At 41.8% G+C, this 522,740-nt stretch overlaps 5 protein-coding genes and 1 long non-coding RNA gene across 28 annotated transcripts; 5 read left to right on the top strand and 1 right to left on the bottom strand.

The window, feature by feature from the left end:
• Positions 1 to 30,490: 30,490 nt before the first annotated feature.
• Positions 30,491 to 80,457, top strand: suox (sulfite oxidase). Of its 3 annotated transcripts, none has more exons than XM_072248924.1 (4): positions 30,491 to 30,597; positions 33,429 to 33,492; positions 68,819 to 68,999; positions 74,482 to 80,457. In XM_072248924.1, exons 2-4 carry the CDS (start codon positions 33,434 to 33,436, stop codon positions 75,925 to 75,927), a joined length of 1,686 nt encoding a protein of 561 aa, XP_072105025.1. In that variant the 5' UTR covers positions 30,491 to 30,597; positions 33,429 to 33,433; the 3' UTR covers positions 75,928 to 80,457. The 3 variants fall into 3 exon arrangements, with proteins under 3 accessions (XP_072105025.1, XP_072105026.1, XP_072105027.1); XM_072248926.1 differs by lacking the exon at positions 30,491 to 30,597 and adding an exon at positions 48,221 to 48,391; XM_072248925.1 differs by lacking the exon at positions 33,429 to 33,492 and having other exon boundaries at positions 30,494 to 30,597.
• Positions 80,458 to 110,489: 30,032 nt separating this feature from the next.
• Positions 110,490 to 281,590, top strand: ikzf4 (IKAROS family zinc finger 4). 18 transcript variants are annotated; one of them, XM_072249032.1, is made up of 11 exons: positions 110,490 to 110,656; positions 111,186 to 111,309; positions 154,779 to 154,835; positions 156,109 to 156,231; positions 184,447 to 184,498; positions 197,722 to 197,826; positions 244,653 to 244,913; positions 248,031 to 248,198; positions 260,723 to 260,872; positions 266,710 to 266,841; positions 268,335 to 281,589. In XM_072249032.1, the coding sequence occupies exons 2-11, from the start codon at positions 111,256 to 111,258 to the stop codon at positions 269,057 to 269,059; spliced, it is 1,827 nt and encodes a 608-aa protein (XP_072105133.1). In that variant the 5' UTR covers positions 110,490 to 110,656; positions 111,186 to 111,255; the 3' UTR covers positions 269,060 to 281,589. The 18 variants fall into 18 exon arrangements, with proteins under 18 accessions (XP_072105133.1, XP_072105132.1, XP_072105149.1 ...); XM_072249031.1 differs by having other exon boundaries at positions 184,444 to 184,498; XM_072249048.1 differs by lacking the exon at positions 244,653 to 244,913 and having other exon boundaries at positions 184,444 to 184,498; positions 268,335 to 281,590.
• rps26 (ribosomal protein S26) lies at positions 260,825 to 297,662 on the top strand. 3 transcript variants are annotated; one of them, XM_072249052.1, is made up of 4 exons: positions 260,825 to 260,872; positions 296,759 to 296,936; positions 297,049 to 297,179; positions 297,566 to 297,662. In XM_072249052.1, exons 1-4 carry the CDS (start codon positions 260,840 to 260,842, stop codon positions 297,602 to 297,604), a joined length of 381 nt encoding a protein of 126 aa, XP_072105153.1. In that variant the 5' UTR covers positions 260,825 to 260,839; the 3' UTR covers positions 297,605 to 297,662. The 3 variants fall into 3 exon arrangements, with proteins under 3 accessions (XP_072105153.1, XP_072105152.1, XP_072105154.1); XM_072249051.1 differs by lacking the exon at positions 260,825 to 260,872 and adding an exon at positions 295,646 to 295,714; XM_072249053.1 differs by lacking the exon at positions 260,825 to 260,872 and adding an exon at positions 295,737 to 295,839.
• Positions 265,427 to 295,475, bottom strand: LOC140191558 (uncharacterized). The gene is made up of 3 exons (XR_011883835.1): positions 295,018 to 295,475; positions 277,617 to 277,732; positions 265,427 to 265,677 (listed from the first exon to the last, which is right to left on the bottom strand). It is a non-coding gene; the product is annotated as an uncharacterized lncRNA (long non-coding RNA).
• A 10,864-nt stretch (positions 297,663 to 308,526) lies between the features above and the next one.
• Positions 308,527 to 446,263, top strand: erbb3a (erb-b2 receptor tyrosine kinase 3a). Of its 2 annotated transcripts, none has more exons than XM_072249569.1 (29): positions 308,527 to 308,864; positions 310,408 to 310,916; positions 362,331 to 362,482; positions 379,932 to 380,118; positions 385,829 to 385,963; positions 387,225 to 387,290; positions 391,006 to 391,127; positions 392,579 to 392,720; positions 393,771 to 393,884; positions 402,627 to 402,747; positions 404,104 to 404,177; positions 404,851 to 404,941; positions 405,741 to 405,949; positions 408,044 to 408,176; positions 409,430 to 409,520; positions 412,390 to 412,544; positions 414,134 to 414,205; positions 418,743 to 418,878; positions 419,109 to 419,231; positions 421,329 to 421,427; positions 422,443 to 422,628; positions 422,810 to 422,965; positions 424,664 to 424,739; positions 429,893 to 430,039; positions 434,100 to 434,197; positions 435,371 to 435,532; positions 436,387 to 436,449; positions 441,388 to 441,673; positions 442,657 to 446,263. In XM_072249569.1, the coding sequence occupies exons 2-29, from the start codon at positions 310,850 to 310,852 to the stop codon at positions 442,947 to 442,949; spliced, it is 3,756 nt and encodes a 1,251-aa protein (XP_072105670.1). In that variant the 5' UTR covers positions 308,527 to 308,864; positions 310,408 to 310,849; the 3' UTR covers positions 442,950 to 446,263. The 2 variants fall into 2 exon arrangements, with proteins under 2 accessions (XP_072105670.1, XP_072105671.1); XM_072249570.1 differs by lacking the exon at positions 414,134 to 414,205 and adding an exon at positions 414,019 to 414,063.
• Positions 446,264 to 457,619: 11,356 nt separating this feature from the next.
• On the top strand, positions 457,620 to 488,065 carry pa2g4a (proliferation-associated 2G4, a). Its single transcript, XM_072249868.1, has 13 exons — positions 457,620 to 457,794; positions 465,076 to 465,204; positions 466,796 to 466,901; positions 469,583 to 469,652; positions 475,083 to 475,175; positions 475,997 to 476,060; positions 480,179 to 480,257; positions 481,231 to 481,309; positions 482,937 to 483,070; positions 483,158 to 483,252; positions 483,979 to 484,106; positions 485,872 to 485,931; positions 486,753 to 488,065. The coding sequence occupies exons 1-13, from the start codon at positions 457,710 to 457,712 to the stop codon at positions 486,816 to 486,818; spliced, it is 1,188 nt and encodes a 395-aa protein (XP_072105969.1). The 5' UTR covers positions 457,620 to 457,709; the 3' UTR covers positions 486,819 to 488,065.
• Positions 488,066 to 522,740: the final 34,675 nt, after the last annotated feature.

Below are 522,740 nucleotides of genomic sequence, written 5' to 3'. Positions count from 1 at the left end.
TTTCTAACTTGTTGAAGTAGTGAAACAGTTTCATTTTCACTCCTAGCCACTTGTGGCATCTCCAAGCCTGAATGCTTGAAATCACGGTGAGCAAAATAGTTCTGAATTGTGTTACTACTTATTTCTTGCCAGCTATCAGTGACAAAGATCACTGCTATTGTACACAAACATACACAATTGACACTATTTACAAACTGTTTGTTCTAGCATGCTGGAACATTAAACAAGCACACAAGTGTGCATGACTGACTTGGTAGAACCTGTTTGGCAAAAGTCTCCTGTCCCAATTAAGCAGCATAGTGTTCCAAATACACAAAAGGAATCTAATCAACTTGTTCTATTTAGTTTTTGTTCTTTCAGTGTTGTCCCAATTAACTGATGGCCTAATTAATGAGAATCCATTTTGTAATGTCCAAGTACATATTTAGAGATGAAAAACAATCCCATTTGTGTCACTGGAGTTTCTAGAGTTAAGCATGCCTTACAGGAATCATTAGCTATTCCATTGCTCTATTTTACTTGCTTTTTGTTAGTACTGTGGTCAATGTATAGGGGAACAGTCAAATTTGCTACAACTTGGGAGACAAGTGAAATAAATTGTTAATTAAAGCATGATTGAAAGCTGACTGCCTTAAAAGATCTGTCTCCTTTGCACTTCTTACCAAATTAGCAGTATTATGACTTGATCACTAACTCTTCATTTGCCCTGATATTGGCTGTGGAGCACGTTTATAATTTTTTTTAAGTAACACTTTGGTTTAGATGCTTTGAGATAGAGGAATGATTGAGTGGTGAAGGTGCAGTTGATAACCTCAAGGAGTTCAGGCTGCACAGTGCTATTGCAATTTAAAAACGTACATTCAAACCCCACCTCAGCATCTGAGGACTTACAATTCCAGATGATCGTTGTTGTGTGAATGAAGTCACCTGAGAGATATATTGGTAGATACAAAGCAGTTTCTTTATTTGACAAAATGAGGTACAGCAGGTATCATACAGAGATGACTTCAGGGGAAAGGTCTGCTGGCCCAACGTGGGACTGGATATTTTATGTGCCAAACATCAAAGGATGACACCATATTTACAATGTTTGGACAATGCTTTCTTTGAAGTGACATAAAACCTTCACACCTCCTGATTCGCAGCTTTTAGGAACCCATTGTTCAGAGCTGCACTCCAAATTAAATGCACAATACATTTTCAGAGGTGAAGACTGGTAGTCAACTGCTAAATGTATATGTCCTAAACCCAAAAATCACTCTAACATTATCAAACTGAATCTAATAAGTAACAGTGACAATGAAACTGCTGAATTGTTGTAAAAACCTATCTACCAATGAGTTTTCAAGAATGGAAATTTCCTATTCCTGTTCTCTATGTGAACTTTATCCCCCAGCAATGTGAGGGGCTCTCTGAAATGGACCAACAAACCACTGAATTCTGGGGCAATTATAATTGGGTAATCAATGCTAACATTGCCAGTGCCACCCACATTCCTTGAATGAATTCAACAAAATGTGCACTTCATGTCAATTCAAGAGGGCATGGACTATTCTCTGCTGCTTAACAGAATAAAGAACCTTCTCAAAAGTCTGGGAACCTGACCAAAAGTTTTTTTCTTTGTACGCTTACCATTAGTATTCGATAATAGTTTTTGTTAAGAATATCTCATTATCAACAATGAACAGAAGAAATCGCTTCTTCTGTGTCGTTATCCCAAGGCCAAGATCTCATGATTCCTCAGTGCTCTATTGGCTGCAGGCGGTTATGTTCAAAAGGCTCCCTGTTGGAAATGAGGCTGGATTCGGGCTCAGAAAATGAATAAAAAATTATCAGATAAATAAATTCAACTTATTGAAACTTTAAATCCCTTTTTGTATTACAGTTTACAATCAGCCCACATATTATTAACAAACTGCAATTTTAAAAAAAATCTGCGTCTTTGTTACTTCTTTGACTTAATTATACCAACACGTTCCTGCCTGCCTCTTTATTTATTTGTTTGTTTGCTGAGATGCTGCACGGAATAGGACTTTCCAGCCCTTCAAGCTGCTAGCATCATGGCATTACTCGGGGATGAAAACGGGTCTCATTCTTCCCCATCTCTGTTATTTATTTATTGAGATACAGCGTAGAATAGGTATTTCTGGCCCTTTGAGCCACGCTGCCCAGCAACCCCTACAATGACTAACTAACCTACTGACCAGTACATCTTTGGACTGTGAGTTGGGAACCAAATCATCTGGAGGGGTACTGCATCAGTTCCGGCTTCTTGCATGTCATTTAATATTTCCTCTGTTGGAGACTGTAATTGTGGCTGCTAATATCATAAGCTCTGAATAACTCCCTCTAATTCTTCTTGCTTCATTTAAAATGCCCCTTAAAAGCTGATCAAATCTTTGATTCCCTACCCTAATATATCATGAAGCAGCAGGTATCACAACTATTCTTCATCATTCTCTCCTGTTTTCCACCCTATCGTGGACCTTCCATTTAATTTCCCCAGAAACCTATAGCTTCCTTCAGTTATAAATCTCTCTAGTTTGGATGAAAGGTAGTTTACCTGGAACATTAACTCTCTCTACATAGGCTGTTAGGCTTGTTGACTGTTTCCAGCATTTTCTGCCTTTTATTTCAAATGTAAGCTTGTGTTGATTGGCATTTTTGTTGATAATTGCTCCTTTAAATTGCTTTTCAATATTTCTGCTATGTTAAATACAAAGTTCTTCCTTTTGCATCATCTCTACTATTATTTGATATTGATATTAACCAAGTCATAGTTACAATCAAAAAGAGGAAGCCTGAAATACAAGCTTATACTGAAAAAGAGGAAGCCTGAAATACTGGGAGGAAATGAGCAATTCTTTGTTTGATGTGTCACTATTTATTTTAGAAAGTAGACTTTATCTAATCCTTCAAGAAACAGAAACTGCTGGAATCACTCACACCTTCAGACCCTGTGGGAGGCAAGTGCAGAAATTGCCAGAGCCCGAGCAGAGATATTTAAATCACCCTTAGTGACAGGTGAGGTACAGGAGGAATGGAGGATAACTAATGTTGTTCTGCTGTTTAAGAAAGGCTCTTAAAAATAAACCAGGAAATTATAAGCTGGTGGTTATGACATCAGCCATGGGAAAGTTATTGGAAGGTATTCTAAGGGACCGGATAAATGAACATTCGGATAGGCAGGGACTGATAAGAGATAGTCAGCATAGCTTTGTGCTTGGTGGGTTATGTCTAACCAACCTGATAGAGTTTTTTGAGTAAGTTACCAGAAAAGTGGATGAAGGCAAGGCAGTGGATATTGTCTACATGGATTTTAGCAAGGCATTTGACAAGGTCCCACATGGGAGGTTGGTCAGGAAGGCTCAGTTACTTGGCATTCAAAATTGAGGAGTAAATTGGATTAGACATTGGCTTTGCAGGAGAAGCCAGAGAGCGATAGTAGATGACTGCCTCTCTGACTGGAGGCATGTGACCAGTGGAGTGCCATAGGGTTCAGTGCTGGGGCTGTTGTGGTCTGTCATCTATATGTACGATCTGGATGATAATGTGGTTAACTGGATCAGCAAATTTGCAAATGACACCAAGATTGGGGGTGTAGTGGATAGTAAGGAAGACTATCAGAACTTACAACAGGATCTGGACCAGCTGGAAAAATGAGCTGAAAATTGGCAGATAGAATTTAATACAGACAAGTGCGAGGTGTTTCACTTCGGTAGGACCAACCAGCGTAGGTCTTACACAGTGAATGTTAGGGCACTGAGGTGTTTGGTAGAACAAAGCTATCTGGGAATACAAGTGGATAATTCATTGAAAGTGGTATCACAGGTTGTAAAGAAAGCTTTTGGCACATTGGGCTTCATAAATCAATGTACTGAGTACAGGAAATGGGATGTTATAGAAACATAGAAAATAGGTGCAGGAGTAGGCCATTTGGCCCTTCGAGCCTGCACCGCCATTTATTATGATCATGGCTGATCATCCAACTCAGAACACTGCCCCAGCCTTCCCTCCATACCCCCTGACCCCCGTAGCCACAAGGGCCATATCTAACTCCCTCTTAAATATAGCCAATGAACTGGCCTCAACTGTTTCCTGTGGCAGAGAATTCCACAGATTCACCACTCTCTGTGTGAAGAAGTTTTTCCTCATCTCGGTCCTAAAAGGCTTCCCCTCTATCCTCAAACTGTGACCCCTCGTTCTGGACTTCCCCAACATCGGGAACAATCTTCCTGCATCTAGCCTGTCCAATCCCTTTAGGATCTTACACGTTTCAATCAGATCCCCCTCAATCTTCTAAATTCCAACGAGTACAAGCCCAGTTCATCCAGTCTTTCTTCATATGAAAGTCCTGCCATCCCAGGAATCAATCTGGTGAACCTTCTTTGTACTCCCTCTATGGCAAGGATGTCTTTCCTCAGATTAGGGGACCAAAACTGCACACAATACTCCAGGTGTGGTCTCACCAAGGCCTTGTACAACTGCAGTAGTACCTCCCTGCTCCTGTACTCGAATCCTCTCGCTATAAATGCCAGCATACCATTCGCCTTTTTCACCGCCTGCTGTACCTGCATGCCCACTTTCAATGACTGGTGTATAATGACACCCAGGTCTCGTTGCACCTCCCCTTTTCCTAATCGGCCACCATTCAGATAATAATCTGTTTTCCTATTTTTGCCACCAAAGTGGATAACGTCACATTTATCCACATTAAATTGCATCTGCCATGAATTTGCCCACTCACCCAACCTATCCAAGTCACCCTGCATCCTCTAAGCATCCTCCTCACAGCTAACACTGCCACCCAGCTTCGTGTCATCCGCAAACTTGGAGATGCTGCATTTAATTCCCTCATCCAAGTCATTAATATATATTGTAAACAACTGGGGTCCCAGCACTGAGCCTTGCGGTACCCCACTAGTCACCGCCTGCCATTCTGAAAAGGTCCCGTTTATTCCCACTCTTTGCTTCCTGTCTGCTAACCAACTCTCCACCCACACCAATACCTTACCCCCAATACCGTGTGCTTTAAGTTTGCACACTAATCTCCTGTGTGGGACCTTGTCAAAAGCCTTCTGAAAATCCAAATATACCACATCCACTGGTTCTCCCCTATCCACTCTACTAGTTACATCCTCAAAAAATTCTATGAGATTCGTCAGACATGATTTTCCTTTCACAAATCCATGCTGACTTTGTCCGATCATTTCACCGCTTTCCAAATGTGAAGCTATCTTGAAGCTGTATAAGACCATTGGCGAGGCCTAATTTGGAGTATTGTGTGCACTTTTGGTCACCCACCTACAGGAAAAATGTGAGTAAGGTTGAAAGACTACAGAGAAAATTTACAAGGATGTTGCTGGGACTGGAGGACTTCATTTCTAACTTATTCTATCTCAAATTGAGAGGAGATTTGATAGAGGCATACAAAATTATGAGGGGTACAGATAGGGTAAATGCAAGCAGGTGTTTTCCACTGAGATTGGGTGGGACTACAACAAGACGTCATGGTTTAAGGGTGAAAGGTGAAAAGTTTAAGAGGAACATGAGGGAAAACTTATTCAGTCAGAGGGTCGTGAGAGTGTGGAACAAGCTTGATTTCAATGTTTTAGAGAGGCTTGGATAGGTACATGGATGATAGGGGTATGGAGGGCAATAGTAGGTTGATGGAAGTAGGCAGTTTAAATGGTTTGGCATGGACGAGATGGGCCAAAGGGCTTGTTTCTGTGCTGTATTTTTTATGATTCTATGACTCGGGCAGCATTTGCAAACAGACCAAAAAATGTTTGCATTTTGGGTGTGGTGCTTTAACTAAGAACTGCTTTGATAACAGGTCCACAGGATAACTTTCTCTGTAAAGATATTGTCTTATCTATTTTTGTTTTTTTTTGCATTTACAGCACCTGCAGATTCTGCCCAGTTCTTTAGTTTATGCAACTCTTGCCAATCAAATTGCATTGAACATTTGGGTTGACTGCAAACTTTCCCCTACACTTTTTGATATTAACAATATTGTGTGAGCTGTATGCAATTTGGAGCAGGGTTAACTGAAAAGACACACACAAAATGCTGGAAGAACTCAGCAGAACAGATAGCGTCTATGGAAAAGAGTAGTGTCAATGTTTTGGATCGAGACCCTTCAGCAAGTTGAAAATACTTTTCTTTCTTTTATAATTTGGCTATGTCCACCTTCATGACATCATATGTCCATGTCATCTCAGAATCAGATCAGAATCAAAATCAGGTTTATTATCACCGGCATGTGACGTGAAATTTGTTAACTTAGCAGCAGCAGTTCAATGCAATACATAATCTAGCAGAGAAAAAAAACAAAAATAATAAATAAACAAGTTAATCAATTGCGTATATTGAATAGATTTTAAAATGTGCAAAAACAGAAATACTGCTGTGACGAGAATACACATAAATTAAGATGTTTGCTGGCCTGGGCTAGCATCAGTGGCATCAGCCGTTGATCTGCCACCTGTCCTCAGGGGAAGGCGAGATAAGGAACAATGAAGCAGCATTTGGAGATGTTAATGAAGGAGCCATCAGTCTGGGTATTGTCAAGAGCGGCTCCCCCTTTGAACCCTGAACTGTTTGAAGTGATGGACAGGCGATACCCCAGCAGGGAGATAAAAAGGGACAGGTTTGCTAAGGCAGGACACACACGACACTCAAGGTAACGAGACCCTGGAAGCGGTGCGCCTCTCACGAGTCGGTGGGAAGTACCGGACCTTAAACGCACAGGGTGGAAAGGTACAATCAGCGGGAACCCAGTGTGTGCCCACCCTCGCTTGGGTGCCGGGTTCACTGCAGAGGATCGACCGCATCTGGAGGAGGGGTCACAGTCGGTGACCTCAGGTGACATCACAAAGGACCCGCCCGAAAGCTGCTTATGAGCAATATCGCCGGTCTGTGAGTGGAAGCCGTTTCTGAATGATCAGTCGTTCTCGTTCTCTCTCTCTCTGTCCCCCCACGTTGTCCATTGCCATGGCAACGGTTACTGCGAACTGAACTAAATTGAACTAAATTGGACTGAACTTTGTGTCACTTTGAAATTGGTCATTTACCCCTAGACAACGATAGAGCTTGATTGATGCTGTTATCTTAATTCTGTGCACATGTGTGTTTATCATTGCTGAACTGTTGCATTTATTATCCTTTCGATTACTGTGTTGTTTGTTTCTTTAATAAAACTTTCTTAGTTCTAGTAATCCAGACTCCAACTGAGTGATCCATTTCTGCTGGTTTGGCAACCCAGTTACGGGGTACGTAACACTGCCTATTAAAAAAAATGAGTTAGTGTCCAAGAGTTCAATGTCCATTTATATGTACGATCTGGATGATAATGTGGTTAACTGGATCAGCAAATTTGCAAATGACACCAAGATTGGGGGTGTAGTGGATAGTAAGGAAGACTATCAGAACTTACAGCAGGATCTGGACCAGCTGGAAAAATGAGCTGAAAATTAGCAGATAGAATTTAATACAGACAAGTGCGAGGTGTTTCACTTCGGTAGGACCAACCAGCGTAGGTCTTACACAGTGAATGTTAGGGCACTGAGGTGTTTGGTAGAACAAAACTATCTGGGAATACAAGTGGATAATTCATTGAAAGTGGTATCACAGGTCGTAAAGAAAGCTTTTGGCACATTGGGCTTCATAAATCAATGTACTGAGTACAGGAGATGGGATGTTATGTTGAAGCTGTATAAGACCATTGGCGAGGCCTAATTTGGAGTATTGTGTGCACTTTTGGTCATCTACCTACAGGAAAAATGTGAGTAAGGTTGAAAGACTACAGAGAAAATTTACAAGGATGTTGCTGGGACTGGAGGACTTCATTTCTAACTTATTCTATCTCAAATTGAGAGGAGATTTGATAGAGGCATACAAAATTATGAGGGGTACAGATAGGGTAAATGCAAGCAGGTGTTTTCCACTGAGATTGGGTGGGACTACAACAAGACGTCATGGATTAAGGGTGAAAGGTGAAAAGTTTAAGAGGAACATGAGGGAAAACTTATTCAGTCAGAGGGTTGTGAGAGTGTGGAACAAGCTTGATTTCAATGTTTTAGAGAGGCTTGGATAGGTACATGGATGATAGGGGTATGGAGGGCAATGGTAGGTTGATGAAAGTAGGCAGTTTAAATGGTTTGGCATGGACGAGATGGGCCAAAGGGCTTGTTTCTGTGCTGTATCTTTTATGATTCTATGACTCGGGCAGCAGATGCAAACAGACCAAAAAATGTTTGTATTTTGGGTGTGGTGCCTTAACTAAGAACTGCTTTGATAACAGGTCCACAGGATAACTTTCTCTGTAAAGATATTGTCTTATCTATTTTTGTTTTTTTTTGCATTTACAGCACCTGCAGATTCTGCCCAGTTCTTTAGTTTATGCAACTCTTGCCAATCAAATTGCATTGAACATTTGGGTTGACTGCAAACTTTCCCCTACACTTTTTGATATTAACAATATTGTGTGAGCTGTATGCAATTTGGAGCAGGGTTAACTGAAAAGACACACACAAAATGCTGGAAGAACTCAGCAGAACAGATAGCGTCTATGGAAAAGAGTAGTGTCAATGTTTTGGATCGAGACCCTTCAGCAAGTTGAAAATACTTTTCTTTCTTTTATAATTTGGCTATGTCCACCTTCATGACATCATATGTCCATGTCATCTCAGAATCAGATCAGAATCAAAATCAGGTTTATTATCACCGGCATGTGACGTGAAATTTGTTAACTTAGCAGCAGCAGTTCAATGCAATACATAATCTAGCAGAGAAAAAAAACAAAAATAATAAATAAACAAGTTAATCAATTGCGTATATTGAATAGATTTTAAAATGTGCAAAAACAGAAATACTGCTGTGACGAGAATACACATAAATTAAGATGTTTGCTGGCCTGGGCTAGCATCAGTGGCATCAGCCGTTGGTCTGCCACCTGTCCTCAGGGGAAGGCGAGATAAGGAACAATGAAGCAGCATTTGGAGATGTTAATGAAGGAGCCATCAGTTTGGGTATTGTCAAGAGCGGCTCCCCCTTTGAACCCTGAACTGTTTGAAGTGATGGACAGGCGATACCCCAGCAGGGGGATAAAAAGGGACAGGTTTGCTAAGGCAGGACACACACGACACTCAAGGTAACGAGACCCTGGAAGCGGTGCGCCTCTCACGAGTCGGTGGGAAGTACCGGACCTTAAACGCACAGGGTGGAAAGGTACAATCAGCGGGAACCCAGTGTGTGCCCACCCTCGCTTGGGTGCCGGGTTCACTGCAGAGGATCGACCGCATCTGGAGGAGGGGTCACAGTCGGTGACCTCAGGTGACATCACAAAGGACCCGCCCGAAAGCTGCTTATGAGCAATATCGCCAGTCTGTGAGTGGAAGCCGTTTCTGAATGATCAGTCGTTCTCGTTCTCTCTCTCTCTGTCCCCCCAACGTTGTCCATCGCCATGGCAACGGTTACTGCGAACTGAACTAAATTGAACTGAACTTTGTGTCACTTTGAAATTGGTCATTTACCCCTAGACAACAATAGAGCTTGATTGATGCTGTTATCTTAATTCTGTGCACATGTGTGTTTATCATTGCTGAACTGTTGCATTTATTATCCTTTTGATTACTGTGTTGTTTGTTTCTTTAATAAAACTTTCTTAGTTCTAGTAATCCAGACTCCAACTGAGTGATCCATTTCTGCTGGTTTGGCAACCCAGTTACGGGGTACGTAACACTGCATATTAAAAAAAATGAGTTAGTGTCCAAGAGTTCAATGTCCATTTAGGAATCGGATGGCAGAGGGGAAGAAGCTGTTCCTGAATCACTGAGTGTGTGCCTTCAGGCTTCTGTACCTCCTACCTGACGGTGACAGTGAGAAAAGGGCATGCCTTGGGTGCTGGAGGTCTTTAATAATGGATGCTGCCTTTCTGAGACACCGCTCCCTGAAGATATCCTGGGTACTTTTGTAGGCTAGTACCCAAGATGGAGGTGACTAGATTTACAACCCTCTGCAGCTTCTTTCAGTCCTGCGCAGTAGCCCCTCCATACCAGACAGTGATGCAGCCTGTCAGAATGCTCTCCACGGTACATCTATAGAAGTTTTTGAGTGTATTTGTTGACATGCCAAATCGCTTCAAACTCCTAATGAAGTATAGCTGCCCAATAATGAAATCCTCAATTACATCTTTTGTTACCACTTGTCCCAACTGCTCTTACACTTCTGGCCAGCCAGCTGTTTTCCACCCTCTATAAACCTAAGATAATCAAAAACGCTGCAACCTTACTTACAGTTAGACCCATTAACCCTGTGTTTACAGGCTCACATTGGCTCCTAGTTAAGCAAAACATTGATTTTAAAATTCTCATCCTGCTCTTTTCCAATCTCTGCTGTCTCCTGGAGTCAAAAACCCGCAGAGGGATTGATACTCCTTCAGTTCTATCTATTACTTAGTCCTGATTTTAATTGATGTCTATACTTTCACCTACCAAGTCTCCAAACTTCTGAGGCCTGCAGGCCTCTGGACCAAGACCCCAGCCTGCAGGCCTCAAGACCAAGACCTCAGCCTGCAAGTCTCAAGCCTCAAGACGCCCAGCCTGCAAGTCTCAAGCCTCAAGACCCCCAAGTCTGTCTCCAAGCCTCAAGACCCCAGCCTCCAGTCCTGCAGTCATGTCATGTCCTTGCCTGGTTCTAGGGCACGAGTCTGAGGCAAGACCCAGGTTCTGGGTCCTTGTCCAGTCTCTGGCTCGGGGTCCAAGCCAAGTCTGCATTCTTGTCCCTGCCCCTTGTCTGTATCCTGTCACATCCCTACTCAAGTCAAGTCCTGTTCCTTGTACTTCAGTGTCTGTGTCTTGCATTTGGGTCTGCTCCCAACACCACCCCCTTTGTGACAGGACAGTCCAGCCAGGAATACCTCGTTTGCAGAGGTATTTATGTCTCAGCCCCAAAACAAGAATCATGTGCCCACAACAAAAACTGGGGAAAACCAGAAACCCCGGAACAAGGAACCATGGACCAGACCATGAACCAGAATATGGATTTCACGGACCGGACCACGACAGATATGGAAATCCAAAATTGATGACTACTGTTTCCCACCCAGGTTAAGCTGCGTACAGGAACAGCATTTATTGAATGGAGAGCCAAGGCAATGAGTGATTGTGGAGTTACAAAAATTTCAACCAAACTCAACTAATTAAAAATGTATTTTAAAGTGCTGATATTGTCCTGATATTGGCTTTTTGCCCAAAATGTCGACTGTTTATTCCCTGCCATAGATGCTGCCTGACACGCTGAGCTCCTCCAGCATTTTGTGTGTTACTCAAGATTTCCAAAATCTGCAGAATCTTTGTTTATGTTTTAAGTGTATTCGTTTTCTATTTTATTTTTTTCTAGCTTTGAATGTTTTTAACTATCAGACAGAACTTGTAATGGTTTTGATAGCTACTGTTTTCTCATTGGGCATTTTGTTGGCAAAGTCAGTGGTATCATAGACAGTGAATAAGAATACAAGGGTATCTTCATCAGCTTGGTAAGTGGGTTGAAGATCAGCAAATAGCTTTCAAGCTGAAGAGTTGTACTTTGGCAAGTCAAACAAGGGTAAGACATACAATGAATAGTCAACCCTTGGGAAGTGGTGTAGATCAAAGGGAGCAAGAAATTAAAGAACATAGTTTGCTAAAGTGGACAGGGTGATGAAGAAGGCATTTGGCATGGTGGCCTTCATCAGTCTGGGCATTAAGAACGGGGGTTGGAACATCATGTTGCAGTTATACAAGATGATGAGACTGCACTTGGAATACTTTGTACAGTTTTAGTCACCCTGGAATAGGAAGTACATCATTAAACTGGAAAGACTGCAGAGAATATTTAAGAGGATACTGCTAGGATTTGGACTGAGTTATAGGAAGAGGTTGGGCAGGCTAGGACATTATTCCTTAGAATGTAGGAAATTGAGAGGGTGACTTTATAGAGGTGTATAAAATCATTAGGTATAAACAGGCTGAATGCACTCAGTTTTCTTCCCAGAGAAGGGGAATTAAAAACTAGGGGTGCTTATATTTAAGGTGAGAAGTGAAAGATTTAAAAGGGGCAACTTCTTCATGCAGAAGGTGGTGTGGATACGGAACAAGGTGTCAGAAAGTGGCTGAGGCAGGACAATAACAATATCTAAAAGACATTTGGATAATCACATTGGATAGGAGGGATTTATAAGGATATGGGCCAAACGTGGGCAAATGTAGACAAAACACCGTGGTCAGCATGGATGAGCTGGGCCAAAGGACCTCTTTCCAGGCTCCATTACTCTAACTTGTAGTGCCCCCCTCCACCTCCAAACATGGCAGGATGAACACGTACAGAGTCTTGCCACCATGCAGTCGTCTATCACTAAGGAACAGTCCAACTCGTTGAATCAAAATAACACCAGGGTGTCTGCAAAAGCTAAGTCCCCATACAACACATGGATCAGAAGTGAATAGGGGTAGGCTCACTGTTGTTAGAAAATTCTGGACCTATGCTTTCAGCTAAGTAATTTAACCTCACATTCCATGTATTGAGGTCCTCTTCCACACCTTACTGCCTCTGGACTTCACTGTTCTGGAAAACAGCTGGTTTGCCTGCCTCTGTACACTTGTTAACCTCTGGGATCTGATAGCATAGTACTTCCAGAGATGAGACTACAGATCTGGAAACAAGTTCATGTTCTTTCACAATAGCTAGGAATTTAAAATCAATTGGGCAAATAACTTGGAGGGGAAGAAACTTCAATCAGATATTGTCATCATGAAATGACTGGATTGTTGTAAAAACCTGGTGAGTTCACTCATATCCTACAAGAAAGGAAATCTGCCATCCTTGTCACTAATTGTTTCAAAGTACTGACCTGATCCGAAATGGTTAAGAGGCTGAATATTCACATGTTTGAAAGTAGGGTGGGGGAGGACAGCATAAGTTCTACCAACGAAATACTCAAGAAAGAAACTGATAACTGGCTAAGTTACCGCCCTCTAGCCTATCTGGCTGCTAAACTTATCAAACGTTGAATGTTTGTGAATGTCCTTGATGATAAAATATTAAAAAGCTGAGAAAACAAATTATTTAATTTTTCCAAGGAAAACAGCTGGAACACTTAAAAACAAACATATAACTAAACTCGTTTAGTTAAAAAAATGGAAGTTACATAAAAATCCCCCTCATGTCCTTCTGGGAAAGGGATCTACTACCTTTACCAGTCTTAAATGTGACTCCAGGCTCTCAGTCAACCAGTTGACTCTAAGATGACTTCTGAAATGGCCTAATGACTAATTCAGTTCAAGGCTAATTGTGGAATAAATGCTGAACCTGTCAGTAATGTACACTTACCGTGGTGGATTTTTTAATGGTGTTTTAAAGGAAACACCCACTGAAAAAGAATCAATATACTTTGAATTACTATTTGAAAGAGAGAAAACAATTGAAACTGAGATATTTTTATATTATTTGCTGATTTTTTTTTACAGTTTGGAATATTATTTCTGGTACTTGCTACCACAAGGCTGTGTGCTTAGCCTCCCGCTCTACTCGTTTTACACTTATGACTGTGTGGCTAAGCACAGTTTCAAAGCCATATTCAAGTTTGCTGACAACACCACTGTCGTTGGCCGAATCAAAGGTGGTGATTCATCAAAACATATAGGAGGGAGATTGAAAATCTGGCTGAGTGGTGCCACAACAACAACCTCTCACTCAAGCAACACACACAAAATGCTGGAGGAACTCAGCAGGCCAGGCAGCATCTATGGAAAAGAGTACAGTCAATATCTTGGGCTGAGTCCCTTCAGCAGGTCGGGAGAAAGAAAGATGAGGAGTCGGAGTTAAAAGGTGGGAGGGGGTGTTGCTTGGATTTCCAGCATCTGCAGATTGCTCTTGTTTGTGATTGGACCTCTCACTCAATGTCAGCAAGACCAAGGAGCTGATTATTGACTTCAAGAGGAGGAAAACAGGAGGAAGTCCATGAGTCAGTCCTTGGAGGATCAGAGCTGGAAAGGGTCAGCAACTTTAAATTCCTCAGTCTTATAATTTCAGAAGGCCTGTCCTGACCCAGCACATAAGGGCAATTATGAAGAAAGCACAGCAGCGTCTCTACTTCCTTAGGAGTTTGCGAAGATTCAGCAAGATATCTGTAACTTTGACAAACTTCTATAGATGTGTGGTGGAGAGTATATTCACTGACTACATCACAGGCTGGTACGGAAACACCAATGCCCTTGAATGGAAAATCCTACAAAAAGTAGTGGGTACGGCCCAGTCCATCACTAGTAAAGCCCTCCCGCCATTGAGCACATCTACACAAAATGTTGTCATGGGAAAGCAGCATCCATCATCGAGGACCCCCACCACCCAGATCATGCTCCCTTCTCACTGCTGCCATCAGGAGGTGGTACAGGAGCCTCAGGACTCTCACCACCAGGTTCTGAAACATTTATTACCCCTCAACCATCAGGGTTTTGAACCAAAGGGGATAACTTCACTTGCGCCAAAATTGAACTGTTTCCATGACCTATGGATTCACTTTCAAGGACTCTTCATCTCATGTTCTCAATATTTATTGCAATTATTTATTTATCTCGATATTTATTGCACCTGGATGACCTTCGACTCATAAGGGAGAATGAGGCAGTCATGGATGAGAGCTACAGGGAGGTAGTCACACCTAGGCTGTCGGAAGCAGGTCATTGGGTGACAGTTAGAGGGGGGAAAGCAAAGGTGAGCAGACAGGTAGTGCAGAGCACCCTTGTAGCCATTCCCCTGAATAATAAGTTTACCGTCCTGGATACTGTTGGCGGGGACGACCGACCGGGTGTGAGCCATGGTGGCAGGGCCTCCGGCACTGAGTCTGACCCTGTGGTGCAGAAGGGTGGGACGGAGAAGAGGAGAGCTGTCGTCATTGGAGACTCTATAGTCAGGGGAGCAGACAGGAGATTTTGTGGACGTGAGAAGGACACCCGCATGGTTTGTTGCCTCCCGGGTGCCAGGGTCCGGGATGTCTCTGACTGGGTGCACAACATCCTGGTCTGAGAGGGAAAGCAGCCAGAAGTCGTGATACATGTTGGTACCAACGACATAGGCAGGAAGAGGGATGAGGTCCTGAAGTGTGAGTTTCCGGAACTAGGCAGAAGGCTGAAGAACAGGACCTCAAGGGTGGCGTTCTCAGGATTGCTGCCAGTGCTACGTGACAGCAATGGTAAGAATTGGAGGAAATGGCAGTTGAGTGCGTGGCTGAGGAGTTGGTGCAGGGAGCAGGGTTTTAGATTTTTAGATCATTGGGATCTCTTCTGGGGAAGGTGGGAGCTGTACAGATTGGATGGGTTGCACCTGAACTCGAGGGGGAGCAATATCCTTGCAGGTAGGTTTGCTAGCATGGTTCGGGATGGTTTAAACTAATTTGCAAGGGGGATGGGACCCAGAGTGATAGAGCAGTGAAAGAAGTGCATGGAGTAAAGCCAGATCTAACATAGAGAGGCTTTGAGGAAAGAGAAGCAGAATAAACGGTGTAAAGACAGTAAGGCAGAAGGGCTGAAGTGTGTGTACCTCAATGCAAGAAGCATCAGGAACAAAGGTGATGAACTGAGAGCTTGGATACATACATGGAATTATGATGTAGTGGCCATTACAGAGACTTAGCTGGCACCAGGGCAGGAATGGATTCTCAATATTCCTGGATGTCAGTGCTTTAAAAGGGAAAGAGAGGGGGAAAAAGGGGAGGAGGAGTGGCATTACTGGTCAGGGATACTATTACAGCTACAGAAAGGGTGGGTAATGTAGCAGGATCCTCTTTTGAGTCAGTATAGGTGGAAGTCGGGAACAGGAAGGGAGCAGTTACTCTATTGGGGGTATTCTATAGGCCCCCTGGTAGCAGCAGAGATACAGAGGAGCAGATTGGGAGGCAGATTTTGGAAAGGTGCAAAAATAACGGGGTTGTTATCATGGGTGACTTTAACTTCTCTAAAATTGATTGGTACCTGATTAGTTCCAAGAGTTTAGCTGGGGCAGAGTTTGTTAAGTGTGTCTAGGACGGATTCCTGTCACAGTATGTGGACAGGCCGGCTAGGGGGAATGCCATACTAGATCTAGTACTTGGTAATGAGCTGGGTCAGGTCACAGATCTCTCAGTGGGTGAGCATCTGGGGGACAGTGACCACCGCTCCCTGGCCTTTAGCATTATCATGGAAAAGGATAGAATCAGAGAGGACAGGAAAATTTTTAATTGGGGAAGGGCAAATTATGAGGCTATAAGGCTAGAACTTGCGGGTGTGAATTGGGATGATGTTTTTGCAGGGAAATGTACTATGGACATGTGGTCGATGTTTAGAGATCTCTTGCAGGATGTTAGGGATAAATTTGTCCCGGTGAGGAAGATAAAGAATGGTCAGTGAAGGAACCATGGGTGACAAGTGAGGTGGAAAATCTAGTCAGGTGGAAGAAGGCAGCATTCATGAGGTTTAGGAAGCAAGGATCAGATGGGTCTATTGAGGAATATAGGGAAGCAAGAAAGGAGCTTAAGAAGGGGCTGAGGAGAGCAAGAAGGGGGCATGAGAAGGCCTTGGCGAGTAGGGTAAAGGAAAACCCCAAGGCATTCTTCAATTATGTGAAGAAAAAAAAGGATGACAGGAGTGAAGGTAGGACCGATTAGAGATAAAGGTGGGAAGATGTGCCTGGAGGCTGTGGAAGTGAGCGAGATCCTCCATGAATACTTCTCTTCGGTATTCACCAATGAGAGGGAACTTGATGATGGTGAGGACAATATGAGTGAGGTTGATGTTCTGGAGCACGTTGATATTAAGGGAGAGGAGGTGTTGGAGTTGTTAAAATACATTAGGACGGATAAGTCCCCGGGGCCTGACGGAATATTCCCCAGGCTGCTCCACGAGGCGAGGGAAGAGATTGCTGAGCCTCTGGCTAGGATCTTTATGTCCTCGTTGTCCACAGGAATGGTACCGGAGGATTGGAGGGAGGCAAATGTTGTCCCCTTGTTTGAAAAAGGTAGTAGAGATAGTCCGGGTAATTATAGACCAGTGAGCCTTACGTCTGTGGTGGGAAAGCTGTTGGAAAAAGTTCTTAGAGATAGGATCTATGGGCATTTAGAAAACCGTGGTCTGATCAGGGACAGTCAGCATAGCTTTGTGAAGGGCAGATCATGTGTAACAAGCCTGATAGAGTTCTTTGAGGAGGTGACCAGGCATATAGATGAGAGTAGTGCAGTGGATGTGAACTATATGGATTTTAGTAAGGCATTTGACAAGGTTCCACATGGTAGGCTTATTCAGAAAGTCAGAAGGCATGGGATCCAGGGAAGTTTGGCCAGGTGGATTCAGAATTGGCTTGCCTGCAGAAGGCAGGGGGTCGTGGTGGAGTGAGTACATTCAGATTGGAGGATTGTGACTAGTGGTGTCCCACAAGGATCTGTTCTGGGACCTCTACTTTTCGTGATTTTTATTAACGACCTGAATGTGGGGGTAGAAGGGTGGGTTGGCAAGTTTGCAGACGACACAAAGGTTGGTGGTGTTGTAGATAACGTAGAGGATTGTCGAAGATTGCGGAGAGACATTGATAGGATGCAGAAGTGGGCTGAGGAGTGGCAGATGGAGTTCAACCCAGAGAAGTGTGAGGTGGTACACTTTGGAAGGACAAACTCCAAGGCAGAGTACAAAGTAAATGGCAGGATACTTGGTAGTGTGGAGGAGCAGAGGGATCTGGGGGTACATGTCCACAGATCCCTGAAAGTTGCCTCACAGCTAGATAGGGTAGTTAAGAAAGCTTATGGGGTGTTAACTTTCATAAGTCAAGGGAGAGAGTTTAAGAGATGCGATGTAATGACGCAGATCTATAAAACTCTGGTTAGGCCACACTTGGAGTACTGTGTCCAGTTCTGGTCGCCTCACTATAGGAAGGATGTGGAAGCATTGGAAAGGGTACAGAGGAGATTTACCAGGATGCTGCCTGGTTTAGAGAGTATGGATTATGATCAGAGATTAAGGGAGCTAGGGCTTTATTCTTTGGAGAGAAGGAGGATGAGCGGAGACATGATAGAGGTGTACAAGATAATAAGAGGAATAGATAGAGTGGATAGCCAGCACCTCTTCCCCAGGGCACCACTGCTCAATACAAGAGGACATGGCTTTAAGGTAAGGGGGAGGGAAGTTTAAGGGGGATATTAGAGGAAGGTGTTTTACTCAGAGAGTGGTTGGTGCGTGGAATGCACTGCCTGAGTCAGTGGTGGAGGCAGACACACTAGTGAAATTTAAGAGACTATTAGACAGGTATATGGAGGAATTTAAGGTGGGGGGTTATATGGGAGGCAGGGTTTGAGGGTCGGCACAACATTGTGGGCTGAAGGGCCTGTAATGTGCTGTACTATTCTATGTTAATGATATTGAAACAACCTATGAACTTTATGATTAAACTTTATCTTTGTTCTTTTCAATAATATCCAAGTAAAATACTTGATGATTAATTAAAGACAAAGCCCCACAGGCCCCCTGTTAGGTTCCTCATATGGTGAAATATGGAAATGAAGAAGATAAAAATATCCCTGGCTTTTTAAAGCATCTTTTCCTTTGTTGGCAAAGCATGATATCTTCAGAAAGCATACATCACAGTGAACCATATCGACGATTTAGGAAAAGAGTCTGATTTCAGGGAGGCTTCCAGTTTTCAAAACCCAGTAAAAACCAAGATGGCCTTTGGACAGCAAAGAATATTGGGGCACCACAATAGCGCAATGCTATTACAGCTTGGGGTGTTGGAGTTCGGAGTTCAATTCTGTACGTCCTCCCCGTGGAATCCTTGGGTTTTCTCCTGGTACTCTGGTTGCCTCCCACAGTCCAAAGACATACTAGTTGGTAGGTTAATTGGTCATTGTAAATTGTCCCATGATTAGCCTGGGTTAAGTTGGGGGTTGCTGGATGGTGTGGTTCAAAGGGCCAGAAGGGCCTATTCTACACTGTATCCCTGAATAACTAAAATAAATAAATAAAACACCCATTCAATGAAATTGAAAGGTTGCGTGATCTCGAAGTGTCCCAAATAACTCTATAACCAAATGAAGTACTTTTGTCGGCAATATGCCAGCCAATCTGAGCATAACAAAGTCCTGAACAACTGAGAGGTAGTGACTAAGTAAGTTGTTCTTAAGGTGTTGGTTGAGAAGTAAATATTGCCTGATAAAATGGCAGAAGAACTCAGAGGGATGTTTTACATCCACTTTGAAGAACAGACAGGGCCACAGTTTAATGTCTCTTCTGAAAGCTGGCACCTTCAGTGTCACAGCAGTGCCTTGGTACTCTGTTTGTGCTCAGGTCTTTGGAGTGTCATGAACCCATAACCTTCAGACTCTAAGTCAAGAGTGCGACCCTCTGCATTATAGCTGAGCTGCTGAATAATGATGCTAAAGAACCTTAGACAAACTAGGGACCATATATTCCATAACATTGTGTACTTCCAGACAATAAAGGGAATTTATTTAAATTAATAGTTCTCATGAATGTGTCAGCTGCAGTGCCCAATTTGGAATCTGTGATGAAATATAGTGTTCATTTGAAGCTACAACTATGTACATTAAAGACAGATTTTTTTCATTTGTTATCATTAAGCAGTTATGAATTTAGTTTCATTTGAGTGATAAATATATTGCTGTAAACCTGTACAATATCTCTGTTACCATATTGCAGCTATGCGTGGAGATGGCATGTACATAGATTAGAGACTCCATCATGAGCATGATGATTTACTTTATATGTTAACCTTTTTTTAATGTGTCGATTTTTAAAAGTTTTCTCTTAAGTATACAGTATTGGCATACTTCTCTCCCATTTTCTTTATAGTTTAATGCAAAATATTTTTTCCTTTAACTAAAGTTTCTTAAAGAATCATAATCAGGTTTAATATCACTGACAAATGCCATGAAATTTGTTGTTCTGCAGCAGTATTACAGTGTAATACATTAAAAAACTACACATTACAATAAATATATATATTTCTTATTGTAATGTATAGTATTTTTATGTATATAGATATATATCGATACATCTTTAAATGTCTTAAAACAATGTTGCTGACTGAAATAACCATGACTATGATTGTGGACTTGGGCTGCAGTAGTCAAACTGGGGATATGTGATGATTCCCTTTGGAGTTGCATGCAAAGAGTTGCCACTTTGTGGCACCACCTTGTCACATACTGAATACATAGATACTAGTTCTTCCTCCTGACCTATGGTAGAATTGGATAATATGGATTTGTTAACCATGTAGCCTATGAGTATAGAAATGCTGAGCTGAATTATACCATATTAAATGTGATGACAACACTATCAATTAGTCCTGGTGGACAAACGATCTTGCAACATTCCACATATGTAAATTGTTGCTGCCTGTTTGTGTGCTCCTTGGCAAGTCGGCAGATGCACAATTATGGTGCTTACAGTACCATTATGTACTTACCCACTCACAAGTGAAAATCCATCCCTTTATTTCTGATCATGAGCTTGCCAGTTCAAATCTTCAAGGTTCTTACCTGCAGCTCAATGTTTTATTCTGGTCCTTTATTTTATTTACAGAACAATACCTTGCTGTGCAAAGATGGAGCTAGACTGACTTCTCATGCCTGTGTTCTCAATCTGCCCTTTAATGAGCACATTTACTTGAAAAATTATGAGACCATGATACCACACCAAACATACATCAGCATCATAAAAGGAAGAGAAGGCTATTTGAGAATATTTTCCAAACTGTTTTCCTGATTATTTAATGGCTTTTAAAATTACTTTTTGAAATATTAAAGAAATAAAACTTGTAGTGCAGGTCTGTTATCAGGTTATTTTCTGATATATTACCTTGTGTCTTGTCTTATCATCTGCTGCTGATTCTGCTGTTTCTATCATTTTGGTGTCTAAACCTGATTAAGTGTTGTCAGTGCCAGTCCCCTGCATTGCTATCTGTTTACCTTCTTTACTATTTCAAGAAAACTAGCACAATTATTATCGGACACAAACTAGGATACTTAGATCAACTGGTCGATATTTTTAATTGCATCAGAGTTCACTTGTTATTTTTCCATGACAACATGAGAACTGTTTCCCTTTTAAAACTATTTCTGTAGCAGAAATCTATTGATAATGATTGTCTTTGCATAGCCATTCCCTCCAGGTCCGAGATGAATAGCAGACATTTTCATTATGCATTTGGTTTTGACAAGGAAACAGTGTTACCTGCCTCCTGCCTGCCTAATAACCTGTCTTTTCCAAGCAATGCCTTGATCCTTTGTAAACTAGTCCTGATTCTATGTCTTGATCTATAATCCAACAACTTTGGGAGAGATTTCTATCAGGGCAGAACTATCCATGGTCACTTATTTATTATTAGTGCAATATCATTCCCGAAGCCCTAATAAACGTGAGTCATGGATAAGTGAATGTAACTCAGTTATTTATGAAAACAATTAAGGAGCAGATAGCTTGATAGGACAAATATCATTACAGTTTGATACTGCTAATTAATATACTAGCAAAATTGTTCTACTTCTGGAATGTCTTGGTTGGTGCGAATCCCTTTATTCATATCTCAACATAGTTGGGTTGGTAGAGATGAAGGTTGATAGGACATCTCTATCAAAAGACTTTCTTAAAATGTCACTTAATTCCTTGTAGTAAGGTTTTGCAATGGTACTGAATGGCACCTGGTTGTTTTCCCACTCTTCTCAGAATTCATATTTCCATGGGGCATGACTGAATCACTCATTTTGTGGAACAAAGATCAATTGTTCTCTCAGCCAAAAGGACAAAATGCAGTGCTGCCGGTGCAGTAGATAATGGATTTACTTTAGAATATAATAAGAATCTGAATAAAGAAACATTTAACTGATTTGCCTTTGTACAGCACAATAGCGTTTAGTGTCATTGAGAAGTAGAGCACAGAAACAGACCTGATGGCCTATCTAGTCCATGCCAAACCATTTAAACCACTTACTCCTATCGACCTGCACCGGGACCATCATACGCCTAACATCCATGTACCTTTCGAAACTTCTCTTAAACATTGAAATCGAGCTCACATGCACCACTTGCACTGGCCACTTGTTACATACTCTCATGATCCTCTGAAGAAATTCCCCTTAAACTTTTCACCTTTCACCCATGACCTCTAGTTGTAGTCCCAGCCAACCTCAGTGGAAAAAGCCTGCTTGCATTTACCCTATCTATACCTCTCATAATTTTGTATACCTCTATGAAATCTCCACTCAATCTTCTACATTCTAAGGAATAAAGTCCTAACCTATTCAATCTTTCCTCAAAACTCAGGTCCTCCAGTACCGGCAACATCTTTGCAAATTTTCTCTGTACTCCTTCAACCTTATTGACATCTTTTCTGTAGGTAGGTGACCAAAACTGCACACAATACTCCAAATTAGGCCTCACCAATGTCTTACACAACTTCAACATAACATCCCATCTCCTGTACTCAATACCTTGATTATGAAGACCAATATGCCAAAAGCTTTCTTTACAACCCTATCTAACTGTGACGCCACTTTCAATGAATTATGGGCCTGTATTCCCAGATCTCTATGTTCTACCACACTTCTCAGTGGCCTACCCTAGTTGGTCCTACCAAACTGCAGCACCTCACACTTGACTGCAATAAATCCCATCTGCCATTTTCCAGCCCATTTTTAGAGCTAGTCCAGATCCTGCTGCAAGCTCTGATAGTCTTCCTTACTGTCCACTACATCCCCAATCCTGACGTCATCTGCAAATTTGCTGATCCAGTTAACCAAATTATTATCATTATCATTGATATGCATAACAAACAACAAAGGACCCAGCATCGATCCCTACGGCACTCCACTAGTCAAAGGCCTCCAGTCAGGGAGGCAACCATCTACTACCACTCTCTGGCTTCTCCCACAAAGCCAATGTCTAATCCAGTTTATTACCTCATCTTGAATGCCAAGTGACTGAACCTTCTTGACCAACCTCCCATGTGAGACCTTGTCAAAGACCTTGCTAAAGTCCATGTAGACAACATCCACTGCCTTGCCTTCAACTTTCCTCAAAAATCTCTATAAGATTGGGTAGACACAACCTCCCATGCACAAAGCCATGCTATCCCGAATCAGTCCATGTCTATCCAAGTACTCATATACTGTATTTGGTCCCTTAGAATATCTTCCAATAACTTTCCCACTAATGATGTCAGGCTCACCCCCCCTCCCTATAATTTCCTATACTTTCTTTCTGGGTATTAAAAAGAGAGCTTTTATCAACAGAGCACCATATATATCAAAGCTAACTATGTTCCAAACTGGGTTGCAATCAATAAATTACTTTTGAATGCTCCAATTTGTAAAGACCAAGTTCAACAAACAATAAGTGAACCAATGTCTACTTGTGATGTCCTGGTTGAAGGGAAATATAGAGCAGGACACTCTGTTCTACTCCAAACAATACAATATGGGATCTTTCACTTCCAGCTGAATAGGTAAATGAAAATTTGGTTCATTTTGTCAAAAGTTAATACAACAACAGTGCAGGATTTTCTTGGAGGTGCAAGGAAGTACCATCTTGGGTTATGTGCCTAAGTTCTAGTGTCTGAATGCACAACCTTCTGATTCAAAACCAAAAGGATCAGAGAACATTTGGAGAATATAAAATGCATATTATAGAAGACTACTACTTAACCACTTGGCATAATGAAGAACATCCCCAAACTTACTACCATTTTAATCTTTTTTACTGTTTAAGTTTGCTGTCAGGAAATGGTGGAGAGAACAAAAGCAAACAATGAAGAAACTATTTGCTTTTGATTAAAATCGAATCAATAAGAATTGGATTTTGAATCAAGTATTGGAATAGGAGTAGCCCATTCAGGTTCTCAAGCCTATTGCACCATAATTTAAGATCATGATCAACCTGAATTTAAATTCTTCCACACCCCCTTGCCTTCTTATCCTATTATGCTCATATCTGAAAAAAAGATCTATCGACTTTAGATTTAAAACCACTTTAGTGGACAAAAAAAACCTTCAAAAGCTACTGGTTTATCATGGAGTAATGCCACAAAGCAACATTCCCATTAGGAATGTGGAGTACTGAATGAAATACGAAGCAGTTTTACCATGTGCATAAAGAACTTAAAAGCTTCCTGCAAAGACTCGGAATTAATAGTTGCCAACACATTTTATTTTTGTGTGGAGTGTTACTGGTGGAACTAGAAAACTCATAGTGTAAGTTATGAAGAACTTTTCAATATTTGTTGATACAAAAAATGATTTCCCCATTTGGTTAGTCTGTTTCTGGGGGGAGGGGTGGGCACAAAGACAATACACACAGAGTAATAGAAATTTAGAACTCCCACCACAATCCGCAAGTTATGCTAGGTTAATTGTTAATTTTAAATGTGAAGCTGAACTTTTCTTTTGTTAATCTAGGTACCAAAGTATAAGGGGAAAAGGCAGATGTGTAGAGTCGGGTTTCAATTCAACCATGATCACATTGTAAAGGCAGACAGAACTGAATAGCTTACCCCTGTTCCTGCATACTGATGGTCCAGTGATTAAAATAACCACATCCTGGTGTAATATTCTGATATAGATGTTCCGTTTGTGGTAAATCAACTGGTTTAAACTGGGGTAGAACCTGGACATAAACCTCAGTGCTTCTGAGCTGAGAGATGAAAAATAAATCAGTCGGTAATATTTGTGGAAAGTATATATGCTGCTTGAAGAGAGCAATGGGATCATTTGGACAGGTGAGGTACTGAAGCTGACGTGTGACCATATGATAATATTCCAGCATGAATCAAAGACCCCAGGCACAACTGGTAGAGAGGAGAAAATGAATGGAAAATTCTATTTTTACTTGTTAAGTGACAATCACTTAAAATCTGAATCATAATCTTGGGCATTTGCCTATTCATGGTTGACTGAAGTATTAAAGAAAAAGTTAATGATTGGCTGTATTAATTGGCACTTTTCAACACTGCTGTTGCAGGAAGTATATATTTTAATGAAGCTTATAGACACTTCACTTGACAAAAGGCTGAGGGTTCGGTGAGTTGGAAAAATGACTCATGAACAAACTGAGGTTCTGCACAAGCAGGGAATGTTCCAACCCAGCACCATGATTAAGATTTTTGTTTGCAAGGCTTATGATGTAAAGATTCCAGGTTTCTTTCCCTAAAAATAAACTATAATAATCATAATCAGCATAATTTGAATTGGTATCTTCTTATTAATCCAAATCTGAATAACAATTATTAAACTTTACTGTATATATAAAGGCTATACAACCTTGGTTTCCAGGGGTGGTCCCCAAATGAAACACTTAATTCCCTGCCAAAGACTATCATTAAATGTCACTGATTCAGCATACAGGAGGGAGATTGAAAACTTGGCTGAGTGATGTAATATCAACAATCTCTCACTCAGTGTCAATATGACAAAGGAACTGATTGTAGACTAGACTTCAGGAGAGGGAAACCAGGGGTCCATGAGCCAGTATTCATCAGAGAATCAGAGGTGGAGAGGGTCAGCAACTTTAAATTCCTGGGTGTCAATATCTCAGAGGACCTGTCCTGGACCCATCATATAAATATTATTGTGAGGAAAGCATGACAGCGCCTCGACTTCCTCAGGAGTCTGTGGAGATTTGACGTCATCAAAAATCTTGGCAAACTTCTATAGATGTGTGGTGGAAAGTGTGCTGGCCTGGTGCGGGAACACAAATGCCATTCAGCAGAAAATCCTACAAAAGATAGTGGATTTGGCCTAGTACATCACGGGTGAAGCCCTCCCAATGAGCACATCTACATGAAATGTTGCCGTAGAAAAGCAGCATCCATCATCAAAGATCTTCACAACCTAGGCCATGCTGTTTCCTTGCTGCGGCCATCAGGTAGAAGTTACAGAGGCCTCAGGACTCACACCACCAGGTTCGAGAACAGTTATTATCCCTCAGCCATCAGGCTCTTGAACAAAAGAGGATAACTACACTTATTCTATTATTGGTGTTCCCACAACTGATTGTCTCACTTTTAAGACTCTTTATCTTGTTATTTCATGCTCTCATTATTTATTGCTATTTATTTATATTTGTATTTGCATAGTTTGTTGTTCACTGACTCTGTTTACAGTTACTCTTCCATAGATTTGCTAAGTATACCCGCAGGAAAAAGAATCTCAGATAATAAATTTTACTTCAAACTTTTTTTTAAACTTTGATTCATGAACATCATTTTAAATAATGTTGACGACCCTTTATCAAAGCTGAAATATTCATTAGTATTGATTAGTTGACAACTGAAAACAACATAACAGCAGTCAAGGTGAATCTGACAAATGCAGGTGACTTTGAATGGCAGTTAGTTCGTGTGATCATTCTTGATGGTGCTGGATACAAGGCAGGATTTCTGCCAGCTCAGGTTTGGTGAAAGTTTCTTTGAAATGATAAGACTTTTTTTACTTACAAAACTGGAGCATTACAAAAAGTTTGCCTCTCCTATATTAGTCAGAGCTGAACAGTAAAATCATTCTCACTGTATTAAATTACAGTCCAGTAATCAAATCCAACTTGACAAAGCTGTTGTCTTTGGAAAACTATGTGCAAACCGAACCTCCTGCTTTGGGGTGACATCACAGTCACCTGGAATTTTGATCCAGAACCTGGCATCAGTGGTAAATGTATCGGTGAAGCAAATGTTACCAGTCAGACCTTGTGCTCAGGGATGTTCCAGGAGGCTTTGGGAACTTTGGCTGAAAGTGCAGCTTCTATGGTTGCTCTCTTTGCTGGAGTGGTCTGGCCTGGAGCCTGTTCACTGGCTGTCTTTGGTGCTTTGCATGCAGTAGCTTTTCTACTAGGCTGGAGTTGAGGTCACCATTCTGGGGCCTTGGCTGGTGGAAAGCCACTGTCACAGCAAGTCACACAGGCTAGGAAAATCCCGGGTTTGACTTGAGCTCTGTCTTTATGCCAATGCTAAAGGCTGTGCCAATTTTGGAGGGTCTGCTTGGTAGCAGTTCAGTGATATTTGGGTTAGGGAACATAATCTAGGTTCTGGGTGGCCAGTTAATCCTCACAGCTTCTGTTTACCTTAACAAATTATCTGCTGAGATCAGTACTCTCAAAATACATACCTTTTGCAAGGTAAGTCTACTTGAGGGAAAATGCAAATAGCAAAATAAAATGTTACCCAAATTTCAAGGCATTTAACCTATAATGACCCAGAAGGGGGACATTTGGCCCATCAGCTATGTGCTATCTCCCAGGGAGAAATCCTATGCATCCCATTCCTCCTCTTATTATTTCCCCATTCCCTTGCAACTCTTTCTCTCTTACACATGCTCATCAACTTTTTTTTTACCATTAACCTTCACTATGGTGTAATTTACAGTAACCAATTAACATCTTTGGATATAAGAAACCAGAGCACTCAGAAGTAAAGTACGTGGCCAAGAAGAGATCATGCAAACTCTGCCCAACTAGCACCTGAGGTCAGGACTGAACCATTGCCCCTGTGCAATATCATCCCACATTTCCCCTCTTTATTGCTTGTACATTGCGACAGAGATGCAACATAAAGATTTTTTACTCCCTTGGATGTAAGAAATAAAATAAATACAAATACGAATAGCTTTGTCAAATCGAGATCAATTCTGATTCCGGCAAATAAAATTGTCCATTGTTTAATTTAGTGTGCAATTAGTAGTTACAGATAGAAGATTCTCAGATCAGGACCTGAGTGGAATTGTTACTTGCCTACTTACTATGCAGTGTCATGAGATCCGAATTTGAGAACTGAACAGGAATATCACATTTTGTGAACCTATTAGTTATATTCGTAGGATATAGAATGAAGGCAGTTGTTTCTCCTCTGTCCTGCACTGGAGCTCCTGCAGAAAAAGTGCCTGAATCTGTCAACCCAAAGAAGATGCTTTGTTTGTTAAGAAACATTACATTGTGCAAATAGAAAGCTGTAAGTTCAACACTCACTGTGCATGACAGGTGGTTTGCTGTAAACCACCATTTCAGAAAATCTTTGGTACCATGTGTGAATTTAAAATAAAGCTAGATGAACTTGATCCTTAGCCCTTCTTTGCTGCAATACTCCAATGGAGAGATCCAGGCAGAGAAAAACTGTCAAAAACCTTCTTGCCGTCAGAATAAACTTTACTCAGGGTAAATTTCACTCTACCCTGCCACAAATTCTTAAACAAACCACCCAAGGATGTGAACATTCTAAAACAGGTACACTCTCTGGAAAAACAGATCTAATATATTTAATTAGCTTATTTAATCCTGCAGGCATTGAAAATTCTAGTGAGTAGATTTTTTAAAAATACATTGAATTTAGCTTAGAATATATCTTATGCTTTAATGCCCTCATTGAGTAGTGAATCTTTATTCTAGAGTCATTGAGGCTGATAGACTTTTGTACAATAAGAGGATCAAGGAATATGGGGATCTGGCAAGAAAAAGGCTTGATTTACAGGATCAACCTCAGGAGTCCAGAACGTGGGATCAGTCTCAAAATAGGAATTAGGTTACTTAGGACTAAAATAAGAAATTTCTTCACATATAGAGTGGCAAAATTTTTAAACACTTTTTCCTGGGGATTGGGACATGATGTATCAGTAAGAAAGCACCAGGTACAAACAATACAGATGGGTTAATCAGAATCAGAATCAGGTTTATTATCACCGGCATGTGTCATGAAATTTATTAACTTAGCAGCAGCAGTACAATGCAATACATGATAAATATAGAAAGAAAAAATAAATAAGTAAATCAATTACATTAAATATATTAAGTATATTAAATAGTTTCAAAATAGTGCTAAAACAGAAATAATATATATTTTTTAAAAAAAGTGAGCTAGTGTTCCTGAGTTCAATGTCCATTTAGGAATTGGACGGCAGAGGGGAAGAAGCTGTTCCTGAATCACTGAGTGTGTGCCTTCAGGCTTCTGTACCTCCTACCTGATGGTAACAATGAGAAAAAAGCATGCCCTGGGTGATGGGGGTCCTTAATAATGGATGTCACTTTTCTGAGGCACCACTCCTTGAAGATGTCTTGGATACTACAGGGGCTCGTACCCATGATGGAGCTACTTTTACAAATTCCTGCAGCTTCTTTTTTATCCTGTTCAGCAGCCCCCACCCCCTCATACCAGACAGTGGTGCAGCTGTCAGAATGCTCTCCACAGTACATCTTCAGAAGTTTGAGTGTTTTAGGTGACAAATCAAATCTCTTCAAACTCCTAATAAAATATAGCCGCTGTCTTGTATTTTTTATAGCTGCATCGATATATTTGGACCAGGTTAGATCCTCAGATATTGACACCCAGAATCTTAAAATTGCTCACTCTCTCCACTTCTGATCCCTCTATGAGGATTGGTATGTATCCTTCGTCTTACCCTTCCTGAAGTCCACAATCAGCTCTTTTGTCTTACTGACATTGAGTGCCAGGTTGTTGCTGTGGCACCACCACCAGTTGGTATATCTCAATCCTGTACGGTTAAATTGGCAATATTGAAGATACAACTGTACTGATAAGAAATTACTTTTAATCCTAGTGAGGACTGATCATTGACTGCATTCAGATCAGGTATGAGTAGTTTACAGGATATTACAGGGATATGGAGATAGGGGAGGAAAACTGATCATTGATTGCATTAAAATCAAAGATCAATAGATTTCTAGATATCAAAGGGATCATGGAATATGGAGATAGAGGAAGAAAATTGTGTTTACTAAATGTAAATTAAAAGAAATGTGCAGATGCCAGAAATCTGAAATAAAAACAAAAAACGCTAGAAACAATCAACATGTCTAGTTAAGGGTCATGTTCAGGATCTTTCCATGGCTTCTGTCCTCTCCGATCAGACTCCCCCTTCTCCATCCCTGTAGCTCTTTCACCAGTCAACTTCCCAGCTCTTTACTTCATCCCTCCCCTCCAGGTTTCACCTATTACCTTGTGTTTCTCTCTCCCCTCTCCCACCTTTTAAATTTTCTTTCTCCAGTCCTGCTGAAGGGTCTCAGCCCAAAACGTCAACTGTACATTTTTCCACAGATGCTGCCTGACCTGCTGAGTTCCTCCAGCATTTTCTGTCTGTTGCTTGGATTTCCAGCATCTGCAGATTTTCTCTTGTTTGTGTATAGTTCCAGTTTTTTGCTTGTTTTCAAAAATGGCTTCCTCGTCGTGGATCAGCTATTATTTTGTTAACTGGAGGAAGCAGTATCAAAGGGCCAAATGTACTCATGCTCTCTTTTCTTGTGTTACCACGGCCTCAAATACCTCGGTACCAACGACCTCATCCGCCATCTTGCCGCAGAGTCCAGTCAGGTTTGGTTGCCATTAGAGACCATGCAGGCTTCATTTCACTCCGTAACCCAGTGCGACGGCAGACTCCAAGAGACTCGTCAGCTTTGGGGAACTGTTCCATGACTACGCCTGCGCAGAGTGCTCGAGCGAGCTGTTGAGAATGTGAGCTGCGCAGTGAGGTGGAGAGGAAAGATTTTCTTGCTGTGAACGTTTTGACGAGCTTTTTGACTAAACGTGAGTGAATGTTTTCTAATGCTTTGTTGTTTGAATGGATGGGGAGCGAGGGCAGCCCCGTTTAAAACGGCAAAACGGTAAAACGGTAAATGTTTTATGGGCACCGAAGAAACTAAGCCCTTTTTAGAAATGCGAGAGCGGTGGGGCCAATTTTAAGATCAAGAGCTGCTGCCCAATTCGTCTTTCACGCGAGTGTCGGGGAAATTTTAATAATCACCGAATACAGCCTTCAAGCTATATAGCTAATCCTGTTGTCAAATGCCTTCCTAGGGATTGAGAAAATGTTTTTGGATTATTTCTGGGGGAAGAAAAACTTTTTAGTCTTAATTGAGATTGGAAAGAAAAGTAAGTGTGGCCCTTTGTTATGATCACACTTTCTCTCCCCTTTTCTTTCCCTTTCCAGCCCCATCAATCCCACCCAACATAGTACATGCTCACTTGACAGTTGGAGGAAACAGAATTGTGATTCTATTTCAGAGGTCCCAAAGCATTTCGAAGTGAAGTTCAGTCAGTGTTGGAAGCGCATTCAGAACGAGCTGTCACAAACTTGTTATAAATCATGGCCAGATGATCAGCTTTTATTGCTGTTACTTTAGGAATAAATATTAACCTAGACTACTTCACACAAAGGGTGGTTAATCTTTGCAATTCTTTACTCGAGGGGCTGTGGATGTCAGCTGCCTCTCTGCACTACAGTGTCCACCCACAAATTTAAAAGCAATCAATTAAATGTGAAAGGTTCTATGTAAATATCATTATATTTTGAGTAAACTCTCCTCGGGTTTCCAACCGGATACGGGTATCGATTTTAGCTGGCATTTCGATGTCAAACACCGCCATTTTAATCAGAGATGATGTCTGGCTGGGTATGTCTTGTCCGGTGGTATATATACCCCATTGTCCGTTACTCCTGATTGGTTAGTGCTTATTCAATCAGGTTTCCACTGTGCCACCTTGGTTGCAATCGAATTCCAGCTCTTAGAGCGAGACGTGCGTCTTTGTTAAAATTCTTTTCCTCTAGTTTTAGTTCAGTGGCTTCTTTCACCAGGTGGTCCCAAAAACCATTGGTGAGGCACAGTAGTTTGTGCCATTGAAGTCAATCCTATGGCCATTGCAAATGCAATGTTCTGCTACCGCCGATTTCTCTGAGTAGCCCAAACAGATACACCTCCTATGGTTTCTACCGTAAAACTGGGAAACCTAATAATGAGGAGGAACTCGTTGCTACCGCCTATTTTCCCTATATTTCCACGGTTTCTGGAAGGATGGCGAGGATTCTGAAGAAATACCGGATTAATACCATCCACAAACTGGTAGGCTTATGTGGGTCAAAGATGACCTGGGACTTGATGTTTACAGGATTCCCTGTGAATATATCGGCCAACATATACTCTGATACGGGGAGCTTTCAGGACAGTTGCTCTACAAGTGATGCTGAAACTGCTGAGTCTAGGATGCCTACAAGTCAACCTCCACTGACTGAAGGTTCTTGGAATTTAACTTTGATTTCCAATGTTGTCCCCCTCCCTGCCCTTTGTTAATGTCCCGGGCACATCGGACCTAATTTTGCTGTCTCTATATTCAAGGTATTGCATAAATAGAAGTTTTTATAGCGCTAAAATCTATCACCTGCAGCAATCTATCTACTTGTGATAAGTGTGCCTATTTTGCAAAGAGGAAGTATAACTGGAATATAAAAGCCAAAAGGCAAAATGCAACTGCACAAGTTGTCTAAGGCACCTAAGGATGCTGTTTCAAAAATTTAGGAATGGATACTGTGGGGGATGGCCTGATGGCCAAACTTGCTACAATGGCACTTCATAAACTGCTGGTATTCCAATATAACAATTAAAGCTGTCGTTTCTAAAGTTTGTTTTGGAAAAAGGAATCAGTGTATTCATAGGGGAGGAAAAGTAGAATTGGCAATAAAACTGCGAAATGATCTTCCATGTGTGAATAGGTCCTTCTTTGTGAATTTGAGTCTGTCAAGAACTCTGTTTTGATGAAGCTTTTGGTATTTGAGTATGAACTGCATCTGAGTGAGGATAACTGTATTTACCTGTTGAGATCTCCCCATAACCAATAATCTCACTTTAAGGACAGTTTATATTTTATTTCATGCTCTCATTATTTATTGCTATTCATTTATATTTGCATTTACACAGTTTGTTGTCTTCTGCACCCTAGCTCTTTCATTGATCTTGTTTATAGTTACTGTTCTATATATTTGCTGAGTATGCCTGGAGAAAAAGAATCTCGGGGTTGTATGTGGGGACATGAATTAATTCTGATAAATTTTACTTTGAACTTTGAAATGAGAATTGAGGATACAACAACTGACCAGTTTTTATTGCCAGCTCCATCAACTTTACAGTGTTTGGTGAGCTCACACAATATTAATTATTTTCCATTTGTTACTAATGTGCTATGTTTGAAGCACACACACCAACTGCATTTGAGTACAATGAATCCTGGCTTTCAGACTGAAATTGCTTCCTCTAATTATGCATTTTAAATTGCTTGAAATGACATACTGGGAAATGAAATTCTACTCCACTAGTTTTCTTGTTTGTGGCTCTCTGTTATTGAACTGGGTAGTTCACAGTTCAAAGTAAATTTATTATCAAAGTATTATGTGTCACAGTTTACTACCCTGAGATTCATTTTCTTGCAGATATTCACAGTAAATACAAAATAAAACAATAGAATCAATGAAAAACTCCACACGACAAAGATGGTACCTGAGGTACAGATAGATTAAAATACAAAGAAAACAAAAGACATGGTGGGGGGGGGAACTGATTGAAAATGTAATTATGTTCTCTTTGCAGATACTATGATGTCGTTACTGAGGTGTACGCGGTCTGCTGTGGGCATTTGGCAGATGCAAAGCAGGTAATAGTCACCTCATTGAGGAGAATAACTCTAATTCAGTTTGTGACTCTAAAACTGCCAGTTAATGAGGCCTTTTTTTGCCTGTTATTGAGATAATATCAGCTTTGGCTCAGTTGATACAAGCTCAGAGTTGGAAGGTTGTAGATTCAAGTTCCACCCCAGATATACTTTATACTTTTACTTTATACTTTATTGTCGCCAAACAATTGATACTGGGACGTACAATCATCATAGCGATATTTGATTCTGCACTTCCCGCTCCCTGGATTACAAATTGATAGTAAATATTAAAAATTTAAATTATAAATCATAAATAGAAAAATGGAAAGTAAGGTAGTGCAAAAAAATCGAGAGGCAGGTCCGGATATTTGGAGGGTACGGCCCAGATCCGGGTCAAGATCCGTTCAGCAGTCTTATCACAGTTGGAAAGAAGCTGATCGCAAATCTGGCCATATGAGTCTTCAAGTTCCTGAGCCTTCTCCCGGAGGGAAGAGGGACAAAAAGTGTGTTGGCTGGGTGGGTTGTGTCCTTGATTATCCTGACAGCACTGCTCCAACAGCGTGCGGTGTAAAGTGAGTCCAAGGTCGGAAGATTGGTTTGTGTAATGTGCTGCGCCGTGTTCATGATCTTCTGCAGCTTCTTCCAGTCTTGGACAGGACAACTTCCATACCAGGTTGTGATGCACCCTAGAAGAATGCTTTCTATGGTGCATCTATAAAAATTAGTGAGGGTTTTAGGGGTCAGGCCAAATTTCATTAGCTTTCTCAGGAAGTAAAGGCGCTGGTGGGCCTTCTTGGCAGTGGACTCTGCTTGGTTGGACCAAGTCAGGTCATTTGTAATATTGACCCTGAGGAATTTAAAGCTTTTGACCTGTTCTACTTGCGCACCACCGATGTAAATTGGGTCGTGCGGTCCGCTACTCCTTCTGAAGTCAACAACCAATTCCTTCGTCTTGCTGACGTTGAGGGATAGGTTATTGTCTTCGCACCATGCCACCAGGTTCTTAATTTCCTCTCTGTACTCAAACTCATCATTACCCGAGATACGGCCTACAATTGTTGTGTCATCAGCAAACTTGTATATTGAGTTCGATGGAAACTTGGCTACACAATCATGGGTGTACAGTGAGTACAGCAGGGGGCTGAGTACACAGCTTTGTGGGGCACCGGTACTCAGAGTGATTGTAGAGGAGAACGTGTCCCCTATTTTTACAGCCTGGGTCCTGTCTGTGAGGAAGTTGAAGATCCAGCTGCAGATCTGAGTGCTAAGGCCCAGGTTCCAGAGCTTAGGAATCAGTTTATTTGGAATGATGGTATTGAAGACAGAGCTGTAGTCAATGAAAAAGAGCCTTACGTATGCGTCTTTATTCTCCAGGTGTTCTAAGAAGGAATGTAGGGCCAGAGAGATGGCATCTGCCATTGACCTGTTGCTCCGGTAGGCGAATTGCAAAGCATTGAGGTTGACCAGTAGGCTGTGGTTGATGTGTGCCATAACCAATCGCTCGAAGCACTTCATAGCAATTGATGTCAGAGCCACAGGTCGATAGTCATTCAGGCATGCCACCTTGCTCTTCTTCGGCACTGGGATTATCGTTGCCTTCTTAAAACAGGAGGGGATCATAGACTGAAGCAAGGAGCAGTTGAAGATGTCAGCAAACACTCCAGCTAGCTCGCTTGCACAGGCCCGGAGAACCCATCCTGGGATGCCATCTGGGCCCGTCGCCTTCCTTGGATTTATCTTCAGGAAGGTCTTTCTAACGTCCTCCTCGGTGATGATGAATCTCAATGCCACCAGGTCCGGTTCATCCAGAGGGAGCGGAACGCTCCTCTTCTGTTCGAATCTTACGTAGAATACGTTAAGTTTGTCAGGAAGAGAAGTGCTACAGCTATTGATATTCCCAGCCTTTTCTTTGTGCACAGTGATCTCATTTAGACCCTGCCATCGTCTACTGGCATCCCTTTGGTTAGCCTGGGCTTCCAACTTGGCTCGATATTGCCTCTTGACGCCCTTAATGGCTTTCCGGAGTTCATGCCTGGATTCCGTGTAGTGACCTAAAAGCTGCAGCTCTAGCTTTCAAAAGGGACTTGACCTCATAATTCATCCAAGGTTTCCGGTTAGGGAATACCCGGATCATCTTGCGAGACACACAGTCCTCCGTGCATTTCCAAATGAAGTCCATGACAGCTGAGGCATACTCATCGAGGTTAGCTGCCGAGTCCTTGAATACTAACCAGTCCACCGATTCAAAGCAGTCACGGAGGACCTCATCCGTTTCCAACGTCCAACGCGACATTACTTTTGACACCGTGACCTCCCGCTTCAGTTTCTGTTTATAAGCTGGGAGGAGGAGTACGGCCTGATGGTCCGATTTTCCGAAGTGAGCTCGTGGGACGGAACGGTAGGCATCCTTGACTGCTGTGTAGCAGTGGTCAAGTATATTCAAACCTCTGGTAGGGCAGGAGACATGTTGGTATAACTTTGGCAGCTCCATTCTGAGGTTGGCCTGGTTAAAGTCCCTGGCTGTAATGAGCAAATCCTCCAGATACCTGGTCTCAAGTTCACTGATGTTGGCATACAGTATGTTCAAAGCACACTCCACGTCCGCCTGGGGGGGGAATGTAGACCGCTGTCAGTATGACCGAGGTAAATTCCCATGGCAGATAGTAGGGACAACACTTCACCAACAGGTGTTCCAGGTCTGGGCTGCAGGAGCTTGTCAGTGCCGCTGTGTCCGAGCACCACGCAGTGTTGATCAGTAGGCAGACACCATCACCCCTTGTCTTGCCCGAAGACACCGTGCGGTCCATCTGATGAATCGAAAATCCCTCTGGTCGGATGGCACAGTTGGGGGTGGCAGGGGAGAGCCAGGTCTCGGTAAAACAGAATACACAGCAGTTCTGCATCTCCCTGCAGTAGGTGAGTCTCCCTTTAAGATCATCCACCTGTTCTCTATGGCTTGCACATTAGCTAGTAGGATGGTGGGCATAGGGACCCCGAAGCCCCTCAGCTTCAATCTGACCAGCAGCCCAGCTCTTTTCCCACGCTTCCTCGGTAAATAGTGCATCTTTCCAGGTTTCCATCGATGCAGTGTGTTGTTGTCAGCTCTGAGGTTGGTGGACGCGTCCCGCAGGGATCGATCAGCGGGTTGCGTTGTCGGGAGCTCCGGGTCGGGCCGAGTGACGGGGGAGGCTCCGCTGCCACTTCCAGCTGCCGGGGGCCCGGGCTGTAGATTGGGTCGGGTCCCGAAGCTGACACTTAATCCCGGATGGCTGGGCTCCTGGCTGAAACAAATCCGTAAACTGAGTCACGGTTGCCGGGGCCTCCGCTCCAGCCGAGCCTCGGGCTCGATTTCTGAGGTTGGCGGCGGAGGCCTCACTTCCAGCAGCTGTGGATGGCCACCAACAGGGCTTTAGGGTGGTCGCTCCGGGGAAGCGTCTGGGGCACCTTGAGGTCTCTGCCGTCACTTTTGTGTGGTCGTCTGCTCCAGAGATGCTCTCAGAATGGGCCGCGTCTCCAAGCGCACCGGCACGGTAGCAGGCCGTGGGTCTCCGGGAACGTGGTGGGCCTCAGACCAGGCCTCGCTGGTTGGGTCCAGGTGCGGTCCGGAGTTTAAGAAGCAGTTCTGGCGCGGTGGTCTCCAGCTGCGTCAGTAGCTTCGCCAGGGTGTTGTTGATCTTGCTAGATGTAGCAGATTGAAGGTTTAGAGGGGTTTCTCTGGTATAGGATAGTGTAGAGGGCAGTTTGCTCGGGAGAGCACACGCAGAGTCGCCAGTTACCGGCGCCATCTTATTCAATCTTATATACGTGGGATTTGACAGAGTACTGTGAAATTGGATGTACCAGAGTTTCATTTGAGCACCTTCTTCTTGAGCAGTTCCTTGAACCCGAGTGGTCACAGGGAAACCATGCAGACAGCACCTGAGGTAAGGACTGAACCTGGGTCTCTGGCAAAGTGCAGCAATGGCTCTACTAGCTGCACCACTGCGCTACCCAGATGCTCAATACCCTTTTTTAGATTTTCCTTTTTTTTTTTTTTTTGAGTGTTCAGTTACGAGGGATTCCATGAGTGAGTGAGGTTGTTACTTTATTTTTCCAAGAAGACTTTGAGAGTATCCTTGAGGCTTTGTTTTTTACACAGTGAAAAAACTCGGAGTAGAATGTCGGTCATAGAAAGAATGTGGAGCAACAAACAAAAAGCTGGAGGGATTCAGCAGGTCAAGAAGCATCTGTGGAGGGAACTAGATGTTTTGGTTGAGACCCTTCATCTGGACTGATTGAGGGGGGAGATAGCTAGTAGAAAGAGGTAAGGGGAAAGAGTGGAACAAGAATTGGCAAGTGACAGGTGGATCCAAGTAGGGGATAATAAGCAGAGAGAAGAGTAGCATGAACCATCAACTTTTCCTTTTTGGCTTTTTCCTTTCCTAAATGTTGAATTTCCTTGAACATTCAGCTGCCAGCTTAGGCCACCTGCAGCCATGTTTCTGGAATTTTAAAAGGATATGATCTTATTACTTCTATTTGTGACATAAATTTAGCTACTGTATCTTATTGGAAATATGGCATACATTTAAATATTGTAGTCTTAATTTTACCCTTTTAACATTTTTTCTGTTCTTTAACCTCGCCTTGTTTATGCTGCCTATTTATTTTCCTAGCTACTTTCTTAACTTATGCTTCCCAGTTTTTGTTACCTTCCTGAATTCCTTTTGCACTTGCCAAGCTTGTTTAAATCATTCCCAACAGCCCAGCAAAACATACCTGTGAGGATGTTAGTTCCACTCCGACTGAACTTGTATGGTTCTCACCTGCCTCAGCAATGGACCCAATGGTAGAGGACTTCTGTCCTTCAAATGTTTAAAGTAAATCCTATTCCCCCCTTTTACTTTTCAGTGAAGCTGTGAATGATGTCTTGGAGGTTGAGCTCCAAGTGTGCAAATGTCATCTATGTACTGATGTCAGAATGATTTTTTATTCTGGAGTGGAGGTGCTGAAGGCTTCCTGTTTGTCCTGCAGATTAAGTCCACTCCAGCAGGAAGTTCATTGGAGGTGAGGTGCAGTATTGCAGTAAAAGAAGATTGAGGAATAAATGATAGAAGAACCTGGTAAACTCAAACCTGGAAAAGAATGAAAAACTATGGGCTTAATGCAGCCTCGTGGGATTGGCATAGATGGGCACCGCAGTAGGTGTAAACGAGTTGAGTTGAAGGGCCCTTTCTGTTCAGTGCAGCTCTATGACTCTAGGTTGGTGACCTGTTGTTGAGAATTAAACACATGAGGAATTAAGTTGTGGGACAGTTCACTCTTTCTGTCCTCTCAGCCAGAGCAAATATAGAGTTCCCATTTGTCCATAAGATTATAAGATATAGGAGCATTTGGCCCATTGAGTCTGCTCCACTGTTTCATCATGGCTGATCCATTTTTCCTTTCAACCCCAATCTCCTGCCATCCCCTCTGTATCCCTTCATGCCTTGATCAATCAAGAATCTATCAATCTCTGCCTTAAGTATTGCTCAAAATTGCTCACAGTGCTCCAAGTGAGGGCTCTCCACTGCTTTATAATGTTTTAATGTTACATCTTTGCTTTTATATTCTAGTCCCCTTGAAATTAATGCTAACATTGCATTTGCCTTCCTCACCACAGACACAACCTGCAAATTAACCTTTAGGATGTTCTGCACGAAGACTCCCAAGCCCCTTTGTACCTTGGATTTTCAAATTTTCTCCCCGTTTAGCAAATAGTCTGCTCTTTCATTTCTTCTACCAAAGTGCGTGACCATACACTTCCCAACATTGTATTCCATCTACCACTTCTTTGCCCATTCTCCTAATCTATCTAAGTTCTTCTGTACCCTCTCTACTTCCTCAAAACTACTTGCCCCTCCAGCTATCTTCGTATCATCTACAAACTTTGCAACAAAGCAATCCATTCCGTTTTCCAAATCATTGACATATAACGTAAAAAGAATCAGTCCCAACACAGACCCCTCTGGAACACCACTAGACACTGACAGCCAACTAGAAAAGGCTCCCTTTATGCTTGCTTCCTGCCAATCAGCCACTGCTTTATCCATGCTGGAATCTTTCTTGCAATACCATGGGCTTGTAACTTGTTAAGCAGCCTTCTGTGGCACCTTGTCAAAGGCCTTCTGAAAATCCAAGTACACAACATTAACCAATTCTCCTTTATCTATCCTGCTTGCTATTTCTTCAAAGCATTCCAACAGATTTTTCAGGCAAGATTTTCCCTTGAGGAAACCATGTTGACCAAGGCTTATTTTGTCATGTGCCTCCAAGTACCCAGAAACATTCTTAACAATTGACTCCAACATCTTCCCAACCACTGAGGTCAGACTAACTGGCTAATAATTTCCTTTCTTCTGCCTCTCTCCCTTCTTAAAGAGTGGAGTGACATGCAATTTTCCAGTCTTCTGGAACCATTCCAGAATCCAGTGATTCTTGAAAGATCATTACTAATGCCTCCACAATCTCTTCAGCCACCTCTTTCAGAACCCTGGGGTGTTCACCAACTGGTCCAGGTGACTTGTCTACCTTAAGACCTTTCAGTTTCCCAAGATCTTCTAGTAATGGTAACTTCATACACTTCATGACCCCTGACACCTGGAACTTCTACCATACTACTAGTGTCTTCCACAGTGAAGACTGATGCAAAATACTTATTCTGTTCATCAGCTATTTCCTTGTCCTCCATTACTCCTCTCCAGCATTGTTTTCCAGCGGTCCAATATCCAGTCTTACTTCTCTTTTACACTTTATGTACCTGAAGAAACTTTTGGTATCTTCTTTAATATTATTAGCTACCTTACTTTTGTATTCCATCTTTACCTTCTGAATGACTATTTTAGTTGCCTTCTGTTAGTTTTAAAAGCTTCCCAATCCTCTAGCTTCCCACTAATGTTTGCCCTCTCTCTGGCTTCTATGTTGGTTTTGACTTCTCTTGTTAGCCACGGTTGAGTCATCTTTACTTAAGAATACTTCTTCCTCTTTGGGATGTATATATCTTGTGCCTTGTGAATTGCTTCCAGAAATTCCAGTTGTTGCTGTTCTGCCGTCTTCCCTGCCAGTATTATTGTCCAATCCATTAGGTCAATTCCTCTCTCATGCCTCTGTAATTCCCTTTACTCCACTGTAATACGGATACAGCAGACTTTGGCTTCTCCCTCTCAAATTTCAGTGTGAATTTGATCATATTATGAACACTTGTCCTTCAGAGTGCTTTTACCTAAAGCTCTCTAATCAATTCCAGTTCATTGCACAACACCCAATTCAGAATTGCTGCTCCCCTAGTGGGCTCAATCATGAACAGCTCTAAAAAGCCATCTTGTTGGCATTCTAGAAATTCCCTCTCTTGGGATCCCACTCTACCTGCACATTGGAATCTCCCATGACTATTGTAAAATTGCCCTTTTGGCATGAATTTTCTATCTCCCATTGTAACTTGCAGACCACATCCTTACTACTGTTTGTGGGTCTCATAACTCCCATCAGGGTCTTTTTACCCTTACAGTTCCTTAGCTTATCCACAATGATTCAACACTTTCCGACCCTGTGTCACCTCTTTCTAATGATTTGATTTCATTTTTTACTGACAAAGCAACACCACCCGCCTGTACCTTCCTTCCAGTCTTTTCATACAATCTGTATCCTTGGACATTAAGCTCCCAGCTATAATCCTCTTTCAGCCATGATTCAGTGATGCCTACAACATCATACATGCCAGCCTGTAACTGTGCTACAAGTTCTTCAGTCCTGTATTCACTCTTTTTGAATTTATCCACCTTTTATATTACAACTCATCCTGTTGCCTGCAATTTTGTCCTGTCATCATCCTCTCCTTGCTTGGAGTCTCAGTACATATTGCATCTGTTTGTAAACCAACTACTTTATCCTCAGCACTATCACTCCGGTTCCCATCCCCCTGCCAAAATAATTTAAACCCTCCCGAACAATTCTAGCAAACCTGCCCACAAGGAGGTTAGACCCCCTTGGGTTCAGGTGTAACCTGTCCCCTTTTGTACAAGTCGTACCTTCCCCAGAAGAGATCCCAATGTTCTAGGAATCTTCATCACTGCCCCCTGCACTAGTTCCTGAGCCACACATTCACCTGCCAACTAATCCTATTCTTATGCTCACTGGCACGTGGCACAGGCAGCATTCCAGGGAGTACTATCCTGGAGGTCCTGTTCTTCAGCTTTTTACCTAGCTCCCTAAAATCTCTCTTCAGGACCTCCTCGCCTTGTCATTGGTGCCAGTATGTACCAAGACTTCTGGCTGTTCAGCCTCGGCCTTAAGAATGCCCAATCCAAGGCATCCCTGATCCTGGCACCTGGGAGGCAACATACCATCCAGGTGTCTCTATCATATCCACAGAATCTCATCTCTGTCCTCTTGTCTTCGCCTTCTGTCTTATCAGCCTCCACATTTAACAGGTCATCCTTCACAATTTGCTCTACCTTCAATGTGATGCCACCAGCAAATAAAACTCCCCCTCCCCTCCACTGCCTTCACAATTATAAAAGGCAGTTCCCTCTGCCTCCTTGATTCATTTTTCCTGTAGCCCCCGCTACCTTCCATGCAAGTGCAAGGAATTTAACATTTGCCCCTTTTATCAGTTCCATTTTCACCATCCAGAGTCCCAAACAGTCAAGCAGTGATTCACATGAACTACTTCCAATCTGGTGTATTGTATTCAGTGCTCACAAGTGTGCACTTCTCTATGTTGGAGAAATCAAGTGTAGATTGGATGAGACCTTTGTAGAACACTTCCTTTCAGTCCATATGGGTGATACTGAACTCCTGGTTGTCTGGTTGCCTGTTGATAAATTTGGTGCTGTATATCTACTTGTAAATCTATAAAATATTCTGTGAATCATACAGAATGTTGGAGGAATTCAGCAGGCCAGATAGCATCTATGGAAAAGAGTAAACAGTTGATGTTTCGAGCCGAAACACTTCATCAGGAATGTCGACTGTTTACTCATTCTCCATAGATGCTACCTGGCCTGCTGAGTTCCTCCAGCACGGGGGTGGGGGGGGGGTGTATATTTCTAGCATCGGCAGATTTTCTCTTGTAACTTTTCTGTGGTGTTGAGATTACTTGTGAGAAATCTGTTTTAATTCAGCCATCCATAATAGGATATTGTTAATTATAGGTCTAATCAAAGGCACTAGTTCTTGCTGCTCCAGTCATTGACACGTCTTTGATATTCCCATCCCTTCCACCATGCACAGCAGTACTTGTACCCATTTTATTGTGAGACACCCATGCCCACCAGTATTGTACACTTTGTTCCAGAGCTGAATTCTGGCCCAGAACATTGGACTATGCTTGAGATGGTTTCTAGGTCTCTTTTCCTGGCTTCCTCATCCCTGAGTCTTTGCTCTTCAGTACCATTGAATCCCAAATCCAGGATTTGAGCTGAAGGGAATCATCAAATATTTCCATTTAGGAATACTACAGCCAAAAACTGCAGTCAGAGCCGTGGGTACTTCAGTAAGCAACATTGTTTTAAGACGTATAGAAAATCTATCGATCCTCAAAACCTGCACACCCGGGACTGCAGATTCAGGTCTTGAGTGCAGTTTCCTTTAAGAAAAAGGAAACGTGGAAGGCGTGCTGGGCTGCAAATAAGATTGAAGTGCAGGGCCTTTAGGCCCCAAGCCCCTACTGTCCTGCTGGCGAATGTGAACACTTTTTTTGCTCTCTTTTCACACTACTTACTTAATAGACTGTTGCAAGGAAAGGTTTGCGAAGCCTTTGCAATTACCTGTTTTTCTGCATTAATTACTCATAAAATATGATCTGCTCTTCATCCAAGTTACAATAGACAAACACAATCTGCCTAAGTAATAACTCACAATTGTACTTTTCATGTCTTTATTGAACACATTGTTTAATCATTCACAGTCCAGGCTAGAAAAAAGTATGTGAACCCTTGTATTTAATAGCTGGTAGAATCTACTCCTTTAGCAGCAAAAACCTCCACCAAACGTTTCCTGTAGCTGCTTATCAGACCTGCACAAGGATGAGGAGGAATTTTAGACCATTTATCCACACAAAACTGTTTCAGTTCATCAATTTTTTTGTGAGAATGATGTAATGGTCTTTTGGAGGTCACCTGATGTGATTTTCCCACCGATGTGAGGTCACGTGATGACGTGCCCCGTGACTATATAAGGGTCAACTCAGGTGACGCAGTGAGATTTTTGAGTTTGTAGATTTCCAGGTAGAACGTATTGTGCCTCCATTTCTGTTGCGTGTTTGTTTTTGTGACGCAGTTTCATTTTTAAAACGGAGGGTGCGTTCTCTTATAAGATACAGTATATTTGGACTGGGAATTTGTGGCTGGAAGTGCCAATTTACTCAATTCCGACAGTTGAAGGGAGAGTGAAGAATTCATCGAAGGATCGAGAGAAGTCGGCATCGTTTGGCAGTTTAATAGAGAATCGACCTTATTGAGTCTTCGTTGGAGAGTACCTGCATCGAGATAACTCTTGCCAGAAAGAGCAATGAGTTCATGCAAAAAGGTGCTCTCTCTCTCTAAAGGAATTTAAGGTCAGTCGATTTTAAACTGTTTATTTTCGGCATCGTGAATCCTGTGGACAGAACCAGCAGTAAAAGTGCATCTGTGAAGAAATCTTTCTCCAGAGAAGTCTCTCCCAATTGAACGTGTAAATCTGTTGGACTTTCGAAGTTATCACTTTAAGAATTACATCTGACTGTATCGCTTTAAGAACTGTTTTCGCATTTAACGCTTTAAGAACCAGAGCTGAGTGGAGTTGGTGAACGGCTGCATATCTGTTAACTTTCGGTTAAAGTTTCCTTTTGTTTTTTTCCCTTATCATTTATACATGTTTAATAAATGTTTAGTTGTTTTTATATAACCTGTCTTGATTAATATTCATTGTTGCCGGTTACGTAACATAATTTGTGGGGGCTCGGCCAGGAGATGTTCTGATTTTGAGCTTAAGTGCTGGTAATTGCCATTTTGATTTGGAAAAGGGAATTATCCAATTTTTTTTTTTTTTTTTTGATTGGTGTGTGTTGTATTCGGCAACAATGGATACTGACGGGTTTTTGAAGGCGCGTGATTCGGGATTTTTAGAGACTGCAAGAAAACCTGTGGTATTGGAGATTGCTAAGAAGTTGGATATTAAAGGAATTACGGGAAATTCTACCAAGGCTTTCATACAAAGGAAGATTGCTGAACATTATATTAATTTGGAATATCTTGATGAGGAGGTGTTAGAGAAGTTTCCAATGAGTAATCTGGAAATACAGTTGCATCTTGAACAGTTAAATTTTGAAAGATTTAATGTGAAAATGAAAGAAAGAGAAGCTGAAAACCAGAGGAAATTTGAGCTAGAGATGCAGAAATTAAAGTTCGGGAGTCAGTCTTCTGGTTCTACTGAACAATTTATTGCTAGTCGTGAGGTTGTTTTGGCTCCTCCATTTAATGAAGCTGATGTGGACACATATTTCCAACATTTCAAAATAGTTGCTCTGAGTTTAAAGTGGCCGAAGGACCAATGGCCAGTGATGTTACAAAGTGTAATTAAAGGCAAGGCACAACAAGTTTATACAGCTTTAAATGCTGAGCAAGCACTGGATTATGATATTGTTAAACAGCAAATATTAAAAGCATATGAGATGGTTCAGGAAGCGTATAGAGAAAGATTTAGAAGTTTGAAGAAATCAGTGGAAAAAAACTTATGTGGAATTAGCCTATGAGAAATCTGTGTGTTTTGAGAGATGGGTTTCCTCTGAAAATGTGAATGGGGCGTATAATAAATTGAAAGAGCTGATTTTGCAGGAGGAATTTAAAAGAAGCATTCCTGTTGAAGTGAGAACTTACTTAAATGAACGGGACACTGCTACATTGCAGGAGATTGCTAAATTGGCTGATGAGTATGGTTTAATTCACAGGAATAAATTTTCTCCAGGTAAAATTTTTAAAAGGAAAACTAGCACAGAGAGTCAAGGTAAATCAGAAATTAAATCTGAAGTTAGTAAGGAAAGTAAGGATGAAGGGAGACGTGAAGGAAAGATATTTTGGTATTATTTGTAATTATTATAAGAAACCTGGACATGTAGTAGCTAATTGCTTCCGATTGAAACGGAAAGAGAAAGAAGTGGCCCCAGATGCTTGTGTGCAACATATTGGAAAACCTATAAAACCACAGGGTTTAGAAAATACTAATGAAGATGTGTCAGAGTCTGACCAAGTTAAGAAGGGATGTGAAGCTTTTATAACAGAAGGATTTGTATCCTTGAAAGAAGGATCCAATGCAGTACCAATAAGGATACTTAGAGATACTGGAGCTTTGCAATCACTAATATTAGACAGTGTGCTAAGGTTTAGTGATGAGTCTGACATTGATGAGGTAAATTATATAAGAGGAGTAGGGAGTGCCCTTATGCCAGTACATTTACATAGAGTAACTTTAAGGTCAGGATAAGTTACAGGGGTTGTTAAAGTAGGACTACAATCCAGTTTACCTGTGAATGATGTTTCTCTTTTGTTAGGGAATGATTTAGCAGGTGGACAAGTTTTTCCTGAAGTGCATTTGACAATAAATTTAAATTCTGAGGAACCACAGAGGGATTCTAACACAGATTCTTCCTGTGTTGTAACAAGAGCTATGGCTAAAAAGACTGATGTAAAGGATGTGGTTGTTACCCATGACAGTTCAAATCAAGATTCGAATTTTGAGGATGTATCAGAAACTTTCTTACCCACCTTATTTGATCAGGATTTTGATGGTAAGTCTGATCAGGAAGATTTGTCTTTATCTCGGAAGGAGATGATAGCAGAGCAGGGTAGGGATCCTGAGATAGTTAAGTTAAAAGAACAAGCTCTTCCAGATAATGAAATTGGAAAAGTACCAGTTGGATATTATTTTGAAAGGGGGGTATTAATGAGAAAGTAGAGATTGCCTACAATTCCTGCTAGTGAGGAATGGGAAGTTAATCATCAGGTTGTTGTTCCTAAAATTTACCGAAATGAGATTTTGACTATGGCTCATAGTATACCTTTGGGTGGTCATTTTGGGGTAAAGAAAACTATGAACAAAGTTTCTAAACATTTTTATTGGCCTAGTTTAAGACAAGATGTGGCGACATTTTGTAGAACGTGTCATACATGTCAAATTGTTGGTAAACCTAATCAGGTTACTCCAGTGGCTCCACTGCAACCAATTCCTGTATTTGGTGAGCCCGTTTCAAAAATCATTGTAGACTGTGTAGGTCCTTTGCCAAAAACTAAAACTGGACATCAATATTTATTAACTATTATGTGCACAGCATCTAGGTTTCCAGAGGCAGTACCTCTTAGGAATATAACAGCTAAAACTGTGACAAAAGCTCTTATAAAATTCTTCACTTATTTTGGGTTGCCTAAGGAAATACAATCAGATCAAGGTAGTAATTTTATGTCTGGGTTGTTCCAGCAGATAGCTTATAAACTGGGAGCGAAGCAGATTATTTTCTCAGCCTATCATCCAGAATCACAAGGAGCCTTGGAGAGATTTCATTCTACACTAAAAACTATGATTAGGACATATTGTGTAGAAAATGAAAAGGACTGGGATGAAGGTATACATTTACTACTTTTTGCAGTAAGGGAGGCAGTACATGATTCATTAGGTTTTCGTCCTTTTGAACTTGTGTTTGGACATAGAGTTTGAGGACTTTTGGCTTTGTTGAAGGAACAGTGGGTTAATAAAGAAGTACACACTAGTTTGCTAGATTATGTTTTGAAATTTAAAGACAGATTGTACAAAGCTTGTAATTTGGCCAAGGAAAATTTAAAATTAGCTCAAGAGAAGATGAAGACATGGTATGATAAGGAAGCCACGATGAGGTCATTTAAGCCTGGAGATAAGGTGTTGGTTCTTTTCCCAGTGCAAACAAACCCTTTACAAGCCAAATTCCATGGTCCTTATCAGATTAAATCTAAGGTAAATGAGGTGGATTATGTGGTTAAAAACCCCAGACTGGAGGAAGACAACACAGCTGTGTCATATAAATATGATAAAACCATATTATGAGAGGGATTGCTATTGTAACTGTTACGGAAAAGGGTTAAGGAAATTAAACTCCAATTTAATAATCCAGTTTAATGTTACAGGAGTACAATATTTTGATCACTCATATTAAGGGTAAAGACAATGTGATCGCTGTTGTCTAGATGTTAAATGTACAAGGAAAATTTGGTTTTTTTGGAGTGATAGTTTAACATTTGTAACACTCCTACTGTACAGTAGTTTGTAAAGGGTTGAAAGATAAGATTGTATATATTGTGTATTTTGTAAATTTTATACCTTTGTATTTTTTTTTGTATAAATCGTTAAAATTTGTTCTTCAAGAAACCAAATTTTTTTTTGGAGGGAGGTGTTACATGCTCAAGGAGATCAGTTTTTTTTGTGAGAATGATGTAATGGTCTTTTGAAGGTCACCTGATGTGATTTTCCCGTCGATGTGAGGTCACGTGATGACATGTGCCCCGTGACTATATAAGGGTCGACTCAGGTGACGCAGTGGGATTTTTGAGTTTGTAGATTTCCAAGTAGAATGTAGTGTGCCTCCATTTCTGTTGCGTGTTTGTTTTTGTGACGCAGTTTCATTTTTAAAACGGAGGGTGCGTTCTCTTATAAGATACAGTATATTTGTGGCTGGAAGTGCCAATTTACTCAATTCTGACGTTTGAAGGGAGAGTGAAGAATTCATCGAAGGATTGAGAGAAGTCGGCATCGTTTGGCAGATTAATAAAGAATCGATCTTATTGAGTCTTCGTTGGAGAGTACCTGCATCGAGATAACTCTTGCCAGAAAGAGCAATGTTCATGCAAAAAGGTGCTCTCTCTCTCTAAAGGAATTTAAGGTCAGTCGATTTAAACTGTTTATTTTCGGCATTGTGAATCCTGTGGACAGAACCAGCAGTAAAGGTGCATCTGTGAAGAAATCTTTCTCCAGAGAATTCTCTCCCAATTGAACGTGTAAATCTGTTGGACTTTCGAAGTTATCACTTTAAGAATTATATCTGACTGTATTGCTTTAAGAACTGTTTTCGCATTTAGTGCTTTAAGAACCAGAGCCGAGTGGAGTTGGTGAATGGCTGCATATCTGTTAACTTCCGGTTAAAGTTTCCTTTTGTTTTTTTCCCTTATCGTTTATACGTGTTTAATAAATGTTTGGTTGTTTTTATATAACCTGTCTCAATTAATATTCATTGTTGCCGGTTGCATAACAGGGTTAAGATCCGGACTCTGACTTGGCCACTTCAAAACACAAATTTTCTTCTTTTTAAATGATTCTGTTGTTGATTTACTCTTGTGTTTTGGATCATTGCCTCATTGCTTCATGTGACAGACTGCTACCCTGACGTTCTCCTGTAAAATGTCTTGATACAATTTTGGATTTGTTGTTCCGTCAATGATTGCAAGCTGTCCAGATCCTGAGACAGCAAAGCAGCCCCAAACCATGATGCTCCTTCCAGCACGCTTCACATTTGGGATGAGGGTTTGGTGTTAGTGTACAGTGCCCTTTTTCCTCCAAACATAGCAGTGTGCATTTCAACTTTTGTCTCATCTGACCATAGGACATCCAGGTGGTCTTTTGAAAACTTGAGATGTGCAGCAGTGGTTGGGTCTGCTTTTGAGAGCAGTGGTTTCCTTCCTTTGTGGTGCCCTTCCATGAACACAATTCTTGTTCATTGTTTTTCTTATGGTGGACACATGAACAGAGACTTTAGCAAGTTCTAGAGATTTCTGCAGGTCTTGATGTTACCCTTGGGTTCTTTTTTGCCTCCTTCAGCATTGCACGCTGTGCTCTTGGTGAGATCTTTGCAGGACAACCACTCTAGTGAGAGTAGCAACAGTATTGAGTTTCCTCCATTTGTAGACAATTTATTTTATTGTGGACTGATGAACACTGAGGTCTTTAAAAATGCTTTTGTAGCCTTTTTCAGCTTCTGCATCTCTACAATTCTTCTAAGGTCCTCTGAAAGTTGTTTTGATTGAAGCATGGTATATATAAACATAATTCTTGAAGAGTAGGCCCTGTCAGTAACCTGACTTTGTGTGTCTTTTTTTATAGAGCAGGGCACCTCTACAACCCACACCTCCAACCTCATCTCATTAATTGGAACACCTGACTCCAATAGCTTTTGTAGAAGGCATTACCCCAGAGGCTCACATACTTTTTTGAACTTAGACTGTGATTGTTTAAGTGGTGTACTCAGTATTGATAAGAAGTACAATTGTTTGAGTGTTATTTGTTTAGGCAGATTATGTTTGTCTATTATTGTGACTTGGTTGAAGATCAGACCACTTTTATAAGTAATTAATGCAGAAAATCAGGTAATTGCAAAGGTTCACAAATTTTTTCTTGCAACTGTATATAAATATAATTGTATTTATAGTTTTTAATGTATTGCACTGTATCGCTGCCACAAAACAACAAATTTCACAAATATGCCAGTGATATTAAACCTGCTCTGATGGCCCCATGACAAGGAGCATTCTGTCATTGGGGCAGGGTACACAAACCCATCCTGCCGGCCAGATGTTGTGCACTACAAGACTATATAAATGAGAGTGGCACTGTATTGGCAAAATAGTGAAAACTTGTATGAATGTAAGTTTAAACAATTGTATAAAAGTATTCTGACATGTCACACATTTTAATTCCACATCCCATTCCCATTCTGATATGTCTATCCACGGCCTCCTTTACTATAAAGATGAAGCCACACTCAGGTTGGAGGAACAACACCTTATATTCCATCTGGGTAGCCTCCAACCTGATGGCATGAACATCGACTTCTCTAACTTCCGCTAATGCCCCACCTCCCCCTCGTACCCCATCTGTTACTTATTTTTATACACACATTCTTTCTCTCACTCTCCTTTTTCTCCCACTGTCCCTCTTAATATACCCCTTGCCCATCCTCTGGGTTCCCCCCGCCCTCCTTGTCTTTCTTCCCGGACCTCCTGTCCCATGATCCTCTCGTATACCTTTTGCCTATCACCTGTCCAGCTCTTGGCTCCATCCTTCCCCCTCCTGTCTTCTCCTATCATTTTGGATCTCCCCCTCCCCCTCCAACTTTCAAATCCCTTACTCACTCTTCCTTCAGTTAGTCCTGACAAAGGGTCTCGGCCTGAAACATCGACTGCACCTCTTCCTACAGATGCTGCCTGGCCTGCTGCGTTCACCAGCAACTTTTATGTGTGTTGCTTGAATTTCCAGCATCTGCAGAATTCCTGTTGTTTGCGTTTATAAAGGTACATGATCAGTTTGAAGCTTTGGTCCTGAAGAATACAAATTGTGAGGAGTTGTAGATATGGGGAAGAAATTAGTGGTGACAACACAACTGGATATGGTAAACCAAGTATGGTTTTGCGCGCTGGGGTATCAGCTGATTATTGAGCATGATCAGTTGAAGAAGGTTATGTAAGAAATGGAAGGTGCATTGTTGATACTTTTCAATATTACAGTGGATGAGGGATAGGGCAATGAAGAGAGAAGTGTTAGAGTATTTTCATGAACTGGGAAATTTAAGTGGTATCCATTTCCAGCATCATAAAAAGTTGATTGCTCCCATGTATCAGAGTCACAATGATGTAAATTATGGTCATAACAAAAATTTTATGGAGACTTATGAAAGGTAACTGTCGATAGTTAGGATGTATGAATTTGTACCGCAAATTACTATGCCAAGTACCTTGAACTACTTCTAATTAAGAGGTGAGATTATTAAAGAGTATGGAGGGTAGAATTAAATTTGGTAGTTCAGAGGAAAAAATAATGATGTAGACTTGATGGACAGGTAACCTAATTCTATGCTGGGATGCTGTATAACTAGGAGTTCACTAAAAGCATTAAACTTTGTAACTGATGTCATGAAGCTCAAAAGGCTGCTCAAGACCTAAGTGAGATTTAGAAGGAAATCGATCATATTGTTATCTACACACTTCACTCTTCAACTGTATAGGGTACAAAAAAAATTGTGTACTGATTATCGTCCACATGATTCGCAGCATTTGTATGGATCTTCAGATAACGCTAAGTGTTAGTTGGGTGCTTTCTAAAGTAATTCGGGGAATTGCTGTTATTGCAGATTGTTCAGGTTTGAGGAGAAAAAGAAGCTAAAATGCGAAAATTAAAGCTGAGTGCAATTTCTGAGTTGTATTGACTCTCCTTATTGAATTGATTTGAATTGACTTTATCACTTGCATCCTTCACATACACAAGAGTAAAAAATCTTTACATTACGTCTCTGTCTAAGTGTGTAATTTATAGTACTGTAATTGTAATACAACAGTATTATAGTATGTACAACAGGACAGTCAATATAGCATAGAAATACAATTGTACCAGCATGAATTGATCAGACTGATGGCCTGGTAGAAGAAGCTGTCACAGAGCCCGTTGGCCCTGGCTTTTATGCTGCAGTACCGTTTCCCAGATGGTAGCAGCTGGAACAATTTGTACTTGGGGTGACTTAGGTCCCCAATGATCCTTCAGGCCCTTTTTTCACCCTCTAAAATGAAAAGACCCTGCAGCGGATAGTGAGGTCAGCTGAGAAGATCATCGGGGTCTCTCTTCCCGCCATCATAGACATTTACACCACACGCTGCATCCGCAAAGCAAACGGCATTATGAAGGACCCCACGCACCCCTCATATAAACTCTTCTCCCTCCTGCCATCTGGAAAAAGGCACCGAAGCGTTCGGGCTCTCACGACCAGACTATGTAACAGTTTTTTTCCCCCAAGCCATCAGACTCCTCAATACCCAGAGCCTGGCTTGACACCAACCTACTACCCTCTACTGTGCCTATTGTCTTGTTTATTATTTATTGTAATGCCTGCACTGTTTTGTGCACTTTATGCAGTCCTGGATAGGTCTGTAGTCTAGTGTAGTTTTTGTGTTGTTTTACGTAGTTCAGTGTAGTTTTTGTATTGTTTCATGTAGCACCACGGTCCTGGAAAATATTCTTGTTTTTACTATGTTCTGTACCAGCAGCTATGGTTGAAATGACAATAAAAAGTGACCTGACTTGACTTGAAATACCACATCTTTTCTAGATTAAATTTCATCTGCCACACATCTACCCATGCCACTATATTTCTATGAACCATTGTGTACTGTACACCCTAGTCTGATTCATTAATGTACATTAAGAAAAAACATAGTAGTTCTGGTACAGGCCCACGGGGAATGATAATGTACACTTCCTTCTACTCTAGCTATTTGCTGTTGATCTTCGTAGGCAATGCTGCTTCTACCGCTGAACTTCGCAATATTTTTGACAATATTTGTTGGTATAATGATAAGGAATCAGTTAACTAGAGCAAGCATATACAGTATACACCTAAGTAACAAGAATGAATAGATTACTTGAAAATAGTCTAGTTAATGGGGAGATGTCATTTTGAGTTGGTCTTCAAATAGCATTTAATGGCAAGTAACACACATCAAAGTTACTGGTGAACAAGCCAGGCAGCATCTCCAGGAAGAGGTACAGTCGGTGTTTTGGGCCGAGACCCTTTGTCAGGACTAACTGAAAGAAGAGCGAGAAAGAGATTTGAAAGTGGGAGGGGAAGGGATGGAGCTAAGAGCTGGACAGTTGAATGGCAAAAGGGATATGAGAGGATCATGGAACAGGAGGCCTAGGGAGAAAGAAAAGGGGGAGGGGGGAAACCCCAGAGGATGGGCAAGGGGTATAGTGAGAGGGACAGAGGGAGAAAATGGAGAGAGAGAAAAAGAATGTGCGTATATAAATAAATAACGGATGGGGTACGAGGGGGAGGTGGGGCATTAACAGAAGTTTGAGAAGTCTATGTTCATGCCATCAGGTTGGAGGCTACCCAGACGGAATATAAGGTGTTGTTCCTCCAACCTGAGTGTGGCTTCATCTTTACAGTAGAGGAGGCCGTGGATAGACATATCAGAATGGGAATGGGATGTGGAATTAAAATGTGTGGACACTGGGAGATCCTGCTTTCTCTGGCGGACAGAGCGTAGATGTTCAGCAAAGCGGTCTCCCAGTCTGCGTCGGGTCTCGCCAATATATAGAAGGCCACATTGGGAGCACCGAACGCAGCATATCATCCCAGCTGACTCACAGGTGAAGTGTTGCCTCACCTGGAAGGACTTTATGGGGCCCTGAATGGTGGTAAGGGAGGAAGTGTAAAGGCATATGTAGCACTTGTTCCGCTTACAAGGATAAGTGCCAGGAGGGAGATCAGTGGGGAGGGATGGGGGGGACGAATGGACAAGGGAGTCACGTAGGGAGCGATCCCTGTGGAAAGTGGGGGGGTGGGGGAGGGAAAGATGTGCTTAGTGGTGGGATCCCATTAGAGGTGGCGGAAGTTACAGAGAATAATATGTTGGACCCGGAGGCTGGTGGGGTGGTGGGTGAGGACAAGGGGAACCCTATTCCTAGTGGGGTGGAGGGAGGCTGGAGTGAGAGCAGATGTGTGTGAAATGGGGGAGATGCATTTGAGAGCAGAGTTGATGGTGGAGGAAGGGAAGCCCCTTTCTTTAAAAAAGGAGGACATCTCCCTCGTCCTGGAATGAAAAGCCTCATCCTGAGAGCAGATGCGGTAGAGATGGAGGAATCGCGAGAAGGGGATGGCATTTTTGCAAGAGACAGGCTGAGAAGAGGAATAGTCCAGATAGCTGTGAGGGTCAGTAGGCTTATAGTAGACATCAGTAGATAAGCTGTCTCCAGAGATAGAGACAGAAAGATCTAGAAAGGGGCGGGAGGTGTCGGAAATGGACCAGGTAAACTTGAGGGCAAGGTGAAAGTTGGAGGCAAAGTTAATGAGGTCAACGAGCTCAGCATGCGTGCAGGAAGCAGCGCCAATGCAGTCGTCGATGTAGCGAAGGAAAAGTGGGGGACAGACACCAGAATAGATTTGGAACATAGATTGTTCCACAAAGCCAACAAAAAGGCAGGCATAGCTGGGACCCATACGGGTGCCCATAGCTACACCTTTGGTTTGGAGGAAGTGGGAGGAGCCAAAGGAGAAATTATTAAGAGTAAGGACTAATTCCGCTAGACGGAGCAGAGTGATGGTAGAGGGGAACTGGTTAGGTCTGGAATCCAAAAAGAAGCGGAGAGCTTTGAGACCTTCCTGATGGGGGATGGAAGTATATAGGGACTGGACATCCATGGTGAAAATAAAGCGGTGGGGGCCAGGGAACTTAAAATCATCAAAAAGTTTAAGAGCGTGAGAAGTGTCACGAACATAGGAAGGGATTGAACAAGGGGTGATAAAACCGTGTCGAGGTATGCAGAAACGAGTTCAGTGGGGCAGGAGCAAACTGAGACAATAGGTCTGCCAGGACAGGCAGGTTTGTGGATCTTGGGTAGGAGGTAGAAACGAGAAGTGCGAGGTGTGGGAACTATAAGGTTGGTAGCAGTGGATGGGAGATCCCCTGAGTGGATAAAGTCGGTGATGGTGTGGGAGACAATGGCCTGGTGCTCCTTAGTGGGGTCACGATCGAGGGGTAAATCCTCTCACCCCACCTTCACTGAAAACTGCAACCCTCCTCTCTCCTCAGACATTAACAATCCTCTTGTCCCCCCTTCATCCATGCTGGGCGTTCACTATTCCCTCTGCCCTTCCCCTCTCTGAGGCAGAACGTTCTATCCTCAGTAAGGGACTCACCTTTGTACCCCTGCACCCACACCTCAATGAGTTCTGCGCCCACCATGACACTGGGCTCTTCTTCCACCACCTCTGTCTCCATGCCACCGTCTTTGGCAAGGACTCCCCATCCTGCCCCAATGACCCCTTCTCCCATCTTCAACCCTCCTCCTCTTCCTGGACACCCTGTTCTGGTCTTCTGCCTGCTCTAGATCTTTTTGTTGCTAACTGCTAATGAGACATCAACCATCTTGACTTTACCACTTCTCTCTCCAATTCTCACCTCACTCCTTCCGGACACACTGCTCTCCACTTTCTCTGCACTAATCCTAACCATCCAAACCCTCAGAAAAGGGAGGTGCTGTAGTAGTCAGGCGGACTGACCTCTACCTTACTGAGGCCAGGTGACAACTTTCAGACACTTCCTCTTTCTTACCCCTCAAACAGGACCCCACTAAGGAGCACCAGGCCATTGTCACCCACACCATCACTGATCTTATTAACTCTGGGGATATTTCATCCATTGCCACCAACCTCATAATTCCCTTATCCACACCTCCCATTTCTACCTCCTAGCCAAGATCCACAAACCTGCCTGTCCAGGTAGACCTATTGTTTCTTCTTGTTCCTGCCCCACTGAACTTGTATCTCCATGCCTCCACCCTGTTTTATCCACCCCCTCCCCCACCCCCAGTTCAGTACCTATCTACATCCATGACACTTCACGCTCTCTGGATCTTTTCAATGACCAAGTTCCCTGGCCCCCAATTGTCTCACTTTCACCATGGATGTCCAGTCCCTATACACCTCCATCTCCCATACACTTCCATCCCCCATCAGGAGGGCCTTGAAGCTCTCTGCTTCTTTCTAGATAACAGACCCAACCTGTTCTCTTCTACCCTCCTCTGTCTGTTGGAACTGGTCCTTGGTCTCAAAAATTTCTCCTTTGGCTCCTCCCAGTTCTTCCAAACTAAAGGTGTAGCCATGGGCACTTGTGTTAGTCCCAGCTATGCCTGCCTCTGGATACGTGGAACAGTCTACGTTCCAAGCCTACACCAGTATCACTTCCCAACTTTTCCTATGCTTCATTGATAACTGCATTGGGGCTGCTTCCTGCATCCACGCTGAGCTTGTCGACTTCATCAACTTTGCCTCCAACTCCACCCAGCTCTCCAATTTACCTGGTCCATTTCTGACATCTCCCTCCCCTTTCTTGATCTCTCTGTCTGTATTTCTGGAGATAATCTATTTACTGATATATTTTATAAACCCAATGATTCTCAGAGCTACCTGGGCTATACCTCTTCCCACCCTGTCACTTGCAAAACTGCCACCCCCTTCTCTCAGTTCCTCCATTTCTGCTGCACCTACTCTCAGGATGAAGCTTTTCATGTCAGAACTAATGAGATGTCCTCCTCCTCTAAAGAAAGGGGCTTCCCTTCTTCCACCATCAACACTGCCCTCACCTGCATTTCTTCTATTTTGCGCATGTCTACCCTTACCCCATCCTCCCGCCACCTCACCAGGGATAGGGTTCCTCTTATCCTCACCTACCACCCCAGTAGCCTCTGCATCCAGTACATGATCCTCAGTAATTTCCGCCATCTCCAACGGGATCCCACCACCAAACACATCTTCTTCCTCCCCCCCCCCACACACACACACACACTTTCTGCTTTCTGCAGGGATTGCTCCCTACATGACTCCCTTGTCCATTCATCCCTCCCCACTGATCTCCCTCCTGGCACTTATCCTTGCAGGCAAAACAAGTGCTACACCTGCCCCTACACCTCCTCCCTCACTACCATTCAGGGTCCCAAACAGTCCTTAAAGGTAAGGTGACACATTACCTGTGAGTCTGTTGAGACCATCTACTATATCCGGTGCTCCTGGTGTGGCCTCCTGTATATTGGTGAGACCTGGCATAGATTGGGAGACCGCTTCGCCAAGCACCTACGTTCCATCTACCAGAAAAAGTGGGATCTCCCGCTGACCACCCACTTCAATTCTACTTCCCATTCCTATTCTGATGTGTCTGTTCATAGCCTCCTCTACTGCTGCGATGAGGTCACACTCAGGTTGGAGGAGTAACACCTTGTATGCTATCTAGGTAGCCTCCAACGTGGTGGCATGAACATCGATTTCTCGAACTTCTGGTATTGCAAATGGCTTGTTTCAAATCTGTACCCTTTTCATCAGTTCTGGGCTCAGTTTTAGCTTCGCTTTCCACAGTAGCCACACTGGTGGCAAAGCTGCTTCCTTTAGCTTGAGAATGAATTGTGATCCAATTTTGTTCACACCTTTGTTACTGCCAGCGATGTAGTCTTGTATGTGTTCCCAAACATTAGGTGTGTAGCAATCTTTATGCGTCTCTTAATAAAATTAGCAACATCAGTGAAAGTAACTGTACAGTTTATTGGGCAATTTATTGATGACAATCCTCATTAGCAGGCATGTCCAACTCATGCATATCCTGCACATCTTCCATGGCATTGCAACAGGCTTTTTTTAAATAAAGACTAATCTTGAAGAGCTTTTATGTTTTCTAATTTGATATGTGGCTAAGAAAGCCCTTACCATGTAGGCCACAGCAAATTTGTGCTAATGACCAAAATGTTCTATAGTAAAGCTTGGGCCTTTATGTATCCTTACTCCAGGTCGGCCCGCTGGCAAATTTTGACAAGCTCTTGTAGGGTAACCTCCAGTGAACTGTTCAAGAAAATGGAGACCGTCTCCATAATTATTTGTCTTGCCTTCAATGCTAATCTTGAAAGCCCACATAAATGAATGAAGCTGCAATGGATTGCCATCGGAGATTAGAATTTCTTTTAGATAGAGATGCGATACATTGCTGTTGTGTCGCTATGCTTGTTATTTCCTTTTGCTTCCTTATGGCCTCCAGCGCAGCATTTAGACCTTTATTATCCAAAACACGGGTGTCACCCTATCGTAAATCAGTGTTCTCAGAAGCACCTTCTGCTATTGGATATGGCACAGGTTCAGAGTGCCCCCTGGGTGCAGGCTGAGAGTGAACAGCCTGAACTACCCCTTGGGGTTCAAACTCTTGCTCAGTGACATTTGCTCCTTAAATGTATCCATATAGGCATTGAGTATGCTCCAATTTCTTTGTTCTGTGTCAACAAAGGAACTCTCACCATAGATCTGTCCTGCTGAAGCACATTGAGCAGTCACAGCGCTTTAAACCCTTAGCACTTTAACTCTGGCCAGCTCGGCTGCAGTTTCTTCCTGCAACTTAACCTGTTCCATCTCTCTGAAGTTGCTCTTCCATTTGTTCATGGTTTCTCTGAAACTGTTCCATCTTTTCTTCCAATTTATGTTTATCCCTCAATATTAGTTGTCTTGCATATAACTCAGCTAAATCAGCCTCTGTTCTAATCTGTGCCAATGAGGTATCAGGTGCACGAGATGCTCTACTATCAATAGAGCATATGGGACGCATGTTAGACATGCTGTCTTCAGCTTTTTACGTAGTCATAGCCTGTTCTGTGGCTTTATAAGTATTTTCATTTCCTCCAGCAATTTGACTTTCAACATCGCATGTTTACTTTCTCTCAGTCTTGACTGCAAGGCCACTGCTTCCAGCTTGACTCGTGAGGTTTCCAAATGCCTGAACCAAACAAAACAACAGCAAATTCAATTCAACACTTGAACAGAACTGATTTGTTATACTTGCATGATGCAACCTTACTCCAATAATGATTGCTCCAAAGATCGGGATATATATTTGATTCTTTATTAGCAATTAGCAAACAAACATACAATCTTGACGCAATGAAACTTAAGCATACCCAAGCATAAGTTAAGTGTTATTGAGCAGTCAGAAAAAGGTATAACCTCTGATGGTCCCCACCTACGACAAACTGCAATGAACAAACCATGAAGATGTAACTTATTCCCTTCACTTTTACCACACCCCTACTTATGTGACTCATTACCATAATAAACATAAACGCACAACACAGAATACAATGCAGATAGAGAACAGATGCATGGCTCCTACAAGGTGTTTTTGCTCACAGAACTGCTACTCACTAAATGTGTTTTTGTTTGTTTTTCACTCCATTCTCTGTAAACTCTAGAGATTGTTGTGTGCAAAAATCCCAAGAGATCAGTTTCTGAGATACTCTAGTGCCCCCGCCCCCCAATCTGGCACAAGCAATCATTCTGATGTTTGGTCTGAATGACAACTGAACCTCTTGACCATGTCTGTATGTGTTTATGCATTGAGTTGCTGCAACATGATTGACTGATTAGCTATTTGCAATGCCTGCAGGTGTACTTAATAAAGCAGCCACTGAGTGTATCTGTAACCTAACATTTTCCTGAAGACCTTTCTTATTTGCTGCATGTCAGAATTAGGTGCAGAGGAAGGTACTTGTAAAGCAGCAATGGGTGGTGGGTGGAATGGTCTTTGAAAGAGTGGGGGTTGGCCAGGGTGGTTGAGGCAATTGAGCAGAAAAGGAAGAGTGAGGGGATGGGAAACCTGAGGAAGGTAGTGGGAGGGGGGCTGAAGAAAATGATATGGGCCATGTCATGTACAAATTTGAAAAATACGTGTGTAAGCGCATGCTTGATTTTTGCAGCAGAGCCTGGGTCTTCATTTGTCTTTGACTTCCTTGTCACTGGATCAACACTTACTCTGCCAAAACCTTGAACAGGCACCCCACGTTAAAAGAACATGCATGTACTTTGTCTCCCATTGCTCAGAACTACAGTGGAAGTGAGTCACCTGTAGTCCTGATGGTCTGCCAAAGAAGAAGGTAGCTTAGACTTGTGAGATGTGTGTTGTCATTTGTTACAGCCAAAACCACTGTTTGCAGTAAAGCTCTCCTATATTGAAAACCAATTGAACCCCTGACCCTCCACCCCAACTCCTATCTTGGGAACTAACGTGTTTTAAAAATAAACTGTTTACCACACAAAGATGGACCATCTTTTTTTTAAAGGAATCTGTTGATATCTAGTAACAGATTGTGTTACAAGGAAAAAACAGAACAGTGAAAGAATTTAGTGGGTCAAGCAACATCTGTGGTGACAAGAGATGTTTTGGATCAAGACCTGTAGCAGGTCACTGCTTGACATGCTGGAGCTCTTCCAGGCTTCTGTTTTGTGTTTTGCATTCCATCATCTGCAGTTCATTTTGTCCTTTTACAAATAATAGCATTGATTTATTAGCAAATTAAGTGTAGAATTCTGAATAGTTGAGACAGCGTGATCATACTGTGCCATTAGAATCAAGTTTAATATCACTGGCATATGTTGTGAAATTTGTTAACTTTGCGACAGCAGTACAATGTAATATATGATAATATAGAGAAAATACAGAATTACAGTAAATATACAGTTGCAAGAAAAAGTTTGTGAACTCTTTGCAATTACCTGGTTTTCTGTAGTAATTACTTATAAAATATGATCTGATCTTCATCTAAGTCACAATAATAGACAAACTCTTCTCTCTCTCTCACTCACACACACAAACACACACACACACACACACACATTGTCCATCGAAATCCGATTGTGATGTCCACTCCTTTAACGGTGAGATCTTTGATGTCTATACAGTCCTATCCTGGACCCACAAGCTCTATTGCAGGTGGAACATGTATATGTGGTAGTGGTGGCAACCATGCCTGCATTTCTCCTGGCTCTCTTCTGCTGTCTTCTGGTTGTTCTTTCCAGCTCCAGAATACAAACCCCGTCCCTACACAGCTGTCGCCAAGTGGTATGATCAGCAGCAACCTCCTCCAGGTCCTCGGGTCTGATCTTGCACTTCCTTAAAGCATTCTTCATCTGATCCTTATAGCGCTTCTTTGGCCTTCCAGCTGAGCATCGACCATGATGTAGCTGGCCATATAACACTCTGCGGGGTAGTCGACATGGGGGCATCCTTATCATGTGCCCCAGCCACTGCAGCTGACACTGGGTGATCATGGCATCAATACTTCTGCAGTTGGTCTTTACAAGTATTTCAGTGTGAGACACCTGCTCATGCCAGGTAATTCCCAGGATGCGTTGGAGGCAACTTATGTGGAAGCGCTCCAAGGACTTGATGTGATGGCTGTAGGTTACCCAAGCTTCACAGCTCTAAAAGAGGGTGATGACACAGACCGCTTGGTATACAGATGTCCTCCTTAGGTTTGGCTGTCCCAATAAGTTTAACATCCTCCACCAGTTCCATGATGGGTTGACTGCACGGGTGACCATAGGAGGACAAGAGTCCGACCCCTTCCTTGTACGCACAGGGGTGAGGCAGGGGTGTGTACTAGCGTCAGTGCTCTTTAACATCTTCCTCTTGTGTGCTACCAAGCTTCTCCACAACCAGATTGAAGACAGCAGCAGTATGGCAGTGGACGTCAGATTAGATGGCAACCTCTTTGACATCAGGAGGCTCCACACAACCACCAAACTCCGTAGAGAGCGGGTCCTGGAGCTGCAGTATGCAGACGACTGTGCTCTTGTGGCCCATACTCCGGAGGATCTTCAGACTGTCCTTGCTGTGGCGGTGAGAGCGTACAGCAGGATGGGGCTGACTGTCAATACCACCAAGACAGAAGTGGTTTGCCAATGGAGTACCAGTGTCCCACCCACTCTACCTGCCTTCACTGTTGTTGATGAAAAGTTGTCAGTAGTGCCATCTTTCAAATATCTGGGGAGCATTCTCTCTGAGGATAGCGGCATTGACAACGACATACAGAGCCGCATTAAACAGGCATCAGCTGCCTTTGGGAGACTTCGGCGTAGAGTCTTTCAGAACAGGAGCCTTCGTCCCTCCACAAAAATAGACAAACACAATCTGCCTAAACTAATAACACACAAGCAATTGTACTTTTTATGTCTTTATTGAACACATTGTTCAATCATTCACAGTCCAGGCTAGAAAAAAAGTATGTGAACCCTTGTGTTTAATAGCTGGTAGAATCTACTCCTTTTGCAGCAAAAACCTCCACCAAACGTTTCCTGTAGCTGCTCATCAGACCTGCACAAGGGTGAGGAGGAATTTTAGACCATTTATCCACACAAAACTATTTCAGTTCATCAATATTTCTGGGATAACCTTGCATGAACAGCCCGCTTCAGGTCATGCCACACCATCTCGATTGGGTTAAGATCTGGACCCTGACTTGGCCACTTCAAGACACAAATTTTCTTCTTTTTAAACGATTCTGTTGTTGATTTACTCTTGTGTTTCGGATCATTGCCTCATTGCTTCATGTGACGGACCGCTACCCTGACATTCTCCTGTAAAATGTCTTGATACAATTTTGGATTTGTTGTTCCGTCAATAATTGCAAGCTGTCCAGGCCCTGAGACAGCAAAGCAGCCCCAAACCATGATGCTCGTTCCAGCACGCTTCACATTTGGGATGAGGGTTTGGTGTTAGTGTACAGTGCCCTTTTTCCTCCAAACATAGCAGTGTGCATTTCAACTTTTGTCTCATCTGACCATAGGACATCCAGGTGGTCTTTTGCAAACTTGAGATGTGCAACAGTGGTTGGGTCTGCTTTTGAGAGCAGTGGTTTCCTTTCTTTGTGGTGCCCTTCCATGAACACAATTCTTGTTCATTGTTTTTCTTATGGTGGACACATGAACAGAGACTTTAGCAAGTTCTAGAGATTTCTGCAGGTCTTGATGTTACCCTTGGGTTCTTTTTTGCCTCCTTCAGCATTGCACGCTGTGCTCTTGGTGAGATCTTTGCAGGACAACCACTCTAGTGAGAGTAGCAACAGCAACTAGATATACATTTACTGTAATTCACAGTGGTTAAGTAGCGCAAAAGAATAGGAAATAAAAAAAGTGGTGAGGTAGTGTCCATGAGTTCAATGTCCATTCAGAAATTCAGTGGTAGAGGGGAAGAAGCTGTTCCCGAATAATTTAGTGTGTGACTTCAGGCTTTTGTACCTCCTTTCTGAAGGTAGTAATGAGAAGAGGGTATGTCCTGGGTGATGAGAGTCCTTTCTGAGGCCTGTTCTTTGAAGATGTCCTGGATACTACGGAGGCTAGTGCCTATAATGGAGCTGACTAACTGTACAACTCTCAGGCGCTTGCTTCAATCCTGTGCAGTAGCATGCCCCCCCCACTTACCAGACAGTAATACAGCCAGTTAGAATGCTCTTGACAGTACATCTATAGAAAATTGCGAGTGTTTTTGGTGACATGCCAAATCTCTTCAAACTCCTAATAAAATATAGCCACCGACTTGCCTTCTTCATAGCTACGTCGATATGTTGGGTCCAGGTTAGATCCTTAGAGATATTGACACCCAGGAACTTGAAATTGCTCACTCTCTCCACCTCTGATCCCTCTGAGGACTAGTGTGTGTTCCCTCATCTTACCCTTTCTGAAGTCCACAGTCAGTTCTTTGGTCTTTCTAACATTGAGTGCAAGGTTGTTCCTGCAAAACCACTCAACTAGCTGGTATATCTAGCTCCTGTATGCCCTCTCGTCACCATCTGAAATTCTGTCAACAATCGTCAGCAAATTTATAGATGGCATTTGAGCTGTGCCTACCACACAATCATGGGTGTAGAGGGAGTAGAGCAATGGGTTAAGCACACATCCCTGAGGTGCGCCAATGTTAATTGTCAGTGAGGTGGAGATGTTATTTCTGATCTGCAGATATTGCGGTCTTCCAGGTAGGAGGTTGAAGATCCGGTTGCAGAGGGTGATACAGAGGCCCAGGCTTTAGAGCTTTTCAATCAGAACTGTAGAAATGATGATGTTAAATGCTGAGCTGCAGTCAATAAACAGCATCCTGACATGGGCATTTGCATTGTCCAGGTGATCCAAGGCCATGTGGAGAGCCAATGAGATTGCATCCGCCGTAGACCTATTCTGGTGATAGGCAAATTGCAGTGGATCCAGCTCCTTGCTGAGGCAGGGGTTGATTCTAGGCATAACCAATCTCTCAAAGCACTTCACCACCATAGATGTGAATGCTACTGGGTGATAGACACAGACACCTGGAATATGCAACTGTAGTTATTATGTTATGAAACTGAGGCCATTTTAATTCAAAAAATGTCAATTTTAATCTTACCATTTCAGTTGATTGAATTTAATTGGGGGGAAAAAAGTATCCATAGATAAAAGTAGTATGGATTATAAAAAACCTCAAGCTTTATTCATGAAGACAATTCATTCTCTGCAACTTCTGCCATCTCTAAAGGGATCCTACCACCAGGCACATCTTCTGCTCACCACTCTGCTTTTTGCAAGAATCTCTCTCTCCGCAACTCCCTTGTCTGCTCGTCTGTCCCCACCCTAGTATTTATCCCTGCAACTGGATGAAGTGTTACACCTGCCCTTGTACTTCTTCCCTCACTACTATTCTGGGCCCTAAGTGTGCCTTTCAGGTGAGGCAGCACTTCTCATGTGAATCCATCGATGTCATTTATTGCATCTGGTGCTCTAGTGTGGCCTCTCTACATCGGTGTGAGACCTACCATAGATTGGGGGATCATTTCTTCAAGCACCTTCACTCCATCTGCCATAACAGTCGGGATCTCCTGGTGGCCACCCATTTTAATTCCATTTCCCATTCTTCCACTGATGTATCTGTCCACGCCTCTTCTACTGCCAAGTTGAAGCCAGATGCAGATTGGAGGAACAACACCTCATATTCTGTTTTAGTAGTCTTTAACCTCAGAATATCAACATCAATTTCTCTAACTTCTGGCAACCATTCCCTTCTGTCAATTCCCCCCCCCCCCCACACACACACTACCACCACCACCTGTGGCACCTTTACCGGTCCTCTTTCCACTCCCCTGCCCTCTTGACCTGTCCCACTCTCACACCACCTTCTCTTTATTCCATGGTCTACTGTCCTCTCCTATCAGAGTCCTTCTTCTGAAGCCTTTTGCCTCTCCCTCCTATCACTTCTCAGCTTCTCACATCATTCCCATTTTCCCCATTCTCCTGCCTTTTTCCTCTCACCTGGATTCATCTCTCACCTGCCAACTCATGCTCCTTCCCCCTCCCTCACCCTTTTATTCTGGATTCTACCCACTTTCTTTCTAGTCCTGGTGAAGGATCTCAGCCCAAAAAGTCAACTGTTCATTTCTCCCCATAGATGCTGCCTGACCTGCTGTTCCTCCATGTTACTTCAAAAATATCCTTTTGTTTTAAAAGGGAAAAACCAGGATGCGGCTTTTCTTTCCTCCTCTTTCAAAGAATGGAGTTTCTCTTCCTCTGCCATTGATGCTGCCCTCGTCTGCATCTCCTCCATTTCCTAAACATGTGTGCTCACCCCAACTTCCTGCTGCCTTAATGATAGAGTTCCTCTTGTCCTTACCCACCACCCCATGAGCCTCAGCATTCAACACATCATTCTCTGCAATTTTCACCATCTCCAAAGGCATTCTACCTCTAAGCATATCGTTACCTCCCTCCTCTCTCTCTGCTTTCCACAACAATTGTTCCCTCCATGATTCACTTGTCCATTTGTCCCTCCCAGCTAATCTCCCTCCCAGCACTTGTCTCTGCAAGCAGCCAAAGTGCTACACCTGCCCATTCAATTCCTCCCTCACCTCCATTCAGGGCCCCAAACAATCCTTTCAGGTGGGGCAACACTTCGCCTGCAAATCTGCTGGCGTTGCCTATTGTGTCTGGTGCTCCCGATGTGGTTTTGTCTAGCACCTCCGCTCTGACCACCAAAAGCGGAACTTCTTTGTTGCCAAACATTTTAACTCTGACTTCCATTCCTGTTCCGACATGTCGGTCCATGGCCGCCTCTTGTGCAATGATGAGGCCACCCTCAGGGTGGAGGGGCAACACCTTGTATTCTGTCTGTGTAGCCTCTAACCTGATGGCATGAATATTGATTTCTCCTTCTGGTAAAAAAAATATAAATTCCCTCCCCCCGCCCTCTTCTATTCCCCACTCCTCTTGCGTCCCCCACTTCTTCCCTTTCTCCTGTGGTCTACTCTTCTGTCCTATCATATTCTTTCCTCTCCAGCCTTTACCTTTCCTACCCACCTGGCCACCTATCATCTTCTAGCTATCCTCCTTCTCACCCCCCCACCCCACCTTTTTATTCTGGCGTCTTTCCCCTTTCTTTCCAGTCCTGAAAATGGGTCTTTGCCTGAATATTCATTTCCATAGATGCTGCCTGGCCTACTGAGTTCCTTCAGCATTTTGTGTGCTACTTTGACTTTCCAGCTTCTGCAGATTTTCTCCTGTTTATGATCTCCCTCACCATTCTGGTTTATGTATTACACCAGTCCCTCAACATAGTTGACTGAAATAGCTGCACTTGCTGCTCAGTGATATCAAACTGGTACAAATAAAGTGGTTTATTAAGAAGGTCTCTTAGCACTCTCTCAAGCACTCTCTGCCTGTGTCTTCCAAATATTGATAATGCATGTCCCTAGATAGGTAGAATCTGAATATGTGACCCTTTACAAAGATGAGATCATAGAAGAAATATTGTTGAAAGCTGAATTTTCTGTCTGCATGTCATATCACTCAAGGCAAAAATTGAAAAAAATGAGAATAGGACTAGAGGTAACGGAAAATGGTTGGTTGGAAAATCTTTATGCTTGATTTAAATTGGTACCAAGAGTGATCTCACTGAGCTGGTTGAGAGTAAAGAAGCATTGGAAGAGGAATAGAGTGGCTGCCTGTTGTCACCGATGAACTGGACTTTGAAAACTTGCACTTGTTCCTCAATAACAGTTATTTACATGTGCACAAGTAAAAAAATGCCATTTTTATACTGAATACTGTTAGTGACTAATTGGTAATTTGATAATTGATCATGCAAATAAGGAATTTGAACATCCACAAACCACATTACAATAACAACAGGAATTCTGCAGATGCTGGAAATTCAAGCAACACACATAAAAGTTGCTGGTGAACACAGCAGGCCGGGCAGCATCTCTAGGAAGAGGTGCAGTCGACGTTTCAGGCCGAGACCCTTCGTCAGGTACTGCTGCGTTCACCAGCAACTTTTATGTGTGTTGCCACATTACAATAATACCGGTGTTAATAGCCAATATAATCTACACGTTAAAGACCAATTCAAGATTAGTAAAGTAACTATCCAACAGTAAATGTCACCCTAGAATCCTTCGTTTCCATCTTGTCTTGGTATGCCAAATGGCTCCAGCACAATGCCCTTACAATGGGAAGCTAATATGCTCTTCAAAAACCACTCTTGCCTGGGGTGAGTGCACACTATATTTAAAATATTCTTGCCTGGACATTATCTTAACTCTTGGCTTGCCACAAATTCCACATGACCTGTTCAAAAACTGAAGAGAGCATGAGAATATTTGCCACTGTCATAAAATGCTTCTGAATGTGCTAGTTTCTAGTTATAAATCAGTTTGTCTTACAGGCTTGCACGGTTTTGCATGTTTTATTCCAAGCAGCAGTCTCAAGAACTACAGCGCCACCAACAGAGGTGATTGATACAGTTTTCTAAACCCAAATATAATTTGAAAAGTTCATCAGTGCATTTTTATCATCTCCTGTAACTACAACTTGACCTCCTCAAAACTTACTCATAGCATAGTCCTCTGAAATTTTCCCAACAGTATTTAATTTTTCAGTGTATTGTAAAAGAACCCTACAATTGTAACAAGAACTCCAACCTGAGTGTGAGTTATTGCAGTGTTATAAACAGATGAATAATGGAGAAAATTTGTACAACAGTTTACAGTTTATCAGCAGTACAAGACTTGACACACACATGCTTAAAATGTTAGGTAAAACAACAAGTTTGTAATCTTAGGTTTTTTTTTCATAATTGTCTGTTTGGTTTCTTCATGCTAATGAATGCCAGTCGTCACGGTAATTCGTGTGGAGGCAGGAACCTGCAGTTCATTTAAGAATGTCCCACAGACTGGATCCAGAAGAGTTTGGAAGCTATCTATTGTAAGGAAAATTTGTTTTGGAATGTGTGCTATGTAGGTGTGTACAGGTTGAGCATCAGTTATCTGAATTGTTTTGGATTTTGGAATATTTGCATCTATACAATGAGATGCTTTGAGGATTTGACCCAAGTCTTAAACACAAAATCCCACTTACATTACATATATAGTTTATGTATGGCTGGTGTGAAGCTCACAGAGTGAACTCAGAGTCTGCAGTCAGAGCACAGTCTGACGTAATGGAGCAGGGTCCTCCACAGACCATAGGAGGTGAATAGCTGTCCCCAACTGCGACTATTACCAGGTTCCAGCACTGTGATTGGCTTCATATCCGCTATCAATTTCAAACAGCTGCTCATTCCACAGCAACTACGATGTGAGGGAGTGAAATTTCATATATTTTAAATAATTTTGTGCATGAAACAATTACCTTCAATTTTCAGTTAATCGTGATGGATTTTGCTTGCTTCTAGATCAGCATACCGTTAAGCGGCCTATGTTCACTCCTACAATGACAAATCCACTCTTTCAGTACACAATCAAGATCTTTATTTTTCACTTTATACAGTGTTTTTCAACTTTTCATTGGTTTCTGTTCATTACGTATGTGAAGTCACTTCTCAAAACTGGCTGTGGTACACAGCGACTTGCGCATCAGCTAGGAACCTCTCCAGTGCTTTGCGAAATTTCCCATTTGGATTTTGGATAAGGGGTACTCAACCTGTATTACTTCATGCTTTGTTTTTAGAGTGTGGATAGACGCTGCTGGAATGCTCCCACAAGCATGCTCAGTACGATGGAAGAAAACTGCTACTAATCAGGACAAAAGTGCAAGTGACCAGTTCCATAATGCACGATGGAGGTACATGGTTCTGGGGGCCCTGGCTGGTATGGGTGCCATGCTAGCTTATGGATGGTATGGAAAACAGGTATGTAGAAAAATATATTATCACTTTACTAACATGTTTGGTTCACTCATATATTAGAAACAGAAATCTATAGCACGTTACGGGCCCTTTGGCCCACAATGTTGTGCCAACCATGTAACCTAGAGACTACCTAGAATTTCCAAACCACGTAGCCCTCTGTTTTTCTAAGCTCCATGTACCTATCTAAGAGTCTCTTAAAAGACCCTATTGGATCTGCCCCTACCACCGTTGCTGGCTGTGCATTCCACGCACCCACCACGCTCTGTTTTGGAAAACTTAGCTCTGACGTCCCCCTTGTACCTACTTCCAAGCACCTTAAAACTGTGCCCCCTCGTGTTAGCCATTTCAGCCTTTGGGATAAATCCTCTGACTATCCACACGATCAATGCCTTTCATCATCTTATACACCTCTATCAGGTCATCTCTCATCCTCCGACTATTGAAGCAATAGTTGACATTTTTGTTTGTGTTGTCTCCATTATCTTTTCGTTATTAATCAGTGCCACCCCTTAATTCTGCAACATGAATAACTGTGTTACCAGTTCACAGTATTCGTAGAACATAGAACATGGAACACTACAGCACAGTACAGGCACATCAGCCCATGATGCTGCGCCTGCCTTTTAAGCTACTCCAAGGTCAATCTAACCCTTCCTTCCTACATGGCCTCCCATTTATTTTCTATCGTTCATGTACCTATCTAAGAGTTTCTAAAATATCCCAAATTATCTGCCTCAACCACTACCCCAGCAGGACCTGTATAGATTGGATGGGTTGCACCTGAACTGGAGGAGGAGCAATATCCTTGCAGGTAGGTTTGCTAGCATGGTTTGGGAGGGTTTAAACTAATTTGCAAGGGGGATGGGACCCAGAGCGATAGAGCAATGAAAGAAGTGCCTGGAGTAAAGCCAGATCTAACATATAGAGAGGCTTTGAGGAAAGAGAAGCAGAATAAACGGTGTAAAGACAGTAAGGCAGAAGGGCTGAAGTGTGTGTACCTCAATGCAAGAAGCATCAGGAACAAAGGTGATGAACTGAGAGCTTGGATACATACATGGAATTATGATGTAGTGGCCATTACAGAGACTTGGCTGGCACCAGGGCAGGAATGGATTCTCAATATTCCTGGATTTCGGTGCTTTAAAAGGGATAGAGGGTGGGAGGGGAGGAGGGATGGCATTACTGGTCAGGGATACTATTACAGCTACAGAAAGGGTGGGTAATGTAGCAGGATCCTCTTTTGAGTCAGTATGGGTGGAAGTCAGGAACAGGAAGGGAGCAGTTACCCTATTGGGGGTATTCTATAGGCCCCCTGGTAGCAGCAGAGATACAGAGGCAGATTTTGGAAAGTTGCAAAAATAACAAGGTTGTTATCATGGGTGACTTTAACTTCCCTAATATTGATTGGCACCTGATTAGTTCCAAGGGTTTAGCTGGGGCAGGGTTTGTTAAGTGTGTCCAGGACGGATTCCTGTCACAGTATGTGGACAGGCCGGCTAGGGGGAATGCCATACTAGATCTAGTACTTGGTAATGAACCGGGTCAGGTCACAGATCTCTCAGTGGGTGAGCATCTGGGGGACAGTGACCACCGCTCCCTGGCCTTTAGCATTATCATAGAAAAGGATAGAATCAGAGAGGACAGGAAAATTTTTAATTGGGGAAGGGAAAATTATGAGGCTATAAGGCTAGAACTTGCGGGTGTGAATTGGGATGATGTTTTTGCAGGGAGATGTACTATGGACACGTGGTCGATGTTTAGAGATCTCTTGCAGGATGTTAGGGATAAATTTGTCCCGGTGAGGAAGATAAAGAATGGTAGGGTGAAGGAACCATGGGTGACAAGTGAGGTGGAAAATCTAAACACAAAATAATCTGCAGATGATGGGGCCAAAGCAACACTCACAACACGCTGGAGGAACTCAGCAGGTCGGGCAGCATCCGTGGAAAAGATCGGTCGACGTTTTGGGCCGGAACCCTTCGTCAGGACTGTAGGGAGAAGGGGCAGAGGCCCTATAAAGAAGGTGGGGGGAGGGTGGGAAGGATGGTAGGTTCCAGGTGAAAAACCAGTAAGGGGAAAGATAAAGGGGTGGGGGAAGGGAAGCAGGGAGGTGATAGGCAGGAAAGGTGAAGAAGGAATAGGGGGAAACACAATGGGTAGTAGAAGGAGGCGGAACCATGAGGGAGGTGGTAGGCAGCTGGGGGAGGGTGCAGAGTGAAATAGGGATAAGGGAAGGGAGGGGGAGAAAATTACCGGAAGTTGGAGAGTTCTATGTTCATAGCGGGTCTGAGTCAGGATGTGGTTGAAGAGTCGGAGAGAGGCGGAGATCACAGAGGGGGAGCAGTGAGAGGGGGCCTCACTGAACTCCCATCGAAGAGAAGATTTAAACTTCTTCAGGGTAGGCATACTTTGAGGAGACTTCGCAGCGGAGTCCCCCCTCCGTCCGCCAAGACAGTCAGAATCTCCCACTAGCCACCCACTTCAACTCTGCTTCCCACTCCCATTCAGATATGTCCATACATGGCCTCCTCTACTGCCATGATGAGGCTAAACTCAGGTTGGAGGAGCAACAACTCATATACAGTCTAGGTAGTCTCCAGCCCCTTGGTATGAACATAGAATTCTCTAACTTCCGGTAATTCCCTCCCCCTCCCTTCCCCTATCCCTATGTCACTCTGCCCCCTCCCCCAGCTGCCTACCACCTCCCTCTTGGTTCCGCCTCCTTCTACAACCCATTGTGTTTTCCCCTATTCTTTCTTCATCTTTCCTGCCTATCACCTCCCTGCTTCCCTTCCCCCACCCCCTTCATCTTTCCCCTTACTAGTTTTTCACCTGGAACCTACCATCCTTCCCACCCTCCCCCAACCTTCTTTATAGGGCCTCTGCCCCTTCCCCCTACAGTCCTGACGAAGGGTTCCGGCCCGAAACGTCGACCGATCTTTTCCACGGATGCTGCCCGACCTGCTGAGTTCCTCTAGCGTGTTGTGAGGTGGAAAATCTAGTCAGGTGGAAGAAGGCAGCATACATGAGGTTTAGGAAGCAAGGATCAGATGGGTCTATTGAGGAATATAGGGAAGCAAGAAAGGAGCTTAAGAAGGGGCTGAGGAGAGCAAGAAGGGGGCATGAGAAGGCCTTGGTGAGTAGGGTAAAGGAAAACCCCAAGGCATTCTTCAATAATGTGAAGAAAAAAGGATGACAGGAGTGAAGGTAGGACCGATTAGAGATAAAGATGGGAAGATGTGCCTGGAGGCTGTGGAAGTGAGCGAGGTCCTAAATGAATACTTCTCTTCGGTATTCTCCAATGAGAGGGAACTTGTTGATGGTGAGGACAATATGAGTGAGGTTGATGTTCTGGAGCATGTTGATATTAAGGGAGAGGAGGTGTTGGAGTTGTTAAAATACATTAGGACGGATAAGTCCCCAGGGCCTGACGGAATATTCCCCGGGCTGCTCCATGAGGCGAGAGAAGAGATTGCTGAGCCTCTGGCTAGGATCTTTATGTCCTCGTTGTCCACAGGAATGGTACCGGAGGATTGGAGGGAGGCAAATGTTGTCCCCTTGTTTGAAAAAGGTAGTAGAGATAGTCCGGGTAATTGTAGACCAGTGAGCCTTACGTCTGTGGTGGGAAAGCTGTTGGAAAAAGTTCTTAGAGATAGGATCTATGGGCATTTAGAGAACCGTGGTCTGATCAGGGACAGTCAGCATAGCTTTGTGAAGGGCAGATCATGTGTAACAAGCCTGATAGAGTTCTTTGAGGAGGTGACCAGGCATATAGATGAGGGTAGTGCAGTGGATGTGAACTATATGGATTTTAGTAAGGCATTTGACAAGGTTCCACATGGTAGGCTTATTCAGAAAGTCAGAAGGCATGGGATCCAGGGAAGTTTGGCCAGGTGGATTCAGAATTGGCTTGCCTGCAGAAGGCAGGGGGTCGTGGTGGAGTGAGTACATTCAGATTGGAGGATTGTGACTAGTGGTGTCCCACAAGGATCTGTTCTGGGACCTCTACTTTTCGTGGTTTTTATTAACGACCTGGATGTGGGGTTAGAAGGGTGGGTTGGCAAGTTTGCAGATGACACAAAGGTTGGTGGTGTTGTAGGTAGTGTAGAGGATTGTCAAAGATTGCAGAGAGACATTGATAGGATGCAGAAGTGGGCTGAGAAATGGCAGATGGAGTTCAACCTGGAGAAGTGTGAGGTGGTACACTTTGGAAGGACAAACTCCAAGGCCGAGTACAAAGTAAATGGCAGGATACTTGGTAGTGTGGAGGAGCAGAGGGATCTGGAGGTACATGTCCATAGATCCCTGAAATTGCCTCACAGGTGGATAGGGTAGTTAAGAAAGCTTATGGGGTGTTAGCTTTCATAAGTCGAGGGATAGAGTTTAAGAGTCGCGATGTAATGATGCAGCTCTATAAAACCCTGGTTAGGCCACACTTGGAGTACTGTGTCCAGTTCTGGTCGCCTCACTATAGGAAGGATGTGGAGGCATTGGAAAGGGTACAGAGGAGATTTACCAGGATGCTGCCTGGTTTAGAAAGTATGCATTATGATCAGAGATTAAGGGAGTTAGGGCTTTACTCTTTGGAGAGAAGGAGGATGAGAGGAGGCATGATAGAGGTGTACAAGATAATAAGAGGAATAGACAGAGTGGATAGCCAGTGCCTCTTCCCCAGGATACCACTGCTCAATACAAGAGGACGTGGCTTTAAGGTAAGGGGTGGGAAGTTCGAGGGGGATATTAGAGGAAGGTTTTTTACTCAGAGAGTGGTTGGTGCGTGGAATGCACTGCCTGAGTCAGTGGTGGAGGCAGATACACTAGTGAAGTTTAAGAGACTACTAGACAGGTATATGGAGGAATTGAAGGTGGGGGCTTATATGGGAGGCAGGGTTTGAGGGTTGGCACAACATTGTGGGCCGAAGGGCCTGTACTGTGCTGTACTATTCTATGTTTTGACATTCCACACACCCACCACTCTCTTACCTCTGAGATCCCCTATAATTTCTTCCAGTCACCTTAAATTATGCCCTCTGTCTTGGCAATATTTTTAAAGAGGATTATATACTGTATTCCATGTTAAAGAGATTGAATGTTCAATCTTGTCTCTGCTTCTGCCAACTCCCACCTGATTTTTCTTTTTTTGCTGAAAATGCACACTTATGAGGATACATTTTTCTGTGAAAATAGTAATCATCTCATTCCATGATTAATTGGCCATTATTTTTGGGTGGGCTTGGAAGATGAGTACATAGCAGTGATGATTGTGGTTGAGGACAAATCTGAACTTGCCCTAGATGGACTTTAGGAGTCGGTGTCTGGAACCATTCAAGCAGGGGAGCCTGCTGACTTTGCCCTTTTCCCACCCACATCTAAGTGGTGAGATCTATTACGTTGTTCCAATTGCCATACTGGGCTAAAAGTATGAGTTTTAGTATTTTACTCATGCAAGATAAATGACTTTTATTTTGTCTTTTCGTTACAGGAAGCAGAGCTGAAACCAGAATTATCGCTTAACAATAAGGCTCAAGCATCTTATCCAATTTATACCAGGCAAGATGTGGCCAAGCATAAAACTATGGAAAGTGGAATATGGGTAACCTACAAATCTGAAGTGTACGATATTACAAATTTTGTGGAAATGCATCCTGGGGGTGATAAGATTTTGCTTGCTGCTGGAGGTGCCGTTGAACCATTTTGGTCTATGTATGCTGTCCATAAACAAGAACATGTTTACCAGATTCTTGAAGAGTACAAAATTGGGGAATTGAGCCCTGAAGATGCACAGGTGACTGTTGATGCAGCTGATCCTTATGGGAATGAGCCATTGAGACACCCGGTTTTAAAGGTGAATAGTTTTAAGCCATTTAATGCAGAACCACCACTAGAGCTTCTATCTGAAAATTATCTTACTCCAACTGAAATCTTCTTTGTACGAAACCACCTGCCTGTCCCAGAGGTTGATCCAAAAAATTTCAGTTTAAAGATTGAGGGAGAGGGAATGAAATCCATTCAATTGACTCTCCAGGACATTCAAACCAAGTTCCCAAAGCACACAATTACTGCTGCATTGCAATGTGCTGGCAATCGGCGCTCTGAAATGAATGTGGTGCGTCAAGTGAAGGGACTAAATTGGGGGTCAGCAGCTATTGGTAATGCAAAATGGACTGGAGCTAAACTTTCTGATGTCCTTAAGTATGCAGGGCTCCCAGAGAACACAGATGCTAAACATGTCCAGTTTGAGGGACTTGATAAGGATATAACTGGGTCACCCTATGGGGCCTCTATTCCTATTCGTAAAGCACTCAACAAAGATGGTGATGTGCTTCTTGCCTACGAAATGAATGATGAAGCTTTATCCAGGGATCATGGCTTTCCACTACGTGTTATTGTTCCAGGAGTGGTAGGAGCACGTAATGTGAAGTGGTTGAGCAAGATTGTAGTAAGTAAAGAAGAAAGCAAGAGCCATTGGCAAGTGAATGACTATAAGGGATTTTCTCCTTCTGTGGACTGGGACAATGTTGATTTCAGTTCTGCTCCAGCAATTCAAGAATTACCCATCCAGTCTGTCATCACAGCACCTTCCAATGGTGAGCATCTCAGTTCAGACATGGATGAGATCACAGTGAAAGGCTACGCATGGAGTGGAGGTGGCCGAGAAGTGATCCGGGTGGACGTCTCACTGGATGGTGGGCAGACTTGGCATGTGGCTGACTTGAATGGGGTGAAGCCAAATGAAGGGCAAGCTTGGGCCTGGAAATTATGGCAACTCACTGTGCCTCTGCCAAAAGACCAGAAAAACCTTGAGATCATTTGCAAGGCTGTGGATAACCAGTACAACGTGCAGCCAGATACTGTTGCACCCATCTGGAATTTACGAGGTGTCCTCAATAATTCCTGGAGTCGAGTGAAAGTTACAATCAAAACATAATGATTAGAAACTGCTTCTGAATCCATAATGTGAGAATTGTGCACAGTTGCAGCAGACCATTAATTTAGTCTAGGTGTCAGCACATCTTGGTAATACTCTTGTCTCTATTGAAGATTGTGGGATTATGTCCCATTCTAGAAGCTGGTATTAAGTTTGCAAAGGCACTTTAGTTCAATGTTGACCTCATGCTATTTGAACATAAAGATAAACCAACCCAACTGCTCTCCTCGGGTGAATGTCAAAGTTCTGTCAAACTCATTAAGGAGAAATATATTAGCATTCATCCCTCCATCAGTATCATTTCTTTAAATTAACCGATAATTATCACATTGTTTTCAGGGAGGTTGATATGCACTGATTGTGTGCTGTATTTCTTGAGTTACAATAATGTCTTTAGAAAAAATTCATTTGTTGTGAAATGCTATGGGGCATTCTAACGTTGTGAGCCAAGCTATCCAAATTCAGTGCCTCCATGTGTCTGGTCCATTAAAGCATGATTCCTGCACCATCATACATCTCTTGTCATGATGGCATTAATTACAAATAGCCTACTTTTTAACTCAACACCACATTAGTTGTGTTTCAGAATTTAACGAGCATGATTTTTTTTTACTTTTATCTCTGCTTAATTTGTCTTTCTTCCGTTTGAAAAACCTTGCCCAAAAAAATCTGAATTGAGAGTAGAGCAATTAATGCTCATGAAAATAGTTAAAAAGTAACACAATGAAGTTCTGTTTCCTGCATTTATGTTGACTCTTCTTATTTTTAAAATTTGTACGTGGAAGAAGCACTGAAATGACCATGATGATAATTTTCAAAGTATCGGAGTAGATACTTTGAAAATAAAGTGAGTCAAATAAACATTGTTCTGTTTTTACAGTGGTGACTCCACTTAAAGTGATTCAGTGGGGATGAGCATTCTGGATATTCTTAAAGTGGTGAAAGATGCTATCATATTCTGTCTTCCAATTTGTCACTTGTTCATCTGTTGCTTTTTTTTTGAATCCTCAGGCTTAGCAACAAAAGCATTTTCATCTAATATCATAATTAGCCACCTTAGCCATGATTGAATCATCTTTCCCAATGGAATGTTAAATCATTGACAATTATAAAATGTTTCTTTAAATGTTCACTATTTTAAAACCAGCAGGCTAAACTCATCAAATTTCCCGGTCTATTTTTGCCAATTCATAAATGGCTTTAAGTTCAACTTTTAGTTTCCATTTGAATCATGTAATGAATGCACATTTTCTCAGGGCTCGTTTTGTTAGAAGCCTGAAGAGCTAATAGCTTGGTAGCTTACTTAATCAAAATAAAATTTCCAAAATGTCTATCCTTGCCTTGCTGTGAAGATTATTTTCCTGAAGGAAGAGACAATATGCAATGAATCTAACTGTATTTGAGTTGCAGTGAGTCAAATAAACATTTGGAGTTGGGGTGAGGGGGAAAGAAATAACACATTAAAAAAAATCACACCCAAATGAGGTTGCATTGGGTATAAATCTGTGCCCAAGACATGAACAAATTTGTTGCATGTATTTTTGTTTTAGGGAGATTCGATGCAAGTATTTTCTCTTTCTTGTTGTTTATTAACTTCCCTTTTATTACCTTGGTCATAGAGATTTAGGTGTGTGGTTAAGATGTCCCAGCAAAGCCCAGGTAGTACTCTAAAACCAGCCAATAAAATCAGCACCAGTACCCTTGGTATAATACTTTATACTTTATTGTCGCCAAACAATTGATACTAGAACGTACAATCATCACAGCGATATTTGATTCGGCGTTTCCCGCTCCCTGGATTACAAATATTAAATATTAAAAATATGTAAAATAGTAAAAATTCATAAATATTAAAAATTTAAATTATAAATCATAAATAGAAAATAGAAAAATGGAAAGTAAGGTAGTGCAAAAAAACTGAGAGGGAGGTCCGGATATTTGGAGGGTACGGCCCAGATCCGGGTCAGGATCCGTTCAGCAGTCTTATTACAGTTGGAAAGAAGCTGTTCCCAAATCTGGCCGTACTAGTCTTCAAGCTCCTGAGCCTTCTCCCGGAGGGAAGAGGGACAAAAAGTGTGTTGGCTGGGTGGGTCGTCTCCTTGATTATCCTGGCAGCACTGCTCCAACAGCGTGCGGTGTAAAGTGAGTCCACAGACGGAAGATTGGTTTGTGTGACGTGCTGCGCCGTGTTCACGATCTTCTGCAGCTTCTTTCAGTCTTGGATAGGACAACTTCCATACCAGTAATATTGCTCATCCATTGCTTAAGCCCGCCAATTTCCATTTGGCAACTTCTGCCTTGTTACTAGATTTAAATGAGCATTTGGAGTTTGCCTGCTTCCCACTGTTCTGTGGCATCCAGCACTTTGTTTCCTTCGTTTATACTTCATTTGGATGCCTTGTAATGGAAAGAATGAAAACCTCAAAATGGGGAGGGGGTGAAACACTGAAAATTTTAAAAATTTTAATGTTGAGAGTGGAAGTTGAGCGGAAATTGAATTTTAACTGTATAAAAATAAAGCTTGTGTTAAACTTTCCACAGCAGAAACTGCTTTGTCATTAATGTTAAATTTTAAGTGAATAATATGTTTATTCATTATTTCACTTTATAATGTAGGCATAGTACATCATTCTAATATCCTAGTTTCTTAATATAGCTATGTTCATCATTGATTATATGTAAGGAAATGATGAAAATGCTACCAATTCTGAACAGAGACTTAAATGAGCATTTCATGTGTGCTCCCTCAAAGTGGAAATGTCTACAGATTAATAAATTCCATTAAAGGTTTTGAATGACTGTTGGGCAATCAACGTTTGGTGCAAGATGCTGCTTCATTCCTGAATGGGGGTGAGAGAAATGTATCAAAAAACTTGTAATGAAGGCACAAGGTTTTAAGTACATTTGAAAGTTCTGTGGACTATCTCTATTAACATTCAGTGATTCTAATCACTCAAAGAAAGGTTACTTTATTTCCTCTTTCTTTAATCGAGTCTTGTGATTTTGAAACATTAAAGGAAATCTGCTGATGCTTAAAATTCCAAGAGCTCAAACTGCTTCTCAAGCAGTCCCACAGGGTCCAAGAGTTCTCGATGCAACATTGTATCTCTGCCAAAAGGACAATGTTCTGAAATTATTCACGTTTTTTTTGTATCTCTGTGTTGAAATAAGGAACTTCATTGCATGTAGCTTTATGTTTAAGTAAGGGAATTGTTTGTGTTTTGCTTGTTACCTCTGACACAGTGATGGAAAATATTTTGATTTTCTGCTCCTGTTCAATTGATGTATTTGGAGTCCAGAATCTGAGTGTGATAATGCATTTGAGACATCAGTCCCATTACAAGCTGTTCATTTTTTCTCCATTATGCTTCCAAGAAGGGTATTGCTGGTTTAGTGGCTAAGGAGAGGAACTAATGTGCATAAAAATTTATTGCATAGATGAAACATTGTGAATTTGATCTGTTGAGATTTTGAGCATTAAAATGTTGTGCATTAAATACTAACAAGTTTAAGTAGATAATAAAAGCTACATAACAAAATCAGGAAATCTGCAGATCTTTGAATCAAAAAATCTGCAGATCTTCAAATCAAAAGTTTGTTATGATAACAGAAAGCTGTCAATGACACGTGGAGCTCCCTGTTGATCGGGTAGATTTGAATCAGCATAATATTTGAGGGCAGCAAAGACCTACACTTTTGTTGAGCTTGGAACATGCTGCCTGATCTAACGTACAATCAGGTGCCTCTTGTATGTACTTCATAAATATATGCAATTTTTTAAAAGGCATCTACCTTGTCATCTAAAAAATTTGTATGTTTAGGAAATTAATTTCCATGTTATTTTTCTGGCCTCCTTTCTCAGGATATGAGGTTGTTTCAGTTTTTGTTTTTTTGCCAATCAATTGTGTGGAAAGATTTTTTAATCTAAATCAAGAAAATTACAAAATGGCAGGGATCCTTTAGCATGATGGTATTGTCTGATTGTAAGCACATTGTAGACCTACTTGATAAATTGCCAATATTGTTGGTCCTACAGTGGAATTAATTTGTTGCTATTGACAGGAGGGGCCGAGGGTTGGAGGGGCATCTGTAGGTTGAGGTGAGATGCCTTGTATTAAACAGCCATTTTGTGCAATTGCTCTATTTCTATCTCGGAGTTTGTGGTGTGAAGCTTTCAGTGCCTCCCTATGTTGGAGAAATATCATTGATCAAATAACCAGTGAGGTTGACGGATGCTAGAGGGGTTTCCTGGGGTTTAAGACCAGAATTTAAAATGTGGTTGAACTTAGAAGTTATAGAGAAAATAGCTTTTTGCTGGCATTTCTAATAATGAGATGATGTGGAAATTCTGTTTGAATACAAGACATATGTTGAGGCCAATGATGGTAATACGAGCTAAGGAAGGACTAGAACAAAGCTATCAAAGATTGAGGTTGGAGGTAGGTGTGTGTGCACGATGAACCTATAGGGTAATTTTCTCAAGGTACAAGAATCTTTATCAAATTGCTCAATGATTATATGCCTTTTGAATTATTAAAATCCTACGCTAATAGCCATTTTTTCAGGTATGTTTTTCAAGCTCTCAGTAAAATGTTATAGTAAATTCTTCTATTACTCCATTATTTTTGCATTCTCCTCTATACTCAAAGAATGCCATTAAATTTCAGTTGGTTATTTGACATCCCCAAAATTAAGTAGTCCATTCCAGCATGCAGTTAGACAATATTGAGTGCATGGGCTGAAAAGTGGCAAGTAATGTTTGTGGGACACAAGAACTAGATAAAGACCATCTCCAATAAGGAAACCTGACCATTGCCCTTGATGTTCAATGGAATTTACCATTACCAGGTCCCCCACCATCAACATCCTGGTTGGTCACTTTGACCAGACACTCAACTGGATCGGTCTTAAGTACTGTGGCTACATGAGCATGTCAGAGATTGATATCCTGTGAAAGGTGCCTGAACACCTGATATCCCAAAATATTCCCATCTATGAGTAACAAGTCAAGAGCCCTAATGCAATAGTCTTCACTTGTCTGGCTGAGCGCAATACCAACACAGAATTACCTCTTGTCAGGCTTTCAGCCGGGTGATTGATTTTAACCAACCTTTCGATGGCAAACTCTGCCATCTTCATCAGGGATGATGCCCAGGCTCGTCTAGTCTGGTGGTGCATATATATACCCCAGCCGTCCATCTCTCCTGATTGGTTGAAGACAAGCCAGTCAGGTTTCTGCTGTCCTATCTTGTTTACAGTCTTAATTCCAATTCTTATTTAGAGCAAGACCTTCATCTTTGTTAAAATTATTTTTCTCTCATTTTATTTCAATGGCTTCTTTCACCAGGTGGTCCCAAAGGCATTGGCATGTCACAGTAGTGAATGTATAATGTGATGAGTGCCAATCAAATCCTTGATTGGCACTCATCATATTATATGTTCAGTCCTGACATTTCTTGAAAAAGACCACAAGATTTAGGAAACAGAATTTGCCCATTCAGCCCATTAGGTCTGCTTCAATATTTAATAATGTCTGAATTTTTTCATCTATCAGCCCCATTCTTTTGCCTTCTTCCCATGACCTTTAATCCCCTTGTACCAGTCAAGAACCTATTAATCTCTGCTTTAAATATGCCTAATAACTTGGTCTCCACAGCCCTCCTTGGCAATTAATTCCACAGATTCACCACAGATGAGAAATTCTTCCTCATCTCAGTGCGAAAGGGACATCTCTTTATTCTTAGGTTGTGCCCTCAGATCCTGGACTCCCTTACTAATGAAAACATCCTCTCCACGTTCACTCAATCCAGGCCTTTCAGTATTTGGTAGGTTTCAATGAGATCAGACCTCATTTTTCTGAACTCCATAGACTATAGACTCAGAGACATCAAACACTCCCAATGTGTTACATAGAAAACCTACAGCACAGTACAGGCCCTTCGGCCCACAATGCTGTGCCGAACATGTACTTTAGAAATTACCTAGGGTTAGCCATAGCCCTCTTTTTCTAAGCTCCATGTACCCATCCAGGAGGGTATGAGGACACCCAGCAGAACTAAAAAAAACAAGACCCGACAAGGGCAGATGAGCTCCTTGTGAGCCAACGGCCATCTTCCGTGGAAGAGATTAAAGCCTCACCACGTATCTACGAATTGTAAGCTATGCACCTAGTTAGAAGAGACATGATGAACTTGGGCGCTGCACCGTGTGCCTGGACCTGCCCAAGGCCTCCGCCTAAGGAAGGGCCGAGCTCAAAGAAGCAGCTGCGGCTGGAGGCCAACACGGCCTCGGGCTTAAGTTCGGCAGGGCGGCAGTGGGCGGTGCCAAGGCGGCCAGTGAGAACAAACTGGAGGAGAGGCTGTACTCGGTGCTGTCGCAAGATCGAAGAAGATGGAGGTGCATAACCACCAACCCCGGATTCGGGACGGCACCCACTGACTGACTGACTGACCTATCCAGGAGTCTCTTAAAAGACCCTATCGTATCCGCCTCCACCGCCGTCGCTGGCAGCCCATTCCACACACTCACCACTCTGCGTAAATAAATAAATAAATACATCCATCCATACATACATACATACATAAATAAAATTAAAGAAAAACAACAACAACAACTTAGCCCTGGCATCTCCTCTGTACTTACTTCCAAGCACCTTAAAACTGTCCCCTCTCATGTTAGCCTTTTCAGCCCTGGGAAAAAGCCTCTGACTATCCACACAATCACTGACTCTGATCACCTTATAATTAATCATTGGTTGGATTTTCATTTCATCCTTTTCAGAGGCTGCAGGTAGTTGGAACTTGCATTTATGTTTCTTTAAAGTTAGGATGTTTTATATCTTATGGATGCATTTTAAATTGCAAGAAAAATGCTTCAAGATCTATCCCTGTGAACCTCCTCTAGACCAGCACATCGTTCCTTAAATACAGGACCCAGAATTGCTCGTTATTTTAAATGCAGTCTAGCCAACATCTTATAAAACCTTTGCTTTTATATTTTAGTCCATTCAAAATGAATGCTAACGTTACAGTTTTATTCCTCACACGCAGGTCAACCTGTGAGTTAACCTTAAAAGAATCCTGAACTAGCACTCAAAAGTCCCTTTGTATCTCCAAATTCTGAATTCTCTTCCCATTTAAAAAATGATCAAACTTCAAAGTAAATTTATTGTCTAAGTGTTACCATATACACATTGTGATTCATTTTTACAGTGAAAAAATACAGTTGAATTTATGAAAAACTACATAAGCAAAGACTAATAATCAACTAACGTGCAAAAGAAGACAAACTGCAAATAAAAAATACTAAGAACATGATTTGTAAAGAGCCCTTGAAAGTGAGTTAGGAGGACATACCTTTATTCTTCCCACCAAAGGTAGGAAGGTGATGGCACCCATTTCTGGAAGCTCTGTTCCTAAGTCACTCATAATTCTGACTTGGAAGTATATCACAGTTGCTCTTTTGTCTTGGGGTTAAAAGTTCTTGCATGGTTAAGTACCTTCACCAAAATAGCTCCAGCAGCTTGAGGCACTGAGTCACCACCATATTCTCAAAAACAATTGGAGATGATGTTGGCCTTGCCAGTGACCCCCACGTGCTTAAAAAAACAGCTAAATAAAAAAGCTGTTTCTTTCTCTACACTGAGAATATTAATTGTACCTTTTCATAATATGCCTCTGAGAAACCTTGCTCCCTGCCTCTTTCCCAGTGCACAATTCAGTATATTAAATTGGTATTTCTGTACTGCTATTTTTTTTTATTCCTGATGATGTTCACAAGTCCAATTCGTTCTTCAACAATTTCCCTCTGCCCAGAGCTCTTCCTGCTTAGATCTTGAAGCATTTTTCTTGCAATTTAAAATGCATCCATAAGATATGAAACATCCTAATTTTAAAGAAACACAAATGTAAGTTCCGACCACCTGCAGCCTCTGAAGAGGATGAAATGAAAATCCAACCAATGATTAATGAATTATTTCACTGAAACCTTTCAAGAGGATCAGGCACAGTGATATACACAAGAGAAAAGGTAAGTGGATAACATGTATTCACCACTCCACCTTTATATTGGCTCTACGATCTCGTTTTTAACCTGCCCACAGAAGTATGTATGTGCTGCTGTTCCACCCATTACCAGTATGGGGCAGACTTGAGGGCGAGTTGTTCTTAACCTGCCCATTTTTTCCAAGTTTTAGTGATAGGAGCCAGGATTTGCTGCTTTTGTGAAACATTCGTTCATCTTTTGTACTTCCACCTCTTTCTGCCTCTGGCCTCCACTTTGACCCAGAATTAAATCGAACTGCATATGATTCTGTGTGGTAGTTCAAGATAATGCAGAAGTCCTGTTGTCACAAAAAGCTCTTCCATTCAATCTATACAATAGGTGCATCCACAACTGTAGTGCTACAATCCAAGGATGTACCAAACATGGTGCCCAACTCTGAAAGGACACAAATGGTAAATGATACATGATTTATTTCTGCTATTTTCATGGCATTCAAATGTGCTTGCCCATAAACAGCCTGTGTATAGCCCCTGCCACTTCCTGTCAAAAACACTGGAGGTGTTAATGAGAAAAGGAAAGTGGTCCTTAAGGTATTTCTTCACAAAGCAAAAGTGGCATCCAATAGACAAGCTAAGAAATCTCGGAGGTAAAGGATCAGATCAAAGTTATGGGACCAGATAGCATTTCAGCTACAATACTGAAGACCTACATTTCAGAACCTTCCACTTAAGCTGTTCCAGTGCAGTTACAATACTACCATCTGCCCAGCAATATGATAAATTGTCTGGGGATGTTCTGTTTGCAGAGAGTGGGACAATCCAATCTGGCCAATTACCACCCCCAATCCATTCACTGTCAATCATTAACAAAGTAATGGAAGGTGTTGTCAACATTGCTACCAAGAAGTACTTGCTTGCCAATAAGCTACTCAGCAATTTTCAATCCGCTGGAGGAACTCAATGGGTCAAACAGCATTTGTGGAGGTAAAGGGATAGTCAACGTTTTGATCCAGCAGGTCTCAATGCAGGGTCTCAACCCGAAACATCTACTATCCTTTTTTTTTTCTCAACAGGTGTTGCTTGACCATTGAGTTCCTCCTACAGTTTTTTTTTTGAGGCATATTCTGGCATCTATAGTGTTCTGTCCCAACAATTCTCAGTTTCGTTTTTGCCAGAGGCATAGGGTGACAGTGACTGTGTTTAACGTCAAAGCAGCCTTTTACTGGGTGTGCCATCAAGGAACAATATTAAAACTAAAGTCAAAGAACACCAAAAAGAAAACAGTCCCCCAGCTGGAATTCCATCTCCCATAAAGGAAAATGGTTTAACAAAAAGCACCAAGTAGTAAGGGGTGTGTTAATGAACTAATATAAGCAAGTGAGAAATCAAGCCCCCTTTTGTGTTTAATGGCCTTACTTTAGTGTGGAGACAACATTGTGTATTTTCAGATATCTTGACTGATTGTCAGTGGTTTCCTTAAAATTATATGGCACAGGAAGAGGCCCTTGGGTCAAGGGCAACCATGTTCATGCTGGCCATCAAATCCCATGGCTTTCCATGTCTTGACAATTCAAGGGCTCATCAAGATACTTAAATGTTGTAAGAGCATTTGCTTCCATCACCCACTTTGGCAGTGTGTTTCAGATTCCAACCACCCTCAGATCCCAGCATTTGGTCTCAAGAACATAAGCAGGAGTAGGGCACTTTGCTCCCCAAGCCACCTGCCACGCAAAGGGACTGGCTAATATTCCACCTTAATAACATTTTCTTACCCTATCCCTGAGCCCTTTGAGTTGTTTAATATTCAAAAATCTATCAATCATTGCTTTTGGATGCAATGAATGGTTGAGGCTCCACAGCCCTCTTGGACAGAAGATTTCAAAGACCATTTGAGTGAAGAAATGTTTCCTTATCCAAGTTCTAAATGGCCTATGCCTTACATAGAGCTTCCCATTCCAAACTCCTTAAACTAGGGGAAGCGTCCTCCCTACATTTCTCCTCTCAAGCCCTCCAAGTATTTGGTACATTTCAATGACATATTTCAGAGAATAGAGGCCAATCCTGTTATCCCAGGAACCAGTTGAATGAACCTTTACTGCACCCCTTCATTGCAAGTATTCTTTTACTTTGAAGGTAAGGTGACCGAACTTTCTCACAATACTTTAGGTGTGAATTCACCAAGGCTCTTGATAGTTATAGTAAAATATCTTTCCTCATGTGCAAATCATCTTGCTACAAATGACAGAGATAAGATTATTCATGTTAATTCAGGAGCCCGGTGGTTGAACGGTAATGCCTGTTCCTGAACCTTGTGATGTGTAACCTAAGGCTCCTGTACCTCCTTCCCCATGGCAGCAGCAAGAAGAGAGTCTGGATGGAGGGGGTCCTTGATGATGCATGCTGCTTTCTTGTGGTAGTGCTCCTTGTAGGTGTGCTCAGCGGTGGGAGGACGGCTTTTCCTGTGATGGAGCGGGCTGTATCCACCACATTTTATAGGCTTTTCCATTCTTGGTAATTGGTGTTTCCATACAAGGCCCTTGTGCCAGACAGAGTGAAGATGCTTGACAAAGCGGTCCCCAGTCTACATTGGGTATCACCAATGTTGAGGAGACCACACTGGGAGCACCGGATACAGTAGGTGACCCCAAGAAATTTGCAAGTGAAATGTTGCCTCACCTGGAAAGACTATTTAGGGCCCTAAATGGTGGAGAGGGAAGAGGTGTAAGGACAGGTGTAGCACTTGTCCTGCTTGCAAGGATAAGTGCCATGTGGGAGATCAGTGGGGAGGAATGAATAGACAATGCAGAGACCAATCCCTGTGGAAAGCAGAGAGTGGGAGTGAGGGAGGAAAAACTGTGCTTGGTGGCAGAATCCTATTGTAGACTAGCTGTCCTTGAGTCACTGGGGATGGAAGAGCAAAAATGGGATTATTGTTCACGGGATCTTGATTGTCAATATGAACACAGTGGACCGAATAGCCTGTTTCCTTGTTCATATGACATGCTCTTAGTGATCCTGTTCCACACAAATATAAAGAGAATTCCTGATTGGATTCAAGTGGTGAGTACAATTGCTAAACTAATTGCTAAAGCATTTGGTTTAAATAAAAGTTTTTTTTTCTGAAATTCTGATTTTCTGTACAATTTCAATTGAAGAATTCCAGTCTCTATGGAAATGACACTATTAAAAGCATTACATTGAGATGACCCTTTCTTTGGAAACTCTAATAGCTTTTTTTGTATATGTATTTTACTAAAGCAATCTTGACAGTTGATGACTTGAGTCTATCCATGCAATTTAAGAGCTTTCCTTCCTTTCCAATCTTTTTCAATCCAGTAAGGTCAATCTATAATCTCTTCTGAAACTCACTTTTCATAGGCAATCATTCATTGTGGTATAATGTATGTTCTATGTAGCATTAGACAGGAATGCTATTTTCAGTACTTCTATTGTATGGGATGTCACTCAAGATAATGGGTAAATGAAATCCTATATCCATTGCATCTACAGGTGCTGTTTTCTCCAGCAGCAGTTTACTTCCTAAACTTCCCAAGCTAGAGAACAGCATTTTTCATTCTTGCCAATGAATACAACTAAACTGGCTGTACTTAAATACCCAAAAAAGAAGAACAGCATGTGAAACTGAAAAAATACTGACTTTGCTAGAGCCGTTAGGCATGGTTTAAACTAATTTGGCAGAGGGATGGGAGCCGGAGTGATAGGGCTGAGGATAAAGTAGTTGATATACAAGTTGATGCGGTGAGACTGTGAGGAAGGATAGGCAAATGATAGGGCAAAATTGCAATCAGTGGGATGAGGTGAAGTATGACATGGCAGAAAAATCAAAGAGGGTGAAGAACATAGGATTGAAGATGTTGTATTTGAATGCACGCATTATATGGAATAAGGTAGATTATCTTGTCAGGCATTTAGAGGTGACATGGGATCAGAAGATATAGAATCCCTGTGGGTAGAGTTAAGAAACTGCAAGGGTAAAAAGACCCTGATGGGAGTTATATACAGGCCTCCGAACAGTAGCCAGAATGTAGGATATAAATTTCAATGGTAAATAGAAAGAGCATGTATTAAGGGCAATGTTACAATTGTCATGGGACATTTCAATATGCAGGTAGATTGGGAAAATTGGGTTGGTGCTGGATCCCAAGAGAGGGAATTTGTAAAATGCCTATGGGATGGCTTTTTAGAGCAACTTGTGGTTGAATCTACTTGGAGAAAGGCAATTCCAGATTGGGTGTTGTGTAATGAACCGGATTTGATTAGGGAGCTTAAGGTAAAGTAACCCTTAGGAGTCTGATCATAATATGATTGAATTCACCCTGCAGTTTGAGAAGAAGTGGCTATACAGGTTGATAGGGTGGTTAAGAATGCTTTCCTTTATTAGTTGAGGCATTGAGTTAAAAAATCAAGAGGTTATGTTGCAACTTTACAGAACTCTGGTTAGGCCACTTCTGGAGTATTGCGTACCGATCTGGTCACCCCACTATAGGAAGGATGTTGAGGCATTTGAGAGGGTGCAGAAGAGGTTTACCAGGATGCTGCCTGGTTTAGAGTGTGTGTGCTATCATGAGAGACTGGTCAAACTTGGGTTTTCTTTGGAGTGGTGGAGGCTGAGGGGAGATCTGATAGAGGTTTATGAGATTATGAGAGGCACAGACAGAGTAGACAGAGAGTACCTGTTTCTCAGGGTAGAAATGTCTAATATCAGAGGGTATGCATTGAAGGTGAGAGGGAATGGGGATATGAGGGGGTAAGTTTTTTTTTACTCAGTGGTGGATGCCTGGAATGCACTGCCTGGTGTGGTGGTAGACGAAAGTACATTAGAGGCGTTTAAGAGACATTTAGATAGGCACATGAATATGATGAAGATGAGGGGGGAGGGATATGGACATTGCGTAGGTAGGAGGGATTAGTTTTTGGGTTTTTTGTTATACTTTTTAGTTGGTTCTGTTCCTGTGCTGTACTGTTCTATGATCTATGAGAAGCTAAAATTGGATGTGTCAGTATTTACAGTGGAATAAAGGGAATTACAGAAGCATGAGAGAAGAGCTGGCCAAAGTTGATTGGAGGGATGATGGTACAATAGCAATGGCTGAAATTTCTGGGAACAATTTGGAAAGTGCAAGAAAGATACATCCCACAGATGAAGATATTCTAAATGGAGGATGACACAACCATGCCTGACAAGGGAAGTCAAAGCCAATATAAAATCTAAAGAGAGGGCTTATCGTATAGCAAAAATTAGTGGGAGGTTAGAGGATTGGGAAGCTTTTAAAAACCAATAGAAGGCAACTTTAAAAAAAAACACGGAGAAAAAAGATGAAATATAAAGGTAAGATAGTCAATAATATAAAAAGATGCAATTTTTTTTCAGATACAAAAAGTAAAAGAAAGGCGAGAGTAGATATCGGACTGCTGGAAAATGATGCTTTAGAGCTAATAATGGGGGACAAGGAAATGGTGGACAAAATTAATAAGTATTTTGTGCTGGACTTCACTTTGGAAGATACTAGCCATAAATTCAAGAGTGTCATGGAGCAGAAGTGAGCGTAGTTGCTATTAGTAAGGAGAGGTGCTTGGGAAGCTGAAAGGTCTGAAGGTAGATAAGTCACTTTCTCCAGATGGACTACACACACAAGAAGTAGCTGAAGAGATTGTGCAAGTAATTGTAGTGGGAGCATTTCAAGAGTCACTAAATTCTGGAATGGTTCTGGAGAACAGGAAAATTGCAAATGTCACTCCACTTTCTCAGAAGGGAGAGAGGCAAAAGACAGGAAATTATAGGCCAGTTAGCCTGACTTCAGTGGTTGGGAAGATGTTGGCGTCCTTAGTTAAGGATGAGATTTCAAAGTTCAAAGTAAAATTTATTATCAATGTACATATTTGGAGGCGCATGATAAAGTAGGGCAAAGTCATCATGGTTAGCTTGAGGGGAACTCTTGCCTGACAAATCTGTTGTAATTCTTTGAGGAAATAGCAGGCAGGTTAGGCAAAGGGGAGTCGGTAGTTGTGGCTTACTTGGATTTTCAGAAGGCTTTTGACAAGATGTCAAATATGAGGCTGCTTAACAAGATAAGAGCTCATGGTATTGTAGGAAAGATACAGCTTGGATAGAAAATTGGCTGATTGGCAGCAACAAAGAGTCAGAATAAAGGGAGCCTATTCTGGTTAGCTGCCAGTGACAAGTGGTGTACCACAGGGGTCAGTATTGGGATCGCTTCTTTTCACGTTGTATGTCAATAATTTGGATGACAGAATTGATGGCTTTGTGGCCAAATTTGCAGACGGTACAAAGATTGTGGAGGGGCAGGTAGTGTTGCAGAACCATGGAGGCTGCAAAAGGACGTGGACAGATTGGGAGAATGAGCAAAGAAGTGGCAGATGGAATACAGTGTCAGGACGTGTATGGCCATGCACTTTGGTAGAAGGAATAAAGGTGTAGACTATTTTCTAAATGGGGAGAAAATTAAGAGATCAGAGATGCAGAGGGACTTGTGAGTCCTCATGCAGGATTCTCTAAAGTGAAAGGCCTAGATAGAGTAGATATGGAAAGAATGTTTCCTTTTGTGGGGGAGTCTAGGACCAGAGGGCACACCATAGAGGGATGTCCATTTAGAACAATGATGAGAAAGAATTTATTTAGCCAGAGGGTGTGAATTTATGTAATTTGTTGCTACAGCAGGCTGTGGAGGCCAAGTAATTGAGTGTATTTAAAGCAGAAGTTGATATGTTCTTGTCAGGGTGTTAAAAGTTATGGGGAGAAGGCAAGGGAATAGGTTGAGGGGATTAATAAATTAGCCATGATGAAATGGTGGAGCAGACTCAATGGGCTGAGTGGGCTAATTCTGCTCCTGTATCTTATGATCTTATGATCTTATCTTCATTGGGTTACTTAAGGATGAAAATATAAGAATGCAATTATGCACATTTCATTTTTATTTGCTCTTATCATTCTTCCCATAGTTATTTTGTTGGAGTCTTAACTATGCCAAATCCAGATGCTACTTTTCCATAAATTTAATCTAGGATAACCTCGTACTTTATATGAAATATTACTGAATCTTGTAGCCAGGATAATAAAAATTGAACTGGGAGAGAAAACAAGTTTTAAAGTTGCAGAGAAAGGTGGTTGGGGAAGGGGAGGAAGGAACTCAAGAAGAGGTTTGTGATAGGGTAGAAGGTAGGAGGAGTTAAAAGACTAAAGGGATGATGATGTAAGGAAGAGTAAAGTGACAACAGAATGAACAATAGACATGTTTCAGAGGCAAATTAAATTTTGAACATGAGTCCAGAATCAAAGAATAGCCTTTTCTGCACTGTATCTGTAAATAAATAACAATTTTGTTATTCTAACCACATTGAATTGGAATTATGGATTGTGGAGAGAAGATATGTTAAAAGTGTTAGTTAGAATGGTGGTTATAAATGGAAATACACTGGGGAAAATGGAATGAAATCTTTGTAGAAAGTGGTATGAGAGAAGACACAATAAAGCCACTTGTGGGAATTGGTTGGTTTCTGGTGGACATTTGTCACTACTGTTTCCCAGAACAGGAGATTGAGAAGAGACGGAATCTGCAGTGGACTATGTTGAAAGTGAGGGAAGGTTGGAACTTTAACCAAGATTAATGAAATATGTCCTAGTATAATTTTGAAGAGGACAGAAACTCCTCCATCTATAACCAGAATAAAGAACAAAAATAAGTAATTGCATTTCTGTACCACTTTTCATCACCCCAGAAGTCCCTAAAGGCCTTACAGCTTCTGGAATGTTGTGATCTTTGTGACTGGCAGACTTCCTATTTCAATGTATGTACAGTACAACTACAAGGGAAAAGTAATGTGTATCAGGAACCCTTTTCCTTTTTGAAAATAATACCATGGAATATTTTACATCCACTTGCTAGGGGTTCTGTTTAACACCACACCTGAAAATTGCCATCTCTGGCAGTACAGCCATCCCCACGTCAGCTGGGGCACTAGCTAGATTCTCAAATTTGTTTCTGGAGCAAGATTTGAACTCTCAACCTTCTGATCTCAAGGGAAGTGTACAGCTACTAAAGTATAACTGAAAGATTGAAGTATTCTTCAAAAAAATACTACTGGAGCATTAGGTGAGCTTGAAAGCTGATAAATTCTAAGGAACTAATTATTTATTCCCAGAGATTTGAATCCCGCAGGTTTGGATAATGAACACTCCAGTTTGATCTTCCAAAATTCAATAGTTTCTGAGGATTGGAGAGGAGCATGTGTAATCCCCCAGTAGTTAAGGAAGGAGAGTGAGAGAAAATGGGAAACCTGTTGGTGTAACCTCAGCGGTAAGGAAAGTGATGGAATCTACAAAGGAAAAATTAATAACACACCTTGAAAATAATAATAATAAGATTGAGCAAAGTTAACATGGACTTATTTATTTGTTTGTTTATTTTGAGATACAGCATGGAATAGGCCCTTCTGACCCTTTGAGCCACACCCCCCAGCAACCACGGACAACCCCCATCTAACCCTAATCACTCGACAATTTACAATGAACAATTAAGCTACTAACCAGTATGTCTTTGGACTGTGGGAGGAAACCAGAGCACTTACAGAAAAACCACACATTCCACAGGGAGGACACACGGACTCCTTACAGGCTGGGACTAGTGAGGTACCACAGGGGTCAATGGTCAGGCCTCAGCTATTCACAACCTATGTCAAAGGAGGCTTAAATGCCTTATTTCCAAGTTTCCCGATGATAGTAAAGATGGTGAGTAAACAAGGGAATATGGGCATGCTGAGTGAAGTGGGCAAGAATGTGTCATCACATTGGTCCCCATAAAGTAAAAGTCAGCTGTTTGTTAAATGGTGGGAGATTAAGTAGTGACTGGATTACTAGGCCAAAGTGTGCTCATATATTTATTATTTGTCACTGCAGATGCAACAAATAATTAAGAGGGTAAATGGCACGTTAGCCTTTACTACTAGATTTGATTACAGGAGTGGAGGAGTCTTATTGCAACTATATGAGGCCTTGGTGAGACCACACCTGGAGTGCTGTGGACAGTTTAGGTCTCCTTTGCAAAAGAAAAGATGTACTTGCCATAGAGAGAATGCAGAAAATATTCTGTTTCTGGAAATGGTAGGTTTGCTATATAAGGAGAAGTTGAGTAGACTGGGACTGTTTTCTCTGGAGTTTCAAGAACAAGGGAGATCTCACAGAAACTTACAAAATTCGTCAAGGGCTTATCAAGCTAGGTGTAGGGAGGAAGTTTCCTCTGGCTTTGGAACCTCGAACTAGGGGATCCATTTTGAGAATTGATGGGCTTTTTATGACTGAGATGAGGAGAAGATTTTTCACTCAAATCATGGTGAAACTGATTTTTTTTAAAATCCCAGATAGTTGTGGGGGCTCGGTCATTGAGTTCACACAAAACAGAGACCAATATATTTCTACATATAAGAGAAGATAAGAATAGCCCTTAACTCAGCAGTGGAGTTATCGGGGCACCGTTGTGACGGTGTTTCCGTAGCAAGCTATTCTTGTTTTTACAAGGCCGAGTTGCTAGCTCGACGTTCAACCCGACTTGGATTCGAACTCGGGAACCTTCACTCCGGAGTCCGGCGCTGATATTATTGCGCCACCAAGCGGGACATTTCTACATATAAAGGCCATTAAAGATTATGTGGATTGAGCAAGAAAATGGCAATGGAATAGTCAGCCATGATCTTGGTGAATGGTGGATCAAGACCAAGGGCTAGATGGCTGACTGCCGCTCCTAATTCTTCTGCTCTTAACTGATAAAATACTTCCCCTTCACCAAGAATTGATTTGCTGGTTATGAAGGTTGAGTATAAATGATAATCTATGCTTGTATATTAAGGGTCATGTGGCATAGTGATCCATTAGTAATCCCAAAGTTTGGATGAATCAGTTGGAGTCCTGAGTTTGAATCCCAACAGGGGAAATTAAACTTGATTAATTATTGTGGAATTCAAAGGCTAACATCAATAGGTGGTTTCCTGGTACTGCTATTTAAAAATATTAGAATATAAAACTACTGGATTGTGGGAGGAACCCCACTAAGTCATTAATAATCTTTCGGGAATGAAATTCGCTATCCCTTGCTGGTCAAGTATATGCAACTCCAGACCCACAGCAACATTTCAACCGCCTTCTGAAATGGTCCACAAAACTACTCAGTTGTATCTTTACCTTGAAGACTTTAGTAGCTAAGTTTGGTGGGGGGGGGGGGTGGGGGGAGAAAGTATTTGGTTCTTTGTCTAGTTTATCATTTCTCCTTTTCTTCCTTTACATGATTCACTTGTGCATTCCCTTGGGAGCAGGGTGCTTCATTTTGGTAACAAGAGTTCACCTCCTCCACATTAGTACCGCGGCTAATTTTCCATTAATCCAGTACTTTCCTGGAAGACAAGAACATTTTACAAAAACAGAAACTGATAGAACACTGCATTAATTACTGATGGTGTTTCTGCAATGGTGATTTTTGAAATATTAGAAATATTGCTATTCTTATTTCCATTTCTATATCAACTGTTGTGCTTCAATATTGAGAAGCTGGTCACAGTAGGCAAGCTAATTTCTGTTTTTTAGACTTATGAGAACACTGTGGTTGGATTTGCACAAGTTTGTATTCTAGTCTTGATCAGACTCCTCTGCAAACCCCTTGATTAATGATTTTACTGGGAATACTGTGAATTGCAAAAGGTCAGACATGGAGTATATGATGCTGACATTTGCTGCGTTAGAGTTCTGTCTTCCTGTTTGCATTTTGACTCTACTGTGCTTAATCCTCTGTTTACAATGAAGTCAAATGCTCAGTTTGCTCAAATATGAAGGGTTTACTCAGCCATTGGGGAAATCTATGCAAGCTCTATTAGGAAGCTTGAGCTGAAATTCGATTTGTTTTGTGGAAGTTATGGTACAAATTTGCAAATTGCTGGACAACGCATTACTTTCAGACAGTAATTTGAGCTTAATTTTAAATGGATGTCCATAATCAGAGCTCCTAGGAAAAGCTGCAGCCACTCTTTTAGTATAAGTTTGGATGGTGGCATGGCAGATTATTTGGTAGTGTAGCCTTGACCCCAAAACCATGGAGAGCAATCAGGAGTGAAAGGACTGGTTGTTGCTCCCCCTTCCCTAGCCCAGTGACACTAAGGTTGATTGGAACACTTAGTTGAGATGGCCACAGATATCTTCATCATACGACACACCTGGAGCACTATTTTAAGAGGAGGAGTTCTCTTGCCATAAACAAGCACAGACATGGAAGTAATGACATATTAGACATATAAAGTTAATTGTGGCTCTGACCTGAAAAGTAGGCATAATATATGAACAGACATGCAAATTAGGAATAGGAGTGGGCCTTGTGAGCCTGCTCTGCCATTTTATAAGATCATGGCTGATCTGATTGTAACCTTCACTCCACATTCCCTTCTGCCCATAACCACCTTTCATCCTGATGAAGGGTCTCGGCCTGAAACGTCGACTGTACCTCTTCCTAGAGATGCTGCCTGGCCTGCTGCGTTCACCAGCAACTTTGATGTGTGTTACCACCTTTCATCCCTTACTTGCTTCAAAGAAGTTCAAATACTCTGCTTCCACTGCTCTTTGAAGAGCAAAATGTTTACCCCATCTGTATCTGAAATGGGCAACCCATATACAGTATAATAGTTATTATTCTGAATGTTCTTTCTCTGCAATGAAAAGCAGAGACATGTACTGTATATTCTAAATCAGCTATTTGTTTTCTGAGCAGAATAAACTGGTCCTCTGATAACTAGTTTTTGTTCCTGCTTCTAATGAAGTTGTGTGGTGACAGATTTGTTGTTGCCCAATAGTTTTGTTGTTTTAATAATTAGCTTATTAGATTAAATAGATGTTATACAGATTTGTGGATTTGTCAATTTTGGTTTTGGTATCTGCCAACAGAATGCTAACAACTATTTAAACCGCCCTTTTCTTGGTACTGAAACACTGAGGTATGGACTCCAATAAAATGTAGTGGAGGAATGAAAGGTCAAATCCAGGAACCACTGATAGTGCAGGTCCCTCTTACTCATATTGCTGCCAAACTGAGAGCTACACTGGGAGAATTGTACTGCACTGTTTCCTACTAAACTGCAAAGAACAACAGGGATTTAACTTCTATCCCTGGTCTGAATTGAGTGGTAGCAGCGCTGGCTAAGATAACCTAGGTTGAGGAGCACACCATTATACAAGTTTTCTGTTCCCAATTGCTGCAAGAATGATTAGGTTAGGATCAGACACGGAGGTGAGAATCCTAAAAATAAACTATTTCTTTGTTTGTGCTTGAATCCTGGCTATTCGGGCAAGGGAGTTGTGGGACATTGGCTGTGAAACAACTTTGTTGAGAGGAGAGGTGGGAATATTTGAGAAAGTGTCTATGGAGCAAGTTCCTGTTTTTAAAATCCAGTAATCTACTTTTACAAAAGAGAAATGAACTGTGAATGCACTAGTTGCACAAAGGTATGAATCAGTGTGTGTGTGTTCTAAATTATAGATATGTGGGCTTTTACTAAGCACGAATGATTCTAGTATTTCTAAATATAAGAAAGAGCACATGCTACAATTATTATCTTGCTAAAGATTTTTAAGTACATCTTTCAATTTTCAGTTTTTTTGTTGGAAATGTTCAAACACAAAAACATCTAGAAATATCCTTGTTCAAAAATCTTGGGGCTGAACATTTCCATCATACTTGCATTGCTTCCTCTCATTTTTAACAATGTCTTCATTCTTTTTCACATTGCAAACAACTGGTGCAGGCACATGCATTTTGTTTTAAGGAAAGGATGATCATTTTTTTAAAAAAGGGCAGCGGAATAGAAAAGTGTATGTAATTTTGCACTTCTATTTTCTGCTTGTTTTAACTTACTAGTCCTGTTGCAGCTTTTGAGAAGAGGAAAATGGGTCTACCATAACCATTTAAAGTAATTGGATTGCACTTTGGAATTAAATTAGAAAGTCTGGGCCGTTACATCTTCCATGAGGATGTAATTTCCTTTATTTTCTTAGTTTGTTTTTATTTCATAATAAGTGTCTTCATTGGAAAATGTGTGTAAACAAATGCAAGCAACATTTTATGTAATTATAACTGCATTTGTAAAGTACAGTAAACTTAAGTAATTTAATTATTGATTATCCTGCATAGAATATGTTTATGTGTACTTCTTCCAACCCATTTAGCCACCACTGAACAAGACCCTCACCCCTTTCTCTTGTTTGCCTGGAAGGTGTGGAGAGAGATGCACTGGTATCTGTGCTGGTTCACCCTACAGATGGATAACACAGCACTCTGAGGCTCTTCCACTAAGGCATATCAACTAAAGCTGGGTAGCCACCAGTGGTGAAAGAAGTTCCTGTGGTCTGTCCAAAACTTGCTTGATGTGTTACCAACTACTGCAGGATCTCTGTTCTCCATGGCTAATGTGGTCTGCTCAGAGCCTGACTGTGATGTAAGAATGCATTGGCTAGACACACATAAAATGTATCGGCTAGATACATGTAAAATGTGCCTCTATCTGTGCAAAATTTATCTACATCTATTTTTCCACAACATTTTCTATGAAGCCTTTGTTTTTTCCTTAGTGCCTCTGCATTAGCTGTACAAAGAAGTATACAGCTGATCTGATTCTATACCTCCACCAATATAATACCTCCTTGAGAAGCCTGGGGAGAATAAACATTTTTTTTCTTGTGCTTACCTCTGAATGACGGTTTTGACAAATAGCTCAAGTCTCTTGGCAACCAAAACCAAATGTGCTTTCTCTATTAGGTATGGGGTCTTGTGGCCAAGGTCTAATTGTTCGCTTTAAATTATGGTAAACTCTCTGAAAATGTACAGAATGCTGAATGCATTCTTCAGTCACCCTATAAAAGTTAAAACTACTTGCTCAGACTTATTTTCAGAAAATGTTGTTATCCATGTAGTAACCAGGTTAACAGGATATAACTTGGGAGATTATGTGAAATAAATCTGTATGTCTTGCAGCTCCTTTCATAAAGTTTTCCCAAATACAGAATCATGCTATTTGCTTTGAGGACCCAGTACTCCTTCATAAAGGAAACTGAAGTAATTAATTACAAAGAAGCCTTTTCCTTTGGAGATCAAATGGTGTCTTTTAGGTGATTCAACATTACAGTCAACAAAGAAAGAATAGCCTACTACAGTTACATTTCTTCCAGTTTACTGCATCACTCCTGAAGAGGTCTGTGTTGGATCCCATTGGGCCTGTCCATCGCTGCAAGTTACAGAGTATATTTCTGGGCATCAGAACCTTTATTACAGTAAACCATTCAAATCTGTTTGTGAATTGGCATAACTCTGGAATGTTTGGCGCAAGACAAACAACCACTAAATTTATTCCAGTAATTTTTGAATTTGGATTGTTTGTTGACTGGATAAAAGGAAGCCTACTTTTCCTCCTAAAAATACTCTGACCCAGTGTTGAGATTTTCATTTGTTCATTCATTTATGGTATGAGAACATCACCAGTAAGGCCAGTATTTATTGCTCATCCCTAATTCCCTTTTAATTGAGTAACTTGCTGAGCCATTATAGATGCCAGTAAAGAGTCAACCACATTGCTGGATTTGAAGTTGCACATGGCTTAGAATGAGTAAGAACAGCATATTTACTTAAGTGAACAAGATGAAATTTTAATAACAATGCATTAGTCTTATGACTGAGATTAACTATTTAATTCCATATGTATTTAACTAGATAAACTTAAGTTCTCTAGTTGTCATGCTGGGATCTGAATTTATTAACACCATATAGTCCAACCTTTTGGATTGCTAGTTCAGTAACTTTGCTGACAGCTTCTTGGTTAGAGACTTTTTAACATTCTTAGTTGTATCAGAAAGCTCTTTGCAACTGTTTCATTACATTGGAGATGCTTTCACTGTTGTAATTGTAACAATTGCAACCATTGTGTCCCTGAGGCTTCCAGCATTCTGTTACTGAAGTTACAGTGGATGGTTGCGAGACCGTTGTCAGAAATTACAGATGGTCAAGAACATTTGCTGGTAAGAGATATCATTTGTGTCATCGTGTTGCTGATTTTTATGTCACTTTTCAGGCATGGAGCGCCATTGTAGCGTAGCAGTTAGCGCGACACTATTACAGCTCAGGGCATTCGGAGTTCAATTCCAGCCTCCTCTGTAAGAAGTCTGTACATTCTCCCTGTGACCCCATCAGTTTCCTCCCACAGTTCAAAGATATTCCAGTTAGTAGTCTAATTGTCATTGTAAACTGTCCTGTCATTAGGCTAGTGTTAAATTAGTCTAATCAGTGGGTTGCTGGGTGGTGCGGCTTGTTGGGCTGGAAAGGCTTGTTCCATGCTGTATCTCTAAATAAGTAAAAATATAATCTGCATGTAGGCAAATATATTGGCTTGAGCTTTAATAATTATTAAATAGAGCAAAAAATAGCAATTGAATAGGCAGCTGTAAGTTCAGAACAAGTTCCTTCATTGAAGCAAGACTCTGTAAATGCCAAACACTATTGTGGGTGCACCTTTAGCATGCAGACTTAAGCAATGCAATGAGAAGGCCTGCTAATTCTTGAGGAATAGGCGATAAATTTTGGTTTTATTCGTAATGCCTGTATCTAGCTAAATGGTGGTGAGGGAGGAAGTGTAAGGGCATGTGTAGCACTTGTGTCCCATTCTCATTCTGATATGTCTATTCACGGCCTCCTCTACTGTAAAGATGAAGCCACACTCAGGTTGGAGGAACAACACCTTGTATTCCGTCTGGGTAGCCTCCAACCTGATGGCATCAACATTGACTTCTCAAACTTCCGTTAATGCCCCTCCTCCCCTTCGTAACCCATCCGTTATTTATTTATTTTATATACTTTTTATGTCCCCCCCCCCTTTTTTTCTCTCTCTCTCTTTTTTCTCCCTCTGTCCCTCTCACTATAACTCCTTGCCTGCTCTCTACCCTCTGGGCTCCCCTCCCCACTTCTCTTTCTCCCCCCTTCTCTTTCTCCCCAGGCTTCCCATCCCATGATCCTCTCCCTGCTCCAGCTCTTGGCTCCATCCCTCCCCCTCCTGTCTTCTCCTATCATTTTGAGATCTTCCCCTCCCCCTCCCACTTTCAAATCTCTTACTATCTCTTCTTTCAGTTAGTCCTGACGGAGGGTCCCGGCCCAAAACGGCGACTGTACCTCTTCCTATAGATGCTGCCTGGCCTGCGTTCACCAGCATTTTTTGAAGGGATACTGCTACTTCATAAAATCAGTTCTGTATCATGCACATAAGAGATTCTGCAGATGCTGAAAATCCAGAGCAACACACACAAAATGCTGGAGAAATTCAGCAAGTCAGGTTGCATCTCTGGAAATTAATAAATAGTTGACATTTTGGGCGAGACCCTTCATTAGGACTGGAAAGGAAGGGGGAAGATACCAGAATAAGGTGGTGGGGGAGTGGGAGTGGAAGGAGTAGATGAGAGGAGAAGCTAGGTGGGGAGGAGATGAAGTAAGAAACAGGGAGGTGATAGGTGGAAAAGGTAAAGGAATCTGATAGGAGAGGAGTGTGAACCATGGGAGAAAGGGGAGGAGGAGGGGAGAAAGGGGGAGATGATAGGCTGGTGAGAAGTGGTGTGGGGGGGGAAATGAAGAAGGGGAGGTGGGAAAAATTACCAGAAGTTGGAGATACTGATCTTCATGCCATCAGGTTGGAGGCTACCTAGATGGAATACAAGGTGTTAGATAGATAGATAAGACATACTTTATTGATCCCGAGGGAAATTGGGTTTCGTTACAGTTGCACCAACCAAGAATAGAGTATAAATATAGCAATATAAAACCATAATAATTAAATAATAATATGTAAATTATGCCAGATGGAAATAAGTCCAGGACCAGCCTATTGGCTCAGGGTGTCTGACCCTCCAAGGGAGGAGTTGTAAAGTTTGATGGCCACAGGCAGGAATGACTTCCTATGAAGCTCAGTGTTGCATCTCGGTGGAATGAGTCTCTGGCTGAATGTACTCCTGTGCCCAACCAGTACATTATGTAGTGGATGGGAGACATTGTCCAAGATAGCATGCAGCTTGGACAGCATCCTCCTTTCAGGCACCACCGTCAGAGAGTCCAGTTCCATCCCCACAACATCACTGGCCTTACGAATGAGTCTGTTGATTCTGTTGGTGTCTGCTACCCTCAGCCTGCTGCCCCAGCACACAACAGCAAACATGATAGCACTGGCCGCCACAGACTCGTAGAACATCCTGAGCATCGTCCGGCAGATGTTAAAGGACCTCAGTCTCCTCAGGAAATAGAGATGGCTCTGACCCTTCTTGTAGACAGCCTCAGTGTTCTTTGACCAGTCCAGTTTACTGTCAATTTTGTATCCCCAGTTGCTGAGTTGTTGCTTCTCAACCAACTCAGGGACCCAAACAGTCCTTCCATGTGAGGCACACTTCACCTGCAAATCTGTTGGGGTTGTCCAATGTATCCAATAAGGAATCCGCTACATTTATTATTTTTATTTTATTGAGATGCAGTGCAGAACAGGCCCTTCCCGCCCTTTGATCTGTGCCACACAGCAACCCCTGATTTAAGACCAAAAGAGATAGGAGCAGAATGAGGGCAATTGGCCCATCGAGTCTGCTCCACCATTCAGTCATGGCTGATTCTTTTTTCCCCTCCTCAGCCCCACTCCCTGGCCTTCTCCCCATAACCTTTGTTGCTGCGTCCAATCAAGAATCTATCAATCTCTGCCTTAAATACACCCAATGACCTATGAGGAAACCATGGGAAATATTCTTTCCACATCTACTCTGTCTAGGCTTTTCAACATTTGAAAGGTTTCAATGAGATCCCCCCTTCATCCTCCTCATTTCCAGCAAGTACAGACCCAGAGCTATCAAACTTTCCTCATATGATGAACCTTTCATTCCCGGAATCAACCTTGTGAACCTCCTCTGAACCCTCTCCAATGCCAGCACATCTTTTCTTAGACGAGGAGCCCAAAACTGCTCACAATACTCAAGGTGAGGCCTCACCAGTGCCTTATAAAGCCTCAGCATTACATCCTTGATCTTGTATTCTGGACCTCTTGAAATAAATGCCGATTTGTCTTCCTCACCACTGACTCGACCTGCAAGTTAACCTTTAGGGTGTTCTGCAAAAGGACTCCCAAGTCCCTTTGCATCTCAGATTTTTGCATTTTCTCCTCGTTTAGAAAATAGTCTGCACATTTATTTCTACTACTAAAGTGAATGACCATGCATTTTCCAACATTATATTTCATTTGCCACTCTCTTGCCCATTCTCCTAATCTATCCAAGTCCTTCTGCAGCCTACCTGTTTCATCAACACTACCTGCCCCTCCACCAATCTTCATATCATTTGCAAACTTGGCAACAAAGTCATCTATTCCATCATCTAAATCATTGATATACAGCATAAAAACAAGCGGTCCCAACACTGCAAAACACCAATAGACACAGGCAGTCAACCAGAAAAGAATCCTTTTATTTCCACTCGCTGCTCCTACCAATCAGCCAATGCTCTAATCATGCCAGTAACTTTCCTGTAATAAACTGTAATTTAGCTCTAGCCTAATTACAGGTCAACTTACAATGACCAATAACCTACTAATGGACTGTGGAAGGAAATCAGAGCACATGGAGGAAACCCATGTGGTCATGGAGAGAACGTACAAACTCCTTAAAGGCAGTGGCGGGAATTGAACCTGCGTCACTGGTAACTGTAAAGCGCTGTGCTAATCACTACACTACCGTGCCTCCCTTTGGTGAGACCCAATGGAGATCGGTGGACTGCTTTGTTGAGTACATTTGCTCCATCCACAAGAAGTGGGATCTCAACTATTTCAATTCCAATCACTATTCCCATTCAGACATGTCAGTCCATGGCCTCCTCTTTTGCAACAATGAGGATACTCACAGTTTGGAGGAGTAGCACCTTACACTCTGTCTCGGTAGCCTCCAACCTGATGGCATGAATATCGATTCCTCCTTCCAGTAATTTTTCCCCTTCCCCTTTCCCTTTTCTTTATTTCCCAACTCTGGCCCCCTCTTACCTCTTCTCTCCACCTGCCTATCACCTCCCCCTGGTGTTCCTCCTCCTTCCCTTTCTCCCATGATTCACTCTCCTCTCCTATCAGATTCCTCCTCCTTCAGCCCTTTACCACCTATCACCAACCAGCTTCTTACTTCATCCTTCCTCCCCCACCCACCTGGCTTCACCAATCACTTGTCTTGTACACATTGTCCTCTCGACCTCGCCCCCCCCCCCACAACACCACCACCTCCACCTTATTCTGGCACCTACCCCCCATATTTTCTAGTCTTGAGGAAGGGTTTCAGCATGAAACATCAACTGTTTATTAATTTTCATAGATGCTGCCTGACCTGCTGAGTTCCTCCAGCATTTTGTGCATATTTCTCTGTGTCGTGCAATTTTCTTTAATTCACTCATAAGATTTGATCTTTGTTGACAAAGCTAGTATTTATTACTCATCTCATTGCCTTGAAATGAGTGTATTGTTGGGCTATTTCAGAGAGCAGTTAAGAGTCAAGCCCATTGCTGTGTGTCTGGAATCAACTATTGACCAGACTAGAAAGGAAGGGCAGACTCCTTCCCTCAGGAACTTTTGTGAATCAGGTGGGTTATTGAAAGTTTCTTGGTCACAGTACTGATGCAAACTTTTTATTCCAGATTTATTTCATTAAGTGGGTAGCCCTCATACCCGATACCAGTCTGGAAACTTAACAACAATGGCACCATAGCATAGAAAGAAATGACACACACAAACTGATGAATTATTATCTCCTCACAAGAACTGACCCAAATATCATTTAAAAATTCAAAACACACATTTTTGAACAATTGGTGGAAATTAAATCTGGGTTTGAAGAAATAAAAATGCTAGTTTCTAAGGAATTTTGTAATCAACTATTCTGTTTACAAAATGTTTGTGGCTGTAAGTGCCATGGATAGATTGTTTTAGGAGGAGACAACTAGGTATGGTTATCTCTACCTAAAGTGAGGAGATTCAAACAGAGAAAAAAGAGGGTCATAAAATGGTTACAACACTGAGGGAGATTATTTGGCCTATCATATCTTTGCCAGTTCTCTACCAGAGCCATTCTCCAGCCCTTTCTCCACGGTCTTGCAAATTATTCTCCATCATAGATTAAGCTAATTCCCGCTTTAAGGCCTCAGTGCCTCCACCATACCTGCAGGAAACACAATATCGTGGGCCGACGTGCCTGTACTGTGCTATACTGTTCTATGAAAGAGATCCAGATTCCAACCACATTGCATAAAAAGTAATTTTTCTTCATGTCACTCTTAATTTTATTTCTACCTGTGACCTCTTGTCCTCAACTTTTTCACCAATGAGAACAATCTCCCATTACTCATTGTATCTTAACCCTTCATTGTTTACACAATGCAACTTCAGTGTACTTTTGGTGTCAGGGACAACTTTAACATACAAGTTAAGAGTGGAATTAATCGTTTCTCAGTTTTCATCTTGGGTGATTTGATAAAACTTATCGTGAGAGGCACATTGTATTGAGGTTGCATTGTACTTCTATCAATCTTCCCTCAGCTTACTCTTTCCAAAGAAAGCTGCCCACTCTCTCTAATCTATTAATCTACCAAGAGGATACTAAAAGCTTTTTCAAGTATATAAAGAGTAAAAGACAGGTGAGAGTAGATATAGGACCGATAGAAAATGATGCTGGAGAAATTGTAATGGGAGATAAGGAGATGGCAGAGGAACTGAACAAGTATTTTGCATCAGTCTTCACTGAGGAAGACATCAGCAGTATACCGGACACTCAAGGGTGGCACGGAAGAAAAGTGTGCGCAGTCACAATTACAACAGAGAAAGTACTCAGGAAGCTGAATAGTCTAAAGGTAGATAAATCTCCCGGACCAGATGGAATGCACCCACGTGTTCTGAAGGAAGTAGCTGTGGAGATTGCGGAGGCATTAGCGATGATCTTTCAAAAGTCAATAGATTCTGGCATGGTTCCGGAGGACTGGAAGATTGCAAATGTCACTCCGCTATTTAAGAAGGGGGCAAGGAAGCAAAAAGGAAATGTTAGCTTGACATCGGTGGTTGGGAAGTTGTTGGAGTCAATTGTCAAGGATTTGGTTACAGAGTACCTGGAGGCATATGACAAGATAGGCAGAACTCAACATGAATTTCTTAAAGGAAAATCCTGCCTGACAAACCTATTACAATTTTTTGAGGAAATTACCAGTAGGCTAGATAAGGGAGATGCAGTGGATGTTGTATATTTGGATTTTCAGAAGGCCTTTGACAAGGTGCCACACATGAGGCTACTTAACAAGATAAGAGTCCATGGAATTACGGGAAAGTTACATACGTGGATAGAGCATTGGCTGATTGGCAGGAAATAGAGAGTGGGAATAAAGGGATCCTATTCTGGTTGGCTGCCGGTTACCAGTGGTGTTCCACAGGGGTCAGTGTTGGGGCCGCTTCTTTTTACATTGTGCATCAACGATTTGGATTATGGAATAGATGGCTTTGTGGCTAAGTTTGCTGACGATACGAAGATAGGTGGAGGGGCCGGTAGTGCTGAGGAAACGGAGAGTCTGCAGAGAGACTTGGATAGATTGGAAGAATGGGCAAAGAAGTGGCAAATGAAGTACAATGTTGGAAAGTGTATGGTTATGCACTTTGGCAGAAAAAATAAACGGGCAGACTATTATTTAAATGGAGAAAGAATTCAAAGTTCTGAGATGCAATGGGACTTGGGAGTCCTTGTACAGTATACCCTTAAGGTTAACCTTCAGGTTGAGTCGGTAGTGAAGAAGGCAAATACAATGTTGGCATTCATTTCTAGAGGAATAGAGTATAGGAGCAGGGATGTGATGTTGAGGCTCTATAAGGCGCTGGTGAGACATCACTTGGAGTACTGTGGGCAGTTTTGGTCTCCTTATTTAAGAAAGGATGTGCTGACATTGGAGAGGGTACAGAGAAGATTCACTAGAATGATTCCGGGAATGAGAGGGTTAACATATAAGGAATGTTTGTCCGCTCTTGGACTGTATTCCTTGAAGTTTAGAAGAATGAGGGGAGACCTCATAGAAACATTTTGAATGTTGAAAGGCACGGACAGAGTGGATGTGGCAAAATTGTTTCCCATGATGGGGGAGTCTAGTACGAGAGGGCATGACTTAAGGATTGAAGGGCGGCCATTCAGAACAGAAATGCGAAGAAATTTTTTTAGTCAGAGGGTGGTGAATCTATGGAATTTGTTGCCACAGGCAGCAGTGGAGGCCAAATCACTGGGTGTCTTTAAGGCAGAGATTGATAGGTATCTGAGTAGTCAGAGCATTAAAGGTTATGGTGAGAAGGTGGGGGAGTGGAACTAAATGGGAGAATGGATCAGCTCATGATAAAATGGTGGAGCAGACTCGATGGGCCAAATGGCCGACTTCTGCTCCTTTGTCTTATGGTCTTATGGTATTTGTTGTCTCTCATTCTTGAATATTTTCACTGGGACCTGTCTCATGCCTTCACATCCTTCCTATAATGTGTCCAGTACCCCAGTTGGTGCTAGATCATTGTTTATAAATGATCAGTGTAATTCCTCTTTTGAAACCTGTGCCTCCATTGATAAAGCAGAGAATTTCATATGCTTTAGTGACTGCTTTCCAATACAATCTGTTGCTTGTGCAACCATACCCCAGGTCCCTCGGAGCTTTTGCCTTTCTCCTTCACTTTGTGTTTCTCCACATTTCATCTGCATCCACATAGGATGCTGTCTAAGTTGCATGCCATCTTGGTCAATGTCTCCCATCCACTACATAATGTACTAGGTGGGCACAGGAGTACACTCAACCAGAGACCCATTCCACCGAGATGCAGCACAGAGCGTCATAGGAAGTCATTCCTGCCTGTGGCCATCAAACTTTACAACTCCTCCCTTGGAGGGTCAGATACCCTGAGCCAATAGGCTGGTCCTGGACTTATTTAATAATTTACTGGCATAATTTACATATTACTATTTAACTATTTATGGTTCTATTACTATTTATTATTTATGGTGCGACTGTAACGAAAACCGATTTCCCCCGGGATCAATAAAGTATGACTATGACTATGACTATACTATCTACAAGTGTCCACCAGCCTGATTCCATCTTGCTGAAATCTAACACAATCCTCTTCACAACACACACAAAATGCTGGTGGAACGCAGCAGGCCAGGCAGCATCTATAGGAAAAGGTACAGGCGATGTTTCGAGCTGAGACCCTTCATCAGGACTAACTGAAAGAAGAGCTAGTGAGAGATTTGAAAGTGGGAGGGGGAGGGGGAGATCCGAAATGATAGGAGAAGACAGGAGGGGGAGGGATGGAGCTAAGAGCTGGAAAGTTGATTGGCAAAAGGGATACAAGGCTGGAGAAGGGACGGGAGGCCCAGGGAGAAAGAAAGGGGGAGGGGAGCCCAGAGGAAGATGGAGAGCAGGCAAAGAGTTATAGTGAGAGGGACAGAGGGAGAAAAAAGAGGGAGAAGAAAAAAAAAGGAAAATAATAATAAGGGATGGGGTAAGAAGGGGAGGTGGGGCATTAACGGAAGTTAGAGAAGTCAATGTTCATGCCATCAGGTTGGAGGCTACACAGACGGAATATAAATTGTTGTTCCTCCAACCTGAGTGTGGCTTCATCTTTACAATAGAGGAGGCCGTGGATAGACATATCAGAATGGGAATAGGATGTGGAATTAAAATATGTGGCCACTGGGAGATCCTGCTTTCTCTGGCGGACAGAGTGTAGGTGTTCAGCAAAGCGGTCCCCCAGCCTGCATTGGGTCTCGCCAATATATAGAAGGCCACATCGGGAGCACCGGACACAGTATATCACACTATATATATATATATATATATATATATATCCTCTTCACAGTTGACAGTACTGCCAAGTTTCGTGGCGTCCACATATTTAGAGATTGTACTTTACACCCCAACTCTAGTTGTTAATGCAGACCAAAGGAACAATGATCCCTGGGGAACCCTACTATTCACCTTCTCCAGTCAGAGAAACAACCGTTCACCACCACTCTGTTGTTGGTTCCTTAACCAGCTTCATGTCCATGCCACTGTTGTTCCTTCTGTGCCACCTGCTTTAACTTTACTGATAAGCCTGTTGTGTGGCACCTTATCAAAAGCCTTCCTTCAGTCACAAACACAGTATGACTGCACTACCCTCCTTTTGTTACCACATCCAAAAGCCCTCAAACTGGTTAAACATGATGAACCCTAAATAAAGCAACACACATCAAAGCTGCTGGTGAACGCTGCAGGCCAGGCAGCATTTCTCGGAAGAGGTACAGTCGACGGTTCGGGCCAAGACCCTTCGTCAGGACTGGCGAAGGGTCTCGGCCTGAAATGTTGACTGTACCTCTTCCTAGAGATGCTGCCTGGCCTGCTGCGTTCACCAGCAACGTTGATGTGTGTTGCTTGAATTTCCAGCATCTGCAGAATTCCTTGTGTGAACCCTAAATAAATCCTTGTTTTAGTTAGTTAATTAATTGTTCCAGATTATCCTTGATTAACATCTCTCAAAACTCCGTTCACTGAGGTTACACTGACTGCCCCGTTGTTTCTGGGCTTATCGTTGCGATTTGGTACCTGAACCATCTCTTCCTTCAAGACATCTCATGTTCATCAGTGTGCTGTCCCAGAGTTGCATCTACAAATGCCTGTTTGTCTCTCTAGCAATTGAAACCCAATCACTATTTTTCCCTTGTGGTTCTTCCTCCCTTCCTGTGTAGGTAAGCTGTTAGTGGTGCCAAGTTCCTTCTGGTGCTTGTATCCAAAAGGATATAGCATATTTTTCATGTTCAAACTTCATGTATGTTCATGAACTGAAAGGTAATCAATAACTTTTAGCATTTCAGCAGCTTTTAAATTGCTGAAAATAATTATGGATGAACATCATTTGTGAATGGAACAGAGGAGCTTTCACAGTAATGATGCAGATATTATAAGTGGCTTCTGGGGTTATCCAAATTATTTGTCTCCATGTCTCATGTGTATTGCATCTAATGATAGTCACTCCAGCTGCTTGTATCCCTTCTGCTGTGTTGTCAAAGCCTAGGTGACCCTTGAGGCAGAGCATGTGTTATCTGCCTGTGAAGTTAAAATCTGGATGCCACATTAAATTGCTAAATTTCCTTTGTCTTTTTAATCATCTGGATTTTATTATTTATATTCCTCTGAATGACACTGGAGCAACCCAATGACTCTATCTTTTGGATGAAACATTGAATGGGGGCACTGTATGATTTCTCAAGGTAATGTAAAAGATCTCATGAATATTTTGAAGAAAAGCATAGATCTCCTCAAGATCCTGAGGTCAATATTTCATCTTAAATCACCACTAGTAAATAAAATATCTGATCATTATTGTTTTTGCTGTTGTAGCTATTGCATTTCCTGCATTATAATACTTCAAGATAATACTTCCTTGCTGTAAAGCATTTTAAATGTCTTGGGGAGGGGTCGTCAAAAATGCTATATAAATGAAAATCTTTCCTTAAAGGTTTTGTTAGGGTTACTTCTAAGAGTCAAAAATAAATTGTTGGAGGAACTCCGAATTGGGCAGCATCTGTGAAGTTTTGGGTTGAGATCCTGTATCAGAACCTTGTACCAGCCAATGATTCCTCTAATTTTTGTTTTTACAGCTGCGTGGATCAACCATTGCTCTGAGTAGGAACTTTTTATACGGCCTGAAAATTTGCAGTACTTCCAATGTTTTTGTTTTGTAATATGCATACAGTACTATGAATATTTGTAATGAATAGTTGCACGGCAACAAAAACTATATGAGCGGGAGCATTTCAGTTACTGTGTGGCCGCATACAGTACTTGCGCAGTTTAGAGGGAACAGTGGCGCCAGCCCTTAAGCGGGGTCTTGAACTCCCCTCTCCTTCACAGATGTTGGCTGAACTGCTGAGTTCTTCCAGGAGTTTTATTTTGCTCCAGCATCAGCAGTCTCTTGTGTCTCTTAGATAAGACGTTGAAATGATGATAATATCCTATTTCCATTCCAGTCTGACCGAAAGTGGCTTTAATTTGTTAATCCTGGATTCAAGGAATACTGTAGATGTTTATGCTTTATGGTAGTTGGTTCACATAAGAGGCCATTCTGGCCTCAGATTAATGTTGTCTATTGTTCACTTCCACAATTCCAGTTTTTAATTGGTTCTTCTGATATTGATGTAATTAATTCGGTCGTTGAAGCTCTGTTTGGGCAACTTGGCCCTTAAAACTTGTGGGATTGTGTTTTAAATCTACTCTTTTAATTATCCAGAATTAATGGATACAGAGAAGAGATTTTGGATTTTCGGTCTCGGTTCGCTGGAAACTGATGTCGAAACTAGATCCAGTGTGATGTCTTTCAGAATTCCAGTGATTGGCGTTGGTTCCCATAACTATCCTTGTTTCCGCAATCTGCTCCCTGCCCTTGTTCCCGGAATGAATGGATGTGGTGGAGTTCGACCGCTCGGCCTGATGGTGCTATGAATCGGTTTTTGGTCTCTCCGCTCGCTTCCCTGGCGCTCGGAAGTTATGGCGGAAGTTGTTCGCTGACTGGAATTCAATCGCTCGAAGCTGAGCGAGGGAATGTCGCTGTACTCGTAAACCTTAATTCTTGAGGTAAAAACCGGATCTTAATCCGTTAGAAAGAGGATGTTTTGTTCCTAACCCCGACGGTCCATAAAATGTCGGCGTGCGTCGCGCTGTCAAGAGAACGAACCCGGGGCCTAAGGTTTATTTCACTATTATTTATTTGAGGGAAGAAGCAATTGTTCCTTTTAGGAATATACCTGCTTTAATAACGAATTCTGTTACCTTGTTTGCAATGCTCTCTCAATTTTCTTAAACACTGAAGTGTGATTTGAAATTGAATTTGGAGGCATTTGTCGGCTTTTCTTAGTCAACCGCACCTGCTACCGGAGGTCCCGCCTTTCCTTTGTGGTCATTGGCGCCTCTGGGGAATATTCGTACAGTGATTGGACAAAGACACTGTCAGTTGTTGAACTAGGGGCGGGATGTCTGGCGCAATTAGTGTGAGTTTACAATGGGTTCATAATAAAAAGAATGTGCGTCTAATTGAATTGAAAGTGTGGTTCTGCTGTAGTGGAGTTATAGGTGTTATTGCAAGTTAATCTGTCCTTCTCCCCAGAGGAATCCGATGATAGCGATAATGGCTCTGAGACCTGTAGCTATTGAGTGCTGCAGGTGTGTTGTCAGTCATGAAGATCTCCCTCGGAGAAGTTAAAGCCAGCAGCAGTGCAGTTTTAACTACGGTAATTATTCAGAATGGACATAAGATCCATTTAGAAGGATTGTTTTATGTGACTTAAGTATGTATTCTCTCCCTCCTTCTCCCGGTTGTTCAGTTGCCCAGAATGAGGCCTTTTTGTATGACAGCAAACCCTCGCCTGTTGACAATACAGAAATGTAGAATGGAATCTGAGTTTTGCATGGTGAAGGTTCCGTACTTAAGATCTAAATACAGTATTGTCTAAATCCGCATATTTATGTAATTTTGATGTTTTGGTTATGCAAATGCCATAGGTGAATCCCCTTAGAAGGCATTTTTGAATAAATTATGTAAAGCTGAAACTCCCATATTGCAACTGGATTATATAATGAACTACTGCCCAGCATTTGTATGTAGTTTTAGTAACTGATAGTTACAAACAGTCCTTAAACAAAAACAATGGAATTGAGATGTGAAATGTAACATGCTGTCCCTGTGATCAGCCAGTTCATTTTAATTGTTAAGTTTCAACTTTCATTTTGTTGTTTGTTAAGGTTTTGATATCTAAATTATAGCAACTCTATTTCGGTATTATAGATTGATAAGTATTCACATCACAAGTGGCATATTTTTCGTGCTTAGAAATTATGTGTTGCTTTTATTACATGTTGGTTTCTGTGTACAGAATTTTATTTTTTTAAAAATATCCACGCATTTATATCACTCTGCATGTCTTTAAGGCAGTTGCCAAATTTGAATCACCCTCCATTAGCTGATTGGGTTTAAATGTGGCATTATGGATCCATGGTATAAGTGACAGAGACAGCAAGGTTTCAGAAACTGGAGGAAAAATGTGGCTGGTAGGGTTACTCGCAATACCAGAGACCCGGATTCAGTCCTGACCTTAGGTGCTGTCTCTTTGGAGTTCGTGTGTTCTTCTTGTGACTGCATGGATCTTCCCCAGGTTTCCTCCCACATCTCAAAGGTGTGCAGGTTGGTGGGTTAAATGACCACTGTAAATTATCCAAGTGTGTAGGGAGTTGATGGGAATGTGGGGAGAATTCTTAAAAATGTGTTTGGTGTTGCATTAATATAAATGGGTAGGCTTGAGAAGGCTGTTTTTGTGCAGTATGTCTCTATGACTAATATAGTCCTGTATTGAGTTCAAAAATGTATATCCTGTTGGCAAACATGATAAAACTATTAAATGGAACTAGGTACCTTGTTTTTTGTGTAACTACTATAAATTTGAATATTAATGAAAGTTTTACAAAAAGCTTTTATTATTCTATAGATGGAAGCAACAATTGGGAACAGTATTGTTTTATGATTTTAGAAATGTTCCCTGCAGTGTTACTAACTTGTTAGAATATCACAAGATGACAACTTGTGGATTGCTTGGTTAAGGTCTCTTTAGCAACATCTTCTGTTGGTATGTTGTATCACTCCAAAGTCTTTGGTGATTGTAGCGCTAGAGTAAATTTCACTGATATTTTGGAGTGATTGCTAGTGTGCTGTACAATATTCTCATCATGTTCCTGAAATATTTGCTGTTATTTCTGAACTCTGTTCCTAACAGTGGTTTGTCAAGTACTGCGGATGAAAGTAAATGGTGATTGAAGTTGGCAGCAGTGGGAAAGGTTTTCCACAGTGTGGTTATAGTTGATTTCTATTTGGTTAAGATCAAGGACTGATGATCAGGTTATATTAGCATTCAGTCAGTTAGTTCTGGGTAATGGTCTGCTATATTCAATGTTGGAGCAGCAATTTGATGTCTGTTTAACACATTGGTATTCCTGTTGCCAAGGAACACAGCAATACATTTCAGTGACCAGGTCTAGGCTCAGCCGAGGATTGCATATGTATGATTAAGATAAATGCTGATGTAAAACTGTAAGGAGTATATTCTGTGTTTTTGTACTTGCCTTAGGTAGGTGAATGAAGTGCTTGTGCTGCCTGGAACAAAAACTTGCTGCTGACGTATCGCACTTTTTTCCTTTTGACTTCCTACTTGTTCCTTTGTTCTGATAATTTTGATTTTACATTTTAAATCTGTAAGTCTCTCTAGTACGATGTGCACACATTTGAAACCAAGTACATTTTTTAGGTGGAGTGGGCAGTAATTTGACCAGGGTGTGCAGATGTAATTTCATATTCATTTTTAAATTCATTCATTCTTGTCGGCAGACCCTTGGCTGGATAGATGATCACATTGAAGGTGCACACTTTTAGTGGTAGCGCTCCGCAATGCCGCCATTGGTGATGAGGTGTAATTGCATTGTGATGTTTACATGGAGGTTTTTCCACTTTGTCAATGTAACCACAGAAATTTAAAATGGAAAAAGTTGATAGGGGTATGCAGTGGTATGAAATTATTGCCTGTGGTTTAAAATCTAATATTGTATATACTAAGCTTGTCAATGTTATAGTAAAATTAACCTTCATTTAGTCATAGTCATACTTTGATCCCGGGGGAAATTGGTTTTCGTTACAGTCGCACCATAAATAATAAATAGTAATAAAACCATAAATGGTTAAATAGTAATATGTAAATTATGCTAGTAAATTATGAAATAAGTCCAGGACCAGCCTATTGGCTCAGGGTGTCTGACCCTCCAAGGGAGGAGTTGTAAAGTTTGATGGCCACAGGCAAGAATGACAACACTTCTGTGTTGCACCTCGGTGGAATGAGTCTCTGGCTGAATGTACTCCTGTGCCCACCCAGTACATTATGTAGTGGATGGGAGACATTGTCCAAGATGGCATGCAACTTAGACAGCATCATGTTTTGAAGTCATCAGACTTAAATACTAATTGAGTATTGCCCCTTTTAGATTTCAGATATCTGTGGTGTTCAAAGCAAATCAAAGATACTCAAACAATAACTCCTTCTACCTACACCATGCCCATATCCCTCCATCCTCCTTATATCCATGCACCTATCCGAACATTTGTTCTTTGCTTCAATTTTTGTTTGATAATGCCTCTGTAATGCCTCAATCTTTTTTGATAAGTTTAGTTTTATTTTTGTTTAATTCATTGCCTCTTCCACTGAAGAACTGCCAATCTCGCAGTTCTGCTGTTCCGTGTTTTGTCCCTTTTGCCCTGCCCACTTTTATTGCTACCTGCCATCATTGTTCTTATTATGTAGTTTTTTTTAAATGTGGAGCCACACCACTCATAGTAGCTTCAGATCTAGTGTGTCCGTGTCTGACCGTGACCTCCGTTCTCTCATTCTAAACAAATCTATTTCTCCATTTGACTATAGTGCAGGTGATAATAACTTGGAGCACTACAGCATAGAAACAGGCCCTTCAGCCCAACCAGTCCATGCCAGTCTGGTTTTCTGCCTCGTCCCATCTGCCTGCACCCACACCATACCCTTCTCATCCATGTTCCTATCCAAACTTCTCTTCAATGTTACAGCGATGCTTCACTACCAGATGAACTCAACACCTTCTATGCACGCTTTGAAAGGGAGAACACAACTACAGCTGTGAAGATCTCTGCTGCACACAGTGACCCTGTGATCTCTGTCTCAGAGGCCGATGTTAGGCTGTCTTTAAAGAGGGTGAACCCTCGCAAGGTGGAAGGTCCTGATGGAGTACCTGATAAGGCTCTGAAAACTTGTGCCAACCAACTAGCGGGAGTATTCAAGGACATTTTCAACCTCTCACTGCTACAGGCAGAAGTTCCCACTTGCTTCAAAAAGGCAACAATTATACCAGTGCCTGTGAAGAATAATGTGGACTGCCTTAACGACTATCGCCCGGTAGCACTCACGTCGACAGTGATGAAATGCTTTGAGAGGTTGGTCATGACTAGACTGAACTCCTGCTTCAGCGAGGACCTGGACGCATTGCAATTTGCCTATTGTCACAATAGGTCAACTGAAGATGCAATCTCAATGGCTCTTCACACAGCTTTAGACCACCTAGACAACACAATCACCTATGTCAGAATGCTGTTCATTGACTATAGCTCAGCAGTTAACGCCATCATTCCCACAATCCTGATTGAGAAGTTACAGAATCTGGGCCTCTGTACCTCCCTCTGTAATTGGATCCTCGACTTCCTAACCGGAAGACCACAGTCTGTGCGGATTGGTGATAACATATCCTCTTTGCTGACGATCAACACTGGCGCACCTCAGGTGTGTGCTTACCCACTGCTCTACTCTCTGTATACACATGACTGTGTGGCTAGACATAGCTCAAATACCATCTATAAATTTGCTGATGATACAACCATTGTTGGTAGAATCTCAGGTGGTTACGAGAGGACGTACAGGAGTGAGATATGCCAAGTAGTGGAATGATGCCTCAGCAACAATCTGGCACTCAATGTCAGTAAGATGAAAGAGCTGATTGTGGACTTCAGGAAGGGTAAGACGAAGGAACACATACCAATCCTCATAGAGGGATCAGAAGCGGAGAGAGTGAGCAGCTTCAAGTTCTTGTGTGTCAAGATTGCTGAGGATCTAACTTGGTCCCAACGCATTGATGCAGTCATAAGGAAGGTAAGACAGCGGCTATACATTATTAGATTATGAGGACACGCAGTCCTCTTTTATTGTCATTTAGTAATCCATGCATTAAGAAATGATACAATGTTCCTCCGGTGTGATATCACAGAAATACAAGACAGACCAAGACTGAAAAACTGACAAAAACCACATAATTATAACATATAGTTACAACAGTGCAAGCAATACTGTAACTTGATGAAGAACAGACCATGGGCACGGTAAATAAAAGTCTCAAAGTCTCTCGAAAGTCCCAACATCTCACGCAGACAGGAGAAGGAAGAAAACTCTCTCTGCCATGAGCTTCCAGCGCCGCAAACTTGCCGATGCAGCATCCTGGAAGCACCCGACCACAGTCCGACTCTGAGTCGTCCGAAAACTTCGCGCCTCTGACACCGAGCACCATTTCTGCCGAGCGCTTCGACCCCAGCCCCGGCTGCCAGCAACAGGCAAAGCTGAGGATTTGGGGCCTTCCCTCCAGAGGTTTTTGATTGCACAGTTGCAGCGGCAGCGAACCGGGCATTTCAGAAGTTTCTCCAGATGTTCCTCCGTGCTTCTCACGGCTGTATCCATCAAGTACGAATTGTGCACGGCCCCCTATTTAACAAATACGATATCATTTCGCTGGAGAGGCTACGCGCGCTGCGTTGCGCTGCCATCTTTTCCTCCCGCCATTAGGAGTTTGAAGTGATTTGGCATGTCGACAAATACACTCAAAAACTTCTATAGTTGTACTGTGGAGAGCATTCTGACAGGCTGCATCACTGTCTGATATGGAGGGGCTACTGCACAGGACCGAAAGAAGCTGCAGAAGGTTGTAAATCTAGTCAGCTCCATCTTGGGCATTAGCCTACAAAGTACCCAGGACATCTTCAGGGAGCGGTGTCTCAGAAAGGCAGTGTCCATTATTAAAGACCTCTAGCACCCAGGACATGCCCTTTTCTCACTGTTACCATCAGGTAGGAGATACAGAAGCCTGAAGACACACACTCAGTGATTCAGGAACAGCTTCTTCCCCTCTGCCATCAGATTCCTGAATGGACTTTGAAGCTTTGGACACTACCTCACTTGTTTTAAATATACAGTATTTCTGTTTTTGTACATTTTTAATAATCTATTCAATATACATAATTGATTTACTTGTTTATTATGTTTTATTTTATTTATTTATTTTTTCTCTGTTGGATTATGTATTGCATTGAACTGCTGCTATTAAGTTAGCAAATTGCACATCACATGCCAGTGATAATAAACCCGATTCTGACATTTGCCACTTCTGCTGGCAGCTTGTATCACACTTGTACCATCCTCTGAGTAAAGAAATTCCCTTCAGATTCCCCTTAAATATTTCATATTTCACCCTAAACCTATGACTTTTAGTTCTAGTCTCACCCAGCCTGAGGGGGAAAAGCCTGTACGTATTCACCCTATCTATACCCTCATAGTTTTGTATACATCTATAAGATCTCCCCTCATTCTTTTTTGCTCCAGCTATTCAACCTTTCCCTATTTATCAGGTGTTCAAGTCTGGCAACATTTGTGTGAATTTTCTCTGCACTCTTTCAAGCTACTTGATATCTTTCCTGTTCGTAGGTGACTGGAACTGCACATAATACTTCACATTTGGAATGTTATGCTGAAGTTGTATAAGATGTTAGTGAGGTCAAATTTGATCAAAGCTAATGTATGAAAAGTTCTCTTTACAACTCTATCTGCCTGTGATGCCACGTTCAAGGAATTATGGACCTGTATTCCCAGATCCCATTATTCTACTGCACACCTCGGTGTTGTACAATTTTCCATGTAAGTCTTTAACTGGTTTGTCCAGGATGGTAGACTGTTGTGGTATTTGCTGTTGCCCAGAAAACTGCACCTTTTAATATACCATCTGGTTGACTCCAGTCTCCAGTGAGATATGATCAAAGTTTAAAATTCTAGTGGAACAAAGGACTTGCCCTGCACTCCCATTCCAAAGAAATTGAATGGATCAAAGCATTCCCCATTCATTGCCATTGTATAGAACTCCTTCCTGATCCATGCATAAAATATTTTTTCCCTACAATGCCACCATTTCGCACCTCCCCCCACCCCTCACCAAACTTTCGGAGCAAGAAGGCTGCGAGTGAACAGCTAAGGATTTCCGGAGCGAAGGCAGTTTTACAACTCGAGGTAAAAGAGAGGCAAGATTGCGCAGGCGCGTGGCGTCAGCCAGTAGAGCAGGAAAGGTTTAAAAAGAAGACCGCCATATCCAGCAGGCAGCGGAGTGAAAGGCAGCAGAGTGATAGGGCTTTGGCTCAACGGACTTAGGTGGTAACGAGGCGAGGTAGGTTTACCTGTGTTAATTGCGGAAAGGGAGTAGTATGAGTGTGAGGCCGGTTTTCTGTGCTCGGTGTCAGATGTAGGAGATCCTGGAGTCTCCCGGCCGCCCGGACGGCCATATCTGCACCCGGTGTGTAAAGCTGCAGCTCCTAAGGGACCGTGTTAGGGAACTGGAGATGCAGCTCTAACCTTTGTCTGGTCAGGGCGAGCGAGGAGGTGATCGAAAGGAGTTATAGGCAGGTGGTCACACTGGGGCCATGGGAGACAGACAAGTGCATCACAGTCAGGAGAGGGAAGGGGAAGAGTCAGGTACTAGAGAGTACCCCTGTGGCTGTACCCCTGAACAATAAGTACTCCTGCTTGAGTACTGTTGCGGGGGACAGCCTACCTAGGGGAAGCAACAGTGGCTGTGCCTCTGGCACAGAGTCTGGCCCTGTGGCTCAGAAGGGTAGGGAAAGGAAGAGGAAGGCAGTAGTGATAGGGGACTCTATAGTTAGGGGGTCAGACAGGCGATTCTGTGGACGCAGGAAAGAAACTTGGATGGTAGTTTGCCTCCCAGGGTGCCAGGGTCCGGGATGTTTTTGATCGCGTCCAAGATATCCTGCAGTGGGAGGGAGAACAACCAGAGGTTGTGGTACATATTGGTACCAATAACATAGGTAGGAAAAGGGAAGAGATCCTGGAAAAGAAGGAAGTTGAGAAGCAGGACAGCAAAGGTAGTAATTTCGGGATTACTGTCTGTGCCACGCGACAGTGAGTATAAGAATAGAATGAGGCAGAGGATAAATGCATGGCTGAGGGGTTGGAACGGGGGCAGGGATTCAGATTTCTGGATCATTGGAACCTCTTTTGGGGCAGGTGTGACCTGTACAAAAAGGACGAGTTGCACTTGAATCCCAGGGGGACCAATATCCTAGCAGGGAGGTTTGCTAAGGCTACTGGGGAGGGTTTAAACTAGAACTAGAGGCGGTTGGCTCACAAATAGAGAAAGCTTGGAGACAGTGTGTGAGATAGGATAGGCAGGTGATAGAGAAGGGACACGCTCAGACGGATGGTTTGAGATGTGTATTTTAATGCAAGGAGCATTGTGAACAAAGCGGATGAGCTTAGAGCGTGGATCAGGACTTGGAGCTGTGGTGTGGTGGCCATTACAGAGACATGGATGGCTCAGGGACAGGAATGGTTACTTCAAGTGCTGGGTTTTAGATATTTAAGAAATGACAGGGAAGGAGGGAAAAGAAGTGGGGTGTGGCACTGTTGATCAGAGGTAGTGTCATGGCTGCAGAAAAGGTGGACGTCATGGAGGGATTGTCTATGGAGTCTCTGTGGGTGGAGGATAGGAACAGGAAGGGGTCAATAACTCTACTGGGTGTTTTTTATAGGCCGCCCAATAGTAACAGGAATATCGAGGAGCAGATAGGTGGAAGGGTGTAATAATAACAGAGTTGTCGTGATGGGAGATTTTGATTTCCCAAATATTGATTGTCATCTCCCAAGAGTGAGGGGTTTAAATGGGGTGGAGTTTGTTAGGTGTGTTCAGGAAGGTTTCTTGACACAATATGTAGATAAGCATACAAGAGGAGAGACTGTACTTGATTTGGTATTGGGAAATGAACCTGGTCAGGTGTCAGATCTCTCAGTGGGAGAGCATTTTCGAGATAGTGATCATAATTCTATCTCCTCTACAATAGCATTGGAGAGAGATAGGAACAGACAAGTTAGAAAAGTGTTTAATTGGAGTAAGGGGAATTATGAGGCTATCAGGCAGGAAATTGGAAGCTTAAATTGGGAACAGATGTTCTCAGGGAAAAGTACGGAAGAAATGTGGCAAATGTTCAGGGGATATTTGTGTGGAGTTCTGCATAGGTACGTTCCAATGAAACGGAAGTTCTGGTAGGTTACAGGAACTGTGGTGTACAAAGGCTCTAGTCAAGAAGAAAAGAAAAGCTTAAAAAAGGTTCAGAGAGCCAGGTAATGTTAGAGATCTAGAAGATTATAAGGCTAACAAGAAGGAGCTTAAAAGGAAATTAGGAGAGCCAGAAGGGGCCATGAGAAGGCCTTGGCGGACAGGATTAAGGAAAACCCCAAGGCATTCTACAAGTATGTGAAGAGCAGAGAGGTAATGTTGCAGCTATATAGGATCCTGGTCAGACTCCACTTGGAGTACTGTGCTCAGTTCTGGTTGCCTCACTACAGGAAGGATGTGGAAGCCGGGATGTTGTCTGGATTGGGGAGCATGCCAAGTTGAGTGAACTTGGCCTTTTCTCCTTGGAGCAATGGAGGATGAGAGGTGACCTGATAGAGTTGTATAAGATGATAAGAGGCATTGATCATGTGGATAGTCAGAGGCTTTTTCCCAGGACTGAAATGGTTGCCACAAGAGGACACAGGTTTAAGGTGCTGGGGAGTAGGTACAGAGGAGATGTCAGGGGTAATTTTTTTTACTCAGTGGTGAGTGTGTGGAATGGGCTGCCGGCAACGGTGGTGAAGGCGGATGCGATAGAGTTTTAAGAGACTCTTAGATAGGTACATGGAGCTTAGAAAAATAGAGGGCTATGGGTAACCCTAGGTAATTTCTAAGGTAGGGACATGTTCGGCACAACTTTGAGGGCCGAAGGGCCTGTATTCTGCTGTAGGTTTTCTATGTTTCTATGTAACCTATTTGACTGGTTCTGAAAGCTCAGTATTGCAATACTTGGAAGCAACACTGTGTGGAAGCCTGGAGCAACACACACAAAATATTGGAAGAACTCAGCGGGTCAGGCAACATCAATGGAGAGGAAAAAACAGTCAATGTTTCGGGCTGAGACCCTTCATCAGGACTGATTGGAACAGGCAAGAGTGGAAACCAGTGAGCGAACTCCTAATGACCTGCATTGTGGAGGAGGGAGTTTGGATATGGATGGGATTGTCAACCTTGATAATAAACATACAGTCTCAGTGATACAGGATGCCGTTTGAAACTGATTCTGGCTATTCTACCTCTTTGGAATGTGTGGAAACCTTTATTGGTGAAACATAAATGTAGATTTAGGGGAAAGGCAGGCATGTATTTGGGAGGTGATGTGTTTGCTAGAAAAAGATTGATTTATCAAGTGTAAGAGAGGAAATTGAGGATGGGGCTTGGAATTACTTGTGTTGCAAATTAGAATGAGGCCAGAAAGGAAAGTTGAGTAGCTGGTAATTTAGTGTATTTAAATTTGATCAAAGGGAGATATGGTTCTTGTGAACCTTTGGGACTCTGTGGTTAATGTTCTATGTGCTATTTCGTTGTTTTGCACATTGGGTGTTTGGCGGTCTTTGTATAGGTTTTTTTATGGGTTCTATTGTGTTTCTTTGTTATGTGGCTGCAAGAAGATGACAAATCTCAAGGTTATATACAGTATAGGTAATGTACTTTGAACTTTGAATTTCAAGAGGTGGAAACTGGAAAGTAGATACAGGATGGGGATTAAGACTCGAAAAAGATCAGAGGGACATTTCACAGTGAGCAGTTGGTAAATAGCAAGAGGCAGTTGAGGTAGTACTCTCTGTTTTAGAGCTCCATTTTAAGTCACTATGAGCATGTTGAGGAGGATAGCAAGTCATTTAAGTAGATAATTTGTTATGCGAACAGGGTGTCAGGCCTTGCCTGGCCGCCAAGATATTGGGGTGTGTTGGATTATTTTGATCGAGGGTGCATGGTTGGAAAAGATATACAAATAGCGAGGGATTTTTTAAAAAAAAAGGAAATACTCAGAAGTGAATTTGTTATCGTGACTGTCAGGTCTTCAACCTGAAATGTCTTTTTTCTCTTCACAGATGCAGCTTGACCTGCTGAGTATTTCCAGCATTTCTGTTTTTATAATGCACTTCCAGATTTTATTTCTGGTTTTTAGGACAGAAACAGTAATATTGTCTTGTGGATGAACCTTGTCAATTGGACCTAATTGAAAGCAAGTTAGCAGCTTGGATGCAGCCTAATGCTGAATCTGATTAAATAATGACTGATCGCGCCCCCCCCCCCCCATGGGCAGTTTGTTTTTGAACACATTGGAAGAGCAAAATTAGGAAGACAGGGCCTTGCTGAAGCTGTGAGGCTGTTTTGCAAAGATCTGATGCTTGTCCTTGGCTAATTGAAATTATTTTCGCACAGTATAAGTGTGGAGTAGCGTGCTTGGCATTATTAGTCCTCTGAACCGAAGTTCAACAATAGTGTATAGTTTGTTGTTCATTTAATGTTTGAATTGAATTGACTTCATTACTTACATCCTTAAAATACACGAGTAAAAACCTTAACGTTGTCTACATTCAGATGTGCAATTATAGTAATTTATGATAAATATTATGTACAACAGGATAGTCAATATACAGTGGCATGCAAAAGTTTGGGCACCCCTGGTCAAAATTTCTGTTACTGTGAATAGCTAAACGAGTAGAAGATGAGCCGATTTCCAAAAGATATAAAGTTAAAGATGACACATTTCTTTAATATTTTAAGCAAGATTACGTTTTATATTTCCATCTTTTACAGTTTCAAAATAACAAAAAAGGAAAAGGGCCTGAAGCAAAAGTTTGGGCACCCTGCATGGCAGTACTTAGTAACACCCCCTTTGGCAAGTATCACAGCTTGTAAACACTTTTTGTAAACACAAAATAATCTGCAGATGCTGGGGTCAAAGCAACACTTAGAACACGCTGGAGGAACTCAGCAGGTCGGGCAGCATCCGTGGAAAAGATCGGTCGACGTTTCGGGCCGGAACCCTTCGTCAGGACCCTGACGTCAGAAACACCTTTTGTAGCCAGCTTAAGAGTCTTTCAATTCTCGTTTGGGGGATTTTCACCCATTCTTCCTTACAAAAGGCTTCTCGTTCTGTGAGATTCTTGGGCCGTCTTGCATGCACTGCTCTTTTGAGGTCTATCCACAGATTCTCAATGATGTTTAGGTCAGGGGACTGTGAGGGCCATGGCAAGACCTTCAGCTTGTGCCTCTTGAGGTAGTCCATTGTGGATTTTGAGGTGTGTTTAGGTTCATTATCCGGTTGTAGAAGCCATCTTCTTTCTATCTTCGGCTTTTTTTTTACAGATGGTGTGATGTTTGCTTCCAGAATTTGCTGGTATTTAATTGAATTCATTCTCCCCTCTACCAGTAAATGTTCCTCGTGCCACTGGCTGCAACACAAGCCCAAAGCATGATTGATCCACCCCCGTGCTTAATGGTTGGAGAGGTGTTCTTTTCATGAAATTCTGCACCCTTTTTTCTCCAAACATACCTTTGCTCATTGTGGCCAAAAAGTTCCATTCAAAAGGTTCAAAGGAACATCTAAACAAGCCCGATGCATTTTGGAAACAAGTCCTGTGGACCAATGAAGTTAAAATAGAACTTTTTGGCCGCAATGAGCAAAGGTATGTTTGGAGAAAAAAAGGGTGCAGAATTTCATGAAAAGAACCCCTCTCCAACTGTTGAGCACGGGGGTGGATCGATCATGCTTTCCACTGTGCATCTATAGAAGTTTGTCAATGTTTTAGATGAAATGCTGAATCTTCGCAAACTTCTAAAGAAGTAGGGGTGATGTTGTGCTTTCTTCGTAATTGCACTTGCAAGCTGGGCCCAGGATGGGTTCTCTGAAAAGATAACACCGAGGAATTTAAAGTTGCTGATCCTCTCCATCTCTGATCCCCCAATGAGGACTTGCTCATGGACCTCTGGTTTCCTCCTCCTCAAGTCAATAATCAACTCTGGTTTTGCTGACATGAGTGAGAGGTTGTTGCTGTGGCACCCACTCAGCCAGATTTTCAGTCTTCCTGCTGTATGCTGATTCATCACCCCTTTGATTGAATCAATGACATGGTGTCATCAATAAACTTAAATATGGCATTGAAGTTGTACTTAGTACTGGTGTTGAATGGAGAGCCGTAGTCAATGAAGAGTACCATAATGTATTTATTTTTACTGTGAGATGTTCCTGAGTTGAGTGAAGAGCCAATGAAATGGCATCTGCTGTTGACTTGTTGCGCCGGTAGGCAAATTGATGAAGATCCAAGTCACTCCTGAGGCAGGAGTTGACGAGCTTCATGCCCAACCTCTCGCAGCACTCCTTGACAGTGGATATAAGTGTTAATGGATGATTGCAGGTTACCATGTTCTTCTTTGGCACCGGTATGATTGAAGCCTGCTTGAAGAAGGTGTTTTCTGCAGACTGCTGAAGCAAGAGGTTAAAGATGTCAGTAAACACACCAGCCAGTTGATTAGCACAGGTCGTCAGTACTTGGCAGGTACATTGTCCGGGCCAGATGCTTTCCATGGGTTCACCTTCTTCAGAGACTGAAATCATAGAGTTGTTTGGGGCTGTGGGAGTTTGTGAGGTGCCTCCATGTTCTTTTGGTCAAAGCAAGCATAAAAGGCATTGAGCTCATCTGCGAGCTAAATCTTGTTGTACATACTGTATGTCGCTTGGTCTTACTTTGTAAGAGGTGATGGCATTCAAGTCCTGACACAGTAGTCGAACATCCTTCATTGATTTAAGTTTGGTCTAGAATTGTCTTTGCATGTGAGGTGGCTCTCTGATGGTCATATCTGGACCTCTTGTACTTTTCTTGGTCATCTGACGCGAATGCCACCGACCTAGCCCTCAGCAGATTGTGGATCTTTTGGTTCAACCAGGGCTGGAAAAAACTGAATGACTTTGTGGGGACATACTTGTCCATGAGTGTCTTTATAAAAAGTCCGTGATTACCATGGAGAATTTATTCAGATTCTCTGCAACTTTGAACGTGGCCCAGTCCACTGACTTGAAGCATTCCTGTAGCGGCTCCTCTGCCTCCCACAACCACCTTTGTTGTCCTCCCTGCTGGTGCCTTGCTCTTTGGCTCCTGCCTTTATGCAGTATTGAGACATAGTTGTCTAATAGCAGGATAAATGCACAGTCCAGTAGTGTTTCCTTTCAGAATTTGTACTTGGTTGAAATGTGTTATTCATAAAAATCCTTAAGATCAGATGGTTGTCATGTGATATTTGATTCTCTCCTTTTCCAAAATAAATATTACTTGTGAGACTTGAAATTTTTGCCTACATTCCTGAATAACCATTTGGTTTAGCAGAAAAAAATAAGGTGGGAAAATCGTGGCATCGTTGATGTAAACAAATATATTATGTTCATTTATAGCAATTTATCCTTCAACAAACTTGAAAGGCCATTAAAAAGATGATGTTTGTGTTTATACAGGTTCCCTCCGCCATCCGAAGGTAGAGCGTCCCTATGAAACGGTTCGTAAGCCAGAATGTTGTAAAGGAAAGAAGCAATTACCATTTATTTATATGGGAAAAATTTGTGAGGGTTCGATGACCCAAAAAATAACCTACCAAACCATGCCAAATAACACACAAAACCTAAAATAACAGTAACATATAGTAAAAGCAGGAATGATATGATGAATACACAGCCTATATAAAGTAGAAATACTTTTCCACAATCATTGCCGCACTGTTCTCCGTAGCGAAAATCTCACGCAAGCGCTCTCGGCAGAAACACGGCGCAAGCGCTCTGGGCAGAAACTCTCCGTCCAGTAACCTTTAAGCATGAAGCTGCCAAATCATACCAAATAATGCATAACAATACACAGCCTGTATAAAGTACAGTGTAGTATCACTTACTGGAATTGGGAAGACAGCACCGAGCACACTGATGATGGTGTGTTAGGCTGAATCATTGGAGGTTGGGGTGGCGCAGTGGTCCCAAACTGCTGGGCAGCGAACTGATACCGATCCGCGGAGAATGCAGCGATACAGACGCAATCAGCAATCGCCTCTGATCTGGGCTGACAATTATGTGCTGGGTGGCACCTAATTAATTAGCTTGTTTATTTCGGCTTTTTTCTTAAAGATGTGCTGGGTGCGTCCTGGCTACCACTGCATTCTCCGTGGCCCGGGAGTTGGGGTGATGGGACACTGAGGTGTCATCTCATAGTCGTCTGTTTCCATCAGGGCAGGCAGGTCATCTTCTTCTATGTCTGCCTACCTTGATGTCAAAGGTCGAGGTTCATTGTCTGCTGTGGCTGATGTGGAAGGCTTGAAAAACGATAGTATGCTTGACTGCTTAGCCTCGCGCATTTTTCTATCATCTCATGCAGTTGCTTCACGTTCAGTTCCTGGACGACTTCACTTTCGGTCTGTTCGCTACCGCATTCAGTTTTGATTGTTATCCTTTCCTCTTCCAATTGCATCAGCTCTTCATCTTTCAGTTCTTGGTCATGGGATGCCAAAACCTCTTCAACATCATCTTCGTCAGCTTCCACAAGCCAAACTCACTTTGTCCTTGCTTTGTTCACCACGCTTAATTATGTCTAGTTTTACGCTAAGTGTAACACCCTTACGAGCTCTTTCAGGCTTTTCAGATACCTTAGAACTCATCTTGCAAATGGATGCTCAAAATAAATCAACATAAAACACAGATGCTCACAAGGCACGTGTTTAAGTAATGCCAGCTTGAATGCAGTTCCAGGGGAGGAGCTTGGCTGCTCAGCGCACGCTACTTTTTCCGCGTGCTGCCTTTTTTCGTAACAGTGAAAACACCTTCTGTTAGCAAAAACAGGTAACTAACGTAGGTCTTTTGTAATAGTGAGGTTTCGTAAAGCGAACGTTTGAAAAGCAGGGGACACCTGTGTGTGTGTGTATAATATATATATGTATACATACATACACACACACACACACACACACATATATATGAATGATGCTGATAGATCTAATAACTAGAAGCAGATGTGACAATAACTTGCTGAATCATAGTATTGAATCATATTTAATTAGCAGATTGGTATAGTCACAGTTGATGCAAAATAAAAAGACAATTTTATATTACAATTCCACGTGAATTGCTCAACACTTTTATCTGAGCAATCACTCTTTAAGTGTATGGCAGTATGGTCTCTTGGGGTAGAAGCATATAATTTGCTATCAATGGTGTTGCTAAATGTGAAAGACTAATAACTATGTACTGCCAATTAGCAGCCTTAGTTTGTTGTTTAGTTTTGCCACAGTTGCTTGGCATTGAACCTTGTTCTTCCATTGTGCTGGTGATTTACACTGGTTTCCCAGCTCCCAATGGATTACATTTAAAATTCTAGTTTTTAAAATCTTCTGATATTGCCTGTATTCATTTTCTTTACTGTGCACCTGTTTCCATCAGTACAAAATTTTTGTTTGTTTGTTTATTTATTTAGTGATGCAGCATGGAGTATGTCATTCTGGCACTTTGAGCCATGCTGCCTAGCCAACCCCACAACCCCAATTGACTCTAACCTAATCACAGGACAATTTACAGTGACCAGTTAACCTACCCAGTAAGTCTTTGGACTGTGGGAGGAAACCATAGCAGCTGGAGAAAACCCACACATTCTATGGGGAGGACAAACAGAGACTCCTTATGGAACAGTGCAGGAATTGAACTCTGATCTCCCGAATGCCCCAAGCTGTAATAGTGTTGCACTAACCCCTACGCTACCGGACCACTCAAATTTCCTCTGACTTTGCCATTATATGATTTGATTTCCCATGATTAGTCCATTCCCACTGCACTCCTGTTGAACTCTTGTTAAAACTTCTCTCTAACCAAGTTTTCTTAACATTACATTTTACCGTTCTTAAGCTCTCTTTTCTTGATTTTTTGGATTTTTTTTTTTAGCTGAGCATCTGGGTCTTGGCCCAAAACATTGACTGTACTCTTTTCCATAGATGGTGCCTGACTTGCTGAATTCCTCCAGCATTTTATGTTTGTTGCTTGGATTTCCAGCGTCTACAGATTTTCTCTTATTTTTGATTGGCATCTGTTGATAATGTAACATAATGCTCTGTAATCCATGTGGCTCACTTGTGTACCACATGTACAAATTAGTCATTGGAGAAAGCTGTGGAATTATATATTGTATTGCACTGAGTGAAGGTGTATGTAACAAATTGAAAGTATAATCTTCTAGTTCCTGGCAAATTGCTTGGTGTAAGAAGAATGTCTTCTGTTGATATGGCTGGGCTCAATTTTCTACCAGTTTGGAGAGGGGGTAGTTAAGGATGCAAGTGATTTGGCTTGCATCTATAGTTTGTTGCTTCGTACTGGAAAGTGCACGTTGACTGGGAGCTGAAGGAAGTTTGGCTGAGGTGTCCTGAAATTGTCTTATTTTGCCATTTTCTAAACTAGAAGTTGAAGTTTTTGGAGTTCACGTATTTACAAATCCACTGACTTCTACAGCTCCTCCCACTGTGTCTTGTAAGAATGCCAAGCCCTTCTCACAGTTTCTTCATCTCTGCCACATTTGTTCTTGAGATGAGGCTTTCTATGCCATCATCTAAGATGTCCTTTTTCAGGAAACCTGGCTTCACTCCTGCCTTCACTGTGGTTGATGGACCCTCTCTTGCATCTCTTCCATTTCCTGCACTTCTGTTCACACACCACCTCATCCACACCCTCCCCCCGCCCACCGCCCCAAGGCAGAACAGGAAAAGCATTCCCTCAGTCTTTCTCTTTCACCCTACCACCCTCCACATCTAACACATCATTCTATGACATTTTCTCCAGCTACAATGTGCCAAATTTCAGTCCCCACCCCCTTCTCTTTTCTGCAGGAACCACGCTCTATGCCTCCTTAGTTTGCCTAGCTCTGCCCCCTCTCTGCCAGCATTTTACCCTGCAGTTTTAGGAGATATAACACCGGTCCTTACACCCTCTATTCAAAGATCTAAACAGCCCTTCCAGGTGAGACAGAAGCTTGCATGCACCTTCTCCAATCTCATCTATTGCATTTGGTGCTCTTGATGTGTCCTGTCTATATTGATGAGACCAAGCACACAATAGGCAACCACTTTGCCATGCATCTGTAATCCGTTCATAATAATTACCTGCTTGCAAGCCATTTTAATTCCCCTCCTTATTCCCACACCAACCTGTCTGTCCTTTGCCGTCTACACAGCCAAGGTGAGGCCAAAGAGCACCTTGTGTTTTGTCTGGATTGAACTCTCTAGTACCATGTTACCTGCTCCCTCTCTGCCGCTTTCCCCCCTCTTCCTCTCATTCCGATATACTCTGGTCCATCCACACCCCAAGTAGGTTCCTTATTTTCCCTTTTTCTGCATATTCCTCCTGCAAATTCTATTAAGCTGTAGACTTTTGGCTTCACTCATCTTCTCCCAGTCCCTGTCACTATCTCCACCTTTTCCTCCCCCACCAGACTCCATCTGCCAATCAAACCCCTTCTCACTTGCCAGCTCTTGCTCAATAAAGTATCACTTCCCCTTGCTTCTTATGGCTATCTCCACTCTCTCCTCTCTTTCAGTCTAGTTGAAGGATCTCAACCCAAAATGTTGACCGTCCATTTTCCTCCACAGATATTGCCCGACCTGCTAAGTTCAACCAGCAGCTTGGTTTTTTTAACCACCTAGTCCCTTATCTTCACTTGTATGCTACTGGTGGTGAAGGGCATGCAGTTAATTAGAACACCAGTCTGCCAGCCTATGATCTATTCCTGTAACGTCACCTCTCACATATAGTAATGGAATAGGAAGGCTAATTCCAGCAGGCTTTATAGATGTTGATGCAACTTACCTACATTCTGTTGTCAAGGCATGGGCATATATTTGTGATTGACAAGTAAGGATTGCTAAGTTCACTTCTATCAAGTTTGACAGTTACCTTGAGTTGGTCTCTTGCATTAGCACCTGGCAGATTTCTTTTTTTTTGATGATGGATTTCCCATGAAATATTGAAGTAGGTTGAAAATCAAAAAGCTGCATATTCTGGAAAGCTGAATGAAAAACAATATGCTGGAATTACTCAGCATATCAGACATCTGTGGATGTACAGTACAGAAAGGGGCCATTAAACTCAAAAGGTCTATGCTGGCTCCCCACAACAAACACATCAATTCTATTCCCTTATTATTTCTTGTACAAACAAGAGAAAATCTGCAGATGCTGGAAATCCAAGCAACACGTACAAAATGCTGGAGGAACTCAGCAGGTCAGGCAACATCTATGGAAAAGAGTAAACAGTTGATGCTTCAGGTCGAGACACTTCTTCAGGACTGAGAAGGAAGGGGGAAGACACCAGAATAGAAAGATTGAGACGGGAAAGAGGCGTGCTGGAAGGTGACAGGTGAGGCCAGGTGGGTGGGAAAGGTAAAGGGCTGGAGAGGAAGGAATCTGATGGGAGAGGAGAATGGACTATGAGAGAAAGGGAAGGAGGAGGGGACCCAGATGGAGGTGGTAGGCAGATAAGAGAAGGTAAGAAGCCAGAGTGGGGAATAGAAGATGCAGGGAGGAGGAGGGAAAATTCTTTTAACCAGAAGGAGAAATTGATTTATTACATTAGCTGTTATATTTATTACAATAGCTGTTTAACCTACTTGTGTGCCTTTGGGATGTGGGGGGAAATCCACATGGTCACAGAGAAAATGTATAAACTTCATGGAGACAACACCCAGTGTCAAGATTGCTATATCTGTAAGGCAGCAGCAATAACTGCTGCACTGCCATGGATCACTCCCAGGTTGTTGTGGCTATCACTCTTGCATTCAGTCCTTAGTTTGTTCTAAATTAATTGATTATGGCTGTGGTACTGCATTTGGCCATAGCATCTTCATACAAAATTAACTAACCACTGATGGGTGCATCCCAACATACCTTTTTCTCTCCACCAATCACCCTCTGCAACTGAATACACTTGTTTTCTTGCTTTTTTCCTGTTTTGACAAAGGGACCTTGAACCAAAACGTTGACTTTTTTCCTGCACTAATGCTGCTTTAAGCACTTTCAGTTTTTGCTTCAAATTTCCAGCAACAGCTGTTTTTTTTTTTTGCTCCAATTCCTGATTGTTGCTCTTGGTTCCTGATATAAAATCATGTATCTGCATTGGGCTATATTGGACTGGGTTGTGGTGTTGGCAGGAGTTGTATATCTTGTGTTTTGGTACATGTATGAAGGATAGTTATGTAGATACGACAGCCTTGGGATGTCAATTTTGTTGGCAAAAAGTTGACAAATAGTTTTACTTTTTGGCAATGGAAAGGTCAAGGTTGAAAAGTGTGTTTTTTCACATAATTCTTTATAGTCATCACTTTGTTGTGACAGATACAGTAAGATACCCTGGCCTGATAGTAACAGTAGAGCAAAGGTCACAAGTTCCTCATTCATACTTCCACAATTTTGTTATTTCCTGCAATAATACTTTTAAACCTTGAGTATGGAGTGGCTTAATTACCACTTTCTCCTTTCTAATTTCCCTTGTTATCTTTTATTCTTTACAATCTTGATATCTTGTTCTGTAGACATTGACTTTTCAATTTAATTTTTTTGTAGTTTATAATGTAAGCATATACAAAAAACCTAATTTCAATATACAAATGAATTGAATTCATTTTCCTGTTCACTTTAAAAGAATGTTGATATTTTGAGAAGTAACTGGTGTGCTGAATATTCAACGGTCTGCATTATAAACACATGGATACAGTAATTGGGAATACTTGATGCTTCGATTAGGAGTTCTAAATGATGGAGGTAATTTGAAAGATTTAATGCAGAGGCATTCAGTCGCAGGAGCAATGAATAGATCCATTTGATCCTTTGGAATCTAATGACAATGGGAAAGGCTTGGTCCATTGGAGTTTGTCATATAATGAAATTGCTTGGAAAAAGATACAACCCACTAAACTCCATTGCTTAAAAACTATTCTTCAGTCAGGGGATTGACATTTATTTGATGTTTCTTGTATTTGTTGTATTAGTAGCATGTCCTTTATGAACTGCAGCAACTCATTTTTTAATAGGTATTAACTATGTCACCTAAATCTTACTCTGTCATTCTGTCCCAAGATTGTCTGTGGGGAGAGATGCTGTAGAAAACATGTTTATCTGATGAAATTTTTATGCACTAATTTTCAGTTGCTGAATGTTTAGTATATACCCTGTGTTGGTCTTTAAAATACACTTCAAAAATAGAATTTTAACAGCTCTATGGTCGTATTTTGTAAACTACTGAAGAATCGTGTGTTTTTCTTCTGAATATGAGTTGTAACTTCTGTGTCCTTATCTCTGTTTAGTATTCTTTTCTTGAGGAAATAGAGATTTTATAAAATATTTATAACACAGGAGGAGGCCATATGGTCCACTTAATCTGTGCTGCTTGAAAAAGTGATGCCCAATCTAATCTCAGTTTCTAGTGCTAAGTCTATAGCTCTGCAGGTCTTGGCTCTAGAATAGGAGTTTCCAACCTTTTTTTTATGCCACGGACCCCTACTCTGGAAGTACTGCACTAATATCTTTGTAATGAGGAGAGGTTTTCTGCCTCTATCTTCCTGGGCTACGTCCATACTACGCTGGATAATTTTGAAAACGCCGGTTTCGAGTAAAAACGACAGGCGTCCACACTAAGCGTTTTTCAAAATATCTCCGTCCACATTAGAGGGATATTTGGGCGAATCTCCTCCTACTGGGCACGCGCAGGACACAAAACAAGCGAAGAGGAAACGGTATACTTAGTGTGCATTTGTCCAGTTACAGAGTAGAAAAACTTTAAAGGAATTGCTCTTGGCTCTCGCGCAGGAGGACTTAAAACTTAAAAAAAAACAAATACTGGAGCGTATGGAGGCAGCCGACAGGGAGTTCACGGACAGTATGACCCGGCTGATGACGAGCATTGAAAAACTGACTAACTCTGTTGCATTAATAAAGCACCTTGTTAAATGTATAAAACATGTCTGCATCAGTGTTATCTTGTATTTCCATACAATGTTACATTAGGCTGTTACACATCTGTTGTCAGAGAAGTACTTGTATAAGTAGGTGAACCACCTTCATACAAGCAAGGACAGAAAACAGGGCAAAGTGAGTATACTTATTTATTCAGTAAACTATGGGTCAAAGTATTTGGTGAGTACATTTCTAACTCTTCTGGTTTCAGTCTCGTTGCTGTCTGTTCTGAAATTGTTAGGTTACGTGGGGGGTTGCGTTCAAGAAAACAACGAAATGCTGCGCTGCGGCCATCTGTTCCGGCACGTCATGACAGCGTTTTTAAATAGTCAAAAAAGCTCACTTTACAATTTAACTCTCACGCCGTTCACACCGACTGCGCGTTATAACAGCCGTACAGCAGTGCTTGCGCAGTACCAAGCAGAAGCAGAAAAAGCATTGTTGTTGTGGTGTGGTCATGACAGCGTTTTTAAATCTCTCCGGTTGCCCCATACACACTACAACAGATATTAGGTGTTTTCAGATTTATTCACTCTGGAGATTGTTTCTGAAAATCTCCATTTTCGGGGGATGAAAACGCCATTTCAGTGTGGACAGAAGGTCAAAACGAAGAGAAAAAGCTTCGTTTTCAAAATTATCCGGTGTAGTGTGGACGTACCCTTAGTTAAGAAAGTGAATGAAAAATGTACTCATTTCTCCTCTAGTACTTTAAATCTTTACCGCCTAGTTTTTGACGCTAATGAATCCTTCCTCTCTTCTGTGTCCTTCATAATTGGTTCTTGGTTTGGTTTCTATTCAGCATCTTGTTTCAAGAAAATAATCTTGGATAATCTAGTCTTTCCTCACGGCTGAAATCCAACCTTGGCAACATCTTTACATATGTCCTCTTGGTGCAATCACATTTTTCTTGGTAATGAGGTGACCAGTACTCTGTAGCTGACCAAGCAATGTTACATATACTCAAGTTCCAGCATAAATTTCTTGCTCTAGTAATCTTTGCCTCTGTGTGTAGAGCATCCTGTATCCTTTTAGACCACCTTTGTTTTTAAGGAATCAGTTTTAATGTCACTGGCATATGTTGTGAAATTTGATGTTTTGTGGCAACGGTATATTGCAATACATAATAAAAACTATAAATTACAATAAGGATGGACTCAGGGTCGGCTGTGGTCGGCTGCTTCCAAGGTATCGGCAAGTTGATGGTGCCTGGAGGTTTATGGCAGGGGGTTTCTCCCTTTTGCCCCTGCTATCAGGGACTCGGGAGTCGATCGACTCGGGGACTTTGTGACTACTTTTTTTTTTACTGTGCCTATGGACTGTTTTTCATCAAATTATGGTATTGCTTTGCACTGCTGTAACTATATGTTATAATTATGTGGTTCTGTCAGTGTTAGTCTTTGGTTTGTCCTGCTTTCTGTGATACCACTCCGGAGAAACATTGTATCATTTCTTAATGCATGTATGCATTTCTAAATGACAATAAAATCTCATAATCTTAAAAAAAAAGTGTATACTATATATAAAAAATTAAGTAGTGGAAAATAGAGGAGAAAATAGTGAGGTAGTGGACATGGATTCATTGTCCATTCAGAAATCTGATCGCAGAGGGGAAGAAACTGTTCGTGAAACATCGAGCGTGTGTCTTCAGGCTCCTGTATCACCACGTTGATGGTAGCTATGAGAAGAGAGTATGTCCTGGGTGATAAAGGTCCTTATTGATGGAGGCTGTCTTTTTGAGGTATTGCATGTTGAAGATGTCCTCGATGCTGGGGAGGCTTGTAACCATGATGGAGCTGGCTGAGTTTGCAAACATCTGCAGCTTTTTCTGATCCAGTGCAATGGCCCATCCAGACTGTACGGTAATGGAACCAGTTAGAATGCTCTCCATGCTACATCTGTAGAAATTTGTGAGTGTCTGGTGACGTAACAGTCTCCTCAAACTCCTAATGAAGTATAGCCACTGTTGTACCTTCTTCGTAACTGCATCAATATATTGGACCCAGGATAGATCTTCAAAGATGTTGACACTCAGGAACTTGAAACTGTTCACTCTTTCCATTACTGATCCCTTGCTGAGGATTGGCGTGTGTTCCCTCAACTTCCCACAATCAATTCCTTGGTCTTGCTAACATTGATGTTGCAACAACCCTCAACCAGCTGATCTATCTCACTCTTGTTTGCCTTCTCATCACCATCTGAAATTCTGCCAGCAATAGTTGTCATTGACAAATTTATAGATGGCATTAAACTGTGCTGAGCCATACAGTCATGGGCATAGAGCAGTGGGCTAAGCATGCATCCTTGAAATGTGTCAGTGTTGAGTGTCAACGAGGAGGGGATGTTGTTTCCAATCCTTACAGACTATGGTCTCCCAGTGAGGAAGTCAAGGATCTGGTTGCAGAAGGAGGTATAGATGCCCAGGTTTTGGAGCTTGTTGATTGGTACTGAGGGTATGATGGTGTTGAGCTGAGCTGCAATCAATAAACAGCAGCCTGACATAGTTATTACTGTTATCCAAGTGATCCAAGGCTGAGTGGAGATCCAGTGAGGTTACATCCACTGTAGACCTATTGCAACGGGTCCAGGTCCTTGCTTAGGCAGGAGTTGATTCTAGCCATGACCAACCTCTTGAAGAACTTCGTTACAGTAGATGCGAGTGCCACTAGGCAATAGTTGTTGAAGCTGCTCACCCTGATCTTCTTGGGTACTGGTATGATTATCTGTCTTTTGAAACAGGTGGGAACTTCTGACTGTATCAGTGAGAGATTGAAGATGTCCTTGAACACTTCTGCCAGTTGGTTGGGGCAGGCTTTGAGAGCCCTTCTAGGTACACCACCATGGCCTGGTGGCATGTGAGGGTTCATCCTCTTGAAAGATGTTCTGATGTCAGCCTCTGAGACGGAGATCACAGGGTCACCAGATGCCGCAGGGATATGTACAGTTGTAGTTTTACTCTCCCTTTTAAAATGTGCATAAAAGGCAAGGAGCTCATCTGGGAGTGAAGCATCACAGTCATTCATGATGTTTGGTTTCATTTTGTAGTATTAGCCCGCAAACCATGCCAGAGCTTATGTGTATCCATTTCTGTCTCTAACCTCAAGGTTGTACCTGGACTACTTATATAGTTCTGAATCACCGGTCTTGAATGCCACAGATCTAGCCCTCAGCAGACTACGAATCTCCAATTTCATCCATGGCTTTTGGTTTGGGTATGTCTGGTATGTTCTTGAAAGCATGCACGCATTCAAAGGTTCAAAGGTCAAATTTAATGTCAGAGAAATGTATACGATATACATTCTGAAATGCTTTATCTTTGCAAACATCCACGAAAACAGCGAAGTGCCCCAAAGAATGAACGACAGTTAAATGTGAGAACCCCAAAGTCCCCCTCCCGCGCAGAAGCGGCAGCGAGCAACGATTCCCCCTCCTCCCACCAGCAAAAAAAAAGTGCATCGGTACAGTCACCGAGTCCAAGCGTGTGCTAAGCAATAGCAAAGACACAGACCAAAGTTACCCCAAAAACTTTGCATTTCATCCAAATTCGACAACTCACAGGTTCTCTCTCTCCCTGGCAAGGGAGAGGGGGATGTCCCCCACTTTCACAGCGAGCAGGAGACATAACAACAACCCGCTGGTTTACGATCTTAAAAGTGTGTTTCGTCGCATCGAGCTGCAGCGCTATGTCCAAAATGGTTGGGTACAACTATGTTTCCGTGAAGCAAAGTCCATAATGTCCCTCTGGTACGGCAATCTTGCTCTGAGGTTCTCAGTTTTAATTCCTGGAGACTGTACATTTGCTAGCAGGTTAGTCTGGAGTGGGGGTTGGAGGTCTGAGGCCTCGGTGTTTCAATTTTACCTGTAAACCAGCATGCTGTCTCCGCATTTTCTTAAAGGGTAACTGCACTCACAACCTGAGTCTGTAGTCCGGAGTCCATCAATTTTTGAGTACCGATAGATAGATATTAGATTAGATTAGATTATGAGGACACACAGTTCTCTTTTATTATCATTTAGTAATGCATGCATTAAGAAATGATACAATATTCCTCTGGTGTGATATCACAAACACAGGACAGACCAAGACTGAAAAACTAACAAAAACCATATAATTATAACATATAGTTACAACAATGCAACAATACCATAACTTGATGAAGGACAGGCCATCATCACAGTAAAAAAGTTCAAAGTCTCTGGAAAGTCCCATATCTCACGCAGATGGGAGAAGGAAGAAAACTCTCCCTGCCATGCCCGACCACAGTCCGATTCTGAGTCGTCCGAAAACTTCGAGCCTCCGATCAGCCCTCCGACACCGAGTACCGAACACCATCTCTGCCGAACGCTTCGACCCCAGCCTTGGTAGCCAGCAGCAGGCAAAGCCAGGGATTTTGGGGCCTTCCCTCCGGAGATTCTCAATCGCACAGTAGCAGCGGCAGCGAACCGGGCATTTCAGAAGTTTTCTCCAGATGTTCCTCTGCGCTTCACACGTCTGTCTCCATCAAATCTGAATTGTGCACGGCATCCTACTTACAAATACGATATCATTTCACCGGAGAGCTGCGTGCACTGCGTCGCACCCCCATCTTCTCCTCCCACCTATATATTCAAAATTATTTAAGGATCCATATACTTAAAGTTTTTTCACATGACTCATTAGCCTTCTATTTATTGTAGATTCAGTTGTCTTGTTGCTTGTTCATAAATCCGTCACCTCACTTCCATGATGAAATTTCAATTACCATTTGTTTAACCAAATTCTCAAAATTTGTTTACTTTTTTAAATCTTTCTTTGACGTGATCAATTGTACTGACCATTTTTATGCCATGTGTAAACCTCTTTATCCTCTTCTCTACATTTGGGTCTAAATCATATTAATATAGATTACAAAAATCAAGGCACTGTGTCCTGATTCTTGTAGAGCCCCTTCCAGTCACAAAACACCTGTCAATTATTGTTTGCTTCCTACCACTGAGGCAGTTTTGGATTCAATTTGTCATTCTATCGTGGTTCCCATGGGCTTTTACATTTCAAATTGCAGCAACTCCTTGATGCAGCAGAGAGATTTTAGACTAACTTACAAGAATTCTCATTTTTGTGAGTATATTTTCTAACCTAAGGTCTGAAAGGAATGTGATCAGGCTTGTAATTTGTATGACTATCTAGAAAATGAGTAGTTTGTTGCTATTTAAATCACAATGCTTGCTATAATACAGGTGTCCCTTGCTTTTTGAACGTTCGCTTTATGAAACCTCACTGTTATGAAAGACCTACATTAGTTACCGGTTTTCGCTAACAGAGGTGTTTTCACTGTTACGAAAAAAGTCCGTGCGCGATAAAAGGCAGCGCGCATCCCGAGCAGCCGCTCCTCCCCCGGAACTGCAAGCTCACCAGCATTACTGAAACACGTGCCTGTGAGCAGCCGTTAGCAAGATGAGTTCTACGGTATCGGAAAAGCCTAAAGGAGCTTGTAAGGGTGTTACACTTAACGTAAAACTAGACATAATTAAGCATTTCGATCGTGGTGAGCGAAGCAAGGACAAAGTGAGTTTGGCTTGTGTAAGTTGACGAAGATGATGTTGAAGAGGTTTTGGCATCCCATGACCAAGAACTGATAGATGAAGAGCTGATGCAATTGGAAGAGGAAAGGATAACAATCGAAACCGAATGTAGTAGCGAATGGACCGAAAGTGAAGTCGTCCAGGAACTGGACGTGAAGCAACTCCATGAGATGATAGAAAAATGTGCGAGGCTAGCAGTCAAGCATACTGTCGTTTTTCAAGCCTTCCACATCAGACACAGCAGACGACAAACCTCGACCTTCGACATCGAGGCAGGCAGACATGGCAGGAAGGTCATCTTCTTTTGTGATGGAAACGGATGATGATGAGATGACACCCCAGTGTCCCACCACCCCAACCCCCGGGCCGTGGACCAATACATTGCTGCGGAGAATGCAGCGGTAGCCGGGACGCACCCAGCACATCTTTAAGAAAAAAGTGGAAATAAACAAGCTAATTAATTACGTGTGGGGTGGCACCTAATTAATTAGTTTGTTTATTTTGGCTTTTTGCTTAAAGATGTGCTGGGTGCATCCCGGCTACCGCTGCACCACTGCATGCTTCGCGGCCCGGAGGGTGGAGGCCACTGCACCACCCCAGCCTCTGACGATTCAGCCTAACACACCATCATCAGTGTGCTCGGCGCTGTCTTCCTAATTCCGGAAAGTGATACTATACTGTACATACATTATTTCTACTTTATATAGGCTGTGTATTTTTATGCGTTATTTGGTATGATTTGGCAGCTTCATAGCTTAAAGGTTACTGGACAGAGTGTTTCTGCCGAGAGCACTTATGTGAGATTTTCTGCCGAGAGCGCTTGCGTGAGATTTTCGTTACGGAGAACAGTTCAGCAGTGATTGTAGAAAAGTATTTCTACTTTATATAGGCTGTGTATTTATCATATCATTCTTGCTTTTACTATATGTTACTGTTATTTTAGGTTTTATGTATTATTTGGCATGATTTGGTAGGTTATTTTTGGGTCTGCGAACGCTCACAAATTTTTCCCATATAAATAAATGGTAATTGCTTCTTCAACATTCTGGCATATGAGCCGTTTCATAGGAACACTGTACCTTCAGATGGCGGGGGAAACCTGTACTGTGAATATTGTTGAACAAGTCAAAGGACAGGGCATTGCTTTTTGAGCAGCACAGCAACCACTTTCCACCAATTAATGTCCAATAAATATGTATGAGGTGAATTATCATCTCACCTTTTGAGGAAGGAGAAAATACTCAGAACAGTTGCCAGATGTATATGTCCCTTGTAGTGCACTTTGGTTATATTTAAAGTCTACTGGCCTGTGTTTGTGTGAGCAGGAGAGAGAACCTCAGTGATGCAAATACAATGGATTCCAGTTAATTGGGAAACACTGGGACCGGTGCATTTTGGCCCAGTTAAGCGGTTGCCCCAGTTAGCCAAAGTTTCATGGAAATAGTTAAGTATTAAAAAAGATAAACTACCATTTAACTGAGTAACAATTTAAATGAAATACAAAGAAAATTAGAACACTACCAATACCTTTATAGTACTATAAAACTGTATATTTCCAATAATTACCCATGGAGGAATTCATCCAGTGCATGCTGCCATGTTCTTTTGATTGACTGTAAACGAACAAAATCAACACAGACACCTAGTGCAGATAATGGACTGCCTTCAAACAATGCTTTCAACAATTCCATCCTCCAAATCTTCTTTTTCATTATAACATTCAAGATGATTGTCAATACAGTACCTTTATAATTCCTAAATTGTTGAAGTAGTGAAGTTTCATTTTCCGTTAGAAACTGGCAACAGTCACCTGCCCAAAGTAAGCAGCATAATGTCCCAATAAACGAAGGGGATCCCAGCTATCTTCTCGATTGAGTTTTTGTTCTTTAAGAGTTGTCCCAGATAAAAGGCTGCCCTAATTAACCCTTGCCCCAATTAACCATAATCCACTGCACGGTAAACTATGTTTTACACTCAACACCTGCAAGGCAAAATCCTCTACCAACCTCCTCTGGCTTTGCAACACTGCTTTCTTATATAAAGATTCATGGCAAGATCCTGAAAATTATGAATTACATCTAATATCTCAGGTGCCAGCTTGGGGAAGGCAGATATTGATGCTGAAAATGTACCTGAACCATCTTTAGTCAATTGAGGAAAGGGGTCGAGACCTCAGATATGGCACAAAGTTCATGGTCTACTGAGCAGCATTGATCCGTGCCTTCCTAGATGCTTCTGAGCCCTGTACTTCCTGTAGCAGGTGCCGTATGGGGTGTTTTGAGTATCTCAGAAACTGCTTATCTCCTGGGATTTTTCCGCACAACAGTCTCTAGAGTTTACAGACAATGGTGCGAAAAACAAAAAAAAAATCATCCAGTGAGCGGCAGTTTTGTGGCCAAAAATGCCTTGTTAATGAGTGAGGTCAGAGGAGAATGGCCAAACTGGTTCAAGCTGACAGGAAGATGACAGTAGCTCAAATAACCACGTGTTGCAACGGTGGTGTGCAGAAGAGCATCTCTGAATGCACGACACGTTGAATCTTGAAGTGGATGGGGTACAGCAGCAGAAGACCACAAATGTATACTCATTGGTCTCTTTATTAGGTACAGGAAATACCTAATAAAGTGGCTACTGAGTGTAGTTTAGACAATTAAATGGTTTGAGGCAAGAGTGTTTAAAAAAAAAAGCATTCCCATTTTAGAGTCCAGCATGTGTGCCAAAGAGAACACTTCAAGCGTTCACAGAAATCTTAAGCCGGATCAACCAAGTGCCTGATTCGTTCCTACCTCTTGAGGTCCCCACTGTTGCAGAAGCTTGTCATGTGCCAATTCATTTTATTTCAACAGGATAGTCAATATAACATAGAGATACAGTTGCGCCAGCATGAATTAAGCAGTCTGACGGCCTGGTGGAAGAAGCTGTCCTGGAGCCTGTTGGTCCTGGCTTTTATGCTGTGGTACTGTTTCCCCAATGGTAGTAGCTGGAACAGTTTGTGGTTGGGGTGATTAAGGTCTCCAATGATCCTTTGGGCCCTTTTTACACACCTTTCTTTGTAAATATTCTGAATATTGGTAAGTTCACACCTACAGGTGCGCTGGGCTGTCTGCACCACTCTCTGCAGAGTCCTGCGATTGAGGAAAGTACAGTTCCCATACCAGGCAGTGATGCAGCCAGTCAGGATGCTCTCAATTGTGCCCCTATAGAAACTTCTTCGAATTTGGGGTGGGGGGGTCATACCAAACTTCTTCCACCGTCTAAGGTGAAAGAGGCACTGTTGTGCCTTTTTCACCACACAGCTGGTGTGTACAGACCACGTGAGATCCTTGGTGATGTTTATGCTGAGGAACTTAAAGCTGTTCACCCTCTCAACCCCAGATCTATTGATGTCAATAGGGGTTAGCCTGTCTCCATTCCTCCTGTAGCCCACAACCAGCTCCTTTGTTTTTGTGACGTTGAGGGAGAGGTTGTTTTCTTGACATCACTGTGTCAGGGTGATGACTTACTCCCTGTAGGCTGCCTAATTATTATTTCAGATTTAGGCCAATAAGTGTGGTGTCATCAGCAAATTTAATTAGCAGATTGGATCTGTGAGTGGCAACCAGAAAATGCTCAAAATGATCTCTTGATGCAGGTTAGTGGCAAAAAAAAATCTGGAGTTGATGGACATGTGTGAGATAATAAGTTGTAGGGGCATGGAGAAATAAAGAGAGAATGGTACTAATGGCATTTTTTTCCCTGGGAGTTAGAGTGGACTTGACGGCTCTAATGGTCACCCCTCTGTGTTGTTACAGGTGTATGTGCTAACTAATTGCCTGGCTTATTGTGGCTCCAGCAACAGTCAAAAAATGTGATGTTAGGAATGGTCACCCAATTGATCAGACACTTCTATCTCTCTATTACTGGGTCACCATGCTTGCAGTGCACATCATCTACAAAATGTACTGTGGCAACTTGGGCTGCTTTGACAACACCTCCCAAAACCATAATCCCTATGATCTTGAGGGGCAAGGAAATGATATTGTCTGGAGGTTCCTTCCTATTGTCATTCCATCACCTAAAATGCTTGAGCATTACCTAACTGTACAGAGGCAACACCTTTACCATGTGAATTGCAGTGGGTTGAAGGAAGTAACTGACTAGCAACTCTGGGAATTGGGGTTAATGATAAGTGCTATTACCAACTTATTGTAAAGTCTAAAATACCCAGTGTACAAGTCATTTGAGGTAGAAAAAATAACCAAAATGCATTGCCAAGTAAATTCAAAAATATGACTGAACAGATATGGACAACCACAAATATATTGAACTTCAAGTTTATGTAAAATAATGCAATGCTCATCAAGATTAAACATAGGGCTGTTTGTGCAAACCTACTAAACTACAATCAACATTGCTTCAGATGAGGAACTTTCAGTCTTAATTCTGGTTTATTTTTTGATGAAAGACAACTTCATGAAGAGCCATGTCAGATGACATTGTACAATGGGCCCTGTTTGTTCCTCAGGTAGATGTAAAAAGTACTACACCACTATCTGAATAATACTAAAGAGATTTTATGCCTGATATTGATGTATATGCTTGATTTCTATCCTGGGTTGCTCAGTAGTGATCAGATACTTTATGGAGTTGGAGCCAGGGGAGGGAATTTCAAGTTGACTTCTAACACTGCATGCACTTTGGTGTTGAGGTGGAACTGCTTGTTAGTTGTTTTTAAGATGCTGAATTTGAAACTTGTGTATTCTTTTATGCTTGGATTAGGATGTCTTTTGTTGAAATGAATGTGGGATGGTTTGGTTAAGTAGAACTCCGTAGGTATTAAATACATTGAGTGAACTGATTAAAACAATGCAAGTCTTTGTTAAAGTAAACACAAAATAATGCATTATGTAAGGACACTACATTTAAACCTCTTTGTAATATATTTAAGAGGACTTATTTTCAGTAATTTTGTAGGGAGAACCAGTTGCTGGAGCTACACGAGAAGGTGCCCGTGTATGTAGCTGAGTAAATTTTTTGCCATATTTGTCAGTCTAGCTTTCTAAGTGTAGTGCGATATATTTTATATTCTACGGTGACTTGTAAAAGTATTCAGCCCCCAACCCTTTGTTCGTATATGAGTATTCCAACCAGGGATTTTGAACAACTTAACTGAGAATTCTTGTTTGTGAATCACGTGCTCCTTCTTTCACAGTAGACCCTAAAATGCAGGGAAAATTGTAAAGTATCAAAAACTAAAAATTCAAAAACTGAAACATCAGCAGTTCAGAAATATTCATCCCCCTTTGCTCAGTACTTGGTTGAAACACCTCTCGCAGCTATTACAGCCAGTGGTCTTTTTGGATAAGTCTCTATAGGCTTTGCACAACATGATGGGGCAAGATTTGCCATTCCTCCTTGCAAAATTGCTCAATTTGTGTCAGGTTAGTTGGGGAACAATGGTGGACAGCAGTCTTGATGTCTTGATAGAGATGTTTGATCGGTTTGAGGTCAGGTCTGTGACTGGGCCACTCAAGGACATCAATCTTCTTCATTTGAACCCACTCTATTGGTGCTCTGGCAGTGTGCTTTGGGTTGTTGTCCTGCTGAAAGATGAACTTCCTCCCCAGTTTAAGATTTCAGGCAGAGGCGAGTAGGTTTTTATCCAGGATCTCTCTGTATTTAGAAGCATTCATCTTCCCATCAATCCTGACCAGATTTCCAGTCCCTGCCGCTGAAAAGCATCCCCATAGCATGATACCACCTCCACAATACTTTACAGTAGGGATGGTGTTACCTGGCTGATGCGTGCTATCATATTTACTCAACATGAACCACTTAATGTGTTTAAGCCAAAAAGTTCCACTTTAGTCTCATCAGACCACAAAACCTTCTTCCACATCTTTACATTATATTCTAACTAACACATTGCAAAGTCTTTACAGGCTTTTTCTTTAGCCAGGGCTTCTTCCTTGCCACTCTGCCATAAATACCCTTTTTGTGCAAGGCCTTGGAGATTATAGAGCCATGAACTTCATCTTCAGTTACAGCCATTGACTTCTGTAGCTCACTCAGAGTGACTGTTGGCATCCCAGTAACCTCTCTTAGAAGTGCCATTCGAAGTTTAGAAGTGCAGCCTGACCTAGGCAGTGTGGTACTTTTTTCCACTTTTTCACGATGGACTGCATTGAGTTAAGAGGTATGTTCAGTGGCTTTAAGATGGTCTTGTACCCTTCCCCAGATTTGTGCTTCGTCTTTGGTTTGGTCTGTTGAAAATCTACCATACTGAGAAAGCAGGGTATTTATTCTTATGAATTCATTGAAAGCAGGTGATCTTCCAATTTTCTGTATTAACAAATTGAGTGAGTTGGTTAGGTTGGTATAGTATTGCACCTGAGGAAATTTAGCATAGTACGTAATTACAAAGAGGGTGAATACTTTTTCAGCTTCACAATTTTGGTTTTTAATTTTTAGTAACTTGTTGACAGGTTTTAGAGTTTTTCTTTTGATTTGACATGATGCAGAATGTTTTATTGGCTAGCTTAAAAATCCTACTTAATATATATTAAATTTAGAAAATGAGACAGTAAAATATGAAAACAGCTGTAGGGGCAGAATACTTTTTCAAGGCACTGTACATTGAAGTATCTCAATATTTTGTCAAATCAATAATTGATTTCAGGAAGCAGCTTATTCTGGTTTAATTTTTTAAAAAATAAGAGGAATTTAAATTCTTATTCTTGAAAACTATTGTTGCTTTTTGAGGAGTGACAAAGTATACACATTTAAAGTGTTTTGCTCAAACATGTTTGAAGTAACTTCTTTGGCAGGTATTGGAGATTGACACTTTTTTGGTAGCTTTATTAGAGGAAATGATACTCAAAGACAGCACATGAGCTTAGTTACACTCTGGTCAATCTATTCCCACCCCACCCCCCAACTTAGCATTTTTTCGTTTAGCAACTTTGTACTTTTGTGACTTCTGGCCTTGTACTTTCATTAGCTTCATGTTTCAGAGACTTGCTGTGTAGGTATCCAAAGCCTTGACGTGTTAGCAGCCTACCCAACTGAATCTGGGGAAAAGGTAATGCTGTTCCTTTTATGGCTAAAAGACAGATTTATCTACCAGAAGGTCCAAACTGCACAAAGAACAAACAGATATTTTGCCAACTCCAGCTTGTATAAGCTACAAAAGGGCCTTGAGGGTCTGAGTTGATTCTGGATATGTTCCAGATAATGCCTGCTTCTGTGGACACTGCCTCCTATTTGCAAAACAGGATCATCAGCTTAAAATACAACCTAAACCCAGTCACCTCCACGTAGCTCCTCCTAAGTGTTCAAGGTGAAAATCTGATTAATTTGACAAAAATGTGTGTTCTTGAGGTAAGTATGGAAAAAAAAAATTGGCAGGTGCATTTTTCCCATCTTTCTCTGTCCTTCAATTTTTCTGTTCTGAAGTTGTCAAATTAGACAAAGAAGGGTTCTGCAGTACTAGTTCAAAGGTACTTTCCTCTGATACCCATGTAAATTTATTTGCAATGGGGTCATTAGATGGAGGTGTGAGTTGTTGTTGTTTACAAGGGTATCATTAAGCAAAACATACAAAATGGTGGAGAAACTCATTAGTAAACACGAGGAATTCTGCAGATGCTGGAAATTCAAGCAACACACATCAAAGTTGCTGGTGAACGCAGCAGGCCAAGCAGCAGCTGTAGGAAGAGGTGCAGTCGACGTTTCAGGCCGAGGCCCTTCGTCAGGACTAACTGAAGGAAGAGCTAGTAAGAGATTTGAAAGTGGGAGGGGGAGGGGGAGATCCAAAATGATAGGAGAAGACAGGAGGGGGAGAGATGGAGCCAAGAGCTGGACAGATGATTGGCAAAAGGGATATGAGAGGATCATGGGACAGGAGGCCCAGGGAGAAGGAAAAATGGGAGGGGGGAAAACCCAGAGGATGGGCAAGGGGTATAGTCAGAGGGATAGAGGGAGAAAAAGGAGAGAGAGAGAGAGAGAGAGAGAATGTATGTATATAAATAAATAACGGATGGGGTACGAAGGGGAGGTGGGGCATTAGCGGAAGTTAGAGAAGTCAGTGTTCATGCCATCAGGTTGGAGGCTACCCAGACGGAATATAAGGTGTTGTTCCTCCAACCTGAGTGTGGCTTCATCTTTACAGTAGAGGAGGCCGTGGATAGGCATATCAGAATGGGAATGGGATGTGGAATTAAAATGTGTGGCCACTGGGCGATCCTGCTTTCTCTGGTGGACAGAGTGTAGGTGTTTAGCAAAACGATCTCCCAGTCTGCGTCAGGTCTCGCCAATATATAGAAGGCCACATCGGGGGCACCGGATGCAGTATATCACCCCAGCCCACTCACAGGTGAAGTGTCGCCTCACCTGGAAGGACTATCTGGGGCCCTGAATGGTGGTAAGGGAGGAAGTGTAAGGGCATGTGTAGCACTTATTCCGCTTACAAGGATAAGTGCCAGGAGGGAGATTGGTGGGGAGGGATGGGGGGGACGAATGGACAAGGGAGTCGCGTAGGAAGCAATCCCTGCAGAAAGCAGAGAGAAGGGGGGAGGGAAAGATGTGCTTAGTGGTGGGATCCCATTGGAGGTGGCGGAAGTTACGGAGAATAATATGTTGGACCTGGAGGCTGGTGGGGTGGTAGGTGAGGACCAGGGGAACTCTATTCCTAGTGGGGTGACGGGAGGATGGAGTGAGAGCAGATATATGTGAAATAGGGGAGCTGCGTTTGAGAGCAGAGTTGATGGTGGAGGAAGGGAAGCACTGATCTCCCTCCTGGCACTTATCCTTGTAAGCGGAACAAGTGCTACACATGCCCTTACACTTCCTCCCTTACCACCATTCAGGGCCCCAGACAGTCCTTCCAGGTGAGGTGACACTTCACCTGTGAGTCGGCTGGGGTGATATACTGCGTCCGGTGCTCCCGATGTGGCCTTCTATATATTGGCAAGACCCGACGCAGACTGGGAGACCGCTTTGCTGAGCACCTACGCTCTGCCAGTGAAAGCAGGATCTCCTAGTGGCCACACATTTTAATTCCACGTCCCATTCCCATTCTGACATGTCTATCCACGGCCGCCTCTACTGTAAAGATGAAGCCACACTCAGGTTGGAGGAACAACACCTTATATTCCGTCTGGGTAGCCTCCAACCTGATGGCATGAACATTGACTTCTCTAATTTCTGCCAATGCCCCACCTCCCCCTCGTACCCCATCCGTTATTTATTTATATACACACGTTCTTTCTCTCTCTCTCTCCTTTTTCTCCCTCTGTCCCTCTGACTATACCCCTTGCCCATCCTCTGGGTCCCCCCTGCCCTCCCCCGTCTTTCTCCCTAGGCCTCCTGTCCCATGATCCTCTCATATCCCTTTTGCCAATCAACTGTCCAGCTCTTGGCTCCATCCCTCCCCCTCCTGTCTTCTCCTATCATTTTGGATCTCCCCCTCCCCCTCCCACTTTCAAATCTCTTACTATCTCTTCTTTCAGTTAGTCCTGACGAAGGGTCTCGGCCTGAAACGTTGACTGTACCTCTTCCTAGAGATGCTGCCTCGCCTGCTGCGTTCACCAGCAACTTTGATGTGTGTTGCTTGAATTTCCAGCATCTGCAGAATTCCTGTTGTTTATCTATGGAAAAGAGTATGGTTGACTTTTCAGGCCAAGACCCTTCTGCAGGACTCTTTTCCATAGGTGCTGCCTGGCCTACTGAGTTTCTCCCAGCATTTTGTGTGTGTGTGTGTTGTTTAGATTTACAGCATCTGCAGATTTTCTCTTGTTTGTGAAGGGTAATCCTAGTTGGGTTTAAGTCCAGTAAAAAAAAAATAGAAATTCTGACATGCCAATGGCTTATTGAGGATGAATTGTGTTTCTATCTCACTTTTGATGATGATTGGGCTTCTTGACATCTAGTAATTAAGTTCTTAAGGAGTTTATGACCTTAAAAACTTAAATTTTGAAATGGCTATAGGTGAGTGGCTATAGATGAGGATAAGTATGAACCTTGAGGGAAAGAACTAAATTCAAATTGCAGGAGTATTCAGCAGAAACTTGGGAGGGGTAATTACAAAAAGGTGACTGAGGGCAAGTCTACATCTGACATGAACAGTGTTTAAAGACTAACTGCACTGAGTACAGGTCAGGTATTTCCCAGTAAGAAAGAAGAATAAGTATGGCAATGTCAAGGAACCTTAGATGTCTAGAGAGGATGATCTTAGTCAAGAAGTAAAAGGAAGCTAAAATTAAATGGAGCTCTTGAGGATCATAAAGAAACTCAAGAAGGGAGTTGGGAGAGTCAGAAGAGGACATGGATAGTCCTTGGCAAGTAGAATTAAAGAGAACCCAAAGGCATTCTAGATTTCCCTCAAGACCAAAAGGATAACTGGGGAGAGGGTAGGGCCACTCAAAGATAAAGGAGGGAACGTGTGCTTAGATGTAGAGGACATGGGTGATGTTCAAATTGAGTATATTGCATTAGTATTTATCAAGGATATGGATGAAGAAGATTGTGAGAACAATACAGAGTGTGCCACCGTGTCAGCACATTTTGAGATAAAGTAAGAAGTAGTATCGAGACTCGTAAAGAATGATAGGCCGGGTAAGATCAGAATCAGGTTTAACTTCACTGGCATATGTCATGAAATTTATTTTGTGACAGCAGTACATTGCAATACATAATTCAAAATTACAATGTGAAATATATATAAAAAAAATTTTAGTGCAAAAAAAAAGGGAAAAAATAGGGAGGTAGTGTTGATGGGTTTATTGTCCATTCAGAAATCTGATGATGGAGGAGAAGAAGCTGTTCCTGAAACGTTGAGTGTGTGTCTTCAGGCCCTTGTACCACCTATTTAATGGCAGTAATGAGAAGAGGGCATGTTCTGGGTGGTGGTGGTCCTGAATAGTACCGCCTTTTGAGATATTGCCTTTTGAAGGTGTCCTGGATGCTGGGGAGGCTAGTGCCCATGATAGAGCTGGCTGAGTTTACAACTTTCTGGAGCTTTTTCCAATCCTGTGAAGTAGCCCTGCCATACCAAATAGTAATGCAACCAATGCACATCAAAGTTGCTGGTGAACGCAGCAGGCCAGGCAGCATCTCTAGGAAGAGGTACAGTCGACGTTTCGGGCCGAGACCCTTCGTCAGGATGAAGGGTCTCGGCCCAAAACGTCGACTGTACCTCTTCCTAGAGATGCTGCCTGGCCTGCTGCGTTCACCAGCAACTTTGATACGTATTGCTTGAATTTCCAGCATCTGCAGATTTCCTTGTGTTTGCAGTAATGCAGCCAGTTAGAATACTCTCCATGGTACATCTGTAGAAATTTGCGTGTCTTTTGTGACATGCCAATTCTTCTCAATCTCTTAATGAAATATAGCTGCTGTCATGCTGCCTTCATAATTGCATCAGTATGTTGAACCCAGGATGAATCCTCAGAGATGTTGACACCCAGGGGCTTGAAACTGCTCAGACTTTCTATTGCTGATCCTTGGGGCCTGATGGGATATGCTGCAGGTTATTGAGAGAGGCAAGCAATAAGATTGATTGATACAGCATGGAGTAGGCCCTTCCAACCTTTTAAGCTACACTGCCCCAGCAACCCCACTACCCTGATTAACCCTAATCTAATCATGGGACAATTTACAATGGCCAATTCATCTACCTGGTACATGGAAAGAAACCAGAGCACCTGAGGAAAACCCACACATTCAATGGGGATGCAGCCACTCAATATACTCTCCGTGACATATCTATAGAGGTTTGTCAAAGTTTTAGATGTTGTGCTGAATCTTTGCAACTTTTTAAGAAAGTAGAGTTGCTGCAGTTGCTCAAGGACTCATCTGTGGATCTGAATGAATACACCATGGTTGTCATAGACTTTATAAAAACAGTTGTAGACGAGTGTGTCCCCACAAAATCAATCAGAGTCTTCCCCAACCAGAAGCCCTGGATGAAACACGAGATCCACAATCTGCTGAGGGCCACGTCAGAAGTTTGGAGACAAGAAAGATACAAGAGGTCCAGGTACAATCTTCAGAAAATCAGCTCACGGGTGAAGTGGTAGGAGGCTATGTCGCTTGACTTCGCCCCCACTCAGTTTACACTTATGACTGCGTGGCTAAACACAATCCAATGGCATATTTAAGTTTGCTGACGACACCACTGTTGCAGGCTGAATCAAAGGTGGTGATGAATCAGCATGTCAGAAGGAGATTGGAAATCTGGCTGAGTGGTGCACGACAACAACCTCTTACACAAGAACAAGGAGCTGGTTATTGACTTCAGGAGGAGGAAACCGGAGATCCATGAACCAGTTCTCATTGGGGAAACCAGAGGTGAGAGGGTTAGCAACTTCAGATTCCTCAGTGTTATCATTTCAGAGGACCTGTCTTAGGTCCCACACGCAAGTGCTATTATGCAGAGTCCTGGAACATGGCTTAGTCCAAAGCAATCCCATAGTTGCTCCTCTCCCTCCTGTGACCACCTTTGTTGTCTTAATCTCTGGAGCCTTGCTCTTTTGCCTCTGCCTGTATGCAGGTAGGAGGACAACCGAGTTACTAGGTTTCCTAAAATGTGGTCTAGGCATGGGAGAGTAGGTATTCCTTATTGTAGTATAGCAGTGGTTGAGTGTGTTGGGACCTCTGGTGCTGCAGGTTATGTGCTGATGGTAATTGGGCTAGGATTTCTTCAAACAAATGTGATTGGAAAAACCCAGCTATGATTATGAAATGCGTTAGGGTGTACTGTTTCTTGTTTGGAGACAGCATCGTGCAGTATCTCAAGAGCCTGATCACAGTTGGCCGATGGTGGTATGTAAACTGCGGTCAGGATCACAGAGGAGAACTCTCTTGGTAAATTGAACAGCCTGCCTTTGATCGTTGGGTGTTCAAGGTCGAGGGAACACGAGAACAACAAAACCGTCACGTTGGAGCACCACAGAGAGTATCATGAAACACACCTTTTGCCTTTTCCGAATCAGTAGTTCAATCCATCTTGTCTCAATGGTGGTATAGATAGCATAGTAGAATACAGGGAGGTGCAGATCAGTTTCAAATATGTGTTGAGAAATGTCAGATAGAATTTATTTCAGCCACATGTGAGGTGTTGCAGTTGGGAGGTCAAATGTAATGGGACAATACTCTGTTAGTGGCAAGACTTTTAACAGTGTTGATTTGCAGAAAGACCTTGAGGTTCAAGTCACTGCAAAGGTTGATAGGGTGGTAAAGAAGGTGTGTGGCATGCTTGCCTTTATTAGACAGGGCATTGAGTTCAAGATTGGAAAATTACTGTATGTTGTAGTTTTATAACACTCTAGTCAGGCTGCACCTGAAGTATTGCAACACACATCAAAGTTGCTGGTGAACGCAGCAGGCCAGGCAGCATCTCTAGGAAGAGGTACAGTCAACGTTTCGGGCCGAGACCCTTCGTCAGGACTAACTGAAGGAAGTGATAGTAAGAGATTTGAAAGGGGGACGGGGAGATCCAAAATGATAGGAGAAGACAGGAAGGGGAGGGATGGAGCCAAGAGCTGGAAAGTTGATTGGCAAGTTGCATTCATTCAAGGTGAGAGGGGTAAATTCAAATGAAATGTGCTGAACAAGTCTTTTTTACACAGTGGCGGATATGACAGTGGAGCACATGTATGAGTTTTAAGAGGCTCTTCAAATGGCACATAAATGTACAAGAAATTAAAGGATACAGACATTGCATAAGGAGAAGGGATTCATTTGATTGGTGTTTAACTACAAACGTTTGTAGTTCTGCAAAATATTGCGTCAAAAGGGATTGTTGTGCTGTACTGTTCGCTAATCCAATTTATAAGAAATGGGCAGATACCTCCTGCAGAACGTAACAGCAAAGTGATAATGACCAGCTAATCTGTTTTACTGATGTCATTTAAAGATAGGACATAAGACATTTGGTAGGATATTGGGAGAATATGTTCTGTATTTAGTGCTACAGGGTCTTTTGCAACTGTCTAAAAGAGCAGACAGGACCTCTGATTTAACTCAGCAATTTTCTAGTTCCCAGACTTGGAGTAACTTAGACTTAGGTGCTGAGATCTATTGACTGATATGTGAGCCCAAAACCTTCAGACTCGAAGTAGAAATTTTACCCATTGACCCACAGCTAACATAGTGTCAGGTATTACTCAGTAAATTGTGGGGTAGGTATAGTGTTTTTCTTGTGGCTCATTGCACTCTGCTGTAAATAAAAACAATTTAAAGTAATCTAATTGAAGCATGGTGTGGTGAGCATTGCTTGGTGCTTCAGAGGCTGTATCATTCTACCAAGCTATTGTTTTGTATCTATCATCCTTATTACAAAGAATTTCCTATCACTGTAGTGCTGTCAAGTAAAAGCCAAATTAGAGAACAGGTAACTTCAAATAGCAAGTGAAAATTTGGAGGCTTGAGTTCTCTCTTTCTGCCCTGGTATTGAGATAAAGGAGCATATAATAGATTTGTTGAAAACTGGATAATAGGTCATGAAGGCAGGCTGGCAACATCTACAACTATTGACGTAGAAGCAATAAGACTTGCTATGTATTTGCTTTTGTCAGTAAATTGGTAACAATGTTCATTTCGAAGATAGATGAGCTGGAGTATAAAAAAGAATGTGCTTGGATCAGGATTTTACATTGAATTTTGTCTGGTTCAGGGAATATAAAGAATCAATGTAAACAAAGTGAATTGGTAAAATATAATTTGGTCGTTAATCTGGGTGTATATATACTGAAATTGACTGCTCATATTTTGACTTTGTGAACAGAGCCCACTGGAGATCTGAAGGTATGTTGGTTTCTCTGAGTCCCTGAGACTGAATTTCAATTTGGACAGTGTTATTCCAAAACATGTGATATCCCTGTTGACATAGATAGACTTGTACACTGACCAGGACTGTGTGGTAGGGGATAACTCTGAATTTGAACTAAACTGTTTACTCAAGTTCTGACATTTCTTTGCTTTTTTAAAAAAAATTCTGCCTAACTTTGTGTATAAAATTTGAGAAATGTATATTATCATAAGTGTTTTAGAAGCAGAGTTTGGTCGCACAACACTAATCGCTGATTAGTGTTCTTTTTTATCACTTGTGTGGGGTCAAAGTGAATAAATAACCTAATGTATGTAACACAATAGACCTTTCAAATAATCCAAGATACTTCAAGTGACCTACTCCTTGAAGGATAGTGAAGTATTGGCAAAGGTATGGATGGGCTGCTTGATTGCTTAAGTGATTTATTGGTGCTCGTTGAGGGAATGATTTCTATTCCTCATAGTATGGGATTTATACATTTAAAATATACTGTGTCAAGAATATAGCACTCCTGTAGTGAATTAAATAATTCCTGCTGCAGAATGAAGTTTGAACCCATAACATGATTGTAAGGGTGCTTTTATTTTTTAAAAAACTGTTCTTAATTGGAAACTCGCCTCCCAATCAGCTAGAAGTTTTAAGATTCCATCTTCCTTCCTCTGTCTCAACATCAAGCACCACAAAGGAAAATGTGCAAAGTGCTTTAACTTCTCTAATTTTCCTTGTGATAATTCATCTGTTGCTGGATGAGCAACACTGTCGTGAATCAATGTCAAAGTACACCTGCAATAAGTCACTAAATTGCATGTTAGCAGGGCTCAGTGTATTTTATAAACAAAGTCATCATTGATATTGTAGAGAGTGAGCCTAAGTAAAGGTAGGTTTAAGTAATATTAATTTATTGGGTTTTACAAGCATGTAAGCTGAGAGGGAGACAGGATTGGAGTGAATTCACTGGTCAAATTCATGTATAATAACTCAGAAGGAGTCCATTCTGCCCACCAGGTCCACACTAGCTCCTAGGAGCAATCCCAATAGTCCAATTTTCTTCCCCTTTTATATTTCCTTATTTCCCCTTTTATATTTCCTTATTTCCCTGCAGCCAATTTTCTCTCACACATGCCCACCAATCCCCCTTTGATTCTTTTTGCTGTTAATTTCTACTAAGGGGGGTAATTTGCAGTGGCCAATTAACCTATCAACCTGTCTTTGGAATATGGGAAGTAACTGGAGCATCTGGAGGAAGCCTACTCTGCCATGGGAAGAACATGAAAACTCAACCCTGACATCACTCAGCTAAGATCAAACCCAAGGTCCTTGAAGTTGTGAGGCAGCAGCACAAACTGTTGTGCTGCCCTTGTGTATTTTGTCTTTTGCATTCTGTCCAAGTAAACAGCCTGTGTGAGAAGAAATTAAATTTAAGAATGTTGAAAATACTTGGCAGGTCAGGTAGCATCTCTGGAAAGAGTAAAAAAAACTCAAACATTGAGTCAGATCAAATGAAGGGTCATCGATCTGCAATATTAATTCATTTTGTGTCTCCACAGATGTTGCCTGACCTGTAAAGTATTTCCGTTTTTTTTTCAGATAACTAACATCCAAAGTACTTTGCTTCTGTATTGGATGCTGGAAGAATCTTGCCAGGTACAGGAGCAGTATCCAAGTTTTTCATTGGGCTGGGACTTTTTCATTGGGGGGTGAGGGGTAGAGGAGTTGGGAACAAAGTGGTTGACATGAAAGGTGAAGTTGACTCTTCATTTAGCTCATCTTTGTATTGTACAAGAGCTTTGTCTGCCAATAATAATGCCAAAAACAGTGACTAATTAGAAGGGTGAGACGGAAAACAAACAAAACTACAGATGCTGGAATCTGAAACAAAAATAACTGCCAGAACTTAACCAGTCAAGCAGTATCTGTAGAAGGACAAAACTGTTAATGTTTTGGGTCAGAAACCTTTCCTCATAACTGTGAAGAATGGAGAGTTTATAAATTTTGAATCAGCTCGGTGGAGGAGTGAGGTGCAAGTCAAAAGACTTTATGGAGTTTGGTTAAAACAGTTCAGCTGATAGGTTGCATGAGTACTGACTGTCAGCAAGGCATTTTTTAAAAAAATGGGATGAGAAAGGGACATGTATGTGAAAATGGAAAACAACGAGAAAGCAATTTGAAGTTGAAAACTTCTTTGCTCATTCCAGAAGGTTGCAAAGTGACTAAACAGATGAAAGGCAAGTTCTATTTTACAGTGGTCCTCAGTATGGCAGCGGTGGAAATGTGAGTGGGATTGAGAATTGAAGTTCCATGCAACTGTGACTGCTCATCATCTTGATCAACTGTCCTGCCTTAATGTATCTCTATATTGTCTTTTGTCTTGTTCCTCACTTCTCTCCCTTGCTCTAGTTTGAAAACTACGCCATCCATTCTTTTCCCAGTTCTGAGGAAGGGTCCTTGATCTGAAACGTACACTGATTTCTCTTTCCAGAGGTGTTGCTTATTCCAGCATTTCTGTTTTTATTATACAGTAGATCACAGATCCTTGCTCCAGTTCTGTTAAAATTTCGAATTTGATTTATTTTGAATTCTTTCATCCATTTCTACTTTCTGTTAATTTCCTCTTTTCCTCCTCTTTTGTGTCAATGTGTGGTCAATTGATCAGATTTTACCCTTAGTGACCTCTGCTCTGTAACTGGTCAGTAAAATGCGCAGAGATAAGGTGGGTGTGACAGGGATTGCGTGCCTTTCTTGTGGAGTCTGTCAGCAAGGGAAAAGAATGCATTTCTTGATCATTAAGTGGTGTTTGATAACCAGCAGTTTTAGAGAGTTACAAGTACAAATCCACTCCTTTGTATTCTTTTATATTTATAAGCAAATTTTGTTCTCAATGATTTTAGAAAATTTCTTCCTTCATTTTTGGAAAAAGGCACTTAAGCCAGCAGAGATTTACGCAAACAAGAGAAAATCTGCAGATGCTGGAGATCCAAACGACATACGCAAAATGTTGGAGGAACTCAGCAGGCCTGGCAGTATCTATGGGGGAAAAAAGGTACAGTCGACATTACAGGCTGAGACTCTTTGGCGGGACTGGAGAAAAAATTTAAAAGGTGGGTGGAGGGGAGGGAGAAACAAGGTGATGGGTGAAACTGGGAGGGGGAGGGATGAAGTAAAGAGCTGGCAAGTTGATTGGTGAAAGAGATACAGGGCTAGAGAAGGGGGAGTCTGATAGGAGAAGACAGAAGATGATGAAAGAAAAAAAAGGGGGGAGGAGCACCAGAAGGAGGTGATGGGCAGCAAGGAGATAAGCTGAGAGAGGGAAAAGGGGATGGGGAAGGGAGAGGGGCATTACCGAAAGTTTGAGAAATCGATATTCATGCCATCAGATTGAAGTTTTCCCAGATAGAATATAAGGTGGTGTTCCTCCAACCTGAGTGTGGCCTCATTGCAACGGTAGAGGAGGCCATGGATTGACATATGGGAATGGGCAGTGGAACTAAAATGGGTCGCTACTGAGAGGTCCTGCCTTTTCTGGCGGACAGAGCGAAGGTGTTCGGCGAAGCGGTCTCCCAATCTACATCAGGTTTCTTCAATATACAGGAGGGTGCACTGGCAGCACCGGATATAGTATATGACCCCAACAGACTCACAGGTGAAGTGTCACTTCACCTGGAAGGATTGTTTGGGGCTCTGAATGGTTAGTGAGGGAGGAGGTATATGGGCAGGTGCAGCACTGGCTGGGATCAGTGCCAGGAGGGTTATCAGTGGGGAGGGACGAATGGACAAGGGAGTCACAAAAAGCAGAAAGTGAGGGCAGGGCGGGAAGATGTGCTTGGTGGTGGGATCCCGTTGGGGATAGTGGAAGTTGTGGAGAATTATGTGCTGGATGTGGGGACTGGTAGGGTGGTAGGTGAGGACAAAAGGAACCCTATCCCAGGTAGGGTGGCGGGAGGATGGGGTAAGAGCAGACGTGTGTGAAATGGAAGAGATGTGGAGTTGATCAACACAGCTAATGACTCTTTTGAACAGCATTAAGCTGGTGTTATGTTTACCAGATGCCAAAATCCAGATTATGGAAAATCAAGTAAGTGCTCTGATCTCCTGTGTTTCCAACCATGAAGTCCATGTGGGCTAAGCAGATCAGATCTGAATCCCAAGGGTTTTCAAGTGACAACCTGACTAGCAAGCATTGAGGAAATTATTGATAATGTCATGGTTTATAGATTCACCGTAGGGCAGTATTGAACACGTTCATTTTACCTGTGTGTTACAGCAGCATGTGCACCAGTTAGTCACAAGATGAGCTGGGTCATTTAAAGTCCATGAGAGCTAATAGACTAAAAAAAGTGTCATGATGTCAGCAGTCATACCAGCTGCAATGTGAAACAGGCACATTCTGAATCCAACTTGGTGCATAAATTGGAGCAGTACTTGGCTCTGAAAACCTGTGGTATTCTTGGCTGTTTGCTTTAAAGCAAATCTGAGTCTGTAACAAGCATACATTATCAAAGTGTCTTTCAGTAGTATACTTGATTGTTGGCTTCTTTGTGCTGCCTCTCTCAAACATCCAAGTAATCTTGCTGAACTTTCCTGTTTTAAATCAAAACATGAAAATCAACTTGGAAGCAAGAAGATTTGAACGGTTGGTGTGTGAATTATTGCACCATTTACCTTTGAGACCTACTTTTAAATTTAGCACAGGCCACCAGTTGCGAAAGTTCAAAAGACACAATTGGCATCCGAGGCAACATGGGTCATTGCTACCAAAATGCCTATACTGGACACTATAACTAGTAACAAGTCACTGAGGTATCTCAAAGGGAAAGTGTTGCTTCCCACCGAAAACATTTCCCACCTTGATTATAATGCTTGCACAGAACAAAAATTTAAAAACAACTTGGGTTCAAAGGCAAGAATATAGGTAATGGATAATTGAAGGAAGAGAAACGTGAATGTTCATTGATTCTAAAGGGTCGACAAAGTAATTTTATTTCTAATTTTGATGCAGAGAGCCTTCTGATGCTTGAAGGCTACAGTAATCATGGTCAATGATGTTTGGGCATCAAAGAACAAAGTGAACTCCCAACTCTCTTTAGGGTCACCTAATAATTGTGTAAAGCAGTTTATGGATGATCTGTAAATTGAGCTATGACTCAGCTCAATTGAAGTATTTTAATGTTTTTCAGGATTTGGCTGGAAGCTGCCATAATAGTTTTCAGATGAATGCTTTAACCTCCAGTGAAAATGTAGTGATCACAATTTTAAACTGGTTTTGAAATTTCATCATCCTCCTTTGCTTCTATTCCATAGAATCACACTTGTGGCCTGAGAATCTCATTGTATTTGCTCAGCTGAAGAATTCACTTGATTTTTAAATAGCAGTTGTAAAATTCTGATGGTTCATGTATATTTAATTTGTTATTGTATTTTCTTACACTGACTTGATTCACATTACCCTCTTAACCTATCGACCCATGTCTTTTGGATATGGGAGGAAACCGAGCGCTGAGGTGGACCCATAGACTCGTAGTGTGAGTGTGTAAATTCCTTGGAAAGTGTCCTCGATCTGGATCAAGCTGGGTTTGCTGGAGCTGCATGGAGCAGTACTAACTCCACCTCCCCCCCCCCCCCCCCCCCACCACCTTCCCTAATCTAGTGTGGTTAAGCAAGAACCAAACCTGTCCATTGTAAAAAAAAAAACTTTTTGAGACATTAAACATCCTTTTTATCCTCTGGCTAAATTGAACAAAAACCTCAAAGTTCAGGTGTGTTAGTTATCTTGAGATTTAATGCTGCTTTCTTTCCTGTACGTGCAGTATATGAAGTTCGGGATTGCTACTCTGGGGAATCTTTTTGCACGTCTGCATGGCACTCCCTTGGGCCTAAATAATGCATTTCCATACTCACAAAACCTTGCAGTGATTAGGCTTTTGTTCTGATCCTTGTGACTCCATCAAGGCTATTGTTGAATTTGCATTAATTGTGTGAATTGTGTGAACCATACAAGAAGGAAGTGAATTTTAGAACAGCACAGCACAGTACAGGCCCTTCAGCCTAAGATGTTGTGCCATTTTTTTTTTTACCTACTTCATAATCAGTCTAACCCTTCCCTTCCACAGAATCACTAACAAGAGAAAATCTGCAGATGCTGGAAATCCGAACAACACAAAATGCTGGAGGAACTCAGCAGGCCAGGCAGCATCTATGGAAAAAAAAATGCAGTCCACGTTTCAGTCCGAATACATTATACACATTTATAATATATTTCAAACCATGTCAATTCCATCAAACAATACAGTTGGATGTGCTGAAAAGCTGAAGCATTCAAGGGCACATTGGATTACAATCCACCACCCACTAGTAAACCGAAGGCATATTAAGCTTGGCATACACAAAATATTCTGCAGATGCTGGAGATCATGAGCAACACACAAAAAATGCTGGAGGAACTCAATGGGTCAGGCAGCATCTATGGAGGAATATAAACAGTTAATGTTTCAGGCTGAGACTTGGAAAGGAAGGGAGCAGAAGCCAGCATAAGAAAGTGGGTGGAGGTGGAGGAGAGCAAGCTGGTAATTGGGGGGGGGGGGGGAATAATATGAGAAGCTGGAAAGTGATAAAAGGTAAAGGAAAAGGGCTGAATCTGATCGGAGACTACTGTGGACCATGGATAAATGGAAGGAGGTGGGAACCAGAGAGTGGTCATGGGGGGGGGGGGGAGATGGGTTGAGAAGGCCAAATGAATGAGGGAGAAAATGAAAAAAAGAGGTGGAGGAGCAAGGCAGTAGATAGCAGAAGTTTGAGAAATTAATGTTCATGCCATCATGTTGGAGATTACCCAGATGGAATGTGAGATGCATTTTAAATGAGATGAGGTATCTGCCACAGCCATCCTTTCAGGTAGTGATATCAAGACAGACTTCCGCTGCTATTAAGGTAGAAAGAAGTAAGGTTTCCTTGATACTCTTCTGAACTTGCCAAGTAACTTGTAGAGTTATCCACCTCTCTGCCATGGAAATGGGTCCTTGTTCACCCATTCAGGCCTTTCATAATTCCATAGATCTAATATAAATCTCTCCTTGATGTTCCCTGAAATATAGTAACTTAGCTCGTGTTTTTTGAAAGTTCGAGTCTGACTATTCTGTCAACTTGCCCTTCAGAATTTCTTCCCAATAATTTACCTAATACTGATCATTTGGCTGACTGGTCTGTGAGTTGATCTATCCTTTTCTTAAGGTAACTGCCATGTAGGCAGATTTCCAGTGCTCTGGCATGATACCTGTAGCCAAAAAGGATTGGAAAGCAATAGACTGTAGTCAGTCAGAGCGTCTGCCACTGTCACCCATTTTAAGAGGTCAGGCTGCATTTTCTCCACCTGTGGAGATGTCTCCATTTTCTGAAAATGCTAGACTTCTTGAAATAGGATGATAGAGTTGTACTGAACAGCTCACCACATCCATGCCAACCTATTTGCCTATTGATAATTAATCCTACTTAACTACATTAGGATCTTAGCCTTCCATTACTTGTCTATATAAGTGTCTGTTCAAAGGTCTCCTCAATTTAATAATTGCGTCTGATTCTACTGCTTCCTCTGGTAGTGTATTCTAGAAGGTAACCAAATCAGGTTACCCTTCAGCCTCTTTCAGTTCAGAACAAATAAACCAAACCTATCTAATCTGTCTCCATGGCTAAAGACTTCCAATCTAGATAGGATCGTAGTGAATCTGTTCTGCGCTCTCTCCAGCACAATCATGTCCGCCTTATAATGTGATGACTAGAACAGCATGCAATACTGCAAGTGTGACCTAACCAGTATATTGTAAAGAACTCCTGTGTTCTATGCCCAAACTAGGAGGGTGAGTATGCCATATGCTGCCTTTACCACTTTTGTTACTTATTTACCACTTCTAGAGAACTATGGACTTGAATCCCAAGGTCTCTCTGTTCATCAACATTCTTTAGAATCCCGTCAGTTACAGTTTATGTTCAACTCCTATTTGACTTCCCAAAATGCATCTCCTTGAACTTGTCGGGGTTTAATACTACTTTTCAATACTCCGCCCAACCTACTATCAGATTGCTATCCCCCTCAAATTCCCTATAAAACTCCTTCCTCTCACGGAAACCTATCCCTCTTGTTTTGGGAGGTAACAACACACAAAGCATGTAGAAATAGTACAAGTGATTTCCTGCTATGCCTTCCCCCTTCCTCTTTTCTCCCTGTCTTTCAGATCTGAAGAAGTGGCTGAGATTAAGAAATGTAGGCACAAGTTTGTCATCAATGTTGTGATTACCGTGCACCAACCATGATTTATTGATCGTTTTTACTGGAGGAAAAAGTCCCAAATCACCAAGCCACATGAGGTGACAAAAAATGTGGTTAAAGAGGTAGGTTTCAAGTCGGGTCTAAAAAGCACTACAGTCGTGCTGCTTCCAACCCATATTATTTTGAAGGTGCATAACCCTATGGAACTAGTACACAATGTACTTGCAGTTGATATCTATTGATACAGAATTAATGCAAGAAAAATTCGGGAATTTCTTGGTTCCTTCCAGCCAGACCATCTTGAACCAAATGATTGCCTCCTGAGATGGTTTCTGATGATGCTGCAGCCCATAGATATTTCTCACCAGGTGATTTTAATAAAAAAAAACAGGGTAAAACAAAATATAAAATCCAAAGGACATGGAAATTGTAAATGATGAAAAACAACATATTTAAAGTGGGGGAGAAGCTAAGATGGAAAAGGCATGATGGCATAACATTAAAGCAGTCTTTTTTCTTTAGCCATACCCACATCAACAATGTCTTTATTAATAAGGTAATTTGAATTGGAGTAGCTCATATATTCTTTTGAGCCTGCTTTATGTGGTGAGCTCATGGTACTTTATCCACTTTCCTGTTTGAACACCCTATGTCCCTTGATTCCTTTGCATCAATGGATTTTTAAACACCCATGTCCACAGTTAGAACATTGAAAAGATTTACAGCCAACTGTAATTGCTAATTTCATTTCACTTCTGACTGTCTGATATCTTACCCTGAAACTGTCTCCAAGAGAAAGGAAACAACAATCCAGTATTGAGCCCTTTCAGAATCTTATATATATTGGTGAAATTGCCTCTTACTCTTCTAAACTTCAGATAACCTTTGACAAAGTCCTGCATCCAGTTAAGTGGCTTGGCATTTAGGTTGAAGTAGTCAATTGGATTCAGCACTGGCTTGGCAGGAGAAGCCAGAGAGTGCTAGTAGATGGTTGTCTCATTGATGGAGGCATGTAACTAGTGATGCGTTGCAGGGGTCAATGATTGGCCAATTGTTGTTTTTTGTCATTTGGAACGAGGCAGAAAACTGACTAAGTGGACAGAAGAGCCTGTTTCTGTGTTGTAACCCTCTTCATGACTAATATAAGTCCATTCTACTTGAAATCTAAAACTGACTTGCACAGTGGTTGGATTAATTGCAAGGTTAGTCACTTGAGTAACAAGAACAGGAAAACAGAGCATTTTCTTTTGAAACAACAACCACCATTAAAAGGTTGGCATTGGAAACATTTGTGTGACCTTAAAAATGAATCAAAGTTACTCTGCAGGTTCAACAAGCAATCACAAAGGCAAATATAACATAGACCTTCATTGCAAGGAATTTGGAGTACAACAGAAAAAATCTCTTGCTAGGATTATACAAGGTTTCAGTGAGACCACACCTGCAGTACTGTGTACAGTTTTGGTTTCATTTCCAGAAAGACGTTTGCCTTGAAGGCGGTGCATGACCCCGGAATTGTGAAGTGAACAGCTCCAATAACTATGTACAGTCATTAGGTTCTGTTTGTGGTCATTCACCACAAACAGAAGTGTGCCTGGAAAATCCTTACAATACATGCACAACAAAAATATTGATTATGAATTTTCTTAATGATGTACAATGGGGTGTAATTCAGTTGATTTCAAGTGAGCAAATAGGTTTGATCCCGAGTGAGCAAACAAGCTGAATTGTAAAGAATTTAAAAAATATAAATATTTTTAGAGATTCCAATCCAAGTATCTTGAGCTATGTGTTTGTTTTCTATTTTGCCAGAAATGGAGAAATGTTTATTGGCCCTTAAATCTCTCTGAGGGTTTAAATTGTCATTAGAAATTTGAAGAGAATAACGTTTTCCTCCAATTGGCCGTAACTGAAATGTCAAAGGGTTTGATTGCTACAGAGGGAATCTAGTGCTGCAGAAGTACAGATAATTGGCCAGTATTACACCAGAAACTGGCAAAATTATTCATTCTAATGTAAGTTGATGTAATTAATTTTCTATTAGAAAAGAAAGTCTCTTTTTCCTGAGGTGTGTAAGCGGAAATTTAAAATTTTGTGAAGGTTAATTAATAGAATGATGACTACATTATTTGGTTTTAAATGTGCATGTCTCCCTATGACAATAATCCAGCATACTCTTCTCATTTTCTGGGCAATGATTTTTACTTCCCAGTGAGCTCTGTTTTAACTCTTTAGCCCTTTAGTAATGAGATCCATTTGTAACTGGCACCCCTATTGTATACAAGCAATGTAATTAAAAAAAACATTGTATCGAAAGGATTATGTAAAGTCGTGCATGGAGAAGGGACAAAGATGCAATTTTGTTTGCAGTAGACATGCACAATACTTGTTTTAACTGGGATTGGGGAGGAGAGTTGATTTTTGTTTTTAAAAATGCTAACTACACTTTGAATAAACTAATTATACTTTTGTCTTTCTCAATTTGACAGTGGATGTAATGAACAATGTATTTAAAGTCCTGAACAATTTGCGCAAATTAACTAGAAAACTGTGTGTCTCAGGTTGGCTTATGAATAAAATTGCAAAAAGAACAAGGTAGAGTTGGACAATAAATTGAAGAACACTGCCCAATGCTAGAATTTGAGCAAGAAATTTTGAGAATAGTTTAAATAAATACCATTCTTGCAGTTTGTGTTCCTCTAGGTTGAGTCTAAAATATGGATTATGTTTATGAAAGATATTTTAAAATGTGTTTGGGGTGGTTGAGAGACTGGAGCCCAACAGAAGCCTCAATGATCTGGTAGAATGATTGAAGCAATGCAATTGTTTGCAGACACTGGAAGTATTGTCTTTCAGTACAGAATGTTCAGGGAAATTTAAAAGATGTTCAAAATTATGAAGGGTTTATTAGAGTAAACTACTTGGCAAGAAGGTTAATAATTAGTGTGTCAATTTGTTAAGGAACATGACTGGTATCATGAAGGATCTCTCATCTGCTCATAGACTGTCCCACTCCCATCTGTGTGAGGAGGCTATGTAGCATCCATGCCAGGACCACCAGATTCAATAACGGTTGCTATTCCCAAGCATTAAGGCTGATCAACACCTCCTCCCACTGATCTACTCCACCACGCCCCCAACCACTACTATTTTATCATTTCGTGTCAGTCACCTTGTGTACAGACACTCCTGTGCCTTGCGTCACTTTATGGACATACAATCAAAAAATATGTATATATTGTCTTACGTATGTATATGTATTGTGTTTCTTATATTGTGTTTGTTTTTTTTGTGCTAGGTCACATCTGAGGTAACAAATACTTTGATGCACTTTACACTTGTGTACTAGAAATGACATTAAACAGTCTTGAATCTTAAAATGTGAGAATGCACTGCCTTAAAGGATAGCAGAAGACAATTCAATGGGGAACTTCAAAAAGGTTATTGGGTAAATATTTTGAAAATATTTGTAGACTATGGAGAAAGAGCGAGACTATAGAACCAATTAATTCTATCAAAGAGCCAGTATGTGCTGGATTGGTCTCCATGTGTTCTATATGATTTCCAAAACAAACATCACTCCTTTTCACATTATCACCTTCATAGCTTGCTGTTCCAAAGCATCGACAATTCTTTTCTTCCCATAGATGCTGCTTGACCCGCTGAATTTCCTGTGTGTTGCTTCAGAGTCTCTTGTGCCTCCAAATTTAATTCCATATTAACTATAACCCCTAGGACAACAGAAAAAAATAAATGCAATTCAAGCCTGCAGGCTACGTTTAGTCAGCGTGCTTGTGGGAGTTGAAATTTGTCCATCCTTCTGGTATAACAACAAATTTCACTACATATGCCAGTGATATTAAGCCTGATTCTGATTGTTGATATTTTGTTGACTCTTTGAGGCTTGTTTATTCTTACAGTACTCTTAAGTACTGCAAAAAAAACTTTGCATCTATTCAGGAAGTGAGGAATTTGACAGCGTTAATGGAGATCCATGTGTTAAAACAGTAAAATATTGCTTTATGGCCTTCAGTTGCTGGCCTTTTAAGTCAATTCCAGAGGCCTAGCATCTATGAGCTGACTTTCTTTTTTTTACCCTGTTAAATCCAATTACTGTAGACTGGCAGAAGACTAGTAGACAGAGGTAAAATTGGGTTTATTCCTGCTGGCGATTGACAGAAATTGAATTTAACAGCTGAAATGCTAACGTCCTTTCACAGGTGGCAGGCTTCCAGACTTGTGGACCAGTATGAAAGTGACTTTGAACTCCCCTTTTTCCTCTCCTGATGTGTGAATATTTGAAATGTCCACAGAAGGTTGTTTCTCTATTTCTTCCGGAGATGATTTAAAGTTCAATAGAAACAGTAGTTGTAACCTAGTGTCTTTCTAAGTAGCCATTTAATTATGTAAGCCTGAACAATAAATGTCTTGAAGCCACTTCATTTAACGTCTATGTTCCATAGTGGTGAGAAGTTGAGATGATTTCTCTTGGCCCTGAAACCCCTTTCCAAAATAAATACATGATCATTCTTGCTATTTCTCTTTCTTAAACAACTTTAAAAGCCCTCTTCTTGACTATGCTTTCAACAACTGTCCTTTACCAATGTTCTGCTCTTCCTTTACATTTGAAGAATTTTGGAGATAATATCTAATCTTTGCAGAGTGCAGTGTAAATGGAGTTTGTTCCATGCCCTCTCAATGGAAGTCTCCATTACACTTGAAGCTGTATAGCCTAAGCTAAAGAAATGAAAACTGCTATGCACAGACACCAATGTAAGGCAGTAATTCAGTTAGATTCAACACAGTTGAAGCTTGAGGAATAATGACTATATTAAAATTTTACACTATTGTGGTAGCATAGTTACATCAATTTTGAAAGAAATATACATACCTGCCTGAGACTTGATTGAGGAGTGCAGGACTGTTTGCTCAGACAGTTCTGTATAGAATTTCCAGTGGGAAGAATAGTGCTGACCTAATGGTAAATGTACAGTATGTGCCATCATAACTGGAATAATGAGTTTTCTTTATCTTCAGTCTGTGGCCATTTCACTCTATTTAGTATGATTTGAAAGGGAGTTTGTGTACAAGTATTTCTACATATTAGAAACGTTGCACAATTTAAATTTCAGTTGCCTTTACACAATCAGTAGCATAATTTGTATTCTGGTTTGTAGTTTTCGTCTTTTTCTTTGGAAATAATCTTTTTGAAGTTTTGTTAATTTGAGATTAACTGAAGAGTGATTTAAATTTTAAATGATCAAAAATAAACTTCGACTGGAACTTCCCTAAGTCAGAACTCAGCATGCAATGAGATGAAGTGAACATAGTGTGGTGAAAGCTGACCTTTAAACTGTGTGAAACCAAAGAATTGCAGTTTTAAAGATATATCTTTTTAGTAGTTTCAAAACAAAGTTGTGCTTTACAGAATGAACAAGTGCTTTTCTTTAAAATGTTTTTTTTGGTGTCTAATTTTGTAGAAGACAACTGCAGGAGATCTCTTGATGGAAGTACATTTCACTCCTTGCCATAGAGGGAGTACAAAGAAGGTTCACCAGATTGATTCTTGGGATGGCAGGACTTTCATATGATGAAATACTGGATCGACTAGGCTTATACTCGTTGGAATTTAGAAGATTGAGGGGGGATCTTATTGAAACATATAAAATCCTAAAGGAATTGGACAGGCTAGATGCAGGAAGATTGTTCCCGATGTTGGGGAAGTCCAGAACGAGCTGTCACAGTTTGAGGATAAAGGGGAAGCCTTTTAGGACCGAGATGAGGAAAAACTTCTTCACACAGAGAGTGGTGAATCTGTGGAATTCTCTGCCACAGGAAACAGTTGAGGCCAGTTCATTGGCTATATTTAAGAGGGAGTTAGATATGGCCCTTGTGGCTAAAGGGATCAGAGGGTATGGGGGGAAGGCAGGTACAGGGTTCTGAGTTGGATGATCAGTCATGATCATAATAAATGGCGGTGCAGGCTTGAAGGGCCGAATGGCCTACTCCTGCACCTATTTTCTATGTTTGTATGTTTCTAAAAGATGTCAGTTGAATTAACCAAAATTCATAATTCTGCCTCCCAACCAACTTCTAGGTTGCCTAACCAAGTAATAATTTGTAGTCCTCTGAATTCCACTGCTCCATATTTATCCTTTTCAAATGTAAGCAGATTTAATGCACTCGCATCTGAAAGGCACGCTTTTAGACCAAATTAATATCAAAGTTTTCAGCTTTCAGCTGCCTGTTTGAATTCTGAAATCAGGATGGAGCTTCTTGCACTCAAATAATTAATATTTGAAAATTTCTAACATAAGCATTGTTATATTTTGTATTTAATAACTTAATTCCATACAGTCAGATAGATCAATGGATATCTTTAAACTAGTAAATCAGCTGTTGCATTTTTAAGGCTTAGAGGGAGGAAAATTAAAAATATATCTTAGTCTAAGGATCTGGCCATAAACTTGTCATCCCTAATCGGTTGTGGCACTGATATTGGCCCTTGGAATGCTAATACAGAAGATGTGCATTGGAAGGGGTTGTGGCAACAAAATTTTTTTTGAATGAGTGTAGGCATCAGGGTGGCAGTGGACATCAAAGGTTCATTTATTATCAAAGTATACAACTCTGAAATACTTCTCCAGGTAGCCATGAAACAAAGAAAAAAACAGCAGCATGATCACCAACCCCAAATCCCACCTTCCTGCACAAAAAAAAACAGAAAATGAAACGGGTACATTGACCCCCAAATCCCCCTCCCCCGCACACAAAAAAGAGAAAGATCAGGCAAAAAACACAGTATAGTTTAGTCCAAGTCCATATCCAAAACCCAGAAAACCTGGGTAACATTCTACGGGCACAATGGCAAGCCTTTCCCTCTCCGGCAGAGCGATTTCTCCCAGCAATCAAAAGGCAGGCAACCAGCGCTCACCTTTTGCATTTGCCTTGATGTTTCAGTCTTCCTGGTCGCTTTAATCGGCAAAATGGAGTCGAACATTGGCTTGTGCCCTGTCCTGCAGCCTGTTCACTGTGAGGTTCGCGCACAATAGCGAACCTCTTAGAGACTGCAGGGCACTGAAACACTCAAATGATCTCTAAACTGCAATTCACAGGCTCCAACCTTCCAGAATCACATTCAAGATGGAAAACAAACGTAACAGCTATAAAAGAAATGAAATTCATAGTTTCATGACCTATCAAAAGATGTCAACCAAGGAGCATTGTATGCAGACACCATCTTGACTGGAGGTAAATTTGTAAAAGAATCGGGTATAAGTGTGATTTAGTTTGGGGCAGGCAGCAGAGTTTTTTTGAGAAGAACTTTGTGTGCAGGGAGGAGAGTGAAAATCTGGTAAATATGGTATTAAAGAATTTAAGGCAAAGAAAATTTGGAAAGGTTGCCATCACTAAGTGTACAATGTGCTGGAGGTGGATGTATGCTGTAGCTGTGTATGGGAGATTACTTTTAAACCTCATACTCATTTGTCAAAAGCAAATGCAACATTTTCACTGGCATAAATGTCACTTGTAATTTTTCTCACCCATGGGTTAAGCTGTTAACCCAGTTGTGCCAAAAATATAATCATGTTCTCACTCATTCCATACCGCCTATAGATTGGAAAGCTTCCGATTAGTGCATGTAATTTCTCTTTAGCCAGGTACCAGGTCTCCTGTGCTGTGTTGAGATAAGATGCGAAATCATTGTTAAATTTTTTTAAAAAGGAAAAGTTCGATTTAGGATCCTGGAAACCTAGCTTTGAGTGATCGTCGCAAACAAGAGTAAATCTGCAGATGCTGGAAATCCTGCCGAAAGGTTTCGTCCCAAAACGTTGACTGTGCTTTTTTTTCTATAGATGCTGCCTGGCCTGCTGAGTTCCTACAGCATTTTGTGTATTGAGTGACTGTTTTCACTGTGACATTTCTCGTTTGCTCGCTTGTATGAGCTGCTTACTGTGGTGCCTAAAAGATTGTGTGATACTCATACATATTTTACCTATCTAGCACTTTTATTTCTGAATGTTTCTTGTCCTTTTAATGTTACTGTTACTGTGCCATTACTTACAAAGGGCAGCAAACACAATGTAGGGAACTACAGACTGGTGAGCCCACCATCAGCAGTGATCAAGTCAGTGGAGGCAATTCTGAGGGACAGGATTTACCTGCATTTAAATGGTGAAGAACCAGGTGAATTGATCAGTGCAGTGCAGTGGATATCATCTATATAGACCCTAGAAAGGCCGTTCACAAGGCCCTGCATGAAAGGTGAGTGTGGAAGGTTGGATAGCATGGGATCCAGGAGAGCTAGGTAAGTGCATACATAATTGGCATGATGGTAGGAAGCAGAGAATGATGGTAGAAGTTTGTTTTTCTGACTGGAGGTCTGTGATGAGTAATGTGCCACAGGGATCAATGCTGGGCCCGTTGTTGTTTGCCATCTATATAAACTATTTGGATAAGACTGTGCAAGGCACGGTTTGTAAATTTGCAAATGACATCAAAATAGCTGATAGTGAAGAAGGTTATTAAAAGTTATGGTCAAAAATTCTTGATCAGCTCGGTAAGTAGACTGAGGAGTGGCAAACAGTGTTCAATCCAGGTAAATATAAGGTTTTGCATTTTGGGAAGTCAAACCAGGGTAGGTCTTTCACAGTGAACAGTAAGGGCCCTATGGAGTGCTTTAGAACAGGGAGTCCTGGAGTACATAGTTCACTGAAAGTTGCGTCACAGGTGGACAGGATGGTGAAGAAAGCATTTGGACATGCTGGCCTTCACTCAGGGCACTGAGTGTAGGAGTTGGGATGTTATGTTGCAGTTGAAGCCACACCTGGGTACTGTGTGCAGTTTTGGTTACCCTATTACAGGAAAGATGTCATTAAGCTTGAAAGAGTATAAATGCATTTACAAGAATGTTGCCAGGACTCAAGGGCCTGGGAGAGGTTGGGTAGGCTAGGACTTTATTCATTGGAGCATAGGAGACTGAGGTATGATAGAAATAGAAGCATAGAAAATCTACAGCACATTACAGGCTCTTCGGCCCACAATGTTGTGCCAACCATGTAACCTACTCTAGAAGCTGCCTAGAATTTCCCAACCACATAGCGCTCTATTTTTCTAAGCTCCACGCGTACCTATCTAAGAGTCTCTTAAAAGACCCTATTGGATCCGCCTCTACCACAGTTGCTGGCAGTGCATTCCACGCACCCACCACTCTCTGTTTGGGAAAACTTAGCTCTGACGTCCCCCTTGTACCAACTTCCAAGCACCTTAAAACTGTGCCCCCTCGTATTGACCAATTCAGCCCTGGGAAAAAGCCTCTGACTATCCACACGATCAATGCCTCTCATCATCTTGTACACCTCTATCATGTCATCTCTCATCCTCCATTGCTCCAAGGAGAAAAGGCCAAGTTCACTCAACCTATTCACATAAGGCATGCTCTGCAATCCAGGCAACATCCTTGTAAATCTCTTCTGCACTGTCGCTACAGTATCTACATCCTTCCTGTAGTGAGGTGACCAAAACTGAACACAGTACTCTAAGTGGGGTCTAACCACAGTCTTGTATAGCTGTTACATCACCTTACGGCTCTTGAACTCAATCCCACGGTTGATGAATGCCAACACACCATATGTCTTCTTAACACTGTCAACCTGCACAGCAGCTTCGAATGGACATGGACCCCAAGATCTCGCTGATCCTCCGCACCTACCGAAATAAACCACTTCACACTTATCTGGATTGAACTCCATCTGCCACTTCTCAGACCAGTTCTGCATCCTATCAATGTCCCACTGTAACCTCCGACAACCCTCCACACTATCCACAACACCCCCAACCTTTGTGTCATCAGCAAATTTACTAACCCATCCTTCTACTTCCTCATCCAGGTCATTTATAAAAATCACAAAGAGGAGGAGTCCCAGAACAGATCCCTGCAGAACACCACTGGTCACTGTCCTCCATGCAGAATACGAACCATCCACAACCACTCTTTGCCTTCTGTAGTCTCATGGAAATTCATAAAATCCAGAAGGGCATAAGTAGGGAGAAGGCACACAGCCTTTTTCCCAGTGAAAAGGGATCAAAAACTGGAGGACATGGGTTTAAGGTGGAAGGGGGAAAATTTAAAAGGGGTAACTTATTCACACAGAGGGAAGTGCATATTTCAAGTAAGCTACCACAAGTAGTACTTGTGATTGGGACAGTAACAACTTTTAAACAGATAGTTGGACAGGCACATAGATAGGAAAAGTTTAGAGAAATAGGTGCCAAAAACTGACAAATGGGACTACTTAAATTGGTATCTAAGTCAGCATGGGAGAGTTGGGCTGAAGTGTCTGTCTCCGTGTTGTATTACTCTATGACTCTATTGCATTTTTGCTGAATTAAATTAAAGCAAAGTTTGTGCTGTATTTGCACCTAGTAATTTGCAACCTGAATAGCTAGAGAGGGGATGAGTCAGACAGAGCCTTCAAATTACGTAGAATTGTAACAGTTCAGCTCTCGTTTAAAGTCACTTGTTGCATTTGGAGCAGCTGCACATTGCACAGAGACTCAAAGTATCTGTTGTGCTGCAACAGCAAAGAAGTAAGTAATCATGTCAAATCCCAGCATTAACCCTGTAAGTACTAAATCTTTTATATTTATGTTTTAGATTCTAGCTGAATAAATGCTACTTTTTAAAGTCATGTATTCTCTATTTGATATTTAAGTTTACATCTGAACTTTCTGCTTTCCCCATAATTTGGTCAAAAGTTTTAAAATTATTCAGAAAGATTCATTTTAAAATTAGTTTTAGTTTTCCACGAACAAAATAATTTCTCCCTTCTCACCAGTGTTTGTTGTGCAATTGATATTTAAATTGTAATAGCTACTGCCCCCCAATACTGTCAGTGTTAAATAGCTGTCAAAATTTTTTTCTGTCTCGGTGATTTTAATTTAAAAATTGATTTGATTAATCTTGAAGTGATTAATCTTGTTTCTATTTTAATAAAAAACTTCACTGATATAAATTATTCATTTTTGATTTTACCGTTGACTGCTTAATTGAAAGCATGATGTAAAAGAAATCATTAGAGATTAAATGATAAGTGCAAGGGCATTTTTAAAGGTCTTTACTAAACTTGTTAATGGAGCAATTTTTAACCGATTCGTGCTGAATTTGAAATCTAGCAAATTGACAGTTGAATTTAAAATTAGTTGTATTGATGTAATTGGCTATAACTTTAGTTGAAAATTATACTTTTTAATAAATACCTTGCATTTACTAAGTAATTAATAATCTCTAAATGTATTGATTGTATACATGGAAAACTGTCTGTTGAGGGGAATGGGTAGTACAGTATAAAGTTACTTAAAAAGCATCCTCAATTACTCAATTATTTACATTGCTTCAGGATGAGTCAATATGCTCCAGAGTGTAAAAACCTGTTTGTGACTTGTCCGAGGTAACAACAGTGTTACAGTTAAAAGATAAAGCACCTACATTGATTGCTTATACATAGCTCTCCAGTGTCTCGTTGTTCATGCACAATTATATTGTCAAGTTATTCACTAGTGGAATATTCCAAAGTCATACTGTGTGTTGTACTTGTTTAAAATGCACCCTTAAACTTGCTGAACAGATTGGGTGTGAAAGTAGTCTGCAAGGTAATTATTTTAATAGAAAGAATTCAGTTTTTTCCTCCTTTAATCTTGATGAAGTTTGTCTTTGTACTACTTTTTCCTATCTTTCCCAACCAGCCGCAAAAGACAAAGTGTATCTGTAGTGAATCAGGAACCCACTTGCTCCCCCTTTTTATTATATTAGACGGGGCCTCAGGTTAACATTCCATTTGAAGGATGGTCTCTGTTGCCTAACTGCACCAGAGAAGAGCTCGAACCTACAGCTTTCTAGCATAATCAGAATAAAACTAAGTAGATATAGCATGGAGTCATAGAATACCACAGCACAGAAACATGCCTTTCAGCCTATCAAGACTGTGCCAAACTGATTCTGCCTTGTCCCAGTACCTGCACCTGGACCATAGCCCTACATACCCCTCCCATCTATATAACCATATAACAATTACAGCACGGAAACAGGCCATCTCAGCCCTTCCAGTCCGTGCCAAACTCTTACCCTATCCTAGTCCCACCGACCTGCACTCAGCCCATAACCCTCCATTCCTTTCCTGTCCATATATCTATCCAATTTAATTTAACATCTATGTACCTATCTAAATTTTTCTTAAATGTTGAAATCAAACCTGCATTTCCCACTTCTGCCAGCAACTCTCTTCGCACTCACCACCCTCTGAGTGAAGAAGTTTCCCCTCTGGATTCCCTTAAATATTTTACCTTCCACGCTTAACCTATGAGCTTTAGTTCACCCAATCTCAGTGGAAAAAGCATGCTTGCATTTACCCTTTCTCGACCCCTCATAATTTTGTATACCTCTGTCAAATCCCCCCTCAATCTCTTATGCTTCAGGAAATAAAGCCCTAACCTATTTAATCTCTCCATATAACTTGGGTCCTTAAGTCCCAGCAACATCTTTGTAAATGTCCTCTCATTTTGAATTGTTGAAATAACTTTTAAAGAGATTGCTTGAATAGCAGAAATAATTGTTCAGTTTGTTCAACTTGTTACCAAACAAGTTCAGGTTGCAGATAGAGACAATTGTCACTAACCATCAGTACAATAGGTGCTGTCTTTGTGGAGGGAATTCTACCCAATAATGAGAGCTGCTGTGTTGCATATATCAACTGTATGAATTTGTGGTTCCTCTGATATGGACAGCATAATGATCATCACTATCATAAATTAGTTGGACAGAACTAAACTTCTGATATAAATCCAGTGCTCCTTCCTTGTTATTAGATGGCATTTGCTCCCCCCCACCCCCCACCCTCTCTTGTTTGGGTTCTGGGCATCTGTCTTTATGTCAGCTTGCTGGCTTTCTTAAACTAATGATGGGTTCATAGACCTATGAATATTGATGTCAAGAATTCTGCTTGTGGGGAAGAAAGCTGATATTAGCAATGCAAATGAAGAAAGACTGATCACAATGTTGGACTCCTGTGACCTCGATCGTAAAAGCATGAAATATAAAAGTATCTTCAATTTTACTTCAGTTCAAGAGTTGACATCAAATAATTCTCAGGTGACTGAGGCTAGTTATCCCAGGTTTTTTATGTCTGTTACCTAAAATCCAAATCCCTTGCTTTCATATCTTGCTGATAGTACAGACCAAACATTCGGTTACCCATGATATTTCATGACTTATTTTTTCCTTGTTTTCCCTTGTAAAATTTAATCTGGTTGTGATACCATAATGCTATTCTGTGTTTTTTTTTCTCCTGCCCTCTTTCTCCCCCCTCCTCCTCCACCCCCCTTCTCTCCCCCTCAAAAAAAATTGCAGGCACATGTTAATATTTTTGGAGTAATAACTTAAAGTACTCATTTAAGTGCACTCATGGTTTATTTATTGGACCTTTTCTTCCTTCATCCTTCAGATGTAAACTTTATGCAGTGCAAAGCATTTATAATCTGGATAAACAAGATTGGAAAGTTGAAAAAGAAGGAGGGACAATAGAGAAGGAAGTAGTTTGAATCTGTTACAGAAAGAGAAATTAAGAGGAAAAGGAGGTTGTATTGTGAGAGAGAGAGAAGGGGGGAAGAATATTTAAAACTAACTCACAATCTTCAGGTTGCGACTATGCTCTTTCGTTTAGTCCTTGTTCAGTAGCAATATAGGAATACAGGTCCTTTTTTTTTAATGGCCATGTTTAAGCTGTTAAGTACTACCCTGAACTTTCTTCATAGAATTTAATTTGCAGTTAATGTGCAAATGCAACAATTTTTGAAACTCGGGGAGATTATGGTAAGCTGATTTTACAAAGCAAATGCTGGTGTGATGCAAGTCATCCAGCAATTTGTGGTAATTTACTGCAAATCTCTTCTCACAAATTGCTGAGTTATTTACATGATAATGGTGTATTAAATTTACACACTTGCATCATTTTTCCAGCAGGAAGGAACACATCCTCAGATAATTTCATATTTCTTTAGACATAGAATAGAACCATTTGATCCATCATGTTGATGCTGGCTCTTGGAGCAATCCTATTCATATGAGTAACTTGTAGTAGCCAATTAACTTATCAGCTGAAAATGTATTTAGAATATGGGGGGAATCTTTAGCTCTTCAGATAAATACAGGCTGTTACAGAGAGAATGCATGCTCTTCATAGGCAGCATGGAGATTGGGATCAAATCTGGTTGCTGGAGCTGAGGCAGCAGTATTACTTCTATGTCTTTAATTCCCAGCTCAAACTGCTGTGTCTTCACTATTCCCTTCAACCTTCTCCACTCTGAGGCAGACCGTTCTGTTCTCAGCAAAGGGCTCACCTTTGTCTTCCTTTGCCTGCACCTCAGTGAGTTCCACGCTCACTACAACGCCAAGTTCTTCTTCTGTCACCTCCATCTCTGAGCCCATTTCCCCACCCCATGCCAATGACCTTTTCTCCCGTCCCTAACCTGCCTTTTGTGGGAGATCCTCTCTGATTCTTTGCCTGCTCTGGATCTTTTAATCTCGAATTGCTGACAAGACATCGACCAGCTCGACTTCAGCACTCCTCTCTCCTCCTCGAATCTTTCCCCCTCTGAATGCACTGTTCTCCACTCTCTCCACACCAATCCCAACTTTACCATTGAACCCAACGAAAAGTGGGGGAAGGGAGTGTCTGTTATGGTGTGGTGGACTGACCCTATTGCTGAGGCCAGGTGGCATCTCAGACACCACCTCTTTCTTACCCCTTGAAAAACACTCCACTCTGGACCATCAGGCCACTGTCTCCCATTAATCCCATGAACTCTGGAGATCTCCCATCCACTGCCACCAAACTCAGATTCTTTACCAGCAGTGCTCGGTTCTACCTCCTACTCAGGATCCACAAGCCTGACACTCTGTATAGGCCTATTGTCTCAGCCTGCTCCTGCCCCACTGAACCTGTGTCCATTTACCTCAACTCCATTCTATCCCCCTTGGTTCAGTCCCTTCCCACCTACATTTGCGACACTTCACATGCTCTTGATCTCCTCAACAACTTTCAATTTCCTTGCCCTGACTGCTTCATTTTCACCATGGATGTCCAGTCCCTGTACACTTCTATCCCCCATCAAGAAAGCCTTAAAGCTCTCTGCTTCTTTCTCAGTTTTTAGATCCAACCAGTATCCCTCCACTACCACCCTCTTTTCAGCTCCTCCCACACTCCAAACTCGAGGGGTAGCCATAGACCCCAACTATACCTGAATTTTCATTGGCTACGTGGAACAGTCCATATTCCAAGCCTTCCCTGGAAAGGCTCCCCAGTTCTTTCTGCACTACGTTGATGACTGCATTGGTGCTGCTTCATGCACCCATGCTGAGCTCGTCAATTTTATTAACTTTGCCTCCAACCTCCACCCTGCCCTTAAATTCACTTGGTCCATTCCTGACATCTCTCTCCCCTTTTTTGATCTCTCTCTGTCTCCATCTCTGGAGATAAACTCTCTACTGACATCTTTTATAAACTACCAATTCTCATGACTATACCTCTTCCCACCTTGTCTTCTGTTTTAAAAAAAAAATAAATGCTATTCCTCTTTCTATTTTTTTCTCAGTTCCTTTGGCTTCACTGCATCTGTTCCCAGGATGAGGCTTTCCTTTCCAGGACATCAGCAATGCCCTCCTGCTCTAAAGAATAGGGATTCCCTTCCTTCTCTGTTGATGCTGCTCTCACCTGCATCTTCTCCATTTCCCAGACATCCACACTCACCCCATCTTCCTGCCGTTGTAACAGGGATAGAATTCCTCTCTTCCTCACCTGCCACCCCATGATCCTCCACATCTAACACATCATTCTCAGCAACTTCCATTTTCATTGGAACCTATCACCAAGCACAGAATTACTCACCTCACCCCCATTTTCTGCTTTCCGTAGGGATTGCTTCCTCCACCATCCCCTTGTCCATATGTCCCTCCAACTCGTGTCCCTCTTAGTGCACATCCCTGCAAGCAAGAGAAATGCTACACCTGCCCATGTACCTTCTCCCTCACCTCAATTCAGGGCCTCAAACAATCCTTCCAGGTGAGGCAGTATTTTACTTGAGAATCTGTTGGAGTCATCTATTGTATCTGTTGCTCCTGATGCAGCCTTCTCTACATTGATGAGACAAAGCAAGTAAGTTGGGGGATTGCTTTGTTGCCTACTTCAGCTCCATCCACCAGTGTAGAGTGCCCTCCTGCTTCAAATTATCCACCATTGTCCCTGTACTAGAAAAGATCAAGGCTACATGCCTGAATGACTGGTGTCCTGTTGCACTCAACTCAATAATAAGCAAATGCTTTGAGAGGCTCTTCAAGGATTACATCTACAGCTTGCTACCACCCAAACAATTCGCCTACCGACGCAACCGAACGACACACGATGCAATAGCCACTGCTCTACATACTGTCCTTACACGTCTGGAGAAGAAGGATGCTTATGTGAGAATGCTGGTCTTGGACTGCAGTTCAGCATTCAACACCATAATTCCATCCAGGCTTGACAGGAAGCTCAGAGACCTCGGCCTTGACCCTGCCTTGGGCAGCTGGATCCTGGACTTCCTGTCAGATCGCCAGCAGGTGGTAAGAGTGGGCTCCCTCACCTCCACCCCTCTGACTCTCAACTCAGGAGCCCCTCAGGGCTGTGTACTAAGTCCCCTCCTTTACTCCCTGTATACCCATGACTGTATTGCCACCCACTGCTCCAATCTGCTAATTAAATTTGTCGACGACACTACGTTGATTGCCCTAATTTCAAATAATAATGAGGTGGCCTACAGGGAGGAAGTCATCACCCTGACACAGTGGTGCCAAAAATACAACCTCTCCCTCAACATCGCAAAACCAAAGGAGCTGGTTGTGGACTACAGGAGGAATGGAGATGAGCTAACCCCTATTGACATCAATGGATCTGGGGTTGAGAGGGTGAACAGCTTTAAGTTCGTTGGTGTACACGTCACCGAGGACCTCACGTGGTCTGCACACACCAGCTGTGTGGTGAAAAAGGCACAACAGCGCCTCTTTCATCTCAGACGGTTGAGGAAGTTTGATATGGGCCCCCAAATCCTAAGAACTTTCTACAGGGGCACAATTGAGAGCATCCTGACTGGCTGCATCACTGCCTGGTAAGGGAACTGTACCTCCCTTAATCGCAGGGCTCTGCAGAGAGTGGTGTGGTCAGCCCAGTACATCTGTAGTTGTGAACTTCCCATGATTCAGGACATTTACAAAGACAGTTGTATAAAAAGGGCCCGAAGGACTATCGGGGACCCGAGTCGCCCCAACCACAAACTGTTCCAGCTGCTACCATTCAGGAAATGGTACCACAGCATAAAAGCCAGGACCAAAAGGCTCTGGGACAGCTTCTTCCACCAGGCCATCAGACTGATTAACTCGCGCTGATTTGAGTGTACTCTATCTTACATTGACTGTTCTATTTATTATAAATTATTATAAATTACTATGATTGCACACTTAGATGGAGACGTAACGTAAAGATTTTTACTCCTCATGTATGTGAAGGATGTAAGAAATAAAGTCAGTTCAAAAGTGGAATTTCTCAGTGACCCACCACTTTATTTTCTATCTCCTTTCCTGTAGCATCATGTTGGTCCATGGCAGCCTGTTCTGCCACAATGAGGCCACTTCCAGGTTGGAGGAGCAACACCTTATATTCTGTCTAGGTAGCCTTCAGCTTGATGGCGTGAACATCAATTTCTCCTTCTGGTAATTTTTTTTCTTTTTCCCCTGCTCCTTCCTCTTCCATTTCCCAGTCTAGCTACTTACCTCTTCTCTTCACCTGCCTATCACCTTCCCCTGGTGCCCCTCCTTCCCTTTCTCCCATGATCCAGTCTCCCTTCTATCAGATTCCTTCTCCAGCCCCTTACCTAGCTATCCTCCTTCCCTCCTCCCCCCCCACACCCCCACGTTTTATTCTGACATCTTCCACCTTCCTTTCCAGTCCTGATGAAGGGTCTCTGCCCAGAACATCGACTGTTTAACATTTCCATAGATATTTCCTGACCTACTGAGTTCCTCCAGTATTTTGTGTGTGTTGCTTTGGATTTCCAACATCTGCAGAATCCCTTGTGTTTATGAATTTAATAGTTTATCGTCTTAGCAAGAAAATGTAAAAGCAGTTCAGGTGCTCATTACACTAAGGACTAACAAATGTGCCTTCAATATCTGCCGTATACCTATCTGCAATCTAAAGCATAAATTGCTGGGCTTCACTTACAAGGATACTCATATTAACGGCAATTTATCATGCAAAGTTGGCTTGATAAGTGGTTGTGACCACTATTGTAGGTGACTGCAGAAGAGATGTGATTCTGGATTTAGCTTTTCTTGCATAGCCTTTGCAGAATAACCAGTGATTTTCATTGTGAGTTTGCTTGTTTTTGAATTGGGCATTGTGAGTCTTGTGGATGTTGTGCTTGAGATGAGGCCAGTCTAGATTTAAATCTCCACAAGATTTCCTCTTCGCATGAGAAAATTTAAAAGGTACATTGGCTGTTTTGTTTCATCCTGTTGCATATATGTTTCAGCACATATAAGGTGACTCAAGGCAAGGAGATAAGTGATTCCAATCTCCAATGAAAAGACATTTTAAGTTCTAGGGATTGTGGATTTCGGCTACACTGTGAGGCTGAAGAGATGAAAGTTGTTCTTGGCGCGAAGGACATTGAGATAACTTTTGATGGAAGTGGTCTTAGGTTTGCGAGAAGCAGTACTTGTTAACAGATGGTTCAAAGATGGAACACAGAATCAAAGTGGTGAGTGTGAGAAATATACACCTGCACTTAATTGAGTGCAGGACTGTTTGCTCAGACAGTTCTGTATAGAATTTCCAGTGAGAAGAATAGTGCTGACCTAATGGTAAATGTACAGTATGTGCCATCATAACTGGAATAATGAGTTTTCTTTATCTTCAGTCTGCAGCCATTTCACTCTATTTAGTATGATTTGAAAGGGAGTCTGTGTACAAATAATTCTACATACAAGTTTCCCCCGCCATCTGAAGTTAGAGCGTTCCTATGAAACTGTTTGTAAGCTGGAATGGCATAAAGCGAAGAAGCAATTACCATTTATTTATATGGGAAAATTTTGTGAGCGTTCGCAGACCCAAAAATAACCTACCCAATCATGCCAAAGAACACATAAACCTAAAATAACGGTAACATATAGTAAAAGCACGAATGATATGATAAATACACAGCCTACATAAAGTAGAAATACTTTTCCACAATCATTGGCTGAACTGTCCTCTGTAGTGAAAATCTCACGCAAGCGCTCTCGGCATAAACACTCTCTCCAGTAACCTTTAAGCTATGAAGCTGCCAAATCATTCCAAATAACACATAAAAATACACAGCCTATATAAAGTAGAAATAATGTATGTACAGTGTAGTATCACTTACGGGAATCGGGAAGACAGCGCAGAACACAGTGATGATGGTGTGCTAGACTGAGTCATCGGAGGTTAGAGTGGTGCAGTGGCCCCACCCTCCGGGCCGCCGACCGATACTGATTCACGGAGAATGCAGCGGTAGCCGGGAGGCACACAGTACATCTTTAAGAAAAAAGCTGAAATAAACATGCTAATTAATTACGTGCTGGGCGGCACCTAATTAATTAGCTTGTTTTTTCAGCTTTTTTCTTAAAGATGTGCTGTGTACCTCCCGGCTACCGCTGCATTCTCTGCAAATCGGTATCTGTCCGCGGCCTGGGGGTTGGGGTGGTGGGACACTGGGGTGTCATCTCATTGTCGTCTGTTTTCATTAGGGCAGGCAGCTCATCTTCTCCTATGACTGCCTACCTCGATGTCAAAGGTCGAGGTTTGTCGTCTGCTGTGGCTCATGTGGAAGGCTTGAAAAATGACAGTATGCTTGACTGCTGAGCCTCGCGCATTTTTCTATCATACAGTTCTTTGTAAGCACTCAAACCATCTTGCAAATATGCCCTAAACTGACGTACCCTTTCAAAATTAAAGTTGTACTTTATCATTGCAGCGAAAATCTCATGCAGTTGCTTCACATTCAGTTCCTGGACTATTTCACTTTCGGTCTGTTCGCTACTGCATTCGGTTTTGATTGTTATCCTTTCCTCTTCCAATTGCATCAGCTCTTCATCTATCAGTTCTTGGTCATAGGATGCCAAAACCTCTTCAACATCATCTTCACCAACTTCCACAAGCCAAACTCACTGTCCTTACTTCGTTCACCACGATCAAAATGCTTAATTATATCTAGTTTTACGCTAAGTGTAACACCCTTACGAGCTCTTTCAGGCTTTTCCGACACCATAGAACTCATCTTGTAAATGGCTGCTCACAGGCACGTGTTTAAGCAATGCCAGCAAGAATGCCGTTCCGAATCCGGGGGAGAGCGGCTGCTTGGGTCGCGCGCTGCTTTTTATCGTAACAGTGAAAACACCTTCTGAAAGCAAAAGCAGGGAACTAATGTAGCTCTTTCATAACAGTGAGGTTTCGTAAAGCGAACGTTCGAAAAGCGGGGGACACCTGTATTAGAAATGTTGCACAATTTAATTTTCAGTTGCCTTTACACAGGCAGTAGCATAATTTGTATTCTGGTTTGTAGTTTTCATCTTTTTCTTTGGAAATAATCTTTTTGAAGTTTTGTTAATTTGAGATTAACTGAAGAATGATTTAAAAAATGATCAAAAATAAACTTCAACTGGAACTTCCCTAAGTCAGAACTCAGCATGCAATGAGATGAAGTGAACATAGTGTGGTGAAGCTTTATGTAAATATTTATGATCTAAACTTCTACCTGTAAGGATAGTTCATTGATTCCATTTAATAGCAGAGAATGTACAGTATACAGCCAGAAATTCTTACTCTTCACAGACATCCATGAAACAGAAGATAGCCTCAAAGAATAAATGGCAGAAAACCTTTAGAACCCCAAAGGCCCCTCACGCTGCTTCCATGCACAAGCAGCAGCAAAGTATCAATCCTTCCCTCCCCCCCCCCCCCACTTGTTCCAGCAGGAAGCATCAGCTTCCACCGCCCCCCCACCATCCACCAAGCTATAGCAAAGCCCCTAAAGAGCTCATGATCTGCACTTCAACAAAAATTACAGTCCATAACCCAGCACTTTGACATGGCACAGCTCTCTCTCTCACTAAGAAGGGATGAAGAGGTGTCCATATCGAAAGGGAGATGGTGAAAACAACCAATCAAGACTTCCAAAAAAGAAATCAGTAGACACTTGAGAGAATAAGATTTGTGGGGAACTGAGTCTCCATAGACTGCTCTAATTCTGTGTTGTAAAAATGTTATTAATTTTAATACAACCAATTGACAATCCTGTCAACCCTTGTTCAATCACCAATTAAATGAAATCAATGTGACATCTTATAACTAACCTGCTCATAATAGCGCGTTTGGTTTCTTGAAGAAGAGTACTGTTTCAGGCCTCAAAGATGTGATTGAGCTGAATATTACAAAGTAGTTGAGAATGACATTGCTTAATGTCAAGGATTCATTCATTCAGTAAGAAGCCCCGTTAAAATGGAGCAAATGCAGGTTAATGGTAAAACCTTTAGTGGTTGAAATTATTTTGATTCAACTGGATGGTAGTGCTTGTTGGAGACCAATCCCAGGACACTTATAGGAGTTCCTCAAACAGGAGAGAGATTTGGGAATTACGGGTCCATAATTCCCTGAAAGTGGGGGCATAGGTACAGAGAGTGGCAAAAGCTTTTGGCACATTGCCCTTCATAAATCAGTGTATTGAATACAGGAGATGGGATGGTTCATTGACCATTCAGAAGTCTGATGGCAGAGGGGTAGGATCTCTTCCTGAAACACTGACTCTGTGCTTTTGTGTTCTGGTACCACCTCCTTAAGAAGAGAAAAGTCCTGTGTGGTGGAGCCTTGATGATATTTCATGGAGTGTAGGAGAATGAGGGAAGATTTGATAGAGGTATACAAAATTATGAGGGGTATAGATGGGGTAAATGCAAGCAGGCTTTTTTCCACTGAGGTTGGGGGAGATTAGAACTAGAGTTCATAAAGGGGAAAGGTAAGTATTTCAGGGGAACTACTTCATTCAGATGTTGGTGAGAATGTGGAACAACTTGGCTGTGGAAGTGGTGGATGCAGATATGATTTCTACATTTAAGAGAAATAGTTCAAGTATAAAATATTCTGCAATTTTTATTTGCTTAAAACACAGATTATCTGTTTGGTCATTATTTTTGTTTGCCTTTGATCTTTTAGATGTGTGATTTGAACTTAGTATAATCAATGTGGATTTAACTCCAGCTTGGATTATTAATAGGCATCATTATTTTAAAAAATAACGTTTCATTTAGCCTGGGATTCAGATGTGTAAGACAGCCCATCTGAGATCATAAACTCTGAGTATATGTTGATGTTCAACAATAGATGCTGTTGTAAATTTAGGAAAATTGAATGCTGTTTCCATTTGGTTTTATAAAACGTTGTAATGAGGTTTTCAATTGCATTATCAAGGAGAAAGCAAATAAATCTTGGGCTGCAAGTCGTATCCCAATGCATTACAATCACCATTTCCTAGACAGGCTGCACAGAAACTTCTGTTCACCTCTTTTCATAGAGTAACGTAGCCATCATTCAAATATATGCCACAGATCATGGTAAATCATCTAATTATATATCCCCAAGTAATTTACACTGTTCTTGTGTTGCGTGGGGAGATGGATAGGTCTGTAATTTATACTTATCCCCAAACAAAATCACAACAGCTCAGCCACATGGAGATTTGGTGCAGCAATCAGGAGTTCGACCAGGGCATTCTAGCTCTGCAACGTTTTAAGGGTGACTGACTTTTTGTAGTTAACCAAAGGTCACTTAAATGTTGCATTTAGAAAAATTCTTTTAACATGAATGAATTTAAAACTCTTTTTTTGCTTTCTAGCAGAGCACTTTGAAAATGGACATAGAAGATTGCAATGGTCGTGGTTACATTTCTGGTAAGGGAACATTGTGCTCATCTTTCCAAGTGTTAAAACATTTTGCCTCCAGCTAACTATCTCATGAAGCAATTAATTGTCTCTGAAACTTTTCACGCTAGATATTTTGATATGTTTTTACAATCTTTAATGTGATAATCCTATGATTAGATTAGATTATGAGGACACTCAGTCCTCGTTTATTGTCATTTAGAAATGCATGCATTAAAAAATGATATAATGTTCCTCCAGAAAGATATCACAGAGACACAGGACAGACCAAGACTAAAACTGACAAAAACCACATAATTATAACATACAGTTACAACGGTGCAAAGCAATACCGTAATTTGATAAAGAGCAGACCATGGGCATGGTAAAAAAAAGTCTCAAGTCCCGATAGCCCCATCATCTCACGCAGACAGTAGAAGGGAGAAACTCTCCCTGCCATGACCCTCCAAGCGCCGCAAGCCTTGCTGATGCATTGGAAGCACCCGACCGCAGCCGACTCTTGAGTCCGTTGGAAAACTTGGACCCTCCGACACCGAGCACCATCCTCTGCCGAGCGCTTCGACCCTGCCCCGTCCACTGAGCATCAAGCAAAGCCGAGGACTCGGGGCCTTCCCCTCCTGAGATTCTGGACCACACAGTAGCAGCGACAGTGAAGCAGACATTTCAGAAGTTTTGCCAGATGTTCCTCCGTGCTCTCACGTCTGTCTCCATCAAATCAGGATTGTGCACGGCATCCTACTTGACAGATGACAGACATCACCACCGGAGCAGCTGCTGTGAGCTGCATCGCGTCGCCATCTTCTCCTCCACTTCTATTTTTCCAATTTTCATTCAGTGCCATTTCCAGTACACAAGTGTAAAGGAGAAAGAAATAATATTTACTCTGGCTCTGATGCAGCACAATAAGAAAAAAAAAACACAATAAATATAAATACATAAGGCAGCTTTATTGTATGTCCATAAAGTGCACACTAAACACAATAGTGTCTGTACATAAGGTGACTGACAGGAAATGATAAAGTAGTGGTGGTTGGGGATATGGAGGCGTGGGTTAGTGGGTGGAGGTCTTGATCAACCTAACTGCTTGGGAAAGTATTTATTTTTGAATCTGCTGGTCCTAGCGTGGATGCTGCGTAGCCTCCTCTGTGCTGGGAGTGGGACAAACAGTTCATGAGCAGGGTGGGTGGGATCCTCCATGTTGTTACTAGCCCTTTTCCGGCACCTTTCTGTATATATGTCCTTGTTTTTCTAGAGCCTTCCTGCCTGCCAGTGCGGTTTCCATACCACTACATGCTTCTCAAGGTGTAATATGTTGTCACTGGTGAAGAGTATCAACATGGTTAGCACAGCATCTTACAAACATATCCTTGTAATCAGTGCAGTGTAGGTAAAATGGGTACTAACCTTCCCACAGATTTGAAGTATAATCTCCTAAAAACACCATGTGGTATGTTTCTGTATTAAGGATGTTGAATTTGCTCTTTACATGGGATTAATTATGTGGACTGATTAGATTGACTCAAACAGGAAGTTTGGGGATTGTGCAGTTGATAGAACTGTTGGGAATAGAATATTTTCTGGGTTACCTGTTCACGTAATATTTCATCTTGCTTGATGCACCAACACACCCCTCTGTTAGAGTTGGAGAGGGACAAGTTGTTCAAGAGTTTTGCTCCTCAGTCTTCATACAATGATCCATATTGCAACTTGATGTTCATGGATGGTGAAATAAGATTTGGGTGTGGTGGATAGTTGATTCTTCATGTAAGCATTGATATTGCCACTTTGAAGTCTGTGGAGCTGTATCCTTCTAATGGATGGCATCTTTGGGAAAGATGTAACATTTTTGACAAAGTGAATGAAGAACTTCGGAAGTCTCTGCAATTAAAAAATGCAGAAAACAGTAACATGTTAATTTTCTGGGTTGACATTTTCTTGCATAAATGCTCAAGAACATGAGTGAACTGTAAGACCAAGCACCATTACTTAAAAACTAGTAAATAGTAATTCATTAGTGTATGTGCTTTTGAATATTTTTCAAATGGAAAAGGTCATGACACTCTCTGCTGTCTGTACTACTGGAGGTGAATGTGTGCACAGTCTTTACTGTTAAAGTTCTTTCAGGAGTGAAACCACCATGCTACTTTCTATGGTATGTTTCTATTGTGGAAGTCTTGAGGAAATATACACTGTACTCTTGTAAGTCAGCCTTTCCCATTAAGAGAGCAACAGAAATTGTACCTCTGTTTGGCAGACTTGTATGTATTAATAACCCAAGCCGATTCCAGAAGCAATTTTAATCAATTTGTTTTTATTAGTCTATGTTACATTTTGTAATTTGAAGTATTGAAGATTGTTCAATGTCATTTCCAATACACAAGTGTAAAGTAGAGAAAATAATTGTTATGAACTAAGGACACAATCTGTAATCTTTCTGCAACTTGTGCAAAAATAGGTGATTGCACATCAGACCCAACCTTTCCCATCATCTCTTATTGATCTTCTAAAGCAAATAGATTATGGTAAGACCAATATGGTACCTTGTCTCATTCTGGCATTTTTCATTTTCAGTAGCAGAGTTGTATTTCTTCAAGAATTTAAATTGAGGGTCAATAGTTACGTATAGAAGTGATCAGGTAACAGTTTTGTCCTGGTTTGTTCCAGTGTTGGCCAACCAGTACCAGCCTAATCCTTTCCTTGGAGCAAATAATTTAAAAGTTTTTTTTCTTAAGTAATTAAGTGTTGAAACTATAAAGCTTGGTTTTATGTTTCAATTGTGATCATTTGTATAAACATTTTCTGATTTTTTTTCAAAGTGTGAGCAATGTGACATGGTTTGTCAAAAGTCCAAGTTATGAAAAACTACAACCTTTTTATCATTGTCAGGTATCACTCTAAATCCTGTCTGAATGCTTTACCAAAAGAAAGCACAAAGAAACATCACCAGCATTATGATTGTGTAGTAGTGAACAAAAGCAGTAGCTAGTAAAGCAGTGTAAGTTCTGAAGGCTTCAAGCTTTACCATTTGACTGTGCATTTTAACCCTATATTTTGTTGTAAACCTCATGATTCAGAAAGGAGGGTTCTAGCTGAGCTAAGACGATTGAGGTCTGATGCCAGCCAATACTGAACATAAGAACATCAGAATTAGGAGCAGGAGTAGGCCATCTGGCCCATCTGGTTTGTCACTCAATAAGATCTTGGCTGATCTGGCCATGGACTCATCTCCACATACCTGCCTTAATTCCCCTACTATGCAATATATCCCCTATACTGACTGGATACTTTGAAAAGGGACTTTGGTTATTTATTCATTTTTAGGGACGTGCATGTTGCTGACAAGGCCAGCAATTACTGCTCATCCTTAATTACCGTTGAATAGGTCATCCCAAAAAAAAAAAACTACAATTCTGAAGAGAAATTTAGATTTTGTATATCCAAGCCCTGATATGTGTGACTTGGAGGAGAACCTGCAAGAGGTAGTGTTCCTATGCTTTTCAGTTGCCTGGATGAGTGTAACACAAGAGATTCTGCAGATGCTGGAAATCTTGGGCAACACACACCAAATGCTGGAGGAACTCAGCAGGTCCAGCAGCATCTATGGAGGGGAATAAACAGTCAGTGTTTCCTGTTGAAGGGTCTTGGCCCAAAATGTTGACTGCTTATTCCCCTCTATAGATGCTTTGGGCAAGCTATATATTTTGAAGGGTAAAAGGTGGGAGACTAGCTACTAAGGAACTGGAACAGTCTGCTAATAAGAAATGAATAGATATTTGAAACAGACCTAGGTGAAAGTAGATTGCCTTGATATTGTTCCAGATTCCAGCATTTACATGCCTTCCACAAAAAAACCTGCCAGAGGACTCAATAAGTTGAACCACGTCTGTAGTACAAAAGGAATTGTTAATGTTTTGGCTCAAAACTGTGCATCAAGACTGGAGGTTGGGATTTTGATTTAAACAAATAAGGTGCAGAATTTACAAATAATCTTAATTCACCCCTTCATGGTAATCAGGAGTGGGATGAAATTAGAAAGGATATAGCGAGAGTCTTCCTAGTATTTATTTGATAGAAGCATCGCAGGTCAGTTAGAATGTGCTGAAAGCTCCAGACCTCAACAGGGATTTTTAAAAAGGCTGAATTCCAGAAGTTAAGTGAGAATGACTACCTTCAATTGCAAGCTAGCTTTTGACTGAATGCAGTGTCAAGGATCCCTGGTAAAACTAAATTTATCGGATGTCAAGGGGAAATGCTCCAAAGGCTTGAGTAATACTTCAGTCAAAGAAAGATGGTTGTGGTTGTTGAATGTCAGTCATTTTAATAGCTTTCAGCCTTGTGGCTGTAGAAGTTCTTTGGGGAAGTGGCTGTGATCCATCCATTTTCAGCTGCTTTATCACTGACTTTCCTTTCCTCCTGAGGTGAGAAGAGGGCGATTAGCTGACTTCTAAACAATGTTGAATCCCATTTGCTACTCCTTGGATAATGGAGCAATCTCCAACAGCATGTAGCAAATAACAGACAACGTTCAACACATGGATGGTGCAGTGGTGCACAGTTTGTGCTGCTATCTCAACTCCAATGACCCTGACCCCTGGTGCTGTCTGTGTAAAGTTTTCATGTTTTCTTCTGCAACTGCTTCCCACAGACATACTGTTAAGTTAATTACTTCTGATAAGTGTAGGTGGGTGGCAGGAGAATAAAGGTGAAGTCAGTTGGTATGTGAGTGAGAATAGGCTACAGGGCAATAATTGGGGAAATGTGTGTTATGGATTGACCTAACAGTGGCCATAAATTTGATGGGCTGAAAGTTCAAAATAAATTTATTATCAAAGTACATATGTCACCATATACAACGCTGAGATTTGGGGCATACTCAAAGCATGCATAATAGAATAATAATAATAAATCAACGAAAGACCGCACCAACTTGGGCATTCAACCAGTGTGCAAAAGACAACAGACTGTGCAAATACAAAAGAAAGAAATAATAAATAAAAATTTAAGAATATCTGTAATAATGACAAGTAATATTCATTCCACATATAGTCAAAAACTTTATCAAAATCCGGGCAGGGCGGTTCAAATCTGACAAAGCAAGCTTTTCAGTGATGTAAGGGGGAAAAGAATCAGCGAAATAATGGATATTCTGAATTGTTGAATGAGCTTCATTCTGCTTAAGAGAACTTGTCTAATAGATCTCTCAGTGACAAAATAAAAACTGAGGTTAGCAAGATAAGGAAAAGATTACACCATTGTTTTCAGCCTTTAGAATTATGTGTAATATAATTGAGCTACTTTTAGTTGATTTTAATTCTATGAAATGTTTCAATATTCAATATTTACATGAATTTTTTTTCTTTAGGTGTTCATAGGAGTTGTTTCCAGAATATTTCAGAAATGGCTTCTAAAATATGTGAAGGCGAGATCCAGTAAATGCAATACCATGTTCAGAATTTGCTCCTCAAGTTACACAGTTGGGCATTTTAAAGCTACAGATCATTTGGTATTGTTTGATGCTGTGGGTCATTTCCTTGCCATCAGTCTAGGCACAGACAGTGAGGAGGCTGGCTCAGTTTCATATCTTGGAAGAGACATTTCCAGGAAGATGGGTTGCTAAAAGTATGAAAATATCTGGCAGTAGTGTGGCCTGGTTTATTTTCTCCTTGAGGCTCAAGTTGCATTACAAAATGGAAGAGCACTATTCCTTTCAAGAATCAAACCTTCTGTTAACTTTGAGTTAATTTCACCCCTCCCTATTGTTGCTGACAAATAATAATGAACAGATTTTTGAGTGAATTTTGTGCATTTGTGTTATATTTTGTGCATTTTGCATATACAACTCTGTATATGCAGTAATTTACTTGAAATACAATGCCCTAAAACACTGCTGCAGGTCACTCTGACTTTTAACAATAGTTTTTTATTTGTATTTAGAAGCTGCATTCTGGGACTTTGACATTCAGTAGGTGTGTTTGTGCTGTTAAGCTGCTTTCTATAGCTCTGCATCAGGCTTTGACATCTTGTTAATAGAAGCTGCCACAGATGTATAGAAAGGGATTTTGCAGCATAGGTGTTAGGAGGCAGCTCCTGGATGTTGGATTCAGAATCCAAATTAAACAAGGCAGCTGTTCTATAATTTTTATATTATTTTTTTAAAGCAACATAACTTCAGTAATGTATTTTATGAACTCTTCTTAACTTGTCCACCCCTCTCTTTTTGTTTCAAAAATTGGCAGTTCATTTGAGCAAATATTTTGTGTAGATTGGCACTTCATTGTGGCCAACCATTTAAACCCTTGGCTTCAAACAGCTAGTGTTAATCCATAGTCAGTTAGAGTCCTTGCCTTTCACAGCGATGTAAAATTATAAAACAGAATGCACCTGGAGGTATGGAACAAATAAATTTAACTGAATGTCTATGAATCAGATATGGTGTCCAGTTCTTCTATGTGTGAAATATAGGAATTTCATTGTTCATTAATTAAAGGTTTAATTAGTATTTTAACAAATCTTTGTAAACTTATTAGGAGGTGGACATCTTGAATTCTAGACTTAAGCAATGATTGTTTATCCCTTTAAGTACCAGCAATGCAAATTGTGAAGAGATGTCTTAACCTAGTTTATGTTGACAAGTCACAAATTTAACAGAAATACAAAGGCTGAGATTAATTTCAACCAATCGCGTTAAATGTAAGAGTTGAAAATGTAATAACTACTGGCAAGCTAGAGTGTGTACTGTGGTGCTAAAATTTGGCAGCTGCCACTCTACTTGGCTTCTGCTATCATGCAGCTGTCTGGCTTCCCTTGCAATTGAAGGGAATCACTTGAGCTGCTGTTACTTTAACCAAATAAAGTTTAATGCATATAAATGACAAATGTAAAGTCATGTCAATAAATGTGTATGTTAACTGTGCTTCAGAATTATGCCCCTTTTTTGTCAAAAACACATGGAGCTCTTGTGATGAGAGGGTGCAGAATTGATTTTGCATTGACTGCAGTACTGAGTTTGAGTAATGCCATGCTTGGATATGTTGAGCAGAAATTGGGAGCTTTAGACTTGGGATTGGGAAAAGTTCCAAGTGTTGGGCTATTGCTAAACACTGCCTTGTGGCTACAGGAAGAACAGTTTCAGTAATAGACGAGAAATACCCACCAATGGCCCTGGTGGTCAAACCATATGGATTATAAGGGGAAAGAGACTGAGATTATTTGCAGAAGAGATATCATTAAATATAGAAAACAATTAGCGAAAACCTAGCCAGAGTAATTTCTTCAAGATCCATCTTTGGGAACGTTGCTGGTAGGAAATAACGTTAATCATTGCAATTTCTTATCAGGGTGACTCCATTGGTTCTGGGATAATATAGTTATGATCTGCTCTTAGACTACATAACCATTTGATATGCTTTGCCTTCTCCACTCCAAAAGTGGAGAGCTAATTTGGGACTTGGGTGAAAGTGCACTAGGTATTTTTCATTCTTCTGATTGCAATTTAAACTTGCAGCCAGTATATTTGTTATGTAATAGCTATCATTTTCAGAAATTAAGAAGTCTGATGCTATTATTTTTGCTTCCAAACCTATGATAATGAAAACTGAGTTGCCATTCCCACATTAAAACTTTGAGTTGTTCAGGTTGTCTCTTTAAAAAAGAATTTCAAAAGAAATTGTGAATTGGGGTGTTTCACTGACAAGTACATATTGATGAGCAAGACTTGTTTCTTGCAACCTCAGCCATGCCTTTGTAACCTCAATTTCCTATGTGTTAATTTGTGCCCACATTTTGTATTCCTTCCTGACATCAGTTGTGGAAAAGTTATTGGAAGGTATTCTAAGGGACCGGATATATAATCATTTGGATAGACATGGACTGATTAAGGATGATCAACATGGCTTTGTGTGTGGTAGGTAATGTATGACCAATCTTAAGAGTTTTTCAAGGAAGTTACTGGGAAAGTGGATGAAGGCAAGGCAGCGATATTGTCTACATGGATTTTAGTAAGGCATTTGACAAGATCCTGTGTGGGAGGCTGGTCAAGAAGGCTTAGTTGCTCAGCATTCAGGATGAGGTAGCAAACTGGATTAGACATTGGCTTTGTGGGAGAAGCCAGAGAGTGGTAGTAGAGGGTTGCCTCTCTGACTTGAGGCCTGTGACTAGTGGTGTGCCGCAGGGATCAGTGCTGGGTCCTTTGTTATTTGTCATCTATATCAATGATTTGGATGATAATGTGATTAACTGAATCATCAAATCTGCGGATGACACCAAGATTGGGGGTGCAGTGGACAGTAAGGAAGCCTATCATGACTTGCAGAGGGATCTGCATCAGCTGGAAAAATGGGGTGAAAAATGGAGATTGGAATTGGTAATGCAGCCAAGTGTGAGGTGTTGCACTTTGGTAGGACCAACCAGGGTAGGACTTACACAGTGAACGGTAGGGCACTGAGGAGTGTGGTAGAACAAAGGGATCTGAGAATACAGGTACATAATTCGTTGAAAGTGGCGTTGAAAGTTTTTGGCACATTGGCCTTCATAAATCTAATTATTGAGTACAGGAATTGGGATGTTATGTTGAAGTTGTAAAAGACGTTGGTGAGACCTAATTTAGAGTATTGTTTGCAGTTTGGTCACCTACCAACAGGAATGATGTAAACAAGGTTGAAAGAGTACAGAGAAAATTTACAAGGATGTTGCAGGGTCTGGAGGACCTGAGTTATAGGGAAAGATTGAATACATTAAATAGATTAGGACTATTATTTAGAACATAGAAGATTGAGAGGAGATTTGATAGAGGTATACAAAATTATGAGGGGTATAGATAGGGTAAATGCAAGCAAACTTTTTTCACTGAAATTGGGTGGGACTACAACCAGAGGTCATGGACTAAGGGTGAAAGGTGAGAAGTTTAGGGTGAACATGAGGGGAAACTTCTTCACTCAGAGGATTGTGAGAGTGTGGGATGAGCTGCCAGCACAAGTGGCGCATGCAAGCTCGATTTCAATGTTTAAGAGAAGTCTGGATAGATACGTGGATTGTAGGACTATGGAGGACTCTGGTCGATGGGATGTGGCAGTTTAAATCGTTTTGGCATGGACTAGATAGGCCAAAGGGCCTGTTTCTGTGCTGTATTTCTCTGACTTTGTGACATAAAACTTATCCTTTCTACTTCCCTTTTTGCTTTTGGATTATCTACAGGTGTTTTCTCCTCTTCTTTCTCATTCCCAGACATGCCAACTTTCCCTTGAAGACCTTCATGCACAGTCTGCTATAAGGGAGTTAATCTCACTTAATCTCATTCACCAGTTTCATGTCCCATTCATTGACCACACTCTCAAATCCAACACCTCTGTCAATCTGTTGACAAATTTCTCAGCGCTGTTAAAGGTTTGGCTGCAGGCCCTTGACATCCTGGCATGATGGCATTGATTGTCATAGGAACTTTGCAATTGGGTGGTGGAATTTAACCTACCTACCTTGTATGTATCATATTATCTGACCTGACCAAACTGCTGTGATATGTTATTTTTTCTCTTACCTATACACTTTCAAGTTTCTCTGGTGATTCTTATTTGAGTGCTTCATATTTTCTATGCTTTGCTTTACTTTAAAATTCTCCGTGAGATCCACCCTCAGCCTTCAGTTTGAGATCATCTTTGATAACTTTAGCCTTTATCTCCACTTGCTATCCCTTCTTTGAGTTCACTGAGGCTCTGTCCTTTCTAAACCTTTGCCTCCCCCCTTTTCCTTTCTCTGTCTCCTCCGCTTACCTCCCCAACTCCATTTATGCTTTTCAATCCATATTATTAATGGTATTCTCCGATCATTATTTTGATTGCAAAAGACTGGTTTTCAACCATCGCCTTGTATCTTTCCCCCCTTGCATCTTCCTACCTGATTTTCATTTTTGTTCATTCCTTCCTCCACATTATCCAGTTTTTTGCCTGGTTTCCTTCTTTGCCTCCAACAAGCTTCTATTTTCTGAACGTTGGAACTCCATGTCCATCCATATTCCCTTCTTGAAACACTATTGTAGTTCACAAAGTAAGTAGTCTCATTATAGAGACATCATTTTCCCTTTCAAGTTGGTTGCTATCATTCTATCCTCTTCAAAATAAGACACCTTGAAGTGTCTCTGATCAGTTTCTCCTGTTTTTAATCTGTTTCCTTCATAGCTTTTGGGTTGCTTGATTTTACTCTACTTTCCAATTACAGGTGCATTATTCTAATAAAACAGCTGCAGAACTGACTGAAATGGTCCTAATCAGAGTCACATATATAACTGAGCATACCACTTAACTATTCCAACTATCTTCCACATGCTGGACTATACCATCCTTCAGTGCCTCAAATGTTTTCTGCTCAATTGGATCATTCTTGCTTCTATTTATTTTTATTTTAGTGATACAGTGCCAAGTAGGCCCTTTTGGCACTTTGAGCCACGCCATCCCAGATAAACCTGATTAACTTTAACCTAATTATGGGACAATTTACAATAACCCACTAATCTACCGGGTACATCATTGGTCTCTGGGAGAAAACCAGTGCATTCCATAGGAACGACATACATAGACACTTTACAGAACGGCACTGGCATTAAATTCCTGAATTCTGGAATGCTCTGTGCTGTGATATCATTGAGCTAACTGCTACGCTACAGTGGCGCCGTATTCTATTCTAACTTATCCATTTATTTGCGCCATGTCTCCCATTAATTTCTTAGGGTCTATATTTGGTTGCTGCTTGCTCCGCATCCTTGTGATGCCCTATGATCCACATGAGGGTGGCTTCTTTGTTTGCCCTGTTAATACTCAACTCCACCTTTACACTTAACCAGTTCTATACTGTTGGGTTGCTTCATCTATTTTTTTTATAAACCTCCATGAAACCTATCACGTTATAGTTCTCCCGGTGTCTTTTTGACTACATCTGAAGTAATTTTGCACTTTTTATAATAGGCATTTAACATAGAAAAATGCAAGTTGATATTTCTTAGAACTTTCAATGTGAGGCAGTTTTTTTTTTCTCTCTCTATTGTTTTCCAGGGAGATGGGAGCAGAAAAGATTTAGAATTATTTAAGGGGCAGTGAGTATGGTGCTGATTTGAGTGATTTGCTCAGTAGTGGAAAGTGTAGAACTTGTAGAAGAATGAAGACAAATTATGTGTCTTGAACTGGTTGAACATTGTGCTGACGATGTGAATGACTTTTACTGGTAGGTTGACTGCGCCATGGGGGAAGATGGGCAATAATATTATGGCAGTAGAAGCAGATTGTGATGGTGAGGATATAGAGCTGGTTACTCGAGTCAAACGGGTAGACACTCCAATGAATGGATCAAGGTAGGGGAGATGTGACATTGGGTTTGTCTGCAGCACATGTTGAAGTTGGTTGACTCAATATCCATAAGTGATGTCAGCACATGATGCTGAATAGCCAAGGAAGTGTTCAAACTTGAGAGCTGGTGCTTCTGTAAAGATAGAAAGGGTAGCCAGTGATGGTGTTGTTCTAGCTATGATTAGAAATTAAGAGTGGTCATACAAATTCATTTCAACAGTACTGGACAATGAAGAAATGCTAGAAGAGAATGGCTTGGTCAACTGACGACATAATGATAAAGAATAATGTAGCAAAACAGAACAGTTTCTCTGTTCCCTCCTTAAAATTAATATTTTATTGACTGAAATTGAGAGCTGAAATTCTGGTAATTTTCACAATCTAAGTAATATAATGGCTAAATTTCTGTAACTCATTTTTACTCTGTTTTCAGTAAAACATTTTCATGCATTTTTGAGATTTTGGTTATAAACTGACACACAACCAACAAAGCAAAATTTGAACTGTATCAATTTATGAATGTGGAGTATTATGTTAGAGAATTTTGTTTTAGCAAATGTTGAATTTGTTACAGTATTTGTTTTATAAGTAACAGCTGTTGCTTTATAGATTATTAGCTTGACCAAGGGTTGAAGGACCTTTTTTTTGTCGTCGTCATCAAGCCTTACTTGTGTTTGTTCTTTGCTCATTCCAGATTCTCTGTGCCATTTTGTTGGTTTTAAAATTAATTTGACCTTTTTCAATTAGATTCAAAGTGGTCTGTATCAAGATAAAAGCTGCTGGATAACTGGATAAGGTTGGCAGATTGTGTGAACTGCTAGTCTCTCTCCAGCTGGTAGTTCATTTAATTAATAGAAAAAGATCTTCAGTGTGAGAATTAACTAAGCTGTTTCCTTTCTTTAAAAATGAACTTTTGTTATGCTGCTTATAAGAAAAAGGATTGATTTTTTTCAATGCAAATTGAACACCTCGATTTATTGCTGTTTTGGAAGTCGAAATGAAGAAAATGCTAAATTTTTTGGAGTTCAGAGTGCAAGCAGTTCATATACGATGTGCACTTTTCCCTTGTGTGATGTTAGAGGACACATACTTTTATAGATGAGCTTTATTTTTAAGATTGGAATTTTGATTTTCTAACTGTGCAAGTGCAAAAGATTGCCAAGTAAATGGATTCAAATCCTAATGAACATTGGGAAAAGCATGATTAATAATACAACGTTTAAGATCAATAATTCTATGTGGAACTATGCCGACTGACTAATGTGCAAGATTTCTGCCTCTATCCAGTAAATCTCTGACACTGCAGTGGAATCTAATTACAAAAAAAAAACCTTTCTTAGATGCATCTATTAATGAGTGAAAGATTAGCTATCTTGTGTGCTGCAGTGAAATTGGGCAATGCATTTAAAATATAGCAAGTGAACTGAGTATCAAGATCCTTAATTATGTGTTGAGCCTTGATCAGTGTTCTGTATCCAAGTCTTGGCCATGTATCAGACATAAATGCTGGTACCATATAAGAAGTTACTAAAGTGTTTGGTATGTGGATCAACTATTGTCTAGAATTATCGTACTCTTGCAGTGATGGTATTGACCCCAAAAATCTAGAATGGCTGTTTCAGTTTGAAACTGTGTCACAATGGTACTGTGTTTTTAGTGGTCTAGTTTTTGGGTATGCAGTTGAGTCCTCAGACCAAATCTTGATTTGAGCCTTTTTATATTTTTGGAAATGGAAATTCCCAGTGTAAATCAACAGTGTACTATTACTTGCATCCACGTTACATACTGAATTTCATTTTTCAGTTTTTTTCCGTGTGTAAGTGTGTTTTGAAAAATTTAATGGTAATCCTTGGAAATTACAGTTCTTGTGTTTATATAAAAAAATCTTTTATTATCATACAGGAAACGGTGACTCTTCAATGGACAAAGAATTCCCTGGGGCAATGGTGGGTCCAACAGTGAGCACACCCAACAGTCAGCACTCTTCACCCAGCCGTTCTTTGAGTGGTATGTCTACTTTTTTTTTAAACTATTCATTGGTTTCACACATTAAGCACTTTTGAGGCTGTTGTTATATAGTCAATCATGAATCTCTAGGAGCCAGAATTGATTTTCTGAGGATGAATAGAGAAGCATTTTTAGTTTATTTCTAACATTTAATATAGATGACACTTTTTTGGTGTATTGATTTCACAGTTAACACACAAGCTTCACAAATGTTTTTTTAAAAAAATTCTGTAGTGAAATGAGTAGGTCCATCAGAATCTAGGATCTTTGTTTCCATAAATGAAAGTTTAGCTCGTGTTTATCTGACATTAGATAAATGTGGGCAAGTCATTTGATTGTGAGACTGATTGTCCTAACTAAAAGAGCAGATTAGAATTTGCTGGAGCAGAGAACACTGAAGTCTGTCTTGTAAATTGGATATTCATCTCCCCTTCTGTCAACTGAAAAATTTTATGCAGCTGGGAAGTGCAGGTTGACATCTGAGAAGGTTAGGATCTTAGAATCTAAAGATCATAAGACCTAAGACATGGGAGCAGAATTAGGCCATTTGGCCTGTCGAGTCTGCTCCACCACTCAATCATGGCTGATCCTTTTTCTAAACCCCCCCCCCCCCCCAACCGACTCCTTGGCCTTCTCCCTATTGTGGCCGATCAAGAACCTATTAATCTCTGCCGTAAGTACACCCAGCTGCCTGTGGTAACAAATTCCACAAATTCACCACCCTCTGGCTAAAGAAATTTCTCCACATCTTTGTTTTAAATGGATACCCCTCTATCCAGAGGCTGTGCCCAGTTGTCTGAGGACCCTCCCCCCCACCCCCCACACCAAGGGAAACATACTTTCCACACCTACTCTGTCTAGGCCTTTCAACATTCAAAAGGTTTCAATGAGATTCTTCCCCCCCCCCCCCCCCATCCTTCTAAATTCCGATGAGTATAGATCCAGACCCTTCAAACATCCCTCATATGATAACCCTTTCATTCCCGGAATCATCCTTGGGAACCTCTTAACCCTCTCCAATGCCAACACATCTGTTCTTGGATCAGGAGTCCAAAACTGTTCACAATTCTCAAGGTGAGGCCTCACCAGCACCTTTCAAGCCTCAGCAGCATATCCCTGCTCTTGTATTCTACACCATTTGAAATTAATTGTAACATTGCATTTGCTTTCCTTACCATCTGCAATTAGCTGCAATTTTATCCTATCATATAATAAGTTATGAACAATTAAAGCAAATTATGAAATTTTCACATTTTATGCAAAAAAGAAATAATTTAGTTTCAGAAAAATTGAAAAAGCAAAAAAGTTGCATATTCAAAGCATCTGGGAACAATTTGCTACCTAGGAGTGAGATTTCAGAATTAATTTGTTCTTCTTAGCATCCTGATGGCTTTAAATGCAAATCCTAACTTTTTCTTGTGTGTTTTAGTCTTCATTCACTGTGATTTTTTTTAATCTGTGTGAGTTTCATTTTCATAAAGTAAAACAGTTGAGTGTCAGCAATCATTTAGTAATTTTATATGTCAAATTTGAGTTTATTGTCATATACACAAGTACATGAATGCCAGGCACAATGAAAAATTTACTTGCAGCAGCATCACAGGTACAAAGTATCATATAAATAGCATTCACAGGGAAACATATATTAAGCATATACACAATTTTTACAAGAAAGAGCCCAATTGGACCAGAAACAAAACAGTCCATTATAGTGCAAAGTGGTCACGGTGTTGCTATACAGGTTTCCCCCGCCATCCGAAGGTAGAGCATTCCTATGAAACAGTTTGTAAGCCAGAATGTCGTAAAGCGAAGAAGCAATTACCATTTATTTATATGGGAAAATTTTGTGAGCGTTCGCAGACCCAAAAATAACCTACCAAATCATGCCAAATAACACATAAAATCTAAAATAACAGTAACATATAGTAAAAGCAGGAATGATATGATAAATACACAGCCTATATAAAATAGAAATACTTTTACACAATCATTGCCTGAACTGTTCTCCGTAGCGAAAATCTCATGCAAGCGCCGTCGGCAAGAACACGGCGCAAGCCCCGTCGGCGGAAACACGGCGCAAGCACTCTCCAGTAACCTTTAAGCTATGAAGCTGCCAAGTCATACCAAATAACACTTAAAAATACACAGCTGATATAAAGTAGAAATAATGTATGTACAGTGTAGTATCACTTATGGGAATCGGGAAGACAGTGAGCACACTGATGATGGTATGTTAGACTGAGTCGTTGGAGTTTGGGTGGTGCAGTGGCCCCCACCCTCCGGGCAGCGAACCGATTCCGATCCACGAAGCATGCAGGGGTACAGCAGTAGCCAGAAGGCACCCAGCACATCTTTAAGAAAAAAGCCGAAATAAACATGCTAATTAATTAGGTGCCGCCTGGCACATAAATGTCGGCCCAGATCAGAGGTGATGCAATCGGCAATTGGCTCTGATCTGGGCCGACAATTACTTGCTGGGCGGCACCTAATTAATTAGCTTGTTTATTTCGGCTTTTTCTTAAAGATGTGCTGTGTGCCTCCCGGCTACCGCTGCATTCTCCGCGAATCAGTATCTGTCCGCGGCCTGGGGGCTGGGGTGGTGGGACATGGGGTGTCATCTCATCGTCAATCAGGGCAGGCAGGTCACCTTCTCCTATCTCTGCCTGCCTTGATGTTGAAGGTTGAGGTTCGTCGTCTGCTGTGGCTGATGTGGAAGGCTTGCTTGACTGCTTAGCCACACGCATTTTTAGATCATACAGTTCTTTGTAAGGACTCAAAGCATCTTGCAAATATGCTCTAAACTGACGTACCCTTTCAAAATTAAAGTCGTACTTTATCATTACTCATTCGGTTTCGACTGTAATCCTTTCCTCTTCCAATTGCATCAGCTCTTCATCTATCAGTTCTTGGTCATGGGTTGCCAACATCATCTTCATCAACTTCCACAAGCCAAACTCACTTTGTCCTTACTTCGTTCACCACGATCGAAACGCTTAATTATGTCTAGTTTTACGCTAAGTGTAACACCCTTATGAGCTCTTTTAGGCTTTTCCGATACCTTAACTCATCTTGCAAATGGCTGCTCACAGACATGTGTTTAAGCAATGCTGTTCCGAATCTGGGGGAGAGTGGCTGCTTGGGGCGCGCGCTGCCTTTTTTTTTATCGCGCACTGCTTTTCTTTGTAACAGTGAAAACACCTTCTGTTAGTGAAAACAGGTAACTAATTTAGGTCATTCGTAACAGTGAGTTTTCGTAAAGCGAATGTTCGAAAAGTGGGGTCACCTATACTGAGGTTGTGGTTAAGCTTGTGCTGTTGGTTCAAGAACCAAATAGTCGAATGTGTGGTGGCGAACTGGTGTGAGTTGCTGGAAGTGCCATTAACAAGCACTTTCTGAAGGTGCAGCTTAAGTGAAACATTACAATCTATTCCTTTTAAGGTATGGGATAACATACTTCTATGCCATTTATTCCAAGTCTTTTGAAATCAAGCAAGCAAGCTTGTCTTGTTTGCATTTTAGAACATGATCGCAAGCAAATCGTGTATGTAACATGGTGATTATTGTATGACTGATTAGTCAGTGAATAGGCACATATTGTAATAACTATTCAGATTTGTTTGTTACATGTACATTGAAGCGTACAATAAACTATGTCATTTGCGCTAACAACCAACACAGCCTAAGGATGTGCCTGGGGGCAGTCCTGCAAGTGTTGCCACCCATTCCAGCACCAACATAGCAAGTTCAAAATGTTCATATATTTAATTACTCACTTTTACTTTCATGTACCCCATTTCCCAGTCTTTCCAATAAATTCTGAGTATTAGAATTGCTCTTCTGGTGATGAAAACTTGCATGAGTACTTGTGGTACTTGAAGTTTGATCTGTAATCTTGGTTTTGACCTGTTTGGCCTTGCAACTCAATTAGAGAGTTATGCAGTGTGGAGATAAGCCCTTCTATACAATCCCTGCATACTAATCAAGTGGCTTCCTGAGCTAGTCCCATTTGCCTGCATTTGGCCCATATCCTCTGAACTTTTTCTATCCATGTACCTGTCAAATGTCTTTTAAGCATTGTACTTGTACTTGCCTCTGCCAGTTTCTCCAGCAACTCATTCCATAGGCCACTACCCTCTGAGTGAAAAAACTCTGTCCCTCAAGTCTCCTTTGAATTGTTCCCCTCTCACCTTAAACCGATGCCCACTAATTTTGGATTACCCTACCCAGGGGTGGGGGAGGTGGGGAACTAGCAATCCATTTTATCTATGCCCCTCATGATCTTAGAAGTCTTTGCAAGGTCACTGCTCAGACTCCTTCGCTCCAGGGAAAACAGTCTATCCAGTCCCTCCTTATAACCGGTGTCCCAGCAGCATCCTTGTGAATCCTTTTGCATTCTCTCTAGCTTCCTATAGTATAGCAATCAGGTCTCAATAACATCTTTTACAGTTGTAATATGATGTCCCAACTTTTATACTGCTCCCCATCTGATGAAGGCAAGCATGCTATTTGCTTTCTTCACCAGCTTGTCTATCTGTGTTGCCACTTTCAGGGAACTATTTTATTGTACCCCTAGGTCACCCTGTTACACAACAATCCCCAAGGCCTTTTTATTCACTGTGCATGTCCTACCCTGGTTTAACTTCTCTAAGTGCATCATTTTACCTTTGTCCAAGTTAAATTCAATCTGTCATTTCATGGCCCATTTTCCTTGTTGATCTAGATCTTGTAACCTTAGACAAATGTCATTGTCCACCGCCCCACCAATTTTTGTGTCATCTGCAAACTTGCATTCCACCTGCATTCTTGTCTAAATCATTAATATAAATGACAAACAAGGGGCCCAACACCAATCCCTGCAGCATGCCATCAGTCAGAGGCCTCCAATTTGAACAGCAGCCCTACACTACCTCCCTCGGCCTCCTTCCACTCAGCCAACGTTGAATCCAATCGGCTGTCTTGCTCTGGATCCCATGTGATCTAACCTTTCATGTCAGCCTACCATGTAAGGCCTTGTCTATGTGGACTTTAGCAAGGCTTTTGCCAACATCTGCTGCCTTCTTCAATCCCCTTAGTCACCTCTTCTTCAAAAAAAAAACTACTGAATCAAATTCAAGAGATGTGCTTTCTCACAACTTCAGTCCTTGCCTTTCCAAATTAAAGTAGATCCTGTCTTTCAGAATCCCCTCCAGGTAATTTTCCCACCACCTGTGTTAGGCTCACCAGCCTGTGGTTCCCAGACTTGACCTTGTAGCCCCTAAAGGCACAGCATTAGCAATTCTCTAGTCTTCTGGCATCTCACCCTCTGCCAGAGCTCCTGCAACTTTTCCCTTTCTTCCCGTAATGTTGTAGAACACATTTGATCAGGCCTCAGGGCTTTATCCACTTGTACGTGCCTCAATATTACCATCACTTTTTTCGTGATGTTGATATGTTTCAGGTCATCACTGTTCTCTTCCTTTAATTACCTAGCTTCCAGATCATCTTCATGATAAATACAAACAAGAGATATTAATTTTATACCTTGCCTGTCTCCCTTTACTTCATACATGGATGACCACACTGATTCTTAAGGGGACCTATTCTTTTCCTGGTTACCCTTTTGCTTTAAGCTCCCTATCATAGCTGCTCAAATTTGTGCCCATCTTTCCTGGAACTCAATTTGAATATGTCCATTCTGTCATAGTCTCTTTTACTTCCTTTCTTGTCCTGTATGTTGCCTTATGGCAAGGTTGACCACATTGTCAACTAAAATGGCTATTGACCATCTTCCAGCTATATGGATTGCCTCTGGCTGGCTTATTTCCTTTCTCTCCAGTTGAGAACAGAGAACTATTTGCAATGACGTCTCTAACTTTTCCTACACCACTAATTTTTGTCTTTCCACAATTGTTCTGTGACGAAGGGTCTCGGCCCGAAACGTCAACTGTACCTCTTTCTAGAGATGCTGCCTGGCCTGCTGCATTCACCAGCAACTTTTATGTGTGTTGCTTGAATTTCCAGCATCTGCAGATTTCCTCGTGTTTGCATCTTTACACTTCCATTTATTAGTTACCATAAAATCAAATGGGAATATATGGATTAGTCCAGGGGTCCCCAACCTTTTTTGCACTGCGGACCGGTTTAATATTGACAATATTCTTGCGGACCGGCCAACCCGGGGGGGAGGTGGGGGAGGGTAGGGTTGCCAACGGACAAGAGTAGCAGTCAAATACGTTGTGTTTACCCAGAGAAAGACTACAATGACCATGAAGCCCTGCGCGGGCACCAGTGCGCATGCGTGTACCTGCCGATTTTTTTTTTTCTCTCTGCAAATCGTTTTTGGCGATTCTGTTCGGGTGAGGGGGGTGGTGTTAATCACGACCAGAATATAGGTGATAAGTGGTTAATACACTCAATTTCCTTTCTAAAAGGGTTTATCTAACGAATTTAATATTAAGCACAGAACATATTTTCCTCGCATGAATATAGTGATAAGTCAATTATCAGGGGAGGACAGAGAGCTTGAAGTAAGTGTTGAACGAACTTTCAGCAGAAGTGGTAGAGGCAGGTTCGATATTATTATTTAAAGAAAAATTGGATAGGTATATGGACAGGAAAGGAATGGAGGGTTATGGGCTGAGTACAGGTCGGTGGGACTAGGTGAGAGTAGCGTTCGGCACAGACTAGAAAGGCGTATAAAATAATTGCAACACACCAATATTGCTGAATCAGTGGGAGCCCCTAGCTTGTTTTCCTGCAACAAGACGGTCCTATCGAGGGGTGATGGGAGACAGCAATACTGTACTCGAACGGGGTTCCTTATGTCCAGTCTATTCCGCAATTTAGTTTTCGTTGCATTCATTGCAGAAAACTCCGCTTCGCAGAAAAATGTTGGAAATGGAAGCAACGTTTTCAGTGCTTTCGTGGCTATCTCAGGATATTTAGCCTTGACTTTGATCCAAAATGCCGGCAGAGATGTTATGTCAAATATACTTTTCAGCCCGCCGTCATTTGCAAGCTTAAGGAGTTGATCTCCTTCCCGCGCTGACATGGATGACGCGCGGGTAATGACCTCGCATGCGTAATGGCTCATCAGTGGGCTTGACAGGGAATGAGGAAAGGTGCAGCTGACTCATATCGCCAAATCATATCGTTTCCGCACATGCTTTGTGGCCCGGTACCAGTCCGCGGCCCAGTGGTTGGGGACCGCTGGATTAGTCTGTTTAACTTGATAAGGTGATTGGGGCTTGAACGTTATGTGACTAAACTACCAAGAATCAATGGCAGTATTGAAAAGAACAAGGCAATTTTGACTATGGAGAATTTGGGTGACCTGCATGGCAAAATGCAAAAACCAAATACTGGAGAGAAGGTGAAGAAATACAAGAGCAGAGCAGGAAAGCTGAGAGGAAGGCTAATGTGAGGACAGAGAAACAATAAAGGAGAAACGTTGAGATAAATTCTCAGGTAATTAATGAAGGTAAGAGAAGGGCATGACATAATGTCAGATCATACTTGGTAATGTTGCAAGCCATTACTTGCTTCTGAGAGGTGTGCCCGTGCTACATGGATCAACCTTAATCCAACTGATGCTCATGCCTCCTGATCAAACTCATCATTCCAGCAAGACACACAGAACCAAACTTGAGGTCCACAATCCAAATGTCTTGAAAATTCATACTTAACAGCCATAATGCAAGCTTTGAATTGATTACAAATTTCACCTTCCTGCCTTCCTCTTTCTCCATTGTCAGGGTGAACTTTACAATGGACAAACATCCCAAAGATACGCTAGCTGTTAAGTGAGTGGTAGGAGAAGTGAGCTTGGGGAAGGGGGTGCATGACAAGCAGATGATAATACAGGGACAATAGTTTATAGAATTAATCCAAGAGCCAACAGATACAATGGACTGAACAGCCTCCCATCTTGTAAGGAAATATGAAATACTGTATTTGTAATGCACAGCATCCTGATAAGACTTCATACAAGCCTTTGTTTTCAACTGATTTATGAATACTAAAAAGCTTAATGTTGTACTCACAGGTGTTCCAGTATATCACTGCTAGAATGACAAGTCATGACATTTCTAACTTGAAAGCATATCCTGCTCAACAGTAAAGCTCAACAACAAAGCTCAACAACTTGGCAGTGATTGAAGAAAATCATAAAAAGGAACCTGGATGAAAATCCAAGGGCTCTCCTGAAACACAGAAAACATACTATATTAAACCAGCAAGAATCAATGGACTTGTAGATAATATTGTTACATGCCCAACTCATCTCCAATGCACTACCAAAGGGATAGAAAGACTCAGTGTGAAGATGGTGATTGCACCATATGCAAGCCTGGTCAAGATTTTTTTTAAATCGAGCTGGCCAATAACAGCTTACTACCATTTTGGCACAAAGTTGGTATATTGAGGTTGAAAATAGCAGATGCAAAGAGAAAAAAAATCCATCATCAAAGCACCCCCATTTTAAGAATTCCTTTAAAAATCTTAAAGTTAGATGAAGGCAACACATATTTTAAAAAGATGACCACCCAGAATCAGAATGAAGAGATCTTGGAGGTTTGTATAGCAATGGAGCAAGACCACTGAGCTACTTAAAAAAACTGAAAGTTCAAAAAGCAAGGTATTACTTAAGTATGAGTTACAAGTTCAGGGATAATATGTAAAGGGGCTTGGTGCAAGTTAAGTGACAGGAAGAAAAGCTCCTATGAACTGAAAAATAACAAGGGTAGGACAAGGGAAGACTGCCAGGAGTCCATAGGAAAAGACAGGCCTAGAGGTTAACACAGAGGGCACAGATAATATCAATGGAGTGGATTTGTGGTCCAAAGCTCACATGAGGGTCAAACAGCACAAAGACTGGTTCAGTTTTAAATGGATAGATATCAGTAGTAAGGGACAGATGAACAGGAACTCTGGTCCTACCAAGACTCAGCCGGAAAATATTTCTATTTATTCAGCATTGGATGTTGGAAAAGCAATTTGACCAGGTGAAGACAGTGGAGTAGTGGAAATATGGAGCTGGGTGTCACCATAGTGCACTTTAGGCCGATATTGCCAAGCCATAGAACGACTGTTCCTCCCTCACCACCATTCAGGGCCCCAGACAATCCTTCCAGGTGAGGCGACACTTCAGTTGGCTGTGGTGATATACTGCGTCTGGTGCTCCCGGTGCGGCCTTCTATATATTGGCGAGACCCGACGTAGGCTGGGAGACTGTTTCGCTGAACACCTACGCTCTGTCCGCCAGAGAAAGCAGGATCTCCCAGTGGCCACACATTTTACTTCCACATCCCATTCCCATTCTGATATGTCTATCCACTGCCTCCTCTACTGTCAAGATAAAGCCACACTCAGATTGGAGGAACAACACCTTATATTCTGTCTGGGTAGCCTCCAACCTGATGGCATGAACATTGACTTCTCTAACTTCTGTTGATGCCCCACCTCCCCTTCGTACCCCATCCGTTATTTATTTATTTATTATTATTATAATATATATATTTTTTCTTTCTCTCTCTCTTTTTCTCCCTCTGTCCCTCTCACTATACTCCTTGCCCATCCTCTGGGATTTCCCCCCTCCCCCTTTTCCTTCTCCCTGGGCCTCCTGTCCCATGATCCTTTCATAGCCCTTTTGCCAATCAACTTTCCAGCTCTTGGCTTCATCCCTCCCCCTCCTGTCTTCTCCTATCATTTTGGATCTCCCCCTCCCCCTCCCACTTTCAAATCTCTTACTATCTCTTCTTTCAGTCAGTCCTGACGAAGGGTCTCGGCCCGAAACGTCAACTGTACCGCTTCCTAGAGATGCTGCCTGGCCTGAAATGTAAAGATGTAACTTTTAACAATCTTTTGATTCTATTGCTGGTGGCTAGCATTCTTGTTTCTGAAACAAAAAAATGTATTAAAGCCATGTTAAATGGATTAATGGCAGGGTCTTGAGTACAAAATGCTTGGCTGGTACTGCAGCATAATATAACACTGTTGGAAATACCATCTTTCAGTTGAGCTATTAAACAGAGGCACCATCTGTTCTTATAGATGGTCATAAACAATACTCAGCACAATTTGAAAGAAAAGGAGAGCTCTTGCCAATGTATTGACCAATGGTTATCTCTCTGTCAATACCTTTTTTTGAAAAAAACAGATGGGTTATGGTAGAATTGGTGTAAAAATGAGTATTTGGTGGTTACTATGGACTAAGTGGGTTGTATGGTCTGATTTGGTGCAGTATCTATTTCTTAATTGCTAAAGTCAAGAGATGGATACTGCAGAGGGGCTGATAAAACCTGTTAATCAGGTGCTTCATCAACAATTTATCTCCATGGCAACCCTAGCTTCTCCCTATCAAATGATTCCTTTTGTAATATTCCTCCCTCTCTCAAACTTAAGTAATATTTTCTTATTCCCAGTTCTGATGCAGGCTCTTTGACCTCAGATGTTAACCTTTCTCTTTCCATTGTCACTGCCTGACTGGCTGAGTGTTTCCAGAATTTTCTGTTTTATTTCATTTTTCAGGTCACTGACCTTCTGCACATTATCTGGTTATTCTCACGTTGCTGTTTGTAGGAGTATGTTAGCTTGTGTGCTTCTTACTTTACACCAGTGGCTGTGCTTCAAAAGAACTTCACAAGCTGTCCAAAAAAAAATGTGCTTATGGGTAGCATGTGGTTGTGAAAAGCACTGTACGTCAAGTCTGTCTGTCTTTCCAGTTTTGCTCCCAACAGTGTCTGGCTCCAATTCTTAGTTCCCCTTCAGGGTTGGTGACATAAGTGCCATTTGTTTGATAGGGTCGGTAAGCTTACTGTTGCCATTTGCTTATAAATGAAGTTCTGCACGTACAGTGAGATGCACTTATTGAAGTATGTAACAAAGTGATCTTGGTTGTAGGAGGGGAAAGTTCATGCGGTTGCAGGGAGCAAGCAGCAAAATCAAAATGACTGAAAATTCGTACGTGCTGTAGGTAGAGGGTAGTTCTGTATATGTATCATCCTGAGAAGCTGAATTCCATGAAATACTGTTAAGAATTGTAACCGAACAATTTTCTGGAGGTTCTTCATTGCAGAAATTGACAGGTTTCCTACTTTAGTTTATGTGTGACACTTACTGCCATGGGCAGATTTCTTTGTCATGTGTGACACTTATCCTAATTTCTATTTTCATTAAATTATTGTAGCTTCTATATAGTTCACTGCATCCATATTCTCCGGCTCTGACAACTGGAGCATGAGAACATGGACAAGTTTTCTTGCACAAGTGATGGAGAAATTTGAAGTGCTTCTGCATCTCTTGCGAGTTGACCTTGGTGCTAAATTATTCTTGACCATCTCTTCCTTTTAAAGGTACTAAGGATTAATCCTGGTTATCAAGTTAAAAGCTTGAGCATACTGGATTAACAAAGTTATGTCAGTGAGCCTTTTGTGTTGTTACTTTAAGTTGCTTTTTTCCTATTTTTGAACAGCAATCATTGAAATCTTTGAGCAATTCATCTACTTTAGGCAAGTTCTTCACAAAATGTGGCATATCTTGTATGAGTGTATTATTATTGCTAATTTGATAAAAAAGAATGTTGGCAGGCATTTATAATGTATGTGTGTAAAGTCATACAGCATGGAAACAGGTCTTCAATCCTGCTGAGCCTGCATGGACCACTGAGTATGCTTTTACACTAATTCTACATTCATCCCACTTTTTTAAAATTCTCCCCACATTCCTATTTAAAAAAAAAACTATCTCCAACCAACACACCAGGGGCATTTTACAGTGGTCAAGTAATCTACCAGCCCACACTTCTTTGGAATGTGGGAGGAGACCGGAACACCCAGAGGATAAGTGCCATAGTTTATTTTTGAATTGCAAGACACATTCCTCTCAGGACTTGATAGTTGTGTCTAAACCCTGAAGCCAAAAACCTTAGAGAAGCAGTTTGTTAAAATGAATGATGGGTTTGCTTGATTTTGCATGTTCACAGTGTGTTGAAATCCAAGCTGCTGGAATATCAACGGCTGAGAAGTATTTGTTCCTTTTAGGTTGGATGCCAAACAGGACCCCAGTCTTCCTTAATTGACCATTAAAGAACCGATGGAATGAATTTAAGTGGACAAGGAGAATTCACTGTGGTGTCTTGATCAGAATCTGGCTCCCCAGTGAAAACCTGGTGATTTGTGCAAAAGGTTCTGGTCAGGTGTTTATTCTGATTTAAAATATTTGAGGTTCAATTTGAACCTGATAGCTCACCTCTGTACTTTATCTCACTCAGGATGATTTGCTTCCTCTTCCATTGTATGTCCTCTTGATGGTTCATCTTTAAACAGATCAAAGTACAATGATGATTGGATATTTAAAAAAAGAGCATTTGGGTTGCCTGTGCTTGGACTAGATTTTAATTTTGTAACTGAACAAACCTCTGGTCCTAACTAATATTTATCCCCATTTAAAAAGAGTATTATCTGGTCATTGCTGTATTGTTTGTGGGATCGTCCTTTGTGTGGAAGATAGGAACAGGCACAGCTCTTGTGGTTCTTTTGAAACTATTCTGTTATTCAGTAAGATCATAGCACATCTGATCTTTATCTTCAACTCTATTTTCCAACTTTTTAATGAGATTACTTCACATTCTTCAAAATACAGCTTATAGACCCAATTTACACATTATCCTTGGGACCACTGCTTTGTACAAGGAATCACTGCCTCCAAAGCAAATGTGTTATTAAATAAGATTAAAAACAATTCGGTGCTCAGGATGTGGTGTCACTGGTCCTGTAGAGTTGTGACAATGCAATCCTGCTTTTGTATCCCATCTCCCTTGAAATGAAGACCAATCATTTAATAATAACAGAGTTGTCGTGGTGGGAGATTTTAATTTCCCAAATATCTCTTGGCATTTCCCTAGAACAAGGGGTTTAGATGGGGTAGAGTTTGTTAGGTGTGTTCAGGAAGGTTTCTTGACACAATATGTAGATAAGCCTACAAGAGGAGAGACTGTACTTGATTTGGTATTGGGAAATGAACCTGATCAGGTGTCAGTTCTCTCAGTGGGAGAACATTTTGGAGATAGTGATCACAATTCTATCTCCTTTACAATAGCATTGGAGAGAGATAGGAACAGATAAGTTAGAAAAGCGTTTAATTGGAGTAAGGGGAATTATGAGGCTATCAGGCAGGAACTTGGAAGTTTAAATTGGGAACAGATGTTCTCAGGGAAAAATATGGAAGAAATGTGGCAAATGTTCAGGGGATATTTGTGTGGAGTTCTGCATAGGTACGTTCCAATGAGACAGGGAAGTTCTGGTAGGTTACAGGAACTGTGGTGTACAAAGGCTCTAGTCAAGAAGAAAAGAAAAGCTTAAAAAAGGTTCAGAGAGCCAGGTAATGTTAGAGATCTAGAAGATTATAAGGCTAACAAGAAGGAGCTTAAAAGGAAATTAGGAGAGCCAGAAGGGGCCATGAGAAGGCCTTGGTGGACAGGATTAAGGAAGACCCTAAGGCATTCTACAAGTATGTGAAGAGCAAGAGGATAAGACGTGAAAGAATAGGACCTATCAAGTGTGGCAGTGGGAAAGTGTGTGTGGAACCGGAGGAAATAGCAGAGGTACTTAATGAATACTTCAGTATTCACTATGGAAGGGGATCTTGGTGATTATAGTGATGACTTGCAGCAGGCTGGAAAGCTTGAGCATGTAGATATTAAGAAAGAGGATGTGCTGGAGCTTTTGGAAAGCATCAAGTTGGATAAGTCGCCGGGACCAGATGAGATGTAACCCAGGCTACTGTGGGAGGTGAGGGAGGAGATTGCTGAGCCTCTGGCGATGATCTTTGCATCATCAATAGGGATGGGAGAGGTTCCAGAGAATTGGAGGGTTGCGGATGTTGTTCCCTTATTCAAGAAAGGGAGTAGAGATAGCCCAGCAAATTACAGACCAGTGAGTCTTACTTCAGTGGTTGGTAAGTTGATGGAGAAGATCCTGAGAGGCAGGATTTATGAACATTTGTAGAGGCATAATATGATTAGGAATAGTCAGCGTAGCTTTGTCAAGGGCAGGTTGTGCCTCACGAGCCTGATTGAATTTTTTGAGGATGTGACTAAACATGTTGATGAAGGAAAAACAGTAGATGTAGTGTATATGGATTTCAGCAAGGCATTCGATAAGGTACCCCGTGCAAGGCTTATTGGGAAAGTAAGGAGGCATGGGATCCAAGGGGACATTGCTTTGTGGATCCAGAACTGGCTTGCCCACAGAAGGCAAAGAGTGGTTGTAGATGGGTCATATTCTGCATGGAGGTCGGTAACCAGTGGTGTGCCTCAGGGATCTGTTCTGGGACCCCTTCTCTTCGTGATTTTTATAAATAACCTGGATGAGGAAGTGGAGGGATGGGTTAGTAAGTTTGCTGATGATATAAAGGTTAGGGGTGTTGTGGATAGTGTGAAGGGCTGTCGGAGGTTGCAGCGGGACATTGATAGGATGCAAAACTGGGCTGAGAAGTGGCAGATGGAGTTCAACCCAGATAAGTGTGAAGTGGTTCATTTTGGTAGGTCAAATATGACAGCAGAATATAGTATAAATGGTAAGACTCTTGGCAGTGTGGAGGATCAGAGGGATCTTGGGGTCTGAGTCCATAGGACGCTCAAAGCAGCTGCGCAGTTGACTCTATGGTTAAGAAGCCATATGGTGCATTGGCCTTCATCAATCGTGGGATTGAGTTTAGGAGCTGAGAGGTAATGTTGCAGCTATATAGGACCCTGGTCAGACCCCACTTGAGTACTGTGCTCTGTTCTGGTCACCTCACTACAGGAATGATGTGGAAACCATAGAAAAGGTGTAGAAGAGATTTACAAGGATGTTGCCTGGATTGGGGAGCATGCCTTATGAAAACAGGTTGAGTGAACTCAGCCTTCTCTCCTTGGAGCGACGGAGGATGAGAGGTGACCTGATAGAGGTCTATAAGATGATGAGAGGCATCGATCGTGTGGACAGTCAGAGGCTTTTTCCCAGGGCTGAAATGGCTGCCACAAGAGGGCACAGGTTTAAGGTGCTTGGGAGTAGGTACAGAGGAGATGTCAGGGGTAAGTTTTTTTGACTCAGTGGTGAGTGTGTGGAATGGGCTGCCGGCAACGGTGGTGGAGGCGGATTCAACAGGGTATTTTAGGAGACTTTTGGATAGGTACGTAGAACATAGAATAGTACAGCGCATTACAGGCCCTTTGACTCACAATGTTGTGCCGACCCTCAAACCCTGCCTCCCATATAACCCCCCACCTTAAATTCCTCCATATACCTGTCTAGTAGTCTCTTAAACTTCACTAGTGTATCTGTCTCCACCACTGACGTGTAGGTACATGGAGCTTAGAAAAATAGAGGGCTATGGGTAATCCTAGGTACTTCTAAGGTAGGGACATGTTCGGCACAACTTTGTGGACCAAAGAGCCTGTATTGTGCTGTGATTTCCTATGTTTTCTAATCTGCCATTTACCTCCCCAACATGCTAACTTTGCATGAGGACACCCCGGTATCTCCGAACACCAATATCTAATGATCTCACATTATTTAAATAATACCCTGCCTACTCATTGTTGTACCAGTCAGTAATCTTAAGTTAAATCATTTATCATCTGTTACCTTTTTACCCACTGGCTTAATCAAACTATACCCTTTAGTAGATTATTTTTGTATGCTCTTTCCCACCTGAGCATTTTTGGCAAACTGGGATGCATTCCACTTTGTCCCTTTTGTCCAAGACATTGTTATAGATTAATACACTCAGGCTTGACTCCTGAGACACTGCACAATATTCAGCTTGCCACATCAAAATAGATTTTACTGTTTTCTTTTTGTTAAACAGGGTTCTATTCACACTAAGATTTTAACCTCAATCCATGAGCCTTCACCTTAGCCAGCGACTTCTTGGAAATCCAAAAGCACCACATCCACTAATTCACAACTGTTGGCCCAGCTGCCCGTGTCCTTGAAGAATTCAAATTCATTTCTTAATTTTTTTATAAACCTATTTGTATAATCATATTATGCTTTTCTGCATACTCAGTTTTCATTTCCTTAGTACTTCATTCTACCCTTGCCCATAATCCATCATTTTCCCCTGTAGTACAAATGTCTGTCTCTATCTTGAATGCATGTAAAATCCATGATGGCTTGGCTCACAGGCAAGTCACTTCCTGTTTTCTCCTTCCTTTCTTCTACAGTTTTGTTATGTTTGCTGATTTTTCAGATTGCTGGGACCCTTTCAGAATCCAGCATCTACCCAGCAATGTAGAAAATTGCTTGGGTATGTCCTTTCCACAAGAAGCAGGACAAATACAACCCGTCCAATTACCAACCCATTACTCCTCTCTTATTCGTTAGTAAAATTATGTAAGGGATCATCAGTTGTGCTCTTAAGTGGCATTTATTGAGTAATAACCTGCTCACAGAAGCATCGTTTGGGTTCCAGAAAATCACTCAGTTCCTAACCTTATTATAGCCTTACTCCAAGCATGGACAAAAGAGCTAAGCTCCAGAAGTGAAGTGAAAATAAGACCATAAGATTTAGGAGCAGAAGTAGGCCATTTGGCCTGTCTTGTCTGCTCCACCATTCAATCATGGGCTGATCCACTTCATCCAGTCATCTCCATCCCCCTGCTTTCACCCCATACCCTTTGATGCCCTGGCTAATCAAGAACCTATCTACCTCTGCCTTAAATACACCCAGTGACTTGCCCTCCACAGCCACTTGTGGCAACAAATTCCACAGATTTATCACCCTCTGACTAAAGTAATTTCTCCGCATTTCAGTTCTAAAAGGGCATCCTTTGATCCTGAGGTTGTGCCCTCTTGTCCTAGACTCCCCTACCATGGGAAATAACTTTGCCATATCTAATCTGATCAGGCCTTTTAACATTTGGAATATTTCTATGAGATTCCCCCCTCATTTTCCTGAACTCCAGGGAATACAGCCAAAAAGCTGCCAGACGTTCCTCATACGTCACCCTCTCGTTCCTGGAGCATTAGCTAGTCGACAGAAAGTTCCACGGGGGTCAGTGTTGGGACCGTTACGTTGTGAAAGGTAACGGTCCCAACACCGACCCCTGTGGAACTCCCTTGGTAACTGGCAGCCAGGCAGAATAGGATCCCTTTATTCCCACTCACTGTTTTCTGCCGACCAGCCAATGCTCCACCCACGCTAGTAACTTCCCTGTAATTCCATGGGCTCTTATCTTGCTAACCAGCCTCATGTGTGGCACCTTGTCAAAGGCCTTCTGAAAATCCAAGTACATCACGTCTACTGCATCTCCTTTGTCAACCCTGCTTGTAACTTCCTCAAAGAATTGCAGTAGGTTTGTCAGGCAGGAACTTCCTTTCAGGAAACCATGCTGGCTTTGGCCTGTCTTGTCATGTGTGTCCAGGTACGCCGTAATCTCATCCCTAACAATCGATTCTGACTACTTCCCAACCACTGATGTCAGGCTAACAGGTCTATAGTTTCCTTTCTGCTGCCTCCCACCCTTCTTAAATAGTGGAGTAACATTAGCAATTTTCCAGTCATCCGGTACAATGCCAGAATCTATCGATTCTTGAAAGATCATTATTAAAGCCTCCGCAATCTCTCGAGCTACTTCCTTCAGAACCTGAGGGTGCATTCCATCAGGTCCAGGAGATTTATCCAACCTCAGACCATTAAGCTTCCTGAGCACCTCAGTCGTAATTTTCACTGTCCTTGACATTAAAGCAGTGTTTGATCGAGTGTGGCATCAAGGAGCTCTGGCTAAACTGGAGAGGTTGGTGATTGGGAGGTTAATTTGTTTGATGATTGGAATCATCTCAAGAACAAAAGAAGATAGCTGTGGTGTTTGGAAGTCAATCATCTCAGGCACAGAACATTTCTGCAGGAGTTCTTCAGGATTGTATCATTAGCCCAACCATCTTCTGCTGCTTCATCAATGACCTTCCTTCAGTCATAAGATTAGAAGTAAGACCATGAGACATAGGAGCAAAGTTAGGCTACTTGGCTCATCCAGTCTGCTCTGCCATTCTATCATGGCTGATCCATGTCCCTGTCAACCCCATTTTCCTGCCTTCTCCCTGTAACCTTTAACACCCTTACTAATCAAGAATCTATCAACCTCCTCTTTAAATATACCCAATGACTTGGCCTCCACAGCTGTCTATGGCAATGAATTCCACAGTTTCACCACTCTTTGGCTAAAAAAATTCCACTTCATCGCTATTCTAAAGGGATGTCCCTCTACTCTGAGGCTGTATCCTCTGGTACTAGACTCTCCCACTATAAGAATCATCCTCTCCACATCCACTTCATATAGTCCTTTCAGTATTAATTAGATGTCAATGAGATTCCCCCCCCCCCCATTCTTCTAATCTCTGGCAAGTACTGGCCCAAAGTCATCAGACCCTCCTCATAGGTTGATCTTTTCATTCCCAGAATCATTCTCATAAACCTCTTCTGGACCCTCTCCAATGCCGGCAATCTTTTCTTAGATAAAGGGCCCAAAACTGCTCACTGTACTCCAAATGCAGTCTGAACAATGCCTTATAAAGCCTCAGCATTACTTCCTTGCTTTCATATTAAGGTCCTCTTGAAATGAATACTATTATTGCATTTGCCTTGACTCAACTTGCAGATTCACTTTTAAGGAATCCTTTATGAGGACTTCCAAGTTCCTTTGCATCATTCATTCCTACAGATCTGTTCGAATAGCTCCGGAGCCTGGACCTCTGTATCCCCCTCTGCAACTAGATCTTCAACTTCCTAACTGGTAGACCACAGTGCAGATTAGAAACAACATGGAGACCTTGCTGACAATCAACAATGGCGCACCTTAGGGATGGTGCCTCGTGCTCTACTCTCCTCTCTATATGCCCGTGACTGTGTGGCTAGGCACAGCTCAAATGGCATCTATAAATTTGCTGATGTTACAACCATTGTTGGCAGAATTGAGAGGGCGTACAGGAGCGAGATATATCAGCTAGTTGAGTGGTGGCGCAGCAGCAACCTTGCACTCAACACTGGTAAGACCAAAGAACTGATTGTGGAATTCAGAAAGAGTAAGACAAGGAAACACATACCAGTCCTTGTAGAGGGATCAGAAGTGGAAAGAGTGAGCATTTTCAAGTTCCTGGGTGTCAATATCTCTGAGGACCTAACCTGAACCCAAAATGTTGATGCAGTTACGAAGAGGGCACAACAGTGGCTATATTTCATTAGGAGTTTGAGAAGATTTGGTATGTCTCCAGAAACATTCAAATTTCTACTGATGTACTGTGGAGAGCATTCTAACTGGCTGCATCACTGTCTGGTGGTGGGGGGGGGGGCTACTGCATAGGATCAAAATAAGCTGTAGAGTGTTATAAACTTTGTGAGCTCCATCATGAGCATGAGTCTCCAAGACATCTTCAAGGGTGATGCCTCGAAAAGGTGCCATCCTTCATTAATGACCCCCATCACCCAAGTCATGCCTTGCTCTCATTACTAACATCAGGAAGGAGGTACAGAAGCCTGAAGGCACATACTCAACGATTCAGGAACAGCTTTTCCCCTCTACCACCTGATTTCTCAATGGACATTGAACCCATAAACACTATCTCCCTACTTTTTTTATTTATACTTTTGCACTACTTATTTAATTTAACTATTTAATATATACAGTGCAGATTAAAAAGTATTCACCCTCCTTGGAAGTTTTAATGTTTTACAACATTGAATTACAGTAAATTTAATTTGGCTTTTTTGACACTGATCAACAGAAAAAAAGACTTATGTCAAAGTGAAAACAGATTTCCACAAAGTGATCTAAATTAATTATGAATATAAAGCACAAAATAATTGATTGCCTCAGTATTCATGCCCCTTCAATATGACACACCAAGTCATCACTGGTGCAGCCATTTGAATGTAGAATTCACATAATTAGTTAAATGGAGATCACCGTGTGTAGTCAAGGTGTTTCAATTGATTGTAGTAAAAATACACCTGTATCTGGAAGGTCCAACTGCTGCTGAGTCAGTGTCCTGGCAAAAACTACACCATGAAGATTCAAAAATCATTAGACTCTAGCATAGTGCCAATGGAAAATTGCAAATGTCACTCTCCTCTTTAAGAAAGGAGGGAGGCAGCAGGAAAGAAATTATAGACCAGTTAACCTGACCTCAGTGGTTGGGAAGATGTTTGAGTCAATTGTTAAGGATGAGATTCTGGAGTACTTGGTGACACAGGACAAGATAGGACAAAGTCAACATGGCTTCCTTCAGGGAAAATTTTGTCTATTGGACTTCTTTGAGATTAAAAGTAGGATGGATAAAAGGGATGCAGTAGATGTTGCAGTTTTGGGCTTTCAGAAGGCCTTTGACAAGGTGTCACACGTGAGGCTGCTTACCTAGTTAAGAGCCCATGGTATGACAGGAAAGTTACTGACATGGTTAGGGCATTGGCTGATTGGAAGGAGGCAGCGAGTGGGAATAAAAGGATCATTTTCTGGTTGGCCACCAGTGACTAGTGGTGTTTTGCAGGGGTCGGTATTGGGACCGCTTCATTTTATGTTGTATATAAATGATTTAGATGATGGAATAGATGGTTTTATTGCCAGGTTTACAGATGATACGGAGATTGGTGGAGGGGCAGGAATGTTGAGGAAACAGGAAGGCTGCAGAAAGACTTGGACAGATTAGGAGAATGGGCAAGAGAGTGGCAAATCAAATGGTCATGCACTTCAGTAGAAGAAATAAATGTGCAGACTATTTTCTAAACTGGGAGAAAATCCCAAAAAAAAAAAAAATGAGATGCAAAGGGACCTGGGAGTTCTTGTGCAGAACACCCTAAAGGTTAAATTGCAGGTAGAGTTGGTGGTGAAGAAGGCAAATGCAATGTTAACGTTAATTTCAAGACATCTAGAAGACAAGAGCAGGGGTATGATATTGAGGATTTATAAGGTACTGGTGAGGCTTCACCTTGAGTATTGTGAACAGTTTTGGGCTCCCCATCTAAGAAAAGATGTGCTGGCGTTGGAAAGGATTCAGAGGAGGTTCACAAGCATGATTCTGGGAATGAAAGGGTAATATGAGGAACGTTTGATAGCTCTGGGTCGGTACTCACTGGAATTTAGGATGAGGAGGGGATCTCATTGAAACCTTATGAATATTGAAAGGCCTAGACAGAGTAGATGTGGAAAGAAAGTTTCCCATGGTGGGGGAGTCCAGGACAGGAGGGCACAGTCTCAGGATCGAGGGACGTCCGTTTAAAACATGCGGAGAAATTTCTTTAGGCAGAGAGTAGTGAATTTGTGGAATTTGTTACCACAGGTAGCTGTGGAGGTTAAGTCATTGGGTGTATTTAAGGCACAAATTGATAGGTTCTTGACTGGACACGGCAATGATGGTTACGGGAAGTAGGCCGGGGAATAGAGCTGAAGAGGGGAAAAAAGGATCACCCATGATTGAATGGTGGAGCAAACTCGATGGGCCAAATGCCCTCATTCTGCTCCTATGTCTTATGGTCTATGCCCTAATTTTGCTCCTATGTCTTATGCTCTTATGAAGACAAAAGAACACGTCAAGCAACTCTGTGAAAAGGTTATTGAAAAGCACAGGTCAGGAGATGGATACAAGAAAATTTCCAAATCACTGAATGTCCTTAGAGTACAGTTAAATCAATCATCAAGAAATGGACAGAATATGGCACAGCTGTAAATCTGCCTAGAGCAGGCCATCCTCAAAAACTGAGTGGCCATGCTAGAAGGAGACTGATGAGGGAGGCCACCAAGAGACCTATGACAACTCTGGAGGACTTGTAAGCGTTAGTGGCTGAGATGGGAGAGACTGCACATATAACTGTTGCCTGGGTGCTTCACCAGTCACTTTATGGGAGAGTGGCAAAGAGAAAAGCCACTGTTGGGGAAAAAAAAATCACATGATATCTCAGCTAGAGTTTGCCAGGAGGCATGTAGGAGACTTTGAAGTCAGCTGGAAGAAAGTTCTATAGTCTGATGAAACCAAAATTGAGCTTCTTGGCCATCAGAGTAAACACAGCACATTGCCAAAAAGACACCATCCTGACTATGGGGATGCTTCTGTGCAGCAGGCCCTGCAAGGCTGGCTAAGGTAGAGGGAAAAATGGTGGAGGAAAACCTAATGCAGTCTGGAAGAGAACTGCAACTTGGGAGAAGACTTGTTTTCCAGCAAAACAATGACCTCAAGCATAAGGCCAAAGCTACACAGAAATGCCTTAAAAACAACAAAGTTAATGTCCTGGAATGACCAAGTCAGAGTTCAGACTTCAATCCAATTGAGAAATTGTGGCTGGACTTGAAGAGGGCTGTTCACTCACGATCCCCATGCAATCTGATATAACTTGAGCAGTTTTGTAAAGAAGAATGGGGAAAAATTGCAGTGTTCAGATGTGCAAAGCTGATGGAGACCGATCCACATTGACTCAAGGTTGTAATTGCTGCCAAAGGAGCATCTACTGAATACTAACTTAAAGAGGTTGAATACTCAGGCAAACAATTAGTTTGTGTTTTATATTTGTAATTAATTTAGACCAATTTGTAGAGATCTGTTTTCACTTTGACAGGAAAGAGTCGCTTTCTGTTGATAGAATATAGAACATACAAAACCGACAGCACAATACAGGCCCTTTGGCCCACAATGCTGTGCCGAGCATGTACTTAATTTAGAAATTACTTAGGGTTACCCATAGCCCTCTATTTTTCTAAGCTCCATGTACCAATCCAAGAGTCTCTTAAAAGACACTATTGTATCTGCTTCCACCACTGTCGCTGGCAGCCCATTCCACGCACTCACCACTCTCTGTGTAAAAAAAACTTACCCCTGACATCTCCTCTGTACCTACTTCCAAGCACCTTAAAACTGTGCCCTGTCATGTTAGCTATTTCAGCCCTGGGAAAAAGCCTCTGACTATCCACACGGTCAATTCCTGTCATCACCTTATACACCTCTAGCGGGTCACCTCTCATCCTCCGCCGCTCCAAGGAGAAAAAGCCAAGTTCACTGAACCTATTCTCAAAAGGCATGCTCCCAAATCCAGGCAACATCCTTGTTAATCTCCTCTGCACCCTTTCTATGGTTTCCACATCCTTCCTGTAGTGAGGTGACAAGAACTGAGCACAGTACTGCAAGTGGAATCTAACCATTGTCCTATATAGCTGCAACATTACCTCTCAGCTCTTGAACTCAGTCCCACGATTGATGAAGGCCAATTTACCGTATGCCTTCTTAACCACAGAGTCAACCTGCACAGCATCTTTGAGTGTCCTATGGACTCTGATCCTCCACACTGCCAAGAGTCTTGCCATTAATACTATATTCTGCCATCATATTTGACCTACCAAAATGAACCACCTCACACTTATCTGGATTGAATTCCATCTGTCACTTCTCAGCCCAGTTTTGCATCCTATCAATGTCCTGCTGTAACCTCTGACAGCCCTCCATACTATCCACAACACCCCCAACCTTTGTGTCATCAGCAAATTTACTAACCCATCCCTCCATTTCCTCATCCAGGTCATTTATAAACATCACGAAGAAAAGGGGTCCCAGAACAGATCCCTGAGGCACACTACTGGTCACTGGCCTCCATGCAGAATATGACCCATCTACAACCACTCTTTGCCTTCTGTGGGCAAGCCAATTCTGGATCCACAAAGCAATGTCCCCTTGGATCCTATACCACTTTACTTTCTCAATAAGCCTTGCATGGGGTACCTTATCAAATGCCTTGCTGAAATCCATGTAGATTACGTCTACTGCTCTACCTTCGTCAATGTGTTTAGTCACATCCTCAGAAAATTCAATCAGGCTCGTAAGGCACAACCTGCCTTTGACAAAGCCATGCTGACTGTTCCTAATCATATTATGCCGCTCCAAATGTTCTTAAATTCTGCTTCTCCATCAACTTACCAACCACTGAAGTAAGACCACTGGTCTATAATTTCCTGGGCTATCTCTACTCCCTTTCTTGAATAAGGGAACAACATCTGCAACCCTCCAATCCTCTGGAACCTCTTCCGTCCCCATTGATGCTGCAAGGATCATCGCCAGAGGCTCAGTAATCTCCTCCTTCGCCTCCCACAGGAGCCTGGGGTACATCTCATCCGGTCCTGGCGACTTATCCAACTCGATGCTTTCCAAAAGCTCCAGAACATCCTTTTCCTTAATGTCTATATGCTCAAGCTTTTCAGTTTGCTGTAAGTCATCCCTACAATTGCTAAGGTCCTTTTCTGTAATGAATACTGAAGCAAAGTATTCATTAAGTACCTCCGCTACCTTCTCGGGTTCCATACACACTTTTCCACTGTCACACATGATTAGTCCTATTCTCTCACGTCTTATCCGCTTGCTCTTCACATACTTGTAGAATGCCTTGAGGTTTTCCTTAATTCATTCCGCCAAGGCCTTCTCATGGCCCCTTCTGGCTCTCCTAATTTCATTCTTAAGCTCCTTCCTGCTGGCCTTATAATCTTCTAAATGTCTATCATTACCTAGTTTTTTTTAACCTTTCGTAACCTTTTCCTTTCTTCTTGACTAGATTTCCAACAGCTTTTGTACACCATGGTTCCTGTACCCTACCATCCTTTCCCTGTTTCATTGGAATATACCTATGCAGAATGCCATGCAAATATCCCATGAACATTTGCCACATTTCTGCTGTACATTTCCCTGAAAACATATGCTCCCAATTTATGCTTCCAAGTTCCTGCCTGATAACTTCATATTCCCCTTTACTCCAATTGATCAGAGATTAAGGGAGCTAGGGCTTTACTCTTTGGAGAGAAGGAGGATGAGAGGAGACATGATAGAGGTGTACAAGATAATAAGAGGAATAGATAGAGTGGACAGCCAGCGCCTCTTCCCCAGGACACCACTGCTCAAATCAAGAGGACATGGCTTTAAGGTAAGGGGTGGGAAGTTCAAGGGGGATATTAGAGGAAGGTTTTTTACTCAGAGAGCGGTTGGTGCGTGGAATGCACTGCCTGAGTCAGTGGTGGAGGCAGATACACTCGTGAAATTTAAGAGACCACTAGACAGGTATATGGAGGAATTTAAGGTGGGAGATTATATGGGAGGCAGGGTTTGAGGGTCAGCACAACAATGTGGGCTGAAAGGCCTGTACTGTGCTGTACTACTCTATGTTCTTAAATGTTTTCCTGACTTGTCTGTTCCTATCCCTCTCCAATGCTGTGGCAAAGGAGATAGAATTGTGATCATTATCTCCAAAATGCTCTCCCACTGAGAGACTTGACACCTGACCAGGTTCATTACCCAATACCAGATCAAGTACAGCCTCTCCTCTTGTAGGCTTATCTATATATTGTGTCAGAAAGCCTTCCTGAACACACCTAACAAACTCCACCCTCTCTAAACCCCTTGCTCTAGGGAGATGCCAATCAATATTGGGGAAATTAAAATGTCTCATCACGACAGCCCTGTTATTATTGCACTATTCCAGAATCTGTCTCCCTATCTGCTCCTCGATATCCCTGTTACTATTGGGAGGTCTATAAAAAACACCCAGTAGAGTTATTGACCCCTTCCTATTCCTAACTTCCACCCACAGAGACTCCATAGACAACCCCTCCATGACATCCTCCTTTTCTGCAGCCGTGACATTAACTCTGATCAGCAGTGCCATGTCCCCACTTCCTTTGCCTCCCTTCCTGTCCTTTCTGAAACATCTATAGCCAGGGTCTCTCAGTAGCCATTCCTGCCCAAGCCATCCAAATCTCTGTAATGGCCACAACATCATGGCTCCAAGTACTGATCCACGCTCTAAGCTCGTTGTCAAAATAAGCCAAATTAAATCCACTGTAAAACGTGAAAAAGTCCAAGGAGGGTGCATACTTTATATAGTCACTGTATATACTTACTGTAATTCAGTTTTTTCTCTATTATTATGTATTGCACTGTACTGTTGCCGCAAAGTCAACAAATTTCATGACACATGCCAATGATATTAAACCTGATTCTCATTCCCAATTTCTGAATTTTCTCCCCGTTTAGAAAATACTCTGCCTTTATTCCTTCTACCAAAGTGGATGACTGTCTACTTCCCTACACTATATTCCATCTGTCACTTATTTGCCTGTTCTCCTGAGTCATTCTGAGGATTCCCTCCTACCTCAATGCTACCTGCACCTCCGTGTATCTTCATATTGTCCACAAACTTAGCCAAAAAGCTATCAATTCTGTCATCCAAATCATTAACATATAACATGAAAAGAAGTGGCCCCTTTATTCCCAGTCTTTGCCTCCTGCCAATCAGCCAGTCTTCTAACCTGCTGGTATCTTTCCTGTAATACCATGGGCTCTTATCTTGTTTAGCAATCTCATATGTGGCACCTTATCAAAGGCCTTCTGAAAATCCAGGTAAACCACATCCGCTATCCTCCTTTGTTTATCCTGCCTGTTATTTCCTCAAATAATTTCAACAGATTTGACAGGCAAAGTTTTCCCCTGAAGGAAACCATTTTATCGTATGCCTCCAAGTACCCCAGTGGGTATAATGGACTCCACAACATCTCAACCACTTAAGTTAAGCTAATTGGCCTATAATTTCCTTTCTTTGGCTCCTTCCCTTAAAGAGTGGAGTAGCATTTGTGATTTTCCAGTCCTCTAGAACCATTCCAGAATCTAGTGATTCTTGAAAGATTATTACTAATGCCTTCACAATCTCTTCAGCCACCTCTTTCAGAACCTGGGGTCCAGGTGACTTGTCTACCTTCTGACCTCTCAGTTTCACAAGCACCTTCTCCTTAGGAATAGCAACTGCACTCACTTCTGCCCCCGACACTTTTGAATTTCTGGCATACTCCTGGTGTTTTCCACAGTGAATACTGATGCAAATTACTCACATAGAAACATAGAAAATAGGTGCAGGAATAGGCCATTCGGCCCTTCGAGCCTGCACCGCCATTCAGTATGATCATGGCTGATCACCCAACTCAGAACCCTGCACCAGCCTTCCCTCCATACCCCCGATCCCTTTAGCCACAAGGGCCATATCTAACTCCCTCTTAAATATAGCCAATGAACTGGCCTCAACTGTTTCCTGTGGCAGAGAATTCCACAGATTCACCACTCTCTGTGTGAAGAAGTTTTTCCTAATCTCAGTCCTAAAAGGCTTTCCCTTTATCCTCAAACTGTGACCCCTCGTTCTGGACTTCCCCAACATCGGGAACAATCTTCCTGCATCTAGCCTGTCCAATCCCTTTAGGATTTTATATGTTTCAATCAGATCCCCCCTCAATCTTCTAAATTCCAACGAGTATAAGCCTAGTTCATCCAGTCTTTCATCATATGAAAGTCCTGCCATCCCAGGAATCAATCTGGTGAACCTTCTTTGTACTCCCTCTATGGCAAGGATGTCTTTCCTCAGATTAGGGGACCAAAACTGCACACAATGCTCCAGGTGCGGTCTCACCAAGACCTTGTACAACTGCAGTAGTACCTCCCTGCTCCTGTACTCGAATCCTCTTGCTATAAATGCCAGCATACCATTCGCCTTTTTCACCGCCTGCTGTACCTGCATGCCTACTTTCAATGACTGGTGTATAATGACACCCAGGTCTCGTTGCACCTCCCCTTTTCCTAATCGGCCACCATTCAGATAATAATTTGTTTTCTTGTTCTCGCCACCAAAGTGGATAACTTCACATTTATCCACATTAAATTGCATCTGCCATGAATTTGCCCACTCACCTAACCTATCCAAGTCACTCTGCATCCTCTTAGCATCCTCCTCACAGCTAACACTGCCACCCAGCTTCGTGTCATCCGCAAACTTGGAGATGCTGCATTTAATTCCCTCATCCAAGTCACTAATGTATATTGTAAACAACTGGGGTCCCAGCACTGAGCCTTGCAGTACCCCACTAGTCACTGCCTGCCATTCTGAAAAGGTCCCGTTTATTCCCACTCTTTGCTTCCTGTCTGCCAACCAATTCTCTATCCACATCAATACCTTACCCCCAATACCGTGTGCTTTAAGTTTGCACACTAATCTCCTGTGTGGGACCTTGTCAAAAGCCTTTTGAAAATCCAAATATACCACATCCACTGGTTCACCCCTATCCACTCTACTAGTTACATCCTCAAAAAATTCTATGAGGTTCGTCAGACATGATTTTCCTTTCACAAATCCACGCTGACTTTGTCCAATGATTTCACCGCTTTCCAAATGTGCTGTTATCACATCTTTGATAACTGACTCCAGCAGTTTCCCCACCACCGACGTTAGGCTAACCGGTCTATAATTCCCTGGTTTCTTTCTCCCTCCTTTTTTAAAAAGTGGGGTTACATTAGCCACCCTCCAATCCTCAGGAACTAGTCCAGAATCTAAAGAGTTTTGAAAAATTATCACTAATGCATCCACTATTTCTTGGTCTACTTCCTTAAGCACTCTGGGATGCAGACCATCTGGCCCTGGGGATTTATCTGCCTTTAATCCCTTCAATTTACCTAACACCACTTCCCTACTAACATGTATTTCCCTCAGTTCCTCCATCTCACTGGACCCTCTGTCCCCTGCTATTTCTGGAAGATTATTTATGTCCTCCTTAGTGAAGACAGAACCAAAGTAATTATTCAATTGGTCTGCCATGTCCTTGCTCCCCATAATCAATTCACCTCTTTCTGTCTGTAGGGGACCTACATTTGTCTTAACCAATCTTTTTCTTTTCACATATCTATAAAAGCTTTTACAGTCAGTTTTTATGTTCCCTGCCAGTTTTCTCTCATAATCTTTTTTCCCCTTCCTAATTAAGCCCTTTGTCCTCCTCTGCTGAACTCTGAATTTCTCCCAGTCCTCAGGTGAGCCACTTCTTCTGGCTAATTTGTATGCTTCTTCTTTGGAATTGATACTATCCCTAATTTCTCTTGTCAGCCACGGGTGCACTACCTTCCTTGATTTATTCTTTTGCCAAACTGGGATGAACAATTGTTGTAGTTCATCCATGCGATCTTTAAATGCTTGCCATTGCATATCCACCGTCAACCTTTTAAGTGTCATTTGCCAGTCTATCTTAGCTAATTCACGTCTCATACCTTCAAAGTTACCCTTCTTTAAGTTCAGGACCTTTGTTTCTGAATTAACTATGTCACTCTCCATCTTAATGAAGAATTCCACTATATTATGGTCACTCTTACCCAAGGGGCCTCTCACGACAAGATTGCTAATTAACCCTTCTTCATTGCTCAAAACCCAGTCCAGAATAGCCTGCTCTCTAGTTGGTTCCTCGACATGTTGGTTCAAAAAACCATCCCGCATACATTCCAAGAAATCCTTTTCCTCAGCACCCTTACCAATTTGGTTCACCCAATCTATATGTTAATTGAAGTCACCCATTATAACTGCTGTTCCTTTATTGCACGCATTTCTAATTTCCTGTTTAATACCATCCCCAACCTCACTACTACTGTTAGGTGGCCTGTACACAACTCCCACCAGCGTTTTCTGCCCCTTAGTGTTATGCAGCTCTACCCATATCGATTCCACATCTTCCCGGCTTATGTCCTTCCTTTCTATTGATAAGTTCGTTCATCATTTCTTTGTCCGCCGTTTACTACTTCTCCAGCATTATTTTCCAGTGCTGCGATATTTGCTCTTGCCTCTCTAACTCTTTTTTGTATTTGAAAAAACTATTGGTATATTTTATAATATTGACTAGCTTACCTTCATATTTCACCCATTCTTTTGTTATTGCTTTTTAGTTGTCTTCTGTTGGTTTTAAAAGCTTCCTAATCCTCAACCTTCTCACTATTTTTTGCTTATATTGAATGTTCTCTCTTTTTGCTTTTATGTGGTCTTTGACTTGTCAGCATGGTTGCCTCATCTTCCCCTTAGAATACTACTTCATCTTTCGGATGTATCTTTCTGAATTTGCTCCCAAAAGCTCCACCATTGCTGTTCTGTTGTTATCCCTACTAGTGTGCCTTCCAATCAACTTTAGCCAACTCCTCTCTCATCCTCTGTAATTCTCTTTACTTCACTGTAATGCTGATACATCTGAAGTAGGGGTGCTCACTGATGATTGCACAATGTTCAGCACCATTTGTGACTCATCAGATAATGAAGCAGTCCATATCCAAATGCAGCACATCCTGAACAATATCCAGGCTGGGGCTGATGGGTGGCAAGTAACATTTGCATCATAAGGTGCCAGGCAATGAAGATATCCAACAAGAGAAAATCCATCTATCATCCCCTGCCATTCAATGATATTACCGCCACTAAATCCAGCACTGTTAATATCTTGGGAGTAGTCATTGTGAAGAGCAGGTCAGAGGCTACACACCAGAGATCAACACACCGCAAAATGCTGCCTGAACTCAGCATCTCAGCATCTATAGAGGTGAATAATTGGTTCATTTTTCAGGCCAAGACCTTTCATCAGGGCTATTGATACTGCCTGACTTGTTGCATTCAGCCATCATTTTATGTGCATTGCTTAAGATTTCCAGTATCTGCAGAATCACTTGTGTTTACAGAGACTAGGATTCCTGTGGTGAGTGTCTTGCCTCCCAACAACCCCAAAGCTTGTCCAGTTTATATAAGGCTCAAATCAGAAGTGTGTTGAAAAAACTTTCTATTTGCTTGGATGAGTGTAGCTTCAACACCAATCAAGAAGTTTGACACCATACCGGACATGACAGACTGCTTGATGGGCACCTCATCCATAACCATTTACCAACACCATCTGTAGGTATTATCTACTGAATACACTACACCAACACTCTTTAGACAACAATCAGCTGGAAGGAAAAGGGCAGCAAAAGTAAGGAAACACCACCACTGTAGGTTTCCCTCCAAGCCTTACACCGCCTTAACTTGGGGCTATATCTCAATTCCTTCCCTGTTACTGGAACTCTCTTCTCTAACAGCATTGCATACACATATCTTAAGGATTGCAGCTGTTCAAAACAGCAGTTTACTGCCACCTTATCCAGAGCAACTAGGTGTTGGCAGTTCAATGCTGGTTCCATTAAGTGGTCAGCAGCCTAGCTTTCTGAGCTTTAGATTTCATTGCTGGAAGATGCACAAAGGTCCTAATGGTTTACATTCATGTGATATTTCAACAATGATGATGAGTTTGAAGGGCACTGCTGGCAGATTTTTTTGCTTCTGCTCCAATTTAATCTGCTTAATTTTGGCATTCAGATCACAAATAACATATTTTGCACGGGAATCCTTCATGAAAGATTTGAAAGAAGGGACTTTTCTGTGCTATTTTGTGTATGGCTTGGATTGCCAGCATGATTACCAGAAGTTGCAGATCTGAGGGATAGTGGAATATTTGTTGTTGGGACTCAGACTGTCATGCACCCTAGTTATTTCCCTACCTTTGCTCTGATATTAAAATCTTCTTGATTAAACATCCCTGTTCATGCAGTGTTTGGGGAAACATTTGCATTTAAGTGTAAGAAATAATGAGCAAATCACAAGCAGTTAATCAGTATTTAATCAGGTGGTTAAATAGTCTAATTTGTTTTAATATTTACTTGCACTGCTCTCTTTAGTATAATTTTGTTCACCAGTTTTGTGCAACACATTGTACCATCATAATTTGATATGACGTTCATGCTTCCATTCTTGCATGCTGCTTGGAGTCTTTAAAAAGTGTATATTTTAAGTTGCTTGTGTCTATCTAGTTTGTTACTGGGCTTGAAAAGAGGAAAAGTAAACTGAACACATGTCCCCTTGGAGTTAGGGTCCATGCAATCCCTCCTTTCTCCTCTTGCTGATTTATTTTCCTTTCACTTGCTGCAAAATGCTGGATTTGGCATGCTATTTGTTTGTCACTGATCACTCTGCTTGGTTAAAGTACACTTTGGAGATGATGACCTATGTTCTCAGGCAGTCCAACCATAGGGGAGGTCTCCTGCATGTTTTCCCTGATTGAGTTGTCCCCTGATGCTTGTGTGCACTTCCAGCAGGGATCACTGGATAGGGATTAGGAACAACAACCGCTTTCACTTTAACCCAGCCAATTAAAGTTGCCAGCTGCTGTTCAATAAAGCACAGATCAGAAACTGAACTTGTACCATCCTTTTTAGGTTTGGCTCAACTACTTACTGAATAATGTTTGATGTCAGCAGAGATGCTTATTTCACTGTGCCTTCCTCTGGGAGACAACCCGGAAAAATTGCAAACCTCTTCAATTTAGTGTGTTAACTCTGATGTTGAGGCTCTATAAGGCACTTGTGAGACCACACTTGGAGAATTGTGTGTAGTTTTAGTCTCCTTATTTTAGAAAGGATATACTGACATTGGAGAGGGTTCCGAGAAGATTCACGAGAATGATTCCAGGAATAAAAGGGTTACTGTATGAGGAACGTCTGGTAGCTCTTGGGCTGTATTCCCTGGAGTTCAGGAGATTGAGGGGGGAATATCATAGAAACATTCCGAATGTTAAAAGACCTGAACAGATTAGATATGGCAAAGTTATTTCCCATGGTAGGGGATTCTAGGACAAGAGGGCACAACTTCAGGATTGAAGGACGTCCATTTAGGACATTTAGATGCGGAGAAATTACTTTAGTCAAAGGGCGGTAAATCTGTAGAATTTGTTGCCAGGAGCAGCTGTGGAGGCCAAGTCATTGGGTGTATTTAAGGCAGAGATAGAAAGGTTCTTGGTTAGCTGGGGCATCAAAGGGTGTGGGGAGAAGGCAGGGGAGTGGGGATGACTGGAAGAATTGGATCAGCCCATGATTGAATGGCGGAACAGACTTGATGGGCCAAATGGCCTACTTCTGCTCCTATATCTTATGGTCTTATGGACTTCTGTTTGGGTAGAGTGGTGCAAACACAAAACTGTCTGGCCACCAAGGGCATTCAACGGTGTTCAAATTGCCACCATTGCTTGCAAACCCAAGATTTCACAATTGGGTGCTCAGTGTGTTGATATTCTTGAAGTAGTTATCAATTTTAATAGATGGTTATTAGAGCTCTTAAGAAGAACAAATGCATGTTAAGCTTTTTCCACAATAAAAGCCTTTCACTATGTGAATAGGTTGTCTCTGATTAGAGCATCCCTGACTGGTACTTGTATACTGTAAAAGGCATTTTACCTAAGTTTGTGAAAAGGTTTTCACTCCTGAGTAAACTGAAACAGTTTTGAACATTATTCTGTACAGTGAAATTAAATAAAGGTAGTCATTCTTTTTGCACCTGGGTGTAATGCAAGGGCAGCAGTCATTGAGGACTGAGTGTAATGTTCATAAATTAAACAGTCTGACTATATATAATAGAGGAGGTGGGAAGGGATCCATAACTCTGCATTTAAATAGTTGCATGGAATGTAATTCACCAGTCTTTACAACTGATCTGCAAATTTCTGATTGGTTGTGGAATGAATGGGTTGTACTTTTGACTTGAAAGTTATATGGGAAACTGCACTTCACATAAAATCCATAGAACTTGACCATTTAGTGGGGATTTCTGTAGACCATCACCTTTGAGTTGACCTTGTTATTATGCTAATCAATAGTGCTTTGAACGATACCGCTAAGCGGTAGAACTATGGAGATATCTGCAGGCTAGTTTTCTGTGTGGCAGAGTTTTGACAAACTTCTGTAGATGTACAGTGAAAAGTATCCTAACTGGTTGCGGAAAAACCAATGCTAAGGGACAGAAAAGTCTGTGAAAAATTTATCACAGGCAAAGCCCTCTCCACCATTACATGGAGTGCTGTTACAAGAAACCACCATTCATTATTAAATATTCCCACCATCCAAGCCATGCTCTCTTCTTGCTACTACTTTCAGGCAGGAGGTACAGAAGACTTGGGTCCCACAATCGTCAGGCTCCTGAATCGACATGGATAACTTTACTCACCACAACTCTGAACTGATTCTATGACCTACAGACTCAATTTCAAAGACTCTGCAACTCATGTTCTCAGTATCTTTTTATTTGTACAGTTTGTCATCTCTTGCACATTGTGGTTTGTCAGTCGTTTATATATTAGTTTTTCATAAATTCTATTGCATTTACTTTAAATGTCTGCAAGAAAATGAATCTCAAGCTAGTACAAACATACATGGTAACATATACCATATTTACTTTGATAGTAAATTTTACTTTGATTTTCACTTTGGTTTATAACATATGTTAAGTTTTTATTTTGAAACCTCAGTTTCACTCCCACTTTGGATGCTGGTGAGCTTGGGCCAGTTTTTAAATCCCATTTCACATATTCTCCAATTCCAAGTGAAATTACTCAAGTAGTGCCTATCACTTGCTGTTGATACACTCTGAACACTCTAAAACAGCACTATACAGTAAACCAAAAAGAGAAAAGAACAATTATGTGCCATGTTAACAGTTCTTAGAAATATCACTGTTCAGACACAGTTAATCTCTTCAAAGTTCAGAGTAAATTTATTACCAAAGTACATATATGTCACCATATATGATTCATCTTACAGGCATTTGCAATAAATCCATAATAGAATCAATAACCATAAAGAAATCAATGAAAGTCCACATCCAACAGGACAGATAAATAACCAATGTGCAAAAGACAGCAAACTGTGCAAATACAGAAGAAAAAAAACAATATATATGGAAAACACGAGATGAAGAGTCCTTGAGAAAGTCCATAGGTTGTGGGAGCAGTTCAGTGATGGGGGCAAGTGAAGTTATCCCCTCTGATTCAAGAGCTTGATGGTTGAGGGGTAATTACTGATCCTGAAACTGGTGGTGTGAGTCTTGAGGCTCCTGTACCTTCTTCCTGAGAAGAGAGTATGGCCTGGGTGGTGAGGATCTTTGATGATGGATGCTGCTTTCCTGCTACAATGCTCCTTGTAGATATACTGAATGGTGAGGACGGCTTTACCCGTGATGGTACTTTTTGTAGGATTTTCAATTCAAGGGTACTGGTGTTTTCATACCAGGCACTGATGCAACCAGTCAATGTACTCTCCATCACACATCTATAGAAATTTGTAAAGTTTTAGATGTCATGCCAAATCTTCACTAACTTCTAAGGAAGTAGAGGCGCTGCTGTGCTTTCTTCGTGTTTGCACTTATATGCTGGGCCCAGGACAGATCTTCTGAAATGATAACACCATGGAATTTAAAGTTGCTGACCCTCTCCACCTCTGATCCTCCGAAGAGGATCCATCAGTTTCCTCCTCCTGAAATTAATAATCAGATCTTTGGTCTTGTTGATATTGAGTAAGAGGTTGTTATTGTGGCACCACTCAGCCGGATCTCCTTCCTATACACTGATTCATCACCACGTTTGATTCAGCCTACAACAGTGGTGTCGTCAGCAAACTTAAATATGGCATTAGAGCTATACTTACTCTCACAGTCATAATTATCAAGTGAGTAGAGCAGGGGTCTAAGCACACAGCTTTGTGGTGCACCTGTGCTGATGGAGGAGACTTTTTTGCCAATCTGAACTGACTGGGGTCTACGGGTGAGGAAATCTCTTTCAAGTGCATTGACTGCTACACAGCCAACAGATGAAGTGAGGTACATAAAGTGAGGTGTGACAATCTGCGATGAAACAAATGATCATTTAAGTTGCTGTGGCTGAGAAAGCAAACTAAGGTATGTACAAGGTGAACCTCTTGCTTTTCAATGCATGCATTTAATCTCATTGTCCATCACAATTCAGCAGTTCATCTAGCGGCTTCCTCCTCTGACACTGCAGCATCTCCTTTGTACCGCACTGAAGTATACACTGAATTTGGGTGTCCAAGTTCCATAGAGGGCTTAAGTCAATAGACTTTGGAGCGAGATAAAGTATAACAAGGCAGTATATATTAGGGTTCATAGAAAACTGAGTATAAAAGTTCAAGGAAGTCAAATTTACTGTCATATGCGCAAGTACATGTATGCTTTGGTGTAAAGTGAAGCTTGCAGTAACATCACAGACACACAGCATCATATAAGCAACATAATAAATTATACAAACTTTTATAATAAAACACAATTAGAATCAAAATAAATGTCCATTTTAGTGCAAAGTGGTCATTGTGTTACTACACTGTTTCACCAATTAAATGGTTAAAGGGAAGTAGCTGTTCTTGAACGTGGTGGTGTGGGACTTCAGGCTTCTGTGCCTCCTGCCCAATGGTAGCTGCGAGAAGATGGGATGGCCCAGATGGTGGGGATCCTTGATGGATAATGCCGCTTTAATGCAGCACCTTCTTTCGATACTAATGATGGTGGGAAAGATGATCCTGTGATGCATTGGTGGTGTCCACTATTCTCTGCAGCTTATGACATTCCTGTGTGTATATATAAAATATAGAAATTTACAGCCCATTACAGGCCCTTCAGCCCACAATGTTGTGCTGACCATGTAACCTACTCCAGAAACTGTCTAGCGCATAGCCCTCTATTTTTCTAAGCTCTGTGTACCTATCTCTCTTAAAAGGCCTGATTGTATCCACCTCTACCACCTTCACTGGCAGTGCATTCCATGCGCCCCACTCTCTGTGTGAAAAGCTTACCTGTGACATCCCCCCTGTACTTACTTCCAAGCACCTTAAAACTATGAACCCTCGTGTTAGCCATTTCAGCCCTGGGAAAAATCCTCTGACTATCCACACGATCAATGCCCCTCATCATCTTATACACCTCTATTAGGTCACCTCTCATCCTCCGTCACTCCAAGGAGAAAAGGCCAAGTTCACTCAACCTATTCTCATAAGGCATGCTCTCCAATCCAGGCAACATCCTTGTAAATCTCCTCTGCACTCTCTCTATAGTATTCACATCCTTCCTGTAGTGAGGTGAAATTTGAAAAGCTCTACAGGACCATGAAACAGCAGTTAGGATACTTTCAACAGTACATCTGTAGAACTTGTTAGCATGTCAGTGACAAGCCAAACCTCCATAACCTCTGAAGAAAGTAAAACCACTGGTGTGTTTTCCTTATGAATGCATTTATGTGTTGGGTCCAGAACAGGTCATTTGATACGTTCAATAATGGGATATTAGTTGTCATTCTGAATACTAAGTTCAAGCATACTAAGCCAAGGTACTGCAAAGAATGTATCTTGACCCTTGCATGGTCCAATAATTAGATTTTTTTACCAAATAATGACAACAAGAATATCTCTGCCTTGTGTTGTAAGAGTGTTCCACTGCACAGCCCTTTGGGGAGGGGTATGTGGGGGGGGGGGAGGTGGGGTTGCTGTAAAATGAAACTGTCCTTTCAATGTTTTAGGCACAAGTATTATGTGTTGCAGTCTATATTTTTAACTTTTAATTACATCAAAAATGTGTGGTCTCAATATTGAGGCCAAGTAAATGATTTATTGATTAGATGCTTCTTTCTTTTCCATTAAAGATTAAGTGGCTGAATTCAGTTAGTAAATTAGCTTATGTGTAATATTGTTCTAAATAGAGGGGGAAATGTGGAACACTTAATTATTTGAGAGGCACAGGCAATTAAGTGACAAAATGCAATAGGTTAGAAATAAGTAAAACAAAATAAAGATTGGAAAGACTGCTTGCAGTGAAATTAATGGTACAATATTTCAAGTCAAAAGCTGCCGAGATTTGATGCAAGTAATGCCATATGAGCGAATTAAGGAATTCTTCAATTTAATTTAAAAAAACAGCCATTTAATTGGTTGCTTTGCAGTTGGGCATGTGGCCAAGTGGTTAAGGCATTCGTCTAGTGATCTGAAGGTCGCTAGTTTGAGCCTCAGCTGTGGCAGCATGTTTGTGTCCTTGAGCAAGGCACTTAACCACACATTGCTCTAGTGTCTGTGCAAGGAGTGGCACCCCACACAGACTTCCAATTTGCACCTTGTAAGGCATGAAAATGCCTGACGCAGGCCTTTCATGGTCTGAGTCGACGTTCCCTCCCCCCCCCCCCCCCCCCCCTTTGCAGTAGGTTTGGCAGCTTCAGTTTGGAAAGCAAAATATGGTTAACTTTTCAAGTCAAACTCTTCATTGAAATAGTAGCAATGAAAGTTCTTCAACTTGAAATGTTCACGGTAGTTTCCCCCACACAGGTGCTGTCTCACCTGCTAAATTATCTCAGCATTTTTTGTTTTTTTATTTAAGCATTTTTCAGCATTTTTTATTTTTTGATTTTCTGTAGCTTTTGTTTGCTCCACCATATTAGCTATTTTTTTGCAAGTTCTTCACTGCAGAATTCATAGCTGATCTTGCGTATGACTGTATGAAAAAGGTGGATCCATAAAATTGCATCTAATTAAATTAAAATGATGAAATAATGTGTGTTTGAGATGGTACAAAGCAAGTTTAAGACTGACAATGGGAAGGTGTTTTATCCATGTGTGGAATGAGTTCTCAGCGAGTTGAATGGAGGGAAGAATCATCAAATTATATGGGACCCATTTTGGAGGTCATTTGGACCATTCTAAAAGGTTAGGTTAACTGGGCTGAAAATTCTTCCTCACCTGTAATTACTTTGTTAAAACTAAGTTGGGATCGTTTACTGTTTACCTTGGAACTTGTAGTAGGAATGGTGTGTAGGCACTTCAGAGTTCATTTTAGTCTGGTACTAAATAACAGCAATGTTCTGTACTAATTTGTTGAATGTTGTTTTGCACTGAATATGTACTTTAATAAAGTGAAATGCACACTTCGTAAGCTTTTGAGTATAAAATTAAAATTGGTTCCTTGCTTGGTTCAATTATTCAGTATAGTTTGATATGTTAAATTTCCATTGGCGCAAGGTGCTCAATTTGAAATCAATGATTTGAAGATGCATTTTCCAATTTATTAACAGGTTGTAAAACTAAAAGCATCTGAAGTGCTATGGGAGAGGGTTTAACCCAGCTTGGCAGGGCAATGGGAACCTCAAAAAGAATTCAGGAAGGTGAAAGACAAAGCAGAAGGGCGAAGTCATAAGTGAAGATAAATGAAGTACGGTAGATAAAACAAAATTGGGCAAAAATTTTAAAATAAAAAAGCTAAAATGGCAAAATTAAGGGCTCTGTTATCTGAATAATTGCAACATTTGCAACAAAATGCATGAATTGATACGACTAGTGGGGGTATGGCCTCATTTCCATTAAAGAAATGCGACTCCAGAGTGACCAAAATTGGGACTAAATTATTTCAAGAAATTCAGCTTTCAGAAGGACAAGCAAAAGGGAGAAAGGAGTGGTGTAGAACTATTAATGAGGGAGACAGTGTAGTTGTGAAAAATTATCTCATCAAAGCATCATGATATAGGATTGATATCAATTTGGGTTGAATAAAGAAATACCAGAGGGAAGAAAACATTTAAACTAGGACACAAAAATAGTTGTCATTTTAGACACAACATAAATCACGAAATTGGATGCATGTGTAACAGAGATAATACTGTAATGGTGGAAGACTTCTATCAGCATATAATATGGATACACATGCTGTGTTAAGGTGGAAGACGAATTCTTGGGTTGTATTAATATATTGAGAACCAACTGGGGGGGGCGCTATCTTGGATGTCATTTATACAATAGGAAGGTTTGTTTAGATAACTTGTCAAGAGACTTTTTGTGGAAAAATGGGCATAATGTGATAAAATTTGACATTGGGATTGAAGGTGATGCAATTCAATGTGAAACTTGGGACTTGAAACAAAGGATACAATGAAGGCATGAGGGAACGTTGTCTGTGGTACATTGAAATGTGTGATGGAGGATAGGCAATGGTTAGTATTTAAAGAAGTAGTGCGCAAGTTGCAAAAAAAAATCCATTAATGCACAGAAACTAATCTATCTAATCTAAAAAAATCTAAACCCAATGGGACAAGTGTTTCATGCAGAACTGATGAGAAATTACCAATGGCATTACATTTTTTTTCAAAGTGGCATATATAATTGCCTGAGTTCATGGTAGGCCTGAGGATTGGGAGCATTTTAGAACTCACGAAAGCAGGGGTCCCCGACCTTTTTTTGCACCGTGGACCGGTTTAATATTGACAATATTCTTGCGGACCAGCTGACTGGGGGGGGAATGTGTTCAAGTAGGGTTAAACTCACCGCAACGTGTCTTTTACAGTTAGGGTTGCCAACTTTCTCACTCCCAAATAAGGGACAAAAGTAGCAGTCAAATCCCTGGACACTTTACCCCAGGAAAGACTACCATGACCATGAAGTCTTGTGCGGGCACCCGTGTGCGCATGCGTATGTGATTTGTGATGTGCGCATGTGCGTACGTGCCGATTTTTTTTTCCCCCCACAAATAGGTTTTCCCTTCATCTTTCTGACTATACTGTACATACATTATTTCTACTTTATATATGCTGTGTATTTATCATATTCTTGATTTTGTTATATGCTGGTGTTATTTATTTTCGGTTTTATGTGTTATTTGGTATGATTTGTTAGGTTTTTTTGGGTCTGGGAACGCTCAATAATTTTTCCCATATAAATTAATGGTAATTGCTTCTTCGCTTCACGCCATTTCGGCACAAAAGGTTTCATAGGAACACTCTACCTTAGCGGAGGAAATACAGGACAAACCAATTTAGCCCAATATACGGGACAGTTGGCAACCCTATGTTCAAGTTCAACAGTGCATGACAGGGAATGAAGAAAGGTGCAGCTGACTCATATCGTTTCCTCACGGCCCGGTAGCACATGCTTTGCTACATGGTGGTTGGGGACCGCTGCGCTAGAGAACCACAAAGAAACTTACAAAATGAGGCAAGATGGAATATCAGTTGATTTGTGAGAAACAAAAACAGACTATGAGAATTTTTATAGGTACATTTATTTTAAGAAACCATCTATCAAGGGTAAATTTCTGCTCATTATTGAGACAGGAGAATTTACAAACCAAATAAGAAAATAGAAGAGGATTAAACAGTGACTTTCTGTCTGTCTTCACTGAAGAAGATGCTATTTCCAGTTAAATGATGCACACAATAAATCACACCAGACAATTACTTTGCCTAACCCCTGTACAAATGATGATAATTTGATTCAAACAGCTCAAATTCATCAAGGGCCCCTACCATCCAGGCCATGCTTGCTTCTCGCTGCTGCCATCAGAAAGAAGATACAGGAGCCCTAGGTCCCACACCAGGTTCAGGAACAGTTTTTTCCCCCCTCGACCATCAAGCTCCTGAACCAGAGGGGATAACTTCACTCACCACAACACTGAACCTATTCCGCAGCCTATGGACTCACTTTCAAGGACTCTACAACTCGTGTCTTCAATATTTATTTATTATTATTATATTAATATTTGATATTTCTTTTATGTATTAGCACAAATTGTCTTTTTCACATTGATTTTTGTCTTTGTGTGCAATTTTTAATTGATTATATTGTGTTTCTTTGTATTTACTGTGAATGCCCACAAGAAAATGAATCTCAGGGTAGTATATGGTGACATATATGTTCAAAGAAAATATATTATCAAAGTACATGTATGCCACCATATTCAACCTTGAGATTCATTTTCTTATAGGCATACTGAATAAATCCATAATAGAATAATAACCATAACAGAATCAATGAAAGACTGCACCAACTGGGGCATTCAACCAGTGTGTTCAACCAATACAGCAAACTGCAAATACAAAGAGAAAGAAATAAAAACAAAAAAAACAATAAGTATCGAGAACATGAGATGAAGAGTCCTTGGAAAGGAGTCCATAGGTTTTGGGAACAGTTCAGTGATGAGGCAAGTGAAGTTGGGTGTAGTTATCCCTATTGGTTTAAGAACCTGGTGATTAAGGTGTGATAACTGTTCCTGAACCTGGTGGTGTGAGCTGTGAGGCTCCTGTACCACCTTCCTTTAATAATAAAATTTATTTTGAACTTTGAGATTCACGATATACTAGCTGTTGGAACCAGCTGGGTGGGCACTGTGCTCTGCATGGATCTGTGCTATCTGACTCTTTGTAGTTTGAAACAAGACTAATTAACTCCTTAGTTTCATAACATTTTTAATTATGCAACTCTTTTAATTTACTTTCACAACTTCCAAATTTACTATTTTTGTATTGCCCAGTCTTGATGAATGTGGCTGAGGTTTGATATTAGTGAGTCCTTCTGAGTCCCTGACTCAGTTTGTCTTTTTCAGTGGTTGATCTCTGGAGTCACTGCTGCTGGAAATTTCAATGCAACTTTTTGTACATTTCTTTGCGTGTCTTCCAAACATTGCATAGTTTTTTTTTGTCACTTACATGGCTGTAGTTCCGAACCTTATCCATGTAAGTATATGTTTCTTTAACTTAATTTCTACTGGTGCCTTCCTATAATTGCTTCAATCATTTGCTTCATTATTTGTCAGAAAGTTTATTTGTGTTTTGTCATACTTTCAAACAAGACGTCAAAGTATCCCCAATTGCTTGTTTTGTCCTCCGGATAACCCACCATGGAATGGTTTATATTTGACCTGTTCTCGGGGCTGTAAAGCTTTCTCACCAATGTTCGAAATTGATATTGACCAAGTGTAAATTACTGATCTTCCTTCACTTTGTTTCTTTGATCTGTGGTTCCCAACATCTCTAGCTAGCAGATTGGCCTCCCAGAGCCTGATAGGATGCTTAACATCCCTCTAGCTGCCTGGATGTGCAAGCCTGCCAGACATATTTGAGGAGCAAAGTATTAATAAAGAAATAGTACTAGAAAAGTTGCCAAGCTTAAAGCTGATATGGCTGAGGGGGTGAAATGCCATATTTTCAAAAACACGAGACATTGCCGATGTTGGAAATCTTAAGCAACACACAAAATTCTCAAGGAACTCGGCGGGTCAGGATGATTCTGACTTATTCCCTCTTCCTTCCTTGTACTGATGAAGACTTTCAGCCTGAAACGTCACCTCTTTATTCTTTTCCATAGATGCTGCCTGGCTTGCTGAGTTCCTCTAGCAGGTCAGGCAGCATCTATGGAGAGGAAATCGCAGTTAATGTTTCAGGCTGAGACCCTTTATTGGGGCTGGAAAGGAAGGGAGAAGAAGCCAGAAGAAGAAAATGAGGGGAAGGGAAAGGAGCACAAGCTGGCAAGTAATAGATGAAACTAGGTAAGGTGGAAGATTGGGGGGAGGGGGCAGGTGGATGAAATAAGGAGCTGGGATGTGATAGATAGAAGAGGTAAACAGCTGAAGAAAAAGGAATCTGATAGGAGAGGACACTGGACCAATTGGAAAAAGAGAGTGAGGAGAGCACCAGAGGAAGGTGATAGGCAGGTTAAGGTAGAAGAGAAGGGGTAAGAGGGGAGACAGAATGAGGAATGGAAGGAGAGAAGGGGGAATAATTACAGGAAGTTGGAGAAATCAATGTTCATGCCATCAGGTTGGAGGCTACCCAGATGGAATATGAGGTGTTGCTTCTCCAATCTGAGGGTGGCCTAATCATGCTGTGGAGGAGGCAATGATTAGACATGTCCAAATGAGAATGGGAGGTAGAATTAAAGTGAGTGGCCACCAAGAAATTCCATCTTTTGTGGAGCACAGAGTGAAGGTGCTCAACAAAGTGGTCTCCTCATCTACATCAGTCTCCATGATATAAAGGAGGCCACAACAGATGCAGTAGGTGGGTTTGTGACTGCAGAGGAGGATATAAAGGTTCAGACTGATTGAACAAGCGGGATTAATGAGAATATGGCAGGTAAAATATAATGAGGAAAAATGAGGTCATCTGCTTTATTGTATGTAACATAAAATTGCTGATTTTATTAAGTTGAAACAGATTAGCTCGTGTTAATGGCCAAAGAGACACAATTGTACTTGTACACTAGTCACTGAAGGCCAGCGTGCAGGTGCAGCAAGTGATCAGGAATCTGAATGTGCATTAGCCTTTATTACAAGAGGGTTTCATTGCAGGAATAAGGAAGTATCCTTGCAGTTGCACATTGCCTTGATGAGATTGCACCTGGAACATCATGTAAAGTTTTAGTTACTTTAACCAAAAGATGCTCTTCCCATAGAGGGACTCCAACAGTGGTTCATTCTATTGTGGAACCACAGAGGGTGGATTTGCTATGTGTGGAGATTGAGTAGACTGGGACTCTGTTCTTTAAAGTTTAGAAGAATGGAAGGTGATCTTATGGAAATATATAAAAGCACTTGACACACTCTATACAGAGCGTGTTTCCTCAGGTTGACTAGTATAGGATCGGGAGCACAGCTGAAGAATATGGGTGGGTTGTTTAGGTTCAAGATGAGAAAGTTCTTCAGAATGTTGAATTTTTAGAATTTGCTACCCCGAAGGACTACTAGGAATCAGTGGTTATGTTCATTCAAAACTGTAACCAATAGATATCTGGACATTAAGAGAATTAAAGTTTCTGGGGGTACTGGTGGAAAATAGGGCTGAGGTGCAAGATCAGCCATGATCTTAATGATGGAGCAGGTTTGACAGAGCAGATAGTTTGCTTCTGCTCTAATGTTAAGTATGGTGTGAAATAGACCTAGGGTTTATATTCCCATGTTCTGCAATGAAAGCTCAAATTCAAGTATACACTACATTATGTATTGTTGGGTGGTGCTTGAGTGGGATGGAAGTAGCAAACTAGGTCAACCAGAATGAATTTGGAGTCCTTGTTATCTTAAGAGCAATCTTGTTGAAGTTTGGGAATGTGTAAATCAAAATGATATGTATACAGTAGCAGAAATGAAAATGATTTTAAAGTGGAAAAGGGCATTCGGTGTCACCTGGCAACCAACTCAAAAATGAATGTGGGCACATCTTGGGTATCATCCAAAGCAAAGCTGGAAGGTTCTAGATTTTATTTGCAGTTTATTCCATATTAAATGAATGTAACTGCCATCACGTGAACCTTGGTTCTCCTGTGATCAGGCAGGCGGGGATTATTAAACCAGTCATGATTCCAGCTCCGGATGCTCCTTTATGGTGAGGGCAGATTGAACTCATCTGCAATATTCATTTTTATTCTCACCCCCACTTCTTTCTCCTTCTTATCCATGAATCTTCTTTTAAAGAAAATGTTGCATAAATAAGCTGTTTACACTTTGCTGTCAAAACACTCAAAGAATAGCTACCTGGGCAAGGTACTGCATTTGCAGTAGCACCATATCCCAGCAAATATACAGAAGGAGAAAATTGGAAAGAAACAAATAGATAAAAAGAAACAGATGGAAAATATGACCTGCATTTTAAATGGCAGTTTGTTTTTGCTCGTTATTTTTAAGAGTTCCAGTTGGTTCTCAGCAGGCATTTACTACAGGACCAGAGTGGTCTGCTACCATGGCAAATCCACTGGTTGCCATGACAGTTTTTGAATTGGATATTTTAATACATAAAGTAGAAAGTCTTTGTTTTTTTTATTCAGACTAATTTTGCATTCGTAGAACTGAAAGGCCAAGGATTGTGGGAATTGTACTGTGGGGATGGTTTGTTGATTCTGTCAGTTTGGCTTATGACTCGAGCACAGTTATAAATTGCATGGATGCATTTCATCCACGGGATTGAATCTATTATAGTATCTTTTTCTTTTAAACTGAATTCATTTGTGGATTTAATCCCTCAAGTTAAATTGGATAAACCCCTGGATAATTGTAAAACAATGTGAATTTTGAGAAGCTGCATTTTTGTGGTTTACTTTCAAATTTAGCTGTTACAGTTATAATCCCTGTGATCTCATTGACCCTTAAGCTGCTTATAAGAGTCTAATTATGAATCTTCATGGAATTTTAAGGAAAAATAAATTTCAAGTTGCAGGTAATGTTTTATCTTTAAAATCTGGGTTATTTAAAACTTGTTATTTTTGGCTTTAGTAGAAAGTAGTTAAGCTTAAAGAAGCAGTAATTGTGTCACGTGATTGCTTTTGAGATTGAACTTAATACAGTAGATACTGGGCTTCTGTCCGTTGGAGGTGAATTTGAATCCCTGTCTTGACTGATCTAGTGCTTATAATAAGTGTTCTGTAACAAGTGGTGATGTAGCTTGATGCAGACAATGAGATACTGAAGGTGGAAACATTTTATTCCTCACATTGTTTTGTATTACTTTGACCAGAACATTTTCAACATAGTCTTATTTATATAAAATAAACCACACAGCTCAATTGCTGAATAGTAGCATGAATTATGCAGATCGCTGAAGTTATTTATCTGTTATATTCACTCATTATTTATTGCAGTTTAGGAGAAGTGTATACTCCATAACTATCTCTCTTGGCTGGAGGCAGCTCTTCATTGGTAAGCAGTTAGGAATAAGAGGAAATGGGAAATTTAACGCACTAGTGTTAAAGGCTCAATTGTTTCAGGCCAGTTACAGAAAGTTCCATTTTTCTTTGTGTTCTTTCTGGATCCTATCTTAATCTCAGCAAGTGGTGTCTTCCTTTCAAAATGTTTCTGCTGTTGTAACTATCCCATAACTTTTGTCTGGTGTTCTCGACTTGTTATCCTATACACTTGATGACACTTCATTATGTAAGTCCAATTTTATCCATTTTCAAGCTCTTCAAATGGATCTTTTGTTTGTATTTTGTCCTGTTTATTATTTCTTTCTAGAAAGGTCTCTAGGTCTGTTGTGGTATCATCAAAAGTCAACAAAATGTTGAAGTTACACGATTCAATAAAATGGCTGTGCATTTCTGTTTGTATTTATATGTTCACTATGTGCTCGTAAGCTGAAGGACAACAGTACTGTAGAATTGGATTTCTTTTCTTCCCACGTTTTTTGTAAGCAACCATCTCCTGGGTGAGATTTGGCACAGATCATCTGTAGTGCTAGGTCCTCTCTTGCTTCAGACTTGCAAATATTTGACTAAGACTACTCCATGAGGACTCTAAAAAGTTGGTTGCTGCACTCTTGTTGCCACCTGGCCCATCTTGAACAACGCCTGTACCTGATGTCTAGCTAGCCCTGTCATCTTATGGCTCCATCTGACATTTCTGATGTTCATTTGCAGCCAACTCCATCAAGGTTGAGATGTACAGCGATGAAGAGGCAGGGAAACTTCTGGCACAGGAGGATGGCGCTAGTGATAAAGATGAAGCAGTCATTGCGGATGAGCCTTTGACGGAGCCGCTAGGATTCTGTGAGGGCACGGGGCAGGGACCTCATTCTCCTGGAGGGATTCGTCTTCCTAATGGAAAACTGAAGTGTGATCTGTGCGGAATGGTCTGCATCGGACCGAATGTTCTTATGGTACATAAGAGGAGCCACACTGGTAAGTATGCTTACAAAAGTAAGGAAATGGAGTGACATGTGGTGGGAATTTAAAGTCTCTATCTGTGGTGGCAGTTATTTGAACTCACTTGTAATTTGTTTTCCCATGAAGCTTGCACATTTATTTCTGCCCCTGGGAGCCTCTGCTTATAAGAGCAAATAGATGGAAGTTATAATATTCACCCAGCTCTGGCAACTGAACTTGAGGACAATAGAATTTCCTTTGGGAAAACTTCCTGCAGATGTCCTTGGAGCATTCTTTTTTGGTTCTTGCTATTTGTGCTTTTTCTTTCTTGACTTGTATGAGGACTTCAGCAACATAACTGCAACATGAAAAAATGTAACCAGCAGGGGACAATTTGGTTTCACAGCAGAAAACTAGAATGAGTTGGCACAATATTTAGTGAAGCTTCATGGCTGGCTTATATGGGGAATGGAAATAATTGCACTGATACATCAGGAATGGTTATTCTGTAGTTGTTGGAGATGCACTGAGGCAAAACAAGTTTATCCTGTGCCAAACCCACAAAATATCAGAGCTGAGGTTGCCAGATGCAATTTTTTTTTTTTTTTTAAATAAAGTCCTTTTCCCAGTGTTGATGTCCCTCAGCATGAGCACAAAAGTTACTGGAAGACACTTGAAACTGTTTATTATCAGAATGTGGTGTTCACAGATGATGTCTAATGAAATTTGTTTTTTGTTCAGTTTTGATCGATGTACGGCAAGAAAGCTGAAAACATTGTTCAGGCCTTGGAGGGTTGGATATCATTTACATGATAATGCTCACATGATCATTTTTCTCCTGGGTACATCTGACTGCAATTTGAAAAATAAGAACTCAGCATTTCTTAGATTTGCAATCATAAATTTGCAGTCACTTTTGATGATACTAGTGTTCAACTGCACAGTTGGTACTTATCTTTTGTAAATTTTAAGTGGTGCTGCTGCCAATAGAATATTGCATCTGCAGAGGGCCATATTATACTTGACAACATGACCAACATGACAGGATATACAAGTACTTGGATAAATGGGCCTGATTAGGGATAGTCAACGTGGCTTTGTGCGTGGTAGGTTGTGTCTAACCAATCTTCGAGTTTTTTAAGGAGGTTAACAGGAAAGTGGATGAAGGCAAGGGAGTGGTTGGTATCTTCGTGAACATTTGACAAGATCCTGCATAGGAGGTTGGTCAAGAAAGTTCAGTCACTTGGTATTCAAGATGAGGTAGTAAATTGGACTAGACTTGACTTTGCAGGAGAAGCGAGAGAGTGGTAGTAGATGGTTGTGTCTCTGATTGGAGATGTGTGTTTAATGGTGTGCAGCAAAGATCGGAGTCCATTGTTGTTCGTCTTCGATATCAACGATATGGATGATAATGTGGTTAACTGGATCAGCAAATTTGTGGATGACATCAAGATCGGGTGGTGTAGCGGACAGCAAAGAAGGCTATGAAAGCTTGCAGCAAGATTTGGACCAGCTGGAAAAATGGACTGAAAAATGGCAAATGGGATTTAATGCAGTCAAGTGTTAGGTATTGTATTTTGGGTGGACAAACCAGGGTAGGACATACACAGTGAACAATAGAGCAGTGAGTGTGGTAAGACAAAAGGATCTGGGAATAAATGCACATAATTCTTTAAAAGTGGCGTCACAGGTAGATGGGGTTGTAAAGAGAGCCTTTGGCACATTGGCCTTCATAAATCAATGTACTGAGTACAGAAGTTGGAATGTTATTTTGAGGCCTAATTTGGAGTATTGTGTGCAGTTTTGGTTACCTACCTACAGGAAGAATATCGATAAGATTAAAAGAGTACAGAGAAAATTTACAAGGATGTTGCTGGGAATTGGAAGACCTGGGCGATAAGGAAAGGTTGACTAAGTTAGTACTATTTTCCCTGCAGTGCAGGAAAATGACAAGAGGTTTGATAAAGGTATACAAAATTATGAGGTTTATAGTTAGGGTAAATGTGAGCTGGCTTTTTCCACTGAGGTTGGGGTGAGACTAGAATTACGTGTCATTGGTTAAGGGTGAAAAGTGAAATATTTAAGGGGAGTGAGTGTGAAGATGGTGCGAGTATGGAACAAGCTGCTAGCGAAAGTGATGGATGCGGGTTCGATCTCAACATTTAAGAGAAATTTGGATAGGTACATTGATGGGAGGGGTATGGAGGGCTATGGTCCAGGTGTGGGTCAATGGGACTAGCCAGAATAACAGTTTGGCAAGGACTATATGGACTGAAGGGCCTTATTCTGTGCTGTAGTGCTCTATGACTGTACAACTTCACTTAATGCTAAAATAAATATGTAACTAATCATGTTGATTATAGATGAGACTAAATACATCCTTCCAATGCAATTTTAATCTTATGATCTGTACTACAACTAATTTACTAATGAGTAATCTAAAGGGTGAATTGTTGATGGATGTGGTTTATCTTGAGTTTGTTTTTAATTGATTGTCAGCTTGGCATAGTTGGCAGAATTCTTGCCTCAGAAGGTTTTTGATCTGAACCTACTCCAGCACTTGAGTACAAATTCTAGATTACAGCACTAAGTAGGAGCCACGTTGTCAGCAGTTTCATTCTTCAGATTAGACTTGGTGTGTTATACTCCTGCATCATGCTTGCGCGTGTCAAAGTGATGCAGGTGGACCTTGAATACAGTGGCACTATTTAAAAACTAGGAAATTTGGCAGACTTCTGTTACTAGCTACAATCAAAACAGTAAACTGCTTATTCATTTTTTCTGTGTGTCAGACCACTACTGTGCATAAAATGGCTGCTGCACTTAGTTAATTGTTTGTACTCCAAAGAAATTCATTATAAATGCAGACCTCTTGAATCCTGAGATACGATGATGTCTTGTGTGGGCAATTTATTTCTTCAGTTTACTATTGCCACTTGTTCAATTTGACAAGTTCCAAAATGTCGTTCATATTTCTAAGGAAGTATCAGCTCTACATAACATTGAATTACACAAAATGAAAAATCCTTTGTTTTCCATATTGTTATCCTTCATCTTACTGTCTGCAAACATTTTGTTTTGAAAAAGCTGATAATGTTTGAAACCTTTTTCTGTTTCACTCTTTGAACTGTATGCCCATCTTTCTTCCTCCAGGTGAACGCCCCTTCCATTGTAACCAGTGTGGTGCCTCATTCACACAGAAAGGAAACCTCCTGCGGCACATCAAATTACACTCTGGGGAGAAGCCTTTTAAATGTCCTTTCTGTAATTATGCCTGTCGGAGAAGGGATGCACTCAGTGGACACCTCCGAACACATGCAGGTTAGTGGGTGGAATCCTGTTTGGGGCAGGGAAACAACTGAACTGAATTTTGACCTCCTCATACAGTTGAGTAAATACCTTCAGAAAACAATTAAATTATGTTTAGAGGAAGAGGAAAGTGCAGGAATTCAGCTTACTCCAGCTCAATTTTTGTTCTTTACCCACAAAATATATTGAAAATATTTTGTTTTTTTATTTACCCAGTGCATGTTTTAGTTTCCTAAGATTTTGAAGAAAAGTACATCATGCTTTTAAATTGTAGTATGCATATTTTAGTCTCAAATTTGTAAAACAATAGAACACAAGTAGTAAGCCCTTCAATCCTGCTATGTCATTCATTGAGGTCATGGATTCCCTTCCACCACAGTTCAACATTCCTGGCCCATCCACCATATCTCCTGATTCCTTGAGTATCCAAAAATCCATCAAACTGAACATCTGGGGGTAGAGTATTTTAGAGATTCGCCAACCACCCCTCTGCATAAGGAAACTCCACCTCATCTCAGTCTTTAAAAAGCTACCCATATTGCTGGACCCCCTACTTCTAGTTCCCTTAACCAGGGGAGCATTCCCCCCCCCAAAAGGATTTTGTTGATTTTGATGAGATTTCTTTTTCCTCCAGATTCTGCAGAATACTGGCCTAGTGAAGCTGGTATGAAAAGCCCACATTTCCTAACCTCTTGCCACTTTAAAGTGTACTCTGCTTTTCTGTTTTGTGTACCTAAGTGGAAGGCTTCACATTATATACTCTATCTGCTGCTGACTTAAATTGTCTGTATTCTCTCAATCTCTTTACTTTTTCATCTCCATTTGCAATTCCTCTAGTTTTGTATCATAAAGTGATAATCAAGGTTCTTTTAGGTACAATGGCATGCAAAAGTTTGGGCACCCTGGTCAAAATTTCTGTTACTGTGAATAGTTAAGTGAGTAGAAGATGAACTGATCTCCAAAAGTCATAAAGTTAAAGGTGAAACATTCTTTTCAACATTTTAAGCAAGATTAGTGTATTAGTTTTGTTTTGTACAATTTTAGAGTGGGGAAAAAAAAGGAAAGGAGCACCATGCAAAAGTTTGGGCACCCCAAGAGATTTGAGCTCTCAGATAACTTTACCAAGGTCTCAGACCTTAATCAGCTTGTTAGGGCTATGGCTTGTTCACAGTCATCGTTAGGAAAGGCCAGGTGATGCGAATTTCAAAGCTTTATAAATACCTTAACTCTTCAAACCTTGTCCCGACAATCAGCAGCCATAGGCTCCTCTAAGCAGCTGCCAAGCACTGAAAATTAAAACAATTGATGCCCACAAAGCTGGAGAATGCTATAAGAAGATAGCAAAGCATTTTCAGGTAGCCGTTTCCTCAGTTCGTAATGTAATTAAGAAATGACAGTTAACAGGAACGGTGGAGGTCAACTTGAGGTCCAGAAGACCAAGAAAACCTTCCGAGAGAACTGCTCGTAGGATTGCTAGAAAGGCAAATCAAAACCCCCATTTGACTGCAAAAGACCTTCAGGAAGATTTAGCAGACTCTGGAGTGGTGGTGCACTGTTCTACTGTGCAGCGGCACCTGCACAAATATGACCTTCGTGGAAGAGTCATAAGAGGAAAACCTTTCCTGCATCCTCACCACAAAATTCAGCGTCAGAGGTTTGCAAAGGAACATCTAAACAAGCCTGATGCATTTTGGAAACAAGTTCTGTGGACTGAAGAAGTTAAAATAGAACTTGTTGGCCACAGTGTGCAAAGGTATGTTTGGAGAAAAAAGGGTGCAGAATTTCATGCAAAGAACACTTCTCCAACTGTTAAGCACGGGGGTGGATCGATCATGCTTTGGCCTTGTGTTGCAGCCAGTGGCACGGGGAACATTTCAGTGATAGAGGGAAGAATGAATTCAATTAAATACCAGCAAATTCTGGAAGCAAACATCACACCATCTGTAAAAAAAAAACTGAAGATAGAAAGAGGATGGCTTCTACAACAGGATAATGATCCTAAACACACCTCAAAATCCATAATGGACTACCTCAAGAGGCGCAAGCTGAAGGTTTTGCCATGGCCCTCACATTCTCCTGACCATCATCAAAAATCTGTGGATAGACCTCAAAAGAGCAGTGCCTGCAAGATGGCCCAAGAATCTCACAGAACTAGAAGCCTTTTGCAAGGAAGAATGGGTGAAAATCCCCCAAACAAGAATTGAAAGACTCTTAGCAGGCTACAGAAAGTGTTTACAAGCTGTGATGCTTGCCAAAGGGGGTGTTACTAAGTACTGACCATGCAGGGTGCCCAAACTTTTGCTTCGGGCCCTTTTCCTTTTTTGTTATTTTGAAACTGTAAAAGATGGAAATAAAAAACGTAATCTTGCTTAAAATATTAAAGAAATGTGTCATCTTTAACTTTAACACGAGGAAATCTGCAGATGCTGGAATTTCAAGCAACACACACAAAAAATGCTGGTGAACGCAGCAGGCCAGGCAGCATCTATAGGAAGAGGTACAGTCGACGTTTCGGGCCGAGACCCTTCATCAGGACTAACTGAAAGAAGAGATAGTAAGACTTTGACTTTAACTTTATGCCTTTTGGAAATCAGGTCATCTTTTACTTCCTTAGCTATTCACAGTAACAGAAATTTTGAACGGGGTGCCGAAACTTTTGCATGCCACTGTAAGATGTCAACCAAAGAAAGGCCGACTGACCACTTTTTTTGATTATCTCTTCATTTGGAAAATGAAAAAAAACCTACAGGTTGTGGGAAATATAGCACTGGTGTTAAAAATATTTAAATAAAGGTATTTGTAGGTTATGTTATGTAATAGTTCCATAGCGATCTGTGAAACAGTTCCTTTTGAATAAATTGTCAGATTTTGTCTAAGAATTGCAATTGTGTAGAAACTGGAAAGGTCTTGGTAACTGCTCAAAGGTGATTAGTGTTAAAGTACAGACGATTCCCAAGTTATAGTGGGAGTTATGTTCCTGAAAAATCTCCTCACCATCAAGGGCATAGAGTCATAGAAGTGGTAGAAAACTACAGCATAGAAAGGGCCCTTGAGCCCATCTAGTCCATGCCGAATAATTTAAACTGCCGTCCCATTGACCTGCACCTTTCAAAAGGCAGTGCCTCAAGAAGGCTACATCTATCATGAAGGACCCTCACCATCTAGGACATGTCCTCTTCTCATTACTGCCATCGGATTTCTGAACAGTCAATGAACCCATGACCACCGCCTTATTATTTTCTTCTCTTTTTGCACTATATATTTATTTTTATATGTCTTATTGTAGACTGTGATAATGTTTATGTATTCTACTGTACTGCTGCTGTACAGGAACAGATTTCATGATATACGTCACTGATAATAAACCTGATTCTGTCCATGGATTCTTGAACCGTTCAGTATGTACCACTGTTGTCCAGATGCTGCAAAGCCAGGTGGACAGTCAGTGCGATTGCATCCTCTGTAAACCTGTTGTGGCGGAAGGCAATTTGAACTTCTTAAGCTTAAACATGCTATTAGGCCTTAGTGTGCTTAATCATTTTAGTTAGTTTGGCTTTTTTCCCTTTTAGATTGAAAAATGATTTTTAATACATTGACAGTTTAAACTAAGACAGTTTAAATAAAGTTTACGTGTCAATGCTTAGATGGCATACAGTGAGGAGCTAAAGCAGCTGGTAGAATGGTGCAAGTACAACAACCTGAGTCTCTACATGGACAAGACAAAAGAAATGATTGTGGACTTCAGAAAGGTGCAGGGTGACTGCTCCTCACTCCACACAATCGGCTCCTCCATGGAGAGAGTTAGGAGCACTGGTTTCTGAGAGTGCATATAATGGACGATCTCACCTGGTCCCTCAACACCACCTCTTTGGTCAAGAAGGCACAGCAGCGACTCCACTTCCTGAGGAGACTGAGGCAAGTGAAGTTCTTCCCCCCACCCCAACCTAACCAATTTTTACAGGAGCACCATCGAGAGTGCCCTGACCAGCTGCATCACTGTCTGATATGGGAATCGCAAGGCACCTGACTGCAAGGTCTTACAAAGGATTGTGAAGGCTGCTGAGGGGATCATCGGGGTCTCTCTTCCACCCAGCTGGATATTTATCATAAGGGCTGCATACACTGGGCCCTTAGCATTGTCAATCTGTCATTCAGAATCATGAGTTCTGATTAAGGGCCTGCTGAGTTCCTCCAGCATTTGCAAGTTTTCTTGTGTTTGAGAATGAGTTATTGTTCCTCTAGTATCAACTGGGCCTCACTTTGTTTCTTAAATCTTTTGTGGTTGATTAGAAGTTGGGATTTAACAACATTTGCCAGTGTCTGTGGTTCCGATGTGGGTATTGGGGGAAAATGAAGGAGTAGACTGCTGATAGTAAGATCATTTCCTAACTAACTAAATATTTGAGATGATATCTTTTTCCATGTTTTGGTATAAAATTGGAGTGTGACTGACTAAGACTGATGGATCTTGCAAAGTGTAAAAATAATTCATCAGTTGCCTTATTATTTAAATCCAAATCTGACCCTATTTAATGTACCATTTGCCCCACATCCATGTGCTTCACTTTTAATCTGTTTCAAGCCAATATGGTAGGTATGATGATATCACTATTTCCGGTCGTGAACGGTATGCAAAGAAGAGAGTGGCTGTTCTTTCTCCGTGTTAGATGAGCTCTTTGGTTCCCATGGTTAATGTGATATAAAACTATCAACAGATGAAGCAATACTTGTAAAGAAAGGTTAGCAATTAAAGGGAAATCAAAACCAAACTAACATAAAGACTGCAGATGCTAGACATATCCTGCAGAGTAGCTAAAGCCAGTTTATGACTGGCTTTATGATTGTTGAAAGTTTGTCTCAAATATATGGTTCTTTCTGCTTGCACACTGTACCACATGTCACTTACCTGTCTGCAATCCAGTGGTTGAGTGCAACATGAGTTTCATAGTGCACAGTAGATGCTTCAAAGATCATACTTGGTGCTGAATATTCAGAGTACCTATTCACCCTGAAGGACTGTTGTAACTACATGATTGTAAATTGGTCTGATCGGTATTCGGATTCCTTCGATCCATGTATCTGTAACTCTTCCTGCTCTGTTGTGTACTTGAGGTTTTTAATCAACGTGGCCCTCTCAAATGATCATTTTGTGCGTTTTATGAATTAATGGTTTAATATTATACATTTGAAGTTGTTAAGTTATTTTACAAGTGTTTATTTTGATGTTTAAAAATGAAATCCTCACAACTTCCAGTTTTTTTTCCATATTTCACATCAGCGATATTTCATCTAAATGACATTGTCGTCTTGTGTGATTATGCATTAGGTTTAGGCAAAGCAATTGAGTACTGTGGCATAACAGCTGAGCCTGATTTTGCTCTCAGCAGCTGTCAACATACAATTTTTATTTTATCCCTGTGTGAATTACTGAATAGAATTAAGTGACTATTGTATTTCCCCTTTTACTTGCAACATTGGCCATTTGGACTCCCACTGTCACAATAACAATTTTTAACAAACCAATGAGATCGCATTTCCTTAGGAATTTAGTCTAGAGAGGATTGAACTTCAAGCAGCATTAAACAATAGTTGTGACATTCAAGTTGCAAATCAGTTTATAATCTGTATAAGTTGTAGAAAACATTTGAGGACTAAATTAATGGGCCAAGCCAGTTGTTTCTGTGATGTACTATCTTTTGTCTAAATTTGTTGCATTACTATTGTATTATATTATTGAGGTCTTTTTCAAAACTGCTGTTGGTTAAGCTCAATTCAATGAAAAGCCTTTAATCATAAATATGTACCATATGCATCTTTTGAATGAGTAGTTGGTGTAAATATTTGGGAGTCTATGTCATGAAGAGCTTTAGAATAGAGTCTTTGAATGTTTTCCACATTCTAGAACTTCTAGAAATCTAGAATGTTTTCCACATTCTAGAAATCTAGAACTTCAGATGTTCTTCTTGTCATTTGTGCAGATTCCAGTGGTGTAGCCTAATCTCTAGTCCTATTGATGCCAAGATTTCTGGTGGTATTTTTCAAGTGCGTTAGGTATCATTGTTTCATGGAAAATAATATGCAAAGATGGCCTGTTGTGTGTGTGTGCAGGGGGAATGTCCTGCTTTTTGGTAATTTTGGCTACAATTACACGATGCTTTTATTTTTGTAGAAAACAAAAGTTTCCTTTATTATTGAAAGTTAATTTGTCATATGTAATTTTTTTTAAGAAGGTGTGATATTGAGAGCTAAGGAAGGTGATTCTGGCCACTGAAGGTCAGTTGCAGGAATTCCATGTGATTGTTATAGGAATTGAGGCTGACATTGTGGATTGATAGCCTTAAAGGCTGTTTCCTGTGTTTTTTTTTCCCATGTAGATAGTGGGATATGGGTGCATTGCAAATGATGGTATTAAATCAGGAAAGGAATGTAGCATTTGACCCCTGTTTCCATCCGGGGGTCAGTGTGGACATGGTGGAGGATTACAAAAACCTAGGGATACGAATTGACAATAAACCGGACTGGTCAAAGAACACTGAGGCTGTCTACAAGAAGAGTCAGAGCCGTCTCTATTTCCTGAGGAGACTGAGGTCCTTTAACATCTGCCGGACGATGCTGAGGATGTTCTACGAGTCTGTGGTGGCCAGTGCTATCACGTTTGCTGTTGTGTGCTGGGGCAGCAGGCTGAGGGTAGCAGACACAAACAGAATCAACAAACTCATTCGTAAGGCCAGTGATGTTGTGGGGATGAAACTGGACTCTCTCTGACGGTGGTGTCTGAAAAGAGGATGCTGTCCAAGTTGCATGCCATCTTGGACAATGTCTCCCATCCACTACATAAAGTACTGGGTGGGCACAGGAGTACATTCAGCCAGAGACTCATTCCACTGAGATGCAACACAGAGCGTCATAGCAAGTGGCCATCAAACTTTACATCTCCTCCCTTGGAGGGTCAGACACCCTGAGCCAATAGGCTGGTCCTGGACTTATTTCCTGGCATAATTTACATATTACAATTTAACTATTTATGGTTTTATTACTATTTATTATTTATGGTGCAACTGTAATGAAAACCAATTTCCCCCGGGATCAATAAAGTATGACTATGACTATGTGGAAGGGCACTGGAGGAAGTTGTGGGGACTGAAAATACAGAGCAGGGTTTGCTAGGATATGGCAGTTCTGAAGTTGTCCACTGTTGTATGGGCAAAGGATTGCAGGATGTGGATTAATGGAGATGTAGATTTTTGTCCTTGGGATGTGGAAACTCTGAGATGGTTGTGCCAGGGTATGTAAATGTCAGAAGTATAGAATGGATAGTTTGTTAGGTCAGCAAAAATTGGACAGGAATACATTGTGGCAGATGAATGGATGAATGATGGGAGAACGTATCCATTCTTGGAACTGTGGTAAGATCAAGGCAGAGAAGATGAAGCCCTGGTTAGAGTAAAAGGGAGTTAAGTTTCTTAAATAGTAAATTCAAAGTTCTAAGTAAATTTATTATCAAAGTACATACGTCACCATATACAATTCTGAGATTCATTTTATGCTGATCTTGCCCCCAGCATATGCTTTTACTATAAAGCTACGTGAATGATGCTAGACATTATGCCTACTGATACTGGCTAATGTTGGGAAGGTTTGTAAGATTCACTGCTGACTTCTATGAATGTTCTTAAAAGACCATGCAACCACATCCCCAAACTTTGTACCACTCGGAGATGTTTGTATTCATTTACTTGCACTTTGTGTTTGAAGCACCAGATGGAAACTACTGTTCTAAGATGATTTTCATGTTACATTGAGAACATTGAATTACATGGATGAGTTGCCTTGTATTTGTCAGAGCTGGGGAGCAGCTAATACCTGCCTAAAGAACATCTGCAGGCATTCTGACCTCTGCAAGGGACTGGCAGCTGTTGGTGGACCTTGAAGGGCAGCTGAAGTTCCCCAACCATATCGCAGCCACCACCCTGCGACCAGACATTGTTCTATTGTCTGAGTCGACTAAGCAAGTGGTGCTGCTGGAGCTGACAGTCCCATGGGAAGATAGCTTGGAAGAGGCCTTTGAAAGGAAGCTCTCCAAGTACGCAGGACTGGTCAACAACTGTCAGTAGGCTGATGGAGAGCAAGGTGTCTCCCAGTGGAGGTTGGTTGTAGGGGATTCGCAGCCCGTTCTTTAGTTAGAGCCTTCAGCATTTTGGGCATAGAGGGAGAGAGGAAGAGGAGAGCCATCCACAGTACCACCGATGCGGCAGAGAGGGCCTCAAGATGGCTGTGGCTCAAAAGAGGGGAGCCATGGAGTCATAAGTAGCTAGCCATCAGGACACAAGCTGGGGTCTGATCAGCCCCGGCTGGGTCACCTGGAGGAGGTTGTATGATGTTGAAAGACCCAAAACACCCGATGATTCCAGGAACATCACTGAAGATGTGTCCAGAGGCATCAATAGATGTATGTACACAGTAGAAATGTATCAGATTTAGTCTACTTTTACTTTGTCAGCTGTGACCAAACTATTAGCACTATAGCCATTAGGTCAAAAGTTCGTGGGTTGATTTCTTAAAACAGATGCTCGAGCACAGAGTATCGGCTGAAACTCCAACGTAGTACTGAGAAAGTCCTGCATTGTCAGAGATGCTCTTTTGGATGAGATGTTAAACTAAGGTAACATCTGCTTTCTTGGGTTGATGTAAAAAATACTCTGCACTTTTTTTTTTTCCACTATTTTTTCGATTGCAATATTTAATCAGAATTTCATACTCTGCTCTATTTTGAAGGATTGGGAGTTTTCTTCAGTGACCTGGCAATTACTTATTCCTCTACCACCACTAAAGTATGATCTGATAGTCATCTTTTTCTGATTTGCTGAATGCAATTGCTGCAAGGCACTTTTGGGTGATGCAAGTTTCTAAGAGGTACTTTATTAATGCAAGCCTGTTTTTTTTAAAGTAAGAATTGCCTCTCACAATTTTCAGTTTCACTTTCCATTTTGGTGTGAGCTCCTGCTTTAACTGACCAGAAATGTTAATGTCAGTTTGCTCAAAAAAGATGAAATCAAAGCTTGCATTAGAATCCATGAATGACACAGAGTTGACCAGTCTAATACGTTCAATGAGAAATACATTTAATATTATTGAACACATTAAATTTGTCCAGAGCAGGTTTTGATACCATACCCAATGAGCCCACTTCAATTATAATCAGTCTCTTCCAAAATTGTCTCCCCAGTCCAAGATTATCCCGGTTAATGTCTGGCTTTTTTCTGCATCACTAAACAAGTGCACAAAATTTCTGCCCCGTGGCCACCCTATACTCAATCTTACATTCTCATTTGGTTTCTTTCCATGACCTTCCAAACCTAGTCAACCGGTGGTGTGGTGACATGTGTGCCGGACTTTGAGGTGAGTGGTCCCAGGTTTGAATCTGGCCAGTTCCTTGCATGCTTTCCATCTGTGCTGGGTTGAGCATTGAGCTAGCAACTTGGCCTCATAAAAATCAGACAAAATGCTAAAGAAATGGCAAGATGCTCAATGTGCCACAAGGCGCAGAATTGAACATCCATCAATCAATCAAATCTCCAAACCCAACAAGTACATAAGACCATGACTCCTTAACCACTAAACTGCCAACCACTCAACTTTACTTTCTAGCTCCACGCCAAGCGTTCAAAATTGATCCCCCTCTTTAGTGTATTTTCTTCCCTCTCAGCTGCCATTATCATTATTATTATCCCTCTGTAAAACCTATCTTTCCCTGATTTGTTCCCTCTCCAACCACTCTGTCCACTTATGTAGCCTAAAAGTAAACAAAAATGTTGGAAGTACTCAGCGGCCCAGGCAGTATTTGTGTTTTTTTTTTAAAAAAAAAAGGAAATTTGGAGTTAGCATTTCAGGTGGTGAACTCTTCAAAAAATTTTCAAGGACCCTTCTATTATTTTTTCTAGATCTCCATTCCTAGTTTTTTCATTGAATGGGATGTAACTTCCCAAATTCTCCTTGTTCTTCTCACATTACCAAGTTTGGACTGTCTTGGACCCTGCCATTATCTTAAGCTCTGAAGGGGCCATAATCAAAATCCCAGATTACTCGTAAGAGAATGTCACCATGTCTTTCTTAATCTCTGTTGAAACATAAAGATATATGATACTCTACTAAATTTGTAAGGTATATTCTGACTTTTTTTTGCTGATTGTTGGTATCTTAACATGTTAAATCCACAATTGCCTCCAGTTTCGGTTTCCTTTTACCTTTTCCTATTTTACCCTATGGGTGTGTGATTCATTTATTTCCACACCTTGGAGCCTTGCATATTCTGAATCCTTTAATAAATATGCCCATTGATTAAAGCTTGTTGTTATTGTACAGAAATGTAACTTTATAATTTAAGTTACAAACATATGAATTGGAAGCAGTAGGCCATTTGGCCCCTCAATCCACTTATGCCATTTGATAGGATCATGGTTTAATCTGACTGAATTATCTTTGTGCTACTCCACACAGTTTTTTTTATATGCAGCATTACTTTTCTGTTAAATATCAGTTGCACTTGCCTGTGAAACATGAAAATATCAATGTTGTTCAAAGTTCAAAATGTTCAAACTAACTTTACTATCAAAGTACATATATATGTCACCATATGCAACCCTGAGATTTATTTTCTTGCGGACAATCACAGTGAATACAAGAAACACAATAGAATCAATGAAAGACTACACCTAACAGGAGGAGAAAATGACCAACGTGCAAAATAACAACAAAATGTGCAAATACAAAAAGAAAGCGGGAAAAAAAGCAATATATACTGAGAACATGAAATGAAGAGTCCTTGAAAGTGAGCCTATAGGTTGCGGAAACAGTTCAGTGATCGGGCGAGTGAAGTTATTGACTCTAGTTCAAGAGCATGTTGGTTGAGGGGTAATAACTGTTCCTGAACCTAGTGGTGTGGGACCTGAGGTTCCTGTGCCTCCTTCCTGATGGCAACAGCTAGAAGAGAGCATGACCAAGCAATCATCTAAGAAAGTAGGGGCACTGCTGTGCTTTCTTCATAATGACCCTTACATGCCAGACCACGGACAGATCCTCTAAATTGATGACATTGAGGAATTTAAAGTTGCTGACTCTTTCCACCTCTGATCCCCCGATGAGCACTGGCTTATGGGCTTCTGGTTTCCTCCCTCTGGTCAATAATCAGCTTCTTGGCCAGCTGGTGGCGCAATGGCATCAGCGCCGGACCCCGGAGTGAAGGCTCCCGAGTTTGAATCCAAGTCGGGCCACCCCCCGAACACGCTTTCCATCCATGCCGGGTTGAGCGTCGAGCTAGCCACTCGGCCTCATTAAAAAAAAAAAAAAAAAAAAAGAAGTGTCAGGTCAGGAACGTTCGTATCATGACCCGGTTAATCCGAAAGGACGCCAATCCTGACACCACGCGCCAGACAAGAATGGCTGACTGTCTGGTGCGACACGCTTAAAAAAAAGTCTTATTGACATTGAGTAAGAGGTTGTTGTTGTGGCATCACTCAGGCAGATTTTCTATCTCTCTCCCTTATGCTGAGTCATCACGACCTTCGATTCGGCCAACAACAGTGGTGTCGTCAACAAACTTAAATATGGCATTGGAGCTGTGTGGAGTCATAAGTGTAAAGCGAGTTGAGCAGGGGGCTAAGCACATGGCCTTGTGATACACCTGTGCTGATGGGGATTGTGGAGGAGATGCTGTTGCCAATCCAAACTGATTGGGGTCTGGAAGTGAGGAAATTGAGGATCCAGTTGCACAAGGAGATATTGAGGCCAAGGTGCTGAAGCTTTTTGATTAGTTTTGATAGTATTGAATGTTGAGCTGTAGTCAATGAAAAGGATCTTGATGTATGCATCTTCACTGCCCAGATGTTCTTGGGCTGAGTGAAGAGTCAATGAAATGGCATCTGCTGTTGACCTGTTGCTCCATTAGACAAATTGGAGAGGATCCAAGTTGTTTCTCAGGCAGGAATTGATATGTTTAATCACGAGCCTCTCAAAGCACTTCATCACAGTGGATGTCATTGAGGCAGGTTACCATGTTTTTCCTAGGCATTGTTATAATTGAAGCCTGTTTGAAGCAGGCGGGTATCTCAGATTGCTGAAGCAAGAGGTTAAAGATCTCAGTGAACACTCCAGCCAGTTGATCAGCACAGGTCTTTAGTACTCAGCCAGGTACCCCGTTTGGGCTGGCTACTTTCTGTGGGTTCACCCTCCTGAAGAATGCTCTCACATCAGCTTTGAGACTGTAGTTGTGAATAAAAAGCTAATGCCTTTTATTCTTGTGTACATTTCTGAATCTTGTGATTTGAAATGAAATATAGATCATTTGAAACTGACTATGCTAGAAATCTTGGATGTGGGGGTAGTGGGAGTAAATACATAGTAGTGAAGACTTTCAGTTTGGAATTTCCAGCATTTCCTGTTTTGATTTCATACATAATGTCTGATTCAATGTAACCATCATATTGAAACCAGATTTTTGCATGACTTAATTCTCATCTGATTATTTTTCTTCTTTCTAGTCTCATCTCCTACTGTTGGCAAACCTTATAAATGTAACTACTGTGGGCGGAGTTACAAGCAGCAGAGTTCGCTGGAGGAGCACAAGGAACGTTGCCACAACTACCTGCAGAGTCTGAATGCTGAGCCCCCACAGCCATCTACTCAGCAAGGTCTGTAACCAGCATTGTCACAGTTAGTCTGAGGCAGCAAAGATTGTACCTAGCAATGTCAATTATACAAAGATATTGAAGCCATTAACCAAAAGCCATACATGTTAATGTTGTTGTCAGCAAGAGCTATACTTTTTAGAACTGCCAAATGGCTTAGGTACATTGCAGTGGATTACTGTTTGAAAATGTGTTTTATCATTTGGGTATCTTTCACTTATCACAGAAACTTGTTCAGTCTTGATTTTGGTTTGATATAATGGTTCTGGGAAACAGGTCTTTATTTTGGCATCATTAAGACCACCTCTTTGGTAACAAAAATTGACCCCTTGCTGTACAAAACTGAATAAAAGCCCAGTGACTGCCTGATATGGACCAAATAATGTCCAGTCATTGTACTACATGATCTTTCATTGCACATTTGTATAAGAGTTTACAGGTAACTTAATTAGAATACACCTGCAAATGAGTGAATTGGGAATAGTGTAGTCAGTGTCTGAAATATAGCCTAGTTACTGAGCTATGACACACAATTTTAACAGGAACATAGTTCAATGACTCCAATTTGGTAACACGAGGATATGTTATAATATATATGGAAAGAATATCCAGGTAAAATTTAATTTTACTAAGTTTATACCGAAAAAAATGGTGTAAATATATAAATCTTTTTTAAGTATGGAATCTGAATGCTTCACATTGTCTCAGAAGCTGTGCTTGATCCCTAAGCATATTTCATTATATGTAGTGATCTGTGTGTAGTGCACAAACTCAAATTTTTATATTAACATGTATTTGGCAAGTTGATAAAAATTGAAACCGTGTCTGATTTTCAAAGCACTTATTACACTACTCTGTTTAGGCTTCATATTTTAATGAAATCTGTAAAGGTGTCCTACCCTTGGGGAAACCTGCTGAGAAATTGACCAACAAAGCAATTCTATAATAGCCCTAGTGGCTGTAAGGTTTCTAAGGATTACAGGGGTATTAAGTCAGCAATCTCTTATTTTGCCATTTTACGGGGTCTCTGATTACTTCTTTAGCTTTAAGCTTGTGTACCTTCTCATATACAACTCACCATAATCAACCTTTTTCAACAGCTTAGAGTACAGTTCCCCAGTTGCATGAGGTTCTGTACTAATTATCCAACCCTACTCTTGCCACTTGAAATCTGTACCAGCTATTTTTATGGATTGTGCTTTTAGATCATTTGCATACTCATTTCTGGTCAGAATCCAAAATAAAGTTTCTCTGAACTTCATGAAAACTCGCAGCTAATATTGAGTTTTTGCACCTATTACTTGTGGCCAATTGGTCAAATGACCTTTACACTACTTTCTGGATCTTGCAATGCAAATCAGTTCCTCAAAAATCCTATTTGTTTGCCTTAAATGACAAATTCATCCTGGTTTTGGTTCAATCACTGTGAATATTCAGTTTTGCATCAGATCCTGCTATCAGTAGTCTCGTTGGTATTGCTCACTTACCTATACAGAACCTGTTGGCCTTTCTAGTCCTCTCAGATTCTTTATGGGGCACCTATGAACTGCCTTTGTACCCTGATATTCATATTTGATCAACTGGTTAATCCAGCCAGTCCAGCAAGTGATTTATCTTTTAGTAGCTGCTAACTGGATGATTAGTACAATCTAGATTCTTGCAAATGCTAATCTAGTTAATTTACATCCTTCAAAGCAGGAATATTTGTTCTCTTGCCTTGCGCCTCAAGCTTGCCTCTATATTTCAAGCTGTCTGGTTAACTCATCATACTTGGAGATGGCAAATAAATATTGGGCTATTAGGGTCATCCGTTTTCTTAAAAACAAAGGTTTACAAGAAATTTTCTTACTCAAATCTGTCAGAACATGTAAGATATGAACCATTCCACCTCTTAAGAAAAAATATTGAGCTCATAGACTGCCATTGAAACTTTTCAAACTGATTGTTTAAAGCTGCTTCTTATAAACCATGTTACTTGGTCATTAGTTTTTCTTGGCAGATTGCTCCTTACACGTTTACAAGACAATAAAATTTGGGCTGTGTGTTCAGGTTGTTCTTAATTGTTTTGGCAGCAGAACATGTAGCTTTGAAGTGAGGGTTTTTCTTTTTAAGTGCTCTGCTGTGTGACTCCTGTGTTGTGTTCCTATTTGAATGTTGACGTTATTACCTAGTAAGTTCATCTTCCTTTGGCTTGCAGCATTCCCTGTACATCACCATTCTGTTTCCCAAATATCCAACCATATTTTGTTATATGGTTGGATATTTGTAAGGGAACCATTTTTAGGTTTCTCTAGATCAAAAAAAAGAATTATTGCCAAATTCCTGGACCCTTATACAGTGTGAGAACAGGATATCACATGTGCCAAACTCTCAATGATGTGATTTTTAGGACTAATCCAGATTGGGCAAACCCATATGGCCTGTGAGGGATGTATTTATGAGAAGAATTTTGAAGACTACAAGGTGGGTCATTTTTCTTTGCCTGTGACTCCCTCATGAGGCTTTCCTGATTTCAGCAATATTGGAGGAGTCTCTAACAGGAGAGGGCATGGGAATAGAAAAATTGCTGCACCCTTGGTTATTTGCACATTGTACTCAAAGTACTTTAATTTACCCATTCACCCTCTTAGCTAGGGAGTAGGATATGGCTGGTACAAGGAAGAAGACAGATAATAAATGCTCATGTGACAGAATAACATTGTTTTGATGAATTGTAAAAAGTTGGTATTGGTTTATTATTGTCACATTTACAGAGATACAGTGAACAACTTTTATTTACATGTCATCCAGACAGATTATGTCTTACATAAGTACATTGAGATAGTAAAAAGAAAAACAGATTGTGGAACATAGTGTTGTGGTTCCAGAGAGTACAGTGTAGGTAGAATGACACCATGTGCAAATTGAGAAATAATTGTAGTATTATCTGGAGGTGTGGTAATGAATTTAACAAGTATTAGTGAGGCCCTATGTTCAGATTCCAGCATGACATTTTAGTGAGAATTAATTAATAAATTTATGTGACATAAAAATTAATGACTGTTTCCAATAAATTTATGCTCTGGATATAATATCTCAGTGTTAACAGTTTATAAAATGACTCAATAATGTTATTAATATTTTGAATATGTGCAGTGGTGTTCAGGAACCTTCTCGATAGAATATTAGTGAGTAGTAGAGTTTCACTAAAATTACTGGGGCTGTCACTGTAGTTGTTCAGACTGATTTTTTTCCTGCAAAATTGGTATTCACTGAATGACTGATGTCAGAATACTGATAATTTATAGTTTCATATGTAAAAAAAAATTAAGATTTGAAGTTATTGTATTCTCAAATTGGTTTCTATGTACCACTTGGAAATTTAGTAGATCACTGTTAATTCACTGATTTTCATGGAATTAATTAATACTTGTTTACTGTTTGCCCACTCTAAAACTGTGGCTTTTTAAAGGTAGTTTACTTCATTCCAGATTGTGTTTAAGTGCATAGGCACATGTCCCTGCCAACTGATGGGTACCTTTTGCAACTGACGGTTAACCATAGTTCTGACCCCTGTACCACATTGTTTTAATTTTCTTTGCAGCTTTAGATATTCATAAAACCAAAGTGAATAACTGTGTGGCTCCAGCTGATGCTGAAATATAATGCAATATATGCATCTGATGCCATTGTTTAAAACCTTGAAGCTTCTTGCTGTGCAATCCTGTCTACAGCAGTTAACTGCTAAAATTCTAGTGTTTAAAAGGCAGGAAATCATCGTTCTTGCTTCTGACTGTTATTCAACTACAAAATTATGGCAAAATCTATCGTGAACCCAATTACCATTCAGTCTAGGCTTATCCTTGAAGAGCAGCCACTTGGTTGAGGTACCAGAGGGTTGCCCCTGTCAAAATACTTTATATAATAAAAAAAAAATTATTACTTTGAGAGAAGAAGTTCTCCAGAACTTGCAAAGGATGCCTGATATGTTAAGCATGAGACTGTAACTTTAGGGAGATTGGAGAGATAATCAAAACAAAATTGAGGCCAACCCAACATTTGCACCCAGCTGGAGAGCACATCCGAATATTAAATTGTACAGAAAATATCCGATTTGAGTGGGTCCATTGTTTGGCTTGAGGTTGTCTTATGTTATAACCACCTTGAAGCCTTCGGATCAGATTTCACATTACTCTTTTTTAATGTTTTACTGGTTTTCTTTGTGCATTGAGTAGTACTAAGTTAACAATTGAATACTGAAGGTGAGAGGAGAATGATTTAAAGGACATTGGAGGGGCAAGTTTTTCACACAGAGGATGGTGGATATATGAAATGAGCTGTCAAAGGATATGGTAGAGGATTAAAATGTTTAAAATACGTTTGCACAGGTACATAAAGAGGAAAGGTTCAGAGGAATACGGGTCAAATGTAGGTATTTGCATCAGTGTTGATGTGTTGGGCCAAAGGACCTGTTTGTGTGCTCTATAACTGAATAACTCTCTGAATCTAACAGAAGTAAAAAAAAACAACTTATTACTACCCAAACAACTCCCTCCCCCCCACCACCACTTCTGCCAGTTTCTTTGGTTGGCTTCTTCCATGGGTGCTGCCCATCATCCACCATCATCCCATGCTTTGGCAGTTGCCAGTTCCTTGTGTGAAGAACAGCATACAGCAGGATTTGAAGTTAGGAACAGGAACCCTAGCTTCATCTTTCTCCTCCCTTCTTCCTTCCCTCTTCTCTCCAAAGGTGTGACAATTCCTGCTCTTAGTCCAAACCAGTCTAGGATTTGTCTCCGTTTAGTGTGTCCTAACAACTGTAAGCCAACCTGGATAGTGTTACAGAAGTAAACTGTACAGTAAATTCAAAATTATAATGACCAATACAAATTTGCAGTACTTGTCTTATTTGTAGCCTTTTTAAGAAACTATAAAGACCTTGGAGAAGTCACTGGGTAAATAACTATTTAAGATGCTACCAACAAGGATTGGCTGTTCTAATCTTTTAATGGTCTTCCTTTATTGTCAGAACCTTTATCAATTTAATGTCTGTACTGGAGAATATAAGATTTGTTTTTAAACATTTAGTGCAAACAAAAGTTTGCCCTCATTTGTTCAAACCATAATTTTGTTGTTGAGAAGTTTCAAATGAATTTAGTTCTCATCAAGGTAAAGGATATTCAAGCTGGGGAGTGAAGAACTTTCCATTTTTCACCCAGAATTGGCCTCAAGCACATCCAAGCAAGTCTCTTTTGTTCCTTGACACTTAAGGTGACTTGTGAGAATATTTCCACTTTCTATATCAGCAATCATGGTGTCCTTTATGTGCTGAATTAGGACAATTTTGTGCTGTGGGCCCATAGCTTACTTGAAGGTAGGCTGAAGTGGTCCAAACTCATTTCACAAAGGACCTAGTTAAGACCTGGCGCTGCTCAAATGGAATAAATGAATGACCTGTAACTGCATTGAGAATGCATGCCATTTGGAGTGAATGTTGTCAGTGCTCTCAATGTGGGTGCATGTTGCATATTGCACTGTTCTAGAATAAGCTAAAATGAATTCTGCTTGTATGACACCATTGGACAATTACAGTTAGGAGCTGGCAGAACTATGGAATTGCCGACAGTTCTTTGGCCTCCTTAATTATGGCGCAAATGCGCAAAATGCCTTGTAAAATATAATGGAGCTCTGATTATTCTTGTTGCCAAAGTGGAAATCCTTAACAGGAATTTAAACAGTTGTGCAGTATAAAATGATCGCTAAAGCTGGTTCAAGGCAAGTTCCACTGTTATTCCCAATGCTGCCTATACAATGTGCATCAGTTGATCACCAGATTTTAGGGTGCTTTCTCTCATCAGCAGGGGAGGAGAACCGTGACATCGATGTGATGCCTGACCATATCCTTCAGCCAGCCCCTGACAGGCCTTCTTTTATAGATAGGCTTGCAAACAGCATTGCAAAAAGGAAAAGATCTACTCCACAGAAATTTGTTGGTAAGAGCTTATTTTTGTTTTAAATGCCACAGAAGGACAGTGGATGGTTAGGGTTTGCACAAGTATTTTCAGGTGTCTTGAACCTTAAGAATGCTTGCTCATCAGCAACAAAATGTCTTTCTGTACTTGCATCTAAATTCAGAGGGAATCAACCCTGCAGAAAGCAACCTAGACCCTGCAGTTTATTGTACTTCAATATACAAATTAACGCCATTCAGTGCATTCTGCGTAATCGACTATGGTCAGCTGGATGCATGCACTCTTGGTTTGGATTTTCAACAAAATTATGAAAGCTTTTTTAATGTCCTCCATCCAACTGGAAGGGTATTTTAATCATGCACTGTCCAAAACTACATTGTGTCTGGATTTAGAGTAGGATCTTCTGTGACTCTGTAAATAAGGAAGAATTCTGTTTGTTTCTAAAATTTTCTGTCACTGACAAATAGAAATGTGAAATCTTCCTGGTTGCCTTTAGATTGTATTTATAGGTTTTAATTATTTTTTGATTCTAGAGCTATTTCAAAGTTGAATTCCTGACCACTGTCTGATCTGAGCCTGGCTTATCCATATTTCTCTGATTACTATATGGACTAATTCACTTTATAAGATGATTTTGAAGTACTTTGCTTTTGTAGGTATCTTCATTGTGTTGGTGAAACAAAACCCAACAAAAATTTGGTAATTCTTGATCCTGAACTTCAGCAGAATCAATTTAATGGCAAGACCAACTGGTCTTAAGACCACAAGATATAAGGGCAGAATTTGGCCATTTGGCCCATCTGAATGAATATTGGAAAATTATTCGATTGATTTTTAACTGTTACATTGCTGACTTTGTAAATGGGTAGTTTCAGTTGTTGAAGAGCAAAAAACTACATAGGCTTGCTTTTAAATCTGAAATAAAATCATGAACTGCTACTCAGCAGTCAGTTAGCACCTGTGGAGGGAGAAAAGCAAAGTTAATGCTTCAGCTCAATGACCTTTCATCTCTCTATTGCTGCTGCCTGATCTGAGTATTTCTAGCATTTTTGGTTTCATTTGTTACCATCAGTGAAACCTGAGTTACTTCAGCCCATTTGGTCCATGTTTGCTTCCAGCAGGGTAATTCCATCTGTCCCAATCCCCTGTACCCTGCAATTTATTTTCTTTCATTTGCCTATCAACTCCCTACTTACCTACACTAAGGGTTCATTTACAGTGGCTAAGGAGGTCTTTGGGATATGGGAGGAAACCCACACAGTTATGGCAACAATGTGCAAATACCATACAGACAGTGCTCTTGGTCAGAATTGAACCTGAGTTGCTGAAGCCAAGACAAAAACAACTTGCTGCACCACAGTACTGGCCAGATTGTGAAATGTTACTTAAAGCATATGGATCTAATAGAATTATTGGCTGGGAGCATGTTGATTGTAAACTAATTTTATCTTTTGACTTCCTGGCTGATTATTTTCTGTGTTTTCTGATTTTAAACCTTAATCCTTTTTTTTCAGGTGATAAACACATACGCCTCAACCTATCTGATGTTCACTTTGAGATGAACTCCAGTTTTGAGAAGGATGTAGAGATGATGGCTCCTCACCCCATGGACCAGAATTTGGGCAGTGCACTGTCCTATCTAGGAACAGAAGCAATGAGGCCTCCAAGGCTGCCAATGACCAGTTGTTTACCGGAGATCACGCCTGTGATTAGTGCTGTCTACTCCCATGTACATCCCATCCACAGCCGAGCTGAGGCACAGGGAAGTCGAGAGGCAGCAGAAGGCCATGAAGATGTGCCAGAAAATCTGAATTCTAAAGCAAAAAATCAACTGGTAGAGCTTGGAGTATCTCCAAGCAATGGGTGTCATGATTCCACTGATACAGAAAGCAGCCATGAAGACAGGAATGCCCATGCTTTCACTAGTAACTATGTCACAAGGCAAAGCCCGGCCTATTCCAAAGAGGACCCAAAGGCACAGGAGCCTCCATCATCTGCCAAAGCAGCTCAAAGCTCAGCCAAAGAGGTCCTAAGAGTCTTAAATGAAGATGGAGAACAAGTTAAGGCTTATAATTGTAACCACTGCCGGGTTCTCTTTCTTGACCATGTAATGTTTACCATACACATGGGTTGCCATGGATTCAGAGACCCTTTTGAGTGCAACATCTGCGGCCACCACAGCCAAGATCGGTACGAATTCTCCTCACACATTGTCCGAGGAGAACATAAAGTGAGTTAGAGAGGGCCACATGGACTACACTTTTCTACTCCCCTTTCACTGACTTCAAATAAAGAAGGAGGTGTTCTTACTAGGGTTGGACAAGATAGTTGTTTTCAGGGATTAATCTACAGAATAAGCGAGGGTTAAATTCGGCTCCAAATAAAACTAAGTGCTCTCCATCTGGAATTTTTTGTTGCATCTTTAACAAAAATATGTTTGTTTAAATTCTCTTTAATTGAATTTCAGAGGAAGAAAATATCCATATTTCTAGGGGCCCAATTCTACAGTTAATGATTCAGATTTTGGTACTTTTTTTCAAGCACTGATTTATTTGTGATGTATATAAAGGCAGTGTAGGTGGGTTTTATGTAATAGGGATGAATTCAAACTGAGGCTTCTATTCCTATCAAAGCTCCCCAGTTAATGGGCTTCAACTCAATTTTAACCTTATAGATAATTAAGTATTCAACTGTTCATTAATCCTAAAGACCTTGTGTAACTTTAGAAGAGAATCATCCAGTGGAAACTACTGACCCTTTTTAGTGTCATATGAATTCTTAACATAGATAAGTAGTAGTAATTTATCCAAATAATATGCATCAAAGGGAACTACCTATGTTTATTTATGCCTCTGTGGAATTTGTCTTTGAAGTTTGATATTTTATAAATGCCCAATTTTTAAAACATTGATGAGGTTAAGAGTTGAACTATCTCTCCATCTTGGCAATTTGACATTTTTTAATGATGAAAGAGATGATGACTGTAATTGTTTTCTTAAAACCAGTTCAAAAACTGTGGATTAATCCCAGACCAACATGGCCTGGCTATCAGTTACACAATTAGGGTGTCCAGCCAGATTCTGTAATAGTATCTTGGGGAGGGAGGGGTGCATATGGGCTCAGTGGTAATTTGTTGGCAAGAATAACCCTTGTAAAATAACAAATTTTATCTGCTTCAGTTTGAAGATGCCCAATAATGTAGTAGTGAACGTGCCTCCTTTGTCACTGTGGTTACAAGTTTATATCCTATCAGTGGTTCACATGTACTTGCCAACTGAAAATGTGGTTAGTTTGGCAAATCCTGGGTTGAACCAATGCACCATCAAATTCTATGTCAAATGACCAGCCTGTATGCTGAGCCACAGACTACCTTGACGATATTCAGGGTAACTAAGCCATGGGACGCGAAAGTGGAATTTGAAGAACTATTGTGGTGAAATCAGACAATTTATGAAATTAGTGTCATAAGCAATCCAAACTACCTCGTTCTAGCTGTTGGATCTAATAACTACCATGACGCAACCTTGGCTGATGAGAGGCTTTGAATTGGTGGCTAATGGTGATAGCTTAGTAATACTTCCTTATTCCCCTTCCTCTCACCAAGCTGTTTGATGATGTCACAGTGTCGCCAACCACTTAGAAAGTGTACACAAATTGAAATGCTCAGTCTTTCTGGGCACAATAGTTTCTGTTGTTCAGTACTTTCCGTGCTTGAAAGCACCAGTGCCCCATTTGCATAAAATGTTGACTTTTAGCCTGACAGTACAGTTAAAGTGTATACTTTCTGAAGTTCAAACCTCCAAATTCAGTATTCCAATCCATTAACTACCACGTGCATGTTGAGTTTCTTTAGTTTTTGGCTGAAACACTGCAGTGCTGCTTACTCTGTGGGAAGAGGTAGCCATCAGTGTTCATGCTCACCAACACTGGAGCAGCATTTGTACAAGAAGCTGTGATGAAGTCTGGGTGTTTATCTAGGAATGTGCAGTTTTTAAAACTTTAATCATATAATAAATATTTTACTTTGGACCAAATAAGGTTTACAGGTAGAGGGTTAATATATTTTAAGCAATTAATGTGTTCGTATCTATTAAAAGGAGTTTTCCAAATGTTGATGTTTAAATAGTGTCTGCATTCATATTTATAATTTTAAACTTCTGTAATGTAAAAGCTTCACACTCCTGTGGTTGGAGGTTCGAGTCCCAGGCTGGAGCATGTTGGTCACATTAATGGTGAATGGTAACAAGTTCTTAGTCTACTGATTGGGTATGATTTCTTGTGCAAGTTGGATAGTTTGAGCTGCTCCACTCCAGTGAGAGGCAAGAAAAATTTCCTTTGCTGAGGAGAAGAAAGAACTGCAGAGAACTGGGAGGAGACTTTGCGTTCTGCTTGCCATAGTAAAGGATGTTGGTTGAATGCACACAGTCATTTTGGGATATCTAAGAATTTATTCAAAATGATTTTATGGAGTTGATAGATTATTGTAAAGGAGGAAACTCTGTGACATCATCAGTTTTCAAGACACTGGGGCAAATTCTAGATTACACTTTTTGAAGGGGACTTAATGGGTTGTAGATTTTTTGTCCAATCCTAGTGTTTTCAGGTTTTCAGTTATTTAATTAATTTCTTTTGAACTGACACTTCTAGGATTATTTTCTGAATTTGTTTATTTAAATTGTCTTTGCACATTTGTTTCCAATACACAAATATGTTGCACTCTCTTAGGGCAGCTTGTTGGCTTCCTATTTCTTCTTTAAATCCATGGTCACAGTTAATTTTCTTTTGCTTGTTCCAGCTATTTCAATCACACTTTAAAGATTTAAGTGTTTAATCTGTGCAAAGTACATTTACTCACAATCTACTTGGAGAAGCCCTGCTGCATTAGTTGAAATTTATACCCCGAAGTTCAGATACAGTCTGGGTTTCTGGTCTCTGAAAGAATGGGACAGGCTGCAAATTGGCAAAGGGGAGCTTAAGTCTTTGAATGAGGAAATGAATTTGTTGTTCTGTATCAGTTGAGTTAGATGCAAAGGGAGCAAACTTTAAATGTGGTCATTATTTTTGAACCAACATTTTAATAAAATTAAAAATAAGAAAGTTGCTGCTTGTGGAAATTAAGACAGCAGGAAATCTGAGGCAGTGTTAATGGATGATGGTTCAATGTAGGAGATGTTTGTGTTTGAGACTATAAATTTGTCTCTTCCATGTGCTTCTTTGCACCTTTTTGTGCTTGTTGCGTAATGGTACTATTGTATTCTTGCAAATTAAGAGTTGCGCTAAACCTGCAATCCTACTGCAAAAGGCAATAATGGTCAAGCAATTACAAAAGGTGGGCGGGGGGGGGCTTCTGCCCTCATTGAATCAACATATTTGAATGCTTGGAATCTGGCTGCATTGTCAAGGCAATGTATCCCTGGTTGTAGTGGGCCATTTTGTTTGTGGTGTTGAGCAGATCTAAAGGAGGAAAGCGTGCACCAAACCAGCAGTCCAGTAAGTGTCTGAATCAGGTCATGTACATTTGGACTAGATTGCATTTAGCATTTTCCCTATTAATCAGGGTTTTTTAACCCAATATTTGTAATCCAGTTATGTGGCTCGCAGTGAATGCCATCTATGACATAAAAGAAACTTGTTTTCCAGTTTAATTCACAATTTTATCTATTTTTAATCGAAGCACTTTCAAAATCATAACTTGAAACAAATTGCCTTTGTGCCTTTAATTATAGAGCATCATAATATGTTTTGTATTTGTAATCTTTGTGTATTTTTCAAACCCATGTGGGACTATGGATCATAATCCTTGGATCTGGTTGGAGCATATGGCCCTACCTAGTCACACTCATATGACTATCCACACCAGAGATAAGCAGATGCAATCCTATTCTTCTTTAATTAAAGGGACTCGGTTGAATATGTTTTTAATGGGGAAAAAATAGATTTCTGATTGTGAGACAGTGCCTTGCAGCTTTTATCTGCAGGGCTATCTAATTTTGTTTTCTTAGTGTTGAGCGTGTTCAGAGTTGTACAGCCCATTATGAATAAAGTGTTTCCCAAACCCATTGCATCAAAACTGTGATAAATCTTAGCTTCAATAAAGATAATTTTTTCTGCATAAATTCATCTTTTTTGACTTCTTAGTAACTGCTGTGAGCTTACAGCAGGTTTTGTTCCACTTTCTAAATCAAACTTCACTGTCTTGTACATCTGAATACACACCAAGGAACCTTGCAGTTCAAAGTGCCACTATATTCCTACCCTCATAAAAGTGGGACAAAAAAGCTAATTTGGCTTTATGATCTTGGGAGTATTTTGATCATTGAAGAAACTGGACAGTGAGCTTACTTGTATGTCACTCTGCACACAATAGAGAGGAATATACCGTATGCCCATGTGCCTGCAAGGGCTTTTTTCAGTTAATTTACAACAGCATGAATGTAAAGCCATTGTGACTTCGTGAAAAGTAGAAGAAATGATCAGTAATATGCAAAAAAAAAGGATTTTCTTTTCTTCTCTCACTCCCCTCCCCCCCCATCCCCAACTGTAGTCTCTTGAAACTTAGCAAAAGTACTAACTCATTAACACAAGATTTGGGCATTATTTGGGCTGTTGGTTTGATGAAGCAATTTGATCTGCAATGTTAAAATCTTGAATGAGCTAAAATGTGCTTCTGAATTTTGCACCAGCAGATTTTAATCTCTGTCCTTTCATATTTTAATTATTTATGTTCAACATCAAGATACTTTTTGGTAGATGTGGCTTTTTGATTTTCACAACTAGCTTCCATATTTAGCTTTTCTGTATGCCTGTGAGGCTTATTTTGATATTGAGAATTTCTGTATCACTACACATGGAAAAATAGCAAATCAATAAAATAACCAATGTGCTCTCAAGTTGTGAAAAGGTACAGAGTGCATATTGAAAGGCATCTTTGGGGATTTTTACAGCTTTAAGAGATGTTCAAAAATAAAAATTATTTTTAGTTTTTTTTTTCTATGCCTGTTCCCACTGTTAAGGTGTCCAGCTTCATGGCCATCCCATCTGAATTTGTGCATCAGAAATATTGAAAGCTTGCAATGTACGTACATTGTCTGTTCAGCCTGTCAATGTCAAATCAAGATCGGGTAGTTATCTCTAGAGTGAAAAATATTAAAACTTCAAACTACCAGGGACTAGGTGTAGATTAACAGATCTAATTCTGGTTGTTGAAAAGACTCAAAGTATCAGGTAGAGAGAGAGTGACATTCCAGTCACCTGGCTATTGCAGTTTTTTTTAAATTTGTGCTGATATTCTCTCGTGATCTTAGTTCTCACCCTGGCAGTGTTTTTTTATATAGCACTACGGATATCACCTTCCAACGCCCTTTTCAACCATGGAAAAGGCTGTTTGACATATTGTGACCTCTAATGTGCTGTAGAGTAAAGGGTACTGGGGAATGAATTATAAGAGAATAAGAGCTCAGATGGCAGAATGAAGCTTGCATTATTAATCACTGCTGTGTAAACTCAGCAAAATTATTGCCTTTGGTTCCATCTTCTGTGTTAAAGCTATTGTATTATATGTAATGTTTATGTCATGTTTTAGCAAATTTGTTTTGAAGTCTGATGCTGATCTTTTAAAAGTGTGAGGTATGAGAAGCAGATATCGTCAGATCCAATGGTAATTTGGAATTGAGGTGGCTTTTGAGATGTTCTGGTATCTGACTGCTGGAGGGTAATGGACAGGTGTTCAGTATACGTTGTAGAAATTCATCCCTAGCTATTATTCATCCCTAACCTTTCCAAAGAGCATTGTCTAAGATGCTGAGCAAGGCACCAAAAATATAGTTTGTTTGAACTTCCTCAGGTATTGTAGTCCTTTACCCTAGTAGTAGCTTTGGGGTTTTAAAATTGCTGTCAGAGCACCCCATGCCATTGATTTCATGGTGTAATTGATCATTTTAGATTGCTAGGTGTGCATTTTTAAGGTATATTTGCTATTAACTCTTCTCAACCCCACTCTCTTTCTGTGTGCAACCTCAAGGGGAACAAGGAATTTAGATTGATGCTATTCTGATGTGGTGCTTTTACTATTAATCTATACTGTAAGTAATATTCCCACATCAATGTCTAAACCCATCTGTAGGTTCTGATCCTCTTCTGGCAAAAACAAAACAGGCTGGGGGTTTGGGGTAAGGAGGCAACAAAGATTAGTTTTAAGGATGGAATAGAGCAAAAAAAATCTTGGTGTGGGGAGAAAAAGAGGAAAGAATTGTTTTTAAATTATAAAATATGTAAATAAAGCTACAGATCAACAACCAGTTATAACTGCCTTGTGATTGTTGCTATTGCAGCTGGAATTTGCTCTATTCAACAACTACCATATTTTGCTGGTCATTTTGTAAAATAGTCAATACCCTAGAGAACAACATTTTCCAATAGCAGCAAAAAAATCTTTTGAAATTGAGAGCTTTTCCCTTCATCAGTTTCTTGTATCAGTGTTTGATCCAAAAATTGGTACGTGGTGTACATTATTCAGCGCCTTGCTGTATCAAAAAATTGTATATAATCTTGAGGAACAGCCCAACTGACTGTTTAGGGCAAATATTTGTGACTGATACATGAAAACTGCAGAAAAAAGTCCTGTGTGTGTTTTTTTTAAAACTAGAGGGAAATATGATTCAAATTGTTGGATCCCTTCTACATATTGAATACTTGAGTAAAAACAAAACATACTGGAAATACGTGTACACTGGGTTGGAAAGCACCAGTGAAGAGAGAAATGGGGTTGGCATTTTATGTTGATGACTTTCATCAGAGCTATTTTACCCTAAAGGTCATTAACCGGAAATGTTAACTGTTTCTCCCTCCACAGTTGGTGCCAGACTTGCTAGGTGTTTCTAGCATTCTTTGTTAGTTCAGATTTCCAGCATCTGCAGTTTTTGCTTTTTGGACTTGTGTATGAATTGGATCAAATCATCGGTCACAATGCATTCACAAGTGCAAATGAGTCTGAAAGTCTAGTTTGTATCTAGATCATTTCCTCCATTTGACTTTGTTTAAAATTCTGGGTATGTACTTTGGAATGGGTGTAGGAACCTCTTAAGAAATGTCATAAAATTGGGAAAAAATAGTGTTTGAAGAGCATATCAAAAATATAGAAGGTAGGAATTGTTGAAGGTTATTTGTAGATGTTGCTGTAGTCCCTGATAGACAAAAAAAACTTGAAATGTGAGCTGAACTGAAAATAATGATGTTGGTAGTTTTCTTTTGCCATGATCTAGTATTTAAAAAAAAACATACCTGGCAGAAAACTGCAAGTTTGTTATAAATTAGTGCTGAAAAACCAGGCAACCCATCTTATTGCTGTCACCTGATGACTACTACATTCTGTTTAAATAATTCTATAATATAGAGACTCACTTGATTTTTTTTCTGATCTCTCCTTAAATGAAGGCTAATAATTTATAGGCAGAGAGCAAACAGTTTGGATAAAGTGACTTTTGCATTCGAAGGAATTGTGCATTCTATCCTCTCTGTTTAATCCAGAAGTTACAAAGCTTGATTTTATGTTGAATTATATTAATATTGGGTCCAGTCAATAGTATATCATCAAGCCTTGAGGCTCTTCCTGTGCAGAACAAAAGATGGCATCCACTTTTTTTTTGGAGTTTTCATCTGTAGTATTTTGAATGAAATTGTATTCCTTTTCTTTAGCTCCTTGTTTGTCAACCTACTGACTGTATGTGTGTCTATATTTACCTGATAAGGCAAAGTAGGGATGCTATTACTGTGACTATTGCCCTAGGTTGATTGAACAGAAAACACAAATAATGTTCACTGGTACGTACGTATGTGTGTGTGTGTGTATGTGTGTGTGTTTGTTACAGTAAAGAATTATAAATTGTCACCAATTTTAATTTTGCCCTCTTTTGATTGTAGGTCATACATAGAATATTGTAAAACAGAAATAAATCTGTGGTTCTACCTGTGTTTCCTTGGAACACTGGTCTTTGTATAAAAGATGTAGTTTTATACAAGAAAGTGTTTGATTTCTCAAGTAATCAAGCTTTTGCAAGTCACGCACTTGAGAGCTAACAACTTGAATCATTTTCGATCAGCTTTCCAAAGCACTTTGTCAATATTTAAAGCTGGTGCAGTGATTAGTGGTTGTTTCGCTGAATTACTTAATAAGTAGATTATCGATCACTTCTACAGTCAGTTGATTATTCTCTGAATTTGTCATCTTTCACTTAAAACACCAAAAATGTTTTTATTCAATATTTCCTGTAACATTTATAAATCATTTTCAAATACTTGTTTTATTTTTGAGGATAAATTGAATTTTAACCATGTTTTATAGCTGCTCTTAATTTTACATGATCTTTTGTATTTGTGACTCTTAACAAAATCTACTTGTGTTAATATAGCACTTATAATAATTTTTTTAAAGTTCCAAAGTACTTCACAAGTGGGAAAATAATACCTAGGGAAGGGAAAATTGAAGAGTGGCTGAATGATGGATAAGAGAGATGATTCCTTGAGGTTTTCATAACCTTGTTGTGAATTGAAACTTAAAAGATGGTAATGCAGCATTTGTTTATTTCCCAATAAACAATCTGGTCTTCCCTCTGCCTAGAAAGCTGTATTGGAAAATAGCTATTTCTAGCTTATTGTAACTGCTCTGGCAATAGTGTTAGCATTGGAAGTCAGTTTAAAGAAATAATATGTAAAAGGAAGGTGCATGTTATTCATAGTCTGTGTTATATAATGAGGCAATTGATACCATCAAGCCTGTGACAGAAAGTGAATGTTCCTACCAGGCCAGCATTTAACACCCTTCTCCAATTGGGCTTGAAAAGATGATGATGGCTTTCATCTTGAACTGCTGGAGTCTCGGTGTAGGTACGCTCACAGTGATATTCAGCAGAAGGGTCTAGAAAATAAAGGCAGTGATGATTAAGATATGGCTAAATATTTCCAAGTTAGGATGGTGTGCAGCTTGGCTGAGTGTTGATGGGTGGTGTTATTCCCATGCACCTGCTGCCATTGTCCTTTTGGGTAGGTCAAGTTGTGAGTTTGGAAGGTATTGGCAAAGAGGCCGTGATAGGAGTGAATGTTAATCAAATGGGCTACTTTGACCTGGTTGATATCAAAATAGCCTGATTTACTGTGACTGCACTTGATCTGCTTTATAGACTACCTTTTTTTAAAAAAAAAGAAACACTCCACACTTGTGATGATCTAAAAATAATTTTAACACATTTCAGGTTAAGATAATGCCATAGGCGCACCCAATGCATTTTCACTTGTAAGGACTGGATTGAAATCCAGACAAAACTATTGGGATACTTCTCTATTCAACAGGCTATAATTTGAGATACTTTTGGTTCTTCTTAGCCCAGATGTTAGTGAACCCAAATCTGTAGCATAAAACTCTCATTAACTCTGCGCAAATTTCCAAGTACACAGTATGTATGATATAGAAAATGAAAACACTTGCACTGGTGCAATAAGGGATGCTCTTGCATTATGGCAAAGTGGGTCATAATGGCAGCTCAACTCCAAAGCTGGCTGTTTTATACCTCACCTGGGAGAGCTCAGTTTCAGCATTTGGTACATAAACACAAAAGTAAATTTCCACACTACTGAGATCTGACATTTTGAGATTGTGGAAAAATAGTACCAAAACAACTTAAACAATTTGTTCATAGTGCATGCTTTGAACATCTCAAATATATGCACAATTGCAAGTGATTTACCTGCTTTACGTGAACATGTTGACCTCCATTCACAGCTGTCCTTTTAAAGTTGCTATCTAAATGAGAGTAGTGCATTACCATTTGGAGTATAATCCTTGTGTCACTTCTCATTAGAACTTAATGGATTTTCTTGAATCATCTGTGGCTATTGCAAGTATGTTCTGCTGTCAGCATCAAGCACGTGCTGTCAGATATGAGAAGTAACCTTTCAGTAAAAGATGCATCTCAGATTTTGTACAAGTTTTAAACATTTCTCCACTGTAGTTCTCCTTAATGAAAGCTTTACTCTCCTGAGGTATTCTTATCTTGCATTGAAGAACAATATGCTACAGTCCAAAAACTGACTTTTCCAGGATTCAGTTGAACTGTTTAGCACAAAAAAATTGCATTATGATCTTTGAACTGTTAGAATTTTTCACAAATAATTATATTTGTCCACCTTATCCTGGTATCTTCCAGTTTCTAAAGATTTAAATGTAAATGTACTAATAATTTTTAGGATTTTTTTCTTCCCCTCTGTGCAGTATCTAGATGCTGAATACTTGCAATGTGCACTACAATTATTGAACCCTGCACTTGCATATACTTCCTTTCCCAGATCATGTAAGTGGCCTGGGAATGCCTCAGGACAATTTAAGAGCCTGGGATGTACAGGAAGATCAAGCAGCTATAACCTTCTCAAACCTGTGACAGCTTCTAGCTTATGCCTGATGGAGGTTTATTAGCCTAACATGGCAGAAAAAAATAGTAATTACTAACTTCAGATCTTTGGCCTGCCTCAGAACCTATGATTAGTGGCACTACCCAGCATCAGGTTTTTCTTGGCATCCTTGTCCTAAGGTGCCCATGAAGTGTTACAATTGGGAATTAAGCCCAAAGGCTGGAAGCACCCTTTCCTGATTTTCCTGATCATTTAACTAGCAATCTTTGGCCTTCTGCAAGTGGAAGCCAAGACATACCTTGGCGGGAAAGCTGTAGAAATGCCAAAGCAGTATTACAGAGTGATCACTCCAACTTTTCCCGGTCCACATGAGAATGCTTGCTTCCTGTGTTCAAGGATCAAGAAAACTCTTTGCTATTCTGAGCAATTTTTTTCAAAACTAATTGTCCAAATTACCCTTTTGTCTACCAGTTCCTATTGTTGAAAATTAAGGAAATTATATTTTGCATTTTGCACCATTGCCAGTCTTCCTCCAGGTTTAGGATAGCTGTAAACTCAGCAGGCTCTGTCTGTGCTCCATTTTGGAGTTTTGTGGTCCTAAGTAGAGAGCATGGAAAAGGTGAATGAATATTTGGTGTCCTGATTTCAGTGATGCGAGATGATTCTTTCAAATGAAATCTCATTGCCGTGTTGGTGGACAGCATTGTTTCCATTTGAATTTCAGTCAAGTGTTAAAAAGCATTTTGAGCTGAATGACGTGAGTGTGATATATTGGTAGTCTATCACCATTTTAGCTGGTGAATTACTATTAAAGATATTGGCACAAACGTTCTTTTTCTGTGTTTGTGCCAATATTCTAAACATGCTCAATATTGACAAAGCGTGCTTTTTAATCTCATCGTGAGGTCAGCTCAAGATGTAATGTATGATTATCCTAAGGTTGTGTTCCTGGATTGAAGACCCAGCAATTGAGGGACACTGTGAAGGACTTTATAATTTATATTCCAATAAATATAAAATGCAAATCCATCTTTGCATCTTACTTTTGTGTCCAGGAACTGGTCAGTTCTAGAATATAGTGCCCGTGTTTTCAGGCTTGCCTTTAAGTATATTTCTTTAAGTGGTTGAAATTATTTATTTAAACACTTGATAACATTTTCATTTGCAGTGGGACGATTGTAAGACATTTTAGTTTAGCTGTGCACCATCTGCATAGATAAAAATAAAAAGTGGAAATGCTGGCAACCTAAAGAAAGAATTGTAAATGGTACAAATGCAGGTCAATGAATGGATGCTGACTGACCAGCATATTGCCACTATTTTCTGCTTTTAATTTCACTGTGTGTTTGTGTGGACTGCTTAATGATATACTTCACTAACCTAAAGTAAAAGCTTTCATTGTTTGGAGAGAAAAAGTTAAAACTTTATACACTTCAAGTATGTAAACATGCTAAAGTGGAGTATACTGCATGTTTTTGTTTTGGCTATTTAACGAAATTCTAAGAAAAAGCCCACTTCTGATAAGGATGGAGGTAAGCCCGAGTCCCTCAATTTCATTTTTTTTTTAATTAAAAAAATAACATGCACATATTCTTATATACCTCATGAAAATGTGAATATGACATTAATAATAAACTGACTTCTGGATCGACTATCAATTATAAATAATTGCAATCGTACCTTGCTGATTTGATTTTTTGCAAGCAGTTTTTTTAACCTGTAGGTGTAAATTTTGTTTAGTTTAAAACTGTTAATTGGTCTGAGGACAGTAAAATGTGATCTTAATAAAGATGTGCTGCCTCAAAAAAGCTGACCCATAGCGTGTTTAAAATGCGTGAATCTTGTGTTTTTATACAATGTACGGAATTCCAAGTGCAATACTCCACTGTCCTTCTTTACAGTAGTTTTCTTGATGGACTTATTCGTATACGTTTGTGTGTAAGTACAATAACAGACCATTATTGTCTTGACTTTTTTTTCTCCTGTGATCAATATGAATTGCATTATGTTGCTTTTAAAAACTGCTCCAGAGCCTTTGTACATGTATTATATTATAATTATATATATTTGTGTACTGGAGAAAAACTACTGTAAGTTTTGTACTGTCATGGCTGAAGGTCTACTAAAATAAACTTGAGAAACTCAGGAACCCGTTGACAAGTTGATTATTTTCAAAATTACACTATTATCTATGACTTGTGTTTGTGATTATGTTATTATGTATAAATGTGGCCAAATAGATATCCACATCTGTACGAAAAGTGCAAGGAGGTCTGTGTCAATGTTCTTGAAGAATTTAATAAAGATCTTTCATACCTGGTGCTTTTCACATCCCAGGATTTAACACCTTTTGTAGTATAAATCACTATTGGTAAATAGACAAATGCGGCTGCCAATTGCGCACAAGTACTCCCAGAGCAATGAAATAAAAGACCAAATTACTTATTCTCGTTGAGGGATATCTCGCTTCTGTATAGCGCTTAATTATGTATCTTAAAAATGTCCAATCTGCTTCGCACACACGGAAATGCTTTGAGTGTATTCACTCTTGTAGGCAAATGCTGTTAACCATTTGCGCACAAGATGCCACAAGTGCAAATGAGATGGCTAACGAATTTGGTTTTGATGGTGTCAGTAGAAAAACGTTAGCCAGGACACTGAGGAGAATTTCTTTGCTCTCCAAATAATCTGGGGAACCATTTATGTCCACCTGAGAGAGCAGTTTGTTTAACAACCCACCTGAAAGATGCCTTCTCTGATTGTGCAGCACTTCCTTAATGCAACACTCAATTTATCCTAAATAATGGACTTAATATTCTAGGGGAGTGTTTAACTTAAACTTCTGGGAGGTGTTCAACTTAAAGTTTTCTGACCTAGGTGTTAAGCCACTAAATCTCATGCTTTCACGTTGGGAGACACTGAAATGAACTGCTACATTTGCACTGCAGACAAAATCAGATTCAAATGAATCTGACTTCAGCATAACTACACCTAATGCAAAATGACTGAGAAAGCTTAATAAAGTCTCATCATTGCCTGACAGTATGCATTTCTGCATTTACTTAAGTTGACATTTTAAACATTTAAAATTTATACTTGTGAAAATATGAAATAATGAGACAAATAGCCAGCTTCTCTCTGAAGAGAAAGCAGTTTTCAGGTGCCACTGTGGATTAGCAGACTTGTGCTGATGTGCAGAGCTGAGTTTCAAGTTAAGTGTCTTCCCTGCAGGCTGCAAACACTCCTACAAATAGAAATGAAATTCCAGTTTCTGGTGAGTCCACAGCACAAAATACCTCATAAACTGAGCATTTCACTTCATGAAGTTGGCAGTTGTAAAAATGGTAAACTTAAACAGGTTGTATGAAGAATAATATTGGGGAAAAGTAAACTAATGTTATTCTAACATGCACAACACCTTGCTGGGCTATTTGACAGGTTCTAAAGTAGATAATTTCCACTTTCACCACTGTTGTACTTCACCTTGATTAGCACAAGATTCACTATTTGAATCCTATTGGATTATAGGCTGGCCTATGGATAAATTCCAATTTTCCTATCAATTCCTATTACATGTCAACTTAACTTGCAACTGGAATAGAATAAACTGGGAAGCCATCACCAGCTCCACCAACAAACTGACATTAGCAGTCTTGTGCTGTAATGCAATAGAAGACGATTCTCTTGAGAACATTTTGCATCCAGCTCTGACAGAAGTAATTGAAGTATCACCTCTCTCTGGCAGGAAGAGTAACAAATGAAACTCTCATAATTTGCCGTAGGGCCACAGTCTAGAGCACAAAACTATTAACTTGGTGTGAATGAGGCACCAATAAAGCAAAGTAGAGGGATCTGAAAAGTAATTGGACCAATGTGTCTGATTTGGACAGTTTATTTAAAAACAAACCTATCATAGAACCATAGAAACTACAGCACAGAAACAGGCCCTTTGGCCCTTCTTGGCTGTGCCGAACCATTTTCTGCCTAGTCCCACTGACCTGCACACGGACCATATTCCTCCACACACCTCCCATCCTCAATTCTTTAAATCTTTCCAAGCACATGTTGACCAAATATTAGTTTAGTATTACATAGCACCTTTCATGTGCTTTATGGCTAATGATATATTTGTGAAGTTAGTGAAGTGTGGTCACTTCATACTTTTTACACTTTACACATTTTATACTTTTTAAAGACATGAATTTTAAGAACATATTGCATCTCTGTCTTCCAAAAATACATAAAGGGATTGATAATTTAAATTTTACTGTAACTTATAAAATATAAATCAAATTAAAAGTATTGTTACTTGGTTGGGTATGTTGTGGTACTAAAACAATGCAGACAAGGAGGATCCCAGATTCAATCCTCAAGAGATTAAATAGGTTTGGATCAAGTCCATGGTGGAGAGGATTGTGGAAGGAACAAGCTTTGGGTCATGACTATTCAAGACTTGCATTCTTCATCATCAAAGAGGTAATGAAAACACCAAGCTGCAATTCTCAAATACTAGAATATATCTCCCAGCAAATAAGATGTATTTGTTGAGTTTTGGAAGATGTGGATCAGGGATTGAGTTTATTGGGGTTTGAAAGGGTTAATTGAAAGCCCAAAGAGCCAAATTTCAAACTAATTTACACAGAAATGCTGTGGCATAAGCATCTGCAGAAAGATGAGTGATTAAGATCCGATGCCTGTCTGTTATTGTAGTTGAATGTGTACACTCCGAATCTTTACTGTCTCTGGGTACATCAGACCATAATGTTCAAAGTCACTCATTGATGTGGTAGCTGATTTCAACTTACCTCGATAGTTATCTAAGTTTGACATTTCCACAAAGTCCTAGTACATAATATGTACTTTTCTCACCAAAAAGAAAAACACCAAGTAGTTACCACAGTGGTTATTATTGCAGAGATTAGTGTCATTTAACTGTGTTTTTGCAGAATTGTCAGGCTGCTATGTGGCAAATAATGTTTTCAGAGGCCTCAGTACATTAAGCACTGAAAAATAGTACATTGACTAACCTTATGTTCAAGATCATCAAAGAACAACAGTATAATTGTGGGTTAAGATCTCTCCTGGAATGATGGGTAAATTTTCCACCAAATGCTGTTTGGCGCAAAGCAGATCAGGCAGGTGCCAGGCTCAGTTCTGCCTCCTGAATTGATCTGATCTCAGGGTAACAATCAGGGAAATCCAGTTGATTCCGTTGTAGGAGATGGGCAAATGACCACTTCCTGCTGCTGATCACTATACAGAAACCCCTTTTGGAAAATGTATTTTAGATGTTGGACTTTTGCAGGGTTTTTTTTGAGAGGGGGAGAATGGCAATAATGAGGTTGGATAATAGTATTTCTGTTTTATCTCCTGAAGATGGTAGTCATGAGCTATGGGTTCGGGCACCAGATACCCTCTGATACTTTGCCTAACTCATCATTCATTGAATGTACCTGAATAGCATCATAGCTCTGTCCCAACTGGTTATTATCCAGTTTTTGCAAACTTACACTTTCCAGTATGGATTACTGGAGTGCCAAGAGAAACAGCTCAAATTGATCTTGCTCTTTTGGTCTGTGTTGTTGAACTGACTGCTGCCCAAGCTCTAACTGGCTAACATCACACAGACTGGGGACCCAAACTGGAAGCATATCTGTCGTACACTGTTTAGTGGCCAGTTGAACAATGTTGCTACTAAGACAAAGTTTGTAAAACTACAAAATTCTCTCATATAGGTTAAAATATTTGTAATTCATTTAACTAATTTTTTAGTTTCGATCTATATTAAAGCTCAAAAATGATAATGTTGAATATGGTGAAAAAATAAATACACTTTATGAATCATTTAAGTTCAGAAATGGGTTTAATTTTTTTCCTGTAATAACCTTCTGAAAATATACATAGATGATTTAAATCTGTCTCAACTCAACATTTTTTTAATCTGTGGTAGTTGGAATTTGGCACTTGCTCTGTTTAATAGCAACAGAATTATCTTACAACAAACTCCTAGTTTAACCTGTCAATTCCAAGAGCTTCTGTTTGTTCTCTTGAGGAACTAAAGTCCCACATAGACCATCCATCTATGTTGATCAAACTAGGTGGAGCATGTTGATATTAAGGAAGAGGAGGTGTTGGAGTTGTTAAAATACATTAGGACAGATAAGTCCCCGGGGCCTGATGGAATATTCCCCAGGCTGCTCCACGAGGCGAGAGAAGAGATTGCTGAGCCTCTGGCTAGGATCTTTATGTCCTTGTTGTCCACGGGAATGGTACCGGAGGATTGGAGGGAGGCGAATGTTGTTCCCTTGTTCAAAAAAGGTAGTAGGGATAGTCCGGGTAATTATAGACCAGTGAGCCTTACGTCTGTGGTGGGAAAGCTGTTGGAAAAGATTCTTAGAGATAGGATCTATAGGCATTTAGAGAATCATGGTCTGATCAGGGACAGTCAGCATGGCTTTGTGAAGGGCAGATCGTGTCTAACCAGCCTGATAGAGTTCTTTGAGGAGGTGACCAGGCATATAGATGAGGGTAGTGCAGTGGATGTGATCTATATGGATTTTAGTAAGGCATTTGACAAGGTTCCACATGGTAGGCTTATTCAGAAAGTTAGAAGGCATGGGATCCAGGGAAGTTTGGCCAGGTGTATTCAGAATTGGCTTGCCTGCAGAAGGCAGAGGGTGATGGTGGAGGGAATACGTTCAGATTGGAGGATTGTGACTAGTGGTGTCCCACAAGGATCTGTTCTGGGACCTCTACTTTTCGTGATTTTTATTAACGACCTGGATGTGGGGGTAGAAGGGTGGGTTGGCAAGTTTGCAGATGACACAAAGGTTGGTGGTGTTGTAGATGGTGTAGAGGATTGTCAAAGATTGCAGAGAGACATTGATAGGATGCAGAAGTGGGCTGAGAAGTGGCAGATGGAGTTCAACCGGAGAAGTGTGAGGTGGTACACTTTGGAAGGACAAACTCCAAGGCAGAGTACAAAGTAAATGGCAGGATGCTTGGTAGTGTGGAGGAGCAGAGGGATCTGGGGGTACATGTCCACAGATTCCTGAAAGTTGCCTCACAGGTGGATAGGGTAGTTAAAAAACCTTATGGGGTGTTAGCTTTCATAAGTCGAGGGATAGAGTTTAAGAGTCGCGATGTAATGATGCAGCTCTGTAAAACTCTGGTTAGGCCACACTTGGAGTACTGTGTCCAGTTCTGGTCTCCTTACTTTAGGAAGGATGTGGAAGCATTGGAAAGGGTACAGAGGAGATTTACCAGGATGCTGCCTGGTTTAGAAAGTATGCATTATGATCAGAGATTAAGGGAGCTAGGGCTTTATTCTTTGGAGAGAAGGAGGATGAGAGGAGACATGATAGAGGTGTACAAGATAATAAGAGGAATAGATAGAGTGGATAGCCAGTGCCTCTTCCCCAGGGCACCACTGCTCAATACAAGAGGACATGGCTTTAAGGTAAGGGGTGGGAAGTTCAAGGGGGATATTAGAGGAAGGTTTTTTACTCAGAGAGTGGTTGGTGCGTGGAATGCACTGCCTGAGTCAGTGGTGGAGGCAGATACACTAGTGAAGTTTAAGAGACTACTAGACAGGTATATGGAGGAATCTAAGGTGGGGGCTTATATGGGAGGCAGGGTTTGAGGGTTGGCACAACATTGTGGGCTGAAGGGCCTGTACTGTGCTGTACTATTCTATGTTCTATATTAACTAAGGAAGAGAAAACCACATGGGTTCCCATTCTTCAAGTTCATGTATGGAGTGCAAATGAGAACTGGGTTATATCTGCCTTCGATGCACCTGTGGTTAAATGTTCCACTAATGCTGTCAAAGCTCATAATTAATAACAACTTGGACAGTCCCTGAGAGTGGCTGGTGTTAGTGGAACAGTAGCAGAAGAGAATTTGAACATTAATTAGATGGTGTTGCTTAATTTATTAACTTTATTTAGCAAGCTTATGATATTTTAAAAAGCTCCATAAAGTACTTGCAGTCCCTCCTTACTTTCTATAAGCACCTGATTTTATGCTGTTGCTGAGGTAGAAGTTTGAAATCTGAGCTACTACTCATCCTGAACATGAAGCTTCGCCCATCATTTTAATGGAGCAATTCATCATAGGATTTGAAGTAATATAGTTCTATCTAATCCCTAATAACCTGAACTGAGATCTATCCTAGAATGCTTTGGGAAGCAGGGAAGGAAATAGCTGGGACCCTGACAGAAATTTTTGCATCTTTAGCCACTAATATTGGTTCTTTATTTAAGAAGGGCAGCAGGGATAAGCCAAGTAACAACAGGCTGGTGAGTATTGCATCAGTGGTAGGGAAATTACCACTAATGCAATGTTTAATCAGGGATAGAGAGCATGGCTTTGTGAAGGGGTAATCCTGCCTCACTAATTTGACTGAATTTTTTGAGTAGGTAAGAAGATTGCTGAAAGCAGGGTTGTAGATATTATCTATATGGACTTCAGAAAGGCATTTGACAATATTCTGCATGGTAGGCTGGCCCAGACGTTTAAGGCACATGGGATCCAAGATGAGCTGGTTAATTGGATCCAAAATTGGCTTGATGATAGGAGACAGGGTGGTGTGTAGGTTGTTTTGATGATAGGAAGTCTGTAATCAGTGGTGTACCGCAAGGTTCAGTGCTTAGGACCTTTGTTTGTGATATATATTAATGACTTCATTGTGAATTTAAGAGGAATGATTAGTACGTTTGTTGACTACACAGAAGCTAGTAGTGATGTGGGCAGCAAGGACATTTAACTAAGGCTATAGATTGGATAGAAAGTTGGGTGGAACATTGGAAGATAGAATGTAATCCCAATAAGTGGAAAGTGATGCATTTTGTAAAATCAAATAGAGGAAGAAGGTAAACAGTAATTGGTCAGATACAAAGAAATGTTGATGAACAGGGAGACCTTAGGTTCAAATCCAGAGCTTCCCAAAAGGGGTGAAGCTGTGTACATACATCTATTGATGCTTCTGGACACATCTTCAGTGATGTTCCTGGAATCATCGGGTGTTTCGGGTCTTTCAACATCATACAACCTCCTCCAGGTGACCCAGCCGGGGCTGATCAGACCCCAGCTTGTGTCCAGATGGCTAGCTACTTATGACTCCATGGTTCCCCTCTTTTGAGCCACAGCCATCTTGAGGCCCTCTCTGCCACATCAGTGGTACTGCGGATGGCTCTCCTCTTCCCCTCTCCCTCGATGCCCAAATCGCTGAAGGCTCTAACTAAAGAACGGGCTGCCAATCAGCTTCCTATCAACCCCTCCCTTTGCCGTTGCCTCCAGAATTTGGTTAACATTGTCATCAAACTGCTTCCACAGTGAAGTCATGTTAGCTGCAGGCCATTTGATCCACCTCCTGTTAGACTTCATGTTAGAGGGATTAGTTTGCAACACTTGGAGGTTCCGGGCACTATGGGGTGACTCTGGGCCTGGCACCTCCTTCGTCTCACCAGGTTGGACACCTGCGCGTTGTGCTGCTCCTGCTCCCACCAAACACTTCACCCTCACTTGGTGGATCTTCAAGCCGTGATCGTTCTTGCAGATTTTGCTACATGCACACTGCTTCCTCATCGTCGTTTGTTCATTGCCTGGGTCTGATGCCATTATGTCCATTCGACTGGGGTGCCCTTCCTTCCCTCCCCCCCCAAGGGGGAACTTCTTTACCCAGAGAGTGGTAGCTGTGTGGAATGAGCTTCCAGTAGAAGTGGTTGAGGCAGGTTCGATGTTGTCATTTAAAGTAAAATTGGATAGATATATGGACAGGAAAGGAATGGAGGGTTATGGGCTGAGTGCAGGTTGGTGGGACTAGGTAAGAGTTCGGCACGGACTAGAAGGGCCGAGATGGCCTGTTTCCGTGCTGTAATTGTTATATAATTATATAAACAAGGCATAGCAGGATATGAAACTGGTGTGGGCAAATGAGATTGGCATCGATGGACAAAAATATTGGCCTGGACGTGGTGGACCAAAAGTCCTGTTTCTGTGCTACAAAACTCAGTGACAATTGCTATTGAAAGGCAACAGGGCTTGCAGTTAGATAAATTAATTAATATTCTACAATACTTGATTAAAACATCATCTTCCCTCAAAAAATTGTTGTTTACATTATGAACTCTCTGTTTTTCTCCAACTTCCATGTTGGTTTATAGAATCTGTGCAATTTTATTTTGTGTTCATGGGGTACGTGAGCACTGGGAAGGCCAGCATCCATTGCACATCCCTAGAGGTGGCTCACTGAGAAGTGCAGCTGTCCTTCTGGTGAAGACATTGCCACAGTGGTGTTGAGTAGGGAGTTCCACGATTTAAACTCAGTAACAATGGAGGGGAAAGAAAAAAAAGTCAAAATGGTGTTCAACTTCCAAGGGAACATGCAGTTGTGATATTCTCATGTGCCAACCATGTGGCAGAAGTCTTAGGTTTGGCAGGAAATGTTGAGGAAGGCTTAGATACTTTCAGATATTAAAGAAATATGGGGATATGTGGCAGTGAGGCACAAGATCAGCTATGATCAGAGCAGGCATGATGTCCTGTGTCCATTTCTTCTGTTCATCGTGAGTTCCTGCAGTATTTTATAGATTGTACACACTGCAGACAGACACACTGCTGAATAGCTGAGGTACATTGTTGATTAATGGTGACCACTAGGATGTTACTCATGGAGAAATTTGATTGTAGTAAAACTATTAAATGTCAAGAATAGGTGGTGAGAGGCAGACATAGACTTTGACAATTATCAGTCTAAGCCTGAATGCCATCATTGCCAGATCTGTAGAAAGCTCCACTGCAGGTGGTTAAACACTTCACACATTTTTTGGATGAGCACTGTGATCTTCATTTCTTGTCATTATCTCTCAGAGATGCTTTAAATGTTAACTGTACACACCAACCTGAAGAATAATTATTCTGGAAATAGCTTGAAACTGTTTTGGCATACTTGGGATTGTCACTTGTTCTAGACCTCTGTTTGAAAAACATGAAGTGGTTTGATCAGCTCTGTGGGGTTGCTTGCTGCTGACTGAAAATGTTTCCTTTTGCTTCTGTCATTGGGATACACAAGCCAATTAGCAGGACTAATTAAACAGACTGGCTCTTTCAGCCATTTCTGATTTTTGACCCGCATGCACATTTTTTATATGAAGTTTGTCACAATACTGAAAATGTTTAGCTATAATCTGGATATAGATGGGTGTGGAATACTGAAGTTCCTCTCCATAGGCAACCTTTGCTTCCAAATGGTTCCTAACTAAACTGAAAAATACAGTGAGATTACAGAATAGTGAAATAGAACAGAAAATGCTAAGTTTTTCAGTGGGTCTGTTTGTATCTGTGGGGAGAGAGAAACAAGAGTTACTGTCAGATCGATGACTTTTCACCAGAACTAGGAAAAACACAGCAAATTGCAATGTGCTTCTAAAAAAAAAAGCTGCTCAAAGGGTTTGTCACTTATATGCCCTTTGGCTTTATTTCATTCTTGTTTTGGAAGAACAGCAACACTGCGTTGGGAGCTGGTCTCTGTACAAAACATGGAATTTCCCAGGTGTGAACTTGCAGGACTAGCTTACTGTATTTATAGAAACATGTGACCTTACCCCCAACAGTATGCTTTCACAGCCACATTTTTGAAGGTTGCTTTATCACTGAATGTCAGAATGTTTACACTGTGAAGTGCCACTGTTGAAGATGCCACTAATGAACTGGTTTGTCCAACTTGGTTATTTTTAGTGTTGCCTCTAGAGGGCCTTATTTCATAAAGTACATGAATTGTTCTACATAAAATGGCAAGTAACTTTCTGTTTGATACATATTCACAATGTTTTCTCCTTCAGCATTGAGGACCCCAGTTTTGGGTGTCTGATAATGCAATGTGGGAATTGCAGACTCTGCTACATGTGTGGCAGGGACTTTCCTGATGGCCTGGGTGGGTAGTTTGTAACTTGGTTCATTCTTCTGCCGTTTACTTGACTTTATACGTGCCCTCGTGCTGCCATGATCTAGTGACTCATTCACCTCCACCAATTTCCAATGAGAGAGTGAGTTTTGGAGCAAAGTGCACCCCGGTGTCTCACTATATTGCTGCCTTCCTCCCTTTCTCTGCTTCTGGACTCGAGGTTCTCACTGCTGTCCAGAGGTTCCCAGGAGCACATCCTTGAATCTTTTCCTCTGTTCACCCAGTGATCTCTTCCTTTGTGGATCTTGGAATAGTGACCTGTCCAAGGGAGACATCAGAGTGTAACTAGGGCCTCAAATCTAGGGATGTTGGCCTGATTGATAGATGACATTGGGTTCATTATCCTGCCACTGAATTTGGAGGATTTTGCAGAGATTCTGGTGGTATTTCCAGTGCCTTGCGATGCCCTTTGTAGATAATCCAGGCTTTATGACCAATTTGGGACACTGCACTTCATGAAGGATGGCAAGAAAGAGAAGGTACAGAGGGAATTTACTAGGAGGGTACCAGGAATGTCTGTTATGCAAAAGAGACTGGAGAACCTGAAGTAGTTCTTCTCAGATTAGAGATTAGAAGTCACACTATAAGTAGCGAAAATCATGAAGGGTTTTGATAAGACTAAGTGTTTAGGGTCAGTAACGAGTTATTAAGGTGATTACAAATATTTTTACATTGCGAATTGTGATCTGGATTGTGCTGCTTCCACTATTTCTAAATTGGCAGATGATTATCTGATGTCAAAGGCTGTTTCATGTTTTCAGACCATGCATATTAAATCACTTCTCTGGTAATCATCATATTAGTGTATTTGAGAATCGCTGGGGCCAAATTAGTTGTCATGTTTCTAGTCTACAAAACACTCCCAAAGTACCTCATACTGCAAAGTGGTTGGATGGCATGGTATCATAGTAGTTAGCACAACGCTTCACAGTACCAGCAACCGGGGTTCAATTCCCACCACTGTCTGGAGGGGTTTGTACTTCCTCCCTGTGAATGCATAGATTCCCCAGGATGTTCTGGTTTCCTCCCACAGTCCAAAGACGTACCAGTTAGTAGGTTAAATAGTGATTGTAAATTGTCCTGTGATTAGGCTAGGATTAAATCAGTAGATTGCTGGACGACGTGGCTTGAAGGGCCGGAAGGCCTATTCCACGCTGTATCTCAATAATTAAATACAGTGCATCCTAAAAATGATGAATGATGCTGTAGAAATGTAGAACTTCCATTCTCCTAACTTTTTTTAAATAAAAGCAGCTCTCAGCTCTGTCTCTGAAAACTACCATATTTTCTTTGCATTTTTGAGATGTCTTTTCCCTCCTGTTTAAATAGCTCTAAGCAAAGTCACAAATATTTCCCTGAGATCCTGACAGTGATGCATTCAACCTCCTTAACCCATTTGTTGTTGTTAATACTGTGCAAAACATACACACCACCTTGGAGCCAATGAACATTACCAGTGTAACATGGAGAAAAAGAATGTAGGCCTTGCACAGATCCAGCCAGGAGATGGGACTGCCCAAGTCTCAAGACAACAGAGATACCACAGGCTCCTGTGGAGGCAAGGTCATTGGGTGTATTTAAGGCAGAGATTGATAGGTTCTTGATGGGCCATCAACCACCAAAGTTTATGGGGAGAAGGCCAGGGAGTGGAACTGAGGAGGGGGACAAAAAAATGGTAAGCCATGATTGAATAGCAGAGCAGACTCAATGGGCCAAATCACCTAATTCTGCTCCTATGTCTTATGGAAATGTCTGTATGATGTGGAATTGAACTTGGATTCTGGGAACTTCGAGACTGGTTTCTGTACAAGTTTGGTTATGGATCAGGCCTCGGAGCAGGATGTAGCTGGCCAGGTTGAGGGTCATGATGTTTTGAGAAAGAAAGTTTATTTGAGTCCAAGCTGCCTGGAAATAGTGCACTCTGCTAGTGCAAGGCATTTGTAGCCTTACTTGAGATTGTTCTATGAATTTACATTCCTCGGAAAAGATTCTTTACAGTGAATACAAAATATCTATTGCACCAGAGGAAGAGGAAAAAAAAGGTTTGGTGAAATAGTTTCTTAAGAGTGAACTGTTAATAAATTAGATCAAAAATAACAGCTTTAATTAAGAAAATTAACTGTTCCCACACTGACAGTAGGGACACGCATTCCATGCACTCTCCTCCATCCCTGAAGTTGCTGTGTCTGCTACAAGTCATTCTTCTTGTGCAAGAGCAAATTATAGCTAACAGCCCAGACACAAATTAAAGAATGAAAGAACACCTCCTGGTACAACACTTTATCACATTTCAGAAACAATAAACTCTTCAAAACGAAATTAAGCTCGTATCTAAATTTATAACGCTGAATTTCACATCATAGGCTCTCAACCTGTCCACGGTCTCTAGATTTGCTAACCACTGTAGAAATTTCTTCCTATTAAACAATGGAAATACTAAAATCAAAGTTTTTCCTGCCCTCTGAGAGCCTCTAAAATATCTTCCATTTTCTTTAACTATGGCTTCCCCATCACAATCTACAGAACCTTTGTCTTCATCTCATCTATTTCCTGCATCTCTGCTCTTAGTCCCTCTACTCCCAGCCAGAACAAAGAATGCCCAGTCCTTGCCTTCCATCTCACCAGCCTTTACATTCAACAAGTCAACCTGCATAATTTCTGTCAACTTCAAGACTTTACCACCAGACAGATCTCTTCCCCTCCCCTCTCAATATCTTGGTTCACTCTTTCATCCCCAGTAACTTTATTATCCACTTTCCCTTACAACTGGAGGCAATGAAATACCTGTCCTTTCTTTTCTTCCCATGCTACAATCCAGTGAACCAATCTTCCAGATGAAGCAGTGATTCACTTGCATTTCCTCCAATCTGGTGTATTGCATTCAGGGCTCACAGTGTACCTGTTATATAGTGGAAAATGTGAATGCAGATTGGGTGACCTCCATTCAGTCCACAGAGGCAACCATGAGCTTCCAGTTACCTGTAACTATAATGCTACATTCCACCTCCACTCTGATCTATGTAGCTGTAGCCTTCTGTATTTTTCCAAACAAGCCCCAATGTAAGCTTGAAGAACAGCATCTCATCTTTTGTGCAGCGTGTTGCATCCTTTAGACACAATATTGAATTCACCCATTTCAGATAACTTGCTTTTTCTGTTTGTGTTAGAACTAGTCAGTTTTGCAATAGTAATTCAATTTTCCTCTTTGCACTGGCATGTTTTTATCTGCTGGGCATTACCAGAATTCATTCTTTGGTTTTAAATTTTAGCAAAAGCTCTGTCCTGTGTTTCACAGCTTTTGCATGTCCCCTTGTTTATTCTCTCATTCTCCTCATTCAGCTATCACCCAGGCAGTTCTGAAAACAGCAAAATCCATTGCAATCCTGCCTTGCTTCATCAGAGACATTCTCTTTGGTATATCCATCCCCTCCTTATCCCTTCTGCCACTGAAAACTAAGTTATTTACTCACTTTTCCAGTTCTGATGGAGGATCATCAACGTGAAACATTACTAATTTTCTCTTCCATGGATTCTGCCTGACCTGCTAAGTGTCTCCAAAAGTTTTGCCTTTTTATTATTCCCCTTTTTAACCACCCTCTCAAACTAAACCATCTGTAAACTCAGCATCTTGATTTGACCACCTAACCCAATTGCTTCCATTTACCAACAGCACAAACCTAAGCTCATCCAACTCTCTGCTGCTAGTGTAATAACTTACCTTCAGTCCCATCACCCATCAGCCTCAACTCTCAAATTAACTCTAATTTAAGTGATACCTCAGTGTTAAAGTGTTCATTTTAGAAATTCTCAGCATTGCAGACGAACAGAATTACCTCATTTCTCATTCTTCTTTCCAAATTCCCACGTGTCCTTGTTTCTTCCTGCCTCCATTCTCTTCCAAGCAAAACACAGATATGCAGATTTTCTCATGTTTCTATTCCTTTAAATTTGGACAAGTAGATGATTTGGAATAGTAGGCCTACTTGGATGGATATCTTGATCAGCTGGATCCAAGGGCCTATTTATGTACCGTATGACTCTCTGATACGATTTGCTGTTATCCATTTTTGGCCTTTTAATTGTCCCGCATGTTAATTGCTATCCTCTGGGCAGATATGGTTCTCAGTTTAGGAAAAGCATTGTTTTAAACTTCTTTCTTTTACGTCCCCTACAGACCTTCGTGTTAATTGCATTTGATAACACAACTGGTGGCCATATTAGAACGTTTTATTATATCGAAGCGCTAGATTTTGAAAACTACCCATAGATGGCTTCAGGAAACCTTCGAAAGTGTGCCTTCAACAAGGGGTGGGGGTGACTGGTGATTCAACTGATTGACAGGTTACGTCACAGGACAGTTCTAACCAATTCTGCTGTGCGCGCTTCCTCCTGGGTAATTGACGCTTCACGTGCCCTACACGGCATAGCCCTCCGCAGAAACAAATAGTTCCAGGCGGTTACCGAAGCAAATCTACTATGTATGAGATCTCCGGTTCTACGCAGCAGTGTACCAGCTCGGTGGGACAACAGGTTCTGTGATATTGGTGTTGGCTATATGATCTGGCATTGTTTCCCTGAATTCCGGGACCTGAGCGCGGAAGTATAAAAGGCGTGTGCGCTTGCTTCTGTTCCTCTTTGTGACTCGTGTTGAGATGGTGAGTGCCTTTATGGCAGTCGTACCGCCGACTTTGTGTGCCCTTCGGGTTCCTGTAGCGATTCTCCTCGTGTGCGCTCCATATTTCCCCGCAATCCTTCGGTGACATGAGCAACCGAAATTCTAAGCCGAAGCCTACAATCTGGCACAGTAGTCCAGTGTCGGTGGGATGCGGTGCCGGCACAGGGCCGATCTAGGGTAGGGCTACCAGCTCTGGCTGCTGAAATTTAGGAGAACTGTGATAATACACGGGGAAGCAAATACCTTTAGAAAGGCTTTGCTGGGTGGAATGGACAGTTGGTAAGCATCAGCGGGGAGAGGAACGAAGCTTCTATTTTGTCTTTCAATATAATGTCTCTCGAAATATTTAATTGTCTTTTGGGCTGAGGCCTGGAAACAATTCTAAATAAGAAAGCTTTTGAATGTGTGGAACCCTGTTCCCAAATTCATTTAATTTTAAATGCGAGAGTTAAATAAAATCAAAATTTGGGGATTGGCGATGAAGATGTGTGGATTTGGGGCCGAACTCATTGATAAACTGGCTCATGCAGCTGTCTTTCAGTCACTTTTTAAAAAAAAAACTAGAAATCATCAGTAGGTTAGGCAACGTAAATGTAGGGAGAAAGCATCAATAGTTTAATCCCTATACTGTGTAGGGGTTTGCTAATCTGAACGAGGGGTCGAGCTGTCAAGTTTGAATTTGATACTGAGTCCTGTTAAAGTTGGTAATGCAGAGGTTAGCAGCAATAGTTGTGAAATATCCGTTGATAAAGTAATTGTCTCTGGGTAGCTTAATTTTAATAAGGTTAAGTAAGAGTAAATATGAAGTAAAGTATTGTGAATGTCCTTTTGGAAAAGTAGTCTAGATTTATCAATACATTTTTATGGTCAATTTTAATTGTAGCCTTGCTTTTTTTCAGACTAAGAAGCGAAGGAATAATGGACGTGCCAAGAAGGGCCGTGGCCATGTCCAGCCCATCAGGTGCACAAACTGTGCCCGTTGTGTCCCCAAAGACAAGGCTATCAAGAAGTTTGTCATTCGAAACATTGTGGAGGCAGCTGCAGTCCGAGATATTTCAGAGGCCAGTGTTTTTGATGGTGAGTTTCTATGGAATCCTGCATGCTCACCCCAGTGTTTTATCTGAAATGTTTTCTGTTGATTTTTGGATTCTGCTGTGGATTGTCTTGATGGTCCTTTCTTTGTTTCCAGCATATGTGCTGCCCAAGCTATATGTGAAATTACATTACTGTGTCAGCTGTGCCATCCACAGCAAGGTGGTGAGAAACCGTTCCCGGGAAGCCAGGAAGGACCGAACCCCTCCTCCACGTTTCAGGCCAGGAGTAAGTATTGAAATCTGAGAGTTCATCATCTACTGTCTGAGATCAGATATTGCTGCTTAGATTAGTCATTGACCCCAGTCACAACATATTGAGCTCCAAAGAGATCTTCGTAGATATTTAAAGCTGTTTCAATCCAATGTATTTAACTGCTACACTCAGCAGGAGAAAGGAGGTAGCATCTCTTCCCAAACTGCTGTGGCCACAACTTAATGCCTCGGTAACTGATTGTTCTTAAATTTCCTGCATGTGGTGTGTGAAAATGAGCTCAGATATTAATTCAATTAATGGCAGATTTGGGCACAAATAAGCACTCCAATTTCATTCTTTGTACAGTTAACTACTTTCTGTATGGCACCTAATGTTTTTCTTTCTTTTGTCCTTTCCAGGCTAACATCCCACGTGGGCCTCCTCCCAAGCCAATGTAAACATTAGCTGATCCTGTCATTTGGATTGATTTTAATAAAAATGTTGGACCACTGAGAAGTGTTTGCATGTTTATTGGACCTTTTTCTGGTAGTTTGGATCTACAAAAGCTGTTTGGACAATGCAGTGAGGAATGGATTTGCTGCTTATATTTGCATTTCCTTTCCAACTTTACAGAGCTATCAAGTGAATTATTTGTCTTTTGAAGCTAAGGAAATTATGTTTAGTTTCTCTTTCTTTTTAAATCTTTTTATTAATTTTTCAAAATTACAAACTCAACAACAAAGTTTGTTTAGTTTCTCAAGAGGGTTCTTGTATCTGTACCAGGCTATGTATGTGTATCTCAGCAATTCATTTACTTTATATTACCTCTGTTCCAATAGGTTTCCAATGCTTTGTGAGAATATTCAAATGATTAGTGATATTATTTTTCCCCTTGCTATCTACGTGCAAAATACTCACGCTTCTGCTTTCTGTGATGTTTTTAATTAGCTTTATCGGGTGGAATGTTTGTCAGCTGTTCATAGCTGCAGAGGCATAGAATGGGTGATCTGACTCTTGAGACATAGAGGTAGAGCACAGGGACAGGAAACTGCCCATTTACACCAATTCTATGCTAATTAATTTTATACACGCATTTTCATCTTCTCACACTCCAGGTTCTACCATTTCACTGTGCAATTTACAGCAACTGTTTAATAGTGAGAATACCAGATGTTACAGAAGTCTGCAGGGGTATAATTGATCATGGAAACTGCTCTGTGGGATCTAAAGCTCAATCTACAATTTAAGTGCATCATTTCAGCAAAATTGCACTTAACATTTTGGACTTTGTAGATGTATTGCAATTCTTGGCTTTGGCTGTAGTGAAAGTGTAGAAACAACACTGACAATGGTACCTGGTGATTAGAACAGAGAATAAGGTACAGCATGTTGAGTTCGGAGATATCTTATGTTGGTTAAGGTTAGACTTTAACCTTTATGGTTTTAACAAAAATTAATTGACACTAATTCTTCAAAGATGCTGTCTGACCTGTGTATAGATTGGGCTAAGACAAAATTTAAATTTCAGTGTAGTTTGACTTGTGTCGTTTATGTGATGAATGTTTCTGAAAGGGGCAGCAATACACCTGAGAAGGTGAGGTGAGTTCAGTGCAGTATTTCTATTGAAGGTGTTACCATAATACTAGTGCAGATAGGGTTCCAGGATTTCAACCTGCTGATCAAAGCATAGAAATTTCAAATTGGGATAGTATACAACTTAGAGGGAAGTCCAGGTAGTGGTATTCCCATGCACTTCCTTGTGGTAGAGTACAGTATTTGGGTTTGGGAAATGCTGTCAAAGTAGCCTGGGTGATTAATTGCTGTATATCAGTGTTTTCCTTGAAATTAGTAAATTGACAAATTTATATGATGCCTCCAATGACTTGTATTATGAAGTCCTTCAAAGACTGCTGTACCAGAGATCAGTGACGGTGATCAGTTTCAGTCCTGCCCCCAATGTAGGTAAATGACAATCAAAAGGTATGGGACCAAAAAATTAGTTGCTGGGAATATAGGGAAATTAAAAATTGATAAGACTGCTGGGATGGGTCCTGTCAGAATTAAGCTACTCAGTTTGAACATGCCTCAATTGGCTCCTCTATTCCAAAGAAAACAATCTCAGATCAGTCAAATAATACTCATTCATAGCTGAGTTTTGGAGGGCAAAGAGGGGCAGCATGAGATGGCATTGATGAACAAAATTAAGGAAAATCACAAACCATTTTAGAATATTGAGGGTAACCAGGACATGTACAGCCTCTTGGGAACCAAAGGGGAAATCTGCAGATTCAGAGGGTGTAAGTGAGGAATAAATAACACCTGTATTCACTTGGAGAGGATATGGTGAGAATTCAGAAAAAAATTCAAGAACAATTTACCATAAAGTATTAGATGTTCAGTGGGCTCATTGATACATAAATCCCCAGGATCTGATGAGATTTTCAAATAGTTGCAATAAATGGGAAGAACAGGCCTGTGTGTGTAAATCAGAATTGGCAAAATTCTGAAGAACAGGATAGATCTGAACTTGAACAGATTGGGATTAATCAAAGATGGTTTGCATGGATTTGTTAGAGGTAGATCTTGTGTAACTAATGATTGAGTTATTCAGAGGTAATAAGGTGTGTAGATGACAGTTGGGGTCTTAAGTAATCTTTTGATGAGGTCCCACAGAGGACATTGATAAACAAGGATGGAATCGATAGAAACTGGCTGACATTTGGTAAGAGGCAGAGTGATGAAGGAGGGGTTTTATGATAAGAAGTCTGTCACTGGTGGTGTCCCACGAGAATCAGCTGGGACTCCTATTTTATACGTTAATGATTTAGATGCAAATATAGGAGGTATCAGTAAATTCATTGCTAACACAAAGTGGTGATGGTGAGAATAGTATCAGGCTATGGGATAGTCTCAATGAGTTGATAAAATGGGTAAATGAATGGCAAGTTTATTTCTGGTAAGGATTCATTTTGATTTATCTGGTGAGATGTGCACAGGCATCTTAAGAGAGGGTATACAATATTGTATATACTACTGGGAAGCTTCTAAAAACTATCAGAAGGCAACTTAAAAAAAACAAGAGAAAAAGATGAAATGAAAATACTAAGTTAGCTAATAACAAGGGGCAAGAGTGGATATTAGACTAGGAGAAAGTTGCATTGAGAAGCAGTAAAGGAGACAAAAATTGTGGGCAAACTCTGGTATTTTGTGTAAGTCTTTGCTGTGATAGACACCAGCAGCAATCCAGAAATTCAAGTGTGGTGCTGAGTCCACTACTTTTCAGGTTTTATATTAACGATCTGGATGATGGAATTGATGGCCTTGTGGTCAAGTTTTTGAATGCCACAAAGATAGGTGGAGGGGAGATAGTGTTGAAGCAGGGAGTCCGCAGAAGGACTTGGCCAGATCATGGGACTCCCCAGGAGACCACCACTACTTTATCATTTCCTGTCAATCATCTTATATACAGACATACCTGTGTCTACTGTCACTTTATGGACATACAATCAATCTATGTATATAAGATATCTTTTGTATTTATATTGTGTTCTTGTGCTGCATTTGATCTGGGGTAACAATTATTTTCTCCTTTACACTTGTACAGTGGCGATGGCATTAAACAATCTTGAATGGGCAAAGAAGTGGCAGATGGAATACAATGTAGGAAAGTATATGGTCATGCATCTTGGTAGAAGGAATAAAGGCTATTTTCTAAATGGGGAGCAAATTCAGAAATTGGGGTGTAAAGGGATTGGTCAGACCACATTTTGAATATTGTGAGCGAATTTGGGCCCTATATCTAAGAAAGATGTCGTCATTGGAGCATGCCTAGAGGAGATTTAGACTATTAAGATGTAGGAGCAAAATTTAGCCATTTGACCTATCAAGTCTGCTCCGCCATATCATGACTGATCCATTTCCTTCTCAAATCCCATTTCTACCTTCTCTACCCTGTAGCCTTTCACGCCCTGAATAATCAAGAACCTATCAACCTCTGTCTTAAAATGTACCCAGTGACTGGCTTCCACAGCTGCCTCTTGCTAAAGAAATTCTTGCTCATCTCCATTCTAAATACAACAGAGGGGGAGGGGTGGCATTACTAGTCAGAGGAAAAAGTCACGGCAGTACTCAGTCAGGATAGACTGGAGAACTCGTCTAGTGAAGCTTTATAAGTGGAATTGAGGAATAAGAAAGGTACATTAATGGGGCTATATTATAGACCACCTAACAGTAGGATTTAGAGCAACAAATTTGTGGAGAGATTGCAGACTATTGCAAGAAACATAAGGTTGTTATAGTAGGGGATTTTAACCTTCCACATATTGACTGGGACTCTCGTACTATAAAAGGACAGTTTCCTTAATCAGTACTTGGAAGCTCCAACGAGAGTGAGGGAATGAAACAGGGCAGGTGACAGAAATTTGTGTAGGGGAACACTTTGCACCTAGTGAACATAATGCCATTAGTTTCAAGGTAATTATGGAAAAGGATATATCTAGTCCTTGGGTTGAGATTCTAAACTGGAGTAAGGCTAATTTTGATGGTATGGGAAAGGATCTGGCAAGTGTGGATTGGGACAGGCTGTTTTCTGGCAAAGGTATCCTTCAAAAGTAATTTTTTGAGAGTACAAAGCTTATGTGTGCCTGTCAGAATAAAAGGTAAAGAAAACATAGAAAATAGGCACAGGAGTAGGCCATTCGGCCCTTCGAGCCTGCACCACCATTCAGTATGATCATGGCTGATCATCCAACTCAGAACCCTGTACCAGCCTTCCCTCCATACCCCCTGATCCCTTTAGCCACAAGGGCATATGTAACTCCCTCTTAAAAATAGCCAATGAACTGGCCTCAACTGTTTCCTGTGGCAGAGAATTCCACAGATTCACCACTCTGTGTGAAGAAGTTTTTCCTAATCTCAGTCCTAAAAGGATTCCCCTTTATCCTCAAACTGTGACCCCTCGTTCTGGACTTCCCCAACATCGGGAACAATCTTCCTGCATCTAGCCTGTCCAATCCCTTTAGGATTTTATACGTTTCAATAAGATCCCCCCTCAATCTTCTAAATTTCAATGAGTATAAGCCCAGTTCATCCAGTCTTTCTTCATATGAAAGTCCTGCCATCCCAGGAATCAATCTGGTGAACCTTCTTTGTACTCCCTCTATGGCAAGGATGTCTTTCCTCAGATTAGGGGACCAAAACTGCACACAATACTCCAGGTGTGGTCTCACCAAGGCCTTGTACAACTGCAGTAGTACCTCCCTGCTCCTGTACTCAAATCCTCTTGCTATGAATGCCAGCATACCATTCGCCTTTTTCACCGCCTGCTATACCTGCATGCCCACTTTCAATGACTGGTGTATAATGACACCCAGGTCTCGTTGCACCTCCCCTTTTCCTAATTGGCCACCATTCAGATAATAATCTGTTTTCCTGTTTTTGCCACCAAAGTGGATAACCTCACATTTATCCACAGTAAATTGCATCTGCCATGAATTAGTCCACTCACCTAACCTATCCAAGTCACCCTGCATCCTCTTAGTATCCTCCTCACAGCTAACACTGCCGCCCAGCTTTGTGTCATCCGCAAACTTGGAGATGCTGCATTTAATTCCCTCATCCAAGTCATTAATATATATTGTAAACAACTGGGGTCCCAGCACTGAGCCTTGCGGTACCCCACTAGTCACTGCCTGCCATTCTGAAAAGGTCTCGTTTATTCCCACTCTTTGCTTCCTGTCTGCCAACCAATTCTCTATCCACATCAATACCTTACCCCCAATACCGTGTGCTTTACAAGCGTAAGGAATCTTGGTCTTCAAGAAATATTGAGGTCCTGCTTAAGAAGAAATAGGAGGTGCATAGCAGGTTTAGACAGGTAGGAATTGATGAGGTGCTTATGGAGTATAAGAAATACAAGAGAAAAAGAAAGAAATCAGGAGGGCTGAAAGGCCATGAGGTTACCCTAGCAAACAAGGTGAAGGAGAATCCTAAGGGATTCTACAGGTATGTTAAGAGCAAAGGGGTGGCAAGGGACAAAGTTGGTTCTCTGGAAGATCAGAATGGTAATCCATGTGTGGAGCCAAAAGAGATGGAGGAGATCTTAAATGGATTTTTTGCGTCTGTATTTACTCGGGAGATGGACACAGGGTCTGTAGAAGTGAGGCAATGCAGCAGTGAGATCATGGGCCCTATACAGATTACAGAGGAGAAGGAGGTGTTTGCTGTCTTGAGGTAAATTAGGGTGGATGAATCCCCAGGGCCTGACAAGGTGTTCCCTTGTCCCCGTGGGAGGCAAGTGCAGAAATTGCAGGGGCCCAAGCAGAGTTATTTAAATCATCCTTAGTGACAGGTGAGGTACCGGAGGATTGAAGGATAGCCAATGTTGTTCCACTGTTTTAAAAAAGCTCTGAATATAAACCAGGAAATTATAGGCCAGTGAGCCTGACATCAGTAGTGGATAAGTCCCTATATCTAAGGGACTGGATATATAAGTATTTGGATAGACATAAAGTGATTAGGGATGATCAGCATAGCTTCATACATGGTATGTTGTGTCTAACCAAACTTTCGAGTTTTTCAAAAAAATTACCAGGAAATTAGATGTTGTTTATATGGACTTTAGTAAGGCATTTGATGAGGACCCACATGGGAGGTTGGTCGAGAAGGTTCAGTCGCTCAACATTCAAGATGAGCTAGAAAATTGGATTAGACATTTGCTTTGTAAGAAGAAACCAGAGAGTGATAGTAGTTGGTTGTCTCTTTAACTGGAGGCCTGTGACTAGTGGTGCTGGGTCCATTGTTTGTCATCTATATCAACACTCTGGATGATAATGAGTTAACTGGATCAGCAAATTTGCAGGTGACACCAAGGTTGGGGACAGCAAGGAAGATTATCAAAAGCTTGCAGCAGGATCTGGACCAGCTGGAAAAATGGCGGATGGAATTTAATGCAGACAAGTGTGAGGTGTTGCACTTTGGTAGGACCAACCAGGGTAGATCTTACACAGTGAACGGTTGGGCACTGAGGAGTGCAGTAGAATAAAGGGATCTGGGAATACAGGTCCATAACTCATTGGAAGTGGTGGCAAAGAAAGGCAGGGTCATAAAGGAAGATTTTGGCACATGGGACTTCATAAATCAAGGTATTGAGTACAGGAGATGGGGTGTTATAATGAAGTTGTATAAGATATTGGTGAGGTCTAATTTGGAGTATTGTGTGTAGTTTTGGTCACCTACCTACAGGAAAGATGTAAATAAGGTTGAAAGAGAACAGAGAAAATTTACAAGGATGTTGCTGGGACTGGAGGATCTGAGTTATGAAGGATTTAATAGGTGAGGACTTTATTCCTAGGAACGTAGAAGATTGAGGGGAGATTTGGTATACAAAATTGAGGGGTATAGATCGGGTAAGTGCAAGCAGGCTTTTTCCACTGAGGTTGGGTGGGACTACAGCTGGAGGTCATGGGTTAGGGGTGAAAGGTGAAAAGTTTAAGGGGAACATGAGGGGAAACTTCTCTCAGTAGGTTGTGAGAGTGTGGAATGAGTGGCCAGTACAAGTGGTGTATTGTGAGCTCAATTTCAATGTTTAAGAGAAGTTTGGATAGGTACATGGATGGTAGGGGTATGGAGGGCTGTAGTCTGGGTGTAGGACGATGGGAGTAGGCAGTTTTAAATAGTTCGACATGGACTAGATGGGCCAAAGGGCCTCTTTTTGAGCTGTACTTCTCTATGACTTTAAACAGACATCCCTGTATTCTGAGGCTCTGCCCTCTGGTCCTAGACTCCCCCACTACAGGAAACATTCTTTCCACATCCACTCTACCTTGGCCTTTCCACATTCAATATGTTTTGATGAGATACCCCCCCTCATTCTTATAAATTCCAGTAAGTACAGGCTCAGAACCATCAAACGCTCCTCATATGAAGATCTTTTCATTCCCAGAATCATTTTCGTGAACTCCTCTGATCCCTCTCCAATGTCGGCACATCCTTTCTTAGATAAAGGATGCAAAGCTTTTCACAAAACTCCAAGGCACATCCTCTCGAAATAAATATTAACATTGCATTTGCCTTCCTCACCAGAGACTCAACCTGCAAGTTAACCGTTAGGGAATCTGGCATGAGGACTCCTAAGTCCCTTTGCATTTTGGATTTTTGAATTTTCCTCCTGTTTAAAAAATAGTCTATGTTTTTATTCCTTCTACCAAAGTGCATGACCAAACACTTCCTGACACTGTATTCCATCTGCCACTTCTTTGCCCATTCTCCTAATTTAAGTCCTTCTGTAGTATCCCTCCTCCCTCAACAATACTTGCCTCTCCACCTATCTTTGTACCATCCGTAAACTTGACCACAAAGCCATCAATTCCATCATCTAAATCATTGACATACAACATAAGAAGTAGTAGTCCCAATACTCACACCTGTGGAACACCCCTAATCACCGCCAGCTCACCGGAAAAGGCTCCCTTTATTCTCACTCTTTGTCTCCTGCCAGTCAGCCAATGCTCCATCCATGCTAGTATCTTTCCTGTAATACCATGGGCTCATATCTTGTTAAGCAGCCTCATGCGTGGCACCTTGTCAAAGGCCTTCTGAAAGTCCAAGTACACAGCATCCACCAATTCTCCTTTGTCTATCCTGATTTTTATTTCCTCAAGGAATGGCAACAGATTTGTCAGGCAAGATTTTTCCTTAAGGAAACCATGCTGACTTCAGTCTAGTTCATCATGTGTCTCCAAGTACCTCAAAGCTTCATCCTTAACAGTTGACTCCAACATCTTTCCAATCACTGAGGTCAGGCCAGCTGCCTTTTAATTCCCTTTCTTCTGTCTCTTCTTCAACAGTAGAGTGACATTTGCAATTTTCCAGTCCTCTGGAACTATGCCAAATTCCAGTGATTCTTGAAGGATCACTAGTAATCATGTTATGATCACTGACTCCTAAGAATTCCTTAAGCTCCCTAATCAAATCCAGTTCATTACACAACACTCAGTCCAAAATAATCTTTCTATTAGAGGGTTCAACCACAAGCTGCTCCAATAACCATCTTGTCAGCATTCTACAATTTTTCTCTCTTAGGATCCAGCACCAACCTAATTTTCCCAATCTCCCTGCATTTTGAAATTCCCCATAACATTGCCCTTTTGTCATGCCTTTTCTATTCCCATTGTAATTTGTAGCCCACATCATGACTGTTTGTGGAGGCCTTTATATAACTCCCATTAGGATCTTTTTACCCTTGCAGCTTCATACCTCTACCCACAAAGAATCTGTCTTCCAATACTATGTCATCTCTTCCTAAAGATTTAATTACATTTTTAACCAACAGAGCCATGCCACCCCCTCTGTGTACCTGCCTGTCCTTTTGATAGAATGTGTATTCTTTGATGGTAAGCTGCAAACTATTATCTTCCTTTAGCCACAACTCAGTGATGCCCAGAATGTCATACCTGCCATTCTCTGTGTACTACAAGATCATCTACCTTATTTCGTATACACATGCTTTCAAATTTAACACCTCAGTCCTGTATTTGTTACCCTTTTTGATTTTGGTGCCCTTTTACACTGCAACTCATCCCACTGACTGCAATTTTGCCCCATCATCTGCCTGTCCTTCCTGACAGTCTCACTACATACCCCCTCCCCCCACCAAATCAGTGTAAACCCTCCCCCCAACAGCTCTAGCAAACCTGCCCGCAAGGATATTGGTCCCCCTCGGGTTCAGGTGTAACCTGTCCCTTTTATACAAGTCATACCTCCCCCAGAAGAGATCCCAATGATGCTTAAATCTGAAACCCTGCCGCTGCACCAGTTCGTTAGCCACCCATTCATCTACGAAATCATCCTATTCTTACCCTCCCTGGTGTGTGCACAGGCAGCAATCTAGAGATTGCTACCCTGGATGTCCTGCTTATGCACTTTCTACCTAGCTCTTTAAAACCTCTCTTTTGGACCTCCTCACCTCTCCTTCCAATGTCATTGGTGCAAATACATGTCAAGACTTCTAGGTGCTTACCCTCTCCCTTTAGAATGTCATGCATCTGATCTGAGACATCCCTGACCCTGGCACCTGGGAGGCATCATACCATCAAGGTGTCCCTATTGTGTCCACTCCTCCAGCTATGGAATCAGCTCTCTTTTTCCCCATTTCCTTCTCAGCCACAGCGCCGGAGACCCTGTCGCTGCAGCTTCCCTCTGGTGGGTTCCCCCACCCCCAACAGTATCCAAACTGATTGAGGGGAACAGCTACAGGGATACTCTGCACTGGCTGCCCATTTCCTTTCCCACTCCTGACTTTCACCCAGGTACCTGCCTCCTGCAACTCAGGGGTGACCACCTCCCTGTTGCTCCAATCTGCCACCTCTTCAGTTTCCTGCATGAGTCGAAGGGCATTCAGCTGCAACTCCAGTTTAGGAGAATTATCCTGGTGATGAAAGGGTTAACATGTGATGGCCCAGGGCCTGCAGTCACTTTAGTTTAGAAAAATAAGGTTTCTTATTGAAACCTACCGAATATTGAAAGGCCTAGATAAGTGGATGTGCAGAGGATGCTTCCAATAGTGGGAGAGTCTAGGACCAGAGGGCACAGCCTCAATGGATGGATTTCCCTTTAGAACAGAGATGATGATGAACTTCATTCGCCAGAGGATGGTGAATCTGTGGAAATCTTTGCCATGGATGACTGTGGAGGCCAAGTCTTTGGGTATTTTTAAAACAGAGACTGATAGGTTCTTTATTAGTAAGGTGTCAAAGGTTATAGAGAGAAGGCAGGGAAATGAGTTTAAGAGGAAAAATGGATCGCTCATAATCAAATGGTGCAGCAGACACAACGTGCTGAATGGCCTCATTCTGCTTCTCTGTTTTATCGTCCAAGACATTTTTTGAGTTCTCTGAATCTCCTGAACTATTGGTCTAGAATTAGCCACTAGGTGGAGCAACAGACATCGCTGCCTTCAAAAAATAAAGGCAGTAACACTCAGCAAGTCATGCAGCAACTGTTAAAAGAGTCAAGACCCTCTGACCACCTCTCTATGATGATCAAGGTCTGGGAGACGGTGTATGAATGAGATCATAGGCAGAAACCCCTATCCCGTTAATCCAAGAGAATGTCTTTTCTCTTTACTGTGTGAGAAAAGTATTACGCTAAACTTTTTTAAGAAACTTTATCAAAATCAAACTGACTAATTTATGAAGGAAGGATTTTCATTTGTATGATCATGAAAGGACACTTTTCTGACCTTTCTGTGGCCTCCTGCACTCTTACAGCAATGCCCAGCATCATTTTCTGTCAAGGCTTTCTGAATTCTAATTCTATCATTTAAGGTAACTTGCTTTCTCTGTGTCAACACGAGCCATTCCTGCTTGGATTAAGTGCTTTTTGCTCAGTTGGTACCGCCTGACTTTCTAGTATGTCCAACAACCCTGTTACTTGTATTATCACACTCAAATTGCCCTGATAGCCAACTGATTGAATGACCAGTGCAATCTATCCCCACAGCAACCCTCGTCTCAGCCTATCCCTTTGTACTGTCCATTCCTCCCAACTTTCTCTGCTATTGAAAAGTTAGATTTTCTCTCTTTCCCAGTTTTGATGAAGGGTCCTTGGTCTGAAACAATAATTCTGTTTCTCTCTCCACAGATGCTGTCTGACGTGCTGAGAGCTTCCAGCATTTTCAGTTTCTCAGAGAGATCTGGTGATTATTGGCATGCTGGTCTAGTAAGTAAATTACAAAGACATAAAATGAAATGTTGACCCTTTTTGAGAGAGGTTTGCTATAACTAGCATAACCTCAAAGGAGTTGTTTTTTTTTTTGGTTCTACTATATAAGAATAAACCTGCCTTGAAGGCAGTGCAGAGCGTTCTCTGGATTGATTCCTGGGATGAAAATGTTGTTCTTTGAAGAAAGATCTATTAGATTGGATCAACGGCCTTGAATTTAAAATGAGACTACCGAAACCTAATACTCTACAGGGGTGTGGCAGAGTGGATACTGTAAGGCACGGATTCCTAACCTGAGGTCCATGGACCCCTCGGTTAATGGTAGGGGTACATGGCATTAAAAAGCTTTGGAACCCCTGCTGTAAGGCATCTGGAACAAGCAGGCATAGATTAGGATAAGCAGTTGCCTATTTAAGACTGACATAAGAAGGAATTGGGAATATTTGATATTTCCTAAATGCATATATCTAAATACATAAGACCATTGGACATCGCAGAAATCATGAAGCTGAGATGGACAGATATTTGCAATGAAGAGTTGCAGGTAACAAACAGGAAAGTAGACAAGGATTTTTATCAAAACAACACAAAATACTGGAGGAACTCAGCAGGCCGGACAGCATCTATGGAAAAGAAAAGTATAGTCGACATTACGGGCAGAAACATTTCGGCAGGTCTGGAGAACAAAAGATGAGAAGTAGATTTAAAAGGTGGGGGGAGGGAAGAGTGGTTCCATATTTCTAAATTGAGTTTAAAATCTCAAACCATCACCAGGTGACTTAAGCTTATTATTTTCGATTTCTTATGCTGCGAAAACATAACCACTGTGTTATTGCTACAGTTTTCTTACATATTAATTAACTTTGACACTTCCTTTCCAAACGTAAAGTATGGCAATGTCTTGATAAACAAGTCGGTGAATATATCGTGCGTGACCTTTGAAAACGCTGACTACATTTCAAAAGTATTTAGCTCACGGTCAAACACTTTAGGGCATCCGCGATTATAAAAGGTACTACAGAAATGCAAATCTTGCTTAAACCACACAAAATAGGGATATCTAATCTTTAGTCCTTGGCTAACTGTACTTAATGGAGTAAAGATCGAGGATATACAAATCCCATCCCTTCCAGCCAACATACACGCCAGTTACGGAGAGAATAAAAAATAATATTCTCGATCCCTATCTACTGCCCCCTCCTGGTAAGTTCTTGCGTCTGCACGCTTGCGAGGACAGGTTCGGTTGAATGCGAGCCAGTATCAAAGTTTGCAAGATTAAGTAATTCAATTTGAAACAGCACCTTTTGGAGAGAATGGAGAACAGGAAACATTAGCAAGAAGATCAGGAAGATTTTAAGCTACTATGTTAACTTAAACTTTTTAAATGTCCCACACACAAATTGTCTTTTATTTTAAATTTGGAGAAAAGTTAATACATTTAAAAGCATATTATTAATGATTGCTACGTATTTCACCTTAAATAGTAGAACGTGCTAATTTATATTTTTAATTTATTTTGCTCCCTATATATATCTATCAGCTCTGGACACGGAAATTGGCCGTGAAGTGCCTTAATAAACTGTACGGCTCAACTTTTGGAAAAGAGGATTTTACACACTCTTACGTGTTTGTTTTATAATGTCGCCGAGCTCGCTCTTAAAATCAAAACAGTTTTAAGTACGATTCACTGGATTTATGAAAAGTGGTGCTTGCGTCTTTGCAGTGTAGTTTCTCACCTTCCTGGTGATGTGATTTGGCTTCAGAAGGTGGAGCCAACCCCATGTGTCATATCAGCGTGAAACTGACGAGAGCGGAGAAACAACTCGAGTGGGAATGAGAAAGATTGACTAAAACATTTCTCAAAGTTTTCAAACGATCTAACACTCTATTGGTACTTATTGAATTTTTTAAAAAAGTACAAGTCATGGAAACAAATTCCTAAAAGTGACCCAACGATACGAAAGAAATCTGGAAAATAGAAGATGGACATTCTGCAGGTGTTGGGCATATTGTGGCTGTGGTTTCGAAATGGTGAAACCTCTCAACCAGGTAAGGTGGGTTCAACCCACGTTTTCTGCCATTTAAGTCACATAAGTGGTCTACCATTTGTTAAACGGTACAGTAAAACTTTAGCTCAAACTAATTTAGTAATAATTCTCGTGGTAATAATGATTGAAGTTTGTCCTTTTGGGGGAAAACTTCGATGACAACCTCCCTTTCAATACAGAAACTTGAGAGCTATAAAACCTTGTTTGTTTAAGCTTTTTTTGCGTAAGACTGACGATAAACTGGAGTTGCTTAATGGGAGTGGTTCAGGTTTCGGGAACCTTACTTTGCTCGGCGATGAACGTGTTAAATTGTATTATTAAAAAATCAGGTCAGCCAGTTCGAGCGGAAAGTGCATGCGTGAGCAAGCACCGAGACCAGGTCAGCGTTCACCCGTCCTCCCTACTAATGCTTTTTTCTTGCCGCCTTTCGATTACTTGTTTGACGAGCAAATTTAGGGCGTGATTTAAATATCGGAAATCACAGCCAGATTCTGGAAAACTACAGACTTACAGCTAATATTTAATTGTCACTGTCAGATGCTACAATAATTTTTAAGCGATTGAAGGATGTGATGGAGCCCAGTAGCCCAACAACTTAAAAAAAATGGTTTCTAGAATTCTGAATTTAAAACTTGTCACGGGGCCACATGAGCAGATATCAGGGCGGATACCTGAAGCTGGGTCTGAAACCGTCTTGAAGGATGGAGGAGAAGGGTAGATGGTTAGGGAGGAAATTTCAGAACTTGAGATCCAGGCAGCTGAAGGCGCGGCCGCCAGTGGTGGAATGGTGAAACTCGGTAAAGGTCGAGAGACTGGAATTGGAGAGCAAAGATCTTGGGGATGGTGAAGGAGATTAATTCTGTCTAAATTCTTCTTGTTCCGTTTTTGCTAGTTTGCCCAGAACCGTGGGTACTTTCACATTCCACGCTTGTGCAGTCACGTTGGTATGGCCATCACTGACCTCCTCTTTCCCAATGACCCAGATCTCAATCCTGATCTTGAGGCTCTAGTCACACTGAAGAAAGGGAAGTCAGAATTGTGGAATTGTCCTGAATGGATAGATTGTGGGCAGCCTTTTCGGGTATTTTTGAGAACTACATTGACCCTACAAGTGAATTTCAGCACAATTGCTTTCCGCTTCTCTGGAATCCTATACATCAGGAGCTGGAATTACCGAGTTCCAGAGTTTAATTTACAAGTTGTCAAAGCAGCTGCAGATTGTTTCGACATTCTTTTCATTGTTTGGGGGAGATGGGTGTTTGCAAATTGGATCCTGTGTTTGGCACTTTCAAGTAATTAACTTCATGCGATAAAGTGCTACATAGATGCAAATCTTTCAGCATTAAAACCATAGAATTATCCCGTTTAAAGGTCATTTACTTATTTCTTATGTTTTTAACTCTTTCATCCTCTTTGCCCCGCCCCCAGGAATGTCAATGATTCCCATTATTTTTAATCTGTATTGAGCGCTGGAGACTAGAACTGATTTACATACTGTATTGTTGCCAAAGAGTCCCTTGTACAGAGTATCAGGCTGATTTTGAATTTTTGTTACTAATTTCAGAAATTTGTAGTTTCTCTTAAAACATGTGCCTTTCTGCTGCATTTATGTTGTCTCCGTCACAGTGCTTGTTCTGTTTCTGAATAATCGTAAAAGTTTCCACTTGGAATTTTCCTACCTGGAAATATATATTTTCTTTCAGTCCACATGGCTTATTTTCTGTATTGCAAACTGATCCTGTTTCCATGACCCTTCCATCCTCATTGCCAGGAATAAGTGGATCAATGTCACTAAGATTGAAACCATTAATTCAGTTACTTTTCCTTTACCCCTTACCTCAGGTGATCTATTATCGAAACCTTCATCTGACCTTCTATCATCTCTAGGCTTGAGAATTTCCATTCTGTTTGACATAGTTCCACTCATACCTCCAGTGTAGCCTTACCCAAGCTACCTCTGCAGCAAGATCTGCATTCGTTTGACTTTGGTCTCCCACAGGCACTTCTGCCTTCAGTTGTTTGGCCTTTATTTTCCAGGCTTCCCTCCATTATTTTGTGTTCTGAACCAGCTCTTTTCCCTCTTTTCAGTCTGCATGAAACCCACCACCTAATTACTTCTGGACTGTTATACTTGAGGGCATCTTCAAAAGGTGATGCCTCAAAAAGGTGACCCCCACCAATCAGGACGTGCCCTTTTCTCAGGGAGGAGGAGGTACAGGAGGGTGAAGACACACACTTAAAGTTTTAGGAACAGCTTCTTCTCCTCTGCCATCAGATTTCTGACTGGCCCATGAACACTTCACTATTTTGCTCTCTTTTTGTACTACATATTTATTTTTTATATTCTTATTGTAACTTACAGTACTTTATGTAAAGCTTCACTTTTTTTGTCACATATAGACCAGGGAGATCATTGTGGACTTCAGGCACGCTAGAAGCCACACTCACGTCCCCATCTACATCAACGGGACTGTAGTAGAGCGTGTATCAATCTTCAAATTCCTTGGTGTCCACATTTCCAAGGATCTCACCTGGTCCCTGAACCCCTCCATCCTGATCAAAAAGGTGCAACAGCACCTTTATTTCTTGTGGAGCATTAAGAAAGCTCACCTCCGTCCCAGGATACTGACAGATTTTTACCGCTGTACCATTGAGAGCATACTCACCAACTGCATCTCAGTGTGGTATGGCACTTGTCCTGTATCGGACCGCAAAGCACTCCAGTGTGTGGTGAAAACTGCCCAGTGGATTATCGGTACCCAATTGCCCACCATTGAGAACATCTACCATAAACGCTGCCTGGGCAGGGTGAAAAGCATTATCAAGGATGCATCTCACCCTAACCATGGACTTTTTACTCTCCTCCCATCCGGTAGGCGCTACAGGAGCCTCCACTCCCGCACCAGCAGGCTCAGGAAGAGCTTCTTCCCTGAGGCTGTGACCCTGCTGAACCTCACATCACAGCGCTAAGCAGTATTGCACCCATATTGGACTGTCTCAGTACTTTTATATTTGTGTGCTGTAGCACTTTTTTTATTCGCAGTTATTTTGTAAATAACACTATTCTTTGCATTTCTGGTCAGATGCTAACTGCATTTCATTGGCTTTGTATCTGTACTCCGCACAATGACAATAAAGTTGAATCTAATCTAATCTAGTATACACCGAAATTGAAACATACAATGAAATGCATTGGTTTCGATCAAGTCAGTGAGGATTGTGCTGGGGGCAGCCCCCAAGTGTCGCTACGTTTCCAGCAACAACATAGCATGCCCACAACTCACTAACTCTAACCATAACTCTATTTCTTTGGAATATGGGAGGAAAGCCACGCAGTCACAGGGAGAACATACAGACTCTTTACCTGCAGCAGCTGGAGTTGAATTTTGCTATGCTTGCTGATGCTGTAATGTGAGCGCTAACTGCTACGCTACCGTGCCCCCTCTAGTGCTGCTGCAAAACAACTAATTTCATGACGTATGTCAGCGATAATAAACCTGATTCTGACTCAATTCACACTGCCAAGTAGGGATGCACTAAGTAAGCACTATAATGTCACATTCTGGCCTCCAGGTCACAAAAATCAAAGGATGGGGTTGTGTCATCTGTATATATACCTGTATCTGTAGTCATTGTGTCTGGGTGAAATGATTTGCAACTCTAATCTCAGAAGTGCACAAATCTGGAATCCATCAGAGCACTGAAATACCCCAATTCAAAGTCATCAATGTTTGTCACATTGGGGCACATTTCTTAGTGAAAAAGGCTATATCAATACAGTTTTTAAATTTGGTTTTTAACTCATTACTTACCTAGAATATTTTTTTAAAATAAAAAAAAACATAGATGCTTGAAATCTGAAACAAAGCCAGAAACCAGTGGAAAAACTTTGCAGGTCCGGCTATGGAAAAATAACTGTTCATCTTTGGGTCAAAAACCCGTGGAAAAGAAAAGTTAGATCTACATCTCTCCCCTCAGATGCTGCCTGACCTGCTGAAGTTTTCTAGCATATTCTGTTCCAGCCTTTAGCTGCTGTTTCATCATTTTAAAGTCAGCATCTCTTTGCAGGATGAATGTGTGAGATGTGACTGGCGGGAAAAGAAATTCCACAGCTTTATATGCACCACAGACAATGAGAGTTACTGTCTGAAACCACTGTGTTGTACAAAACTGGAGGTTTTTGATTGGGAAGCAAAACGTGTCAAGTTATCTGGAAGAAATTTTGTAAAATGTTCTGCAAAATTTTATGAAAAGAATGGGAAAAATACTTTCAAATTTGTCTACGGTCAAGACTGCTTTCGTTCAGCAAGTGTTAATCAGACATTGAACATTGGCCTATGTTCCAAGGTGAAATGCTACAAAATAAAGCTCTTTTATGGATGTGTTTAATTTTGAAGCTTTATTTTGTCCTTAATCAGGTTTCTCAGAAGTTTCTGCAGAATCTTAAGGTGACTGGATGAAAGTATAAGGGGGGAGGATGTCAGAGTTGAGTATTTTACACAGAGTGGTCGGTGCACGAAACACGCTTCTGCTGTGGTGGTAGAGGCAGAATCATTAGGGAGATTTAAGAAAACCTTAGATAGGCACATGGAGGAAAGAAAAATGGAGGGAGAGAAGCATTAGAGTAGGTAAAAAAGTTAGCACAACATCATGGGCCAAAGAGCCTGTATACTGTGCTATAATATTCTAACTGTTGTGCATTGTCATCTTGAACACAGATTGGACTGTTTTGCTTTCTTGTTTCTTTGGTAAATTTTAACAGGGTGATAAAAAGCGATCTCTCGCTTTCAGGCTCTTTCTCAAAACCTCAACAACTGCATTCTCAAAGCTAAAGGCCATTTCCTGGGTTTGTTGAGATACCCATATTTAAAGGATGGTTCAGTGTACAGGGCACCAGTGTGGACCTGACCATACAGTTTGGATAAAGACCAGGCTTGTGTCCGCATAAGTAGATGATTTGACTTTGTATAACCACCGCGGAGCTGTTGGTCTTCAAGACAATTGAGAAGAAGATGTGCTCTACTCTCATCACCACCTTGCAACTTCTGTAGAGAAATGGGACACTTGGGCACCACTTGGCATCTTCTGCAGGGAATCCTGGACACTGGATTAGACTGGTCTTTGAGGCTCCCTTCTACCCTTTGATTAAATGGTCAAATCTCAGACACAGAGAATGGTTGCTTTGGTTCTGACTTTCAGTAGGTACGCTGTTCTCCCACCCTTTTCTGAGAGATGAGAGAAAATAGAAGAGAGGTGCAAGGGTTTAGTTTCGGCATCTTCTTTCCAAAATAACAAAGCCCCAGGAAGAGGGTTACTTCTGAAAAAATTCTTTCATGAGTTGTGGGTGTCACAGAGAGTCAATCAGCACAGAAACAGGCCCTTCATTTCACTAGATCTATGCTGACCTTTTTAGCATCTACGCTAATCCCATTGACCCCGATTAGGGTTGTATCCTTCTATGTATTATCTATCCAAATACCCCTTAAATATAATGATTGTACAGTATCTTATTCTACCACCTCCTCTGGAAGCAAGTTCCCTCGTCTCTGGCAGGGCCAGCATTTATTGTTCATCCTTAAATACCCTTGCACTGTTTGCTTTGCTCAGCCATTTCAGGAGCAATTCAGAAATAACTCCATTCCTGGGGTCTGGAAGTACAGGAGCCTGAAAACTCACACTCAGTGTTTTAGGAACAGCTTCTTCCCCTCAGCCATCAGATTTCTGAATGGTCCATGGACACTACCTCGTTATTCCTCTTTTGCACTATATATTTGGTAATTTATAATAGTTATGTCCTTGCACTGCCACCACAAAACAACACATTTCACGATATATGTCAGTGATGATAAACCCGATTCTGATACTTCACATGCTATTATCCAACAGTTTCACATCCTCCATCACTGATAAAGCTTTTTATTCTGGATTTATTCAATTAGCTGAATTTAAATTCCCCAGCTTCCGCAGTGGGATTTGAACTCGTATTTCTGGGAGGAATGCCCTCACCTTCAATGCTAGTGTAATAACTTTGCGACTATGTCACTGCATCTCCTTAATTGGTGCCCATTCATGTAGTGTGGAGTTCTCTTGGATGCTTTAGTTTCCTTCCACATCCCAAAGACATGGGTTTGAGAGGTAAAGTGGCCTCTGTAAATTGCCCCTAGTGTGTAAAGGGTGGTAGAATCTGGGGGTAGTAGATGGGAAGTGAAAATGATTTTTTAAAAAGTGGGATTAGTGTAAAATGGGTGCTTGATGGTTGGGATAGTTTAGATGGGCCAAAGGATTTGTTTTCACACTGTGTAACAGTAGTTTTTAAAAGTAGTTTGAGTCAAAAGGTTGTTAAGATACCTTGGTCTGGTTCAAAGCTGTTTCTTCATCAGTTGTAATTTGTCAACTTGCTTAAGTAATTAATTCTTCACACCTACTATGTCAGAAGTTTACTGTTCCTGCAGAACAGAAACTGTGTTGAGCTTTCTCTTTCAGCTTGTGGACAACTAAATAAGCAGATACAGTCAAATTTCCTTTTCAGAATCTGATGCCAAATGGCAGTTTAGCAGCGCACTATGAGAACTTTATTTGAGGTGACTAAATTGGGGCAACGTGATATCCTTACTTTCAATAAACTGTGCAAGGATTTGCTGTGTCGTTTGAATTTGATCGAATCTATTCGCATCTGTAAAGCAATTGAAGAATAAGTAATTGGAAAGGCCAATTTGAATCGCAAGGAAGTAGTGTTGCTTTGCTTTGTTTGTGTAAGCATGGTGCATATGACCCAACTCCCACAAAGGCATAATGCCCACAGTAAATTAAAATATTTTTTAAAAATCTGCAGATGAGATGCTGGAAAACTGAAATGAAAACAAAGTACTGGAAACACTAAGCTGGTCAGGTAGTATCTGTGGGGGAGGGAAACAGATAATGTTTCAGGTCAGGGACCGTACAACAGAACTCACAGTAATGTCATTCAGAGAAGCAAGGTTAAAGCAAGTGCTGCTTTGCATTGTGAAGGAAGGGTGAAGAGAGGATGGAGTCAGCCATGGAAGTTCAACAGTTAATATTAGCTGAAAAGACACTGGCTTGGTCTCTGCTTGTTTCTTGGAGGTCCACGTGTAGAGGTCAGGTGAGGATACAATTTGACTCTGCTGGGTTATCTTGCAATAACAGCTTCTACCGATGACCTTGCCTTCTGGCAGTGCAGAGAAGCTGCACCTTGGGAAAAATGCTGATCATCCTCAGTTTAAAATTGGTAAGTGTCTGTTTTGTTCTAACCCTTGCAAACATCATATCAAAAATTATCAGTTTTGTGAGGAATTGGAGCAGGCCATTCACCCCCTTGAGTCTGCTCTGCAATTTCTCAAGATCATGACTGGTCTTCCACCTCAGCTTCACTTTCCAGCATCATCCCTATGTCCTGAGATTCCATTAATAAGCAGAAATCCACCAGTCTCTGGTTTGAATGTTATCAGTGACTGAGTCCACTGCCCTCTGGGATAGAGAATTCCAAAGATTCACCACTCTCTGAGTGAAGAAATTTCACCTCATCTCAGTCCTAAGCTGCCTCCCCTTCATTCTGAGACTCTCCTCCTTCCTCAGCCTGGGGAAATATCCCCCCTGCATCCACCCTGTTGAGCCCAGTCAGAATTTTGTATGTTTCCATGAGATCGCCTTTTCATTCTTTTAAAATCATGCCTACAAACCTCTCCTCATACAGCAAACCCACCACCCCTGGGATCAGTCTGACGAATCTTTGCTGCATTCATTCTAAGGCAGGTACATTCATTTTCAGGTAAGACTAAAATGCAAGGTGCAGTCTCACCAGGTACCTGAAATAAAGGGCAGTATATCATTTCCCTTGCTGTACCTGCACGTTGGCCTTCTATGACTTTTGTACACATCCCATTGAACATGAACTTTACCTAATATGTTTCCAATTTAAAAAGAATATTTTGCCTTACTGTTGTGTGCAGCAAAGTGAATGACATCACATTTTCCCATCCTATATTCCACCTGCCATGTACTCAACTTGTCCATGTCCTTTTGGAGCCTCTTTTCATCCTCTTCCATACTCACAATTCCACCTTGTTTAGTGACCCAGCTTGGAAATATGACATTTAATTCCCCCAAGTCGTATGTGATGTAGATTGTGTATAGCTGGGTCTTAAGCTCTAATTCCTGTGGTGCTACCTGGAGCAATCTGATTATTCCTACTCTTTGCCTTCTGTCTGTTCACCAAAACTCAACACGTAGGTTCATGTTAATTCTGTTCAATCCTATTATTTTACATTGTTGTGTTATTACATTATTCTTTGTAGACTCTAGAACTTTCCTTACCACTGACTTCAGACCAATGGGTCGTTACTTTCCCATCTTTTTCTCTCTCTCTCTTTCCTTAAGTAGTGGGGGTTCATATTGGCTCCCCTCTGATCCACAGCAACAATTCCAGAATCTTATCAAATTTTGAAAGATGAGAATCAGGGTGTTCATTACCTAAAGCTGTCTCACTCAAGACTATGGGGTGCAGATTGTAGGGTTCTTGGGATTCATCAGCTTTCCAGCACACCTACTTTTCTCATACTTTTTTTGGCTCATAATTATTTCCTTCAGTCCCTCATTTTTCATCAGACTCTTGGTTCGGACAGTTTTATTGTGTCTTCTGTGATGACAGGCACAAAGCAGTTGCTTAATTTCTCTGCCATTTCCTTGTTCCTCATGATAAACACTCCTGTCTTTGTCTGTAAGGAACATCCATTTGCTATAGCTTGACTTTCCTTTCCACATACGTAGCTCCTACGGTCTATTTTTATGTTCCTTGCCAATCTGCTATCTTGCCCTTCTTTCTTGCTCATCCCTTGCTGAGTTCTAAAATGCTCTTCCAGACAATTGTATAAGCTTCCAGCCACAGGTAGAACACCTCTCTACTCTTTGTGCTGTAGAATACTTAATTTATGTAAATTATGTACAATATATTTAAATGCTACCACTGTTTGTACACCATCATACCTTTCAACACATTTTCCTGTCTCTTCCCCTGGTGAAGGTCATTTTGGGTTAAAGGACATCGTTTTCAAACAGTGTAAAATTCTATCATGATGTGCTCACGCTTCCCTCAATTAACTCTATCTCATTGCACAATATGAGTTGTAAAATGTGTTTTCCTCTGATTGGTTCCTCAACGTACTGATTAAGTAAACCATTTTGTACATTCCATGAATTTGTCCTCCATTTTATTACCACTAATTTGATTTGTCCAATTTATACATTGAAGAAAATCCTCCATGATTATTGTATTATTTCTGTTACATGCATGCACCTCTAATTTTGTGATTATTGCCACACCCAATAGTACAATAACATTTGGTGACCCAGAAAAAAACTCCCGCTAGTGTTTTCTACCTTTAGTTCTTTTAGCTCCACCCAATTCGATTCTAATTCTGCATCATGTTTGCCGAACTAAGATAGTCTCTCACTGTACTATCTCCTCCCTTATTACTGGCACTACCCCACCCTCTCCTTTTTGCCTTTTTAAATCTCAAACGTTGTTGAACATTTAGCTCCCAACTTTGGTCACAATGCAGCCAGAGTTCTGTAATGGCAAAGATATTTACTTCGATTCTTACCATTAATTCATCTACCATATTGTAAATGCTACATGCATTTGGATACAGCACCCTGAATTTTGCAGTTTTAACAATTTTTTTTTCTGTACTTAATGGGGCCATTCCTTGAAAGAGGAGCTCTTACAGCCTATATTTTAAAATTCCCGATGTTGAAAGTCAAATAAGAGGGATTTTTGTAAATCCAGATGTAACTCATTGTAAAGAGGGCTCTCAGTTTGGGAATCTGCACCTGAATGGATGTGAGCTGATTCATTACACTAATCTATTTATCTACATCATTACAGAGAAGGTAAACAAGAGTGAGGAACAGGTGTACAGCAAACAAAGACACAGCCATGTAGAGCCCCAAACTGAGCCAAGGCTATCTGCCCTTTCAGCTGTAGATAACTTGATTGGAGCATGAGAAACCAATTTATAAGCCAAGTGTTCTTAGAATGAAATCCACACCCACTGGCACAGTGAACTCATTGCATGCGAAGGGAAAATAGAGGAATTCATATAGGTGTACAACCATGTTATTCACATTCCACCCTGAGTATTGGTGGATGATGATTTGTTCTTATGCTGACCACAGTCAGAGAGCACTTCTTGCAACACCAGCCTACGTTACTAATTTCCCTAGCCACAGGATCTTCCATGCATTGCTGCTGCTTTAGGTTTACTAGAGCCACCTGTAACCCAAGACATCAAATCGTGGCTCCCATACACTTACTCTCTAGGAAATTGGTTATACTTCCAGGGGCTTCCACTCCTGATCTTGAGTAGCTGGCTGGTGGTTTGGCTCCTTGTGCACACATTGAATAACATTCGGAATTGGGAACTAGTAGCTGATTTTTCTGCCACACTCAGGTTGGAGGAACAACACCTTATATTCCGTCTGGGTAGCCTCCAATCTGACGGCATGAACATTAACTTCTCTAACTTCCGCTAATGCCCCACCTCCCCCTCGTACCCCATCCGTTATTTATTTATATACACACATTCTTTTTCTCTCTCTCCTTTTTCTCCCTCTGTCCCTCTGACTATACCCCTTGCCCATCCTCTGGGTCCCCCCCTCCCCCTTGTCTTTCTCCCTGGGTCTCCTGTCCCATGATCCTCTCATATCCCTTTTGCCAATCACCTGTCCAGCTCTTGGCTCCATCCCTCCCCCTCCTGTCTTTTCCTATCATTTTGGATCTCCCCCTCCCCCTCCAACTTTCAAATCCCTTACTCATTCTTCCTTCAGTTAGCCCTGACGAAGGGTCTCGGCCCGAAACATCGACTACACCTCTTCCTAGAGATGCTGCCTGGCCTGCTGCGTTCACCAGCAACGTTGATGTGTGTTGCTTGAATTTCCAGCATCTGCAGAATTCCTGTTGTTCGCTCAATCTCATCATCTCATTTTCATAATCTGCTGGGGTTGCTACAGAGCATTCGACAGCAGGAATCCTAGGTTGGCTTTGATCTTCCTCCTCGTTCCTCCAAATGTTCAAAGACAAGTTACCTGTTCTCTTCCCTGTAGTGAACCACTGTCCTACCTGCAAATCAGCTGATGATGCTGCCAACTGTGGGGAGGGTATAACAGCCTCTGTTTGCAGCCCCAAGCTCTTTTAGGTAATGCATTTCACCATCTGAACTATTAGGATGCCAACTTACTTCCTGTTGAAAATCTTCACCACTTCCTCAGATATGATTTCTACTTATTGATTTATTCAGCATCACCAAGAACTGATGCTATTCTTGTCACTTTCTTTCTGACCACTGGATCCAGCTCATATTTGTCCTGGGATTGTGCCTGTTGGGTGCAAGAAGGCTGCTCTAGTTTATAGGTGGTTGTGAGTGTCTGTAGGTGGCATTGATGCCATTGGACTGAATTTTATCTGTGGTAACTGCAGCATGACCTCACTCTATTTGGATTGGGCCAGGATCCAGAGCCCAGAGTTAAGATTGTGAGAAAATATTTTTCAGTTAAATGAGAACAAAACAATTGTACAGGACTGATTTAAGACTTTAGTTTTAATCCCATTATGTTGATCAGCTTTTGTCCTTTAGAACAGGAAAATCAGTTTGTTTTTCAAATGCCTCATCAGGTTCAGAAAGGCATGGAACAGGACTGTGTGACCTTTTGTGAGTGATCCCTGTAACTATGAGAATGATGCGGTGCAAGTCTGAGTCATGCAGCACAGAAACAGGCCTTTCAGCCCATCAAGTCTCTGCCAGCAATCTGTCAACCATTGACACTCTCAAATCCCATTCTATTTTCTCCACATCTCCATCAACTCCCTCCAGATTTGACCCCACATCTACACATCATGGGAAATTTACAGTGGGTAGTTCATGTGTCTTTGGAATGCGGGAGAAAACTGGAGTTCCATGTAGACATGGGGAGAACGTGCAAACTCCACATCGACAGCACCCAAGATCAGGATTGGACCCAGGTCTCTGTACCTGTGAGACAGTGGCTCTCCTCACTGTGTCATGGTGGCATAGCTTACCACTTCTCAAATTTGATCTGCTCTTGCGGTCATGTACCACACTGGTTGATGGTCACTGTTACTGTTATCAGCTTCTTTTGAATTGCAGGTAGATTTCATTACCTGAATTTAAACTCCACAGTTACTGAGGTGAGATTCAATCGTAGCTTTGGACCGGTGGTCCCATAACTTGGCCAGTATTTCACTCTTTTCCAAGTCAGATTCCATATGACTCAGGGGAACTTGAAGGTGTTTGCTGCTGAAGTGGGATTTTAGCTAATGAAAAGGCCCTAATGGGAACTTTTCAGTTTGGCATGGCCAACGATGGGCTGAGTGATCTCGTTTGTGCTTTTAATTCCTAAACTGGTTTGTATGGGGGCAGCACACACAAAGTTGCTGGTGAACGCAGCAGGCCAGGCAGCATCTCTAGGAAGAGGTACAGTCGACGTTTCAGGCCGAGACCCTTCGTCAGGGTCTCGGCCTGAAACGTCGACTGCACTTCTTCCTAGAGATGCTGCCTGGCCTGCTGCGTTCACCAGCAACTTTGATGTGTGTTGCTTGAATTTCCAGCATCTGCAGAATTCCTGTTGTATGGGGGCAGAATCGGTCAATGAAAGCAGGAGCATTATTTTGCGTTTGCCACTGGTGCTTTGACACTTGTTTCGAACTGAATTAAATTATTAAAAAATTGTTTTGATGCCAGCTAACGCAAACCTGCATGGCTTAAAAAAAACACCTGCGATTATTTCTCCACTTTCTATTTATTCCTTAAGTGCCACAGCTCTGATTTGTTTTGGCTGTAATTAGGAATGTTGTTCTTGCTGCAAAACATGTAATTATTCCAATGTGAACCAAACAATCTCCGGTACAGCTAGTCTGACTTGCTTTTCCGAAACTTTTATTTCTGTTTCTCTTCCCCCTCCAAAGTGCTGAGTCACTACCCTCCCTCCCCGACTCTGCATTGAGTGTCCAGTCAGTGCCGACAGTGAGTAGCAGGGTATCCAACAAATGAAGGCATCACATTTAACTCCTCAAGCTTCAGTCCGCAGCACCTGGAAGCAGATTTTAGTTGACAGCCCAGCCCGCTCCTGGGCGACGAGCGCTGGTCCCATTTGGACCTCCCAATCCCACTACCCCGCGCCAACTGTTCATCACGATACGAGTGAGTTCCTTGAGCTCGGCACCTCCTTAGTGAGGCTCACGGGCGAGCACTGCGCTGCCGGAGATGCTGTCCTATGTTAAACCGCGGCCACGTCCGTTCTCTTGAGCCCTGACACTATCTCAAGGGGGAAACCCTCACGGTAGTGGCCAATATTTAATCCTGAACCATTAAAGACAGATCTGGTCATTCGTGCATTACAGTTTGTGGAAATATGATGCGCAGGAGTTGGTTGGCTTACGTCCTGCACTGCAACGTTACCTCGCTTTTACAGTATTTCATTGGCTCGAAAGCTCTTCGGGATTTCTTTGGAAGGGGTGCAAAATGCCCGCTGCGCGAATGTGTGGTGCTATTGATTCAGCCGCGCGGCCCCGGCTGCGCAGTTTGAAGGGACGATTGCAAACGTGTGACCACGCTTTGATCTTTATCCAAATACAAAGCCTCCCGGTGTTCAGCACAGTGACTGTTGTAAACATGTTGTCTAATGTCACCTAAGGAAACACGACAACTGTTGCCGAGGTGACGGTGGCCTTTCAATTACATGTCTGGCTGGAGCCATCTTCGCTTCTCCAGTGAGCTTTTAGTTTATCTGCCCGTTCTAGACTCCGAGACAGTGAGGGGATGGGGTAAAAGATTATAAAATAAAACAGACTTGTTTGTGCCCATGCATTTTTGCGTCGTTGGTTAACAGCTTCGTGTTTGTAGATGTCAAAACACTGACACGTTTACCCAGCAAGAGTTTTGGAAAGCTTAAGGCATAGATAAAGTAACGTAGAATCGTGCTATTTAACTTGGATTGTGAGCACTAGAGTTGAGAATGCAGTTCCAACATTAACATACCTTAAATTAAACCAGAGATTGGTGAGATTCTTTCCCCTTTACACAGACGCCTGTTGAAAGCAATTTAATGTTGTGTCTGGTAGCTCCTGCGGGGGCAAAAAATATTGCGGGATAAACATCCTGCGTGTGCCATGGAAGCAGTATTTATTGGAATTTCCTCCCCCTTCTCTCTCTGAAAAATAATTTTCTTGGGAATCCTGGGGCTCAATATTACTCATTTTAAAAACTTCACTGCAAATGGATGATATAGCCATTCTCACACTTGCTGTGCATAAATTGGTGATATATAATTTGGGGACAACACGCAAGTTACTTTTTTTTACTTGGTGCTTTAGAACGTCCTGAAAAGAATGTAAACGCAATGTAAATTAACATCTTTTAGTCTAGGGTCCACAATGCTAATTGCAAAGGTACGGATCCTGCCCTGAGTTAAAACATCCTGGTACAGAACAGAAGTTGAAGCTGGGTCTTCCCAATGTGTCAGGGCGACACACCTCCATCTGTTTACTTTGTGCCAAACCTGCAGTCTTTATAAACAACCTGATGAGCAATGTCTTTCAGTGCAGTTGGCGTGTAGCAACCTGATGATGTGCTCATCCTGCCGTTTGCAGACCAGACCTCAAAGAGTTAAAGTACCTGCAAAACTGGATTAAAGTATTTGCACCCAGGGTGTGTTTGTGAGACCAATCTGACTGGGCGTTGCTCTTTCACAAGGTGCTGTTTTACAAAAGTTTCCAGCATCTCTTTAATGAACCCCAGTTTGCCCACTCTCAGTTTTGGGAGCTGAGCTCAGCTTCTGAAGTGCTGCTGAGACTCTGTAGAACTGATTTTGACATCCTGTAAATGGCATTAGTTTAGAGAGCCAGCAGGCCCTTGAACTTCACAAGTGTGTTCTCATGACGGGCAGGGTTATGATTGTCAGGCTATTGACAGAAATATTTGCTTTAATAGTAACTATAGAGGCAGAAGTTTCATTTCTTACGTAATCAGATACTGGGAATCTGAAACACAAACAAAAAAAAATGTTGGAAATGTTCAGCAGGTCAGACAGCAACTGTGGAAAGAGAGGTGCTTTTCAGGGGATTGTTCTGGGATCTAGAGCAACTAATAAATTGCTGGAAGAATTCGACTGGACTGAAAGTTAACTCTTTCTCTTTCAACAGGTGTTGCCTAACTTGCTGAGTGCTTTCAGTATTTTCTGCTTTTTTATTTCCTGCCAAATATTTGTTTGTCATAACATTGCTGGTTGAGGGATCTGGCTATGTATCATGTTTCTTCCATTACAAGGGTGACTCGTAATTACAAAGCTTCACTGGGAAGGAAAGGCTTTGGGATGTTTGAAAAGGAAGTAAAAGATGCTATAGAAATCTAACAGCAGCCACCATGACCAGGAGATACCAGATGATTTAGGGGACCCAGTTGACCTCAGCCCTTCTGTGCTAAACTGTGGTCAAATCAGCCAGGGTTTCTGCTCCATGCTGGAAAAGAAACACCCAATAGGTGAAGGCAGGTTTAGGCTAGTCTCTGATGCTGGAGAGCTGTGAAGCCCATGGACATAGAGAGAGCATTTGTACGAAGGGCAGTTGAGCCTACTAAACTCTCCTGCACCTTCAAGGGTGGGGCAGAGTGCTTCTAAATTCTATATTTAAATGGAACTTGCTGGATGCTCACAAACATTTTAAGGAATGAATGACCTTCAAAGAACCATAACTTTAACGTTTATGGCTCTTTGATCTGTGGCTGCTATGGTAACTTGGTTCTGAGGTAAACATGCTTTGAACAGCATGTTTAGTACGTTAAGTTCTTGGTGGAGGACTTTGTCTGTCCCAATTGCTGATAACACACTGAGCCTGAAAGCAGTACAGAGATAACTATCCCTTGCATTCGATGAGCTTCAGTTTTATGATATTTACAGATGCCAGAAGTGGAGCGTAGGAACAGGAGGAGACCATTTGCCCCTTCAAGCTTGTCCCATGAACCTATGCGATCATAGCTGGTCTGTGACCTAATGCATAACTTTAGTTAACAATAAATCTACCAATCTCAGATTTCAAATTTGTGAAACAGGTTACAGGTTTGGGCCCCCATTACAGCCTAAAACTCTAGGGTAACTCTTTAAACAATTAAAGAGAGGGCTTTTATTTTTCCCTCCAAAGATGAGATGTTAAAATATGGCCCTGTCCACTGACCTCTGTGTGTGTCAGAGATGTTACGGTGCCATTTGAAGTCTTCTCCCAATATCACGGCCAGTGGTAGCCCTTCACTATGAAGCACTTTGGGATGTTCTGAAAAGAACAAGGATAAGGGGCAGCACAGTAGTGCAGTGGCTAGTGTAACACTTTACAGTGCTAGTGATCTGGGTTTAATTCCCACTACTGTCTGTAAGGAGTTTGTATGTTGTCCTCGTGACCGTGTGTGTTTCCTCCGGGTGCTCCAGTTTCCTCCCATGTTCCAAAGACATACGATTTAGGGTTAGTTAGCTGTGTGTATGCTATGTTGGGGCCGGAAGCTTGCGGGCTGCCCCAGGCACATCCTCGGACTGTGTTGGTCGTTGACGTGAACGACACATTCACTGTCTCTTTCGATGTACATGTGACAAATAAAGCCAATCTTTACAAACATTTTAACTTGATTCTCTTTATCATGCATTCCTGAGAATATTTATTCCTAATTTATTTCTGTTTCTTGATGTTGATGTGATTGGTTGCTTTTATATTCTGTATATCTTATAATGCCTAAAATTTTACAGGGTTAGTGAGAAGTGCTTATTCAATATATTCCCAACTATGGACCTTGGTTGGTCTCTGCTTGAATAATTCCTGCTGATCTAATTTGGTGCTCTCTAATCCCACTGCCTGACCTGTCATTCCTCCACACAAGTGTCTCCATTGGAATGTGTGCTGCTTATAACTTGCTGATTGACACTGATGGTTATAAAAGAACGATGTCGTCATTCTGCACAAATGGGGAGCTGTGTCCGCTTTCCATCAGTGCCAGGGTGCAACTATCTGAGTGCTTCTATTTCTGTGTGGAATGGAATGCACAGCCAAGCTTTCTGTTAAAGGGACAAGTCCCTTTATGCTGGCAGGCACAGAGTGTGCTCTCAGAACCCAGTCCTCCCCCAGGACTTTTTTTTTATTATTCCCTATCTGCAATTCTCTTTCCTGCTGTTAACTACAATCCTGGGTTTGTTGGCCATCTAAGAATTCACCCAAAGAGTACATTGTTAAAGAGTGAGGCTGGGCAGTGGGTCTCTGTGGCGTGGCATGCACCCAGCTTGATCTGTTCTTGCCTGCCTGACTCTTGGACATGGGTAGGCCATTCAGGCACTCAGTCCTATTCTACATTCAAGATCATGTCTGATCCTCTACCTCAATATTACACTGGTCCTCCTTATATCCTCTGCCGTATCCTACAGCCCCACCTCTTATCAGCTAATAGTACAGCCTGGAATCCAAGCCTGGAGTTTTGTGTCTGCAATAAGTTTCTGCAAGCGTCTTTTAAAGAGATAAAAGATGTTTAAAGATTCTCTTTATTTGTCACATGTACATTGAAACATCGACACATACAGTGAAATGCATCATTTGCATCAAATCAAATCAGCGAGGATTGTGCTGGGGGCAGCCCGCTAGTGTCGCTACGCTTCCTGCATCAACATAGTATGCCCACAACTCACTAACTAACCTGTAGGTCTTTGGAAACTGGCGTACCCAAAGGAAGCCCATACAGACATGGGGAGAACATACAAACTCCTAACAAACAGCGATGGGAATCAAACCCAGATCAGTGATCACCTGTATACTCCTGGAAGGACTCCTCTCCTCATGAAAGGGTTTGATATATAAAGAAGGTTTGGGCCTGTACTTAACTCCAGAGCATGACTAGAGGTGGGGAAGACAAAGTGGCTTCAAAGGGAGTGAGTCTGAAAGGTGGAGAGAGGGGTAGAGTGACAGATGTGAATTTTAAAAAAATTACTGATGCTGGAAATCTGAAATTAAAATGGAAAATGCTGGAAACAGTCAGCAGGTCAGGTAGCATCTGTGGAAGGAGAAGCAGTAAACACTTCAGGTTCAGGGCCATTTATCAAAATCCATCAACAGGAGAGTTACTAACAGGAAAGGACTTTGCTTTTGCAGCCTCATTATTAGGCTAATAACCAAGGAATGATATAACTGTATTTTATGGTAGTTTAATTGCTCTCCTCTAAACCTGGCCTTTACACCTTGCCTGACTTTAATTGTTCAACCATCAGCAGCTGCTTGAGCCTCAAACTCCAGGCGCCCCTCCCTAGATACGTCTTGCCTCTCTCCCTCCTTTTCTGCCACACGCCTTTAAACTTAAGTCACTGACTGACCTTCTGGCTATTTGGCCTAATGCCTTCTTCTGTGGCTTTTTGTCAATCTTTTGTCTGGTAACTCTCCCGAGTGCCTTGCAATGTTTTATTGAAGATGCTGGGTAGTAAAAGTTGTTATCTTGCCAGTGGAACCTGCAAGAATTAGTTGAGGAAAAATCCTCTGTTTCTAAACTGCACTGAGCTATTGTACAATATTTACTTTGTTATTCATTTTTGCACTATTGGTTTTGTAGTTTGTGGTAACTTTTGTGTCTTTGCTGCAAAACAATTTATTTCATTACATATAAGTCAAGGATAATAAACCTGATTCTGATATTCTGTTTTATTACTCTTAACATTTAAGCTGTAAACTTTAGGAGAGCTTTTTTGTTTCTTGCAACTTGCCTTGAAATAAATATTTGATGTGTTTATTTAGATTGCAAGCATCCACCTGTCGTGTTAGCTGTGTAGTAGAGAAGGGAAGGACATGGCGCTGGGTGCAGACCAGGAAAGTGCCTGGTTACAGTGCAAACACCCTGTTTGTTTCTCATATTGAGAACTCTTCCCATTCTGCTGACTCTGACTATTCATTTCATGATAAGCATTTTAAAAATCTGTGGACTAAATTGGCTCCAATTCTGTCACAAATAATGGAGACTATGAGACTTCGCTGTCTTTGGGTTTGAAAAAAAACACAGGCGCATGGGCTGTCTGGGATCCAGTGAAGGCATCTGGGAAGTATGAAATAAAGGTGGCATCAGGCTTGGCTTGGAATGACAGAGCAATAGGTGGCAGCTTGTAGACACCCATGCCCATTTTTTTTTGTAAATTTCCGTCAGTTGTCATTGTTTAATAATGTGGAATTGGTGGCATGAATTATATTAATTTCTTTCCAACAAATGCCATCAAAACCATACCACCCAATAGGATACCAGATACCAGCAGAAGAGCTATTTTCTTGGATTTGTAATAAATGGTAACAAATCTGGGTAGTTGCTTCCATGACGATTAGCCCTGGTAATACTACGCAGGCCAAGTACAGACTAGAAGGTGATCAGTGATGAGGTGGAAAGGAGAAACTGACTGTCTCCTGCACAAAACACTAGATGTGTAACACTAACGTTACATTACTGGACCAGTAATTCCAAATGCCAGGTCAGATGATTGAGTGACACAAGTTCAAATCCTACTGTGGCAGCTGAGAAGCTTAAGTTCAGTTGCTTAAAAAGAAGCCTGGACTTAAAAAAAAACCTCATGTCAGGAATAGTGACTGTGATTCCACCAGATTGGATGTGGAGCTGGCAGTCTTATCCATGGTTGGCTTGTCTGCCTGACAGTACAGCTGTGCTTTGTGAGCCACAGGGTCATCTTACACTCCTGTATCACCGGGGGGGGGGGGCAGGGGGAGGTAGGGAGGGGTAACAACCCTTTGAACCCCGAAGCACTTCTGAAGGCTTCAAGCTCTTCATTCTGCTTCCTTCGTCAGCCAACCCTTGGTGTCAGTGACCAGGATGCTTTGCTCCCTGAGAGGCTGAATGTCTTCTACACCCAGTTTGATGCGCAGAACAAAGTGCTGGTGAGGAAGGCACCCCTCTCCCCAAGGGAACAGACACTCCGTCTGGCTGAAGCTGAGGTGAGGAAGACGCCAGCCAGAGTCAACCCACGTGGTGCCCGATAATATACCAGGTTGGGTTCTGAAAGACTGCAGCCCAGCTGACGGTGATGCAACGGATATATTCAACATCTCTCTGGAACAATCCATTGTCCCCTCGGTTTTCAATGTGGCAACCATCATTCCAGTGCCAAAGGCAGTGACAGTAACCTGCCTAAATGACTTTTGTCCAGTGATGTTAACATGAACCGTTATGAAATGCTTTGACGGCTGGTTAAGGAGCACTTTAAAGCCATATTGAACCCTTTCCAGTTCACTCATCAATCTGCCAATGATGCAATAGCCTCTGGCCTTCACTCTTTCCTGCCTCACCTGGAAAATGGGGTCTCATCTGCCAGAGGCGCTTAACACCATCATACCCCAGAAACTGGTGGGGAAACTGTCCTCACTGGGTCTCAACACCTCCCTCTGCAAATGGATACTGGACTTCTTAACAGTAAGGCCACAGTCAGTCTGTGTGGGCAGCAATGTCTCTCATCCCATTACGCCGAGCACTGGCACCAGGGCAGCGTGCCTAGCCCACTGCTGTTCACACTGCTGACACACGACTGTGTTGCAGGATCCAGCTCAAACCCTGTCATCAAGTTTGCAGATGACACAACTGTGGTTGGCCTTATCAAGGACGATGATGAGATGGAGTATAGAGAGGAAGTGGAGTGGCTGGTGGATTGGTGTGAGAAGAACAACTCAAGCCTGAACGTAGAGAAGACAGCAAGAATCATTCTGGACTTCAGGAAGGTGCAGATGAACCATCTCTCTCTGCGAATACATGGCTCCTCCGTAGAGGGAGTTATGTGCACCAAGTTCCTGGGGGTTCAGATCAGGGATGACCTCACCTGGTCCCTTAATATCACCTCCCTGAAAAAGAAGGCACAGCAGCACCTCCACTTCCTAAGAAAATTAAGACAAGCAAAGCCCCCCACCCCCATCTTAACTGTTTTACAAGAGCACCACTGAGAGCACCCTGCCAAGTTGCATCTCCATCTGATATGGGAGCAGTCAAGCAGAAGACCTGAAGTCCCTATAAGGGACTGTGAGAACAGCTGAGAGGATCATAGGGGTCTCCCTACCATCCATCAGGGACATTTATCAGGAGCGCTGTGGACACAGGGCCCTTAGTATTATTAAGGATCCCACCTATCCATCCAGCATCCTCTGACTCTCTACCATCAGGTGGGGGACTCCGATGCACAAAACCAAGAACGGTCAGGATGGGAAACAGTTTTTTCCCCCAGGCCATTAGACTTATGAACTCCCTGCTGCCACATCGTATTTAAAGTGTCACTGGTTAATCTGTTCCATACCTTACAATATTTAAAATTAATGCACTTTAGTTTGTTATTTATGTGTGATTCATCTGTAGATGTTCTCCTTACCTTCATAAAAATATCTTGTGTTATGTGTACTACTGTCCTTTACAGCCTGGTTCAGAGAAACATTATCTCATTTCTATATACATTATATGGTTATATATGATAAATACAGTGCCTATAAAAAGTATTCCCCCCTTGGAAGTTTACATGTTTTATTGTTTTACAACATTGAATCACAGTGAATTTAATTTGGCTTTTTTGACACTGATCAACAGAAAAGACTCTTTCATGTCAAAGTGAAAACAAATTTCTACAAATTGGTCTACATTTATTACAATTATTAAACACAACATAATTGATGCATAATTACTCACCCCCTTCAAGTCAGTATTTAGTGGATGCAGCAATTACAGCCTTGAGTCTGTGTGGATAGGTCTCTATCAGCTTTGCACATCTGGACACTGCAGATTTTCCCCCATTCTTCTTACAAAACTCCTCAAGCTCTGTCAGATTGCATGGGGTTTGTGGGTGAACAGCCCTTTTCAAGTCCAGCCAGTCCTGTTGCAGTGTTGGCAGGTGTAGGTCATTGAGGTGGTGGTGGATGTAGCTGATTGGGTCTTTCCCAGTCTCTCCTTACGTTGAAGCCGCTTAGTCTCAGAGGCACAGTGGAGGTGTTCTTCGAGCTGTGCAGTCCCCTCATAGACAGTCCTTCTCCAGCTTTCCCCATCCTGTGCTAATTTCTCCCATCTTCAGGCTGATGGGGCACGTGCTCAGGTGGGTCTTCACATTGTCCTTGAGCAGCTTTTTTGCCCTCCAGGAATGCGCTTTGCATCCTTGAGCTGGCTGAATAGGAGTTGTTCTAGGGAGGCAGGAGTCAGGCATACGGATGATGTGGCCGACCCATCGCAATTGGTGTTGAGTCACGATTCTGGCTATGGAGTTAATGTTAGCTTCCTCCAGGATGCTGGAGTTAGTACGCCTGTTCTTCCACCTAACTCTCAGAATCTTTCAGAGGCATCTTTGGTAAGTTTCTAGGGATTTTATGTGCCTGCTGTATGTTCCATATAGCAAAGGGAGGGAGGACTATAGCTTTGTAGACCAGAAGATTAGTGTTGGTCTTCAAAAACCCTCTTTCTCAGCCTGGCAAAAGCTCCACTCGCACAGACTATTCTGCGATTTATTTCAAGGTCAATGTTGGCTCTTGAAGAAAGAAGGCTGCCAAGATATGGGAAATGATCAGTGTTCCCCAGAGGGACGTTGTCAACTTGGATGGTTGGAGGGTTAAAAGCTTGCTCTGGAGCAGGTTGGTGCAGGACTTGGGTTTTCTTGATGTTTAGATCAAGTTCCAGGAGCTTGTATGCTCTGGCAAAGGCATCCATTCTGCACTGCAGATCCTCCTCAGAGTGAGCTACCATGGCATTGTCATCTGCATATTGGAGCTCCATGATGGAAGTAGTTGACAGCTTACTCTTTGCCTTGAACCTGTTAAAGTTAAAGAGCACCCCCCGCCCCCCCCCCCCATCTGTCCTATAGAGAATCTGGACTCCTTGTGGGAGGTCTTAGTCTGTGTGGTGAAGAATGATCGCAATGAAAATGGCAAACAGAGTTGGGGCAATGATACACCCCTGTTTGACCCCGGTCTCAACCTCAATAGGTGCTGTATCAGAGCCACAGTTGCTGATGACTGTTGCACTCATATCATTGTGTAAGAGCTGCAGGATCTTGAGCTATTTCTCTGGGCACTTGATTTTGGACAGTAGCAAGGTGATTTACAGAGTCAAATGCTTTTGTAAGCTCTATGAAGGCCATATAGAGAGGGAGATATTGTTCCCGGGCTTTCTCCTGCAATTGGCATGCTATAAAAATCATGTCAGATGTTCCTCTGGCTGGACGGAAGCCATACTGAGACTCAGACAGGAGATCTTCTGCCGGAGGTGAAAGCCGGTCATTTAAAATTCGGGTGAGTACCCTTCCTGTTGTAGAGAGGAGGAAGATGCTTCTATAATTCCTGCATTATGTTATATGGTTATATACGTTACATACATCTATATAGTTAAATGACAATAAACTTGACTTGACTTGACTTAAAGGTGCAAGTACTCAATGCCACCAGCCCTTACAGTGACTGCAGAATGATCATCACATCAGCATAGCTGGCCCCATGACTCTTGAGTGCAGAGACTGTGCTCCTGTATATAGAGTGACAGTGTACTACCGCACAGAAACGGGTCCTTCGGCCTATCTAGTTCATGCTGACCTGTTTTTCTGCCTCATCCCGTTGACTTACACCTGGACTATTATCCTCCATTCCCTTCTAATCCATGTACCTATCCAAACCTCTCTTAAACATTCCTCTGGCAGCTCGTCCCACACTCACACCACCCTCTGAGTGAAGAAGTTGCCCTCAGGTTCCCCTTAAATATCTCACCTTTCATGCTAAACCTATGGCTCTTGCTCTAGTCTCACCCAACCTCAGTGGGGGAAAAAGCCTCCTTGCATTTATCCAATCCATATCATAATTTTGTATACCTCTATTAGAGTTAAGAGTTGAGGCTCATTCTCTTACGCTTCAGGGAATAAAGTCCTAGCCTTTTCAACCTTTCCCCAAATCTCAGGTCCCCAACTTCTGGCAAAATCCTTGCAAATTTTCTCTGCACTCTTTCAAGCTTATTGACATCCTTCCTGTAGATAGGTGACCAGAACTGCACACATTGACAGGAAGGTTTGGGAGAGATGATGGGTCTCCTTACTCATCTCCGCAGGAGTGGCACCAATGTATTTCAAAATTAAGGGAAAGAATAATGATTTGGCATAGGGTCAGAGAACTTTCCTTTGAGGAGCAAACAGCCTGCTCCAGTGGTCTAAAGGATAATTTGATGAAGTATGTTCTGCTGGAAAGTCTCAGTAATGTCTGCAATGCAGCAGAGATCAGCGACCTCTGAAATATAATATACAACACCAGACATGGCATGCAGTGCTCATGAGGCTAGGGGATTGAGATTGATGGTGACTCGGTGTCTCGGGAGTTGGGATGGGCTTCTTCTGCACCCTTATACCATTTCAAGACTAGACCTAGGTAGGAGCTTGCTAGGGAGCTCTTTATAAGGATGCTAGAGCAGCTTGTGAATGCTTGCACTTGGCAGAAAATAGGCATGCAGCAAGTGTTTTTGGTGTGAAAATGGAAGGAAGGGCCTGTGATGAATGTGATCAGGCTGCAAACGGAGATGAGAGTTTGTAGAGTGGTATGGAGCTGTCTAACTGAGACTGATTGGTTTTTAAATAACATTCACCTCAAGCATTTTTAAAAACAAAATCAGTTTTTTTTTCTGTGAGTGAACAATGGCTGTCATTATTTAGACCAGGGGTTCCCAACCTGGGGTCCATGGATGCCTTGCTTAATGGTATTGGTCCATGGCTTAAAGAAAGTTGGGAACCCCTGATTTAGACCAACTTGGTTGAAAATGTCACAGGAGATGGATTTTGGTGGTGCGTTAATGTTGACTTCATCTGGGCAATCCGATGACCAGAAACCTGCAGTGCGACAATACATTTTCCAACTTTTAACCCCTGGATTTCCAGTTTCCCATACTAGGCAAGGGACTATTCCAGAATAACCAGAATAACCAATAGATGGGAGAGAACCTGGGCTTGATCAGAGTTTTTTTTTCCCTACTGAATTCTGAAAGACTACAGTTTCAGGGACTGTGGATTCAAGTTTGATCCCAGAGGCTTAAATGATCAGTTTAGGGCTGACCGTCCAGGGAGTGATGCTTCTACCTGAGATGGGGGAATCAAGCAAAGGCCTCATCTGCTCTCTCAGGTGGATGTAACAGATCATCTGGGGTGGTGCTACTTTGAGGGCAAGGTTTTCTTTCTGGTGTCCTGGGTACGGTTTTTTTATTACTAATTTTTTTATTGCAACACCAACAAATTACATTCAATACAACCAGTTGCCAATTACATTTTGACTGTTTAACCCAGCCACCCCCCAACCTTCATCACCATCCCTCCTGCACCCCTCTCTCCCCGCCATCCCTCTCCCCTCCACCAACCAACTGAATAGTAGTGCATACAGAGACAAAGCATTCCTATTTTAACAAAAGATCTTTTAAGTTAGATATCAAATTTGTCCACATTAAGATTGTGTTTGGTTGTGCATCATTTACTCTTGCTGATGAAAGTTCCAGGTAAGAAATGTCCAAAAATCTCTGAAGCCAGTGAGTATTTGAAATATCGTGAGGAGGTTTCCAACGCTGGACTACAATCTTCTTAGCTGCAGTCAGGCTGCCAGCCAGACTTTGCGTGTTTTTTCTGTAAGGGAAAGGTGGGAGTCATCATTTAGAAGATGTACAGTGGGGTCTATTGGTAATTATACCCCTGTTAGTTCTGTAAGAGTGCTGATAACCTTCCCCCACAAACCAAAAACCCCTGAAGTGTCCTGGGTATGGTTGTGATAATCTGAGATCTGAGTTTGAATCCCACCATAGTATTTAAACTCGGTCAATAATCCAGAATTATTTGGTGATAGCCACAGACTACTAGATTGTTGGAAATACCCAGTCGGTTCAGAAATCAGTCATTTTCCAGATTGGTCTATGTGCGATTCCAGATCCATCTCTGTTACAAGGACGGTACGGTATTATAATGCTTTACAGCGCTCTCAACCCGGGTTCAATTCATCACTGTTTGTAAGAAGTGTGTACGATCTCCCTGTGACCGCATGGATTTCCTCCAGATGCGCCAGCTTCCTTCCACATTCCAAAGACGTACAGGTTAGGGGTAGTAAGTTGTGGGCATGCTATATTGGCACTTGAAGCATTGCGACACTTGTGGGCTGCCCCCAGCACATCAGAATCAGGTTTACTATCACTGGCATATGATGTGAAATTTGTTGTGTTGGGGCAGCAGAACAATGCAATACATAATAATAGAGAAAAAAGGACTGAATTACAGTCAGTATGTATATTAAATAGTTAAATTAAATAAGCAGTGCAAAAATAGAAACAAAAAAGTAGTGAGGTAGTGTTCATGGGTTCAATGTCCATTTAGGAATCGGATGGCAGAGGGGAAGAAGCTGTTCCTGAATTGCTGAGTGTGTGTCTTCAGGCTTCTGTACCTCCTACCTGATGTACCTCTTCTCAAGGAGAACAGGGCATATCCTGGGTGATGGGGTCTTTAATGATAGAAACCAACTTTCTGAGGCATCGCTCCTTGAGGATGTCCTGGATACTACGGAGGCTAGTGCCCATGATGGAGCTGACTGAGTTTACAACTCTCTGCAGTTTATTTTGATCCTCTGCAGTAGCGCCCCCCACCCCATACCAGACAGCGATGCAGTCAGTTAGAATACTCTCCATGGTATACCTATAGAAATTTGTGAATGTTTTAGGTGACGTACCAAACCTTCTGACACTCCTAATGAAATATAGCTGTTGTTGTGCCTTCTTTGTAGCTGCATCGATATGTTGGGTCCAGGTTAAATCCTCAGAGATATTGACACCCAGGAACTTGAAAATTGCTCACTCTCTCCACTTCTGATCTTTCAATGAGGGCTAATTTGTGTTCCCTCATTGCCCTTTCTGAAGTCCACGATCCTCGGACTGTGTTGGTTGTTGAGGCAAACAACGCATTTCAGTATATTTTTCAATGCACATGTGACAAAGGAAGTGAATCTATCTCTGTGGTCCCTTTACTTAAGAATGGATTTACTTACTAAAGAGAGAGAGAGCAGCAAGAATTCACCAGACTATTTCCAGGAATGGTGAGTTTGCTGTATAAGAGATTGAGTCCATTGTTTGGAAGAAGGGATTGAAGAAGATCTCATTGAAACTTATGGAATTCTAACAAAGTGCACGCAGGGAGGATGTTTCCCTCTGTCTGAGTCTAGACCATTTTCCTCCTACCCCACCCCACCCATGCTGATAATTTCCAGATTCATTATTTTGAGTTTGTATTTCTAGCATTCGCAGTTTTTTTTTTGCTTTGATTACGTAACACCTTGGGAAGTGGTCCAACGTGAAACAGGCGTCAGCAATTACTTTTGAAGTGAGGGCAAACTGGGTAGGGTACAAGGAAGTTTATGCTCCAATCTTCTGTCACTTGTGCATATCCCAGCTGTATCAGTCTGTCTGGGCGGACGCTCTGCCCCAGAGTCCTTTCCCACTAAGATCCCAGGCATCTGTGATAGGTATTAGCCAAGACCCCAACAATACAATCTGGTGTGGAGATCTCGCCCTGACCGTTACACTGAGCTTATTGTCTGGGAAGGCTTCATGACACCCGAGTGACTGAAAGCAGATCATTCTTGCGGCATGTCTGTTGCCGTAGAATCACAATGGTGTTTTGTGCTTAACATGACTCACCCTATGATCCTGAAGTTAGAGTTTCTGTCCCTGACATATGAAGAAATGGTGTCTAGCAGTTTTACAGGCTGCATGTCGCATCCGTGTTAATAATCTACAATCTGCAGACCGTGTGTACTCGAGCTGAACGAATGTGCCAGATAATCGCTGAGTGGTGTCGTGTTGTGGGAGGAGGGCGATTGGTCGAGCGTGGTCTGTCTCCTCCAGGTTTGAGCCCGAGTCTGTGCTGAATAAGCTTCCTTCCTCCTCCCGGGAGCTGACTGAAGCGCAAAACCCCAGTTTCACTCAGCTGCAGAACAATATGACCACTATTCACCACAGGGAAATTCTTGTGCGTGTACGCGCGTCCGAACCAGTCGAGGACTCACGGTTGCGATGCCCTCCAGAGTCAAAGGAGCCTCTTGTCCCTCACTGTTCAAATCTCACTTAACTGAGACACCAGAGGGGCTGATAATAGTGGAACACTGTCCTGCAGCGAGAATGTGGGACTCCTTCCACTGGGGTAATTGGTAGATTAAATTATTACATAAAGGGTTAAAGAAGACGGGGAAGTGGGGGTGGGGGTGGGGGGGGGGGGAAGAGGCCAGCGTGAGGTAGAAACACGGGGATAGAGCAGAAAGGGACCAAATGACATGCTTTTGTGCTGTAAATACATTTGAATTAGGAGAAAATGATAAAAAGGTTTACAATGATCACATACTTTATTTTAATCAAAACGAAGTGTGGCACAGTCAACAATCAGCAATCAGGGTTCACTCCCACAACACGCTGGAGGAACTCAGCAGGTCGTGCAGCATCCATGGAAATGATGAGTCAACGTTTCGGGCCGGATCCCGCTGCTTCTGTGAGCAGTTTTACGTTCTAATCCGTGACAACGTGGGTTTCCTTCGGTTTCCTTCCACATATCAAAAAAGACATGCAGGTTAGGCTAAGTAAATTGTGAGTAAGCTTTGTTGGCACCTGCTTAGTGCCCCCGATCAGGGTCATGTGAAGCCATGGGAGCAGGTGGTGGATGGTCGTACGAGCAGCTGGTGCAGAGCACAAGTCCTGGTTATGCAACCACTGATGCAGACAATCTCTGAAGAGTACACACACTGCCCAGAAGAAGTCACTTTTGTAGAACAATTTGCCAAGAACAATCATGGTCATGCAAAGACCATGATCACCCACGTCATACAACACGGCACATAATGAACAATTAAAGTCGTTATCACTTTATGGGAGCTTGCCGTGCACAGAATGGCTGCCATGGTTTGTAGGTTACAAGGACATAATGAAATGATGGTAGGTGCTACAGGAGAGCAGGTCTTTCGTCTTCATATCTAGGAGGTGTTCTTTGTCCCTGGGAGCGTGTACAGGAACAGCAGATTTAAATAGTCTACATGACAAGGCTCACTGAGTCACACAGTGCCACCCATTTATGACCAATTGCCTTTTATACAGATTGCACTGGCTGTCTTTTCTAAAAGGACAAAAAGACAATTGAGAATTCTGTGCTTGGCCTGGGGAAGATCTCCCAGTGTGATCAGTCAGAGAGAATAAAGGCCAGCATAGGGTCATGACTTTACCTCAATTAGCATAACACCAACAGTCTGTTTGTTTCAACATCAATGTGTCTCTGGTCTTGCTCAGTGTTTCACAACACACCTTCCATTATTACTGATGCTCTGTGGCTCCGAGTTCCGTAGTCAAAGAGGTTAATTCTGTCCCTCCCATCCTCTTCCCTGAAATCATTGGCCATGTCAGTATACAAAGAAGGTCATTTGGACATTGAAGAAAAGACATAAAGTAAGTGGGTCAAGTTTGGGGATGATATAGTAATAGGCAGAGGGGCAGGTAGTGTTGAGGAAGCAGGGAGGCTGCAGAAGGATTTGGACAGATTAGGAGAATGGGCAAAGAAGTGGCAGATGGAATATAGTGTGGGGAAGTATATGGTCATGCACTTTGGTGGAAGGAATAAAAGTGTGGACTACTTTCTAAATGTAGAAAATTCAAAAAATGGGGATGCAAAAGGATCTGGGAGTCATAGTGTAGGATTCTCTGAAGGTTAACTTGCAGATTGAGGCCATGTTAATTTCAAGAAGACAAGAATATAAAAACAAGGAAGTAATGCTGAAACTTTATAAGGCATTGGTCAGATCACACTTGGAATATTGTGAGACTTTACGCCCCTTATCTAAGAAAGGATGTGCTGGCATTGGAGAAGGTCCAGAGGAGACTCAGAAGAATAAATCCTAGGAATGAAAGGGTTAACATATGAGGAGCATTTGATGGCTCTGGGCCTGTACTCGCTGGAGCTTAGAAGAATGAGGGGTATCTAATTGAAACCTATTGAATATTGAAAGGCCCAGATAGAGTGGATGTGGAGGGGATGGTTCCAATAGTGGGTGAGTCTGGAACCAGGGCACTGCCTCAGAATAGAAGGACATCCATTGAGAACGGAGATGAGGAGGAATTTCTTCAGCCAGAGGGTAATGAATCTGTGGAATTCATTGCCACGGACAGCTGTGGAGGCTAAGTCATTGGGTATACTTAAAGCAGAGGTTGATTAGTAAGAGCGTTAAAGCTTATGGGGAGAAGGTAGGAGAATGGAGTTGAGAACGAAAATAAATCAGCCATGACTTAATATCAGAGCAAACACGATGGGCTGAATGGCTTAATTCTGCTCCTCCGTCTCCTTTGAGCTTTGGGAACACTCTCACATAAGGTGTAGCACAAATATTACATCTCAGTGAATTGAAAGCTTTTTCTAACACTGTTCTTATGAGGAGGGAAATCCTCCTGAGCACGTCTGCAGTGTGGATGTAAACTCTCAGCCTCCAATGTTGCATTCCCTTTGAATGATATTTGTGTGTCTCCTGTACATTGAGACAGCAGGGAACCCAATAGGAAATTCACTTTATCTGAGGAGTAGTGTGAAGGTGGAACTCATTCACACACGGGAGTGTTTGAGGCATGGATGAATTTATAGGGAGACTGGACAGCCTTATGGAGGAGCAGCAAGCAATTTACTGGAGGAGAACAGTGGGTCGAGCAGTACCTTTGGGAGATGGTGGGGGGGGGGCGGAAGGAATTGTTGATATTTCGGGTCAAAACCTTGCATCTGGACCCAAAATGTTGATAACTCCTTCTCCCCCCCCCCACAGATGCAGTTCAAACCGCTGAGTTTCTCCAGCAAATTGCTTGTTGCTCCAGATTCCAGTATCTGCAGTTTCTTGTGTCTCCATATGGAGGAGAAGAGGATAAAGAAGTAAGTTGAGAAGTTTGGATAAGAAAAGATGGAGGTTCAAGTGGAGTGTAAACACTGGCGTAGATCAGTTGGGCTAAATGGCCTGAGCTACATATCCTATGTAAACTAATAAATTATGCTCTGCTTTGTGCTGCGAGTTTACAGTCTTCAACTCAACACATCACAGGCCACTTCTCTGGGCTATCTCAATCACCATCTCAATAGGGATCAAAGGATTTTGTCCCCACACTATGTCTTAAGTGTGAGTTAAATTGAGCAATTCAAATCCTGAAATGAAACCACAGATCCAGGGTGGAATTAATAGTCCAGATGTGTAGAATGAGACCAATATAAGCTCTAAGGAGCATAAATATTTCCGTGCAGTTGGGCTAACAGGAGTATCGTTTGTTAGAAGGGTTGTCCACTGCAACAAAAATGAGACTTTCATTTCTGTAGCACTTTTTGCTTCTTAATGTGTCCTAAACAAATCCAATCACTGATGTAATATAGTCAGTGTGAGCACAAAAATCTCCCGCAAACAGAAATGTGATAATGTTCAAATTATCTGGTTCAGTATTGTTTATCGAGATTTAATCATGGGCCAGCACCACTGGCAGATCCCCTGCCCTTTGTCATATTGTACCTAATGATCCTTTAGGTCTATCAAAGAACACTTTGGTTTAACATGTCTTTCTAATGGTGCAGCACTGTCTCAGCTTTGCTCGTAAAGCATGGTAACAATCGCACTGAAGCATCAACTGAAATTCCTGTGCTTGAATCTGAGGACCGGGACTTGATCCCACAAGCTGCTCACTTAGAGGTGGGAGCACTGCCACTGGGCACTGGTGTAGATGTAAGCAAGAGGGTAGTTGTAAGTTGTGGAGATCCAACCATCTGCAACCCTGTGAAGAGGAAAGCATTGCATTTGGTTTCCTTCAAATCATGTCCATGAGCCCATGAACCTACCTCGCTATTTTGCTCTCTTTTTGCACTATTTATTTATTTTTTATATTTTGTATTGTAACTTATAATACTTTATGTGTTGCACTGTACTGCTGCCACAAAACAACACATTTCGTAATATACATCAGTGATAATATACATAATTCTGATTCTGATGTAATGGGGTTAAGTCAAGGAGGAAGGCACAATTAACAAGGCTTGTGGATGGTGTTAACTTAGTGGGGTGAATGGCCTTTAATTTGTAGTTTACTTTGCTAAAGAATGTAAAGTTACAAGATGATCGTAAAAGTCAACCTTGATATGTTGCTAAATATTAGTACCTTCTCCTCAGAGTCAGCATGTTTCAAGTTCAAACCTTGCTCTGGGATTTGAGTCTGTGATCCACTGAGTTTTAAGTATGAATTTTATTTCTTATTATGTCCACAATCTTTTCTAAACAAAACTGACCCTGAGCCACATGAAGAGATAATAGAGCGGTTATGGAACACACACAAAATGCTGGAGGATTAGATGCTGCCTGGCCTGCTGAGTTCCTCCGGCATTTTGTGTGTGTTGCTCGGATTCCCAGCACCTGCAGACTTTCTCGTCTGTTGGTTATGGAGGCAGGTTCTAAGGAGCATATTAAAAGGAGGAGAGATAGAAAGGGAGTGGTTTAGGAAAATAATTCCAGAGCTTAGGGTCTAGACAGTTGAAGGTACGGCTACCAATGGTAGAGGGATTAAAGTTGAGGGTTGAGCAAGAGGCCTGAATTGGACAAGACCAAAAATCTTGAAGGGTTGCAGGTGTGGAGAAAGTTGCATTTTCAGGGCATGCAAAACTCAAAGCAATTTCCACAATAGAATAAGTAAATGTACACAAGATAATATTTCATGACAACATGTACTTGGTACAAATAAACTTCCTCTTGGAGAGATGATGATAACTGATACTACTTTTATCACGAAGGGTCCTTTTATTTCCACTACAAGTAGCAACAGGAGAAATCCTGAAAGCCCTAGCGTGACATTTCACAGCACCAGCAGTTGGGCTTCATTTACTGCCTCTATCCATAAAGAGTTTGTACATTTTCCCTGTGACCACATGGGTTTCCTCCAGGTGCTCTGCTTTCCTCCCGCATTCCGAAACGTATGGGTTAGTGTTAGTGAGTTGCAGACAGGTTATGTTGGCGTCGGAAGCGTGGTGACACTTGCGTGCTGCCCCTAGTACGTGTTTGGACTGAGTTTTGACACAGATGATGCATCTCACTGTACATTTCGATGTATATGTGACAAATAAAGCAAATCAAGTCAAATCAAAGTCCTTTTACCTGTTGAACCCACGCAAACTGCTTGGATAAGATCCTATGCATGATTGCTTATAAAGTTTGAGGTGACACAATTTCTGACTATGGTGCAAGTTGTACCCATGTCATTCCAAAAGGTTTAGCGCTTTAGTAGTGTCAGAAACAAAGAAAAATGACTGATTGTATGATGTGATAGCAGCGGACCTCCTTGAAGTAAGTGCTAATGGGCTGAATTTTATTCTCGTGCCTGGCTTGTTTTATCAAGCTGAATTGGTGCTGACATTGGAGATTCAAATCATTCCAGAGCATCAATGTCATTTCCCCTCCAACTAGACTGTGATGATGGTTAAATAGCGAGACTCATTGTTTCGGTGTGTACTGATTCACAGATTGCCACTATATCTCTGATGCTGTCTTGTTTTTTTCTTGTGGCTTCAGCTATTTTTGCTTCCATACCAGTTTCTTTCCGCTCCACAGTGCTGCCTTTGGGCACAGGAAGTTGTGGTCTTGCACCTTTTTGTTCTTTGGCCTGCACTATTTATCATTTGTTAATGATCAGTGGTCCCAATTTAAACCTCGGAATGTTTTAGCGGACTGGGTGTAAGAAGTGAGATGCTAATGAGGTCGTTTATCTCAATGGTCCACATTGTTGGACCTCATAAATTCTTCCAATGAGTTATCCGTCATAAACAGCACAAAAAAGGGAGCCAATGTCATCACGGGTTCTCCAAGCGAACTGGATAAGACCATTTTGTTAGGTTTTGAATGCAAATCAAAAAAAAGACAAAATTTTGCTGAGATCTTTAGTTTAATGTCTAGCTTTATGTCTGGTATTACAATGTGGTGATGGCAGTGGTTAAGTTACTAGAATACGATTTTAAAGCTTGAATGAGTTCAAATTCAACAACAGCAATTTGAGATCACAAATTCCAATAACTGCGTATCCAGCTAGTGATTCTGACCTCTGGTGCTGCAAGTTTGTATGTTCTCACTGTGACTTTTATGGGCTTCCTACAGGTGCTCTGGTTTCCTCCCATATACCAAAAACATGCAAGGGTAGGAGCTTAACTGGCCACTCTAAATTTCCTTAGTTTGTTGATGAGGGGTACAAGTTTGGAGAGAAGAAAGGTTGCAGGAACATAAGTGGGAGAAGAGGATTGATGTGATTGCTCTGAGAGCTGGCATAGACCTGAGAGTTGAATCGTCTCAGTATTTCATAAGGAAATAAGAATGAATAAATCTGAAACTATAAAACATCAGTAATGAAAACGGATCTAGTGCTTTCCCAGTGTATGTGATGAATAAAGAGCCTGTACCTGGATGGAAGCCTGAGAAGCATTATTAAGCATCAGTAATGGTAGACAGCAATTCAATGGATTATTGAAAAAAAAAAGTCCATCTGGGAAGGAAATATGTTGTCTTAACCCAGTCTCAACTGTACATGACTCCTGAACTCAGAAATGGCCAGGCAAAGCCAATTATTTCAAATGCTGCCATTGCTACTGATGCATTTCTGTAAAGAAATTCAAAGAAACAGTAATGTCAAATCTCAGTACTTTTTCAGCTAGTTTCACCACCTTTATTCCTCCCTGCAGCTGCAGGGTGTATTACCTAGAGCAGTAACTTGCTGAGGCCTCTTTCTCATTGCCAGGGAAACTGTAGCCTCTACTGCTTAGAAGAACAAGGTAGTGGCTGGACAGAAAGAACGATGGTCCTAAATTCCCCATCCAAAGTCATATATAGAATCTTGTACGTATATCACCACCTCTTCTTTTGGGCTGCTAACATTTCCACATTGGGAGGAACTGCACATAAGTTTGAAACTGGCTGCCTTGTGCAATATCGGTACTGGACACCTTTACCCTATGCAACCTTTCAAGTCTTTCCAACCCAAACTTGACGTGAGTAAATCCAAGAGAGTATCTGTCCAGAGTGGAATCATCCAAGCAGTGGTTAAAGATTCTGGAGCTCACCAACTAATGGTGCATTTAGATTCTGCAAGGGCAGCATGGTTGGCATAACGCTTTACAGTACCAGCAACCTGGCTTCAATCTCCGCCACTGCCTGTAAAGAGTTTGTATGTTCTCCCCGTGACCGCGTGGGTTTCCTCCGGGCGCTCCAGTTTCCTCCCACAGTCCAAAGAATTACTGGTTGGATTGTTGGGAGGTGTGGCTCAAAGGGCGAGAAGGGCCTATTCCATGCTGTATCTCAATAAATAAATAAGAAAATAAACCCCTCTATATGAGTGTTTCATGTTTCCTTTATGCCAACCCCCTCTTTCCCACACATCAAAACATATTCTAAATTTTGTTTGGATTTCTGAACTCTGGATTAACCTAAATCAAAGGCTTTAAATTGTACATCCATAAAGGGTATTCAGTGGAGAAACCAAAGAGATGCTTTAAAAAAACAGAGTAATCTGATGAAGAAGGGTCTTGGCCCAAAATGTCGACTGCTTATTCACTTCCATACATGCTGCCAGCCCTGCTGAGTTCCTCCAGTATTTTGTGTGTGTTGCTCTGGATTTCCAGCATCTGCAGAATCTCTTGTGTGTGTGAGTTTTCAGGTGTTCCTCTCACTCCTGGGGCACCATAAAATAAAAGCGTATGTCGTTCTTGTTGATGATTCTCTGGACCTGATTTGCATTGGGAATATTGGTGGAACAGGAAAATTAAAACATTCCGCTTGGTTTGCACGGATGTGCAGAGGGGGAAAGCACAGAGTAAGTAGCATTAACAGCTGCTGTGTGCCAGGACAATTGTGTTAAAGTAGCTCGCACACTACACTGTGAATTGTTTAATTGTTGACTCCAGAAAATGCCCGCGGGTGACTCTGTCCAAGTTTGCCAAGTGTTCAGAGATTACGGCTCCTCTCCTCAGAAGGGGAGTAGATAAATTGGTGGTTGATAAAGTATTTGCCCTCACAGCTTGACAAAGCTGGGTCTGTCTGATGTACCAATTCACAAAGGGCTACCTCTGGCTTCTCCCTGTGTGAAGACCATTGTTTCTGAATAAAGACGCTGATTATACTGCTATTAATGATGGCAGTTTGAGGGGCCTGTGGAATCTGACCTTTCGAGGCTGAGTACTGTTGAAAAGGCAGAGCTAAAGAGTCAAAGGACTTGGATTAATATAGGTCCCATCCAGCTGCAATAGACTGTGGAGTTTAACCCTTGGGACCCTCCAATGAAGGGGGAAAATGTTGCAAAGGGGGCAGGATGGAAACTGGAGAGGAATAACAATAAACCACACAGTTGGATTGGGTGATGGGCACTTGCTATGCGACCACGTGGCTTCTGTGAGCATGTGAGTTTCCTCTGGGAGCTCCAGTTTTGTCCCACACCCCAGAGAAGTGCGGATTGGTAGGTTCGTTGGCTGCTGTAAATTACCCATGTCTGGGTGAGTGGTAGAATAGCGGGGTCATCGAAAGTTAATGGGAATGTAGGGAGAAAAATGGCTTCAGGTACAGTTAGTATAAGAATTGATGCTTGATATTCAGCGTAGACTCTGTCCTATAGCTTTCTGACTCTATGACTTGATCTCTGCACAGACAGTATTACCAAGGTTTCCATTGTTAAGCCATGTTGTTGAGGGCGTCTTTGTGGGTGCTGGAAAGGTGGACTGGTGCTAGTGAGACCAAATCGGGCCATTGTGGCATCAGCGTGCAAGGAGGTGCACCTCCCCACCAGTGCAAAGAGGATCCAGAATCCCTGCGGGCCTTTTTCCATTTTTTCGGGTGCCTGGGGAGCGAGCTCACATATCCAGCCTGTGCCAATGGTCTGCCGTCTTTCACTGTGGTTTGTTTGCCTGTGGAGTGCAGGAATGTGTACATTGGTTGAGGTGTATAAGTGGGTCCTACTCTGATCCAGAGGGCAGAATAGGCCAAGTGTATTGTGCTGCAGCTTGGATAAGAGACCTTTCTCTTACCAAAGCAGATGTGAAGCCAACTTGCTCTGTTTGAGCACAAAGCAGCGGAAACATTTTCTACTTGATTGGGGATTCTGTTCTGGCAGTGCTATCTGGTGGCAGGGGCTGGAAACTGTTTGATAGTGCCATGCTTTTCATTGTGGCATACCTGTATCACCTGCCACAGATTGCAGACTGGTACCATTGGTACCAATATAGTACGGGAGTGCCTTGCCCAGGTAATGCTATGCTTGGGTACTTCGACCACTTCTGAATCCTCTGTAGCAAAAAAAAAATCAAGTCCCATGGAATACTGGGGCAAGTGGGCAAATGTTCTGTCAGTGCAGGATGCTTTAGGGAGAAGACTAGTGAAGGGGCTTAGCAAGAGAATTCCAGAGCTCGGGCTTAGCCAGGTGAAGGCACAACCACCAGTGGTGGAGTGATTAGATGTGGATAAGGTCAAGAGGCCTTAGGATAAGGTTGGAGGAGAGCAGGTATCCTGGGGGGTTGAGAGATTATATGAAGGTACAGAGACCGAAAGAGGTCGTTGAGATGTTGGAGATGGATTTTGTTTTTATTATATATATGGAATTTGGATGTTTTCCTTGTGACTCTGTGGGTTTCCACCAGGTGCCCTGGTTTCCTCCTACATCCCAAAGTCAAATGGGCTGGTAGGTTAATTGGTCACTTTAAATTGTCGCTATTGTGTAGGTGGGTGGTAGAATATGGAAGAGTCGATGAGAATGTGGGGAGAATAAAAATGGATTAATCTTTGATCAGTATAAATGCAAGGACATGGTGGTCAAAAGGCCAATCTCCATGCAGTCTAGTACACATTACAAACTGTAATAATTTTTCTTCAGCGCAATGCAAAATTCACTGAAAACTTAACATTAAAGTGCAGACTTAGTCATTAAACACACTTTATGTTGTAATGATTTTTAATCTATCCTCTCATGAACAAGTCCAAAGCCAACTGCCATGCACCTTGTATCTGCCATTTTGTCAGTGGGGAAGTACAGGGCTCTTATCTGGTTGTTTGACCAGGGTGAGGGCAAGAAGACTGCTGAACCTGGAGTTGGTCCTTGTGTAGAGGAGGTTTGTGGTGTTGTTGCGTTTACACATCCTGGCTAACCTGCCCCGACAAATGTGTGTTGATTGTTGCACATGTCCAACGTTCCTCCTCACCCATGAACCCTTATGCAGTGCATCCCAGGTATGCAGTGTTTTGTTTTAAAACTTCTCATTCTTTTCAAATCCCTCCCTGGGCTCAACCCTCCTTATGTCTGTAAATTCTACCAGCCCAACAGCCCTCCAATTCTGGCCTCCTAATAATTCCTAAATGTTAACCTCCCCTACTCATGGCTAAGGCAGTGAGCTCTGGAACTCCTTCTCTAAATTTCTTCACCTCAGTATTTTTCTCTCCTCTTTTAAGATGCTCCTTAAAACCAACATCATTGACTGAGCTTTTGGTTACCTGCCCAAAACCTCTTTATGTGGGTCAACAACAATTTCTCATGTTCCTGTAAACTGGAGTGTTTTTGTCATCTGGAACGTGGTGGTGATGGTGTTAGGATTGTACAGTATGGAAACAGGCCACTGTTGGTAGCTTTGTCCTGAGGATTGTGCATGACTTGCTTGAGTTTTGACTTTGTGGGTTCTAAGATGGTTGATGTGGTCAATGTGGGAATAGTAGATTCTTCCAAAGATTGGGCAGGAAGTGGCTGATGGGGTAGATAGTTACTGAGGTGGTCCATTCTTTTCACCACTTATACAGGACTTCTCTGGCCTCCTGATCCACGGACTTGTGGCCTATGCTAATCAGGGTGTGCCTATGGTTAGTGGGGATGTGTGCCCCCTTGGACCTTAGAATTAGGTTTGGGGGTAGGGTTAGTGGATGTATATGTGGAGTTGGGAGAGATCAGGTTGTGGAGTTTTGTGTGGTGAGGATGTGGGGCTCTGGCGGATAGGGTATTGCAATGGAGCCACTTTAACCTGGCTCATGCCTTTCGTTATCGTGGTCTGACACCATTTGGTTTAATGAACCGGGTGTGCACTGGGACACATCATCAGTAATGCAACTTGGGGTCATTGGGTGTTTTGAGTCTTTAATCATTAGACATCCTCTCCAAGGCGACCCAGCCAGGGTTGATCAGGCCCGGCATGTTTATCCCATGGACCAAAATAATGAGAGATTCACAGGTGTCAGTGGGCAATTTGCATTTATTTGAGCACGTCCTTGACTTTTCTCCCCCTCTGTCCACATGGAAATCTTCTCTCTCCCACAAAAGAACTCAGGATAGCGTGTTTGTTTCGGAAGTTTGGCATGCAAATAATGTGGCCTGCCCAGTATAGTTGACCGAGTATACCTGGGGCCTCAATGCTGGGGTTACTGTCCTGGGAGAAGACATTGATGTTGATTTGCTTATCCTTTGAGTGAATTTGAAGGATTTTTGCCAAGCCAGTGGTGTAATCGAGATGCTACACATTAGGTTGTACACAGTGTGGGATGATTCTGCCCATCAGCCAGGGCCAGTGCAGCAGCTGGGAAGGAGAATGATGGATTTCAATAAGGGAGGAGTGGAAGACATTGCCACAAAGAAGAATTTACAGAACAAAACAATTTCACCAGGACTGTTATAGGCTGAACTTGCCTTCAGTGAAAGAATCTCAGAGGCTGGGGTGGTTCAACCGCTAACAAGATAATTGAATGGCTTCTTTACAGAAATATTTAAACTTCAGGTGAATGATGTCATTTTAGAATCCCATTGGATACAGAACAAAATTCTTCAGCGATATACAAATAATTTTGTTTCTAGATTAAAGGAGTCTTGTAATTTTGATGGAGATGAAGTCTATCCGATGATAAGAGATGGTGAAAGAGTTTTCCCAAGTGTGGAGGGCTTTGTAAACAGTGGATATACAATGAAAATGTTCATGGCTCAGGATGATCAATGTTAGTTGCTTTGAAAGATTTGAATTAACCCTAATTGTAGACTTGTCTCCCACTCCACAGACTGAAGCATAGAATTTGAGCTAATCTCCAGTGTTGATACTGAGGGAATGCTTTATGTTAGAAATGTTGTCTTTGGCTGGGATCTTGACCTGAGCCCCACTTGCTCTCAGTTGCTTGTTCAAGATTCCATACCATTATTTTAAAAGATGGAATGGGTTTCCCTACACCAGTGCCCTCGTGCCTATATTTATCCCTCAATCAATATCACAGAGCTGAGGTTGTGGAATGCATGATAGAAGTACTGGTTAGGCTTTCTGTTCCTAGTGTCCACTTTACGGTTGGATAAGATAAGCATTCCATTCTACAGTATAAAAGCATAAATTACTGAAAATACTCAGTGGATTAGGCAGCAGCTGTGAAAAGAGAAATAGGATTAATGTTTTAAGTCAAAGACTCTTTGTCAGAGTTGTAACGAGGGGTCCAAGACCTAAAATATTAATTTTGTTACTCTTTCCAGACACTGCCTAATCCAGTGAGCGTTCCCAACATTTTCTGTTTTCATTTCAGATTTCCAGCATCTGCAGTTTGTTGGTTTCTGGTCTCTCGTGTTCCTTTAGTAGAAAGAAGTCTTCGTCGAAAGCTTCAGTGATCCTCCACTGATGCTGCTGAGCTGGGTGTGGGACGTCACCTGCTAAATGTGAATGTTGCAACGATTTCACAATGAGAAGCTATCCTCTGCATGGTTTAATATTCATCTTTCCTGAATGTTGTTTTTCTCTCTGTGGAATGCACAACAGCCCATAATCATCTTACTTGTTAGCCTCATCACTTTCTTAACAAAACACATTTGTTGGGAAAGAACAGTTACAAAGGAGAAGGGCTGACTGAGTGTGTTCAATGTGAGAACAGAATGAATAGTGGGCAGAGAATGGCAAATCTGGCCAGTAGCAGCAGCAGTAACAGCGCAGATGGATAGCATTCAGTTAAGCACCTTCCACTGTTCTAAGTTTATGATGTGCCTTTCCCAATTTCCTTCTCCTGCTCTCTCCAGCAAATACTGCTCCTGTTGTGGGGTTGGATCTGGGACACTAGGTGGGATCACTGCATCTCACCAAGCATTCCCAGTCTTCCACTGTCCCTTTCTTATTGCACCAGTAGAACTGACTTTCCATAATAAGGATTTGTATGTACTATACTTTGAACGAGGGATACTGTTTGGGGCAAGATGTTGAGGGGAGAGATGTTCTGGCGTCCTGTCTGTACCCACGTGTGATGACAACACAGTTAAAGCTGCAGGCATCTGAAACGCCATGTTCTTCTTCAAGAGGGGGTGGCAATGGAGAAGGAAGGGACAGAGACAAGTGTGGAAAGGGGCTGTTCTCCCCACCAAACTTGTGCCATCAAGAACCACCTATAAAAATTCCCTCCACATTCCCATCAATCTCCTCCTGATCCTACCACTCACCTACACCAACAGCAAACTGCAGCGACCAATCAACCTAACGATGCGCACGTCATTGGGGCGTGGGAGGAAGCTAGATCACCCGGAGGATATCCACACAGTAACGCAGCCAGCACGGGATGTCAGGATCAAACATGTGTAGTTGGAGCTTTGAGACGCCGCACAGGCAGTAAAACTTGACTCTGAAGGGAAGGAAGAGCAAACTTGCTCTGCACCACCTGGAGCTCTGACCTGAACAGTTGCTACACTTTTTCTCTGCCGCAGTTTATTTGGACCATTAGCCACTGATAAACTATTTATTGACTTGCTAACCAGTGTGGTTTGAAACTGGATAAACAACTCATGATAGTGTTCTTGGAAAAACAATCTATCTTGTTGTTAGGGTTACATCAACACGCATTCCAATGCTACTTACAGTTACACCTTTATGAAAACCCTTTCAAAGGGCATTTGCTTGTGGAAATGAAAACAATTACAAACACCTCGTGTAAAAAAACAGGGTTGCTTTTTTGAAAATAAATTGACAATGGAAACTTTAGATTTGTGGGCATGGGAGAGACTATTTACAAAAATTGGGGTTGGTACGCTTTTCCCCAATGTTGCCTTCCAATGTCAATATCAAGCATTTTACAGCGAGATAGTACAAGTGATTTCATCGTTGGCTTGAACTACAGGAGGGCTGAATCTACTTGTACACACCAACCTGAGATACTGCCGATCTGGGGTCGGTTTTGGCTTTGGCTCCTGCTATTATAATATAGCATCAGAATGCCATGTTGGGTTTTCACTTCATCGGTTTAAGCTTGCTTGTCGCCCGGCCACCAGTGAAAGGATGCCAAGGCAAGAATATAGTGAGAAGTCTTGTTTTAAAACACAACAGACTGAGGTTTGGCATGAGAGAGTCAGATGGCCACTGAAGGAAGTGACAGTTGTGGTGGGAATCCTTTAGCTTGTACCTTCTCTTTTAATTGGTTCATTCTTGCACCAGGACCTGGAAACTTCCTCAGGGGAGGCACTGAAATGGTTATTGCTGAGTCACTTGAACCAGGGAAGTCTGAGAGTCACTGATCTGTTATGTGCTGGGTGATCTCAGCAACGTTAATGCCGATGCCAACCTCCGAGCCCTTCAACCTTAAAAAGGGGAGCATGAAGAGGCCCTTCGGTCCCTCATACTTGCTTTCTCATTCAAAAAGATCACAACTGGACCTTTTCCTTGTCCAACCTGCGAGCCAAACTCCTTATCCCCTGATTTAAGCACCCACGGATCTGTTGTTCTCAGTCTTGAACGTATTTGAGCAGAGAGCAACTGTGGGGAAATGAACGTCCACAACCCACTGAGAGAACCTGTCTGCCTGCTCAGTCCGAAATGATTGCTCCTCACCATTGGACTTTCCAGCCAGGGCAACAGCTCCCAGCATCACACTCTATAGGATTTGAAATGTTTCCATGGATTCACCTCCAATGACAGAGGTGAGAAGTTTGTTTGTTATTCCAGTGACTCCCACAGTTAAGTTTGTGTGTCTGAAATCCAGTGAGGATTTGCAATGACATTAACTCTTTCTCTCCAACTGTTGACCTACCGGTCAATGTAAAATTTCTTCACATCAAGTATATTCATGACCACAAGCAGTGTTCAACATTAGTCCACTCAAAAGGACACAGGAGGAAATAATTTTCTGGTTTTGTGGCCTTTGTGTTACTGTATGGCTCTGTGGCCTTTGATCCAGAAGGTAGTAAGCTTAAATCCCTCCACAAAAATCTAAGCATTCAAAAATTCTGCTGAGGGACTCTGCCCTATTGGAACTATGGAACCATATCTGTCTCGCAGTTGGACACGAATGTTCTTAAAGCACTTCTTCAAGGAAGAGCAGAGGGATTTGCCTGGTCTGTCAGGCAAATTTATCCTTTAACCTTTGCCACTCAAAACCTATTGCCTAGTCAGTATCAGACTGCAGTTTGTGGAATCTTGCTGTGTGCAAATTGGCTGCCAGCATTGTGACAGTGACTCCAGCTCAGAAGAGCTCATTTCTTTAAAACATTACTGAGTGTTCTTGCTGTGAAAGGTGCTATAGAAATGCAAGACCTCAGCAGGCTGTTTACATGTGCAGGCCCCAAGTCTGAGTGTTGACTCTTGGTAGTCTTAAATGAACAGAGCTGTTGTCACTCTGTACAGTATGGCCTGGCTGTTTGCTGCAGAGCAAGGAGGGGGAGAAAAAGGGTTTGTGTTGGCACAGCCGGCTACTGCAGTCATGAGAGCCATTTCTCCAGTCTAAGAGTTGGTGCCAATGACATCAGATATTACTGTAAATAAGTTGGAAAAGCAGACAGAAGGACCTGCAAACACCATGGAAACAAAGGAAATATTCAAGACTTGCTGAACCAGACCTTGTAAACATTTGATTCCTTTCCCCACCCCGAGCTGCCAAGTACAGGATTTATCCACTTTGGAAGACCACAGGGGCCGTGTCCATCATTCCTGGAGGCTGTGCTCAGTAAAAATTTGGAGAAAGGAAGCCACTGTAATCTGTGTGCTACCAAAACTTGGATGGTGATACTGTACACCTCCTTTATAGTGTGCATTTCCAAGTTTACTGGCACCACGCAATGCTGTGCAGATCAAGAACGTGAGATTACAGGCACTGGGCAGATGTGGTTTGCAGGCAGAATTTCAATTTGCCACTGTTGTTTCCTGTAATCCTAGTTCCCCAGACAATTGCAAGGGTCTTGACTTTAAAACAAATAGTGTTAGTGAAAAAGTCTAGTTGTCTCTTATTGAAGGAAAAGCAGGAAGGGAAGATACAAATCCATCAAGGAAGAATTTTTCGCGAGCTTTGGTGGTTAAAGACGTCAGGATGAACTTCTTGGGAGTATTGTACCCATTCATAAAATTTTATTGCTTATCTGTGGTGAGTGAATCTCCCTCTGGCTGGCATTGGTTGAGGGTGGGGTTGGAGCTGAGGCTGTGGCTGCAACAATTAGCTTCTGTGCAGGTGACCTAAGGGGGGGCTTAAAAAGTTTTGGATCATCTCCAACAAAAAAGAGCCTAACCACCTCCCCCAGAAAGTCATTCTCTTTATCATTGCCAAGTCCCTTTCCATCAATATCCTGGGTTCACATTGGCCTGAAACAATTGACAGACCACTTGAATACTGTGGCTTCAAGAGCAGGTAAGAGGCTGGACATCCTACAGCAAGTGAATTTCCTTCTGACACCCCAAAGCCTTCCCACCATCTAAAAGGCACAAGCAAGGTGTGTGATGGAATACTCTCCAGTTGCCTAGATGAGAGCAGCTCCAACAAGATTTAAAGTTTGACAAAGCACAAGAGATTCTGCAGATGCTGGACGTCTTGGACAACACACACCAAATGGCAGAGGAACTCAGCAGGTCAGGCAGCATCTATGGAAGGAATAAACAGTTGGCGTTTTGGGTCGGGACCCTTCATCAGGACTGGAAAGGAAGGGGGGGAAAGCCAAAATAAAAAGGTGGGGGGAGGGGAAGGAGTACAAGCAGGCAAGTGATAGGTGAGACCAGGTGAGGGGGAAGGTAAGTGGGAGGGCAGGGAATGAAGTGAGAAGCTGGAGGTGATAGGTTGAAAGTGTAAAGGGCTGAAGAAGAAGGAACCTCACAGGAGAGGACTGCAGACCATGGAGAAAGGGAAGGAGGAGGGGAAGCAGAGGGAGGTAATGGGCAGGTGAGGAGAAGAGGTGATAAGGGAGCCAGAATGGGTAATGGAAGAACAGAGAAGGAAGGAGTAGAAATTACCGGAAGTTAGAGAAATCGATGTTCATGGAATTTGATTGGTACTCCATCCAAAACCCTAAACACTCGTTACCTTCACCACTGGCATATCATGGTTGAAATGTGTGCCATCTACAAAGTCCACTGTAGTTTCTCGTGGAGGCTACTTTGAGAGCACCAGCCAAGCTCATGCCCTCTATTAATCTAGATGAGGAATGGCCTTAGATGCATAGAAACATAACCACCTGCAGGTTTCCTGCAAGTTACACACCATTTTAACTGCAGGGGGTTCGTAGTATGCAGGTTGGGAAAGGAGGAGACAATCTCAGTGAAAAAAGATTGGAAGAAATTTCCCCCCAGATTTTTAGTTTGTCCTGAAGAAATGTAATATAACAGAGTCATTATTTTTATCAGAGTAAGGGAAGAATATTGGAAATATAGTACATGTTTCCAACTGATGGCATCTGCTGTGGACTGGAGCAACAGGTCCACAGCAGAGGCCATCTCTTTGGCTCTTCGCTCAACCCTGGAATATCTGGACAGCGAAGATACATACATCAGGATGTTCCTCATTGACTACTGTTCAGCATTCAATACTATCATCACCTTAAAACTACTCAATAAGCTTCAAGACCTTGGCCTCAATACCTCCTTGTGCAGTTGGATCCTTGATTTCCTCACTTGCAGACCCCAGTCAGTTTGGACTGGAAACAACATCTCCTCATCGGGACAGGTGCACCAGTGTCTAGCGCCCGCTTGACTCGGCTTACACTTATGACTGTATGACTAAGCACAATTCCAATGCAATATTTAAGTTTGCTAACGACACCACTGTCATTAGTCGAATCAAAGGTGGTGATGAATCAGCATATAGGAAGGAGATTGAAAATCTTGGCTGACTGATGCCACAACAACAACCTCTTACTCAATGTCAACAAGAACAAGGAGCTGATTATTGACCTCAGGAGGAGGAAAATGGAGATCCATGAACCAGTCCTCATCGGGGGATCAGAGGTGGAGAGGGTTAGCAACTTTAAATTTCTCATTTCAGAGGACTTGTCTGGGCCTAGCATGTAAGTGCAATTACGAAGAAAGCATAGCAGCACCTCTACTTCCTTTAGAGTTAGTGAAGATTCAGCATGACATCTAAAACGTTGACAAATTTCTATAGATGTGTGGTGGAGAGTATATTGACGGGCTGCGTCACAGCCTGGTATGGAAACACCAATGCCTTTGAATGGAAAATCCTACAAAAAGTAGTGAATACAGCCCAGTCCATCACAGGTAAAGCCCTCCCCACCATTGAACACATCTACACGGAGCGCTGTCGCAGGAAAGCAGCATCCGTCATCAGGAACCCCCACCTCCCAGGTCATGCTCTCTTCTCACTGCTGACATCAGGAAGAAGGTACAGGAGCCTCAGGTCTCACACCGTCAGGTTCAGGAACAGTTATTACCACTCAACCAGATGGGATAACTTCACTCAACTTCACTTGCCCCATCACTGAACTGCTCCCACAACCTATGGACTCACTTTCAAGGACTCTTCATCTCATGTTCTGGATACTTTAATCTATGTAGCTATTTATTTATTTATTTATTTATTTTCTCATTCATTTTCTATTTGCACAGTTTGTTGCTTTTGAACACTGGTTGTCCGCCCAGTTGTTCCAGTCTTTCATTGATTCTATTATGGTTATTGGATTTACTGAGTACGCCTGTAAGAAAATGAATCTCAGGGTTGTATATGGTGACATATATGTACTTTGATAATAAATTTACTTTGAACTTTTATTTATGATCTGGTTTCCAGAGGCTTTAGCTCAATGCATGAGGATCTTCTACGTACTGAAGGCTGGTGACTTTTACCATTCATCATGGAATAGAAATGAGCCGTCACCTTTTATTAGCAGATACTTCCATTCCGCCCAGACATTGGTGTGCAGTGATTGTGTAGGTGGAGCAGTCTGACTCACCCGCTGTCGGTGCCATGCTCTTACCACTGAGCAGGAAATGAAGGTGCAGACCTCAGTGTAATCATTAGGTTGATATTCCCAGGGAAGGTACTTCCACAGACCCTATCGAGTGTTTGGGCTGAGAGAGGGATTTGGATGCCCTCCACAAATATGAGACATTCTGAACTACTTCTGAAGGTCCTTTTCTGAAATGTGGTTCCCAGTGCATTGCAGGAAGAGAGAATTCTCACTGGCCTGTGCCTTGTTTTTTTCTCCAATTATCTCAACTGTGTTGCTTCTCTGAGTGGTGAAACAGCCAGCAAGCGCCTCCTTGTAATAGTGGGAAAGTTGTGTAGTAGCCTGGACCAGGTGTCCAGAGCCTTGGGTGAATAATACAGATTGATGAGTTCGGAACTCGCCATACCAGCTGAGCCATTGAACTCCAGAATTAAAAATCTGGAATTAAAAAGCTCTTATCAGTAAAGATGACCATGAAAATACCAAATTGTGATTAAAACTGTAATCTGTTCACTAATGCCTTGAGTGAAAGAGTCATATGGCACAGAAACTGGTCCTTCAGACTGTCATGTCCACTCTACCCATTGTACCAATGAACATTCATTCCGTATACCTGCTTTAGGTTCATTGCTCTCTATGCCTTGGTGGTTCAAGTGCTTGGCTCAATACTTCTTAGGTGTCAGAGCCTCTGTCTCCACCACCCCTTGAGACTCTGCGTTCCAGATACCAACCACCCTATGTGTGTCAAAAAGATTCCCCTCTCATCTCCTACCTCTGCAAAATCTATCCCTCAGACCAGGAGTTCCCAACCTTTTCTATGCCATAAACCCCTACCATTAACCAGGTTGAGAACCCCTGCCTTTAGATATTTCTTTCATGGAGAAAAAATTACTATTTACTCTATCTATTTGCCTCAGAATTTTGTATACTCTTTAGTGAAAGAAGCTAGACCATTCAGCACCTTAATCCTGCTCTACCACTCAATATAATCATCAATGATTTGATCCAGGTCTCAGTTCCACTTCTCTTCTTATTCCCCATAACCTTTAACTACTTTGTAGGTCATAAATCTATTGGTCTCGGCCTTGAAAGAACTTAATGACTCAGCTTCCAAAGTTCTATAGGCAATTAAGGATGGGCAATAAATGCTGGACTTGGCAGCCTCACCCACATCCTGTGGCTGAATAAAGAAAACAATTGCACTGATTTTTTATCCAATCTTCCTCAAAAGCCTGATTCTCACTAGTTGAAGTCAGTGCTGTTAGCAGTGCTTTGGATTTGGGTGCTTTATCAAAGCATGAGTGTGCCATAGCCCTGTGTGTTCCCTTTTTCTTCCCTCTCTCTTCCCTCTCTGTCTGTTGTCTGAACCTTGAACTCTCAACAATCACTGATCAAAGTCCAGGTGTTAACGGAGATCAGCTTTGTTTTATGCCTCATGGGCTCATGGTCCAAATGCCAAGAACTTTGACGCCACTGAGCACATATCACCACTTTCTTCCCCAAAAAATAGAGCACAAGAGGAAGCTGTTTTGCATACTGTGTTTGCACTGGATCACTGCAAGTCAATCTCATATTCCAACTCTTTCTCTCGTAACATTCTGTTCTCCTTTAATTATCTATCCAGTTCCATTTTGAAAGGAAATCTGCTTCCACTGCCCTTTCAGGAAATGATACACAAGACTTTATGCCAACCAATTGCTTTGTCCTCTGATTCTCAATCTCTCTGTCAGTGGCAACTTTTTCTTTTCTCCATTCTGCCCTGACCCTTTTTGACTACTCCTCTACACTCCTACCCCATAAAATTAACTTAATTGATACAGTTCCCCTCTCACAGAGCAGCTCCTCATCCTGCCAATGTTGCTTTGAACAGTTGTGAATAATCAGGGTACTTTCTTTTCATCTCCAGTGGCCAGATTCAGCTCCAAATTTTAATTCTTCTGAAAATTGTTAATCAATATTCCTGGCTGTATCCTGTATTGTCTGGGAGTCACGAGGATACTTAATTACCTCCAATTATTTTCAGGGAATTTGTAAAAAAAAAAGGCCCAGTGGCTGTCAGTATTTTGGTCCTTTACATACATGCAGCACAACACATAGTTTGATTGTTTCTTTATGAGAGTTAAGGTGCTTTCTGCCAAGAGGCAGGTCCATTCTAGTCGCTGATTTTTCAGGTAGATTCGTGTTGTGGTTCAGTTGCTCCTAACAAATTGAGATGTTTCCTACTCTTCCTCCATGCAAGTGATAAATGCTTTCAAAGCAGATTAGGTGCTTTTGGAAAGCTGGCTGTCAGCCTAAAGCAGACATCCCACCCTGCAAAAACTCATTTCAGGGAGGTAGCACCATCAATTTGCAGGAGACTTCTGGGAGAGGTGGGATGTCTGCAATAGAGTAGCTCCTTAGCAGCTAGCCAGCTAGTTTAAATAACGTACGCTATGCTAATGAACGAATGACACCTGTTAAACTCACCTCAACACGTCTTTTACAGTCTTAACCCACCATGGGCAATAGAAAAGTCACTGTTGCAAACAGTGCAGCGAGCAACACTGTCATCATTTTGACCCCTATTAGGCAGGGGTACACTTTAGGGTAGTCTGGGGTGAAGTGCGTTTTATTTTTTTTGGAACACTCTGCCATGGCGCACTCTCTCTCGTGGTTGCTCGTGCACTCTCTTGCGCTCTCGCTCTCTCTCGTTCGCGCGCTCTCATTTGCTTTCTCTCTCACTCGATCTCTCTCGCGCGCTCTCTCTCGTGGTCGCTCTTGCGCTCTCTCTTGCTTTCTCTCGCTCGCTCTCAAAAAAGTTGATTTCCGTGACATTGTATATAATTTGCGGGCATCAGGGAGCCACTATTAATATGCGGGGGACTCCTGGAACTTCCAGGAGAGGTGGGATGTCTGCTAAAGGATGTGGGCAGAGTCCATGAGGGACAGCCATTTATTTAAGAAACCACCCCTGCGCCCACCCCAATGCTGCTGGTAGGCACAGCTGTGGAGGACAGACAATAGGCTCAAATGGTCTGGTGGCAGGAGGAGGAGGAGAGCTGGGCATGCTATGTTCTGCCTTTATTCTTTAGTATCCCCTATTGGGACATGTGCATAAGTTCACCAATTTCTTTCACAGCCACTCGACATATAGAGCACAAACTTCGAGACCGATGCACCAGTGCAGTGCAAAGTTAGAGTCCGAGAGTAATGGAGCCATACACACAACCTCGTCCATCAATCACTAATTCCATTAGGGTATGATAACATAGTGGTTTAAGTATTCAGACAGTGGTCAATGGTTTGTGAGTCTGGATCTCACCAGGATGGAGAGGGAATTTTAATTCAATTGATTGAATATTTCAAACTTGACAGTGAATTTATTTTCAAAGTACATGCATGTCACCATATACAACCCTGAGATTCATTTCCTTGTGGGTATACTCAATAAATCCCTAATAGAATAATAGCCATAATAAATTCAATGAAAGACCACACCACCTTGGGCATTCAATCAGTGTGAGATGAAACTTTGGAATCCTCTTCCTTGAAGGACAGTGGAATAAGAGAATAATTTTAAAACATTGCAGGCTTAAAGAGCCAAGTGGCCTGCTCTTAATTTGTATTCTTGTGGGACACTCTTTAATCACCTTCCCATTCCCAATATTTTCCATGGATTTGCCGACTTGAAGGATCATTTTGTCTAACTACACTGTCACTTCCTTTTGTTACCTTCAATCCCTTGATTGATCCATAGAATCCTCACCCCCAACGAATATAATTTGAATATATTAATTATCTCTCATTTGATTGCTTTTTCATTGATTGGGTGCATTTTTAAAAGAGGTTAGTATATTCTTAAAGCAGAATGTATGAAATATTATGTTTTTATGGCAGTTTTTATTGCAGTGTGGCATGCTATTCATGTAAATACATATAATTGATTTTTCCAAAGAGATTTTTAGGATGTTTTTACTTGTGTTTTTATTGGTGTTGAACTCAGTATTGTACAGCCAGCCCTGAGAGCATCCAGTGCCTTTAGGCAGGATAAGATGGGTGAGGGAAGAGGAACAATAAGCAATGCTGGCCTCTGTTTAGAGAATGAACAGCATGAGATGCTCTATTATCTGATGAGGTGAAGGTCCTCTTTGCTGAATATTTTTGTTTGTTTTGTCCAGTGTGTGCAGGCACGGAAAACAAGCTGAGTTCCCTCTCTGGCCAGGAGCAACAATACCAGCAGCTACAGAAGATGTATACTGACTGTGAAATAGTGATGGGCAACTTGGAGATCACTAACATTGATGCCAATCGAAACCTCACCTTCCTCAAGGTAAGGACTAAGGGTAAAAGGCTGTTTACTTGGCACTTCATGTTGGCTCGTATTCTTCCAAAGATCCAGCTGTCCCTATTCTAAATGTCACCTTCACAAATACAGAGCATCATGCGGTGGCTCCCTGGCTGACAGTGCCTCCTGTTTAGGCTCTTAACCTTTGCTTCAAGTTGCCCTTCCCTACATCCCGGAACCTTTTCCAAGCCTTGCAACCTTCCGAGGTTTTCATCAGTTTCCTAGTTCTGACCTTTTGCTCATCCGCCCAGCAGTGATGGGGCATATCCTCAGACACCAAAGCCCTAAACTCTGGGATTCTCTGCTAAAACCCCTTCCCCACCTTTCTTTAAAACGGTCCATAAAATCTATTTCAGTGACAAAGATCTTGATTATCTGCCCTAACCTCCTCTGGTGTCAAAATATCATTAACAATGCTCTTGTAAATCTCCGTGAAATATTTTGATCTGGTAAAGGTGCCACATACATGAAAGAAGTTGTATTTCATAACTTAAGAAACAGCATCGCCACGAGTGCATGCAGCACAGAAATAGGTCTTTGTTCATGTTGATTTTCGAGTATCCATGTTCACTGATCCTATTTTATTCTCTCCACGTTTCCATCAACTCTCCCCAAGTTTTGTCACTCACTGAAGGCTATCAATTACCTATCAACCTACATGATTTTGGGAAGTGGGAAGGAATCTGAGCAACTGCAGGAAACATGTGGTCATGTGGAAATCATACAAACACCACAGTTACACACCGGAGCTCAGGATTGCACCCAGATCACTGGGGCTGGGTGACAGCAGCACTACCCGCTGCACTGCATTGCTACCAATAGTAGTTTTTTTTTCACCAAGGATTTGCACTTCCAGAATTCTCTCCCCCTGAGGCTGTGGGTCCTCAGTTATTGAGTTATTCTAGGCTGTGTTTGAGTGGATTTTGGATCCTCAGGGAATTGAGGGATATGGAGATGAGGTGAGAAAATGGGCTTGAGACTTACGACCAGCCATAATTGTATTTAATGCTGATGCAGGCTCAAAGGGCTGAGTGGCTTCCGCCTGCTCCTATTTCTTGCGTTCTTCTACCTTGCTGAATTTGTGGTAATTTTCACAAATCTTCATTGCCAGGATAATCACTGTGGTGGTGTTTATAGTTGGTGAATTTGTTTCTCATTTTGACCTCCTACTTCAAGCACTTCTGCCAACACAAGACCTTCTGCATTTCCTAGATTATAACACTTGCTATTGGTGTTAGAGTTCTGTCAAATGCAGAGGGATTCTTTGCCTTTTCAAGTTCCCTCTTGGGCCAAGGGCTCTCTGATCAGTGGATCCTGTTTTGGAAGGGAAGGGGAGATTTAGCTTGGAGGGTGGCACCAACTCACGTCAAAAGGAAATGGTGCTGGCAAAGTCCTTGTGATCTTGTCATTAGTCTCAATGAAACTTGGAGAAAGGAGGCTAATTTGGTGTGGGCATGGTAGGCAAAGTTGGGCTCCAATTTGGCCCTCAGTGTCTCAGAAACCACAGGAGTGGTTGGGCACTTTCGCTGTACTGTAGATTAAAGATTATACAGATTAGCTTTATTTGTCATATGTACATCAAAGCATACAGTGAAATGTGTCATTTATGTGAATAACCAACACAGTTCGAAGATGTGTTGGGGACAGCCCACAAGGGTTGCGATGCTTCTGGTGCCAACATAGGATGCCCAAGGCTTACCCGTACATCTTTGGAATATGGGAGGAAACTGAAGCACCCAGAGGAAATGAACACGGTCAAGGGGAAAGCAGACAATGGTGGGAATTGAACCTTGATCGCTGGCGTTTTAAAGCTTTACACTAGCCGCTTGCTAAACTACTGTGCTGTCCCACAATTAATCCTGGTGTCAATGGACACAGAGAAAGAAAAACACAAGGCTGCTATCCAATGTGCCCTATTCCCTACCTAACATCCTAAAACTCCATGTTTTGAGTGGTACAGCTACAGGAGCCACATCTCCAGTTTCCTCCCAGCCACCAAAGCCATGCTGGTTGTTCGGTGAAGTACCTCCTGTAACTTGCCCCAGTGTGTAGGTGAGTGGTAAAATATCGATGAGATGATGATATGTGGGAGAACAGGTTACAGGGAAGTTACTGGGGAATGGGATTGGTCTGTAAAACAGCACAGATTTGAACAGACAAAATGGCCTCCTTCTTTGTTGTGTGGAAATACAGTGTATGGATGGTTGGTGTCCCAACAAAGGAATGGTTTTCTGTCACCACATCACAACCTAGGTATAGATAAATGACTACAGAAGGTTAGTAGTCAAGATTTACAAAGAAAAAATCAAGGAAATCAGCAGGTCAAGCATGGTCTGTGGGAGGAAAAAAGCTGTTGATGTTTTGGTTCGAAGCCCTTTCTCCTCCCACAGATGCGGCTCCTCCCACTGAGTTCCTCCAGCACATTGTTTGCTGATCCAGATTCCAGCATCTGCAGTCTCTTTTGTCTCAGAGGCAGAAATCTCCAACTAATAGCCTCAAGAGCTGGATATTTGCCAGTGAGGATTGGACACGCCACTCAGTCACTTTCCCTCAAGGATGGGCAGATTTATGTAGTTATATTTAGAGACACCGTATAACGTGGAACAGGCACTTCTGGCCCTTCGAGCTGCACTGCCCAGCAGCCCCCCATTTAATCCTACGCTAATCACAGGACAATTTAAAATGACCAATTAACCTACTAGCCGGTACGCCTTTAGACTGTGGGAGGAGACTGGAGGACCCGGAGAAAATTCACACATTCCATAGGGAGGACATACAGACTCCTTACCGATGATGTTGGAATTGAACTCTGAACTCTGACGCCCTGAGCTCTCATAGCACAGCGTTAACTGCTACACTACTGTGGTGCCCAAATTGAGGGAGGTTTGTGTGAAAATGCTCATCGGGACCCTTCAAACCCTGGAAACTATTGAAAATCCATCCATTCTGCAAGCATAAAGTTGGCACCTACAGTAGATGGCTAAAATATAGTACATACAAACACTTTCCACAGTGAAAATGTCCTTCCCACTCAATTGCATCAGGCTGGTCCAAAGCTGTCCAGATATGGACAAAAATTAATTTGCTATGCAGGCCGTCCCTGAGTAATGACTGGGTCCCTTTCTCACAGACATCTATAAGTCAAATTTGTCCATAAGTTGAAAACTACACAACAATCACTTGATGTTCTAACCATAGCCTAGCAGTATTATAATAAATGGCATCGAAAGACTGACAAAGAAGAATAATTGCTCAAAGTGGAGAGAGACTGGAAACTACTTCTGTTGTTCATAGGAATCAATATGTCAACATAGTCCGACTTTCGAAGATAATATTATGGGAGCTCATTCATATGTACAGGTTTCCATAAGTTGGGCATTCTTAACCCATGGATGGCTCATACTCTTTAAATGTTTAACTGATGGCCGTGCATGGGATCCTTATGTGAGGGTGGTCTGCCCATTGCTACATTTACCCAGCAATGCTGGTGGACAGGAAAGGAACTGTAGCAGGACTATTCAAAGGGGTGATCCACTGATCACACGGAGATTTGTGCTTGGAGGCAGTTTTGATGTAAATTCCCACTTCTGCAACTCATTTCGGACCATGCTGAAATGCCTTTTCTTTTGGAGGGCCTGAAACGAGTTGCCTTGTCTTCGTGGGTGGCCACAATAGTCTGTGAGACAAGGGGTGAGGTGAGGGAGCCAGTGGCAGTGATGGAGCAGGATGTGCGGGTGAATATGACAGAATAGTGTCAGGAGAAAGAAACTAGGCAAGAGGCTATATAGACAGGTCTTATTGAAAATGACAACCACCTTCTGAGAGTTTTAACCACTGCCATTAATCTCTATAGCAACCTGACAACAGAGAGGTTGCCTGTAAAGCTTTCTCATCCCAGGGGAGTGTATCTCCCTCCCACTCCTGCTGACTAGGGCTCTTAAAAACTGCACTTTTCTTTACAAAGCTAAATACTTCTATACATGTGTGCAGAGAAATAAAGCAAAGACAGAAATTGTGTTTGTTATGTGCAAAGGAAGTTTAGTGGGAGAAGTATTGAGGTACTTTTGCCACAGTTACAAGCGGCATTCAGGAAGGCAAATAGTGCGTTTGTCTTTAATGCAGGAGGATTTGAGTATCTGGGGTCACATAGGAGAAGCAACTTCTTCATGCAGAGAGGAGTGAATTTTTGTAATTTTCTGCCCAGCCTGACCATGGAGTTTGAGTCACAGAGCTGATTGAAGACAGAGATTGATGGATTTCTAGATATTGTGGAAATCTGATCAATTTTTGAATGGTAGAGTAGAATTGAGCAATGTGGAGTTAATGTAATAAAGTAGTGTTGAGATAAAGATCAGATGTGATCTTATTGAATGACAGAGCAGGATGTGAGGTTGAATAACTTGTTCCTGCTCTATATCTTACGTTTTTGCAGGATTTACATCATATGGGTACTTCTGGGCCTGGGAGCATGGACAGTTGTTTCAGTTAGTAGACCAGAGGTTTTGAGCAGACCTCAGGAGTCTCTTTCACTGCTGGTGATCTCCCAACGTCAGTTGATGTATCTCAGTGGGATCGGCCCTCAGAGTTCTGTGTTATTCATCTATTGAGGGTGGACCAGAGCAGATACCAATGCATCTCTCTCCGCACTATCCACAGACAGGGGAATTTCCAACAGGAGGAGGTGGTGAAGAACCTTGTTCCTCCTGGAGCCTCAAGGACACCTTGTGGTATTGCTGAGGTCCCAAGTGTGTTGGACAAACAGCACAGGGACGCCGTTCCACACTACCTTCCAGGCCATATCCTGTTATCTGTCAGTCTGTTTTGTCAAATTTGATTTTCTGAATTTGTGGACATGATGTCAGCACACCTGATTTCATTATGCAGAACATTCAAAGCAACTTAACACAAGCACATTGTCAGTTATTCATTTATGACCTAAAACCATGGAGCTTTAACACAGATTTTCACTAAGTAGTGAGTGACCAATGGCAGGAAGGTCCGAAACTGTGGCTCGTCCCCATGGAGAGCCACTGCAGTGGCTGACACCACTGTAAAGCATGGTGCTGGATAACTTCAGAGCAATGCCAGTTTTAAGGTCAAGATTAGTTTTATTTGCGGAAGCATACAGTGAAACGCGTCGTTTACATCAACAACCAATGCACTCTGAGGGCGTGTTGGGGGAGGGGCAGCCCGCAACAGTTGCCATGCATCCGGTGCCAACATAGCATGCCCACAACTCACTAATCCTAACCCGTATGTCTTTGGAATGTGGGAGGAAACCAGAGCACTTGGAGGAAACGCATGCGATCACAGAGAGAATTTACAAACCCTTACGAGTGGCAAGAACTGAACCCTGATCTACCATGCTGCCTTTAGTGTTTGTAACACTTGGTTGAGGACAGCACATTTGCTTTGGATCACCAGTGAGTTTTGGGTAGACCAGGGGTATCTTTCACTATGTTTATGGCTCGCCAGCAAGAGTTGATATTTGACACAGTGACATCCCATACAGCCCAGAGTCTGGTGTCATACCATTGGCAAGTATTCCTATATCTCATCCCAGACCTTCCTGGCAAAGACATTTTTTAAGGAGATGGGTATGGTCTCTTTTCTAGTGCAGTCAACAAGAGAGCAATGTGCAGTGTCAATCACACATGAAAGATGTGACAGTGATAACCCTTCTGCCCACCAGCCAAAGCAAGGTCTTGATACGTATTGAAAGCTTTGGCAATGAGGCAAATTGTCAAATGACTGTGGCTATTGTGCTCGGGGAACCATCCCACAGGACTACCATGTCCTCCCACAGGAATCTGATGGCTTTTCGTGCAGAGCACAGCCTGGCTCATTTGTGATTTAACTCTGCCTACCTCCAGCTGAGGTCAGTCAAATGCCACTTCTGCATGTCCTCTCTGCACTCCCTGACAAATTGTTGCCAGCTGCTCGAGTGAACGATCCCTTTAAGAGCTGATAGCCGCCTTTAATTGGCCACTGTGAAGCCCACACCTCGGCAGTGAGCAGGATAGCCCGGATGGCCACTCAACAGGCTGCATGCAGCACGCGGTCACACTGACCGAAAAAGCTTCACTTTGCCACCCTCTTGTCATTTTCCCGGATGTAGCTGGAGCTCTACTCCTTGGCAACAGTCTGCGTTGACTCCTCTCCAAGCCCCAATGGATATTTTCCTTTCTCTGAGCTGCCGATTATAAATAGGCTCTTTCTGAGGATTTTGTGGTTCTGATACCTTCTAACAGAAACGAAACCATTTTGGCAAATAAACACGCAGGGCACAGACACTCTTTATTAGCTTGACATGAGCGAGAAGAGTGTTTCCCATCACGGGACAGGCCTGCTTCCAGCTGGTCATGTGACCCATTCCAGAGTTTATTCGGGCAGCAGGAGTAATGTCAGCACTGCCAAGACATGAAGCCTAGGTGGGTGTTGCTTTGGAACACTTTATTTTCTCCATCCTGCCCTGAGGGCAGCAATTGGTTCTGTTGAATTGGGACTCCCCTTCCCCACCCCCCCACCCCAGTCTCTCCAACTGTTATCCACAGGGGAGAAATGGGCCCAGGAGGAGACATGAGAGGCACAGGGCTTGACTTCCTACTTGTGTGAATAAAGTCCTTTATTTGGGGATGGTGGCAGGGGAGGTTATGGTGTTTACGAAATTGAAGGATATGGTTAGCATATGAGCTTGAGGGGCTAAGTGGCCTCCTACCCTCATAATCATCCATGTGAGTGACTGAAAAAGTGACTGGTGAGGATGGGAGTGGTGGAGGGAGGGCTGCAGGTTTTGCTTTATTATAAATTTTCCCAATTTGTCCAGGTAAACACTCCCCTATTTTAAAACTGAGCAGAAAAGCAACTGGGCCGAAGGCTCTTCAAGGACAGTAGGTGTGAAGCAAACACTCTAACAATGGAAAGAAGGCAAGAGAATGGGGTAAAAATAAATCACACATGATCGAATGGTGGAGCAGACTCAATGGGCTGAATGGCCTAATTCAGCCGCTAGGTCTTATCAATGTACAGATGTGTATATTCATGTACACTGACATATTCTCATGCACACATATACAAACCCCATTTCCAGAAAAGTTGGGATATTTTCCAAAATGCAATAAAAACAAAAATCTGTGATATGTTAATTCACGTGAGTCTTTATTGAACTGACAAAAGTACAAAGAAAAGATTTTCAATAGTTTTACTGACCAACTTAATTGTATTTTGTAAATATACACAAATGTAGAATTTGATGACTGCAACACACTCAACAAAAGTTGGGACAGAGTTAAAATAAGATTGAAAAGTGCACAGAATATTCAAGAGACACCGGTTTGGAAGACTCCACATTAAGCAGGCTAATTGGTAGCAGGTGAGGTATCATGACTGGGTATAAAAGTAGCGTCCATCAAAGGCTCAGTCTTTGCAAGCAAGGATGGGTCGTGGCTCACCCCTTTGTGCCAAAATTCGTGACAGAATTGTTAGACAGTTCAAAAGGAACAATTCTCAACACAAGATTGCAGAGAATTTAGGTCTTTCAACATCTACAGTACATAATATTCTGAAAAGATTCAGAGAATTCAGAGACATCTCAGTGCGTAAAGGGCGAGGTCGGAAACCACTGTTGAATGCGCATGATCTTTGAGCCCTCAGGCGGCACTGCCTAAGAAACCGTCATGCTACTGTGACAATTATAGCCACTTGGGCTCAGGAGTACTTCGGAAAACCATTGTCACTCAACACAGTCCGTCGCTGCATCCAGAAATGCAACTTGAAACTGTATTCCGCAAGGAGGAAGCCATACATCAACTCTATGCAGAAATGCCGGCGTGTTCTCTGGGCCTGAGCTCATCTCAGATGGGCCGAAAGACTGTGGAACCATGTGCTGTGGTCAGATGAGTCCACATTTCAGCTAGTTTTCAGAAAAAACGGGCGTCGAGTTCTCCGTGCCAAAGATGAAAACAATCATCCAGATTGTTATCAGCAAAAGGTGCAAAAGCCAGCATCTGTGATGGTATGGGGGTGCATCAGTGCCCACGGCATGGGTAAGTTGCATGTGTGTGAAGGTACCATTGACTCTGAGGCGTATATTAGGATTTTAGAGAGACGTATGTTGCCATCAAGGTGACGTCTCGTCCTGGGACGTCCATGCTTATTTCAGCAGGACAATGCCAGACCACATTCTGCACGGGCTACAACAGCGTGGCTTTGTAGACACAGAGTGCGTGTGCTTGACTGGCCTGTTGCCAGTCCAGATCTATCTCCTATTGAAAATATATGGAGCATCATGAAGAGGAGAATCAGACAACGGAGACCACGGACTGTTGAGCAGCTGAAGTCTTATATCAAGCCAGAATGGACAAAATTTCCAATTGCAAATCTACTACAATTAGCATCCTCAGTTCCAAAACGATTAAAAAGTGTTATTAAAAGGAAAGGTGATGTAACACAATGGTAAACATGCTTCTGTCCCAACTTTTGTTGAGTGTGTTGCAGCCATCAAATTCTAAATTTGCGTATGTTTACAAAATACAATTAAGTTGGTCAGTAAAACTATTGAAAATCTTTTCTTTGTACTTTTTGTCCGTTAAATAAAGGTTCACGTGAATTAACATATCACAGATTTTTGTTTTTATTGCATTTTGGAAAATATCCCAACTTTTCTGGAAATGGGGTTTGTACAACCAAGAGTCCACCTGACCAGCATCGGCCACTCTAAAACTACCAATGTTAATTCTGAGTTGCTAATCCAGAATCAGTGCCTGCGGATGACTCTCAGCCTTGGCAGCTCTGAGCTTGGCAACCAAGTGTCTTTAGTTTTTGAGAATTGAATGGAGGCTGGTTGCATGCACCTGTGTTTTCCAGTGAGAATTACTGTCAGAAGAGTTGCCCCAGAACTTAAATGAAGGAAGCTGGTCTAGGGGTATAATTCTCACTGAGGGACATGTTTGGAGAATCAGGATCAGGTTTAATATCATTCACATATGTCATGAAATTTGTTGTTCTGAGGCAGCAGTACATAATAAAAACTAAATTACAAAAAAAATTAAATCTAAATATAAAATTAAATTAAATAAGTACTGCAAAAAGAGCAAAAAAAAGAAAAAAAGTAATGAGGTGGAGTACATGGGTTCAACGTCCATTCAGAAATCTGATGGCAGAGGGGAAGAAGCTGTTCCTGAATCATTGAGTGTGTGTCTTCAGGCTCCTGTACCTCCTCCCTGATGGTAGCAATGAGAAGAAGGCATGTCCTGGGTGATGGGGATCCTTAATGACAGATGCCATCCTTTTTAAGGCATTGCCTTTTGAAGATGTCCTTGATGCTGGGGAGGCTCGTGGCCCCTGATGGATCTGGCTGAGTTTACAACTTCCTGCAGTTCTTTCCAATCCTGTGCAGTGGCCCCTCCATACCAGACGGTGATGCAGCCAGTTAGAATGCTCTCCATGGTACATCTGTAGAAAGTTGCGACTGTCTTTGGTGACATACCAAATCTCCTCAAACTCCTGATGAAATATAGCCACTGTCATGAGTTCTTTGTAATTGTATCAATATGCCGGACCTGGGATAGATCTTCAGAGTTGTTGATACCCGGCAACTTAAAACTGTTCACCTTTTCCACTGTTGATCCCTCGATGAGGACTAGTGTGTGTTCCTCGACTTCCTCTTCCTGAAGTCCACAATCAATTCCTTGCTCTAAAGCCTGGTTTATACTTCTGTGTCAACGCGTCACCGTAAGGTCTGCGTCACCGCAAACCCTACGCAAAGCCGACGCAGAACCCTATGCGAGAGCCTGCGTTGCTGCGACACACACCTCTCCCAAAATGTAACCACGCGTCGCGGCAACGCAGACCGCAACAACTGTGATTGGTCTGCTTGGTAGCATCGCATTTCCTCCTACGCTACAACAGCTTCCCATTGGGCGACTGAAGGGCAGGGAAGGAACTCTGGCTGCAATGCTTTCCATAAAGCTTCACAGACCTCCGAAATTATGGAGGACACATTTCGCTTTTACGAAAAAAGATGCTTGCGTCTTGTTTACCCCGAGAAAGACTACCATGACCATGAAGCCTTGCGCGGGCAGGTGAGTGCGCATGCGTGACGTGCGCGAATTGCAGAGCAGCACAGACACACCAATGCACAAGTATAAATGCTTACAACGCGCGTAGGCCACTTGCGTAGGTTACGGCGTCCAGTTAACGCAGAAGTATAAACCAGGCTTTACTGACATTGAGTGCAAGGCTGTGGTTGTGACACCACTCAACCAGCTGATCTATCTCACTCCTGTATGCCTCCTCGTCACCATCTGAGATTCTGCCAACAATAGATGTGGCAGGGTGGCATGGTAGTGTAGTGGTGAGTACAACACTACCAGTGACCTGGGTTCAATTCCACTGCTGTCTGTAAGGAGTTTTTACATTCTATCCGATACATGTGGGTTTCCTCCACCTCTCCCAGTTTCCTCCCACAATCCAAAAACGTACTGGTCAGCAGGTTCATTGGTCACATGGGTACAATTGGGCGACGCACTCATTGGGTCAGAAGAATCTGTTTTATCTGTAAATAATAAAAAATGAAAAATAAAATAAGTGCAATCCAGGTGCAGTCTATAGCCTCTGATCATCACAGACACCACTCATCCCACCTCCACCCCCCAAAAAGAAAGCAGCTTATCCACTCAGCCCTGACAGTGAACTTGGCACCTCTGATCTGTTTGGCATTTTAAAAAAGCATTATGTTCTCCAGAAAGGGACCTGCATTTCCATTGCTTTTTCACAACCTCAGGATGTCCCAAGCACTTCACAGATGGTGAAGAACTGGCAATTTTATACTGCAGTGCTGTTCCTTCATAGTAACATTAGATAATTAATTAGGGCACACACCGGAGAGGATTACCCACTCTTCTCAAAATACAAGGCACCGTGGAATCTTTTATGCTCACGTGAGAAAGCAGACTTGTCTCAGTTCAACGTTTCAGCTAAAACTCCTTTGGTGCTGCCCTGGAGAGTTGGTTTAGATTTTCTACTCTTTCTGGAATGGGACTTGAGTGAGCATTTCCCCCTACCAAACCCCCCCACCCCACCCCCAAACAGAGATCTCTGTGGTCCTCCATCTCTTGCTGATCCTCAAGTTTAATTGTTCAACTGCAGCCCTTCAGCTCTGCTGTTCCCTCCTTAATCTATTGGGTTCACCATCAAGGCATCATTCCCTGATGGTGTACCCGGTAGGGCTTTGAAAACCCGTGCCAACCAACTGGCGGCAGTGTTCAAGGACATCTTCAATCTCTCACTGCTATAGTCAGAGGTTCCCACCTGCTTCAAAAGGGCGACCACCATGCCAGTGCCCAAGAAGAGCAGAGTGAGCTCTCTCTATGACTATCACTCAGTTGCACTCACATCTACTGTGATGAAGTGCTTTGAGAGGTTGGTCGTGGCCAGAATTAAGGACCTGGACGTGCTGCAGTCTCACTGGCTCTCCGCTCAGCCTTGGACCACCTAGATAACAGTGATACCTTCGTCAAGCTGCTTTTTATTGATTACAGTTCAGCATTCAACACAATCATACCCTCAGTACTAATCAACAAGCTCCAAAACCTGGACCTCTGCACCTCCCTCTGCAACTGGATCTTTAACTTCCTCACTGGGAGATCAGTCAGTGTGTATCAGGAATAACATCTCCTCACCGACAATCAACACTGGCGCACCTCAGGAATGTGTGCTTAACCACTGTTCTCTCTCTACACCCACGACTGTGTGGCTAGGCTATAAATTTGCTGATGATACAACTATTGTTGGCAGAATTTCAGATGCTGTCGAGGAGGTGAGGAGTGAGATAGACCAGCCTGTTGAGTGGTTGAGCCTCGCACTCAATGTCAGTAAGACCAAAGAGTTGACTGTGGACTTCAGGAAGGGGAAGTTGAGAAAACAGACACCCGTCCTCACTGAGGGATCAGCAGTGGAAATGGTTAGCAGTTTCAAATTCCTGGGTGTCAACATCTCTGAAGATCTACCCTGAGCCTAACATATTGATCCAATTACAAAGAAGGTGCAGCAGCAACTATATTTCATTTGGATTTTGAGGAGATTTGGTATGTCACCAAAGACTCTCGCAAATTTGGCTGCATCACCATGTGAGATGGAGGGGCCACTGCACAGGATCAGCAAAAGCTACAGAAAGTTGTAAACTCAGCCAACTCCATCAGGGGTACTAGCCTCCCCAGCATCGATGACACCGTCAAAAGGTGATGCCTCAAAAGGGCAGCAACCTAGGACATCCCTGTTCTCATTGCTACCATCAAGGAGGTGGTACAGGAGCCTGAAAACACACACTCAACATTTCAGGAACAGTTTCTTCCCCTCTGCCATTAGGTTTCTGAATGGGCACTGAGCCCATGATCACTACCTCAGTATCTTTTCTCTTTATTTTTGCTCTTTAATTTTTACATATATTTCTTATTGTAATATATAGTTTTTATTATTGTATATTGCACTGTACTGCTACAGCAAACAGCAAATTTCACAATGTTTCCCAGTGATATTAAACCTGATTCTGATCCCCCTTTTCCACTCTCTCTTCCTTTAAGATGTTCCTTAAGTTCTACCCTTTTGGCTAAGCTTTTAGTCACCTGTCCTAATAGATTTTTACATAGCTGGGTATCAAATTTTGTTTGACAATTTGCAAAGTGCCTTTGTACATTTCACAAAGCTAAATGGACTACAGTATTTGCACAATAACAATGATTGTTGTTCAGAAAATAGTTCATTGGCTGCTGAGCATGTTGGATTGTCCTGATAATACAATAACAAGTTGCATAAATGGACAGGGAGACATTAAGGCATATGAGGTCCTTTTGTAAAACATTCTCTTCTAATTGAAGTTAAAAGAAAACTTTCCTGAATTGCGTTTGCAGCTAAACATACTGTGGGAAAAAAAGTTGAGTTTCCTATTTGAAACGCAGGTATGTCAGCACATTCATCATGATAAGGAGTGCTGAGAAATGTGCAATCTTTATCTCAAACCACAGGTAAGGCACTGCCTGTCTGGGCCTGTCTGATGAAACGTGGGACCGGCAACATTTAAAAGCATATGTGGTGGAAGTAACTATTACTGGCTTCTGTAGCAAACATATATGGAAGCTGCCCCTCTACTTTCAAACACTGAAGGCCAGATTATATAGACTTTTCCCTGACTTTCCAAATGGTGTCCTCGAACAAATAATTCCAGGAGAGGACATTGTTTGGCAGTTGACTACATCTATTAACAGCATTTTTTTTTAGATAGTTTTACTTTCACAGGCCCACTGTCCAGGTGGAATGATGAGTTAGAGATGCATCCAATGCAGGGAACAAATACCTTGTCACCATCTTCTCAACAGAATTCCCTGACTTCAACCTCCCTCAAAGACGTCGGAAAGGACTCAACAGTCTGTGCAGGCCTTGGAGGATGTGGCCACCTGCTCCACAAATGGAAGGTGCGCAGTGCAACAGTGGCCATGAGTCCCAAACCATATACCACATCACATCAATGTCTCACAAGAGGCACACCACTTCTCCACTTGGGATCTGTATCAGGACTTTAGTGTTTGTGATAGCAGCTCACCAACATCACATCAAGGGCAATTAGGGCAAATAAATGCTGGCCTTCCCACTGACACCTACATCTGGCAGCACATCCCAAATCCACAAGCTTCACCACTGAGAAGGACAAAGGCAGCAGGTGCATGAGAATACCACCTCTTGCATATGCTCCTCTCCAAGTCGCACTTCAACCTAACTTGGAAATGTGAACCATTCCTTCATCGTCACTATGTCTAAATCTTGGAACTTCCTTTCTGACAGCACTCTGGGAGCGTCTTCACAAAGGAAGCACACCAGTGGCTCTACTTCATTAGTTAGAGGAGCTTTGGTACGTCATCAAAGACTCCAGCAAATTTCAGCAGGCATACCATGGAGAATATTCAGACTGGTTGCATCACTGTCTGATCTGGAGGCTCCAATGCACAGGATTGGGAAAAGCTTCACAGGGTTGTAATCTCAGCTAGCTCCATCATGGACACTGGCCTTCCCGGTACTGAGGACATCTTTAAGAGCCGGTGCCTCCAGAAGGTGGCATCTATCATTAAAAGGCCTTACCATCTGGGACGTGCCCTCTTCTCTTTACTACCATCAGGAGGAGTTACAGGACACACACTCAACATTTTAATAACAAATTTCATAATGATCTCTCTTTTGCAGTGTGTGTGTATATAATATATTTTATAGTAACTTATAAGAATTTAGATAGATAGATAGATAGACAGACAGACATACTTTATTGATCCCGAGGGAAATTGGGTTTCGTTACAGTTGCAGTTATTGCACGGTCCTGCTGCCTCAAAACAACGAATTTCATGAGACACGTCGTGATAATAAACCTGACTGCAATGGCTAATTGCCACCTTCTGAAGGGCAATAAATGCTGTGAGAATAATGTAATCTCTTACAATGGTCACAAAAGCTGCTTGTTGATAATCTGTTCACCAACCAGTAGCTCCTCCACCAGTAGGGCAACTGGATGTGGTCTCCTACTGGACAACCAGATATGCTTAAATGTGTCTCCCTTCTCTGTCCTTGTTACCTCTGCATGAGGCACTGATACAAGCTGTTCAAAGCTGTTGCTCCCTCAGTAATAGGTAGATAGATATATTTTATTAATCCCGAGGGAAATTGGGTTTCGTTACAGCCGCACCAACCAAGAATAGAGCGTAAATATAGAATAGGAGGTTAAAGGGGTTGTTCCTGGTCAAACTGTTGCTCGCCTCCATTATTCCTCCAGGGTCTGTTGCATTGTGGCCCTCTCAGTTTAATATTTACACTGATCTTTCTTGCTGCCAAGGTGGCTAAATAAAAGACGAGACTTAAAGTTTAAAGGACACTTGGACAGGTACATGGATAAGAACAGTTTAGAGAGATATGGGTCAATTCGGACTAGCCTTAGATGGGAATCTTGGCCAACATGGACCTGTTGGGCCAAAGGGCATTTTCCATTCTGGATGACTCTGTCGTTGGTTTGTTGTATTGTGTAGAAATAGCACTTCTATTGCAACACAGGTTTGACTGCTTGAAGCTCAGTGGCATGGTGAAGTTTACAAATTGTTTCTCAGCCTCTAGGAGCTGGCTTCCAAAGAACGTTGCACTGACATTTCAAAAACCTGCTCTCTCTGCTAACTTGGCTGCCACTGGGACCTTCTACCCAGTTTCTTGTGGGTGTAGAATAGAAAAAGAAAAATTCTCGTTCTCTTTACAGCATTCTCTTATTTTAATGCTAAGTCTGTCTTAATCAGCAAAGCATAGGAGAAAATTGAGACAATTCTCCCAAATACAGCAACAGTGGACTTAAACAGCACATCCAAGATAGTAAATACCCCAAGGTGCATCCCGGGAGTGATTATCAATCAAAAATTGATAAAAAGCTGCATGAAAGAAAGTTTGAAGTAAATTTATGATCATACAACGTATTGAGGGCGGCACGTAGCATAGAGGTTAGCACAATGCTTTACAGTACAGGAGCCCTAGGTTCAATTCCCATTGCTGACTTTAAGAAGTTTATACATTCTCCCCGTGACCGCGTGGGTTTTCTCTAGGTGCTCTGGTTTCCTCCCACAATCCAAAGACGTACCGGTTAGTAGGTTAATTGTTCATTGTAAATTGCCAAGTGATTAGGGTTTGGGTTAGAAACATAGAAACATAGAAAATAGGTGCAGGAGTAGGCCATTTGGCCCTTCGAGCCTGCACCGCCATTCAGTATGATCATGGCTGATCATCCAACTCAGAACCCTGTACCAGCCTTCCCCCCCATACCCCCTGATCCCTTTAGCCACAAGGGCCATATCTAACTCCCTCTTAAATATAGTCAATGAACTGGCCTCAACTGTTTCCTGTGGCAGAGAATTCCACAGATTCACCACTCTCTGTGTGAAGAAGTTTTTCCTCATCTCGGTCCTAAAAGGCTTCCCCCTTATCCTCAAATTGTGACCCCTCGTTCTGGATTTCTCCAACATCGGGAACAATCTTCCTGCATCTAGCCTGTCCAATCCCTTTAGAATTTTATACGTTTCAATAAGATCCCCCCTCAATCTTCTAAATTCCAGCAAGCATAAGCCTAGTTGATCCAGTCTTTCATCATATGAAAGTCCTGCCATCCCAGGAATCAATCTGGTGAACCTTCTTTGTACTCCCTCTATGGCAAGAATGTCTTTCCTCAGATTAGGGGACCAAAACTGCATACAATACTCCAGGTGTGGTCTCACCAAGGCCTTGTACAACTGCAGTAGTACCTCCCTGCTCCTGTACTCAAATCCTCTTGCTATGAATGCCAGCATACCATTCGCCTTTTTCTCCGCCTGCTGTACCTGCATGCCCACTTTCAATGACTGGTGTATAATGACACCCAGGTCTCGTTGCACCTCCCCTTTTCCTAATCGGCCACCATTCAGATAATAATCTGTTTTCCTGTTTTTGCCACCAAGGTGGATAACCTCACACTTATCCACATTTAATTGCATCTGCCATGAATTTGCCCACTCACCTAACTTATCCAAGTCACCCTGCATCCTCTTAGCATCCTCCTTACAGCTAACACTGTCGCCCAGCTTCGTGTCATCCACAAACTTGGAGATGCTGCATTTAATTCCCTCATCTAAGTCATTAATATATATTGTAAACAACTGGGGTCCCAGCACTGAGCCTTGCGGTACCCCACTAGTCACTGCCTGCCATTCTGAAAAGGTCCCGTTTATTCCCACTCTTTAAGTCGGGGTTGTCCGTGGTTGCTGGGGTTGTGGCTCGAAGGGCCAGAAGGGCCTATTCCATGTTCTATCTCAAAATAAACAAACAAATAGTCACAATATGCCACCATGAGATTCATTTTCTTGCAGGCATTCACAACAGAACAAAGAAATACAATAAAGTCAATGAGTAGCAATATTTGGTGTTAGATGTGAGTTTTAAAGAGCATCCTAAAGGGGAGATGGGGGACATAGAGATTTAGCAAGGGCATTTCAGAGCTTAGGCCCAAGTAGCTGAAGGCACAACTGTTAGTGGAGTGGGGGAGAAGGGGTGGCAGTGGGGGTTGCTGTCTTAAAATGAGAAAGAGGGCAGATTTAGAGGAGGATGAGGTCTCTGAGGTATGAGGGGCTGGAGGAGATTACAGAATATTGGTAATGACATTAAACTGGATGAGAGTGGAACACAGTAAGTCAAAAGTTTAATGTAGTATGGAGTGTCTTCTGAGAGGGTGGTAAATTATTTTGAGTGTAAATAGAACTTAATCTTTTTCATACCCTTGCTGTCCTTATGCTTAATGGGACAGTGCAGAGGGAACTTTACTCTGGATCGAACTCATGCATTGTATAGTATATCCCCTTGCAGATCTAACATTGGCTTCTTTGCCCCACAGTCAATCCGGGAGGTTACTGGCTACCTGCTCGTGGCACTGAATCAGTTTGAGTATCTTCCTCTGGAAAATCTGCGAATTATCCGTGGTACAGCGCTCTACGATGACAAGTACGCACTCTCTGTGATCCTCAACTACCGGAAAGATGGAATTCAAGGGCTGAAGCAGCTTGGCTTTAAACATCTGACAGGTAAGATCTTTGGACAGGTGGGCAAGAGGAATTGGAGAGGGACTCCCGGGGAGCAGTGAGTGCTCTGGAACCGTAGTCTACATCATTGCCTTGGCAAAGACTTACAATACTTTTGGAGCACTTTACAGACGCTGTGACTTCATAGTTTCCTTTGCTCTGTCTGGTCTGAAGGGTATACTTTTTGTGAGCACAGAAGAGCTTAGGAGGCCACATCTTGGCAGTATGGACCTGGACAGGGAGTGCTGGCAAGCATTTCTACTAAAGCAACCAACATCTCTAAGCCTGACGTTACCTTATACCACACAGCAACCATTAGACTAGCTGCTAGTGCTCAGATACTGAAGCTAGCTCAAGTTTTAGTGAAGACCCTCCACCTTCCCATAACCAACCCAGGGGAAAAGGGGCTATTTCTGCATCGAGTAAGTGCCTTTGTGCTTCCCTCCAGGACTCTGTTAAAGATGTGGGGTTGGATGACAGGTCTAATTAAAAGATTTATTTGTTGTGACTCTTGCAATGAGTCAGAGAGAGAATTGCAGTTTCTGTCAAACCAGATTTTCAGCCAAGGAGCAGAACTGGAGCCAAATTTTGCCTCAAACTAGGCAACAGGCTTTGTGGAACCAGCCAATCCAAAGATTGTTGTTTGCTCTGCCACAGCCACAGCCAAATCAAGCTGCCCCCATTCTACTCACCCATACATCAGCTCCCCTCCCCTATTCTGAGTCCCTTCACACTGCCCTCATCCCACTCAACCCCCATTCCTCTCCCCAAAAGTTCTCCTTATCCCACTCCCCACTAACTCCACCCTCCTGCACTCACTCCACCTCATTCCCACCATTCCATCCCCTCACCCCACCTCACACTCCTCCAACCAGGCCGTATACCCTCAACTGCCAGAATCAGATTCAGGCTTGCTTTATTGCCAGTTATGTGAAGCATGCCAGTATTGATTGTGTTTCGGTGCCAAGCAAAAAACACAGGACAGCACCAAAACAGACAACACAATAGCAACCAACAATTTACAAGACAATAGTGCAAATAGCCATGAGCAGTCAACAATTAGCAGAACGGTCACATGCACGAACGTCTTAAATAAATGTGAACACATGAACAGACTCAATAATTATCAACAGAACGAGGAGAGCAGGAAAGAGCATTCAATGGATGTTGTGCAGGGACAGTTAGAGTATTACACCTGAGTGAATTTTGTTGAGAAGCTGGACAGCTACAAGAAAGAAACTTCAGAGATGATGTGTAGCCCTGGTGGTGATGGACTGGCAGCGTCTCCCTGATGGCAATTTGGTGAATAGGTGACTGTTAGGGTGGGTGGAGTCTGCAGTAAATTCTTCAGCTCTTTTCTTTGCTCTGGCAATGAACAGGTCTCCTAATATCAGTAATTTTCTCTAATGAGCGGCTCGCTGCAGTCTGGACCTGGAGAGTGAGGAGGCAGCGGAAATAGAGTGATAGAGGTGGTCACAACACTGTCAATGATGACTGAATAAAAATTCATCAAGACACACCCTGAGACGTTAAGTTTCCTAAGTTGGTGTAGGAAGGACAATCTCAGCTGGGCTTTCCTCGTGATGAGAGTAACGTGCTTGTCCCACTTCAATGTATTTATAGGTAATGGTAGACCCCAGGAGTTTGAATAACTCAACCACAGACACGGCCTGACCATTAATTTCCAAGGGGGACGGGGGAGGCAGGTAGGGGGTTGTCAGCAGAAGTCAATCCTCGTTTCCACTGTCTTGACAGCTTTAAGCTCCAAGTTATGATGAGCACATCATGCTGCACGACAGTCTACATATCTCCCTTTGATAGCAGGTCATATTATTATTAGAGATGAGACTGACTACAATCATATCATCCATGAACTTCAGGATTTTAATGGTTTGTCTGTGGAGGTACAGTCATCTGTATAAAATGAGAACTGGAGAGGTGAAAGAACAAAGCCCCGGGGAGAGCCTGTGCTTATAGACATTGGATTGAACAAGCACCTGTTAGGAAGTTTGTTATCCACTGACAGATACTGTGGGCTACAGCTAGGGTACAATCCACATCCTAAGTCCGCCAGTAAGGTTCTCTTTACATATGTCAGTGATGGAGCAGACCGTTGTCATTACTCCATCCTCCTGGGTAAAGTTACAGGGCAATGTGAGAAGATGATGTGTGTCTGTGTGAACAATACTGTATAGCATCTGGCAGGTTAATAAAATTAGATTAGCTTTATTTGTCACGCATACATCGAAACATACAGTGAAATGTGTTGTTTGTGTCAACAACCAACACAGTCTGAGGATGCGCTGGTGCAGCCCATGACTGTCACAGATTTTGTACACTGGACACAGTAATTACCAGGATGTTTCTTTTTGATGAGCTTTATTTATTTGTCACATGTACATTAGAACATCAAAACATACAGTGAAATGCGTCAAATCAACGAAGATTGTGCTGCGGGCAGCCCGCAAGTGTCGCCAGCCGCGCTTCCAGTGCCAACATAGCGTGCCCACTTACTAACCCGTACGTCTTTGGGATGTGGAAGGAAACCGGAGCACCCGGAGGAAACCCACATGGTCACGGGGAGAAAGCACAAACTGTTTGCGGGCAGTGGCGGGAATTGAACCTTGATCGCTATCACTGTAAAGCATTATGCTAACCACTGTGCTCTCTTATTGGTGTTATTTTCAACTGTTAGTCTGGGCAGGTGCGTTGGGGGTCCCAGTCAAAGATAACAACAACTTTCAGTCATACAGAATGGCAAACATCTAGCAAGGGTGTCTGTAGGGATCGGGACAGAATTTAGGAGACACGTCACAAAAGAGTTCACGAGATCATTATCAAACCAAATAAAACATTTGATACTGAGTCACATAAGGAGATATTAGAAGAACAGGCAAGCAAAAGCTCAATCAGTGATGCAGGTATTGAGGGAAATCTCAGGATCAGAAGTGTGGATTAGGGAGGGAATTCCAGAGTTTGGGGACCAGGCAGTTGAAAGCACGGTTGCCAGTGGTGGAAAAACTAAATTGAATAAATCCCTTCATTAGGCCAAGATGTTGCTGCCTGCAGTTACAAATATCACTTCTGCGTGGTCATTCTCACAGGGTGGCCTCCTGTCTTGCATAAAGACGGTTTTAAATTAAATTCCATGACCAACTCACTGCAAAAAGCCTTTTATCCTTAGACTTCTACCTCAGCTGCCCCTCTCCCCCACACCCCCCCCCAGAGTTAATCAACTCCTGAGAACTATCTACTTAACAGCACATTATGTTATCAGTACAAAGATCACCATTTAAAAGACTGAAACAAAGGATTATCATATAAATGGTGGAAGGTAATGTTTAGCTATCAAGTAGTAGTGTTTGTGTGTTTACAAAGATTGAGATCCCTGCACCCTCCATTTTCTTCACTTTAGGCTGGAGCTACTTTTTGGTTATGATGCATGGTTCTAGGATATTGCTCTGTTGCTTGAAAACCAGGCTGGCTGGGCGCATCTAGAAGGTTTCCCACACACTTGTCCCCAGCCTGCTGTCCACTCCATGATCCCATTCTATAGAATTCTCTCCAAAACCATTTCACCTTGCTGTGGAGAAATGGGAACAGAAGTAGGTCAATTGGCCTCTCGTCTGCTCTGTTATTCGGTAAGATCACACCTGATCCAATCTTGGTCTCAACACTTTTCCGCACATACACACATACTCCAACCAGAGGTTGCACTTAAATGGCACAGGATAAATATTGGCTTCAGGGCACTAGGGAGAATTATGTTACTCCTCTCCAAAATAGTGGCCATACATCTTCCGCATCCATTGGGTTTGACATCTCTTAAGTATTCCCTTTGGCCTGGATTTCTGTGTTTCAGTCTCTGCAGTAGGATTTCAACCCACAACTTCTAAATCCTGGTAAGAGTGTAGCCCAGTCAGCCACAGGTAGCGCTTAAATCTTAGAACATAGAACATAGATCTCTACAGCACATTACAGGCCCTTCGGCCCACAATGTTGTGCCGACCACGTAACCTACTCTAAAGACTGCCGCAGAGAGCTCTTATTTCTCTACGCTCCATGTACCTAAAAGACCCTATTGTATCCGCTTTCACCACCATCGCTGACAGCGCATTCCGTGCACCCACCACTCTCTGTGTGAAAAACTTACCCCTGCTATCCCCTCAGCACCTACTTCCAAGCACCTTAAAACTATGCCCCCTCGTGTTAGCCATTTCAGCCCTGGGAAAAAGCCTCTGACTGTCCACACAATTAATACCTCTCATCATCTTATACACCTCTACCAGGACACCTCTTGTCCTTCGTCGCTCCAAGGAGAAAAGGTCAAGTTCACGCAACCTATTCTTATAAGGCATGCTCTCCAATCCGGACAACATCCTAGTAATTCCCCTCTGCACTCTCTCTATAGTATCTACATCCTTCCTGTAGTGAGGTGACCAGAACGGAACACATTACTCCAAATGGGATCTAACTAAGGTCTTATATAGCTGTAATATTACCTCACAGTTCTTGAACTCAGTTCCACAGTTGATGAATGCCAACACACCATATGCCTTCTTAACAACACTGTCAACCATCAGCTTTGAGTGTCCAATGGACACGGACCCCAAGATCTCTCAGATCCTTCACACTACCAAGAGTTTTGCCCTTCTGTCTTCAAATTTGACCTATTGAAATGAACCACTTCACACTTATCTGGTTTGAACTCCATCTGCCACTTCTCAGCCCAGTTCTGCATCCTATCAATGTCCTGCTGTAACCTCTGACAACCCTCCAGATGATCCACAACACCTCCAACCTTTGTGTCATCAACAAATTTACTAACCCATCCATCCACTTCCTCATCCAGGTCACTTATAAACATCACAAAGAGGAGGGGTCCTAGAACAGATCCCTGAGGCACACCACTGGTCACCGGCCTCCATGCAGGATATGTACCATCTACAACCACCCTTTGCCTTCTGTGGGCAAGCCAGTTCTGGATCCACAAAGCAATGTCCCCTTGGATCCCATGCCTCCATGAAGGAACCTTGCACGGGGAGCCTTATCTTAATCAGGACTATGAGCCTTGGCTAGCTATCTTTTCCTTTCTGTTGCTCAGCATTCCTGAAACCCAATCTTGAGATCAAGCAAATAACTGAGTCTGTGGCTTTGCTTGTCCATAGGACTGTCTGTAACACATTTTTGTAACCTAGATTGACATTAGGGAAGTCTCCATATGTGCCTATTGAAATACCCAACAATATCATGTGCACTCACACTTTGAGAGGCTTGATTAGATGTGGATATTGGCCGTGGTGCATGATACTTTTAACCACAAAGGTCTCAATGGCAGATATTTATTTTCTTCTAGCCAGGTAATGAACACTGAAGGAAGAATATGTTCACCATCAAATAAAGGAATATTGTGAGAAAGTTTGTTGATTTGGAAGACTGATAGCTGAAATAGAATGGTATTTTAGATATTTCAAGAATAATCTTCCAACATAAAGAACATCTGTAGCCTATATAAACTGTGATCCAATTGCAATACTTTGAGCTGAGGTTTTACTAGAATTTGGCAACTTTTGTGCTCATACTCCAAGCAATGCTCATTCCCTGCATTAGCCCCAAAATAAAATTTTCTCTTGCATCTCCTTGGACTTTCAACAATCGTTATTTCATTTCTTTACTTATGCTATTCCATTTGTTTTTTTTTTGTGCTCTGCAGAGATTCTGGTGGGAGGTGTATATCTGGAATCCAACAAGTTTCTGTGCCACGCGCAGTCAATTGATTGGGCTGACATCCTACACAACCCAAAGGAGAGAATGGACTTCAATGAGACAATGGATGCCATCAAAGGCTGTGAGTACTACACCCAAACAACTAGGAGTAGCAACTTTGGAATCTGCGCTTTTATAAACTTGCACGATAAGTTGGTCTTGATTTTTATTCATATCTGTGTTTCACTTAAGGTTAGCATTTATTGCCAATCAGTAACTCCCTTCGAGGTACTCATGGTAATGTTGGGGGAGGGAGTTCCAGAGTTTAGACTCAGCAGTGATGAAGGACCAGTGACATATTTCCAAGTAAAGATGTTGTGTGACTTGAAGAGGAATTTATTTATTTAGTCAAACTTATTGTCATCTTGCCAGGTGCTTGCAGGAGTATCATAGGCATTCAGCATCAGATAAGCAACATTCACAAATTAAACATATATTAAACATAAATGCAAAGTTTTCACAAGAAAACATAATTAGTGCAAAGTAGTCATAGTGTTGCTAAACTGTACTGATAAGGGTCTTACCAGTTGGTTCAAGGACCGAATGGAGGGAAATAGCTGGTCTTGAACTTGGTGTATGGAATTTCGGGCTTCTGCCCCATGGTAAATGAAAAGATGCATAACCCCGAACCTGCAAGTGGTGCTTTTCCATGTACCTGTTGCTCTTACCTGAAGTGCTGGAGTCATGGGTTTGGGAATGTTGTAGCAGCAGCCATGGTAAGCGACTGCAGTGCACTTTCTGTAGATGGTACACCCTGCAGCCACTGTCCACTGGTGGTGCAGGGATGACTGTTGAAGGTGGAGGTTGAGGTTCCATTCAGGCAGGTTATGTCCTGGAAGGTGTGGAATTTCTTCAGAATTGAAGATATACTCATCCAGGCAAGTGAAAAGTATTCCATCACTTTCATGACTTGGGACTTGCAGATGGAGGATTTTGTTCAAACCTGATGTTCAACTCACTAAAGTCTGTGCTGGGGACCTTTTGACAATCTCCTTATGTGTTTTCTGCTTCTCTTCATCTCCATCCCTCTCAGGGGCATTGAATCAAGCTTAACTGCTAGTTCAGATCCCTCCCATTTAATCTGGTCCTGGCAAATCTCATAGCTAATAACAAAGCCAGGTGTGGCAACAGCTCCAGCACAGACATGATGGATGGAATGGCCTCCTCCTTTACAGAAACATTCTTTGCAGAAGAAAGCCAGGTCCAAAATTAAATGTGCATGGCTGGTTTAGTTTGTTCATCTGTCCCTTAATCGCTCAATTTCCAATTTATCATTATAATGTCATTGACTCTTAGGGCTATGTGTTTATGATTTATAATGATGATTATTTCCTGCTTTTCAGGTTCCCAGTGTCATCCATCTTGTAAAGGACATTGCTGGGGCCCGAGTGAGTTTGACTGTCAGATTTGTAAGTAATTGTTACTGCGAAGTGCATTGTTAATGAATTGCATGTGAGACAGAGAAAATATGCAGAGGAGTGCACTGTGATTCACCTATACTTTAAAAAAAGAGACGTGCGTGAGCTCTGTTCTGCCGTGCAGAGGAACTGGTGTGAATCCTTGCTCTCAGCTGGAGCTCCCGCAACAATGAATCATCCAGTGCCTGGTGTGGAGGGTCAGCGTATAGGGGCTGGTGCTGGGGTCCTTCTGCTTAGTAGTAAGGTGTCTCAGCAGCGAGGTCTGGAAGCACCTGCTCTAGGTCTTGACAAAGCACCTGGATCCTACATCCTCCCTCATCATCTCCCATCGGGTGTGATGGAAAGCTGGTGATTCCCACTCTCTTTGCCTGTGAGGTTTCTCTATGGTAACAAGCTGCATGGTGCTGGCTGGCTATTGCCTTAATATTGAACTTAAAAGTTTCAGGTAAAATCTCAGCTTCCCACGCACTTTTTCCAGTTATGTACCTGGGCCTTTCTTTTTCAATTTACCTTAATATTCTTTTGTCCAATTGCCATTTTTCAAGCAATTGTTGGCAACTTTGGTTTGCACCCTATCACAGATATTCCCTCTGTCCCTCTATCCTTGCTCCTCTCTGCAACTTAAAACATGTTTGTTTTCTCACTTTTCCGTTTCTTATGGGTCTTCGAACTGAAATATTGATCCTTTCTCTCTCCTTGCTAATGCTGCCCAATCTCTTGAGTGTTTCAAGCATCATGTTTTTAGCACAGACTTATCTAGAGTACAGTCCCATCATGTGCATGTGGCAGTGGATCATTCTTTTAGTTTCTCTGTTCATATGGATCATCTAGCTTGATCTGAGGTTCCGTTAGCAACTTACTCACCTACTACCCATTGTGCTGTTGGTGTTTAGAGCAACAATGAAAGTCCTTGATCTCTGACAATGTTCAGGGCTTCCTTCATCGTGTCAGTAGCCTCCTCTCGGTTTTCACTGCCGTTAGTCATGCAAGTTCCAGGTGGAAACTCAGGAATACTGTCACACTCAGAGGTAGAAGGATTCTTCATCGCTATTTCCATAACAATTTTGTTTGACCAGTCAGAGTTGTTAGCCCTGAGCTGAACCCCTGAACCTGGAGGACCGGTGGACCACTCTTAGTCTGGTCTCTACCCTTTCACCTGTTTGGTGTAGGTGACCCTACCAAGAGCCAAAGCATAAAGGCCTAACTCCAGCCAGCATAGCTCTCTGGGTCATTGAGGTATGCACGCCTTCAAACCATGACAAGGTTGTGGTCCTCTTGGAGGTCTGTTAGCAAAATGTTGTTTCAGTCAGACAAGCCAACACACAGTATTTCCTAGGAAGCAGTTGGTATTGGTGGGTGAAATGGCAGCTATCATCATTTGGCTAGCTGATACAAGCAGTGTGCCTTGGATTAAAACCATTCAATATTGAAGTGATTTACACACAATTTCTCACTATGAATGGGAGTTGTATTTATAAACATGCCAAATCCTTTCAGACACACAAAACTCCAAGTAGTTATAGATTGTCTATAAATTAGTGTCAATTTGAACTGAATTGGCAGGTTGTGATTGCTTTATTCCAAGATTTGAAAGTACCTTCTGTATTCATGTGTGATTTTCCAGACCGGTGAAGTGTCACCAGGTCAGGGATGTACTTTCTGGATTAGTTGTTTCACTGAAGACCTGATTGAATTGTTGATTGGGGTAAAATAAAACTGCCGGAGAAGCAAAAAGTTTGCTTGGTGTCCCGGCTAGCATTGCTTTAAGCAGTCCCACTCACCAAAGGTTAAGTGATAGGTTTGGCAGTAGACCATTCACACCCTTGAGCCTGCTACACTATTCAGATGTTATTTATTTTATTTTGGGATACAGCGTGGAACAGGCCCTTCTGGCCCACTGAGCTGCACCACCCAGAAACCCACCGATTTAACCCCAGCCTAATCGCAGCACAATTTACAATGACCAATTGACCGACTAACCAGTACATCTTTGGACTGTGGGAGGAAACCAGAGCACCCGGAGGTAACCCACCCTCATGCGGGAAGGAATGTACAAAGTTGCTTACAGACAATGGTGGGATTGAACTCCGCTAGTCATTGACCTACCTTCTTAGCTGATTCTCATGTTCAAAAATATATAAATAACCTGAGTGTTCTCAACAACCAAGCCCTCAGGGGCAGAGACGCAAAGGGTGAAGAAAATTCTCATTTACAACTGAAATGGGCAGCACCTCACCTTAATACACTGTCCTCCCAGTTGTGAACTCGCCACCTTGAGGAAACAGCCTCTCAAAATTATTATGAATATTTCACAGTAGTAACAAAGGATCACAGGCTCAAAACGTCAAGTGTGGCCACAGGCAGGAATGACTTCCTATGACGCTCTGTGTTGCATCTCGGTGGAATGAGTCTCTGGCTGAATGTACTCCTGTGCCCACCCAGTACATTATGTAGTGGATGGGAGACATTGTCCAAGATGGCATGCAACTTAGACAGCATCCTCTTTTCAGACACCACTGTGAGGGAGTCCTGTTCCATCCCCACAACATCACTGGCCTTCCGAATGAGTTTGTTGATTCTGTTGGTGTCTGCTACCCTCAGCCTGCTGCCCCAGCACACAACAGCAAACATGATCGCACTGGCCACCACAGACTCGTAGAACATCCTCAGCATCGTCCGGCAGATGTTAAAGGACCTCAGTCTCCCGATACCTGACCTAAACCTAAATCGTGATCCCAAGGATGTGTTTAAGAAGTGAGAAAATAAAAAAAGCTATTTTTTGAACTTGATTGGATCTAACATTAATCCGGAATTTATTGCCCTTCCAAAAGATGCATACTTGGCTCTCCTATAGGTTATTTGGTTCACACTGCAATGGTTGACCCTTACAGGCCAGCTCACTGAATCAGAATCAGGTTTATTATCACTGACGTATACTCGGTGGCCACTTTATTAGGTACATCTGCTCATTAACACAAATCTCCAATTAGTCAATCATTTTGCAGTCACTCAATGCATAAAAGCATGCAGACATGGTCAAGAAGTTCAGTTGTCATTCAGACCAGACATTGGAATTGGGGAAGAAATGTGATCTGAGTGACTTTGAGCATGGAATGACTGTTGGTGCCAGACGGGGTGGTTTGCATATTTCAGATTGCTGATCTCCTGGGATTTTCTCACACAACAGTCTCTAGAGTTTACAAAGGATGGGGCAAAAACCACACAAAAAACATCCAGTGTGTGCAAATGAGAAACACTTGACGTTTTGAGCCTGTGATCCTTTGTTACTACTGTGAAATATTCATAATAATTTTGAGAGGCTGTTTCCTTAAGGTGGCGAGTTCACAACTGGGAGGACAGTGTATTAAGGTGAGGTGCTGCCCATTTCACATGTAAATGAGAATTTTCTTCACCCTTTGCGTCTCTGCCCCTGAGGGCTTGATTGTTGAGAACACTCAGGTTATTTATATGTTTTTGAACATGAGAATCAGCTAAGAAGGTAGGTCAATGACTAGCAGAGCAGGATTGAGGAGCTGAATAACCAATTCCTGCCCACGCATTTGAAAGATGTTCACTTGCGTGAACCGAAGTACATGTGCCCCCCTGGGGACCTGAGCAGGAATCAATGCTGTCAGGAAAACGATGAAGGAGCACAAAAGCTGTAATGATTCTGACTTTACTCTCCTTTTTTCTTCCCCCCCACCAGTGACTAAATCAGTGTGTGCTCCTCAGTGTAATGGCCGATGCTTTGGACAACACAACCCGAGCGAGTGCTGCCACAGCGAGTGTGCTGGGGGCTGCTCCGGCCCCAAAGATACCAACTGCTTCGTAAGTCCTTTTGTGTGAGGGAGAGTGTCTGAGATGTCGAAGTGTTGGGATGGACTCTAGATCGTGGTCTCTGGGGACTTTGCTATTGCTTGCATGGTGCGTGGTGGGGGTTTGATGCTTTAGCTGGAGCAAGTGAGGGGAGGGGGTGGATTGATGCCTTTCCTGCTGCTGGTGTGCAGGGGGAGGATTGCGGTTCTAATGTTTTCTGTCCTTTATTCTTTGGGGTTTTTTTTCTGTTTCGTGGATGTCTGTGGAGAGTAAGAATTTCAGGTTGTATATTATGTACATTCTCTGATATTAAATTGAACCATTGAAATTCTGGCTTTGCAAGAGTGACTACAATTCCAGAGCACACTGCTGGTCATGAAGCACTAAGCTCACTTTAGAATCTGGAGTCTTCATTTTCATAATGTGAATTCTGATACAAAAGAAAAGCCTGCGCTGAAAATTGGAAAATGTTGGAGAAACAGTTCAGCAATATCTATGGGGAGAGAGAAATTGAGTTAATGTATCAGGTCAATTTGAAACATGAACCCTGCTTTATTTTTCCTGTCTATCTGAATGCCAGGCAATTTTGGGTAACGGATCCCGACGCTCACTGCCGATAGAAAATCTTTCTGAAGCAGGGATTGACAGAGTGAGTCCCAAAGAGTGAAGTAACCACCAAGAGACAGTATGACAGTGAGCAAAGATCTAATGAGGACTGTTGGCATGGAAGCAACTGGCTTGGGTGGGGTCCGAAGAGACGTAGTGTGAGCAACTGTGAGTGGAAATATGTGAAGGCTTTGGAGAAAGTGCGGAAGAGATTTGTTAGGATCATTCTGGGGATGAAGGACTTTGGTAATCTGGATGCACTGAAGAGGCTGGGGTTGCCCTCCTTGGAACCAGAAATGTGTGAGTAGATCTGAAGAGTACAAAGAGAAGCAGTTCCCATTGACGGAAGGAGTGAAGAACAAGACGTCACAGAATGAAGGTGATTAGGAGAAGGATGGAAAGTGACATGGGGGGAAACTAGAAAGTGGTTATGGTTTAGAATGCACTGCCAGGGTAGTAGTTTATCAATCCAAAGTAAGCTAGGTATCTATCGAAAAGGAAAGAATTGATAGAGAGAACAGAGGGGTGGAGCTAGCTTTATTGCTCTTCCACAAAGTCAGTATTGACTCAATAGATTGAATGGCTGTGTTGAAACCACTTTGTGATTTTGTGACTCATAGAAGAATGAAAATAGCTAAAACTGAGCATGTGATGGTGGCTGAAGAAGAGGAAGGGTAATGGAGCTTTATGAAGTGAGTGGGGCTGGCTGATGGTGAAGAACCTTTGCAGGGAGCAACAGATGGCAGGAACATGTCCAAGAGCAGTGGGAGCCAGCAGTGTACCCAAGCATCAGAGTGCAAATGGGCAATTTTTTAATGCTATTCCGATTGTTCCCAATGATGGTTCTGTTCCCACAGGCTTGCAAACGCTTCAATGACAGTAACGCTTGTGTTCCAGTCTGTCCACAACCATTAATTTACAACAAGCAGTCCTATCAGCTGGAGCGCAACCCTGACACCAAGTACATGTACGGATCTTTCTGCGTGAAGAGCTGCCCTGGTAAGTACATTGAAGTTGCCGTGAAATGTCTCCCACTCTCTGATCCCTGGGAACTGCACCGTCATCAGGAGGTGTTGCACAACGATCTGAGATGTGCATGTCCAGCTGTTGGACAACATAAGCTATTGATGGCTTCCTCACAGAGAGAACATGGTGTCCCTTATTTTTCCTTTACCCCTGCCATAACCAAGTGTTATACTTGCCCCTCTCTCTTCCACCGAAGTTGTGTCCAGGCAATTGGCTAACTCAACAGAAGGGCATGGAAACTGCAACTTTCTGATCTGACCTTGTGAGTTTCGTTCCTGCTAATGCTTGCAATCAATACCCATAGAGAGTGGCAGAGAAGTTTCATAGAAACTGTGGTATAGGAGGAGCCATTTAGCTCATAATGCCTGGACCAGGCTGTTTACAGAGAATATTCCCACTCTTTTGCTCTTTCTTCTGAGAGCTCCTGTTGAATTTGCTGTGACTGTCCTTTTTGGCAAAGGGTCAAGGATCACAGCAGCATAGTAAGTTTAAAAAAAATAATTCCCCACACCTCTCTGCAGGTTGTATAAATGATTCTCTAAAACGGTGAACGCCATCATGCTAGTGAAAAATGTCATATTTCCACATCTGCAGGACACATAAAGCTAACTGCCAGTTTTATACTTCAGTGGTGTTCGGTTTCTGTCACAGCCAGTGACAGTCAATTCAGTGTTGCACAGTTTATGAGCCAATTCCTGCAAATCACTGAGCCCATGAGGCAGAGCATGAAAAAGATAAGAAATCGGGGCAGGAGTAGGTCATTTGGCCTCTCAGACTGTTCTACCATTCATCAAGATTATGGCCAATCTTCTCTCCTTTTCCTGTTTCCTTGATTTCTTAAATATATAGAAATCTGTTGAATTACTTCAATAACTAGGCCTCCATGGCCTTTTGATGCAGAGAATTCCATAGATTCTCCACTCTCTGGGTGAAGAAAACTGTCCTCATCCTTATCCTGAATGATGAATCCTTTATTTTGGGACTGTTTTCAGGGCCATCCTCTGTTTTTGTTTAACCTTGCAGCAAACTTCATCGTGGACCAGAGCTCATGTGTCCGTATCTGTCCCAGTGGCAAGACGGAGGTCGAGAAAAACGGGGTAAAGATGTGTGAGCCGTGTCATGGCCTGTGCCCTAAAGGTGAGCGCGCAAGAGCTCAGACTCCTCCTGTTCCTCAGCAGGTTGCCTGGGCAACAGATACAATTTTCATTGTAATGTTAATTGTAAGGCGGGAGGCAAGCAAAAAGGGGGAAAAAAATCAGCTGGTGGCTGATTGGAGCGGGGTTCCTGTTCCTGGAATTACGCCAGTGTTTGTTAGTTTCTTGTGAATGTAACTATCTTAAACCCACATTGTGAGCACCGAGAGCCATTTCACTCTGTCCAGTGATGTTTTGAGCACCTCTGTGCTACCCTGCTTGTGTTTAATCTTGTCAAGCACATTGCATTTGTGCACAAGAAGCCCGAGCCAATGGCATGTTGTCTGTGATTCACCTTGCCCTTGGTGGCAAGGTTGGTTTGGGAGCATGGTTTTCATTGGACCTGTGGTCAAATTTTCTGTTCCTCAAGTCAGGGTTCTCCGAACATCACTACCTCTGTTTCTCTATTGCAATGGATCAGCAAATTTGCAGGTAACACCAAGATTGGGGGCATAGTGGACAGTGAGGAAGGCTGTCAAAGCTTGCAGTGGGATCTGGACCAGCTGGAAAATGGGCTGAAAAGTAGTAGATAGAATTTAATGCAGACGAGTAAGAGGTATTGCACTTTGGGAAGACAGACCAGGGTAGGTCTTACACAGTGAATGGTAGGACACTGAGGAGTGCGGTAGAACAGAGGGATAATTCCTTGAAAGTGGCATCACAGGTGGATAGGGTCGTAAAGAAAGCTTTTGGCACATTGGCCTTCATAAATCAGACTATTGTGTGCAGAGATTGGGATGTTATGTTGAAGTTGTATAAGACATTGGTGAGGCCTAATTTGGAGTATTGTGTCCAGTTCTGGTCACCTACCTACAGGAAAGGTATCAATAAGATTGAAAGAGTGCAGGGAAAATTTACCAGGATGTTGCTGGAACTTTTGGACATGAGTTATAGGGAAAGGTTGAATAGGTTAGAACCTTATTCCCTGTAGCATAGAAGAACGAGGGGAGATTTGATTGAGGTGTGCAAAATTATGAGGGGTATAGATAGAATAAATGCAAGCAGGATTTTTCCACTGAGGTAGGGTGAAACTCAAACTAAGGGTCATAGGTTAGTGGTGAAAAGTGAAATATTTAAGGTAACTCTGAAGGGGAACTTCACTCGGAGGGTGGTGCGTTGAGAACAAGCTGCCGGCGGGGGTGGTGGATGCAGGTTTGATTGCAGCATTTGAGAGAAGTTTGGATAATTACATGGATGGGAGGGGTACGGAGGCCTATGGTTCGGGTACAGGTCCACAGGACTAGACAGACTAACAGTTCGGCATAGACTGAAGGGCCTTTTTCTGTGCTGGAGTACTCTATGACTGAAGGCTTTCAGCCAGCAGATTGAGATAGGCTTTTGGTGGGGCTGCAAGGACAGGCACAGGTTTGACACTGGACAGTCACACTTCTAAACACTTGGTGCCAGAGCTAATATGGAAAATCAGCACCTACTTAAAGTGCCAGAGCAAAAGAGAAATAGATGTTTCATTTGAGATTATGTACCCAGTTATTTGAAAATCCACCAGTTTTTACGAGACAGTTGGCATGAATGTTCATGTGGCTCGGAGAACTGCTATTATGATTCAGAGTCAGGAAGCTGTTTCCTGGACACAGATATCTGGACTGACATTCAGCGTGAATACTGAGGGAATGCTGCATTATTGAAGGTGCTGTCTTCGAGCTGACTAATGAAATCATATTTGCCCACCTCAGGGTATTCATAAGAGATTTCTCTCTGGTAGCCTGGACCCAATATTTACCCTGAAGGAACCTCACTAAAACAGGACAGTTGTTTGTGTACATGTTCTGTTTGTAGAATTTTGCTATGCACAATTTGGCTGCTGTGTTTCCCACATTACACTTCAAAGGATGGCTGTGAGGTGCTTTATGGGATTGTGAAAGATGCAAAGCTTCTTTTTGCCTTTTTTCCTTTACTGCTGCCATTGTGCATCATTTTCCTTAGGGAAGATCAAGCTGGCAGTAGTTTAGCAAAGCTGGCCTTGTATTTGCAGGAACCTTCAGTTCCTAGTGTTTCCTCGTTTGTAAGTCCATAGCCAGGCATTATGTTCATGGTTCTGTGCCTTGTCAGATACAGTGGTGGGAACGGCTATATTACTAGATTAGCAATAGAGACTTGAGTTCAAATCCCACAATGGCATGTGTGGAATTGGGTATTGGTGTTGGTTTATTATTGTCCCATGTACCAAGATACAGTGAAAATCTTGTCCTGCAATCTGTTTCTACAAATCAAATCATTACACAGTGCATTGAGATAGAATGAGGTAAAACAATAACAATACAGAATAAAGTGTAAAAACTACTGAAAGAGTGCAGTGCAGGCAGACAATAAAGTGCAAGATCATAACGAGGTAGATTATGAGGCAAAGAGCCCATCTTATCGTATCAGAGGTCAGTTCAAGAGTCTGATAACAGTGGGGTGGAAGCTGTCCATGAGCCTGGTGGTACATGTTTTCAGGCTTTTGTATCGTGTGCCTGGTGGGGGAGTGGAGACTAAAGAATGTCTGGGGTGTTTGAGATCTTTGATTATGCTGGCTGCTTTACTGAGACAGTGAGTAGTACAGACTGAGTATATAGAGGGGAGGCTGGTTCCTGCAATGTGCTGAGCTGTGTCCACATCTCTCTGCTGTTTCTTGTGGTCACAGGCAGAGCCGTTGCATTATGAACGAATCTCAGAGTAGTATGTAGTGACATATGCACTTTGATAATAAATTTATCTTGAACTTTGAAAGCGTTATGCATCCAGACACAAAATTCAGATATTAATCCTGAATTATTTGATGATCACAAAATTACTAGATTGTTGTAAATCCGGTGAGGAGATTTGCCACTCTTACCAAGACAGATCCCTATGTGACTCAGGCTCACCAGATATTGGCTGACTCTGAAATGGCCCAGTACACCACTCAGTTAAACGTTGTATTTGCATTTCCAATGAAAAAGATAAGTAGAGTCTTATTAGGCTGCTGCTCACTAACTGCATTGAGGGGTCCAGCCTTCAGCTGGGGCCAGCTAGGTCCTAATTCTTCTTTCTGAAGAGTTATTGGGTTTTGCCAGAAGCCATGTCAAATTATTTTGTAAGAAAAGTATTACCATATGGGGTACTATTTGTATTTTTTTCAAGTCTGCTGTCAATACAGATAATGGTTCCTAAGGTCAGCATGCAGCCAAGAATGAACAGATTGTCTTGTGAGGAAAGGTTATAGAGAAGCCAGGTTTGTACCAGAGTTTAGAAGTGTAAGAAGGGACTAGATTGAAATATAAGAGATTATGGGGTGTCATGGTGGGGTGGACGTGGAGAGGAGCATAGAACATAGAACATTACAGCACAGTACAGGCCCCTCAGCCCACAATGGTGTGCCAACCTTTTAACCTACTTCACGATAAATCGAACCCTTTCCTCCCACATAGCCCTCCATTTTTCTTTCATACAACCACTTTTTGTATAAAAAACTTACCTCTGAAGCCTACTCTATATGTTCCTTCAAACACCTTAAACTTATGCCCCCTCGTATTAGCCGTTTCCACCCTGGGAAAAGGTCTCTGGATGTCCACTCAGTTTATGCCTCTTATCATCTTGTGCATCTCTATCAGGTCACCTCTTATCCTCCTTTGCTCCAAAGAGAAACGACCTAGCTTGCTCAACCTTTCTTCATAAGACATGCATCCAGGCAGTGTCCTAGTAAATCTCCTCTGCACCCAGTGAAAGAGAGGAGAAAAAAACTTCTTCAAAGTTGGCATCTGTACAATACTACAAAGCTAGGAATATGATGTTGGGTAGAAGGAAGAAAATTGCCTGACTCACCATTCTTCGCAGTTATGGGAAAGAATAATCAGGATGGATGCCATTCTAGGATTGGCAGGGAGACACTGCTAATCCAAGGATTGATGAGAAAGACAGAGTTGTATTATAGAACTGGGCACAGACTGTTCGTGCTGGAGATGAGGGAGGCCATGAGTATTATAACCTCAGGAGTGGACTTGATGCTTAGAAACAAGATAAGAGATTAGTGTTTGCTGTTTAACCTAATTTTGATGTTTACATTTGGAAAAATGGGCCAATGATTACTCGAGAATGCAATGTTCGATATGGATTCTTTGCATCCTACGAAATCCATTTGCTAATGTTCTAAATGGGAGGAAATTTGCCAAGTTCTTACCTAGTCTGGTCTATGTCTGTCTTTAGATCCAACTATCTTGACTATTAACTGCCTTCTCTGTTCAGAGAAGTTCAGAAGGAACAATAAATACTGGCACTGCTAGTAACACCTACATCCTGCGAATGGATATTTTACAAATATTATTCGCAAAGTGTGCCGACAAATGCATATGAAACTCTGGGAACTCTAACAAGGTTTATCCAAAGACTATTTTTCTGGAACTTTGTGTAAATATCAGTTGCATTCCAGAAAGCAGTTAGACACAAGGTGCAATCCTCAAAGTTTTAGCAGGCTTAAATCATTGTTCTCAACCTGTATTACATATGGGACAATTGCAGAGAGGTTGTGCTGAATTAATGATAATATTGCATTGTAATATTTACAAACATTGTTAAAAATTACCAAACCAGTCCCAAAACTTTTAACGCAAACAAGAGGAATTTTGAAGATGCTGGAAATTCAAGCAACACACATCAAGGTTGCTGGTGAACGCAGCAGGCCAGGCAGCATCTCTAGGAAGAGGTGCAGTCGACGTTTCAGGCCGAGACCCTTTGTCAGGACTAACTGAAGGAAGAGGTAACCGTCAGGACTAACTGAAGGAAGAGGTAATCTCTTACTAATTCTTCCTTCAGTTAGTCCTGACGAAGGATCTTGGCCTGAAATGTCGACTGTACCTCTTCCTAGAGATGCTGCCTGGCCTGCTGCGTTCACCAGCAACTTTGATGTGTGTTGCCAAAACTTTTAAGTGTGTTGCTTGAAATTCTAGCATCTGCAGATTTCCTCGTGTTTGCCCAAAGCTACTGGCTTGCTTTGCCATGATCAAAATGTTTAATTGTAATGTTTTTCAGTTTCCGGTCTAGCTTTAGCAATTTTGTTAACTTATATATCTGCTTCAACAACTTGGCTGAATCCTGTTACTGTTCATAGTATTGTGACGTCTTCGGGCTGTATCACACCTCAGTGTTCTGTACATTTTAAGAGCCTGGAGCCTCATTTTAGCCATATCAAAGCACTCATAAAATGCAAGCTGTTTTGCCTTCTGATATGTGACACAAACCTACTAATGAAAGTGAATCCGAGATTGAAAGGTTTGTCATATGAGGAGCATTTGATAGTTCTGGGCCTCTACTTACTGGAATTCAGAAGAATGAGGGGTGACCTCATTGAAACCTATCAAACATTGAAGGGTCTCAACTGAGTGGATGTGGAGAGGATGTTTCCTCTGGTGGGGGAGTCTTAAGACCAGAGGGACACAGCCTCAGAATAGAGGGGCATCCTTTTAGAATGGAGTTGAGGAGGAATTTCTTTAGCCAGAGAGTGGGGAAGCTGTGGAATTCGTTCCCACAGACAGACAGTTGTGGAGACCAAGTCATTGGGTATATTTAAGGCAGAGGTTAATAGATTCTTGTTTAGTCAGGGCATGAACCTTACGAGCCCAATTGTATTTTTTGAGGATGTGACTAAACACATTGATGATGGTAGAGCAGTGGATGTAGTGTATATGGATTTCAGCAAGGCATTGACAAGGTACCCCAAGCAAGGCTTATTGATAAAGTAAGGAGGCATGGGATCCAAGAGGACCTTGCTTTGTGGTTCCAGAATTGGCTTGCCCACAGAAGGCAAAGAGTGGTTGTAGACGGGTCATATTCTGCATGGAGGTCGGTGACCAGTGGTGTGCCTCAGGGATCTGTTCTGGGACCCCCTACTCTTCATGATATTTATAAATGACCTGGATGAGGAAGTGGAGGGATGGGTTAGTAAATTTGCTGATGACACAAAGGTTGGGGATGTTGTGGATAGTGTGGAGGGCTGTCAGAGGTTACAACGGGACATTGATAGGATGCAAAACTGGGCTGAGAAATGGCAGATGGAGTTCAGCCCAGATAAGTGTGAGGTGGTTCATTTTGGTAGGTCAAATATGATGGCAGAATATAGTATTAATGGTAATACTCTTGGCAGTGTGGAGGATCAGAGGGATCTTGGGGTCTGAGTCCATAGAACACTCAAAGCTGCTGTGAGGGTTGACTGTGTGGTTAAGAAGGCATACGGTGTATTGGCCTTCATCAACAGTGGGAATGAGTTTAAGAGCCCAGAGGTAATGTTGCAGCTATATAGGACCCTGGTCAGATCCCACTTGGAGTACTGTGCTCAGTTCTGGTCACCTCACTACAGGAAGGATGTGGAAACCATAGAAAGGGTGCAGAGGAGATTTACAAGGATGTTGCCTAGATTGGGGAGCATGCCTTATGCGAATAGGTCGAGTGAACTTGGCCTTTTCTCCTTGGAGCGACGGAGGATGAGAGGACACCTGATAGAGGTGTATAAGATGATGAGAGGCATTGATCGTGTGGGTAGTCAGAGGCTTTTTGCCAGGGCTAAAATGGCTAGCACAAGAGGACACAATTTAAGGTGCTTGGAACAGGTACAGAGGAGATGTCAGGGGTAAGTTTTTTTAATTACGCAGAGAGTGGTGAGTGTGTGGAATGGGCTGCCGGCGACAGTGGTGGAGGCAGATACGATAGGGTCTTTTAAGAGGCTCCTGGATAGGTAAATGGAGCTCAGAAAAATAGAGGGCTATGGGTAACCCTAGGTAATTTCTGAAGTAGGTACATGTTCGGCACAGCATTGTGGGCTGAAGGGCCTGTATTGTGCTGTAGGTTTTCTGTGTTTCTGTGAAGAGATATGGGGAGAAAGTAGGGGATTGGGGCTGAGAGGGAAATTGGATCAGCCATGATGAAATGGCAGAGCAGACTCGATGGGCCAAATGGCCTAATTCTGCTCCCATATCTTACGGTCTTATGGTCTTAAACATCTAGAGCAGGGGTTCCCAACCTTTTATTTTGTCATGGACCCCTACAATTAACCGAAGGGTCTCTGGGCCCCAGGTTGGGAACCCCTGAATTCTGGAGTTAGGACTGAAACCCCTGCTCTAGAGATCCAAATGTTTTTCTTGTGACAAAATAGTCAGAACAGGGATATTCACCCTAATATGTCCCTGTTCTGACCATTTTGTCACAAGAAAAACATTCGGATCTCTAAGGCTATCTCCAGGTGGGATTACTGGAAGAAATCAGCCTTGCAAGGGTCTGATCTAGAAGCAGATTCATTAGTGAACAATATAGACAAAACACAGTATGTAACTTGGAAAGATATCAGGGTTGGGAAATAATTTTGTAATATCAGAGTTTCAAACTGATGAAAGATAAATTCCACATTGATGCCAGAGATTCTTCATGAAGTCAACAAAAGGATTTGAGATTAGAGGTGGCAGCCACCAATGCTGCACTCCGTGTAAGAATTAATTAGATGTTGTGACGCTTCAGATTCTCCCTGAATCGATGGTCGATGATAGGCAAAATAGTTTCATCTATCTGTAACCATTCTATGCCGTTGGCTACATTCAGGACCCAGTTGTTTATACCTTTGCTCAGGATTTCCTAGCATATCTGAATGATACGCTCTGACAGAAGCATCCACTATAATTCTTTCTTTCTTTTTAAATCTTTTTATTGAATTAGTACACAAAAGGTAAACCATGTAGGCACTAATACACTGTTGCAATATAACTTTACAAGAGATATTAATACACAAAAAGAAGTTAGTACAAACAGTGCAGTTTAGATACACTATAATTAACGCTGAAAGCTGGAGGTGAGCTAAGTGAGAGGGCCCCCTTGAACATCATTTCGCAAAATGCATGGAGTTTACCGACGTTATTGCTGCAGCACCACCTTCAGGTTAGAGAGGGCACTGCAAGTTGGACCATCCAGCATCCATTTTCTACACACATGTAAACAACCATCAATGGTACTTTAATTGATGGGCAGACTTCATTCTCTTTTTTTTTGGCATTTTACCCTTTGCTATCTCTTTGCTTGATGCACTCTTACAGGTGGATACATGATAAAAGCCCTGACAGACACTTTGTGGATATTTTTAACAAGTGATTACTGCTTTGGTTGGGATAATTAACTTGGGAGTTAAAGATTTGAAGGGAAGAGAACTTGCATTTCAATAGCACTTTTTATGGCCTTGAAATGACCCAGATTCTTCAAATCTGATAGAGTACCTTCTAAGTCTGGTTATAATTGCAAGATACCCATTCTGTGGGCGGCGAACTCCCAGAAGCAGCAATTGGATTAGCCTCAGATAATCTGTTTCAGAGATTTGATTGAGGGATAAACATTGGAGAGAGCTCCCATGCTTGTCCTCGATACTACATTTCGGAAAGGGTGCAATGTTACCATTTCATTTCTTATTCAGAAGCTAGAACCTCCAATAAAGCAGCACTGCCCATGTGACAGCCTTGTGTGTACACAAGTCTCTGAAGTGGAACAAGTCTTCAGGGAATTTTGGACACGCTGATGTCTGCTGGTTAAGAGCAACACAAACCTTGTGCTGCTGTCCACAATACTAAGTATTGCCACTTAGTGAGCTGACTTCCAGACTCCAGAGGGCATTGGTTCTTAGAGGACCTCCACCCAGTACATTTCTTCAAATGTCCCTTCTGCTTCCTTGTTTGCACAGCATGCGAAGGCACTGGGGCTGGCAATCGATATCAGACTGTGGATTCAAAAAACATCGACAAGTTCATCAACTGCACCAAGATCACTGGCAACCTTGATTTCCTCATCACGGGGATCGAGGGGTAAGAAGCACTGACATTCCTTTGGATCGAAATGACAGGAAGTGTAATACTGAGAACACTGTGTAACCCTGGTGATGGAGAGGCATGCGGCCTTGCTTGTGTGCATCATCAGTCTCAGTCATGTAGGGGAAGTACATGTAACACAGACAAAATGCTGGAGCAACTCAGCAGGTCAGGCAGCATCTATGAAAAGAGTACAGTCAACACCTCAGGCTGAGATCCTTCATCAGGACTGGAGAAAAAAGGATGAGGAGTCAAAGTACTCTCCAGTCCTGCTGAAGTGTCTCAGCCCGAAACATTGACTACGCTTTTCCATAGATGCTGCCTGGCCTGCTGAGTTCCTCCATCATTTTGTCTGTGTTGCCTGGATTTCCAGCATCTGCAGATTTTCTCTTGTTTGTGAAGGAAGTACATGCGGTGGCTTGGGGAATGCACAGTGATAGGGGTGTAAAAAAAAAGATTGCAAGACCATCCTGTGCAAATCTTAGTTCAAGTTTGTCATTTTCAAGGAGCTGGGACCATGGTAACTTTTTCAGCTTGGTCGGTGGATGTTGTGGAGGAGAGCTGAATGGTAAATATGAGAGTGTTTCTCTCACCAAATCACATCTCCCAGCAATGTACCCTCCTGTTGTCTTTAAGTTACAATCACAGAATTGTTCAACAAGGAGTCCACATCAACTCCTTGTAAAGTCTTGCAATCAGTCCCATTCCCAGTAGCCTTATGAATTATCCTTCCTTCAGTGTCTTACTGATTCCCCTTTGAAAGCTGTGATTGACTCTGTTTCCAAACCATAACCAGACTTAGCATAAACAAGAAGATTTTTCTCATGTCCTTATTTCACTTTGAACCAGTGTCCCCCGGAACCATTGCAGTGAACCTCTTCCATGCCCTTTCGAGGAACCTCACATCCTTCCTGAAAGATGTGACCAGGATTGGATGTAATACTCTGATTGTGTCCTAAAACAACTAGGTCATTTGTAACCATCCAACCACTGATCTGGCTGAAGTCAAACCCAAGGTTTTTGGTTTGTCTCTTATCACCAAGTTACTTGAGTAGCTCTTTGGAAGTGACACCTCCTGACGATGAACCATTTTCAACTCTCATTGAAGCATCAATTAAAATCAGTTGAAAACTACCCTCTTCCTCCAAGCTTTCAATTTGTTTGAATACAGCGTTCAAAAGTGTTTTTTTATATATTTGAGATTTGACAGCAGGGGGTTGCTTCAATATGTAATTATCCCAGTGTTTTGAGACTTCTTCCCAAGTATTTTTGCTGTTGAATTAGATTTTTAAGAGCTGGACAAATCTTTAGTTTTCCAATTGAATTTTCCCCTGCCTTTTTGCCTGGTTTTAGGGACCCGTACCACAAAACTGCACGTCTGGATCCAGAAAAGCTGAAGGTATTTCAAACTGTTCAGGAGATAACAGGTAGGCACCTTAAAAAGATGGTTAAAATTCTGGCGTGGGACCTAGTAGCTCAATCTTAAGCTAAGGTGACTCTTCAGGTTCAAAGCTATTCTAGATTACTTTGTTGAGGGGATCTGCCTGGGGGCTGTAAAAAAAAATTGCTATCCGTATCTGCTTTACCTCAAGCCCAAGCCCATTCTGGTACTGGCCTAAAGGACGTGGAGTTCATGATATGATTGTATGTTGCTTTTCCTTAGATTAAGCAAGGGTCTGCAGTGTTTAAGTGCCGCCTTTGTAACCTGCTCCAGAGGTACTGCTCTGATAGTGTTACAGCTTCTGCCAGTACACAGGCCTGACTGACTGAACGTTAGTACTAACACAGTGAGGCTCATTCCAGCCACAGGCCCAAAGGGCTGCTGAGTGAGTGCATTAGGCCTCCAAAGCAGATAAAGGTGCAGAGTGGTGGCAAAGGTAACATTCACCCACATGCCTTTCCTGTCTATGTCTTTCCTGGATACTGACAGAAGAGTGTATTCTCAAGCAAGCATTAAAAGAGGGCTTAGCGAAAGACCCTTGCACTATAGGCTATTTGGAACGATTTAAGGCAGAAATGTATTGAATCTGGACTGGTGTTTGAGAGTATGACCAGTTGACTGGTATTTCAAATCACTTAATGTGTTCTTCCCATTTTCAGGTTACTTGAATATCCAGTCCTGGCCAGAAAGCCTGGAGAATTTCAGTGTCTTTTCCAATCTAACTACTATTGGGGGAAGGACACTTTACAAGTAAGCACTCTCAGAAGCTGTGCATGAGAAGTGCAGTGCTGTGCCAACTGGTGGTTGTGGGTGGTGGAGGGGAGGGTGGCGTGTCATTTACAAACAGCGTGACAGCTCGTCGTTTGTGGAAATCGGGTTAGAATCAGGTGGGCTCTGGACGTATGTCCCTTCACTCAGGCCACCCCCTTCCTCCTCCTCACTGCCGTCCTTCTTCCCCGTGCTCACTTTCAGAAAGTGAAGAGCAGATTGTTGGGTAAAGTACTGGTTTATGTGGATTATAGTAACCCTCTAATCCAGGGCCATTAGAAGAGATAATGAAACAGATGAGCTTTATTTATCACATGTACATTGAAACATACAGTGAAACGCATCATTTGTGTCGATGACCAACACAGTCCAAGGATGTCTTAGTGCCCACAAGTGTCACCATGCTTCTGGTACCCACAGCCAACTAATACCAACTCGGGCGTGCGAGGAAGTTCAAGTAGTCACAGGGAGAACTCCTTACAGACAGCAACTGGAATTGAACCTCAACCACTGCAGCTCGGGGTGACGAGGCAGGGAGGTGAGAAGAGATACTGTAGTCTTGTTACGTTTCCTGCCCTGATGTACTGTGGGAACGGGCCCACGAGGGCTTGGCAAAAGCTCCAATGCATCAGTGTAGTGGAATGTAGGACTCCCTCCACAGTCAGTTGCTGGTCACAGTGTTTTATTGTGAGTACCGGGGGAAGCGATGAGCAAACTTAAGTGGGGAGCGACCAGACCAGAGCTCCTGACTTCTCACTCGACTCCCTGGTGTCTTTTCTAGCCGCGGCTTGTCCTTGATGATCATGAAGCTGCAGAATGTGACATCTCTTGGATTTCAATCACTGAAGGAAATTGGCGCTGGGAAGGTGTATGTGGCCTACAATAAGCAGCTCTGCTACTACAACACACTGAATTGGACAGTGCTGTATCGCCTGAAGACTCCCCCCCCTCCCCCCATCATCAAGGAAAACAAGCAAGGGAGAATCTGCCGTGAGTGAGCTTGGGATAGCGGGAGTGATCACGGCGTGTGGTCAGTGGGTAATGCAGGGTGGTGGTGGTGGGGGACAGCATTCTCTCCACAGCTCAACAACTTGCATTTACTCTACTGCCTTTCTCTATACCTTGTCACAGGAGCAATAATCTGATGAATTTTGACACCCAGCCATGTATGTGGTCAGGCCATTAAAAACTTGGTCAAAAGGGTAGGTTTTACAGAGAGATGGAAAGGATGGGAGAGAGTTGCAGAGATTTTGGGAGAGAATTCCAGAGTTGGAAGGGCAACCACCATTAATGTTGTTTAGGTGGCAGAGGATAGGATTTGAGCACAATAACAATGATAATAGATGATAAACTCCCAGGATCAAATGATTCCCAACCCAGGGTTCAAAGGACCTTGGTGAGCACATTGCATGACCATTCAAAGTTCTCTTTATTTGGAAACTGCTCCTATTAGGTTAAAAATTTGTATGTATTATTCTTCTTTATAGAAAAAATGAGAAAAGCAAACCAGGAATCTGAGGTCAGTTAACCTTCCAGTGATTGGAAAATTCCTAGTGCTTACATGTGAAGATAGTGACTGAACCTCTTGAAAAATTTTAGCTGATCAAAGGTGGACAGCATAGATTTATAAAGGATAGATCATTTCACAAATCTGATTGCATTTTGTGTGGAGGTTATTAAATCAGTGGATGGGAATGTTGATGGATGACACTTATATGGATTTTCCATAAGCCATTTGATGAAATCAACTAAAAGTTGAAGCTCATAGAATGGAAGGCCCATTATTGAGCAGGCTGGGAAATTAGTTGAGGGCAGGAGACAGAGACTTATCTATTACTCACATTAGCACGATGTGACCAATGATGGCCCATAAGGATCTGCTTTGTTACCATAACTATTCACCATATTTATAAATGATTTGCATGGAATAGGAAGTTATGTACCTAAGCAAAGCAGCATCCATCATCAGGGACCCCCACCACCCAGGTCATGCTCTCTTCTTGCTGCTGCCATCAGGAAGAAGGTACAGGAGCAGTTATTACTCCTCAACCATGAGGATCTTGAACCAAAGGGGATAACTTCACTCACCCAACCCTACACTGAACTGTTCCCACAAACTGTGGACTCACTTTCAAAGACTCTTCATCTCATGTTCTCCATATTTATTGCTTATTTATTTATTATTATTATTATTTTGTTGTACTTTTTACTTTTTGTATTTGCATAGTTTGTTGTCTTCTGCATATTGTTTGTTTGTCTTGTGTGCAGTTTTTCATTGATTCCATTGTGTTTTTTTGTACTTACTGTGAACGCCCACAAGAAGATGAATCTTAGGGTTGTATATAGTGACATATATGTACTTTGATAATAAATTTACTTTGAACTTTGGAGTGTCCCTGATGGCACAAAGATAGGCAGCATTATAAACAAAGATGGAAGCATTAAATTGTGAAAAGGTACAAATAGATTCAGCTAATGCCGGAAACTATGGCAAATTGATTGAGTCTGAGAGAACTGGGGAGGAAATTGGGTGTAGCAATATCACACTATTTCATGAAGGTGAAGCACCTACTGGGGTCCTCCTTGGTTCTTCATGGGTAAAGGGGTTAAGGGTTATTGAGGTTAAAGGGGATAATGGGGTTGTAAACAACATCAGACACAACTGAATGGTGGAGAAGACTTGATGGGCCAATGGCCTTATTCTGGTCTTAAACCCAAATCCTGTGGTACTCTGTATTTCCAGATGAGGCACAAGTTGGATGCTGTGGTAGTTTCAGAAGGGAACTGAGAGAGGGAAATTGGTGGTGAAGTCCCTCTAATTTGGTAAGAGGAGTGAAAAATTCCTCTGGAAGGTGTGATTCTTTGCTGATCCCACAGATGACCTTTGGAAATTTGTCGTGACTCTTCCAGATACCTCAGATAGACACTCATTTCACCTTTGGCCTTCTGATTGCCTTGAGGATATTCTTAAATTTAGAAAACAATATCTGTGCCCTTTGCTAAAGATGCTTCATAGAATTGAGCTAGGTTTAATCCTGGATTAAATCTGTTGCAAGCTTGTGCTGAGGTTTTTTTTCCCCACAGAGGCAGAAAAGAAGGTGTGTGATCCCCTGTGTTCCAGTGATGGTTGCTGGGGGCCAGGCCCGAGCCAGTGTTTATCCTGTGCCTTCTATAGACGTGGTGGAACCTGTGTGAGAAACTGCCATTTCCAGGAGGGGTAAGTGACTGTAACACTCACTGTATGATTGGTAGTCACTTCCTGAAATACATTACTGTTACTCTCGATGCCTGTTCCTTGCTCTCTCCCCTCCATCTACTAGATTGTAGGCTTTACCTCAAGCATACCGCAGTCATATCTAATTTGGTAAGTAGTGTGAAACATTCCTCTGGAAGGCGTAAGTTAGCTCAAGATTGGCAAATGCTGGAAATCTGAAGTAAAATGAGAAAATGCTGGAAATAGCATTTACAGTAAAAGAAACAGTTAATGTTTCAGGTCAAAGACGTTTCATCAGTATTTTCACCTGCTCATTTGTCAGAGTTTCCTGTCAATTTGCTCTCAACCTCTGAAGTAGGTCTGCTACTCCTCCAACCCAACCTGCAAAGCATCTCATTTCAAGTTTAATTTTAACGATAACGTCCTTCTCAAATGTCCCAGAAGGCTTCACATTCCAGGAATTATTTGCAAGTGCAGGAGCTGTTGTAATGTAAGGAACTTTACATCCACAAACAGCAGTGAGCTGAAGAATAAATGAATCCATTGTTCAGTGGGAGCGCTGGATGAAGGTGAAACGGTGTGTCGGGACCTGAGGCCAGTGGCCTCCAGATAGACTCAAACGGGTCTGTAACATTCAGCCGAATGACTGGAAACAGGACATGGGGCCACGGTCTTATCTGAAAGGTGACACCAGGGAGGGGCTGGCATGAACAGCAGAGATAAGTTTAGGAGGAAGCTGGAGGAAAAAAATAGGAGATGGTGACAGAGGGGAAATGATGAAGTCGGGTGGGAGGAGAAATGCTGGCACAGAGCAACAGCTTCTTCCTGTGCTGAAAATTCGACTGAGTCAAAAAGACTCAGGCATCCCCAGACATCTGTAACTTAGCTTGCAACAGTTGGAGAAGGCTGTTGGCTAAGTTGTTTGAGGCAGGGTCCCTGGCTTGTGCAGAGGAATGCAAGGCTGCTGGAGTGTGAGCCAGTATTCAGATCTGCACTCACCCGTTCCGATACTGCAACTGTATAGTTACATATGAATTAAAAGCAGGAGTCAGCCACTGCACCTCTTGAACCTCATCGGTCATTCAATAATCACCTCATGGCTGATTTGATTATAACTGTGTTCCCGCCTGCCTCTGGTAATCTTTGACCCGCTTGCTTATCAACAATAAGTTCATGGGTGGATGTGAAGATCAAAGGTGCAAATCCAGCATCAACGGTGTTACGGAATCAGTATATCACCACTGTTCTCTCGACAGAGTGCAACGAGAGTACGCTGAGGGCTCCACGTGTATGCCATGTCACCCAGAGTGCAAGAAGATCAAGGGAGGACCCACCTGCAATGGAACGGTAAGGGGAAACCTGCAGTAGAACTGAACAGAATTTTTGCTTTGGTTTTCATATTCCATATTCAGTCGCCTTTGGATTGTGAAAGTGTGGTGGAGATTGATACCATTTCTTGTCTGGAGACATCTGCAAATTTCTGTACAACAGCTGGCTGCAGAATTCCCATCAAGTGGCACCCACTCCTGCAGGTGCCAGTGACTAGGATAGATACCAGCTGCTTGACACAGCCAAACTTAGAGGGAAAATCTCAAGAAGCTGCAAAGATAAAGATGGACAGTGACTGCATTTTGAAATGGTCTATCAAAAGTGCTACTGTCTCTTTGAATGATGTCTTGCACCCTGCCCTTCCTATAAGGCTATTTGTTTTGGGCTTTGCAGTTTGCAGTGTTTAGGCAATGGCAGTAGGAAGCTAATTGTATCACTCATAGCAAGCTTCCAACACAGCATGGCTGCTGCGATTTTATTTCTGTCAATTCAAATGAAAATTGTAGAATTTTACAGCTTACTTGACACTTGGCACTTGGCACCACTTTCCTGGTTGGGCAGGTGGTTTGTGGAGGGGTCTGTACTGCACCAGCTCACCACCCAAATGCCGAAGGGTAAAGTTAACCTTAATTCACAGAAACACTTAACATGCAATCTCAGGTAACTGAAAACAAAACAAATTTTCTTATTATTTCACTCTTCCTCCATGTTCTCTCTTCTGGCTATGTCACCTCTCCAGACTTAATGATTTCACATTCAAATTCAATTGTCATTTAATTATGCATGAGTACCCATGAACACAGCCAAATGGAACAGCCATTCTCAGGGAGCAAGGTGCAAAACATTAAGTACCAACAGTCATACACAGTAGGATCTGCCCCTCACAAAGCCATGCTGACTATCCCTAATCAGACTAAATTTCTCTAGATACTTGTAAATCCTGTCCCTAAGAACGCTCTCCAATAGTTTGCTCACCATTGACATAAGGCTCACTGGTCTATATTTACCAGAATTATCCCTATTACTTTTCTCAAACAATGGAACAACATTTTTCATTCTCCAATCTCTGGTACTACTCCTGTGGCTAGTGAGGATGAGATTAAATTATGAGGACACACAGTCCTCTTTTATTGTCATTTAGTAATGCATGCATTAAGAAATGATACAATATTCCTCCGGTGTGATATCACAGAAACACAGGACAGAAAAACTAACAAAAACCACATAATTATAACGTATAGTTACAACAGTGCAACAATACCATAACTTGATGAAGAACAGTCCATAGCACAGTAAAAAAGTTCAAAGTCTCTTGAAAGTCCCACATTTCACGCAGACGGGAGAAGGAAGAAACTCTCCCTGCCATGCCCGACCACAGTCCGACTCTGAGTTATCCGAAAACTTCGAGCCTCCGATCAGCTCTCTGACACCGAGTACCGAGCACCATCTCTATCCGAGCGCTTCGACCTCAGCCTCGGTTGCCAGCAGCAGGCAAAGCCGGGGATTTTGAGGCCTTCCCATCGGAAGATTCTTGATCGCACGGTAACAGCGGCAGTGAACCGGCAATTCAGGAATTTCTCCAGATGTTCCTCTGTGCTTTCACGTCTGTCTCCATCAAATCGGAATTGTCCACGGCCCCTATTTAATGGATACGATATCATTTTTCACCAGGGAGCTGCTTGCGCTGCCATCTTCTCCTCCCACCTTCACTAAGACCATTGGCAATGCCCCAGCAATCTCTTCCCCTTGCTTCCCGTAGTAACCTGGGGTATATCCTGTCTGGCCCTGGGGACTTGATCTATCCTAATGTTTGTCAAAGGCTCCAACACTGCCTATATCTTAACCCCAATGTGCTCCAGCACATTAGCCTGTTAAATTTAAGAAGTCTACCACAAGCTTCCTCCAGTTGTTTTGCTCTGCTGAACCTCTCCACTTCTCTTTCCTCCTTTAAGATCCTCCTTAAAACTCACCTCCTTGACCAAGGCTTTGACCATCTGCAATAGCCCGATGTGCCCACTCTATCATTCAGTAATATCATGGCTGATTTTCAACCTGAGCACCAGTTTCCTGCACAAACTCCAGATCCCCTGATAATGCTCTTGTGAAGTCCCCAGAATATTTTTACTATATTAAAGAATTATATAAATGCAAAGAGGGATGATGATTGGCTTCTTCCCAGACCATAGCTTTATTCTTTGATTGTTACCTTCCAGGAAGGACACAAGTAGTTAACACTGTCCTAACAAAGTGTGGCTTCAGTTTGGTACGTGGACAAGGGCAACCTCTGGTACCCGTCACTAGCTAGTCATTATCAAGTGCACAGCTGTAGATATCTGAACTGTTAGCCTTGATATATTAGCCAAAGAGGAAGTGGCCTTATTTGTCACATGTACATCGTAACATTGAAACATACAGTGAAATGTGTTGTTTGTGTCAACGACCAACACAGTCCAAGGATGTGCTGGGGGCAGCCCGCAAGTGTCCAGCGCAAACATAGCATGCCCACAACTTACTAACCCTTACTAACCTGTATGTCTTGGGAATGTGGTGGGAGGAAACCGGAGCGCCTGGAGGAAATTCATGCAGTCACGGGAGGAACATACAAATTCCTTACAGACAGCGGCGGAATTGAACAAAAATCCTGCAATCTGCTCTGCTACCTGGATTGAAAAGATTGGGAAAGTTAATGAGGTAAATTGCAATTAATTAGTATGAAACCTAGATTGTGGTAGAAAGGAAAACCAAGAGAAGGAGAAAGTTTTGAAGTTTTTGGAAAAATAAAGGCTGACTACAGAGAAGTGAGGGCAGAGGAGTGAAAGGACGTTATTTGTCCAACAAAATAGTGGTTTTGCCTGATAAAACTTCATCCATTTCTCCATTCTCTTAGGGACCTGCTCACTGCTTTCAGTGTGCTCATTATAAAGATGGACCCAACTGTGTGCAGAAGTGTCCTGAAGGAATCCAGGGAGAGAGAGGTCTCATCTTCAAATATCCAGACAAGAACAAAGAATGTAAACCGTGCCATGAGAACTGCACACAGGGGTGGGTGCAGATAATAGTAACCTTTGAAATTTGTCAAATATTTGTCAATGTTGCTTTTGTTTCTTTGCACTTTTCCCTAGCAGAACAGTGTGTACTGGAAGGATTCACAGACTGGTTAAGTCTTCAAAGGTGGTGTGCTTTTATATCATTGCACTCTTCTGTTGGAGAACAGTGTTGAATAGGGGAAGGTTCTGTGGGGTGAGTACCAGTGTGACAGGTTATAATTCCATGGGTATGAACATTTTTTTACAATTCAGTGTTACAAAGGAGCAGGGTGGTGTGGCAAGGGGGCTACGTTTTATGGACAATCATAACCCGTATGATGAGTTTAGAGAGGAAGCATAACCTCTTTGTTGAATAAGCTCACCCACCTCCATTCCACCCTCCACCAGAAGGTTAGACATTGTCCAGGACTTGTGCCCAGATCGGATTATTACACAATGGTCCCCTGTCAGAAATGTCTATGTTGGACATTGAGTTGATGGAATCAGGCCTAATTTCAAGAATTGGGCAGTACTGGGGTGTTAAGGCTCCTGCGTGAGTGATAACCACCTGGATTCATTATGGGAGTTGGGTGTAAAGTCTCAATGTTGGCAGGAACCAAACCCCTGAAGCTAACGACACAGCAGACCGGAAGTCTGCGTGTATTAGTAATGCTGCCTTGGGTTTGTGCCACAGTATAGTGAGGACAAGGGTTCTGATCTTATCCAGCCTAGGAACAGAGAGTGAACAAAGCTATGTTAAGTTGCAGCTGTATCTAATATTGATTAGACCACGTTTGGAGTACTGTGTACTGTAGAAAGGATGCGGTCACAACAGAGGGAGTGCAGACGAGATTCACCAAGATGTTGCCTGTGATGGAAGGTTGTTGTTTTAAGGAGAGACTGGATAGGTTGGGTTAGGATACTATCATCTTTTTTTCCAGGGTAGAAGAGTCTAGGGCTAGAGGGCACAGGGGAGAAAGTTAGAGGAGATCTCAGCATTAAGTTTTCCACACAGATGGTGATGGGTATATGGAACATGCTGCCAAAGGCAGTGGAGGAGGCAGATACCATTACAATGTTTAAAAGGCATTGGACAGCCCCATGAATAGGAAAGGAGTAAAGGGGTAAGGGTCTATTGCAGCCAAATGGCATTGGCATAGATGGGCACCATTGTTGGCCTAGATAAGATGGGCCAAGGAGCTTGTTTCTCTGCTGTATGGTTCTCTCCTCTGGTGTGCCTCTCTCCAGCAGACAATCTGATCACCCAGTCGGATGAAGGTTCTAGAGTTTTGAGTTTTTTCTGATGAGCAACAGAGGGGTAATGCACGAGGGGGAGACTTGTTAAGTGCAAAGCGTATTCTTGGTGCAAACACCATTCTCCGAGTATATCCTCCCAGGATTTTAATTGGTGTTTCTAACCAGGTTGTCACTTCTTTGCTATGAACTGCTTTGTGGTTTTACTTGTTATTTTTGTATTGCTGTGAAACCAGGTGCCGAGGTCCCGATGCTGCGGATTGTGGTGAAGTTGTCCATAGGTACCGTTAATCAACTGCATGTGTGCTTCCTTATGATCTTCACCTTTCTCTTTATCTGATTGAAATACAGGTGTAAGGGTCCTACTGGGCTGGATTGCTCTCGCTATCCTTGGATGGCTCCCATCAAAGCATTACACAATAGGTAACATCCTCTCCACCTGCCCCTTTGAACTACAGCTGTGACATGTGACGTACAACTGCAATATGAGATCTGCTTCAGGAAGGGGTACAGAACCAACAAGAGAATTTTGCCTTTGTTTTGAATAGTAATTGTGTGAGCACACCTGGCCTGGTGGTTTGTGTGGTGGAAAGGGCAGAGCTACAAGAGAGTCAACTTGGGTGAGACTGCAATACAGGGTTAGTGGCCTTGGTTTCCCATTATAGGTGCCCGCCAATATTCAGCTCAGCTGCATTTAGTGGAATTAAATAAGACCAGAGACGGCTAGAACTAATCAGCAAATCAGGCTGCACCTATGGGGATAGTAACAGTTGGCCTTTTGAGTCAGTAAGCTTTCATGCCTGGTGGTTAATTCCATTCTGAATTTAGTTGCCAGGACTGTGTACAGTGGAGAGGAATTGCCTTATACTGTCTGATTTACTACTTTACCTGAATCGAATTCCAACACTAACTGGAGCTTAAGTCCCTGATTGTGCATTCAGTTAGCTGTTGTAAATTGACATAAAAATTGGGATTCTACATCTGCTATTTGAGATCAAGCTTTTGGGAGAAGTGAGGAGTGGATTGCTGGAAATCAGTTGGGATTTGCACTCCTGACCACTATCAGTGGTGAACTGCAGAATCAGAATGACGTTTATTATCACTGTCCTATATGAAGTGAAATGTGTTTTGCAGCGCAGTACAGTGCAAAGACAAAAAGTTATTATAAATTACAAAATACACAAGGCAAAACAAAAGGAATAGTGAGGATGTGTTCATGGACAGTTCATAAATCTGACGGTGGAGGGGAAGAAGCAGTTTCTAAAACACCGAGTGTAGGTCTTCACACTCCTTCACCTCCTTCCTCAAGGTAGTAATGAGCAGAGAGCATATCCCAGATGTTAAGGGTCCTTACTGATGGATGCCACTTCTTTGAGGCACTACCTTCTGAAGATGTTCTAGATAGTGGGGAGGGTCCTGAATCACAGGTTAGCTATTCAGTTTCCGTTCTTATACCCGGGTGGAAAAAGAAAAGTCTCTTCTATGGCCACTCCCCATATTCTGATACTGTGCGGGACACAACCTACAATTCAGGTAGTCTGCAAGATGTGAAGAACTGAACAAGATCTTAGTAGGAGCCTTATGTTGTACTCCATGTCACAACACTCATTATGTACCATCCCTGTTGATCAGAAATACCCATCTATTTTTAATACTCTGTTTTGAAATTAACAAGCACTCAGTTACATCATCTGCTACCATCAGCCCCATTTCCCAGAGTTGTGATGCTCCCTGTGTGTCTGTATCAATGCTTTCATTGGGCATTGTTTTGATTGCTGCATGATAACATTCATTCCCATCAGCATTTTCATCCTGCTTTGGCTGTTGTTTCCGCCTCCTGTCAGACCTCACCTGTTCAAGAAATCCTCTGCTTTTGTTGAATACATTTTGGTCAAGATTTTGGTTGCAATGGGGGCTGCCCTGATGCTCAGTTGTAGGGTGCACTGTCATAGATGGCATTGAGCACCAAGGTATTCCTCACCAACCTCCCTACTTGATCTTGGATCTGAGTTGCTTTAGGTAATCTCATTCCCAAGGGGAGAACTTGGAGGGGGGAAAATGGATTTTACTGCATTTTTGTCCATCTGAATTCACACTAGTCATAGTTTCAATTACAACAGAGAGTTCTTTACAGGTGAGGTACTTACGGCTTCATTTAACAGCGTGACTGTGACTTGTACCTTTTAAAGAGTGCAGTGTTGGGTATGAATTAATGGTTAAGGATGGAAACATTGCTATATTGCACCAGGTATCAACCTGGAAACTTGAAGCCAACCAGTCAAGGTTGCACACCAGTCAGAGCTGCAAAATGCTCTGGTCCCAGCTGATGGCATGTGTATATATTTCACTCGCACTGTGGTGCCCCTCTGCTAAAGAAATAGGCAATATCACCTTCCCAGAGGAAGGCACGAATGAGGCCAATTAGCCGATCCTCCTCTGTTGCACCACCTTTGCAGAACTGCTTTGATAATAGCCCAGCCTTCTGACTCATCTGGTGGAATGTAATAGGGTTGTGGGGAAGCTTGACTTCTCTCCTTCCTCCATTGTGTGAAGTTAAATGCAGCATTCATGGTGCAATATACAGTGCCAAATACCATCTCCATCCTTAACCACGTGTATGAAATCTTGAACGTTTTGAATATTGAATGAAACAGATGGCTTTGCTGAAGACATCATGACTGTTCACCACTCCTGTTACAGCCTGACTGGTTCAAATCTTTTCACTGCCAGTGGAAAAATCACCACTTCTCGGAGCCTTGTTCCCATTCTGAAATGTATCTGCAAAACCTATGACAAGATGTTCCTCAGATGATAGTTACAGGGCATTTGAGAGGAACTTGTGAAGCATTGTTCATGACTGAATATTTTGCAATGAATCCTTGTACAAAGATGAGGCAGTATTTTAATTCTTCATGATCTCGCTTCACCCTAAATCTTAGAGCTATATTTAGCACAGAGGCACACATCTTTCCCTTCACTGAGGCCACCATGTTCCAACATTAACAATCTCCTGGCTTCCCTCATCCTTCTTTTTGGATCCCTCTTTGGCCTCACCCCTCTTTATTTCAATTATCCCCTCCAGCTCCCCCCCCCCAACCTTCAGTCCTCACGATCTGGCTAATATTGATCTCCAATTTTAATCTGTCTGCTATTGGCAGCCATTTCTTCAGCTGCCCTACTTCTAGGCTCAATAATTTGCTTCCTTAACACGTATGCCCTTTTGCCTCTTTTCCCTCCTTTCATATCTAGAGGTGAAAATAAATATTTCATTGATTTAGTCATATTGCAAACAGAACTTACTGGCGCTTTGTCACCAGAATACAATACTGGCTTGCACCGGCATACTTTCACCTCTGCCTCTATCTTAATATGTTAATAAATTTTTGCTTGATGACACACCAATACAGTATCTTGGTTTTACTGTTTGAAAGGTGCTACAGAAATATAGGTTGTGGTAATGGTTGTGTCATAATTGGTACCATATTTTAAACATGAAAATGAGAGCCAACTAGTGGAATTATTACATTTTTTCATAACCAGGATTTAAAACTAAAAATAATTCCTAGTTCTATGATCAACACGCAGAAAATGCTAGAGGAACTCAGCAGATCAGGCAGCATCTCTGGAGGGGAATAAACAGACAATGTTTTGGGCCAAGACGGGAAAGGAATGGGACAAAAGCCAGAATAAGAAGGTGGGGAGCGGGGAAGAGTACAAGCTGGCAGGTGATAGGTGAGACCAGGTGAGGGGGAAGGTGGGTGGGGGGATGAAGTAAGAAGCTGGGAGGTGATGGGTGGAAGGAATAATTCCTAGTTCTCTAAACTATGAAGATAAATGCAATCTGAAGAGAGACCCAAAAATTAAATGGATGAATTTAATAGTAAGGTCAGAAAATAAAGGGCACTGGAATATCTACTTAAATGTTATAAATCAATGGGAAGAGTGCAGGGACTAATTGGTAGTTTTTGTAGAGAGCTGGACCGAATGCTGGCTCCCTTTCCAATTAGAAGACTCAATAGGGCAGAAATTTGTCTATGGCTGATAGCACCACTGGGCTAAGTATTATTTAGGCACAGAAAGAGGGAGGTGGTTGTAATGTATCCAACCCAGTAATGGTTGTACCTGAAATGGAGCAGCCTCACTGAACGGCTCCAAACTACTTGGCTGTGACAATTCAAATGTTCTCACCCAACAAGGGGTAAGAAACTGATGTTTCTGGATCAAGCAACATTTCTTCAGCAAAGTTTTCTGTCCCCTTCAGTAAGGAAATTCCAATTTATTAGATCACCTATGTCTTGTTTGCTGTGTATTAGTATCCCTGTGTTTTTTTTCTTCTGTTTCATTCTGCTTTTCCCCAGAGCTTTAAAGGACACATTTAATCAACTGAATTAAAGTTCTCCACCTCATGCATTTCCTGTGTGCGGCGGGGATTGTCGTAACGTGGAATAACGTTGTAGAGAGGGAGTTGCTGATTGCTCCTTCTCCCAGTGTACAGTCCCTCTCTGTACTCCCTCTCCCTCTCTATCTGTGCCCTCTCTTTCTTCACACTCCCTCCCCTCTCTGCTCTCTCTCTCTCTCTCTCCACATGCCTTCTCTCCTTCTCACATTCACTCCTCTTCATTAATGATAGCTAGCTGACACGCAGTAAATTGCCCACTTTAGCACAGACTAGATGGGCCAAAGGGTCTGTTTCTGTGTTATAGTGCTCTATAACTCTTTGACTGTGTTGTCATTAGAACGCCGTACAGTGTGCCATTGAACTGTGTGGCCTTAGTCCATTTTTCAAATTCTAATTTGCAAATTTGTTTTGCAATGTAACTGAAGTGACCTTTAAAGCTCGAATGTAGCTATCCTTTTTCTAACTATAATGTAGACTTTCTTATTTTGGGAAGGAAAAGAATGACCTACGTGCTGCAGTGTGGGGGACACAACACTTTGATTTGTATTGTTTTGAATGCAGACAAATCCCTCACATTGTGGCAGGAATTGTTGGAGGACTGGTGGCTGTGACAATTGTGGTGCTGCTGGCTGTTGTTTACTGGAGAAGGCAGATCATTCGGAAAAAGAGGGCAATGCGGCGATACCTGGAGACAGAGGTGAGAAGTTGTCCAAGATGGGAAGTGTTCAGAGGTTGCTTTTAGAGTTACACTAGCTCTACTAAATCTCTTTGCAGTTAGGAAGACAGTCAAGGAAGTGTTATCAGTTTGAGACATCTTCTGAAAAGTCCCTGATTTTTCTATGTGTAATCAAATTAGATTAATCATACTTAGCATCAGCACCATTAGGGTAATACATTGTATCTGTGATTTTGCTTTTTTCTCATTAGCTGTTGGATCCCCTCGATCCCACTGCCGACTCACCCAATCAGGTGAACACACGGATTCTGAAAGAGACGGAACTGCGCAAAATAAAGGTCTTGGGGTCTGGAGTATTTGGAACAGTGTACAAGGTGAGTGGGTGTGGGTCACTGCCACAGGATAAGGTAAATTTACAATTTTGCTGTTCTTGAGTCTTTGCATTCTGCTGAGGTATTCCTGTGATAGTTAAGACTGATGAATCTTAACTGCCATTGTAGCTGAGTTTAAAGTCATAATTTTCAGTGATGGACAGTTTTGCATTCAGAAACAAAAATCAAAAAGCTGTTTAAGGATGAAAATCTTTGCTGGTTCCAAAGGATGAGATTTAGATCTAGATTAGTTTTAGATTAGATTAGATTAGATTATGAGGACACGCAGTCCTCCTTTATTGTCATTTAGTAATGCAATGTTCCTCCAGAATGATATCACAGAAACACAAGACAAACTGACTGAAATACTGACAAAAACCACATAATTATAACATATAGTTCCAATAGTGCAAAGCAATACCATAATTTGATGAAGAACAGACCATGGGCACGGTAAAAAAAAGTCTCAAAATCTCTCGAAAGTCCCATCATCTCACGCAGATGGTAGAAGGAAGAAAAACTCTCCCTGCCATGAGCTTTCAGCGCCACAAACTTGCCGATGCAGCACCCTGGAAGCACCCGACCACAGCCGACTCTTGAGTCCATCTGAAAACTTTGAGCGTCCGACCAGCCCTCCGACACCAAGAACCGAGCACCATCTCTGCCGAGCGCTTCGACCCCAGCCCCAGCAACAGGCAATAGGCAAAGCCGAGGATTTAGGGCCTTCCCCTCCGGAGATTCTCGATCGCACAGTAGCAGCGGCAGCAAAGCAGGCATTTCAGAAATTTCTCCAGGTGTTCCTTCGCACTTCTCACGCCTGTCTCCATCAAATCAGGATTGTGCACAGCTCTTAGTTAACACATACAATATCATTTCGGAGCCGCCGTGCGCGCTGCGTCACGTCGCCATCTTCTCCTCCCCCTCCTTTATTTGACAAATGTCAGCAAAACACACACTGAAATGGGTTGTTTGCGTCAAATCAAATCAGTGAGGAATGTGCTGGGCAGCCTGCAAGTATCACCACACTTCCAGCGCCAGCATAGCATGCCCATGACTCACTAACCCTTATCCACATGGGGGGAAGCCAGAGCACCCGGAAGAAACTGACACAGTCACAGGAAGAACGTATAAATTCATACAGACAATGGTGGGAATCAAACCCTGGCACCGTAAAGCGATGTATTAACATAACTGCTATGCTAGTGTGCCATCGGTAACAAAAGCAAATTTGCAGCATGGAGTCAAAGCATAAAACTCACCATTAATGGAGAAAATAATTCTTCAGGGATGGCACACTCTACTAGTATCTTATTGTTAAACAGACCCAGTCAAATGATCAAACGGGAACTGATTCTGAGATTGATTGTGGTGCACTGAACTGGAATTTATAAAAAGAAAGACTTGTGGCACCTTTCAGAATGTCCTGAAGTACATAAGCATTTTTTAAAGTGGAGTCACCATTGTAAAGTAGAGTATGTGGCAGCCATTTTTGTGTACAGTATGCTCCTTACAAACTGTGATGTGAAAATGACCAGATCATCAGTTTTAATGATATCAGTTAAGGAATAAATATTGGCCAAGATATTGAGGAAAAGTCCGACAAACAAAAGTACTATATAGGATCTTTTGTATCCACTTGGGAGACCCTCAGTTTAATGTTTTATGTGAGAGAGGGTGCAGAACTCCCTTGGTATTGCACTGGAATGCCAAAATGCTTTATTGCGCCCAAGATACTGGAGTGGGTCTTAAAGCCGTTACCTACTGAGTTAGAGGAGTGAGTGCTACCCACTGAACCTCAGCTGGCACACACTAATGCAGTGCAATCTCTTCACAAAACGTGATCCTAGTTTGAATAACTTTTAAGTACGGCACCATAGAATAAAATACTGTCAGCAGATAGTGGTGCTAGAATAAAACCAGGTATTCATTTACTAATTTAAATATGTTGCTATTTATTGGGAAGAATTTATGATACACGAGAAAGAGCTTTGGTGAGATGAAGATCGAGATAATGCTGAGACACCAGTTAGTGCTGAGCTGAGCCAGATCCAGGGTTGATGTGGGTCCATTCCTGATTATCTATGAGATTTCTGCTTCCAGGGTTTCTGGATTCCTGAGGGTGAGTCCGTAAAGATTCCAGTGGCCATCAAGGTCTTGCAGGAAGGACATTGCTCTGAGACCTCAAGGACTGTGAACGAGGTAGGCCAGCTTTTTTTTTTAATCATTCAAAGAAACTCTTTATTTATTGTGCATTTGTAATTGTCCCTGGACTGGGAGGGGAAGTTAAAAGTCAATCACATTGGCCAAGATAAACTCTCCACCTCTTCTTTGAAGAAGGACCTTTTGTATCAACAAGTTGGCAGATGGAGCATCAGCTTAATTTTCATTTGGAGTCACAGAGAGGCCCAGGCTAGGTAAGAATAGCAGATTTTATTTCCCTGAGAGACTTTGGTGAACCAGATAGGTTTAGACCAGCTTCCCCACCCCACCCCAAAAAAAACATATTTATTTAATTATTTGAATTAAAAGTCTCCAACTGCCATGGTGGAGTTTTACCTTGTATCTCTAAACTGGTAGTTTTGCAACTCTGAATGCTAATCTGGTAGTTTCACCGTTACGCTATTATAGTCCAATGTATAAAATTCCAATTGCTCTATGTGAAAATTCACATACAATTTCAACTAACTCTCCTCAGATTCCACATCCATGATGTACTTCTCCTGACCAATGAGCAGCCATGTTCATTCACATGCATTTTTCTTGATCTTCTATTGATGTTACAATTAGCAGTGCCTCAGTCTTCTCTGTGCATTTTTTTCTGGGATTAGTGACGATCAGAGAAATTAGTTGATTTACAGCAAAGTTGATGTTGAGGCAGTGTGAGACTGTGTAGAGTTCCAGTTAGGCGTGGTTGGGGGTGAGCTGGTAAAGTGTATCATTAGGGGAAAGTTCCCTTTGTGGCAGGTAAGTGAATGGGTCCAATGGGCAAGAAGGGGTTTGGCTCTCCCTGTCATGAGAGGGCGAGGATAATCTGTGATTCTTAATGGTTGACTGAATTTGGCTCTTATTCCTTGCCTTTTGAGTGGAGATCTGTGGAGGTGAACAACTACTGGGGAAAATAGCTCACCAGTTATATCTCTACAACTTGCCACAGAAGAAGCCTACTATAGGTTTATGCTGTACTTGGTAATTAATGGTATGGTTTTACTTGTAGGATATGTTGATGGTGGGCAGCCTGGATCACCATCATGTACTGCGGCTCCTTGGAATCTGTCCTGGAGCACCACTCCAGATAGTCACACAGTTCCTGCCACTTGGCTCTCTCCTTGCGTACCTCCACAAAAACAAGGAGACCATCCAGTCTCAAATGCTTCTCAACTGGTCTGTTCAGATCGCCAAGGTAAGTGAGACCTCACACTTTATCTCTTTGCTTGGCAAAAAACAAGTATTATGCATAGCCTTGGTGAAGGTAAGTTGCTGATAAGCCCTTGGTGGAGAACATTTCTCTCAATGGACTATTGGGTGAGTGATTACAGTTACAGAGTATGATTTAGTTAAACACATTAATATTATTATCACAGGGTATGAGATACCTGGAGGAGAAGAAGATGATTCATCGGAACCTGGCTGCCAGAAACGTACTGGTGAAATCCTCCAGCCATGTTCAAATTACAGACTTTGGTATCACCAACCTCTTGGCACTGGATGAAAAGAAGTATTTCTTCGATGAAGTTAAGGTTCGTCATTTTTCATCTTGGTTAAGTAATCTACTACGGAGAAAATATTAACTTCATTCTTCCACAAATGCTGGTTTCAATACATCAGGGAAACCTAAGTTAATTTATTAGTGATATTCGAAAAGGTTCCTGCTCCCAAATAGCGCCCATTTCAAAAGCAAGCAGTTTTTCAGAAGGGAAATTACTTTAAAAATAAAATAATCATATTCACTGGATGGGAATATTTTTCTTCAGGGCAAGCTTCACAAGTACAAAAGGAAAGGAGCAGGAGGAAGCTTGTCAGCCAATTGAGCCTGCTCTGATTTTCAATAAGATCGTGGCTAATCCTCTGTCTCAACTGCACAGTTGTTATTCTTTCAGCAAAGACTATTTGTTTTTGTTCAAGCACCTACAGCACTTCTCCATAGATGTATGAGCCATCTTGTACAACTGGTTTTGCGCAAATATTAGTCATGAGTGAAGAGCAGATTGTTCACCAACAATTGGACAGTAAAGATCTCATATATTAATTAAACACAGAGCAGGAACTCCCCCAGTGTTCAACGTACCAACCGGTGGGCCATTTATCTCGTCAGCATCTGTAGCATTTTGCAGTGCGCAAATTGGTAGCTACATTTAGCTATAGAGTAGAAGTAACTACTTAGACAGTTCTGAGTGAAGAGATAGTGTGTTGTATAATTGCAAGGCTCACTTTTTATCTGGAAGTGCCTTATTTTTCCTTTGCTCATTACTTATGCATCCGGAGTTTTGCTCTGCTTTTCTCTGTTATGTGTGTAGAAGCCATGTGAAAGGAGCAGTATCTCTTCATGAGTCTGTTTCAATAATCTGGGAACCTCAAATTTACAAATTGTAAATTGGGAAAGAATATTTCATACAATCTAGGCATGCCAACATTTCTGCGCAAAATGAACTTTGCAAATTTAAATTTGCACTCCTATTAAACATAGTGAAGTCTGGCTTGCACAAGAACAAATTTTACATTGCTGAAACTGGCTCCTGACTCAAGCAGGCGTAAGTCGGGACACGTGTTCTGCCGTGAAATTAGAAATTAAAGGGACGGGGAAAGCAATTGCATCGATTTGAGCTGAACCTCAGAGGCGCAAAATTCAAGGTCAGCGCATCGCTGAACCAAATCTGCATCTCTTCCTAAATCATCAGAATTGTGTCACTCCTTTCTTTGGGCATGGTGAATCAGGAGATGAATTAGCTGAGCAAGCTAGAGCACATGATAACCACCAAAAACAGATGCAGCAACCTCTGATAAACCGATCCAAGATCTGAAATGTTTCCATATCATTTGAGCGATTCAATGCTTGCAAGGATCAGAAGTTTGGTATATATTCTTTAAGGATTGTTTTTTTTAATGAAACATATTTATGTGCAACATCACCATATTACAAAAAACACAAGGCCACGTGCCTCCTACTGGGCTTGTAAATTGGTCTTGTGTGTAATGTTTTTTTTTGAAGTTCCCATTCATAGAAACTTCATGTGATTCAAGGCTCCCTGGATTTTCTGCCTGGTCATTTTACTGAACCGAAAACCACTGTGAACTGTGAATTAGAAAATGGCTGAGCTGCTGCGTGGTGCAGGTGCCTAAAGCCATAAAGACAAACATCAGTGTCCATTGTTATAAAAATTGGCCCACCCTGTTGTTGCTTTGTTGTTGAGTGTCTGTCTGTCTGTTGCCTGCTGTAGATGCCCATTAAATGGATGGCACTAGAGAGCATCCACTTTAGAAGATACACCCATCAAAGTGATGTGTGGAGTTATGGTGAGTCATATACTTACAGAAGCATTTTGTTTTATTCTTAAAGGTGCAGTGCTGCATTTTTGAATTCTTAAACAAAACTGATGCAAAAATAACCTAATTTCTGCAGTGAGGCAAGAATCTGGTGGAGAACGGGTGGAGATGATGAAAAGGGAGTATAGACTTCAGTAAAAGCCCCAAATAATTTATTTGAGTTTCCCAAGGGAGCAGAGATACTATGGCAGAATGCAGCTTACTTCAACTTCAGTGGGGCCTTTGTCAAAGTGTCCTAAGACAAAAGACTTGCCATCACACTCTGGTTGGTCGATTTGAGCCAAAGGATCTATGCAAAGGCAAGCATAAAGTATGTAAGGGTTGGGTGAGAGGGTTCCATGTTAAGACAACCTTTTGTCTTTTTCATACATGATCTGAGACAGCATGTTGGTCACTTTAGCTCAATTAGGAGATGATAGCAAAATAGCAGGGTAGTTAAGTAGATAGAAGAAACAGGCACAACCCCCAGGAAACATTGTTTTGGCAGGCCTGATGTTCTTCAACAAGTTCAAGTTTAATTGTTATTCAATCATACATGAATACCCATGAAAACAGCCAAACAAAATTGTTCCTCTGGTGCCAAGGTGCAAAACACAGTACTAACAGTGATACACAGCACAAGGCACATATAGCACATATAAGGTAGCAGTAAAATAGAGTCACACAGAAAGAAATAGTCCAAGTCCCCGAATCCATGAATATTGCAGCAGTCTGCAGTGGAATACAATACAACTTGTCTTTTGCCAAGCAAATATTGGAGGGCAGCATCAACTTCTCTGGATGGCCTCAAACAGGCAACACCACGGCCCAAGGCCTAATCCTTACTATGACCAATGCCACACAGCTCCCCCGTCATCCGCACAATGCACAGAGCACAAACAAGGCAGCAGTAAAGCACAGTCACACAAAAGAAGAACACAGTCCAAGTCCCTGAGTTCGTTGACACTGCAACGGTTTGCTGCTGAACACAACATAGCTTGTCCTCTGCCGAGTGAACACTGGGGGCATTTCTGACACCCTCGGCACCAACTCCAACATCCCCCTACTGGACGGCTGCAAACAGGTGACACCTCAGCTTGAGGCCAAGTCCTCGCTACAACTGAGGCCCCGCAGTTCCTCCGCTGTCCTCACCTGCTGTTCGCTGATAAACCAGGTAACCGGACTTGCAGCATTCCACATCCAATGTCCAACAGGGTCTTGCGATCACAAGAAAAGCATAACTTAGAGTAAACTTTCGCAATACAAAATAATCAAAGGCATTACAAGAAAAATGGGAAAATATTGACACAGATGGATCAGGCAAGGGACTTGTAAATCATTATGATAGAGAATGGGTCATAAGATTATTCGGCCATTGCGCAAGGTAGTGATCAAGCTGCACCATGTACAGTATATTATGGAATCTCACTTAGGATGGATGGATGCGACTTGGAGGTGGTGAGTAAAGGAGTTACTATGATATCTAGAAGACCAGAGATACTTTTTTCATTAAGATCATTGTGATTGAATCTCTCTACCAACTTGTCTAAGACGTTCATACAAATTGAAATTGAAAGCCTATTGACATCCAGTTTGAGGCAGTTTAGCAATCTGTAGATCTTGGAAATGTTACTGGATACCAGCTGTAGATGGTTCATGCACCCACCTCTGGCTACCTTGGGAATCATTCCACCTTTGTGACTGTCACTGAGATCTTCCAATGGTTAGTTCCTGAGCATCTGTACTTGGGGAAGACACAGAATGAAGTTCTCCCACAGCAATAAGAACAACTGAAGCCCCAAGTAACTGGAACACATCTTTGCACTTCATGGGGGGAGGGGTCTGACATTACTGATTTGTACACAAATTACCACAAGTATATCTAGGATAAAATATGTGAGAGAAGATGAAGATATAGGCTGGAAATTGCTGTTGGCTTAAACCAAGCATTCATGATATCAGACCATTACTGAATAGAAATTTAGAAATGTTGGTGCCTATTTGTTATTTGCTGCTCAAAAGCTGTGTTTGGAAGTTATTCAACAGGGTATGTATTGTTTGGATTCTTGTGCACAATATTGTGCTCTTTGGAAATACAGTAGAAAATCTCCATGGTGCCGTAGAGCATTCAACGCGACCCTAATCATCACAATGCCTACTCTTAGAGACGTTAAGGCTATTCCTTTATTTTCACACCATCATTTGAATGGGAAAAAGGAAAGAGGTGGCTCTTGGGAGCAATCTGCATATTACCAGGTAACTTCTTGTGACCTGCACACCATTCCCTCGATTACACTATCAAACATCTCGTTATTTTCATTCTCCCAGTGAGAAACTGGTGTGAAATCTTGAGGATTTTATTGTCAGGATTTCCAAATTCCTTTCCTGAAGTAAATGGCACAGTGTTATCTTTTCCATTATTCCTCTGCAATTAAAGACATCAAATTTGCCCAGCAATGGTCCACTGGCACCAACCCCATCCTGCACTTCCATGCGTCCGAGGATAGATCTTAAAACAGTTCTGCAACAACTATATATTAAAGCTGATCGCAGGCACAAATATTTTTGTGTTACAATCAGAATCATTAATAAAATCACAGCACAACCCACTCCACCCTGGCGTTTGATGGACAAGTGTCAACAGCAACACATTTGTTTGCCTCTCCATACTGTAAAGAAAGCTTGCCAAACAGGTGAAGAGTGGGCTGGCTAAGCCATAGTGGGGTAGCAAGTGCAAGTTACAGTGTATTTGATACTAACTCATAATGCAGTGAGTAGAACTGGTGCTTCAGGCGCACATTTAAGATTGAGTCCGGAGTGTGCCATTTCTTAAGGCTGTAATCTGTACTGCAGCTGGACTAAAGCAAAACCAGCACTTTCAGCAGAGTCCTGCAATTTCCTCATAGGAAACCTATTCCCATCCTTTCCTAGCTTTTGCCAGGATTCCAAATGATAATAAATAAATATAAGCACCAATCTACTACTGTTAATTTATTTCATGTTTTATGTAGTTACAAAACCAAGGTTTATTTTATTTATTGGGTGATACAGCATTGAGTAGGCCCTTCCAGCAGCCACATCACCCCAGCAGCCCCCGACAAACCCAATTTAACCCTAACCTGATCATGGGACAACTTACAATCTACCTGGGACTGTGGAAGGTAACCAGAGGACCCGGAGAAACCCCAGGCGTGTCACAGGGAGGACATACCAAGACTCCTCACAGAATGGCGCCGGAATTGAACTCCGAACTCCAGGATGCCCCGAGTTGTGATAGCGTCACGCTAACCGCTACGCTACCGTGGCACCCATAGGCTGACACAAAGGTGCAACACTGTGAGAGTGCTGCACTCACACTTGAGCTGTCAAACCAAACTGCCACCTGCTTCTCAAATGGATACAAGATCCCTTTGGCTCTATTTTCAAGGGGCCGGGGGATTTCCTGGCTAGCACTGGCCCTCAGCTTCTGGAAAACAGAACAGCAGATTAGATCATTGTTGTATCGTAATTTGTAGGTGTTTGCCATGCGCAAATTGCATTAAATAATATTACAGTTATAGCAACACAAAATGTCTTAGTTGTCTGTTAAATGCTTTGGGATATCTTGAGGTGATGCAAAGCGCAATAGAAATGCAAGCCTCTCCTTTTGGTCAGTGTGAATGTAATTTCACACCACGCAGGTTTCAGGTGTACCAGAAATGACAAGTTCCTCAAGTAAATGTGCAAACTAATTGCATTGTTGCATGAACACGCTGTTGGGAAGCCAGGGATCTTGTCCTGTGAACTGAGAACTTTGTGCATGATTCTCTCAGGGTGGCTGTTATTGAGGTTGATTCATCCAATCTGCTTACGATCCCATGTTTGGAGGTGTTTATGGATTGGATGTGGCACTGGACTGAGACCTTACCTGGTACTTCTTCTGAGGTCTGTGCAGCTGTGTTTTCTGAAGATGTTGATAATAATGTAGGATGTTGCAAGGATTGGCTTGCTCAATATTCACTTACAACCATGACATTCAGTGCAATACACTGGTATGATGCTGCTATAGTTTGGTATCTCTGTGACTGTCACTCAGTGCAGTGTTGCAGGACATTAACATTATAATGCAAGGCACACATCTTTGTGTGCTGACTGCCATTCCTACAAAAACCCCCAACCTTGGACACAGGCGATGACATAAGCTGTTGGGGACCGCCTCCCATTGCTCCATTCTTTTGTATCAGTGGTGCATGAGGTATCAAGAATACACAGGACAGTAATTTAGGCACACTGACATGTGATGAGGATATGTGAAAAGTCATTGCGATGCTATCCTGTGTACGTTTCTTATGCAATCCCAACTGTAAATACTGCACATCTCCTCAGCGTTTCCTTTCAGATAAAACCTATTTTGTCCTGCTTTTATTGTGGTTTGATCTTTTCCCCCCAGCTCATCGTGTCCAACTGTTTAGCACCTTCCAGCAATCAATGAGGAACGTCGTCCGCAGGTGTGCTTTCTTGTACTTGTGCTCATGAGATAGTACCGGTTGTGTAGATTATTGGTGTCTGCTGAAGCACATCCCTGGAACTCTGCCATCTTCTTGTTGGTCTGTTTTCACCTCTTCTGGGCCCAGGACTGCGGCCTGTACTGACACCATTTCCCATGTCTACAACGTCAAGATAGAAGGGTAAAGGGGGAGAGGAATGGCCATGAATCCCATTCAGGGTTTCCCCCCTTGAGTCTTTCTAATTGGGCTTCTTTGTGCTCAATCAGTAAAATTGGTTATTCTTCATCTGTAGCCTTCAATTACCTAGAACGAATGCTGAATTTCAGCTACCCAGGCCTCTCCAGCACAAATAAGTGGCTTCTAAAAGCAGTTCACAGCCTGTTACGAAGTTTATTGCTTCTTTGCAAAACGGCTGATTCATTCTGCCTGTACCAAAGTAAATCTTTTCATATACCACCCAGGAGTCTCCTGAGTGAAGACGCTTCCTTTGAAATGCTCAGAAGCCCAAGAAATTCTCAATTGAACCTGCAATTGTGCCAACAGCAATTTTAAGCTTATATGTTCAGCTTTGTGCACATTGCCGTGGAAGTGACTTTAAACTCCTTTGTCCGTGGCTATAGGAATTAACTGATTTGAAATATTGTGTGCTCTTCGCAGGTGTCACCATATGGGAGCTGATGACGTTTGGCAGTAAACCATATGAGGACATCGCTGTTCGTGAGATCCCCGGTCTGTTGGAGAAAGGCGAACGCTTACCACAGCCTCATATCTGCACCATTGATGTTTACATGGTGATGGTGAAATGTAAGTATATGACTAAAAGCAAGCATTTTACCTGATGGATTTTGGAAGGATTAAGGAATTGCTTGATATACTTTATACTTTATTGTCGCCAAACAATTGGTACTAGAACGTACAATCATCACAGCGATATTTGATTCTGCGCTTCACACTCCCTGGATTACAAATATTAAATATTAAAAATAGTTAAAATTAGTAAATATTAAACATTTAAATTATAAATCATAAATAGAAAATAGAAAAATGGAAAGTAAGGTAGTGCAAAAAAACCAAGAGGCAGGTCCGGCTATTTGGAGGGTATGGCCCAGATTCAGGTCAGGATCCGTTCAGCAGTCTTATCACAGTTGGAAAGAAGCTGTTCCCAATCTGGCCGTATGAGTCTTCAAGTTCCTGAGCCTTCTCCCGGAGGGAAGAGGGACGAAAAGTGTGTTGGCTGGGTGGGTCGTGTCCTTGATTATCCTGGCAGCACTGCTCTGACAGCGTGCGGTGTAAAGTGAGTCTACGGACGGAAGATTGGTTTGTGTGATGTGCTGGGCTGTGTTCACGATCTTCTGCAGCTTCTTTTGGTCTTGGACAGAACAACTTCCATACCAGGTTGTGATGCACCCTAGAAGAATGCGTTCTACGGTGCATCTATAAAAATTAGTGAGGGTTTTAGGGGACAGGCCAAATTTCTTTAGTTTTCTCAGGAAGTAAAGGCACTGGTGGGCCTTCTTGGCAGTGGACTCTGCTTGGTTGGACCAAGTCGGGTCACTTGTGATATTGACCCCGAGGAACTTAAAGCTTTTGACCTGTTCCACTTGCGTACCACCGATGTAAATTGGGTCGTACGGTCCACTACTCCTTCTGAAGTCAACAACCAATTCTTTTGTCTTGCTGATGTTTCCAGACATTAGAGAGGATGTATGGTTTGAGAGGCTGGAACTAGAGGTGGGTGGATGTGGACTAGTGGTTACAGCTTGACCTTCTGAGGATGATTAAGAAACACTTCTACTGTACATGCAGAATAAAGTTGGTTTGGACCTCTCTTCCATAAATAAAAATTGATATTAGCTCAGATGTTAACTAACAAAGATGTTATTGATTTATTGAGATACAGCACAGAATAAGCCATTCCAGTCTTTTGAGCCACACCTCCCAGCAACCCCCAATTTACTTCTAGCCCAATCACTGGACAATTTACAACGATCAATTAATTTATTAACCAGTACGCCTTTGGACTGTGGGAGGAAACTGGAGCACCTGGAGGAAACCCACGTGGTCATGGGAAGAACGTACAACTCCTTACAGGCAGCAGTGGGAATTGAACTCCAGTCTCCTGTACTGTAAAACCTTAGTGCGAGCCGCTATGCTACCATGCCACCCTAATGAGTTATGAAGCAAGGTTACATGGCAAATTTGATCTTATTGAGCGGAAAAGCAACCCGAAAGTGGTGAATGAACTCCTCTTTTTCCTCCGTCCCTAACTTTGTCAGCACAGATTCCAAGATTTTCTGTCAATTCAGTGGGTCAGACAACTGGATGAAGAGCAGAGTGGTATTTCGGCAGTTCTGTAACCATTGATTCCTGATTGTTACCAACACTGCTCTGACATTGTTTCACAATAAAAGTTGTTTCAGGGTAAAAGGAAACCCAGGGGCAGATCACTTTATGGAAAATAAAGTTTTCCATAAAAGAGCTGTTTTCATCATTTCTGGTTTTGTTTATCAAAGGAAATTGCCAACCTTCTGCATTTAGTTTAAATCTTCATATCCCACTGTTGTCTGGACAGGATGCCAGGAAAGTGATCCCCAGTCTCACCAGGGTTAACATGAGAGATGATGCCGAAATACTCAGCAATCATTCAAATTCATGTGAACACATTTAATGTACACTATCACTCCCCAGAAAATTAATTAAGCGGCGGCTCAATGGAAGACATTTCCTGTTAAACCCCCCCGCCCCCATCTCCCATATCCTGATTCCAAGATGCAGTGAAATGAAGGACGTTGAAACAGACAGAGAAGAAAGTTCAAAGTAAATTTATCATCGAAGTGTGTACGTGTCACTCTATACTACCCTGAGATTTATTTTCTTGTGGGCATTCACACTAGAACAAAGAAATACAATAGAATCAATGGCAGGACTTTCATATGAAGAAAGACTGGATGGACTAGGCTTGTAATCTCTGGAATTTAGAAGATTGAGGGGGGATCTTATTGAAACATATAAAATTCTAAAGGGATTGGACAGGCTAGATGCAGGAAGATTGTTCCCGATGTTGGGGAAGTCCAGAACGAGGGGTCACAGTTTGAGGATAAAGGGGAAGCCTTTTAGGACCGAGATGAGGAAAAACTTCTTCACACAGAGAGTGATGAATCTGTGGAATTCTCTGCCACAGGAAACAGTTGAGACCAGTTCATTGGCTATATTTAAGAGGGAGTTAGATATGGCCCTTGTGGCTAAAGGGATCAGGGGGTATGGAGGGAAGGCAGGTACAGGGTTCTGAGTTGGATGATCAGCCATGATCGTACTGAATGGCGGTGCAGGCTCGAAGGGCCGAATGGCCTACTCCTGCACCTATTTTCTATGTTTTCTATGTTTCTATGAAAAAATCAGTGTGCAAAAGAAGATAACCTGTACAAATACAATAATAATAATAAGTAATGCTAAGAACGTGAGTTGTGGAGGCCTTGAAAGTGAGTCTGTAGGTTATAGATTTTGTTCGGCATTGAGGTGGGTGAAGTTATCCAAGCTGGTTCAGGAGCGTGATGGTTGAAGGGGAATAAATGCTCCTGAACCTGGTTTGTGGGACCTGAGGCTCCTATGTAAACAAGATCCAGTGTGGAAAACTAGCTAGTGCCAGTTACAAGCAATGTGTTCAATCAGTACTGTAGGAATAGTATCAATAGACACATTCTTAAAATAGAACTAGGGTACGGAATATCATATTGGAACAATATTGGTGTATACAGAGTCAACAATATATTGTAGATTGCGAAATGTCACTTTAAGGTGCACAGGATATGTTGCAACTTGCAATGTACAGCCTCTTTAACAGCATCAGTTCTTGGCTTCTATAAAGTCTGTAATTAGTTAGAATAAAATATCCCAAAGAACTTCATCAAAAAAAATCTCACATTGAGTTACAAAAGGAGATAAACAAGCACATGACCAAAAGCATGGTCAAACAGATTGTTTTGAAAGAGAAAGAGAAATAGACGTTTAGGGAGGGAATTCCAGAATTTAGAGTGCTGTGGGCTGAAAGATTGAAATGATTGAAGTACTTGACTTATTATCAGTGAACGTTAAATAAATGATTATTTCACTCATCAGCATTGACATTCACACTCAAACATCAGCAACAAAGTCCAAACGTGAAAGCATATGGACCAGATTATGACATGCTTCAGTAAGATTTGTTGCAATCCGTGCCAGCTGTAGTATCCGGCTTCACTCACCTCCGTGGCTGTGGACTCGCGTTCAGGGACTCTGCAGTTCATGTTCAGTGTGTTATTTGTTTGCTTTTTTATTGTTTGCACAATTTGTTCTTTTTTTCATGTTTGACAGTCTTTGTTGTGTGGGTTTTTTAAATGAGCTTCTTTGTTTAGTGGCTGCCTGTAGGAAGTCAAATCTCAAGGCCGTGTACCGTATACATACTTTGATAATAAATGTACTTTGAATAGAGGGCAAAAAGATTTACTGCAATAACATGTATTCAACATGCATAAAGGTCTTTAAAAAGGTTACATTGTCCAAAGAATTGAATGTTGGCAGGATTTTATAATTTGGATACATCACGGCTCATCCATCTTCATGTGAATGTCCTTAACAGAAGACATGATGTGGATTTCAAAAGGTCTTGAGTAAAACTCCATGGCCATGTGTCTTTTCCCTCTCCCCTTAGATGCTTGTACTTCAAACCTTCAGGCTTTTGACAAAATGTTGATAAAGACTGCTGACTTCCTGAATTAATCACAAGTGGAAATCTGATTCCCATGCCCCATTCCCTTTCTTCTGCCCTTTTCACTAATATATAATTGCAGTGCAACACAATGTCACTGTCTTCATTTTTCTAAAATAGGCTGGATGATTGACGAAGACAGTCGTCCTACATTTAAAGAACTTGGTGCAGAATTTTCTCGAATGGCCCGGGATCCAGATAGGTATTTGGTTCTTGAGGTATGTTCCTGCAATGCCTCTTGAAGATGCTGAAATTTATTTGTGAACAGTCTGATATAAAAATGTTAAATTTGAGGAGCTCAAAAATAGAATTAGTTCATAGAATTACATTGAATGCAGAGCATGGGGGCAAGCCCTTTGATCCAATGGGACTGTTTCTATTCCACTGGAGCCTTTCCTCCTCTAACAACTGTCAGCATTGTCTTCTAATCTCATTTCACTATTAATCTATCTGCAATACTGAGCAAAAGTCTTAGGCATATAAATACAGCTTGGGTGCCTAAGACTTTTGCACAGTACTGTATTTGTCAATGTGGTGTGGAAAGTGGGTTTGTAAATCTGGCGGGAACAAAGGATATTGGGAATGGTGAGGGTGGAGCGCTGTGTGAGGGGTGTGGGACAGGTGGCAGAGAAGAAGTGTCTGGGGCAGGGGGATGGTCTAGCTGCAGACACACCCAAACAATTGGTTTATTGATCATCACAGAATGTCTCTCTGGTGCTTCCCGCTCTCTCCCCTCTCCATTTCCCAACCATGATTCCCCTTTTCCCTGTCCCCTTCCCACTCTCAGTCCACAACAGAGACCCATATCAGAATCAGGTTTATCATCACTTATGTATGTCATGAAATTTGTTTTTTTTTGCAGCAGCAGTACAGTGCAATATCTTACTACAGTACACTACAAAATTTTTAGGCTCCAGAGCGATTTACCTGTATATGTGCCCAGGATTTTTGCACAGTATGCCATTTGCCTCAACGGCACTCTATGGTAGCAAGGTCTACACTCTCACCATTCTCTACTCTAAGTTACAGCACTGGTTTATGTTGATGTGTCACTGACTCCTTAGATTTACCCATGTTAAATTGTAAAAATATTGCTTTAAGTTGTACACATAGTCAAGGTTTTTCGACTGTCCTACAGATAGAACAATGCTCAAATAGTGATCAGATGCAACTTAATGGATAAGTCATTTCCTGCCTTTTATAAAAATGGCATTAATTAAACCTAGAAGTATCATAGATTATTTGTTTCTTCGATATTTTGATTTTGACAACTAAGATGGAATATTATTAAACGTACTTATATTTTGATAATTTAACTGCATCACTACCTATTTAATTATATCTCAATAACGTGCCAGCTGTATCCATAACTTTTCTGTATCTTTCTTCAGCGTGATGAGAGGGCCAATAATACATATGTTAGTGACCAAAGGGCCCTGCATGAATATGATGAGGACCTCGTGGATTATAATGAGCTGGAAGAGGATGTGATAGGAGCCACACTGGATAACCCACCATCTGGTGGTGTAAGACTGAGGACTGAATCGACCAGGGTATGAAATGGCAAAAATAAATGTGCCAAGAACAGATTATTTGGGGAGAGGGTAGTTAGTTCCCTTCCATCTCTCCTAAATATTGATTGCATAAGGAAGTTCCAAACTGTCAGCTTTGTTTTTTTTAAAAATTCATATGATGTGGAGACATCATTGATAAGACCGAGCTTTTATTGCCTATTCTTAATTTCCCTTGAATTGACCAGCTACCTAGAGAGTACAGAATTGTAAGTGGATTTCTCCGAGCATATTTCGAGAAGCAGCAGAATCCCTTATGGTTTGGTGGGGTAAATGATCAGCTTGTGAGAGATCACAAGGACCCTAAATTTGACATCCCAGTTCGAGGATGATCTTAACTGGGATCATAGTAATGGCTCAGCACTCCTAGGCAGGGGAGAAAAAGAAATCAGCCAGGATTCAGACTGTGGTAATATCTGACCACCCCTGTGTGTGAATATGGAGTGACATTAGGTTCAGCTGTTTGTGCCCCTTGCTCTTTGGTCAAGTTGCACGCAAACAACGTGAAGAACAGGTCATTTAAATAAGGACCTCATCCATACCATCAAATGAGGAATGGAGAGGCAGGGGAAGAGACTACGTGTAAATGTTTTGTTTGTTATTCTAAAGCTCAGCTGTCTGTGATCCTGGTCCATTAAACACACCTTGGGTTGGTTATGTACAAACCCCTTACACAGAAATCCAAAATAACTTTCTTTACAATTTTCCCTACACTAAATAACAGATAGATTTAAAGGTACTAAGCATTTGTCTACTACTATCTCAAATGGGTTGTGGACTGACTGGACAATTCTTATTAAGTACCCTTACAAATATAATTTTTGTTTCTTTTGCAGAGCAACAGTTTACCTACTGGATATATGCCAATGAATGGGATTGGTCCAGATGGCTCTCGGCAGGTAAGTACAAGTTAAGATCTATTTGGAGGTCCTACCGAAGTGCAAAACCTCACACTTGTCTGCATTAAATTCCGTCTGCCATTTTTCAGCCCAGTTTTCCAGCTGATGCAGATCCCTCTGCAAGCCATGACAGCCTTCCTCACTGTCCACTGCACCCCCAATCTCGGTATCATCTGCAAATCTGCTGATCCAGTTAACCACGTTATCATCCATGTCCTTGATACAGATGACAAACCACACCAGACCAGCACTGATCCCTGCAGCACTTCACTAGTCACAGGCCTCCAGTCAGAGAGGCAACCATCTACTACCATTCTCTGCCTTCTCTCACAAAGTCAATATCTAATCCAATTTACTACCTCTCCTTGAATGCCAAGCAACTGAACATTTTTGACCAACCTCCCATGCAGGACCTTATCAAATGTCTTGCTAAAGTCCATGTAGACAACATCCACTGCCTTGCCTTCATCCACTTTCCTGGTAACTTCCTCATAAAACTCTATAGGATTGGTTAGACATGACCTACCACACACGAAGTCATGCTGACTATCCTTAATCAGTCCATATCTATCCAAATACTTATATTTTACACATGAGGCTGCTTAACAAACTATCAGCCCATGGTATTACAGGAAAGATTCTAGCATGGATAAAGCAGTGGCTGATTGGCAGGAGGCAAAGAGTGGGAATAAAGGGAGCCTTTTCTGGTTGGCTGCCAGTGACTAGTGGTGTTCCACAGAGGTCTGTGTTGGAACCAGTTCTTTTTACGTGAAATGTCAATGATTGGGATGATGGAATTGATGGCTTTGTTGCAAAGTTTACAGATGATATTAAGATAGGTGGAGGGGCAGGTGGTTTTTGAGGAATTAGAGAGGCTACAGAAGGACTTAAACAGGTTAGGAGAATGGGCAAAGAAATGGCAGATGGAATACAGTGTCAGGAAGTCTATGGTCATGCGCCTTGGTAGAAGAAATGAAAGGGTTGAATGTTTTCCAAATGGAGAGAAAATATAAAAAACTGAGATGCAAAGGGACTTGGGAGTCCTTGTGCAGGATTCCCTGAAGGTTCATTTGCAGGTTGAGTCTGTGGTGAGGAAGGCAAATGCAATGTTAGCATTCATTTCAAGAGGACTAGAATATAAAAACAAGGACTTAATGTTGAGACTTTCTGAAGCACTGGTGAGGCCTCACAGAGTATTGTGAGCAGGTTTGGACCCTTTATCTGAGAAAGGATGTGCTGAAACTGGAGAGGATCCAAAGGAGGTTCACAAAAATGATTCCAGGATTGAATGGCTTGTCATATGAAGAGTGTTGATGGCTCTGGGCCTGTATTCACTAGAATTCAGAAGAATGATGGGTGACCTCATTGAAACCTATCAAATGGTGAAAGGCCTTGATAGAGTGGATGTTGAGAGGATGTTTCCTGTGGTGGGAGTGTCTAAGACCAGAGGACACATACTCAGAATAGAGGGGCGTTTTCTTAGAGCAGAAATGAGGAGGTATTTCTTTAGCCAGAGAGTGGTGAACCTGTGGAATTCTTTGCCACAGGCAGCTGTGGAGGCCAAGTCTTTATGGCAGAGGTTGATAGATTCTTGATTGTTCAGGGCATGAAGGGAGATGGGGAGAAGGCAGGAGACTGAGAGGAAAATTGGATCAGCCATGATGAAATGGTGGAGCAGACTCAATGGCCTAATTCTGCTTCTACATCTTATGGTCTTACATATCCGGTCTCTTAGAATACCTTCTAATAAGTTTCCTACAACTGATGCCAGACTCACTGGCCTACAATTTCCTGGTTTCTGTTTAGGGCCTTTTTTAAACTGCAGAACATTAGCTATCCTCCAATACTCCGGTACCTCCCCTGTTGCTAAGGATGATTTAAATATCTTTGCTAGGGCCCTGGCAATTTCTGTACTTGCCTCCTGTAGGGTATAAGGGAACACCTTGTCATGCCCTGGGGATTTATCGACTCTGATTAGCCTCAGGATAGCAAACACCTCCTCCTTTGTAATCTGTACAGGGTGCATGATGTTGATGCTGTTTTGCTTCATCTATAGACTCTGTGTCTGTCTCCTGAGTAAATACAGATGCAAAAAAATTACTTAAGATCTCCCCAGCTGTTTTGGCTCCACACATGGATTACCATTCTGATCTTCCAGAGGACTAATTTTGTCCCTTGCTCTTAACATATCAGTAGAATCCCTTGGGATTCTCCTTCACCTTGTCCACTGGACCAAATTCATGCCTCTTTTCAGCCTTCCTGATTTCTTTCTTAAGTGTTCTCTTGCATTTTTTATCCTCCATAAGCACCTCATTTGATTCTACTTGCCTATACCTGCTATGCACCTCCTTTTTCATCTCTTAACCAGGGCCTCAATATCTCTTGAAAACGAAGGTTCCCTACGTTTATTCTGACAGGCACATACAAGCATTGTACTCTCAAAATTTCATTTTTGAAGGCCTCCCACCTACCAAGTACACTGTTGCCAGAAAACAGCCCGTCCCAATACACACTTGACAGATCCTTTCTGGTACCATCAAAATTGGCCTTTCTCCAATTTGGAATCTCAATTCACGGACCAGATCTACCTTTTAGTATATTTACTTTGAAACTAATGGCACCGTGGTCACTAGATGCAAAGCGTACCCCTACACAAACTTCTGTCACCTGCCCTGAATCCTTCCCTAATATCAGGCCCAGTTTCACACGCTCTCTCGTTGGGACTAATTGTATCCATCTCTACGGCTTCCTCTGGGAGCTTGTTCCATACACTCACCAATCTGTGTGAGAATGTTGCTCCTCATATCCCTTTCAAATCTTATTCCCTGTTACTTACCTATGCCCTCTAGTTTTAGATTCACCTACCCTGGGGGAAAAATACTGTGACCATTCACCTTATGATTTTATAAACTTCTGTAAGGTTACTTGTACATTGCGTTTGATAGGATTGCTTTTATATTTATATGTATTGTTTTTCTTAATACTACATCAGATTTGGAGTAACAATCATTTTGTTCTCCTTTACACTCATATACTGAAAACTGACAAACAATCTTGACTCTTAACGTGACTTGATAAGGTCCCTCCTTAGCCTCCTGGGCTCCAGGGGAAGAAGTCCCAGCTACCCAGTTTCTCCTTACAGAACTTGTGAAACGTTTCTGTACCCTTTCCAGCTTAATGACATCCTTTCTAGATCCAGGCAACAGAACTGCATACAGTGCAAGTGCAGTCCCGCCAATGTGTTATACAGCTCCAACATGACATCCCAATGCCCTGACTAATGAAGGCAAGCATGTTGAATATCTTCTTCATCATCCTGTCTATCTATGACTCAACTTTCAGGGAATTATGTATCTGTACTCATTGGTCACTCACTTCTACAACACTTTCAAGGGCCCGATGATTTACTGTGTAAGTCTTGCCCTAGCTTAAGTGACCAAAATGTAACACCTTACACTTGTTTGAGTTAAATTCCATTTGCCAATGCTTTGCCCAATTCCCAAGTAGATCTAGATCCTGTTGTAAACTTATATAACCCTGTTCATTGTCCACTACCCCATCCATTTTGGTGTCTGCAATCTTACTAAACATGTTTAAAAACATTGTCATCTAAATTATTAATATAGATGACAAACAACAGCACCAATTCCTGTGGCAAACCACTCATCACAGATTTCCAATCTGAAAAACAGCTCTCCACTTTCACCCTCTGCCTCCTGTCACCGAGCCAATTCTGTATCCAAATTGGCTGTCACCCTGGATTCTATGTGATCTAACTTTCCAGACCAGCCTACCATCTGGAACCTTGTCAGAAGCCCAGATGGTAGGGGTCTGTACCCCATGTGGACCACATCTACTACCTTGGCCCTGTCAGTCCTCTTGGTTGCCACTTCAAAAAATCAAATCTGTGAGACATAATTTCCCACACAAAAAGCTAAGCTGATTATCCGAATCAGTCCTTGCCCTTCCACATGCTGGAAAATCCTGTTCCTCAGAATTCCTTCCAGTAACTTTCTTATATATGTAACTCACTGGCCTGTAGTTCCCTGCCTTATCCTTGCAGCCTTTCTTGAATGAAGGCACAACATTAGCTGCCTCCAGTGTTCAATTGACTTATACTCTGATCTAGCACAAAATCAGGCCACTAATCCAAAATTAGGATGTTGAATTGACTGAACATGGTACTCATTTCTTGTGAGCAAGCTCATTTTATTGGGTATATGATGCCTTTCTTTCCCATATAGGCAGCTATGATGCACTGCACACTAAACGAAGATGCTATCCTGAAAGGTCTCAGCAGCAAGTAAAAAAATAAAAAAAGGGAACAATAGAGTTTAATTGTAGTGATTCATGCTCAAGCAGCGCATCAGGAATTTGGTTATTGTAGACAGTCCGCATGATCAGTTAGCTGTCCACTTTTTCTTCTGCCTCAGTCAGAGAATTCATTGAGTTGGAATTGGGGGCTCCACCCAGATACTCCAAATACTCTTCATGAGTCAATTTCGCAATGGGGACACAGAAGTGGATCTCGAATGTGGAACTTTAGTGCCAATTGTAACCACCTGGATCTAAGTAAGCTACAATAGTGGAAGTGCTTGAACTGATTGTCTGATGGTTCAAGGAGAACTGTATAGAAGAAAGAAAAGAGAGAAAGAAGAGTGTGAGAGAATATTACTTTGGCGAGAAAGAGAATACATGGTTATATACTACATTTTTTTAATAGCATGAGACCAATGTTAATCTGAACAGATCTCAGCCAGTGCCCTCCACTAGAATTGAGGATCTGAGGGAGATACAAAGAAACCCAATAAACATGAAAAACATGACTGTGTGCTCATCGAGTACTTAGTTTTGATAAATTCCTTTATACTATGTAAGAGGAACATGTGCTTTACTATGTACTGTGTCTTATAACAAAGTGTCCTTTTCATCTATAAGACTGGAATGAAGAATGGAGACCTGGGATCAAAGCGCTCACTGAGGATGCGGAATGAATCCACCACTCGGACTATCTCGGAGTCATCAGAGGGTCGAGGGACAGCGTCTTCGCTTGATCTGTACGAAGAGATTTCTTTGAATGGAACGCTGCAGCTCCGTGGCCACCGCTCTCGAGACAGCAGTGCACGTTTCTCCAATGGCACCAACATGATGATCTCCCCATCTGATGAAGCAGAGGTGGATATTAACGGATATGTAATGCCAGAACAAAAAAACTCTACAGCTGGTAAGGAACAAATTCACTTTGAGCTCTCTGCTCAGATTCTGATTACAAAAGTAAAAATGAAATGCAGTTGTACAGGTTCTTGAAAATATTAAACTTCTCATAAATCTAACAAACTTACCCAAATAAATTCAGTATGATTTGTGCATTTTTATGTTTGAATTCAACCCCAGTATATAATCTATGCTAACAATCTCTTCCAGTACTTCAGTAGTGACTGAGTGTTCTTTGGAAAAACGTCTTGAGCCTCAGAAATTAAACCAAAGCTTTGTCTGCTTATTCTTAGGGGTGCCAAAGATCCCATAGCATTATTAGAAGAGCAAGGCTTAAATTTAGTATCTTGACCAACAGTACCAGGAACAGGTTAACTACCTAATTTTCTAATTGTGGGATCGTGCCATGCAAATTGGCCGTTGTATTTGCCTAGATAATAACAGTCACTTTGGGTTGAAGGAATTCCTTGGCTGCAATGTACCTCCAAAATAGGAAAAAGTATTATACAAGCATAAACTTGATCCATCGTTCAATTATATTTCACACACTCTTTTTGTCACTAAATATGCTGCATGGAGTCATTCTGGAGCATTGTAGCCCCATCTAATGGTTGAAGTGGTAAATGCAATCATGTCCGATCTCACAGGGCACCAAAGACTAGGCAAGTCCCAGTTTCATAAGACCATAAGATATAGCAGCTGAATTAGGCCATTCAGGCCATTGAGTCTTGTCTGTTGTGAGTTATTTGTTTTGTCCCAGACTTAGTAATGACCAGATAAAAGTGTGTGTATGTGAGAGAGAGACAGCAAGATACAGATGATGGAACAATACACAATGATGCTTGGTTGTACTGCCTCTCTATTAGGACTGCCTGAGTCAAGAATTAGACTCCTATACAAGTAGGACTTAAAGCTAAGAAGCAAAGAAAGCAAAAATCTCACACCATCTTGTTATTTTCTAGTTATTTACAAGTGTTTATGCTTTGCTTGCAGAAAACCTGAAACCTGCTAGTGATGTAGGTCCTGCAAACACTAAAGCCAGTGATGTGAACGCTACACAGCTACCTGAGAATCAGAAAGGATCGGACTCGAAACCAAGCGATCACCAGGAATATGAGTACATGAACAAACGAGCCTACCTCAATGGCTGTGTGAACGTTGTGCAGAACCCAGAATACCTGGATGACAGTAGTGTGTTTGTTACTGAGGGTGACATTCATGCTTTTGATAACCCAGACTACTGGCACAACAGTCTGCCAGCAAAGTCAGAAGTAAAAAGGACATAGAGCATCAACTTCACGGTTCAGTCTAGATAACTGGCAACTCAATAACAAGCAAAGAGTTGATTTCTGAACTTTGGAAGGGTTGGGGTGTGGCGAGGATGGGTGACTAGATTTCAAAATCAGAAGACTGACAATCGAACTGGAGAGATTGATGTCTTTATGTGCATCATTCAACTTGTGTCAGTCGTGATAAATACATATTGTAGAAACACACATGAATGAAGTACTCTCATCTCCTGCCCTTAATGCCCAATACAAAAGAGGGAGGGGAAGTTTTAATTTCTTACCTATTCAACAGAACCTGTTTTGCGTTGTTCCTTCAAAGCAGAATACAAGAAGAATCTAGATATCTCAATTGGAAGCAATCCCTGACCTCGATAATAGTCATCTGTGATGCTGCACCCTGCAGCACATGTAGTTTTAGTATGGACATGCAAGATATTTGGGAAATGAGGCAGACTAGGCAAAACAGCAAACTTGGAGTGCAAAAACCATTGTCTTTATGGACTACATCTTTGGAATATTGATCCCGATAGTGTATTGTTCTATAGCTGAAGAATTGCCGCTGGTCACTGCATTAATGAACAAGGAAAAGGACCGTCAGCAATTTAGACAGAGTTCTTAAGTGCGAAGAATGAAGTATAATTTTATGTCTCCTTCACAAGATTTGCTCTTGTACAAAACACTTGAAGATGGACTGGCCTGAGTAGGGAATGATAACAAGTTGTTTTTTAAGGCAGCTAAAAGATTATGGTAAGAGGTTAATGTCTGGAACTTGGGCATCAATATTCTTATTTCTGTAATTGTCTTCTGATGTTTTAAAGTATTCTCATCTGAAATATAATTTTTTGTTATCTTTGATTATCACTATCCGCAGAGGAGAGTTAGAAAAATTTGGCTGAGGCACTACCATATGTGGGGTGGGGGAGAGAGAAATATCAGGAGGTTGTTCAGGGACAGAGAGGGATATAATCCATGCCAAAAACTATGAATAGGGATGGGATAGAAAGAAGGATCTTCTCAACAACCTCCAGCAGTTTGCTCAACCACCAGTCAGGATAGTTTCTGACTAAAATAGACTTGGCCTTTTCATTTGCCATAAAAAGCTGGAAGGAGGAGCGTTTTTGCAGGAAAGTTTCAAACAAACATTAGAATAAAATACTCTAAAAGTGAAGAATGCTAGAAGAGAAGCAAGATCTGGGACCATAGAATCTAGAAGAAATGGTTCTTTTGCAAGATTTGCTAAGATTTATGGTGCTTTTAGTAATGATGAACCAAACATTAGCCTAACTGACCACAAAATAAATGCACGGGTTACTCAGACACCATTCTATGGTACATCAAGAGTGGGCAGAAGTTCAAATCCGCATCTTCAGTTGCTTACCTTGATCTCTAAAAATGTCAATAGACTTTTGTAATTCTATTGTTCTTTTTGAAGTTCACGTTGGAAAAACTGGATGTGCTCCTTTTATTTGAGCACCGTCTAACTCTATATATAAGCCACCATGGTATTGTATTGCACAGTAGCTTCACTACCTCTATTTCCCCATCTCATCAGCAAACAAAACATCCTTTTGCAATGATAACGCAACAAAATGCCGTGAGAGAACTTCTTTGTTTTTATCTGTATATAAATGTCGAGCCGGGATACTTGAACATAATAATGTGTGATCAATGCTTTGACTAATAACTCTGATGGGTGCAAAAAATCACATGGCATTGATCTGAGGACCTATTGTTGGTATTTCATGAATTGAGTTCTATACTGTATTTTGTTTTCTTGCTTTTCTCAAATGAAGCAGCAATGATGAACTTATGAGCCAAATAATGTCAGATTCCTTTTGGTGTTACTTGATGTAGATTCCCTGAAAAATTCAGTGATCAAATTTAGTATATACCTGTTGGTTTGATATAATTTTTATATGTATTTACATTTATCCCTTTTTGTTCATGCTTTGGGATATGGTTTCCTCTGGTATATACACTAATGTTTATGTGTAAAAGGGGTAATTAATTATGGAATTCTACAGTTTATGCTCTTCTTGTCTTGTACCTTGCATACTTTTACCAGCACAGTTGGATGTCGGGAAAGACAGGTGTCAGGAAGGGGTTGTCCTCCGACGGAATAAGTACTGATAAGCACTGTGTCCTCCTTCACTTGCTAGGTGTCCTTGCTGAGATCAGCTAACTCAGATTTAGCTCTTGTGGTCTGCATGACTTAGTGTTTTTACAAAATATGCCTTCATCCAGCAAAGAAACCCCGTTGTTAACCATTTCTCCTCCAATCCTTTCCCAAAAGTGCTTACTATTGGTTGAGGGATCAAGGGCCAGGTTAACAGGAGCCTGAATCCCTCAGCAACCCATTCATATCTCTACTTTTCTGTGTGAGGACAGATATATGGAGTAATGGGGAGTTGGGGGCTTATATGCAAGTCAAGTTATGTGGCCTAGAAATTCTTTGCACAATGCAACATGCTTGTACACCATACTGCATCAAAGAGTGCAACACCCCAAACTGCAAGACTGATTCACCAAAGCAGGTCTTAAATGGAAGGTTGAGGCATTCTTCAGCTTTAAGGCCGACCTTACCTAGCTGCAGCTGGAGAGTCTTAAAGTATCAACCTTCCTCCAGGCTGGTGCCTTTTCTTTGATAATGATTGCTACCTTCCCACCTTGCCCTTGCTGCTAAAGGCCTTGGAGCCTGTCCTCAGCCCAGCATCTCTCTGATCATCAATCAGTGCACTGATATTTCGTACTCTCACATAAAGAAAAATTAATAAAGGGCAACTGGGTCTGTACCCCAAGACGGGCTGGGCCTTCCGAGCAGAAGAAAATTAGAGAAGGGAAACTAACTTCTTTTTGAAAAGAATGCATTTACTTTGTTGCTGCTTGAGTACTGTAACAAGTTTCAGAGGGGTGTTTCATGTAAAATTGACCCCATGATTACTTCAAACCAATCAACTGTCTCATAGTACTCAAATTCTAATACCTACAGGACTGACATACTTTCATTTTTCTGACACTACAGTGCTTAATATATTATGTTGACTGGAATGAAGAAAACAGTGGTAAAGTTAAACTTTTAATTTTTTATTTTTTAAAGATTTATCAGAATTAATGTGATTCTGTTTTACGAAGTATGAGCTTATGACCGAAGACTTGCTGAGTATTAAAAACAGAAATGATTGTTGTGTAAAATAGGGGAGATGCTATTAGATATCGCTTAATGTATAGTTTCTTAATTGCTGTTGTGTAATTAATGCTGTTTTTATGGAATCTTGGGGATTTTGTTGGAAGCTGTACATTGTGTAAAATTAAAATAAATATTTGTATAAAAATGCATTCACCTTGAGATTGGCAGCTCTTAAAGCTTTGATCAAACGGGAAGTATTTACTTTTGCTCATCTTCTCTTGACTCTGCAGAGTAGGAGTGCTTTGAAAGGTGGAAGCATAATCACTGCACTGATTAAGCCAGTGCTTTCCCTTTGCCTCATTTTGCAAGGTTCCCCTTTACCTCATTATGCCTTTGCAGTTGAAAAGGTATATTCATTATTAAAGTACATATATGTCACCATATACAACACTGAGATTCACTTTCTTGTGGACATACTCAATAAATCCATAGTAGAAAAATAACCAGAACAGAATCAATAAAACCTGCACCAACTTGGGCTTTCAACCAGCATGCAAAAGACAACAAACTGCAAATACAAAAAGAAGTAATAATTTGAAAATAAATAAATAAATAAATAAACACATAATAAACATCACAAATATGAGATGAAGAGTCCTTGAAAGTAAGTCCACAGGTTGTGGGAGCAGTTCAGCGATGGAGAAAGTGAAGTTATCCCCTTTGTTCAGGAGATTGATGGTTGAGGGGTAATAACTGTTTCTGAACCTGGTGGTGTGAGGCCTAAGGCTCTTGTATCTTCTTCTTGATGGCCGCATCGAGAAGAGAGCATGACCTGGGTGGTGGGGGTCCCTGATGATGGATGCTGCTTTCCTGTGACAACACTCCATGTAGATGTGCTCAGTGGTGGGGAGGACTTTACCCACAATGGACTAGGCCGTATCCAGTACTTTAGTAGGCTTTTCTGTTCAAGGGATTGGTGTTTCCATACCAGGCTGTGTCTCCACAGAGGTTTGTCAAAGTCTTGGATTTCACGCCGAATCTTTGTAAACTTCTAAGAAAATAGAGGCACTGCTGTGCTTTCTTTGTAATTACACTTACGTGGTGGACCCAGAACAGATGCTTGGAAATGATAATGCCAAGGAATTTAAAGTTGCTGACCATCTCCCCCTCTAATGCAGACAGGGCCTCCTCCTGTAGTCAACAATCAGCTCTTTGGTTTGGTTTTGCTGACCCTGAGTGAGAGGTTATTGTTGTGGTGCCATTCAGCCAGATTTCTCCCTCCCTCATGCTGATCAAATCACCACCTTTGATTCAGCCAGTGACATTGGTGTTGTCAGCAAAGTTAAACATGGCACGTGGGGCTAGTCTCATAGTCATAAGCATAAAGTGAGTCAGTCGAGCAGGAAGCTCAGTACACGGCCTTGAGGGGCACGGTGCTGATGGAGATTGTGGAGATGTTTCTGCCAATTCGAACTGACTGGGGTCTGCAAGTGAGCAAGTAGAGGAGTTAGTTCCACATGGAGGTATTGAGGCCAAGCTTATTGATTAGTTTTGAGGGGATGATATTATTTCATCCATACATCCATTTGCACTGCTAATGGGGGCTACTGTTTGGATTGAAAGCTAGTTATTTTTTCCTGACTTTGAGAGAGCTGAGATCAGAAACAGTATGAGATCATGCTTTAGAAAGACACATTAATCAAGTGTGGATTTATTGGCAGAAGGCCACGTATAACTAACTTGATTACATTTTTAAGGAGGTAATGACAAGAATCAGTAAACAGCGTAAGGAACCCCTAGAAGTTGCATCCAAAATGGCACAGGGGCAGAAAGCAAAGATTGATGGCCAAAGGATGTTTTAGTGACAGGACAGATGTTTCTGGTGACATTTTACAAGGCTCAGCTACATGCTTCAGGCTTCAAAGTAGCAGACATGATTTAAGAAGTTTACAGATGATGCATAAACTGGCTGGCCAGGAAGCAAACCACATTGTGCTGGTAGCTCACTCTCTGAATGTCAGGAACATTTGTGCATTTCATTTTCTTTTTTTTTACATTTTATTTTTATTTGGATAAGGAATTCACAAGTATCATGTACTTTTTTCACACGTATAACCTTTTCCTTTTTTTTATATGTATAAAACTATTTTATATCTATTTATATGTATAAAATTATTTATACATTCTTAAGTACACATTGAGATGATATAAAAGGAAATTAGACAGTTAAATAGATAATTATGTACAGTGGTAATTCTAATCTATTAGGCTAAGTAATGGTATTAGTTGTTAAGAAAAATAGTAATAATAGTGGATTAATAATAGTTTCCATATATCTCTTCTGGATCATTTCTTCTGGTCCAAAATGTTGTATGTAAGCCTATGTAACAACCATTGTAGGTGTTTATCTCCTAACTTGTTCATGCTTGCTCCTGCCCCCAAACATAATTATCCAATCCCTATGTACTTATTTACTTAATTTTATCATTTTTTATCCCTTTCCCAAATCTTTCCCTTTACTTGTGTTAATTCTCTATTTTCCAAAAAAAAAACAAAAACAGTAAACATTTAGACTAGGGGTGCTTACGTTAACAATATTACTGTGTTGATGAGAAGAGCAGTATAAATCATTAGGAGAGTCATCTAAAGTCTGCTCGCATTGGGGTTATATATTCAATCCGTTTATTCCAGATTTGATAAAATTTTTCTTTTTGAGTTCTCAGGGAGTAAGTCAACTTTTCCATTTTAAATATTTCCAAGATAATTTTGTACCAATCTTCTAATGTAGGTGGTATTGGATTTAGCCACTTTCTAGTGATTGATTTCTTACTTGCCGCTAAGAGGGCCTGCAGCAACTTTATATCTTCCTTCTGTTCAAGAAATAATACATACCCCAAGTGCATTTCATATTCATGGCTCCACTATATCTGAGGCTTAAAGAAAAACTCAACCAGCAACTGAAGGCTGGAGATAAACAAAGAGTACAGGTGATGCAAATCTCAGTGGTGGGGATCCTTGATGATGGATGCTGCTTTCCTGTGACAATGCTCCGTGTAGATGTGTTCAATGGTGGGGAGGGCTTTACCTGTGATGGACTGGGCTGTATCCGCTACTTTTTGTAGGATTTTCCATCAAGGGTATTGGTGTTTCCATATCAGGCTGTGATGCAGCCAGTCAATTACTCTCCACCACACATCTATAGAAGTTTAAAATGATAACCCTGAGGGGTTGCTGACCCTCTCCACCTCTGATCCTCCAATGAGGACTGGTTAATGGATCTCCAGTTTCCTCCTGAGGTCAATAATCAGCTCCTTGGTCTTGCTGACATTGAGTAAGAGGTTGTTGTTATGGCACCACTCAGCCAGATTTCCAGTCTGCCTCCTCTACGCTGATACATCGCTACTATTGATTCATCCTGTGACAGTGGTGTCATCAGCAAACTTGAATATGGTATTGGAGCTGTGCTTAGCCACACAGTCATAAGTGTAAATCGAGTAGAGCAGAGGGCTAGACATACAGTCTTGTGGTGCATCTGTGCTGATGGAGATTGTGGAGGAGTGTCAGTACCTCCAGTTGAACTCTGTCTTTTTGTGTGTTTCCCCCGAGCTGTCAGTCTGTGGTTTTGTATTGCCATGTGTTCCTGTCCCCACTCCTGCTCTACTCCGGCCCCTGTATCACTGAGTACTCCGTCTCTCACCTGTTTCTCATTATTACCTGTATTGCTGCCACCTGTGTCTCATTGTGCTCCACCTATCATCTGCCTCTCTGTTTATTGCTCAGTGTAGTTTAGTCCTGTGTTTTCAGCTGTTTGTTGCCAGATTGTCAGTGAGTTTTCCTGAGCCTTTCCAGTATTTGTATCTGTACCCCATCTGTCTGAATATTGACTCTGCCTGCTTCCTGATTTTGGTTTTCTCTGGATGTTTTGATCTCTGCCTGAACTTTGATGCTGACTTTTGCCCCCCTGGATTTGCTACTCAGTAAATATCACAGTATGCACAGTGCTTGGTCTGTGATTGGGTCCCTGTTTCAGTGCCCTGACAAGGAGATGTTGTTGCCAATCTCTACTGACTGGCGTCTGCAAGGGAGGAATTTTGCTGATTGTCAGGTATGATGTTGTGGCCATCACTGAATTGTGGCTGAAGGAAGGTTATTGTTGGGAGCTGAATGTCCAAGTTTACACATTATATTGGAGGGATAGGAAGGTAGGCAGAGGGGGTGGCCTGGCTTTACTGGTAAAGGATGGTATCAAATCAGGAGAAAGATGTGAAATAGGATTGGAAGATGTTGAATCCTTGTGGATTGTGGTAAGAAACTGTAAGGGTAAAAGGACCCTGATGGCAGTTATATATAGACCTCCCAACGGTAGCTGGGATGTGGACCACAGATTACTACAGGAAATAGAAAAGGTGTTCAAAAGGGCAATGTTATGATGGTCATGGAATATTTAAACATGCAGGTTGATTGGGAAAATCAGGTTGGTAATGGATCTCAAGAGTTAGTTTGTTGAATGCCCACAAGTTGGCTTTTTAGAGCAGTTTGTCGTTGAGTTTACTAGGGGATCAGCTATACTGGATTGGGTGCTATGTAATGAACCGGAGGCGATTAAGGAGCTTAAGATAAAATAACCCTTAGGAGGCAGTGATGACAATATTATTGATTTCCACTTGAAATTTGATAGGGAGAAAGTAAAGTCTGATGTAGCAGGTTTTCAGTGGAGTAAAGGAAATTAGTGTTATGAGAGAGGTGTTGGCCAAAGTAAATTTGAAGGAGATGCTGGCAGGGATGTCAGCAGAGCAGCAATAGCTGAGTTTCTGGGGAAAAATAAGGATAGATGTATTCTGTTACAAGAATCACCCGTTCTGGCCACAATTCCAAAAATGAAGAAATACTCAAATAGCAGAATAGTACAACTGTGACTGACAAGGGAAGTCAAAGCTAATGTAAAACAAGAGGGCATGCAACAAAGCAAAAATTAGTGGGAAGACAGGATTGGGAAGTTTTTAAAAACCTACAGAGCAACTAAAAGAATCATTGGGAGGGAAAATATGAAAGCAAGCTAGAAAACTATTAAAGTGGATAGTAAAACCTTTTTCCAAGTATGATAGATAAATAAAATAAGAGATGAGAGTGGACATAGGAATGCTAGAAAAGGAGGATGGAGAAATAATACAGGGACCAAGGAGATGGCAGGTGAACTAAATGAGTATTTTGCATGTCTTCACTGGAAGACAGTAGCAGTGTGTCAGATGTTGAAGGATGTGAGGGAAAAGAAGTGAGTGCAGTTACTATTACAAGGGAGAAAGTGCTCAAAAAGCTGAAAGACCTCAGAGTACATAGGTCTCCCAGACCAGATGAACTGCACCCCGGGGTTCTGAAAAATGTAGCGGTGGAGATTATGGTGGCACTAGCAATGATCTTTCAAAATTCATTGGACCCCGGTTTAGTCCCAGAGGTCTGGAAAATTGCAAATATCACACCACCCTTTAAGAAAGGAGGAAGACAGCAGAAAAGAAATTATAGACCAGTTAGCCTGACCTCAGTGGTTGGGAAGATGTTGGAGTCAATTGTTAAGGATGAGGTTATGGAGTTCTTGGAGACACAGGACAAGATGAGACAAAGTCAGCATGGGCCCCCTGAGGGAAAATCTTGCCTGACGAACCTGTTGGAATTCTTAGAGGAGATTACAAGTAGGATAGATAAAGGGGATACGGTGGATATTGTGTTTTGGACTGCCAGGAAGTCTTTGACAAGTTGCCACATGTGAGGCTGCTTACCAGATTAAGAGCCCATGGTGTTACTGGCATGGTTAGAGCAGTGGTTGATTGATAGGAGGCAGTGAATGGGAATAAAAGGATCCTTCTCTGGTTGGCTGTCAGTGACTAGTGGTGTTCTGCAGGGGTTGGTATTGGGACCACTTCTTATGCTGTATATAAATGATTTGGATGATGGAATAGATGGCTTTGTTGCCAAGTTTGCAGATGATATGAAGATTGGTGGAACAGGTAGTGTTGAGGAAACAGGAAGGCTGCAGGACTTGGACAGATTAGGAGAATGGGCAAGGGTGGCAAATGAAATGCAATGTTGGAAAATACATGGTCAGGCACTTTGGCAGTAGAAATAAATGTGCGTACTATTTTCTAAATGGGGAGAAAATCAAAAAACCTGAGATGCAAAGGGACTTGGGAGTCCTTGTGCAGAACACTCTAAAGGTTAACTTGCAGGTGGAGTCGGTGGTGAGGAAGGCAAATGCCATGTTAGCATTCCTTTCAAGACGTCTAGAATACAAGAGCAGGGACATGATGCTGAGGCTTTATAAGGCACTGGTGAGGCCTCACCTTGAGTATTGTGAAGAGTTTTGGGCTCCTCATCTTAGAAAAGATGTGCTGGCATTGGAGAGGGTCCAGGTGAGGTTCACAAGGATGATTCCAGGAATGAAAGGATTATCATACAAGGAATGTTTGATAGCTCTTGGTCTGTATTCACTGGAATTTAGAAGAATGAACAGGGGGGATCTCATTGAAACCTTTCAAATGTTGAAATGCCTAGACAGTAGATGTGGAAAGGATGTTTCCCATGGTGGGAGAGTCTAGGACAAGAGGGCACAGCCTCAGAATAGGAGGATGACCATTTAAAACAGATGTGGAGAAATGTCTTTGGCCAGAGGATGGTGAATTTGTTACCACAGGAAGCTGTGGAGGCCAGGTCATTGGGTGTATTTAAGGCAGAGACTGATAGGTTCTTGATTGGCCATGGTTATGGGGAGAAGGCTGGGGAATGGGGAGTGGGGCTTGGGGGGGGGGGTAGAATAGGCCATGACTGAATGGTGGAGCAAACTTCATGGGCCAATTGGCCTAATTCTGCTCCTATGTCTTGTGGTCTAAATCAAGAATCCAATTGCACATGGAATTACTGAGGCCAAGGTCTTGAAGCTTACAGATTAGTTTTGAGGGGATGAGATTTGATAGGAAAGATGCCCAGAGATCATCTCATCTGGTGAGGTAATTAGAACAAGATAATTCAGGAGTGAATCAAGGGGTATTGAAAATCCATAGAAGTTCCACAAAAGGCTGTGGATGTATGTGTGGGATGGCAAGAGAATGTTAACATTTCCAAGACCCAAAATTAATTTTTGCAAGAATGAACAGGAACTTTTCATTTTTTTTTTTTTTCTAGTCTCTTCCCTGTGTTCAATAGGCTGGCAGAGATTTGCTGCCAGGAAGATTTCAGCCATTGCCACTTTCTAACTGGCAGTAATTTTTGCCTGTTGCTTAATTTATTGTCTTCTCTGTAATCTCTTATGATTAGCAGCTCCTGTGAAATCAGGATAATTCAGCTATAAGGATCAGGGAAGCTAAATTTTCTGCATAGAAGTTTTAATTTAAGGAGGTTGCATGGTAGTGCAGTGGTTAGAGCTTTGTAGCACCAGCAATCACTGATAGGGGTTCAATTCCCACTGCTGTCTCTAAGCAGTTTGTGCTTTATCCCCGTGACCATGCGGGTTTCCTCCGGGTGCTCCGGTTTCCTTCCACATCCCAAAGACGTACGGGTTACACGCCATGTTGGCACTGGAAGCGCGGCTGGCGACACTTGCGGGCTGCCCCCAGCACAATCCTTGTTGATTTGACGCATTTCACTGTAGGTTTTGATGTTCTAATGTACATGTGACAAATAAATAAAGCTCATCAAAAAGAAACATCCTGATAATTACTGTGTCCAGTGTACAAAATTTGCCTAAATAATCCAGTTTCTGCTGTGAATTATCAGGAAGATGGCCTGTTCTTCAAAAAGAGATATTTAACGAACACTCACACTGCATAGCAGTACTTGTGACTTGGTGTGAAAATATAGCATTAAACTGAACTGCAATGTCATCATGTTTTAATATGTCAGGTATGTAATTAGAAATTTAAAAATAAACAGATGGCTTTAATTTATAGCTATTATTTTCTACCCAATGGTAGCACAACTGATATTTGTATCTGATGTTTGGTAAAAATGTATGCAAATGATATGATTTTAATATAGTCAATGGAAATAGGTGTTTCACTCATCAGGCAGAATAGGCAAATCTGTCCACTCAGTTCAAGAGATGTAGAAACTATGTACAGTTTGTACAATTGCTTCTGATGTTCTGGTATATAATATTCAGAATGGCTTTTTCTATATTGGGGTAAAATAGTGGTTGCATAAGTAGCTAGCTTATGATGCAACATGCATAGGAAATCTGCTGCTTTAGCGAGCGCTAAACCTTTAGGAAAGGGGCCAAAAAGTGTCCTTCAACTTTCTTTAATTCTCTTCTGCAAGTTGGTGCCAATGGGTGATGTGCTGTTAATTTAATTGATTTTTATTTAGATACAGCACAGTAACAGGGCTTCCTGACCCAATTAGCTGCCCTGCCTATTTATACCCATGTGACCAATTAACCTACTGACACGTATATCTTTGGGATGTGGGGGGAAACCGGAGCACCCAGAGGAAAGCCACATGGTCATGGCGAGAGCGTACAAGTTCCTTACAGATAGTGGCAGGGACTGAACTTGGGTTACTGGCACTGTAATAGTGTTACACTACTGTGCTCTTTTTGCTCATTCTTCACCCTTGTGAGCCTTGGTAATGATCTTGAGTAGAGGACTCCAGCAGCTCATTATACACTCAATGGTCAATATAAGGTACCTATACACCTACTCATTAATGCAAATATCTAATCAACCAATCACATGGCAGCAACTCAATGCCGATATGGTCAACAGGTTCAGTTGTTTAGACCAAACATCAGAATGGGAACCAAATAAATAAATATGATGCAATTGACTTTGACCGTGGAATGATTGTTGGTGGTCTGAGTATCTCAGACACTGCTGATCTCCTGGGATTTTTCAAGCACAACGGTCTCTACGGTTCACAGAGAATGGTGTGAGAAACACAAAACAGCAAGTGACAGGACTGTAGGAGAAAACCTTTGTTAATAAGTGAGGTGAGGGGAGAATGGCCAGAGTGGTTCAATCTGACAGGAAGGTGACGGTAACTCAAATAACCACGTGTCATAACAGTGGTGTGCAGAAGAGCATCTGAATGAACGACATGTTAAGCCTTGAAGTGGATGGGTTAAGAGCTAGAAGACCACAAACATACCTATTAGGAGTAGCTAATAAAGTGGTCACTGAATGTAAATCATAATGCATTTTTCTTGCAGAGTGAGGCAGAGAACTGAGGACTGTTTTGAGTACAAACTGCCACAACCAGAACTGAACTGAAGAGTTGTATGATGGCTGATCCTGAGCCCCAAAAAAAATTGTGGTTGTCTAATACTCTGACTAGAGATGAGGCACATTTCATTGATAAGATGTAACCTATGAAATAGCCAGATTCAACTGGTGTGACTCCAGCTGCAGAAAAACCGAGAAGCTTCCAGAAAATAGTTACACAATTACTAGAACAATTACACATTTATAGGTGATTTTTATATAAATTATAAACAAGCACAGGAAAGTTCAACTACAAGAGAAATAATATATAAAAAAAATTCTACACCCATCTCCACTTCTAGTGCCAATCTATGCTGAAACAAATGGCACTGACTTCTGAACCAATACTGGAATCTTTGCTGTGCATTAAACCACAGCTGTAGTGCTCTATGACTCTATAATTCATTTTTCCTGATGTGCCTTAAAGTCTGTGTATTTGCTGCAAATCATGTTTTATTGATTTAAATGCAACCTATTTCATATCTATGATTAGATTAGATTAGGTTAGGTTATGAGGACACGCAGTCGTCTTTTATTGTCATTTAGTAATCATATCGTTCACGTAGTTTCCTAATCTACCATAGCCAACCTTCAGGTTAGATTGAAAATTCTAATATCAATCCGAATCACTTTCCCCAACTTCATGTAAAATTCCATCACTTTATGGTCACTTTCTTTTGGTGGGGGTCGCTTTACAATTGACTCTTTCTTTCTGTACAGTGTTACATCTAAAATAATCAGTTGGTTCCTCAACAGATTGATCCAGAAACCCATTTGCTTTATATTTCTGGAATTCATTCCCTAAAGATTAGCTTTATTTTTTTTTAACCATGGTTCATATATTATTGCTGAAATATACATCTCTAATTTCCTCATTTATGGAGCTCACTTCATCACGACTACTGTTTAAAAGCCTATAAACAACTCCCACCAATGTTTCCTGCTCCCTGCTGTGTTTTGGCTCTATCTAAACTGATTCTAACTCTGTTACTATCTGCTGAGCCAACATCATTTCTAAGAACTATACTGATGCCATCCCTTATTAATAGGTCTCATTGCTCCTTTTCCTTCATACTGGTCCTTAAGTGTCAAATACCCTATAATATTTAAATTCCAAGTTTGGGCACCCTGGAGCCATGCTTCTGTAATAGTAATTAGATCACTATTTACAACTATTTGTGATGTTAATTTAGTCACCTAGTTGCCAAATGCAACTTGCAATAATATATACTGCTTTTAAATTTGGGCTTTTAACATTTTCCTTAACTCTTATCTGATTTCATACTTGCCTGTGTATTTACTGCCTATTTTGTTTAACACATTTCTTACTTTTGCTTTTTTTTTGTTTTATCCTTCTGCCGGGCCAATTTTCAATTCTCTCCAGCATTAGATGAAGTCCTGCAAGGCCCTGGTCACATTCAGGTGTAACCTATTCAATATCTTTTAGATTAGAAATTGCTATATTCATTTGACCATAAATTATAGGACCAGAATTAGGCCATTCAGCCCATTGAGTCTTCTCCAAGCTGATTCTCTTATAATCCTATTCTCCCTGTAACCCTTAACCCTTTTATTGAATAATCTGGGCTTTAAATATACTCAATGATTTGGCCTCCACAGTCCTCTGTGGCAACAAATTTCATACCATCCTAGCTGAAGAAATTCCCCCTTGTCTCAGTTTTGAACAGATGTCCATTTATTCTGAGGCTGTACTCATGGATTGCTAGACTTGCCTATTAATGGAAACATCCTCTCAACACACATTATTTAGGTCATTTATGGTCATTTGTTGTTTATGGGATCTTGTTGGGCACAATTGTGTATGTTCGCACATAACGACAAAATCTGCACTTCAAAGGTACCTAATCGACTGGAAAGCACTTTGAGTACTTCTGAATGACACTGTCAAAACGCAGGATTTTTCTTAATTCATAACTTGTAGTTTCCAATTTATATCTGAATATTTTAGAACGACCCACTTTTCTGGTGTGGCGCTACTCTCTCAGTGTTAACTGTCAATATGAGGATTTAGTAATAATCGTGGGCAGCTAATACGCAAACCCGTTTAATCCCTCTAACGGTTTGTTACTTCTTCCACTCCACCACATGGTGTTGGGCGGGCGGGAAGAAACGTAGCACTTCACTCCCACGAACCAACACACACCAAAAAAAAAATCAGTGAATGGTCGGTGTGGCCGAACGCTCCAGTCCGCCTGCGTGACATATCTCAGTACCTTCTGGGGGTTGTAGTCTACACTGGCTGTCTCTACCATTGTGGATGCTGCAGCCGAACTACAATCTCCACAAAAACCCGCGGTACACTATCTGGCTGGTGACGGGGAGGACGCGGCGCCCGCGGGGGAATGTGGGTAACAGGAGGGAAAGATGTCGGACGATGAGAACCAGGAGCAGACGATCGCCGAGGACCTGGTGGTCACCAAGTACAAGATGGGCGGTGACATCGCGAATCGTGAGTCCGGGGGTTGAGCTGGGGAATAAGGCGGCTCTTGGGTGAGCAGACGGGACCTGAAGCAACAGGTGCTGCCTTCGGATGTGGCATTTGAGATAACCGCTGTGCTACCATGTGGGGCACGTGGGGAGCGAACGGGCCTTGGCAATGGGGTTACCTCTCTAAGCCACCTTGTGCTCGGTCCTACCCTCATTCTGCCCTGTTAGGGCACAGTGGCTGAGAAAGATTCCTCAGACGTGTCCGTTTCTCGAGATGTCTCGCCACGAGGCGATGGGCCGAAGAGCCTAAGTCTGGCGGCTGTCAGCCTTCAGCGCGCTTATTCTCTTCCCGCAAGTGTTACATACATAAAACTGCAGTAATTTCTCACTGCACTTCTACATTTCGTGCTTCTTAGACAGCATTGTAGCGTTTGTGAGCAGATAGGAATTCTTCCCCCTAAATATACTTCTGTTATATTTACTGCTGCAGACATTTGATTCCTTTTTGGGCCATAGCTCCACTTTCTCTCGTGGAGACTTGATTGGTTATGGTAATGGCTATTAGAACATATGGTTATCGTGTGCAATCCGATCTGGGATTTACCAAGTCGTCGGCAGTAGGAGGTGATTAACCCTAAGCCTTTGTGGCGAGGCTAATTGTGGCCGTCTCAGATCATGAAGTCGGCGTAGGCTCCCAATTAACCTCAATGGCACATTGTTTATTCTGTGTTGAGGGTAGATGAATGCGACTTGTTTTATAAGGAAAAATAATCTTTTTAAACAAGATGTATGTTGCTAGTAAGATTTGACACTTATCCGTGAAATTGTTTCAACTAGGTTTAAATTACACATAAAAATTTGAAATAAAAACAGAAAATCTGGGGAAAGCTCAGTTGGACAGGCAGCATATCTGACCTGTTTCTCTTTCTGCAGATGTCTGCTGTGTTTTTTTTTGTTTTTATTTTAAATGTAGCTTTTTTTTTGACAAGGTTCCTACTTAGCATGTGGAGATGGGAGTTTATTGTAGAGTCATAAAAGTGCAAACTTATTGTCTATAATCAATTATTGCAAAATTCACTGGTCAAAATTCATTATTTAATTATTAACCTTATTGCCTTGCTGCCAATAAATACCCTACTTGCAAAAGTAATGCTTTCTGTGCAAAACGGAACAGAAAAATCACTAACCACATTCAAGTCGTGCTGTCAGAAAAGCTTTTCGTTTGTTTTTCTAGGCTATGTTTTTGAGGTTTGCAGTTCAGTAAGTATTAATTTTACTAGACAGGATGGCAGGATCATATAAAACTATTGGAACATCTAGGTTTTTGATGTCACGTGCTTTTTGCGTTTTATTCTTTGGGGACCATGTTTTATCCTTATTTCCAAAGCACAAGCCATTTGCATTGAATTGTTGAAGTTTTTGCAAACTGGGAGCCTAATTTCCTTAATGTTCTTTCTGACGTTCATAGTTAATTTGGCCATATCTGAATGGTAATATTTAAGGTAGGGAAACTTAGCCGTTAGCGAGTTCACACTATTGGTTTGAGCTGGATTCCCATGGAAGAGTTACTTCACAGGAGAGTGCCTAGGTTTGGCGCTCAGTCTCCATTGTGCTAATCTTGCCAGAAGTGTTGAAACAAGATTATAATTGTTTGTGTCTAAGTCAGAAGAAAGCAAGTCAGGAGTCTCCTGATTGCAAGCAGAAAGCACCTAAGCATGGATATTACAGGCAGGGGCTCATCAAATTGGCAAGTCAGTTATTGTCAGATGTTGTATCTCAATCTGACTGCTGAGTTAGTTAGGATGCCTGGAAATTTATTCCCCCAGCAGTTTTCAGGGAAAAATCATTAGTTTAAAGCTACTGTAGACTGCTTCCATTGCAGCTATTTGTATGGGACATGCTGTTGGAAGCACTGTTCTTTAAATGAAGCATTAGATTGATTGTAATCTGCTCTCTGGAGATGCATGTTTAATTTTAAAAAGGTCTCGTGGCTCTATTTTGAAGAAGAGTTGAGAATTGTTTTTGGTTTCCTTTCTCGCAGCATTGTCAGGAAAAATGGATTGTTTGGTCAGTGCTCACTGTGCCCCAGTTGACTGCTTGTTTTCTAATTACAACAAGAACAGAATTTCATTGGTTAAAAAGTAGCTCAGGTTGTCTTGATGTTGTGAAAGATGATATGTAAACTGAAATCTTTTCCTTTTAATTACAGAATGTATTGGAAACATACTGATTAAGGCAAGAGAAAATCGACAGATGCTGGAAATCTGAGCAACACACAAAATGCTGGAGGAACTCAGCAGGCCAGGCAGCATCTATGGGGGAAAAAAAGTACAGTCAATGTTACTGATCAAGGCTTTGGCTTTGGTTAACTGTTCTTGATTTGTCCATAGAAGAAAGCAGGAAACTTCCTTTTTGTCACATGGTCATGACCAAGTGGAATTAAGGACAAGTTTGGTCTTGCTTAAGCATACATTCTCTCCTGCATCTCCCCAGCTCTTCTGACTAGTGGTTAGTGTCCTATCTCATCTTGAGCCAGCATGCACAAAATGCTGGAGAAACTCAGCAGGTCAGGCAGCATCTTTGGAAAAAAATGAACAATCGATGTTTCGGGTTGAGATATTTCATCAGTGCTTCAGCAGCCCTGATGAAGTGTCTTAGTCCAAAATGTCACTGCCTGATCTAAGTTCCTGCAAAATTTTGTGTATATTGAAACAGATTTCCAGCATTTGCAGTCTCCTTTCTGCCATCAGTTGGGCCAGGTAATGAAAGGCTACCAAAATTTGGAATTTACTGTGCATCAGGAAAATTGGCAAAACATGGTGACTACTCAGTAACAGAGCAGCTGTTAGTTTAATACATTACATTCTAAAGATTAATTCATGTGTTCAGATTAATCAATTTTTGAAATTAGTATCTTAAAACTAAATTTGTATAACAACCTTCCTCTCTTTACTCATCCACATTGCATAAAAGTATAACTTCAATGGGTTGGAGTTGCTATAGAGTGATATTTAGGAATGAACATTGGAGTTTAATCACATCACATGCGTTCCAATTCAGTACTAAGTGCACGTGTTTAGGTGATCGTATGATATTTCAATTGTACATGTTCTTTAGTAATGAGCAGAGACTAGAAATGGAATCTTTGAATCAGAAGATTGTGGTTTTCCATTCCAGTGACTTCAGCACCCGCATCTATTTGTGCCTTTAACACGATGTGGCTCCTGAGAGTTGGGAAGTGGTCCACGTTTTCCACTGTCTTGCTCTTAACCTGTATGTGGGAGTACACATTATGCAGCTTAGAGCCTTTGGTAGAAAACTCTAGCTGGTGATGAATCCACAATCTTGCCATTCTCAGCAGAAAAGGGAATTTAACAGAAGACCTCAGAGATACTGTAATTGTGACCACTTTCAAGAAAGGTGACAAATCCAAAGGAACTTCAGCACTCCTTTCAATGTATTAGCATGTCTTTTTACGGTTGAAGGTCAAGTCCTTGCATTTGTTACCAAACTAATTCCCTGCTGGATGTCAATGAGCCCTCCCCTCTTGTATGCATCTGACATCTGAACTACCTCATGTAGTCACCTTGCTGTACCAGAAAGATACACCAGTACAGTCCTGGCAAAATTCTTGATTCACTGAAATAAGAAAACCAGTATCATTATCCTCTCACAGGCCAGCATCCCCAGTACTAAGTGCCTAGTGATACTATTGGGAAGATTACGTTATTTGCAGGATCATTAGTAAATTAACATGCAATCTCAAGCATGACTGAAACAAAGTTTATGTGATTTGCCTTTTGCTATAGTCTTGGGTCTGTCCCTGTTTTACCAAATTGTCTGTTAATTTTGGTTAGGGGGTAGATTTTGAGGAGTTGCCTGCAGGAAGCAGTTGCCTTGATGTCCTTGCCTATTTGGAGTTGCACCTGCTGTAACCCTTACTCACTTGTGGCGTAAGTGATTATTGATTACTGTACTGGCATAATCATGACTAGAAGTATGTCTGGCACATCCTATTCACACTGTTATGTAGTAATTGGAAGGGATGGTGGAAGTGGAAGGTTTTAACATTTTTGAAAGACGTCTCCTCCTTCACTCTGCTTGCAAGTTACCAATCAGAAAGTGGGTGACTGGTCAGTTCTTCCTCCTCATGTGTAAGAAATCCAGTTATAGAGTGGTTTGAGAACTGACCAGGATGCTGCTGGATTTAAATTTGATTTCATTCCTTTGAGTGAGCTTTAGGTCAGCTGTAGAGATCAAGAAAGTGGGATGCAGGGTAGTCTGGACCCATTGTCATCATGATTGCTAGATACTTACGGACAACAAAAATAAAATAGTTATCTTGAGGCTGTAATTTTTTTTAAACCAGTCGTGCCTTTCTCTTTCCATCCTATCAACATTTACTACAACTAATGAGGCAGCGATTCAGCTGCCTGACTTTGACTTTGGTGTGAAACTGTGTCATGAGCATCATCTTGCATTGGTTTGGCTTTGTTTGGTTGGAGCAGCACAGCAACTGGCACAAAACCAGCGTTTAAACTTTAACTCTGCTAGCAGCCTGCAAGTCTACTATTGCACTTGCATTGTTAAGATGCTGCCTGCATGGTGTTCTATAACCAAGGAACAGTTGCTGCTATTATGCTTGGAATAATTTGCTGTTGTAGAATTACATTTTGAAATGTCTTGCTATTAACTAAAGGCTCTAATGGATTGGCCCCCATATCATTGCTCCAGATGCCAGGTGCAGCAGTCAAAGCATTGAATAGTAATGTGCTCTCAAGCCATTAGCTAGAGGAGTTGGCTTCATAAGCATCCCCATTTTTAATGATGGCAGATTCCAATCTTGGAAAGATCAGACTAAAGTGTTTGTAACATTATTCAAACAGAATTGCCAAATTCATGATCTGTTCTGCCTATTTCTAAATGTCAGTCTTCAGCCAATTTAATTCACTAGGTTGCACTGGACATAGCAAATTTCTCTGGGTTTAGTGAAGCACTGAATATTTGTGTTCCACAGTTAGTCATACTCCTAGTTAAGTGTAGTATGGCCAAAATACACAGGAATAAGGAAAAGTAACCTATTATGCCTTAAATAATAAAAGTAGGGCAAATCTAATCTGACTGTTTGTTATTCTCTTGGTTTATTTTGTAAGTGGAGGAAGATCTCCAAAGGTGCTTTTGAGAAAAACAGCCTGCTCACTGGTGCTTTTTATTGATTGAACTAATCCAGCCTGGTTTTTTTTTAAATTAAGAGTTGAATGAAATGGAAAGTATAGTTTGACTTTAAATTGTGCAGATTATTTTTGACTTTTACAAACTGTCTAGCTTGCCCTTTCTCCAAACCTATTGTCATTTGTTTCTAGTTGCCGAGCTCTTTGTGGCTGCATCTTAGCTATTATAGGAACCACACTTTATACTTTTAGATTTTAAGATGTATGTAAAACCTTCTCCCTTTTTGAGTCATTCCTGAAATGGCAGTGAACAGGCCTTTTTTGAGGCAGTGTGGCTGCTACCTAAGCACTTTTTCATCAATAGAACGAAAGCTCCAATGTTTGCAAATTCTTGATGGCTGGGTTGTGATTTATTTTAGAGAGGGAGTGCAATCTTTATTTCACCACTCAGCATATCTACATTGTAAGACCTCTTTAAACATTTAACATAAAACTAGTACAGCAGGGAAACAGGCCCTTTAGTTTGGCACAACACTGTGGACCAAACGAATCCCTTCTGCCTGCACGTTGTCCATATCCTTAAATTTTCTGCACTCACGTGCCTATCTAAGAGTCTGTTGATTGCCCCTTTCATATGTGCCTCCAGCACCACGTAAGGCAGTACATTCCAGCACCCACCACTCTGTGTATTAAAGAAAAAGTACCCTGCACATCTCCCTTGAACTTAGCCCTTCTCACTTTAACATTTCAACCGTGAGGGGGAAGAAAAGATACTGCTGTCTTCTCTATCTCTGCCTCTCATCTTCCAATTATATCAGATCTCCCCTCAGCCTTCTCCACTCCAGAGAAAACAACCCAAGTTTGTCCATCCTCCCCTTGTAGCATGTGCCCTCTAAACCAGACAGCATCCTGGTAAACCTCTTTTGCACCCTCTCCAGAGCCTCAACATTCTTCTCATAAGGTGACCAGAACTGCATGCAGTACTCTTTTAAATAAAACTGACAGTTTTGTAAATCTGCAGCATAACTTCCCAAGTCTTGAGTTCAATTCATTGACTAACAAAGGCAAACAAGCCAGATGCCACCTTTTATCAGCTTGTCAGTCTGTAAGATCAATTTCAGAGAGCTATGGATTTGAACCGCAAGATCCTTTTGCACATCAACACTGTTAAAGGTTTTGCCATTAAGAGTGTACTGTCTTTTTACATTTGATCTCCCAAAGCACAACACTTCACATTTGGTGGGGTTAATCTCTATCTACAACTTCTCCACCCATATCTGCAACTGATCCATATCCCGCTGTATCCTTCACCAGTAATCTATGCTGTCTGGGATACCACCAGTCTTTGTATCATCTGCACACTTACTAACCCACCCATCTACGTTTTCATCCAGGTCACTTGCACGTATCATGAACAGCCGAGGTTATGATACAGATCCCTGCAGAACACCACTAGTCATAGATCTCTAGCCAGAATAAGTCCCATCAACCAATACCCTGTCTCTATGGGCAAGCCCTTTCTGAATCTAAATGGACAATTCACTTTGTATCCCATGCATCTAAATCTTCTGCATGAGTCTTACTAAAATCCGTGTAGACAACATCCACAGCTCTACCTTCATCAATCATATTTGCCATCTCATCAAAAAACTCAAGTTAGTAAGACACAATTCGCCCCACACAAAGCCATGCTGACTGTTGCTAATTAGGCTGTGGTTTCATGAATCCTGTCCAGTAACTTCCCTACCACTGACATGAGACTCAATGGCCTATAGTTTCCAAGATTGTCCCCGTTTCCCTTTTTGAATAATGGAACAACAATAGCTACTCACCAGTCCTTCTGTCTGTCACAGTGTTTCAGACAAGGATTGACCAATATCTTCTTTAAAAACGTTTTCAGCACTGCTATAGCCACAGAATGTAGTTACTGCAAAGGTAAGATTTTTACCAACTTGTTTTTTTGGTTTCTGCTTTCTACGCCTGGTTTCTTGGTATAATTGGATAATATTATTTGAGAGGCCAGATCCAGGTCCCCAGGTGTTATTTCTATAGATTCTGCTGAATTAGTAGTCTTGGCATTAATGAATCATGCTCAAATGTTGCTGCTGTTAATGCATTGTGTCCCTTTGCAGGTGTTTTGAAGATGGTGGTGGATGCAGCAAGGGTGGGTGTTTCTGTTGTAAGCCTGTGTGAGAAAGGAGATGAAATGATCATGGAGGAAACGGGGAAAATTTTCAAGAAGGAGAAAGAAATGAAAAAGGGTAAGAGACACATGATCCTGAGTTTACTTTTAAAGTGCACATTGCTTGAGACAAAGCATCAATTTGAGGTTGTTGTGGTTTTGTGTTAATATCTTCAGGAAATTCTGCTCTAAAGCAAATCTTTTATAAATATTGAAGTAGAAGATTTAGAAAATTGCAACACGAAGTTAAGGTGTTGTTACAATTGTGTAAATTGAGACTAATTCAGACCTGTCATCTCCCCATAGCTTAGTCCTTGCTCCTTGAATTGTGAGGCTTGCTGTACTGTCATGCATAATACAAGTTGTTTTGACAATAATATGATTGATCAAGGTATTTGTAATACTCAGCCATCAGAGTGATGAAGCCTACTACTCATGTTTTTTTTATAACAATGCTAAGCTGTGGTGGTTAAATTTGCTCCAATAACTAATCTTCATAGTTGTGTAAATGCCTGTACTCTTTTACCTTACTATAAATAGATGTAGTTATGAGAGTGAAAGTCTCATGTGATAACAATGCCAGCTTATGTGTTAAGGGAAGCTTCTGGTCCTGGCTATATTTGTCGTGATTGTATTGTATCCTGTTGCTGACCTTGGATAGAGAATCTGAAAAGTACAACACAGAAATGGGCCCTTTTGGCCAACCATGATGCCAATTTCTGCTAATCTCATTTGTTCACATTAGGACCACATCCTCTATGCTTTTCCTCTCTGAGTACCTGTCCAAAAGTCTTTTTAAATGTAATTGTATGTTCCTCCACTTCCTCCTCTAGCAGTTCATTCCACATGGCCACCACCTTGTATGGGAAAGGTAAGGTCCTTCACCTTAAACTCACACCTTCTAGCTTTAGGGTCCCCTGCCCTAGGTAAAGAATTCTGGGCTTTCTCAGCCTCATTCATTCTGATGTAAGTAAATCAAGGTTATGTAATCGCTGCTTATAACTCCAATCCTTAACAGACTTTTGCTTTCTACGACTCAAACATTTATGACTTCAAATTAGTATCATACCACTTGTACTCCCTTTCAAGTCATTGGTAAACAATAACAAAGGTCTCAACACTGATCCCTGTAATTCAACACTTGTTGCAGACTTCCAGCCAGACACTCCATCTAACTTTGTATCCATCAGAATGAATGAGGCTGAGGGGTGACCTGAGAAAGCCCAGAATTCTTTACCTAGGGCAGGGGAACCTAAAGCTAGAAGGTGTGAGTTTAAGGTGAAGGAGAGAAGTTTTTCCCCATACAGGGTGGTGGCTATGTGGAATGAACTGCTAGAGGAGGAAGTGGAGGAATATACAATTACATTTAAAAAGGCTTTTGGACAGGTACTCGGAGAGGAAAAGCGTAGAGGATATGGTCCTAATGTGAACAAATGAGATTAGCATAAATTGGCATCAGGGTTGGCCAAAAGGGCCAATTTTGTATCCAGTTTGTAATCTGTTTGGTGAGGCAGAAGGATCCTGTGTTGCCCCAATGAATCAATAGCCCTGTTCTAGAACAAATTCAGAAGCCTAGTGCTTTCTATTCAGTTTACACTTGCTGTATGAAGTTGACTGAACATCAACAATAGTAGTCTTTTCGTAAGTAAATGGCTTGTGTTCCTTTAAAGGAATTGCCTTTCCCACGTGTGTATCAGTGAACAATTGTGTCTGCCACTACTCTCCTCTTAAGAGTGACCCTGACTACGTCCTGAAAGAGGAAGACCTTGTTAAAATGTAAGTATGTTTTCAAACTGGAATGCGATCTTAGATTTGGTATGTAGAGTCTCTTTTTTAAACAGCCTCTGGCCTAGCAAATTACTTAGTTCAAGGGTAATTAAAGATGGCCAATAATGCTTGTCTATTTTTTCTCTAAGCTCACATTTTTGTGTCAGATGTTGGCCTGTTAAATGTGATTTTTAGAAAGCATCAAAAACTTTCAATAAAATTTCTATACAGGTGTCCTCCACTTTTCAAATGTTCGCTTTACGAAACCTCACTGTTACGAAAGACCTACATTAGTCCTGACGAAGAGTCTCGGCCTGAAATGTCGACTGTACCTCTTCCTAGAGATGCTGCCTGGCCTGCTGCGTTCACCAGCAACTTTTATGTGTGTTACCTACATTAGTTCCCTGTTTTCACTAACAGAAGGCGTTTTCACTGTTACGAAGAAAAGCAGCGCGCAAAAAAAGCAGCGCGCAAAAAAAGCAGCGCGCCAAAAGAAACAGCACACGAAAAATGGCAGCGTGCACCCCAAGTAGTCGCTCTCCCCGGGATTCAGAACTGCATTCTAGCCGGCATTGCTTTAACACATGCCTGTGAGCAGCCGTTTGCAAGATAAGTTCTAAGGTATCGGAAAAGCCTAAAAGAGTTCGTAAGGGTGTTACACTTAGCGTAAAACTAGACATAATTAAGCGTTTCGATCGTGGTGAACGAAGTAAGGACAAAGTGAGTTTGGCTTGTGGAAGATGACGAAGATGATGTTGAAGAGGTTTTGGCATCCCATGACCAAGAACTGATGAAGAGCTGATGCTGATGAAGAAGAAAGGATAACAATTGAAACCGAATGAGTAATGATAAGTACAACTTTAATTTTGAAAGGGTACGTCGGTTTGGGCATATTTGCAGGATGGTTTGAGTCCTTACAAAGAACTGTATGATAGAAAGATGCGTGAGGCTAAGCAGTCAAGCAAGCCTTCCACATCAGCCACAGCAGACGACAAACCTCGATCTTCGACATCAAGGCAGGCAGAGATAGGAGAAGATGACCTGCCTGCCCTGATTGACGATAAGATGACACCCCAGTGTCCCACCACCCTAGCCCCTGGGCCGCGGACAGATACCGATTCGTGGAGAATGCAGCGGTAGCCGGGAGGCACACAGCACATCTTTAAGGAAAAAGCCAAAATAAACATGCTAATTAATTAGGTGCCGCCCGGCACGTAATTGTCAGCCCAGATCAGAGACGATTGCTGATTGCGTCGCCTCTGATCTGGGCCGACATTTATGTGCTGGGCGGCACCTAATTAATTAAGCATGTTTATTTCGGCTTTTTTTTAAAAGACGTGCTGGATGCGTCCCAGCTACCGCTGTAGCCCTGCATGCTTCGCGGATCGGTATCTGTCCGCTGTCTGGTCCACTGCACCACCCAAACTCCGACTCAGCCTAACACACCATCATCAGTGTGCTTGCTGTCTTCCGGATTCCCGTAAATGATACTACACTGTACATACATTATTTCTACTTTATATCGGCTGTGCATTTTTACGTGTTATTTGGTATGATTTGGCAGCTTCATAGCTTAAAGGTTACTGGAGAGCGCTTGCGTGAGATTTTCGCTACGGAGAACAGTTCAGGCAATGAACTTTATATAGGCTGTGCATTTATCATATCATTCCTGCTTTTACTATCTGTTACTGTTATTTTAGGTTTTATGTGTTATTTGGCATGATTTGGTAGGTTATTTTTGGGTCTGCGAACGCTCGCAAATTTTTCCCATATAAGTAAGTGGTAATTGCTTCTTCGCTTTACGACATTCCAGCTTACGAACCATTTCATAGGAATGCTGTACCTTCGGGTGGCGGGGGAAACCTGTACAGAAATCTAGCTGTGCATTGTTCAGAACTTTCTCAATTGAAATTGTACATACTATCCTTTTAATGTCAACTTATCATGCATCTTGTATCAAAAGTTTTGGGTTCAAATTTTACTCCAGGACTTTAGCGTATGACTTATTCACTATGGCATTTCAGTATGGAACTGAAGGAGTGGGAGATAATCCAGAGGTGCCATCTTTTTATGCGATTTTAAATCAAGTATGAATGTTTGGGTGGGTGTAAAGGATTCCAAATGCTGTTCAAAGAACAACAGGAACTATTGTCCTTTTCTTACTTGAAATTCATATGCCCATCTTCCAGGAGTGGTTATTTGTCACTCATCCAAGTGGAAACAATGATTCACTTCACTTTTGTTCTCTCCCTTCCTCCTCAAAATCCAGAGGTATGGAAGAAGTTGTAGTGACCTTAGATTTGGTATGTAGGGTCTCTCAAAAAAATAAGTTATTCGTCAATTGACAGAAAACTGGAAAGTTTGTAGTGCCCTCAGTAGGGAATAAAGTACTTTTTTTATTTCCCTATGACAAATGCCAGAGCAGAAAATCTTATTCTTTCACAGTGAACCCAGACACGTGGTTGTTGACTGACAGGAATGACCCCAGGTTACTCTTGGATTTTACACTTCTACCGTTTGAAACATCGGAGCAAGCTACTGTTCATTCTTCACTTGCGTATTTGTCATAATGGCAGGATGGGGTGCTTTCAGAATTCTGAAAAAATACTACACTCAAAAGTGTGATATTGTCTGGAAGTTGCAGCTGTAATTTAAGCAATAATTTTTTTTTTCCTGTTTTCCCCCAACAGTGATTTGGGTGTCCATGTGGATGGATTTATTGCTAATGTGGCCCACAGTTTTATTGTTGGTGTCAGTAAGGTATGTTCATTTCGGGAGCTCAAGCATTGGGTTATTACTAGTATGTTGTAGCTGTTTGGAAAGGAATGATTTTGGCCTTCTAGTTAATGAGGTTGCTTCTTAGATTAATAAGACTGAGATTTTGGCCGCATGGGTGTAATTAATTTTCAATTCAATTTTTTAAAAACCTGTTTTTTTTTTTGGCAAGTTGAACCACTTAATTCCTGTAATTTAAAAAGAAAAATCTAAATCTTGATTGGAACAGAGAAAGCAAATGATCTGTTGCCAGGCCTTTCGCATTGGTGGCTTAAAACTGTTCAGTGAAAGGGTGACAAACATTGGTCTGTCTACACAAGGGATTGGAGCCCCTTGTTTTCCTTGTAGCTTCTGGCTAAGTTCAGTTGCTCAACACAATGATTATGGGTGCAAATGTAATTCCGGCCATCTTTTGGCAGAGGATGCTGATACTAAAACTCAGCAGTGATTTCAGAAGTAAACTGGCCCTGTTCTCTAAAGCCAGATGCTATGAATCTCTGTGCTGATTCTTTTGGAATTCCCCACTCTGGATCGTCTGATTACCAGTATTTACCCTGCTGTAATGAGATGCGGTTCAGAGTAGCTGCATAGCTACGTAATACTCTGAAGCAATATTGAATGTTCACTCCTACATTTACTTTCCCCTTCACTAGTCCAACTGGTTCTGCTTCCCTTGACATAACTGAGCAGGCATTGAGATTCACAGCAGCTGTGTACATTAAAGCTGATTATGTTGAGTTTGCTTTTGAATTCATTGTCAGTTATTAAAATATAAAATTCTTTGTTTAATGTTGTGACCAATATCTTTGGTTAGATGGGTTGTTGCCATACGATGGGCACTCTTGGAATTGGGACAAGCATCAGATAAGTAACTATGAGTTAGAAGCAGAATTCAGTCACTTAGCCCCTCAAGTCTGCTTTGCTATCTAATTCATTATGCTTTGTTTGACTAACCTCACTCCACATTCCCTTGTAACCACAGTAGCCTCCCAGTCCTTATTAGCTACACTTGTGTATAAATAAATAAAATATTCAAGTCTCTATATGTACCACCCTTTGAGGAAGAGAGAGTAACCAAGATGTGCAACTCAGGGAGAATAAATTCAAAGTTCAAAGTAAATTTATTGTCAAAGTACATGTACATATATGTCACCAGGTACAACCCTGAGATTCGTTTTCTTGAGGACAAACTCAATAAATCCAATAACCATGATAGAATCAATGAAAGACTTCAGGGCAGCTAACCAGTGTGGAAAATACAACAAATTTTGTAAATACAAAAAGGAAGAAAATAATAAGAAATATTAATAATAATGAATATTGAGAGTATGAGTCCTTGAAGGTGAGTCCATAAGTTATGGCAACATTTCAATGATGGGGCAAGTGGAGTGAAGTTACCCCCTCTGGTTCAACAGCCTGATAGCTGAGAGGTAATAACTGTTTCTGAACCCGGTGGTGTGAGTCCTGAGGCTCCTGTACCACCTTTCTGGTGGCAGCAGCGAGAAGAGAGCATGACCTGGATGGTGGGGGTCCTCGATGATGGAGACTGCTTCCTGTGACAGCGCTCTGTGTAGATGTGAATGGTGGAGAGGGCTTTACCAGTGATGGACTGGGCTGTATCCACTACTTTTTGCAGGATCTTCCATTCAAGGGTATTGGTGTTTGCATACCAGGCTGTGATGCAGCCAATCAATATACTCTCCACCGCACATCTATAGAAGTTTGTCAAAGTTACAGATATCTTGCTGAATCTTTGCAAGCTTCTGAGGAAGTAGAAGTGCTGTTGTGTTTTCCTCATAATTACACTTTAATGCCGGGCCCAAGACAGGTCCTCCGAAATGGTAGTACTGAGGAATTTAAAGTTACTGAGCTTTTCCACCTTTGATCTTCTGATGAGGACTGACTCATGGACCTCTGGTTTTTTTCCTCCTGAAGTCAGTAATCAGCTCCTTGGTCTTGGTGACATTGGCACCACTCAACCAGATTTTTCAGTCTCCCTCCTATATGCTGATTCCTCGTCACTTTTAATTTGGTCTACGACAGTGGTGTCTTCAGCAAACTTGAATTTGCCAATGGAGCTGTGCTTAGCCACACAGTCATAAGTGTAAAGCAAGTAGAGCAGGGGGCTAAGCACACAGCCTTGTGGCACCTGTGCTGATGGAAATCGTGGAGGAGGTGTTGCCAATCTGAACTGACTGGGATCTGGAAGTGAAGAAATCAAGAATCCAATTGCTCAAAGAGTTATTGTGGCCAAGTTCTTGAATCTTATTGATTAGTTTTGAGGGGATGGTAGTATTGAACGCTGAGCTGTAGTCGATAAAAGCATTCTGATGTAGGCATCTATGCTGTCAAGATGTTCCAGAGTTGAGTGAAGAGCTAATGTAATGGCATCTGCTGTTGACCTGTTTTGCCGGTAGGCTAATTGGAGTGAATCCAACTCCCTTCTCAGGCACGAGTTGATGCGTTTCATCACCGACCTCTCAAAACACTTCATCACTGTGGATGTAAGCGCTACTGGACAATAGTCATTCAGTAGGTTACCATGTTTTTCTAAGACACTGGTTATAGGTGAGGTGGTTACCTCAGACTGCTGAAGCAAGAGGTTAAAGATCTCAGTGAACACTCCAGCCAGTTGATCAGCACAGGTCTTTAGTGCACGGCCAGGTACCCCATCTGGGCCAGATGCTTTCTGTGGGTTCACCCTGCTGAAGGATGCTCTCGTATTGGCCTCGGACTGAAAACACAGGGTCATCAGGGGCTATGGGAGTTTGAAGGTTCCCCCTTGATTTTACTTTGTTAGAGATGATAGCATTCAAGCCCTGTCACAGTTGTTGAGCATCCTTCATTGATTCAAGTTTAGCCCAGAATTACCACTTCGCCCTTGAGATGGCTTTCTAGAGATCATCCCTAGACTTCTTGTAATTCTCTTGGTTGTCAGACTTAAATGGCTTTGAGCTGGCCCTTTGCAGATCTCATGGTTCATCTAGGGCTTTTGGTTGGGAAAGACTGAATGATTTTGTGGGGACACACGCATCTACGACCCTGTTTACAAAGTCTGTGACAACTATGGTGTATTCATTCAGATCCTCCGATAAGTCCTTGTACACAGCCCAGTCCACCAATTTGAAGAAATCCTGTAGCCACTCCTCTGCCTCCAGCAATGACCTCTTTGTTGTCCTAATCTCTAGAGCCTTGCTCTTTAGCCTCTGGCTGTATGCAAGTGGGAGAAGGACAGCCAAGTGATCAGATTTACTGAAATGCAGTCCAGGCATGGAATGATAGGCATTCCGAATCTTCATATATCAGTGGTCGAGTGTGTTTGGACCTTTGGTGCCACAGGTTATGTGCTGATGGTAATTGGGCCAGGATTTCTTCAAACAAGCCTGATTGAAATACCTGACTATGATATGAAATGCCTTGGGGTGTACTGTTTCTTGTTTGGAGACAGCATCGTGCAGTATCTCAAGAGCCTGATCACAGTTGGCCGATGGTGGTATGTAAACTGCGGTCAGGATCACAGAGGAGAACTCTCTTGGTAAATTGAACAGCCTGCCTTTGATCGTTGGGTGTTCAAGGTCAAGGGAACACGAGAACAACAAAACCGTCACATTGGAGCACCACAGACGGGAGGCTCCTTTTTTTTTTAATATAGTGGCTCCACAAGAAGAAATGTCCTTTCCATATTTATCTGTCAAGACTCCTCAGGATCTTTTCTTGTTTCAAATATTTTTACAATTTGCTGTCTCATTTTCTAAATTTAAGATATATTGGAGTAGGATTTTTATTTTGAGCTAATCTCCAAAACATTGTGCATCATGTCAAATCAAAAGAAAAATTCCAAACCAAAATTGTGAAGCTGAGAAAGTATTCATCCCGTTTGTAATTACTATGGTAACTTTCCTCAGGTGCAATATATGAATTACTTTACTGACTCACCAAATTTGCTGATGTAGTAAATTAGAAGATCACCTGTTTTCAATGAATTCATAAGAATAAATATCCCCTCTCTCTGTAAGGTCCAACAGTAGGGTAGATTTTCAACAGACCAAACCAAAATGAAAACAAAAGAGCATTCAAGACAAATCAGGGAAATGATAATAGAGAAGCACAAATCCGGGGAAGGGTACAAGATTGTCTGAAAGGCACTGAACATACCTCAGGGCTCAATGCAGTTCCCCATGAAAAAGTGGGCAAAATATGAAACTGCAGCCACACTGCCTACGTCAGGCTTCCCCTAAACTTAATTGCCAGAGAAGAATGGCACTTGTAAGAGAGGCTACTGTGATGCCAGCAGTCACTCTGAGTGAGCTGCAGCAGTCAGTGGCTGCAACTGGAGATGAACTTCATGGTTCTACAATCTCTAGAATAGAATAGGTATCCGTTAGTCTCATGAGACCATGGATTTGCGCCTTGGAAGGTTTCTAGGGCGCAGGCCTGGGCAAGGTTGTATGGAAGACCAGCAGTTGCCCATGCTGCAAGTCTCCCCTCTCCACGCCACCGATGTTGTCCGAGGGAAGGGCATTGGGACCCATACAGCTTGGCACCACAATCTCTAAGGCCTTGCATAAAAAGGGTATTTATGGAAGGGTGGCAAGGAAGAAGCTCTATATATTTTTTTAAAAAGCCACACAGTCATAGGTGTAAAGCGAGTAGAGCAGGGGGTTAAGCACACATCCTTGTCTTCAATATACACACATATATATCCTTTGATGGTTTCTTTATGTCCTTTTCACAACTTACCTTCTTGTCTGTCATCTGCAAATTTTAGCAAGGATACCTTTAGTCACTTCCTGAAGCCATCAAATGTTTATTTGCCTGAACTACTGTTAAAGTAGTGAGTGCATCACTGGAGCATGATGCTGGCTTCAAATTTTTCTTATCCTGCATGTTAGTTGAGGGGTTGATGGAATTGTATCGAATTGGCTAAAAGCAATATGCAGTGATAGCCCGCAGCACTTTTTAAAAAAAAAAAAAAATTGGGATGAAATATACTTTAGTCTGGATTTATCTAAAAGCCTGTTGCAGCCATGCAGGGTCTTTTGTTTACTAATAACTGACATTTGAGCCTGGTTCCTTAAAGTTGACGGACTAGTTTCTTCTCAAATGGCTGGAATGTCTGAGCTGAAATTCCATGATGTAGGAGCAGAATTAGGCCATTCAGCCTATTGAGTCTGCTCTGCCACTTAATCGTGGCTGATATATTTATTTTTATTATTTTTTAGATTTTATATTTTCCCCCTCAACTCCGTTCTCCTGCCTTCTCTTCCTTAGACACTGCTACTAATCCATTGTCCAATTTTTATTTTAGATAGAGTTTTGGCAAGTTTAGAATGAATAATTCTTGGAAAGTATTGCATTCAGATTATGTCTATCATTTGGTCTTTCTTTTCCTTTATCAAAGTACTTGTTTTCCAGGATAGGCCTGTATCTGGTCGTAAAGCTGATGTCATTAAGGCTGCACACTACTGTGCAGAAGCGGCTCTGCGGCTAGTGAAGCCTGGCAATCAGGTAAGATTACTGAAAAAGGAGATTAAAACAAAACATTTTGCTCTAATAAGTGACTTGGCGGTTAATGTAGAATTATTTTATTGTCATTTCTAACATAGACTATTGAAATTTCTGTTGCAGTGTTCGCTAAACCCTGCCCCTACCCTATCTCACAGATTTCTATTAAATAATTATTAATTAATAGCAACTAACTCTAATCTTAAAGTTACTCTCTTGTTCTTGATTTATTGCTTCCCCACCACCCCCAAGAGGATATAGCTTCTCCATATCAAACCACAAACCACAAACATTTTGAGCAATTTGATCGAGGAATACAGGATGAATTTGTGCAGCCTTTCTTTGTAACTTAACCCTTTAAATCCCCATGTTGTTCTGGTGAGCTTGAACTGCACGCACTCCAAGAAAAATGCAACCTCTTCAAAATACAGTGCCTGTAACTGAACGCAATCTGAAAGGCTGGATCAAAGCAATATACAGTTGAATCATAATTTCTTTCTGTTTGTGTTTCAACTTCAAATATAGAACTGAGATTTGTAACACTTTTTCAACTTTTCACCCATGACCATCTCAAAATCATTCATGTTGCACATGTGTTACCTATTTTCTTTCCTATCTGCAGTATGTATTAGATTTCACCAAGCATTGTTCTATCCATATTTGTATTTTTTTCAACTCGTTCTATAATTTCTAACTTGCCTTTGAGAGGTTTTATTTGGAGCACAATTAATTATTGTTGGAAGCCAGAACTGTTCTTATTTATTGACTTTTTATAGGAATATTGTTACTTAAGTGGAATTTTCTTGATTTCCTTTTAACCTCAGAACACTCAAGTGACAGAAGCCTGGAACAAGATTGCTCAGTCCTTTAATTGCACTCCAATAGAAGGTGAGATGTTCAATTCTGATCAGAGGGGAAAATAATGTACCATTTTCAATCCTAAAATCAAAGTCCCACTTTCCTCAAGTGTTTTAAAAACTGGAAAAAATTTTTGGTGTGAGGAATGCCATATCCAGTGAATACGAGGGACATCCACACTTGGTGCAAGTGGGAGCAGGGTTTACTTGGTTATGTTTGAGATGGAACTGTAGGTAGAAGATTGGGTAAACTTGCATGCTTTCTAAGTATTGGAGAAGGTGACACACTTCACTGCTTGACTGAAATACTGCACACAGTGGATCTGCTTTGCAGCAGATTGCAAGTACTTAGTCTGAAAGATGAAGACGCTGGCCGCCATATTTTTGGTCCCCTTCACTGGAGAGTAATATATTTGTGGTTAATAGGTATCAACATAATGCAGACAGGTCCTCTTAAATTATGAAGCAGTAATTTCAGTTTGCCCACTGTTAAATGTTAACTGTGGTTAAAGAAGGTGGAAATAAAATATTCCAGGGTATTTATGACATTTGGGGGAGACTGGTGAAAAGGAGGAGAGGTAGCTTCTGGTTTTTAAACAGGCAACATCAGTACAGTAATTGGAAAGAATTTGGGCCTAGCAAATAGTTCTACAGAATTGAGTTGGTTTGCTTTGTTTTGAGAAATAGCAGGGAACAGAAAATATTGATGCATATGTGTTTTAGGCCTCTGAATGTTTGTTATGATAAAAGTGCATTTAATGGATAATATAATTATAGGGGAAAGCTTTCATCTCCTTGTAGTCTGAGAATGTTTCAGGTTGAAGACCCTTTGTCAAAATGTTTTGTTAACTTAGTTCTGTGCAGTGATATAATCTTCGGGGGGGAGGTCCCCTTGAGGAAAATGACCATAATATAATAGAATTTTACATTAAGATGGAAATTGGTATTGTTCAGTCTGAAACCAAGGTTTTCAATCTAACCAAAGGATGCTGTGAAGGTATGCGAGCAGGTTGGCAATGGTAGATTGGGGAAGGATATTAAATTAGAGTATGACATTCCTTTAAGGTAGTAAAGTGTTTTTTTTTAATGTATTATTACACATTACAGGCAAAATTAAAGGTAGCCTTTTCCTGAGGTTTAATACATTTTCAGTTGCCAGAAAAGGCAGTAAGCCTGCGGACTGGGTGCATTTTAAATTGAGGCTAAACTGGCAAGAAACACAAAAACGTGCTCAATGAGCTTCTGTGTATGTTTTTAAAACCAAAAGAGGAAAAGACCACAAAAGGGAAATATGGGTTCCTTACATATCAGACAGGAAGATTTTATGATAACCAAGGATAGGGAAATTGAACAAATACTTTATTCAGGTAAGAAACAGCGTACCTTCCCAGGAAAACTAGGGAACAAAGAGTCCAATGTAAAGAAGGCAGTAACAGAAACTTAGAATTGGTTTAAAAGAAAACTATCAATTCCCACTCCTCTGGTCTACATTCCAGAGTTTTAAGTAGTGGCTATTGGAAATAGCGGCTACTTTTGTTATCACCTTCCAGAACTTCGTAAATTCTGGATTAATTCTTACTGATTGGACAACAGGAAATATGATTCTACTGTTTTAGGCAAAAGGGTGAGGATGGTTCCCCTAACTTGGAGGGCACAGTCTTAAAATATGTGATAGGCCATTGGGACCAAAATGAGGAAGGATTTCTTCGCTGTGGTGAAACTTTAAAATTCTCTACTCCAGGTGGCTGTAGAATTTCAGGCATCGATTACAGGTTTCCCCCGCCATCCAAAGGTAGAGCGTTCCTATGAAACGGTTTGTAAGCCGGAATGTCGTAAAGTGAAGAAGCAATTAACGTTTATTAATATGGGAAAAATTTGTGAGCGTTCGATGACCCAAAAAATAACCTACCAAATCATGCCAAGTAACACATAAAACCTAAAATAACAGTAACATATAGTAGAAGCAGGAATGATATGATAAATACACAGCCTATATAAAGTAGAAATTCTTTTCTACAATCATTGCTGCGCTGTCCACTGTACCGAAAATCTCACGCAAGTGCTCTCGGCAGAAACACTCGGCGCAAGTGCTCTCGGCAGAAACACTCGGCGCAAGTGCTCTCGGCAGAAACACTCGGCGCAAGTGCTCTCGGCAGAAACACTCTCTCCAGTAACCTTTAAGCTATGAAGCTGCCAAATCATACCAAATAACACATAAAAATACACAGCCTATATAAAGTAGAAATAATGTATGTATAGTGTAGTACCACTTACCAGAATCGGAAAGACAGCGAGCACACTGATGATGGTGTTTTGGCTGAGACATCGGGAGTTGGGGTGATGGGACACTGAGGTGTCATCTCATTGTCGTCTGTTTCCATCAGGGCAGGCAGGTCATCTTCTATGTCTGCCTGCCTTGATGTCGAAGGTCGAGGTTCGTCGTCTGCTGTGGCTGATGTGGAAGGTTTGAAAAACGACAATATGCTTGACTACTTAGCCTCGTGCATTTTTCTATCATACAGTTCTTTGTAAGCACTCAAACCATCCTGCAAATATGCCCTAAACCTATGTACCCTTTCAAAATTAAAGTCGTACTTTGCAATCATTGTTGTCAGTTGCAGCGAAAATCTCACGCAGTTGCTTCACGTTCAGTTCCTGGACGACTTCACTTTCGGTCTGTTTGCTACTGCATTCGGTTTCGATTGTTATCCTTTCCTCTTTCAATTGCATCAGCTCTTCATCTATCAGTTCTTGGTCATGGGATGCCAAAACCTCTTTAACATCATCTTCGTCAACTTCCACAAGCCAAACTCACTTTGTCCTTCCTTCGTTCGCCACGATCAAAACACTTAATTACGTCTAGTTTTACGCTAAGTGTAACACCCTTACGAGCTGTTTTAGGCTTTTCCGATACCTTAGAATTCATCTTGCTAACGGATGCTCAAAATAAATTGACATGAAGCACAAATGCTCACAGGCACGTGTTTAAGCATTGCTGGCTAGAATGCCGTCCCAGGGAAGGAGCTTGGCTGCTCGGGGTGCGCGCTGCCTTTTTTCATAATAGTGAAAACACCTTCTGTTAGCGAAAACAGGTAACTAATGTAGGTCTTTTGCAACAGCGAGGTGTTGTAAAGCGAACGTTCAAAAAGTGGGGGACACCTGTACACACAAACTAAGGCGGATGTGTTTGAGTATTAGAGGAATTGAGGGATGCAGGAATAATGGGGGAAACAGTGTTGAGTTGGAAGACCAGCTATGATCTTTTTGAATAGACTGCTGCTGCTCTTTTTTTTGTTTAAGACTGGTGCATTTGTGTGACCTGTAAGTATTAAAACTAATTAGCTGAGAATGTTTGAAAGATGTGTCCTAAACCATGAAACTTAAGACAGTGGAATAATATTGAATAGTGGGCTGTTGTTTGTGATGCTGAACTCTTGTACCTTGCCCAAGTTGTTCATCAGGTATGCATCTATGGTATGTGACAACTGGTTTCCATCAAAGTTCACTGGGCTACAGTTAGGATCAAGTAATTTAGTGTTACAATTCCTCATTCAGTTTTGCTGTGGAGCCCATTTGATGCCCCAGTGAAAATTGGTTGTGTTTGAATCCAGGAATTTCCCAATCTGCATAGACCCATGACTGAAAATGGAATGTTTGAAGCTGGGCTTTAGTTTAATATTTAGTTTAAGACATTGAGTAATGCAGTACATATTTTGTAAGTATTGTATGAATTCATGAACTTTAATTCTGTCAAGAATGCTGCCAACTAAGCTAACCTCCATGGCATTTAGAACGTGAATTATGATTTTTGAATTGGGATGTTAGCCCTAAACCGCTGTTCCAACATTAGTGGATGCTGAAAGTCCCTTGGCACCATTCGGAGCTTCGTACTGTGGCCAACATTCCATCACTGCGTAACGCCATCCAAGTAGATTAATTGTTCGTGTATCTTATTTCCCAATTGTTGCAATTTTTATTCTGTGGCTAACCTAATTATAATTCTGGTATTCAAAGAGTAAATTGCTGTCATTGAACCTCCTGGATCATGCAGAGATGTTACATGAGTTTAGGATAGATGGTCATTTTAAGATCTGGGATGGGGGGAAGGTGGTTTCAAGCCAAATTTAAGTTATACTTATTTCTGTTCAGGCATGCTGTCACACCAGCTCAAACAACACATTATTGATGGGGAGAAAACAATCATACAGAACCCCACAGATCAGCAAAAGTAAGTTTTATTACTTTTTATTATAAATGAAGGAATGTACCCGTAAGAAAATGCTTGAGAAGTTGATCGTCAAGGTGACATTGTCTTAAATGGTGTCTGCTTTGTCAATAGCACTTGGTTGTGGAAGGTTGCTCATGGATAGCAGGGCTAATGTTTTAATTGGTGTTGTGCACTGGCAGACAAAAAGAATGCTTGGGATTTGCCAGCAAGCGTATGGATGAAAATTGAAACAATAAAATCACGCAATCATAGAATCATTTGGCACAGAAATGGTCCACACCAACTGTTATACTGTCTGTGGTATTCCCACTTAACACATTACGCCTGTATCCTTCCATGACTTGACAAGATTCAATACTGCTCAGGGATGTGTTGAATCCTGCCTTACTTTACCGTATAAATAATTTCGGGCTGTTTGACCAGAACTTACTGAATATAGTAGCCGGTGAATGTTAAAAGAATTAAATACAAACTCATTTTAACAGTGTGGCACTGAGTGTGTGATGTATTTGCCAAGTGAGTTTTTCTAGGTAATGGATTGGCTTGAAATTATTCCCAAGATTGAATGCGATGCATAGAAGCAGGTCATGTAACCATCTGAGTCTATGCTATGTCAAACTGTGGGATTACTCTGTATATATTCTAGAACTGTATTTTAATCCTGACAACATTCTTTTAAAGTTACACTTTAACTTTTCTATTGTATTTATTTCATTTCTGTTAGTTTGGTGTCCAAAACCAAAAGCTAGAATGGTCATGTACAAATTCAAGATCATGTCTGCTGCCGTTTAGGTACAAAACCAAAGAATGCTGTGTACCTTCTGTTCTTTACTCCATTTAAAATGTTAACCTGAAAGGTTCACTCCACCCCACCCCCCCATCAATCTAGTAGTGATGTGCATTGATTCCAATCAATTCTAGATTTTCAAGTTCTTCCATCACTGATAGTCTAACTGTTTGTTTTCTTGTAAAGGAAAGATCATGAAAAGACAGCATTTGAAGTACATGAAGTTTACGCTGTTGATGTATTAATCAGCACTGGAGAAGGCAAGGTGAGGAGTTGGTACATAACAGGTCATGAGTTTGTTTCCATTTGGGTTAGAATGAAATGTCTGTTCAAACGAGTATACCCTTAGCTGTCTGGCATCCAAAAGCTTTGGGGTGGAGCTGGGGTGGTGGGGAGAGAAGGGGCGGCAGGAGTGGAGTTCAGGTTGCATTGGTAACCTGAGAATCAAGAATTGGTAACAAACATTACTGTACATCAAACAGTAGTATTGTGTGCATAAACCTTTAAGTTGCTGAAATTGCCTTTTCCAATAAAGTACAATAAAATACAGCAAATATAAAATGAATGATTGTACTTTTCATCATGTGAAAAGTCAAATCTTCAATGAGGATATTGCTCTCAGCCTATAAGTGTACACTGCCCTTGTGTATAATGTAAATTAAGTGACTTCAAGCTTATTTTTGCACAACAAAAAACTGTTTGAACTTATTTTCGTAGAAGTGTAACAATCTTAAATATGCTTTGCATAGCTCTTTATGCCTGAACTGGGCTAAGCCACCACTTTATTCTTAATGTCAAAAAGACAGTCTGTGAATGTTAAGCAATTTTATAAAATTGCTTAATATTCTTAGAGTTATTTTGGCAGTTGCATCAGCATTGTGGATGCATAAATATAGATAACCATTAGCTTACTTTCATTGGAATTATGAAAGTATTCCCAATCTATGGCTGGGAAAATGACCTTGCAAACCTTCCTGAAACGCTGATATGTACTGGTAAGTTTTCGCTCCCAATTTAATTGTGTGAAGAGCAATGATGTGTACATAAGTCCACCACGGAGTATAATCTGAGGTCTATTCATACATTTGGACATAATATTGCAGAAATAAACTGTGAAATCTAGTTATGATATGTTTTGTAAGCTTTATCTTAGGAAATATGCAGACGTAAATCTGAAGTACTTCTGTTAATGTAATGAATATTCTGGCATTTATAGGAGGAGTGTGGGCAGCTTGAATCCAGTTTTGCAATACTCTACAGTGCTTAAATTTAAATTTTCTTGTCCTTTTAAAAAAAAATTCAGAACTGGTATGAGATTAGCTGAATAGTTAACTCCATAAAAGCCTCATTGTTTCCCTGACGTAATGCTTTTTGATAATGTTACGAGATTAATATTGCTCAAACAGTTTTATTCATATTTTATACCTACCTTATACCACTAATATTTGATCGATATTCTTGCTTTTAGATCAATTTACAGCAGACACATTCTTAAAGATCTTGGCATATACTACATTTTCTTGTACGTGCTACTTTGCAAATAATCTAGTGATCTAGAAACTTACTGCAGCAGTCTTATTTTCCCCAAATGTCTTTTTTATTGCAAGAGGTGTTTATTTGCCATAACAGCTTTGAACAACTTAACCAGCAATTTATGTAAGTTCTGTGACCAGAACTTCCCAGGTGGCCTTTATTTAAAGAGAAGAGAAATTGTAGGATGCACCTAAAAATTGTGTTTTCTTTTTATTTGTTTGTTTTCCAACAATGGGAAGGAAGAGGCAGATTTAAAATAGCTGGGAGGTGGAATGAAGTTCAGTGGATTTGAACTGTTAACATGCTTATGAACGTGCACATGTATAAACACAAACTCCTTAACTCTGGTATGTCTTTAGGCAAAGGATGCTGGTCAGAGAACAACTGTGTATAAGAGGGACCCAACACAACAATATGGTTTGAAAATGAAGACTTCTCGTGCCTTTTTTAGTGAGGTTGAAAGGAGGTTTGATGCCATGCCCTTCACTCTGAGGTAGGCCTGATATTAAGGATGTAGCTGCTAAGGTTTGCAATTGCAGATTCTTTAGGATGCTGGTAAAGCTAAAACTTCTTTTCAAAGGGCATTTGAGGACGAGAAAAAAGCCAAGATGGGAGTTATGGAGTGCGCAAAGCATGAACTTCTACAGCCATTCAGTGTACTATATGAGAAGGAAGGTAAGACCCTCTGTGAGAACTATAAGTCATCCCCAGGTTATGATAGGGTTCTGTTCCTGTGAACAGTTCGCAAGTCAGAAATGAGGTTGCGAACCAAGATGCCTGCAGCAACTTGCAAATCCATCCCACCTATCCCCCAGACACTTATCCTTCTGTATGTGCTGTATGCAATTTGGGCTTTTGTAAGCTGGAGAGCGCCAGTAAAACATTGAATGATTTAATTGTGGAAGTTTGCTTCCCTCATTTATTAAGTGGTGTTTTGGTATGGCCCGTTGCAATAAGAGGCCATTTTACTCCTTGTTAACCGTGTGTTGGATAAGATTCTGTGGCTGCTTGGCAGTTGCAAGTGTCATGTATAGATGGTTATTTACATGCTGATCTTAACCCACTAGTAAATGTGTTGGTTCACTGCTGATTACACCACTGTGAAACCTGGCTCTTAAACACTTCCTAGCAGGGGTCTGGGCTGTCGTGACAACCCACAGCTCTAGGTTTGACAATATCCTGTGCTTTGACTAAACTTAAATTTCATTCTCAAGTGGCACATTTGAAACTCAATGATCTCAACAGCTTTGATAGTGTTGTAATTTTGGTTAAAATATACTGGGTACATTTAACGTGTGCATTGAGTTTGGATGTTCTGATACCTGAAATGGTGGTGTCATTTCTTGATATCTAAATTTGAAGTTGTGCTTTACTTGATGTCTGTTCTTTGTGCTTCCTCAGGAGAGTTTGTGGCTCAGTTTAAGTTCACAGTTCTGCTTATGCCAAATGGTCCAATGAGAATCACCAGTGGAACATTTGAAACTGAACTTTACAAATCTGAATTGGACATTAAGGATCCTGACCTAAAGGCAAGTGATACAACCAGACCTCTATTTTTCCTTAAATCAAAGGCAGAATTCAAAATAATATAAAACTTTACAAAGTGATATATCAGCTTTGAAAGTGTTTTTAAACCCTTTCTGTTTATAATGTTTTTGTTCTCCAGTTCCATCAGGAAATGCTTAGGGCTTTCATGAACTTGCATGACTGTCTTGATTTGCTACCTTTTTCAAATATCAACTGGAGTGACTTCCTACCTCCTGAAATGAGTATTGTGTTTTTTTAAAAAAAAAATCATCCTTGGTGTATTATTGATGGATCTGTGTTTTAAATGCAAGCCTAATTGGAATACAGTGAATTCGGGTTAATTGGGACACATCGGGACCAGTATATTTTGGCCCAATTGGCTGCCCCAATTAGCTGAAGTTTCATGGAAATAGTTATAAAGGTTTTTTAAAAAAAAGCAAACTACTGTTTTTAACTGAGTAGCAAATTATGTATTTAAATTAAACATAGACAAATTAGAACATTACCAATGCTACTTCAGTACTATAGAACTGTATTAGTTCCTAATAATTATCGACAGAGGAACTCATCCAGTATACGCTGCTGTGTATAGGGTGTCCAGGGAAGGATAGTATCTCTGGTGAAGGGGCTTGTCATGTCCATTCTCAGACTGCTCACTCAGCTTTGGTCCCCACCCCAGCTCTCACCTGTGGCTCCAAGTAGCTGTTAGCATGCGATAGCAATCACACTCTGGGACATCACTTCGACAGGCGGGCTAAATCAGGTGAGGCTAGCTGGTGGGCACATGACTGACGCTAGTTAGAAACCGTTTTGCCAACAGTCTCCTGTCCCAATTAAGCAGCATAGTGTCCCAAATAAACAAAGGGAACCCCAGCTGTTTTTTTGATTTGTGTTTGTTCTTTAAGAGAGTTGTCCCAAATAAGCGGCTGCCCTGATTAATCAATGGATCAATTAACTGGAATCTACTATAGCTGATACCTTGAAACAGAAGTGGCTTATTTTCTTTCCCCATATATACTGTTTGACCTGGGTATTCCCAGCAATTTATTTTATCCTAACATATCCAGTTTTAAACAGACACTGGAAATTCTGCCAAATATTACAGTACTGTACAAAAGTCTTGGGCACCCTAGATTTTTTGTATATGTGACAATAATAAACCAATACCAATTCACAAAATCAAGTGGTTAACAGGAGCCCAATAACTTCATGATTATCAGTAATAGATACCCAAAATTCCAGTTTGAGACAAACCCCAGTTCTATCAGAAATAGGCTTAGTTTTTGATTTTGAAAAGACAGTTGTGAGATGGGAACATGCTATGATTGTTAGTGGACTAATATCCGTGAAAGCACATTAGTTCAATGATGTTCTTCAAGAAAAGAAACCTGTATCTGTTCTGTCCTTTATATCACTCCAAAGCTTTGGAAATCAACCACATTGCTAAATGCATCCAAATGAAAAGGCACAGCAAATTATCCAAGGGGTGATTTGGGATGATCAATAAATGCCACACTAGCCACATCCTGTTGAAATGCATAAAGGTAACTTTATCTTTCCCTTATTCTCTAACGTCCATCAATTCCATTGTGATTCCTCTACCAGTCACTTGCATGTGGTCACAGGGAAAATAGCCAAACACAACTTGCTGCAATAATACTTTAGTACTATACTTAAAATAATTCTTGATGTACAAGGAGGCAAGTCTTTTGTTTTTTCTACCTCTGTTACTTGCATTAAAATTAGTCTTTTTAAATACCAATTTAGGCCTTACTTCAAAGTTCTGTTAGCCGAAGGAATCAGAAGAGGAGGAAGAAGAAGAAGGTGGTAAGTAGCATGTTTTTAGAGCTCATTGATAATGCATCTGCTTTCACTTCAGTTCCTGTAAGTGGATTTTGTTCTTGATATTCTCGAAGCTGTAAACTCTCATTAATCTCCCCTTGTAGAATGTTGTAATTTTGCCAATTTCTGGGGAGGGAAAAATACTAAATGGCAGTTTGATTGCCAGAGTAAATGTAGTATTGACTGCACATACATTTCAGATAAATGGAGCTTGCTGTGTTCAATCAGGCTACATAATTCAATATATTTCTATAAGCACATTGGAATAAAAATTTCAACAACTATCCCCAATACAGTAATACAAAAATTATGTTGCAGTCTAACATGGTTCTTAACAGATTGAAAGTCATGATTCGAAATACTCCATGTGACTAGTGTATCCACCCATGGTTCTATTGGATTACTCAGGTCAGCTAATCCTCCTTTCTAAAAAAAAAAATGCATAAGTACAGTGTGGAAAGTGGTCATTTTTTTTTAAAAAAAAGCCTTTCTGTGCCAGAAACGAAGTTTTCCCACCAATTAATAAGACAACTGCATTCAAATGAACAGTATTTTTGAATAGGTATAATAAATAACACCACAGGACTGAAGACTACTTCAAAAACAAAACTTAAAAAATATTTGTGTGTGGGTTAAAGTGTCTCCAATGTTTGTTTTTGCCATGCTTAGAGACTTTTGTTTCCCCTGGTCAGTAGCATAATTAATGGGCCTCAAGATTTGAGTTCCCCGTCTCCCAAAGCTGTGGTGGGAAACGCATGTATTGGTGAAGCAATAATTTAATACACTTGTATGTCTCTCATCTCCAGGCTTCCCAGTGTGGACTCTCTGCCACCACTGGCAGCACCAATGAGGAAAATGAGACTGGAGACTGACCTCTGGTAACCATAGCCCCAGAACTGACCTGACCTTCCTTTGACATACTGTCTGTACCTGATGGCGAGATCCATCCCCCAGTGCTGTTAGTGTACAGCTTGTGGGACCCTTTTCACCAGCTCCTATATTCTTACATTGAGGGAGGACCACAGGACTCGCATTTATGACTGCAGACTACTTCCAAAACAAAATAAAAAAAACAAAAAAAACTTTGTGCTATTTGTATGGTTTTATATTTTCTATTCAAGCGAGAGCATATGGCAGAGAGTAATTGGTATTGGATACTGAAAGGTAGCTGTTTAACTCTAACGCCAACCCTCTTTTTTTTTGGCAATAGTTTCCCTTGGGTGTTTTGTGTAGTCATCCAACTTGTTGGCTATTACTGCTTATTGAGACAGCATAATAGTCATCAAATGCTGTTGGGTCAGAACTTGGGGTGGGTGGAATGCAGCCAGGGGTGGTGAAGGGAGGTGGAGTATCTTGGGTTAAAACATTTTAAAACTGTATAGCTTATTAGAAGTCAGTTTCCACCTTTTTTTGTATCCAGTTTTATGAAATATTGCCAATTTCCCAGTTTACTTATTGTGGTTCTAAATAAATGCTGCATGTGTTGATGGTCTTTTCTCCAGTAGAGTTTTCTGTAGACTCGAAACAGCTCAGGATGAACTGAAAACATGCATTTCAAAGCTATTATTAATTATCCCATGTAATTCAGAAGGATTCGGCAATTTCTGGGAAACTGGAAATTTTTAGAAAATTAGCGCTGCATTTAATTGTGACCCTCTGTGAATGATGGGCCAAATAACTATTGCAACAGACCAGTTTGGAGACCATGTACATTGTTTCTGTACTGTGAAATGGCTGCCTCTTTCTCTTATTTCATATTTTTGAGGAAGAGGGAATTACATTTTACAGACCTGATTTGCAGGATTGGAAGTGTACTTGTGAGCACAGGCTGGATTGATGCAGATTTGTATTATATAATAAATTGTGTGGTTCTGTCTGATTTTAGTGTCTTTAACGATTGGCTGGTATTCTGTTCCCGGTTGCAGACGCTGCCCCAACCTTTTTATTTAAGAAAACAGAAAAATAGCGTGCAGCATGTATACCAAACTGGAATAAGAACTCTTGTTGTGTTAGCCCTTGCCATCAATGACTTCTCTGTGTTTGTGCGAGATAGGAGCTCAGTGTAATACCATGATTTGTTTTGGGTCACTGTGGGGATTAAATAAATAAGTGAATATTACTTCTGTACTTGGTTTGTCTTGCTTCATGTTCCCTACCACTTGCTGCAATGCCTTCCTGTCATTAAAGCACTCTTAGTGTAATATGGTTCTGGTTGTACTAGATGAATCCCATCATGTTTGCATGCCCCAATATCTCCCCCCCCCCCCCAGAATGTTGATTATAATGGTTCCTGTGAGATTGCATCACACTACTACTACTACTACCACCACCACCACAGTGTGCACGACCTTCACAAGCAACAATGCTTCCTTGTTCATCTCTTGCCCTGGTACTCACTTTGGAGCAGCTGCTGGGAGTAACCTGGCACTGTTAATGCAATATGGCAGGCACTTTTAAATCATTTGAATTAAAAGAAAAAAAACTCAATTGAAGATACTTTTATGAAGAGTTTCTTGTGCTAAATCCAAAGGGATCTTGGAGGTGCTTTAATGCAGAGTTGAGATATTGCTGCTGGACATAATTAGTCTTGCAACTTATTTTCTATATAGAAATTTCTTTTAACCTTGTCTTTTGCTAGTGATTTTAAATTTTAGGACATTTTTCACTGATCTCTTCACTCAGTAGAACTTCCTCTGTGCTCTTGTTTATTGAAGCTTTCACTATCCTTTTCTACTTGTGTAGTGGAAATAAACCTAGTATCAAAAGTTTCTCGAGAATGTGAGTTCACCAAGCATGTCCTTTGCTATACTTGGGACTACTGCACAGCACCAAATGGATGCTTATCAAGCTAGTTGCTTCAAACCAAAAACTCTGTTAAACACAGCTTGTTTTTAACAGAAACGCGAGAAAATCTGCAGATGCTGGAGGAACTCAGCAGGTCAGACAACGTCTATGGAAAAGAGTAAACTGTCGATGTTTCGGGCCGAGACCCTTCATCGGAACTGGTGTGAAGGGTCGGCTCGAAATGTCGACTGTTTACATTTTTCCATAGATGCTGCCTGAGCTCCTCCAGCATTTTGTGTGTGTTGCCTTGTTTTTAAACAGGTCTACTTGGGCTGAATCAAACCAAACTTCTAAATGCTTAGTAATTGAATTCTGTTGAAATTGATCCACAAGTTCTGGGTTGGACTTGGTGGTTTCTGGTTCATTTTACTTATTGCTGATGAGTGATGTTGCTGCTAGCCTGTGAAGCTGATCTTTATAGTGATTCCATGCACATGTACAATTCATGTTGTTGGGCAAATGCTATGTTTGCAAATATTTCCCTTCAGAAAAGTTCCCAACAAAGAGTTCAAATAAAAATTTGAAGTTGGAGATTTTCACTGAAGATGGTGCCTGCCCATTCATACCGCAAGTTACTGTAGTCTCTAGCCATATATAAAAAAAACTAGAGAGGCCCCTGCTCACAGTCTTGCATGCCCTTGAATCCACATGCAGAACTGATGCACTTTTTGCAAGTGAACTGTGCACTCTGTATAATAGCTTCATGGACTTAATTGCTGAGGTTAACTGAAAACAAGCAGTTATTGGAATAATTTGTTTTTCAGGATCTCTCCTGTCATCACCATTGTGTGCTGACTGTGAACATCCCACTGTTCTATCACAGCATCACTCGAAAGAAGGTTAACAAGTCCCAATATAAAAATTGAATTAAATATGAATTTCGGTCATACTTCTACTTGAGCTTTTCTTTACCACTCACTTTGTGCAAAAATATTAGATTATTTAAAAAAAAGACTGACCCTACCTGGCAACCCCCTACTCCTCAATCCCTGTGCTTTTTGTATGGCACATTAAGTTTTAATTAATTTACAGCATGTGGTTGTTGATGGCAAGGCCATGATATCTCCTTTCTCCTCATTGCACACGAGATAAAGGGTTGATTCTCAAATTTCCCATAGTTATACACACACACACACACACACACACACACACACACACACAGAGTATATATTGCTGTTTGACTTTGTATCTGCAGTGTCAGACAGTGAGTTCCAAATTCCACCCATTGCAGATTTTCAAAACAAAATGTTCCCCCTCATTACTTCTGCTAATAGTTTGAAAATCAGTGGCCTCTGGTAATTGGCCCTTCAGTATTAAGTTACTCTATTCTTGTACTGTAAGTGGATAAGTCCATCAAGTTTATGGTTTAGGTCTCTTAAAGATCTGACAATTACAGATTCTGGTATTTATTGGTTTTAGTGAAAATACAAACACCCTTGGCATAATGCCTTGTTGTATTATTGACATAGAGGATCATATTAGAGATTGGCCAGAGGTGAGAGACTGCTTTTCCTCTGTTCACACAACTGCACAAGATTCCTTTCTGTTTGTGAACTAGGTTTAAACCTTTTAAAAAAGAACAAATTCATCCTTGCATGGGCTGAGCAGTTCTGTTCCCTTTCCTTTATAACATTGCAAGTTGACTTGCAATATCATGTTTTCAAAATAATGAAATGTCAAGATGCTGCTTTGCAATGAAATTGGTCACGAATTGACACCCAGCCTAGAAGTAGCCCAGAAACAGCATCAAGTTATGTTGGAGGTACATTTGAAAGAAGGAAGTGTGATGGAACAGTTTTGGGAAGGAATTGTAAAATGTACAGGATGCTGAAATGACAGAAGGTTATGGCAAATCAACAGTTTAATGTTAATTGCACAATTTTGTGCTCAGACCACAGTGTTGTATCAAAAGGTATATTTCAAAGCTTGCTGGTGATACGAAATGAAACAGGGTTCTGATTATGAGGAAAGATGTGGCTTCAAGGAGATGTAGGTAAATTGAGTGGGTGAGAGCATGGATTATGTGTGGGGGGGGCACAGTTTCGTGGTCATCCACTTCACAAAACAAGAACAGAATCAATTAGTTTTTAAAAAAGATTTGGATAGTTTATGTTTTTTTTGCAATTCACTGAAGGTCAACGTAGGTGCAGCGAGTAAGAGCAAATGGTGTAAAAGGATTTAATTACACAACTAAGAAAGTCTTGTGGCTATTGTGTGGGGCCTTGGTGAGACCATGTTTCAAGAATTGTATATGTTTTAGTCTCGTTCCCTAAGAAATGTGTTTGCCAGAGTGGGAGGTCAGTGTAGGTTAGCTAACTAGATCCAGGAATGGTGGCTCTGCCACGAGGGGAGATTGGCAACTGGCATTCTCAAGAGTGCAGAATAATGAGAAGCAATCTCATCCAAACTTCATTTTAAAAAAAAACTTGAAGGGCTAAATAAGGGAGGATGTTTCCCCTGGCTGAGGAGTCTTGGGCCAGGGACACAGTTTGAAGATAAAGGGTGAAAGCATTTAACACAAAGGCGAGGAAGCATTTCTTCATTCGGAAGGTGGAGAGTCTGGAACTTTGTACCCAGAGAGCTGGGGAGGTTCAGTTGTTACGCTCATTCAAATAAAATTGAGGGTTATGAGGATTGTGTAAGAAAATAGTGCTGAGTTAGAAAATTAACTGTGATCTTAATGGTGGAGCAGGCTTGAACATAGCAAGCCTATTTCTCTTTCTTGCAATCTGGTACTGGTATAATTTATTACTCCAGCAGTAGGGGCATGCACGGCAATTTAAATTCATTGCTTTTGGAGGACACATTATCATGCCATATGCATGCATTTTCCATTTTATTTCAGACTTACTATATGTTACTGTCTGATTTTGATTTTATTTTATTCCATTGTAGTATTCATTGAGCTTGGGTCTGTGTTCCTTCCACCCTAGTGACTACAGACAGACATGGGCACAGGCAGAGGGGCAGATAAGCATAAACACACCATTGAATTATTCATGACTGACGTCAGTGGTACATATTTTTTTGTATGGATCAGAGTGACAGTCCAAGTTTGTTCTACAGATCACTCCCATTTCATTTAACCACATAACCAGACCTTGATATTTTTAGTCATGTACATGGAGACACAAATCCTAAACTTCAGGAACAGCCGAATTTCTGTTGAAATTGTTATCAAACATGCTAATAGTAGTTCTCTTCTTCAAAATGCAAAATTGTGTTTGTGTTTGACAAGAACAGATTAGAAATTGTTCATAGAATCTTGCAGTCCTGGAGCCACCAGCAGTCCAGGATTTTGAACTTACCATCATCTCATCACAAGTATTTATATAACTACCGAGGAATTAAACTTCCCTTTGCAAAGTATATTACATGGACTGGCCCTGTTTACTTTTGTTTTAAAAATTGTTTTCTTTCCTGTCCTCCCCTCTAAATTGTATTTAGGCACTTGTGTCTATGTTTATTCTTTATTAAACATCCTATTCAAGATTGGTTTAACTTCCTTTCATTGGGGAGAGGGGAAAAGCAAATGATAATGTGAAACTTGCAGATGTTGAAAATTAAAATAAAAATGGAAAATTTTGGAAAAACTCAGCAGGCCAGGTAATATCTGCGAAAGGAGAAACTGTTAATGTTTCAGATCAAAATCCAGATGATTCTGTACATGAAGTTTAAAAATTCTTAACTAAAATACTAATATTTCTTGGTATTTACTTAATATTACTTGCATTTACAGATAAAGGCTCCAGTTTTTAAGTTTATTTGCAGTGATGAAGTAGGAAAAAATGGTTTGCATGTTTAGTAATTCTGAAGATGAATGTGTGTTTGAGTTCTGAAAGAAAAGGTTAAATTAAAGCATACCTTACCTTGGAGCCTGTTAAGTACTATTCACATGAACCCTGAATGCCGGGGATTTGTTTGCTTTGGGTGTGGAGGTAAAAAAAAGAACTTCCTCTGGTTCGGGTCAGATCAGGCTGGCGGGCAGACTTGCCCATCATGTTGCTGCCAGCTTAGGGCAGTAATGAAGGTCCTCCATCTGTCGTGGAGACTCAGGTGTAGGAGTAATCTTCACTGGTGTTTCTGTAACAATTTTTGTTTTACAGGGCTGTTGGCCCTGAGCTGAACTCCCAAACCTGGAGGACCAGTGGACCACTATTAGTCTGGCTTCTACCCTTTGACCTATTTGGCATGGGTGACCCTACCAAGAGCCAAAGCATAAAGGCCTGACTCCGGCCAACATAGCTCTCCAAGTCATTGAGGCACACAAGCCTCCAAACCCTACAACGAGGTTGTGGTCCTCTTGGAGGAGATTGGGCTGGGCTGAATCTTTATAAGTAAACCAAAGGCTGAGGAGTAAGTTGGATACAAGGATGTAGGGGTGTTAATGCAGGATTTCAGTTTACCTGATCTGATGCAAGGAATTCCCCAGTGACTTAAATTTACAGGTATACTTAACGAAAAGCAAAATATGGTGGATACTTTATATCCAAAATAAAACCAAAAACGCTAGAAACAGGCAGGCGGATCTGTAGAAGGAGAGTTAAGTTTATGCTTTCTGGTGAACAGCAATCGACCTGAAGTGTTTTGTTGATTTCTCCCGTCATAGACATGGCTGCCAGTGTTAACTCAAACTAAACGACTTGCCATAGTATAGCTAGAGTAAACTCCTAGTAAGTAGACTAGGAGGGCCAACTATCCACTTGGTTCTTGAAGTTACTTTGAGGCTCTAGGACACACCGGAAAGAAATGTCTAGCTACTATTCCTAATTTAATGTCAGACTGCAATGTGGACAGAAATATGTGTGTGCAAGTTCTAAAACCTTTGCAATATGTTTCTTTAGCAATTAATTGTAATATGATTTCTAATGCCAGGGTTTGTTCCGTCTCTGAATACAGATGCTGGTGGTCAGTATGTGATGTAATGTTAGTATTCAGTGCCATAAGGGACTTTACTGCCTGCCTCTCTTCATTCCTCCCTCCCTTCTGCCCTGGTTGGACAGTAAGTGAGAGACCACCAGAGGGCAGCGTTAAACTAACAACACAATATTTTCAGGGATCATTTGTAAATACACCAACATATTATAGTTTGGGAGGTGCAATTTTAAATAGTTTGGGGCAGGGAAAGGAATTTCAACAGGTGAGAACCAGTCAAATGTTGCACCCTTTTTGTCTCACACTTTGTTCTTAATCCCTTTTTCTTTTGAGTAACATTTCCATTAACAGCAGCTTACCTTGTCTTGGGTGTCCCCTTATCAGTTTGTGGCTCCGTTTTGTTACAGATCTCACTGACAACCCTTGCATTTCACAGCATGTGCCTCTGTTATCTGAGAACATCCCTATGTTCAGAGCTCACTGTGGCACCTCACTCCACATGCACTTGTTTAGGATCCATCTCCCATAGTAAGATAATTGGGCTAATGCCAAGGTTACTTTACATGAGACCTAAAGAACTGTGTCAGGGAGTTGTGTACTCCATACGTCTATCTCCATGACAAAAAGTATATATTGATGAGAATGGAAGGCCATTGAAGACCAGGATAGCAAAACATAAAGAGTGCCTTTTTAAAAAAAAAACTTGGGACTAGAGCAGTGTGGGATCGCTGAACTCTACCCATCATGCTCATGTAGACCAAGATTTGTTGAGGCCAACATCCTTGGCAAGGAAGAGAATGCCTACAAGAGAAAGATTAGGGAATCACTAGAAATGGAGCATGTGGGGAACCTAAATGTAGGTTCTAAGAGTAATTTGCATGGCTCATCTAGTACTTTGTAAATGTAGGTAGGGGTTTGCTGGGATGGGGTGGGGAAGTTCAGGCTCTTTGGGAGAAGGCTCTGTAAGCTCTTGGGACAAAGTGTTCCAGGAGGTCTGGGACTCGTGTTTCATGGTACAGTGGACTTGGACATGGCTGAGATAGTTCCAGTCTAGGACCACACATACTTAAAGAGGGCTGGGCCTACAAAATGGACCAATCAGAACAAAGCCACTTCAAACTAATCAGACAGTCAATTCAGATCCAGCCAATCGGTATTGAGCATTAAGCCCCGCCCATGCCCTGCTCACATGATGGTATGCAAGCAGGGGAACTTGTCATTTGACTAACTTGTGCCTGAGGAAGAAGGTTGGGTTAACTGTTGAAGCATTGCAATCAGTATTTGTAAATATGTGACTGTTAAGGTCCATGGTTAGTATGGAAGATCAGATCTTAGATGGTTGCCATGGCTAAATCCACTGTACCTTGGCACACAAGTCCCAGACCACCTCGAACACTGTCCCTAGACCTTAAAGAGCCTCAACCTCCCCACCCTATCCCAGCAAACTCCTACCTACATTTGCAAAGTACTAGGTGAGCACTTAGAAGAGCTGTGATCAGCAGGACTGTAAACTGAGCTCACAAGTGAAATTAATGTGTTCAATTTTGGCCAGCATGGAGGAGGTGAGTCAAATGGCTCCTGTACTCTTTTATGCCTGTATAAATGAACCACTGCTGGACACTGGAACTATGCTGTAGAATGGTTGTGGTGTAGGAGGAGGAATTTGGCCCACTGTGTCTACACCCATTCTCTTCCACGGCAGCTCTAGTTCCACCTGCTGCTCCTTTCCCCACAGTCATGCATGTTAATCTCCACCATGTAATTTCTTACTGAAGACCACAGTGGAACCTGTCTCCACTAAACCTACAGGGAGGGCTTTTCAGATTCTAGGTGTGTGTGTGTGTGTGTGGTTCTCCCTTGTGTTACACTTAAAATTCCCTTTTTCGCTTTTTATATCTGTCACCTATACTCCTGATCCATCCGACAGGAAGAGCCTCCCACTATCCACTCTATCCAGATTCCTCATCCATAGTGTTGCTGAACTCCATTGTGTACTAATAATGATTTCTCATCATTAGTACAAATGTTTTCTAATTTGTGTTTTTTTATAATGCTATTTAACTGCACTTTGAATCGTGAGGAAGGGTGAGCCTCATGTCTGTCTTGGTGTGTCTGTTTATTTTAATTTTTCATTTACAAGTAGTAAGTTTGGTGTATTTCAATGTGTGGTTTTCTTTAACTGATGAAATTCCCTTTGCCTTCCATTTGTGCCTTTATTTTAATCCCATGGTTGCTTTCAGCAATTGTTTTTTTTAAAAAAAAACAGCAGTGATCTGTTCTGTGTTTTCCCTTTAGAATGGTCTGCTCTTTATTACCATCTCATCAACCACAAAGATGAAGGCAGTGAAAAATTCAAATTACCACTGTATTCTGAAAAAGTATCTCCATCATAAGCCAGCAGGGTAATGATGTTATGATTAAATGGGGTAAAATAACAGTGTTCAGTCTGTGATGACTCAGCTTTTAGGGGAATGCTGTATGTCTTGTGTTTAGAAGGTTGCGTGGGTCAGGCATAATTTTTCTTGTATGAAGGAGTAAAGGTGAGCTGAAGGAGGCCTTGAAAGTTATGAATGGGTTTGGCATGGCAGATGTGGCGTGAATCCAAAACCACGACCATAAATAGAAGATGATAAATCCATTGGGGGACATGAGAATATTCTTCATTCAGTGGTTAGTTTGTGGTACTTGACCTCAGGAAGTGGTTGAATAAATAACTTAGAAGCTTGCAACAGGAAACTGGATGAGTATGTGAGAAAAAATGGAATAAAAAGAGACATGAAAAGCTGGGGAGATTTATTTTGAGTATAAGAACAAAAATAGAATCAGGAAGAGGGAGTCATTCAGTAAGATCACTACTGATGTTGAGTCTGAGTTCCACATTCCTGCCAACTCCTCTGGTTCCCAGTGTGCAAGTTCACTTGACCTCTTGGGTATACTCAATGGCTGAGCATCTGGTGCCACCCAAGAGAGTGTTTTACAAGAACTAAATGGGAATGTAGCAATAGAAATGTTTCATCCAGTCCATTCCAGTGTTACTGAATGCTCCCAAGGTTTTTTGTGTGGCATGAGCTGGAGTTGTCCTGGGTTGGAAGCCTGTTGGGGGGGAGGGGTCGCTGACATTGAACAAGGACTTGTTTTGCTGTTCTTGTTGCTTGTGTTGTTCTGCTGAGCATTGTGGCCATGCTTGTGGGCTGCCCCAGCTCATCACTGGGTGCGTTGGTTGTTAAAGCAAACAACTTATTTCAATGTAGACATGAATACATCTGAATCTGAGGTGTTCAGTGCTGTGTGGATTGGGGCGTAACAGCAGAATGAAACAGTGGGGGGGAGGTAGTGGAGATGAGCTCCCACCACCCATCGTTCCCAGTGGTGTGCATCTCAAATAGCATGACACTCAAGTCCAGCTCCTGTGGCTGAGCTACTAAGCCCAGTGGAACGGTTTCTACTGACAGAAGAAGGGGCAAAGGCAGTTTACTGGCACCTCAAGACGAGTGGCTTGGGGTAGATGGGGGTTATCAACCATGGTTGGCAGCTTATTTAGAAGAAGGAAAACTCTGATCTCAAACCTTTGCTGCCTTGCAGGTATACCCACTCATGGGAAAGGCTTTGGGAGTAAAATCCAGAGCTGAGTTCCTACGTTGAGTTCAACATAGACTGGCAACTCCTACAACGCCGCTAGTGCCAAACTATATCGGTCTGCTATTGCTTTAGATTAATTAACTGTGTGCAGAGGAGGATCTTGCTGCATGGACAACAGCTTACTCTCCATATCGTACTGCGCTGACTTGCATATGACAGCTAGGACGCAACGTCTATAGTTGACTCCAACCAGCGGAGGGACTATGTAACTCAAAATCCCGGCACAAATTTAGATCCTGCTGTGGCGTGTGGTAACCTGGTGTAAATAAAAGGTTAGTCGTAATAGCAGTGATCATAAGTCTACCAGATTCTCATTAAAGTCTAAGTATTTTAAAAGCTGTAGATGCTGGAAATTTGAAAAACCAAGTGTTGTGAATACTCAACATGTCAGGCAGCATCTGTGAAGAGAAAAAAAAAACAATATTTTGGGTTGAAGATCCTTTGAGTGTTTTCATCACTTTTATCCTGAAAAATTAACTGGTTCACTGTTGTCTGACAGTCATTGAATTCTGCCACAATTGGATTGCTGGTTCTGACCTCTGGCTGCTGAGTTGATAACTACCCTGCTTTCTCCATCGTATTCCTCTGTCCTGATGAAGGGTCTCAGCCCAAAACATCAATTGTTTATTTTTCTCCATAGATGCTGCCTGACCTGCTGAGTTCCTCCAGCATCTTGTGTGTTGCTCAAGATTTCCACCATCTGCAAAATCTCTTTTGTATTGTTAGAAGCAGTGTGAAATGAAATTGATTGGTTCTGTTTCATACCTAGCCTATTGAGCCTTGACAATACTTTATAAATGAGAAATGGCTGCCAGCAAGGAATATTCAGTGGGTCTCATTTGAACACCCAAGATGTGATATCATAAAGCATAACAGCCAAAATGTACAAAATGTAGCACCTCTTCCTTTCCCACTGACTAGGGACCTGAACAGTTCTTCCAGGTGAAGCAATGATTCACTTGCGCCTCTTCCAGCCTCGTGTACAATGGTTAAAAAGGCATATGGAGTGTTGGCCTTTATTAGTTGGGGACTGAGTTAAAGAGCCACAGGGTAAAGTTGCAGCTCCATAAAAATCTGGTTAGGTCACACTTTGGAATATTGTGTTCCGTTCTGGTTACCTCATTAAAGGAGGATTTAGAAGCTTTTGAGAGGGTGCAAGGAGATTTACCAGGATGCTGCCTGGATTAGAGCGCATGGTTTATGAGGATAGGTTAGGTGAGCTTGGGTTATTCTCTTTGGAGGTGACTTGATGGAGGTGTATGAGATGATAAGAGTGGACAGCCAGTGACTTTTCCCCAAGGTGGAAATGGCTAATGCAAGAGGGTGTAATTTTAAGATAATTGGAGAAAAGTATAGAGGGAATATCAGGGGTAGATTATTTTTACAAAGTAAAGAGTGCTGCCAGAGGCTGTCGTAGAGGCAGACACATTGGGGATGTTAAAGAGACTCTTAAGATGAAAGAAAAATGGAGGGCTTTGTAGGAGGGTAGGGTTATATTGATCCCAAAGTAAGTTAAAGCTCGGCATGGCACTGGGCTGAAGGGTCTGTGCTGTGTTGTATGGTTCTATGTTCTAATGTGATCTCTTCTACAGTGGAGAAGCCACAGGTTACATGACTGCTTTAGAGAGCACCTGCATTCAGTCTGCAGAAGTGCCACTGAGCTCATTTTTACTTTCATTCTCAATCTTATTCTCTGACTTCAAACTTTTATATTGCTCTGATGATGGTCAATGTATGCTCCAGGAACAGCAGCTCATCCACTGCATGGGTTGGTTCAAGCCCTCTGGATTTAATATTGAACACCTACTGGTGTACCTTTTGTCTCAATTAATTTCCTTCTTTTCTGTCCCCCAAACCAGTTTTTAAAGGAATTGTTACTTGGGCAACTTGGGTCTACAGCCTAGCACAGGTATCCCTCAGTACATGCAAAATGCTGGAGGAACTTGGCAGCATCTATGGAAAGGAGTAAACAGTTGATTTTCAGGCTGAAACTCTTCATCAGGACTGGAAAGGAAGTGGACAGGAGCCAAAACAAGAAGGTGGGGGGAGGGGAAGAAATTAGCAGAAGTCAGATGGATTGATGTTCATGCCATCAGGTTGGAGACTACCCAGACGGAATAGAAGGTGTTCCTCCTCCAACCTGATTGTGACCTCATCGTGGCAGTGGACAGACAAGTTGGAATGTGAAGTCGGATTAAAATGGGTAGCCAGATATCCCTCTATTCTCCCCAACCCTCCCTCCCTCCCTCTCTGCAGTTTTAACGACTTCTCTTTTTCTTTCTTTCCAGTTCTGATGGAGGGTCGTTGACTCTCTCTCCTCATGGGTGCTGCCTGATGTACCAAACATTGGAGTGCTTTCTATTTTTTGCTGCTAGTGCACTGTGGTTGTTTTTCCACTTTTTTAAAAAATACTGCTCCATGCATTTTGTTCTCTTCTCTCTCTTCAGCTCAGCACTGCTTTCAATCCTGTGGTCCTGCTTTCAAACCTCTTCGCAGGGTGAGTTTTGTAAATTGAAGAATTAGAGTCATAGAGAAGTACAGCTCAGAAATGGGGCCTTTTGGCCATCTAGTCTGTGCTTAGCCATTTAAACTGTACTCCCATCAACCTGCACATAGGCCTACTATCCATGTACCTATCCAAACTTCTCTTAAACATTGAAATTGAGCTTGCATGCACTACTTGTACTGGCAGCTCATTCCACACCATCACGACCCTCTGAGTGAATATGTTTTCCCTCATGTTCCCCCTAAACTTCTCACCTTTCACCCTTAACTCTTGACCTCTATTTGTAGTCCCACCCAACCTCAGTGGAAAAATCCTGCTTGTATTTACCATATCTATACCCCTCATAATTTTGTATATCTCTATCAAATCTCCCCTCGATCTTCTACATTCCAAGGAATAAAGCCCTAACCTATTCAATCTTCCCTTATAAGTCAGGTCCTTCAGAACTGGCAACATCCTTGTAAATTTTCTCTGTACTCTTTCAACCTTGTTTACAAGGGGTGATTGATAAGTTCATGGCCTATGGTAGAAGGCGTCAATTTTAGAAAACCTAGCACATTTATTTTTCCTACATTTACACACTTAGTCCAGCAGTCGTGGAGCATACGGATCCCTTTTTTGTAAAGGTCGGCGTCTTGGACCTCCAGAAAGTGGCTCACAGCAGGGGTGATTGATAAGTTTGTTGCCTAAGGTAGAAGCAGATGAGTTATTAACTTCAAACTTTCAGCATAATCACTCAGAGTTGAACTGCACGTACATGTAATGAGAGCTGTATAACTCATCTCCTGCTCCCTTAGGCCACAAACTTATCAATCACTGCTGCTGTGGACCACCTGGAGGTCCAAGACGCTCTCATTACATGCACGTGCAGTTTAACTCTTTGAGTGATAATGCAGAAAATTTGAAGTTAATAACTCATCTCCTTCTACCTTGGGCTACGAATTTATCAATCACCCCTGCTGTGGACCACTTCTACAAAGAAGGGATCCGTATGCTCCACGACTGCTGGACTAGGTGTGTACATGTAGGAAGGGGCTATGTTGAAAAATAAGTGTGCTAGGTTTTCTAAAATTGATTCCTCCTACCTTAGGCCACGATCTTATCAATCACTCCTTGTACATTTTTCCTGTAGGTAGGTGACCAAAACTGCACACAATACTCCAAATTAGGCCGCACCAATGTCTTATGCAACTTCAACATAAAATCCCATCTCCTGTACTCAATACTTTGACTTATGAAGGTCAATGTGCCGAAATCTTTCTTTACAACCCTATCTACCTGTGACACCATTTTCAATGAATTATGGATCTGTATTCCCAGATCCCTTTGTTCTACCACACTCCTCAGTGCTGTACCATTCCCTGTGTAAGACCTACCCTATTCGGTCCTACTGAAGTGCAACACCTTGCACCTGTCTGCATTAAATTCCATCTGCCATTTTTCCAGCTGGTCCAGATCCTGCTATAAGCTCTGATATGCCTTCCTCACTGTCCACTGCACCCCCAATCTTGGTGTTATCTACAAATTTGCTGATCCAGTTAACCACATTGTCATCCAGGTTGTTGGTATAGATGACAAACAACAATGGACCCAGCACCAATCCCTAGTCACAGGCCTCCAGTCAGAGTAGCAATCCTCGGCTACCACTCTCTGGCTTCTCCCACAAAGCCAATACCTAATCCAATTTACTACCTCATACTGAATGTCAAGTGACTGAACCTTCTTGACCAGCCTCCCATGTGGGACCTTGTCAGGTGCCTTGCTAAAGTCCATGTAGACAACATCCACTGACTTGCCTTCATCAACTTTCCTGGTAACTTCCTTGAAAAATTCTATAAGATCGCTTAGATAGACTACCATGCATAAAGCCATGCTGACTATCCCTAATCAGTCCATGTCTATCCAAATACTTGTTTATCCAGTCCCTTAGAAAACCTTCCAATAACTTCCCCAATGCTGATGTCAGGCATATTGTCCTATAATTTCCTGGTTTATTTGTAGAGCCTTTCTTAAAGGCAGTGCTTGGTTGTTGGTAGGTAGGGTTAATACTTGACTTTCAAGAGCACTTGTGAGTTATGTTTTCTCCTGGTAGGGATTAGATTTTAGTTCCAAGTGCTCCTGCCACGTTTTGTAACTCTGCAACCTTATCCTTCAATCTCTGAATTATGGAGGACAGCATGTGTATAAATGTCTCTCTCCAGCAGACCTCATCATGATCATCATGACTCCAGTATTTCTACTATTCTTTAATATTTCTTAATTGTACACATGGTTTTTTTAAATGTTCTATCACTGAGCAGCAGTGAACCATCTGATTGGCCTATCAGAGTTCTCTTTGAGAATTAGTTGACTTGATCAGCATTTCTGATCTGGCTATTGTTCACGATTGCACTTAATAATAAAAAAAACAGTGGAAAAACATCAGCTATCCTCCAATCCTCCGGTACCTCATCTTTTGCTAAGGATAATTTAAATATCTCTGCTAGGGTCCTGGCAATTTCTGCACTTGCCTCCCATAGGGTTCAAGGGAACATCTTGTCAGGCCCTGGTGATCTATCCACTCTAATTTGCCTCAAGACAGCAAACACCTGCTCCTCCATAATCTGTGTTGGATCGATGAAATCAATGCTGTTTTGCCTCACTTATATAGACTCTGTGTCCATCTCCGGAGTAAATACAGATACAAAAAATCGATTTAAGATGTCCCCCACCTCTTTCAGCTCCATGCATAGATGGTCACTCTGATCTTCTAGAGGATCAATTTTGTCCCTTGCTTATCCTTTTGCTCTTGATATACCCATAGTATCCCTTAGGATTCTCCTTCACCTTGTCTGCTGGAGCAACCTCATCCATTCTTTTTGCCCTCCTGATTTCCTTCTTGTGTTCTCTGAAAAACCTCATTTGTTCCTGTCTGCCTAGACCTGCCATGCACCTCCTCCTTTTTATTAACCAGGGTCTTAATATCTCTCGAAAAGCAAGGTTACCTATATCTGTTATCCTTGCTTTTTATTCTGATGGGTACATACAAACAGAAAATTTCACTTTTGAAGGCTTCCCACTTACCAAGCACACCTTTGCCAGAAAGCAATCTGTCCCAATCCACACTTGCCAGATCCTTTCTGATACCATCAAAATTGGCCTTTCTCCAATTTATAATCTCAACCGACAGAGCAGAACTATCTTTTTCCATATTTACTTTGAAACTAATGGCATTGTGATCACCTTTCAGAGTTGGTTGCCTCTTAGTCCAGCAATTGACATTCTTCCGGGACTATGTGAGTGATGGCGTGTGAGAGACAGATGTCTATAGGGGGGGGGGGCGGGGAGCGGTTTGTACAAACTGCGGAGAGGAGAACTTGGGTGCAGAGGGACAGCACAGTGGATAGAGCTACTGCCTTAGTTGTTGTGATCCGGGTTCAGTCCTGACCTTGAATTAGGCCATTTGGCCCATCAAGTCTGTTCCACCATTCCATCATGGCTGATTTAATTATCATCCCTCTCATCCCTCTATTCTCCTGTCTTCTCTCCGTAACCTTTGATGCCCTTACTAATCAAGAACCTATCAACCACTGCTTTAAATATACCCGATGACTTGACCTCGGTCATCTATGGCAATGAACTCCATAGATTCACTACTGTAGCTTCAGAAATTCCTTCTCAACTCTGTTTTAAAGGGATATTTTTGTATTCTGAGGCTGTGCCCTCTGCTCCTCGATTCTCCCACTATGGTAAACGTCCTCTCCATATCCACCCTATCAAGGCCTTTCAATATTGAATAGGTTTCAATGAGATCTCCCCCTCCTCCTCCTAAAGTCCAGCGAGTACAGGCCCAGGACCATCAAACGATTCTCATATGTTAACCCTTACATTCCTAGGATCATTTTGATGAACCTCCACTGGACCCTTCCATTGCCAGCACATCTTTCTTAGATAAGGAGCCCAAAACTGCTCTCAATACACCAAGTAGTCTGACCAATGCCTTATAAAGCCTCAGCATTACATCCTTGCTTTTATATAACAGTCCTCTTGAAATGAATGCTAACATTTTATTGGACTGACTTACCTTTGACTCAACCTGCAACTTAATCTTTAGGGAATCCTGCACGAGGACTCCTAAGTCCCTTTGCTCCTCTGATTTCTGGATTTGATTCCTGTTTAGAAAATAGTCTAAGCCTTTATTCTTCCTACAAAAGTGCACAGACTTTCCTACCTTGTATTTCATCTGCCACTTCTTTGCCCATTCACCTAATCTGTCTAAATCCTTCTGCAGTCTCACTGTTTCCTCAACGCTACATGCCCCTCCACCCATCTTCGTATCATCCACAAAATTTGCCACAACACCATCAATTCCGTAATCAAAATCAGTGAGACATAATGTTCAAAGTAGCAGTCCCAACACCGACCCCTGCAAATCACCACTAGTCATGGACAACCAATCAGAAAAGGCTCCCTTTATTCCCACTCTTTGCCTCCTGCCAGTCAGCCAATCTTCTATCCATGCTAGTATCTTTCCTGTATTACCATGGGCTCTTACCTTGTTTAGCAGCCTCATGTGCGGTACCTTGTTGAAGGTCTTCTGGAAATCCAAATTAACAACATCCACTGACTCTCCTTTGTCTATCCTGTCTGTTACTTTCTCAAAGAATGCTAACAGGTTTGTCAGGTAAGATAAATCATATTGACTTCAGCATATTTTATCATGTGCTTCCAAATGCCCGAAGGTTCATCCTTCACAATCGACTCCAGCATCTTCCACTGAAGTCAGGCTAACTGGCCTATAGTTTCCTGTCTTTTGCCTCCTTCCCTCCTTAAAGAGTGGAAGGACATGCAATTTTCCGGTCTTCCAGAACCATTCCAGAATCTAGTGATTCTTGGAAGTATCTCTTCAGCTACCTTTTTCAGAAACCTAGGGTGTAGTCCATCTGGTCCAACTGACTAATCTACCTTCAGACCTTTCTGCTTCCCAAGCACCTTCTTGGGAATAGTGACTGCACTCATTTCTGCCCCCGACACATTATTTTCTGGCATACTGCTGTTGTCTTCCACTGTGAAGACCGATGCAAAATACTTATTGAGTTCTTATGCTAATTATTTGTCCCCCATTACTGCACACGTAATTTTCCACTGGTAGAATATCCAATCTTGCCTCTCTTTCACTCTTTTTATATATCTGAAAATCTTTTTCCATCTACTTTTATATTATTGGCTACCTTACCTGCATATTTCATCTTTTCTCTCCTTATGGCTTTTTTAGTTTCATTATGCTGGTTTTTAAAAGCTTTCTAATCCTCTAGCTTCCCATTAATTTCTCTCTATTTTGCTTTTATGCTGTCTTTGAATTCCCTTGTCAGCCATGGTTGCCTCATCTTCCCTTAAGAATACTTCTTTGAGATGTATCTATGCCTTCCAAATTTCTCCCAACACCTCCAGCTATTGCTGCTCTGCCGTCATCTCTGCTAGTGTCCCCTTCCAATCAACTTCGACCATCTCCCCTCTCATGCCTCTGTAATTCTTTTTACTCCACTGTAATACTGATACATCTGATTTTTGCTTCTTGTTGTCAACCTGCAGGGAACTGGAGCTGCAACTCGATGACCTTCAGGGAAGTCAGGGAGAGTGAGGAGTTGATAGAGAGGAGTTACAGGCAGGTGGTCACACTGGGGCCACGGGAGGCAGACAAGTGGGTCGCGGTTAGGAGGGGGAAGGGGAAGAGTCAGGTAATAGAGAGTACCCCAGTGGCTGTGCCCCTTGACAATAGGTACTCCTGTTTGAGTACTGTTGGGGGGGACAGCTTACCCAGGGGAAGCGACAGTGGCCGTGCCTCCGGCACAGAGTCTGGCCCTGTAGCTCAGAAGGTTAGGGAAAGGAAGAGGAGGGCAGTTGTAATAGGGGACTCGATAGTAAGGGGGTCAGATAGGCGATTCTGTGGACGCAGTCCAGAGACCCGGATGGTAGTTTGCCTCCCTGGTGCCAGGGTCCGGGATATTTCTGATCGTGTCCAAGATATCCTGAAGTGGAAGGGTGAGGAGCCAGAGGTCGTGGTACATATAGGTACCAATGACATAGGTAGGAAAAGGGAAGAGGTCCTGAAAGGGGAATATAGGGAGTTGAGAAAAAGGACCGCAAAGGTAGTAATCTCGGGATTACTGCCTGTGCCACGCGACAGTGAGAGTAGGAATGCAATGAGGTGGAGGATAAATGCGTGGCTGAGGGATTGGAGCAGGGGGCAGGGATTCAAGTTTTTGGATCATTGGGACCTCTTTTGGCGCAGGTGTGACCTGTACAAAAAGGACGGGTCACACTTGAATCCTAGGGGGACCAATATCCTGGTGGGGAGATTTGCGAGGACTACTGAGGTGACTTTAAACTAGAATGGTTAGGGGGTGGGAATCAAATTAAAGAGACTAGGAGAGAGGAGGTTAGTTCACAACAGGGGGATGGGAACAAATGCAGAGAGACAGAGGGGTGTAAAATGAGGGTAGAAGCAAAAAGTAGTAAGGTGAAAAGTAAAAGTGGCAGGCTGGCAAATCCAGGGCAAAAATCAAAAAGAGCCACTTTTCAACATAATTGTATAAGGGCTAAGAGAGTTGTAAAAGAGCGCCTGAAGGCTTTGTGTGTCAATGCAAGGAGCATTCGTAACAAGGTGGATGAATTAAAAGTGCAGATTGTTATTAATGAATATGATATAGTTGGGATCACAGAGACATGGCTCCAGGGTGACCAAGGATGGGAGCTCAACATTCAGGGATATTCAATATTCAGGAGGGATAGACATGAAAGAAAAGGAGGTGGGGTGGCATTGCTGGTTGGAGAGGAGGTTAACGCAATAGAAAGGAAGGACATTAGCCGGGAGGATGTGGAATCGATATGGGTAGAGCTGCATAACACTAAGGGGCAGAAAACGCTGGTGGGAGTTGTGTACAGGCCACTTAACAGTAGTAGTGAGGTTGGGGATGGTATTAAACAGGAAATTAGAAATGCGTGCAATAAAGGAACAGCAGTTATAATGGGTGACTTCAATCTACATATAGATTGGGTGAACCAAATTGGTAAGGGTGCTGAGGAAGAGGATTTTTTGGAATGTATGCGGGATGGTTTTTTGAACCAACATGTCGAGGAACCAACTAGAGAGCAGGCTATTCTAGACTGGGTATTGAGCAATGAGGAAGGGTTAATTAACAATCTTGTCATGAGAGGCCCCTTGGGTAAGAGTGACCATAATATGGTGGGATTCTTCATTTTGATGGAGAGTGACATAGTTAATTCAGAAACAAAGGTTCTGAACTTAAAGAAGGGTAACTTTGAAGGTATGAGACGTGAATTAGCTAAGATAGACTGGCAAATGACACTTAAAGGGTTGACGGTGGATATGCAATGGCAAGCATTTAAAGATCGCATGGATGAACTACAACAATTGTTCATCCCAGTTTGGCAAAAGAATAAATCAGGGAAGGTAGTGCACCTGTGGCTGACAAGGGAAGTTAGGGATAGTATCAATTCCAAAGAAGAAGCATACATATTAGCCAGAAAAAATGGCTCACCTGAGGACTGGGAGAAATTCAGAGCCCAGCAGAGGAGGACAAAGGGCTTAATTAGGAAAGGGAAAAAAGATGATTAGAGAAAACTGGCAGGGAACATAAAAACTGACTGTAAAAGCTTTTATACATATGTGAAAAGAAAAAGATTGGTTAAGACAAATGTAGGTCCCCTACAGACAGAAACAGGAGAATTGATTATGGGGAGCAAGGACATGACAGACCAATTGAATAATTACTTTGGTTCTGTCTTCACTAAGGAGGGCATAAGTAATCTTCCGGAAATAGGGGACAGAGGGTCCAGTGAGATGGAGGAACTGAGCGAAATACATATTAGTAGGGAAGTGGTGTTAGGTAAATTGAAGGGATTGAAGGCAGATAAATCCCCAGGGCCAGATGGTCTGCATCCCAGAGTGCTTAAGGAAGTAGCCCAAGAAATAGTGGATGCATTAGTGATAATTTTTCAAAGCTCTTTAGATTCTGGACTAGTTCCTGAGGATTGGAGGGTGGCTAATGTAACCCTGCTTTTTAAAAAAGGAGGGAGAGAGAAACCGGGGAATTATAGACCGGTTAGCCTAACGTCGGTGGTGGGGAAAATGCTAGTCAGTTATCAACGATGTGATAATAGCGCATTTGGAAAGCGGTGAAATCATCGGACAAAGTCAGCATGGATTTGTGAAAGGAAAATCATATCTGACGAATCTCATAGAATTTTTTGAGGATGTAACTAGTAGAGTGGATAGGGGAGAACCAGTGGATATGGTATATTTGGATTTTCAAAAGGCTTTTGACAAGGTCCCACACAGGAGATTAGTGTGCAAACTTAAAGCACACAGTATTGGGGGTAAGGTATTGATGTGGATAGAGAATTGGTTAGCAGACAGGAAGCAAAGAGTGGGAATAAACGGGACCTTTTCAGAATGGCAGGCAGTGACTAGTGGGGTACCGCAAGGCTCAGTGCTGGGACCCCAGTTGTTTACAATATATATTAGTGACTTAGATGAGGGAATTAAATGCAGCATCTCCAAGTTTGCGGATGACACGAAGCTGGGCGGCAGTGTTAGCTGTGAGGAGGATGCTAAGAGGATGCAGGGTGACTTGGATAAGTTAGGTGAGTGGGCAAATTCATGGCTGATGCAATTTAATGTGGATAAATGTGAGGTTATCCACTTTGGTGGCGAGAACAAGAAAACAGATTATTATCTGAATGGTGGCCGATTAGGAAAAGGGGAGGTGCAACGAGACCTGGGTGTCATTATACACCAGTCATTGAAAGTGGGCATACAGGTACAGCAGGCGGTGAAAAAGGCAAATGGTATGCTGGCATTTATAGCAAGAGGATTCGAGTACAGGAGCAGGGAGGTACTACTGCAGTTGCACAAGGCCTTGGTGAGACCACACCTGGAGTATTGTGTGCAGTTTTGGTCCCCTAATCTGAGGAAAGACATCCTTGCCATAGAGGGAGTACAAAGAAGGTTCACCAGATTGATTCCTGGGATCGCAGGACTTTCATATGAAGAAAGACTGGATGAACTGGGCTTGTACTTGTTGGAATTTAGAAGATTGAGGGGGGATCTGATTGAAACGTATAAAATCCTAAAGGGATTGGACAGGCTAGATGCAGGAAGATTGTTCCCGATGTTGGGGAAGTCCAGAACGAGGGGTCACAGTTTGAGGATAAAGGGGAATCCTTTTAGTACCGAGATTAGGAAAAACTTCTTCACACAGAGAGTGGTGAATCTGTGGAATTCTCTGCCACAGGAAACAGTTGAGGCCTGTTCATTGGCTATATTTAAGAGGGAGTTAGATATGGCCCTTGTGGCTAAAGGGATCAGGGGGTATGGAGGGAAGGCTGGTACAGGGTTCTGAGTTGGATGATCAGCCATGATCATACTGAATGGCGGTGCAGGCTCGAAGGGCCGAATGGCCTACTCCTGCACCGATTTTCTATGTTTCTATCATATTATGATCACTACCTCCTAAGGATTCCTGTACCTCAAGCCCCCTAATTAAATCTGGTTCATTATGCAATAGCCCAATCCAGAATTGCCTTTACCCTGGTGGTCTCAACCACAAACTGCTATGCAAATTCCCTCTCTTGGGATCCAGCGCCAACCTGATTTTTCCAATCTACCTGCATATTGAAATGTCCCATGACTATCATAACATTACCTTTTTAATCTCCCATTGTAATTTGTACCCCACATCCTATCTACTGTTTGGAGGCCTGTATATACACTCAGTGGCCTCTTTCTTAGATACAGTGCTGTTAGAAAGTTTGTGAACCCTATAGAATTTTCCCTGTTTCTACATAAATATGACCTAAAATGTGATCAGATCTTCACACATCCTAAAACTAGATAAAGGTAACCCAATTAAATAAATAACACAAAAATTGTACTTGTTCATTTATTTATTGAGGAAAAATTGATCCAATATTACACGGATTTGTTGGAAGAAGTATGTGAATCTCTGGGGTGATGCCTTATGCAAAAGCTATGTCTCATTGATTAGGTGTTCTAATCAATGAGACAAGATTGGAGGTGTGGGTTGTAGAGATGCCCTGACCTATATATATAAAAAAGACACACAAAGTCAGGTTACTGGCAGAGCCTGCTCTTCTCCAGAAAGGTCTGTTTATGTGCACCAAGCCTTGATCAAAGCAACTTTTGGAGGAACTTAGAAGAATTGTAGAGATGCATGAAGCTGGAAAAGGCTACAAAGAATTGAGTGTTCATCAGTCCCCAGTAAGAGAAACAGTCTACAAATGGAAGAAATTCAGTACTGTTGCTACTCTCCCTAGGAGTGGGCATCCTGCAAAGATCACACCAAGAGCACAACTTGCACTGCTGACTACTACTATGTCAACTCAGGCCTAGGGGGCCAGCGTTGGGCACGATGATGGACTCTCCACTTCTCCCTCTCCCTCATCAGTGTGTTCAGTTCATCTACATTAGCCGCGCCACTGTCTTCTAGGAGCGTGTTGACCATAGTCTTGGGAGGGCGCCCAGGGTTCATCCTCCCGTGCTTGGGCTCCCATATGATAACTAGGCTGGCCGGTAGTTCGGGGTGGCGTAGATAGTGCCCCACTAGTTGCGGTCTTCTCGCCTCGATTTTAGTGGTGAGCATCGGTAGGTTGTTATAGAGCTCAACGTTTGTCATGTGCTGTTGCCAACTCACGTGAAGAGCCATCCAGAGCATTCGTGTATAGCAACCGTCTAGAGACTTAACGCATCATCTTGGTGAGTGTCCACGTCTCACATCGGTACGTGAAAATGACTGCTATGAAAATCCTCTTTTTAAGCTCTCTGGTCAAGTTCGACTTCCAGATTTCCTTCATGTCATTCATAGCCCTCCACGCCAGCGCCTTCCATATCTTTATGTCCTTCTCCGAACTCATCATTCTTGACCCAAGGTACTTGTAGTCAAAGACTTTCTTAATGGTATCATTCTCTATGGTCTAGAGAGTACCTTCGTCACAGTTAAACACCATGTACTCTCTTTTTAGCGTTTAGGTGAAGTCCAACTTTATTGCACTCATTTTCCACTTTTGTCAGTGGCTGCTGTGCTTCCTCCATCTGGTCAGAGAGCAGGACGATGTCATCTGCAAAATCGAGATCTGTGAGTGTAACTGGTCTGACCCTTTTGGTTCATCCTGGTTTTACGGTAAAACCAAGCTTGTCATGATCTTTGGTTGCTTGACACAGAGCGTAATCAAGGATGATTATAAAGATGTAGGGTGCCAGAGTGTCTTCTTGCAGCACACCAGCTAGGAGCTCGAACACTGCTGTCTCTCCGTCTGGTGATACAACTTTCGCCATGGTTTTGGTATAGCTGGACTCTATTGCTCTCAGTAGATGGTCTGGCACTCCGTAAGCTTTCAGGATCTTCAGCATTTTACCTTGGTGAATGGAGTCAAAAGCTTTGCGAAAATCGATGTAAGTAAGCACGGCTGGTAGGTTGTTCTTCTTGACTTCCTCGATGATCCTACGGAGAGCAAGTATTTACATTACTGTTGTGCGCTTCTGCCGAAAACCATTCTGATTGAATCTTAGCTTAGGGTCAACGGCGGTGCAGATCCTGTTCAAGATCGTCCGATTGTATAACTTTGCACTGCTGAAGGAGGTGAAAAAGAACCCAAGGGTAACAGCAAAAGACTTGCAGAAATCTCTAGAACTTGCTAAAGTCTCTGTTCATGTGTCCACTATAAGAAAAACACTGAATAAGAATGGTGTCCAAGGAAGGACATAATGGAGGGAACCACTGCTCTCCCCCCCAAAAAAAAATTGCTGCAAGTCTCAAGTTTGCAAAAGACCACCTGGATTTTCTACAGCACTTCTGGGACAATGTTCTGTGGACAGGTGAGACAAAAGTTGAAATTTTTGGCAGAAGTGCACAGTGCTCTGTTTGGAGGAAAAATGGCACTGCACACCAACACCAAAACCATTTCAATTATGCCTCCATGTTACCCCTTTCTAACCTTTTGGTCGCTTTTTTATTCTGGAGACTTTCATAACCTCTCCTGCATTCTCCTTCCCTTTTACTTTTCCAAACTGTTGAACCCACCCCTCTGTTATTTCAAGACATACTTCAAGCCATCCCTCTGGCTGCAGCTTTGCCCCATCATCTGCCTAGCCTTCCTCACATTCTTACTACATGCTGCATCTACATTACACAAACTGTCCCAACTTCTGCTCTATCACTCCGGTTCCTATCCTCCTGTCAAATTAGTCTGTGTGGAGTTTGCACATTATGACCATGTGGGTGTCCTCCCCTCACCCCCAATTTTAAAGACCATTGGGCCGAAGGGCTTGTTTCTGTGCTGCATCTCTGACAGGTGGCAGGTGGAGGTGAGTGTACACCTCTGGAGGTAAGTGATCCTGCAAATGAAAGGTTTAACATTCAAGGAGCATTTGATCTCACTGAAATCTACCAAATATTGATGGTCTAGATAGAATGGATGTGGAGAGGATGTTTCCCACAGTGGGAGAGTCTAGGGCTAGAGGCACACCCTCAGAATAGAAGGACATTTATTTAGAACAGAGATAAGAAGTTTCTTTAGCCAGCGGGTGATGAATCTGTGGAATTCAGCTGAAGAGGCCAAATCATTGAATATATTTAAAGCAGAGGTTGATAGCTGCTTGATTAGTCATGGTTGTGGGGAGAAAGCAGGACAATGTGGTAAAGGGGGATCATAAATCAGCCTCTGTTCTGCTCCAACGTTTTATGGTCTTGTGATTTTACAGAGGATGGGTGAGAAGGTGAAAGGGTGCTGCCAGGGGGAGGGATAGACAAGTACAACAGAAATGCGGTGGGGGTGGAAGGCTGAAGAAATGGAAGCGAATAGGTCATGAGAGATGTGTCCCTGCTTCGGACTGCTTGCATCACTGCCTGTTATGGAGACTCCAATGCACAGGATCGAAAAAGCAACAGAGGATTGTAATCTCAAACCAGCTCCATCATGGGCACCAGCCTCCCACCATCAAGGACATCTTCAAAAGACTGACCCAAGAAGGCGCCGTTCATGATCAAAGACCCTCACCATCCAAGACATCCCCTCCTCCCATTACTACCATTACAGGAGTCTAAAGACACACCCTCAATGTTTTAGGACCTGTTTCTTCCCTGCCGCCCTCAGATTTCTGAACAAAAACCATCTCACGGTTTTGCTCTCTTTTTGCACTGTATTTTTAATATATTGTGACTTGTAGTAAATTGTCGATGCCTTGCACTATACTGCAGCCGCACATTCATGGCATATGGCAGTGAGAATAAATCTGATTCTAATTCTTGATCTGAGACAGCCTTCTGTTTCAGGGTTCATTGTAGGCAGTGGGACAGATGTGCTGTGGAAGCAGTGACTGCAGGCAGCAGGAAACAGAGGTGTGGCTGAGGGCTACAGCAGAGGTTTGGAAAGGCCGAGGAGTTTGGCCGACAGGCAGCTTCACCACTAACCCTGCTGTGGGGACCAAATGCTGCAAAGAGCTCTGGAGTTTCTTGCTGCCATTTCCTGTTTTCACACAATGCAGTGGGATGAGCTGCTGCAGATTTGGCAGGGCTGGAAACTAGTGTGGAAAGACTGATTTGAAGCATCAGAATTACTTTGGATTCAACCCAGTCTTTTGGAACAATATTTTTGTTATAAACACAAGAGTTTCTGCAGTTGCTAGAAACACAGAACAACACACACAAAATGCTAGAAGAACTCAGCAGATCAGGCAGCATCTATGGAAATTAATGGACAGTCGACGTTTCAGGCTGAGACCCTTCATCAGGACTGTCAACGAGGGAGGGGGGAAGATGTCAGAATAAAAATGTGGGGGGCAGAGGAGTTTAAGCTAGAAGGTGATAGGTGAAGCCAGGTGGGTGGTGGAGGGGGGAATCAAGAAAGAGGCTGGGAGGTGATGGGTGGAAAAAGCAAAGGGCTGGAGAAGAAGGAATATGCTGGGAGAGGAGAGTGGACCATTTGAGAAAGGGAAGGAGAGGGCACTAGGGGGAGGTGATAGGCAGGTGAGGAGAAGAGGTTAGGAGATCGGAGTGGAAAATAGACAAAAAAGGGAAGGGTGAGGGGGAAAAAATTACCAGAAAGAGAAATTGGTGTACATGCCGTCAGGTTAGAGGCTAACTAGACGGAATATGAGGTGTTCCTCCTCCAAATTGAGAGTGGCCTCATCGTGGCAGAAGAGAGGCCATGGACCAACGGGTCAGAACAGGAATGGGAATAGGAAATTCCACTTTTGGCAGATGGAGTGGAGATGCTCAATGAAGAGATTCCCCAATTTACGTTGGGTCTCATCAATGTAGAGAAGGCTGCTTCGGGAGCACCAGATGCAGTAGACAAGCCCAAGAGATTTGCAGATGTAGTGTTGCCTCACTTGGAAGGACTGTTTGGAGCCCTGAATGGGCAGGCTGCTTGCATGGATATGTGCCAGGAGGGATAAATAGACAAAGGAATCATAGGGGGATGATCCCTGCAGAGAGTGGTGGTGGTGGAGACAGGTAAAGGTGTGTTTGGTTGTAGGGTCCCATTGAAGAAGGAAAAGGCTGTAGAGAGTGTTGTGTTGGATGTATTGATCGTGTGGATAGTCAGAGGCTTTTTCCCGGGGCTGAAATGACTGCTACAAGAGGGCACAGTTTTAAGGTGCTTGGGAGTAGTTACAGAGGAGATGTTAGGGGTAAGTTTTTTATGCAGAGAGTGGTGAGAGCGTGGAATGGGCTGCCAGCAACGGTGGTGGAGGTGGATACGATAGGGTCTTTTAAGAGACTTTTGAATAGGTACATGAAGCTTAGAAAAATAGAGGGCTATGGGTAACCCTAGTAATTTTTAAGGTAGGGACATGTTCAGCACAACTTTGTGGGCCAAAGGGCCTGTATTTTGCTGTAGGTTTTCTATGTTCTATGTGGAGGCTCATGGGGTAGCAGGTGAGGACAAAAGGAACTCTATCCCTGTTAAGGCAGCAGGAAGATGGAGTGAGCGTGGAAGTCCGGGAAATGGAGGAAATTTGGGTTAGGGCAGTATCAATGCAGAAGGGAAACCCCATTCTTTAAAGAAGGTCGACATCTCTGATGTCCTGGAAAGGAAAGTTTAATCCTGGGAACAGAGGCAGCAGAGATGAAGGAACTGAGAAAAGGGAGTAGCACTTTTATAGGAGAAAGAATGGGAAGAGGTATAGTCAAGATAGCCCTGGTTGGGAGTTGGTAGGTTTATAAAAGATGTCAGTAGACCATTTGTCTCTAGAGATGGAGACAGTGGTATAGGAAGAGGTGTCAGAAATGGACCAAGTGGATTTAAAGGCCGCGTGGTAGCTGGAGGCAAAATTGATAAAATTGACGAGTTCAGCGTGGGTGCATGAAGCAGCACCAATACAGCCGTCAATATAGCGCAGAAAGAGTTGAGGAGCATTACCAGTAAAGGCTTGGAATGTGGACTGAACACTTTCCTGAACACAGCCAACAAAGAGGTAGGCATAGCTTGAGCCCATGGGGGTGCCCATGGCTATACCCTGAGTTTGGAGAAAGTAGGAGAATCCAAAAAAGAAATTGTTGAGGGTGAGGACCAGTTCTGCCAGACAGAGGAAGGTGGTGTTGGAGGGGAACTGGTTGGTTCTTATTCAAGAAAGAAGCAGACAGTTTTAAGGCCTACGCAATGGGTTATAGAAAAGAACGGATTGGACATCCGTGATGAAAATGAGGAAATTGGTGCCAAGGAATTGAAAGTTGTTGAGGAGATCGAGAGCATGTGAAGTGTCACAAATGTAGTGGGAAGGGACTGAACCAAGGGGGATAAAAGGAATGTGAACACGAGTTCAGAGGGGCAGGAGCAGGCAGAAACAGTAGGCCTACCCGGATATTCAGGTTTGTGGATCTTGAGTAGGAGATAAAAACAAGCAGAGCAGGGTAAGGGAACTATGAGGTTGGTGGCTGTGAATGGGAGATCTCCTGTATTTCCCAGATATCCCACCTTCCTGCCACCTTAACAGCGATAGAATTCCTTTGTCCTCACCTACCACTCCATGAGCCTTCACATCCAACATAGCATTCTCCACAACTTCCATTATCTTCAATGGGATCCTATCACCAAACACATCTTGACCTCTTCACGCTCTGCAGGGTTTGCTCCCTCTGTGATTCCCTTGTCCATTTGTCCCTCCCCACTAATCGCCCTCCCGACACTTATCCCTGCTAACAGCAGAAGTGCTACACCTGCTCATTCATCTCTTCTATTACCTCCATTCAGGGCCCCAAACAGTCCATCCAGGTGGGGCAACACTTTACCTGTGAATCTGCCTGGTCGTCTACTATACCCAGTGCTCCTGATGCAGCCTCGTCGACATCGCTGACCTGATGTAGACTGGGGGACCGCTTTGTCTAGCACTGCAGCTCCATCCATATTAAGCAGAATTTCCTGGAGGCCAACCATTTCAATACCTATCTCCATTCCCATTCCGACGTTGGTCCATGGCCCCCTCTTCTGCCATGACATACAAGTACTTTGATAATAAGTTTACTTTGAACTTCCAACTTTTGAACTTCACCCACTTGCCTCTTCTCCTCACTTCCCCGGTGACCCTCCTCCTTCCCTTTCTCCCGTGGTCCGCTCTCCTCTCCTATCAGATTCCTTCTTCTCCAGCCTCTTACCTTTCCCACCTATCTCCTCCCAGGGCGTACAGGAGTGAGATATGCCAACTAGTGGAATGGTGCCACAGCAACAACCTGGCACTCAACGTCAGTAAGACGAAAGAGCTGATTGTGGACTTCAGGAAGGGTAAGATGAAGGAACACATATCAATCCTCATAGAGGGTTCAGAAGTGGAGAGAGTGAGCAGCTTCAAGTTCCTGGGTGTCAATATCTCTGAGAATCTAACCTGGTCCCAACGTATTAATGTTGTTATAAAGGAGGCAAAACAGTGGAAATATTTCATTAGGAGTTTGAAGAGATTTGGTATGTCAACAAATACACTCAAAACCTTCTATAGTTGTATGTGGAGAGCATTCTGACAGGCTGCATCACTGTCTGGTATGGAGGGGCTACTGCACAGGACTGAAAGAAGCTGCAGAAGGTTGTAAATCCAGTCAGCTCCATCTTGGGTACTAGCCTACAAAGTACCCAGGATATCGTTAAGGAGCGGTGTCTCAGAAAGGCAGTGTCCATTATTAAAGACCTCCGGCACCCAGGGCATGCCTTTTTCTCACTGTTACCATCAGGTAGGAGGTACAGAAGCCTGAAGACACACACTCAGTGATTCAGGAACAGGTTCTTCCCATCTGATTCTTAAATGGACATTGAAGCTTTGGACACTACCTCAATTTTTTAATATACAATATTTCTCTTTTTGCATTTTTAAAAATCTATTTAATATACGTAATTTACTTGATTGTGTTTTATTTTATCTATTATTATTGTTATTTTTTCCTCTCTGCTATATTATGTATTACATTGAACTGCTGCCACTAAGTTAACAAATTTCACGTCACATGCCGGTGATAATAAACCTGATCTGACTCTCTTTCTTCCTTCCCCCCCTTCCCACCCCTCTCTCCGTCTCTCTTCTCCCATCTCACCTCTCCAACCCATCTCTCTTCCCACCCCTTTCAGTCCCCCCCTTCCCTCCCACTCTCTCGTACCTCCTCACTCTTCCCTCCCTCTCTTCCCAACTCCTCTCATCCCTCACCTCCCCTGCACTCTCTTCTCTCCCCCTCTCTTCCCTCCCCCTCTCTTCCCTCCCCCTCTCTTCCCTCCCCCTCTCTTCCCTCCCCCTCTCTTCCCTCCCCCTCTCTTCCCTCCCCCTCTCTTCCCTCCCCCCCTCTCTTCCCTCCCCCCTCTCTTCCCCCTCCCCCCCTCTCTTCCCCCTCCCCCCCTTCCCCCTCTCTTCCCCCTCCCCCCCTCTTCCCCCTCCCCCCCTCTCTTCCCCCTCCCCCCTCTTCCCCCTCTCTTCCCCCTCCCCCCCTCTTCCCCCTCCCCCCTCTCTTCCCCCTCCCCCCCTCTTCCCCTTCCCCTCCCTCTTCCTTCCCTCTCTTCCCAGCCCCTCTCACCCCACCTTTCTCCCCACCCAAACTTCCTACCCCTCTCTTCCCTCCCCACTGTCCCTTCCTTCCTCCCCCCTTCCTCCCCATCTTCCCTTCCCCCTCCCCTCTCTCCCCTTCTTACCCCTCCCCCTTCACTCCCCACCTCCTCCCTCCCCCTCTTTCTTCTCTCCATGCCTGCCCTTCTTCCCTTCCCCACTCTCCTCCCTCCCCGTCTCTTCCCTGCCCCCTCCCTCATCTTCCCTCGACCCCCTCCTCCCTACCTGCTCTTCCCTCCCGGACATTCTTTCTTCCACCCTCTCTTTCCTCCACCACCTCTCTTCCCTACCCTCTTCCCACTCTTTTCCCTCCCCCTCTTACCATACCTCCTCTCTCCCCCACCTCCCAACACGCTCTCATCCCTCCCTGCCCCCTCTTCCCTCCCCTCTCTCTCCCCCCACCCTGTCTTTCCCCCCTCCCCACCCCCTCTCTTCACACCCCTCCTCTTCCCACCACACCTCTCTGCACACATCCTTCTTCACACACCCCTTCCCACCCTCGTCTTTCCTTCCTTCTCTTCCTTCCTCATCTTCCCTCCCCTCTCTCACCCACCCTCTCTTCCCTCCCCACACTCTTGACCCTCCCCCTCTTCCCACCCCCCTCTTCCCACCCCCCTCTTCCCACCCCCCTCTTCCCACCCCCCCTCTTCCCCCTCTCTCTTCCCACCCCCCTCTTCCCACCCCCCTCTTCCCACCCCCCTCTTCCCACCCCCCTCTTCCCCCTCTCTCTTCCCCCCACCTCTACCCAATCCTGTCTTCCCTCCCCCCACTTCCTCCACTCTCTCTTCCCTCTTTCTTTTCCCTCCCCCTCTTCCTTTCCCCCGCTCTCCCCTCCTCTTCCTCTCTCTTCCTTCCCTCCGTTCTCTTCCCTCCTGCCCCCTCTCTTCCCTCTCCCCTCCTCTCTTCCCTCTCCCCTCCTCTCTTCCCTCTCCCCTCCTCTCTTCCCTCTCCCTTCCTCTCTTCCTTCCCCTCCCTCTCTTCCTTCCCACTCTCTGTTCCTTCCCTTTCACTCTTCCCTCCTCCCCCCGGTCTTCCTTTCCCTCTCAATTGCAAACTTCAGCTCCATGTATTATGCCAGCTACAGATTTTCTGTGACCCAGTCCTTAAAAGGATAGGGTCAATCCACTTTCCCATTGTCTCGCAAATGTTAATCTGGTTACTAGCGACTCAGAGTTTTAGCCTGTGTCAACCAACGGTAATGAATGTTGCAGTCAAACTTTTCTTTTGGCTGTGTGCCCACTTTAATGGTCTCTGTGTTAAGAATTTGTGAATCACTGCCCAGTGGGACTTCAACTCAATTGTACATGAGTTGTGACTGATGCTTTTGAATATTGATGTTGTGAGCTTGCATGAAATTGTATACACTTCTTAATAAACCCCACACTGCACCACTTCATCAGGGTCCACACTTTTTCACAGGGAGAGTTTGATATGCTGTCAAAACTCCTGTTTGCTGGCTATAATGTTTTTGCTTAATGAAGATTAAGGATTGTTACTAGTTTTCTTTTTAAAGTGAGCATTGTTGCCTTGTCTGTCTGACATAAAACAATGTGAGGGATGGCTTGGATTAAACATTATTTTACATGTTTAAATAAGGTTTTGTTATTTTTATCCACAAAAACCTCTTTCTGAGCCAAAGCTGACAAGGTGACGGGCTGACCTTTTTCCAGAGTGTTGCCTAGGAGACGACAGGTTATCGCTGAACATTGAGAGTTCGCGGTGAGGCTTCTGCAGGCAGTTATCAGCTTTCATGACAGCCTGTTTTATCTCTTGGCTGTTGCTTGCTACCGCTTCTCACTTCTCAGGGAGACCCTCACTGTCGGTCTCTCTGTCTAGAATCAGTTCCCCCTGGTTCCTAACACGAGTGATATTGTCTCCCATGAATCTGGATTCCTTCTCACTGATACCAACGGGTGCTGTTGTCTCTGGGATCTTGCTCTGTGCAAATTGCTTGCATGTTTTCTACTGTGCAACAGTGACTATACTCTGGAAGTATTTATTTTGCTGGAAAGGGCTCAGGGCTATGGAAGTGAAAATAGAAGCAGGAATAGGCCACTTGGTCTCTTGAGCCTACAATTTCTTGAACATGACTGAATTTTTTTGTTTAACTCTGCAGATGGAAATCAGAAACAAAATCAGAAAATGCTGGCAACACTCAGCAGGCCAGTCAGCAACTGTGGAGAGAGAAACAACATTTTGATGAAGGGTTGCAGACCTAAGACTGACCGACTGATTCTCTTTCTACAGTTCCTGGCTGATCAGCCCCACGTCTCCTCTCCCCACCACCCCTAATTCCCTAAACTTTCAAATATTTATCTAACTCAACTTTAAATACTTTTGAAGATTTAGCCTCCACAACCTTCTTGGGGAGAGAATTTCAAAGATTCCACGCCCTCAGAGGAAAAAAATTTATACATGCGTCCATTTTAAATGACCAGCCCACTGTAAATGTGCCCCCTCACTTGAGACTCTCACACTAGTGGAAACTTTTACCTTGTTTCTTCAGTATCTTTGTGTTTCATTGAGATCACTCTTCATTCTTCTAAACTCTAAAGAATATCGATCTAATTTCTTTAGCCACCTGAGTTGAGGCATGCCTTTCATTCCAAGAGGGGGAGTTTCTGGAATGCCTACAAGATAGCTTTTTAGAGCAGCTCATGGTTGAGCCACTTGGGGATCAGCTATTCTAGAATGGGTGTTGTGCAATGAACTGGAATTGATTGGAGAGCTTAAGGTAAAAGAACCCTTCGGGGAAGTGATCAGATATGATAGAATTCACACTGAAATTTGAGAAGCAGAAGCTAAAGTCAGATATATCACTATTACAGTGGAATAAAGGGAATTACAGGGGCACGAGAGAGGAGCTGGCCAGATTTGATTGGAAAAGAACACTGGCAGGGATGACAGCAGAGCAACAATAGCTGGAATTTCTGGAAGCAATTCAGGAGGGATAGGATATATACATTCAGAGGAAGAAGTATTTTAAAGGCAACATTACACAACCGTGGTTAACAAGAGAAGTCAAAGCCAACATAAAAGCCAAAGAGAGGGAATATAAAAGAGCAAAACATTAGTGGGAAAATAGAAGATTGGGAAGCTTTTTAAAACCAATAGAAGGCAACTAAAAATGTCATTAAGAAGATAAAGATGGAATATGAAACTAAGCTAGCCAATAATATTGAAGGGGGTACCAACAGTTCAGATACATAAAGTTCTATAAGAGAGGCAAGAGTAGATATTGGACCATTGGAAAACAACACTGGAGAGATAGTAATGGGGGACAAGGAAATAGTGGAAGAACTGAATAAGTATTTTGCATCAGTCTTCACTGTGGAAGATACGAGCAGTGTGGTGGAAGTTCCAGGTGTCAGGGGGCATGAAGTGTGTAAAGTTAACATTACTGAAGAGAAGGTTCTTTGGGAAACTGAAAGGTCTGAAGGTAGATAAGTTACTTGGACCAGATGGTGTACACTCCAGAGTTCTGAAAGATGTGGCTGAAGAGATCGTGGAGGCATTAGTAATGATCTTTCAAAAATCACTAGGCTCTGGAATTGTAAATGTCACTCTACTCTTCAAGAAGGGAGAGAGGCTGAAGAAAGGAAACTATAGGCCAGTTAGTCTGACCTCAGTGGTTGGGAAGATGTTGGAGTCGATGATTAAGGATGAGGCACATGATAAAATAGGCTGTAGTCAGCATGGTTTCTTCAAGGGAAAATCTTGCCTGACAAATCTGTTGGAATTCGTTGAAGAAATAGCAAGCAGGAGAGACAAAGGAGAATCAGTTGATGATGTGTCCTTGGATTTACAGAAGGCTGTTAACAAGGTGCCACACGTGAGGCTGCTTAACAGGCTATGAGTCCATGGTATTACAGGAAAGATTCTAGCATGGATAAAGCAGTGGCTGGTTGGCATAAGGCAAAGATTGTGAATACAGGGAGCCATTTCTGATTGGCTGCCAGTGACTAGTGGTGTTCCACAGGGGTCTGTGTTGGAACCTATTCTTTTTATGTTATGTGTCAATGATCTGGATGATGGAATTGATGGCTTTGTTGCAAAGTTTGCAGACAATATGAAGATAGGTGGAGGGGCAGGTAGTGTTGAGGAAGTAGAAAGGCTACAGAAGAACTTAGATCAGGAGAATGGGCAAAGAAATGGCAGTTGGAATACAGTGTCAGGAAATGTATAGTCATGCACTTTGGTAGAAGAAATGAAAAGTTGACTATTTTCTAAATGGAGAGAAAATACAAAAAAACTGAGGCACAAAAGGACTTGGAGTCCTTGTGCAGGATTCCCTAAAGGTTAATTTGCAGGTTGAGTCTGTGGTGAGGAAGGCAAATCCAATGTTAGCTTTTATTTCAAGAGGACTAGAATATAAAAGCAAGGACTTAATGTTGAGACTTTATGAAGTACTCTTTGGCCTCACTTGGAGTATTGTGAGCAGTTTTGGGCCCCTTATCTTAGAAAGGATGTGCTGAAACTGGAGAGGGTTCAAAGGAGGGTCACGAAAATAATTCCAGGATTGAATGGTTTGTCATATGAAGAGTGTTTGATGGCTCTGGACCTGTATTCACTAGAACTCAGAAAAATGAGGGCTGACCTCATTGAAACCTATCGAATGGTGAAAGTGTATGTTGAGAGGATGTTTCCTACAGTGGGAGAGTTTAAGACCAGAGGACAGAATAGAAGGGTGTCCTTTTAGAACGGAGATGAGGAGGAATTTCTCCAGCCAGAGAGTGGTGACCCTGTGAAATTCGTTGCCACAGGCAGCTGTGGAGGCCAAGACTGTATGTATATTTAAGGTAGAGATTGATAGATTCTCGATTGGTCAGGACA

The sequence above is a fragment of the Mobula birostris genome, chromosome X (genome assembly GCF_030028105.1).
Source record: "Mobula birostris isolate sMobBir1 chromosome X, sMobBir1.hap1, whole genome shotgun sequence".
Classification (NCBI taxonomy): domain Eukaryota; kingdom Metazoa; phylum Chordata; class Chondrichthyes; order Myliobatiformes; family Myliobatidae; genus Mobula; species Mobula birostris.
This window is presented reverse-complemented; position numbering and strand designations above follow the sequence as displayed.

Coding starts and splice junctions, on each gene's coding strand:
- suox (XM_072248924.1), top strand. CDS start 33,434: ATGATGTCGTTACTGAGGTGTACGCGGTCTGCTGTGGGCATTTGGCAG. Junction 33,493..68,818: donor ATTTGGCAGATGCAAAGCAG/GTAATAGTCACC, acceptor CTTTGTTTTTAG/AGTGTGGATAGACGCTGCTG. Junction 69,000..74,481: donor ATGGATGGTATGGAAAACAG/GTATGTAGAAAA, acceptor TTTTCGTTACAG/GAAGCAGAGCTGAAACCAGA.
- ikzf4 (XM_072249031.1), top strand. CDS start 111,256: ATGAAGATCTCCCTCGGAGAAGTTAAAGCCAGCAGCAGTGCAGTTTTA. Junction 197,827..244,652: donor ACCCAGCCGTTCTTTGAGTG/GTATGTCTACTT, acceptor GTTCATTTGCAG/CCAACTCCATCAAGGTTGAG. Junction 248,199..260,722: donor ACACCTCCGAACACATGCAG/GTTAGTGGGTGG, acceptor TCTTCTTTCTAG/TCTCATCTCCTACTGTTGGC.
- rps26 (XM_072249051.1), top strand. CDS start 295,661: ATGTATGAGATCTCCGGTTCTACGCAGCAGTGTACCAGCTCGGTGGGA. Junction 295,715..296,758: donor CCAGCTCGGTGGGACAACAG/GTTCTGTGATAT, acceptor GCTTTTTTTCAG/ACTAAGAAGCGAAGGAATAA. Junction 296,937..297,048: donor AGAGGCCAGTGTTTTTGATG/GTGAGTTTCTAT, acceptor CTTTGTTTCCAG/CATATGTGCTGCCCAAGCTA.
- erbb3a (XM_072249569.1), top strand. CDS start 310,850: ATGGACATTCTGCAGGTGTTGGGCATATTGTGGCTGTGGTTTCGAAAT. Junction 408,177..409,429: donor AACTGCCATTTCCAGGAGGG/GTAAGTGACTGT, acceptor TTCTCTCGACAG/AGTGCAACGAGAGTACGCTG. Junction 414,206..418,742: donor ATCAAAGCATTACACAATAG/GTAACATCCTCT, acceptor TTTTGAATGCAG/ACAAATCCCTCACATTGTGG.
- pa2g4a (XM_072249868.1), top strand. CDS start 457,710: ATGTCGGACGATGAGAACCAGGAGCAGACGATCGCCGAGGACCTGGTG. Junction 457,795..465,075: donor GGGCGGTGACATCGCGAATC/GTGAGTCCGGGG, acceptor GTCCCTTTGCAG/GTGTTTTGAAGATGGTGGTG. Junction 483,071..483,157: donor GCCATGCCCTTCACTCTGAG/GTAGGCCTGATA, acceptor TTCTTTTCAAAG/GGCATTTGAGGACGAGAAAA.